A 529,198-nucleotide genomic window follows, 5' to 3' on the forward strand; every position below is an offset into this window, starting at 1 on the left:
GTTTAACTTCTTCTTTTCCAATTTGTATTCCTTTTATTTCTTTTTCTTCTCTGATCACTGTGGCTAGGATTTCCAAAACTATTTTGAATAAAAGTGGCAAGAGAGGACATCCTTGTCTTGTTCCTGATCTTAGAGGAAATGCTCATCTTTTCACTACTGAGTGTGATGTTAGCTGTGGGTTTGTCATATATGGCCTTTATTATGTTGAGGTATGTTCCCTCTATGCCCACTATCTGGAGAGTTTTTATCATAAATCAGTTTTGAATTTTGTCAAAAGCTTTTTCTGCATCTATTGAGATGATCATATGGTTTTATTCTTCAATTTGTTGATGTGGTGCATCACACTGATTGATTTCCAGATATTGAAAAATCCTTGCATCCCTGGGATAATCCCACTTGATTGTGGTATACAATTCTTTTAATGTATTATTGGATTTGGCTTGCTAGTATTTTGTTGAACATTTTTGCATCTATGTTCATCAGTGATATAGGCCTATAATTTTCTTTTTTTTTGTGGTATCTTTGTCTGATTTTGGTATCAGGGAGTTGGTGGACTTATAGAATGAGTTTGGGAGTTTTCCTTCCCCTGCAATTTTTTTTGGAACAGTTTCAGAAGGATAGGTGTTAGCTCTTCTCTAAATGTTTGATAGAATTCACCTCAGAAGCCATCTGGTCCTGGACTTTTGTTTGTTGGGAGTTTTAAAATCACAGTTTCAATTTCAGTGCTTGTGATTGGTCTGTTCAAATTTTCTATTTCTTTCTGGTTCAGTCTTGGGAGATTGTACCTTTCTGAGAATTTGTCCATTTCTCTATTGTCCATTTTATTGGCATATAGTTGTTTGCAGTAGTCTCTATGATCCTTTGTATTTCTTTGATGTCCATTGTAATTCTCCTTTTTCATTTCTAATTTCATTGGTTTGAGCCCTCTCCCATTTTTTCTTGATGAGTCTGACTAAAGGTTTATCAACTTTATTTATCTTCTCAAAGAACCAGCTTTTAGTTTCATTGATCTTTGCTATTGTTTTCTTCATCTCTATTTTATTTATTTCTGCTCTGATCTTTATGATTTCTTTCCTTCTATTAACTTTAGGTTTCATTTGTTCTTCTTTCTCTAGTTGCTTTAGGTATAAGTTTAGGTGGTTTATTTGAGATTTTTCTTATTTCCCGAGGTAAGATTGTATTGCTATAAACTTCCCTCTTATGGGATGCTTTTGCTGCATCCCATAGGTTTTGGATTGCCATGTTTTCATTTTCATTTGTCTCTAGGTATTTTCTGATTTCCTCTTTGATTTCTTCAGTGATCCACTGGTTTGTAGTAGCATATTGCTTAGCCTCGACATGTGTGTGTTTTTTGCAATTTTTTTCTTGTAGATGATTTCTAATCTCCTAACGTTGTGGTTGGAAAAGATGCTTGATATGATTTCAATTTTATTAAATTTACTGAGGCTTGCTTTGTGACCCAGCATGTGAACTAGCCTGGAGAATGTTCCATGTGCACTTGAAAAGAGTGTATATTCTGCTGCTTTCAGATAGAATGCTCTATAAATGACATTTAAATCCATCTGGTCTAATGTGTCATTTAAGGCTAGTGTTCCCTTATTGATTTTCTGTCTGGCTGATCTGTCTGTTGATATAAGTGGGGTGTTAAAGTTCCCCACTATTATTGTATTACTGTCAATTTCTCCTTTCAGGACCGTTAGCATTTGCCTTACATATTGAGGTTCCCGTAGGTTGGGTACATATATATTTACAATTGTTATATCTTCTTCTTGGATTGATCCCTTGATCATTATGTAGTGTTCTTCTTTGTCTCATGTAAGAGTCTTTATTTAAAGTCTATTTTATCTGATGTGAGTGTTGCTACTCCAGCTTTCTTTTGATCTCCATTTGCATGGAATATCTTTTTTTTTTAACGACTTTATTGGAGTATAACTGCTTTGCAACGGTGTGTTAGTTTCTGTTTATAACAAAGTGAATCAGCTATACATATACATATATCCCCATATCACCTCCCTCTTGCGTCTCCCTCCCAACCTCCCTATCCCACCCCTCTACATGGTCACAAAGCACCAAGCTAATCTCCCTGTTCTATGTGGCTGCTTCCCACTAGCTATCTATTTTACATTTGGTAGTGTATATGTGCCCATGCCACTCTCTCACTTCATCCCAGCTTACCCGTCCCCCCTCCCCGTGTCCTCAAGTCCATTCTCTATGTCTGTGTCTTTATTCCTGTCCTGCCCCTAGGTTCATCAAAACCATTTTTGTTTTTAGATTCTATATATATGTGTTAGTATATGGTATTTATTTTTTTCTTTCTGACTTACTTCACTCTGTATGACAGTCTCTAGGTCCATCCATCTCACTACAAATAGCTCAATTTCATTTCTTTTATGGCCAAGTAATATTCCATTGTATATATGTACCACATCTTCTTTATGCATGCATCTGTCCATGGACACTTAGGTTGCTTCCATGTCCTGGCTATTGTAAATAGAGCTGCAATGAACATTATGGTACAGGACTTTTTTTTTTTTAAACTTTTTTATTGGAGTATAATTGCTTTAAAATGGTGTGTTAGTTTCTTCTTTATAACAAAGTGAATCAGTTATACATATACATATATCCCCATATCTCTTCTCTCTTGCATCTACCTCCCTCCCAACCTCCCTATCCCACCCTTCTAGCTGGTCACAAAGCACAGAGCTGATCTCCCTGTGCTATGCGACTGCTTCCCACTACCTGTCTATTTTACATTTGGTAGTGTTTATATGTCCAGATATATACTACTACTCTCTCACTTTGTCACAGTTTACCCTTTATCCTCCCCATATCCTTAAGTCCATTCTCTAGTAGGTCTGTGTCTTTATTTTCATCTTGCCCCTAGGTTATTCATGACCATTTCTTTTTTTTTTTTTAGATTCCATATATATGTGTTAGCATACAGTATTTGTTTTTCTCTTTCTGACTTACTTCACTCTGTATGACAGACTCTAGGTCCATCCACCTCACTACAAATAACTCAATTTTGTTTCTCTTTATGGCTGAGTACTATTCCATTGTATATATGTGCCACATCTTTTTTATCCATTCAGCTGTCAATGGACACTTAGGTTGCTTCCATCTCCTGGCTATTGTAAATAGAGCTGCAATGAACATTATGGTACATGACTCTTTTTGAATGATGGTTTTCTCAGGGTATATGCCCAGTAGTGGGATTGCTGGGTTGTATGGTAGTTTTATTTTTAGTTTTTTAAGGAACCTCCATACTGTTCTCCATAGTGGCTGCATCAATTTACATTCCCACCAACAGCGCAAAAGGGTTCGCTTTTCTCCACACACTCTCCAGCATTTATTGTTTGTAGATTTTTTTGATGATGGCCATTCTGACCGGTGTGATGTGATACTTCATTGTAGTTTTTTTTTTTTTTTTTTTTTGCGGTACACGGGCCTCTCACTGTTGTGGCCTCTCCCATTGCAGAGCACAGGCTCCGGACGCGCAGGCCCAGTGACCATGGATCATGGGCCCAGCCACTCTGTGGCATGTGGGATCTTCCCGGACCAGGGCATGAATCTGTGTCCCCTGCATCAGCAGGTGGACTCTTAACCACTGCACCACCAGGGAAGCCCCTCTCATTGTAGTTTTGATTTGCATTCCTCTAATGATTAGTGATGTTGAGCATCCTTTCAAGTGTTTGTTGACAATCTGTATATCTTCTTTGGAGAAATGTCTATTTAGGTATTTTGCCCATTTTTGGGTTGGGTTGTTTGTCTTTTTGATATTGAGCTGCATGAGCTGCTTGTAAATTTTGGAGCTTAATACCTTGTCAGTTGCTTCATTTGCAAATATTTTCTCCCATTCTGAGGGTTGTCATTTCATCTTGTTTATGGTTTCCTTTACTGTGCAAAAGCTTTGCAGTTTCATTAGGTCCCATTTGTTATTTTTATATCCATTTCTCTAGGAGGTGGGTCATAAATGCTCTAGCTGTGATTTATGTCATAGAGTGGTCTGCCTTTGTTTTCCTCTAAGAGTTTTATAGTGTCTGGCCTTACATTTAGGTCTTTAATCCATTTTAAGTTTATTTTTCTGTATGCTGTTAGGGAGTGTTCTAATTTCATTCTTTTACATGTAGCTGTCCAGTTTTCCCAGCACCACTTATTGAAGAGGCTGTCTTTTCTCCACTGTATATTCTTGCCTCCTTTGTTAAAGATAAGGTGACCATATGTGTGTGAGTTTATCTCTGGGCTTTCTATCCTGTTCCATTGATCTATAGTTCTGTTTTTGTGCCAGTACCATACTGTCTTGATTACTGTAGCTTTGTAGTATAGTCTGAAGTCAGGGAGCCTGATTCCTCCAGCTCCGTTTTTCTTTTTCAAGATTGCTTTGGCTATTCAGGCCCTCATGTGTTTGCATACAAATTGTGAAATTTTTTGTTCATTGTGAAAAATGTCATTGGCAGTTTGATAGGGTTGCACTGAATCTGTAGATTGCTTTGGGTAGTAGAGTCATTTTCACAATGTTGATTCTTCCAGTCCAAGACATGGTATATCTCTCCATCTGTTTGTATCATCTTTAATTTCTTTCATCAGCGTGTTATAGTTTTCTGCATACAGGTCTTTTGTCTCCTTAAATAGGTTTATTCCTAGGTATTTTATTCTTTCTGTTGCAATGGTAAATGGAATTGTTTCCTTAATTTCTATTTCTGATCTTTCATGTTAGTGTATAGGAATGCAAGAGGTTTCTGTGCATTAATTTTGTACCCTGCTACTTTACCAAATTCGTTAATCAGCTCTAATTGTTTTCTGGTAGTATCTTTAGGATTCTTTATGTATAATATCATGTAATCTACAAATAGTGACAGATTTACTTCTTCTTTTCCGATTTGGATTCCTTTTATTTCTTTTTGTTCTCTGATTGCCGTGGCTAAAACTTCCAAAACTATGTTGAATAATAGTGGTGAGAGTGGGAACCCTTGTCTTGTTCCTGATCTTAGAGGAAATGGTTTCAGTTTTTCACCAATGAGAATGATGTTGGCTGTGGGTTTGTCATATATGGCCTTTATTATATTGAGGTAAGTTCCCTCTATACCTACTTTCTGGAAGGTTTTTTGTCATAAATAGGTGTTGAATTTTCTCGAAAGCTTTTTCTGCATCTATTGAGATGATCATATAGTTTTTCTCCTTCAATTTGGTAATATGGTTTGTCACATTGATTGATTTGTGTATATTGAAGAATCCTTGCATTCCTGGGATAAACCCCACTTGATCATGTTGTATGATCCTTTTAATGTGCTGTTGGATTCTGTTTGAGAGTATTTTGTTGAGGATGTTTGCAACTATGTTCATCAGTGATTTTGGCCTGTAATTTTCATTTTTTGTGACATCTTTGTCTGGTTTTGGTATCAGGGTGATGGTGGCCTCATAGAATGAGTTTGTGAGTCTTCCTCCCTCTGCTATATTTTGGAAGTTTCAGAAGTATAGGTGTTAGCTCTTCTCTAAAAGTTTGATAGAATGCGCCTCTGACGCCATCTGGTCCTGGGCTTTTGTTTGTTGGAAGATTTTTAATCACAGTCTCAATTTCAGTGCTTGTGATTTGTCTGTTTGTATTTTCTATTTCTTCCTGGTTCAGTCTCGGAATATTGTGCTTTTCTAAGAATTTGTCCATTTCTTCCAGGTTGTCCATTTTATTGGCGTATAGTTGCTTGTAGTAATCTCTCATGGTCCTTTGTATTTCTGCAGTGTCAGTTGTTACTTCTCCTTTTTCATTTCAAATTCTATTGATTTGAGTCTTCTCCCTTTTTTTCTTGATGAGTCTGGCTAATGGTTTATCAATTTTGTTTATCTTCTCAAAGAACCAGCTTTTAGTTTTATTGATCTTTGCTATCATTTCCTTCATATCTTTTTCATTTATTTCTGATCTGATCTTTATGATTTCTTTCCTTCTGCTAACTTTGGGGTTTTTTTGTTCTTCTTTCTCTAATTGCTTTAGGTGTAAGGTTAGTTTGTTTATTTGAGGTATTTCTTGTTTCTTGAGGTAGGATTTTATTGCTATAAACTTCCCTCTTAGAACTGCTTTTGCTGCCTCCCATAGGTTTGGGGTCGTCATATTTTCATTGTCATTTGTTTCTAGGTATTTTTGACTTCCTCTTTGATTTCTTCAGTGATCTCTTGCTTATTTAGTAGTGTATTGTTTGGCCTTCATGTGTTTGTATTTTTTACAGATTTTTCCCTGTAATTGATATCTAGTCTCATGGCACTGTGCTCGGAAAAGTTACTTGATACATTTTTAATTTTCTTAAATTTACCAGTGTTTGATATGTGACCCAAGATATGATCTATCCTGGAAAATATTCCGTGAGCAATTGAGAAGAAGGTGTATTCTGCTCTTTTTGTATGGAATGTCCTATACATATCAATTAAGTCCATCTTGCTTAATGTATCATTTAAAGCTTGTGTTTCTTTATTTATTTTCATTTTGGATGATATCTCCATTAGTGAAAGTGAGGTGTTAAAGTCCCCTACTATGATTTTGTTATTGTTGATTTCCCCTTTTATGGCTGTTAGCCTTTGTCTTATGTATTGAGGTGCTCCTAAGGTGTGCGCATAAATATTTACAATTGTTATATCTTCTTCTTGGTTTGAACCCTTGACCATTATGTAGTGTCCTCCTTTGTCTCTTGTAATCGTCTTTATATTAAAGTCTATTTTGTCTGATATGAGAATTGCTACTCCAGCTTCTTTTGATTTCCATTTGCATGGAATATCTTTTTCCATCCCCTCACTTTCAGTCTGTATGTGTCCCTAGGTATGAAGTGGGTCTCTTGCAGACAGCATATATACAGGTCTTGTTTTTGTATCCATTCAGCCAGTGTATGTGTTTTGGGTGGAGCAATTAATCCATTTACATTTAAGGTAGTTATTGATATGTATGTTCCTCTTACCATTTTCTTAATTGTTTTGGGTTTGTTATTTTAAGTCTTTTCCTTCTCTTGTGTTTCCTGCCTAGAGAAATTCCTTTAGCATTTGTTGTAAAGCTGGTTTGGTGGTGCTGAATTCTCTTAGATTTTGCTTGTCTGTAAAGGTTTTAATTTCTCCATGAAATCTGAATGAGATTCTTGCTGGGTAGAGTAATCTTGGGTGTAGGTTTTCCCCTTTCATCACTTTAAATATGTCCTGCCACTCCCTTCTGGCTTGCAGAGTTCCTGCTGAAAGACAGCTGTTAACCTTATGGGGATTCCCTTGTATGTTTTTCCCTTGCTGCTTTTAATATTTTTTCTTTGTATTTAATTTTTGATAGTTCGATTAATATGTGTCTTGGCATGTTTCTCCTTGGATTTATCCTGTATGGGACTCTCTGTGCTTCCTGGACTTGACTGACTATTTCCTTTCCCATAGTAAGGAAGTTTTCGACTATAATCTCTTCAAGTACTTTCTCAGTCCATTTCTTTTTCTCTTCTTCTGGGAGCCCTATACTTCAAATGTTGGTGCATTTAATGCTGTCCCAGAGATCTCTGAGACTGTCCTCAATTCTTTTCATTCTTTTTTCTTTATTCTGCTATGCTGTAGTTATTTCCACTATTTTATCTTCCAGATTACTTATCCATTCTTCTGCGTCAGTTGTTCTACTGTTGATTCCTTCTAGAGAATTTTAAATTTCATTTATTTTGTTGTTCATCACTGTTTGTTTACTCTTTAGTTCTTCTAGGTCCTTGTTAAATGTTTCTTGTATTTTCTCCATTCTATTTCCAAGATTTTGGATTATCTTTACTATCATTACTCTGAATTCTTTCTCAGGTAGACTGCCTATTTCCTCTTCATTTGTTTGGTCTGGTGGGTTTTTACCTTGCTCCTTCATCTGCTGTGTGTTCCTCTGTCTTCTTATTTTGCTTAACTTACTATGTTTAGGGTCTCCTTTTCACAGGCTGCAGGTTCGTAGTTCCCGTTGTTTTTGGTTTCTGTCCCCAGTGGCTACGGTTGGTTCAGTGTGTTGTGTAGGCTTCCTGGTAGAGGGTACTGGTGCCTGTGTTCTGGTGGATGAGGCTGGATCTTGTCTTTCTGGGGACAGGACCCTGTCCGGTGGTGTGTTTTTGGGTGTCTGTGACCTTATTATGATTTTAGGCAGCCTATCTGCTAATGGGTGGGGTTGTGTTCCTGTATTACTAGTTGTTTGGCATAGGGTGTCCAACATTGTAGCTTGCTGGTCATTGAGTGGAGCTGGGTCTTAGCGTTGAGATGGACATCTCTGGGAGAGCTCTTGCTGGGAGAGCTTTTGCTGTTTGATATTACGTGGAGCTGGGAGGTCTCTGGTGGACCAATATCCTGAAATCAGCTCTCCCACCTCAGAGGCACAGGTCTGACACCCAGCCGGAGCACCAAGACCTTGTCAGCCACATGGCTCTTCTTTTGGGCTTAGTGTAGTTTCATTTGCCTGTAGTGGCTGTGTGAAGAAGCCTCACACCTAACACACGGGATTAGTGTTCCCAGCGAAGAACTGCTGCGAGCAACATCACAATTTGGCGTGCAGCCCTGTGGAAGAGTGCGGCCCAGGACACCTCAATTCAAGATGGCCTGCATGGAATATCTTTTTCCATATCCTCACTTTCAGTCTGTATGTGTCCCTAGGTCTGAAGTGGGTCTCTTGCAGACAGCATATATACGGGTCTTGTTTTTGAATCCATTCAGCCAGTCTCTGTCTTTTGGTTGGAGTATTCAATCCATTTACATTTAAGGTAGTTATGATATGTATGTTCTTATTGCAATTTTGTTAATTGTTTTGTGTTGGTAGGTCTTTTTTCTTCCCTTCCTCTTTTGTTTTCTTCTCTTGTGATTTTTTGTTTTCTTCTCTTGTGATTCTTCTCTTGTGATTTTCTTATCTTTACTGTTGTTTTTGGATTCCTTTGTGTGTGTGTGTGTGTGTGTGTGTGTGTGTGTGTAGCTATTGTAGATTTTTGGTTTGTGGTTACCATGAGGTTTTGATATAGCAGTCTGTGTGTGTATTTGTGTGTGTGTGTGTGTATATATATGTGTGTGTGTGTGTGTGTGTGTGTTAAGTTGCTGGTCTCTTAATTTCAAATTTATTTCAAATATCCTACGTTTATACTCTCTTCTTCTCATGATTGTTGGTTTTGATATCATATTTGTGTGTGGATGATTTCCTACCTTTACTGTATGTTTGCCTTTACTGGTGGGCTTTCTCATTCATAATTTTGTTGTTTCTAGTTGTGACCTTTTCTTTTCCACTTAGAGAAGTTCCTTTAGCATTTGTTTTAAAGCTGGTCTGGTGGTGCTGAATTCTCTCAGCTTTTGCTTCTTTGTAAAGTTTTTGATTTCTTCATGGAATCTGAAGGAGAGCCTTGTTGGGTAGAGTATTCTTTTTTTTTAAACATTTTATTTTATATTGGAGTATAGTTGATTAACAATGTTGTGTTAATTTCAGGTGTACACCAAGGTGATTCAGTTATACAAACACATGTATGTATTCTTTTTCAAAATATTTTCCCAGTTAGGTTGTTACATAATATTGAGCAGAGTTCCCTGTGCTATACAATAAATCCTTTTTGGTTATCCATTTTAAACTAACACATATATATGGAATCTAAAAAAAAAAAAAAATTGTACTGATGAACCTAGTTGCAGGACGGGAATAAAGAGGTAGACATAGAGAATGGACTTGATGTTATGAGGTGGGAGGGAGAGAATGGACTTGATGTTATGGGGTGGGAGGGTGAAGATGGGACAAAGTGAGAGTAGCATCAACATAGCTACACTACTGAATGTAAAATAGTTGACTGGTGGGAAGCAGCAGCATAGCACAGGGAGATCGGCTTGGTGTTTTGCGATGACCTAGAGGGGTGGGATAGGGAGAATGGTAGGGAGGCTCAAGAGGGAGGGGATATGGGCACATGTGTATGCATATGGCTGACTCATTTTGTTGTGTAACAGAAACTAACACGGTATTGCGAAGCAATTATACTCCAATAAAGGTCTATTAAAAACAAACAAACAAACAAACAAACAAATAAATAAAGCAGTGTGTACATGTCAATCTGAGACTTCCTAACTATCCCTCCGCCTCACATTTCCCCCCTGGTAACCATAAGTTCATTCTCTAAGTCTGTGAGTCTATTTCTATTTTGTAAATAAGTTCATTTGTATCATTTTTCTTAGGTTCTGCATATAAGTGATATCATACGATATTTCTCTTTCTCTGTTTGATGTACATCACTCAATATGACAATCTCTAGGTCCATCCATGTTGCTGCAAATGGCATTATTTCATTCTTTTTAATGGCTAAATAATATTCTATTGTATATATGTACCACATCTTCTTTATCCATTCTTCTGTTGATGGACATTTAGGTTGCTTCCATGTCCTAGCTATTGTAAACAGCACTGCAATGAACATTGTGGTGCATGTACCCTTTGAACCAAGTTTTTCTCTGGGTATATGCCTAGGAGTGGGATTGCAGGATCATATGGTAGCTCTATTTTTAGTTTCTTAAGGAACCTCCATACTGTTTTCCATAGTGGCTGCACCAATTTACATTCCCCCCAACAGTGTAGGAGGGTTCCCTTCTCTCCACACCCTCTCCAGCACTTATTATTTGTGGATTTTTTGATGATAGCCATTCTGACTGGTGTGAGGTGATATCTCATTGTAGTTTTGATTTGCATTTCTCTAATAATTAGTGATTTTGAACATCTTTTCATGAGCCTCTTGGCAATCTGTATGTCTTCTATGGAGAAATGTCTATTTAGGTCATCTGCCCATTTTTTGATTGGGTTGCTTGTTTTGACGATATTAAGTCACAAGATCTGTTTGTAAATTTTGGAGACTAATCCCTTGTAGGTCACATCATTTGCAAATATTTTCTCCCATTCTGTGGGTTGTCTCTTCATTTTGTTTATTGAGTCCTTTGCTGTGCAAAAGCTTTTGAGTTTAATTAGGTCCCATTTCTTTATTTTTGTTTTTATTTCCATTACTCTGGGAGATGGATCAAAAAAGACATTGCTACAATTTATGTGAGAGAGGGTTCTGCCTATATTTTCCTCTAAGAGTTTTATAGTATCTGGTCTCACATTTAGGTCTTTAATCCATTTTGAATTTATATTTGTGTATTATGTTAAAGAATGTTCTAATTTCATTTTTTTACATGTAGCTGTCCAGTTTTTCCAGCACCATTTATTGAAGATACTGTCTTACCTCCATTGTATAGTCTTGCCTTCTTTGTCGTAGATCAATTGACCATAAGTGTGTGGGTTTATTTCTGGGCTTTCTATCTTTTTCCATTTATCTATGTTTCTATTTTTGTGCCAGTACCATACTTTTTTGATGACTATAGCTTTGTGGTATAGTCTGAAGCCAGGGAGCCTGATTCCTCCAGCTCCATTTTTCTTTCTCAAGATTGCTTTGCCTATTTGGGGTCTTTTGTGTCTACATACGAATTTTAAGATTTTTTGTTCTAGTTTTGTGAAAAATGCCAGTGGTAATTTGATAGGGACTGAATTGAATTTGTAGATTACCTTGGGTAATATAGCCATTTTGACGGTATTGATTCTTTCAATCCAAGAACATGGTATATCTCTCAATCTGTTTGTGTCGTCTTCAGTTTCTTTCATCAGCATCTTATAGTTTTCAGAGAACAGGTCTTTTCTGTCCTTAGGTAGGTTTATTCCTAGGTATTTTATTCTTTTTGATGTGATCGTAAATGGGATTGTTTCTTGAATTTATTTTTCGGATCTTTTGTTGTTAGTGTATAGAAATGCAACAGATTTCTGTGTATTAATTTTGTAACCTGCAATGTTACCAAATTCACTGATGAGCTCTAGTAGTTTACTGGTAGCATCTTTAGGATTGTCTATGTATAGTATCATGTCATCTGCAAACAGTGACAATTTAACTTATTTTCCAATTTGGATTCCTTTTATTTGATTTTGTTCTCTGATATCCATAGCTAGGACTTCCAAAACTATGTTGAATAAAAGTGTGAGAGTGGACATCCTTGTCTTGTTCCTGATCTTAGAGGAAATGATTTTAGCTTTTCACCATTGAGTATGATGTTAGCTGTAGGTGTGTTGGATATGGCCTTTATCATGTTGAGGTACGTTCCCTCTATGCCCACTTTCTGAGGAATTTTTATCATAAATTTGTGTTGAATTTTGTCAAAAGGTTTTTCTGCATCTATTGAGATGGTCATACGGTTTTTATTCTTCAGTTTGTTGATGTGGTGTATCACACCGATTGATTTGTGGATGTTGAAAATTCCTTGCATCCCTGGAATAAATCCCACTTGATCATGGTGTATGATCCTTTTAATGTGCTGCTGGATCCTGTTTGCTAGTATTTTGTTGAGGATTTTGGCTTCTATATTCATCAGTGATATTGGCCTATACTTTTCTTTTTTGTGGTATCTTTGTCTGGTTTTGGTATCAAGGTGATGGTGGCTTCATAGAATGAGTTTGGGAGTTTTCCTTCCTCTGCAATTTTTTGAAACAGTTTCAGAAGGATAGGTATTAGCTCTTGTCTAAATGTTTGATAGAATTTGCCCCTGCAGCCATCTGGTCCTGGACTTTTTTTTGTTGGGAGTTTTAAAATCACAGTTTCAAATTCAGTACTTGTGATTGGTCTGTTCATATTTTCTACTTCCTTCTGGTTCAGTCTTGGGAGATTGTACTTTTCTAAGAATTTGTCCATTTCTTCCAGGTTGTCTGTTTTATTGGCATACATTTGCTTGTAATTGTCTCTTATGATCCTTTGTATTTCTGCGGTGTCTGTTGTAACTTCTCCTTTTTCATTTCTGATTTTATTGACTTGAGTCCTCTCTCTTTTTTTCTTGGTGGGTCTGGTTAAGGATTTATCAATTTTGTTTATCTTTTCAAAGAACAAGCTTTTGCTTTCATTGATCTTTGCTATTGTTTTCATCATCTCTATTTCATTTATTTCTACTCTGATCTTTATGATTTATTTCCTTCTACTAACTTTAGGTTTTGTTTTTTCTTCTTTCTCTAGTTGCTTTACGTGGAAGCTTAGGTTGCTTACTTGAGAATTTTCTTGCTCCCTGAAGTAAGATTGTATTGCCACAAACTTCCTTCTTAGAAGTGATTTTGCTGCATCCCATAGACTTTGGATTGTTGTGCTTTTGTTTTCATTTGTCTCTAGGTAGTTTTTGATTTCTTCAGTGATCCATTGGTTGTTTAGTAACAGATTGTTTAGTCTCCATGTGTTTGTGTTTTTTTACAGTTTTTTTTCCCTTGTAGTTGATTTCTAACCTCATAGCATTGTGGTCAGAAAAGATGCTTGATATGGTCACCTTATCTTTGATAAAGGAGGCAGGAATGTACAGTGGAGAAAGGACAGCCTCTTCAATAAATGGTGCTGGGAAAACTGGACAGGTACATGTAAAAGTATGAGGTTAGATCACTCCTTAACACCATACACAAAAATAAGCTCAAAATGGATTAAAGACCTAAATGTAAAGCCAGAAACTATCAAATTCTTAGACGAAAACATAGGCAGAACACTCTATGACATAAATCACAGCAAGATCCTTTTTGACCCACCTCCTAGAGAAATGGAAATAAAAACAAAAATAAACAAATGGGACCTAATGAAACTGCAAAACTTTTGCACAGCAAAGGAAACCATAAACAAGACCAAAAGGCAAGCCTCAGATTGGGAGAAAATATTTGCAAATGAAGCAACTGACAAAGGATTAATCTCCAAAATTTATAAGCAGCTCATGCAGCTCAATAACAAAAAAACAAACAACCCAATCCAAAAATGGGCAGAAGACCTAAATAGACATTTCTCCAAAGAAGATATACAGACTGCCAACAAACACATAAAAGAATGCTCAACATCATTAATCATTAGGGAAATGCAAATCAAAACTACAATGAGATATCATCTCGCACCAGTCAGAATGGCCATCATCAAAAAATCTAGAAACAATAAATGCTGGAGAGGGTGTGGAGAAAAGGGAACACTCTTGCACTGCTGGTGGGAGAACAGTATGGAGGTTCCTTAAAAAACTACAAATAGAACTACCATATGACCCAGCAATCCCACTACTGGGCATATACCCTGAGAAAACCATAATTCAAAAAGAGTCATGTACCACAATGTTCATTGCAGCTCTATTTACAATAGCCAGGAGATGGAAACAACCTAAATGCCCATCATCGGATGAATGGATAAAGAGGATGTGGCACATATATACAATGGAATAGTATTCAGGCATAAAAAGAAATGATATTGAGCTATTTGTAATGAGGTGGATAGACCTAGAGACTGTCATACAGAGTGAAGTAAGTCAGAAAGAGAAAGACAAATACCGTATGCTAACACATATATATGGAATTTAAGAAAAAAAATGTCATGAAGAACCTAGGCGTAAGACAGGAATAAAGACACAGACCTACTGGAGAATGGACTTGAGGATATGGGGAGGGGGAAGGGTAAGCTGTGACAAAGCGAGAGAGAGGTATGAACATATATACACTACCAAACGTAAGGTAGATAGCTAGTGGGAAGCAGCCGCATAGCACAGGGATATCAGCTCGGTGCTTTGTGACTGCCTGGAGGGGTGGGATAGGGAGGGTGGGAGGGAGGAAGATGCAAGAAGGAAGAGATATGGGAACATATGTATATGTATAACTGATTCACTTTGTTATAAAGCAGGAACTAACACACCATTGTAAAGCAATTATACCCCAATAAAGATGTTAAAAAAAAAAAAAAAGAAAGAAAGGGAAAATATAAATTTCCAATCTAAAAAAGAAAGAAGAAAAGGTGCTTGGTATGATTTCAATTTTCTTAAGTTTACTGAGGCTTACTTTGTGGCCCAGCATGTGGTCAATCCTGGAGCATGTTCCCATGTGCACATGAGAAGAATATGTATTCTGCTGCTTTTGGATGGAATGCTCTATAAATGTCATTTGAGCCATCTGGTATATTGTGCCTTTTAAGCCCTGTGTTCCCTTATTGATTTTCTGCCTAGATGATATGTCCATTGATGTTAAGTGGGGTGATAAAAACCGCATCTATTATTGTGTTAATGTCTATTTCTCTCTTTATGGCTGTTAATATTTGCCTTATATATTGAGGTGTTCCTATGTTGGGTGCATATATATTTACAATTGTTATATCTTCTTCTTGGATTGATCCCTTGATCATTATGTAGAGTCTTTTTTGTCTCATAACAGTCTTTATTTTAAAGTCTGTTTTGTCTGATATGGGTATTGCCACTCCAGCTTTCTTTTGATCTCCATTTGCATGGAATACCTTTCTCCGTCCCCCCGCTTTCAGTCTGTATGTGTCCCTAGATCTGAAGTGGGTCTCCTGTAGACAGTATATATATGGATCTTGTTTTTGAATCCATTCAACCAGTCTATGTCTTTTATTTGGAGCTTTTAATCCATTTACATTTAAGGTAATTATCGATATGTAAGTTCCTATTTTCATTTTTCCCCTTTTTTCTTTAGAACACAGTGAATTGCTTTTATTTTGGTATGCATCCACATCTCAACATTTAGTGGTCCTGAACAGAAAAGTGGAAAAACACAGCAGTTTGCTTGGAATCTTGGGGATCTGCCATGCACACCAAGTTCTTTCTTAATCTCTGGTGAGGGCCATGAGAAGCAGCAGCACCAAAACCAAAGTATGCACTGAATTCAAATTTCTTTTTATTCCAGTTCTCAGATTCCAAAGTAGATCCAAATGGATTGCAAGGATGACCAAATGAGAGCCCTGCTTAAAATTTCTTCAATTCTTAAAAGCAAAAGCAATTATAGGAGAACCTTTCAGAGAGGTCACATGTGCTTACAGGTGTCTTCTGTGGCCTTTCTCCAAGTTTAATTACCAAGGACTTTGAGAGCTGGCAGGTCTGAGTAACACTGGTGGCTTGCTCTTTTTACCTTAGCAAAACCTGAGCTAAAAAAACACATCAGCTGATGATGACAGCAGAGGGTGGCAAGGCTGAGAACCCAATATTCATTTCCCAGGTGGGTGGAAAGTAAATAAATGTGGTTCCAAAACTAAATGAGGGAGGTCAGAGACTCTCTCCAACCTTACCTGATGGCTTCTGGCCAAAGCATGGAAGTGTCATGGAAAGTGTTGGGTGGTGCATGGGCAAAAAGTGACTTGAGGAGGTTAAAGGAAAAAGTGGGGGGAGAAGATTTGGGGAAAGCCCTGAATTCCTCACCAAAGGCCAATTTCAGAGAGGAGAAGTGGGGGTTACAATCTATGCTTCAGCCAAGGGTGGTAGTGGGGAGTGGGGAAAAGGATGATGGCTTGGAAGGAGAGCATCATTTAACACACTTAGAAAGAAACCAGGGATGCAGACAAACCACCCCCACACACCCAGGAGTAGTCCCACAGGCTGTGACATGAAACCTTCACATCTGCTCTAACTAGCCACTCCAAAATGGAGGGCTCTTGCAGGGAAGGAGGGAGGCAGAGGGAGGGAAAGGGGGAGAAGGCAGAGGCCCCAGGCCATGTAATCAGCAGCAAGGTGATTGTGTGATGTGTCTTTTCACATTTGAGTTAGATATGCCCCACCAGTTTTGATGGGAATCAATTTAAATATACTTTCTTGATCCCAGAAGTTCAACTATTTGGACAGTGGTTACACTTGACAGGTTGGTTTGTTATAGCACAACATATATTTTAAATGGGCAAAAATTTAGTACCATTTACAGTATCTTAAGATAAACTGCCTTTGAATGGGAGCTTCCTTTCCAGTACTTTGAGGTCTATAAGATGTATCTAGAAAATTTACTACTGTGGAGAATGAAGACTGCTTAAATCAAATGGGTGGGGGTACGGGAGGGCCTGTGGCTTCCTTTTTTTTGATTAATTGCTGTAACACTGTCCTTCAGGCAGCTGAGGGAGTTTCATATTTTATTTAGACATCATTAAGCACTGAAGCTGTTGCAGGAAAACTTTGATGTTCTATGAGTTCTGTCATTTTGTTAGCACTGATATGGCTCTTGGGTTCACCACTCCATTAGAATTATTAACTCCATTCATATTAGTTTTTGTTACAAATCTTACAAAGGTGGGTGCTTCTGGATATTTAGGTCCACATTCTATTTTAAGGCTGTATATTCGGTTTTCATAAATTGTTCTTGGAGTCCCAATTATCATCCCTGTCCATCTTGTAAGTGTCATGTCTTCATCATCTTCTAGACCCCAGCTAACTGTGCCATCTCCTACTCCTTTCTGACCTTCTTTGAGCTCTTCCAACAGTCGGAAATTGTGAGGGACTTTTACTCCTGAGCCTGTGGTGGCTGCCATCTTGCTTTGCTGTTGCTCCCTATTGCCATTTTCTTAATTGTTTTGGGTTTGTTTTTGTAGGTCTTTTTTCTTACCTTCCTCTCTTGCTCTCTTCTCTTGTGGTTTGATGACAATCTTTAGTGTGGTGTTTGGGTTGCTTTTTCTTTTTGTGTGTATATGTGTTGTAGTCTTTACGTTTGCTGTTCCTATGAGGTTTTGATATAGCAGTCTAGTCTATATATGTACAAGATTGTTTTACGTTTCTGGTCTCTTTTCCACCTAGAGAAGTCTTTAGCATTTACTGCAGAGCTGGTCTGGTGATGCTGAATTCTCTTAGCTTTTGCTTGTCTGTGAAGCTTTTGATTTCTCCATCAAATCTGAATAAGAGCCTTGCTGGGTAGAGTATTCTTGGTTGTAGCTTCTTCCCTTTTATCACTTAAATATATCATGACGCTCCCTTCTGGCCTGCAGAATTTCTGCTGAAAAATCAGCTGATAACCTTATGGGAGTTCCCTTGTATGTTATATGTCATTTTTCCCTTGTTGCTTTTAATATTTTTTGTTTGTCTTTAATTTTTGTCAGTTTGATTATTATGTGTCTCAGTGTGTTCCTCCTTGGGTTTATCCTGCCTGGGACTCTCTGTGCTCCCTGGACTTGTGTGACTGTTTCCTTTCCCATGTTAGGGAAGTTTTCAGCTATTACCTCTTCAAATATTTTCTCAGGTACTTTCTTTCTCTCTTCTCCTTCTGGGACCCCTAAAATATGAATTTTGGTGCAGTTAATGTTGTCCCAGAGGTCCCTTAAACTGTCCTCATTTCTTTTTTTCTTTTTTCTTTATTCTGTTCTGTGGCAGTGATTTCCACCAATCTGTCTTCCAGGTCACTTATCCGTTCTTCTGCCTCATTTATTCTGCTATTGATTCCTTCTAGTGTATTCTTCATTTCAGCTATTGTATTGTTGAACTCTGTTTGTTTGTTCTTTAGATCTTCTACCTCTTTGTTGAACATTTCTTGTATCTTCTCTATCCTTGCCTCCATTCTTTTTCTGAGATCTTGGATCTTCTTTACTATCATTACTCTGAATTCTTTTTCAGGTATATTGCCTATCTCCACTTCACTTAGTTGTTCTGCTGGGGTTTTATCTTGTTCCTTCATCTGGGGCATATTCCTCTGCCATCTCATTTGTCTAACTTTCTGTGTTTGCAGTCTCTGTTCCGCAGGCTGCAGGACTGTAGTTCCTCTTGCTTCTGATGTCTGCCCCTGGTGGGTGAGGCTGACCTAAGAGGCTTCTGCAGGATTCCTGGTGGGATGGACTGGTGGCTGCCCACTGGTGGGTGGAGATTGGTCTTGTCCCTCTGATGGGTAGGGCCGTGTTAAGGGGTTCATTTAGATGCAGCTGTGGCCTCAGGAAGACTTTAGGCAGTCTGTCTTCTGATGGGTGGGTCTGTGGTCCTTCCCTGTTGGTTGCTTGGCCTGAGGCACTCCAGCACTGAAGCTTTCAGGCTGTTTTGTAGGGCTAGGTCTTGGTGTCATAATGGCGGCCCCCTGGAGAACTCATGCTGATGAGTATTCCCCAGTATCTTCTCCACCTGTGTCCTTGTCCCCACAAAGAGCCACAGCCACCCTCAGCCTCCCCAGGAGACCCTGCAAGACCATCAGGTAGGTCAGGCTCAGGATCCTATGAAGTCACTGCTTTCCCCCTGCTTCCTGGTGTGCACAAGACCTTGTGTGCACCCTCCAAGAGTAGCGTTCCTGTTTCTCCCAGTCCTGTGGAGTTCCTGTGATCAAACTCCACTGGCCTTCAAAGCCAAATGCTCTGGGGGCTCCTCCTCTTGATGCCAGACCCCCAGACTGGGAGCCTGATGTGGGGATCAAAACTCTCACTTCTTTGGGAGAACCTCTGCAATATATTTATTTTCCAGTTTGTGGGCCGCCCTCCCAGCTGGAATGGGATTTGATTGTATAATGAATGTGCCCCTCCTACCATACCATTGTGGCTTCTTCTTTGTTTGTGATGTAGAATATCCTTTTTTGGTAGGTTCCAGTATTTTTTTTCCAATGACTGCTCAGCAGTTAGTTGTGATTTTGGTGTTTTCGTGAGAGGAGGTGAGCTCAAGCCCTTCTACTCTGCCATCTTGTCTCCAACCTCTGCATCTACTGCTCATCACACTAGTTTCCAGAGAGGATGCTGGGCCCTGACAAGGACCTTTATTTGGATCAAATAAGGAGTTGGAATGATGGTAATTGGTGTCATTGTTTTCTTCTTCTTTTTTTTTTTTTCCTAGCATCTGCATCCAATAAAGAGCCTTAAAAATGTGTCTGTTCCTAAGAACATATAATGCAATTATCCCACTGGGTGGGGTCAGAAGGGTTGGGGAATGGTCGTCCTCATGCCATGGATTCTCTAGCTTGGTTTGCAAACTGGTAGCACATAAGTGTCATGCAGTTAACAAGAATGCTGCATTTGCCATATATGGTGTTTTTATATACATGTAAAAAACCCAGAAATAGAAAAATTAGAATCACTGGATCAGTAAAATCATATTTAGTAAGAGTTTATTGTGCATGTAAGAACAGTTTGTGAACTGGGAGCTCTCAAACCAGCAGTGGAATGAGGCACAGAGGTATGTTATAGGTCAATTTATATAGTGAAAATGCAGAGGCTGCTTATGCTTTACAATGATTGGTTATATAGCATTAGAGTTTTCTTAGTGATAAAAGATTGGTTAAAAGAAGATACCTCATGCCAATTTTGGGCAACAGTTTATGTTTCATTTATGATTTTCGCAGGCCAGAAGTGGCCCAGTGTTTTGTTTTGTTTTGTTTTGTTTTTTTGCGGTACGCGTACCTCTCACTGCTGTGGCCTCTCCCGTTGCGGAGCACAGGCTCTGGACGCCCAGGCTCAGCGGCCATGGCTCACGGGCCCAGCTGCTCCACGGCACGTGGGATCCTCCTGGGCCGGGGCATGAACCCGTGTCCCTTGCATCGGCAGGCAGACTCTCAACCACTGCGCCACCAGGGAAGCCCTGGCCCAGTGTTTTTGCTTACTTCTTTAGAATAAGCTAAATTGTTTCACTTATGTGGCTTAGTGTTTTTTCTGCTCAGGAAATTTTCAAGTTTGCTTTCCATTTTGTATTTTACTTTGTATCTATCTGCAATTATTGTTTATTTATTTGTTTATACACCCATGTAACTGCCATCTCAAGATAGAGGACATTTCCATTATCCCAAACAGTTCCAAGGTGCCACTTCCCAGTTAAGCCCAGTTAAACCCCCTTTCTCCAAGGCAAGAACTGTTCTGAAATCTACACCACAGCTTAGTTTTGCTGTCCTAGAGCTTCATGTAAATGAATTGTAGATACTCTTTTGTGCCTGACTTCTTTCAGTCAGCATAATGTTTATCATCCATGTTGGTGCATGTATCAGTACTTTGATTCACTTTATTGCTGAGTACTATTCCATTGTATGAATATACCACAATTTATTTGTTTACTTGATGATAAACATTTGGATTGTTTCCAGTTTGGGGCTATTATCAATCAAGTTGTTATACAACTTTCTATGCAATTCTTTTTTTTTTTTAATTGAAGTACAGTTGATTTACAATATTGTGTTTGTTTCAGGTGTACAGTAAAGTGATTTGGATATATATGTCCAATTCTTTTCCATTATAGGTTATTACAAGATATTGAATATAGTTCCCTGTGCTATACAGTGAATCCTTGTTTTTTATTTTATATATAATAGTATGTATCTGTTAATTCCATACTCCTAATTTATCCCTCTCTCCCTTTCCTCTTTGGTAACCATAAGTTTGTTTTCTATGTCTGTGAGTCTGTTTCTGTTTTATAAATAAGTTCAGTTGTACTATTTTTTAGATTCTACATATAATTGATATCATATAATACTTGTCTTTCTCTGTCTGATTTACTTCACTTAGTAGTATAGTCTTTAGGTTCATCCATGCTGCTGCAAATGGTATTATTTAATTCTTTTTTTATGGCTGAGTAGTATTCCATTGTGTGTGTGTATATATATATATATATATATATATATATATATATATACACATCACATCTTTTGTTTTTAACATCTTTATTGGAGTATAATTGCTTTACAATGGTGTGTTAGTTTCTGCTTTATAACAAGGTGAATCAGTTATACATATATATATGTTCCCATATCTCTTCCCTCTTGCATCTCCCTCCCTCCCACTCTCCCTATCCCACCCCTCTAGGTGGTCACAAAGCACCGAGCTGATCTCCCTGTGCTATGCGGCTGCTTCCCACTAGCTATGTATTTTATGTTTGGTAGTGTATATATGTCCATGCCACTCTCTCACTTTGTCACAGCTTACCCTTCCCCCTCCCCATATCCTCAAGTCCATTCTCCAGTAGGTCTGTGTCTTTATTCCCATCTTACCCCTAGGTTCTTCATGACCTTTCTTTTTTTTTTCTTAGATTCCATATATATGTGTTAACATACGGTATTTGTCTTTCTCTTTCTGACTTACTTCACTCTGTATAACAGTCTCTAGGTCCACCCACCTCACTACAAATAACTCAATTTCGTTTCTTTTTATGGCTGAGTAATATTCCATTGTATATATGTGCCATATCTTCTTTATCCATTCATCCGATGATGGACACTTAGGTTGCTTCCATCTCCGGGCTATTGTAAATAGAGCTGCAATGAACATTTTGGTACATGACTCTTTTTGAATTATGGTTTTCTCAGGGTATATGCCCAGTAGTGGGATTGCTGGGTCATATGGTAGTTCTATTTGTAGTTTTTTTTTTTTTTTTGTGGTACGCGGGCCTCTCACTGTTGTGGCCTCTCCCGTTGCGGAGCACAGGCTCTGGACGCACAGGCTTAGCGGCCATGGCTCATGGGTCCAGCCACTCCGCAGCATGTGGGATCTTCCCAGACCGGGGCACGATCCCGTGTCCCCTGCATCGGCAGGCGGACTCTCAACCACTGCACCACCAGGGAAGCCCTATTTGTAGTTTTTTAAGGAACCTCCATACAGTTCTCCATAGTGGCTGTATCAATTGATGGTTTTCCTTTGTATTATTCTTGAGTTCCTTTCTGTTTGGTTTTTGTGAATCTAATGTATGTTTTGATTTGTGGTTACCCTGGCTTTCAACTATGTTAACATAACTATACTTTCTTTAGACTGGTAGTCATATAAGCTCAAACACATTCTAAAAGATCTATATTTTCTTACTCCCCTCCCCCACATTTTGTGATTTTGATGTTCTATTTTAAATCTTCATGTTTATCCTTTTGCTGGTCATTGTAGTTATAATTATTTTCACAGAATTTTTTTTAATATATGTATTAGCTTATTTAAATGATCTTAAATCCTTTTATATATTTGCCTTTCCCACTGTAGTTTACCCTTTCACATAGATTCTTGGTTCTTTTCTATTTAGAGAAAACCTTTCAGTATGTCTTTTAGGATATGTTTATTCTATATTCTTTTAGCTTTTGCTTATCTGAGAAATTCTTTCTTGCTCTTTTTATTCTAAATGGTGATCTTGCTGGGTAGAGTACCCCAGGTTTCAGGTTTTTTCCTTTCAGGATTTTGAATATATCTTGCCACTCCCTCTGGCCTGCAAAGTTTCTGTAGACAAATCAGCTGATAACTTTCTGGGGGTTCCCTTGAAACTAACTCTTTGTTTTTCTCTTGCTGCCTTTGGAATCCTCTCTTTAACAACTTTTGCTATTTTAATTATGATATGCCTTGGTGTGTGTCTGCTTGGGTTCATCTTGTTTGGGATCCTCTGTGCTTCCTTTACCTGGATATTTTTTTCCTTCTTTGGGTTTGGGAATTTTTCAGGCAAAATTTCTTCAAATACAATTTTTTTTTTTTTTTTTTTTTTTGCGGTACGCAGGCCTCTCACCGCTGTGGCCTCTCCCGCTATGGAGCACAGGCTCCGGACGCGCAGGCCCAGTGGCCATGGCCCACGGGCCCAGCCACCCCGCGGCACGCAGGAGGCCCCCGGACTGGGGCATGAACCCGCATTGCCCCACATCGACAGGCGGACTCTCAACCACTGTGCCACCATGGAAGCCCTCTTCAAATACATTTTTAATCCCCTTTTCTCTTTCTTCTCCTTCTGAGATTACTATTATGTGTAGATTGTCATGCTTCATATTATCCCATAAATCTTGTATGTTGATTTCATTTTTTAAAAATTTGTCTTTCTGGGGAATTCCCTGGCAGTCCAGTGGTTAGGACTCCATGCTTCCACTGCCAGGGGCCTGGGTTTGATCCCTCATTGGGTAACTAAGATCCTGCAAGCCACTCAGGGCTGCTAAATGTCTTTCTGTCTGTTCTTTTTTCAAAAAATATTTATTTATTTATTTAGTTGCACTAGATCTTAGTTGTGTCAGGCAGGCTCTTTAGTTGTGGCTTGTAGGCTCCTTAGTTGAGGCACATGGGCTCCTTAGTTGCGGCACATGAACTCTTAGTTGTGGCATGCATGTGGGATCTAGTTCCCTGACCAGGGATTGAAGCCAGGCCCCCTACATTGGAAGCGTGGTGTCTTATCCACTGCACCACCAGGGAAGTCCCCTGTCTCCTGTTCTGATTGGGTGATTTCCATTATTCTGTCTTTTAGATCACTTATTTGTTCTTCTGCATTATTTAGTTTGCTATTTATTGCCTTTAGCTCAGTTTTCATCTTGGTAATTGAGTGGTCTAATTTTGAGTGGTCTTTATAGTTTCTAGTTCCTTGTTACAGTGGTCTGCATTTCTAACAGTAGTCTTTCTTAATTCCTTCAGCATTTTTATCTCCCTTTTGAACTTGGGGTCTGGTAGACTGGAGAAGTCTGTTTCTTTGTTTGTTCTTTCCGCAGATTTCTCTTGTTCTTTTAATTGGGAATAGTTCCTCTGCATTTTCATTTTACTTATATTTCTCTGACTCTGTGAATTTAGGAGAAACAGTTATCTACTGTGGTCTTAAAGGGCTGTTTTCATGTGGGAGCAACCTTGTGTAGACTGTGTGCACCCAATATTTTTGGTGTGAGGGTTGTTTTTGGTGTGGATGCTTGCTATGTCTTTCCTCAGGGTGTGCTGTCCTTGTCCCCTTGATAAGGGGTGTGTTGGCATTGTGGTGACCAGAGCCTGCACTGGATGTTGGGCAGGGCCTCCTCTTTGTTCTGTGGTTGTCACATCCCCATTGGGGGCAGGATCTGCTCCCCAGCTGTTGGAGTACAAGCCCCCAGATCTGATTCTAAGCTGTAGTATAAAGTAGGTGGTACTGGACTGCTCCCTCTGGGAAAGGAGCCACTGTGTATTCTTCCCCAGGAGGTGTCTAGTGGGATGTGCAACTCTATGATGCCACCTGCCACCCGGTGTGCACACCCACAAAGATCACTGTTGCTGGCGTTGCCCTCGGGGGCCACCTCCACCATGGTAGTGCCAGAAATTGGCTCAGATAACCCTCAGGCATACGTGTGCACTCAAAAAGCTGAGGAGGAAACCCACCAAAGCCATGCCCCTGCATCCACATAGGGATTGCCGGTAATCAGCTCAGATTTCAGCCCCTCCTCCAAGTGCGTATGCCCACAAAGTTCACAAAATCCATGGTGGCCAGAGCCATGCCCACTCTGAGCATGCTGATAATGAGGCTGCTAAGGTGGACCTGCCCCCGCCCTTTCCTTGTTGACAATGGGGCTCCTACGGCAGACCTGTGCTTGTCCTGTGTGCACACCCAGTTGTCACCCTGGCCACACTTCACGCCCTTTGGACTGTCTCTGTGCAGCCAAATCAAATCCTCTCCCCGGGTCTGTTCCCTGAAGCCCCAGTCACTGTGCACACCAACAGGCACATGTCTTGCACTGGGAAGGGTGGTGATGTGACCAGGACCATCTGTGCTGGCCTCTCTTTACCCTGTGGAGCACAGGCCATCTCCCACACTCTCCTCTCAAGCCTCTGAAGCTCTCTATCTGTCTGGGTGGACCTCTCAGCTGGTGAAAGAGATTCCTAGGGTTAGGGAACATTTCCTCTTTCACAGCTCCCTCCCAGGGGCACAGTTCCTGTCCTGATTCCTTTTCTTCTCCCTTTCCCCTTCATCCTACCTGGTTATGTGGGGATCGTTCTTGCAGTTTTGGTTGTACGAGATCTTCTGCAGGTTTTCAGTAGGTATTCCATGAGAATTGTTCCACATGTAGATGTATTTTTGATGCATTTGTTGGAGGAGGCCAGCTCCACATCCCTCTACTCCTCCATCTTGATCTACACCTATGCAAGTCTTTTTATGAACATATGCTTTATTTTTTTTTTTGGTTGAATACCTATGGCTAGAATGTTGGGTTATAGGGGAGGTATATGTTCAATTTCCTAAGAAACTGTCAAACTGTTTCTCAAAGTGGTTTTATAATTTTATATTCTCACCAGAAATGTATGACAGTCCCAATTGCTTTATATCCCCTCCAGTATTTGGGATTTTCAGTCTTTTTAGTATTAGCCATTCTAGTGGGTGTGTGGTAATATTTCATTGTTGTTTTAATTTGCATTTCATTTATGAGAATGTTGAACATTTTTATGTGCTTATTGGATATTCATGTATCTTCTTTTATGTAATGTCTATTCCAATCTTTTGCCCACTTAAAAATTGGTAACCATTGTAATGGGTCATTTGTCTCCTTATATACTTGTAAGAGTTCTGTATATATTCTGGATATAAGACCTTTGTCAGGTGAATAAATTACAAATATTTTCTCCTCATCTATGGCTTTCCTTTTCACTTCATTAATGGTGTCTTTTGGAGAGTCTATGTTTCTAATTTTTATAAATCAGTTAAAAATTTTATTGTTACTGCTTATTATATTCTATCTAAGACAATTTTAATTATCCCAAGGTCATGAAGATTTCCACCAACGTTTTCTTCTAGACGTTTTGTAGTTTCTTTTTTTTTAATTGACAGAATTCAAAATATAACAATAATTCAGTAAATTTTTTTCAATACAGGTATACTAATGAGAAAATGGAATTTTATTTTGGGGATACTATTTTGCTTATTGTGATTCAAAGTTATGTTTCTTATCAAAATCTGTTGCAAATGCTGATCAGTAGTGATATTTTATGTATTTCATTTTTGATAATGTCTCTTCACGTAGATAGGTACTGCTGAGTACTGATACTGTCCATGAGCATATGATTTTTTCCCATTTAATATTTTTATTGAGATATAATTCACATAACATAAAACTCATTATTTTAAAGTGTACAAGTCAGGGTTTTTCAGCATATTCAATATGTTGTACAACTATCAGCACTATCTAATTCTGGAACACTTCCATCAACCCCACAGAGAAACCCTGTACTTAGTAGTCAGTCTCAATTTTCCCCTCTTCTCATTCCTTGGCAACTACTAATCTACTTTCTGTCTCTATCGATTTACCTATTCTGGACATTTCATATAAACAGAATCATAAAATCTGTGGCTTTTTATGTCTGGCTTCTTTCATTTAGGATAATGTTTTCAGAGTTCATCCACATTGTAGCATGTGAAAGTACTTCATTCTTTTTTATGGATGAATAATATTCCATTGTTTGGATATGCTATGTATTGTTTATCCATTCATCAGTTGTTGGACATATAGGTTTTTTCCACTTTTTGCCTATTATGAATAATGCTGCTATGAACATTCATGTACAAGTTTTTGTGTGAAAATATGTTTTAAGTTTTCATTGGTATAGTCCCTGAAATGATTGAGTCATATGGCAACTCTGTGTTTAAATGAAGAAGTACCACACTGTTTTCCACAACAGCCAAATCATTTTACATTCCCACCAGCAAGGCACAGGATTCCAGTTGTTCTACATCCTTGCCAAAATTTGCTACTTCTTTCCCTCTATCCTTCCTTCTTTTCTTTCTTTCTTTCTTTCTTTCTTTCTTTCTTTCTTTCTTTCTTTCTTTCTTTCTTTCTTTCTTTCTTTCTTTCTTTCTTTCTTTCTTTCTTTCTTTCTTTCTTTCATCATCTTTCTGTCTTCCTTTCTTTCCATCTGAGTGGCTTTCAAGTGGTGTTTTGGTGGTTTGATTTGCATCTTTCTAATGACTAATGATGTTGAGCATCGTTTCATGTTCTTATTGACCATTTGTATACCTTCTTATCATTTTAGTATTCGTATCTATCATCAATTTTATTATTTTTTGTGTTTGGTATGAGGTAAGAGCTGAGATTCATTTTTTTTCTCCACTCATATGTCTAGTTGATCTAGCCCATTTGTTGAAAAAACTTCTTAAGTTGTCCCCTGGGGTAAGCAGAGTAAGGACTCTACAAAGATGTCCACATCCTAATTCCTTGAATATTACATTATATAGCAAAAGAGGAATTAAGGTAGCAGGTGAAATTAAAGTTGCTTATCAGTTGACCTTATGATAAGGATATTATCCTGGATTATCTGAGTGAATTCAATGTGATCACAGAGGTCCTTAAATGAGGAAGAGGGAGACAGAAGAGGAGGTCAGAGTGATGTAATGTGCTAAGAAATTGGCCTACTATAGCTGGCTTTGAAAATGGAGGAAGGCGCCATATGCCTCTAGAATGTAGGCAGCCTCTAGAAGCTAGAAAGGAAACATTTTCCCTAGGGTCTCTAGAAAGGAATGATGTCCTGGTGACTCCTTGATTTTAGCCTGGTTAGATCCATTGGGACTCTTGAATTGACAAATTGTAAGATAATAAATTTGTATTGTTTTAAACACTAAGCTTGTGGTAGTTTGTTATAGCAGCCATAGAAAACCAATATTTTCCCCAAGATTCCTGCCCTCTGGTATACATGCTCTGTATAATCCCTTCCCCTTGGGTGTGATTAAGATTTATGAATATGATGGGTGATCATTCCTGTGATTATGTAATGCTATATGGCAGAAGAGATTTTGCAGATGTACTGAAGGTCTTCAATCAATTAACTTTGGGTCAATCAAAAGGAAGGTTATCTTCTATTGGCCTGACCTTAAAAGAGGTCAGAGAGATTCAAAGTGAAAGAGATTCTCTTGTTGGCTTGAAGAAGCAAACTGTTACATTAAGGAGAACACCACATAACAGAGAACAGTAAGTGGCCTCTAGGAACTAAGGGCTTCAGTCCTACAACTGCAAGGAATTAAATTCTTCCAACAACATGAATGAGCTTGGAACAAGAGTCCAAGTTCCATATGAGAATGCAAGCTCGTGGACAGCTTGATTTTAGCCTTTTGAAAACTTAAGCAGAGAACCCAGGTACACCACACTAGGGCTTCTGACCTACAGAAATATGTGAAACATATAACTATATATAAAATAATATATCAGTATTGGGTTTTTTTGTTTTTTTCTACATCTTTATTGGAGTATAATTGCTTTACAATGGGGCATTAGTTTCTGCTTTATAACAAAGTGAATCAGTTATACATATACATATGTTCCCATCTCTCTTCCCTCTTGCGTCTCCCTCCCTCCCACCCTCCCTATCCCACCCCTCTAGGTGGTCACAAAGCACCGAGCTGATCTCCCTGTACTATGCGGCTGCTTCCCACTAGCTATCTATTTTACGTTTGGTAGTGTATATATGTCCATGCCTCTCTCTCACTTTGTCACAGCTTACCTTTCCTCTTCCCCATATCTTCAAGTCCATTCTCTAGTAGGTCTGTGTCTTTATTCCTGTCTTACTCCTAGGTTCTTCATGACATTTTTTTTTTTTTAGAGATGTGAGATGATATCTCATTGTAGTTTTGATATGCATTTCTCTAATGATTAATGATGTTGAGCATTCTTTCATGTGTTTGTTGGCAATCTGTATATCTTCTTTGGAGAAATGTCTATTTATGTCTTCTGCCCATTTTTGGATTAGATTTTTTTGTTGTTGTTGTTATTGAGCTGCATGAGCTGCTTATAAATTTTGGAGATTAATCCTTTGTCAGTTGCTCCATTTGCAAATATTTTCTCCCATTCTGAGGGTTGTCTTTTGGTCTTGTTTATGGTTTCCTTTGCTGTGCAAAAGCTTTGCAGTTTCATTAGGTCCCATTTGTTTATTTTTGTTTTTATTTCCATTTCTCTAAGAGGTGGATCAAAAAGGATCTTGCTGTGATTTATGTCATAGAGTGTTCTGCCTATGTTTTTCTCTAAGAGTTTGATAGTTTCTGGCCTTACATTTAGGTCTTTAATCCATTTTGAGCTTATTTTTTTTTATGGTGTTAGGAAGTGTTCTGATTCTATTCTTTTACATGAAGCTGTCCAGTTCTTCCAGTTCCACTTTTTGAAGAGGCTGTCTTTTCTCCATTGTATATGCTTGCCTCCTTTGTCAAAGATAAGGTGACCATATGTGTGTAGGTTTATCTCTGGGCTTTCTATCCTGTTCCATTGATCTATATTTCTGTTTTTGTGCCAGTACCGTACTGTCTTGATTACTGTAGCTTTGTAGTATAGTCTGAAGTCAGGGAGCCTGATTCCTCCAGCTCCGTTTTACATTCTCAAGATTGCTTTGCCCATTCGGGGTCTTTTGTATTTCCATACAAATTGTGAAATTTTTGCTCTGGTTCTGTGAAAAATGCCAGTGGTAGTTTGATAGGGATTGCATTGAATCTGTAGATTGCTTTGGGTAGTAGAGTCATTTTCACAATCTTGATTCTTCCAATCCAAGAACATGGTATATCTCTCCATCTATTTGTATCATCTTTAATTTCTTTCATCAGTGTCTTATAATTTTCTGCATACAGGTCTTTGTTTGCTTAGGTAGGTTTATTCCTAGATATTTTATTCTTTTTGTTGCAGTGGTAAATGGGAGTGTTTTCTTGATTTCACTTTCAGATTTTTCATCATTAGTGTATAGGAATGCCAGAGATTTCTGTGCATTAATTTTGTATCCTTCTACTTTACCAAATTCATTGATTAGCTCTAGTAGCTTTCTGGTAGCATCTTTAGGATTCTCTATGTATAGTATCATGTCATCTGCAGTGACAGCTTTACTTCTTCTTTTCTGATTTGGATTTCTTTTATTTCCTTTTCTTCTCTGATTGCTGTGGCTAAAACTTCCAAAACTATGTTGAATAAGAGTGGTGAGAGTGGGCAACCTTGTCTTGCTCCTGATCTTAGTGGAAATGCTTTCAGTTTCCCACCATTGAGGATGATGTTGGCTGTGGGTTTGTCATATATGGCCTTTATTATGTTGAGGAAAGTTCCCTCTATGCCTACTTTCTGCAGGGTTTTTATCATAAATGGGTGTTGAATTTTGTCAAAAGCTTTCTCTGCATCTATTGAGATGACCATATGGTTTTTCTCCTTCAATTTGTTAATATGGTGTATCACGTTGATTGATCTGCGTATATTGAAGAATCCTTGCATTTCTGGAATAAACCCCACTTGATCATGTTGTATGATCCTTTTAATGTGCTGTTGGATTCTGTTTGCTAGTATGTTGTTGAGGATTTTTGCATCTATGTTCATCAGTGATATTGGCCCGTAGTTTTCTTTCTTTGTGACATCCTTGTGTGGTTTTGGTATCAAGGTGATGGTGGCCTCGTAGAATGAGTTTGGGAGTATTCCTCCCTCTGCTATATTTGGAAGAGTTTGAGAAGGATAGGTGTTAGCTATTCTCTAAGTGTTTGATCAAATTCGCCTGTGAAGCCACCTGGTCCTGGGCTTTTGTTTGTTGGAAGATCTTTAATCACAGTTTCAATTTCAGTGCTTGTGATTGGTCTGTTCATATTTTCTATTTCTTCCTGATTCAGTCTTGACACGTTGTGCATTTCTAAGAATTTGTCCATTTCTTCCAGGTTGTCCATTTTATTGACATAGAGTTGCTTGTAGTAATATCTCTTGATCTTTCTGCAGTGTCAGTTGTTACTTCTCCTTTTTCATTTCTAATTCTATTGATTTGAGTCTTCTACCTTTTTTTCTTGATGAGTCTGGCTAATGGTTAATCAATTTTGTTTATCTTCTCAAAGAACCAGCTTTTAGTTTTATTGATCTTTGCTATCGTTTCCTTCATTTCTTTTTCATTTATTTCTGATCTGATCTTTATGACTTCTTTCCTTCTGCTAACTTTGGGGTTTTTTTGTTCTTTCTCTAATTGCTTTAGGTGCAAGGTTTGGTTGTTTATTTGAGATGTTTCCTGTTTTTTAAGGTAGGATTGTATTGCTATAAACTTCCCTCTTAGAACTTCTTTTGCTGCATCCCATAGGTTTTGGGTCATTGTGTCTCCATTGTCATATGTTTCTAGGTATTTTTTGATTTCCTCTTTGATTTCTTCCGTGATCACTTCGTTATTAAGTTGTGTATTGTTTAGCCTCCACGTGTTTGTATTTTTTACAGATCTTTTCCTGTAATTGATATCTAGTCTCATAGCGTTGTGGTCGGAAAAGATACTTGATACAATTTCAATTTTCTTAAATTTACCAAGGCTTGATTTGTGACCCAAGATATGATCTATCCTGCAGAATGTTCCATGAGCCCTTGAGAAAAGTGTGTATTCTGTTGTTTTGGGGTGGAATGTCCTATAAATATCAATTAAGTCCATCTTGTTTAATGTATCATTTAAAGCTTGTGTTTCCTTATTTATTTTCATTTTGGATGATTTGTCCATTGGTGAAAGTGGGGTGTTAAAGTCCCCTACTATGAATGTGTTACTGTCGATTTACCCTTTTATGGCTGTTAGTATTTCCTTATGTATTGAGGTGCTCCTATGTTAGGTGCATAAATATTTACAATTGTTATATCTTCTTCCTGGAGCGATCCCTTGATCATTATGTAGTGTCCTTCTTTGTCTCTTCTAATAGTCTTTATTTTAAAGTCTATTTTGTCTGATATGAGAATTGCTACTCCAGCTTTCTTTTGGTTTCCATTTGCATGGAATATCTTTTTCCATCCCCTTACTTTCAGTCTGTATGTGTCTCTAGGTCTGAAGTGGGTCACTTGTAGACAGCATATATATGGGTGTTGTTTTTGTATCCATTCAGGCAGTCTGTATCTTTTGGTTGGAGCATTCAATCCATTTACATTTAAGGTAATTATCGATATGTATGTTCCTATTCCCATTTTCTTAATTGTTTTGGGTTTGTTATTGTAGGTCTTTTCCTTCTCTTGTGTTTCTTGCCAAAGATGTTCCTTTAGCATTTGTTGTAAAGCTGGTTTGGTGGTGCTTAACTCTCTCGGCTTTTGCTTGTCTGTAAAAGTTTTCATTTCTCCATCAAATCTGAATGAGATCCTTGATGGGTAGAGTAATCTTGGTTGTAGGTTTCTCTCCTTCCTCATTTTAAATATGTCCTGCCAGTCCCTTCTGGCTTGCAGAGTTTCTGCTGAAAAATCAGCTGTTAACCTTATGAGGATTCCCTTGTGTGTTATTTGTTTTTTTTCCCTTGCTGCTTTTAATATGTTTTCTTAGTATTTAATTTTTGACAGTTTGATTAATATGTGTCTTGGGGTGTTTCTCCTTGGATTCATCCTGTATGGGACTCTCTGTGCTTCCTGGACTTGATTAACTATTTCCTTTCCCATATTAAGGAAGTTTTCAACTATAATCTCTTCAAATATTTTCTCAGTCCTTTTCTTTTTCTCTTCTTCTTCTGGAACCCCTATAATTCGAATGTTGGTGCATTTAATGTTGTCCCAGAGGTCTCTGAGACTGTCCTCAGTTCTTGTCATTCTTTTTTCTTTATTCTGCTCTGCAGCAGTTATTTCCATTATTTTATCTTCCAGGTCACTTATCTGTTCTTCTGCCTCAGTTATTCTGCTATTGATCCCATCTAGAGTATTTTTAATTTCATTTATTGTGTTGTTCATCGTTGCTTGTTTCATCTTTAGTTCTTCTAGGTCCTTTTTAAATGTTTCTTGAATTTTCTCTATTCTGTTTCCAAGATTTTGGATCATCTTTACTATCATTATTCTGAATTCTTTGTCAGGTAGACTGCCTATTTCCTCTTCCTTTGTTAGGTATGGGGGGTTTTTATCTTGCTCCTTCAACTGCTGTGTGTTTTTCTGTCTTCTCATTTTGCTTATCTTACTGTGTTTGGGGTCTCCTTTTTGCAGGCTGCAGGTTCGTAGTTTCCGTTGTTTTTGGTGTCTGTCCCCAGTGGCTAAAGTTGGTTCAGTGGGTTGTGTAGGCTTCCTGGTGGAGGAGACTAGTGCCTGTGTTCTGGTGCATGAAGCTGGATCTTGTCTTTCTGGTGGGCAGGTCCACGTCTGGTGGTGTGTTTTGGGGTGTCTGTTTACTTATTATGATTTTAGGCCGCCTCTCTGCTAATGGGTGAGGTTGTGTTCCTGTCTTGCTAGTTGTTTGGCATAGGGTGTCCAGCACTGTAGCTTGCTGGTCATTGAGTGAAGCTGGGTGCTGGTGTTGAGATGGAGATCTCTGGGAGATTTTCACCATTTGATATTATGTGGAGCTGGGAGGTCTCTTGTGGACCAGTGTCCTGAAGTTGGCTCTCCCACCTCAGAGGCACAGCACTGACTCCTGGCTGCAGCACCAAGAGGCTTTCATCCACACGGCTCAGAATAGAAGGGAGGAAAAGTAGAAAGAAAGGAAGAAAGAAAGAAAGAGGATAAAATAAAATAAAATAAAGTAAGATAAAATGAAGTTATTAAGATAAAAAATAATTATTAAGAAAAAAAATTTTTTTAAAAGAAAAAGAAACAGACAGATAGAACCCTAGGACAAATGGTGAAAGCAAAGCTATACAGACAAAATCTCACACAAAAGCATACACATACACACTCAGAAAAAGAGGAAAAGGGGAAAAAATAATATATCTTGCTCTCAAGGTCCACCTCCTCAATTTTCGATATTTCGTTGTCTATTCATGTATTCCACAGATGCAGGGTACTTCAAGTTGATTGTGGAGCTTTAATCCACTGCTTCTGAGGCTTCTGGGAGAGATTTCCTTTTCTCTTCTTTGTTCGCACAGCTCCCGTGGCTCAGCTTTGGATTTGGCCCTGCCTCTTAGCGCGGCTCGCGCCCATCTCTGGAGCTCCTTTAAGCAGCGCTCTTAATCCCCTCTCCTCACGCACCAGGAAAAGAAGAGGGAAGAAAAAGTCTCTTGCCTCTTCTGCAGGTCCAGACTTTTCCCCGGACTCCCTTCCGGCTAGCTGTGGTGCACTAACCCCTTCAGGCTGTGTTCACGCTGCCAACCCCAGTCCTCTCCCTGCGCTCCAACCAAAGCCTGAGCCTCAGTTCACAGCCCCGCTCCCCCCGGTGGGTGAGCAGACAACCCTCTTGCGCTGGTGACCGGTCGGCACCGATCCTCTGTGTGGGAATCTCTCCGCTTTGCCCTCTGTACCCCTGTTGCTGTGCTCTCCTCCTCAGCTCGAAGCTTCCCCGCTCAGCCACCCACAGTCTCCGCCTGCAAAGGGGCTTCCTAGTGTGTGGAAACCTTTCCTCCTTCACAGCTCCCTCCCCCTGGTGCAGGTCCCGTCCTTATTCTTTCGTCTCTGTTTATTCTTTTTTCTTTTGCCCTACCCAGGTATGTGGGGAGTTTCTTGCCTTTTGGGAGGTCTGAGGTCTTCTGCCAGCGTTCAGTAGGTGTTCTGTAGGAGTTGTTCCACGTGTAGATGTATTTCTTATGTATCTGTGGGGAGGAAGGTCATCTCCACGTCTTACTCTTCCCCCTCTTTCTCAGTATTGTTTTAAGCTGCTAAATTTGTGCTAATTCGTCATGCAGTGATGGGAAAACAATGTATTTCCCATTGACTTGCCTTAGCAATGCATTGTTGAAAATCAATTGAGCATGTATGTCTGGGTCTATTTCTGGATTCTGTTCTTTCCCATTGATCAGTTTGTCTGTCTTTTTACCGAAACTACTATCATTTGGCTTATCATAGCTTTATAGTACATCTTTAAAATTAGATACTAGGAGTCCTCCAACTTTGTTATTCTTTTTCAAAATTGTTTGGCTCTTTTACGTCCTGTGTATTTTCATATAAATAGTAGAATCAACTTTTCATTTGTACAAAAAATGCTTGCTGGAATTTTGATTTGAATTATGGTTGACCATTGAACAACACTCCATGAAGTGGAAAATCCAAGTATGACTTTACAGTTGTCCCTCCGTGTCCATGGTTCCATACTGGCAGGGTCAACCAACTGTGGATTATATATTTCTGTAGTCTGTATTTATTGAAACAAATCTGCATATAAGTGGACCTGCTCAGTCTAAAACAGGGTTGTTCAAGGGTCAGCTGGAAGTTGAATTTGAAGATCAATTTGGGGAATTTTGACAGCTTAACAATATTGAGTCTTCTGATTCATGAACATGGTATATATTTCCATTAGTTTTAGTCTCCTTTAATTTCTTTCTTTTAGTGGGGAGATCTAATTAGCTTTATTCAGTGATTCAGGAATCAGGCAGCATCCCATCTAGTAAATAGAAGGATGCTCAAGGGGTTGCATAAATGGAAGGTTTTATAATCAGAAGGAGGGTAGGGAAGAAGGTATTAGCAAAAGAAAAGAAAGGATTTTTTCAGGCCAGACCATCTTCCTTTAGGGGGAAGGGAACAGCAGAGGTCTTCATGATGCAGATAACCTCACTAGTGTTGATCCTGAAATTTCAGATTACGTGTTTAAAATTCACATTCCAGGGACTTCCCTGGTGGCGCAGTGGTTAAGAATCCACCTGCTAATGCAGGGGACATGGATTTGAGCCCTGGTCCAGGAAGATCCCACATGTCACAGAGCAACTAAGCCCATGTGCCACAACTACTGAGCCAGTGCTCTAGAGCCCACGAACCACAACTGAGCCTGCGTGCCGCAACGATTGAAGCCCGTGAGCCTAGAGCCCATGCTCTATAACAAGAGAAGCCACTGCAATGAGAAGCCTGTGTACCACAAGGAAGAGTAGCCTCCGCTCGCCACAACTAGAGAAAGCCCATGCGCAGCAATGAAGACAAAACATGGCCAAAATAATAAATAAATAAATAAATAAATAAAATAAAATTCACATTCCTAGCTCTCTTTTTGCCTAGCACAGCCATGGCTCATGTCTCCCCTAATCATTTTCCTAAGGAACAGACTTAAGTATGCCCTAACAGGAGATGAAATAAAGATCTGCCTGCAGTGTTTCATTAAGATTGATGGCAATGTCTGCACTGTTATAACCTACCCCACTTGTTTTATGGACATCATCAGCATTGGAGAGACTGGAGAGAATTTTCGTCTGCTCTATGACACCAAGTGTCGCTTTGCTGTCCATTGTATTACACTTGAGGAGGCCAAGTACAAGTTGTGCAAAGTGAGAAGGATCTTTGTGGGGACAAAAGGAATCCTTCATCTGATGACCCATGGTGCTTGCACCGCCTGCTACCCTGATCCCCTCATCAAGGTGAATGACACCATTCAAATTGATTTGGAGACTGGCAAGATTACTAATTTCATCTAATTTGACACTGGTAACCTGTGCATGGTGACTGGAGGTGCTAACCTGGGAAGAATTGGTGTGATCAACAACCGGGAGAGACATCCTGGTTCTTCTGATGTAGTTCATGTGAAAGATGTCAATGGTAACAGCTTTGCCACTGGGATCTCCAAGATTTTCGTTATTGGCAAAGGCAACAAACCATGGATCTCTCTTCCCCATGGAAAGGGTATCTGCCTTACCATTGCTGAGGAGAGGGACAAGAGACTGGCGGCCAAACAAAGTAGTGGATAAAATGATCTCTAGGTGACATGATTGCAAAAACCTTTGTACTTAATTAAAGATAATACCACATTAAAAAAATAAAATTCACATTCCTAGGAGAGGCTGAAACTGCAATGACGTCTTGGTTTGCTGTTCTGGGAGCAAATTACTCCATTTTGGGCTTTTTTTAAAACAATGCCAATTATATCTCAAGAAAAAGTCAGTATTTCCCTAATTTTAATGTGTGAAGGAAGGTCTCCTTTAATTTCTGTTAGCAGTGTTTTATAATTTTCAGTATGGAGATCTTAGGTATCTTTTGTTAAATGTGTTTCTATGTATTTAATATTTTTTCATGCTATTGTAAATCAAAAAAAATTTATATTCCAAGTTTTATTGCTAGCATATAGAAATACATATATTGTTAACATATAGAAATACAATTATTTTTGTTTTTACCCTTGTATCTGTGACTTTGCTAAATTTGTTTCTTAATTTTAGTAGTTTTGTGTAGATTCTTTAGGATTGTCTATGTAGACAATCACATTTTCTATGAACAAAGGCAGTTTTATTGACTTCCTTCCATTCTTTTTGCCTTTTAGTCATTTTTCATGTTTTATTGAAGTATACAGGACCTCTAGCATAATGTTCAGTAGAAGTTGTGAGAGTGTCATGCAGTATATCACATAGTATGATATTAATTGTAGTTTTTTCATAAATGCCATTTATCAAATTGAGGAAATACATTTCTATTTCTAGTTTGCTGAGAGTTTTGGTCATGAATTGGTGTTAAGTTTTGTCAAATTCTTTTCCTGTGTCTATTAAAATGGCTATATGATTTTCCTTATTTATTTCACTAACAGGATGAATTACAGATTTGTTTTTGATTCAACATTCAAAAACTTGCATTTCTTAGAATCCACTTGGCCATGATATATAATCATTTTTATATGTTGCAGGATTCTATTTATTAATATTTTATTGAGGAATTTTTCTTCTGTGTAAGATTGGTAATTTTCTTCCTTAAATATTTGATAGGACTCACCAATGAAATCATCTAGGCCTGTAGTTTTCTTTGTGGGAAGTTCTTGGTTATGATTATTTAACAGATTTATGTTGTGGTAGATGATCTCCAAAGCTGGATGTCATCCAATTCTTCCCTTTCTGTGTGCATACCTCTACATGCATCACCCTCACTTGAGGCTGGGGTGGTCTTTTATTTATTTTTTAACATCTTTATTAGAGTATAATTGCTTTACAATGTTGTGTTAGTTTCTGCTGTACAATAAAGTGAATCAGCTATATGTATACATTTATCTCCATATCCCCTCCCCCTTGAGCTTCCCTCCCACCCTCCGTATCCCATCCCTCTAGGTCGTCACAAAGCATTGAGCTGATCTCCCTGTGCTATACAGCAGCTTGCCACTAGCTATTTTACCTTTGTTAGGGTATATATGTCAATACTACTCTCACTTTGTTCCATCTTCCCCTTCCTGCCCTGTGTCCTCAAGTCTGTTCTCTATGTCTGCATCTTTATTCCTGTCCTGCCACTAGGTTCATCAGTAACATTTTTCTAGATTCCATATATATACGTTAGCATACAGTATTTGTTTTTCTCTTTCTGACTTACTTCACTCTGTATGACAGACTCTAGGTCCATCCACCTCACTACGAATAACTCAATTTTGTTCCTTTTAATGGCTGAGTAATATTCCATTGTATATATATGCCACATCTTCTTTATCCATTCATCTGTTGATGAAAAATTAGGTTGCTTCCATGTCCTGGCTATGCAATGAACATAGTGGTACATGTCTCTTTTTGAATTATGGTTTTCTCAGGGTATATGCCCAGTAGTGGGATTGCTGGGTCGTATGGTAGTTCTATTTTATTTATTTATTTAATTTTTGGCTGTGTTGGGTCTTCATTTCTGTGTGAGGGCTTTCTGTAGTTGTGGCAAGTGGGGGCCACTCTTCATTGCAGTGTGCGGACCTCTCACTATCGCGGCCTCTCTTGTTGTGGAGGCTCCAGATGCGCAGGCTCAGTAGTTGTGGCTCATGGGCCTAGTTGCTCTGCGGCATGTGGGATCTTCCCAGACCAGGGTTCGAACCCATGTCCCCTGCATTAGCAGGCAGATTCTCAACCACTGTGCCACCAGGGAAGCCCTATTTTTAGTTTTTTAAGGAACCTCCATACTGTTCTCCATAGTGGCTGTACCAATTTACATTCCCACCAACAGTGCAGGAGGGTTCCCTTTTCTCCACACCATCTCCAGTATTTATTGTTTCCAGATTTTTTGATGATGGCCATTCTGACCAGTGTGAGGTGATGCCTCATTGTCATCTTTGATTTGCATTTCTCTAATGATTAGTGATGTTGAGCATCGTTTCATATGTTTGTTGGCAATCTGTTTGTCTTCTCTGGAGAAATATCTATTTAGCTCTTCTGCCCATTTTCGGATTGGGTTTTTTTTTTTTTTTTGATATTGAGCTGCATGAGCTGATTGTATATTTTGGGGATTAGTCCTTTGTCAGTTGCTTCTTCTGCAAATATTTTCTCCCATTCTGAGGGTTGTCTTTTCATCTTGTTTATGGTTTCCTTTGCTGTGCAAAAGATTTGAAGTTTCATTAGGTCCCATTTGTTTATTTTTGTTTTTATTTCCATTTCTCTAGGAGGTGGGTCAAAAAGGATCTGGCTGTGATTTATGTCATAGAGTGTTGTGCCTATGTTTTCCTCTAAGAGTTTTATAGTGTCTGGCCTTACATTTAGGTCATTTAATCCATTTGAGTTTATTTTTTATGGTGTTAGGAAGTGTTCTGATTCTATTCTTTTACATGAAGCTGTCCAGTTCTTCCAGTTCCACTTTTTGAAGAGGCTGTCTTTTCTCCATTGTATATGCTTGCCTCCTTTGTCAAAGATAAGGTGACCATATGTGTGTAGGTTTATCTCTGGGCTTTCTATCCTGTTCCATTGATCTATATTTCTGTTTTTGTGCCAGTTCCATACTGCCTTGATTACTGTAGCTTTGTAGTATAGTCTGAAGTCAGGGAGCCTGATTCCTCCAATTCCATTTTTCTTTCTCAAGATTTCTTTAGCTATTCAGGGTCTTTCGTGTTTCCATACAAATTGTGGAATTTTTTTTTCTAGTTCTGTTAAAAATACCATTGGTAATATGATAGGGATTGGATTGAATCTGTAGATTGCTTTGGGTAGTATAATTTTCACTATGTTGATTCTTCTGATCCAAGAACATGGTATCTCCCCATCTGTCTCTATCATCTTTGACTTTTTTTTTTTTTTTTTGGCAGTACACAGGCCTCTCACTGCTGCGGCCTCACCCACTGCAGAGCACAGGCTCCAGACGCGCAGGCCCAGCGGCCATGGCTCACGAGCCCAGCCGCTCCATGGCATGCGGAATCCTCCCAGACCAGGACACGAACAAGTGTCCCCTGCATCAGCAGGCAGACTCCCAACCACTGCACCACCAGGGAAGCCCTATCATCTTTGATTTATTTCATCAGTGTCTTACAGTTTTCTGCATACAGGTCTTTTGCCTCCTTATGTAGGTTTATTCCTAGGTATTTTATTCTTTTTGTTGTAGTGGTAAATGGGAGTGTTTCCTTAATTTCTCTTTCTGATTTTTCATTGTCAGTGTATAGGAATGCAAGAGCTTTCTGTGCATTAATTTTGTATCCTGTTACTTTACCAAATTCATTGATTACCTCTAGTAGTTTTCTGATAGCATCTTTAGGAATCTCTATGTATAGTATCATGTCACCTGCAAACAGTGGCAGTTTTACTTCTTCTTTTCCAATTTGCATTCTTTTTATTTCTTTTTCTTCTCTGATTACCATGGCTAAAACTTCCAAAACTATGTTAAATAATAGTGGTGAGAGTGGGCACCCTTGTCTTGTCCCTGACCTTAGAGGAAATGTTTTCAGTTTTTCACCATTGAGAATGATGTTTGCTGTGGGTTTGTCGTATATGGCTTTTATTATGTTGAGGAAGGTTCCCTCTATGCCCACTTTCTGGTTAGTTTTTATCATAAATGGGTGTTGAATTTTGTCAAATGCTTTTTCTGCATCTGAGTTTATCATATGGTTTTTATCTTTCAATTTGTTAATATGGTTTATCACACTGATTGATTTACGTATATCGATGAATCCTTGCATTCTTGGGATAAACCCCGCTTGATCATGGTGTATGATCCTTTTAATGTGCTGTTGGATTCTGTTGGCTAGTATTTTGTTGAGATTTTTGCATCTATGTTCATCAGTGATATTGACCCTTAATTTCCTTTTTTTGTGACATCTTTGTCTGGTTTTGGTATCAGGGTGATGGTGGCCTCGTAGAATGGGTTTGGGAGTGTTCCTCCGTCTGCTATATATTGGAAGAGTTTGAGAAGGATAGGTGTTAGCTCTTTCTAAATGTTTGATCAAATTCACCTGTGAAGCCATCTGGTCCTGGGCTTTTGTTTGTTGGAAGATTTTTAATCACAGTTTCAATTTCAGTGCTTGTGATTGGTCTGTTCATAATTTCTATTTTTTCCTGGTTCAGTCTTGGAAGTTTGTACTTTTCTGAGAATTTGTCCATTTCTTCCAGGTTGTCATTTTTATTGGCATATAGTTCCTTGTAGGAGTCTCTCATGATCCTTTGTATTTCTGCAGTGTCAGTTGTTACTTCTCCTTTTTCATTTCAATTCTATTGATTTGAGTCTTCTCCCTTTTTTTCCTGATGATTCTGGCTAATGTTTTATCAATTTTGTTTATCTTCTCAAAGAACCAGCTTTTAGTTTTTTTGATCTTTTCTATCATTTCCTTCATTTCTTTTTCATTTATTTCTGATCTGATTTTTATTATTTCTTTCTGCTAACTTTAGGTGTTTTTTTTGTTGTTGTTCTTCTTCTTTCTCTAGTTGCTTTCTTTAGTTGCTTCTTCTTTCTCTTCTTTCTCTAGTTACCTTTAGTAAGGTTAGGTTGTTTATTTGTGATTTTTCTTGTTTCTTGAGGTAGGATTGTATTGCTACCAACTTCCCTGTTAGAACTGCTTTTGCTCCATCCCATAGGTTTTGGGTTGTTGTATTTTCATTGTCATTTGTTCTTAGGTATTTTTAAATTTCCTGTTTGATTTCTTCAGTGATCTCTTGGTTATTTAGTAGGGTGTGGTTTAGCCTCCATGTGTTTGTATTTTTTACAGTTTTTTCCCCCTGTAATTGATATCTAGTCTCATAGCGCTGTTGTCAGAAAAGATGCTTGATACAATTTCAATTTTCTTAAATTTACCAAAGCTTGATTTGAGACCCAAGATGTGATCTATCCTGGAGAATGTTCTGTGTGCACTTGAGAAGAAATTTTCTTCTGTTGTTTTTGGATGGAATGTCCTGTGGATATCAATTAAGTCCATCTGGTCTAATATGTTATTTAAGGCTTCTGTTTTTTTATTTATTTTATGTTTGGATGATCTGTCCATTGGTGTAAGTGGGGTGTTAAAGTCCCCTACTATTATTATGTTACTGTCAATTTTCCCTCTTATGACTGTTAGCATTTGCCTTATGTATTGATGTGCTCCTATGTTGGATGAATAAATATTTAAAATTGTTATATCTTGTTCTTGGATTGATCCCTTGATCATTATGTAGTGTCCTTCCTTGGCTCTTGTAATAGTCTTTATTTTAAATCCCATTTTCTCTGATATGAGTATTGCCACTCCAGCTTTCTTTTGATTTCCATTTGCATGGAATATCTTTCTCCATCCCCTCAGTTTCAGTCTGTATGTGTCCCTAGGTGTGAAGTGGGTCTCTTGTAGACCACATATTTATGGATCTTGTTTTTGTATCCATTCAGTCAGTCTGTGTCTTTTGGTTGGAGAATATAATCCATTTACATTTAAGGTAATTATTGATATGTATGTTCCTATTACCATTTTCTTAATTGTTTTGGGTTTGTTTTTGTAAGTCTTTTCCTTCTCTTGTGTTTTCTGTCTAGAGAAGTTCCTTTAGCATTTGTTGTAAAGCTGGTTTGGTGGTGTTGAATTCTCTTAGCTTTCCCTTGTCTGTGGAGCTTTTGATTTCTCCATTGAATCTGAATGAGATACTTGCTGGGTAGAGTAATGTTGGTTGTAGGTGTTTCCCTTCTGTTAATTTAAATGTGTCCTGCTACTCCCTTCTGGCCTGCAAAGTTTCTGCTGAAAGATCAGCTGTTAACCTCATGGATATTCCCTTGTATGTTATTTGTTGCTTTTCCCTTGCTGCTTTTAATATTGTTTGTTTGTTTAATTTTTGTTAGTGTGATTAATATGTGTCTTGGCATGTTTCTCCTTGGGTTTATCCTGTATGGGACTTTCTGTGCTTCCTGGATTGATTATTTCCTTTCCCATATTGGGGAAGTTTTTGACTATGATCTCTTTAAATATTTTCTCAGACCCTTCTCCTTCTGGGACCCCTATAATTCGAATGTTGGTGTGTTTAACTTTGTCTAGAGATCTCTGAGGCTGTCCTCAATTCTTTTCATTCTTTTTTCTGCTTTGTGGCAGTTATTTCCACCATTCTATCTTGCAGCTCACTTTTTCCTTCTTCTGCCTCAGTTATCCTGCTATCGATTCCTTCTAGAGTATTTTTAACTTCAGTTATTGTGTTGTTCATTACTGTTTGTTTGTTCTTTTGTTTTTCTAGATCCTTGTTAAACATTTCTTGTATTTTTTCCATTCCATTTCTGGGACTTTGGATCATCTTTACTATCATTACTCTTAATTCCTTTTCTGGTAGTTTGCTTATTTCCTCTTCATTTATTTGGTCTTGTGAGTTTTTATCTTGCTCCGTTGCCTGCAAGATATTTCTCTGTCTTCTCATTTTGTCTAATTACAGTGTTTGAGGTCGCCTGTCCCTAGGCTGCAGAGTCGTAGTTCTTCTTGCTTCTGTTTTTTGCCTTTGGTGGTGAGGTTGGTCCAGTGGCTTGAATAGGCTTCTTGATGGGAGGGACTGGTGCCTGTGTTCTGGTGGGTGAAGCTGAGTCTTTTCCCTCTGATGAGTAGGGCTATGACAGGTGGTGTGTTTTGGGGTGTCTGTGAGCTTATTATGACTTTAGGTAGTCTGTGTATTGATGAGTGGGTTTGTGTTCCTGTCTTGTTTTTTGTTTGGTGTGAGGTGTCCAGCACTGGGAGCTGCAGGCAGTTTGGTGGAGCTGGGTCTTGGATTCAGATAGAGGCCTCCGAGAGAGCTCTCAGTGATTAATCGTCCCTGGGGCCATGAATTCTCTAGTGGTCCAGCATCCTGGACTTGGTGCTCCCACCCTAGAGCCTCAGGCCTGACTTCAATTTGGGGAATGAAGACCCCGCAAGTTGCTCATCCCAGTAATAAAGGGGAGTAAAAAACTTTTTTTAATTAAAAAAATGATAACAACCCCCCAGACAAATGGTAAATAGTAAAATCAAACAAACAAAAAGAAACAAGGAAATATGCACACACACAAAAGAAACAAAAACAACCAAATAAAACAAAAATCAAGAGAACAACCAGACAAACAAAAGAACCCAAGAACAAAATCAAACAATTAAAAAGAAAACTAACAAAAACACAAAACCAAAAAACAAAACCAAAGCAGAGTGAGGCTGGGGTGATTAAGACTTACTTTGACAAATGGAATACGGGAAAGCGATGCTGTGTCAGTTCCAGATGTATCCCTTAAGAGCACTGGCCACTCATTCTTTCCCTCTCAGACTCAGCCACAATGTAGAAAATATGACTACTCTGAGGTTGCATTGCTAAGAGGGAGCACAAGAGGAGAGACCATCTGAAGGAGCACTGAGGTACCGGACATGTGACTAATGCATCCATGGACCTTCCAGCTTGGCCCAGCTGCTGGCTGAAAGTGGCAGAGTGAGTCATCCCAGTCAACACCATTTGGAGGAGAAGAATCACCCAACTGAAGTCAATTATTTTAGCAACAGCTAAATGATTGTGATTTTTGTTATTTTAAGTTGCTAAGTTTGCGGACTGGTTATGAAGCAATAGGATACTGAAAAGTAGGGCTTTCCATGTTTTCTCATTTTTCGTGTGTCACTTTTGGTTGTGTTTCAAGGAATGTGTCCATTTCATCTAAATTGTTGAGTTTATTATCATAAAGTTGTTTATAATATTTCCTTATTCTTTAAATATCTGTTGACTTTGTAGTGATATCTTCTATTTTTGATGTTTTGTAAGTTTTCCTCTTTTTCTTGATTAGTTTTGCAGGGTTTTTAAAAATTTTTGTTAATCATTTCAAAGAGCTATATTTTGGCTTTATTTTTTTTTTATTTGCTTGTTTTTTATTTAATTGATTTTGGCTTTTTATCATTTCTTTCTCTCTACTCATTGTGGCGTTAATATGTTCTTCCTTTTTAGATTGTTAAGGTGTAAATTTGAACTACTGATTCTTTTATATGAAAATATATTTTTAACATCTTTATTGGAGTATAATTGCTTTACAATGGTGTGTTAGTTTCTTCTTTATAACAAAGTGAATCAGCTATACATATACATATATCCCCATACCTCATCCCTCTTGTGTCTCCCTCCCTCCCACCCTCCTTATCCCACCCCTCTAGGTGGTCACAAAGCACTGAGTTGATCTCCCTGTGCTATGCAGCTGCTTCCCACTAGCTATCTATTTTACATTTGGTAGTGTATATAAGTCCATGCCACTCTTTCACTTCGTCCCAGCTTACCCTTCCCCCTCCCCATGTCCTCATGTCCATTCTCTATGTCTGTGTCTTTATTCCTGTCCTGCCCCTAGGTTCTTCAGAGCCTCTTTTTTTAGATTCCATATATATGTGTTAGCATATGCTATTTGTTTTTCTCTTTCTGTCTTACTTCACTCTGTATGACAGACTCTAGGTTCATCCACCTCACTACAAATAACTCAATTTCGTTTCTTTTTATGGCTAATATTCCACTGTATATATGTGCCACATCTTCTTTATTCACTGTCGATGGACACTTAGGTTGCTTCCATGTCCTAGCTATTGTAAATAGAGCTGCAATGAATGAACTATTGATTTTTAATCTTTGCTTTTTTTCTATTATAGACATTTATAACTGTATATTTCCTTGTAGGCACTGCTTTAACCTCATTCCATAAAATTTGTTATTTTTTGTTTTCATCATCATTCAGTTAAACTATTTTCTAATTTCCCTACTAATTTTTTGTCATGAGTTATTTAAAAGAATGATGCTTACTTTCCAAATATTTGGGAGGATTTTCTAGGTATCTATTTTTCCTGATTTTTAATCTAATTCCATTGTGCTCAGGAAACATACTCTGGAAGATTTTAATCTTTTGCATTTTACTGAGACTTGTTTTATTACTCAGCATATGGTCAATTTTAGTAAATGTTCATGTGCACTTGAAAAAAATGTGTATTTTAAAATTGTTTAGTGAAATATTCTGAAAATGTCAGTTAAATCAAGATTGTTGATAATGTTGTTCAGATCTTTTATATCTTTACTATTTTTTTGTCTCCTCATTCTGCAAATTACTGAGGTAGAGGTGTCAAAATCTCCAGTCATGATCAGGAAATTGTCTATTTTTCTCTTTCCTTTAGTCAGTTTTTGCTTTATGAATTTTGAAGCTCGGTTATTATGTATAAAGTTAAGATTTTAATGACTTCTTCCTGAGCTAACTCTTTTGTTATTATGAAATGTCCCCCTTTATCTGTGGAAATACTCTTTGCCTTGAAGTCTACTTCATCTTATTTTAATATAACCATACCAGATTTCTTAGTTTTACCATTTTCATCTTTTTCCATCCTTTTACCTTCAATCTGTGTCTTTATATTTCACATTCATGGAGTTGGGTATTGTTTTTAAAAAGTTTACTCTGACAATCATTTCCTTTGAACTAGAGTGTTCAGCTCATTTTTACTAAATTATATAGTGGATTTTAAGTCTAATATCTAGTTTATTTTTTTTTAAATTTTATTATTTTTGGCTGCATTGGCTCTTAGTTGTGGCATGCAGGATCTTCGTTGAGGCATGCGGGATCTTTCGTTGTGGCATGTGGGCTCTTCATTGTGGTGCATAGGCTTCTCTCTAGTTGTGGCATGCAGGTTTTCTCTCTCTAGTTGTGGCGCCTGGGCTCCAGAGCACATGGGCTCTGTAGTTTGCAGCACGCAGACTCTAGTTGAGATGCGCGAGCTCAGTAGTTTTGGCACACGGACTTAGTTGCCCCACGGCATGTGGGATCTTAGTTCCTTGACCAGGGATCAAACCTGAGTCCCCTGCATTGAAAGGCATATTCTCTACCACTGGACCAGGGAAGTCCCTAGTTATTTGTTTTATATTTTTTCCATCTGCGTTGTGTTCCTCTTCCTCTTTTGTAGGCTTCTTTTGGATTAATTGAATAGTTTGTATTCTTTTTTCATCTCCTTTATTGGCATCAAAGCTATTCCTCTTTTTTATTTTTTATTAGTTGCTTTAAGGATTATAATATGTGTTCTTAATTTATCACAGTCTAATTATAATTATTATTGCTTCACTTCACACATTATTATTCACACTTCGCAAATATAAGAAACTAATAGCAGTATAACTTCATTTTCCTCTTCATCCTTTGTGATATTTTCATAATTTTAATTATATGCATATTATAAATCTCAATTTGTAATGCTATTATTTTCACTTTAAATGGACATTTGTCTTTTAAGGAAATTAAGGGGAAAGCTAGTGTTTTTAATTTACATTTAACATTTTTCAGTATTTGTCATTTCTTCCTATAGATCTGTGTTTCCATTTGGTATCATTTATCTTTAGCCTAAGAACTCTTTTTAGTAGTTCTTATAGTGCAGGTCTGCTGGTAAACAATTCTTTCAACTTTTAAAAAATCTGAAATGTCTTTATTTCACCCTCATTTTTAAAGAATATTTTTGTTGGATACAAAATTCTTAGATTACAATTTTTTCTTTCTTCATTTCAGTGTTATTCTGTGATCTTCTAGTCTCCATTGTTTCTAATGAGAAGGTGATTGTCTTTGTGTCAGTGCTTCTGCGTATTTATTTTGTCATTTTGCCCTGGTTGCTTTCAAAGTTTTCTCTTCATCTTTGGTTTTCAGCAGTTTGATTATAATGTACTTACTTGTAGTTTTCACTGTATTTATCCTGTTTGGGGGTTCGTTTAGTTTCTTGAATTGGCAAGTTGATGCTTTTCACTACATTTAGGAAAATTTCAATCATTATTTTTTCAAAAAATTGTTTCTTTCCTATTCTTTCTCTGCTTTCCTCTGAGAATTGAATTGGACTTAGACTATTTAACATTGTCCCACAGGTCACTGGGACTCTGTTCATGTTTTTAAATTAAAAAAAATTTTTTTTCAGAGTGGAAATTTTTATGAATCTATCTCTAGTTCATTTACTCTTTCTCTTGTCATCTTATATTTGCTTTTAAGCCAATCTAGTACATTTTTGATTTCTGATATTTTCTTTTCAGTTATAGAATTTCCATTTGTTTCTTTTTCATAATTTCTGTTTGTCTGTGGACATTTCTTATATGTTCACTCATTAGGACAATATTTTTCTTTAAGTTTTTAACATATTTGGAATAGCTTTTAAAAAAAAATCCTTGTGTGCTGATTCTAACATCTGAGTCATCTCAGGATCTGTTTCTAACTGTTTTTTTTTCTTGATTATGAGTCATATTTTTTGCTCTTTGCATGCCTAGTAATTTTTTACTGTATCCCTGGACATTGTAAGTTATACATTTTAAGGAATCTGGCTTATTTTTTTTCTTTAAAGAGTTTTGAGTTTTGTTCTGGCAGACAATTAATTTACTGGTAGCTCTCCTTGATCCTTTTGAGGATTAGTTTTAGGCTTTGCTAGGGCAGGGCTGTTGTATTTATCTGTTGCTCTGTAACAAATTACTTGGGGTAACTTAGCACTTTAAAACAACTTTTATTATCACACCATTTCTGAGGATCAGCAATCTGGGAGTGACTTGGTTTGATGGTTCTGGCTCAGGGTCTCTTATGACGTTGCAATCAAACCATCATTTGGGGCTGTAGTCATCTAAGGCTCCATCATAGTTGCAAAATATGCTTTCAAGAGCACTCGTGCTAATTGGCAGACCTCTTTCCACTGCTGGCTATGACAGAGGCCTCTGTCCCTCTTCATTTGGGCTTCTCCATGGGGGGGGACTAGACAAAGGTATGAATAACAGGTGAGGATCATTGGGGAGGGGCTACCAGCTGCTACAAGGGTCTAGAGTAGCACTTACTCTAGGTTAGGGTTTCTCAACCTTGACAATATTGACATTTTGGGCTGGAAAATTCTTTACTGTGTGGGATTATCTTGTGTACTGTAGGATGTTTAACAACATCCCTGGCTCTACACACTAGATGGCAGTAGTGCTTCCTATCATGACAGTGAAAAAAGGTCTCCAGACTTTACCAAATATCCTTTGGGGGAGGGGCAAAAATCACCTCTTCCCTCCAACTGGCAGCTACTTCTCTAGGACCCGAATCTTATTTGTGAGATGTGGGATAAATATTCTGTCACAGATGAATGTCTTAATGAGGTCTCTTTAATCTGGTTGGGCTAGAACTCCAGTGACTCCTAGCACTGTGTGACCTTTAGTATTGCAGCTCTGCTTTCAACCATGTGTCAACTGCTTTCTGCTGTGTCTTTCTGTCTTTCTCTGTACATGTGCAGCCCAGGTCTCATCCAGTTCCCTTCTCTATGCTACTCAACTTTTTTTTGTAAATTAATTAATTAATTATTTTTTTGGCTGCATTGGGTTTTCATTGCTGCACGTGGGCTTTCTCTCATTTCGGTGAGTGGACATTTTACTCTTTGTTGCAGTACGCGGGCTTCTCATTGTGGTGGCTTCTCACGTTGTGGAGCACGGGCTTTAGGTGCGTGGGCTTCAGTAGTTGTGGCACGTGGGCTCAGTAGTTGTGGCTCGTGGGCTCTAGAGTGCAGACTCAGTAGTTTTGGCTCATGGGCTTAGCTGCTCCACGGCATGTGGGATCTTCCTGGACCAGGACTCGAACCCATATCCCCTGCCTTGGCAGGCAGATTCTTAACCACTGCACCACCAGGGAAGTCCTGCTACTCAACTCTTCACGTTTTGGGTGCTTCAGCAGCCCCAAACTCTTATTTCTGCCTTTTCAACTCAACATTTGCACTCTCTCTGCTATTTGTGCTCTCTCTGCTATTTGTGCTGGGGCTCCTTCTTTGCCGTGGTCAGGAAATTGTCCTAGGTCAAGAGCCAGACAGCACATGGGGCTCACCTGATATGCTTCCTTCTCTTAGGGGTTGCAATCCTGAGCTGGCTACAACAATGCTTTACAGCATTTTCCTTAGGTATTTTGTCCTGTTACATCTATTTATGGCAGAATGGCAAGTGTGATGACAATTATTCCATTGTGGCTGAAGGTACACATTCTCAACATATTGTTGTTGTTGTTTTTAAAGGAACCAACATTTGAAAATCAGAAGATCTCACTGCTCTGGAGAATCACATGGGACTGACAAATGACAGTATTTGTCCAGACTGATGGTTGCTGTTCATCTTCACATTTATGCTGTTGTTTTTCTTATTTCTATGAATCCAAGTGCCTCCACCTCTGTGTCTCACAAAAAATGGAAAGATGTTCTGAGTGGACAGTGTGGTTTTTCTCACACATGTCCAACCTCACTTGTTTTTGTCATCCACACTTGAGCTGGTAACCCATTTTCCTGAAATTTAGGGAAAGATGAGATCCAGGGGAAGAAAACATTCTGGTGTCATCTGTCTTGTCCATAAATAAAGCTTGGAGACTGTATGATTTGAGCCAGCGCATCGCCCATGAATTCATTGGGCTGGGGTTATCCACATGGTCACCACCAGGCAATTAAATGAACAGACTTCCTGAGGGGTTGGCTCTGATGTGCTTGTCTGAGTCTACTCAGAAGCTATTCATTTTCCCGAGGGCTCTGGAAAGAGACCCTTCAGTAGCACGTTACTGAAAGAAAACTCAAAGAGGAGAATAACTGTGCTTCACCATATCAGGGTCATCTTCTGAATCAGATCCCATTTCACCCTGTCTAGGGGTTCTGAAGGAGCAAGAACAGACTCTATCCTAAATGCAGACCAGTGGCGTATCCCCCAGGAGGTCCCTGTGCACGAAATCAGGACAATCATCACTGAATCCATAAAAGCAGGAAGAGCGTTAAACTGCACTTAAGTGGGGTTTGTACACTTGAATGCCCAGAGGGGCCAGATATGCAACATAAATGAATCAAGCTAGATGTCGAACAAAATATAGTGGAGGGGTCTGTGGCCCCTGGAGGGCACCTTTCCTGGTTGGGCAATCCATTTACAGAAGTTTAAAACATGGAGCCAGTCAAACAAATCCACACCTGGGTTTACAGATCTGGTTCACATTCTTTATTAGTTCAGTGGAAGACACTGTTGCCAGTTTTCCCTGGGGGCATCAGCTGTCTTGTTGGGATGTGCACAGTATGGAGGAGGCTAGTTTCAGTAGCTTGGGCCATTCCTGGGGGATTTGGGTTGTGCCCAAGGGCAAAGAGCCCAGCATGAGCTTCATGGTCTGGACTGGATGGCTACTCTGAGCTGTCCCCTGACGGAGGAGTCCTGCCCCTCAGGATCTCATGCCTTAGGGAATGCACTCTTCTGAGAACTTTTCTCTTTTTGTTGGAGTTGTGTGATATTCAGTGAGAGCAGGGCTGCGGAGGGGAGTGGAGGGGAGTGAAGGGAGCTCCAGGTCATCCAGTCATTCACCATGAACTGACACTTTCCCTCAGACCATCCTAGTGGGCCTGACCCTAGCCTGCCGAGCTATGGCACGCACCAATGCTGCAGTCTGAGTTGCACAGGGAGGAATGGGGGACAGGCCCACCTGAGCCCATGGGGCCAGGAGGAGAGATCACACTGAAATCCCTTCACCCCATTTCTTGGCCACAGCAAGTAGCCCTCCTCCACCCTGCAGCCATCTCTCCTGTGCACACAGTCAGAAAAGCCCTCTTTTCCCTGCAGTCTCACTTTAGCTCTTCACATGCAGAGGTGTCTCCACTTTTTCTGCAAACAGTTCCCAGCAGGGCTGGGATAGAGCTAGTGGCCCAGGCTAGTTTTTCATCCTCCCCACCTGATTGGTTACCTTACAGTGTCTTCCTGGCTTCTCTAGATTTTTCTTGGTGTTCATGAGAAAACTGTGCACACTAGTCTTTTAAATATTATATTTTTTATAAAGTGCTGAACTTAAGTATTTTACTAGGTTCAGAAAAAACAGTCCAATGCTTACGTAAGATTTTTAAAAAATGATCAGAAAACTAGGAATAGACAGAAACTTCTTTAACTTCATAACAACTTCTATATTTCAAAAGCCTTCAGCAAATAGGATACTTGGTGAAAACATATGTACTATGAACAAGGCTGGGTGATAAGGCCCATCCCCACTGTTAACACCACATTTAAGGTTTTGGCACCAATGCTCTGTAGAATGGAAATGTCATAAGACCTGTCAGAATTGGAAGGAAAAAATTAAATCCTCATTACAAGAAGAGAATAGCATCACATATATATTAAACTCAGCCCAATCAACAGACAAAATAATAGAACCAACAAGTTGCTTAAGCAATTTTCTGGATGCACAATCAGCCTACAGACAGCAACAGCCTCCCTCTATATCAGCAACAACCATCTAAAAAGTAAGAAGTCATTGAGCTTCCTGGTTGGTGACCATGTCGAGGTGCTGGGAAGGTGCTGCACCTGGAGAAAGCATGGAAACTCTGTGCCCTTTCCCCACACATCACCTAATGCATCTCTTCCATACAACTGTTCCTGAGTTGTATCCTTTATAGTAAACCAATAAACAGACTGAAGGCAAAGCCTATAATACCTTTTCTAAAACAGAGTTCTCTTTTTATTGATTCAATTTCGGGGTGGAAAATACAGAAGGCTCCTTGGTTTATACATGACTTTGTAAGGGAATCAGTACTTACAGGGCTATTGAAATTCCAGGTATTGAAGCAATAGCAGAATTACCCCTGGACTACAAATGAACAGGGTTCTCTTCAAACAATCCGAAAACAGCTGGCTACTAGCCAGATCCTCCATTGGTCCTGTCAAATGATGAGACATTGCCAACCAAATAAATTATCTTTACTGAAAAAGAAATGAGGAAACATATATGCAGCAAATGTACTGGACAGATGTTGATATTCAAAAAATACCATAAAGTGCTTTATAGGAACAAATTCTTAATGAAAAATGACCAAGAAACTTTAAAAAAGTCACCATTTGCAATAGCAAAAAAGCATCCAGAAGTCAGCCTAACAAAGAATGCAGAGGACTTTTCTGTAGAAAAATGGAAACTTCTAGTAAAGGACATAAAAGGAGACATTCCTACATGGAGAGATTACTGTGTATATGGGTGAGATTTCTTACTGCTACAAGGCTTTCAAGTCTCCCAGATTCATCTAGGTATTGAATGTAATCCAGATCAAAATTTCAGCTGGAATTGTTCAGGAAAGCAACAAACTCATTGCCAAATGTATATGGAAGAATCAAGGTATAAGAAGAGGTGAGTCACTCCAGGCCAAACACATGTAGGTTTTTCCACTGCTTCTCATCTGATGAGGTTTCCAGACCCTACACTATCCTAGGCCTCCACCTTAGTATATTCCAGTTCATCAAAATCCTTCATAAATTGCTTTTCCAAGTAGCAAATTCAATACCATTATGGTCACCACAAGATAGAGGAGGGCCACGAGCCTCCAACTAGGTACCCTGGAGTAATGGAAATGGCAGAAGCCTTGGAGTCTGGTAGCTGTGGTGGGACACCCCCCAGCTCTGATCCAACTTCCATCTGTCACTCAGCCTACACTCCAAGGAGGTGAATTTAACAAGCTTACCATGACTGGGGCATTTCCATCCCTTCTTTTCTTTCACGTTCAATCCTTTCCTACTCTTTGTCTTCACATATTACTTGGTTCTTTCCTTCTATCCTCTTTATTTTTAATACACTGATTCAGAACCAGTGTTCTTTTTTTTTTTCTTTTTGGCTGAGTTTGGGTCTTTGTTGCTGCTCGTGGGCTTTCTCTAGTTGTGCCGAGTGGGGGCTACTTTTTGTTGTGGTGCATGGGCTTCTCATTGTGGTGGCTTCTCTTGTTGCAGAGCACGGGTTCTAGGTGGCGGGCTTCAGTAGTTGCTGCATGTGGACTCAGTAGTTGCGGCTTGCGGGACCTAGAGCACGTGGGCTTCAGTAGTTGTGGCTTGCGGGCTCTAGAGCGCAGGCTCAGTAGTTGTGGTGCACAGGCTTAGTTGCTCCGCGGCATGTGGGATCTTCCCGGACCAGGGATTGAACCCATGTCCCCTGCATTGGCAGGTGGATTCTTAACCACCGCGCCACCAGGGAAGTCCCTATCCTCTTTATTTTTAAAAGAGGTGGAAATATAAAAGCAAAAATGGAGGTGAATGAGAAAGGAATCTGTGCAGGTATGAAAAAGTTTTTTATAGCAATTTTATAAAAATTAGGCACACAGAGTATTTCCAATTACTAAATAAACTATAAATCAATCTAGTTTGCTAATTGGACTTCTCCAAGGGCATTGCGAAAGCCCAAGAGAAAGAACACTGAACCCATTGCAGATGAAAGGAACAGACCTGCTTACCACCCAGTGTCCACCAGTGAAGCCAGGAAAGGTCTGGAGAGGGGAGGAACTTCTGGAGAATTCCTGGCTGGAAAAAACGCTTAGGCAGGGCAAGGGTTACTGAGGAGATAGAGGGCCTGCAGGTTAACGGTGCTTTCCTCAAGGTCACTGGCCCTCTGCAGCACTTGAGAGGTGAAGGTTGAGGCATATTAACCAGAGGAACTCGTGATATCTTAAAAGAATTTGAGAGCTAAGTCATATAGGTCTCAACTGTTGTAGACAAATAATAAATCAGAATGTCTTTCAAAATTAAAAAAAAAAAAAAGAAGAGCTAAGTCAATCTTTCAAAATTTCTCCGTCACAGCATGTCATGGAGGCTGTGGTCCTGGTCATGGGATAGACTTGGGATGTCAATAGTATGAAATAGAGAACTTGAAACAGACCTGGTATTCATGGGAATTTGGTATACAAGTGACACCACAAAGAAAGGGGGAAAGGACAAGTTGTTCAGTGGATGACGCTGGGAAGACTGGCTCACTTTAAAACTGGACTCTACTCCAATATCCCATGTGGTCTCTGGATGGATTAAAGGCTGACAGATGGAAGGCAAAGCTTTAAAGCCGGCAGAAGATTATGCAGGACAACATCTTTGAGATCTAGAGTGGTAGACAGACTTTGTAAACAAAACTCACCACAATGCAAACCCGAGGTGAAAAATTGATGCTTTTGGCGAAATCAAAATTAAGTATATCTGTTCAATGAAGAACTCCACAGCCCAAGTCAAGAGAGGGCAGACTGGGAGGAGACATTTGTGATGCCTGCAACTGCTAAGGGATTACTTTTTAGAATACAAGAAGGTCTTCGGCCAGTCAGTAAGAGAAAGGCATGCAACCCAATAAAAAAATGGGAAAGGAAAGGAAGAGGCATTTCTTATAAGGAGATGATGCCCAAATGGCCAGCAAGTGTCTGAAGAGATTTAAACACATCAGGGATCAAAGAAAGACAAAGCAACAGTAAGATGCCACTGGACATCCAGCAGAGTGACAATATTGAAAAGGTGGATGATACCAAGTGTCAGTGGGGTGTGTGCTAGGATTTTCAGGCATGACTGGTTGGGGTGTGGTTCTGGCAACTATTACACAGAGTTTTGTGGACATGCCCTTTGACCCAGGAATACTAGAGAAGTGTTCACAGGGATGCCTGAGGGGACATGCATGGCTATGTTTATTATGGCGTCGTTTCTGAGGCAGAATGCTGGAGATAGGCTCCAGGATCCCAGCCAAGAGAACGTTACATGTTCGATGTAGCAGATGCAAAATGCCATGTATGAAGCAGCACGAAGAAACACTGAATGAGTTATTCATACAGTTCCATAGACAGAGCTCAAAAAACGTGTTAAAAGAAGAAAGTAGGAATGGAATGGAGTTTGTAGCCCAAAATTGTTTATGTAAGGCAACATGAGGAGGGTTCCATGCACACTTCACAGGGAAGCCTGCCTCTTTAAGGTCGGATCAGACATGTTAGAGAATGTGCTTATGGAGGGAGGCCGCGGAGGGGGGTTAGTAAGTAGGGAAAAATTAAGTGGAATAAACTAAATCAGGGGCTTGCATGCATCTGTGTTAACAGAGCTGTGATCTGAGGAGTATGGTTTTAGCACAAATATCTGAAGCTGAAGTTCAAATAAATGAGGAAATGAATAGGCAAGCAAGTTCCAGGTTTTAAAATAAATTCACAAGTCATCTGTCCCTATGTGGAGGAACCATTAAATAAATGTAGGTGGGGAAATTGGCTTTTAATCTAGGGAGAAAGGAAATCTTAATCCAGTCGTATCCCAGACATCATGATGAATTCCCCATGCTTTCAAATGTAATTAAAACAGTGAAAAGGCAAAGTGCTTGCATGTTGTCTCAACTCCGGAAGGAAGAAAATGCTGAGTGACAGGGGTGGTAATATGAGGATATAGATTTTAAACATGCTTACTATGTGTTAGGAACTATGTACTGTGCAATGAATTTTACATGGATGGTTCTTTTTATTGCTCATGATCATCAGCTGCTATCCATTGTACAGATGATGCTCTTGACTGGAGAGTTAAGGATCTTGCCTGAAATCATGGAGCAACGGCTTGACCAGCTTGGAACTCAGCCCGCCAGCCTCAGAGCCTGTGCCTTGACCCCGTGATGTGACGAGCATTGGGATAACAGCAAAACAGAGGTGGCTCTGCAAATGGAACACAACCAAGATAAAAAGCAGGAACAGATGGGAAATAGCGGGTTCCATAACGATGATAGGAAAATTAATATAAACATAAGGGCTTGTTACAACTCTCATCCTCCAGGACACAGTGTCCAAAGCAAGTGAAAAAGGAATTTACTTAAACGGAAACTAAAGCAGTAAACCAATGTCTCAAGAGGTTTCACTTTAAGTCATTAAAAAATGCCAACTAATAATGCATTTTCCCCTTACCCAGTTATTGTTATAAAAAAATAAGCACATGCCATAAAACTTTGTGTTACTGAGAATGTGGGGGACAGGCACATCCACGCACAGCTGGTGGAAGCCAAACATGTATGCAACTAATTTGGGGAGCAAACACCGCTTGAAGTGGAACGAAAATGCAACAGTGTTTCTCTTCTACTTTCCCCTTAATATGTATTTGGTTGGAGGACGTCTTGCCCTCTACACATGTGGGCAGGTCCCATGCCCTCTTAGTTCTCTCTCAGGTGACAGGTCTCCCGCAGACTCCATTCAGAAATCAGCACGACCAGTTCAAGGTTGTGACTAAACTCTTAATTCGGCAGAATGTTCCATTTTCTGCCTGTCCCCAGGTTGGGCTGACTTCTGGTTGGAGTCCTACCATGGGAAGCTGGTGGGGTTGCCACCTGCTCTGTTCCTCCCCCTGGAGCTTCTCTCCCAACCTTGCCAGTCAGGGTGGGTGGGCTGGCTGCCTGTTCTTGGCCTGGCCGGTGTTGGGCTGTATCTCTCACGTGTGCTGTTTGATGGTTGCTGGAAGGTTCCAGCTCTGTGACCATGGGGTTCTTGGGATGGAAAGTCCCCTATCCCACGGGTCCCTCAGGAAGAGACAAAGCTTTCCTCAGGAGGGGGCAGTGTAAGGGTGGGTGGTCGGGCGCTGCTGCAGTTGTTCAGCAGGTGAGCCATGTGCTTTTTCCTCTGCCAGCCCCTCCTCTTGTCTTCAGCTTCTGGTTCCTGCAGGTTCATTGCGTGCAGACTGCCCCTGAGCTCCTCATCCCCTCGGCCTGGGGGTTCTGTGTTCCACCACATCTGGTCACCAGGAACATCCTTCATCCTTGGTCCTGATGCAGCGGGAGGCAGGCTGTTCCTAGTACAGCAGCCCCCTCCAAAATCTGCTTCTATGACCATGATACTGGGCCCACGATTGGCTGGCACTGGCTCCCAAGTGGGAGTCAGGCATCAGTCCTCAGTGTCCAAGGCCTCCAGGTGGCCTCATGGAAGTGCCCTCAGTAGACTGGCACTCCACACCCCTCCACCTTGGAGGGGGCAGCATTCATAATATGAAAGTGGCTCCAAATGTACTCCAATCCTTCAAAATCCTCTCTCAGCACCTTTATATTCTTCTAGTTGGTGAGGAGGTTCCGTAGGAATTGGGATGCAGGCTGAATTTGGGGTACCCACCTACTTTTGAATTCCTCATTGCTTCCATCTGGGACTGACCATTAATTAGGCTTACATGTTGGAACACTAGTGTGTGCTGGGCATACCACCAGAAGGTTCTGAGTATACAAACGTGCCTATGATATGGCCTTTGTCTTGAGCATTCAAGGAAGCAGACTGGATGCGGGGGGTAGGAAAGGACCAAGGAGACATCTGCCTGATGACACCAGGATGAAATTCATGGAGTTGATGGCATGTGTACCAGGCCCATGTCCAGGATTGGGCTATGGGGTCCACTAGGAATTTCTGTAAGTGACAGAAAATCCCACTTAAACTGGCTTAAACTCTAAAGGGAATTTATTGGCTCATGTTACTGACAAGTCCAGAGAGACTGGCTGCAGGTGAGGTGCAACTCACCATTCCAGTGACATCACTAGGAACCAGGTCCAGTCCTCTGGGATTCTCTTGGCTTTGCTCCCTCTGAATGCTGGGTTCATCCTTAGCCTGGCTCCCACCATGGCAGCTCCCGACCATACATTCTCACACCGCTCCCTCCTGCAGAAGAGCTCTATCTCTTCCTAAGGTACCCATGGGATAGAGGGACTTTCCATCCCAGAACCCCGAGGATCACTCTGATTGGACCCACTTAGGCCAGGGACATGCAACGTGCTGGCTCTCTTAAGTCCTAGTTTCCTGCTTTGTCCTGGTCAGGGGCAATTGGGAAAAGGTGACCAGCAACGTGAAGGGCAGAAGCAGCAGTGGGACGCCTGCTCATGTTGCAGCAGAGTGACTTTTACATCGTGGCATTAGCTCTCCACCTTACAGGCAGCTAACTGCTTTGCCTAAGGTCGCATCAAGAATTAGTGAATATGGACCCATGTCTGAAGACTCTGAAGCCCAAGTTCTTGCTACCCTACTGCCTCCTTCTGGGTCCAGGGGTGCCCTCTGGCCTGGTCAGGGACTGGGAGGTACACAGACCAGGGCATGAAGCTTCTATTCTTGGAGGACAGGAGGGCATGTGGAGCTGGGGGTGGTGGGGAGCCCAAGAAGGGTGGTCTAGTCTGGATAACAGGCCTTGAAGGTCAGGCTAAGGCAGTTGCCCTTTATCTTGTAAGACTTGGGGAGTGATGGGCAGGTTTCAGTGAGGAAGTAGAGGGATTGGCTCCAGGTTTTGAGGAGAGCGCCAGGGCTCTGGGTGGATGGATCAGAGGCAGGATGGGCACTAAGACACAATGGCTGTGGTGACACCTGGGACTATATACCTGGGCTCTTCCTCCCGCAATTCCCGGTTATTGGCGTCCATGGCAGTACCTCCAGCTTTGCCCGAGCTCGATTTGGAGGCAGAGCCTTTGCCCGGATGCTGAGCTCTGGGAGAACCAGTCACCATCGTGTCCCTGACAGTTCACATCCTGTTGATGCTGGAAGGGGTACCTATTCTCTGTTACTGATCAGGGGATGTTCTGTGTCCATCTCACGCCCTACCTCCTGGTCCTGCGTCCTCTTCTCTCAGCCTCCTCTTCGTGCTGCTCACCAGCCTGAGTAGATGAGAATTTTTCCCCAAATAATCATATAGGATCTAGTATGTCCTTTCCTAAAACAATGGAGAAATTGTGGCTAAATTGAGGACATCCAAACCCTCTCCTGAATTCCTGACAAAAATCTACCCAGAGTGATGTCCAAACCCCTTAGACTGGCTGAGTCATTCCCCTTCTCCAGCTTCACCCACAGCCCCATGCTGCTCCATGTCAAAGGCATTCAACTCAGCTCCCCTCCCTTACCAGGTCACATGCTTCGATACCTGCCTGGCTTCGCACAGGTACCCCACAAGACAGGGACCCTGCAGGGGCTGCATGTTTGTTCTCTTCTGAAGTTGCAGGCTGTTTTATGAAAACCCGCCTCCTCCAGGCACATCTCTTGCTCTGTGATGAAGGTCTCCCTCGGTCACATAAATGGGAAGTGAGACATTTTCACAGTTCTGGGACTCAGTAACTGGGCTGAAGTCCTCCCCTTCTAGACCTGCCCCCGTCTGGGCTTTTCTCTTTTCAGACCTAGCTCAAAGGCTCTCAGAATCAAACTATTGCTGTACCCAAGGGACCCTGGACCTAGGAGCGGCATGCCCGGACCGTCCTCTGTCTGTCTGTGGGATCTCCCTCAGACCAGCTTCTTCCCCAGAGGTACGGCTATCCCCTTTTTTCATATGAGGAAGCTGAGGCTCAGAGACCTAAAGAGACTCTAAGAGGCCAGGTCACCAGCCTGCAGAGTCAAATCTGGGTCAGGGTCTACCAGGCTCCCAAACCTGAGTTCTTCCCTCCAAAAATGCCATTCATTACCCATGGCCAAGGCCATTCTTGGAAATCAAACAATAAATTGTAAAAACAAGATAAGGGAAGCATGCTAGATGAAATGAACTGACAGCTTCCATGATAAAAGGCTGAGATAAAACAGGAAAAGAACTACAAAATTTTTTTAAACTTAAAAGTACAAGAGTAAATGACATTGGCTAATGGAATAAACAATACAGAAGAAATAGTAAAATAGGGTAATTAAAAAATGTGACTCTGGATGGGAAGAGGGGAATGGGCTGGCAGCACAGTCCAGATGAGCCTGGGGTGGGCTCCTGCCATCTGCCTCCTTCCCCAGGGCCAGTGGCTGGCAGCCCCACCTGGCAGGGCACCAATGGAAGGTCTCACTGCTGACCAGGCTCTCTTTGCTCTGGAATTAGGTACCCCAACCACACAAGCTGATGTCCAGTAGCAGTTCTGACCAGACAGGGAGGGGATGGCCCAGAATCTCCACTGGGTCTGGGTTAGCACCCACTTCTGTAGCTGGTCTCTTTGCAGGATGATAATACCGTCCCGATTCAAGTAGCTGCATCTCCATAAAACATCCTGCACATATTTACAGACTCATATCTTAGCTGCTCGCATTTCAGACAGGACTCCCTGCAGTTTACCCTGATCTAAGAGGATTCACTACCTGCTAGGAAGGCAGCAGAACCCAAGCGCCCCACTCGGTGGGCTCTTTGGCCTAGACACCTTTCTCAGCCTTGCCTGCTGGGGGTTGGTCTCTGGCCCAGGAGGTGAGCCCAGGGGAGCCCTGAGTGTAGGCTTCAGGATCAGTGGCTCCAGCCCGAACTGGCTGGACTCTGGTGTCTGAGAGCAGCATCTTCTCAGTAGCCTGCAGACAAGAGGATGCACGTGTTGTTGCTGGGATACGGTGGAGGCCGGGGAAGCAAGGCCTGGCTGATTGTCGGCCAAAGCATTGATTTTTACCAAGGGGCTCTGCAGGCTCCTGTGTCTGGGCAGACCTGGGGCTGGCTGCCAGGGGGCTCAGCTCTGAAACAAGCTTTGAAAGAGAAACCTGTTGTGGGAGGCTTCAGTCCTTGGAGGGCAAGGACCAGTTTAGCCCGAACATGCCCCTCTTTGGTTGTCACTTCCTCATCCAGCACCTTCTCTGTGCTGGCATCAGGGAGGGAACAATTTACTCCTACCTTCATGAACCCTGCTTCTAGTGGGGGGACCAACAAGGCCCAGGCAGTGCAGGTGCTGAGAAGGTGGTGGAGAAAATAAACAACTGCAGTGATGGGAGGCAGACAGCACTATGGCTGGGTGACCTTGGATGGTTGCCTAACCTCTCTGAGCCTCAGTTTTCTCATCTGTAACATGAGGATGATAAAAATGGTGTGTGCCTCAGAGGGTTGTTGAGAGAATTACATGAGATAAGGGGTAAGGCACTTCGAATATTGCCCACACATAACAAGTGCTCGACAAGTGTTATGGGCTGAATTGTGTCCCCCAAAATTCATGTGTTGAAATCCTAGCCCCCAGTACCTCGGTCGGAATGGGACTGCATTTGGAGACAAGGTCTTTAAAGAGATGGCAAGTTTAAAATGAGGGTGTTAGGATGGGCCCTAATCCAGTATGACTGGTGTCCTTATAAGAAGAGGAGATTAGGAAACAGAGGAAAGATCATGTGAGGACACAGGGAGAAGACAGACATCCACAAGCAAGGAGAGAGGCCTCAGAAGAAACAAATCTTGGCCACGCTTTGATCTTGCACTTCCAGCCTCCAGAACCATGAGGAAATAGATTTCTGCTGTTTAAGCCACCTGATCTGGTACTTTGTTATAGCAGCCCTGCGAATTAATACAAGTGTTAACTACAAGCATAGGTTGTTTTATTGCAACTTCGCAGTTACTGCAGTTTTTACAAATTGAAGGTTTGTGGCAACCCTGTGTTGTTGGATTATAGTTAGAATTCTTTTAGCAATAAAGTATTTTTTAACTAAGGTGTGCACATTTTTTAAATACAATGCTATGGCACATTTAATAGACTACAGTATAGTGTAAATGTAACTATTATGTGAACTGGGAAACCAAAAAATTCGTGGGACTTGCTTTATTTCAATATTTGCTTTATTGTGATGGTCTGGAACTGAACCCTCAGTATCTCTGAGGTCTACCTATACTGTTGTTATTTCCTTGCCCCAGCACTCAGCCCAGGGACACACAGCAGGCGTTGGGGAGTTTGTGGATGGAACCCTCAAGAGTAGATGACCCTACAAAGTGGCAGGCTGCAATGAGGTGAGCAGCACGGGAACCCTGGTGAGCCAAAGGCCCTCCTTGTAGTGAGAGTGGCAGGCTCCCAGGGGCGTGGCCCCAGGGAAAGAGAAAGAGGTGGGGAGGAGGGAGAGGAGGGGGAAGAGGGGGAGGGGAGGGGAGGGGGAGGGGGAGGGGGAGGAGTCTTCTGTTGTTGCTGTCTGTAAATGGCATCATCTGCACTGCAGCACTGTGACTTGCATTCGCCACATAGACAGTGAGAGCAGAAATCTGTGCTGGTGGTCTGCAGGTTCTCCCTCTCAGTGTGGGGGGCAGCTTATTCAGCTGGTCTACTGTTGATTGGGCATCACTGTTGTTCCCATTCTTCTTCTCTTACACACAACGCTGAAGGGAGCAATCTTGCACAGCCCCCCTTGGGCACATGGGCAAGACTTTTCTCATCCAGGTGGGTATGAAGAACTGCTGGCTTGTGGGGCACATGGATTATTTATTTTAATTTTAATAGATTTTTCCTTTAGACTCATCTTTTTAATGGTAACCTAAAAGTCAAAGTAAGGGGGCTTCCCTGGTGGCGCAGTGGTTGAGAGTCCGCCTGCCGATGCAGGGGACGCGGGTTCATGCCCCGGTCCGGGAAGATCCCACATGCCGCGGAGCGGCTGGGCCCGTGAGCCATGGCTGCTGAGCCTGCGCGTCCGGAGCCTGTGCTCTGCAACGGGAGAGGCCACAACAGTGAGAGGCCTGTGTACTGCAAAAAAAATAAAAGTCAAAGTAAGGGACCAGCAGGGTCTGTGTTCAGAAGCTTGGTGGGGCCCTGACATCCCTTAAGGCAGGTCACTGCAAGAAGGTACTATGAAGGGGCTACAGGCCCCTCCACCATTTTTTCATATAGTCTCAGTGGTTGGGGACCCTGTGGGTGACAGAGGCAGATCATTGCTTCCAGCATATGGATAGATGCTGGGAACTGGGGGAAAGGAACTGCTCAGTCCCCCTAAAATCTGCGGGCAGCTCCTCCACTGCCTCCACTGCATGCTCAAGCCTGCTCCTCGTCTCCCTTCTGGCTGGTACCATGTTTATGATCGTCACCCTGGGTGATGAGTAACCCAGAAGAGGGCCTGGTCACTGCTTTCCTTGATGACCATCGTATATCAGACCTGGATCCTGAGACCCTCCCCCTCTTCCCTCTCCATGTGGGGGATGCTGAGGTGGGCACGCATCAGGTACTCCTTGCCCCCAGGAAGGACTTAAGACTCCAAATGAGCTCAAGTAGATTCAATAAGCCAGGCTGCCCTGATTTATATTCCCGCAGCAGCTTGGGAGAGGACCCATTTCCTGCGGTCTGGCAATGCCATTCCCGGCTGAGGAGTGACAGATGCTGGCTGGTGGTTTGTCTGCACATCCCTGGCTATGGGTGAGGCCCTGCATCTTTGCCCTGGTTTATGTGGGCCTCTTCTCCTGTCGAATGGGTAGGATTGGGGCAGAAACTAGAGGTGTGAATTCCAGGTGGAAGAAGAAGCCCAGGCAAAGCAGAGAGGCAGGGTCATACGAGGTGTCTTCCAAGAACAGGGGCAGTGCTGAGGGCTGGAAGGTGAGGCCAGTTTGAGGCACAGAGGGTGGGTGGGGTGGCAGCCTGCAGGTCTGGAAGTGCAGGGAAGGACCTGGGCCCAACCCTGAGGGCGGAGGGAGTCAGGAGGACAAGGGAGGAAGGTGGGCTCCCAGGCTGCTGCAGGGTGGATTGGGAGCTGGGTGTGAGAGGGGGGAGGCAGCAGCCTGCCTAGAGCAGCCAGAGTGTGGCCAGGCAGTGGGACCAGTGAGGGGAGTGGCCTGAGAGGCCATGCAGGGGTAGCCCCAGGGGACAGTTGACTGACAGGTGTCGAGGTAGAGGTAGGGGGTGCTGAGGCTCTGAAGTGACAGCAGCGCCCTGCAGCACTGGCCCAGGAGACCACTCAGGGCTTCCTGGACGTCAAGCCTGCTGAGCCATTCCTTCCACTGGCCCCAGCATGGCCTGCCGGTAGTGGCTGGCAGCTTCTGCAAGCAGTTGGTGCTATGCCCAGATTGACTGGTGCCCCATGGATGAGGCAGCCCTCATGTTTGCCCCGAGGAAGGGAGTGGGGTCCCCTCCAAGCCACCTCAGGCCTTCTGTTTGTCCAGCGATAGGAAAAGAGGGCTGAGCCTGCTCCAACTGCCTCGGGCTCTGTAAGTCTCTCTGACTTGCAGAGAGGCCTTGTGGAAATAGCCCTGAACCAGGTTCCTGGAGCAGCCAGTCTAGGGGGCCCCTGGTGCTCACCAGTGAGCCGTTGGGAGCATGGGAGGAGAAACTGTTTGGGGTGGGAAATGTGGCTTTAGAGCCTGACAATTGTTGGTAGCAGACCAATATTATCTTGGGAATTCTGTGTCAGGGAATTCACCAGGGTCATTGCCTTGGGGATGGGGAGGGACCATCTGCGGAGCTGTCCCGCCCTTCGCACCTGTGATATGCTGGGAGGTGGGAAGGTCAGCAGGAATGTGTTTCCTGGTTGGCTATTTGCTCTGTAACTTTGTCCCACCCTTCACTGGGGTGGGGTCACAAACTCAAAAGTCCCCAGGCCAAGTGGCCCTGCAGGGCAGTGGTGGGGGAGCTCAAGCCTGGTGGAGAGGGAGTGGCGTTTCTTTTTCTTTTTTTTTTTTTCACTATTAAAGCCTTTTATTTGAATAACTCTTTTTTTTTTTTTTACATCTTTATTGGAGTATAATTGCTTTACAATGGTGTGTTAGTTTCTGCTTTATAACAAAGTGAATCAGTTATACATATACATATGTTCCCATATCTCTTCCTTCTTGCATCTCCCTCCCTCCCACCCTCCCTATCCCACCCCTCTAGGTGGTCACAAAGCACCGAGCTGATCTCCCTGTGCTATGTGGCTGCTTCCCACTAGCTATCTACCTTATGTTTGGTAGTGTATATATGTCCATGAAGAACCTAGGGGTAAGACAGGAATAAAGACACAGACCTACTAGAGAATGGACTTGAGGATGTGGGGAGGGGGAAGGGTAAGCTGTGACAAAGCGAGTGGCGTTTCCTGGCTCGGGGCTTCAGCCGGTTACTGCATCAGGACATGGGCCCTTGGATGCCTACTCTTGATTTTTCAAGAGAAGCTGCAAATCCAGATTTCCATGTGAAATCCTTTTGTATTTATTTGCCAGGGCTGCCATAACAAAATACCATAGACTGGGGAACTTAAACAATAGAAATTTATTTTTTCATCGTTCTGGAGGCTGGAAGTCCAAGATCCAGGTGGCGGCAGCCTTGGTTCTTCCACTCTCCTTGGCTTGCAGGTGGTCTTCTCACTGTGTCCTCACACGGTTACCTGTCTATGTGTACATCCCTGGTGTCTCTCTGTGTGTGCAAATTTCCTCTTCTTATAAGGACACCAGCAAGATAGGATTAGGGCCCATCCATATGACCTCATTTTATCTTATGTCTCTTTAAAGACACTATCTCCAAATATAGTCACTTCTGAGGTACTGAGGGTGAGAACTCCAATGCATGAATTTCTGGGGAGACACAACTCAGGCACCACATTCCCTAACGGTTAAATTTTGGCTTTCATTTAAAAAAATTCAAAAGCTCTGTAGGGGCAAACGAACTTGCCCGTGAATTGGATTGGGCTTGTGAATGGTCTTTTTGAGGCCTCTGATTTCAGGTCTGGCCTCAGACCCCCAGGAGCTCCCAGGTGTGATCCGGACTTGTGCACAGGTAACTTTAGCCCCAACCACAGGGTGCTGTGCATTTGAGCTCTGGGGATGAAGATCCTGCCCCCACTGCTGAATGAGCTGAGGAAGGAAAGAGCTGCAGAGGAAGGGAGATAAACTGAGCACCTATTATGTGCTGATGCTGTGCCAGGCACTGGTGACCCAGATGTGCGTCAGACACCCCTACCCCATCTGAGGGGCACACAGGGGCTTCCCTGGAGGCCTGCACAGGGCATGGGTGGGTGCTCAGATGAGCAGGAGCCTAGTACGACCTTCGTGTGGGGTTGGGATGAGGGCGGCAGGATCGTGGGGCAGCAAGAAGTCTGGCTGGATGAAAGGCAGGACGGTGCATCTTCTCATGTGTTCTGACCCATCCATTGTGGGCTCCGATGTCAGTCTCAGAGCCTCCTGATGTTCTAGTCCAGCCTGCAGAAATGAGGGGCTGGAATAGACTTTCTCTAGGTCCCATGGGCTCCTCTCACCTATCTGCGCCGGAGTGGACATTGGGAAGTGGAGGGGAGTGAGCGAGATGGGCCTGAGCGGGCTGAGGGCGGGGCTGAGTATCACCCATCTCTCTGCACCCTCCCTGTGAAACCGAGAGGGATCATCTGTTAGATCCGTTACACCTGTAACCTGCCTTCACAGATCAAGCTCATTTTAATTTTTGCTACAAAAAACTTGCATGTCCTCCAAGAGCTCATGCAGCCTAAACAATGTTTGCCTGAGTTGTTTTCCAGGAACTTGGAGTCAGCTGTGTCTAGTTTGAGCTCCAGCCAGTTAAGGCTGATTAAGACCACCGACCCTGCAACTGGGCCCCTGTGAATGTCCACTCAATGACCTTTTGACATCAGAGGGCTGAACACTCCACCCTCAGTGTGCACCACCCCTGCCATCTTCTGAGCATGCATCCCATGGAGAAGCCTGTCGCTAAGTTGCACCTGTGCAGAACAACGATTATCTCACCTTCTTCTTATCTCCAATAAACTTTCCCCACGTTCCTCATGCCTCAGACCAGCCTGATTCTTTATCCCATAAATATCCTGAACCCCTCACCTTCCAGGAGGCCAATTTGAAATTTCTTCTCCCGTCTTCTTGCTTGGCTGCCCATGTATAAACTCATTCTCTGCTTTAGCGTTTGGCTTGCTGTGCGTCAGGTAGACACACCTAGTTTCATAAAACTGGGGTCTCAGGCCCGGCGAGGTCCAGGGCTGGGCCATGCAGAGCCATGGGAAGGAGTCGCTGACTCCGGCCAAGGGTACATGAGGCTGCGCCTGGGCAGCACTGCACAGGGCTGAGAAGGAGACGCACAGGGATCATCTGCTCACTTGGCCTTTCACAAGCCAGTGTTTGGCTAGCGTGGGAGAATGGGAGACAAGGTGTGCTTTCCTTACCAGAAGTGAGCGTGACTCGGGAGCTTGGAGAAGTGGACCACTTCCTGCAGGACGAGGGCGCTGCATGGGTACGGGCTGGGGGCCCATGGACACTTCCCAGTACTTTTACAGTGTTACCCTGGGTGTGTGTCACTGCACCATTTGTGTGTGGTTACAATAATTCTGGGTCCCATATCCTCAGAGAGAGTGACTGGGGACAGGTACCCCAGGCCCTCCCTGCTCATGGGGGCTCATATAGGCTCTGCTCCCCCTCTCTTCGGAGGCCTGAGCCTGAGGTGCTGCTGCCCCAGGCTGGCGGCTCCATCTTGGCTCATTCTACCTTCCCCTGCATCCTCCCTCAGCCCCTGCCCAGCCCGAGGGGCGGCCTGGGGAGCTTGCATGTTCAGAGCTGTGGTAGACAGACCGCTTTCCTCACTATCTCTGCATGTCAGCCTGAATGGGCATGAGGCCCATTTGTCAGGTGGGGAAAGTGAGGCTCAGAAGATTTCTCATATGGTATCAGCAGAGCCCACCACCCTGCCCTGCCTCCCGTCCCCATCTGAAGGCAAAGGTGGAGGGGGCTGGGACACTGGCCAAGAGAGGAGAGAATGCGGGATGGCGACGAAGAAGAGAATGGCCTGGTCCCAGAGGCAGGATGAGAAAATGCCCTGGAGGAGGCAATGAGGCTCAGCTGGGACCTTCCAGTGAGTTCCAGTCCCTTGAAACCCAAGACAATGTTGATGGTGCTGTGCTCGCCTGGCTCTCTGTCCTCTGCCCACACCAGGGCTCCTGGGCCACCCCAGCCTCTCTCTGCTGGTGGCCTGTGCCTGTATCTCTCCAGTCTGAGCAGGGGGACACAGGGAATATGGACAGAGGAGAGCCAGGGCCCTGAAATTTCCAGGCTGTTGGCCCAGTGTGGGATCCGTTAACCTTTTCATTGATAATCTGGGCAGCGAGGAGGGGGATACCTCCATCAGAGCCGGAATTAACCCACTGGAGGCCGTTTCACGCATCTCATCAGAGGAGAAATGCCCAGAGGTGCTGAGGCCTACAGGACGCAGGGTGCCGGTTTGAGAGTAGGAGCTGAGGGGTCTCCTCTTGGGGAGAACCTGAGTCTTGAGGCCTCAGGGCCCCAGCATGGCTGACCCATCCAGTCTGCTGACCTTGTCTGTGTCCTCACCTAGGCTGGCCCTTTGGTAACAAGCAGTTTCGTGGTTACTTTCCATGTCACATACTGTGTCTTTTAAATACCTTTAGCTGTCCCGTCCAGCGTATTCATCACCATTTCTATAATAAGATGCCTCCTGCCCTGCTGGGGTGCTGTCTGCCTGGGGAAGGGGTTGGGTTGTCTTCCTCTCTCTGTCACTCACTGGGCGGTACAGTGGTGGGGAGCTGGGCCAGCTGGGAGCGTTCACAGGTGAGGGCCACTGCTGAGAGATGGCCCTGCTGTTCACCGATTCTTGGAATCTTTACCCCAGCCCCATGGCCCCCCCACTCCTTGTTGCAGCAGAGAGTCTCCAGATGCATACTCCTGACCCCCTCTGACTAGCAGGCCACTCTCTGGGGAAGGACTCCGTGTGAAAGGACCCCCACAGGGGTCCCACCCCAGTTTCGAGGCTCTACTGCTCTGAGGCCATCCTCTCGCATTCACACCCTGGAAGAAAGTGAGGGGCCCAAAGTCAGAGAACTGGTTCATAGGAATTCCCTTGAAAACCTGCTCTGTTACATGGCTCCCTCTTGGGGCTCCCAAAGCCTTTAAACATGTTTTCTAATTACCGTTTATAAGATGGAGCTGCTTGTTCAGGCTTTTACTGGACCACTCAGATTATCTTAGAGCTAAAAGGACTTAGGGAGTCGGCCCAGTTGATCTCCTAAATTTACAGGTAGGGAAACGGAGGCCCAGAGGGGAAGGGGCATGCCTAAGGTGATGGCTACTTGATGGCAGAGCTGGGCTGGAATGGAATCCCTGTCGAGTTGCTCATATGAGCTCAGAGATCCCTTTTTTTGTTTGTTTGTTTTTGCAGTACGTGGGCCTCTCACTGCTGTGGCCTCTCCCGTTGCAGAGCACAGGCTCCGGACGTGCAGGCTCAGCGGCCATGGCTCACATTCTCAGCCGCTCCGCAGCATGTGGGATCTTCCCGGACTAGGGCACGAACCCGTGTCCCCTGCATCGGCAGGCGGACTCAACCACTGTGCCACCAGGGAAGCCCAGGGATCCCTTTTAAAGGCATTTAAAGGCCACAACCCTGGTGCTGTTCACAACCACTGGCCGCTGCTCTTCCCACCCTAGTCCTCCGGTCACTCCATCCACACGGCTCTCCCTGAATCAGCTTGAGAGCTGTTGCTGAGTCCTCTGTGTGGCCTCTCCTGCTCTTCATCCCCTCCCCTCCCCGCCCTCTTCTCCAGCCTCATTCAGTTAATGCATATCCAGAGCTCATGGCCTCAGGAAAGCCTTCTCTGACCCCTCAGTCTCCATCGGGTGCCCCAGGGGCCTGTACACACACACAACCACTTCAGCCTCCTCTCTGGTGGTCAGGAGGTGCTGATTAAAACAATGAGGTGCCATGGTCACATATCAGATTAGCAAAAATGATGTGGGAGAAGGGCCACTCGTGCACACAGCTGATGGAAGTGAGAATTGTTCGGTCCTTTTGGAAAAGGCTAGTGACATCTGTTAAACTTAAAATACACATTAACTTTAACTTGCAATCCCACCCTGGGATTTTATTCTGTAGAAATAAAAGCACCAGCCTACAAGGAAATAAGGCTGTTTATTGCAGGACTGCTGGTAGAAACACAGACACACACACACACACACACACACACACACACACACACACACAGCCTGCAAACAACCTAAAGATGTCAATAAATTTGGAAGTGGTTGACAAACTGCAGCTATGGGCTTTCAACCAGCTGCTAAGAGAAGGCAAGAAGGCAGTAGGTACCTCGAGTTACCAGCCTGGAGGGATGGCTATGATGTGTCAGCAAGTGAGAACTGTTAGTCGCTGATATGTATGATGTGATTCCACCTTTGACAAACCTTCAAAGACCCTTCCATGTCCTTGAGGGTGGGCTGTGCCAGAGCTGGGAGTCACCAGGGGTGAGGGTGTAGCACAGAGAGAGGCAAGAGAGGCAGGTGGCTTCGATGGGGCAAGGAGACCCCCAGGTTGGGATTCTGAGACTGGACTCTAAAAGGAGGTGAGTGCAGCCATTAGGGCTGGGGTCCAAGGCCAGGGTGGACCCAGCACCAGCTGACCTGCCCTTGACTGCACCAGAGCTCCTCTCTCCCCCAGGGTGATGGTGGTCCTGGAGCAAGGCTGGGCTGGCTGGTGGTGATGTGAGGGAGGAAGAATTGTAGGAGTTAGGAGACAGTCAAAGTCAAGGTCATAGCCCTGACCTTTAACTCCTATTTGATCTGGGACAGCTCCTTACTTGCTCGCTAAGTTTGTATTTCATGGGATTTCATGCCATGCTCATAAAGGATCCAGTCGAGATACACAATTAGCTGGTTAGTTGGACCATTATTCTGGATGAATTGTGTCCCCCCAAATTTCAGGTGTTGAAACCCTAACCTCCAGAGTGACTATTTGGAGATAGGACTTTTAAGGGGGTAATTAAGGTTAAATGAGGCCATAAGGGTGAGCTCTGATCTGATAGAACTGGTGTCCTTATAAAACAGGAACAGACACTAGAGACAGATGTGTGTGTGTGTACAGAGAAGAGGCCATGTGAGGGCACAGAGTGAAGGCAGCAGTCTGCATGCCAGGAAGACAGACTTCACCAGAAGTGGACAATGCTAGTCCCCTGATCTCAGACTTCCAGCCTCCAGAATTGTGAGAAAATAAATACTGTTGTTTAAGCCACTCAGTCTGTAATATTTTGTTATGGCAGCCTGAGTAGACTAATACAGCCATTAAACTGGGCAATTCAGGATTAACTTCTTTTGTGACTTAACAGGCACACTCTAAGTCAGAACTGTTAGGGTGGTACAGGGGACATTTACTGTTTTGTGGCCACTTATACCCCTTTACTATGGGTCATATAATTAGGGCGAAATTGACCCAGCCCTGGCTTAGAGGGTGAATCACATGGCCCAGTCCTGGCCTCTCAGTGAATTTCACCATCTTTACCATGGGGTGGATTCAGGAATGGGCATCTGACCCCATTTGGGCCCATCGGATACTTGGGACTCAATCTGAGCTCTTGGGGGCAGCACCAGTTTTCCCTCAGTGTTTGAGGTTGTGAGAATGTGAAGCTGCAACTGCAGCAGCCTTCTTGGCACCATGAAGAGACTTCTTGCCTAAGAAGGGAGTGACCCAAAGGAAGAGGGGAAGAAAGTTGTAGGGAAAAAACCTGGGTTATGGGGACATAATTTCATATGTCTAAGGCCAAACTATCCCTGGATTTTTAATTTTGTCAAGCAATAAATTCCCTTTTTGCCCGAGTCAGTTCCTGTCACTTGTTATATAACCATGACTGAGCCACCAGTTCTTCTCAACCTCTGATCCTTCCTGTGGTTGGGTGGGACCCCTCTGCTGTCCTGACATGGAGTGGGCTCCCTACTTATCTAGTGACTAGTTTTGGTACACTAGGTGTCTTTCTGACTTCCAGCCCTAGAGCTGAAACAGCCCTGTGGGCGAGAATTGCACCCAACCTCTGAGAACTTTGCAGGAGGAAGATGCGTTGAAAGGCGTATCAGAGCATTTCCCTTCAGGAAGGCAAGCCGAGAGCTGAGTCTCCATGGCCCAACTTTAATTTAACTGACAATTTTAAAAATCAAAACCAGCGCCTGGGCATTTAGAATGTCTGTCTTCCTGGTTTAATTTCATGGGGATTGTGTTAGGGCTTTTGATAAAATGTTTCATTTTGAAGGACTGGTTTCATCAAAGCAGGGCTTTCCTTTACAGGGTCAGCTCCACCCATAAAAGACATTTTCATTACGAAAAAGTGGCGCCTGGCTTGGAATTAATTGTAGGTTCAGAGAGCAGAGAGGAAATGCCTGTGCCCTTTGGTGATCCCTCATGGTCCCTGAGGAGGCAATATAGCTGAAATCTGGAGTAATTTCTTGAACACATCATGCATGGTCACACCTCCTGACTTTGTCCATGCTGCTGCCTCTCCTTGGATGTCCTCCCTCTGCTCATGGCAGGCAAAATCCCATGCTTGCTGGCTTACCTCTGCCAATTCTGGGTGTGGTCTTGAGCAGCTCCTGTGGTTTGCCAGGGCTGGTTGGTTGCAAAATGGTGTAAATATGACCTTATTTGCAGGTATGATTTAATTTGAAGACTTCGAGATGAGGACATTGTCCAGATTTATCTGAAGGGGCCCTAAATACAATTACAAGTGTCCACATAACGGGGAGACTGAGGGAGTTTTGACACAAACACACACAAGCCATGAGATCAAGGAGGCAGAGACTGGAGTGATGCAGCCACAAGCCAAGAACTGCTGGCAGCCACGAGAAGCTGGGAGAATTGAGGAATGGAGTTTCCCCTAGAGTCTCTGGGGACAGCTTGGCTCTGCTGATGCCTTGATTTCGGCCTCTGGAACTGGGAGAGAATACGTTTCTGTTATTTTGAGCCACCTGTTTGGTGTTGATTTGTTGTAGCAGCCATAGGCCACTAATACAGAAGGGAAGGCCATCTGAACTATCTTGAGCAAACCAGGGACTTTGTGTTGAGGATGGTGGAGGGGGTAATTCGTGAAACCCAGAGTGGAAAGAGCATTCTACCCTCCTAGGGCTGGAAGCAGGGCCAGAGAGATGCTGGTGACCTGACAGCCCTTTACCTGCTTCTGTCTATCTCCCCCTCACTCTCCCTGGCTTCCTCGTGCATCGTATGCTCCATTCTTTTCTAACCAGAAGGAGAAGAAAGTGGGAGGTTCACAGGGAAGAGATACTTGCTTTTTTTCCACATGATTTGGAATTGTTTCACTTGTTACGACAACTGGTACTTTCATAATCTGAAAAATGTCAAATAAGGAAAATTGAATCTAAGATCTTTCCCAGTTCCACGCCCATCTCTTTGTCCATGCCTTGTGCTACATCACTTTGCAACTTCTCCCTCTAGAATGGAATAGGTGTTCTGCCCCATTCATGTGGCTTTCCTGGCCCATGGAACATGGGTGGAAGTGACCGTGTGCTGGTTTGGAGCCCAGTCCACAAGGGGCATCGTGCTCTCACGCTCAGCCTCCTGGAAGCTCCTGACCTCCTGCATGAGATGGGCTTCCCCTGGGCCCCAGGGTGCACATACAGGGAGTAGAGCTGTGGGCCTGAGCAGACATTATTGTTGTTCTAAGTTTCCAGGTTCTAAGGTGGTTCAATATCCAGTGTTACTATGGCAGTGGGTAACTGCTACAGAAATTGGTACCTTGATAAGAAACCTGCAATATGTGGCATTGGCTTTGGAACCAGAAAGTGTTATAGGTGGCTGGGAAAATAATGGCATGTGTTATGGAGTAGCAGAACATTTGCTGAAAGGGAAAGTGTACCTAATACACTTGTGGCCTTGGGCTGGGACTGTCCAGGCACGAGCAGGCTCCTGCTGTCTGCATTTAATATGGAACTACAAAGAAGAGACAGCTCAGGAAAAACCTGGCCAGATCTCAGAAAGAATTATAGGGAAGGAAGAAAGTTTGGAAAATCTGGGACTTACTGGGTTGAAAAATAAAACTATTTCTAATCTCCAGCTTCTCCATTCAATAAGAGAGTCTCAAATTAAGCACAGCCTGAGAGAAAAGTCAAATCAAGGGCATGGCTATTAAGATATAGCTTGGGGGTCTAGAGTGAATCAAAGGCATAGCACTTGCACTCATGTGAAGGCCTCTGGAAGGATTAAATGGTGCCGAGAAGTTACTAAAAGATCAGTGGTGTGGTCCCGCAGCAGCCTGAGTTTCCCACAGTACCTGTAATTAAATACAGAGAGAGACATGTCTTACAATGAATTGTGAATATGGCTTTTGGCACATGATATCAAATATATAGGAAATCCACAATTTTTGAGAGGGCTGTATTGGCAAAAGCCCACCAATCCAGACCAAAAGAGACTCAGATTATTCAAGATGGAAAAAAAAATCTCTGGGCCACTAATTTGTCATGGGCAAGATGCAGGCTGAGAAAACATTCAGCTTCCATGAAGGGCATATTTTGGAGTGTCCTTCTCAGAAGTGACCAAGGAAAATGATGCAGAAGGAAAGATATCCTAGAGAGTAGAGCCAAGAACCACTGACAACAAGGGACTGAGGATCCAGGCCCAGGGAGTGAACCTGGAGCCTAATCCCAGAACATTCCCTACTCCAGGGTAGCAGTTCCTGGCAACGTTTCTCCAACAGGACGTAAGAACTGCTGTGGACCAGTGACTGTTTGGGGCCTCCTGTCCTCCTCCTTTTTGAATGGGAGTGTTTTTTCCGTGATCTGTCCCTGTTCTACCATGGCGTATCGGGGCTGTGTGTGAGACATTGGAGGGGAAGAGGGGTGCAAACAGCTTCTCCTTTTGTTGCATAGGTCCCAGGAGCAAGGCGAGCTGCATTCAGATCTGACTTAGACTATGAGATTCTCATCTTCAAGCTTGACGCCATGATTGGGTGTCTTGGGTGAGAATGAGTGTATTTTGCAAGTGGGAGGGTCTTGAGTAACTATATCCAAGAGGGCAGTTTGTGGTAGATTTTATCATTATTCCCAATTCCTCACGCATCCTGTAGTGGTTTCCTAGAGTTGCCATAACAAATTACCACAAACTTGGGTGGCTTTAAACAACAGAGACATTGTTTCATGGTTCTGGAGGCCAGAAATCTGAAATCAAGGTGTCAGCAAGGTTAGTTTCTTCTCTGAGGGAGAATCTGTCCCATGACTCTCTCCTAGCTTATAGTGGTTGCCAACAATCCTTGGCATTTCTGCCTCTACTGTCACATGGCGTTCTCCCTGTGTGTCTCCATCCCCTTGTCTCTTCTTATAAGGACACTGGTGACATTGGATTAGAGGTGGACTCTGATTCCTTATGACTTCATCTTAACTAATTACATCTGCAAAGACCCCATTTCCAAATAAGGTCCCTTTCTGAGGTTCTGGGCAGACATGCATTTTTTTGGGGGAACACGATTCAGTCTACTACACGTCCCTATATTCACACCCTTTGCCCTGTGACTCTGCAGCTTCTCTCTCCAGGATGGAGAGTATATCTGCGTCATTCACGGGGCTTGTCCATGTGTCTCACGTGACCAAGAGACGTGGGTGAAACAAACTGTGGGCCAGTTTGGAGCCCAGGTCTTAGAGGCATCGTGCATTCATGCTTATCCTTCTGGAAGCCTCTGATCTCCTCCGTGAGATGAGCTTCCCCTCAGAGCTGCTGTCCCTGCACCTTGGCCTACATATAAGCTGCCCCAGCTGGCCCGCAGACCTGCCCTGTCAGGAGAGCTGCCTTGGCCAGGCTGAAGAGCTGTGAGCCGGGGGATAACCCTTGTTGTCTTTCTCTACTAGGTTCTAGGGTGCTTTGTGAGGCAGTGTTCTTGGGACAAGAGTTAATCAATATGGTGGGAAAGGGGCAGCTTTTTCCAAGCCCTGCTCTGGCTACCATGCTGAAATGTGAGCCCAGTGTTGCCAGAGTATATTATTTTATCAAAAGGAGACAAGAATCTAGATTTCAAATCCATAATCTCCTAATTTTTATATGTGTGTATCTGATTCAATTAAAAATATCACTGTGCTTTCCCAACCAGACACACCTGAGGTTAGGATTCCGCCTGTAAGCTTCCAGCTTATGGCCTGGGCAGACTGGCCTGGCCAGGGGGATCCCTTTGTTCAGCTGCTTCCTGTCAGAGGAAGCATCCTGGGCAGATCCTGACTCGAGGAGGAGAGGGTCCTTCTATGTGACACAGAACCCAAGTGGGCCCAGCAGCAACCGAGGATTCCCATCAGGAGGAAGTACAGAGCCTGTCTCTGCAGATGGTCGTGCATAGGATGATAAGACCATTTAGGGGATCTGTCATCTTGGTGCCTTTCTGCCCCTTACAAGGGCATCTCAGTTTATGCTGTTAAGAAATATTTGGCAAGAAGATGCCCATGGTATTTCTTTTACAAAAATGGTGGAGTTTCAGGGATTGCTCTAAAAAACCAAACCAAACCAAATAAAGCCAAAACAATTACTGGAGAAGGGGGGAAATCAAACACCACCAAGGTGAAGTTGATTTTACTGGATGAACATCTCACTTAAATTTAAATTGAGTCCAAGTTCATTTTCTCTCCCAGACTTCTAGAAGGTGGCATTCAAAATGTTTACACTTGTTTCATCTGCCTTTTTACTTAGCCCTGGTCCCCCACCTCCTTCCCTTCACTTCACACTTATCGTTTCGTTGCACACATATGCTCCACTTTATATTTACATATATCGAATTTTTATATATGTCTTGTGAAATATGCCAGACGAAGAATGAAACGGTCCTGAAACAGCTGGAAAATTATGCAACAGCGAGGAGATTGGGCACATTCACATTCTGTACTGCAAAGTTGCACAACAGACCAAGTTTGTTACAAGTGAAGCTGGGAGGTTTTTATTTTTTCTCCAGGGTGACAGCTTGCATGGTGGAGTAGGCTTTCTGCAGAAGGCATTTTCTCAGGAGCCTCAAACTCCCCTCGAAGGGAGAGGCAAGGCTGGAGCTGCACTGGGAGCACAGAGGCTGCAGCCCAGGGGAGGCTATCGAAGGGCTGGAGGCAACTCCAGTGGTCTGGTGAGGTCAAGGCCAAAGGTTCAGTGAGACTGAAGTCCAAGGTCCAGCAAGACTGAGGCCCAGTTTCTAGTGAGAGAAGGTCTGGCCTTTTGGAGGCATCCATGTCCCTGCTGCCTTGTGCTGGGAAATCCTGGGGACAGAGAGCCTCTGATGGATCTGGAGCCAAGTGGTCCCTCACTGCCTGCTGCTCCCAAAGCTCAGGGTCTTCGGCTGCCCAGCACCACCCTGGTTCTGCAATTCTCAGGTCTCTCCCATGCCCCAGGAAGATTCAGGAGAGTAGGGCCTTGGGCCCTCAGACCAGGGCTGGGTCATCCCTGGAGCCATCAGGCCCTGCAACACTGCTTGGCTGTGTACCTCGTCTGTGTCTCACAGGTTAGAGCCAATGAATCCTGCAACTGAGTTCAAAATCTCCATTGCCGACATCCAGTGGTGGGGGGAAGGCTTTACTATGTATACATTAAAAAGATCCTAGGGTCTCAGTCAACCTCAGGTATAACAGGGTGACCGATAATGTAATTTGGCTGCTCAACAATTTAAGATAACATTATGGTCAGCAGTGACCTTCTGTCTGGGCTCGGTCTGACAGCCTGTGTGGAGTAGGGAGCCTGGCACGTGCTGGAGGAGGGACTCCCCATCAGAGGGTCTGTGGTGCAGGTCAGGATGAATACGGACACCACAGCACAGCCCCATGGGGAAGGGAAGAGCCTCTGTGAAGCTGGAGCCCAGCCCTTGGCACAGGGTTTGAATTTACCCAGAGACATGGGCAGGGCTATTGGGCTCTCCCCAGTAATGATGGGGAAAATCAGGGGTTCTGTGCTCTGAGGGGGACTGAGAACAGAAAGCCTGTTGGGGGCTTTGGCTGCCCCAGCAAGCAGGCCAGTGGCTCCTGGGTGAGCTGGCAGGTCCTGTTCACGGCCTTCGTGGCCAGGGCAGGCCAGGACATGGCAGAGCCCGTAGGCCGGCCAAGGCTGGGGACCTGCTACAGTGTGGACCCTGCGGAGGGTTGCTAAAGAGTCTGGGGCTCAGCTGAGAACTTGGGCTGCCGCGGCCACTCAGAACGGAGATGGGAATTGCCGTGGGGGAACAATGCTGCTGGACTCATTCAGTTTCCTCTTTCTCATTTTCAGAAATGCAATTAGGGAGGCCAAGGCCCTGCGTGGGCTCTGGAGCAAGTGTCTGTGTATCTGGGTCTGTGCGTGTTTGTGGGCTGGGGTCAGCGTGCGTCTGTGTGCTTGTTTGTGCACATGTATCACTCACTACATGTATGTGGCACTGTGTGTGTGTGTGTGAGAGTATGTGTGTGTGCATGCACACGTGTTCATAGGTGCAAATGAACACTCTTGCCTCCCATCTCTCGGGACAGTCGTCTATCAGGTGCCTCGAACTGGCTTCCTGCTTTCCATTCATATGAACTTGTTGTCAAGTCCCCAGACCTTGAAGTGACAGTTCTCCTGCGGCGCTCCCCAAACCCTGCACCCCCAGGTCCCCTCCACCTCTGCTCCCAGTATCCCACAGTAGCAGCCTGTGCTTTCAGACTCATCTTTGGAGGGCCCTGTATTCTCAGCCAGGGGGAACAATGTTGGTGGGCAGCAGGGGGCCAATGGTGCCAGGTGGGGACCATGAAAAAGAGTGTCTTGCAAAGTTCCAGCAACCTGAGGCCCTCGTGGAAGTCCTGAGTGAGGATAGCAGAGAAACCTGGGATGGGGGAGGGGATGCAAAGGCAATTTGTGCTGGAGAGCTTCCCCCATAGGCTGCAGGTGCCTCAAAGGCCATGCAGGGGCTGGTTGAGCACAGAAGCCCTTGTTCTAGCCTCCCCATCTGAAGAAACCAGAGGTGGGCCCTGCAGTGCAGGGTGGTGGCCCTGATACCCCCTTAATGAAGCCAGCTGGGTGGAGACCATGACGTCAGGAAAGCATCTAAAGGCTGTGCTGCCCCTCAGATCCGGCTCAAGCCTGCCTGTGGCCTGCCTTACGGCCTGCCTTACGGCCTAGTGTGGCCAGATGTGCTTTTTTTTTTTTTTTCCAAGAGAAGCGAGAGGTGCATATTTTAATGAGATATCTTTTGATTCTTTAAAAAATCTTAGCAAATAGTTTGAGTTAACAAACAAAACCCTGTGGGCTGCTAGTTGGCAGCCCCTTATGCATCAGTTATGATACTTGACTTTATAAGCACTAGCTAATGACTCCACTGCTTTAGGCAAAAAACAGGGGCTGATAGGAAGGAGGCTCCGAAGGCCTCAGAGGAGCACTCAGAGAAGCTCACTTTGTGGGTGATGAGTTCTCTGGCTCTGGAGTGAGTCATGAGGTCTGGTCTGGCTCTGTCCCTGGGGGCTATCATCTCTAAGGCTCAGCTTCTTCATCTGAAAGTGGGAATGTTGCATTTCCACCTGGTGGGATGTAGTAAGGATCAAGGGAGGTAGTTTATTTAAGAGCTCTGCTAATTCACCAACAGACCTGCGGGCTTGCAGGGAATACTGTGATTGACAAAACACAGCCTGGTACATAGAGGTGCTTCCCAAGGGCACACTGCCCCCGGTGTCTTCACTGGGAAGAGGAAACTGTGGGGCCCATGTTGGCCAGTCATATTTGACCAGGGCACACAGGGATGGTCATGGGACATGGATGTGTGAGATCCTTGTCCTGAAAAGGGAGCCAGGAAGCCCCAGGACTCACCATTGTCCTAGTGAGTGCTCCCAGCTCCCAGAGCATTTTGAGATGAACACGATCTTGCTTCATTCTCCTACTTAAATCTCCCACTTAGAACAAAATGCAACCTGCAGGCCAAGGCCCTGCCTCATCTATGATCCCCTGGTTGCCTCTCTCTCTTCATCTCTTCCTTCTTTCACTACCTTCTGGCTTCACCACTCTTCTTTCCCTGGAGCAGTAAAAGCTCTTTCTTGCCTTAGGGCCTTTACGTGTGCTGGTCTCTCTGCTTGAGATGTTCATTGCTTAGATTGCCCTTTTCTGGTTACTTCTCTCTGATCAGCTTTCAGCTTTCCTCCATCTTCCTCTCCCTTGTCCCATGCATTCTATATCATGAACCTCGTTTTATTTTCTTCATAGCATCTATCTTTCAAATTTATCTTATTTTTTTAAAATTCACTCTGCAAATATTTACTGAGTGCCCACTATGTGCCAGGCTGTTTTTTGTCAATCACAGTATTTCCTGCAATTCTTCAGCAAGGTTCCTTATTAGGCCATGGCATCCCAGTCACCCATGTCCTGCAGTACAGCCAAGGTTTAGTTCTAAAGTCAGTGATGATATGAAAAAAGCACGTGGTCAACATACTTTGGAAAATTTCCAATCCACACAGCTTTGCATCTATAGGCCAACGCTGAACTATGCACAGCTGGGTACAGGGAGTGATGGAGAGCAAAACTAGCTAAGGTATGGAGGGCTTCATATTGTGTTAAATCATTTAATTCTCCAAGCCACTCTGTGAAGTAGGTGATATTACACTGCTCATTATACAGTTTAAGAAACTGAGGCATGGGGAGGATAAGTAAGTTTCTCAAGGTCACATGATTGGAAAGTGACTGACAGAGCCCGAGCAACCTGTCGCAGGGCTGCTATGAGGAGTTGAAATCAAATATCCTGGAGAGCCATCATGAAATTCCCCTCCCAGCAGCCCTCAGGGAGCAAGGCCTCCACTGCCCAGGATGGCAACACTGACAGGGTATGGGAGGGAACACTCTCATTAGGAGATCTGCCTTGTTATTCTAAAGTAATACCTATGTTTTCAGCTGCCAGTGTGAATTGAGGGCTCTCACGTTCATCCTGCATTGAAAATGAGGGTGTGCCAGGCCCCAAGCTCTTCCTGACCCTGGGAGGAAGGCGTGTGGTCCCAGCTCTGCAGATGAGGAAACGGAGAGTGGAGAGACTGGGCACCATGTGAGATCACAGTGTGCAAGGGGCTGGAGATGCTCCATCTGACTTTTGGGAGAGAAAGTCACTAGACTCAACAGCTCAATTTCAGGCCTGATCCTAAGGGTGTTGCCACTGTGCCAGAGACAGGTGGCCAGGTCTGGGCTAGAGGGCGTGGCAGGGAAGAGGGGCAGATTCCTTTTCCTAATGAGAGGGTAGATGGAGCGATGACTGCTTTGTTGTGGGGGTAAGGGAAAGGAGGGGCCTCAGATGCCCCTGGGGCCCAGGAGGGAGAAGAGGTGCCAGATGTGAGCCCAGGAGGCTGCGGGTGGGGTGGAGGTGGGGGCTGTGAGGAGCTGGGTCTCTGAGACACCTCGATGGAGATGCCTAGGGGTTACTGTATTTACAGGTGGATGGACCTGGCTGGGGTGGTCTGTGAATAGACTCTTGAACCCATGGGAAAGGGTAAGATTGCCCAGGATGGGTGGGGCTGGGACATAGGTGAAGAGGAGTCATGTGTATGAAGAGAGAGTGGCATCCATTGGGACTGGCCCTGAGGAGTGGCCAGAGGCTTTGGGGACAGTGTGAAGGGTAAAGCCCTTTCCTGAGGGGCAGCCTGGAGCCAGATTTGTAGAGAGCATGCAAGGGATGATTTATTTTACCCAAAACAAAAAAAACCTTTAAAACATTGCAGAAAAGATACAGGTATATCTCTCTTATTTATTTATTTTTTGAATGATCAAAAGATGGGGACACTAATTTGCAGGGCTCCACTTTAAATATCCTGCAGACTTTGTGTCGGGTCTCAGCATTTCTTCAGAGGAGGAACCATCTGAAACTGGGAGGGAGACAGTCAAGAAGCACCCTCCTGTTAGCGATGGGGACTTTGCTAAGGGAGAGGCCTCCTAGCACCCCCCGGAGGGGCAGAGGGTCCCCAGGGAGTCTCCAACAGCAGCAGTAATGGCCAAAGGCCCTCAACCCTGCATCCAGAATTTCTTCCCACTGGGTCTTGGCCTTTGGATTCCATGGTTAGTGCTACTGCCAGCCCCAGCCAGAAGCTTTAGCCTCTTTAAGGCCCACATCCTAGATGCCGTGAACCCTGCAGGGTTAGGCAGGACTGCAGTGGAAGGAACTTGACAAAAAGAGAAGGCAATCGAGAGAGAATAAAGCTCTGGAGGCCAGGGATCCTGGGGTTTAGCAGGGCATTGGCCAGGGCCACCCGTTGACATGCCCCAGATTGTAAGTGAGGAAATGTCCAGTTAAACTTACAAAGGATTTGAACACAAAATACCACAATGTAATAGGATTGTGTCCTTCACAAGTTACATACAGGATTTATATGTAAAGAAATTAATTCTCCAGGCTCTGTAGATGATGTCATCTGGGAATGGGATAAACAAAAAGTCCAGTGAAGAACATAGTCTTTCAACAGACGGGGTAAGCCGGGGACTGTGCCATGCTCTCATTTGGACATAAGGGCAAGCGAAGTGCTGGGGGGCATTGGGGCTGACCCCTAACATGTTTCTGTCCCAGATTGTTACACCCCCGCCCCTTGTCAGCAGCTGGTTCAGCAATGGGCATGTGAGCCAGTCTTGGCCCACAGATCAGAGGGGAGTCAGCTGGTCCAACTGGGAGAGGGGAGGACACCTGCATGTGGTTTGGTCATCCTGCTACCTGGTTGAGCTCCGGAGCTGTCATACCCGCAGACCTCCTGCATTTCCTTATGGTTTAAGCAGGCTGGGTTATTTGCATCCAGGGGCATCTTAAGGGACCCAGAGGCCTTTCTCAAATGGGAAGCCTGGACCAAATGTCCCTCCTGACTTCTGTGAGAGGCCAGACACAGCTAGACCCTGATCCAAGTAGACCCAGCACCTCACTACCTGCCACATCCAGACATCTCCTTGAAAAATCTTGGGCCTTGCTGTCTCTCTGCCATGTTGAGCACTTGTTGACAGTCACAGATGGGCACTGAGCTTTATCTTTCCCCAGGTCGTTACTGCTTAGATTGAGCCTGAGCCTCCAGCTTGTGTCTCCCTGTAGAAGTGTTGAATGAGCCAGGATCCCCAAGCCTCCAAACCTCAAGCACCTTGCTTTTTACTTCCAGGCAGAACTGACTGCAGTGGGGGTGGGACACCTCTGTGTGAAACATGGCAATGAAAACAATTGTTGTCTGGACACCACCTACATTTCCTCTTTTGCCTGACACAGATCCCTGTCCGGGGATGCTCAAGAAACTGCAAGAACCACACCCCCAAAGGCCACCTGGCCACCATATTCTGCTTAATTAGCATTATTGCTTACCAAGGCCGTTCCTGGCCAGAACTCTGCCTGTGCATCTGACGGGGCCACTGCACCCGCTGTTTGCCAACAGCAGAGGGGGGCAGAACTGCTGTCTTCAGAGGCCCTTTGACAAGGTCGCCAAGTCCTCACGGCTTGTTATGCTCAGCATACGGGTCCCCAGAGGACTAGAAAAGTCTAGATCCCTTCCCACAACCCCCGGGAGCTTGCTTCTCGGGAGAGAGGGCAACGAACCCTCACTACTTCCATCTGCTTGTAGCCTGCAGTGCGGGCAGGTCCTGCCAAGGATGGTGACCTCGTCAAAGGGCAGAAGCACTTCTAGTTTCCATGTGGCCGCCAGGGGACAGGAATGGCTCTGATGAAGTCTGTGCTGGCACATGTGGCCCGGAAGTCAGAGATGGGCTGAGAGCCCCGCTTCTCCTTTTCAGAATAACGCAGGGCACTGCTCCCACCAGAGAGCTTGGGCAGGCACAGGGCAAGAAACGTTTCTTAACGTTCCTGCTTGGAGGCATGTGTGGTGATTTATGACACCCAAGATGACCAGGAAATGTGCCCATCTCTTTCTGCTCCTCACGTTGTTGGGAAGATTTTAAAGGGACTGGAGGGCGCAAGCTCACCCTGAGTTGTTCTCATCCCTTCCCCACAACATGGGGCTGTTCTAGATCAGCGTTGCAACTCATCCTTCAGGGATCAGACTGGTAACAACCATGAACAAAAGGCAGGTATAGGACAATAGGGAGTGGTAGGGACTGTCAAGTAGGAGCGTGAAAGCCAGACCTAAGGACACTCAAGTTCAATTAAAATCAAACACACATGACATGCACTTAATAAGTGTTCCAGCTGAGTTTGTTCTGTGGTCCTTGGGTTGTCTTTGGGATCTAGACTGAATAAGTAGACTTGAACAAAGAACCACTGGGGATTTCTGTGTTCCACTTTCACCTGAAGTAGAAGAAGGGGGAACAGAGAGGCAAGCACCAGTGGGTGGGGTAGCCTTTTCCAGAAGAGGAATAAGAGAGATCTGAACCATGGAGGTTTGAAGAAGTAGGGGTGACTCTTGTTTTTTTTTTTTTTTTTTGAGCTGAGGACAAGTGATCAGGAAGCTGGGATGAGTCCACAAGGGCCCCCCACATGGAGGATTCAACCATAAACTGTGATGCATGTGTGCTTGGTTCTTCCATTCAGCCTAGAGGGGTGTCATTGTAGGGACTAAAGATGGGATGGTTAAGGGCCGTGGTCTGCCTTCCACTCATGAGGGGTCTCTGTCTGGGTGGAGCCCCAAGAAGCTGGGAGTAATTTGGGAAGGAACAGTTGCCAGGAGTGACTCAGGAGTGTCAGAGAGACAAACCTTCTTTCCAAAAAGATATTCTAGAGCTGGTTTTCCAAAGTGTGCAACATAATTTTGTTACATGGACCCATCAGAAAATATCATCAACTTGCGAAGTGAGAGAGTCGGTCATTTTCAATTCTCCTTTTGTCCTTCTGATTGCATCAAAGGAAAGGGCTTTGCTTCTTCTAGTCTGTCTCACCACTTTTCCAACACTTGTTAATCAGCTTCAGCCTCCGTGCCTTTTGCAGGCAATAGTATTTACAATTTGATAACAGCTTTTTGTTTCATGTATTTATTTTTGGCAGTTATCTTTGATTTATGGCAAGATGTTGGCTTTCCCATTTACGGTAGTGATTTAAAGTCTCCTTTAAAAACTTAAGTACAGTATAAAGAAATAATGGTGGTGGTAGGAGGATTATGGTAGTCACCATAAACCTGGCAGGGAAGGAAGTGAGGTAGTAGAACATCACCCTCATCAAATAGGTGAGGCTGCTGCTTGGGTCTCAGTCATCTTTTGAGGCGGATGAAAGCATGACAGCCACAGGGGGAATGAGTGGAAGTGTCGTGGATTCCAAGACAGCACCTAGCTGGACCCAGCTCTGGGCTGCCTGGCTTCCTCAGCCTTCAGGGTTCGACCCATGCCACTTCTTCTTCGACCCATGCCAAGTCCTCCAGGATACCTGGCTCTGGAGTCATCTCTCTTCCCATACACTGATCCCCATCCACTTTCTCTGGAACCATCAGAGGTTACAAAAGTGGATGCCTTCTGTGGGTAAGGGAAGGGAACCTACAGCAACCTGCAGGGCATTTGCCCCACTTAATGGCTGATAAGCAGAAATGCAGGCCCAGTGTAGTCACACTTTCCAATTTCTCAAAAGAAGTCAGAAGTCTAAATTCTTATGTGAAATGTTACCATTTTTAACACTGACAACAGATGTTCACCATGCCTGGGGGCTGGATCCTGTTTGGGCGCCCTCAGGGGTCACAGAGGAAAGCTTCCAGGTGAAGATGGCCATCAAGCTTCAGTGCCCTCTGAAAATGATGGGTCCTGAAAATGATGGAACTGAGAATATGAAATCACAGCTAGAGCAAGTTGTGTAAGTCATGTGTTTTACCCATAAGACTGGGCCCTTCTGGTGGGCAGGGAGGGACCTGAGTCATCAGGCCCTGCCTGACCAAGGCCAGCCCCAAAGCACTGGCCACACAGGCCTGGGGCAGAGTGAATGAGAAAATCCAAAAGGACAGGTGTCCACCCTCCAGGGAAGTGAGGCAGAAGTCTGGGGTCACATAGCAGAGGTGTTCCCACAGACACATGCTTGGGAGTGGGCTCCCAAGGGGAGGGAAGGCCATTGTGCTGGGGGACAGTAGACTTGGTGGGACAGGCAATGAGGATTGTGCTGGAGAGGAGTCCAGCTGGGAATGGGCTTTGACAGCAAACTGGCTCCAGGGTGGAGAGGGATGCCTTGGATGCTGAGTTGGGAAAGGTGGGCAGAGTGTAGAGAGGCTATTTCAGGCAGAGCCTGGGGGTGTGCAAAGACCAGGCGTCTAGACTCCCATGTAGGATTCAGGACAGGTGAGGGAGGCAACCTGACTGAGCTCTAGCAGGTGGAGCCCAGGTCTAGGTGGAGGAGACTGTGCTCGGAGGCTGCAATGGAGGGTTGGGGAGGCAGACGGAGGGGGAGAGGGACTTCAGGCAAAGAGGAGCTGGAGACTGAGGGAAACTTGCCTCTCTCTGTAAGGGTAAAAGTTGATCTTTGGGGTGGCTCTTGTGGTGCATGCACCCTCCTGGTAAAACTGTTTTTCAGCCTCTGGGGTCTCTAACTGGTCAAAAGGCCTGGCTCAGCCCCATGGACCAGTAATCAGGCCTCCCCACCCCTTCCCAGCTCTGCTCCCTATCCTGCCCCAGGGCGCACAGAGAGGGAGAGGCGGCCCCTCGCGCCCCAGGGCTGACGGTTGGGACCCGGGTACTCCGAGGACTCTTTGGGTGGGGATGCTCGGGCGGGCTTTAGCTCCTCCGAGGTTTCGCGCCACGAGTGCGCGGGGCGCCGCAGAGGGTGGCCAGCAGCGGGGCTCTCCCGACCCGGCCCGCGGCGTTTTTACGCCGCCGCCTCGGGGTGTCTCTGCTTCGTTACGAGCCGGGAACCGCGGCGGCGACGGCGCGAGGAGGGGAGCGGGCGGTGGCGGCGGCGGCGGCGGCGGCGGCGGCAGCGGCGGCCGCGCCAAGAAGCGCCGGGTCACCGCAGGCTGAGGCGCCCGCCGTCCCCGCCCTCCCCCTCTCTCGCCTTCTCCCTCCCTCCCGCCTCCCTCTCTCGCTCGCTCCTTCCCTCTCCCCGCCTCCCTCCGCTCTCCCCCGCCCTCCTCTCCGCGCCTCGCCTCCTCCGCCCCGCGCCCTGCGGTGCTGCAGCTGCGGGCGGCTCCAGCTGCCCCCAGATGTGGGCTGGGCGGCGCGCGGGGAACTTTCGCGCCGGCTGCGAGTGCGGGGCCCCGGCTGCGGTCCGGCTGCCATGGATCCGCCGGCGGGAGCCGCTCGCCGCCTGCTCTGCCCCGCGCTGCTGCTGCTACTGCTGCCGCTCCTGCTACCGCCGCTGCCCGCGCACGCCCGGCTCGCCGCCGCCGCCGACCCCCCAGGTAGGTGCGGCGCGGCCCTCACGCTTCGCGACCCCAGTCGGCCGGGCTCCTCCCCGCCCTGCGTGCCTCACCGCCCCCTCCCCAGGCGTCGTCCAGCCTGACTTGGGCAAACTCCGCGCGCCCCGCCCGGGGCCAAGTTGGCCAACTTCGGGGCCGGGTTGGTCGCGCAGGGGGCGCCCTGCGGCGCACCTGGGCGTCTCGGGTTGCGGGGAGCCTCGGAGCGCTCGCGGCTCCCGGGACGCGGAGCGTGGAGACGGAGGGCCGGGAAAGCCCCGCGGCGGAGAGCGCAGCGCCAGCCCCAGCGTGTCCGGGGGAGCCAGGGAGAGGCTGCGCCCCGGCTCGCGTCCGGGGACGCTCGGGAGGAGTCGGGTGCGGAGCGCGCCGCCTTGGGCCCTGAGGATTGGCTGGGGCGACCCGGAGGGGATCCTCGAAGATCTGAGGGACCCTCCTTTACCCTCCCTGCCCTCGGGCACGCGGGGAGGGTGGCCGGCAGCGGGCTAACCCGGAGCTGTACACGGAGGACAGGCCGCCAGTGCCCGGGGGAGCCGAGTCCTCGCCGCTCCGGAGGCGAGCGGTGAGGGCAGTCGGGCGGCGGGGACTGCTGAAGGGGTAGAGGCATACGGGTAGGGGGCCAGCCGGGAATGGCTTCGGAGCAGCCCCACGTACTGCCGAGGACGGTAGGTTCAAGGGGTGGAGGATGCTCTGACCGGGCCGTCCCTTGGGGAACTGCGAGGAGCCGCGGAGCCCCAACCCGGAACGGGGCAGGGTGCAGAGCTCTTGGCTGGGCGGGTTCTAGAGGCGGTCGGCCCGGGGTCGGCGGGGGTCGGGAGTGGCGGCCCTGTTAACGCCCCTTCCCGGTTGGAAGAAGGCTAGTTTCTGGGGGTTGCCTAGCGGAATGCCCTTCCCTTCGCAGTGGGGGAGGGGTTTGTGAGGATGCTGGACTCAGTGGCGGGGCCCTGGGGTTCCCAGGTCTCGACTGGTCTAACGTCCCTTCCCATTGCAGGCTGGCCCCAGGGGCACGGAGCGGAGCGCATCCTGGCGGTGCCGGTGCGCACTGACGCTCAGGGCCTCTTGGTGTCCCACGTGGTGTCGGCGGCGACGGCGCAGGCTGGGGTACGGGCCCGCAGGGCCGCCCCTGTCCAGATCCCGGGTTTCTCCGGAGGCAGCGAGGAGGACGCTGGCGGCCGCCTCTTCTACAATGTCACGGTCTTCGGCCGAGACCTGCACCTGCGGCTGCGGCCCAATGCCCGCCTCGTGGCGCCCGGGGCCACGGTGGAGTGGCAGAGCGAGTCGGGCGCCACCCGCGTGGAGCCCCTGCTTGGGACCTGCCTCTACGTCGGAGACGTGGCCGGCCTGGCTGAAGCCTCCTCTGTGGCGCTCAGCAACTGCGACGGGCTGGTGAGTACGCACTTCTCTCCCTTCTTTCTGTCCATTGCCCTCTCCTGGGCTTTGGAAGCTGTTTATCTGGGAGGCCCCTGGGAGGGCAAGGCCTGTATTAAAGACCTTCTCTGCACCCTTGTGCTTAGGGACCACTGGGTGCAGACTGAAGGAGTTGGCTCTAAGGCAAGTTGTTTCAGTTGGACCGAGAGGGTGATTTATGCAGAGGGAAGGCCACATTTCCAAAGCACTTATCAAGTAGCAAAGTGTGGTCTCCCTTATGCCTGCAGGCACAGGTCTTCATCTTGCATCCAGGTGTGTGTATATCTCTGTGAGTGCGTTCGTCTGCACATGTGTTTTGGAATGGGTACTAGTATCTGAGTACCTGTGTACTTGTGTGAACATGTGAATGTGCCATTGTGTCTTGTCCATGTGTGTATCTGCAGGTTTCTGTTCATTTGTGTGTCCGTGTGTGTTGCTGTGCATTGTGGCATGTGTGACATTTGTGTGGGGGCATGTGTGCTGGCAGTTGGTCGTCTCGTTTCTGTGTGTGCAAATGGTGCCAGCCTAGGGACCAGGCAGTGGTGCTGAAATACCCAGTTATCCCTCTGCCCCCTGGCTGACCGGGAACCACTGATTTTTATGCTGTGGTTTCCTGTTGGACTTCAGCTGGTTATTTGAAAAGTTGGTTTTCTTTCTCTATTTTGAGCCAAGGGGAGCATTTGGAAATGCAAGCTCTGGTGCCCATGGGAAGGCCCTGAAGGACAGGAGAGGCTGGGGAGTGGGTCCCTTTTGGGACTGCCTGGGCCACTTAATGTGACCAGAGCCCTGGGAAGTTCTCCTGCTTCTGAGGGCCTAGGGGGACCATGGCCTGGCATAAGGGGTCCTTGGAGGAAGCCTGAATCAATGCTCAGGGAGGAGGCTGACATTGGCAGTGCTCCGTCCGGCCACCCTGAGGCCTGACACGTGGCAGAAGCCACTGCAGTTTTCTATTTTGGATTGGGTGTGTGGTGGTCAGGCTGGCTGTGCTGGCCAGACATCTGAAGCCGCCCACCATGGGTTCCATTCTAATTGCTGCTCAGGGGACTCCTACTCTTAGCAAGTGGCCTCTCTCCCAGTCCTGCTGGCCCCTAAGCCCCCTGTCCTCCGTCTCGCCCTGCAGGCTGCAGAGCCAGCAATTACACGGAGCCCCACAACCGCTGGCGTTCTTTTTATGGAGACACAGGAAATGTCACTTGTTGCTTCGGAAAATCACTGCCTTTGGCTGGATTTAGTTAGAACCTGGGTGTACTGCAAACAACTGTAAATGTCCTTGGAGGAGTTGGGTTAACACGGTGCAGCCCTTTATATCCTTGTTGCCTCTGAGGCTGCCCTGGACCTCATACGTGTGTCTCATTTTACACTGGAGGTGAATTTCCTAAATAAAAGGAAATTGGTGCTGGGGGCTCGGGGGGGTGGCCTGGGCTGGGGTGGGGGAGTTGACATGGAGGTAGTCTGTTGCTGGGCCAACTCCTGTGTGCTAAGTAATACTTGATGGAGAGCATTTCAGGGAGGCTTTGTACATGCATCGTTCATTCTGTGATTTGTTTGTTCAGCCAGCACCTCCAACCGCCATTGTCCACTGTGCTGGTCAGAGATGTAGCTGGCCTGGTGCCCACCTGGGGCACACATGCTCAGCTGATGGGCTGGGGCCCACTCTGGTCAGGGCTTGGAAAATGTGCTCCTGGCGGCTATTTGAAGAATGAGTTGCCGGGGGCAAATGCACATAGAGAAGAGCATATGCAGAGAAGTACCAGGTGTGTATCGGCTTGGTCAGAACAGGTGCAGTGAGATGTCACGTGTACTGGACACACACCGGCAGAAGTGCAAGACACAGCTGGAGAGAAGACTGGAGTTGGAAGAGGGACTGGCGTCTACCTGAGTGGCCTTGAATGTTGTCAGGGAAAACTGGCCTTGAGATAGTGGGGCAGCATCATTAGTTCTTCTTCTCTTTTTCCTTCTTTCTTTTTCGCGTGTGTGTGTCTGTTCTGATCTTATACACTTAATTCCTTAGCCCGTTAAGTCCCTCTGTTGCATCAGTGATAGGCCCACTTGCTAAGGGCCCGGGGTTTAAACATCATGTTTCTGGTCCTCAGAGACCCTGTGGGGGAGGATTCTTCATCCCTGGTTTACAGATGGGCAGCTGAGGTTCTGGGAGGTTGAGTGACTTGCCCAAGGCCACACAGCCTGTGGTGGCAGGAGTCTGGCCTGGTTCTGTCCAGCCCCTTCTGCCATGGTGCTCCCAAGTCTGGGTGGGTAGAAGCACCTGAGGTGTAGTAATAGAAGCTGCAATCCCTAGGCACTCCCTCTCAATAGTCATTACAAGGCTACATGCATCTCATCCTCCCAGCAGCCATGCCACACAGTACCCCTTCCTCTGCAGCCCTACTCTTCCTTCACAGATAGTGAAACACACTGAAGCAGGTGTGTCAGGCTGCAGTGTGTGCAGATCCCCAAGGATCTTGTTAAAATTCAGATTCTGAGTCTGTATGTCTGGGGTGGGGTTCAAGGTTCTGCATTTTTAATAAGCTACCAGGCTTGTGCTCCTGGGCTTTGGGACTGCCCTTTGAGAAGCAAAGCGCTACACCCCCATTGCTGCAAAGGAGTACTACAGGATTACACCACAAGTTTCTCTGGGCAAATGTGGTTCAGTGGACAACTGATGTGGGAAACGCTGCACCTTTGCTTTCAGCCTGGGAGATTTAAGGAGGCCCACTGGGTTCTCTGAGAAGTTCTGTAATAAAGAAACCTCTTGAACTCCATGTAATGCAGTACTTCCCATGCAGATGAGACCATCAACACCTTCTTTGCAGAACATGTGGAACTAGCCTTCCTGGAAGACGTGTGGAGAAACCATGGAGCAGGGTCACAGCAGGCAGCTGTGGTCTTACAGCTTAAGTTTAGATGCTTAGGTGGGACAAGCCTCTCCCAAGAGCCATAGGCCCTTTCAGGCCTATCGTCCTGCTCCTGGCCTGGGACACACATTTGCTCATATACTTGCTTGGTCCCGAATTTGTTTCTCTGCCTTAAAGGAAGGCGGTAGTAGCTTTGTTTTCTGTGGACCGGAGTCTCCTAATCTATTCAGCCCGAGGGGATTCTTAGGATCAGCATCCTTTCAGTCACAAGCGAAGGAAAACTCAAGTCAAATTAGTTTAAACAGAAACGGGCAATTAGCAGCTCACATAATGGTCAGTCTTTAGGCATGGCTGGATCCAGGTGCTCCTGTCATTAGGACTCTTGCTGTCTCTTGCCTCTGCCTTCTTATGTGTTGGCTTTGTTCTCAGGTGGAGTCCTTCTGTGGTAAGTCAAGGGGCCCCACCGGTGCTGGCTGACATCTTTTTCTGATAATTCCAGCTGAGTCCTGGGTAGCACTCTCTTCAGGCTGGGGCCAGATGCTCCCATGAGAATCAGGACATGAGGTTTGCAGAACCCCATGGATGGAGAGTGTAAGGGGTTCTGCTCCCTATAATAATATGAGGTTGGAACCTGGGTGTGCCAAGGTGAAAATTCTACTAGAATCAGGTAGACGTACAGATTCAGGAAATGCCACATGCTTCATAAGACATACCATATACTTTATTTCCAGAGAGGTTGGTAGGTGTAGTTTCCATGTTCTTTTACGGTCACTAGACAGGTATTGTTCATCATATTCACAGGGAAAGGTTAACATTTGCCTTTTCACAATGGGTGAGAAAGTAATGCTTAACAAAGGATTCTTGTATATCTCATTGCTATGGAAGAGTTTTCTAGTACCTCTCAGGCCACATGATAGGTGTACTAATTTCACATCATTCTTACATGCTCATTAAAAACCCAATGAGAAGCCTGTTGACATAAAAAGTAATAACAGAACTTCACAGTTCACTGTGCCCTTATTATGTGCCAGGCTTTCTTCTGAGCACCTTATGCTGTATCACCTTGATTAATCCTCACAACACCCTATGGTATATGCTGATATTATCCCCATTTTACAGATGAATAAACCGAGATAGCTTACTTCAAGCTTTGCAGTCTGTATTTAAACGCATGTCTGTTTGGTTCCAAGCCCAGCTCACTACATGTTATTGCATTTTTTGCACACCAACAAAAAGAATAAAAATGAAGAAATGCATTTCTTTAAAACATTTCTAGTCAACTCCTGGAGACCTTCTCAGTCAGCGGCATTGACTGTTGTCAGTGTCAGTGAGTGGGAGCTGAGAGCAGGTCTGGTGGCCAAGTGGTTTGGTGACTTGGCGCTGACTTGCTCTGGACTGCAGCTCCTTTAAGGTGGCCTGAGTCCTCATGGCTAGGTGATGGCAGTGGGGACTCCAGTAGGATGGAAGCACCCAGCCATACCTCTGTCTCCTTCATGCAGTGCAGCTCAGGGGACCTCTCTGGCCTGATGTTTCTAGTTGGCAAGGCCATTGGTGGAAGAGTCCATGGGCTGGGCAGTGACTCTGTGAGGCAGGCTCAAGGGTTGCTGCCTTGTGGGCTGGCGCTCCCCTGCTGGGCTGCCATCCTGGCCAGGCACCTGCTCTCTATAGTCTTGATGGGCATTAAAAGTCACTAAGGGCCACAGAGAGAAGTCATTTCCTGGACTAAGGGACTGAATTAATTGAGTTTCATTTCTCCTAGAAAGGCTGCTATCTTTTAGGCCACACACTGGGCTCCAGCTGGTTCAGGTGCTGGAATGTGGAGGGCAGGTGCAGCAGGCTTGAGCTGCAGGGCTGGGGGTGAGAGGTATGTGGGACTTGCAACTGCCCTTTGTAGGGTCTTCCTACCTTTCACCTTGCCTTGGCACTGCCTGGAGGGCAATGGGAAGGTCTCAGGAACACCAAAGAGGGGCTGCGGGAACGTCCGGGTTCCCTGGGTGTTGGGGCTGCTCAGGTCAGAGGAGCAGAGGTACCTGCTTGGCCCCTGTTCTTGGCAGTCTACACAGCTGCCCAGGGTGGTCTCAGCCTCCTCCATGGCTTATTATTCTCCTTGTTGTTTAAGACTCATTCAGTTTAAGTGGCAGAAAACCAATTTGGATGAAACAAACAAGGGATGTCATGGGCCCAGTTATCCTTGGGGTCCTAAGGAGTTCCAGCTTCAGGCGTGGCTGGATCTAGCGGATTCAGGGCTGCTTTTAGAACATGCTTTCTGCCTTTCAGCTCTGTCAATGTCTGTGTTCATCTCAGGATGGCTCTCCCCATGTGGGGTCCACCAGCAGCTCCTGGCTTAACTTGTCTTCCACGGTAGCAATGTCTTGGAAATGGAGAGCACTCCTTTTTGGATGGTTCTTGCTAGAGTCCTGGAGAGGGTTCTGTTGGGTCCTACTTAGGTTATAGGCCCACCTTTAAATCAATCACTGTGATGTGGGCCTGGCCAGAGTCTCTTGCCCCTCTTTGGGGTTGAGAGTGAGGGTCAGGTCCCCAAACTCTGGAATGGATTGGGATTTTATCATAAAAGCAAGAGGAAGGACCAGTGTGCTGGGCTGCCACTCTCCACCCAGACTTCAAGCCCTGCATCTGGCCCGAATCTCTTTCTGTGCTCCAGACTTGCCTGCCCAGCTGCCTTGGGGGCTCTTTCCCTGAGTGACCCCATGCTTCTGAAATGGAACACAGGTCTCTCTACTCTCTTCCAGACCTCACCCTTCACTTGGGCAGGAATCCCAGGATCGCCCTTCCCCTCCCACTCCATGACTGCCACATCCAGCCAGTCATCGTCCTAGACATATCCGGACGTCATCCCAGTTCCCATCTTTCCACCACACTTAACTCCAAGCCCCGACTTCTGCCCATGTGATCCTTAGCCACTCCAAATTGGAGCAACTCTTTCCCACCACAGCTGCCAGACTGATTTTTGTCACTCCTTTGCTTAAGACCTTTCTTAAGTGGTGGTCTTAAGTCTTTCTTAAGTGGTGGTCTTAAGTGGTTCTTATTGCCCTTAAAAAAAATCCAAACCCAGAAAAAAAAAATTCAAAACCACTGGCCTGACATACAAGGCCTTTCATGACCTGACCCAGTAGCCTTCAGCCTCGTCTGTCACTGTGTCCCGCCTCATGCCTGTGCTCCAGTCACATCAAGCTTTCAGTTTCTCCACCACTGGACACTCCCATCCTAGGGTCTTTGCACAGGCTGTGCCCTCGCCTGGACCACTCTTATCCCTCCCTCTTTACCTGGCTCACTCTGTAGGGCTCAGCTAAATGGCACTTCATCCAGGAAGCTGTCCTGGACATTCACATGCCACGTTGTACCCCATGCTTCTTCGGTAACTTGTACTATGAGCAACTTGTACCTGGGCCCACAGGGCCATGCTGCACCTGGGTGGAGCTCAGCTAGGGGCCATGAAATGAGTGTGCCTGGGGAGTGGGGGCTGGAAGCCTGTGAAGTTCCTTGCCCCCTAAGACCCTGTGCCCCATGCCCAGGGGTGGCCCACCTCTCCTTGTATGCTTTGCTGCAGACCCCAGAATGTCCACACTCAGTGGGGTAGGCCCTCTTGGAGAACGGCCAAAAGCTCTGCTTCCTTTCCCGCAGGAAAGCACTTGTGCACACGTGTGGTTTTGCACAGTTTTCTTGCCCCCACTTTGGGGTTCATGAAACGTGAGTTCAAAACCCGTGGTCTAAATGAAACTAAGTAAGGAGGGAAGCCCCTCTGGGCCTGTTTGGAGGAGGGTTGGAGGTGGTGAAGAGACCTTGGACTGGGCTCTGGCAGGTCATCATGCAGCTCTGGGCAAATACTCCCACCATGAGCCTCGGTTTGTCCAGTGACAAGTGGGGCTGCATCAATTATTTCTGAGACCCTTCTAGGGCAACTCTGGGTTTCTTAGGGGCCAAATGGGGACCAGTTGAGGGATCGGGCTGATGGAGAGGTGGGGACCCTGGCTAGTCTATGCTCTGCCTCCCTTGATAGATTGTTGGCCCTCAGGAGCATGGGCTTCTTGCTGCCGGACCTATGGATGTTTCTTCAGAGAAGCTGCATTTCTGAGTCGGTTGATATCACGTGGGCAAATGACTCCAGTGTGAATCCAGTGAGCTCTGAGGTCCCCTGACTGGGCCTCCAGAGGCATATGTGGAAATGTTGAGAGCTATGCTGGCAGCAGGATCATTAGATGGGCCTGGGCTCCCTGAAGGCAGGGGCTGTCTTCGAGAACTTGCTGAGAACCCAGCCTTACTTCATCACAGCTACCCCATGCCCTCTTCTGGGGCATCCACAACCTCCTGTCTGGCCTCCTCACCACTTCTCACTGAGTGCCATTTGGCGGGAGGGAAGCGGCTTCCCAGGGGCTCTTCCCTGCTGGGACTGGGGAGGGATGTGCACTGACCTGTGGCTGCCATGGTGGAGGCTGGCTTGTCAGGAGTTTGTGCTAGGGATGGCAGAGCAGCAGCCCACGGCCCCTGCCCACCTTATGGTGGCCCCTCAGAATGGTGTAGGCATGTCTGTGGTCTGAAACCCAGACTCAGCAGGCTTCAGCAAATATGGCATCTGAAGGCACTTACAGTTGTCCAAATCTTAGAGACAGGGGGTAGAGTGGAGGTTGTCAGGGGCTGAAGGAAGGAGATGGGGCGTTGTTGTTTCGTGGATACAGAACTTCAGTTTTACAAGAAGGAAAGAGTTCTGGAGATAGATGGTGGTGATCGTCGCACAACATTATGAATATATTTAATACCACTGAATTGTACACTTAAAAGTGGTTAAGATGGTAAATTTTATGTTATACGTTTTTATTTTATTTTTAATATTTATTTATTTGGTTGTGCCGGGTTTTAGTTGCGGCTCGTGGGCTCCTTAGTTGTGGCTCACTGGCTCCTTAGTTGTAGTACGTGACTCCTTAGTTGTGGCAGGTAGGCTCCTTAGTTGTGGCTCGTTGGCTCCTTAGTTGTGGCATGCAAACTCTTAGTTGCGGCATGCCTGTGGGATCTAGTTCCCTGCCCAGGGATTGAACCCAGGCCCCCTGCATTGGAAACGCGGAGTCTTATCCACTGCACCACCAGGGAAGTCCCTGTTATACGTATTTTACCACACACACACAAAAGGCATCTGAGGACTGGTGGGATTGGGTAGGTAATTCAGGGGTGGAGTGGTGCCCCTGCTCGCCCAGCTCCCTCTCCCCAGTGTGACTCTGTTCCTTGGTGGACCATTGGCTGTAGTTGCACCCACACCCTCACATTCCCCAGGTATAACCAGGTGCAAAAGGGAAACAGACTACTTTTTGGAGGTTCCTGCTACAGTTCTGACTTCACTCTGAATGGACAGGCTTAGGTCATGGGACCTTTCCATAGCCAATCACTGTGGCCCAGCAATGCACAGTGCAGGAGCATAGTGAAGCCTGACTAGACCCCTCATGAAGGCCAGCATAGCTGGTCACCGATCTCTGAGCCTCAGCCCAAGGAGGCCAGCTCTTTCTGGACCGTCTTCTGTCACATTGCCATCCCTGCCCTGACTCCACTGCCTGGTTGTGTGTTTATGACATTGGTTCCCGAGTGTAAGGATGCTGCTCCTTCAGGTGTTGGCAGGTTTCAGGTTTCCCCTGCCTGATGGCCAGCCTTGACTGCCTATCCCCCCATATCCCCAGCACTTAGTGAGTGAGGAGTGACCCAGCATCAGCTGGGAGGCGGGGGAAGGCTGGGTCTTCACCCAGGCCTGCTGTGAGGACCACAAATGCCACAACCTGCGTGAGTAGAGAAGTCATCGAAGGGCTCATCTGCTCTGAGCCACAGGGATGCCCCCTGCCCCCCCCCCAACCATGGCCTGGTGTGTCCACTCAGCATAGAGGATGGCTTTGCTGTGTGGTGGCCTGAGCTGTGGCCTGGGCCTCCTCATTCTGGTCTCTGAGATCTGTAGGGTCAAGTATGCATGGGGCCTCTCTTGGGACCATGGGTCTGTACTGGCAGGCAGATGTGTCCTTGCTTATCCCTACTGCCCTCCTGCACTCGGGCAGGCTGGGGGGTTTTGTGTTGCTGCCAGAACACAGCAGGCTGCTGGTGTGTGTGAATGTGTGTGCATGTTCCTATACACGGGATGTGTGTGTATATGTATGTGGAAATGTGTGCATGTGTATGCATATCTGTATGAGTATGATGTGTGTGCATGTGAGTGTGTGTGGGTATCTGTGCGTGTGCCTGTGTGCATTTAAGTAAGCATGTGTGCGAGTGTGTGTATTCAAGTGTGAGTGTGCATGTGTGGTCATGTATGTTCTTGGCAGGGGTTTCCTGCAGGGGAGGGGACTGAGGTGGGATGGAGGTACTTAGGGGACGACTCCAGCCCCCTGAATCTTGGTGCTGCCTTGAGCCCCCCCTCCCCACAGTGGCAGGCATTCTGGAATGGGAGGGCCCAGGTAGGAACCTCTCGCTCTGCTGCCTATGTTTCATATTAAATGTCAGCTGTCCATTGGGTCTGCTGTGCTGCCATTAATATGGAGCAGTTATTACTGAGCCTGGAGCCGGCTCCTCAGGCTGATGCGTGAATTTCAATCACACTGCATGTCTACTCCAGGGCCTGTGGAGAGGGGCACACAGCTTCTGCTCCGAGGCAGAGGAAACCCTAGCGTCTAGGACCAAGGCTCAGGCAGGCTCTGCACTGCCCTACCCTGCCCCTTACATTTCAGTGTTCGCCATGGTGAGCAGTGGACTTATTGTGGGCTGGAGGCTGCCATGTCACATGGTCAGCTTTTCCCTGCGCAGCTGGGCAGCCTGGACAAGGGCCACAAACACTGCCAAACATCAGTTCCTTGGATTGCCAACCTCACTGGGCTTTGGAAGGGTGGGTGCACTTAGCCCAGGCCCCGGGTTTGGGAAGTGTTGGCCGTTCCTGTGTTTCATTGCATCTAAGATGCCATCAATTATAGGACGCCACAAGAAAGAGGGGACACTCCCAACTAAACCACACCACTGCACCTTAACCGTAGTCCCGTGAGGCGTAGGCATCAGCCACCCCGCCTCTAGTTGCTCTGAGTGGTGGGCTGTTTTTCCTGGCTTGCTCACTTTGCTTACTTAGTGTGTGACTGGCTTCGTCCACTTCTGGGTGTCTTCCTCTCTTTGGCAAAGGAATGAGGTTGCAGTCCTTCCTCCAGGGACATTTCTCATGGATGCCAAAGCTACACACTCTGTTGTCTCCGTGCCTTTCTGCATACACTGTAATTTTTTACATCACAGTGTGACTTCTTGAAGACATTTTTGGTGGGAAGGGTCTCAACACAAGAAATGCTGACCCTACAAGTAACTCAAGCGAAGTAACGGCAGTACGAAACACCGTGGCAGAGTTGGTGTGTGCCAGGCAATGCCAGCCACCCCATGGCTGCTGCCAGCTGCTGGCAGTGATAAGACCCATTGATTTCATCCTGAGTTTAGATGTGGTAAATGTGAAAAATGGGTGTCTTAGAGTCCCAGACACATAGTTTTATTATTATGATGATGTTACAAGTGATTTCAGGACCTAAGAGCCGGCACGTAATTCCCATGCTGGGGAAGCAGGGCAGCGGCAGAGACTGGGCTGTTCAAACTGGAGGGACAAGCCCTTGCCAGCTCTGTGAGCAGAACATTCAAAGATTTATCTTTGAGGGACTTCCCTGATGGGACGCGGGTTCGATCCCTGGTCGGGGAACTAAGATCCCACATGCCACGGGGCAACTAAACCCGCGCACCACAAAGAGGATCCCGCGTGCTGCAACGAGGATCCTGCGTGCCGCAATGAGGATCCCGCGTGCCGCAACAAGGATCCCACGTGCCGCAACTAACACATGGCACAGCCAAACAATAAAAAGGACAACAAGAAAAGATTCATCTTTGAGCCTGGATATTTCTCCTTTGAAGACAGGGATTGGAACCACATGGCAAATAAGGTGTATTTATGTTTCACACAAGGTATGTCTAAGGCTCAGCGGTGGCCAGTCTGATTGACACAGAGCTTCTGGAGGTATGATAGAAACTGGCTCAAGAGCTGTGAGTATGTATAATTTTTTAAATGAATTATGCCACATACTGTCTCCAGTCAGTTGCAAATGAAACCTCAGGTCTGATATCACAGATAAATTCTTTTTTTCTTTCATCCTCTTCTTGTACCAGTACTGAATTCTGTTCATTATAAGAGCTTTAAAGCTCTAATATCTAAAGTACTGGCTACTTGACAGCTGTGCTGTTCACTACTATGGTAGCTACAAGCCACTTGAAGCTGTTGGCTATTTGAGATGTGGCTGGTCTGAACTGAGAGGTGCTCTTGAGTGTAAAATATACTCCAGAATTCAAAGACTTAGTACCCAAAAAAAGAAAAAATAAAATATCTAATTGATAAATTTAAAGTATTGATTACAGGTTAAAATAATAATAGATTGGATATATTGGGTTAAGTAAAATATATTGCCGAAATTAATTTCACCTTTTTTTTTTAACATGGCTACATGTGACATTCTTATTACATTTCTGCTGGATACTGCTGCTTTGAAACATCTGGCTGGATACTCCCCATTTCGCTGTTACTCTTTTGCAAAATTTTCTTGGCTGGTCACATCTGTTTATTTTTTCAATTGAATTTTAGAATTGTTTTGTCAGGTTAGAAAAATCCCTTGTGAATTTGATTGACATTAAATTAAACTTAGAAACCAATTAAAGGAGGAATGGACAAAATTTGTAGTATTTACCAGGAGCATGGTGTGTTTTTCGATCGATTTAATTCTGCTTTGATGTTGCTTAGTAAAGTATTACACATTTTTTATATGGGTCACCTATTGTTTTAAATCATGGCCATTTCAAGGATTTTTTTCTTTTTGCCATTGTGAATTGAATCATATCCATCTATCACTGGTATACAGGATGGCTATTGATTTTTATATAATTATCTTTTATCAGGATGCTTGATTGAACTCATTAATTTTTTTGTTTTGAACTCATTAATTCTAATACATCTTTGTGAATCCCCTTGGGTTTTCTGTGTATACAGTTGTACTGTCTGTAGACTATGGTAATTCTGGAGGCTCATTTTCAATCTGTGCCATCTAGAACCTTTGGAGTAACGTTAAGTAACAGCAGCGGCTTTGCGTATCCCTTTCTGGGCCTGACTCTGATGGGGACACCCCTGGCGTTTCTCCACTTGCTCGTGGACTAAGATGGATTTCATGCGAAGGCAGTATCCTTTGAATTCTAGTCTTCATCAGCAAAGGAGCTGAAATCTAGATAAAAGATGTCTAACCCTCACACTGCCACCACCCTCCTTAAAGGCTAAAGGTATGGCAGCTCCCAGGGGCTGTGTCTCCTGCTGTCCTGGACCTCAGAGCTGTTGCCAGTTCTCCTCAGTTGCAAGCTTGCTGGCCCAGAATACAAGCCAGCCCCTGTGTACAGCTGTCAGCCACTCACAGGAAGCGTTTGTGGGGTGTGGGGAGCTTTGCCGAGGAGGGTGGAGGAGGCTGCACCGCCCAGCCGTGCAGGTGGTTCCCTGTAGAACAGGGACGGGTTCTTAGAAAGCCCATCTGTGGGGGAATTGTCATTTTGAAGGCAGGTTCCCCTCCTCTCAGTGATGTTTCTCCCATCCTCCAATTTCTCTGGGGCAAGCCTCCTGGCTTCTCCTCTCCTGAGTCTTACAGAAGACTTTGTCCCCCTTTCTGAGTCACTGGTACCTGCCGACCCAGGCCCCCTACGTCCCGCTGTTACCTTTATTCCCACATGCTTCTAGAAGGTCTTTTTCCAAAGACTGTTGCCCCCTAGAGGAAATCTGTGGCCTGTAAAAATAAATTTATTTTCCATCATGTTATCTGTCTGCCCACAGACAGGCATGGGTTTTGGGCAGCTTTGAACAATGCCTGTGCCTAGGTCTCACCCTGAGAGATTCTGACTCATCAGACCTGGGCAGGACCTGGGGGTCAGGAGGTGTGAGGACAGAACCAGGTTCGGGACCCTGCACTTCTTTTGCTGGCCTGTGACCCTCAGTTTCCCTACTTGCGATGCCACCTGCCTCAGAGGGCGTCTGTCTGTGAGGGAGTGACAAGGAATGAGGCTGGCTGGCCTCAGTCCAAAGGAATGTCGTGGGGAGATTGGGGCAAAAGGAGATGATGGCCAAGAGGGACGGCCAGGCCTCCAGGTGGCCTGGGACCAGGGGAGCTGCCTTTGGGGTGGTGGCTCCTGACCCTCTCTGCCCTGGGTCCCTCACCTAGGAATTCAGAGGGAGGACACCCTGCCTTTCATGGCCATTCCAAAGGCTGGCTCTGCATGCTGCAGGCACGTGGAACTCAGTGGACACTGATGCCACAGATCCTGTCAGCAGGGTAGGCACAGGGGCGTCCTGCTCCTTGAAGCCCCCCCAACCAGACCGCAGGCCCTATGAGGCTCCCAACCTTATCCCTTCCCTTCTGCTCTCTGCACCCGCCGGCTGGCCATTAGCCACTGGCCTGAGCTCACTAGCTCCAAGCTGGGGTCTGGGCATCCGGGTGTGTTGGTCCATCACAGCCTGGAGTGGCTTGTCTGAGACCCGCATGCACAGAGCAAGGAGAGGTCCTGGCTCCGGGCTCAGCTCAGCTGACAGAGGGCGGACCTGTATCTCCTGAGCAGCTACCAAACAGGGAGAGGTGGAGGGTCTGGGGGTAGTGCTGGATCCTGGCTCAAAGGCACCTGGCATCCCTTCTCTCCCTCTCTCTTCCCCGCCTTACCCTTCCCTCCCCTCCCCTCTTGTCCCTTGCTTCCCCTCTGTCTCTTTCTCTCTTCCCCCATCCTCTCCTTCACTCCTCACTCCACCCCTCCCTCCCTCCTTTTTTCTCCCCTCTTCTCTTTCCTCCCTTCTTTCCACTCCCTCCCTCCCCCTCCCTTCCTTTCCCTCCTCTCTCTGTCCTCTCCTTCTTTCCCAGAGTAAGGGGCGCCCCCTTCGTCACCCTGGATGACCCTTCCTGGGTGACCTTCCTGGGCAGTGGGCTCTTCATCGCTGGCCTCAGGCTGCGCCTGCATTGTCCTATTTACAGTCACCTCCTGTGATGCTCACAAGCTCCCACCGGCATCAGGCACACTCAGGGAAGGCGACATTATCCCGCCATACTTGGAGGAAAGCAGGGCTCAGAGAGGGGGGCAATGACCTAGCTCAGGTCACACAAAGCCCAGAGCCTGGGCTCCTTCTGCTGTACTTGGAGCTCTGGTTCCAGCCCCTGTGATCCTCAGAGGTACACATCACCCCCGCCCCACCCCCACCCCCCACACACCAGCCGCACAAACAGGGTTAATTGCTACCGGGGGAGGGCTGAGTTCTTGGTGCACTTCCCAGCAAATGAGGTCAAGGCCTTGCTCTGCCTTGCTGGAGTAGCCCCCACTTCAGATAGTGTGGCCTGGCCTTTGGGTGCCATCTTTCCTGCCAGGGTGCCCAGGCCCTTGCTGACTGTATCCTTACTAGAGAGGCTGGTCGGACCAAGCTGTGTTCCTGCCCCAGGGGTGCCATAGAAGGTTGTGCAGGTGGTGTCCTGCACAAGGGCATCCGGGCAAGGGGACGAATGAGGTTGGCTTCTGCGCAGTGTCTGGAGTAGAAGGCAGAGGGTGGCCAAAGCTGAGTGGTGGACACCAGAGGGACAGGAAGGGTGTGCCAGACATCTGCCCCCACCATCAATGTCACTGGAGTTGCTGCATTCTTCTCTCTGAGGAGCCCCTGGGTCTGCAGGATTTGGAGTACAAGAACCAAAGCCAGGGCCTGTCGCAGGGGGCTGCTCTCTGTGGATGATGGCTCTGGTGACCTGGGTGGATATTCTGGGACTGGGCATGATGGGGGAGGGCAGATGGTAGTCTCTGTCCAGGGGTCAGCTTGTCCTGCTTGGGGGAAGGGTCCTCAAAGTCCTCCCCAACCTGAAGGTGCTCCTTGGTTCCAGTGGAATGAGCTCGGCTCCTGAGTGCAGGGGTTGGGCTGGGCCCCTCGGCCCTGGGCATTTGCTTTGGGTTAATTATATGGGTGTGGGTATGATCCTTCCTATTGTTGCTGAAACTTGTATTTCTGTGATAACTGGTGGTTGCTCCTCACCAACCCCCTCCCCCCTCCCCCCTCCCTCACATGCCTTTTCCTCTTCTGAAGCTGGCTGGTCCTCCTTGGGGCTAAACATTAACCCTTTGTTATCTTGGGCAGATTTATATTCATGAAGTTTCCTTTCTTATTTTACCTCGATGACTTTCATTTCTTCTGGTCAACTCTGCCAGCCCCTTCCTGTTGATTTCTTCTGTTTATTTAAGCTGTAGAATATAATCAGCCTTTCAAAGAAGTGCTTCAGAGTTTTTGATTTTTTTCTGATTTGAATTTAAAATATTTAACTTCTTTAATTCCAGTGAAGTGTGTTTCCTGTACTGTATAAGGTATTGGTTTTAAGTATTTATTTTTTCTAAATTGCCTCTCTGGGGTCTCAGCACCATTCATTTACTAATTCACCCTTCCTCCTGACTTTGGGGTGCATATTCCCTATCTATGAAGTTCATGGAAGTGATCTGGCTTATTTCTGGCCTTTCTGCTCTTCTTCTTGCAACAGGACTAGGGTCTTTTAATTACTTTTGCTTAACAATATGTTGTGATACCTAATAGGGCAAGTATCACCATCGTGGTGCTTTCTGACCACCTAGAGGGGTGGGATAGGAAGGGTGGGAGGGAGGGAGACACAAGAGGGAAGAGATATGGGAACATATGTATATGTATAACTGATTCACTTTGTTATAAAGCAGAAACTAACACACCATTGTAAAGCAATTATACTCCAATAAAGATGTTAAAAAAAATGGCTATTTTTGTCCATTTTTCAAATGGATTTTGGGTTTGTTTTCTTATGGTTTTAAACAATATCATAAAAGGATCTTTATTTTGGATGATATTGCATGCTTAAATTAGTGTCCAGCATGCAGCAGGGCCTCAGCAAATCTTTACTGAACAAGTGAATGACATCTTCATGATGGTTAATTTTCTCAGGGAAATAAGAACATTAATTCAAATCTTTTAAAATATATCCCTTATTTACTACCAAGAGTTAGAATTTTATTGCCATTGTGAACAGGATCTTTTCCATTATATTTTATAGTAGGTTATTATAGATGTCTAGGAACATTTTTAATCTAAGATACAGCAGGTGATCCTTTACTCAGAATAGCTGGGACCTACTTGTTCCAGATTAATAATATTCTCAGAGTTTAGACACTTTCATTCCCAAAGAGCCAACGGAAATAAAAACAGCATGTGAGTACAAATTATATATGCATTTACACAATTGCAGCTAAACACACGACAGCCATTGTTGACCTACCAAACTCAAGCTCCATCAGGCCTCACTGGTTCCTTCTCATTTGCTCCCAATGACTTGAATCTTCCTCTTGCACTTCAGCAAAATCAATCTTCCATTATCATAGTGGCACAGATGCAAAACGTGGATAATCACAAAAAATCCTTTTAAAATAAATCTCTCGATTGGATGTTTCCCATGTTTGCACTCTAGATATGCAAGTTTCCATATTTATTTCGCATCTAGGCATTTTCATGAACTTCCATATTATTATGTTTGTCCTTTTTGGTGGATTATTTTTGCAGGAGAGGATTTTCTAAGTATGCAGTTATTTCTGCAATTCATAATATTTTCGCATCTTTTTCAATATTTATTCATTTTATGTCTTATTACGTTGGTTAGAGTATAAAATTGAATTTTAGTAATTTTGTGTGGGAGCCACAACCATGTCTTCAGATCACCTGGCCTGCCGCCATCTACGGGAGAGCAGGACCAGGTCCTGCTTCTCTTTCTGCGAATGCTGCAGACAGTGGACCTAAAGTGGACAAGTCTGGGTGGAAGTGATCTCCCGTCTTCACTTACCCTTGGTGGAGCAACTTTTCTTTTCCTGGTCTGTTGCATCAAGTAGAGCTTGAGCATAGAACATGCACGTGTGGTGGTTTTGCAGGGGATGAGTAGCAGTGACTGGTGGGCCCCCATTAGGCCCACCATTAGGTCAGGGAGTCTCTCTCAGCCCAGTGTGGCCTGTTAGGTGTCCCCTACAGCCAAGGAGCTGTGCACCCGGGCAGAATTGTTTGCAGGGCTGGCAGGAAAATGACTGTCTTTGAAAGACTGTCCTGAGTTTCAGCTGGGGAAGTGGTTCAGTGAGACACTTTCAGGGGAGGGCTGGCAGGTAGATCCAGATGTATAACCTGAAACTCTGAAGGGAATGAATGAATCTGAACTTTGAAACCCTGTTTTGAGTCCCTGCCTTGCCCCTTAGCAGTGTAATAATTTCTGAACTTCAGTGTTCTCATCGTGCAGGGCGGAGTTTGCAAACTGGCGGGCTGTGTGCCATGTCCACCCACAGATGAGTTTTGTTTGGCCTTCCCAGTGTTTGACAAATTTCTCACAGAGCTCCAGATTTCCAGTTTCTCTGGAGGACCTGGGAGAGCTGTTAGGCCTGTATTCCAGAGGGCTGGAACTGAGCAGGGCCAGAGCCCTCCAGAGGGATCTCACAGCCTCAGCACCACGCTCTCTGCTGCCCCCTGTGGTCCCCCCCCCCCCCCCCCCCCCCGCCCTCCCGCCTCAGTCACTATCATTTCCTGCGTGGGCCTTGTGTTGGCACCTGAGCATTTCTCTTATGCTGCGGTGGATGCCGGAGTGGTTCTGCGGCTGGTCGTCTCTTCCTCCCACCTCTGTCTCAGGATTTCGGCTTACAGACCATTGTCTCTGTGTGAGGCCCAGTGCGCTAGTCAGATGCGGTCCCGCCCCATGTTTGATTCTGGCTCCCTCATTCGCAGAGCCTCCTATTTCTCATCTGTGAAGGGTAAATTTGATGGCAGCAAACAGTCTGGTGGGTTATTATGAGGATTCAGTGAAGTGAGGCCCACGGCTGGCACTTAGTAGCGAATGGCCCTTGTTACTACGAGGTAGTATTTTCCTTATGGTGCTGTTAGGAGGAACCAAAGTGTGAAAGTACTTGGAGACGCATGAAGTGCAGTGCAGATATTCATCACTTCTGAGTGCTCCGTGGGCTGGGCTTGGGCTGGGTGGGCGGAGTGGGGAGGCAGGGCTGGGGGCCGGCAGGCCCCTGGGTAGGATGCTCTCCCTGCCCCAGGCCATAACCAGCCTGGGACGGTTATGTTGCCAGATGAGGCCGTGACTATTCTGAAATGGAATTCCTGGGTTAGAATAAGGAGAACAGATGTTTACTGGACGAGGCCAAGAGCCGCTGACATCACTGAGAGCCCGTCAGGACACAGACTGCAGCCCAGTATCCTCCGTGCCTTCCTGCCGACACAGCATTCCTGGGGCAGCTGCCAGGGCTGGGGGTGGACACACACACACACACACACACACACACACACCCACACACACACCCCAAATCCTTCCCACCTGAATACAATTAGCCAGGATGTGGGAAAGATTTCCAGCCTGGAAGGAGAGAAGACTGTCTTGTTGGCAGGCAGGCTGGGGAGGGGAAATTCAGGGCAGGTTGGTGAGTAGACTCTGTAAGACGGAGGACCAGGTTTTGGGGGTGAAGAGCTGTCTGGAGCCATTGGCCAGGGAAGGAGGGGACATGTCCTTTCCTCCCACCATCCCCTGAGGGGGAGAGCCTGTCTCCTAATTTCTTCTTTGGACGTGAATCTGGAGGGTGTGACTGAGAGGCTGAGCCGTCGCTCCTGTGCTTTCACCAGCACGTGTGCAGCTGGTGCTGCCGCCCTGTCCCTTCCAGAAGGCCATCCCCAGGTCCAGACCCCTGCCACTGCAAGTACAGAAAACCCAGTGTGAACCAACTCAGGCCAGAAGGGGATGCTCAGGCCTTCTGCCCTGTTTCAGCTCCACTTCCCTCCTCCTTAGCTTGGCCTCAGCAGGCTCTCCCCAGAAAGGAGCTGCAGGCTCACCTGGCACCAACCGCCGGCCCAGCAGAAAGACCTTCTTTTCTCCTGGGGTTTCAGCAAGCATCCTGAGTCTGGTTCTTATTGGCTTAGGCTAGGTCATGAGTCAAGCTTTGAGCAATCACTGTGGCCAGGGCAGGGAGCAGGGCTTCCACTGGCCAGGCCTGGTCACTTGTCCGCTGGCTCCAGGGGGTAGAGTCTATGGTCTGAAGCGCTGGGACACAGACAGGGAGCACTGCTCCGCCCTCCCATTTCTCCTGCTCTTGTCTGCCTTGCCGTGCCTTCCCCCTGAGTGCCTCCAATGGCTTCTTCATCCACTGGGTAAAGCACAAGCCCGGAGACCAGCATTTAAGACCCCTCGTGACCAGGCAGCATTTCTGACTTAGTTTACCCACCTCCCTCTCTTCCATCCTGTGGGCCTGGGACAAGAGCTTTCAAAGATCATACATTTCCATCAAGGTATGGGAATGTAGGCTCTGCCCATGTTGAAAATAGCCCTTGTCGCAGCACTAGGAGGGAGCTGATTGTCTGGGCTGCAGTTAAAACTAAAAACAATCTGAGGGTGAGAAGTTTTAACTGGGGCCTAAGACAAGTCAAGGGTGCGATTGGGCAAGGAAGCTGGGATTCTGTGGGCCCATCTGGGGTTGCACTGGGAGAGCAGATGGAGTGGGGGTGGTCTCCAAGGACCTCTGTGCCTTTGTCTTAAGTGCTGGGAATCCCACATGCCTGGCCGACTCCTCACCATCCCTGTTCCAGGAGGCCTTGCCTGTTCTCTGTGTCATGGCAGGTGACACAGCTGCATCACAGCACCCATTTTCTGGCCTACAGACTCCTTCTGTGTCATGAACCTTAGCAGTCTGTTGAGGCCCATGGACCCTTTATCAGAATAATGTTTTGGGGACTTCCCTGGTGGTCCAGTGGTTAAGAATCCTCCTTCCAATGCAGGGGATGAGAGTTCGATCCCTGGTCGGGGAGCTAAGATCCCATGTGCCTCAGGGCAACTAAGCCTGCGCCATAACTACTGAGCCTGCACGCTCTAGAGCCCACGTGCCACAACGAAAGATCCCGTGTGCTGCAACTAAGACCCAACGCAGCCAAATAAATAATTTTAAAAAAAGAATAATGTTTTTAAGGCATAATTTAAAATACAAAGAACACCAATACTATTGAAATAAAGCTGTTAACATTGAAAACAATTTATAATACAGCAGTACGTGTGCTTTAAAATTTTTTATTGTCATCATGCTTTTTTCTTTTTTTTGGTAATGGGTTTATTGAGATATAATTCACATACCTTACATTTCACCCATTTAAAATAAAATTCAATGGCTTTAGTATGTTTACAGAGTTGTGCAACCATCACCCACCAGTTTTAGAACACGTTCGTCACCCCCAAAAGAAACCCCATACCCTTTGGCTATCGCACCCAATTGCCCTGTCCCCCCAGTCCCCGAGAACCACTAATCTACCTTCTGACTCTATAGACTTGCTTATACGGAACTCTCTGTATAAATGGAATCACACAATATTTATCCTTTTGTTTTCAAGGTTCTTCCATGTTGTAGCATGTGTCAGAACTTCCTTACTTTTTACGGACAAATAATATTCCATGGTATGGATAGACCTCAATTTTTAAAATTGATTCATTCATCGGTCAGTGGACATTTGGGTTGTTTCCACATTTTGGCTCTTATAAACAGTGCCACCATGAACATTTGTGTGCCAGTGTTTCATGTGCTTTTCAATTAGTGCATGAAATAACAAGACCCAGCTGCATGTGTCACAACCTCTGTCATTTGAATCGTGCTGTTGTGTAAACGCCACTTGGTCTCATCCACACCAGCGGGAGTGAGAGACGCATAGCCCGGTCATGGCTGTCGTGATGGGCACAGGTTCTGCTACTTCTGCTGGGCTTGCTGCCTCCGCCCAGGGTGGAAGGAAATGTCAGTTGCTTTAAGAGCCATCCCGGAAGCTCCCTGAGGGCAGTGGTAGACTTCTTGCTGTGGGTGCCCAGTGCCTGGCACCTGGTACAGTGGCACAGAAAGACCTTGGTGAGTGCTGTGGCCTGTGGCGGGATGGAGTGTCCAGATCAAGGTGGTTGCTGTCCTGCTCTGCTCTCAGCCCGCTGTGAGGGGTGATGTCCTGCTACCGTTTCCTCCCCCCAGGTGTTCTCTGTGACTCTGGCTTGGGAGTCCTGCAGCTGGAAGGTGGGGGGCCCAGGCCCTCCTCGACTGCTGGGGACCCCTTCCCTTCACTGTCTTCCCGCTTGCCAGGTCATTTCCCTTCACAGTTGCTTAGGAGGGAACACCACCACAGGCTTGTCAGCAGGGGACTGCCAATGGATTGTACATCAGACACACAGACCCAGCTCCCTGCCACCAGCTGAGGGCACTGGGCCTCTGTCACTTCTTGTGCAGTCCCTGCCAGCCACGGGGCTGCTGAGGGTTCCTTGGCTGTGTGGTGGCCATGGCTCCTGCCTCTGGGGTGGGCTCAGCCTGGGAGGCTTGGGTTCTGCCTCCTGCTTACGGGCAGGATCCAGTCCTCCTGGCCCCATGCGGGCACTGAGGAGGGAGAGCACCCATGACTGGGAGAAGCCTTGCCAGGCACCTTTCCTTGGGGACACCTGCAGTTGAGGATCAGGCTTCAGCCTATGTATGAGAGACCAACTCTCCCCGTGGCGCTCCTTCTCAGGCCCCCGCTGGAAGGAGCTCTAACCACTCCAGCTCCTCAAATGCTGTGGTTGGGTTAATACCCTGCCTGGCCTGGGCCCCACCTGCCTGTGGAGCTGCCAAGGTCCTTGTCTCCCAGAGGGGCCTCCTGTCCTGCTTTTTGTATTTCAGAGGCAGCCAGAGGCTTCTCTGACTCTGTGGTTGGTAGCAGCCTTGCTGAGCCATCTAGAATTGGCTCCCGGCCTCCCCGTGTCCCCTGGGTGTCTTATGTGGCAATGCAGCTCTATTTCAGGGACTGCGGGAGCCCTGGGATTGCTTCAGGGGTTGCCCCAAATTGAGGAGATAGCTCACAGCCTGTAGTGGGGACCTGGTGGTGGAGGGAGGACTGGGCTCCGGGCTCACTCCTTTGTGACCTCAGGCAGGTCACTTCACTTCTTGGAGCCTCCGGGGCTTCAACCATGAGGCTGCAAGTGAGGACTAATCCAAGAAGGGGTTGGGCTGGGGGCACAGCCTCTGGTCCTCTCCCCACGTGTACATCTCCCATCAGATCTTGGGAGGCCCGGCACCAGCGGTACTGGAATGGTTTTAAGTGGTTTACAATGTTTTTTTTTTTGTGTCTGTCTTAAATCCAAGAGTGCCTGTGCATTGAAAACAGAATGCATAAATAAACCAAAGGAAGAAAATTGAAATACCTTGTAATCCCATCAACATTTTACTGTGTGTTTTGCACATATATGCACATGTGTACAAACATAAAAAAAGCCATATTGTACATCCTGTAATCTGCTTTTGTTCTCTCTCTATATATATGTATATATAAAATGAACATATTTCTGGATCATTTTATGTTCTGCCTTAATGTTTGGGCCAGAGGCAGCAGAATCTATTTAGGAAATGTGGAGAGGCCTGGGTGCTGGCAGATGTGGACCCGGTAGGTGAGGGAGAGGATGAGGAGAAACACTCCCAGGCCTCTGACTTGGGTGGGTGGGAGGAAGGGTGAGAGGCGCGCTGGCTGGCAAGGAGGAGCAGCTTGGAGGAGAGCGTGTAGCTGGGGCAGTTTCCCAGGAGGCGTCCTGAGGCAGTTAGAAGTGCAGGTTCTATGTGCAGGAACAGAGTCTGGGCAGAGCTCACGAGGGAGCTGTCTGTGCAGAGGGCTGAGGGTGCCATTGCCTAGGGAGGGTGAGCACCAAAGGAGAGAAAGGCAGGAGGAGGACACTGCCTGGCCCTTCACCACCTCGGGGACAAGTGGGGGAGGCAGTGGACACCTGAGACACACAGGGTGCGCTGCTGTGCTAATGGATGAGAGAGATTTAAGGGCGTGGGGCTCGGTGAGGCAGGAGGCTCCCAGATGCAGTGCGCGCGAGGTCCATCATCAGAGAGGGGCTTTGCAGATGTCAGGACCAGGGTGTGGGGAGCGGGTGGAAGTGAGACTGACCAGGGGAGGGGCCAGGGAGAGGTAAGGAAATGGAGGAAAGAGGGTGCATCATGGGGACAGATGCTGTAGCCGGGGGAGATGTCCGGGTGAAGAGGACTTTTCCTTTTTGAAAGATTTGAATGTACATATGTGCATGTAGTAGTCACATGTGCACATATGTATATGTGTGTTTGACCTCTGCCTCTTTGTACAGAGGAATTTTTTTTTGGACACTTAAAAAATTTTTTTTAATTTTAATTTTTTTATTGAGGTATAATTGACATACAATATTATATTAGTTACAGGTGTACAATATGATTCAACTTTTTATATATTGCAAAATGATTATCAAAATAAGTCTCATTAATATCTGTCACCGTGGTTACATGCTCAGAGGATTTTAGTTGGCTTAAGTTTGGTCATAGATGGAGGACAAGGATTTAGGAGAGAGGGAAAGTTTGAAGATATGGAAAAGAACGGGTGTATTAGTCAGGAGTTATTCTGCAAGTGTCAGAAATCCAAATGAAATTGGCTTAAAGAAAGAAGAATTTATTGGTTAATAAGTCTGAAAAAAAATACAGGGCTGACTAACTTCAGGTATGGCTGGATCCAGGTAACCAAATAAAGTTTTGGTCTCTCACTTTTCTCCAGCTCTTGGCTCTACTCCCCTCAGTGTTAATTTCATTCATGCTCTTTTATTCATGTATGAAAAAAAGGCTGCAGGCAGGGTCTACCTCACATTCGTACAGTTTAACAACCCCAGGGGAAACAGCTCTTCTTTTCTAATAGTTACAGCAATAATTTCTGGATTTAATCTGGTGGACTAGTGTCAAGTCCTCATCCCTGAGCTGTGTTTACTGCGGTTGGGTTGGCCTGACCTGGGTCATGTGCCCCCTTTCCCCCCATGTGACCTGGGGGGAGGCAGCAGGGAGTGGCTTCTGACAAACACAGGGCTGTGTTATCAGAAGGAAGGCCATGGACTCTAGACAGGCCTGAGGTCCCCAAGCAAGAGGCGGGGCTGGGATCGGGAGCCCTAGATGGCTGGAGGAGGCAGTTGCTGCCCCACAGGATGGAAGGAAAGAGAAGGATGAGGATAGAGGGCAGGAGGGAGTTTCCTTGTGGCCTCCCCTCACTCACTGGGCAGGGCAGGTACACCGGGGTTGCCAATGAGGCTGTGCAGCTCTCCTGGGAGTTGGCTGGCCCTAGAAGGAGAGTATTAGGCTGGGGGAGGTTGACCGACCACTGGCCACCTTGGGAACCTTCAGGCTGGGCAGCTAGAGTGGGCTGAATGCAGAACAACATGCACCAGGGCAGGCAGGGCTGTCTGCCTACCTCAGGAACCAGAGACCAGGAATTATCAGGGCCAGTCCGAGGTGGGGTACATTGGATAGGAAGGTGCTGGCCAGCAGAGAGACAGGCAAGAGTGCCGGGGAGCCAGGCGTGACCAAGCTGCCCAGGAGAGGCTCACGGAGGCTGAGCCCATCCTGCAGACATGCTTTGTGTGACTGTCACTGAAAAGACGGGCACAGCCCTGCTTGGCAGAGGGTGGGGAGTTTTATTCTGCTGGATGAATGTGGGCAGGGTAGAGGTGGGGAGACAGGACTGAACATTTCAGAGAGTGGTAAGAACCGTGAAAATAGGTAAGCAGATAAAGAGGCCAAGAGCAGCTAACAGGGTGAGCGTATGTGCATGCGAGTGCATGTAGGTGCATGTGTGACACCTGTGCAGGAACAACACGTGCATGCACTTGTGTATGTGTAAACACATGTACGTTTGATGGATGTGTGCACACGTGTAATGTGTTGTGTGGGCGCACATGTGTGCATGTGATACATGTGTACAAGTGCCTGTGTGGTGCATGTGTGAGGCATGTGTGAGTGCACATGGGTGTACATGCATGTATGTGGTGCACGTGTACGTGTCAAAGGGCATCGCTGCTGGGCACCTGCAGTCGTAACTGAGAACAACCTATAATCTTTCACAAGACCTCACTTATGGCTGGAGGAAAACAGAAGAGAAATAACATGCAGGGGGAAAGCAAAGTCAACATGGCAAACATCGACCCTTTCCCCAAGTGCACGGTTGAAGAAGGCTTTCCTGCCCAGTGGCTGGTTCTGTCTGTGACCTGCTCCTTCGGATTGTGGTCTGACCTTCCTGGATGGCCCTTCAGCCCTCTCCCCGAGAAGAGGCCAGGGCTCAACGTCTCAGGGCCCAAGAGAGTAACATCAGTGCTCCTCCCAGGAAGTTGCCCTGGAGGACAGCTCCAGCCTGAGCCAAGGGGCCTCAGGGTTGCCCCCAAACCCAGGTCCAGGGCGGGAGCTGTCCTCTGCTGCATGGGAACGAATGCCAGCTGCTGGGCTGTGCCCCTTGTCTCTCACTGTTCAGTTTCAAAAAGAGGAGGCCCAGTGTTGCTGGAGCACCTCCAGCATGCACTTGGTTTATTCCCCCCTTGCAATCTTGTTGAGAAAGGACTGGAAGCAGCTGTAGCAGGCACATTCTCCAAAAGGGGTCTGTGGTGGGGCCTCTCCCCGCGACAGGGCCCATGGCCTTCCTGGCCCTGTCTGCCCCATGTCTCTCCCTCACGCTGTCTCTTCCTGTCCCCATCTCATGTCTGGCTCCCCCTCTGCCTCTGCTGCCTCTCCTGGCTTCAGTCTCATGCCGTTTTAATGAGGGCTTGGCCTCCTGTGTGGGGAGGCTCAGCAGCAGTGCATTTAATTAATAATCTTACATTGCGATTCTTCAGAGTAAACGCTGCCATTTTATTCTTCACTAATTGGAAGAGGCTAGTTAAGCTCAGAGATGAATGGCCCTTTCTGCTGGGGATGTGTTAGCCCAGGATCTCCATCTGGGTGGCCATGCCAGGCTGGGCCCTGTGGGCCCTGGGGTGGGGCTCTGAGCTAGGAGGGCAGAAGGGCTGGCCTGCCTCACCTGCCTGGTCCAGGGAGGGCCGTTTTCTAGTGGCCAGGGCAGCCATCTGGCCCAGGATCAGCCTGCTCGAGACCTGGGGAGGGCTTGCAAGTGGGGATCCTGCTGGGGGGGCAGGGCTTGGACTCCCTGTTGCCCATTCTTCGTGTCCCAGCTCTGTGTCAGCCCTGGGCAAGGCCCCCAAGGACCCCAGAAAACCTCAGTCTACACCCGCCTCCTGCTCACTGTGACCCAGCCCTATCTCCACCCTGCGTGCCTGCACCACTCTCCTCACCTGGCCAGGGCGTCCTGCCTGGTGCTGGCCACATGGCAGGTCCTCAGTGAGATGTGTGCTGAGATGGACGTTCCCCTAACAAGCATAAGCTCCGAGTTGCACTGGCTGTTAGAGAAACATCAGTTACCCCAGTGCTGCGGTGCTGCCGGTCACCTGTGGGGAGGCAGCAGCGAGGAGGCTGGTCTGCTGTGTATGCGGGCAAGGAGCACCCACTGGGTGGCCGCCCACCCTGTGCTCCAGGCCTTGAGATCTCCCCGAGACGCAGACGCGCAGGGCACCATCCTGCGAGATAAGACGTCTTAAAGTACCACCATGTCCGTCTGGAGGAGAAAGGTCAAATGAACTGCATACCCCGTGTTGAGCAGAGCAGCCTCGAGGAGTGAGGTGGAGGCGTGGGCACAGGGGTGGACAAGGGTGCACAGGTAGAAGTGGAAGGGAGGAGTGGACGGCAGGCTGACACACCAGTGATGCCCAGGAGAGTATGTTTACGTAATACTTGTGTAATTAATGCAAGAAAGTAAGTGAGGTTTCCCTGTAATTATTGGGGCATGTGGTGTTGAATGCCACCAGCACTCCTGGAAAGTCCCAGTGTGCGTGTCCAGCCAGTGAGCCCAGTTGTCCTCGATGGCCACAGAGCTCTTGGCTGTGGTCCAAGGCATGAGATCCTGTTTCCTTCCCACAGTTGGCCTCCACTCTGGACAGTTGGGTGGCAGCAGGGTGATGTGAGAAAAGTGGGGAGGGACGCCCACTCAGCTCCTTTGTGTCCCTGGGGTCTCCCTCCCTGTGGATGAGGTTCACTGCGGACCAGTGTCATCGCCTCCTTGGACACCCACCTGTTTGTGTCTCTCTCTCTCTCTATGTGAAGCTGTGCTCTGGGCTTTTGGGGTCTTCATGCTCCCTCCCTGTTGCGTTGGTGACAGAAATTGGGGTCAGAAGTGCACCACCTGAGCAGGCTGGCCCCGCGGTGTGATATTGTATTGTGATGTCAGCTGCTCTGCCAGGGACTTCAGGGACAAGGACGGCTCAAGCCAGAGCCCAAGCACAGGTTTATGAGGAATTATCAGGTAGCCATCAGGAAGAAAGAAACCAAGGGGGAAGAGCTGACAGCTGCTGGCTGCAGGCTGGCTCCAGTGGCCCACAGGTGGCCTCTGGGCAGAGCTGGCAGGAGGGTGGGGCTCTGCTTTTGTCCTTGCATTACTGCACTTGTATGTTGCTGAGAGTTAGCTGGAATTTCTTTCTTTCCTTCCTTTTGTGGTTTCCTCCTTCCCTCTTCCCTCCCTTCTTCTTTCTCTTTCCTTCCTTCCTCCCCCATCCTTTATTCAACCACATTTCTCCATCCTTCCTTTGCCCAGACCTTGTGGAAACTGTGAAGAGGCAGTGTTCTCTGGGAGCACAGTGTCCTGGAGACAGCATCCGGCGGGTCTGAAATCCCAGGGAGTAAGGGGGTGTTCTGTGGGTGGGAACCCCTAAGGGACTTAGGCAGGAACCTCACGTGCTCACGGTGGTGTGAGTCCTCTGACACAGTGGCTGGGACTCTCTCAGAGGCCCCGCATTCCACCTGCTAAAGTGTCCCCCAGGATGCTGACCCCCTGGGTCACTTGGTCTCTTTTGCTCTGGTGTGGCCTCTGCCACTGCCCACCCTCCTGAGGGGACTTGGCTGTTCTCTGCTGCCTCTGCTGTTACCCTGGCCTCAGGGAATGGGCTGTGTCCTTCCTCCCCACCGCCCCGCCCCCCACGAGACCCTTTTCTTGAATTCTTTGCAAATATTACTTCCTGATACTTGTCTCTTGTCTGTCACCACTGGTGCTTGGTTCTGATCCTAGAGTCTCATGTCTGAAGATGCTTTCCTCTGTATTGATCTGCTCTTTCTCTCTGGGAGCTGTCAGAACTTTCTCTTTGTCTTTGATATTCTTGGGCTTCATGATAATGTGTCTAGGTGGTTTTTTTCCTTAGATATGTCTTGATCAGCTAGCTCTCTGTGAATCCACTGAAGTTGAAATCTTTCATCTAATTTTGCGAAATTCTTGGCCATTATTTCTTCAAATGTTTCTTCTTTCTCTCCCTTTTTCTACTTCATGTGGACGATGTGGGTTCATCTACATCGTTTAAGTTTTCTCATATGCCTTCTCTGTCTTGACCCCTGAGCATCCGGAGTGAGTGCTCCCACCACATCCTCAGCTTCTGAGTTGGTTGGTTGGCTCATTCTTTGTGCTATTCTGTGCAGTGACTAGGTCTTTTTCTAATTATAAACATTTGTCCTAACCAGGTTTTTTTGTAGCTGCTCGTTCCTGCTCTGTGTTCCCAATGTTGTTTGTTACCTCTTTGAGAATACATATTATCTTTATTTCAATTTTCCCTCATCAGTAGGCTGTTCTGGGCATGGCTTTTCTTTTAAAGCAGTACTGCTCAGATCAGATGGACCTCTTATTCCCCAGGGAGTATGACCATGGCTGGTTATGTGGGTGGAGGGCTCACGTCCTTTCTTGTGAATGGGACAAGGGAGGTGGGGAGGAATGTCCCCGGACCTGGCTTTCTTCCCACCCCTGTGTGCACCTCCTGACCCCAGCTCCCATTTCCTGACCCTTGATCCCGGCTCCCTGGATTAACAGTGGCAGGAATGAATGCACTTGGGGACACCTCCACTTTACTGACAGGAGTGCAGTCAGCTGGCCTCAGGACCTTGACATGACCCTTGCACAGTGATCTGGTCTCAGTGCATTCCAGAACGTGGGGTATTTAGTCTTATCCATGGTCACCTTGTGATGTGCATCTTGGGAAGAGCTCTCTGGGGTGGGGTAGAGGCTGTGCCAGATGGACAGGGCGTGGGCTGAGGCCCTTGGAGGAATAGGAGAGAGAGATGTGAGGCTAGTGCTGAGGCAGGGACAGGGAGAGGAGGGGTGGTTGTGGTGGTGGCAGATAATTGGGAAGTGGTAGGGTTGCGTCTTGGGGACATGAGTGGGAGGGAGGAGGAATCCAGGACAACTTCCAGGCTCCTGGCTCGCATGACTGGGAGGAAGGCACACGGCTGACTGTGATTAGGCTCCCAGGGAGGGGAGGAGCAGGGTAGAGAGGAAGAGGAGAGTTTCTGTCTGGATAGGCTGGGCTTGAGGCTCCTAGGGCCATGCTGAGGGAGCGTCCTGTGTTCCAGTGGCTCTTGGTTGGCCCTGGCACAGGGAGGTGTGGGGACCCCGGACAACTGGGTGGAGAGTCGGCTGTCATGGAGGCTGGGGCAGGACATGACCTGGATGTACAGAGGCCATGAGGACCAGGTGGTAGGGAGCAGCCCCCAGAGCTGGGGGTTGGGTTCTGGCCGGGGTCACCCCCGATGGGCTCTGTGACCTGGCAGGCACATTGGCCTCTAAAGGCTTTGTTTCCCTTATCTATAAAATGGGGCCATAATCCATGGAGATGTGGCAGAGTACACGCCATGAGAGGAGGGACATGGCCTGGGGCCTGCGGAGGGGCAAGCAGACAGGAGGGCTTGTGAGCCCGGGGGCTCTGAGTAAAGCTCGGTGGACTTATTACTCTTATTTCAAAAGGGATGGGAAAACAGTGTCTGTGCTGGCCACGATGAGGGAGGAGGAGCAGCCCTGTCCCTGCCCACTTCCCTGCACCCCCCTTCCACTGCCTGCACTCACTTAGCTCAGAGTTGGCGCCTGCCCAGCTCTGAGTGAGACGTGGCAGCCAGGAGGCTGAGGCCCAGCCAAGCCCCAGATGGCTGGTGAGAGGTGCTTCCCAAGAGCTGAGTGAGACAAGGACAGGGGCCGACCTGGTGGGGACAGGAAGGGGCCCGGAGCCCAGGAAGTGCCATCCCTGGGCCTGGCTTTGGCATAGCCCTGCCTGCTCTGAGTGGGTGCAGAAGCATGGCACTCAGGGGTGGGCCATGGGTGGCAGTGTGTGTGTTGGGTGCAGGGAGCCGTCATCAGGTTCTGGTCGGGAACCCCGAGTCCCAGAGCTGACACCCTGGCTCTGGTCAGGGACCCCTCTGGCTCCCCCTCTGGCTCTGTGTGGTGTATGAGTGTGTGTGTTCACGGGTGGGTGTGAATGGACGTGAGGATACGTGCAAGTGTGAGAATGCATTTTGAGTGTATGTGTGTGTGTCTGTGTGTCTGGGTGTGTGAGTGCATGTGTGGGTGTGAGTGTGTGTGAATGTGAGGATGCCCATTAATATAAGAGTATGCGAGGGAGGTCTAGAGACCTCCGTTAGTGTGATCAGGGTCCCAGTGCCCCTTCTGTCATCTCTACTTCTTCTGCATGGCAAGGTGTCCACTGTTCACATTCTTCTCTGTGGCTGGACCTTTGCCGACAGGTTTATGTCTGATTCTTTGTGTGTTGCTCACAGCTGGCTGACCCTGGCCACTCACTACGTCTCTGTGCAGGGCCTGTGCCTGCCCTTAGGTTACTGAGAGCAGTGAGAGCACTCGGAGAGGGGCTGGGCTTACAGCCCAGCTCAGGACAGTGCAGAACCAGAGGCGTGTTCAGCCAGAGGCTAGCTCCTCCTGGGCCAGGAGGGCTGGGCCCTGAGCGGAAGTGGGCAAGGCTTTCCTGATCAGAGGGGTTGGGGAGGATCGGCATCTGGGCAAACATCTGTTGAACATATGCATTTTTTCCTTATATAATCTGGTTTGGAAGAATTGTTTCCTGTTGTTGTTGAGCCGGTGGACAGCAAGTACTGGTCCTGCTCTCAGGGGGGTCCTTGGCCCTACCCCAAAGTGGAAGAGAGGGGCCAAAGGCCATGAGGAATGAGCTAGCTGGTGGGCGGCAGCAGACTGGGGCAGGTGGGTGGCTTGGTCCTGGGTGCTGTGTGGTGAGGGTGGGCAGCCTGTTCAGGATAAGGCCTCCCTGACCCCACAGTGTGGCCTTGGTGTGGTGTGTTGGCCCTCTTACCATCACCAGGAGGCCAACCAAGGCCCTGGGGCTCCCGCTTCTCCAGCTTCCTCTCCCTTGGGCCTTTGCCAGCCCGAGAGATTCCTCTCATTTTACTGCTGGGGTAAGTGAGACTCGGTGAACAGGAAGAGCTTCACTACCCAGGCCACACAGCTGGTAAGGCGGGGTGTGGTTCAGCAGCCCAGGCTCCTCCAGGGGCCCTCTGCTGGTCTTCAAGGGGCCCAGAAGAGTGTAGAGTGGCATGTCCCAGACTTATTTTAAATTAAATTTTATTTTTTTAAATAAAAATTGTATATATTTAAGGTATACATGATGATTTGATATACATATACATAGTGAAGTGATTATTCCAGTAATCATACAGACAAATGGATGGATAAAGAATTGTGACATATATATATATATATATATATATGAGAATATTATTTGTTCTTAAAAAAGAAGGAGATCCTGCCATTTGTGACAACGTGGATGAACCTGGAAGACATTAGGCTAAGTGAAATAAGCCAGACAGAGAAAGAAAAACACTGCATGAGCTCACTGATATGTGGAATCTAAAAAAGTCAAATACATAGAAGCAGAAAGTAGAACAGTGGTTACCAGGGGCTGAGGTGGTGGAGGAAATGGGAAGATGTTGGTCAGAGGTGTAAAGTTGCAGTTATGCAGGATGAAGAAGTGCAGAGATCTAATGTACAGCATGCACATTATAGTTAATGATACTGTACTGGGATTCCCTGGTGGCGCAGTGGTTGAGAGTCTGCCTGCCAATGCAGGGGACATGGGTTCGTGCCCCGGTCCGCGAAGATCCCACATGCCGCGGAGTGGCTAGGCCCATGAGCCATGGCCGCTGAGCCTGCCCGTCCGGAGCCTGTGCTCTGCAACGGGAGAGGCCACAACAGTGAGAGGCCCGCATACCACAAAAAACAAACAAACAAAAAAAACCCAACTGTACTGAATGCTGGAAAATTGCTAACAGGGTAGATTTCAGGTGCTGTCACAAAACACACACACACACACGCGCGCGCACACACACACACCCTTAAAGGTAACTATGTCGCAGACTTTAATAAGCATCAGATCACCTAGGAACTTGCAATAATGTAGGTTCTGGTTCTCGGGTCTGTAGTGGAGCTGGGATTCCTCATTTCTAACAAGCTCCCAGGTGACACACTGTGGTCTGGGGCTGCTGACACACTCACTGGGCCCACCACCCCCAGGAAGAGGCACTTCTCTGGGAGGGCTCAAGGCTTCACCCCCTCCCTCCCCATTGATGCACATTTTGAGAGAATTTATTCTGTGAATACAGTTAAAAAATTCCTTCCAAGTATTTGTCTAGAAAAAGAAAATGAGGTGATCTATTGCGTGGGGTCTGCAGTGGGTGATTATCACATCACAGGGATTTCCAAGGCCCCTTGCCCTCCTGCACCCTTGTTCTGGGAGCAGTGGTGGCTGCCTGATGCCCACCTTCTGCCTGCTCGTGGGGCTACGCAGCTCCCCTGCCAGCTGGTGTGCGTGGCCTTTCCAGCTGGCATTTCAAGTGCTTTCTCCCGGTGCTGCTGAGTTCTGCGGATCCCCGAGGCGGTCATTTGTCAGATGGTCCTGGTGCCTCCCGACATCCCTTCAGATTCTCCTGCTGCTAAGATAATCCATGTCAGACAACTCCCAGTGCCTGTCTTCCCGCCTCCAAGCAAGCAACCCGAATGTTTTATACACCAGAGAGAAATCAGAGCACCAGAATTCTCAATATAAACATTTATTTTACACTTCCTCTTGTATATGCCCTGCTCATGCCAGAAGGCAGTGAACTTGGCCCATTGTGTGAGACGGTGACCTTGAGAAGGAAGCCCCATGCAAGTAGGGGAAATGGAGTCTTCAAAGGTGAAGCGACTTTCCCATATTTATTGACCACCTCTGAGGTGCTAGGCACTGGTCTGGGGGCTGCGGGTCCAGCAAGGAAGACTCCACTCTCCTGGGGTCTTCTGGTTGGAGGGCAGACAGTGACCCAGTAAAGAACCCGCATGTCGATTATTGGGAAATGGTGTTATGAAAAATATAGAACAGGATGGCAGAATAGAGTGTGACAGGGAAGGAGCACTTATAGCCAAGGTCCTTCTGCGGAGGAGATATTTGAGTTGAGACCTGGACTTCCAGGTCAAAGGAGCAGCAGGTGTAAAGGCCCTGGGGCAGGAACTAAGTTGAAGCGTGCTAAGGACAGAAAGAAGGTATCTGTGGCAGGAACTTTGAGTGAAGGAGAAGTCAGGTGACAGAGCAGTCATGTTGTGGGAAGCCTCTGGAGGATTTGGGGACAGGTCTGATTCATGTTTCAGAAATTCCATTGGGCAACTATGCGGAGAATGAGGTCACATGGGCTCAGTGTGCCCTGGCTCCCAGCCTGGAGTGCTCCATGGCACTGTCAGCAAACAGTGCAGCCTGCCCTGGGAAGCCACTGCAGATTGGTGGGCTCCAGGACTGGGCTCCTTAAGCTGTTGAGCAAAGCTTCTGCTGTGTCACAGAGCTTTCCTCGCATGATGAGCAATGTCTCCCCTGGGCCAGTCTGGTGCTGGAACCCTGGGATGGCTGATGGGCTTCGTGGAGGGTAGTGATACCCTCACAGCACCTGCTGGGGTGGACGGCAGTGCACAGCAGGGACAGGTGACCTGGAGGCAAAGGTGCTGTGTGGGTGCCAGTGTTTGCCCCATACTGGCAGTGGGAGTTTGGGCTGGGCTCAGGCTGGCTGGCCGCTGGCTCATCTCAGGGTTCACCTCCCTTTGTTGTCCCTGGTGAATGCTCATCCTCTGCTATGTACTGGGCTCTCTCACCAGCCCCAAGGACTCAGGCCCAGGGTTGAAGCTTCTGGGGATATAACAAGGGTGGGACTGGCTTCCTGGGATGGGCTTCTCAGCTCATCCCCCACCTGGCAGCTGGCTGACCCCTATATGCCTTCTGGCCTCTTGCCCGGCTATGCTCCCTGAGGCCCTAGGGCCCTAGATCCAGTTGGGCCTTGTCCCAGGACAAGTGCTGTGTCCTCAGAGGGGCCCTTCCTGAGAGTCTCCAGTGCAGAATACTGTCCCAGCACCTGCAGGAGTACTTGGTGCTATAGGAGACCATCTCACAGCTTTGTTCCTCCTGGAGTGTCAGTTCCAAGGTCAGGTTCATCTGCATGGCTTTCTGCTAGCATGGGGCCTGGCTGTAGAGATTAGCAGTCCAGCAAGGCTGGAGGATGGAGCAGGGGCTCCCTGCTTTCCCTGCAGCTTGTTCCCTGGGCATCTTCCTTCCCGCAAGAACATAGGCTTGGAGGAGAACTCTGGGGCCTCTTCCTGCCCATAGGCTGCCCTGGCCCCAAGGGTCTGTGAGTGTTGGGTGTGTGTGAATGTGTGTGTGAGCAAGCATAAGTGTGGGCCCTGAGAGAGTGTGCAAGCATCTGTTTGAGTGGTGTGCTTATGTGCCTGTGAGTGTGTGTTTGCGCATGTGAGTGGTGTGTGAGCATAAATTTGTGGTGTATGTCTATGTGCCTGTGTTTAAGTGGTATGTGTGTGAGACTGTGCACTGTGAATGTGTGTGTGTGGGTGTATGTTTATATATGTACATCCATGTGAGTGCATGTATTTGAGTATGTGTGTATGTGATTATGATGATATGTATGTGTGTGGTGTGTGTTTGTATGTATGTGCGCGTGAGTGTGTGTATGCACATGTGAGCGTGTGTGCATGTGTGTGTTCTAAGCTGCCAGGCCAGCTTGCTCCCAGACAAATCTAACTGTGCCCTGTGGCCTGGGTGGGGCCCCTGCATTGAGCCTTCGTGTCTCCTGTGCCAGTGCCATCTCATCTCATGAGGGCGAGGATTGGGAATCCTGTGTGTGCAGCCCGGCCTCACCCTACGGGGCCCTGACCACCAGGGTTAGCCTTGGAGATTTCACGGCAGGGTTTTCTCTTTTGAAAAAAATTCTAATTGCAGTGAATTCATCTGCTCTCATTATATTTTAGTCACCCAAATCATTTGAATATGTTCTTTTTGTAAAGCCTACAGCTGTGCAGATTAGGCCAAAGCCCTGGCTGGCCCGCCCAGACTCTTAGCCCCCACCCCTTTGAGAGAATGGAGGCCCTAGAAAAATATCTTTCTAGATCTTTTTCTATGTGTTTACATGCTCCTAAATGCACTTTGAGAAAAATACATAGAATTGTTTGTATATTTCTCTCCTCCCTTTAAAAATATTACATAGATATTTAAAACACATTCTATAATTGTCATCCTGTAATTTGCATTTTTCACTCAAAAGTATATCCCGGGGACCTCGCCATGTTGATGTGCAGAGATTGAACTCATTTTATAACCCCTCACCCAGCATTGTATCATGTGGATACCTCACAGAATATTTAATGGGTCCCTGTGGTTGGGTACTTGGGTCACTTCCAGCTTTTTGCCATTAAAAGCGAAGCTCAGTGAGCCCGTCTCCTGGTGCTCTGAGGTGGCAGTTGTGTCTGTAGGGTGGATATCATGAGTGGAACTGCTGGAACAGAGCCTGTGGGTGTTTTAATGATCAGAGATTCGGTGTGGTGGGCTGGTTCTTGCAGGTCTAGCTTTCCCGTGCATGGGGAGTGGGGGCACTAAGGGGGCTGTTTCTAGCCTCTCCCACAGCACATTATTTGCTCACTGAATTTTCTCCTTACTGCCCTCCTTGCCCTGCTCTTCCTCCCACTTTCTGTCTAGGCCCAAGGTTGTGTCTGTAGAAGGAAGAGGGGGACATTGGAGTTGGGCCCTGAAGGTTGTGTAGGAGTTTGCCAAGTGGGGATGAGCGTCAGGGTATTCCAGAAGCTGTGCAGAGGCAGCCAGATTTTTAGCTTTCTGAACCCCAAGTGTGGAGGGGTGTAGAATGTGATAGGGCTCGAGAGGCAGAGGCCAAGCACACAGGCCCTGGGTGTGAGCTATGGGAGACCTGGCCCTTCCATCCAGTGGTTATCAACCTCCTGTCCCTCCTTAGGACACTAGTGAAGCTCACAGATAAGGTTCACTCATGGGCATTTGTAAGCACAAGTTGTATTTTCCCTGGCCTCACTCAGGACAGTTGCTGAGAAAGCCAACCAGTGAGTGTGGTAGGATTCCAGAGGCATCTCAGACCTATCTGCTCTGGCTTGTTGCAAATCAGAGTCAGCACCACCCTCCCTGTGCCATGTCTCTCACTGCTAGCTGCATCACCTTGGAAGCTGTGGCCCTTGGCTGAGGTGCATGATTACAGTTTTCTGGGGGCATACACCTGGGTCCTGGCCATATTTGCTGTCTGCAGAACCCCCATCGACCTCAACTTCATGGATCTATGTGTCTATCCTTTTGCCAGCACCACACTGTCTTGATTACTATAGCTAAATTGCCTATAGCCTAATGGCTTTGATATTGGGCAGAGTGATTGGCCCCACTTTATGCTTCTTTTTCAAAATTGTCATAGCTAATTCTAGTTCCTTTGCTTTTCCATATAAATTTTAGAATAATTTTGTCTATATCTGTAAAAAGTCCTGCTCATATTTTTGTTGGAATTGCCTTAAATCTATAGACCAATTTACAGAGTACTGACATCTTCACTATTTTGAGTTTTTCAATCCATGAACATAGTATATATCTTCATTTATTTAGTTCCTTTAAAATTTCTTTTTATAAGCATTTTTTAGTTTTCAGGATACAAATCCTGCATATGTATTTTAGATTTATGTCTAAGTTTTTTTTTTTTGTTTTTTTTTCCGATATGCGGGCCTCTCACTGTTGTGGCCTCTCCCGCTGCGGAGCACAGGCTCTGGACGCTCAGGCTCAGTGGCCATGGCTCACGGGCCCAGCCGCTCTGCGGCGTGTGGGATCTTCCTGGACCGGGGCACGAACCGGTGTCCCCTGCATCTGCAGGCGGACTCTCAACCACTGCGCCACCAGGGAAGTCCCAGTATTTTGTTTTTAAGTGTTGTAAATGGCTTACTTTTTTTTTGTCTCCAAGAGTTTATTGCTAGAATATAGACATATGATTGATTTATTGTGTTTTGACCTTGTATCCTGTTACCTTACTAAACTCATTTGTTATTTCTAGAATTTCCTATTATAGATTCTTTGAGGTTTTTTACATATACAATCATGTTATCTGGGAATAGGGACAGTTGTATTTCTTCCCTTCCAATCTGTATGCCTTGTATTTATTTTTCTTGCCTTACTGCACTGTCTAGGACTTCCAGTACAATGCTGAATAAGAGTAGGGAGAATGTTGCCTATCTTAGGGGGTAAAATATTCAGTCCTTCATGATTATCATGTTAACTTTAGGGTTTATTGGTAGATGCTCTTTATCAGGTTGAGAAAGTTCTTTTCTAAATTAGTTAGCTGAGAGTTTAAAATTTTTACTAAAAAATGAATGTTAAATTTTATCAAATTCTTTTTCTGCATCAGTTGATATGACAATGTGTTTTTTCTGTTTTAGTCTGTTAATATGGTAGATTACATTGACTTTAAAATATTGTACCAGCCTACATTCCAGGTAAAATTCTTCTTGTTTGTGATGTATTATACTTTTTATTCATTGCTAGATTAGATGCACCAATTTTTGTTTCAGATTTTTGCCTCTATGTTCTTGAGGGAAATTGGTCTATAATTGTTTTCCCCTGAACTTTCTTTGTCTGGTTTTAGTATCAGCGTAATGTTGGCTTTATAAAAGGAGTTGAGAAGTGTTCCCTCCTCTTCTATTTTCTAAAAGAGATTGTGTAGCATTGGTGACATTTCTTCCTTAAATATTTGGTAGAATTTGCCAGTAAAATAGTCTGGGCCTGAAGATTTCTTTTTTGGAAGCTTTTTGACTGTGAGTTCAATTTCTTTGATAGTTATAGGACTTTCAGGCTTTCTACTTTATCTTGGGGTGAGTTTTGGTAGTTTGTGGTTTTTGAGGAAATCATGAATTTCGTCAAAGTTGAATTATGTGCACAGATTTGTTTGTAGTGTTCCTTTATCTTTTTAATGCCTATGAAGTCTTTAGTGATATCCTTTAAAAAATTCCTGACTATTGTTAATTTATATGCTCTTTGCTTTTTAAAAAAATGTTAGGGCTTCCCTGGTGGTTGTGAGTCCGCCTGCCGATGCAGGGGACGCGGGTTCGTGCCCCGGTCCGGGAAGATCCCACATGCTGCGGAGCGGCTGGGACCGTGAGCCATGGCCGCTGAGCCTGCACGTCCGGAGCCTGTGCTCCACAACGGGAGAGGCCACAACAGTGAGAGGCCCGTGTACCGCAAAAAAAAAAAAAAAAAAAAAAAAACTTAGTCTTGATAGAGATTTATCAATTTTATTGATCTTTACAAAGAACCAGTTTTTGGCTTCATTGATTTTTCTCTATTATTTTTGTGTATTCAGATTCATTGATTTTTTTACTCTAATTTTTATTTCCTTCCTTCTGCTTGCTTTGGGTTTATTTTGCTGTTATATTTCTAACTATTGAACATTTTTAGTATTTAAACTTATCTTTGTGTTTGACTGTAACTCTTTGTGTAGTTGTTTTAGTGGTTGCTCTAGGGATTACAATAAATATACTTAACTTTTCACTGTCTACTTAGAACCAATATTTTTACAACTTCAATTTGAATGTTGAAACTTTAGCATCATATAGGTCCCTTTACTCTACCTCCTCTCTGTTCTAGTTGTATTTTATACAAATACATACAGCGACCTCGCCATTAGACAATATTATAATTCTTACTTATAATAGTCTATTATATTTTTCCAGATATTTACTGTTTCCATTGTTCTTCCCTTATTCCTGATGTGCAAAATTTTCTTCTAGTATCATTTCCCTTCTGTCTGAAGAACTTCCTTAGGCAACTATTTTAGGGTAGGTCTACTGGTAATAAGTTCTCTTAGTTTTTCTTCCTCTGAGAATGTCTTTATGTCACCATAATTCTTGAAGGATATCTTTGCTGGAAATAGAATTCTGTGTTGGTAGTTCTTTTCTTTCAGCATGTTAAAAATGTTTTCCCACTTCCTTTAGACTCCATGGTTTTGATAAGAAATCTGTGCTAATTTGAATAATTTTTCCCCCTATAAGTAATGTACTGTTTTCTTTGGCTGCTTTCAAGACTTTCCTTTTGTCTATAGTTTTCAAAATTTGATTATAACATGTAAGAGTAGAATTCTTTGGATTTATCCTGTTTGAGGTTCACTGTGCTGTTGAATCTGTAAGTTTGTATCTTTCACCACATTTGGGAAGTTTTCAGCCATTATTTGTTCAATTATTTTTTATCACTGTACTCTTCTCTTCTCCTGAAACACTGATGACATCAATGTTAGATTCTTTTGGTATTTTATCACAGGTCCCTAAGGCTCCTTTCATTATAAAAATACTTTTTCTCTCTGCTGTTCAAATTGGATAATTTCTGTGAATCTGTCTTCAAGTTCACTGTTGACTCATTCCTTTGTTATCTCCATTCTGCTGTTGAGCCTGTTCAGTGAGGTGTTTTTTTTCTGTTTGTTTGGGTTTTTTTGGTTATTGTATTTTTCAGTTATAAAGTTTCCATTTTGTTCTTTATTTTATATCTTATATTTCTTTCTGAGACTATCTTTCCATTCACAGCAAGAGTTTTTGCCCTTACATTATAGAGACTTTTTATGACAGCTGCCTAAAAATCTTTGTCAGATAATTCCAACATATGTGTTATCTCAGTGTTGATATCTGTCAATTGTCTTTTCCTATGCAAGTTGAGATTTTCCTGGTTCTTCAGATGCCAAGTTATTTTGGACTGGATCCTGGACATTTTGATACTATGCTATGAAACTTTTGGTTTTATTTAAATGCTATGGTCTTATTTAAGTTCTATGAAGAAGGTCGATATTTTTATTTTATTAGATAATTGACCCAGCTAAGTTCAGACTGCAAGTTGCAACCTGCCTTCTATGGATTGTGGTTTCAATGTCAGGTCCATTTTTGAAGCCTCTGCAGTGCTATTTGTATCCATCCCATGTGTGCACCACCCACTAGCCAGTCTGGGACCTGGGCATTGTTTTGTTTCATAATTCAGTTCCCAAAGCCTGTAGTGTGTTGTTTAGAGTCAGATCCACGGATGCACAGCTCAGGGGTGAGCCCAGGAGATTATAAACAACTTATGACATCAGTTTCCCAAGCTCCACTTTGTCAACCATCTCCCTAGTATTTTCCAGTTTCCTGGTGCTCCCTAAGCCTTTCTGGCCAGAAAGTTGGGGCTCTCTTTACCCTGCTCTGTTGCACACTTCCTGCAACTGCATGAGAGGACACAGAAAGAAAAGAGCAACAGGTGTTTGCTTCACCTTCCTAGGACCACAGTTACTCTAATCAGAGAGTAAGGCTCCCCTCTCTCTTATTTTTTGAGTGTGCTGCCAAGGACTGGAATGTGAGAGAATGGAGAAGAGAAAAGGGAAATAAAAAAGAAAAATGGGGGATTTCCCCCACTCTGAGTATTAGGAGGTCCTTTCTGTCTCCTTGACCCACAACTAGAGGGCTTCTCTCAGCTCTTTCTGTCTGCAACCCCGTGCCCACTTCTGGGGTTTCACCTGCCTCGTATCCAGACTGAGAGATACTGGAAGATTAAAAAAGTAGTAAACTCACTGTCAGTTTGGTGGTACTTCAGATTCTGGTCTTCTTCCTCCAGTTGCATGTTATTGTTTACTTTTCAGAGTCCTCAAATAGTTGCTCCATGCCTTCAGTCCATATTATGTAGCTGCATTCAGCGGGAGAGACAAGGCGAAGTGTGCTTACTCCATCTTACCTGGAACCAGAACTGGAACCTCACTCTTAGGAGACCTTTTGTGTGTTGGGTAGTTTATAATCTGGGGTGTGACTTTATCCACAGAAACACAGGCATGACTAGCTACCTGGGTAAGGGCATTTCATAGAGAGAGGGGAGGGAGGCTTTGTACCTCTTCCTCATTTACCCCCTGCTTTCGTACTTGCTGCCCTGCAATTCTTACAGCACGCCCAGAGCAAATGAGATGGGAATCAGATCTCATCAGGCCCTGCCTAAGACCTCCTGGGGGCTTCCCACTACAGAGAGGAGAAATGGGAACTAACCACAGCTGTTGAGGCTCTACTCCATCTGTCCGGACCACTACTCATGACCTCATGACCTGCCCACCATCCAATCACATTGGCCTTCTTTCCCTTCCTCAAACATGTCAGGTTCATTCTGGCCTCAGGGCATTTGCATTTGCTGTTCCCTCTGCCTGGAACCTGCTTCCCTAGATCTCTGAATAGCTGGCTCCTTGTCATTTGGGCCTCAGCTCCAATGTCACCTCTTCTGGGAACCTCTCCCTGCCCCCATTCCCACGACATTGCCCAGCACTGTTATCTTCATGGTTCTGTCACTCTCTCATATTTCCCTATTTCCTGCTTGCTTGTTTGCTGCCCATTTTCGCCACTAGGAGGTGGTGCCCATGGTCTGCATCCAGCTCCAGGTCACAGATGTTGGCCATGTGTGTGCATGTGTGTGGATACATCTATATGGTGTTGCTGTCAAGGTTGGTTTGGGGAGCTAGATGCCCTGGACCCCAGGCCCTCAGGGATCCTTCCTGGTCCAGAGGACCCCAGTAGGAGGCAGCTCTCCTCTGCTGAGAATCTTGATGACCTCAGCTTGGGGTGCCCTGGCCTGACCACCTCATTTATTTTCATAAATGTGGTTGGGTAAGAGGCAGACATCCTGGCAGCCCAACCTCTGCTGAGGGCTCTGCCCCAAGTGATGCCTGCATGGGCTTTCAATTCACTCTACACTTTCCTTCCTAAAACTGGCCACAGGCTGGCTGAAGGGCCATGCTGAGTGGGCCTGACTTTCCAGGCTCCTTTCAGGGAGTCCCTGAACCCAGAGCCTGGGTTGCTTCAGAGGGTGCCGACAGGCTGGGTGTGTGGGCCCAGCTTGTCTGGAGCTGTAGGAGGCTTTTTCTTTCTCCTCTCCCCAGCATCCCCCACTGTTGTCTAGGTCTCTGGCTGTTCCCTCCCTCTTAAAGCCTCCACTGGGTAAGAGGACACTTCCAGGGGTTTCTGTCTTAATTTGTATTCCTTTCCCAGGAAGTGGGTTGGATTCAAGTTCTGCATCAAATCCAGAATTCAGCATACCCAAACCCAAAGCATTCATGAAGGAGACACTTTAAATTCACTTCAGTCCCTCAGTTACTCAGGCGCTATGCTGAGGAGGGAGATCTCTGTACAGCTTTGCATCTGGGTGGCATCCATGAGCCACAGAGCGAGCCTCTGGGGACCCCTGTCACAGTGTTTGGTGGGGGAAGAGTCAGCTTTGGGGTCAGCAGACCTGGGTCGGCCAGTCATTAGCTGTCTGACTCTGAAAGAATCATATAACCTTACTTCAGCTTCCCAATCTGTAAAATGGGAATAATGATGCTGAGCTCACTAACTTTGCCTTCATCATCTTGTTTTTATTCCTTAACAACTCTGTAAAGTAGGTAATATTGTTCCATTTTACATGTAAAAACACTGAGGCTAAAAAAGGTCAAATAGCTCAGAAGTGACAGGGCAGGGATTTGATCTAGAAGCCTCATACAGGTCTCAGCGGGGCCCAGTTTGCTCTTTCTTCCAGCCTGGGGGATTCGGGGATGGCACAGCCAGGTTGAGCCTCTGAGCAATGCCCTCTGCTTTCTAGGGCTTTTTCTTGTGGGGGCAGGGATAGGCTAGGCCCCCAGAGCCTATCCCAGGTCACAGTGGGGTGTTCTTGCAGTGGGACCAATGTGTCCTTTTTGGCTAGGCTGAGGAGTTAAGTGATTTCCAGAAGGCTTGTGCTCTGTGGGGCCTTCTGGCTTTTAGCATCGCTATTCTGGCTCTGTACAGAGGAAGGGTTTTTTTCCAGAGTCCAAGCAATAACACTTTCTCTGTCTGCTGGATTGTCCTACCAGATTGCTTCTGAATTAAGTTTTATGTATGAGGCCTTTTCAATAATATCATTGTGTTTATTTGGATCTTGGCTTTGAAGTGCGTTTCTGAGTGTGCACATCATTCCCCCAGAACCAGAGTCTTTGATAAAGGGATTTACCCTAAGTTCAAGAAACATTTGCTTAAGCCTGCTGTGCTAAAAAAAAAAAATGCCTTTGCTTGGTGCTAGGGACACAGAAGGGAAAGGGTCTGCCCTGTCCTTAGGCAGGTCACAGTCAGGGGAGGAGGACAAGAAAACCAGCCAAAAATGGTGTTGCAAAAGCAACATCACTGGGGCCTGTAAGAGGATGTTATTATTTCTTTTTTCTTTCCTTTTTTTTTAGTTTTCTATTATGTTCACCATTAAAAGTTTTTTTTGAGCATATAAATATATGCTTATTGTAAACCAAAAACATCAAACAGTGTAGAGAAGTATAAGGAAGAAGATTAAAAACATGAAATCCTACCATTTTGACACAGCCACTATGGGAAGCAGAATAATAGCCTCCAAAGAGCCCATGTCCAAGTCTCTGGGACCTGTAGACATGTTCTGTTATGTGGCAAGGGGGAATCAATGGTGCAGGTAGAAGTGAGGTTTTAATCAGCTGAGTTCACGGTAAGGAGGCTCTCCTGGATTGTCCAGTACCCCAATGTAATCACAAGTCTTTTTAAACGTGGAAGAGGGAGGCAGAAGAGGAGATCAGAGTGAGAGAGAGATTTGAAGATGCTGGCTTTAAGGATGGAGGAAGGGACCACAAGCCAAGGAATGTGGTAGCCTCTAGAAGCTGGAAAAGGCAAGGAAACAAATTCTCTCCTAGAGCTTCGTGAGGGAACTTAGCCCTGCTAACACCTTGATTTTAGCCCAGTGAGACCCATGTTGGACTTCTGACCTCTAGAACTATAGAATAATAAGGTGTGTTTGCAGTAATTTGTTACACCAGCCACAGAAATGAATGTAGCCACCATTGATATTTTGGGGACCATTTTCCTTTCTTTTTACATATATGTATTTTTTCATAAATGGGATTCATATCACACATGTTATTTTAATTATTTACTTTAGGTTCGTTTTTCTTCTTTCTGCCTTCTTGAGTGTCCACTTCATTTATTATCATTCTGTTCCTATAATTATGGAGCATTTGAGGCTGTGAATTTGCTTCTGGTGGCAGCTTTGTTCTTACCTACTAACTTTATTATGCTGAATTCTCATTGTCATTTAAAAAAGTATTTGTGCTTTTGATTTGAATAACCTGAGTTATTTAGGGGAAAGTTTAAAAGACTTCCAAGTGGTTGGGTGTTAGGTTGTTCCTTTAATGTTACTTCCTAGTACAAGCCAAGTGTTTTTAGATCTCAGTTCCTGCGGGTTTAAATCAGGTTTCTTCACCCATTCAATGACACCCACCTCTAGCCATCCCAGACTCAGTTTCCTGCAAGGGCCTGCTTCTACTTCCACCCCAACACGATCAAACACTTCTGGGCATCTCTGGATTCTATCTCAGTTCCAGAGAGCCTGTCTGCACCCTCCTGCCAGGTGTCTGGACATCCATAGTTCCCAGCCAGCACCCCAGGCTCCATGGAGCTTTGGGCATCTTCCTCAGCTGCCAAACTCCAGAGGAAGGAGAAGAGCCAGTCTCCATGGAGACTTGGCAGAGATGCCCTGGTCCAGGCCAACACATTCTGAGTTATGAGCATGGCAGACAACCTAGGTGCTATGAGCCTTTGGGAATTTCTGAAATTGCCCTTGTCTCTGGTGTTTGCTCAGCTTTGTAAATGTTAGGGGGCTTTCAAGGAAATGCACATTCTATGTTACAAGACGAATGCAGTAAGAGGGAACCTGTAGCCTCTGGTGCCATGGAAACCAAAGGGGACCAGAGAGAAGCTCATAGAGAGTAGTGAGAAGTCCCTGAAGGTTGGGCAGAGGACATGGGTGTTGGACATGCAGGGTAGGAGATGTAGATCTAGGGTCAACACAGGCCAGCATGCTAGGAGGGGTGGGTGAGGGGGAGCAGAGGTTTTGGTGGTAACTGGAGGGAGAGGCAGGGTTTTCTTGCTTAGAATTGGAGAGACAGACCCTAGAGTGCTGCTGGCCTGAGAGAAAGGAGTCCTGGAGTAGAGGTGGCTGAAGATGCAGCTGGGCAAGGGACAAGGAATGCCATGCAATTCTTGGGCAAGTCAGGGTGGTGGAGCATTGTGGGTTGTCTTGGCTCAGAGGAATTCCTCCTCCTATGAGACTGCATAAAAGGGGGTGAGGGGGCCATGCCACTAGCGGTTTCATCAGTTGGTGGGTGGAGAGTTGGGCATTATGCCCCATGATGCCAGAGCAGGGGCTCTTGAGAGAGGGCCCTAGGACACAGTCCAGGCTCTGAATGTTGGGGCAGTGGGTGTGAGGAGGGCAGGTCAAGAGACAGGCCTCGCAGGCCCTGCTTGGGGGTGGGAACCTCTGACCAGGGAGCGTAGGCAGGAGAGGGGCCAGGTGGGGACAGCCCCCTCGCCTCTTGAGAAGCAGCATCTGGTGGGGGTCTAGGTTGTGGCTTTGTGAGGCAGCGGGTTGGGAGGCCGAGGATGAGGGGCTTGCGGGGCCAGGGTGACAGATCAGGGCTTTTAGCCTGGGCTGGCTGGAGCAGCTGGATCAATTTTTGTAAATGCTTCCATGTGCTTTCAGTCATAAGTTGTCATGTCCACTCGTAAATCAGCCCTACTTGTTTTGTTATTAAAATAACCTGTGCCTCCCTGCTCCTGTCAGAAGATCTGTCATCAGCTGAGGCATGCCATGGAAGTCCCACCAACACCGTCTTTTGGTCATTCTCTCCTCATATTTCTAACAGTGGCAGATGTTGCATTACTTGCTTTGCAAACTTTGTGGCTATTTTCACCATGAATTGTCAATAAAACAGGGGTCTCACAGATATTTCATGCTTCTTGATCTGAATTCTCTGTTTATGATATTAAAGATCCCTTGCTTTCTCTGAGTACATTTTCTTTGTCTATCTTTTGGCATTTTTACTTATATTTTAAACAGCATTGTCATTTATTTTTTAAAACTTAACCTAATTACAAGGAAAAAAATTTTTATAACTATTGGGGCTGGCCAAAAGTTTCATTTGGGTTTTGCCATGAGATGTTACGGCAAAACCCGAACGAACTTTTTGGCCAACCCAATATTTGCGGTAATGGATGTTAACCAGACTTATCGTGGTGATCGTTTCGAAATGTATGTATGTCAAGTCATTATGCTGTACACCTTGAACTTGTACAGTACTGCATGCCAATTATATCTCAATAAAACAGAGAAAAAACCCCAAACTGATCGATCTTTAACCGGAAGGTAAACCCATTGCTAGTTATTAGTGATCCACGTGGTCTTGACGTTTGCATTGTTTCTTGGCCTGTATCTATAAGTGTGACTTGTCCCCCAACCCCCAGGAGCACACAGGGGAGCTGGTCTCACCAGACACTGCACCCTGACCCTCACTTTGCAGCCGCCCCCCCACCCCCTTACCTCCGTCCTGCCCTCTCAGGACCCTGTCCGCCCAGCCTAGCCCAGCTCCACCTGCCCTGCCTTCTTGTCCTTCCTCATCCAACCTGGATGCCCGCCACTGCTCCTCTTTATGCTTAGGCCTCCCCGGTCCTTGTCTTCTTTAATGAATCACTGGGCCAAACCCTATCCCACCCCCTCACTTTCCTGCCTGTAAGCAGGAGAAACTCTCCAGTCTAGCTGAAGGATCTACCTTTAAATTCCTGACTGCAGGCCTCAGGCTGGTAGTGTCCCCTCCTGGTGGGACGGCCCCTCCCCCTGCTCCAGGGCCCTGTCAGCCCACCTGCTCAGAAGCTGCTCTCTGTCTCTCCCTTAGTTCCCCCTTGAAGGCCATTTCCCACTTCAGGGCACATTAGGCCTGGTACTGCTGCTAAACCATAGCCCGCCAGTCCCTGGGGTTACTGGCCAGTTCCCCACTCTCTCAGAAGTGTTGCCTCCATCCTCCACTTCCTCCACTGCCCCCTTGCATCATCGAAAGTGTCCAGACACGGTCCCCCCCAACCATGGGGTGTGGTCATTCGTCTGTCCCATGTCTCAGGCCTCCCATGCTCCCTCCCTGCCATCACAGTGTTGACCTCGGCACCCCGTCTCCTGGCTTTCTTCCCACTCCACTGGCCCTCTTCTACCCCCCTGGCCATGGCGGGAGTCCTGGAGGCTTGACCCCTTCTCCTTTCCCTGCACCTCCTCCCAGAGCCATCGTGACCATCCTCCAGCATTTGATGGCTTGGCTGCCTTTTCCCTGAGGTCGGTCTTGACTCTATGTGCCTGCTTGCCCACTCATGAGGGCAGTAATTCCAGAATGGAAGTCTTGACTCCTCCCACCCAGCTCCTTCAACCTCAACCCCCAAATCAAACCAAAAAAAAGGCTCCAGTCCTGCCTCCAATCCTGAGCTTTTACCATCTCGGTAATGGCACCCCCGTGCAGGGGCTTCCACTGGGGGGCTTGGCCTTGGTCTTGATCTCTACCGTCCCTGCCCTACCACTGGTCCTTAGCAAGTCTCCTCATGCTGCCTCCAAAGGGTGCCTCGAAGCTGGCACTTCCACAGCCGCGTCAGATCACCCTCCCCTCCTGAACACCCTCTGTTGGACACCACTGTTTTCAGAGGAAATCCCACAGCTCTGGCCAGGGCCCAGCAGCCCTACCCCTGTCTCGCCTCCCCCTCCCCTGCCTGCGAATGTCACAACTCAGCTTGGCCCAGCTCCTTTCTGCCCTGGGCCTCAGCCTGCATCTTCCCTTCCTTAGGTCTCAGCAAAGATTTGTTAATTCATGGTTTTTAAATTCTTTTCTTATCTTTTGTTATCTAGACTATGTTTTCTACTTTGTTCCCTTCTGCAGTGAATTCTTATAAGATACACATCCTGTTATTACCCTGCTAGCTATTATCTTTCAGTTTTTAAAACCTTCTTAAACTTAAGTTGCCTTAAGAATTAAACAAAGCCATGGACTGTTTCTGTTCAAAAGGACGGGAGCATCTCACTTCCAACCATATACAAACCCAACCGATTTCACTGTGGATAGAGTATGGATTTCTTATACTTGTTATCACTACGTTTTAAAAAATTAATATGCATCTTCTATTTCAATAGTTGTCTTTGATTTCTGTGTTAAGTTTCACAACTGTTCTAGGATGATGTAGACCTGCATAGTCCTGGGCAGTTGTTTGCATTGCTGCTTCTGGCTTAAGCCTTCCCTGTCTACCAGTTCCTTCTCCTTCCTCCCCGGCTGGCTGGGGGCCCTCCTGGTGGCAGGGCATCCCTCTTGTAGCCAGAACGGTGACCCTCTCCACGGGGCGTGATATCCTCGGCAGGTCTGTGAGCCACGTGTATGGTCCCCAGACCACTGCCCAGCAGGGTGTTTCCTCCTGAGATGGGGTGTCCTGGGTTGGAGGGTCCTTCCCTCTTCATGGGGCAGCCTCCTCCCTAGGCCCGTGGTCTACACGCCCCCTCGTTCCCAGCACAGATCTATCAGGTTGTTTCAGTTGGAAACAACTGAATGTTTAGGGCCTGTGTGTGGAGGGTGGCCTCAATGGGCCATCCCTAAATTCCTTTCAGAGCACCCAGTCATCCCAATCTGACTCTTTCCTCCTGTCTGGGACCGCCCACAGCAGCAGTGGTGGTGGGGGCGGGGGCGGGGGGGGGTGAGGTGGGGGGGCGCGTGCCTTGCTCAGAGTGTTCTGGGCGGGTCTTGGATTCTGTCTGCCTGAGTCTGTCATGGTTGCGAGGAGCAGGCTAACCCTGTGTGCTTCAGGGAGGGAACGGGGCTGGCGTGGTGGAGTCCCATCCTGAACCGGAGAGATGGGACCAGCACCGTGAGACAGTACGGCTCTGTGGGAATGCCTATCAGCCAGGGTCCCGGAGGACCCGGGAGTCCGTTGGCATACCTCATTGAGTCTTGGGCAGGATTAGGGAACCCACAGGGTGGGTGGAGCTCAGGGACCACCGACAGTGGGAGCCGGGACTGCTGCTGGACCTGCAGGGCCAAGCAGAGAGAAAAGCCTCTCTCCAGCCGCTGACTTCCTGTTGGCACCAACTTTTGCCAAGATAGCCGGGGAGAGGCCACCCACCCTGTCAGCCTCCAGCGCAGGACAGGACAGAGGTGAAGCGGGTTGGGTGGCAGAAGGAGAACAACCAGTCCCGAGTTTCAACCTGAAAGGAGAGAAGCCGGGGCCACATTCTCTCTGTCTTTTCAAAGTTAGCTTTCCTTCGCAATCCAGAGCCTATTTATTCAGCACCTTTTGCTGGATGCTGTCACATTGTGAGGATGACAAACCAACCAGCAGCCTCCAGGAGGGTGCTAGAGGCCTGGTTTTGGAGCAGAACCAATGCACCATGCAGCCAGCAGGAGCCCTCCCAGCTCCCACCCCTGCCCTGATCACCTGGGAGGCAGTAGTGACGGGCAGACAGAAAGGGTAGCAGCACTGGACATCTACACATGGAATTTCTTTTCTTCCTTCTTTAGACGGCCTCGGTGGGTCTCCACATTTGTGTGAAAAACAGTTATCATATTGAGTGTCTACAAAACCCACATCTATTCAACCTGATGGGGGAATGGAGGGGTATTCAGGGATAATCTTAACATTTCCTGCTGACTCTATATCCCTCCCCACTCGGCCAGCAAGCCTCCCTTAGAAGCTGGGGCACTGTGCTGCGGCCACCCTGTGGGTTTGGCTGCAGCGATGTTGCTGGTGGGGACAGGGCCAGGGCCTGGGGCAGCCCTGACACTTCCCAGAGCCTGTGGTACCATGGGCGTACCAGGGTCACCACTCCTGAGCTCCACAAACTACCCGCCTGAGGCTATGCCGAGCAGATCAGACTGGCTGGGGCAGCTTGGCATCCCTGGGCCAGGCTGGGCCCAGCATCCCCAGGCGTGTTCCTGCTAGGACCACGCTCAGAACATAGGTGGAGCTCCCAGTCAGGGTCGCCTCATCCCTGTTCATTGGATCGAGTTGCTAAGGAAAAGAGCATTAACTGAAAATAATTGGCCGGATGGATGTGTTTCTGGGCTGTCAGCTCTGGCTACAGGCTACACACCTCCATCAGCACCACACACCCGTGTCCCAGGGATTAGGCTGAGTGCTCAGGATGCACCAACACCTAAAGAAACAAACAACTATACAAAACAAGACAACTCTGGAAAGCAACTTCTATTTCCCATCCTGGCCTGGGTCCTGTCAGGCCACTGGCACATTCTGGTCCACAGCCATGGAAAACTAATGTCCCTCCATGTCATGGCCTGTTAGCCATTGCCACACTCTGGTCCACGGTGAAGGGAAGGTGATGTCCCACATATGTCTGAGCCCAGGGCCCTGAGAGACCATATTATGAGGGAAAACACTGTTCACGCTGAGATGTCAATTTTCGCTTCAAGTCTGATTTCTGACCTGTAAACCAAGCCTGCGAGAACAAGAGGCTCCTCATGTGTGAATTGGCTAATTAATCTGACTTACTTAGAGGGACGCATAGCGCCCCGGACTCTTTTGTGAAGATTAGCACTTTTCGAAGAAGTGCAAGTTTGTGAAGATTAGCACTTTTCGAAGAAAGCAACACCATGAATGTCGTGACCCCTTTTTCGGAAGAGCAGAGGGATGAGGGGCCAGACTATTTTCCCGCATCTACCTGTCTGTAAACAAGGAGGGAGGCTGTGGTTAGCACTTAGTCCGTGCGTGTGAAAGAGGAGCCACGGGCCCTCACCTGGTGAGGTCACAGTGCCAGGGGCTGCAGGGGCCGTGGCTGGGGACCTCTGGTGTTCAGAGCTCCTGACAGCCTCTAGGAAGACGACGGGAACAGAGGTTGGCAGTGTCAGGCAGATCCCACCTTACTTAAGCAGAAGGGAATTAAAGGCAAGGCTTGGGGACTGGTGATGGAGACTTGGAAATGGGGTGCCTTGGAGATCCCCAGCCAGAGCCTCAGGAGCTGCGTGGGCAGTGGTCAGGGCTCCAGGGTGGGGCTTGGGGCTCGGGTTGGCCACACTGTAGTTCTTCTGTCTCAGATGTACATTCCAGGAAGAGAGCGTCACAGTGGGTGAGATGGCTCCCACCTCTCCCCACCCAGGGTCCTTTTTAACGATTCTTCTAGACTGTTTCCAGAGGTATGGCTGTCTCTAGGGTGTCCAGGGGTCCTGGGAAGATATTTTTTTCAGGGCCCTTGTCTATATAAACAATTTGATTAAAGTATATTCCAAGATCCACGAGCTCATGTGGGGTGTCGTGATATATTGATGCAGATGTAGAGGAATGGGGAAGAAGGGGTGCCAGCCTGTTTGTTTACTGTCCAATCCATGCAGCAAAGATCCTTCTTAGTGTGTACTCACTGTCTCTTCCTGTTTGGGTCCAGGAAGCATCTCTTTGTGTTCTTTATTGTCGAGTGTTCTGTTCCTATCTAATTTCATGTATCTCCGACAGTGAGGGGAAAAATAGCAATGTGGTTATTACTTACAGTGCATGGCTCTATGGAACCTGCTTATGTAGAGATGCCAGAGATCTCTTGATTCCACATTCCCGAAAATTCTATGTATTTAGTGCTGGTTACGTATGGTGTTTCTGCTGACTCAGTTTCATCTGTCCATCTGGAAATGCTGGCTTCTATGGCGCTCTCGTGCTTTGTTGATGATGACCACCAGTTCAGTTCTGACCCAGGGTATGCAGGAAAATGTGAACCATTGTGCTTTTCTGGTCATATTAAATTTACCATTTGGAACTTTATAGTGTAAGCAAGGAACCACACATCCAGCCACATCTTCCTTACAGTCCTTGGGCTGTTATCCCGCACCCTAGACTAGGATCTCCTCCCTGCCTTCTGCACGCTGCCACCAGCAGATAGAGAGAAGAGCCGCCCCATCTGTGCAAGGCTTGCCATCCCTCGGCAGACCAACCTGTGAGAGTGTGGCATTCAGCGTGGCTCAGATGCAAGAGAGGACTCAGGGCAAGAGCTTCCAAAGCCCTCAAAGCTGATGAATGTGGCCAGCCCCCGAAGCCTGCCCGCACGTGGCCTGGAGTCTGTGAGCCACCACCCTGGGAACACAGGGCAAAGGATGCCTGCCGCTGGGTGCTGGGGACTGGAGGTGCCACTGAAGCTGAAGCACGGGTGGATGAGAGCCAATGCCCGAGTCTACACATGCATCTCAAATGGAAGGCCAGGCCATTGGCACCAGAGCCTAGAGCTCTGGACTCACTCTGTGTCTGATGTGAAGGAGAGTCACCAAAAGGAGACTGTCAGCACTGCTCTGGTGGCTCAGCCCCATGCATGTCCATGAAGGAAATACCCCTTCAGCTAGTGGGAGTGACTTGCTTGCCCGGGACCCTGGGACAACCTCTCAGACACGAGTCCTGGAGTTCCTGGGGCACCTGGTGGGCTGCGTGTGCATGACAGAGGGTTGGAGAGTGTCCAGAGGGCAGCAACAGGGCGCATGTGGGTACTGGTCAAGTGTAGGCCTCTGCCTGAGAGCACTGCTATGGCCACAGAGTTTTCCTTGGTGTTTGTGGAACATGCCAGGCTTACTTCCTCCTCAGGGCCTTTGCACTCGCTGCCCTGTCCCCTGGAACTCACCACTCTGGCGGGGTCCATTACTAGACTCTGGATGCCGCAGAGAAGCCCAGTATGCCTGTTCCAGGGGAGAGGCAGCCAACACACACCCAGCAAGTGTCTAGTGATCAGTGAAGAATGAACTAGCCAGAGGGTGCCAAGAACGGCCTGGGGTGCATGCCATTTTATGTGTTTAAGCTTTTTATTTTAAAATAGCTTTAGACATAGAGCAAAGTTGCAGAAACAGCATAGAGATTTCCTGTGTGCCCTTCCCCCAAGCTTCGCTATGTTAATGTGTCTGTGACCTGGAACGATGATTGAAACCAGGAGGTTCACCTTGAACAATGTTGTGTCATCACTTAGAAACCAGACTGCGTCTGAATTTCACCTATTGTCCGACTCCTGTCCCTTTTGTGGTTTGGGATCCCATGCAGAATCCCATGTGGCATTCAGTTGTTGTGTCTCTGAGGTGTTCTCCTGACTGAGATAGTTCCTCAGTCTCTCATTCCTGGCCCCAGCTCTTTTGAAGAGGACTGGTCAGTTATTTTGTAGAATGGGCCTGCGTCTGGGCTTGGCTGGTGTTTCCTCAGGTTAGACTGAGTTATGCGTTTGGGGCATCAATATCACGGAAGAGTTGTTGGCTCCACATCGTGCCACACGATGTCGAATTGTCTTGCTGCTGGAGACAATAATCCTCATCACTTTCAGAACTCCCTCTGCTGCCCTTATCTGTGGGGTTCTCCTCTGTAAACTTACTGGTTTTTCCTTTCGAATTCATAAATATCTTGTGAGGAGGTACTTGGAGATTATGCAAGCATTCTGTTTCTCGTCGTATTTTCACCCACTGATTTTAGCACCCGTGGGTGATTCTTATCTGCGATGATCCTTACTGTGGTATTTACCTTTGTGATTTTCTGTCTCCATCATTTCTTCTACATTAATTAATTGCATTCCACTGTGAGGAAGAACTGCTGTTCCTCCCCATTTATTTATTATTCAGTTATTTATTTATTTTTACATCTTTATTGGAGTATAATTGCTTTACAATGCTGTGTTAGTTTCTGCTTTATAACAAAGTGAATCAGTTATACATATACATATGTTCCCATATCTCTTCTTTCTTGCGTCTCCCTCCCACCCTCCCTACCCCACCCCTCTAGATGGTCACAAAGCACCGAGCTGATATCCCTGTGCTATGCGGCTGCTTCCCACTAGCTATCTACCTTACGTTTGGTAGTGTATATATGTTCATACCTCTCTCTCGCTTTATCACAGCTCACCCTTCCCCCTCCCCATATCCTCAAGTCCGTTCTCCAGTAGGTCTGTGTCTTTATTCATGTCTTACCCCTAGGTTCTTCATGACATTTTTTTTTCTTAAATTCCATATATATGTGTTAGCATACGGGATTTGTCTTTCTGACTTACTTCACTCTGTATGACAGACTCTAGGTCTATCCACCTCATTACAAATAGCTCAATTTCGTTTCTTTTTATGGCTGAGTAATATTCCATTGTATATATGTGCCACATCTTCTTTATCCATTCATCCGATGATGGACACTTAGGTTGTTTCCATCTCCGGGCTATTGTAAATAGAGCTGCAATGAACATTTTGGTACATGACTCTTTTTGAATTATGGTTTTCTCAGGGTATATGCCCAGTAGTGGGATTGCTGGGTCATATGGTAGTTCTATTTGTAGTTTTTTAAGGAACCTCCATACTGTTCTCCAAAGTGGCTGTACCAATTCACATTCCCACCAGCAGTGCAGGAGTGTTCCCTTTTCTCCACACCCTCTCCAGCAGTTATTGTTTCTAGATTTTTTGATGATGGCCATTCTGACTGGTGTGAGATGATATCTCATTGTAGTTTTCATTTGCATTTCTCTAATGATTAATGATGTTGAGCATTCCTTCATGTGCTTGTTGGCAGTCTGTATATCTTCTTTGGAGAAATGTCTATTTAGGTGTTCTGCCCATTTTTGGATTGGGTTGTTTGTTTTTTGGACATTGAGCTGCATGAGCTGCTTGTAAATTTTGGTTATTAATCCTTTGTCAGTTGCTTCATTTGCAAATATTTTCTCCCATTCTGAGGATTGTCTTTTGGTCTTGTTTATGGTTTCTTTTGCTGTGCAAAAGCTTTGCAGTTTCATTAGGTCCCATTTGTTTATTTTTGTTTTTATTTCCATTTCTCTAGGATGTGGGTCAAAAAGCATCTTGCTGTGATTTATGTCATAGACTGTTCTGCCTATGTTTTCCTCTAAGAGTTTGATAGTTTCTGGCCTTACATTTAGGTCTTTAATCCATTTTGAGCTTATTTTTGTGTATGGTGTTAGGGGGTGATCTAATCTCATACTTCTACATGTACCTGTCCAGTTTTCCCAGCACCACTTATTGAAGAGGCTGTCCTTTCTCCACTGTACATTCCTGCCTCCTTTATCAAAGATAAGGTGACCATATGTGCGTGGGTTTATCTCTGGGCTTTCTATCCTGCTCCATTGATCTATTTTTCTGTTTTTGTGCCAATACCATACTGTCTTGATTACTGTAGCTTTGTAGTATAGTCTGAAGTCAGGGAGCCTGATTCCTCCAGCTCTGTTTTTCATTCTCAAGATTGCTTTGGCTATTCGGGGTCTTTTGTGTTTCCATACACATTGTGAAAATTTTTTGTTCTACTTCTGTGAAAAATACCAGTGGTAGTTTGATAGGGATTGCATTGAATCTGTAGATTGCTTTGGGTAGTAGAGTCACTCTCACAATGTGGATTCTTCCAATCCAAGAACATGGTATATCTCTCCATCTATTTCTATCATTCTTAGTTTCTTTCATCAGTGTCTTATAATTTTCTGCATACAGGTCTTTTGTCTCCTTAGGTAGGTTTATTCCTAGATATTTTATTCTTTTTGTTGCAGTGGTAAATGGGAGTGTTTTCTTGATTTCACTTTCAGATTTTTCATCATTAGTGTATGGGAATTCCAGAGATTTCTGTGCATTAATTTTGTATCCTGCTACTTTACCAAATTCATTGATTAGCTCTAGTAGTTTTCTGGTAGCATCTTTAGGATTCTCTATGTATAGTATCATGTCATCTGCAAACAGTGACAGCTTTACTTCTTCTTTTCCGATTTGGATTTCTTTTATTTCCTTTTCTTCTCTGATTGCTGTGGCTAAAACTTCCAAAACTATGTTGAATAAGAGTGGTGAGAGTGGGCAACCTTGTCTTGCTCCTGATCTTAGTGGAAATGCTTTCAGTTTTTCACCATTGAGGACTATGTTGGCTGTGGGTTTGTCATATATGGCCTTTATTATGTTGAGGAAAGTTCCCTCTATGCCTACTTTCTGGAGGGTTTTTTATCATAAATGGGTGTTGAATTTTGTCAAAAGCTTTCTCTGCGTCTATTGAGATGATCATATGGTTTTTCTCCTTCAATTTGTTAATATGGTGTATCACATTGATTGATTTGCATATATTGAAGAATCCTTGTATTCCTGGAATAAACCCCGCTTGATCATGGTGTTTGATCCTTTTAATGTGCTGTTGGGTTCAGTTTGCTAGTATTTTGTTGAGGATTTTGGCATCTATGTTCATCAGTGATATTGGCCTGTAGTTTTCTTTCTTTGTGACATCCTTGTCTGGTTTTGGTATCAGGGTGATGGTGGCCTCGTAGAGTGAGTTTGGGAGTGTTCCTCTCTCTGCTATATTTTGGAAGAGATTGAGAAGGATAAGTATTAGCTCTTCTCTAAATGTTTGATAGAATTCGCCTGTGAAGCCATCTGGTCCTGGGTTTTGTTTGTTGGGAGATTTTTAATCACAGTTTGAATTTCAGTGCTTGTGATTGGTCTGTTCATATTTTCTATTTCTTCCTGATTCAGTCTTGACAGGTTGTGCATTTCTAAGAATTTGTCCATTTCTTCCAGGTTGTCCATTTTATTGGCATAGAGTTGCTTGTAGTAATCTCTCATGATCTTTTGTATTTCTTCAGTGTCAGTTGTTACTTCTCCTTTTTCATTTCTAATTCTATTGATTAGAGTCTTCTCCCTTTTTTCTTGATTTGTCTGGCTAATGGTTTATCAATTTTGTTTATCTTCTCAAAGAACCAGCTTTTAGTTCTATTGATCTTTGCTATCCTTTCCTTCATTCCTTTTTCATTTATTTCTGATCTGAACTTTATGATTTCTTTCCTCCTGCTAACTCTGGGGTTTTTTGTTCTTCTTTCTCTAATTACTTTAGGTGCAAGGTTAGGTTGTTTATTTGAGATATTTCCTGTATCTTAAGGTAGAATTGTATTGCTATAAACTTCCCTCTTAGAACTTCTTTTGCTGCATCCCATAGGTTTTGGGTCCTTGTGTCTCCATTGTTATTTGTTTCTAGGTATTTTTTATTTCCTCTTTGATTTCTCAAGTGATCACTTCGTTATTAAGTAGTGTATTATTTAACCTCCATGTGTTTGTATTTTTTACAGATCTTCTCCTGTAATTAATATCTAGTCTCATAGCATTGTGGTCGGAAAAGATACTTGATACAATTTCAATTTTCTTAAATTTACCAAGGCTTGATTTGTGACCCAAGATATGATCTATCCTGGAGAATGTTCCATGAGCACTTGAGAAAAATGTGTATTCTGTTGTTTTTGGATGGAATGTCCTATAAGTATCAATTAAGTACATCTTTTTTAATGTATCATTTAAAGCTTGTGTTTCCTTATTTATTTTCATTTTGGATGATCTGTCCATTGGTGAAAGTGGGGTGGTAAAGTCCCCTACTATGAATGTGTTACTGTCGATTTACCCTTTTATGGCTGTTAGTGTTTGCTCTGTGTATTGAGGTGCTCCTATTTTAGGTGCATAAATATTTACAATTGTTATATCTTCTTCTTGGATCGATCCCTTGATCATTATGTAGTGTCCTTCTTTGTCTCTTCTAACAGTTTTTATTTTAAAGTCTATTATGTCTGATATGAGAATTGCTACTCCAGCTTTCTTTTGGTTTCCATTTGCATGGAATATCTTTTTCCATTCCCTCACTTTCAGTCTGTATGTATCTCTAGGTCTGAAGTGTGTCTCTTGTAGACAGCATATATATGGGTGTTGTTTTTGTATCCATTCAGCCAGTCTGTGTCTTTTGGTGGGAGCATTTAATCCATTTACATTTAAGGTAACTATCGATATGTATGTTCCTATTCCCATTTTCTTAATTGTTTTGTGTTTGTTATTGTAGGGCTTTTCCTTCTCTTGTGTTTCTTGCCTAGAGAAGAATCTTTAGCATTTGTTGTATAGCTGGTTTGGTGGTGCTGAACTCTCTCAGCTTTTCCTTGTCTGTAAAGGTTTTAATTTGTCCATCAAATCTGAATGAAATCCTTGCTGGGCAGAGTAATCTTGGTTGTGGGTTTTCTCCTTCATCACTTTAAATATGTCCTGCCAGTCCCTTCTGGCTTGCAGAGTTTCTGCTGAAAGATCAGCTGTTAACCTTATGGGGATTCCCTTGTGTGTTATTTGTTGTTTTTCCCTTGCTGCTTTTAACATGTTTTCTTTGTATTTAATTTTTGACAGTTTGATTAATATGTGTCTTGGCATGTTTCTCCTTGGATTTATCCTGTATGAGACTCTGTGCTTCCTGGACTTGATTAACTATTTCCTTTCCCATATTAGGGAAGTTTTCAACTATAATCTCTTCAAATATTTTCTCAGTCCCTTTCTTTTTCTCTTCTTCTTCTGGAACCCCTATAATTCGAACGTTGGTGCGTTTAATGTTGTCCCAGAAGTCTCTGAGACTGTCCTCAGTTCTTTTCATTCTTTTTTCTTTATTCTGCTCTGCAGTAGTTATTTCCACTATTTTATCTTCCAGGTCACTTATCCGTTCTTCTGCCTCAGTTTTTCTGCTACTGATCCCTTCTAGAGTATTTTTAATTTCATTTATTGTGTTGTTCATCATTGCTTGTTTCATCTTTAGTTCTTCTAGGTCCTTTTTAAATGTTTCTTGCATTTTCTCTATTCTGTTTCCAAGATTTTGGATCATCTTTACTATCATTATTCTGAATTCTTTTTCAGGTAGACTGCCTATTTCCTCTTCATTTATTAGGTCTGGTGGGTTTTTATCTTGCTCCTTCATCTGCTGTGTGTTTTTCTGTCTTCTCATTTTGCTTATCTTACTGTGTTTGAGGTCTCCTTTTTGCAGGCTGCAGGTTCGTAGTTCCCGTTGTTTTTGGTATGTGTCCCCGGTGGCTAAAGTTGGTTCAGTGGGTTGTGTAGGCTTCCTGGTGGAGGGGACTAGTGCCTGTGTTCTGGTGCATGAGGCTGGATCTTGTCTTTCTGGTGGGCAGGTCCACGTCTGGTCGTGTGTTTTTGGGTGTCTGTGGCCTTATTATGATTTTACGTAGCCTCTTTGCTAATGGGTGGGGTTGTGTTCCTGTCTTGCTAGTTGTTTAGCATAGGGTGTCCAGCACTGTAGCTTGCTGGTCGTTGAGTGAAGCTGGGTGCTGGTGTTGAGTTGGAGATCTCTGGGAGATTTTCGCTGTTTGATATTATGTGGTGCTGGGAGGTCTCTTGTGGACTAGTGTCCTGAAGTTGGCTCTCCTACCTCAGAGGCACAGCACTGATTCCTGTGTGCAGCACCAAGAGCCTATCATCCACAAGACTCAGAATAAAAGGGAGAAAAAGTAGAAAGAAAGAAAGAAAGAAAGAGGATAAAAGAAAAGAAAATAAAGTAAGGTAAAATAAAATAATTAAAATTAAAAAATAATTATTAAGAAAATTTTTTTTAAAAAAGTAAAACAACAACAAAAAACGGACGGATAGAACCCTAGGACAAATGGTGACAAAATCACACACAGAAGCATCCACATACACACTCACAAAAAGAGGAAAAGGAGAAAAAATAAGAAATCATGCTCTCAAAGTCCACCTCCTCAATTTGTGATGATTCGTTGTCTATTCATGTATTCCACAGATGCAGAGTACATCAAGTTGATTGTAGAGATTTAATCCACTGCTCCTGAGGCTGCTGGGAGAGATTTCCCTTTCTCTTCTTTGTTCGCACAGCTCCCGGGTTTCAGCTTTGGATTTGTCCCCGCCTCTGCGTGTAGGTCGCTGGAGGGCGTCTGTTCTTCGCTCAGACAGGACGGGGTTAAAGGAGCAGCTGATTCGGGGTCTCTGGCTCACTCAGGCCGGGGGGAGGGAGGGGTATGGAGTTCGGGGCAAGCCTGCGGCGGCAGAGGCCGGCGCGACGTTGCACTGGCCTGAGGCGCGCCATGTGTTCTCCCGGGGAAGTTGTCCCTGGATCCCGGGACCCTGGCAGTGGCGGGCTGCACAGGCTCCCCGGAAGGGAGGTGTGGAGAGTGACCTGTGCTTGCACACAGGCTTCTTGGTGGCGGCAGCAGCAGCCTTAGCATCTCATGCCCGTCTCTGTGGTCCGCGCTGATAGCCGCAGCTCGCGCCCGTCTCTGGAGCTCCTTTAAGCAGCGCTCTTAATCCCCTCTCCTCGTGCACCAGGAAACAAAGAGGGAAGAAAAAGTCTCTTGCTGCTTTGGCAGGTCTAGACTTTTCCCCGGACTCCCTGCCGGCTAGCCGTGTTGCACTAGCCCCCTTCAGGCTGTGTTCACGCCGCCAACCCCAGTCCTCTCCCTGCGCTCGGACCGAAGCCCGAGCCTCAGCTCCCAGCCTCTCAGGCTGGTGAGTGCTGGTTGGTACCAATTCTCTGTGCGGGAATCTCTCCGCTTTGCCCTCCGCACCCCTGTTGCTGTGCTCTCCTCCATGGCTCCAAAGCTCCCCCGCTCCGCCACCCGCAGTCTCCGCCTGCGAAGGGGCTTCTAGTGTGTGGAAACCTTTCCTCCTTCACGGCTCCCTCCCACTGGTGCAGGTCCCATCCCTATTCTTTTGTCTCTGTTTATTCTTTTTTCTTTTGCCCTACACAGGTACGTGGGCGTTTCTTGCCTTTTGGGAGGTCTGAGGTCTTCTGCCAGCGTTCAGTAGGTGTTCTGTAGGAGTTGTTCCACGTGTAGATGTATTTCTGATGTATCTGTGGGGAGGAAGGTGATCTCCATGTCTTACTCTTCTGCCATCTTGCCCCTCTCTCCACTGATTTAATTTTATATGATTCTTTTTGAGGATATAGGCTTGGTGAACCTGCTACTGTTGGAGGGTCTCCTGCAGAGGCGGGGGGAAGCTATGGCTCACCAAGGGACAAGGACACTGGCAGCAGAAGTTCTGGGAAGTACTCCTTGGCTTAGGCCTGCCAGATCGTGCCATGAGCCGCACCAAAAAGCCAGTTATTTATTTATACCAGTATGGACTTGTGGATATGTATTTTATTCTATGGGTTATAACCTGTTACTATTATTATTTGTTATTTTGTTAAAGTTATCCCAGATTTGGCAAATGAGAGCACCTTCAATTTGGATCCTCTATCCTTTTGACGTGCTTGGGTATGATTTAAAAAGTTGTTTTTTCATTATGGTAAAATACACTTAACCAAAGCTTTACCATCTTAAACCATTTTTAAGAGCACAGCTCAGTGGTGTTAAATACATTCATATTTTTGTGCACCTATTACCATCATCCATCCCTGTAACTCTTTTCATCTTGTGAAACCAAAACTCTATACCCATTAAGCAATAACTCCCCACTTCCCCGTTCCTCCCATCCCCTAGCAACCACTGTTCTGCTTTCTGTCTCTAGGATATCAGTGAATTCATACAGTATCTGTATTTTTGTGATTGTCTGGTCTCACTTAGCCTAATGTCTTCAAGGTCCATCAAGGTTGTAGCATGTGTCAGAATCTCCTTTTTTTTTTTTCCGGTACACGGGCCTCTCACTGCTGTGGTCTCTCCCGTTGCGGAGCATAGGCTCCGGGCGCGCAGGCTCAGCAGCCATGGCTCACGGGCCCAGCCGCTCAATGGCATGTGGGATCTTCCTGGACCAGGGCATGAACCCACGTCCTCTGCATCAGCAGGCGGACTCTCAACCACTGTGCCACCAGGGAAGCCCTCCTTTCTTTTTAAAGCTGAATAATATTCCATTGTATGAGTATGCCACATTTTGCTATCCATTCATACGTTGAGGGACACTTGGGTTGCTTACCCATTTTAGCTATTGTGAATAATGTTGCTGTGAACATGGGTGTACAAATATCTCTTTGAGACCCTGCTTTCAGTTCTTTTGGGTACGTACTCAGAAGTGGAATTTCTGAGTCATACGGTAGTTCTATTTTTAATTTTGAGGAACCGCCATACTGTTTCCCACAGTGGCTGCATCATTTCACGTGGGGTGGTGAGACAAGCTGTCTTTGAAGACGGAGCATTGTTGTGAGTGGAGCCGTGAAGGAGGGGAGGCACTCCCAGGGCTGTGAGAGATGGCTGGAGCAGCAGTCTCCTCTTAGGGTTGGCCTGGGGTACATGTGGTCTGTACCTGCTTGGAGCTACCGTCAGCTCTCCTGCCGGCTTCCAGTGGAGACCCCAAGAGCCAGGCTGGGCGCTGCCGGTGGGCAGGCTGTGTTGCCGTGTGTGTGTGCCATGCCATGCCATGCCCGGGTTTCCATGGGTGAATTTGGAGTAGGGAGGGGACCAGACATCTGTCTGATGTCACCTTTTATACTCTGGGACTCTACCACTGTCTCCCAGTGCAACACATGGGGGTCCCCTGTTGGGAGCAGGAGCCTATGGGGCACTTGATTCCATGTGGGAACGTCCCCTGAATTCCCCGCGGCATCCAGTGACAGTGGGCCCACTGAGCCTGCCTTTATTTTGGATGTAGTGCCTTTGGTCATTGTTGGCCCTGCTGCTCAGGCCCCATGTCTAGGCAGTGATGACTCACAGAAGGGCCCAGGGGCATATGGGCTGCCATCCTGGCTCTGGAATTAATAAACATCTCAAGGTCACTGGTGCTGGGACCCATTCCCTAACCCAAGACCTCAATGCTTGACGAGGGAGGATGCAGCGTAGGCAGAATCTGAGGGCCTGTGGAGTAGCCTGGCCACAGCCCAGAGAACCTGGCCCTTATAGCCCTGTCTTTCCCCATAAATAAACCAGACAAGATCCTTCATCAGATGGTGTGGCCTGATTTTTGTTTTGGGAAATCTGGACAAGAAGGGACAGTGGAAAGCCTTGGGCCCTGGCAGGGCTGCCCACCCAGGAGAAGCAGCTGGACAGGCTGACAGAGGACGGTTGGCGGTCAGCCTGCCCCGGATACCACCGCAAGCCCTAGAGATCCGAGCAGGAAAAGAAGCCGGATTCCAAAGAAACCAAAGTCAGGCAGGGCGCCAGGTTCTCTGTGAGCGTGAGGCCTGAGGTGCCCGGAGAGGGGCTGGTTGCCCAGAGACCCAGGGAGGCGATGGCCTGTGGTGAACACGGAAAGCCAGGCTCCTCTGCCCGGAAAACTTCACGACCTGGGTGCCCGGCAGGTGTGGGCCCATAGGACACCCCCCAACCTCACCCTTGTGACATTGCCTTCTACCTTTGGGGAAACTGAGGCTCAGGAGGAGGAAGGCTGAGCCAGCACCGCACAGTGAAGCACAGGGACTTGCTTTGTGGTCTGAGTGGTAGCCTGCGCTTTCCCTGCCAGGGTTTTTGTGTCTCTGAGGGACACATCCGTTGGGCAGTGCATCTTCCCCTTGCTGCTCTGAGCAAGACCTAGTGTCCCTGCTTCCTGCTGTGGCCCTGGCTGCTCCCACCCTGCCCCCACCCAAACCAGATCTGTGTTAAGGGGATTCTGGGTTGAGGCTGTAGGCTTCCCATGGAGTCTAGCTGCCCCACAGCAACCTGGGTAGCAGCCCGGCCCACCAAACCAACTTTCGTCCATCAGCCAGGCCACTGGACCATTGGTGAGCCCGTGTCTCCCCTCTGGCCGAGTGGATCCTCCTGGAGCAGCATCCCACGTGGAAAGGAGCAGGACACTGCCTCCTGGGCCCCTGGAACTGAGGGCTTCCTTTCTAGAAGGGGCGTTGCATCTTCAGATGTTCTGCCCATCTAGAGTTACATCCCCATGTCTTCCACAGCTGGGTGGGCTCAGCCTTGGGAGCCCATAAAATTCTGGGGTACTGTGGACATGTGGGGAGCCCCTTGCCAGGAGCCTTAGCTCCTCTCTGCAAGAGTGGAGGACTGATGCCAGCCTGGAGCTGCCCCAAGTGGGGCTCTGGAGCAAGGCTCCCTCTGGTTCCCAGAAAGGGAGTTGGGTTGGAAGGCAGGGTCCTCACATGTGCTTATCTGGCTGTGCAGCATTCCCATCCCCTTGGGCCTGCGCTCACTGCTCTGTCTCATGGGAGTGAGAATGTCCACTAGAAGGAGGGAGTGTCAGGAGTCCCATGAGGCCAGCCTTGGGTGTGCTCCAACTTGCCTGAATGCTGGCCCACTTGGGTGTGACTCAGGGGTTGACCCTCCTTTCTGCTGCCCAGAGTCACTCTCTGAGCAGCAGACCTGCCCAGCTCTGTCATTCTGGGCCCAGGGACCACCTGGCACCCCTGCCAGCAGCCAGCTCTGAATCTGGGCAGCATTGGTGCATGGAGGCTGTTCTGGGCTAAATTGTGTCCCCTCAACCCCCATTCAAATGTTGAGGTCCTAACCCCTGGTACCTCAGAATGTGACTCCCAAACAGGAGATAAGTTCTTTCCAGGTGTTAACTAAGTTACATTGAGGTCATGTGGGTGGGGCCCTAATCCAATGTGACTTCCTTTTTAAGAGGAAATTTGGACACAGACAAACATAGAGGGGTGACTATGTGAGGACACAAGGAGAAGATGGCCCCCTAAAAGCCAAGGAGAGAGGCCTCAGAAGAAACCAGCCCTGCTGATAACCCTCCTGATATCTTGATCTCTGACTTCCAGCCTCCACGACTGTGAGAAGATAAATTTCTGCTGTTGAAGCCACCCAGACTGCAGTATTTTGTTGAGGCAGCCTGAGCAGACTAAGGCAGAGGTAATGGAGGAGGTGCTGGCCCTGGCATCTTGTGGGAGGATGTGTGTCAAAAGTTTTTTCCTGGAGCATCGGAGCTGGCAGGTGTGGAGTGAGCCAGTTTGAATGCCAAGGGGTAGTCCTGGGGTTGCCAGGCACGTGAGCCTTGTGGGCTTTGCTTGCCAGCGTGAGTCTCCAGGAGGTCCAGGATGACTGAGTGAAAGTGTGTGCAGAGTCTGGGGCTTCATGGGTACAGGTGGTTGGTGACACCTTCGCCCAGGGCCCCTGCCACCAGTAACATTGCTTATGGGGATATTAGCCCCTTCATAGCAGTCCTCAGCACCTCAAATAACACACATCTAGGGAAAAAGCAGACATCGGTGCTGTTAGGCAAGTGCCCCAGCTCCCCAGCCCCCGACCAGACCCTGATTGGACCAGGCTGGGGGTGGTGGTGGGGCTCAGACATGCTGGTCCCAGCCAAGTCGGAGGATGGGAGGAAGGGCAGGGTGTGCATGGCCTCCAAGGAGGCATGGAGGCCTGCTGGGACAGCAGTGCAAATGTGTTGGGTTCTAGCTGGTGGTGTGTGTGTTATGCAGGCTGGGATGCCCTAGGGTTGGGTGCCAGCTCAGGGGAGTGTCTGTTGACAGACCTTGACATTGATCAAGGAACTTGGACCTTATCCTGTTAGCTCACTTCCAGCTTGAGTCTCAAGGCCACAGTCTGCTGGGGCCCAGCTGGTGAGATATGAGAAAGAAAAATTCCACTTTTTGATATTTTGGCAAATGTTCCTACAGCAAGAGTCATTTTTCTTCTCCAGTGGCGAGCTCCCTGTTATTTATGTGAATGTTAATTTGTGACTGGGGACATTCCCCGACACGGTCTTCATGCTGAGCAAGACCTGGGGAATGTCAGCCAGAGCATCTGGCAGGGATGGGTGTCAGGTCTTGTGATGGATGGGCAGGCCTGCTGTGGTCCTGGGGTCTGCGCCTGACCTGCTGACCCCTGTCTCTTGGCCAGGCTGGGAGACCAGCTCCTGGAGGCCCTCCCCGGCACTGGTGTGGACTCTCACAGACTGGACAGGCCAGCTCCCGTGGGAGCCATCCTGGTGCTGCCTGATTTAGTGAGAACACTGACTGGCCAGGCCCTACTTTGGTCTCTGTGAAGGGTTCTTGTCAGCATCTTGTTTATCCTATTTTTTTCTCCCTTATCTTTCTCTCCCTGCCCCTTTCCCCCTTCCCTGCTCCTTTCTTTAAACAAATTGTCTGTTTTGATGTGTGCCTTTTGTTAAAAAATCCAAAAAAACAAAAAACCTTGAAAACTACAGAAAATACTAATAAAAAAGCAAAACTCACTCCAAACCTTGACACTGTTAACTCTTTGTTATATGTGTGTCCAGACAACTCTCATTTCATCTTACTAATAATGATGATGTCGGGCTAGTTTATTATGCAGTGTGCCAGGTGCTTTATCTGGTTTAACCCTCAAACCAACTGTGCAATTACTTCTATTATCCTTGTTGTACCCTGGCAACACTGAAGCTCAGAGTCCACAGTTAGCCAGTGCTGAAGACAGCATTTGAATCAAAGCCGAGTGACTTGGTGGACTTGCCCTGCATTGTTAGGCTGTGCTGGCATTAGGCACGGAGACACAGATGATTTTACATAAGTGCATCATAATACTGGAGATGGGCCTGCCTTCCTTAGTCAACAATATGACATGGATATATTTGTTCCTTAAGTGGTGAAAAGCCTCACCTGTAAAACTCTTTTGGCCTGGCCTTTTTTGTCGTTTTTTTTGGCAAGTCCTAGAGATTTTTGGAAGTAATCTGACCATTTACATTTATTATTATAACATATATTTATTGTTACTTTTGTCAACTTACTTATTTTTTTTGTTTTTATGCTTTTTTTTGCTGTTTTTCTATTTGCTGTATGATCTGTTCTCCATCTTCAGTTATTCAGAAGGAATATATTAATTTTTCTAATTGTGACTTTTTTAGTATTCTTAAACTTATGGCTATCAACTTTAGCCGCTTGTCAGTAACTATTGATCCTTCTATGGAAATTTAAGAAATTAATGCAGTTAACTACTTCTTCTACCTCCTCTACCCTTTTCTTTCATTTTTGCTGACTTGTTTGACAATTTTTGCCCCACGTTATTAAAGTCAAATTATGAATTATTTTTACATTGCATAGATTTCCTTTCCAGAATATATGGTAAATGACTTCTGGTTTGTAACCATAATTATCACAGCAGAATGGATGAAGAGGTCAATTCTGGTATTTTAACCTGTGATTTCCCTATTTGTGGGGACTAGATTTTAGATTTTTAATTCAAGTCTGGGCTGCATTAAGTGGCAGGTGAGGAATGATGGAGAGAGATGTAAAGTGGAGCTGAGGTGGATGCTATTGAGAGGATTCTCTCTAGCAGTAGAGGTGAGTACAGTGCCTCTATACACCACAGCTTCCTAAGGCTCTGATTTGCTCAAGGTCACATATCTGGTTAGTCTGCAGAATTAAGGTTCCCATCCCAATCTCTTGGTTTCTAATGCAGTGTTCTCTCTAGGCAAGCATTCCTCGAGGGTTAGCATAAGAGGTGAATTAATGTGACACCAAACATGAGATTAAAAAACATTGTATTCTGTCACAATCCCAGTTGGCTTCTTGTCAGGAATTGATAAGCTAAAATTCATATGAAGATACAAGAAACCCAAAATAGTCAAAATAATGTTGAGAAAGAAGAATGAGGTTAGAGAACTCACTTTCTGATTTCAAAACTTACTACAAAGTTACAGTAGTCAAGACTGTGTGGTACTGGCAGAATGATAAACATATAGATCAATGAAATAGAACTGAGAATCCAGAAATAACTTCACATTGATTTTTGACAAGAGTGCCAAGACATCAGTGGAGGAAAGAATAGTCTTTTCAACAAATGGTGCTGGGACAACTGGATATCCACAAGCAAAAGAATGAAGTTGGATCCCTACCTCATACCATAGAAAGATTAACTCAAAATGGATCATAGATCTAAATATAAGATCTAAAACTATAAAACTCTTAAAAAATGTAGGAGTAAATCTTTATTATTTTGGTTTAGGCAAAGCCTTAGATATGACAGCAAGAGCACACAAATGATAAAAGAAAAAATAGATAAGGTGGACTTTATGAATGTCCTTTATAACTTCAAAGAACACCACCAAGAAAGTCAAAAGATAACCTACAGAATGATAGAAAATATTTGCACATTGTATATCTAATAGGGAATTGTATCTAGAATATATAAAGAACTCTCACAATTCAAAAAGGAAATTAATCCAATTAAAAGATGAGCAGTGAGTCTAAATAGTCATTTTTCCAAAGAAGAGAAACACATGGCCAATAAGCGCATGAAAAGATGCCCAGCATCCTTAGTTATCAGGAAAATTTTAATCCAAACCGCAATGGGATATCACTCCATACACATGGGGATGGCTAGGAGAAAAAAGGTAGATAATAACAGCTGTTGGTGAGGACGTGGAGAAATTGGAACACTGCTGGTGGGAATGTAAAATGGTGCAGCACGTTTGGGAAACAGTCTGGCACAGAGTTACCATATAACCCAACAATTCCATTCCTAGATCTGTGCTCAAGAAAAATGAAAACATATGTCCACACAAAAACTTGTGCTTACATGTTCAAAGTGGCATTATTCATAAAAGCCAAAAAGTGGAAACAACCCAAATGTCCGTCAACCAGCGAATGGGTAAATAAAATGTGGTATATCTGTAAAATGGAGTATTATTGGACAATAAAAGTGAATTTAAGTACTGACCTTATTTGGAATCTTGAAAACATTTTACTAGGTGAATGAACCCAGTGACAAAAGGTCACATACTATATGATTCAATTTATATGAAGTGTCCAGAATAAGGAAATCCATAGAGAAAGAAAGTAGATTAGCGGTTGCAGGGGCTAGTGCGTGGCAGCAGGGTCGGTGGGGGTATTGGGAGAAAATGGGGAGGGACCGTAGATGTGTACAGGGTTTCTTTTTGGGGTGTTTTGAAAATATTCTAGAATCGATTGTGGTGATAGTTGAATTGTACAGTGTAAGTGAATGAATTGTATGATATGTGAATTATAGCCCAGTAAAGCTGTTATATATTTTAAAAAGCATGAGTTTCATAGTGAGAAAATTATTCCCTTTTTAACTCTATTTTAAGCTTTCTGATTGAGTCAAGGATAGTCTCAGTTTGATACTAACAGATCTTTAATGCCTCTGTAATTGTTTATAAGGGGAGAGATCAGGATTCAGGCTCAGATTCTTAGCAGTTAGGAATATCGAGCTAGAATTTAACAAAGTTGAGTAAGGCAAAAACTGCAATGGTGGTGAAGAGAATGCTGGGGTTTGGTGCCCTCCCTGCTGGATCTGCTGGGGGCCAGTGTTGGGAGGGCAAGGCTATGTTCCCGAGACTGTTCCTGCCCCGCTGGGAAATCTGAGCAGTAGTTTAACTTCTTTGAACCTTAGAGTCCTCTGGAAATGAAATGTTTTGCCTTAAAGAATTTTAGGGGGGTTTGAATTCACACTGTATTTGAAGGCTCCTGTAGAACACCTGGCTTACAGTGGGGACTGAAGCCCAGGGGTCACACAGGTGGCACCACGCCCCTAATTTGCAGGTCATCTGGCTCCGCTCCTCACTTTGCAGTTAAGGGGGCTGCAGAGGGAACAGGGCTGGCCCAAGACCAGGATTTGGAGCCAGGTCTCCTGGCTCTGCATCCAGTGATTGCTCCCTGTGGCCATCTCTCCCTCCACCTTGCCCTTCAAAGTGGGGTCTGGCCTTCCTTAGCACCTGGCTGAGCACAGGGCTTAATGGTTTTGAGCCTCAGAAACTGACTCTGGCCATCTTAAGGCCAAAGAGGGACTTTCTGGAGCAAAGGATCCAGAGGTCCTGAAACCAGTTCCAAGAAGGGGCATGACCTGTCAAGTGAACTTGTCGGGGCTCTGTGGTGCTCAGGGATGACTCTGTTTGTGGTCACTCAGCTCAGTAGAACCCTGCAAGGCCCAGTTCCAGCCATAGCTTCCCCTCTGAACTGGGAGGACAGGCTGTGGCCTACACACCAGGAGGAGGAATGGCTTTCCAAGAGGAAGGAGGGGTGTGGATGGCACATGGCGAGGACCCGTGGATCCACCAAATGAGGCAGAGAGCAGGGGAGGCAAGGGCATCCATAGACAGACCGCTCCAGAAGGTGATGTTCTGGAAGGGTTAGAACAGTAGCTGACAGAGACACAGGGGAGAAGACAAATGACTCCATGGAATTGCTGTCACTTGCTAGTGGCCAGTTCCCCCCAAGAGATGGCTGGTGCTACTTTTGGAAAAGTGGAAAAATCAATATGCAAAACATCTGCTGTGATGCTGAACTGTGAAGGAGCCCTTAGTAGCTAGGATGGAGGGACGTAAATCCAATGGGATTTGGTTCTAATTCCTATGAGGGGTCAGTGGTTGGGGTCCAGCCCCCTCCCCATCAAGCTTCCAGGGTTGCCCTTGTCTTCCCCAGGGAGCTGGGAGGGGAAAGAGTGCCCAAGCAGGCTGGGTGAGATGCCCTGGAAGTGGCAGACCCCGTTTTGGCAGTGTCACCATTACACCATCATCAGACCAGGCCTCACCATGTGGCCTCTCTCCCTGCAGGGGAGGCTGGTGCCCAACTGAATCTCATGGGTTCATTACCAAAAGGAAGAATGGAAGAAAGGATACAGTTCTCTTGGAGCTAAAATACCTCCAGGAGTAGGAATCTTACCAGATGCCAGCATTTTGGGGGAATTCCTGTGGCAAGAGAGTGTGTGTGTGCACATGCATGTGTATCAGAGCAAGGTTGAGTCTGGGGCGAATGTGAGCTGATGCAGATGCATACTGTCTTGTCCTCTATCAAAATCTAGATCCTTCTGTTTTTCGAGCAACTTCTTTTTTTCTCTCTATTCTTGATTGTCACTTCTGCAACCTTGACAGACACCTGACAGTCTTGGTGCCGGAGGTTGCAAGAATGACAAGGCTGAGTGACAGACCTGGTCCCCATCACACACACGCAGGTGCCTGCCACATGCTGCAGCCTGTGGCTTCCACTGAAGGAGCCAGTGGGGATGGCAAACTGGGCACCTCACACATAGGACCAGGATGCACACTTGCTTGCCTGTGAGACCCCAACACTGAGAGTGTCAGTATCTCTAGTGCTTTAAAATTCAAAGTAACAGAGGATATCTGTCAAGCCTCTTGATTCTGATAAATGTTTAACTTTTAGTTTCCATTTCTAGTGACTACTTCATCAAAAACCAAACAGCAGGGAATTCCCTGGTGGTCCAGTGGTGAGGACTTGGTGCTTTCACTGCCAGGGCCCAGGTTCAACCCCTGGTCAGGGAACTAAGATGCCACAATCCGTGTGGTGTAGCTTAAAAAAAAACCAAAAAAGTAAAAAACCAAACAACAAAGGAACAGGGCATAGAGGAAGGAGGAGGTAGGGCAGGCATCTTATAATTCACCAAGATCTGAGAACTAGTGATTTGATTTGATGACCAAAGAACTGCCAGGTTCCAGGCCTCTGTGGAGCCACCTGAGGTTCGAGAATAGAGTCCTCCCATGAGCCTCCCTCCTGGCCACGTTAGGCTGACAGTCACAGAGTTCAAGAGCAGAGTGGATTTCAGGTGAGAGCCAGGGTCTGGGTGTCAGCCCCTCCGTGGAACACCAGTCTGGACAGACACGGGCAGGCTCCTGATTGAATGCCCTTCATCTCAGTGTGCTTCAGAGACTTCTTTAATATTTACCAAGTGGGGAGAAGAAACTGATTCTTATTAATAAAAATTACATGTAAAACCAGATATACTTACCACTGGCAGCAGGAAAATCAAAGTCCTGGAAAAAACTCAGCAAAACATAGCCCACGTTCTGTACCTTGTCCTCTTGTCAATTTTCTTTTGCAGTTTTTCAGACAGATTATTCCTGGCATGCATACTAAAATGCTTGAAAATCAGGCAATAAAAGGAACCCTGCTTTCTTTGTGGAGGGCCCCTCACCAGGCAGTACTCTGGCCAATGGCCTTGAGGGGTGATCAGCCGCTGGGCTCAGGTGGTCATCCATTGCTCCTGGGACAGTCAGTGCTGGTCTTGAGGTGGCCTCAGGGTGACCGAATGCTGGTCTGGGGTGGTCATCCACTGGTCTCGAGTGGTGACCTTCTGCTCTTGGGGCAGGTGCCATCCATGTTCATCAATGTGACCCCCAGTTATGTTCCACAGTACCTGTCAGAGACGGGCTGTTGCTGGTGAGGGGTATAACTTCTCCATGAGAGAACCGTCAATTTGAAGTCTCTGGTTGCACGAGGAAACCTGAGTAAACTGGTGCCATACTTCCGATTTATCTCAGGGCACTTCATTGCCCTTCAGATGGGCCCTTGGGAGGTTCCCTGCCAGGCATCTTGACCAACTTGGGCCCTGGCTTCCTGACAACAGCAAGGTAGAGGTCAGCATCAAAGAGATCCAGTGCCCGTTCGTCAGCCCAGCAGCCTTTCATCATAAGGCCGGTCAAGGAGAAGAACCCGACTCCTGTGTACGGGGAGACTCCAAATTGTCCTGGGGTCTCTCAGGCCAGAGAGGACTGCTCCTCACCAGATTGGCTTCTGGGTCATTGTCACGCTGGGTCCCTCCAGAACAACCCCAGGATGCTGGGCCTGTGGCATAGATGGCTCTAAGCCTGGGGTACAAGTGTCCCTCCAGAAGAGGGGGCTGCCCTGCTGGACCCTGATGCCCCAGTGCCCTGCCTTAATTGTCAGGATAGGCCTGGTCTCCACCCAGGAGATACTCATTCCATTTGGGGCAGGCCTTCCCGCCCCTCAGTCTCAGTTTTCTCCTTTGGAAAGCAAGCAGGTGGATGACATCACTTGGGTTGCAGAGTACTTCTTACGTGTGCCGTGGTTCTGAGTGCCTCCCAGGCTGCATATGCTCCTGCAGCAACCACATGAGGGGAGGGAGAACCGCCCCCCTTTACAGGCGAGTAATTGGAGGCCCAGGAGCTTTGGCACCTGGGCCGAGGCAACCTGGCCAGACAGAAATGGTGCCGGGAACTCAGAACACCAGACTCCCAAACCGTTCACCTGCTGCCACCCTGCCACATGTCCTTGAATGGGTTCCATTAATTAGAGGGGTTTGAGACACCAGTCTTCCCCCAAACCACAAACATGGGAAATGTCAATGGCTGCGTAGAGAAATGTTTGCTATTGTAAACACTTTTTTTTTTTAACATCTTTATTGGAGTATAATTGCTTTACAATGGTGTGTTAGTTTCTGCTTTATAACAAAGTGAATCAGTTATACATATACATATGTTCCCATATCTCTTGCATCTCCCTCCCTCCCACCCTCCCTATCCCACCCCTTCAGGTGGTCACAAAGCACCGAGCTGATATCCCTGTGCTATGCGGCTGCTTCCCACTAGCTATCTGCCTTACGTTTGTTAGTGTATATATGTCCATGCCTAACCATGTGCCAGTAGAAGGGGATGGCCCACAGTATACTCACCCTGCCATCTGTCTCTCTCTCAGAGAACACGTCCTGCAGTTTTGGGGTCATTTATTTACTCATCTTGCAAACATTTGCTCACCCTCTCCAGGCCTGGAAGGGCCCTGGGACCCAGGGATGAGTCAGAGTGTGGGGGCTTGCAGGGTTCCCATGGGTCCTTCCTCTCCTGTATCTTCCCACAGTCTGGTGACCTTGGTGTCCCAATCTTGGCCCTCATCGCTCTGGCTCCTGCCCTTCCTCTTTGTCCTGGACCCCTTCCCCAGAAGTCCAAGATGCCTTAAACCTGTGTCCCCAGGGGTCTGCAGCTCTTGCGCCTCATTCTGTGCTGTTCAGTGAATGGCCACCCACTTCATCCCACTACCCACTGGGACCATGTATTAATTTCCTGCAGCTGTTGGAAATTACTGAAAACAATAGAAACTTTCTCTCTCACAGGTCTGGAGGCCAAAGTAGTTGCTGGCAGGGCTGTATTCCCTCTGGATGCTCAAGGGGAGAACCCTAAAGGGGACCTCTGGCCACTGCCAGCTAAGCGGATGGACAACAGGAAATGCCGGCCTTTCTGATGTTTTGAGAGAATCTGGAAATCTGCTCATTTACGTGGAACCCTCTGATTCTTAAGTCGGAGCAACTAATTCAAGCTTTTAAAACCCCCTGAGTGAAATCACTAAGTTGATGTCTTAGGGGACCCCAGCCTCCATCCCCCAACAAAGATGATTAATTAAACAGCTATCCATGAACAAAAACAACTCTAGGAGAGCTCAGGAGTCCACTTAAGAAACTTCAGTAACACAGTGGAACAAAAAACTTGAGAATAACTACACAAGAAGAGAGGGAAGATAGCTTCATTCTGCCTGCATCATCCTGTCATCCCCAGCAAGAAAGAGTTTCCCTCACTGGGAAAGGGAGAGTGGGGTGAGCGACCCGTTTCCCTAGCCTCTTTGGGCACCGCACAAAGGACCCACTTTGGTTTCACCCCACCCAGAGACCAGCAAAGGTGAGATGAATAGGAACAGCTAGGAACAAGGAAGAAGGACAGGGGCTCCCACCAGCCATGTAGTGGGAGCGACCATGGTTCTTTGTGGCCTGCTCTGCAGAGGACCCCAGCAGCTTTCACTACTGAAGAAACCAATGGCCAGCACAGCTGCTGCAAACCTCCTGCAGATTTTAGAGCTGAGGTTTTGCTCTACAGGTTTTTGCATTCACAGACACCAGGCACCTGAGCCCTCTTGCTTCCTCCATCCCCACCCCGTCCTCAACAAGGATCTGCACGGGCAACTGGCCCAGGCCTCTGCAGCTGCATAAGTGCAAAACGCCAGACTAGACCACTATGGTTGACCCCTACCACTGTGCATACACTCAGGACTAGCCTCCAGCTGTGCACATGTATGCCATCAACCTGATTCCCATCACCAGCCTCCACTGCCATGTGTGCCCCCATGGTGAGACCCTGCAGCCCTAAGAGTGCACATCAACAGCCAGGGCTCAGGTAGCTGCTAGTGTGCCCACAGTTGACACTTGTCCTTCCTGCTGGCCCTGACCCTTGTCATGAGTGTGTCTGCAACTGGACACTGCTACTACCCAGGCACCTGCAGCTGGCCCCTGAAGCTGTGTATGTGCATGCCACTGGTTCTGGCCACCACCACTGCATAACCTGGTCCCTAGCTGCTGGACCTGGAGGCCCCACTGAAGACCTCGAGAGTCCTTGCAGCCATTGTGGACTCCCTGCAGCAGTTGTCACCAAGGACTACACAACTGTTGATGTCATGGATCTAGCAGCCTGAGCCAATGAGACATCACCTCTCCTCTGGACCCAAAGCCACCATACTCCCCACACTTGGTGCTCTGCATCACTAGATCCAGTGTGCCCCCCACCCCACTGCAGGTGAAGGTCTTTCTTACTGAAGTCAGTCCATAAAATCTGGAAATGTGCAGAAAGCTATGCAAGGCACAGAGATTTTGAAGAATTGGGGAAACATCACATCATCAAAGGAACACAGTAAATTTCCAGTAACTGACCCACAAGAAATGAGATACATGAATTGCCTGACAAAAAAATCAAAATTATTGTTCTAAAGATGCTCAGAAAGCTACAGGATAACACAGATAAACAGGAAAACAATACAAGAACAAAATGAAAATTTCAACAAAGAAATATAAAACATAAAAAGAACCAAACAAAATTTTGGAGCTGAAGAATTCAATGGCTGAAGAATTCAATAGAGAGCATCAACACCAGCTGGACCAAGCAGAAGAGAAAATCAGTGAACTAGAAGACAGATCATTTGAAATTATCTAATCAGTGGAGCAGGAAGAAAAAAGAATAAAAAGGAATGAGGAAACCTATGGGGCTCATTAAGAGAAACAATCTATGCATTATTGAAGCCCAAGAAGGAAAATAGGGGGAGAAAGTGGCAGAGGGTTTATTTAAAGAAACAGTAGCTGAGAACTTCCCAAACCTTGGAGAGAGATTTAGACATCTAAGTTCATGAAGCTACTAGGTCACCCCAAAATGATCTTCTCCAAGACACATTATAATAAACTATCTAAAAGCAAAGACAAAGAGATCATTTTAAAAGCAGCAAGAGAAAAAATTTCTGTCATACAAGAGAATCCCAATAAGGCCATGAGTGGATTTCTCAGCAGAAACCTTGCAGGCCAGGAGAGAGTAGAATGATATATTCAAAGTGCTGAAAGGAAAAAACTACCAACAAAGAATGCTTTACTTGGCAAAGTGTCTTTCAGAAATGAAGGCAAGATAAAGACTTTCCCACACAAACAAAAAGAGAGGTTATTACTACTAGATCTACCTTATGAGATATGCTGAAAGGAGTTCTTTAAGCTGAAGCAAAATGACACTAATTAGTAATATGAAAACACGTGAATATATATAACACACTGGTAAAGGTAGGTATATAGTCAACTTCAGAATACTCTAATTCTGTAATATGGTGGTGTGTTAACTACTTAACTCTAGTATACAGGTTAAAGAACCAAAGTATTACAAATAGCTATAGCTACGATGATTTGTTAATGGATACACAATATAAAAATATGTAAATTGTAATGTCAAAAACATAAAATGTGGAGGTGAGGAATAAAAGTTCAGGGTTTTTGCATGCAGTTGAAATTAAATTGTTATTGACTTAAAATAAACTGTTATATCTCTAAGATGTTTCAAATAAGCCTCAGAGTAACCAAAAACCTTTATACACACAAGATAAAAATACACACAAGATACAGAGAAGGGAATCAAAGTACACCACTACAGAAAGTCATCAATTCACAAAGGAAGACAGCAAGAGAGGAAGAAAGGAATTTAAAAAAGTCCAAAAATAATTAACAAGATGGCTTTGGTAAGTCCTTACTTATCAATAATTACTTTAAATGTAAGTGGGTTAAATTCTCCAATCAAAAGATACAGAGTGGCTGAATAGATTAAAACAAACAAACAAACAAAACAAAACAAAAACCAAGACCCAACTATATGCTGCCAACAAGAGATTCACTTCAGCTTTAAGGACACACATAAGCTCAAAGTGAAGGGCTGGAAAAAAATATTCCATGCAAAGGGAAACCAAAAGAGAGCAGGGGTAAGCTATACTTACATAAGACAAAACAGACTAAGTCAAAAAACTGTAACGAGAAACAAAGTAGGTCATTATATAATGATAAAGTGGTAATTCATCATGAGAATATAACAATTGTAAATATATATGCACCCAACATCAAAGCACCTAAATATATTAATCAAATAGTAATAGATCTGAAAGGAGAAATAGACAACAATACAATAACAGTAGGAGACTTCAGTGCCCCACTTTCAGCAATGGATAGATCATCCAGACAGAAAATCAATAAGAAAACATCGGACTTGAGCTATACTGTAGGCCAAATGGCCCTAACAGATATTTAACAGAACATTCCACCCAACAGTAGCAGGATACACAGTTTTCTCAAGCCTGCATGCAACAATTTCCAGGATAGGTCATATATTATTAGGTCAAAAAACGAGTCTTAGCAAATTTAAAAGACTGACATCATACCAAGTAACTATTCTGACTACAATGGTATGAAACTAGAAATCAGTAACAGGAGGAAAACTGGAAAAATCACAATACATAGAAATTAATACACTCCTGAACAACCACTGGGTCAAAGAAGAAATCAAAAGGGAATAAAGAAAATATCTTGAAACAAACAAAAATGGAAACACAGCATACCAAAACTTATGTGACACAGCAAAAGCAGTTCTGAGAGGAAAGTTTATAGCAATAAATGCCTACAATAAAAAAGAAAGATCTCAAATAAACAACCTAACTTTATATCTCAAGGAACTAGGAAAAGATGAACAAACTAATCCCAAAGTTAGCAGAAGGAAGGAAGTAACAAAGATCAAAGTAGCAATAAGTGAAATAGAAAATAGAAAAACAGTGAAAAATATAAACAAAACTAAGATTTGGTTTTTTTGAAAAAATAAAATTGACAAACGTTTAGCTAGACTTACCAAGAAAAAGAGAAGACTCATAATAAATGAAAGAGGAGACATTACAACTGATATTACAGAAATATAAAGGATCATAAGAGACTACTATGAATACGTATACACCAACAAGTTGACCAACCTAGAAGAAATGGATAAATTGCTAGAATCATACAACTTACCAAGACTGAATCATGAAGAAATAGATAATCTGAACAGACCAATAATGAGTAAGGAGATTGAATCAGTAATCAAAAATCTCCAAACAAAGAAAAGCCCAAGACTACATGATGTCATGGGTAAATTCTACCAAACATTTACTGAAGAATTAATGTCAACCCTCCTCAAACTCTTCCAAAAATTTAAAGAGGAGGGAACACTCCTAAACTCATTTTTATGAGGCCAGCATTATCCTAATACCAAAGCCAGGTAAGGACACTATAAGAAAAGAAAACTACAGGCGAATATCCCTGATGAATATAGATGAAAAAATTCTTGACAAAATATTAGCAAACCGAATTCAACAGTACATTTAAAAGATTATACACCATGATCAAGTGGGATTCATCCCTGGGATGCAAGTTTGGTTCAACATATGCAAATCAATAGATGTGATATACCACCTTAATAGAATGAAAAATAAAATTTATATGAACGTTTCAATAGGTGCAGAAAAAGCACTTGACGAAATTCAACATCTTTCATGATAAAAACTCTAAACAAATTAAGTATAGAAGGAACATACCTCAACATAATAAAGACCATATGTGACAGCCCATAGCTAATATCATACTCAGTGGTGAATAGTTGAAAGCTTTCTCTCTAAGATCATGAATAAGACAAGGGTGCCCATTCTCACCTCTCCTATTCAAAATAGTACTGGAACTTGCTTTCTTGCCAGAGCAAGGAAAAGAAATAAAAGACATCCAAATAGGAAAAGAAGTAGTAAACTTACCCTGTTTCCTTATGACATGATCTTGTATGTAGAAAATTCTAAAGACTCCACCAAAAAAACTGTTAGAACTAATTAACAAATTCAGTAAAGTTTTAGGATACAGAATCAACATACAAAAGTCAGTTGCATTTCTATACACTAATAGTGAAGTATCTGAAAAAGAAATAAAGGAAACAGTTCCATTTACAATAGCATCTAATATAGTAAAATACTTAGGGATAAATTTACCCAAAGAAGTGAAAGATCTGTGCACTGAACACTATAAGATACTGACTAAAGATATTGAAGAAGACACAAATAAATGGAAAGATATACTGTGTTCATGGATCAGAAGAGTTAATATTGTTAAAATATCCATAGTGCCCCAAACCATTTATATATTCAATGCAGTCCCCATCAAAATTACAAATTCCAATAGAAAAAAAAATCCTAAAATTTTTATGGAACCACAAAAGACCTCAAATAGCCAAAGCAATCTTGAGACAGAACAAAGTTGGAGGCATCACACTTCCTGATTTCAAACTATATTACAAAGCTATAGTAATCAAAACAGTATGGTCCTGACATAGAAACAGACACATAGACCAAGGGAACAGAATCAAGACCCCAGAAATAATCCTATGCATATACAGTCAACTTATATTTGACAAGGGAGCCAAGAATAATTAATGTGAAAATATGGTCTTTTCAATAAATGGTGCTGGGAAAACTGAATATTCACATGCAAAAGAATGAAATTGGACCCCTGTCCTACATCACTTACAAAAATTAAATGGATTAATTTGGTAATGGGTTAAAGACTTAAACCTAAGACCTGAGACCATAAAACTCTTAGAAGAATACATAGGGGAAAAGCTCCTTGGCATTGGTCTTGCCAATGATTTTTTGGCTATTACACCAAAGCATAAGCAATAAAAGCAAAAATCAACAAGTGGGACTACACCACACTATAAAACTTCTGCATAGCAAAGGAACTATCAACAAGATGAAAAGGAACCTAGAGAATGAGAGAAAATATTTGCAAACCTCTTATTGGATAAGGGATTAATATCCAAAATATAGAAGGAACTCATACAACTCAAAAGCCATATATATATCAATTTAAAGTGGGCAAAAGACCCAAACAAACATTTTTCCAAAGAAGACATACAAATGGGCAGTAAGTATGTAAAAAGGTGCTCAATATTACTAATCATCAGGGAAACACAAGTTAAAACCACAATGAGATATCATGCCACATCTGTTAGAATAGTTATCAAAAAGACAAGAGATAACAAGTGTTGGTGAGGATGTGGAGAAAGGAAACCCTTGTGCACTGTTGATGGGAATGAAAATTGGTTTAGTCACTATGGAAACCAATATGGAAGTTCCTCAAAAAATTAAAAATAGAACTACCATGTGACTAACAATCCCACTTCTGGCAGTGTGCCCAAAGAAAATGAAAACAGGATACTGAAGAGATATCTGTACTCCCATGTTTATTACACCATTATTCACAATGGACATGGAAACAATCCAAATGTCTATCTGTGGATGACAAATTGATAAAGAAATGTGGTACATATGTACAATGGAATATTATTCAGCCTTTATAAAGAAGGAGATCCTGCCATTTGCAACAAAATGGCTGAAACTGGAGGATATTATACTAAGTGAAATAAACTAGACACAGAAAGACAAATACTGCAAGATCTCACTTACGTGTAGAATCTAGAATGGTCAAACTCATAGAAGTAGAGTGTCAGATGGTGATTGCCAGGGGCTGGAGGGAGGAGGAAATGGGAGGTGATTGTCAGACAGCACAGAATTTCAGTTATGCAAGATAAGTAAGTTCTGGAGATCTTTTATATAGCACAGTGCCTATAACAATATTCTATCAAAAATATCATATACTTAAATTTTGCTAAGATGGTTGATATTACATGTAGTGTTCTTACCACAAAAAAATGATAACAATAAAAAGGGTGGGAGGATACTGTGAGAGGTGATGGATATGTTTATGGCCTTCATGGTGGTGATGGTTTCATGAATGTATACCATTCCCAAACTCACTGAGTTGTATATATTAACTATGTACATCTTTTTACATGTCAGTCATGCCTCAAAAAAGTGGTTTTAAAAAACCCCTAAACCCCGAGTGGGTCATAAGTGTGTGATCTAAAGGAAATACATCTGCAGGTTGACACAGTGGGGACTCCTAGTGTAAGACTATTGGTTTATGGATAATGGACCAAAAAATCAAAAGTGTGGGAGCTGGATGGGGCAGTGATGGCAGGATGGCCTCAAGGGGAGGGCAGGGCCATGTACCTGCAGTAGGGGCATGGCATTTGGGGGTCTGAGCCAAGCACTGAAGGGAGAATTAGAGTTTACCGGATGGCCAAGGCTGGGGGCAGGAGCAGGGCCTCCCAAGCTGAGGGCTTTGTGGGTTCAGGAGCCTGAAGGCCAGGCAGTGTGCACTCTATTGGACGGACAGGACTGTTTCAACGACTGGTGTGAGGTGTGAGCTGGGGGCAAAGAGGACAGTGGCAGGCTGAGAGCCTTGGATGCCGGAGTACAGAGTAGCCTGAATCCTGATGGGGACAAGGGTTCATCGAGGGCTTTGCAGCATGGAAGAGCCATAGCCAGTTTTGGGGGAGGCTTCGGTTGCTGTAGAGTCTGGGCTGGTGACTGTTGCGGATACAAGGATAGACAGCGGGGACTGTGGCCAGCTGCAGTGGCGCGTGCTCCATCCGTAGTGTCCACTGCTGTGTGCCATGCACTGTGGCCAGAGCCTGCATTTTCCAAGGAAAGATGGAATCCCATTTTTGAAACATGAAATCTCATCATTTTGAGTGTTGGGTTCAGAACTTTGAAAACACTCTTTGGGTCCAACTGAACATATCTGTGGCAGATTCAGTCCTGACAGTTTTGGCCTTTGTCTTGGACTTTGGGCTCCTGGGGGTGAAGGTGGGGGATAACCCAGGCAAGAACCCCTTCCTCAGACAGGGTTCATCACCCCCAAATGGCTCTGGCCTTGGTGGCTGGAAATGGAGCTTCTGGAATGATGGGGCCTCTAGGCCCACCTGTTTGTGCCCTTCAGCCTGGGGTTCAAGCCTTGCACCTAGCTGGGGTGCTGGGCAGTGTTCACTGGGCCCTGCTCAGCCAGGTTGGAGGTTCTGCTCTCTGCAGCCCTCCTCACTGCTTCTCTTCCTTGGTCTGCTGTGCGCTGGGAATTTGAACTGTCTCATCTTTGCCCTGCAGGCTGGCCTGATCCGTATGGAGGAGGAGGAGTTCTTTATCGAGCCCCTGGAGAAGGGTCTGGCGGCAAATGAGACTGAGCAGGGCCGTGTGCATGTGGTGTATCGCCGGCCGCCCACCTCCAGACTCCCTCCTCTGGGGGGGCCACAGGCCCTGGACACAGGTAAGGCTGCTGCAGGTGGGAGGGTTGCATGGTGGATCCTGAATGTCCCCCCTGGGGAACCCAGGTGCCCTTTCTATAGCTCTGGTCCCAGGCCAAGGCTGAGACCCGCCCTTGCTGACCACATAGCACAGTGGGCATGCTGGGATGCTGGGTCAGGGACCTCTGCTTTGGGTGTATGTGGGCCATAAGCTTGTAGGTCTGAGGCCTCCACAGCAGGCGGTAAAGGCTGCCTGAGGGTCTTACCTTTGGCTGTCTAGGGCTGGCAAGTGTCAGGGAAGAGGCAAGACCCAGACCAGGCCTGTACCCTGGCCTGAGTCTCACGCCTGTGTCTCTGAGCCTATGCCTCTGAAGAAGATGTCTGCTGCCCCCTTGCCCCCATCCCTAGCCTCTTTCCCCTGCCTCTGTGCTGTGCTTTCCCTGCAGTGGTGATCACACCTCCCTGGCTGCTCACAGAGAAAGGCCCTGAGTGCTTCTTTGGCCCCGATTGGACCCTGCTCCCTCTGGGAGACAGCTCAGATGCCAGGAGAGGAGGGAAGTGCTCCACAAAGACCCCAGAAGTGCTCCCAGCAGCCTCAGCAACCTATGCACAGACTCATATGGTTTTATCTTTTTCAGCTTAGAATCAAAGTGCACTCTGGGCCCAGGAGCGTGGAAGGAGCTACTGGGCAGGCGGTGCAGCCTCTCAGAGCCCTCCAGGAGGACACACCTACCCTCAGCCCAAACCTCCCCAGCATTCTCAGGATCTCAGGTCCCGGGCTTCAGTGAGGCCAGGTTGGGGTCTGGCTGTGGTCCTGGCAGTGCCCAGGCTCTGTGCTTGGCTCTTGCAGGGTGGGCTTAGCCTTCAGTTTTGGGTTCTAGATCCTGGCTGTGCTGGCCCATCACCAGGGCAGGTGGCAGCAGACAGGGCATTGAGGCCTGGGTCTTGAGTCAGGCTCATCTGCATGTTTACTGTGAGCCCCGGAGGCCCTACTGGGCCAGCCCAGCTATGCTGTGATTAGCCGAGACACCCCCATTGCCCCAAGTAGCCTTGGCTCATTTAATTTAGGTCTCTCTGAGTTCCCAGGTGGCAGATCAATTGGGTGCGGCCTGGCAAGGCACCATTCTAATTTCAAGGAATGGTATCAGATACTTTTGCAAAGGAATTGTCCCATCAGGAATCCCAGTGCTCTCCAGAGCCGATCAATACTTCCAGCTGCCCCTTCTTCCCAGATGATGAATCGTAGGTCTCCTGCCAACAGTGGAGGGGGCACCCCAGGCGCTGCCCATCTGGCCTTCCCCAGCTTCAGCCCCTCCTACCTCTTTCCCACCCTTGGGCTTCTTTCTCTGCATGGGGAGGAATGGAGAGTAATCCCATTGGGTGAGGGCAGGAGTGGAAATGGGGCAAGGGAAGTGCCCCAGACCAGGGATCAGGGCCCTGGTGTTGCTCCTCGCTGGCTGTCTGCCCTTGGGCAAGTTTGGGCCTCCGGCCTCTGCCTTCTCATCTGTCCTGTGGGATTAGGAATGCCTGTGTCTCACAGAGCTGAGGACCTGGCCACTTTGGGCTTGATCTCTACCGGAAGATTCAGGGGGTTCCCTGGGGGCCCACTTAGGCTGGGTGTGGTGGAGCCTGCACAGTGAGGCTGCCAGGTGCCCTGGGCCAGGATGCCAATCCCAAATTCAATGTGGTACCTATCTCCTGAACATGGCAGCCCTCCTTCATGGCCTGACGGGCCTTGCCTTATTTCCTGGGCTTCTGTTGGCCTTTGGCATCTTCTCTTGAATCCTTCCCCCAACCTCATCTGGCTATCTCTCGTGAGAGCTTGGAACTCAGAACACAGGAAAGGAATTTCAAACTCAGAATAAGCCCAGAAACCATTGACCTTAGAAGAGGGAAGGCCAATTGCATGGGTCTGGGGCTGAGGCTGCACTGAAATGGGGTGGGATGAGCTCTAGACCTCAGCCCGGGGCTGTGGGTGTGTAGGCTGAAGGCTGTGGGCCGAGGGCAGTAGGTCTCGGCCACAGGCCCAGAGTCTGGCGCCAGACCCCCTTTCCTTGACCTCCCTTCCCAGTGTCAGCGTGACCCTGTGTGGGTGACTTTTCCACAGAAAGCACATTTCTCCCTGCATGTGCTTGATTGTTTCCACTGGGCCCAGGGCTGAGGCCCACTCACTGACTGGAGGCGGTCCAGACATATTTTATGCTGGAGCTGGTCTGAGGGCCCGCGGTGACCCCCAACAGTCTTGCTCTCCGTCAGCCCAGGCCTTGTCAGGGCCTGCGGTGGCAGCTGGGAGATATGTAAAAGGAGTGTCCTTGGCTAAGCATGTTTGCTCCGTGCTCTTTCCTGCAAGAGGACATGGCCTACTGGGCACAGAACACCAGGACCTCCAATGCAAAGGCTCTCAGGATGTGTGTGTGAGTGTGTGTGTATAAGGCTAGGAGACCCTTTCTTCTGGTGAATTCTGATGGAACCCTGATATGTCAATGTGGCTCTGGCCAAAGAAGGCAGGAGGTACTGACTGGAAGTTTCCTCCTGCCCCCGCAGGGCAACTTCTGGAAGCAGGTTTGAAATACCCTGGCCATTTATCAATGGACAATGGATATAATGGGTCCTCGGAGGAAGGGGAAGGGGAAACACCTGTTCTGGGCCTCCTGGTCTGGGAGATTAGCATCTGGCTGGGTGTGGGTGTGCGAGTTGGGGTGGGGGTGCCTGCGGAGGGTGGTGAGGGTATGGGTGAGGGGGCCTGTGGGATGGGGTGTTTGTGGGAGCGTGTGTTGTACACAGCTCTTCCAGAGCATTGAGACACGCTGCCATTGCCCTGTTTTCCCTGAGCAGCCAACAGGCTTCCTGGGGTGGTCTCAGGGGCTTCCGGACCCTCAGAGCATCATTGTCACTAACGGTCTCCATCATCTTAGTTCAGCTACTGGGTTGCAGACTGCCCAGGGAAAGGATGGAAAATGATGCTTTTAGCGTGTCTTCCAGAACTCAGGCCACGGTTAGAGGTTGCACTGGGTAGCTTAGCCCACAGCAGTGTCCCCCTCAGGCCCTGGAGGAGGGTACCAGGGTGGGCAAGGGACTGAAGGAGACCAGGATGACTTTTTTTCCCTCACTGGACTCACAGGTGTTGCAGAAGTGTCTCTGCTTCGCTCTGCTGGGCCTGGGAGCCTGGCTGGGCCAGAAGGGCAGGGCTCCAAGGCCAGGGTGCCAGTGTGGCCTTTTGGGGAGAGGAGGTTCAGGCATCTCCAGGCCTCTGCTGGACTGGACCTTTCCCCAGCACCCTGAGTCCCTTTCTCAGCCTTCCCCAGAGCCAGCCCTGTGCCCAGGGCCGTATGTTGGGAGGTGTGCTGTGTAACATTGGTCTCTCTAGCGTTTGCACTTGTGTGCATGCATGTGTGTTTGCTTTTGTATACAAGCATGGAGAGAGCCTCACTCCCAGTTCTAGGCCACTGCCTGAGCACCACCCTGGCTGCCATCTGTTAACACTGTCTGGGGTTGTTGAGGGGGAGCCAGGGCCAGTGGGTACAGGATAAGGAGCTCAGCCCTGCTCACAGCTTGCACTGGGTGATCCTGGCATGTCATGCCCCTCTGAGTCCCAGGCTGCTATGACACATTACCACCAACTGGGTGGCTTAAAACAACAGCACTTCATTCTCTCATAGTTTGGGAGGGCAGAAGTCTGAAGTCAGTCAGTGTCACTGGGCTGAAATCAAGGTGTCAGCCGGGCTGGTTCCCTCTGGAGGCTCTAAGGCGAATCTGTTCGTTGCCTCTCCCAGCTTCTGGTGGCTGCTGGCATTCCTTGGCTTGTGGCTGCACCACTCCAATCTCTGCCTTTGTGGTCACATCACCTCCTCCTCTTCTGTGTGATGTCAATCTCCCTCTGCCTCCCTCTTATAAAGGATGCGGGTAATGGCATTGGGATTCACCCTGATAATCAGAATGATCTCCACCTCTCAAGATCCATAATCTAATCACATCTACAAAGTCCTTTTTTGCCATGTAGGATAACATTCACAGGTCCTAGTGATTAGAATCTGGTATGTTTGGGGGCCACCATTCAGCTTATACAGGAAGCAAATTAGCCTCCCTTTCAAGGCTGGCTATGCAATGAATGGGGTACACACCCATGGAGGAGAAACACTGTAAGTACCCTTCACTCCTTCTCAGGGTGCAGTGCTCAGGCACAGCCCAGGCAGACCCCTTGCCCCTCTTCTGCCTCTGCTGGACCCTAGTGCCATCTCAGCCAGACTGTGAGGCCTGGTGTGCTATGGTTGGTCTGACCCTAAGACCTAGTGCGCGGAGATGTGGCCTTGCTGGTCACACCAAGGAGGACTGAACTTGGGACTCTGGGAAAGTCCCCACTGTGTGGGAAAGACCCCTGGGTCACATACTGGGCATGTGGTCTCTCTGTCAGGCACATTTGCAAGAAGTTCTGCCATCCCAAGACAAGGGCTGCAAACTCAAGAGACCTGCAGTGCCCGGCAGGCAATGCCAATGAGGACAATGGCAGAGGGTAAGAAAAAGAATTACACCCACTCTTGGCCTGGCATTAATTTTCCTGCTTTTCATATAAACACGGACACAGAGAGAATGTCTCTGCTAAAATGGAAACGGCAGCGTGAGTGCAGTGGCACATGGCATTTGGCCCTGGCCTCACTGTGGGCACAGCACAGATGACAGACTTTGTCCACAGGGGCAGCCCCTCCTGAGCTCCCCTGACCAAGACCTGGTGGGACTGTGGGCCTGGGGCAGCCAATCCTCTCACTGTCAAGAGAATCCAGACATCAGAACTTTTATTTGAACCCTCCTGATTTTAAATTGTTGCTTCAAATTTCTGAAAAGCACCACATGGGCCAAATAAAACATGACCCCCATTGGCAACATGTGCTTTATGAGAGGCAGAGGTAGACGTGTCCTTTACCCTCCTCCACAGGCCTACTGAAGTCCCTGGGCATAGCCTTGGGACCAAGGAAGGGCTGTGAGCTCCTGCTAGGCAGGTGGTACCCCGTCCCGTGAGCTGCTGCTGGGCTGCAGTGTCTCCCACCCTGCCTTGCACTTGGCCCTGGGCTGAAGGAAGAGAAGCCAGACAGCTCAGTGTCTGTGACCTTGGCTGCCTCCTTCTCGGAAACAGCCAGTGCCAAGCCTTTGCCCGCTGCTGTCAGGCTGCGGCGTCCTCCCTGGCGGGCAGAGGAGACATGCTGCCCTCGGGAGCGCTCTGCCCTGCTGCTGCCAAGGAAAGCCTGTGAGGAGGGAAGGGCAGGGTGCCAGTGCTGCGTGGCTTCTCCACGTGGCCAAGCGTGGCCAGCCCGCGCAGTCTCCACCCGGCGGCCTGTAGCCCTTCCTCCCCTCCTGACCTGCTCGTGTCTCTGCCCCGTCCCATTGCCTTGAGCCACATAGTTTTCTGGGCTGCTGAGGAACCAGGAGTGAAGCTCATGTAGGCCCTCAGGGCAGGAGCCAGAGGGCTGGAGCTGATGCTGGGAGCTCAAAGAGGCTGTGTGGTGTCCTGCAGGCAGCCCCAGCAGGGAAGGGGCCTGACAGATAGTGCTGTATTTCAGCCAGCCTGCTGTGGTCCAGACTGGAGGCAGGGAGGCCAGAGTGATGGTGCAGGGAGAGTGCAGCCCTGTCAGGACAGGCCATGGGTGGGAAGTGGGCAAGGCTCCACTTGGTGGTAGTAGGTTGCCAGGCATACCTTGGTGATGCAGTGGGTATGAGTCATAAGGGAGAGGGCCCAGTCAAGGGTGAGGCCTGGTGGGGGGTGAGGGGTGGATAATGGGGCAGGTGATGTGGAGGGGTCACTAACGTGCTGGAAGCCAGATTGGGGAGGCTTTCTGTGCTATAGCGGTTTATGTCGTAGTGTCCTGTTGCCACTGTAACAAGTTACCATAAACTCAGTGGCTTAAAAAAACACAGATTTATTCTCTTATAGTTCTGGAGGTTAGAAGTCCAAAATGGATCTTAAGGGGCTAAAATCAAGGTGTCAGCAATGCTGGTTCCCTCCGGAGGCTCGAGAGGGGAATCTGTTCCTTGCCTCTCCCAGCTTCTGGTGGCTGCCGGCATTCCTTGGCTTGTGGCTGCATCACTCTAACCTCTGCTCTGTGGTCACAGTGTCTTCTCATCTATAGTAAGTTTCTCTCCGTTTCCCTTTTTTTTATTTTTTAAATTTTTATTTGTATTTTTTTACATCTTTATTGGAGTATAATTGCTTTACAATGGTGTTTTAGTTTCTGCTTTATAACAAAGTGAATCAGTTATACATATACATATATTCCCATATCTCTTCCATCTTGTGTCTCCCTCCCTCCCACCCTCCCTATCCCACCCCTCCAGGCGGTCACAAAGCACTGAGCTGATCTCCTTGTGCTATGCAGCTGCTTCCTGCTGGCTATCTATTTTATGTTTGGTAGTGTATATATGTCCATGCCACTCTCTCACTTTGTCACAGCTTACCCTTCCCCCTCCCCACATCCTCAAGTCCATTCTCCAGTAGGTCTGTGTCTTTATTACTGTCTTACCCCTAGATTCTTCATGACATTTTTTTTCTCTTAAATTCCATATATATGTGTTAGCATACGGTATTTGTCTTTCTCTTTCTGACTTACTTCACTCTGTATCACAGACTCTAGGTCCATCCACCTCATTACAAATAGCTCAATTTCATTTCTTTTTATGGCTGAGTAATATTCCATTGTATATATGTGCCACATCTTCTTTATCCATTCATCTGATGATGGACACTTAGGTTGTTTCCATCTCCGGGCTATTGTAAATAGAGCTGCAATGAACATTTTGGTACATAACTCTTTTTGAATTATGGTTTTCTCAGGGTATATGCCCAGTAGTGGGATTGCTGAGTCATATGGTAGTTCTATTTGTAGTTTTTTAAGGAACCTCCATACTGTTCTCCATAGTGCCTGTACCAATTCACATTCCCACCAGCAGTGCAAGAGTGTTCCCTTTTCTCCACACACTCTCCAGCAGTTAATGTTTCTAGATTTTTTGATGATGGCCATTCTGACTGGTGTGAGATGATATCTCATTGTAGTTTTCATTTGTATTTCTCTAATGATTAATGATGTTGAGCATTCTTTCATGTGTTTGTTGGCAGTCTGTATATCTTCTTTGGAGAAATGTCTATTTAGGTCTTCTGCCCATTTTTGGATTGGGCTGTTTGTTTTTTTGTTATTGAGCTGCATGAGCTGCTTGTAAATTTTGGAGATTGATCCTTTGTCAGTTGCTTCATTTGCAAATATTTTCTCCCATTCTGAGGGTTGTCTTTTTGTCTTGTTTATGGTTTCCTTTGCTGTGCAAAAGCTTTGCAGTTTCATTAGGTCCCATTTGTTTATTTTGGTTTTTATTTCCATTTCTCTAGGAGGTGGGTCAAAAAGGATCTTGCTGTGATTTATGTCATAGAGTGTTTTGCCTATGTTTTCCTCTAAGAGTTTGATAGTTTCTGGCCTTACATTTAGGTCTTTAATCCATTTTGAGCTTATTTTTGTGTATGGTGTTAGGGGGTGATCTAATCTCATACTTCTACATGTACCTGTCCAGTTTTCCCAGCACCACTTATTGAAGAGGCTGTCCTTTCTCCACTGTACATTCCTGCCTCCTTTATCAAAGATAAGGTGACCATATGTGCATGGGTTTATCTCTGGGCTTTCTATCCTGCTCCATTGATCTATATTTCTGTTTTTGTGCCAATACCATACTGTCTTGATTACTGTAGCTTTGTAGTATAGTCTGAAGTCAGGGAGCCTGATTCCTCCAGCTCCGTTTTTCATTCTCAATATTGCTTTGGCTATTCGGAGTCTTTAGTGTTTCCATACAAATTGTGAAATTTTTTGTTCTAGTTCTGTGGAAAACGCCAGTGGTAGTTTGATAGGGATTGCATTGAATCTGTAGATTGCTTTGGGTAGTAGAGTCACTCTCACAATGTGGATTCTTCCAATCCAAGAACATGGTATATCTCTCCATCTATTTGTATCATCTTTAATTTCTTTCATCAGTGTCTTATAATTTTCTGCATACAGGTCTTTTGTCTCCTTAGGTAGGTTTATTCCTAGATATTTTATTCTTTTGTTGCAGTGGTAAATGGGAGTGTTTTCTTGATTTCACTTTCAGATTTTTCATCATTAGTGTATAGGAATGCCAGAGATTTCTGTGCATTACTTTTGTATCCTGCTACTTTACCAAATTCATTGATTAGCTCTAGTAGTTTTCTGGTAGCACCTTTAGGATTCTCTATGTATAGTATCATGTCATCTGCAAACAGTGACAGCATTAATTCTTCTTTTCTGATTTGGATTCTTTTTATTTCCTTTTCTTCTCTGATTGCTGTGGCTAAAACTTCCAAAACTATGTTGAATAAGAGTGGTGAGAGTGGGCAACCTTGTATTGTTCTTGATCTTAGTGGAAATGCTTTCAGTTTTTCACCATGGAGGACGATGTTGGCTGTGGGTTTGTCATATATGGCCCTTATTATGTTGAGGAAAGTTCCCTCTATGCCTACTTTCTGGAGGGTTTTTATCATAAATGGTGTTGAATTTTGTCAAAAGCTTTCTCTGCATCTATTGAGATGACCATATGGTTTTTCTCCTTCAATTTGTTAATATGGTGTATCACATTTTTTGATTTGCGTATATTGAAGAATCCTTGCATTCCTGGAATAAACTCCACTTGATCATGGTGTTTGATCCTTTTAATGTGCTGTTGGACTCTGTTTGCTAGTATTTTGTTGAGGATTTTTGCATCTATGTTCATCAGTGATATTGGCCTGTGGTTTTCTTTCTTTGTGACATCCTTGTCTGGTTTTGGTATCAGGGTGATGGTGGCCTCGTAGAATGAGTTTGGGAGTGTTCCTCCGTCTGCTATATTTTGGAAGAGTTTAAGATAGGTGTTAGCTCTTCTCTCAATGTTGGATAGAATTTGCCTGTGAAGCCATCTGGTCCTGAGTTTTGTTTGTTGGAAGACTTTTAATCACAGTTTCAATTTCAGTGCTTGTGATTGGTCTGTTCATATTTTCTATTTCTTCCTGATTCAGTCTTGACAGGTTGTGCATTTCTAAGAATTTGTCCATTTCTTCCAGGTTGTCCATTTTATTGGCATAGAGTTGCTTGTAGTAATCTCTCATGATCTTTTGTATTTCTTCAGTGTCAGTTGTTACTTCTCCGTTTTCATTTCTAATTCTATTGATTTGAGTCTTCTCCCTTTCTCTCATGTAGAGTCTGGCTAATGGTTTATCAATTTTGTTTATCTTCTCAAAGGACCAGCTTTTAGTTTTATTGATCTTTGCTATCCTTTCCTTCATTTCTTTCTCATTTATTTCTGATCTGATCTTTATGATTTCCTTCCTTCTGCTAACTTTGGGGGTTTTTTGTTCTTCTTTCTCTAATTACTTTAGGTGCAAGGTTAGGTTGTTTATTCGAGATGTTTCCTGTTTCTTAAGGTAGGACTGTATTGCTATAAACTTCCCTCTCAGAACTTCTTTTGCTGCATCCCATAGGTTTTGGGTCATCGTGTCTCCATTGTCATTTGTTTCTAGGTATATTCTGATTTCCTCTTTGATTTCTTCAGTGATCACTTCGTTATTAAGTAGTGTATTGTTTAGCCCCCATGTGTTTGTATTTTTTACAGATCTTTTCCTATAATTGATATCTAGTCTCATAGTGTTGTGGTTGGAAAAGATACTTGATACAATTTCAATTTTCTTAAATTTACCAAGGCTTGATTTGTGACCCAAGGTATGATCTATCCTGGAGAATGTTCCATGAGCACTTGAGAAAAATGTGAATTCTGTTGTTTTTGGATGGAGTGTCCTATAAATGTCAATTAAGTCCATCTTGTTTAATGTATCATTTAAAGCTTGTGTTTCTGTATTTATTTTCATTTTGGATGATCTGTCCATTGGTGAAAGTGGGGTGTTAAAGTCCCCTACTATGAATGTGTTACTGTCGATTTACCCTTTTATGGCTGTTAGTATTTGCCTTATGTATTGAGGTGCTCCTATGTTAGGTGCATAAATATTTACAATTGTTGTATCTTCTTCTTGGATCAATCCCTTGATCATTATGTAGTGTCCTTCTTTGTCTCTTCTAATAGTCTTTATTTTAAAATCTATTTTGTCTGTTATGAGAATTGCTACTCCAGCTTTCTTTTGGTTTCCATTTGCATGGAATATCTTTTTCCATCCCCTAACTTTCAGTCTCTAGGTCTGAAGTGGATCTCTTGTAGACAGCATATATACGGGTCTTGTTTTTGTATCCATTCAGCCAGTCTGTGTCTTTTGGTGGGAGCATTTAATCCATTTACATTTAAGGTAATTATCAATATGTATGTTCCTATTCCCATTTTCTTAATTGTTTTGGGTTTGTTATTGTAGGTCTTTTCCTTCTCTTGTGTTTCTTGCCTAGAGAAGTTCCTTTAGCATTTGTTGTAAAGCTGGTTCGGTGGTGCTGAACTCTCTCAGCTTTTCCTTGTCTGTAAAGGTTTTAATTTCTCCATCAAATTTGAATGAGATCCTTGCTGGGTAGAGTAATCTTTGTTGTAGGTTTTTCTCCTTCATCACTTTACATATGTCCTGCCAGTCCCTTCTGGCTTGCAGAGTTTCTGCTGAAGGATAAGCTGTTAACCTTATGGGGATTCCCTTGTATGTTATTTGTTGTTTTTCCCTTGCTGCTTTTAATATGTTTTCTTTGTATTTAATTTTTGACAGTTTGATTAATATGTGTCTTGGCATGTTTCTCCTTGGATTTATCCTGTATGGGACTCTCTGTGCTTCCTGGACTTGATTAACTATTTCCTTTCCCATACTAGGGAAGTTTTTGACTATAATCTCTTCAAATATTTTCTCAGTCCCTTTCTTTTTCCCTTCCTCTTCTGGAATCCCTATAATTTTAATGTTGGTGCATTTAATGTTGTCCTGGAGGTCTCTGAGACTGTCCTCAGTTCTTTTCATTCTTTTTTTTTTATTCTGCTCTGCAGTAGTTATTTCCACTATTTTATCTTCCAAGTCACTTATCTGTTCTTCTGCCTCAGTTATTCTGCTATTGATCCCATCTAGAGTATTTTTAATTTCATTTATTGTGTTGTTCATGATTGCTTGTTTCACCTTTAGTTCTTCTAGGTCCCTGTTAAATGTTTCTTGCATTTTCTCTATTCTATTTGCAAGATTTTGGATCATCTTTACTATCATTATTCTGAATTCTTTTTCAGGTAGACTGCCTATTTCCTCTTCATTTGTTAGGTCTGGTGGGTTTTTATCTTGCTCCTTCATCTGCTGTGTGTTTTTCTGTCTTCTCATTTTGCTTATCTTACTGTGTTTGCGGTCTCCTTTTTGCAGGCTGCAGGTTCGTAGTTCCCGTTGTTTTTGGTGTGTGTCCCCAGTGGCTAAAGTTGGTTCAGTGGGTTGTGTAGGCTTCCTGGTGGAGGGGACTAGTGGCTGTGTTCTGGTGGATGAGGCTGGATCTTGTCTTTCTGGTGAGCAGGTCCACGTCTGTTGGTGTGTTTTTAGGTGTCTGTGAACTTATTATGATTTTAGGCAGCCTCTCTGCTAATGGGTGGGGTTGTGTTCCTGTCTTGCTAGTTGTTTGGCATAGGGTGTCCAGCACTGTAGCTTGCTGGTCGTTGAGTAAAGCTGGGTGCTGGTGTTGAGATGGAGATCTCTAGGAAATTTTCACCGTTTGATATTATGTGGTGCTGAGAGGTCTCTTGTGGACTAGTGTCCTGAAGTTGGCTCTCCCACCTCAGAGGCACAGCACTGACTCCTGGCTGCAGCACCAAGAGCCTTTCATCCACACGGCTCGGATGGACAGCTCTCCCTCTTCGTGCTGGGTATGTCTGCTGCCTGCTGCACGCCCGTTGGCACCTGCCCTCCGTGACACCCCGCTTTCCCCTGTCCACTCCACTTCTCTCTCCCAGGGGTGTTCTGCGCCTGCCTGGCTGCCTCCAAGCCCGTCTTCATTGGCATCGGTAGTGTGTAGACTCGCAGAGGGTGGCCAGCGTCCTACCCTCCGGCCGGACCTTGGCTGCTTCCCTTTCGTACCCGCCACCTACCCGTGAGCCCCAGCGACCGGCAGATGTTCACCATCAGCAGCAGCGCCTCAGTCTTCTAACTTTGATAGTTCTCGAGCTTTGGTGGTGGATTTCTGTGCGGATTGTTCTTTTAATTAACTTCCCTTGGAGAAGTGGTTTAAGTGTCAGCCGAGGGCAGGAGTGAAACCCTAGACGAAGTGCTGCTGATTTCCTTTGAGTTTGTTCCCTGTTTTCCTTTTATAAAGACACTTGTGATTACATTTGGCTCACCGGGATAATCCAGAATTTTCTCATTTCAAGATCCTTACCTGCATCACATCTCAAGATCCTTACCTGCATCACTCTCTTGAGCAGAGCCTCTGTTTTACTTATAACAGATATAACAAAAGTTTAATATCCTAACTATATAAAGAGCTCCCAGAGATCAATATAAAGAATTACAAATTATCTGAAAAAACAACTGAGCCACAGATATTAAGAGGCAAATAGGAAATGCATTAACAGAGGGAAATACAGATCGTTAATAAGCATCTGCAGTCTCTTTAGCCATATAAGGCTATACTCACAGGTTCTGGGGATTAGGATGTGACATCCTGGGGGCCATGATTCAGCCTACGTGATATCAAAGTGTTGAAGGCTGAGGTCCTGGCAGAAGTGGAAGAGAGGCCCTTGGCAGGCTTTGCACCCTGATTCCCAGATCTGGCCAGAGTCCAAGTGCTGGGACCTCTCTCTGTGTCCCCAACCCAGATACTTCCTGAGCCATTTGCAGGAGCCTGCGGCCTGGCCTGGCACTTTCAGGTGGTGACCCAGGGGCTCTCCCACTGGACTTGACCCGTGCCCTGCCCAGCCGGCCATTGCCAGCTCACTGAATTGCAGCTGAAAGTCTGGGCACCTCAGTGCTAGATGCCCAGGGCCTTCTCAGTTCCTCTTCCTCATTCCACCCCTGAGCTGTGCCTACAGCTTGGGGACGAGAGGAAACCGAAAGAGAAGCACCGATTGTGAAACCCAAGGCAGTTGGCCCGACCACTGCCGGGGGGCGTGTTTCCGAGCGGAGTGCATCCTTGGCAGAGGCCTCGGTGCTCCCACTGCTTGCGGCCGGCCCCCTGCACAGCTGTTGGAGATGCCAGTGTGGTGATGTGGCCACATGCCAGGGAGGTGGGCGAGGGGCCAGCGCTGGGACAGCCGAGGCTGCACATTCTCTGAGGCCTGATGCTGTCTGGGGTCAGACTTAGGAGACCACTCTAGAGCTGTTGGCTGAGCTGGGGGACTTTCTGACTGGGGTCTGTGGCCTGGGGGCTCTTCCGAGGGGCTATGAAGGCAGAGGTGATGCCTGCAACCAGGCAAGGGCTTGGGCCCACCTCATCCTGCAGTGGAGACTTGCCTGTTGTGCCCCCCTCCTTCCTGCTGCCCAAATGCAGTCTGTGATGATACTGGACCTGGCTGGCACAGCCCACGAGCTCAGCTCCTCTCCTAGACAAAATTCACTGATACGCTTTCTTTCTTCCCCTTGGATTGTGTAGTGAATGTTCCCCAAAGAGCTTTCTGTCGGCACGTGGTAACCACGCCGGGCTTCCAGATAACACAGCGTCTCAGGAGCAAAGCTGTGCTCTGCTCTGGGTGCGTCTGGAGTTTAATTAGCAAGAGTGGTGTGCCTGGTTGTCACATCGGCTGTGGGCTCTGAGGGTCTGCTCTTTGCAGGTCCCCAGCACAGCAGACCGGGATGTTTCTGGGAGAGACATGATGTCTCCAGTGGCAACTTTACACGTCTGTGGCATTTGTGCTTCACGTTTCGGCCGGCCTGCCAGGGTGGGAGCAGCTGGGCCCGAACATCCATCGGGACCCTGACAAGGTTCCCTCCACACCCCATGGGGCAATTGTGAAAGAGATCTGGGCTTTCTGCATGCTGTATCTACATGATGGGGGACAGGGGGACAGGTGTCCCACAATGGGTCCCTGGACAGAGGCCTCTCAGAGAAACGGTGGGCCCTGATGACAGGTGAGAGGCGCTGGGTCCCAGCGTAAGAGGGATCGGGCTGCAGAGACAGCTCCAGGGACGTATGGAGGGGAGAGAAGGCCCTTCCCCAGAAGCAGTGAGGCTGGGCATAGCTCAGAAGCTGGGTTTGGGCCCGAGGTCCAAACTCTGCCAGTTTGGACCAGTCGGAGACCTCTGACCAAGGCCTGTTTCCTCTAAGAATTATCTGCGGGTTGGCAAACACTTCAGCCAGCTCCAAGCCTGAAGCGTTTTCTATAAAAATTTCCAACTTTCCTTGACCTATTTCTCTTTCAGATTAATACCAAGCAGTGCTGTGCACTTGGCCCTGAAGGAACTCTGAGCTGGGAAAAGGTCATGCAATTAGACGGAAGTGTTGGTGTCTGGCTCTCTCTCCCTCCCCCGCTCAGGCTTTATTCTTCTCTCCCTCAGTCTGGCCCTCTCTTTCACCCACACATACTCATGCGCACACGTTTGGAACCTGGGCTGGATTTTTGAGTGGGATGTTTCTCCCAGAGCTCTTGACCTGGCTCCACTGGCCTGGGCTCAATCTTGGGGTGTGGGCTTCACCTTGACCTGGAGCAAGGCCTCAGGGAGTATGACTGGAGCTCATGGGAGAGCCTGGTGGCAGAGTCCAGCTGGGGTACCTTTCGAGGGGTGTCCAGGCAAGATGAAGGTGCACACTTGGTATGAGGTCAGGGCTCAGGTGATAGCTTGTAGGATGGCACAGGATTCAGGGGAGTCCAGGGCCAGGACCTGGTGGAGGAGGTGGCCTGGGAGCTGGGCTTGCATAGGGAGGAGGGTGGGGCTGACCTGGACTGGAAGGGACCAGGCGCCTAGTGATGTTCCCAGTCGTGGGGGAAACAATAAGAATAACAGTAGTACTCCTTGATGGAGCACTCAGGCTCAAGGGCAGGCACCCTGCCCACTGCTGCAGAGAATGGTAAAGCCATGAACAAAGCAAAAGCCAGGAAAGTGTAGACTGAGTCGGGGGGAGGTTTTCTGGGTCAGAGACAAGATGCACCTGGCTGGTGGGAGGGCCCAGCCTGCGAGACTGATCCAGACAGAGGGGACGTAAACACTTGGCACTCTCTGAGGCAGGAGTCACCCCAGTGTGGCCGAGGGGCAGAAAGAGGACCACATACCTGGCGCTGAGGGATTAATGGGGAGAGAAGAAGGGCTGGGCCTGGAGCGGTGGGGAGGGCTGGATTGTGTCCAGTCGTGAAGGATGTGAGTTCTTATTCTCCTCGCAGTGGGAAGCCTTTGGAGGACTCTCAGTGGGGAGAGTGGCTGCAGGAAGGTCCTTGGGGGTCGGGCCCTGGGTGGTCCTGGTGGCCGATGACAGATGGCCAAGTAGATGATTTCAGGATGCTTTTGGAGGTAGGGCTCACAGGACGTGGGCGTGAGGGAAGGATCGAGGACGGCTCCTGGCTTTTGAAAGGCCTGGGCTACTGGGAGGATGGTTGTGACACAGCCTGAGGTGGGGATGCTGGGGGAGGAGAGGCAGGTCAGGCGGCCCGGCCAAGTGCAGAAGCCAGAATTGGGGCCCAACCCTCAGACTTCAGAGCTGTGACCCTGAAGCTGTGACCCTCCTGCTGTTCCTTGCTGCCCTGGCTCAGAGGAAGGGATTTCCCAGGAGAGGTAGTGCTGGCCATGGGCCAAGCCCATTTGGCTTCCAGCCTCTTGCGGAGGGGGACAGGGATCCCAGACTTGACCCCATACAGGTGGGCAGGCTCTGGGGTGTGCTCCCAGCCGCTCTTGCCCCGGGAGTCAGAGGCCCTGCTCTGTGGGACGGGGTAGCTGGTCATAGTGTAAAGTCTAGAGTCCCTTGGATGTGCATGTGTCCCGGCCTCTATGGTAGCCCAGGTCCTCCTTCCCAGCCTGCCACTTTGGCGAGGGGGCCCGGACCTGCTGGGGTGGATGGCAGCTTGTGAGAGTGGGCATGATGGGCTGTGTGCCTGCTTCTCGGGCCCTCCAGGCAGAGGTCTGCTGTCCACCCAGTGGGCTGGGGGCAGTGCTGACCAGCTGCTCACACAGCCTGGATGGTAGTAATGACCCTGCCCTTTGTGCAACCTCTCTTGGAATTTGAATTTGGGGACCTCCTGGCCAGGGGGCCTCAGTTCTTCTCCTGTGAATACGTATCTGTGGCTGACCCTGCAGGGTACGGCCTGAGCCAGCCCGGACACCCTCGAGCCCTGGCTGTAAACAGGGAGTACTTGCTGTGTGACCGAAATAATTAAGGGATCCAAGCGCGACAGACTCACAGTTCTGGGGCAGAGACAGACTGGTTTCCCACTGCAGCTCCCAGAGACACCAAGTCCTTACCAGCACAGGGGCTTTGCCAGCTGATACTTTGCTGATCCAGCAGTGAAGCAGTGCTGCTTTTTGCTTTAATTTGTGCTGCTTTTATGGTCGGCAAGGACAAATGATCTCCCCGCGTTTGATTACTTTGTGTGTCTCCTCTTCCTGTTTAAGTCCTTTGCCTGTTCATCTCCTGGGGTCTTTTTATATCAGAATAAGCCCTTTATCTGCTTTAGATATTGACTTTCTGTCATGTTTGATACAAGCCTTTTCCCCAGGCTGTATTTCCCTTTTCCTTTTCAGTTGTTAGTTTTTGTTGCACAAAAGCCAGTGTTTCCATAGCCCAGTCTGTGGGTGAGTCTTTTCCCCCATTAGAGCCGGTCAGTCGTTTGGGGACACGTACCTTTATTGAGGGCCTGTGTGAGGACAGGCGCTCTGCATCTGTGTGTCATTTAATCTGTATGGCAGCCCTGGGAGCAGACAGAGAACCGGGCCCAGGAGCACTGCTGTGTGAACAATAATGAGAATACAAGGCAGAGGAGAACGCAGCATTGGTGGAGCTCACCTCTGCAGGTGTCCCCAGAGCGCTGCAGGCACATCATCTCATGGATTCTTTTTTTTTTTTTTTGGTGTGTGTGTGTGTGTGTGTGTGTGTGTGTGTGGTACGCGGGCCTCTCACTGTTGTGGCCTCTCCCGTTGCGGAGCACAGGCTCTGGACACACAGGCTCAGCGGCCATGGCTCACGGGCCCAGCCGCTCCGCGGCATGTGGGATCTTCCCGGACCGGGGCACGAACCCATGTCCCCTGCATCGGCAGGCGGACTGTCAACCACTGCGCCACCGGGGAAGCCCTCTCATGGATTCTTGTAACGACTCCATGGGCTTGGTTGGTGCCATCATGGTGCTCACTTTACAGATGAGGAAACTGAGGCGCTGACTGTCACAGCTCATGAGTTGTAGAGCCACAGTTGAAGCCAGGCTGTCCACTCTTGTGTGGGCAGGGAGGAGAAGGCTGGGAGCCAGGACTGCCTGGCCCCCTGTGCAGCACCTCCTGTCCACCCCCAAAGCCTGGGCCCTACCTGAAGGCTGGCCATCTTTGGAACACCTGGGGCTTTCCGAGCCCTGAGGCTCTGCCTACTGGCTGCAGGAACTGAGGCCCAGAGAGGGTGAGTGAGGAAGTGTCTCAGGTCATTTAGCACATCAGCTGTGGGGAGAATCTTTTGCTTGCTGCAAAATTCCCAGCATTGGGTGGGTTGCCGGCACATAGTTGCTGCTTAAATATCCATGAAAAGAAAGAAGGAACTTGGCTGCCTGGAAAGCCTGGCCACACGTTTATCATTCCTGAGGGAGCTGTTGTCCCTGGCAGGCACTTGAGGGCTTGCCACTGAAGCCCACTTTTACTGTTCCAATAGCTCTTACACTCCTGGCTTCAGATTCTTGGGTTTGTGCAGGTGGGACGTTGCTGGGGCCTCAGGCCGCCCCTGGGATGTCAGGTGGTTGTGCACCTTCACTGCTGCACTGGGGAGATGAGCTGGGCAACAGTGCCTGGGGGCCAGGCGGAGGTCAGCCTCGCTTCGCCCAGTGCACTCTGGCTACCATTCAAAGACCGTGCTGTTGTCTTTCCACATATTCCCAGTGGAAACCATATCCCATGTACTCATTTGTTCAATTCATTCAACTGATATTTACTTATGGCCCACACAGGGCCTGGCACTGGACCAGGCACTGGTACTCTGGGAACCAGACAGACACAGCATCCCCAAGCCCAGTGTCATACAGCTCATGGTGAACTGGTGGGTCTGCAAATGCCTGCACAGTTAGAAACAGTGGGAGATGCCACAAAGTGACCACACAGTAACTGGAGGCTGGAGTTGAGATCTGAAGTGTGGATTGCAGTTCACTAGGAGGTGGGCGGGGGGGCAGCAGGGGTGAGTGTCCTGAGGGGAGTGGACTTAGCCTGTTTAGGGGTCCAGCAGGAGGGACTGGTGAGGGCAGAGGGGTCCGAGGTGGGCTGTCTTGGTGCGGAGGAGTGGTCCTCTACTCTAAGTAGAGAAGCAGCGTGGCCCGGTTACTTTGGAGGAGGGTGAGAGGAGAAGAGGCATGAAGCCAGGAGGAGGCTGCCGCCATGAGCCCGGAGAGAGACTGTGGCCTGGGCAGGGTGGCCCTGGGAGTGGAGAGGGATGGCCAGATGCAACATAGAGCGATAGAGCAGCAAGGGTCTTGTGGGTCCTGTTAGGTATTCCCCATGGTGGTCAGAGGGGATTGCTGCCCACTGGGCAGAACCACATTCCGATCCAGGCTCACAGGGTCCTCCCAGGATCAGGGAGGAGCCAGAACCACAGCTCCCAGCCAGGCCCCTCCCATCCCTACCTCTGCCCAACTCTGGCCCTGCAGATCCAGGTTGGTGATGCTTGCCAGAATCATCTTTGTTGAGGTCCAGGCCTGGGAAGGTCTTTGTGTTTCTGGGCTTCTTTTTATTTTAAGGCTTCTATCCAGATCTCTCTGAACTCATGTTTGGGAGGAGTAAAAATGCCATCTGCAGATTCCTGGCTGAGGAGAAATCCTGCCTTGGGCCAACTGCAGGGACTTTGGCGGGGGGGCATGCCACAGGGGCCAGTATCACCCTCTTTATTCTCAGTGCTTTGGTGGTTCATGGGCCAGGGCCAGGGCTGGACAGGCATAGGGGGACAAGTAGGCTTGGCAGGTGATGGAGTCAGGGAAACAAAGAGCTGGGGCACCAGACCAGTCTGCTGATGTCCAACAGAGTAAGGGACCAAGGGCTGCCCTGGGATCCCCAGAGCCCCCAGGTGCGAGCCCCTAGTGGCCTGTGGGAAGTGGGATTCAGGGGGTCAAGTTGACTGAAGTTCAGTACAGATTGTTTGGGTCCAGGAGCTCAAGGGGGCTCAGGCTGGGGACAAGGGGAATGATGGCTTGCTCGACCCCACCCACCCAACCCAGAGCCACAGTTGTGGGCAGCCACAGGCTGGGATGCAGGCATAGTGTGCCCAGTGCCCAGACTCAGGAGGGGTGGGCTGGGTGGGCAGCAACACAGACCCCGGATGGGCCAGAACCCCCAAGGACAAGAGCTCATCTCCTTGCCACCTTGCGCAGAGCCTGGGGTCAGCTATCTGTGGAGCAGTGAGGGGCATATTTCTGCAGGGGTCTCCGATACCAGCATCGCTGGGGTGCAGGCCAATGTGGGGTCAGTCACAGGAGGGATTCCGGTTTCTCAGGAGTAGCCGGAAATTGTGATTTTATGTAAAACCTTTTCATTTTCAAATGTTGGCAGCTAATTCAAAATTTTCGAAAGCTGTGTATGAGCCAAGCAGGCCCCTGGCAGCAGCAGGGGTGAGAGGGTCACAGGATGGCTTCAGTACCAGGGAACCCAAGCCCACGGTGACCCTGTGTGGCTGGGACCGAGCTCTTGATGTGGCGGGTGATGCCACGGAGTTGAAATGCACTTCAGAGGAATTTTTATTTTCCTTTCGGGAACGTTGCGAGAGACCTTTCCAGCGGTTCCGTTTCTGTGAGGAGAGATCTGCTGTCGTTGTGTTTTTCTTGGAGGCCGCTGGGGAAGCCCATCTGCAGAGCATTAGTGGGAAGGGCGTGTGGCTGGGGAGGCTCCATCCCAGGCCTCCAGACAGAGTCTGGGCGGGGGGGGGGGGGGGAGGGGTTTGTTTGGGATCAGCCCCCAGACCCCTGGAGATGGGCCCCCTGCCCACCAGGTGCTGGGCCCGCCCCGCCCCACTGGCCAGGCCGCATGGGGCTGAGGGGACAGACCCTGTGCTCATTGCATCTTGGTGCCGAGTGCCAGGGGCCTGAAGTTCTGCTTCCCCAGAATGATCGTCCCTTCTCAGGGTCCCTGCAGCTTGGGGAGCAAAGATCAGTTGTAGGTGCTAGAGGACTCTGGTCAGTGACTTCCCTGGTGGTCCCGTGGTTAAGAATCTGCCCTCCAATGCAGGGGACGCAGGTTCGATCTCTGGTCAGGGAACTATGATCCCACATGCCACGGGGCAACTAAACCTGCACGTCGCAACTACTGAGCCTGCACCCCACAACTAGAGAGCCCACATGCTGCAACTACTGAGCCCATGCGTTCTGGAGCCCACGCACCACAACTAGAGAGCCCACACGCCACAACTACTGAGCCTTCGTACTCTGGACCCCACACGACACAACTAGAGAGAAGCCAGAGTGCCGCAACGAAAGACCCCATGTGCCACAATGGAGATCCTGCATGTCACAACTAAGACCTGATGCAGCCACACAGAAAGAAAGAAAGAAAGAAAAGAAAGAAAGAAAGGAAGGAAGGAAGGAAGAAAGAAAGATAGAAAGAAAGAAAGAAAGAGAAAGAAAGAAAGAAAGAAGGAAAGAAAGAAAGAAAGAAAGGACTATGGTCAAATGACTGAGCTCCTCTGTTCTGGGCTGTGTCCCAGAAGCTACTTACATTCTTGGCAAAGTCACCAGTAGGACAAAACAGAGCTTGTGCTTGTCCTGGGACCTTGGACTGGGAAGGACACAAGGTCTTCACATGCAGAGAAGAGAACGCACCTTGGGCTACCTCAGAAAATTCAGTTTGGGCCCTCGGTGACAGAGACAGCAGGCGCCAGGGCCCAAGTCCCCCTCTCTTGGTGTCTTCGGTTCCTGGAACGTGTGGGTGCTCCTCAAGGGCTATGGTGGCCCAGAGGGAGTGAGGGAGCCGAGGGGCTCAGCATGGCCCTGGCTTGTTGGTCCCTGCTCTGGCCCAACCTCAGTTTCCCCATTTATAAAATCAAGGGCATTGGACCAAAGCCAGGCTCATCTGTTAGCTTACAGGCTGTATCCCCATAACCTACCCCCCTCCCCGCATGTGTTATTTGATTTACACAATGTCTTCAAAAACTGTGAGAGTACACTTAAAAGTCAGGAGGTTTCACATTAAAATCTCAATTTTCAGTTTCTCAGAAAGATCAGAAGGCCCAGCAACCCTGGCCCTGTTCCTGAAGACTATATTTATAGGGAGGTGCCAGACCTCTTCTCCCCAGTTTTTCCTGTCTGGCTGCCCGCCTCACGTTGGCCCCACCTGCCCTCGTTGGCAAAGGAGAGAGACTCCAGGACAAAGATGACCTCTGGTCGGTAGTTATACACTCACAAACTCTCTGTCTCTCACACACACATGTACACACAGAGGTGTACATATGCACACACGTGTGCACACACATGCACATGCACACACATATGTACAGCGCAGACACATCTACATCTTTATGGAATGAACCTTGGGACCCTGAGGGGTTTCCCAGGTCCCTTTCCCTTTGGACACCCAAGACCCAAGTGAGGGGTCACAGGACTAGACATCCTGGGGCATAAGGACTCACTGTGCCCTGGGCCGAGCTGGCTGCTGGGCCCTCAGCCTGAGCGAGAGGCACCTGTGCTACCACCTGAAGGGGACGTGGGGCTGCAGTACTCTGAGGGCAGAACAAGACCCTCCAGGTCTCTGCAGGAAGAAGGACAGCCTCTGAGGGAGCTCACCATGGTGGGCACAGGCCAAGCTGTGGGAGGCACTGGGGGACAGTGATGGGGAACTGATGGGGTGATTTGCCAAAGCTTATGTGTGGGGACGTAGGCAGCTCCTGGGCCTGCCAGATTGGCCTGGGAGCTTCTGTGCAAAGGGACTTTCTAGGGCTGGTGGCCTGGTGGGTAGAGGGCGATTGTGCCCGCGTGTTCCAGGCCCTGACAGCCTGGCCCCGCATCTGCTTCTGCAGGTCACCTGCTCCCCTTGGATTCTGGCAGCAGGAGAGAGGGAGATTCTGGCCTCTTGTGTAATTCGTGTTTGTGTCACGTGTGGCTCCCGCAGTGGCTGAGGGCCAATTCCCTGAGAACACAGTGGTTTTCCCACCTGCTGTGCCTTGAGAGGAGGCAGAACGGGTCCCAGTTGCACTGTCTTTGGGAGCCAGCCCTGCCTCAGGGATTTGCCAACCTGCTCTGAGCTAGGACCTGGCTGGCTCCCAGGAGAGGAAGCAGTAGTGGGGGGACGTGGATGGAGGGAAGGTGGGGGAGAAGGTTGATCTAAATCCAGCCCACTCTCAGACCCAGAGACCACATCAGCTGCTCCAGCCCTGTCCCATCTCCCCAGCCTCAGACCCACACCCCAGAGCCCTCCTGGAGGTTTTTGCCAGGAGGCTGTGATGCCCCAGTCTTGAGTCAGACACCCCCAGGCCCAAATCCAAGCCCCAGCTCTGAGCCATTGAACAGTCCTCTGCTCCCTCCTCAGGCTCTGGTTGCTTTGAGTTACTGTGGATTCCAAATTCAGGGACGGAGAGCCCTGCAGGCCTGGCCTAAACTGAGTGCACAGTAGCTGAATTCAAGTTTGAATCTCCCCTGTAATGGGCAGGCTCCTTCTCCTGTCCAGCTTCGGTGACTCCCTTGGCATTGCTGATCCCCAAAGAAGGTGTCCTGGGCTATTACCTTCAGCCCCTCCCTCACCCTCTGGAACTGATCTGTGAACAAGCCTAACCAGTTCTACCCTTAAAATGCCTAGAAATCGCACTACCACCATTTCTGCCCCTGACTTTGTTCCCTGATTCGGTTGTCATGGACGCAAAGAATTCACTTTCCAGTGTCAGAGTCCATTCATTCACTTGTTCATTCACTCATCCATTCATTCACTCATCATTTACTCATTAATTCATTCACTCACTCATTAGTTTATTCACTCACTCATCCATCCATCTGTCCGTCCATCCATCCATCTAACAAGTGTTTGCAAGCACCCCTGTGCCAGCCCTGTGCTGAGCATTGCACATGCACAATCTGGTCTCTGCTTCTGAGGAGTCCTGGTTTAGGGGAGAGGCAGAGAAGGGGATGAACCATGACAAGTGCTGCTAACATGCTGTAGAGGCCCAGGGCGTGAGCAGCTGATGTTACCCTGGTGGGGTGAGCTCCAGGAAGCTCATCAGAGCGTGGCTGCCAGGCCCCAAGGCCAAGTGGCTGTGCTAGGGCTCCAGAGACAAGAGCAGGGTGTGCTAGCTCAAAGCACAGACTCTGAGGTCTTGCTACCTGGTTTAAATCCTGGCTTCTCCCTCCACCTCTGTGCCTCTGTTTCCTCATCAGAAAAATGGAGGTAGGGGATTTCTACCTGGTAGGGCTGTTGGGTGGATTAGTCCCCATCAAACTTGTGAAGAGCCCAGTGTGGGCCTGGTGTGTGCTGAGCACTGAAGTGTTGCCTTGAGCAGAAGGGAAGCCCCACACCTGTCTGTGGCCACCAGACTGTCAGGCTCCTTCTCACAGGTTGCCACCCACACTATATTTTTTCAGCAGATGGTTGCTGGGCTGCTGTCCTGTGCCCATTTCAGGCGGGCTCTGGGTGGGGCAGACTTGGGCCAGACCATTTTGCCCTCCTGCCTTGTCAGGTCAGGTGAGGGGAGCAGGTGCAGTGCAGGGCCATGGGTCCTGATGTACAGGGGGCACTGAGGCCCTGGGGGAGTGTTGGGGGGCGTCATTGACTCTGCCTGCTGCACCAAGACAGGCTTCCTGGAGAATGTGGCACTGGGTAGTCCTGAAACATGGTAGAACCTCTCATCAGAGCCTTCCCTGTGCACCCAGGACTTTATACACTGAGCGGAAGATGCGAACTGCCAGCCATAGAGCTTGTCAGACCCCGTGGTATGTTTATCACAGTGACACACAATAAACTGAACAAACTGAACTAATATTTAAGAGGATTTATATACACATATGGATTTCCAGCTTTCCATGAGAGATCAGGACCCCTGGCAGCACCGGGCCTGCACTTGTGTCTCCAGTGGGTAGGTGCTGAGGGCCCCTGGGTGGGGGGAAGTGTGCTCCTTTCCCAGTCCCCACCATTTCTACTGACTCCCTGGCCTGGAGTCTGGGGCTCGGGATCCTTCATCATCGTGCCCTGTTGTCTTTTTTTTTTTTTAGTCAAAATATATTTCTCTGGGCCTTTGATGCTATCACAAGTTGATATAGGACAGCCAAGCAGAGAAGGCCTGTGAGAGGCAGTGTGTGCGAGACCTGGTGGCGTAGAGCGTATTCTTAGGGCTTGATTTGCAGCCTTCCAGCTGGTGTCACTCATTTTTGTCTCCCCTGGACTCCTGTTAACATTTGAGTTGCTCCCCCTGGTCTTTATTTTTTTGTGACATAAAATTCATGTAACATAAGATGCATAACATTTTAACCATTTAAAAATGTATATAATCCAGTGGCTTTTAGAATATTCACAACGTTGTGCAACTATCAGTACCATTTAGTTCCAGAACATTTTCATCCCCCCAGATGGAAACCCTGTACCCACCCCCACTAGCAGTCACTCCCCATCCCCCCCTCCCCTCAGCCCCTGGCAACTATTAATTGACTTCCTGTCTCTATGGATCTGCCTATTCTGGACACTTCGTTTAAATGAACTCACACAATATGTGACCTTCTGGGTCTGGCTTTACTCCTGGTCTTTTAAAATAATCTGTTTTGCTGGTGTGCAAGCCCGTGGTTTACCCCATCCCGTGCCAGCTCGATCTTGTCCCTTGTGGGTCTCTGATGCCCTTGCCCGTGCCCTGGTTCTTCTGGGCAGGTGGTCGTGCTGTATCTTCTAGAGCCTCGTGCCTGTGACACTGACCACTCTTCAGGCTCCTGGCAGGGGCAGTGGACCAGCCTCCTGGCTCTTTCTTCTGACTTGCCTATGACTATAACCACTTCTCTATTGATTCCAGGTACTCTCTAGAAACAGGCATGAAGAAGCTTTACTTCTTTCTTCAGAAAACATTTAGTTTAAGGCTCTGTCACATACATTTTCTAAGCCAGTCCCCAGGGAGGGTGTGTAGTTCCAGGGCCCCTCTTCATGGGAGTATAAGGTACCCAGTGACATGAATGTAAAATGCTACTACTGCTGCTGCTCTTTGAATCCACAAAGTAGCACTCAGCGGCAGAAGGAAGGCCCTGCTGGGGCAGGGTTCAGGGCCTGCCTGCATCTCACATGCCTAAAATAGGCAGTTACGTGCTTTTATGAATCCCAGGGGCATGACACAGTAGGGAGCAGTGGGGACTGTGGTAAAAAAAAAAAAAAATCCAGCACATTTCCATCAAAGGAGTGGCCTCCTCCACACTCCTGAAATGAGTTCTGTGTTGACTCTGAAGTGGCCCTTGAGGTTCCTCCCTAGAAGACATGCTCACACTGGCACGGATCAGCTCTGGACAAGTTCTAAACCAGGAAACGTGGAATCTGAGAAATAACACCACCAACCCCCACTACACCCCCATTCCCAAAGAGAAAATACCAAAACTATGAGAGCCCCCTACGGAGGCCAACCTGGTGCTGGTATTCAGATCTGGAGCTGGTGTGGACATTGTGTGTCTGTGTGTGCACATGTATGCACATGTCCATGGGCTGCACTCAGGGCCTGGCCGGCCAGCATAGCCATGAAAGGGTGTGTTAGAGAAAAGGGGGTATCATTTTTTCAAGAAGAGTTAGGAGAACAGGGAAGCCAAAACAATGAGACAGAATAATAGAGGGATATGGGAGAAACAAATCTAAATTGATTAATTATCAGAGTAAATGTAAATGGATTAAACTCACCTGTTCAAAGACAGATGTTGTCATATTAGAGGAACAAAATCAAACCAAAACCCAAAATCTAAAATCCAGCTCTGTGCTACCACCAGAGCTACGAGTGCAAAGGCAGGAAAAGGTTGAAAGGAAAAGAATGGAAACAAATATCAGGCAATCCAAGGCAGGCTGTCACATCAATCTCAGACTCCATGGACTCGAGGCATTTTCAGGGAAGGATGGGTCACGATCTAATGAGGACAGGTTCATTTCCCCAAGATGACAGAATAGTTTTAAAGGTTCACTCATTCAATAAAGCAGCCTCAATGTATTTGATGTAAACTTTGTTAGAAATAGAGGAATTGACAAATCTATCCTCATTTTGGGAGATTTTCAGCCATTCTTTTCCAATTAGTGTTGGATTAAGTCGACGGAAAATCAGCAAAGACAAGAAAAGTTCTGAATAACACAAATAACGAGCTTGATTTAATGGAAGTAGATAGATTTTTCATCTGATGAGTAGAGGTCCCTCATTCTTCTCAAGCACATGTATAACTCCCATGAAAAAAAATTAATCAATTAAGTGCAGGTCTCATGTAAATTAAAAGAATAATTATGATGATAATTATGATGTCCTGTTCCCTCACCATCATGCCTGTAAGCTAGAAATGAATAACCCCCCAAATAAAAATCCCCATTATTTGGAAATAAAAAAACTCAAGTAATTCATGGATCAAAGAAGGAATAATAATGAAACTTCAAGGATACTTAAAACTGAATGATAATAAAAGCACTAAGTATCAAAACTTGGATGGAAATTTACAATAGAAAAGAAAAAAGCTGCAAATTAAAGAAATAAATTTCCAATATAAGAAGTTAGAAAAAAGCAAAAGTTACCCAAAGGAAGTAGAAGGGGAAAGATAATACAAGATAATATCAGAAATCAATGAACCAGAAAACCTCTCTCTTCTGATGACTGTTGCTATTACAAGGATGCAGGGTCAGTGTTGCCAGATCTTTTGGTTTTTCAACAGAAGTCAGAAATTTGTAATTCTGCAAGAAATTTCTGTGTTAAAAAAACATGATGTGGGCCATTCAAAACATGTCAGTAGCCTAAATTGGGCCTGTGCACCTCTTTTATGAGCCCTGCCTTCTTTTAAACAGCCCTTGGAGGGGCCGTTCACCTCATTTAACGGGGGATGACAAAGGTGACTCAAGGAGAATGGCCAACCTGATTCTGGGCAGGAACTGAGCCTCAGCCCCAGGCCCTGCTCCCAGGGACCCGGGAGCCACCTCTGCACACAATACCTCCCCCGGGGCGGTCTTCTCCACTATGAGTTTTTGTGTTGACATATATTTTCTTTACTATTGGATACAAACCTAGAATTGCTGGGTCATATGGTAACTCTACTTTTATCCTTTTGAGAAAAGTGCCAGACTGTTTTCCAGCATGTCCTGAGCATGATGTCCCCTTTCCTGGGGATTGGTGGGGGGTGGTGTCAGGGCCGGTTACCATCCCCAAAACATTTCTAGGTCTATGGATGTGTGCTCAGCTCACTGTGAGTTCTCAGACTTCATCTCAGGGCTCCTGTGTGGATGCCTGAGAAGGCCTGCTGCTTGTTCCTCATTAGCAGGAGCCAGCCTCTCCTTGTGCAGGTTTCTGTCTCTCGTCTGAGGACGTGATGTTCTCAGGCCCCGGCCTGTTGGTTTTATCCAGAAACTGGGGAGGCGGCGGAGAAGGTTTGAGTTCTGCTTCTTTTGGCTGGAGAATAATTTCCACATTGGGTCTGTGTTGAAGTGAATCCCTAATTGGCAGAAATACAATTCCTGAGGCTTTTCTGGGATAGCAAGCTCAAATCTTCCCTGGCTGCCGAGCCTTTACACAGCTTTACTTCCAGTATCATGTGGATGTTCTTTTCACATAACACAGTTCATGATGTTTCACAAGGGCCTGGAGAGATAGGAAGAACCCCATAAATGGGTTGGAAATGGGAGGCTCAGAGATGGCACTTGAAGGAGCTGGGACTTGAACCTAGGTCTGTCTGATGCAGAAAGTGGGCTCTTTTTGCTACTCTAGCTTTAGGTACTTCCTAAGCCTCCAGGATTTGATGAGAGACAAGCTGATTAGGTCTTTGCCTCTCCCCCTGACGAACCCTGGATGTCTCTGGGTCTTTCTTGTTCAGTCAGCCAGGGCCCCTCTGGCAGAAGCCACCTGTGAGAGCAGAATGGAAGGTGCCCATGGGCTGACTACAGCTTTTGGAATACAAGCAGAAGCTGTTGTATGAGGGAGTTAGTATGGTGAGGAAGAGTGTACTTGTCTCTCACCAGAAGGACTCACCCCCCTTTGTGGTGAGAACTCAACTAACCCAGTGGCCTCCCACGACTTTGCACTGTGCAGCACTGAACAGCCACAAAGCAGGACCAAGAGGCCTTGTTAGCTGGTGCTTGAAGTGTGGGTGGTCATGTGGGTCACCACCAAGTATCACCTGGGGTCTGGTCCTGACTGGGAATGTCTCAGAGAAATCGGAGGTCAAGGGGCAGGTTATTCTTTTACTTTTTCTTTATTATAGGCTTATTGAGATATGATTCATATGCTATAATTCACCCATTCTAAGTATACAATTCTATGAGTTTTGGGGTAGTCACAGAGTTGTGCAACCATCATCACAATCAACTTAACATTTTCATTGCCCCCCAAAGAAACCTCTTACTCATTAGCACTTATTTCCCATTTCCCCTCAAGAAGTTTTACTTTCTTCCTTTCCAGTTAGATACTTTTTATTTCTCTTTCGTGCCTAATTGCTCTGGCTACAACTTCTAGCATTATGTTGAATAGCAGTAGCAAAAGTGGGCTTCCTTGTCTGCTTCCTGATCTTAGAGGAAAAGCTTTCAGTCTTTTACCATTGAGTATGATGTTAGTTGTGGGTTTTATCATGACTTTTGTCATGTTGAAGGTGTTCCCTACTATTCCTAGTCTATTAAGTGTTTTTATCATGAAGGGTGTTGAATTTTGCCAAATCCTTTTTCTGCGTCAATTGAGATGATCATATGTTTTATTTTCCTCCATTCTGTTAATGTGGTGTATTACGTTGATTGATTTTTGTATGTTGAACCACCCTTGCATTCCTGGAATAAATCTCACATGGTCGTGGTGAGATTTTTTGGAAGAGTTTGACAAGGATTGGTGTTAATTCTTCTTTAAATGATTGGTAGAATTTACCAGTGAAGCAGTCCAGTCCTAGATTTTCTTTATTGGGGATTTTTCAATACTAATTTTGTCTCTTTTGTTATAGATCTGTTCACATCTTCTATTAATCCTTGAGTTGATTTTGGTGGTTTGTGTGTTTCCAGGGATTATTTTCATTTCATCTAGGTTATCTAATTTGTTACTATATAATTGTTCATAGTATTCTCTTATAATTCTTTTTATTTCTATAAAGTCGGTAGTAATGTCCCTGCTTTTGTTTCTGATTTTAGTAATTTGAGCCTTCTCTCTTTATCTTGGTCAGTCTAGCTAAATTTTGTCAGTTTCAAAGAACCAACTTTTGGTTCCATTGATTCTTCCTATTATTTTTCTATTCTATATTTTGTTTCTGTCTGTTTTAGTCTATATTATTTCCTTTCTTCTGCCAGCCTTGGTTTTAGTTTGCTCTCCTTCTTGTAGTTCCTTAAGGTGTACGTTAGTTATTGATTTGAGATCTTTATTTTTTTTTAATGTAGGAGTTTACAGCTATAGATTTTCTGATGAGTACTGCATTTGCTATATCCCATAAGTTTTGAGTATGTTGTATTTCTCTCAAGATATTTTCTAATTCCCTTGGTAATTTCTTATTTGACCCATTGGTTGTTTAAGAGTGTGTTGCTTAATTTACATATGTTTGTGAATTCTTCCAGTTTTTGTTCTGTTACTGATTTCTAATTTTATTCCATTGTGGCTGAAGAAGATACTTCATTTGAATTCAGTCTTTCAAACTTTATTGAGACTTATTTTGTGGCCTAACATATGGTCTTTTGGAGAAAGTTCCATTGTATATAAGAAGGATGTATAGTCTGCTGTTTGGGGGTGGGGTGCTCTGTATATGTCTGTTAGGTCTAGTTAGTTTATAGTGTTGTTTAAGTCCTCTGTTTTCTTACTGATTTTCTGGATTGTTGTTCTATCCATTACTGAAAGTGGAGTATGTTTATACAAACTATAAATGGAGCATAACCTTTAAAAATTGTGAATCACTATATTGTACATTTGTAACATATAATATTGTACATCAACTATAGTCCAATTTTAAAAAAAAAGAAAGTGGAGTATTGAAGTCTCCTCCAACTACTAATGTAGAACTGTCTATTCCTCCCTTCAATTCTGTCATGGTTTTCTTCGTATATTTTGGAACTTTGTTGTTAGATGCAGATGTGTTTATCATTTTTATATCTTCTTGATGGATTGGTCCTTTCATCAATATATAATGTTCTTCTTTGTTATAAATATTTTTTACTAAAAGTCTATTTTGTCTGATATTAGTATAGCTACCTGAGATCTCTTTTTGCTTACTATTTGCATGGAATTTGTTCTTCCAACCTTTCACTTTGATCTATTTGTGTATTTGGGTCAAAATTGGGTCTCTTATAGACAGCACGTAGCTGAATCGTGGTTTTTTAAAAAATCCATTTTGCCAGTCTCTGCCTTTTAATTGAAGAGTTTAATTCATTTACCTTTAAAGTAACTACTGATAAGGAAGGGCTTACTTCTGCCATTTGCTATTTGTTTTCTATATTTCATATCTTTTTGTTCCTAAGTTCCACCAGTACTGCTTTTTTGTGTTTAATTTATTTTTTCTAGTGTACTGTTTTGTGTCTCTTCTTGTTTCCTTATCTGTATATTTTTAAGTCATTTTCTTAGTGGGGATTATAATTATTATCTAAATGTATAAAAATTTAGTTTGAATGAATACCAACTTAGCTTCAACAATATACAAAAACTATGCTCCTATACACCTTGGTCTCCCCCACATTTTATGATATTATTGTCACAAATTACATCTTTATACATTGCATGCCCTTTAACATAGATAACTGTTGTTTTATGCATTTGTCTATTAAATAACATAGGAAAAAAAGAGGAGTTACAAACCAAGAATATGTTGTTCTTTATTTTTCATATAGATTGGAGTTATTGTCTAGTGCCCATTTATATTAACTGAAAGGACTTCCTTTAACATTTCTTGGATGGCAGGCTGATTAGTAATAGATTCCCTCAGTTTTTGTTTATCTGGTAATGTCTTAATTTTTCCTTCATTTTTGAAGAATAGTTCTGCTGGATATAGAATTCTTGCTTGACAATATTTTTCTTTCAGTACTTTAAATATCAATATGTCATCCCTCTGTTTCTATCATCCCTCCATAGTTTCTGATAAGAAATCAGCTGTTAATCTCATTGAAGTTCCCTTGTAAGTGTGGAGTTGCTTCTCTCTTGTTGCTTTTAAGATTCTCTTTTTGACTTTGATTTTTGACAATTTGATTATAATGTGTCTCAGAATGTATCTCTTTGAGTTTATCCAACTTGGAGATCCTTAGCTGTGTAGATTCATGTTTTATCAAATTTGGGAATTTTTTGACCATTGTATCTTTAAATATTCTTTCTGCTCTTTCTCTCTTGCCTCTCTTTCTGGGACTCCCATTAAGTGTATGTTGGTGCACATGGGGGTTTCCCACAGGTCTCCTAGATTCTGTTCACTTTTCTTCATTCTTTTTTCCTTCTGCTCCTCATACTGGGTAAGTGGCCTATCTTTAAGTTTACTGATTTGCTCACATCTGTTGTTGAACCTATCTAGTGAATTTTTCATTTTAGTTATTATACTTTTCAACTTCAGAATTTCTTTTGGTACTTTTTCTAATTTCTACCTCTATATTGACATTCTCTATTTGGTGAGACATCTTTCTCCTGGTTTGCTTTAGGTCTTTGTCCATGGTTTCCTTTAGCTATTTGAGCATATTTAAGACAGTTGATTTAAAGTTAAGTCCAGTGTCTGGATTTCCTCAGGGAAAGTTTCTCTTAATTTCTTTTCTTCCTGAGAATGGGCCATACTTTCTTATTTCTTTGCATGCCTCATAATAAGTTTTTGCTGGAAACTGAACATTTTGAGTATTATAATGTGGCAACTCTGGAAATCAGATTTGCCTCCCTCCCCAGGGTTTGTTGTGGCTTGTTGTGGGTTTTTGTTGTTTGCCTAGTGACTTTTTTAAACTATATTTTTAAAACCCTGTACCCTTTGTTGTGTGTGGCCATTGAAATCTCTGTCCTGTTAGCTAGTGGTTTGACGGATTTTGGTAAATACCCTGGGCCAAAGGAGAAATAATACTCTTTCAGTCTTTCCAGATGGGCTCTGTGTGGCAGCACTCCTTCAATGCTTAGCCTATTTAACTATTTAAATTCTGTCTTTTTTTTTTTTACATCTTTATTGGAGTATAATTGCTTTACAATGGTGTGTTAATTTCTGCTTTATAACAAAGTGAATCAGTTATACATATACATATGTTCCCATATCTCTTCCCTCTTGCGTCTCCCTCCCTCCCACCCTCCCTATCCCACCCCTCCAGGCAGTCACAAAGCACGAAGCTGATCTCCCTGTGCTATGCGGCTGCTTCTCACTAGCTATCTACCTTACGTTTGGTAGTGTATATATACTAGAGAATGGACTTGAGGATATGGGGAGGGGGAAGGGTAAGTTGTGACAAAGCGAGAGAGAGGCATGGACATATAAACTGTCTTAACCTTCACTTCCTACTGCATGGAGCATAAGGGTCAACCAGAGGTGAAAGCTTTGGGTCTTCTCAGGTCTTTTTGGGCATTTATCTAGCCCTGGGTATGTGTGTGGCCTTCCAGATTCCTTGGTATATGTGGGAGTTTTCCAAAGACCTTATTTCTCCAAGTATCTTCTTCCCCAGCCTCTTCTTTCCCAGGCTTTTTGATTTGTGTATTGCTTGCATTGCCCTGACTGTTGTCCCTTGTCCCAAGTGGCTGTGGCTAATACATTTGCCTTTAAATGCTTTCAACAAACACTGCCCAGGAAGCCACTTCAGCCCTGGGGAAGGTCCAAAGCAGGAGAAACAGAAGCAAGCCCTTGAGCTGATCTTTCAAGGAGCCACCAGATAGGTCAAAACACAAAATCACAATTCTTTGGGAATAGGGTTCATATTGTTCTCACTGGTACCAACAACCTGCCCCAGGAATGTGGGCTGCCTTCTTCATGGCCAGCTTTGAGTTGGGGAGTAGGGGATGGTAAGTGGATAAATTAAAACGCCACAGCACTCTCTTACTGAAATTCAGCAGCGTCTTTCTTCATTAAGCATTTCCCTTGTAAATTTTTTGTCAAATTCTGGAGTTCCAAAAAAGTTGATTCTGACAGATTTTACCAGGTTATTTGTTGCTTTTGTGGAGACACAGATTTTTGGAGTACCCTACTCTGCTGTTTTAGTGATGTCCTCTCCCTTACCATATACATCTCATCAGAATGGACTTCAGATTTATGTTAACAATTCCAGTGAGCTATGAAATGTTACTCCTATGTAGCTCTATTTCTCCTTGCCCTCTTTGAACTATTGTTCCTATACATCTTATATTAATTTTCCTTCTTTCCTTTTTTTAAAAAAATTAATTTTTTTTTGGCTGTGTTGGGTCTTCATTGCTGTGCGTGGGCTTTCTCTAGTTGTGGCAACTGGGATCTACTCTTCGTTGCAGTGCATGAGCTTCTCACTGTGGTGGCTTCTCTGTTGCGGAGCACAGGCTCTAGGCATGCAGACTTCAGTAGTTGCAGCACGTGGGCTCAGTAGTTGTGGTTCGCAGGCTCTAGAGCACAGGCTCAGTGGTTGTGGCGCACGGGCTTAGTTGCTCTGCGGCATGTGGGATCTTCCCAGACCAGGGCTCGAACCTGTGTCCCCTGCATTGGCAGGTGGATTCTTAACCACTGTGCCACCAGGGAAGTCCCTATATTAGTTTTCTACTGCTGCTGTAACAAATTACCACAAATTTAGTGGCTTAAATAATACAGTCTTATTGACTTACAGTTCTGGAGGTCAGAAGTGTGAAATGAGTCTCACTGGGCTAAAATCAAGATATTGGCAGGGCTTTGTTCCTTACAGAGACTTTAGGGGAGAATCTGTTTACTTGCCCTTTCCAGCTTCTGGAGGCCACCTGCCTTCTTTGGCTTATGTTCCCTTGCCTCCAACTTCAAGCCAGTAACACCAGGCCAAGTACTTCTCATGCTGTCATTTCTCTGGTTCTCTCTCTTTTGCCTCCCTCTTCCACCTTTAAGGACCCTTGTTATTACATTGGGCTCACCTGGCTAATCCAGGAAAATTTCACTATCTTAAAGTCATCTGATTTGCAACCTTAATTTCCCTTTACCATATAACCTTACATATACATAGGGTCTGGGAATTACATATGGGCATCTTTCAAGGGCTGTAATTCTTCCTACCACACATTTGTATATTTTACACATAAAATATACACATCTGTATATTTTATAAACCCAACAACACGTTGTTATAATTATTATTTTATATAATTTTATGCTTGAAGAAGCTGAGAAAAGAAAGGAGAACAAGTGTATATATTTATAGTTTGTTATATTAACCATTTTATTTACCATTTCTTACTCTTTTCATTTTGCTGCCATATGGTATCATTTCCTTACTTCAACATGGCTTTGTTCCCATCTACCTCCTTTGTGCTCTTATTGTCAAATTACATTTCTATATGACACAGAACCAACAATACAATTATATGCATATTGTTTTATAAAATTGCTTTTTAAGTCAGTTAAGGGAAGAAAGAAGAAATATACATTTATACTGTCTTTATAATTGTATAATTACCTTTACCAGTGCTCTTTGTTTTTTTGTGAGAATTTGAATTAATATCTGGAGTCACTTACTTTCAGCCTGAAGAACTTCATTTAAGATGTCTTGTAAGTACTTACAATTTCACTCAGTTTTTGTTTACCAGGGACTGCCTATATTTCATGACTTCATTTTATGAAAGATAGCTTTGCTGGGTATGTTTCTTGATTGATGGATATTTTTCTTTCAGCACTTTGAATATGCCACTCCACTTCCCTTCTGGTTTCCATTACTTCTGACAAGAAGTCAACTGTGAATCATACTGGGGCTCCCTTATGTGTGGCAAGTTGTTTCTCTTGCTGCTTTCACATTTTTCTCTTTGTTATTGTATTTCAGCATTTTCACTATGATGTCTCTGGGTGTGGATCTTTTTGAATTTGTCCTACTTGGAGTTTTTTGGGGTTTTTGGATAGATAGATAATATTTTCCATCAAATTTAGGAATTTTTCAGCCACTATTTCTTCTATTTTCTTCCATGCCTTTCTCTCTGTCTTCTCCTTTTGGTACTTCCATTTTGCATATAGTTGTGTCCTTAATGATGTTCCCCCTTTCTCTTAGGTTCTGTTCAATTTTCTTCATTCTTTTTCTCTCTGTCCTTCAATTCACATAAATGTCTTCTGCCAGTTCAAATATACTCTTGTGCCCTTTGCTAATTGTACTTTTCAACTCCAGAATTCCCATTTGGTTCTTTTTTTATCATTTCTGTCTCTCTCTTTTCTAAAAAATATTTATTTATATATTTGACTGTACTGGGTCTTAGTTGCGGCACGTGGGATCTTGTTGCAGCATGTGAGATCTTCAGTTGCAGCATGTGGGATCTTTAGTTGTGGCATGTGGGATCTTTAGTTGTGGCATGTGGGATCTTTAGTTGCGGCATGCGGTATCTTTTAGTTGTGATATGTAGGCTCTTAGTTGCGACATGTGGGATCTAGTTCCCTACCAGGGATTGAACCCTGGCCCTCTGCATTGGGAGCGTGGAGTCTTAACCACTGGACCACCAGGGAAGTCCCTATAATTTCTATCTATTTATTGACACTCTTTAGTTGATGAGACATTGTCATAATACATAGCTCCTTTACTTCTGTATGCTTGATTTCCTTTAGTTTTTTTAATGTATTTAAAATGGCTCCCTTGAAATCTTTGTTAAATCTAACATCTGGGCCCTCTCACAGGCAGTTTCTGTTGCCCACTTTTTGTTCCTGTATTTGGATCACACTTTCTCTTTTCTTTGCATTTCTCTCTCTCTCTCTCTCTCGCTCTCTCTCTCGCTCGCTCTCTCGCTCTCTCTCTGTTTTGTTAAAACTGGACATTTTAGGTAATGTATTATAACAACTCTGGATGCTGATTCTCCTCCCCTACTCTGGGGCTTATTTTGGTTGATGTTTGCTTGTTTATTTGTTTCTTGACCTGGCTAGACTATTGTAGTGAAGTCTAGTTCCCAGCAGTATGAAGCCTCTGATGTTGTTCCTCAGAGGGCACAGCCTTGAGCATGTGCACAGTCACCCTGGGACAATAGTGGCTTTAGTGGGGCTCTTTGACTCTCTCTCTCTCTCTCTCTCTCTCTCTCTCTCTCTCATCTCTCTATTGGCTCTCTGCCTCATTTGGTATCACCCCCAGCTGTTAGGCTCCACTAATTGATGCCTGATTATTATTTTTGACAATGCCTGGGAACAATAAATTGCTTTATAGTCTGGTCCAATTGAATTTTAGTAGGGCTAGTTTTTGAGGCAAGTCTTTGAGATCTCTTCTACCTGTAGGAGGAGGCTTCATAACTGTCTATTTTCCTGATTCTCTTTAGAAAACTATCAGGCTTATGTTTAACTTGTTGCTCATAGAGCTACCAGCCTCATCTTATATGCTTACCACCAAAATCTGTATTGTTGTTGAGAGCATGCTCACGCTTGAACTTATCCACACCCTGATTCAAATAAAGTCAGCCTTTTGGGGAGAGTTTCAGAGTGTTCTGTTCTTAGGAACTGTCTTTCTCCAGTGAAAATCTGTGAGCCACTCTGCCCCCGTGCTAGGCAGGGGAAGTAGCCTCCAAGCTTCTTAGCTTGCCTTTCCCAACATGGAATCTTTTTCCTACAGACAAGCTGGGGTGAGGATTGGGACCCCAGTATTCTCATTTTGCTGTACCTGTAGTAGAGCCTCTTCCCTTTGAGTGAGGGTTGGATGGAGGAAGGGAGCCACTGACCTTTCAGCCAGACTCACCAGGAATTTTGCCTCTGCCACTTGGAGTTGGTGGCCAGCCTATTCCAGTGAGATACTGTATCCGTTGACTGGAATCTGATGGGAGAGGAAGCTCCATCTTCTTGGCCACATCCACCCATCATGGTGGAGCTTCCTTTTGATTTGGTGAGGATGGGATGGGGTGGGGAGAGTAGGGAGTGGGTTATGGTTCAAGTGCCACAGACTCTTGCTGTTCTTACTGAGTTTTTTTTTAAAACCAAGATTCAGTAGATTTCTTGAATAAATGATGTTTCTTCATTTGCTCTATGCCCTTAGGACAATTTCCAGAGACTTTAGATTATTGTTGTTGGTTTTCTTTTTAACTATTTTTGCCAGTTATTGTTTTGCTGAGAAATGGGTCCATGGGATTTCTCACACCACCATTCTAGAAGTGGAATTTGGGACAGGTCATTCTTAATCTTTCTTAGGGCCACAGCAGTGAGGAAGATAGAGGACCCTGTATGTCGGGGTCCTTCAAAGTGTAAGTGATAGAGACACAAATCTAATTAAGCCAGAAAAGGAAATGTACTGGCGCACAAGATTGAGACAGTGTGCACAGCTGGCCCAAAGGATGCTGCCAAGGCTCTGTCTCTCCCTCTCTTTCCTGACTTGGCTGTCTTCTGCACAGACATTCCCTCAAGTTGGCTCTCCACATAAGCAGCCCCAGGCTTGTGCTGTGAACTTCCTGACCCAGGAAGGGGCTCTTTCCCCAACAGAAATAGGGGTGCTGGCTTGAAAAATTAACAAATAGCCTCTAGTTGCCCCTTTTAAAAAGTGCACACAGACAGGTACACACACAGTTTTGTGTACAATTAATTTTCACCTGCTGTAAATCTCTTTCACATACTCAGAACGTAAAAACAAACTTTTTGAGAGTTATAGCTCCTTTAACTGCACTTTTCATGCGAAATGATTGGTCACTTCCTGAAACACTGAAACAAATGCAAATTGCACAAGTAAAAGAAAGAGCAAACTTGAATCTTGCCCCAAACTGCTCTAAGAGGCTGCTATCATTCGACTTTAATAAATTGAAATTACAGAATGGCCTTTGACATGGTAATTTTCACGTTATTTTGGACATGAAATTGATTTTGATCTGTTTTGATGGCAATGAGACTGAAAACTCTGACTCACAAAAGTGCAGGTTAACAGACCGATCCCCCCTGGCTCTGCTGGAAGAGGGGATGCCTCGCTGGGCTGATTTGCTGTGGCCTCACTTTCCATGAGTGTGAGGTCATCTCTGGCAGGCGTGCCTCACGGAGGCTGCCTGGGGCGCAAGCACTGGCCGCTGGTCGGGGTCACATAGGAGGGCTGCCTGGGACGAGGAAGTGTCCGCACTGTCCTAAGGAGTTTCCGAGTGTCTGCACACTGTCTTGGTTGACATGGTGACAAGACTTGCTGCTCAGCCCAGCCTGCAGCGGCCTGGCCTCTGCCTCTGGAGGGTTCACCCCTCTTTTCATCTCACACTTCAGTTTCTTCTTGGCCAAAGGACATCCTTGTTCTCCAGCAGCTCCCACAAAGGGGCTGGGTTTACCTCATCCATACAGCCAAGCCCATCTGTCAGCAAAACCAAGACTCAAGCTAAGTCACCCCACCCAATTCTCCTGAGAACTGGGTTTGCTCCTCCTTCACCGACCCTGAGACCCCCCTTCTGACTTGGGCTGAGTGCATCAGAGTTGTGCTCTGGGAAGTCTATCAAGTACTGCCAGGAGTTCCACTTCCCTTTCTGGACAAAAAACCCCAGAAGAGATGGGATGTGAACTCTAAATTTGAGACTGTTTATAATTTCCACAGCAGTGACCAAGGCTTGTGTCAGTGCCTCTCACAGCAGTGGCTGCCGGGTGGAGGGCAGCAAGGCACAGAGAGCTGGAGCTTCTGCCTCACAGTGCGACAATCCCGCACCATCACGGGAGCTCATCGGACAGAGGGTCGGGTTCCGCAAAACTTCCCACCAGTTCTCTGATGCCTTCAGACATGGTCTTTACCATCACTCACCCTGGGTGATCTGGCCCCCTTGCCTCTCTGATCCTATTTTCCTCCTGGCCTCCCTGCCCGGCACAGGCTCTTCCTCCTTCCTGGATGCTCTTTCATCAGATGCTCCCATGACTCCCTCTCTCCCCTCATTCAGGTCTTTGCCCACGTGCCCTCTTTCAGTGAGAGCTACCTGTAACCTACCTACCCGCACCCCCACCTTCTTGGCCCTGGCACCCCCAATCCCTCTGCTCTCCATTTCCTTTCTCTCCCGGGGCAGCTGCTCCCCCTACCAGAGTCAAGCCAACCCTGGGCAGAGGGCTGGGCAGGATGCAAGGCCCAGTGATACCTGGAAGCTAGGGTGTGGCAGGGGGGCTTCATGACTGAGCACCATTTCAGGACTGGGGGCAGAGGCTTTTCCTGTCTGATCTGTGCAGCTGGTACAGGAGGGCAGCTGGGACCAGGACTAGGGCTGGTGGGCACAGAGGTGACAGGAGGCAGGGCTGAGGCTGAAAGATATCTGAGAAGGGCTGAACCAGATGAGGGGCAACCTGTGCCATGGTGGAGCAATCTTGGTGCGGAGGGATCTACTCTAGGATTTACTAGGGATTACTATTGGGACTAGTAAGAGCTCTGCCTGGACTCACGTGGTTCATGGGGTTGGATGGGGTGGGGGGGTCCAGAAATAGACAGGACCAAACTGGTGGGTGTCAGTACTGGATTCTTCTTCTTTTCTTTTTTTTAGTTTACTTTTGGCTGTGTTGGGCCTTCATTGCTGCACGCGGGCTTTCTCTAGTTGCGGCGAGCGGGGGCTACTCTTCGCTGTGGTGTGTGGGCTTCTCATTGCAGTTGCTTCTCTTGTTGTGGAGCACGGGCTCTAGGCGCGCGGGCTCAGGAGTTGTGGTGAGTGGGCCCAATAGTCGTGGTGAGTGGGGTCAGTAGTTGTGGCGCACGGGTTTGGTTGCTCCACGGCATGTGGGATCTTCCCGGACCAGGGCTCGAACCCATGTACCCTGCATTGGCAGGCGGATTCTTAACCATTGCGCCACCAGGGAAGTCCCAGGACTGGATTCTGTCTGAGGTTTGGGAAGAGGTGGTCCATCCCTCTTCCTGCCTCCCTTCCCCCTCCCCTTTCCCTGCCAAGGCAAGGCCTGGCACCCAAGCCCTTCCAGTGGCTCTGGGTGGACACCTGGGCTCAGGATGGGAAGAAGGCCCTCTCCTCCATTACCTAGAACTTTGGGCAGCACCAACCCCAACAGGCTGAGACAAAGAGCAGGTGAATTTCTTTAAGGCCTCCCAGCTGATTCTCTTTGGTGTCCATCTGATTTGCACTTGGCCTGGGCCTGTCACAGTTGGCAGAACTTGGACACACACAGAGAGATGGGCACTTGGTTCCATAGGCACGAAGGACCTCTCTCTGTTTCACACACCCTGAGCATTTCATGCTGTTCCGTAACATGAGGGCAGGCTCTTTTTCTTGCTCTTTGTTGATGCCTTCATCCTGTCATGCATAAGTCTTCACTGAGATCTTCCTCTCGGCTAGCGCTGGTGGTCCAGAGATGAATCCAACACACACTTTTCCTTCAGGAGCTCTTGAATTTAACAATTCCTTGTGATCAGTGTTTTAACGGAGGAAAGTGCAGGGAGCTATGAGAGTCTAGAAACGGGAGTGACTTCCTCTGTTTGCAGGGGCAATGAACTGAGCATGGGCCTGGATTTTAAAGACTGAATAGGAGTCTGTCAGAAAAGGCAGGGGTGGACATTCCGGGCAGAGCAAGCAGTGTTTTCTAGGACCCATGGCTGTAAATGCATTGCAGGGCACAGCGTCAGGCCCATCAGCAGCCCCTGGCCAGTGAGGCTTCCACTCCTGGGGGTCTGGGCTGCCCAGGAACTGCTGCAGGGCCTACAGACATGGGCAGGTCTGTGCAGAGGCTGCTGCCAACCAGGTGGAGGTAATGAGGCATGACCTCAGCCCCCGCAAGGGGGAGAAGGGGCAGATTATGAGGAACAGAGGGGAAAGGTGCCAGGGATGTGATGACTTCATGGTTGTGGAGGGGAGTTGGGTGATGGGCGGCATCTGCCAGGATTAGGGTAGGAGAGGTGCCAGTTCTCCTGGGGCTTGTTGACATGGAGATGCTTAGGGGCAGTTGCGCGCAGCTAGGTAGCAGGTCTGGAGCCCAAGGGCAGTGCAGGCTGCAGATGGGCAGGCACCTTCAGCCTTCACGTGGTCCTGTAGGTGGAGGCAGCAGACAGGAAGGAGGGGAGCAGAGAGTGAGTGTAAAGCCCAGAGGATGCACAGCCCTCCGTGGTGAACAGATCCGGGTGTGGGGGGCCAGAGTCACCCGAACTCTGTCTCCTGTGGGGATCCAGCTTCACTCCCTCTCTGAGCTTAGCCATGCAGAGCTGGCAGATTTCACCCAGGACTTCCTACCTGGGAGATGAGATTCAGCACGTGCAGAATTCCCTATAGAGTGAGGGTTAAGTCCCAAGGTGCCTGGGCTGTAGGGAAGTGATGTCTCTGGGCGCTGTGGACACCTATGCAACAGGGAGGTTTAATGGTGGCAGACAGCATGAATGGAGTCTGACTGCCCTGGGAGGACACCCCCAGAATCAGTGGGGAGCCAGGGGGCCAGGCTGGAGAAGGACCTAGGAGCCAGGCAGCTTGGGTCCTCACTGCAGGAGGGGCTCGACAGCTGTGAGCCCTTTTTGGTGACTCCACAGCTTTTTTGTCTCCTGATCCACCTGGCTCAAGCGGGTGTCCAGTGAGAGAGGGATGCCCTGCTAGAGGAAGGTTGTGTGCACGTGAGGGACCAGGGATTCCTGGGAACAAAATTGGGGTGCTTCTCCAGGAAAGGGGAGATGCTGATCAGTCCCCCAAACCTTGGTGTCTGGTCCATGGCACCTGCTCAGCACCCAGGGGTCTCCGCGTGAGGAAGGACATGTGTGTGCAGGAGTGTGGGTCCAAGCACAGGGTACATGGCCGTGGACTGGGATGTGCCTGACTCCCTTTAATTTTTTGAAAGCCCCACTGTATTAAAAGGTGAAGGAGTGCCACAGAGGTACATTTTAAGTGTGTGCATGAAATAAAGGAAGTCTTGTACCAGATGCAGACACACTGCCGGACACCAGTGCCAACCAAGTCCATGGTTTCCAACAGGCAGGGGTTCCAGAGAAGGGACCCCGGGTCTTCCCCTCCAAACCCCACCCTCTCTGTGCACCTGTATGCACAGCCTCCTGGCATAACGTCACAGGTATATATTTGATGTGTATCTGATTCCAGGTCTCCCTCTGGCCTCTGCAGGAGCAGGCCCTGGATAGATCCTTGTGTACATTGCCTCAAGACCTGCACATGCTTGTCACAGCAGAGCCCAGGGGAGCATTTTAGGGTGCATGCCTTGTGAGTATCTGGTTGAGCACTCGTGATGCCCACTGGCCCAGAGAGGGCCAGGCCGTACTTTCTAGTCCCCCCACCTGCCCACCTTGCCTGCTAGCCGGCCCCATCTGCCCACCTGGACCTCCTCTGCTGAACCACTTAATCCTGCAGCGTATTTCCTCCGACAGGCCAGCCCATCGATCGAGACTCTCAGGGACTTGATTACAGTGCTTTCTAACAAAGTCAAAAGCAAATTTCCACGAGAGGTTTATAGTTAAGTAATTATGGTGCTTGGTGTATGTGTGCCAAGGCACAGGAATGTGTGGGGCCAGCATGTCAAGAGAAATCATCAGAAAATTAAACGAGAAAGAAGGAAGGTGAGCATTAGTGAGAGAGCCTGGCAGGCGGGCAGGGGCTCCCAGGAGCCTGGAACAGGGTGAGAAAGAGGAGTTGTAAAAACGAGCCATTTCACGCTTAATTACAGTTTCCCATAAAGTACCTGAAGAGTGATGATACGCATTGAACTTGGACAATTAATGTAATTAAACATTCGTGGTGCCTGCGACCCATTTCCTGCCTGGGGATGTCTTTGGAAGCAGAAGTGATTCTTCTTGGAGGTGATTTCAAGAGCAGCCTGGGAAGGAGGGTTTCCTAGAGGGCTGGACCTTGGGGGATGCTGCCCCTGAGCCCCACTTGGGGGCAGGACCCCTCAAAAGAGCTTTCGCTGGCAGCAGTTGGAGGCCCAGGCCAGGTTGGATACCACTGACCGATGGAGAAAGAAACAGGGGTCTGAGGTTTGTGACCAATTCCCATATTTTGCTCAGTTCCAAGCCATTTGAATCTGACTCTGGCTGTCACCTCCTTTCCCTCAATTCTCTGACAGAGGGCCTTTAAGGCCCCCTCACTCCCTGAGCCTCAGCTGTTTTATGTGCTTTGAAGATGTACTCTGTGGGCTGTTGCCAAGATCATTATGCCTATTTTTCATATGGGGAAACCTAGGCCCAGAGAGGGTGTGGCTTAGCCACGTCTCACAGCTGGGAGGTGGCCTTGCTAGGATCGGAACCCAGGGTGCCTCTCAGGTGTGGGCAGGGAGCACAGGGTCTCGCTGGACTGGCAGAATTTGTCTGGCCAGGGTCAGTGCTCACTGCTAAGACTTCCATCCAGACGACGAGACCCAGTGCTCACCTTGGAAGGGGTACGAGGTTGAGTGGCTGTAGACCTAGAACCAGGTAACAGGTGTGAAGGCACCACCTCTGGGGTCTCCTGTAGATGCTCAGGATCAGCCTGGAGGTGCAGTGAACACCACCTTCGTTTGGTTGGTTGGGATCCTGCTGGTGCCAAGGGCGGGGCCGGCAGACCCAGACACGTCTGGTGGGTGCTTCAGCCATGGGCACACTTGCTGCTCTGAGAGGCATCAGATAGCCAGATGCAAGGAAGCAGCCATGCTGGGCTGTGAGCCGGGACCTGTGGCAGGGACTCCTTCCATCTCACACCCAGGCTGGCCTTGGACTGCGGTGGGTAGAGGGAGCCCCTGCCCGGCCCGTGCTGCTGGAGGCATGCACTGTGGTGAGGCGGCGCCCATCTGGACTGCCAGGCTGGAGAGGACAGGACAGCGGGCTGGTGCCCAGACAGGATCCTGGGGAGTGGGCAGGAGTCAGTAATGATGCTTCTCACTCTCTGTCTGCCTTTGTAGTCACTTTGATGTCCCTTTCCCCTTATGCATCCCGGAAGCCAAACCCCGTGGCTTACATACACCCAGACCCCAGACCACCGTCCAGCCCAGCCCTCTCTCTGTGCCCCAGACCCCTCATACTCAAGTGTTTAGTGGACGTCTGTCTTTGGGGCCCTTCAGGAACCTCAGGCCCAACATGCCCCAACTGGCCTCCCCTCTTCCACGTGACTCCTCCCAAGGTTCCCCCTGCTGCAAAGGGCTTCCCAGGGTAGCGGGATGCCCAGTTCAGTCCCCCACTCCCTGCATCACATCATAACAGATGCTGCCTCTCAGCCCTCTGTGTGCTTGTCCACATGCCGTATCCACCTGCTGCCCCATTCCACCTCCTTACAGAAGCTGCCACTTCTCTTGCCATGTCCTCCGGATGACGCCCGGCTCCTTCACACAGTGGCCTCTCCGATGGCTTCTGCCCCTCTGCCCTCCTCCCTGGCTTCACCCCTCCTTGGCTTTCCATGCCACACCCTGCTTATGGCTTCCCTCACTCACCACACCGGAATATGTTTCCACCAACACGTGCTCCTGATCCACACATTTTAATTTTGGCAATCTGAGCAGGTATTTCTTTTATTAAGGGTGACTTAATAGAGCACTGCTTAATATTAAGCACAATGCTTAATAGAGCATTGACTTGAAAGAGCACTTTACTTTTTGAGGACATCAAGCCTTTGTGTGTAGTGCACATGATGTTGGGTGATTCCTTGGCTGTGTGTGGGACTGAGCCAAGACCCCTGAGAGAGGAACAGCCTGGGGCACACTGAGTGTTTGTTGCTGTGTGGATAACCAGCGGGATATAATGAGTCCTTGTGTGAGGACCCCACAACAAATCACAGCCCCCAGAACCCAGCTTCGAGGAGAAAGGGATTCTGGTAAACAGTGGATGAAGCTTTGGGCCGGTAAGTTTCAGCCACCATGAGGCTGCGGACTGTAGACTCAGTCTGGCTTGTTAGACCCTGACCATCCCACAGGCTTCGCAGGCAGGTAGGAGGGGCCCCTAGGAAATGGACGTGCCCGGTACGGAGCTGAGGTCGCAGACTGACCTAGGAGCCCAGCTTTGGCTGGTTTCATCAGGCGGTGCAGGGCTCACATTGTTTTTAATTGCCTTCTGATATCTAAAGAACAGAGACTTCACATGCAAATCCAGATTTCAGACTTCTTTATAAACATAAGGGCCAGTAACACAGACCTACACTCTGCTAGCCACTGCCTTCCGGCCATTCCACCCCCCCACCTCCCCCACCCCTCCCTGCCCCCGCTGTGCCCCCTCATACCTGGCCCAAGACGGCACTGCCACCTGGCTTCTCTTAGGGGAGCAATATTTCTCAGTTAAGAGTGAAAAAAACAAGAGATAAGCCAAGAGGTCCCCCTGTTTCCAGGAAAAATGAGATAACATATTTCTTTCTGGAAATACAGACCATTTCTCTCTGTTCGATATGTAAACAAGGTGTGTCTTGGTCAAAGAGAGAAAGGGGACATTGTGACATGCCCAGCCTAGCCACCTGCCGGCCCTGCAGGCACCGAATCCTTGCCGCTGGCACAGCAGGGACCCTGAGGGCTGGGGAGCCCCAGTGAGGGTCGCTTTGGAGTGACGTGTGGCCTGTGGCTGGGGCCGGCGGTATGTTCTCAGGTGGCTCCTGCAGGCCGTCGGGATGTGCCAGCAGCCGTGGCAGTGGCTCTCCCAGGAGAAGAGGGAAGGTCAGTAACAGCAGCACCCACTGCACGGCCAAGCTGGCGTGAACATGCAGCACCTCCCAGCCCCTAACCTCCCAGCCGCCCCCGTTCTTTTCTCCCGTAAACCATGGCCAGGAAAGAAGTAGACGCACCTCCCTTCAAGGTGCTGCCTGCACCTGCTCCTACCAAGGAAATGCTGGCTGTGGCTTCTTCCATGCGTGCAGCCCCGCGGGCTCTCCCAGCCTCAGTTGCTCAGACATAGCGTAAGAGAGACAGTCGTTTTCCATGTATCCAACAGGTGGTTTTGGCCCCCGGCTTATTGATTTGTTTTTGCCGAGCCCCTCTGGGTGTCTGGAGACCCGGAGAGAGGTCAAAGCGGGCCTCAGTCTTCCAGGAATTTCCCACAGAGGGTGTGTGTGTGTTGTGAATGAGCATGTGTGCATGTGTGTGTGAGTGCGTGTGTGCACTTGTGTGCACGCATGTGAATGTGTGTGTGTCGGGGAACAAGTGAGAGCAAGTCAGCAAGTCTGTGAAGGTGACGTAGCCCTGGAGGGCTGTAGTGGAGGTGATTCTTCAGGTAAAAGGGGCCTGGCAGATCACTGGGACTGAAATACTGGAGGAGTGAATGAACCAATGAATGAATGAATGAAAACATAGGTTTGGGGGGCCAGGGAAGGAGCCACTAACTCAGCCTGGTGGAGGGAATGGGGAGGGGCAGCCAGTCAGGAACTTCCCAAACAGGAGGAAGGTTGGCGCTGGACCTTCAGGGAGGGGCAGGATTTGCCAGGCAGACAGTGGTAGCTGGGTCTGGCACTCTGGCTGTTGCTGCCCCAGGGAGCAGCGTGTGCAAGCTTTAGGGGTGGGAGATGCCAGCAAGTGGAGACGGGCAGGTGGGCCGGGGTGGGGTCGTCTAGGGCTTCCTGTCCTACTTGGAACTGCAGGAGACGGGAGCAGCGGGCCCCAGCAGCCCTCTTGGTGTCTGCCTGCTGCACTGGCTGGGTGCCCTGTGCAGTCCACAGCACGCACAGCTGTGATGGCGGCCCCAGTGTCCTGCAGGGCCAGGCAGGAGCACTGTGGTCCATCAGTTGACTTGCACAGACCCTGGCTGGGTCACATCTGCTTTTAAACCAGGAGAGGAAACCCCAGACATTTTAAAGTAGAATGTGATGTTTCTTGTAGTCTCTGTGCACCCAGCCACTGGCCTGTCCTATGGAGCCCTTGGGGTGTCTAGGGCAGCCAGGAGCCTGGTGAACTGGTCCTGTGCCATCCTGTCTGCAGAAAGGGCAGCCCTTGGTGGCCACGGGACTCGGGCTTGGAGTGCATCCCCCGCACCGCCCCCCAGTCTGTTAGGAAAGACCCATGTAAGGCTGCATCACGGATTAAATTTACAGCGTTCAGCACTTGCTCTGATTTCTCATTTCCTCCCTTCTTTAGAAGGGACTGATCAAATTAAGCCCTATCGACACCGTGGTCTGACAGGAGGCTTGGCACTGTGTAGGGAGCACAGGGAGTGTCCCTCCATGACCACCGTGGAAGCACGGCAGTCCCGGGTCTCCAGGGAGTTCCTCCTCGGTGACTGCAGGCTGTGGCCTTTCGAGGCAGGGAGCATCACGGGAGAGGGACATGTGGGGTCCATCAGGGCTAATCAGTGTCCCCTCCCCAGCCCCACAGGCTTCTGAACCCACCGAGCTCACACAGGAAGACAACAGGAGGAAAACCCAGTGTCTGCGGGCCTGGGTGATATGGCTGGGGCCCACGGCCGGCTGAACCGGGGGCCTCTCAGTGCCATCTCCTGTCTCTGCACCTTGCGATTTACCCGTGGCAGAGGTGGGTCTCTTGCTGGTGGAGGATGGAGAAAGGCCAGAAAGACAGAGAGGAAGGCCGAGCCTGCCTGGGGAGGGAGGGCCGACATCTCCCTGCCGCTCACTGGGAGGCTGGGGGCTGCAGGCTCCCAGTTCCTGGGCCAGCAGCGTGCAAGAAAGGAGGAGCACCAGCCCTCTGCGGAGCGCTTTTCCGGGCAGACCCAAGGTGACCACTCCTCCAGGTGTCCCTTGCCCACCCAGAGGCCGTGGGCGTGGAGAGTCCCATGAATCTCCCCGAATGTCAGTCAAAAGACCTCAGCCTCCAGGGCTGCCCCACTGCCCTTCTGGCCCCAGTCATGAGGGTGGCAGGGGCAGTCCCTGGTCACTGGCTCTGCTCTCTGAGCAGGCCCTGGACAGGAATAGACACGAGGAACATCAGGCAGCAGACCATCTCTCCTGTCAGAAATCCCTGCTCCCTCAGCCTTGTCCAACCTGGGATCTTTGGAATCATTCTGTCCATTTTCCTGCTCAGTCCACGGAAAGATTTTTTTTTTTTTTTTTTGGTCACGCGGCATGCAGGATCTTAGTTCCCTGACCAGGGATCGAACCTGTGCCCCCTGCAGTGGAAGCACGGAGTCATAACCACTGGACAGCCAGGGGAGTCCACTGAAAGATTTTAAAGCAGTAGGGCCCCATGCTTGTGCACCCACCGAGCATGCACTTATGAGCGGAGTCCATGCGAAGGGCACCCTCACCCCCAGAACTGTGCAGGGTACCACTGAGTGTGGTGGCCCTGAATATGGGCCCTCGGCATCTCCCTCCTACCATCCAGCACACACTCTCCTTTAAAATATCTAAAAGTTCCAGTTCAGAGCGAAACACCAACAATACAAAGAGTGAGGCGGGCAGGGATGCTGAGCAGCTAAGGCTACTTTATGCTGCCAGAGGAACGCCGTCCTGCCTCTCTCGGTCCTCGTTAGAGCCCCACACCTCAGGGCTGTGAGTGGACACGGTGAGGCGGAGTGTGGGTCTTTGTGCTACAGGGTCATGGTGGGTGTGGCTGTGGGATGAGGTCTCCAGTTTGGCGGGGTACCCCTGGAGCTTTCAGCTGCCTCTTGTCTACCAGCCCCAGTGCAGCTGGCTCTGAGTGGTGCTGTCCGGGGTTCAGGTGCAGTGGGCTGGATTCTGGGGTCAGACACCTTACCTGCCGCCCTTGATGCCATGAGGCAGTGGCTGGAGCATGACCTTCCTGGGTTTGTCCCTCCATCTTCATAGGAGGAAGTCCAGCCCGGCTCCACGGGACTGGTGTGAAGAATAAATAAGGGATGTCCGTAAAGCCCCGATGTTGCCGATGTCATCTTCATCGTCAACAGTGGGAGGCCTTTTCCCATCACGCTGCTGATGGGGGTGTCTGGAGGATTCTCCCTCCTGGAAGGTGGCTTGATGCTACAGTGTGGCTCATCCTGCATTGCCACCCTGGGTCCCAGCGTCAGCTGGGGGGAGCCATTTGTCCTGGCCCCAGCCCCTCTGTGTGACAGGCTCCAGGTAGGAAGGACCAGGATGGGTACAGCAGGTGGCAGGGAACAGGGGACAATGCCCCGGGCTGGGGGTGGGGGTATGGGCAGGCTGCTGAGAGTTCCTGCACCCATGATCATGGTCTGGCAGGAGAGGGCCTTGAGCAGGGCTCTGCAGCACCCTGCACCTGCTGCATCTGTTGGCACCAGACCCCTCTCAAAGCACCAGGAACACCACCCTGCAGTGTCCTTGCCCACCCTGCATGACATGGGGCTCAATATCTGAAAAGATGAAGGGCCCAATAGGAGAAACAGGTTGGCAGCTGGAGAGAAATGCCTTGGAACTTGGATTTGGAGAATCCAAAGACTGAGTAGCTGTTTCCTGGTGGAGGCATGAACTAGGGCAATGACAGAGGGATGGGGGTGGGGGCAGGTTCAGAGATGCTTAGGATGAGGATGGAGCCAACTGTGTGGGTTCGGGAGAAGCAGTCCCTGATCCTGGTGTGGGCCTGGTGCCCTGCAGGTGCCATGGCCCCAGGTGGGCACTGCAACTGAAGGGGTGGGGTGGGGCGTGGAGGAGGCATTCAGTCCTGGAATTCTGAGTGTGGGGTGCTTGAGGGCCTTCCAGGGAGCGATGCCTAGGAGGTCGCTGAATGTCCAAATCTAGGACTCTGGAATGCGTGTGGGGCTGACGACAGGGATTTTTCTGTCAGTGACGCACTTGTACAAGCTGTGCCTGGACACAGAAACCATGAGGACTGTGGCCCCTCGACATTGGCCATCAGCGCCCCACTTGCCAGCCTCTCACTTCCCCTACATTCAAAGCGAAATCCCAGGGAATCCTCCCTTCTGTCGGGACCTGTGGGTGTCTGTGTTTTGTTCTGAAGTTCACAGTAAATATTTTCATTAAACGATCTGCCAGCCTCTCCATTGTATCCCGCCATCTGGCTGCTGAGTGCTGGTGAGAGGCAGTATAGAGGTAACTCAGGGGCAGTTTCCCTTCCCTCAGCTGACTGCCGCAGAAAGGACTTTGGTGTCCTGGAGGCTGAGGCCGGTTTTAGGGACCTGCCTGCCTTGGCCGTGTGCAAGAGCTCACCAGGGAAGGACTCTTAGTCCCCGGACCCCAGGGGCCTGGTTACTGAAGTAGACCTCATGTGTCCCTGGGGCTGGGTGGGCTTCAGAAGGCGGCTGGAGCATGAGTCGGAGGGGGGGGCGAGCAGGTGCAGAGGAGCCTAGGCCATTCAGCTGGTGCGGGAGTATAGGGCAGGCCAAGGCTGTGTGAGGGCTGAGGACGGCAGGCCCCAGGCCCCGCTGCAAGGAGCTCCTGGCCATTCAGGCGGCTCTGCCGGTTTGGGCCTAACCTCAGTGGCCTCAACACTTCTGCAGGCACCCTCACTTCCCAAGGACACGTATCTGTGGAGGGCTGAACCAGATCCTGGCCCCTTTCTCTCGGCCACATACCTTAAATTCACAGTGGACTTTCTCTGCCCCATCTACACTGGAGTCGCTCTAAAAGTAGGAGGTGCAACAGGGCAGCACCATGTGATACTAACAGTCTGAGGGCACTCTGGCTACAAAACCAAAAGCTGGTGTCTAGCTTAGGCCAGTGCATGAGATGTGTGTGTGTATGTCAGGACTCTTGCAGTTTCAAGACAGAAATCCAAAAGAATCGACTCAAAGAGCTGGAGAGTCCAGGGGTATATCAGCTTCAGGTACAGCTGAAATAGGGACCTGAGGGGTATCACCTGTTCCCTTCATCTCTTAGCTCTGCTTCTCCTGGGAGGAAGCGGTGTCCAGCAGCCCCTGGCCCACTTTGTACACCACAGCAATCCCAGCAGAGAGAAAGGAGAGGGTGTCTTCCCAGGTACTCCAAAAAATGCTTGGCATTGGGGTTCATTGGCCAGTCTGGGCCATGTGGGCGCTCCTGGACCTGGGGCTACAGTGGGGTTGGCTCCCCCTGAGCCATGTGAACTGGGAGGGGGGAGTGGTTCACCAAAGGAAAATCAGGGAGCAGCACCCAGAGAAGGGGCGGGTCACCATGCAGCACAGCTCTAGGTGGCTCTGTTCATCTCCAGCAGGGAAGGGGGGTGCTGGGCAGGCCAGATGTTTTATGTCCACCACCGAGGAGGATCATTGCCCCATCCCTGGGAGGGCATTCCCTGGGCGCAGTTTCTTTCCCCTTCTCAAGAGCTCCCATTTCCCCCTGGAGGTGCTAGAAGTTACCCTTCTAGCAAGCCTGGACTCCAGACAATTTATGCATCTTCCAGCTCTTGTCTCAGATTCGGTGCAGCTGTTACTGGTGTGGCCCTGATGGATGAGTGCCGAGGGGCTGGCCTGGCCCCAGCAGCCCTCCCCCTCCTCCTTTTCACCTCAAGTCATAAAAATGATACTGGCTGCCAGAGTTGCAAATATTAATTCCGATTTGGTAATAAAGTTAGAAAGGGCTGGGATGAAATAATCCTAATGAGCTTCTTTTAATAAAGCTCACCAGTGGGGCTCTGTGCTGATGGCCCCCGTGGGGCTGAGTCTCTTTCTGCTCCCAGAGCCTCCAAAGAGACAGCCTGCTTCCAAACAGGGCTTTTGCTGTGTCCTAATTATGCTTCTATGTAAACATATTTTATCATAATGATCATCTTTAGGGGAATTTGCAGTCACAGAGGGCTTGTTTCTCTGTCGTTAATAAATAGAGAGGATGACTTTCCTCCAGATGATCTCCCCTAGGTGGAGGTGCCAGGGTACTCCTATGGGCTGCTGGTGCCCAGGACCCTGGGCCCGGTCCACTGCCCCTGCAGGGGCCTGCACTGGTTGCGGAAGGAGAGCACTGGCTGCGGAAGGGCTTGCCTCTGACCCTGGTCTAGTTCCATAAGTGTCACTCTCCCGTTCTTCACAATACGGCAGTTTCTGCTCTGCAGGGCAGTTGTAGGGATTCGAGCTTCAGGGGTGCCTGAGCACTGGGGAAGGGAGAGTAATTTGTTCTCATCCACATAGCAGGGCCCTCAGCACACCCACCCATCCACCCATGTGCTTGTCCAGCAGAGGCCAGGCGTGTGAAAACTGCTCATGGGCAATGGGCAGTCGTAGGGGGACCTGGAAAGTGCACTGGCCTTGGAGTTCACAGCTTGCCTAACACGGAGATCATAAAAAAGCATTTAGCTGAACTTTCTTCTAGCAATTTTATGACTTCATTTTCATCATCCCAGGTCAACAATCGGCCAGGAACTGGTTTTTGCTTAAGGTGTGAAGCCAGGGTTTGACCTTTTCCTCCTTTATCTAACCAGTTGTCCCAACATCATTAAAAAAAAAGAAACCATTTATCTCCACAACCAGCTTTCTCTCCTTTTCCCTTGCAATGAGCAACCATTCTAAGGTGATCAAAAGGTATCCTTTTGTTAGTGTATATTTTTGCAAAATCAGTGTTGGTCTTTGACAGTGTTTTTAATTGACAAATGGTGCTGCATTGTAGCTCATTCTGACTCTGTTTCTAAGATCCATCTGTCTATGTGGATGTCAAACTTCAAACCTCTGCGTAGCACTGTGTGGAGTGCACATGCCGCATTTGCCTCTCTCGCCCACTGATGACACCCAGGTTGCCTCCAACTCCCCCCAACATACCCAAACAACATTGCCATGAACAGCTCTCAGCTGCCTCCTGAGAGACCTGTGTGAGCTTGACCATCTGCGTGCCTAGTCCAGGGGACAGAAAAATTGCCCATGGGGCAAGGGTAAGTACAGGGAGGGGACTGGGATATCCTAAGGACACCCTATGTCTTTAGGACTTAGAGTGAAATTATTGGGCTATCAGGTTCTTACACATTGTTGAGTAAGTATTGCCAGATTGCCAGGATGTCCACACCTGCTCCACTTCCACCATTTACCAAGTCATCCAGTTTACTCACTATTTTATTATTTGATCAGCTATTTAAAATTTACATATAAATGAATATCAAAGGTGATTAATATTATTTTCTTTCACATCTTTATTGGAGTATAATTGCTTTCCAGTGTTGTGTTAGTTTCTGCTGTACAGCAAAGTGAATCAGCTGTATGTATACATATATCCCCATATCTCCTCCCTCTTGCGTCTCCCTCCCTCCCACCCTCCCTATCCCACCCTTCTAGGTGCTCACAAAGCACTGAGCTGATCTCCCTTTGCTATGTGGCTGCTTCCCACTAGCCATCCATTTTACATTTGGTAGTGTATATATGTCAATGTTACTCTCTCACTTCATCCCAACTTACCCTTCCCCCTCCCTGTGTCCTCAAGTCCGTTCTCTATGTCTGCGTCTTTATTTCTGCCCTGCCACTAGGTTCATCAGTACTGCTTTTTTAAATTCCATATGTATGCGTTAGCATACGGTATTTGTTTCTCTCTTTCTGACTTACTTCACTCTGTATGACAGATTCTATGTCCATCCACCTCACTACAAATAACTCAGTTTTACGCCTTTTTATGGCTCAGTAATGTTCCATTGTATATATGTGCCACATCTTCTTTATCCATTCAACTATTGAGGGACATTTAGGTTGCTTCCATGTCCTGGTTATTGTAAATAGAGCTGAAATGAACATGTCTCTTTTTGAATTATGGTTTTCTCAGGGTATATGCCCCGTAGTGGGATTGCTGGGTCGTATGGTAGTTCTTCTTTTAGTTTTTTAAGGAACCTCTATACTGTTCTCCATAGTGGCTGTATCAATTTACATTCCCACCAACAGTGCAGGAGGGTTCCCTTTTCTCCACACCCTCTCCAGCATTTATTGTTTCTTGATTTTTTAATGATGGCCATTCTTACCAGTGTGAGGTGATACCTCACTGTGGTTTTGGTTTGTATTTCTCTAATGATTAGTGATGTTGAGCATCATTTCATATGTTTGTTGGCAATCTGTATGTCTTCTTTGGAGAAAAGTCTATTTAGGTCTTCTGCCCATTTTTGGATTGGGCTGTATGTTTTTGTGATATTGAGCTGCATGAGCTGCTTGTATATTTTGGAGATTAATCCTTTGTTAGTTGCTTCATTTGCAAATATTTTCTCCCATTCTGAGGGTTGTCTTTTGGTCTTGTTTATGGTTTCCTTTGCTGTGCAAAAGCTTTTAAGTTTCATTAGGTCCCATTTATTTATTTTTGTTTTTATTTCTCTTACTCTAGGAAGTAGGTAAAAAAGGATCTTGCTGTGATTTATGTCATACAATGTTCTGCCTATGTTTTCCTCTAAGAGTTTTATAGTGTCTGGCCTTACATTTAGGTCTTTAATCCATTTTGAGTTTATTTTTGTGTATGGTGTTAGGGTGTGTTCTAATTTCATTCTTTTACATGTAGCTGTCCATTTTTCCCTGCACCACTTATTGAAGAGGCTGTCTTTTCTCCATTGTATATTCTTGCCTCCTTTATCAAAGATAAAGTGACCATATGTGCGTGGGTTTATCTCTGGGCTTTCTATCTTGTTCCACTGATCTATATTTCTCTTTCTGTGTCAGTACCATAGTGTCTTGATTACTGTAGCTTTGTAGTATAGTCTGAAGTCAGGGAACCTAATTCCTCCAGCTCCGTTTTTCTTTCTCAAGATTGCTTTGGCTATTTGGGATCTTTTGTGTTTCCATACAAATTGTAAAATTTCTTTTTCTAGTTCTATGAAAAATGCCATTGGTAATTTGATAAGGATTGCATTGAACCTGTAGATTGCTTTGGGTAGTATAGTCATTTTCACAATATTGACTCTTCCAATCCAGGAGCCTGGTATATCTCTCCATCTGTTTATGTTATTTTTGATTTCTTTCATCAGTGTTTTATAGTTTTCTGAGTACAGGTCTTTTGCCTCCTTAGGTAGGTTTGTTCCTAGGTATTTTGTTCTTCTTGTTGTGATGGTAAATGGGATTATTTCCTTAATTTCTCTTTCTGATCTTTTGTTGTTAGTGCATAGGAATGCAAGAGATTTCTGTGCATTAATTTTGTATCCTGAAACCTTACCAAACTCATTGATTAGTTCTAGTAGTTTTCTGGTGGCATCTTTAGGATTTTCTATGTATAGTATCATGTCATTGGCAAACAGTGACAATTTCACTTCTTTTCCAATCTGTATTCCTTTTATTTCTTTTTCTTCTCTGATTTCTATGGCTAGGACTTCCAATACTGTGTTGAATAATAGTGGTGAGAGTAGACATCCTTGTCTTGTTCCTGATCTTAGAGGAAATGATTTCAGTTTTTCACTATTGAGAATGATGTTTGCTGTGGTTTGTCATATATGACTTTTATTATGTTGAGGTAGGTTCCCTCTATGCCCACTTTCTGGAGAGTTTTTATCATAAATGGCCGTTGAATTTTGTCAAAAGTTTTTTCCTGCATCTATTGAGATGACTATATGGTTTTTATTCTTTAATTTGTTAATATGGTGTGTCACATTGATTGTTTTGCGTGTATTGAAGAATCCTTGCATCCTTGGTGTAAATCCCACTTGATCATGGTGTATCATCCTTTTAATGTGCTGTTGGATTCTGTTTGCTAGTATTTTGTTGAGGATTTTTGCATCTATGTTCATCACTGATGTTGGTCTATAATTTTCTTTTTTTGTGGTATCTTTGTCTGGTTTTGGTATCAGGGTGGTGGTGGCCTCGTGGAATGAGTTTGGGAGTGTTCCTCCCTCTGCAATTTTTTGGAAGAATTTGAGAAGGATAGGTGTTAACTCTTCTCTAAATGTTTGATAGAATTAGCCTGTGAATCCATCTGGTCCTGGACTTTTGCTTGTTGGAAGATTTTTAATTACAGTTTTGATTTCATTACCTGTGATTGGTCTATTTATATTTTCTAATTCTCCCTGGTTCAGTCTTGGAGGGTTGTACTTTTCCAGGAAGTTTTTCATTTCTTTCATGTTGTCCATTTTTTTGGCATATAGTTGCTTGTAGCAGTCTCTTATGATCTTTTGTATTTCTGTGGTGTCAGTTGTAATCTCTCCTTTTTCATTTCTAATTTTATTGATTTGTGTCCTCTCCCTTTTTTTCTTGTTGAGTCTGGCTAAAGGTTTATCAATTTTTTTATATTCTCAAAGAACCAACTTTTAGTTTTATTGACCTTTGCTATTGTTTTGTTTGTTTCTATTTCATTTATATCTGCTCTGATCTTTATGATTTCTTTCCTTCTACTAATTTTGGGTTTTCTTTGTTCTTCTTTTTCTAGTTGCTTTAGGTGTAAGGTTAGATTGTTTATTTGAGATTTTTCTTGTCTCTTTAAGTGAGCTTGATTTGCTATGAACTTCTCTCTTTGAACTGCTTTTGCTGCATCCCATAGGTTTTGGATCATTGTGTTTTCATTGTCATTTGTTTCTAGGTATTTTTGGATTTACTCTCTGATTTCTTCAGAGATCTCTTGGTTATTTAGCTGTTCACTGTTTAGCCTCCATGTATTTGTTTTTTACTGTTTTTTTCCTGTAATTGATTTCTAATCTCATAGCATTGTGGTCAAAAAAGATGCTTGATACAATTTCAATTTCTTAAATTTTCCAAGGTTTGATTTGTGACCCAAAATGTGGTCTATTCTAGAGAATGTTGTGTGTACACTTGAGAAGAAAGTGTATTCTTCCACTTTTGGGTAGAATGTCCTAAAACTATCAATTAAGTCTATCTGGTCTGTTGTGTCATTTAAAGCTTGTCTTTCCTTATTTATTTTCTGTCTGGATGATCTGTCTATTGGTGTAAGTGGGGTGTTAAAGTCCCCCACTATTATTGTGTTACTGTCAATTTTTCCTTTTATGGCTGCTGGCATTTGCCTTATGTATTGAGGTACTCCTATGTTGGGTGCATACATATTTATAATTGTTATGTTTTCTTCTTGGATTGATCCCTTGATCATTATGTGGTGTCCTTCCTTATCTCTTTTAACAGACTTAAAGTCTATTTTATCTGATATGAGTATTACTACTCCAGCTTTCTTGTGATTTCCATTTGCATGGAATATCTTTTTCCATCCCCTCACTTTCAGTCTGTATGTGTCCCTAGGTCTGAAGTGGGTCTCTTGTAGACAGCATACATAGAGGTCTTGTTTTTGTATCCATTCAGCCAGTCTGTGTCTTTTGGTTGGAGCATTTAATCCATTTACATTCAAGGTGATTATCACTATGTATGTTCCTATTACCATTTTCTTAATTGATTTGGTTTGTTTTTGTGGGTCTTTTTATTCTCTTGTGTTTCCTGCTTAGAGAAGTTCCTTTAGCACTTGTTGTAAAGCTGGTTTGGTGGTGCTGAATTCTCTTAGCTTTTGCTTTTCTGTAAAGATTTTGATTTCTCCATCGAATCTGAATGAGATCCTTGCTGGGTAGAGTAATCTTGGTTGTAGTTTTTCCCCTTTCATCCCTTTAAATATGTCCTACCACTTCCTTCTGTATTGCAGAGTTTTTGCTGAAAGATCAGCTGTTAACCTTATGGGGATTCCCTTGTATGTTATTTGTTGCTTTTCCCTTGCTGCTTTTAATATTTTTTTCTTTGCATTTAATTTTTGATAGTTTGATTAATACGTGTCTCGGCATGTTTCTCTTTGGGTTTATCCTGTATGGGACTCTCTGTTCTTCCTGGACTTGATTGACTATTTCCTTTACCATGTTAGGGAAGTTTTTGGCTATAATCTCTTCAAATATTTTCTCAGACCCTTTCTTTTTCTCTTTTTCTTCTGGGACCCCTATAATTTTAATGTTGGTGCATTTAATGTTGTCCCAGAGGTCTCTGAGACTGTCCTCAATTCCTTTTTTTTTATAAATTTATTTATTAAAAAAATTTTTTTTGGCTGTGTTGGGTCTTCATTGCTACACAAGGGCTTTCTCTAGTTGTGGCGAGTGGGGGCTACTCTTCCTCGCAGTACGTAGCCTTCTCATTGTGGTGGCTTCTCTTGTTGTGGAGCACAGGCTCTAGAGTGCAGCCTCAGTAGTCATGATGCATGGGCTTAGTTGCTCTGTGGCATGTGGGAACTTCCCGGAGTTGCTCTGTGGCATGTGGGATCTTCCTGGACCAGGGCTCGAACCCATGTCCCCTGCATTGGCAGATTCTTAACCACTGTGCCACCAGGCAAGTCCCCATCCTCAATTCTTTTCATTCTTTTTTCTTTATTCTGCTCCCTGGCAGTTATTTCCACCATTTTATCTTCCAGTTCACTTATCTATTCTTCTGCCTCAGTTATTCTGCTATTGATTCCTTCTAGAGTGTTTTTAATTTCAGTTATTGTGTTGTTCATCGCTGTTTGTTTGCTGTTTTGTTCTTCTAGATCCTTGTTGAATGTTTCTTGTATTTTCTCCATTTTGTTTCCAAGATTTTGGATCATCTTTACTCTCATTATTCTGAATTCTTTTTCAGGTAGGTTGCTTATCTCGTCTTCATTTATTTGGTCTTGTAGGTTTTTACCTTGCTCCTTCGTCTGTAACATTTTTTTTGTTGTTTCATTTTTTTTTTTGATGGGTGGGGCTGTATTCCTGTCTTACTGGTTAATTGGCTTGAGGCATCCAGCACTGGAGTTTGCAGGCAGTTGGATAGAACTGGGTCTTTGTTGCTGAGATGAGGACCTCTGGGAGGCCTCACTCCAATTAATATTTCCTGGGGTCTGAGGCTCTCAGTTAGTCCAGTAGTTTGGACTTGGAGCTCCCACCACAGGAGCTTGGGCCTGACCTCCGGCTTGGGAACCAAGATCCCACAAGCTGTGTGGCATTGCAAAAAAAAAAAAAAAAAGAAAACAAAAAGGAACAATACAATAACAAAGAATAAGAAACAAAATAAAATTAGAAAGATAAAAAATATATTAGGAAAAATAAAAATATAATTGAAACAGCTGCAAAAAGGTAAAATAAAACCACAACAGAAAAAGGAAAAAATATGGGGGCGGGGGAAAACAAGCCAAAAGGAGCAGAACAATAACAAAGTATAAGGAATAAAATAAAATTAGAAAAATAAAAGATTTATTAGAAATACAAAAATATAAATGAATCAACATGGTAAAACAGAATCCCAATCTAAAAGAGGAAAAAAGAAAGAAAATAAAAAAAGCCTTGGCTATGGGGGGTGTTTAGTTGGGGGTGGAACTTAGGCAGGGGGGTGACATTTGAGTGTGGGGCGGGGCCTAGGCTCAGGACCCAACCAGCAGGAAAAGGCCTTGGGGGCGGGGCCTAGGCCAGTGATGTTCAAGCATGGGGCAGCGCCTCTGCTTAGGACCTGTGTGGAACGGGAGAGGCAGCACCTCCAAAGGAGGGCCTCTTGAGTGTGGAGTTCTGGAGTTTGGAGGTAAGGCCCTGAGTGAGGGTGTGTGGGTGGGGTTTAGGCCCAGCGTGTTGGAGGGGGTCTCCGAGTGTAGAGGTAGGGCCCTGGGTGGGGGTGTAGGGGCAGGGCTTGGACTCTGCATGGCAGGAGGGAGGCTCTGAGGGCAGAGGTTTAGGCCCTGGAGCCCAGGAGGCTCCCCCTAAGTGGGCAGGAAAAGTGCTGGCCGTGTTCCCTTCTGTTCCTCCGCCCCCCCACATGGTCTCCCCCAGGGTCTCCCTCATCCCTGCTGGACCCCTAACCATGGGTGGGTCCCGCTGGGTATAGGAACTCCTTCCCTCCCCCAGCCGTCCCTCAGGGGTGCCAGTCCTGTAGGTCCGGCCTTTACTTCTGCTCCCCTTTCCCTCCCTCCCACTCCTTCAGGACCCGCGTGGCTGGACGGGACCTAGGTGGGCCTGGATCAGGCCCTGGATCTCAGCAGGCTCCCAGGGGCCCAAGTGGGCAGGGGAAATCTGGCCACGCTCCCTTTTGATCCTCTGCCCTCCCAGTGTTCCCCCAATTTCCCCCTTCAGGCGTGGGATCCCTTCCCCTCCCCCCAGCCACCCCTCAGGGGTGCCAGTCCCATCCCGACTCCACTTCTCCTCCCTCACTAACCACCACGGCCCACGTCCTACCCGGTCACTGGGGGTTCCTCCCACCCCCTTAGGTGTCCATGGTCCCCCACTGGTGCCTGGTAGGTGCCCTAGTTGTGCGGAGACACGAATTCCGCTATCTTGTCTGCTATCTTGACTCCGCCCTCCCAAAGGTGATTAATATTAAAACTAAGGGCAAGCACACACCATTCATGCAAGGAGTGGGCAGCACTGTCTCCGCTGGGCAGAGGCTCCAGGAGGAGGTGAGTGGAGCAGTCTTGGGTCATGGTCTGACTTCCGCTTCTCTGGGAGGTGACAAGGCCCTTTCTGGGGAACTCATGAGCAAGGTCATGAGTGAGTCTTGGGAAACAGTGGGCTCTCCACAGTCGGGTGCCTGGCAAGACTGGGGTGTAGACCAGGTGCTGGACATGCAGCAGACGTCCGGTCAGTGAGAGTGGGCTGCTCTGTCTTTTCTATATCTGAGCCCACCGTGGTCTACCTCCCGCTCTCAGGGAAAAGCTGGAAACTTCTGTGAGTGATATGCGTGTTTTCAGCAGAGCCTGAGGGGAGAGACCCTCATCAGCACATGGTCAAGACAAGCCAAGTACTGATGAGAAGCTGGCCCAAGTTCTCCTGGGCGTTCTGTCCTCGGGTTAAGAAGACGGCCTGATGGAAGGGGGTCTTGGTGATGACAGTCCATATGCTGGGTCACACTGCTGCAGTGAGGCTCAGTTGCCCTCCACAGCTGCTGCAGAGCTGCCACCTTGGGATCACTTTTCACCATCCTCCAGGGGATTCCCTCCTCATCTCTCGTGTTGGGTTTCCTTTATCTCTAGTCTTCCACTTTCTTGGTTACCTCTTTTGTTTTGAAGGAGCACATCCTTCAGTACCTTCAAAGGGGTGCTGGACAGATAAAACTTTAGACAACTTACTTGTCTGGAGATATCTTTCATACTTGTTGAGAACTTGTCTGGGTATAGAAATTTTGAAGGCTTTGCTCTATTGTTTTCCTGCTTCTAATGCTGGTTTGGGGAAGTCTACAGCCATTCTGCTTCCAATCCTTTGTGACCTCTTCTGTAACTGCTTCCCCCGGCCCCCTCTTATTCTCTGTGAAAGTTTCTAGAAACTTCCTTGTGTTCTGAAATTTCATGATGATGTGCCATGGTGCTGGTCTGTTTTCATCTGCTGAGTTGGGTGCTAACTGGGCTCTTTCAGTCTGGGAGCACCTTTCAGTTGTAGGAAATTTTCTTGAGTAATTTCGTTAATTCTTTCCTTTCTGTTTTCTCCTTTTCTTAAAAAAAATTATTTATTTATTTATTTATTTTTGGCTGCATTGGGTCTTTGTTGCTATGCGCAGGCTTTTTCTAGTTGCAGCGAGTGGGGGCTACTCTTCGTTGCGGTGCGTGGACTTCTCATTGTGGTGGCTTCTCTTGTTGTGGAGCATGGGTTCTAGGCGCGGGGGCTTCAGTAGTTGTGGCACATGGGCTGTAGACCGCAGGCTAGGTAGTTGTGGCGCATGGGCTTAGTTGCTCCATGGCACGTAGGATCTTCCCGGACCAGGGCTCGAACTCGTGTCCCCTGCATTGGCAGGTGGATTCTTAACGGCTGCATCACCAGGGAAGTCCCTCTCCTTTCTTTTTGGAGCTTCTAGTATATGGATGATACACCTCTGGTCTGGTGCTCCAATTTTCTTATCTTTTTTCCTGATGGTTCAAGTCTCTTGGTCTTACTGTTTTACTTTCTGGGAGATTTTTCAACTTTGTCTTCCTAATCCTTTCATTAAGTTTTTTTATTTCTGCTGAAATGTTTTTAATTTCAAAGAACCCTTTTGATTGTTCTCATTTTGTTCTTGTTTAGTGAATGCGATATTTCCTTCTACCTCTCAGGGGTCACTAATGATAGGTTTCCCCACCTTCCTAGGTAGTCTTTTTTTCCTCCATTTTCCTCATTTTGATTGTTGTGTTGTATCTTGGTCTCCATCTGTTGAGTCTGGGACTAATCCCAGAGAGCTGGAGATCCTTGGCTGGCTGCTCCTGTGTAAAGTTGGGCAACAAAAGAGGTGACTGGGAGCTTGATGCCCGTAGTTGAGGGAACCATGGACAGTAATATTGCCTTTTGTTCTTTGGTCAGATTCCCTAGAGAAGCCTCCTTCCAACTTCCTGCCTGAGGGGTAAAGGCTTGACTACCAACGTTCTGGGAGTGGATTGTGGGCTAGTGTCTCAGCATTCATTTCCTTTTCCTGTTCTTAGCATGGTACCTGTGCTCTCAACTACACCTGGTGCCTGCAGCCCAGAAACCTTCTTTTCCACCTTTTTGAGAGAGAATGAGCTTCCAGACCAATGCAGTGTTAGTTATTGGGCTGTTACTGGGACACAGGGTGTGGGGAGGGGATTTGGCATTGGCCATCAGCTAGTCCTTATTTCAATCCACCCATCATCCCACTTCCAGAGGTACTTGGTGCCTTTGGAGGATTCTGCAGTACAGACTGGAAGAGTCTTGGCCAGCTTCTCAGATATACTAAGTCCATCGCCACATGGACACCTGCTTTCCAGCTTACAACAGTTCTGTTATTTTCTTCCTCTCCTTCTCCCCCTGTCCGTGTAGGCTTGTGATTAAAAAAAAAATCATACCTTTCCTAAAGTTGTAATGGGGTTCCAGGGAGGAGCAAAATTAGATGTATGTGTTCAATGCACCATTTTTATTCAAGGTCCCTACTATGCTTGGATTTGTGTTTAGACATTGTATTCAGTTCCAAAATCCGTCTTTTCATGACACTTGTACCACTGTGATCTAATTAATGTTATTTTGTAGTGTCTTCTGAAATTTTGAAAGGTAAATACCTCCTTGTTATTATTCCTTTTTAATATTTTTTCTGGCTATTCTCTCATATGTAGTCTTCCAGTTGAACTTCGGAATTATTCTGTTGGATTTTAACAGTTTTTTGATGGGGAGACTGTGTTAAATTTATAGATTAATTTGGAGGAGAATCAACCTGCAATCCAGGATAGTGTCATTGTGTCTCCAGTTACTGAGGTCTTCTTTTGTTTTGAGGGAGAGCTTTGACTATATTTTATTACTCTCTGTGTAGTCTTCATACATTCCTTATTTTTGTTTATACCTAGATATTTTGTAGGGTTTGTTCCTATTGTCAATAATCCTCTTTTCCCATTCTCTTTCCTAGCTGGTCACTGTTATGTACAAGAAAGGTATTGATCTTTGCATACTGATTCTATGTAAGATGAGAATTAACTATTTCTTGTAGGTTTGGTAAAACTCTTCTATAAAACATTCTGGGCTTTTCTTTGACTGCTTTTTTCCATTTCTTCTAAGGTTTATTCAGGTTTTCTACTTGAGCCAACAGTTAGTGTGTATATTCTCTATTTAGTCTAGGCTTATTAGAACTGTGTTTTTAATTTCTGGTGTTTAGGGTTTGAGGGTCCTCCTTGTTTTCTCTGATTTTGCTCTATGGTAGCAGCTGTGGACATGATTTTTGAGTTTCCTTTTTGTCCTAACATACAGTCAAATTTGGAACTTGTTCTGCACGTGCTTGAACAGGACACATTTTATGGTTGTTGGGCTTAAGCATTAGGTTGCTTTAGTAATTCAAATCTTCTACAGTAATGCAAATCCTGCCTAATGTTTTATCTAATTCACCTGTTTCTTTCTGGAATAGATGTATTAAAAAGCACATAGCACTGTGGCTTTGCCTATTTCTCTCTGTATCAGGTTGAAGCTCTGTTAGGTGAAAAAAGTTCATATCTTTTATATCTTCTCAATGAATTGTTTATCAGTTTGTACCCTTAATGCCTTGGATTATATTTTATCTCATGAATGTAGTTACGCCTGGTTTCTTTTTGTTGGCAATTACATGGTAACTCTCTCTTCACCCCGTTTGTCTGAACTCCTCCTGGGTAATTTTGTTGTAGTTACACCTTGTATAAGTAACTTACAGCAGGATTTTGTGCCAGCTCCTGCTCCTTTGCCAGCCACCTGACTTTTGCTCCTGCTGCCCACCCCCCTCTGCCGCCCCCAGCCTGGGCTTCCTGGCCCTGCTGTACCTGCCTCTCCTTCCAGTCCAGCTCCCAGCTCCCAAGGGCACCCTCTGCCTCCCCACTGCTGGCCCTGTGCTCCCTCCCATCGTATCTCTGCACTGGCTCCTACCCCTCACAGCCCTGCGATTATCTGTGAGGCACTGAGGCATACAAGACCCTGGGCCCCTGTCTTCTGAGCGGCCTTCCACTCAAGTGGAGAAGACAGATAATGCCCAAGTAAATTCACAGATGACATTCGAACTGCAAATGGTGGTGTGTTCCATGAAGGAAGACACTGGGGGAAGGGAGAGCCTATTTTAATTTAGAATGAAATAAGGCAAGTTGCCCTGAGGAGGGGACATTTCAGCTGACACTTGGAGGATGAAAGGGAGGAAGCCCAGTGAGGAATGAGGGGAAGATCATTCCATGAAGAGGGGACAGCAATCTTTCCCATCACTGAGCAGTGGCATCTCAAGGCTCCGTGCCCCTCCTCCCCTTGTCGGTGTGCAGCTGGCCCTGAGCGGGGAGGCAGAGGGGGACCAACACATCTGAGTCCACTGCAGGAGGCAGTGGGTCCCTGGCACCAAGGGCTGCAGGTCCCCTTCCCTCTAGACCTTTTGGGGGGGCTTCTGCTGGACCTGATAGTGTTGCAGGAAGGGGGACCCCTTCCAGGGCCCGAGAGTGGGCTCTTGTCTAACACTCGGAAATGAATTGTCCGACGAGACATACATGCTGACAAAGCAAGAGACTCTATTGGGAAGGGGCAGCCCGGTGGAGAGCAGCAGGATAAGGGAACCCAGGAGAGCTGCTCTGCCATGTGGCTCGCAGTCTCAGGTTTTACGGTGATGGAATTAGTTTCTGGGTTGTCTCTGGCCAATCATTCTGACTCAGGGTCCTTCCTGGTGGCCCATGCATCGCTCAGCCAGGATGGATTCCAGCGAGGAGGAATCTGAGAGGTTGGGAGGACATATGGACTGGCATCTCCTTTTGACCTTTCCCAAATTCTTCCAAATGGTGGTGGCCTGTTAGTTTTGTGTTCCTTACCAGGACCTCCTGTCATAAAACATCTCATGCAGGGCTTCCCTGGTGGCGCAGTGGTTGAGAGTCCGCCTGCCGATGCAGGGGACACGGGTTCGTGCCCCGGTCCAGAAAGATCCCACATGCCGCGGAGCGGCTGGGCCCGTGAGCCATGGCCGCTGAGCCTGCGCGTCTGGAGCCTGTGCTCTGCAACGGGAGAGGCCAAAGCAGTGAGAGGCCTGCGTACTGCAAAAAAAAAAGGAATTTTTTGCAAATGGTTACCTGGCCAGGGTGGGCAGTTTTGGTCAGTGGTTCCCCTAACAATAGGAAGGTTAAGTTTGGGCAGGAGCAGCAGCAGAAAGGACATCCTAGGAGAGGCCAGTGCAGCAAAGGCCTGGGCGTGGGATTTGCACAGGGACAGCAAACACCCAGGCACCCTTGAACCTACAGAGCCAGCACTTGCTGCATGATGCTCCCATGGCATTTACAGACTCAGGTCCCTGGGGTTTCTCTTCTCGGGAATAAACATGCTTGTTTCTATCAGCTTCAGTTTTCCCACACCATCCCTTGGTGCTGGTGAAGTACACAGGTCCCTCTGGGGCACATTAACAACTTTGGATGACATGACTTGGGCTGGGTTCCAGCCCTTCTCTGTGGTGTGACTTGTCTGAGTCACTTAATCTTCCTGGGGTTCCTTGATGCTAAAACGGGGACAGTAATGAGGATGGTGCGGAGCCTCCCGTTTGCTGTGAGGATCAGATGGCTGCTGGACATAGCGGAGGTTTGTTACTGTGAGGGGCTGTGCACATGCCCCACCCTGCCCCCAGATGCAGGGGCAGCAGGGGGCAGCAGGTTCTGGCAGGGGCATGTGATTCAGGGGCTGTGGCTGCTGTGACCCACTTATTCCCCTGGAGGGCAGGTACTTCAGGATGCCCTGGATGCAGTTCTGCTTCCCCTATTCCGTCCTCTCCACAGACTGTTATTGACTCTTTGAGGAATTCTGTCCGACCCTCTGTAGAGACTCTAAAATGAGGGACAGCTTTTGGAAGCTTCCTGTTGTGTCATCGTTTGCCTGAGACATGAACAGTCCAGAAAGGTCTCCCCAGCACAGGGAATGCCAGGAACTAAAATCCCTGCGGTTACCCATTGAGAATATAGGGTCCTGCCATAGACACCTCCGCTCAGGGAAGCCTCGGCCTACCGGGGTCCAGTCTTCTCCCATCTACCATGGATCAGCCACCCAGGGGGGACCAGCGGCTTCTCCTTGTGGGGAGGCTGTGCACAGAGGGCGATTGAGTCAGGAGCCAGGGCAGCATTGTCCTCCCACCTCAGCAGGAGATGGGCAGTGCCAGCTGCTCGTTAGTGGGTCAGTTACAAGCATGCAAGAGCTCCAGGGGGAGGAGGGGAGGGTGACAGAGAGGTCTGAGGGACCGAGAAGAACTGAGGCCTTTAGAGCAAGGAGGCAGCCCAGTGCAGGTGGACGGGCCCTGAAGGCTGGGATTGGTTTCAGAGAATCACTAGGCAGCCAGCTGAGAACCCAAGCAGGACTCAGCCTGAGGGATAGGCCCGCTAGAACCAGAGTGTGGTTGGGATCTCTGCGTGGCCTAGCCTTTAGGATCGGGCCCATTGTAGGGAGAGTCAGGAGACATCCAAGAATGACAAGGTGGAACGACAGCCTGGCTGCTGGGTCCCATCAACACTCATGTGGCCCCAGGTCTGGGTGCCTGGCAGACCCTGCTGACCTTGGAGCTGTTCCCTACGTCCTGCCAGGCCTGAGCAGGGCTTGGGCTTCCAGGGACCCGACTGTAGGGTGGGGCTGTCACCTTCAAGGTGCCCCGAGCGGCCCTGTCTTCCTCCCTTCATCTGCACTTTACTTTGGATTTGGACACATCTCTATAGGGGCTGGGCCTTGGGGGGGTGTTCTAGAACATAATGTCCAAGCCACCCTCTAAAATTATCATGCTCAAGATAATAATGATAACAATAATTATGCTTGTGGTGAAATTAACATTTCTAATGCATTCTTAGAAAACATTGCTGTTTTTAATGGGCTTGTAACATACAATTTAGTTAAAAACTGAGCTTGCGGGCTTCCCTGGTGGCACAGTGGTTGAGAGTCCGCCTGCCGATGCAGGGGACACGGGTTCGTGCCCCGGTCCGGAAAGATCCCACATGCCGCGGAGCGGCTGGGCCTGTGAGCCATGGCCACTGAGCCTGCGCATCTGGAGCCTGTGCTCCGCAACGGGAGAGGCCACAGCAGTGAGAGGCCCGTGTACTGCAAAAAAAAAAAAAAAAAAAAAAAACAACACAAAAAACTGAGCTTGTTCAGCAGAAGCAGCTACAAGATGTACCCTAGCCAGCCCTGGCCTGGTGGCAGCCCCATTCCCTCCCCCAGAAAATGTCAAGAGGAGTCACTGCACGGTGACTTCTTGGGTTAGGGTTGGGGGCACACTCTGATGCCTTCAGAGGTTAAGTGGGCAGCAAGGGCGGCAGGCCAGGCAGCGGGCCCCTGTGTCCTGTTTCCAGGCATGGCTGTCACTCCACAGCTCAGTGTAAACTCCCCTCCCCCTCTACAGTGACTCCATTTCTTAATTTCTCAGATAAGCTGGCTATTCTAGGTTTTAACATGAAATCTCCAAATTTTGAAATACTGTCAACCAAATAAGGTATTTAAAAAACACCACATGGCCCTAACAGGCACCCCCATGGTCTGGTTTTGCTCAGGGACCACCTGTCAGTGACCCCTGGCTTGACAGGGGCAGGGGGTAACATCCAGCCTCTTCCCTGGGAAGAGCTTTTTATGGAAATTACCATCTTTCTGCTTCCCAAGGTGGTTCTGAAGGTGAGCTGTCCCTGCTTGTTGAAAATGCAAAGAAATAAATGTGTAAAAATAGAGTAGCAATTCCTCAAACCCACTGTCAGGTTTAAGTAGCTGATGTTTCCCCTGGGAGCAGCAAGGATGGCCCTGAATTACCCCCAGACAGCACAGCAGAAGGATGAGCTCTGCACTGGCACTCTCCCTGGAGTGGTCCTGGGCAGTGCCTGCCGTGTGCATGTGTGTGCGTGTGTGTGGAGTGTGTGTGTGCCTGTGCATACGGGGTGGACATGGGGGACTACAGGGCTGGGGCGGGGGCACAAGGACCCCAGGAGGTAAGGAATGCCAGCAGATGCTCAGCCCTGGCACTAGCCCATTCCTCTTTTCTGTGCAGCCCTTCCCCCTCTGCTGCTCCTTCACTCCCATTTTTCCTTCCATAGCCAGGTTGCAGGTTTGTGCCTGAAACCTAACAGACAGCAGGTGTAAAGAAGAGAGCTTCTGGCTGGCTGGGGAGCTCTCTCAGTCTTGTGGTCTGTAAAATGGAGGCAATAACGCACACCAGAGAGGCCTGTTGTCAGCACTGGATGAGGAGACATACTCGGAGGGCCTGGCTGCCTCACTGTGCCTCCAGAGGAGACCGGGGAAAAGAGCTTAGGGGACAAGTGAGAAGAATTGTTCTGGAAGACTCTTTAGTGATGTCATGATAACCTGAGGTCCTAGGTCCTTCCCAGGGCAAGAGTCTCTGAGACACACCTGTTCCTCCCCCTACCAGGAGTGCCAAGGAGGGGCAGGACCCTGGGGTCAAGGACCTGGCGTGGACACATAGACCAGTGCAGGGTTGTGAGGGGCTTCCAGAGGCTTTGGCACTGGGACTAATTGGACAGTGTGGTCTGTGGCTGCCGGCAATGCTGAAGGTCGGCCTGGCCAGCTCAGCTGCAATCCTGAGAGGTAGGGGCCAGGATTGGTCCATGGTGGGCTCCAGGCCCAGTGGGAAAGTAGAAGGGGATTGAGACAGATGCTGCAGCCCTGCAGATGGTGCAATGACATCCTGGGGTCCTGGGCCTGATGCAATCCAGCCCCTGGCCCCCTCAGCTGTGGCCCCTAAGGCCCCATGCCCCAGATGGTCTGCCCCGCTCTGAGCCAGGTGTTTAGCCTGTGGGGGATGGAGTGAGCCTCTGCCAGGCAGACTGTGGGAGAGTTGTCATAAGAGGGGCTCATCCTGATTCCTGCATGATTCAGTCAGGCAACCTTTCATCTCTTTGGCACTTGGCATCAGGGGCAGGCACAGTTCTGGGGTCGGGGTCACCCATGGCCTGGCCCCAACCCAGAAGTTGAGTGGGCGGGCCTGGCACAGAGATGAGGGACCTAGCTCCAACCAGGGACTGAGCAGAAAGTTCCAGAAGAGGAGCTGTCTGAAAAGACACTGTGAAACACATACCACCTGGGCTGGGCCTCAGTTTCCCCGGTTATAAATGGGGAGACCAGCCTGGGAGACCAGCTCTTTGGCACTGGGTGGCCCTTGGGGAGTGTGCGAGTGTGTGAATGGGTGAAAAGAGTCCACCCTGCCCATTCAGCTTCCCACCCTCTCTGTTCACTGCTGGGTGCCAAACCTGGCCTCTGTGATGGCCGAGCTGTGGATTTGCATGCTGCTGGGTCTGAGCTGACTTGGTACATCACTGCTGCCCTCTCTGAACCTCAGTTTGCTCTCCTTTGAAATGGGGACAGAAATGCCCTCGGTTAGGGTGCTGTGATGATGACAAGCTGATGGCCAAGCTGGCACCTGGCAGGTGCCGAGTTGCATCTGAGTGGGGGTTTGTCCTGCTGCGGTGTCCCTGGTGAGCCTGGGCTGCTGCTACAGGCTTTGTCCTCTCTCCTTCCAGGGATCTTCCCGGGTAGCCTGGACAGCTTCAGCCGTGCCCTGGGCATCCTGGAGGAGCGAGTCAACAGCTCCAGGCAGAGGGTGCGCAGACATGCTGCCGACGACGACTACAACATTGAGGTCCTGCTGGGGGTGGATGACTCTGTGGTCCAGTTCCACGGGAAGGAGCATGTGCAGAAGTACCTGCTCACCCTCATGAACATTGTGAGTGGGGGTGGGGTGGCAGGGGCAGGGCACTGGGGGTGGGGCTGGGAGGCTAGGGGTGCAGGTGGGCCAGGGCAGCTGTGCTTGCCACGGTTTCCTGGTGGAGCTGGGGATGAGTGACATGGTCACAGGGAGGCTGTCTGGGTCTACAGGTGAGAAAAGGTGACCCTCCCATTGATTTTGTTGAACCTCAGTTTTCTCCTCTGCAAAGGGCGGGTGGAGGGGGGTGGTTCTGACTTGGCAAGGCTGTTTACATGCTAAGGCAGCTTTCCAGAAACTCGTCATTTGTGGACCAGTTTTCTTAATTTTTCATCATACCCACATGGTATAGGCTGTGTATTTTCCTGTAAATCAACTGACTTTTTTTAAAACTTAAAATTATTTACAAAGGCAACCTCGCTTTATTGTAAAGGTAACCTAGAAGTAAAATGTAAAGCGATGTTATTCAAATCCAGCTAGACAGTCCTGCCTTCTGCCGGGTCTGCACCACAGCCCGCGATATTCAAATGGGAGATTAGTGTGTGTTAGAGAGGAGGACAGACAGACCGACACCCATCCGAGGTTTCTCCTTGAGGTAGTTAGAGGAAGTGAAGATGGAAGAGAGCATCCGTTTCTCCCTGTGAGGTTGGGCTCCTTAACTGGGTGACTGGGTGCCACCTAAGCCTCCTGTGGCACCACGGGACACCTGCCCTGTCTACCCAATCCTGAGAGATTAAGCTGTTACCCCTCCCCTCATTCCAGCCCCTTCCACCCCAGGAGGTATAGGATGCTGACCTTGTAGAAAACGCAGTTCCTGCCTCTGCCTGGGGTGGTGTGGAGATCCTGCCCCTCACTGCCTGGTGCCTAATTTGAGCCCTGCTGGGAGAATATTAGGGGTTGGAGGGAGATGCAGTGGGCCTGCAACCAGGACACGCTGTGGGCCCAGCATTGTGGGAGGAGTGGATTTGTGGAAGGAAGCCTGGGCTTGTAGGGGGCTGGAGGTGGGCAGGGAAACCCAGGGGATAGGGGGCTCTACAGCAGGCAGGGCTGCTCCCCAGCCTGTCAGTGAACTGGGTCCTCCAGAGGTCCAGCTGGTGGCGAGCAGTGAGGGGGTAGGACATTTACTCCTGGCCTGGTTCTCAGCTCTGCTTCCTGGGCCATGGTGAGCCCCTGGGAATTCAGCTGATCCTTGGGCAAGACCTCCCAGAGCCCTAGTGAAGAGATAGGTCAGGGGCAAGAAGGAGGATATGAATGAGCTGGTCACTGGACCAGGAGTAAACCCCTGCCTGCCGGCCTGTCTTCCTCTCCACCTGCCTTAGGTAAGTCACTGACCCTCTGGAATGCAGCCATCTCATCTGCAAAGCAGGGCCGAAGTCTGTTTGCAGATGTTATTTTATTTTGGAGAGTGTTATCACACTTAATGTCACTTATTTTTGAAAAGTACCTTTAATATAATAATAGTAATAATAATACCATGATGGCTACAAATATTGAGCTCTTAATACGTGAATCTGTGTGCCAGGCTTGTGCTAGTCACTTATCATGCATTATCTTTGGAAATCTTCACACGAACTATAAAATTGGTAGATATAAAATCTTGTCTGCCTTCAAAATATATGTCTTTCCCCAAGTATTATACTGCCCTCCAACCCAGTGGACAAAAGGACTGGTTGTGGCATTCGGGAGTCCTGAATCCTGGTAAACTACTTGTTTCTTCACACCGGAATTAGCATACATCCCACAGAGTAAGAGCTCAGTCTCATAAGATGGGCCCCACTTCAAATGTCGAGCTCAACTCCCAGGTTGTCAGCTGTGCTTCTTACCAACCAGCTCCTCAAGTTCAATAATTTGCTAGAACGGTTCACAGAACTCAGGAAACCACTTTACTTACTACCATCGGTTTATTATAAAGCACACAACTGAGGAACAGCTAAATGGAAGAATGCACAGGGCAAGGCATGGGGAAGGTGCGTGGAGCTTCCATGGCCTCTCTGGATGCACCACCGTCCCAGCAACTCGATGTGTTCCCCAACCTGGAAGCTCTCCAAACTTCATTGTTTAGGGTTTTTATGGAGGTTTTATTTTGCAGGCATGATTGGTGAAATCACTGGCCATGGGTTATTGAACTCAATCTCCAGCTTTTCTCTCCTCCCTGAAAGTTGGGGGTGGGGCTGAAAGTTCCAACTCTCTAATCATACAGTTGGTTCCTCTGGCTACCAGCCCCCATCCTGAACTATCTAGGGGCCCACCAAGAATCGCTTCATTAACATAAACTCAGGTAAGGTTGAAAGGGGCACATTATGAATAACAAGAGATGCTCCTCTCACCCCTATCATTAAGGAAATTACAAGTGTTTTAGGAGGTCTGTGCCAGGAATGAGGGGCAGAGACCAGATACATATTTCTTATTATTTTGCACCTGGGTTACCCCTGACCCCACCACTACCAGGTATGTCACTGAGAATGGGCTTCAGTCTTCTAAGCCTTGGTTTTCTCACCTTTAAAATGGGCAATAATTTTCATCTTGAGTTGTCGGTGAGGATTAAATGAGATGATGAAGGTGAACGTGCTTTACAGTCTCTAAATAAACGTGGTTTTGCTATCATGACGATGACAATATTTAGTTTAGCGACAGCAGGTTTAGAATTATTCTTGACAAGTACAGCAAAGACTCTGAGTGTCTTCCTGAGGCTGGTGGATCAAATCCGCCTTTTCCCTGGTGTGGAGGGTCCCTCTGTCGCACACACCTTATGCCCATGAGCTGGTAGGAGGAAGTCTAGAACTTTGTCTTGGTTTTGCCGGTTAACTTCAATGTATTCATTTACACCCCCGTGATCCAACTGTACCTCAATTTTGGATAAGGGTGTGGTTTGGTTAGTTTCTTGAAGAGCATGAGAAATATAAAAATTCTTAAATTGAAACAAATTTGATCATAACAGAAAGGGATTTTAGGAGACGAATCGGAGGAGCTGAGAAAGAGTACTTGGGCCGTGTCTTTTTTCCCCTGCTGCATCACGCAAGTGGTGCTTGTTCCAGGCACAACGGCTGGTCCTGCAGAGACAGAGGGCCTGATGGACACTCCTGGGCTCAGGGAGACACGGCAGTGGGGGGTATCTGTACCTCCAACCTGAGCTCCCACAGTAAGAGTGCAGTGTGGTTGAGGGAGGTGAGGGCCCCTGCTTGGATCCTGTGTTGCCTTGACAATACCCTCTAAGGCTCAGTGTCTTCATCCAGGGTACATGCATGCCCTGGGAAGAGTCCCTGGGGATGATCTAAGGCACATGAGCCCTTTGGTGGTCTTGGGGAGGAGGGGGATTGAGGAGGCAGGAATATTTGAGAAAAGATAAGCTTCTTTAGCAGTGCTGTCCAATAGAACTTTCTGCATTGCTAGAAATGCTCTAATTCTGCATGTCCAATACAACAGCCACTAGCCACCCTGACCCTTGAGCTCTTGAAATGTGGCGTGTAATTGAAGAACTGAAATTTTAATTTAATTACATTCCAATAGAATTTAAAACAAATTTTAATTATGAAAAAATATATAAAATTTACCATCTTCACTGTTTATAAGGGAGCAGTTCAGTGACATTAAGTATACTCACATTATTATGCACCCATCACCACCACCCATCTCCAGAACTCTCTTCATCTTACAAAACTGACACTCTGTACCCGTTAAACAATAACTCCCATTGCTCCCTCTCCCCAGCCCTTGGGAAGCACCATTCTACTTTCTGCCTGCTGTGCCCTTCCTCTGAACTTGACCAGCACATGGCGCTAAATGGCAGTGTGGGTGGCCCTGGGTGTGGGGGCCTTTAGACCCGGTAGGTGCTGGCCCACCTGAAGCTGCAGCCAGAGCCCCATGTGACCCTACAAGGCCTGGCCAGGGTAGGGCTCCCTCTTCTTGTAAGCGCACAGCTGGTCTTGGGGCTTCCCAGCATTTGGAGCCAAAGCAGCAACGTGCAGGACAGATGTGGCAGCAGCTGACCCAGACTGTGCTCCAAGTGAGGCATTTGGTCAGCAGTGAGGACAGCCAGGACCAGGATGGAAGTATTCCCAGCTCCCAAGGCTGGGGGCCAGCCCTGGGCGGACAGTCTGTCCCCTGAGGGAGGTCACAGAAGCCCTGGGAGGAGGGTCAGGTGGGGGGTCCCGATGGCAAAAGACCTGGGGAATGTGGGCTCCAAGGAGCAGCAGAGGCCAAGGTGTCGGGCCAGGTGTCGGCGTGGCTCAGCCCTGGCAGCTCTAAGCCAGCTTGGTCTCCCTCATCGTTCAGTTATTCTGCTTGCAGGACTCCCTTTGGGGTCTCTTTGTGGCAGACCCTGGGCTGGGACGTGGGTCCTGGTGTGACACCGACATTTCAGGTTCATCAGATATCCACATGCTCCCCTCCCTTCCATTTCCCAGCCTCCCTTGCACCTCATTTTTGGGGCTGTGTGGCTAGTTTTAGCTAACGGCCTGTGTGGAAGGAAATGACATAGGTCGCCTCTTGGCCAAGGCAGTTGAGAGCCAGTGTGTCCACTTCCTCTCTCTCTGTCCTACCACAGTGACCTTGGAAGTCACGTGTCCCAGTAGCTGCAGCCGCAAAATGGGGCAGGGCCGCCCAACCTGCATAAGCCTGTGATGTGTGCAAGGAAACACACACCAGCCTTTACTGTATTAAGCCACTGAAATGTGGTAGATTCTCTGTTAACTGCAACACAGCCCATCCTATTCTAATACACACAGCTCCTGTCCATACAGTACAATCAGCAAATATTTACTGGGCATCAACTCTATGTCAGCCGTGAAATAGGGCCAATGTGGGGAACAAGGGGCCCAAGTAAGAGGGGAAGTTGGAGGCAAGGAAGGCCAGTCAATAGAGGAACTTGGATGTGACTCTAAGGGCAGTAGGAAATTGCTAGAGGTGCTACTTCCTTCCAACATTAATGGGCAAGACATTTAATGCCCATTTTTTCATAGGAAAATGGGAATTAATCCATCCCTTTTTCCACCTCAGACTCTCGAGGGTCAGAAGGGTTGGAAATATTTGCTGAGCATTTCGAGAGAGCCACCTGGATGTAGAAGGGGTCTCATGGTGTTCAGAACCCTCCCACAAACCCATTCAAGCACCTCTTTCGAGGTCCAGTTTCCTTCTTTTCTTCCTCAAGTCTAGAAAAGTAACATTCTTTGTTTATTAAAATATGCTATATTTAACATGTACCATATACTATTTATGATGGAAAATTAGAATATATTCATATAGGTTTGTGAATGTTTTCTCCTATCAATTATTGCCTAGTACTTCATTTTAATGATGGCATAACATTGCACCACGTGACTGTAGCATACTTTTTAGGTAATTGATTATTTATATTACTCATGTAACAAAATTTATTTCCCTTTTAGATGTTAGTTTGGCCACTAATAGTAATGAATATCATTATAGCTGAAACTATTACTCATCTTTACTATTTCCTTAAACTAAGTTCCTAAAAGTACAATTCTTGGTCCACAGTTATGTGCAGTTTAAAGTTTTCTGTGTCAGAAAGCTTTCTGTTCATTTTCACCTATTCATGTTCCATTGAGTAAATGCCCATCTCCTCACCTCTTCACACCACCAAATCCTTTTTAGCTTTGGCAGTTTGATAGCTACAACAGGGATATACTTTTGTTGTAAGTTGTAGGTATTTGATGGTAAGGAGGTCCCATTTAAATATATATATATATATATATTTTAAAACAGTGATCATCTTATATTTTTATGATTGGCCTATTCATGTTTTTTATTCCACTGGGACTTTAGCTTCTTTTGTGTTAATCTGAAGAACTGTTATATTAAAATAGGTTAATTTTTTGTCGGATGTTTGTGTGGGAAATGTTTTCCCCAGTTTTGTTGTTTGCCTTTTGTTGTATTTTGTTTGGGGTTGGTTGGTTGATGGCTTACATTTTTGTGTGTAGTCATGTCCTGAGATCTTTTCCTCCCTGGTTTTTCCCTTGGGGGCTGTCTTTGGCATTTCATGCCCTCTCCAGAAGTTAATCTTCTTGGAGTTTCTTTCTGTTTGCCCCCAACAGTGACTCCCATGGCCTGTTGTCAGCAGCATCATTTCCCAAACCCCAGTCCTCACTGACCACCTGACGATTCTTGCTGTGCATTCAGCTGCGGCAACCCCACACCCAGAATGTCTCCTGGGTACAAAACTCCCGGGGCCAAGTGCAAACTGAAAATGTGGTTCTCTTATTCAAAGAGCAGGAAAAAGTGTCATAAGACGTACCTATACAAAGCCTTTTCCTTTCGTATACAGTCTTTCAACTTGTCAAGATTTTAAAATTTTCTATTTATTATCACTCTAAGCGAAGAAAAATTAGGATTTTTAATTATAATCATGCATTTTACCATTCATCTTTATATTGTACAAGGCCTGTTTTAAATGCAGATATTAGAACATTTAACCAGCATGGGGAATCACCAGAATTAAACAGATTTGTACTTTATGGCTTGTGCCCGAAGGGTGCTGCAGGCTTACCAGAAGTTCAGACAAAGCACCAACCAGACTTAAGAAGGTTGGGAGGAGGAAGACAGGCCCCCCCAGGAGTGGAGCCATGAGGGAGCACTCCCTGAGGGCCCCCGGTCCTGGCCAGTGATGCAGGGCGTGCCCCCGGGGCCTGACAGCTGCCTGTCCTGTCTCCCGACAGCTGCCACTGAAAGAACACAGGGCATCTCCCAGCCCCAACCCAGGTCATGCCCTGCCCCAAGATGCCTCAGGGCACATGTGTCCACCTGACCATCCCTGCACCTGCATGCAGGCCCCTGTAGTGGTCACTGAGTGGGGAGTAGGAAGACAAGAGCCTGTCCTGTGGAAGTGGGACCACGTGTGAGCCAAGGCTTCCCTGTCCCAGCGGATTTCACTCACAAAACACAAATTCAAAGATAAAATAATGAATTTCAAGATGGTAACCACAGAGCGTTAAGCCCAAGTGCAGAGCCCTCTTGGGCGTGGGCCCTGGTCACTCGCCCCTGAACCCAGGAACCTGAGCCTGTGCTTCCTGCCTCAGGCCCCGTTCTTATGGCCCCATCCCCATCCTCTACTCATCTGGAGGCTCAGCTCAAACCTACCACCGCTCTCAGCTCTCTGCCCAGATGAAGAAAGCTGGTGCCTTTTGAGCACTGAGGCCAGGCTGTGGGCTGAGGCCTCATCCCTTGGGGTCCTCTGCACTGATTTTTACCTCTCGTACACCATAGCCTTGAGATTGCTGGCAAACCCAGGATGAGGCCCTGTGTCCTGGGCCCAGGGTCCTTTAACCAGGCCAGAGAAGCTGGGACCCCTTGGGGAAGGCTGCCGGAGAGCCTCATCCACATGTTTGAGGGAGGAGGGGTCTCGATCCCACCACCAGTAGGCTGTGAGGATGGAGCGGGGAGCACTGGCAGATGTGCGGCCCCTCCAGCCATGCTGGCTCCTCCAGGGCCCATGCCCCACACTGCTGCTGGGTCCCGCCTTGGTCCCCTACTTAGGTGAGCCTCTCCAGCGCTGGCCTCCCCCTGCCGCCATCCCGTTCCTGCTCCTCCCGAGTCTTCAGCTGTGGCTCATCTTCTGACCTTCACCAGGCTCAGCCCTGAGGACAAGGAACTCCCCCCTGCCCGGGCCGCCCTCTGCACTGGGAGCTGCGGTCCTGTTGACCCCTCTTCCCTGGAAACGGGCTTCCTGCCTAGCCTGGAGCTCCCAGGCTGGGAGGCAGTCAACACTCCTGAATGTGCCTGCTGCTGACTCTGGTGCCAGCCCTTGAGCTAGTCTGTGCTTTCAAACTCAGTGCTGTGGCAGTGCAAGCCTGGCACCCCAAGGAGCCATGCAGTGACGCAGCCCTCATGTTCGCGGCACCTCCAGTTACCTTGTCAGGCGTGGACAGTGGGTCTTCTCTGGGCTCAGGTGAATGGGAGGCCAGGGAGGAATGCCTTCGGGGAAGACTCGAGAGCCATTATTAAAGTAATATGTTTACAAATGCACTTTAAAAAGTAAAACCTATTCATGCCAAGACTTCAAGAAATATAAAACTTAGGCACAAGACTAGTGCTTCCTATATGGCTTATAGCATTTAACTACAGCATTAATTTCAATCCTATACTTCCCTGAGCAGCCAAAGGCCTTGGTGGTTGCTCGGGCTCTCAGGATCCATAGAGACCTAGCACTGCTGCCTGACTGAGCTGCTGGTCCGCTTGCACTCCTTCTAGATGTGAGACAGGCCAGTGTGTTGGGTGATGACCTGCCCCAGAAGACGGCTCTTTGCTCGTGGGAGCACGTCCTCTCAGCAGGCCTGCCAGAGGCTGCTGAGGCCACAGTACAGATGTGAGGTGTCTCCCCCTCAAGTGCCACTTTTTCCGAATGGCAAGCATTTTAAAACATCAATTTTATATGAAAGTAAACTGGGACATATTACTGAGTTAAAGCAAAATTCGCCTGAATTTTTCAAGATAAACTGGAGCATCTAAAGCAGGGTTGCCAAAACTATAGCCCAAATCCGGCCCATCATCTGTTTTTGAAAATAAAGTTTTATTGGGACGTGGCCATGACATTCATTTATGAATCGTCTATGGCTGCTTTTGTACTACAATGGTGGAGCTGAGTAGTTGGGACAGAGACCATACGGCCCACAAAACCACTATCTGGGTCTCAAGAAGTATTCTCTCTCAGGGTGTAAAGAAATCTTCTACTTGCTTAGGGCTCACCTTGAGCTGTGGCCCCAGCGCTTTATAGTTGCATTTGCCTCCCACTGTTGTCAGTGCACACGGGCATACGTGTTAGGGAAGCACTGGGCGTAGAATGAGGACCAGCTTTGGAGTCAGAAGCAGTTGCATCCTAATCCTGGCTTTTACCTACCTGGCAAAGTTCCCGCCTTGCCCTAAACTTGGTTTCTTCATCTTTAAACCTCCCGCACACTCTGATCCATAAAGACTGGCACACTCACTGACGAGAGGTACCCCCCGGAGACAAGCTCCCTCTCTCCCTCTTCAGGCCTCTGAGCCCCGGCAGCTAGAGCAACCCTTTCTTGCTGGCCATTGCAGGAACCTCACAGTGAGCTGAGCTCCACCCTCTGCCTGCTCAGACCCCAGCCCACCCCCACCCCAGCTTTGCCAGCTGAATGGGTCTGTGAGGTCACTTTGGGGATTCTTTTTAAAGCAACTGAGTGAGCATTTTAAAACAACATAGTAGGAGGAGCAAGATTTCTGGGTCAGCAGATCTGCCCCTCCCACCTGGGCTAATTGCTCAGGTTCTGGAAGAATTTCTGCCCCCACCCCCACCCCAAGCATCTCTTCTGTCAGGGGCAGACACACTCCTTAGGCTCATGGAGAACATGGGATCCAAAGGGGCTTCTGAGCTTTCAGAGCCGAGGCCATACCCTTTGACCCTTCCTAGTGTGGGATCAGTCCTCTGTACAGTATGTTCTTAAACATTTTTTGTTGAATGATTTCTGTCTGTGCCAGGATTCAGATATTTTCCCTCTTTTCTTTTCTAATTTAATCCAGAAATTGGCCTGGGCTCACCAAAGCCTTGCCAGGATTTGCAAACAATCAGAGGCACATGGGCTCCAGTTCTCATCAACTTCCAAGAATGCTGGGGACACGTGGTGATGGTGGGGAAGGCAGTGACAGGACAGGAATGTTTTCTGCTCTCTCGGGGGTGATCTTGTGAACTGGCCACAGAGCTGCAAACCCGCCAGGGGGAAAGCGCAGACCCAAGTCGCATTCACGTGTCTCTGGCTCTGGTTCCTGGGGAAGAGAAAAACATCTCTGAAACTGGACACTAAAACTTGGTTCCCTTAAGCTGAAGGGAAGCAAGCAGCGCTCCTGGGGCAAGAGAGACACATTTGGGTTTGGGCCTGGCCGTAGCAAAGGATGTGAGGATGCAGAGAAGAAGTTCCCACTGTCATATGGCAGCTCCCCAGGCCCCAGGGTCTGCTGGTGCTGTGGCCACAGCCGGACGTTCCTGGCACTGTTCCTGTTCCTCATGCTTGTCCCGCTGGCCTGAGAGCATGGCCCTGTGTGCCACCAGGAAGTATGACTATCAGGGCCAGCAGTGTGTGAGGCTGATACAGTACTTAGAAGAGGGCAGCGCTCTCAGATGCTGACAGGAGCCAGGCAGGAGGCCTAATCAGGGTGTCCAGGCTGTGGACAATAGGGAGTGGTGGGGACTGGGGCGACAGGAGAGGCTACACCTCTGGAGATCCCCTCCTGGGTTCCATTCACTTGTGGTCATTTAGGAATAAACAGGCACACTCTTGTGAGCTCCCCACCCCACCCCGCCGAGAAGCTGGAAATCCAGCTTTTACAGGAAATCTAATTACTTTTCAACGTTGGCAACAAATTGAAATTAAGACCTCACACTGCACTAGTGAATCAGAACATGACTGGCCGGTCAGCGGGTGGATTGTTCCTTCAGGCCTAGAAGAAAGGAAGCGACTGCCTGCCCTGCCCTGCTGTATGCCGTGATGGGGGATAATTAGTGCCACCTCCTAGGGCTGTTGTGAGCATGGCTTGAGTTAAACACCAGAAAAGTGCTTAGTGGCACTCTGGGCACATGGAGAGCATGCCTCAAGTGTGAGCTGTCCCCGGTCATGTATTCGCTCCTTGGGCGCTCTCAGAACCCTGGTCTAAATGGGCCCCACTCTGGGCACTGGGGTGCAGAAGCAGGCAGTCGTGTTCCTGTGCTCAGAGAGATTGGAACACGGGAGGGGTGGGGAGCAGGGCAAGGAATACGTAATTTCATCCTGGTTAATATGCCTGCTGATCATGCAAGTACCACAGGGTCACAGGGAAGGGTGCCCCAGATGAGGGCCCCTTGCGCTGCCCCTAGTGCAGAGGCAGAGTTGACCAGGAGGGGAGCATGGTGTAAAGGCTCAGCGGCATCTCCACATCACAGTGCAAGGTTGGGCCCGACTGGAGTGTAGGGTGCTTGGGGAGAGGCAGGAATGAGGTTGGCAAAGCCTTCTGTGCCAGGCAGGGGCTTGGGATCCACCAACATACTGTCAGGGGAGTCATGAGTTTGCTTTGGGGTCTAAAGAGACAGAAACATCTCTCTTAGGGAGTTTGGGGTTCATGCGTTTTACTATTGGAAATGCCTCTCCCTATGGCCTAAGAGGCTGAGTTTTCACACATGCTGGCCCCAGGCAAGGAGGCACTTATATGATGGCTCTATGTTGCCCCGGTGGCCCTGTGAGGTTCCCTTTCCTGGGTAAGGTCACTGAGGCTCAGAGAGGCTGGGTGGCACAGGTAGGGTGTGGAAGATGAGATTCCCATACCTGTGTGGCCTGGGTGCGAGTCCTCTCCCCGCTGCCCACAGCCCCGACTGTCTTTTCCATCTATGACTCTCCTGGCTCTTCCCCTTGGCTTCTTCATCTGTTGTGTCTTCCTGTTCTCTCTAGGGTTGCTCACCTACCCACCCACTCATTCACTTAGTGCATGTCTCTAGAACACCTGCTATGTGCCAGACAACAGTTCTAGGTGCTGAGAATGTCGTGTTAGCAGGCCTGAGGCCCTGCCTGCATGAAGTCACATTCCAGTGGGGACGGGGGTGGACAGCAGATGCCCCCTCCTCCCAGGGATGATGATGCAAGCGGAGAACGTTCTGCTGGGGGGAGCCGAGGCCTGTCCTTACCTCTGCCTCTTCTTCCCTGAAGTGTGCAGCACTCTCCTGCCCCCTGGACACCCCCACACCTCCCTCCCCACTCTGGGAGGCCCCCTGACAGCTGATGAGGGAAGCCTCAGAGCAGCCTGTCCTTGGCCTCCCTGGGGAGCTGGCAGTTGTCAAAGCAGGAGTGAGAGTCCCCCCCGAACGAGGAGGACCGGGTAGTGTCACTCCTTGGTGACAGCTCTGGGCAGCTGCAGAGCTTGTCTCCCAGAAGCTCCAACAAGGTGACAGCCGAGCCAGAAGAGCAGAGAGCACCACTTCCCATCTGGCTGTCCCTCCCATCCAGGTTCCTCCTTGGCTGCCCCCTGTGCTGCAGGAGTTGTAGCTGAGTGACCCTTGAGTTCTCCTCCACTGCCCAGGGGGCCCTTTGTTGGCATGTCTCGGGGGGTTAGGGGTTCACACAAAGATGCCAGAAATTTAATGTCAGATTCAGAGGGTCTACTTACCTGGTTTTGAATGTTCAGCACCTGGCGACGAGCCAGGCACAGAGTAGGTGTTGAGGAAATGTCTTGTGAATGAACAAATCAATGAGTAAATGAATTCTCATAGAGTGACTGTGGTCCCACCGACTCCCATAAAAAATAGGCTCTATCTGGGACTTCCCTGATGGTCCAGTGTATAAGACTCCGTGCTCCCAATGCAGGGGGCCCGGGTTCAGTCCCCAGTCAGGGAACTAGATCCCACGTGCATGCTACAACTAATAGCCCACATGCTGCAACTAAAAGATCTCGCATGCCGCAACTCAGACCCAGTGCAGCCAAAATAATAAATAAATAAATATTTTTTTAAAAAATAGGCTTTATCTGTCCGTGGAAAAGAAGTACCAGTAGCATAAGTGTTCTTGTCCCTTCTTCCTTGATGCTCAAGGCTGTTTGTCTCCACCATAGATGCTGGAAGTTTGAATCACCAGGTCGTAGGAATGTACAGTTTTAATTTCAGCAGATTTGCCAAATTGCTCCCCAGAGCCCTTTGCCCTGGTTCCCACGCATGGGTGAATCTCCCAGTTTCTCTGAGCCTCTGTTCCCCAGTAGGTAAACAGGGGTAGTAATGCTCACTTGCAGGGTGCAGGAGGTGAAAGGTAGTGCTGCGAGGAGGCACCTGGCACAGGTCTGGGAAGGTCAGAGCTGACCAACGAGGTGCAGCCGTTGTTCCTTCATCCACGACATCTGCCAAACCAGCCCAGCTCTTGTCCTCGAGAAGCTTGTCTCTCTTGGGGACACACTGGCTTGCCTTAGCGCAGCCAGAAGGACAAGGGCCTGGCTGGGGAGGTCAGAGCCGAGGTGAGCCTTGAGCTGATTGACCACAAGTTGGCACTTCCGAAGTGGACAAGGTGGGGAGGGTGCAATTCTGTGTAGACCTTCAGCGTGTCCTGGGAATGGGAGGCCTGGAGTGGGACAGACATGGGGGTGCAGGGCAGGGAGGCCTCGGAGGGTAGAGCTGGCCAGAACGGGGGAGCTTGAATTGATCCTGAAGCTTTGGGAGCCAGCTGGGTTCTAGGCATTGAGGATGCAGCAGCTAAGGATGCAGAAGAGCCCCCAGCTCTCAGTGGGCACAGACAGGTCCAGTGGAGGGAGGTGGCAATTAGCAGACTAACAAACAAATGAAGGGATATGAGGCCGTGATGGTGCAGCAGAGGGAACGGCCTGGAGGATCCTCGAGCAGCAGCCAGGTGAGCCCAGCAAGCTCTGGGGGGATGTCCACTGTACACGCAGAGTGAGTGGGAGGCAGCCAGCTGTGGGGGTGGGGCAGTCCTCATGCCCCTCCCCACCTTAGCCTAGCAATGAGACGGGCCTTGTGGGCTCCCATGGCCCTTCCGACCCTGAAGTGACCTGGGGCAGGTACTTGCGTGTCCAAGAACTCAGCCCTTCTGCCTTTGGTTCTGGGCTCCCTGTGTAGCAGGGTATGTTCATCCATCTTCTCAGCTGCCTATTTGTTCTCTTCTTCCACGTTTCCAGGCGCCCGTTCCCAGCCTGGGCCCAGGTGGTTAACACACCCTGCCCGGGGACAGAGGCTGGCAAAGACAGTGCAGCTACTCAAACAGAATCTCGTGGTGCGAGGGGCCATGTGCTGCACGCAGGACAGGAGTGTTTCCCACTGTGTTCCGAGGTGACTCCTTACATTCTGGGTGTTAGGAATAGTGCCGAGGGATTTCACTCTGGAGGAGGGATATATTCGCAGCAGACAACTCTGGCAGTGAGCTGTGATGCTGCAAGGAGGGTTGCTCTGAAGCTTGCGAAGTTTTCTGGGAGGCTCACCTTTCCTGGTGAGCCCCTTGCCTTTGCCAAAGGCACAGGTGACAGTGTGAACGGTCAGGGTTTCCTTAGTCTCTTCTGTGTCAGTGCCTGATAGGCAGGATCCCTCCCTTCTTCCTCATCACGTGGGGGACCCTGGGGCCCTAGTGGCAGTGGGGAGAGGCTGGCCTGAGTCCTCGCCATTTTTGCTGTCAGGTCTGGCCCCAGACTCTTTACCTGGACTGCTCCGGTATGCTGAGCCCCACCTGGTCCAGGTCTGGTGCCGTGATGACCCATCCAGTCTGAAGCCTCTCCCACCCTGACCAGCGTAGGCAGGAGCTTCTGGAGCCCACACACACCTCTCAGGGGCTGGGGCTGGGGGTGTTCCAGGCCAGTTTACTCCCAGGAGACCCTCCCGTTTCTCACCTCCTGCTAGAGCCACCTTGGGAGGGGACTCTGCTCTTGCAATGTGGTCTCATCTTAGGGTCCAAGTGGGGAGCAGGACCCGTAGCTCTCAGGATCTGTGTTTGACCCTAAAGGTGTGTGAGGGGCAGCAGCAGGGGTGGGGGGTCATAACCCTGGATCTGACTTCCTGCCTCCTCCCCTAACCTACATAAACCAGGGCAGTTGCTTCTCCCCTGTTCCCCTCCCCAGGGACCTCCCAGGTGCCATGGCCCCCCTCCCCATGGTGGCATTTTCCCTCTTTCTTTCCTTGGGTCACATGGTGATAGGGAAGCAGAAGAATATGAATTATAGGAGGGACGAAAAATCATTGTTTTTTCTAATGACATGCTGGTGCCCAGTTGCTCGCATCACAGGGGTGGGGTCGTGCTCACAGGCTCTGAGACAGGGATGGGGTGGGGGGCCGGGGAGGATGCCATGAGGTGTCGCCACCAGGGGCCTCCCTGAAGTGCTTCCTCTGGAGGAGACTCCAAGCCAGGCCCTCAGGGCTCTGGTCAGGGAGGGCTGAGGAGCTCATGGGTGACATCCCAGTGCTCTCCAAGGCCAGGGCCGCTGCCAACAAGAATCAAGATCCCTGCCTTCTCTCTTCTCCTTCCTGTCTGTGCCCTCCAAACTGGCCTTGGGGGGACTGTGGGCTCTAGCCTTTGGCCTCAGATGAGTTATTCTGTGTCCTGCGGCCTCAGCAGGGTCCGTCCTTCCCTGTTCTGCGGCATTATCCCTTTCTGATGAGTTCTCGGGTGATGAGTGGGAAGGTTGGGCCCCAAGTGGTGGTGTGGCTGTTGGCTACCCTGTGGTGGAGCTGGCAGGGAGAACCCCAGGTCTGGGTCACACACGGATACCTGGTGAGTCCCAGCATGGGCTCTGGAAAACAGCCTGGCTGTGCACTGCAGTCCAGGCAGGCCTTTCCCGGTGGCCCTGAGGAGAGCCCAGGGTGGGCCCAGAGAAAGGACTCAGGGTATTTGACCTTCTGTCATTTGATGACAGCTCTACTGAGTCTGTGATGTGTGCCTGGGATTTTGCTGGATGCTTTAAATATAGTGTTGAGGTCGGTCCTCCATACAGCCCGAGAGGCTAGAACTATTATTGCCTCCATTTCACAGATAAGGAAGCTGTGGCTCAAACAGGCAAAGTACCAAGCCCAAGTCACAGGGTGAGATGGTGGCCGAGCCCACCCTGGAACCCATGCAACCTGATGAAGTGACGAGGCATGGGCAGCTTCTTGGAAGGAATCAGCGCCAACATGGGCAGCTGTTTAAGGCATCTTTGTTCCTTCATTTGCACAGTAAACATTTGTTGAGCCTCCACCTAGATTCAAGGCACCTACTTGCCTGGGGGTGGAGGAGCCCGTCCCCACCCTGGGGACCTGCAGAGATGTCCCCAGGCCCAGGAGAGTGTGGCCTCATGCAGGATTGGGGACTGAACGGTTTCACCTTCGTGAGAGGAGTCACAGTGGGGGTCCTGGGGGCTGAAGAAGGGGCTCCACCTGCCTCCCATTTTTGTGCACAGTACGTATGACCTTAGTAATTCCTGTCCTGCCCATTTGCATTTCATGACAGTTTGATATTTTGAGCAGAGGCCAGAGTCGTGTTTGTTCTTGCTTTGCCTATGAAGCATTTGCTGAGAAACGAGTGGTAAAGAAGATCTGCAAAGGGAGTGTTTATTCTCACAATGAGACTGGGCTTTTGCAGTCCCGTTTATGTGTCATGAGATGCACACGAATGAAAATACTCACTGGAAGCCCGCAGACTTTCTGCCCCAGGTTCTACAGCACTTTCTTCACCTCCACCTCCACCGTGGCAGTCCAAGCCTTCTCCTGGGGGGCTCAGAGAGACCAGCCTTCTTCCCAGTTATGTCAAGGGTTCCTGGAGAAGCCACAGAGCAAAACGGGCTACGTGCCTACCTCCTGAGGCCCCACGACAGACTCCTCCAGACCTGGCTTCTCCCCCCAGGGTGCTCGGGCTCCTTCTTAGTTGCCAAAGCTTGGCTCAAGGGAAGAGGTGGTAACTTTCCTGAAAGTTGGACGTAAGGGTTGGGAACCCAAACAGCCTCTCTGCGCCTGCCTGCCTCAGTAGGAGCCCCACGACCTGGACCAGCCCCTCTGTCCTGACCTGTCCCTCCACCCTGGTAGGGGAGAAAGTCACCTCTGCCCAGCAGCCTCAGGGCACCTGCCAGGGCTCAGTGGTTGCCCAGGGCAGAACTCTGCCACAAAGAAAGCAAACTTTTACATTATCATGCAGAGCTTGTGTCCTTCCTTATTGTCTATTCCAGAACACAAACTTGGCTGCATCTTTGCATAAGCAAAAGGCGCATTACGATGTATTTCCCCAAACAAGAGAGCTCTTGGCCTCTCTCTGCACAGAGAAGGGCTGCGGCTTTGAACCTTTTCCCCAAGGTTTAAAGATTCCAGGATCAATTTCTCAGACAGGGCTCAAGGACGTTGTCCCTGCTTCCCCTCCTCCTGCGGTCTCAGCAGAGGTGAGCACACAGGCCTCGGGAGGGCAGGTGGGGGTGGGGAGGCACTTGGGCACTTAGCTGGGTCTTTGATCATTACAGGGCATCATGCACCCTGCTGCTGTCACACATTTTGCCCATTTCCTCTTGTTTCACGTTTACCAACGTTATTCACTCATTCACGCATTCAGAACTCTTTACTGAGCACCTACTGTGTGCTTGACACTGCTAGGGACACAGCAGTGACTGAGAAGGAGGGGTGCCTCCACATCAAGTGCATAGTCCAGTCTGGGAGCAGCTACTTTAAGGGCTCACTTTGAACAGGGGACAGTCGTGCTGGGGGAGGAGGATGAGAAACCAGAGGGCACTGCAAGTGCAAAGGCCCTGAGGTAGGGATGGGCTCCCTGCGTAAGGAGCTCACAGGTCAGTGACTGGACCATGGTGAGCAAGGCGAGGGCAACCTGAGAAGAGGGAGCAGGTCTTTGATTTTATCCCAGTTGCAGTGGGAAGGCCCTGTGGTGGCGGTAGGGGGAGGATAACTGCCCTCCTCCTTTGAAATACATCGATTGCTCTTTGTTTTTTCAAATGCTCTTGTATGGGAAGCACCCGCATAACACAGGGAGATCAGCTCGGTGCTTTGTGACCGCCTGGAGGGGTGGGATAGGGAGGGTGGGAGGGAGGGAGATGCAAGAGGGAAGAGATATGGGAATATATATATGTGTATGTAAAACTGATTCACTTTGTTATAAAGCAGAAACTAACACACCATTGTAAAGCAATTATACTCCAATAAAGATGTAAAAAAAAGAGGGCAATGCGGAGGGCACAGGTTCGATCACTGGTCCAGAAAGATTCCATGTGCCACGAAGCAACTAAGCCCGTGCCCGTGCGCCACACACACAAAAAAAAAGAATTCAGAGGCTGGAGAGGGAACTCCAGGTATGAACCATAGCACAAGCAGCAGGAGAGGGCAGCTGGCTTCCGGGAAGGCAGAGCTGTCAGGAGTGAGGGTTCCTGGAGGAAAGTAGCTGAAGTGGAGCTCAGAGAAGCCAGCCAGGGCCAGCTTAGAGAGGGCCCCAAGTGCCAGGCTGAGGGCTGAGGCCCGTTCCTGAAGGCACCGGGGAGCCACTGAGGGTTTCAGGCAGAGGAAGCAGGAGGTCAGACCTTTTCTGAGGTGACCATCGTGAAGAATGACCGTGAGGGAGACACGAGGTGGGAAGGTGCTGCTTCCTTATCTACCTGTGGAGGAGATGGAATGGGAGTCAAGGGACGGGGGGGAGTTGGGAGGGAGATGTTTGGAAGCTGCCTTCTGTCTTTGTGGCTCTTTGTGCCATGTCTGTTAGCTCTCTGCTTGGTGGAAATGTTGTAGCTGTGTCCCTATTACGGAGGCAAGTGTTTTACTGGGCATCTTACTTATTCCCGGGGGTCTCTACACCACAGCGGGCCCTGCTGGCTTCTGGCCTCACCGGCAGCACCTGTGGAGAGTGGGATGCAGCTGGCCTCAGGGGGCTGTGGCAATTTCACAGCCCCCTGAAAAGTTGGCGTGGCCCTGGCGGGGCAGGGCAGGGCCCACTCCTCAGCAGAGCCAGCCTCCTCCATGGCCCACAAGCCCTGCATTCTGCCCTTTCTGTTCCTGATGAGTCGCAACGTGGGGATTGGGAGCCAGACACTGGAGGGGAACCCGTTTGCAGGTGGGGGGATTCTGCCACACCACCGTAATGAGCAAGAAGACGTCCCAGGCCACCTGGTCACTGGGGGGGTCCCACCTGCTTGGGAGGGGGCTGCAGGGGGCCGGGCCTCAGGTGAGGCCACCGGGAGGGCTTGTGAGTGGGAATCCAGGTTGGGAAGCACCCAGAAGGTCCAGCAGTTGCCAAGAGGTGCCTGTGCTGTAGGGCGAGGCTGGGGCACACCCAGCTGGAAGCCCTTCCTCCCTAAGAGGAGCAAACTGTGTGCAGCTGTGTCCCTGTGTGGAAGGGCAGAGGCTTCCTAGGAGAAAACAGTGAAAGGTACACCACAGTGGAAGGCTACCAGGGAGGGCGGGGCTGGGGCATCTCGAGAGCAGGCCTGGCCTCCTTGCTGGCTATCTGCTGGGTGTGCTCCAGACGTGCCTTTTCTAGTTCCTCAGTAGTCCTGGAGGCCCAGTTGGTCTCTGAGGGCAGAGTCAGGGTGCCCAGCCCAATTGACAGGAGCTGGTGGCTGATGGGCAACTCAGAAGACAGTGCTTCCCCAGCTGGGCCCTCGCTCAGCAGCCTGACACCCCCTGGCTCTGACTGCCTGGCCCTCACCCCCAGCAGGAGGTGGGCCTCTGCCTCGCAGAGTCCAGCGCCTGGTGGTGGGGATCCTAGGGTTCTGGCGCCCTCCTGTCTCTCGAACCAGGAGTCAGGGTCAGACCTGTCCAGCATCCAAGAAGGATACAAGACCCCTTACCCGAGATGAGAGTGGCTGCCATCGGCCCCAGTGGTGGGACCAGGAGAACAGGAGGATCCTGGGCCCCGATGGGCAGGGTCTGGGCCAGGAACTGAGAAGAAGCCCTGCATCTCCTTCTTCCCTTGGGGACCAGCCTCAGCTTCCTCATCTCTCAGGAGGGGCTGATACCCCTCCTTCTGGCCTCAAAGGACTGTTGGGAGCATAAAATGAGGTAATTCTTTGAACTCAGCCCTGAATTCCTTCCAAATAGCAATCTATCCTGCCACTGTCCCTGGATGCCCTAGGCATAGCTGGGAGCCGGACTCCATTTCAGCTCTCTGAAGCCACCCCTCCTTGACAAGAACCTGTCCCCTCCCAGGTCCCAGAGAGCAGGTTCAAGCTCTCTCTGTTTTCATCTTCTTCCCAAACATCGGGGCTGTTTTTACCCTCTCTGCCCCGCCCCGGCCCCCCACTCGAAGCATGACCTGGGAGTCAGAGTTGAAGGGAGTAAAGTGAAGCTGGCCATTCACTCCTGTCTCTCTCCCCTCTCTCCTCTCCTGCCCGCCCTCCCCCAACTCAACCCCAGATGCAGCAGGACCTCCCTGTGTCACTGCCTTCTTCCTTTCTACACCACGACTATCAGTCAAACTCCGTGAGCCAAATCGGCGAGGCTCTGCTTGTGAAAGATAAAGCAATACTGTGGAGACAAAAAAATCCTCTCTCTTAGGAAAAAGTAGTTTTTAGGGCCGTTGTTTCACTGTGGACCAAAAAGTCTAGTTTGACCCTCAAAAGTGGGCAAGGACCTCCGTGTTTAGGGGGTGTACACCCCGTCACCGTGACCTCATGGGAGGCTGCGGGGCGATATGACTTAGCAGCAGTGACTAATACAGTTTTCCTGTTTTCACCAACATCATTCCATCATGCATGTGCGGAAGTCTCGTCCTCACAAAGCTTTGTGACATGGGGACCGTCATTCTTGTTCAGAAGGGAAGGTCCGGCAGGGGTGAGTTGGCAGAGCCTCCCAGGGCTCCGCCTTGTCAGCTGCAGGTGTCACCTTGCTGGTAGGTGGCTCTCAGTGCCAGCGTCCACCCTCTCCAGACTCATGCACCGAGTCACAGTGACCATCCCGTAGGGCTATCAGTCGTCCCTTCCCTGCAGGAAAGCCAGGTCAGGGCAGAGAAACAAATTATAATTGGAAGGTAGATGTGTGGGCAGGAGGCTTCCGGCAGGGACCGCACTTAGGGCTGGCTGGTGGCCTCCCTGGACCCCACCGTGCACATTAGCTCTGCCTTCCCATTGGTGCCGTCTCAACACACAGCAATGGTGACAGGAGCCACCAGGCTCCTTGTCTAGCATGCCCCATGTGCCTGCCTGTCCCATCCATCACGAATTGATTTTCCTTGCTAACGCTCAGATTTCCCAAAGGGTTTTCCTACTGTTTATAGGTAGCAATTACCATTGCTCAGATAGAGATTCTAAAAGCTGGGATTCAGGGGGAGTATGGCACTGGCCTGAGATGACAGAGTGGGCTCTGGGAGGCACGCTTGGTGGGGTCTGCCCTCACAAAGGGTAGGTCAGCAGCCTCTGGGCTCGGTCTGCATACAGGGAGGGGTTGCATGGTCAGTTCGTGCCTCTCCACTGAGTGATGGCATGAGTGGATCCGTTCTTTTGACGAGTGTGTCCTGAGTATCTGCTGTGTGCTGCTGCGTCCTGGGTGCTGGAGACATGCTGAGAAAATACAGGTGGCCATGCAACTCACAGTCCCTTTGGGGACACAGAGAGCTCAGGAAGCAATGGACCCTGGTGCTGGCTGGGAAGCAGATCAGACCTGGGGGCCCTTCCAGGAGGAAGCAGCCACGAGGCTGGGCCTCCGGAAGAGTAGGGTTTTGTCAGGAAGCGAACGAATGAAGTGGGTGGCAATGAGGCGGCCATTTCAGGTAAGATCCCGAGAGCGCGTGAGGGTGGGAAGGAAGGCTTTGTCGGCCCTGAGCCAGGGTTAACCTGACTAGTGTTTCCAGAAATTCATGCTGGCTGTGCTGTGGGGAAGGAAGGGTTCCTCACCTTTCTTGTGCAGTGGACCCCTTTGACATCTGGTGAGGCCCCTGGGCACCTGCACCAATAATGTTTGTAAATGTAAAATATTAAATACATGATAATAAAAGAGTGAAGAAATACAAATGAAGCCAATAGTATGAGTCGCAGTTATCAAAACAGAGCACAATTTTGTGATATAGCAATATCTGTTCTTAATTAAGACATTAAAAATTAGATCTGTTGGTGTGTCTAGAATGACCCCCCTTTCCAAGTTGTGATGAGTGTAGACGACATTTCACAACCACCAGCAGCAACTGAGGAGTGATTTCTGCCAGGGACAGTCCCGGCATTGCCCCTGCCACTGGGGTTTGTGGCCTGCGTTCTCCCTGAAGGAAAGGCCATGTTGCATTTACAGTGGTCAGTGTCCCCATCCCAGTGTAGGCTCCAGGTGGAGAATCCCTGAGTTGGTGGGAGGGGCTGCTGAGGAGGGAGTGGCAATATCCTGGCAGGGGTTAGAGGGAAAGGAAGGGATGGATTCAGAGTTGGTGGTGATGCCTGGGTATAAAGTGTGGCAAAGAGGAAGGAGTGGGGCTGGGTCCCAGGGTTCTGGCCTGGGGCCTAGCTGGGTGGTGATGCCATTTGCAAAGCCAGAGCTCGTCCTTGGGCCTGTGGTTTCTGCTGACACGTCCCTGGTTGTCTTTCAGGTCAATGAAATTTATCACGATGAGTCCTTGGGGGCCCACATCAATGTCGTCCTGGTGCGGATAATCCTGCTGAGCTACGGGAAGGTGAGTGGGCACTGCAGGCTGGTGCCTTCCAGACACACCAGCGCCCCGCCTCTGTGGGATGAATGGGGCCCTCCAGTGAGGTGCAGGCCTCCTATGGAAGCCTTTGTGTTGGCCAAAACCACCCTACCTCTCCCTGGCTGCCCTGTGGTTCCTACAAGAAACAAGGAGCTTGTGAGCCACGCCTACTCTGCGTTCAGCCTCACTCCTTTTAAAATTTAGGGTTTTTTTATTTTAAGAAGAAAAATTTTATTTCAAACAGGTTCAGTGGTATGTGCGCTACAGCAAAGGCTGGTTTGTAGCAGTTTTCTTTCAAACCTGTGCTGATGTATAAATTAGATGTTATTTGGGAATGATTAATTTCTGGTAAAATGTAGATTCAATCCAACATTATGCCAATTTTTACACTTATTGTAGACCCTATTTTAGTACTAGAGGTTAAATTTTCATCACCAAAAAATGAGAATAACCTTACAGCTACTCCTAAGGTAATGAGCTATGCAATTAATTCCTCACTATTGCTTTGAAAATATACCCCTAGGTTGTTAAGAGAAATTCCAGCTCCATCCAAATCTATTATTTACTTCTTCAGTCATCACCTACTGTTGGCTTGATTGTCACTCCTCTTCTTATTTGACCTCAACCAACTGAATGCCAGTGTTTCTCAACTCTTTGGCTAAGGGCAATTTTTTCTCCTACTTCCGTGCACACAGGGTTAGTCAAAACGATTTTGTCCAAATCAGCTTTGACTGCACTAACTCTTCCTCCTGTCGGCAGGGATCCTATGTTCACCATAAGCACTTCACTCTTAGACAGCTTTTGCACTTTTGCTGCTTTCTGGTCTCCTTCAGTGTGTACACCTAGAAGCCGTCTAAGCAGGAAATAGGAAATTTCCAATTCTGTGAGGATTTCAGGTAAAGCTCCAACTGCGCCATTCTGTCAGCCCGGCACAAAGTGGGTTCAATTTTTCTTCCAACTCCAGTAAGACCTCCTGGAGCAGCATACTGAAGATCATTATGCTCTGCGAAAAGTGATACAATTTTGGAGAAGATGGGTTTACACATGAGTTTTCCTTCACTATCTTTGGAAACAATACCAGGTCTGACTTCTATCTCCTGGCCCAACTTTAATACTCCTTTTAGAATACTACCACCAGCTACACCCCCCTTAAGGTCATCAACCTCACAGCCAGGTTTGTTGACATCAAAGGATCTAACAACAATAAGTCGGGGTTCTGAAGTAAAGTCTCTTGGGGGTACTGGAATGTTCTTTACTAGGTACTCGCAGACAACTTCAATATTGTATTTTAGCTGAGTAGAAATTGGAATAATATGAGCTCCTTCTGCTACTGTACCTTGTACGAATGCAAGCATCTGTTCATGCTGATCTTTAGCCTGGCTTTCTTTTACCGAACCCATTTTATTCTGTAGAATCAAAATATGCTTCAGTTTCATGATTTCAGTAGCAGCCAGGTGTCCAGCAGTCTGAGGCTGAGGACAAGACTCGTTCCCAGCTATCAGCAGAAGAGCTGCATCCATCACTGCGGCACCGTTCACCCTAGTAGCCATCAAAATATCGTGGCCAGGACAGTCAACAAAGGAAACACGTCTGACTGATTTTGAAGTTCCCTTTGGTCCCTGGAATGTCTGTAGGAAACTCATCAGGTGTACTACTTCCACAGGATCTATAACATTCTGGCCAAGGACAACTTGGGTCGTCAAGTTTATATAGCTTAGCATTAGCATAGCCAAGTTTGACTGTAATGTTTCTTTCTAGTTCATCTTTGAACCTGACAATGTGAACTCCAGAAATAGCTCTTACAACCCTAGATTTCCCATGAGCTACATGACCAATTGTACCTATATTAATTGTGCACTGTCTGCTGATAACTTCACGTGAAAGTGGCATCAACTTGGTAACATCCGAAGTGTTGAGATCTTGCTGAAAAAGGTGCGGCTGCCCTAAAGTCACACCAGCCTCAAGCCCCCCACCCCCCACCCCGCCCTGCTATCTTGCCTGGAGGCTAAAATTTAGGTTTTGTTATTATTCAAGTTTGGTGAGACCAACAGATCAGGAGGTGACTGCCATGTGTTTTTTTGTTTGTTTGTTTTTTTGCGGTACGCGGGCCTCTCACTGTTGTGGCCTCTCCGGTTGCGGAGCACAGGCTCTGGACGCACAGGCTCAGAGACCATGGCTCACAGGCCCAGCCGCTCCGCGGCATGTGGGATCTTCCCGGACCGGGGCACGAACCCGTGTCCCCTGCATCGGCAGGCGGACTCTCAACCACTGCGCCACCAGGGAAGCCCGCCTGCCATGGTTTTTTTACCCACAGTTTCTGGCCATGCAGGGCCGCACCGGAAACACCATGGTTGGTCAGGAGGCCTAAGGAAGGAGAAGGAAACTGTGGGCGAGCACCTTTATTGTGGTTTCCTCAGGAAGGACAAGGTAAGGTGGGGTAAGCAGGCTTAGGATTGGCCGGTGTGAATAATTTTCAGCAGGCTCAGGAGCATTGGGGCTGCCCTAGTTGTTTGGTACCTGGCCCTAGTGATTTGCACAGGGGATAGTGGGCTGGAGTGTGAGAGCCCAATGAAGGAGGGGGCTGGGGGTGTGGACTCTGAATTGGTTGGTTTGCATTTGAAGAGCATATGATCCAGAATTAGTTGTTTACTGTCTCTAGGAATTGGCTGACCCTGGGAGGAGCAGTTCCTCCCAGGTCAGCAAGGCCCTGGATGTCAAAGCATCAGAAACAACCTGTGTCCTCCTCTTCTCATGCCACGTAGCTGCTGTTCTAACTGAGCAGTCTTGCCCTTCTTACTTCCCTTTGTTGTGAAACTTGGAACCGTCTTTCCTAGCAGCATGCACGGGTCCGTGCACCAGGATTAGAAAGCCCCCAGGCACAAAGACCTGAGATGGAAAAATAAGGGGGTGCCTGAAAGGAGAGCTGGTGAGGAACGAAGGAGCCCCATGGTGATGGCCAGTGTGGACTGAGCAAGTGCCTATGCCAGGCAGCTCGGGAACACTTTACACGAAATTATCTCACTTCGTCCAAGGACAGATGGGGAAGTGGAGCTATGAGGATCCCACTTCACAGATAAGGACACTGAGGTTTAAGGCAGTTCAGTGGCATGAGTAGCCAGTGGTATTTGGCTCCTCAGGAGTCCAGCTTCTCACCCTGGCAGCCAAATTCTGGAGTCCGTGGTCTGACCCCACGCAGTATGAAGAAAGTCAAGTCATAATAAGATGAGGCACATAAGGCATAGTAAATTATGCAAAGGGTTCTGCCTGCCGATGCAGGGGACACGGGTTCGTGCCCCGGTCCGGGAAGATCCCACATGCCGCGGAGCGGCTGGGCCCGTGAGCCACGGCCACTGAGCCTGCGCGTCCGGAGCCTGTGCTCTGCAACCGGAGAGGCCGCAACAGTGAGAGGCGGGCGTACCGCAAAAAAAAAAAAAAGAAAGTTGTGAATTATGCAAAGGGTTAACTCCTCTACTCAAAGAGAGAGAATCTCAGTCTCACAAAATAAAATCGAACTGCACACAACGTACAAGGCGTGCAGTACAGAAATGACAATGAAGGACTTTATGGCTGGTCAAATTCCAGGAACAGTGGACCTTGAGCCCACTCTTCCTACCCTGGGAAGTGTGTCACTCTTAAGTGATGGAAGTGACCACAGTGAGGATAGCAGTCATGGTCCTTCATGCCCCATGGAGAACATATAGTATACCAAAGTGGACTGTCAGATCAAGGGAGAAATTTGCAAAAACCTTACTGCAAGAGTCTTTCATACCCTTTTCAAGACCTTTAACAGATCACATTTTAAAAGGCATAGGAGTTTCCCCTACCTCCATATCCTTGTTGCTTAAAAAAAAAAAAAAAAAGCCTTCTCAGTTCAAGCCTTCTTTAATAAGTTATTCAGTCATTTATAGCCAATAAAAACTTTTCATGATTTTTAAGAGACAGTATCCCTGCATTGATATCTTCTGTCTAGAGCTGCACTGTCCAGTCCAGCAGGCACTAGACACATGTGGCTACTGAGCACTTGAAATGTACTTAGTCCAAACTGAGATGTTCTGTAAGTATAAAACATATGCCTGGTTTCAAAGACTTAGTACAAAAGAAAAAAAAAAAAGGAGAGATGTAAGATACTTTCTTAATAATTTGATATTAATGAAATAATGTTTTGGATATATTGGAGTAAATAAAATATTTTATTAAGTTAAAAAAAAGGCATAGGAGTTTCAAGTAATATAGTGGATAAAGTTAAATTAGTAGTTATATCATTTTTTCCCCTTGCCCTATGGAAAAATGTGCCTTCTTTTTGAGGAATCATAGAACACTTAAAAATTACAGAAGTACTTTAGGTCATAAAGAAAATTTTAGTGAGTTTTATTTATTTATTTTATTTTTTGATTAATTAATTTTTTTTTTTGCGGTACACGGGCCTCTCACTGTTGTGACCTCTCCCGTTGCGGCGCACAGGCTCTGGACACGCAGGCTCAGCGGCCATGGCTCCCAGGCCCAGCCGCTCCGCGGCATGTGGGATCTTCCCGGACCGGGGCACGAACCCGTGTCCCCTGCATCAGCAGGCGGACTCTCAACCAGTGTGCCACCAGGGAAGCCCTTAGTGAATTTTATACAGCAAAAATAGTTTGGGCTATTCTCTGACTCGGTGCTCTAAAACTAGGTGGAGGGAAGGGATATATAAAAAGAATAAATCCAGTCTCTTTGAAAAAAAAAAATCTCCTAGGAAGAATAATATTAGACCCTCAGTTGCAGACTATTGGGAAAACTAATGAAAACAAGAGTACTACAGATCAAAACCTGTGGGGTGTGGCCAAAGCTGTATTCATAGGCAGGTGCTTTCCAAGATCACACAGAGCGAATGAAAACAAGTTAAACCTGTATTCAGCTCGGTAAGTTAGAACAGATGTTAACAACCACCCAAAACCAAAAACCTAAAGAAAGTAAAAATAAGGAAATAGTTCAGAAAAAAGCAGAAATCAATACATTAGAAAATAGAAAGAAACAATAGGATCAATCAAGAGGAGAGCCTTGGAAAAAGCAAATCTCTGGCATATTCAGTCTAGAAGAAAAGAGAGGAAGCATAAACTAAAAGAAAGAGTGTGTATAATGCAGCCCACAGTGGGATGCTTATCCCAGCTGAAGAGAAAGCTTTGGAGGAGTTTGCTGCCCTAGGCAGCTGTTGGGAGATCTCCACCTGGGCCTTCTCCCCATCCCTCGACTCTGACACCCAGTGGTGGTCAATGGAGGAGGAGTGTGCACACCTTCTTCTGCATGTAAGCAGGCAGGTTTGTGGCATGGCGGTGCACTCTGGACATGCAGACACAGTACACAGCCAGGGAAGGCTGGGGTGGCCCAGGCCCAATGACACAGTTCCAGCCTCCATCCTTGGAACGTCCCATGGGACTTTGCCCATCCCCACTGGAGCAGCCATCAACATGTTCGCCATCCCTTCCCCTCCTCAGGCTGGGCCCTACCAGTCCCTCCATTCCTGGCCTGAGACCCCCTTAGCATCCTCCAGGGTCTGAGGAATTTTTAGGTGTGTAGTGTGAGGGATGGGTATGATTATATCCAACCCCCTCCCCACTTTCTACCTCTGGAGAGGGGACATGGGAAACTTCACGTTGTGGGGTAGGAAGGGGAGGAGAGCCACCAAGTGGTCTGAGCCTTAAAAAAAAAAATTGGAGAATTGTGCATGGTTAATTGCTTACCAGCACTGGCAAAGCTTTGGCTCTTATTTCACCTAAAAACTGTCTGGTTCCTTCTCCCAGTGTTGATTACTCAATGGAACAAAGCCTTGTTTATTTTAACTACTTCCTGACAGGCTCTGTGCTAAATTGCCCCCACCCAAAGCTGTTTCTTCTTGTTCTTCTTTCCTTAAGTGTCACAGGCAGGTAGAAACCTGGTAGAAACCAGGTAGAAAACCTGAAGGTGAGATTTTCAGAACCTCCGTCAGGGACCTGGAAATCCTGGGAAACAAGGATTTCCTGGGGAAATGGGAATATTTCAAAGCTGACTCCAAAAAATGTAGAAAATACCACAATAAGCCTCATAACCATGGTGGGAACTCAAATTCTTCTCTGTTTTCAAAGTTATCTTAAAATTACCTCTAAATAGAGAGTCGGATAATATATTTTTGCCAGTCTATTCTTATTCATTTGCAAGGAATTATTAAGCAAAGATAATGCAATACCACATAAACTGTTTCAGAATATATATATATATATATGTTCTGAAATCCACCCAATTTATCTTTATAGCCAACATGATTCCTACACACAAAGCTGCCAAAGGTAGCATATCTAAGACAAAGTACAGACCTGTTTCACTTCTAAAAATAGATGTAGGAATTCCTGAGGCTTTAAGCATTTAATTCAATAATGCCTAAAGAGAAACTCTCACCATGATAAAATAGGGTTTATTCTAGGAATGTGATGATTGTTTAATATTAGAAAGTCTGTTCATATAATTCATCAGATCCATTTGCCTAATGACAAAGCTCATCATCTAACAAATACTTTTTAAAAAAATATTTATTTATTTATTTGGTTGTGCTGGGTCTTAGCACAGGGTCACGTGCGGCACGTGGGATCTTTTAGTTGGGCATGCAGGATCTTTAGTTGAGGCATGTGGGATCTAGTTCCCCAACCAGGGATCGAACCCGGGCCTCCTGCATTGGGAGCGCAGAGTCTTAGCCACTGGACCATTAGGGAAGTCCCTAACAAATACTTTTTGAGGGTTTTTTGTGCCAAGCACTGTGCCGTGTCACCGACGTGGTCCCTGATCTCAGGGGCTGCTCTAGAGCAGAGGTGCAGACAAAAAAACAGTTACAACTGAGGGCTCAGGGACTTGGTCAGGGCAAGGGAGGCAGGCAATCTTATTTAGAGATTAGGGCAAGCGACTGGAGGCAGTGACTTTTCAGCCATGGGGAAGGAGTGAAAGGGGGAAGAACCAGCACAGGGAGCGGTGGCTTAGAAGAGGGTGGGAGGCATCAAAGGGAGGACCTTAGTGAGCTGTCCTGGGACCGTGGCCACAGGGTGAAGAAAGGAGAGAAGATGAAAGAGAACTTTAGGAGGCCAAACCAGGAGCGGGTGGGTGCTACACGGGTGAATGTGGAGGGACACTGAGTCCTTGCCTTGGGCAACCTGGTAGATGATAATGCTGACCCCTGAGATGGAGAGCACGGAGCTGGGGGGAAGTGGCATGTGGGGGAGAGAGGCAGTGAGCTCAGGGGATACGTGCTGAGTTTGAGGTGCTTTGTGCCATCCCAGTGGAGATAGCCAGGGAGACGCTGGCATGGGGAACTGGAGCCTGGAGAGAAGAGATAAGCATGTTTTGCAAAGGCATGGATGGGGGTGCACAGAGAAGCACACCGAGTCGGGGGCACCTGAGAAAGAGCCCCAGGGGGCTCTGCTGAAGGCACCAGCAGGGCAAGGAGTGTGATCAGCTCCATAGGAACTGAGAGGGTATCTCATGGTTTTTAAAAGATCTGTGAAACTAGTAACAGATGGTAACATGACAACCCAAATTTTATTTAAAGGTGGAAAAAGAAGCACATTGTCCCTAAAAGTGTTCTGCATAGCTAATTCTCAGGATGTTCATAGATGTTTTCACAGGAGAATAGAGGGGTTCCATGGTCAAATGAGTCTGGGAAATGCTTATAAAACAAAGTAAAACAGGTATTCCTGACAGCAAAATTTCTCAGAGACTTTACTATGAAAATGTGCAGGGTGAATCTCTAGGAGATGGATCAGTATGCATGGTTTCTCCAAACTATTTCTCAACAGAACCCTTTTCCTCATGGAATCAACATTCTACAGAATTTGCTTTGGGACATGCTGCTCTTATGAAACAGTTACAGTAAAATTGGCAACAAGAAAGAGACGCATAACTTTGTTACTGAGGTTTTGGAATTCTGGACAATGTCGTATGACATGAAACCAGTATCAAGGAGAACAGATAAAATTATAATTGTTTGCTAATAATTATGTGCCCGGAAAACCTAAAAGAATCCATCAGAAAACCAAGGAGTTTAGTGACATGGCCAAATATAAGATAATTACACAAAACCCAATAATTTCTGTGTGAACCCACAATGCCCTGGTAGTAAAGATAATAGGGAAAGAAAGTTCCCTTAACGATAGTAACCAAAAATATAAAATACCTGGAAGAGTCCTAACAAGACAGCTATAAGACCTACGTATAGGAAGAAAATTGCACATTGTTAATGATAGGAAAAAAATAAAAATAAATGAAGAGACATATGCTATTCCTTACGGGAACACTGGGTATAGTAGTGACTTTTCCCAGATTAATAATTGGAAACTTGATGAAATGATTCTAAGATTCATCTAGAAGCATAAACAGTCAAGAATGTCTGGGAAAACCTTGAAAGCCAAGCAAATAAAAAGGATTTACTTCAAACACCTTGTAAAGCAAAAATAATTAAAATATACTATATTTGCATAAGCATTAACAGATCAACTGAATAAAATATATAGCTCTGAAAATACCTCTCATATAAATAACATGCGATAAATATAAATGGAATGGTTATAAAGTGTTATAAATAAGTCTATGATAAATATAAATTTCATATATAGCAAATTAAATACATCAGATGATAAACATAGGCCAATAAAATTCAACTAGTTAAACCATACAAATCAAGAAGAAAATATTCATTGTCAAGGACTTCCTAAGCATAAATACAGTCGAAGGGATTGTAAAGAGGAGGATAGATATATTTGAATACTTAAAATATAAAGTCATCAAAAAACACAAACAGGGGCTTCCCTGGTGGTGCAGTGGTTGAGAGTCTGCCTGCCGATGCAGGGGACACGGGTTCGTGCCCCGGTCCAGGAAGATCCCACATGCCGCGGAGCGGCTGGGCCCGTGAGCCATGGCTGCTGAGCCTGCGCGTCCGGAGCCTGTGCTCCTCAACGGGAGAGGCCACAGCAGGGAGAGGCCCGCGTACCGCAAAAAAAAACAAAAAAAAACAAAAAAAACACAAACGAAGGGCAAACCACAATCAGGAAAAGCATTTGCAATATGGAAAAGATATCCTAATATATGAAGAGCCCTAGGAAAAACAGAATTGGCAATGGACGTAAGCAATTAACTGAAGAAAAAATACAAATGGCAAAAAAAGAGAAAACATTGAACTTTACTATTAATCAAAGAAATAAACGTTTACCATTTTAAAAGCATCAGCTGTGTTAAGATTAAGACGAGGGATTTACTGCTGGCTTGGGTGAACGCAGCAGTACACGCCTCTGGTACGAGCATAAATGTGTACACATTTCTGGAAGGAAATGTGGCAGTTTGTCATTTCCCTTAAAAATGTTCTTCATGTTTGCCCCCAGTCATTCGTTTCTATGATTCTATTCCAAAGCAGTTAACAGAGCTGTGGATGAAGTTTTAGGAACAAGACAAAAGCCAGGGCCTTATTTCTAAGTGTAAACAACTGGAAGCAATGTAAATTGTCTGCCAATAGGGGTCTAGTTAAATAAATTACACTATGTCTATGTGGTAGATTATTAGACTGCCAATAAATCCCATTTTCAAAGCACGTTTAAGGGCTGGGGAAATGGTTACAGCATGAAGTCAAGTTTGTTGGCTTTTCGGAAAAAAGGATATAAGCTTACAGTAGTAGGATCTCAATTTTGTTTGCAAGTATCTACACAGAAGGGACTGAAGGAATACATCAAACGTGAATAGTACTTATCTCTGGGTAGTAGGTGATGGATTTTTATTTTCTTCTTTGTACTTTACTGAATTTTCTTAATTGATCATGATAAGGATGTTTCCTTTATAATTGAAATAGTGCATTTTTAATTATGGAAAATTTGTTTATATTTTTAAAAAATCATTTAAAAATGGTAGAGTCCAAGTAATTCTGTGTAACTGAATGCTAGCATCTGGGGAAGGGTCTCCAGCGGCATGCCACAGGGCTCTGTCATGTCCAACATTTTAGTTCTGATTTGAAGGAGCATGTAGAAAGGACTTCATGCTTTTGCTGGGCACCTCTTCTCTGTGGTGGCTTGGAGGCACTTGGAGAGGGATCTCTGTTCTTCTGCCTGGGAACTCTGTCACCTGAGTGTCTGTGGAAACTTTGGGCGAGCCATCTTGGCCAGAGGGAGGATGCAGGCTGCCACAAGTATGTGGCCTTACCTACAGGTGAGGCTGTATTACCCAGGTGTTGCAGGCACCTCCCTCATGGCCATGACCAGTCTGGTCCTTTATGTTCCACCTCGTAGCAAGGGGTTCTGCTTTGCGTGAGCCATGTTGGTACCCTCCGAGTCCCCCATAGGCAGAGTAAGGGTAAGGGAAGCGGGCATGGACCCCATTGTGAGGCTACGGCCTACTCTTCCTGGGGACAGTATGGGAAGGAGGTCAGGCCATGGGGCTGCCTCGAGCCCATGGCCAAGAAGACGGGTGGCCACAGCACGCTTGGGCAAGTGGAGCAGCTTCAATGAGACCAGGACCAATACAGTGAGAAGTGAGAGGGCACAGGGGGACCAACGCCTCCCTCGCCTCCATGACTTCCCACTGGGAAGGAGTTTGGGAATCCATGATGGTGAGGCGACAGGAAGGGAGAATGTGGAACTGGATGTGTGCTTTCAGAACCGAGTCCAGGCTGCACCCACTGCACCCCAGCAGGGCTCGGCAGACCAGCCTTAGACTTCTGCTGATGACCTCAGAGGTGTCAAGATAAAAGAGGTACCAGGATGTGGAGTTAGAACCCCACATCCATCCCCAGCCCCTGAAGCCTGGCCGGGAAGGACAACATGCTGCCACCCCTCTGCTGGCCCCCAGCCCCTGATGGCAGCGGGGCTGACCAGTCTTTTGTAGCAAAGCCCACCCCCCACTCTGCCCAGCTTCTCCCACCTCCCCACCCCACCTCTTCTCGGGAAGCCATGGGGGAGGCTGGCGCCCATCAGGGCCTCTGTGTCCTGGGGGATTCCAGAAAGTTATAGGGCCAGACTTGGTCCTCCTCCAGCGAGTGGCAGGATTGTGAGTGGGGAGTGGAGTCCAGGGTGTGAATCTCACTTTCCCTAGGGAGGACACACTGCAGAAGCACAGGTAGGGGGAGAGTAGAGTTAGGAGGACATGGCTGGCCAACCACATCCAGGAGGGCTGGCGCTAGACAGATATCCAGACGCAGGGGGACTGTGGCCCCACCTGCTGGCCCATCGTCTCTGGAACGGAGCATTCTGTGCCTTGCACAGAGCATAGGAGCCTAGGGACAGTGCGGCGTGTTTGGCTGTGGGCTCAGGAGCAACCCCCGTGGGAAAGGAGGGGTCGTTCCACCGACCTGGAGCAATCAGACCATAAGTCTGAACATGACAGTCCGTGGAGAGTAGCTGTCAGGGCCAAAGGTGCCAAGCCAGACACACAGAACGCCTCAGAGCCAAAGGTCGCATCACGGACCAATATTTCTGTAAGTACATCTAAAAGGAATTTTCTAGAAAAGGGAAATGTGACAAAAACCAAGATTATACAAAAATACTGGCCCCTGGGCTTCCCTGGTGGCGCAGTGGTTGAGAGTCCGCCTGCCGATGCAGGGGACACGGGTTCGTGCCCCGGTCTGGGAAGATCCCACATGCCGCGGAGCGGCTAGGCCCATGAGCCATGACCGCTGAGCCTACGCGTCCGGAGCCTGTGCTCTGCAACGGGAGAGGCCACAACAGTGAGAGGCCCGCGTACCACAAAAAAAAAAAAATACCGGCCCTGACTTTTTATTATTAAATTCCACAGACATAAAATCACTCCATCAAACTGCTGTAAAAGTTTCCCATTTCTGTGCTTGTGCTTATCTCGTTGTGGGCGATAAGTTTGTGTCCACTGGTCACAGACTCCACGTGGCACAGTGCTGGGGATGAGGCCCTGTTTTTAGGTGTCTGAGGGACCTCAGGGAAGTGGGAAGCATGCCTCCTGAGCAGGTGGATCCTGGGACCTGCCTGCCTGCTCCCAGGACTGGAGCAACAGCTCCCCATGAACTCACCAGTAAACAAGATTGTTTCGGAGTGGTGAGCACCATGGGGTGCCCTGGATGGGGTGACCCAGCAGGAGACTGCCTGGCTGGGATTCACGTAAATGGAATGAGCTCTGCTTGTTCAAGGAAAAGCCAGGAGGGGCTTCTAGATGGGGTTGGGGAGTAGAGTTTGGCTCGCGGAGAGGATGGATTCTGATGAGCTGCTCCTCAAGGAGCCACACATTTCCTGTCAGTGAGTGAGGCCCTGTCCCTGGAAGACTTTAAGCATAGCAAGGCCGAGGTGACTGGAGCCAGGAGCCCTGCCAGGAGAGGGGCCTGAGCTGTGTCCCCCAAGGCCTGGCCGGAAGCGCTCTAGGGGCTGTGAGGCCGAGACCCAGACTTGGGGCAGAAAGTGGCCCGGTATTCAGATGCTGTTATTTATTCCAAGCTGTGATGGAAAGAGAGCAGCTTCCGTACCCTGCACTCCCCCTGTGCCTGTCCCCAGGCCTCGCCAAGGCTCCAGTGGGGATAAAATCAGTAGCACTTGTGCAAGTGACATGTTGTTTGTCTTCCAGCTTATGAGAAGCCTCTGAGTTATCTCAAGTTTTGCCTAAAACAACATTTTTCTCCATTTCTTAAAAAAAAAAAAAAAAAAAACACAGCAGAAGAAAAGAGATTATCTTATTTTATACAATATGCCATCAGCCAGGGAGCAGAACACCGGCAACACTTGAGGGTTGCATAGCAACTGGCTTTTCAATTGATTTTTTTTTTTTTTTTGAGAAGGCACCAAAGCTACTGAACTGTTCTCATTTTAAATATTTCCAAAGATGATTAAAATCAAAGCAAATGGAAATCAGAGACTTGGGGACAATCAAAGAACATAAGGTATCTTGTCAGGTCAAGACAAAATATGGAATGCTCTTAGAAATTTTTCAGCGTTGGAGGGGAAGGGTCTGGGAAATTCTGACTGTGAGTCTCTTAGGGGAAGGCAAGAGAAGAGAATGCTGGGGCAGGGCTCAGTGTTCAAGGGCCCAGTGCCACCATCTGCTTACTGCATGTCCTGGGCCATTGCCTACCTGCTCTGGACCTCCGCTTCCCTGACTGTGTGAGGGGCAGTGTAGGGGATTCAGAACACCCCAGGGACAGCCCCTGGTTTCCCCAGAGTCTGGGTCCCAGCCCCCAATCAGATGGGGGCCAAGCATGGTGTCCAGCCCCCACCCCCACCCCCAGTCACTGCGGCCCACCTCCTGAGCCAGACTCTCCATGGTCCATAGAAGAACAGGAAGCATTAGGGCCAGATGTGCCCCATAGGCTTGAGCTGGAAAGGTTCATGTGAAGAATCCTGAGCTGGCTTTCTCTGGGAATAGCTTCCCAGCCTCTGGGAGGATGTCTGGAATGTTCCTTGATGATATGGGGGTCCTGAGCAGAGAAATAAGGATCATGCCTTCCAGCCCTCACTGGTATTGGGGTTGCCTGTCATGAGGTTTGAGCTCCAGGCACCGCCTTGTCCACTGGAGCTGCCTGGAGAAGACCCCCAGCCTCGGGGGAGCCTGTGCTGCAACCAGCCTGGGGCTTGGTGTTAATTCTGGCCCTGTTGATCCTTGTGGGACCTTCAGTGAGCTATTTACTCTCACTGAGCCTTAGTGTCCCCTGTAAGGGGAGTGCACACTAGCAATGACAACAGGAACAAGGGTATTCATGCAAGTCACAGCCTGCAGTGCCCTCTTTGGCTCAGACCCTGTCTGCAGCCCCTTATGTGATGTCACACACTTCACCCTCACAGCAGCTCTCTGGGGCAGTCACCTCATCACCCCCACCTGCCAGGACAGGTGAGTGGCCTACCGAGGTCACACAGCGGTGAGCAGCTTTGCTGGGCTGTTATTCCACAGGCTGGGGAACATGAGCTCCGGGCTCTTTGGCTATGCTCCCCACAGAGGGCATTTTGCTGCCCCCCACCCTGGGGATGCTCGTGGCATGTAGCAGGTAGAGGCTGGGATGCTGCTCAGCGTCCTTCAGTGCACAGGACAGTCCCCACCGCAGAGAATCACCTGGCCCCAAGGGCCAGCAGTGCCAAGGTTGAGAATTGACCTCTGCTTTCTTTTTTTTTTTTTAAATTTATTTTTATTTTATTATTATTTTTTTAACATCTTTATTGGGGTATAATTGCTTTACAATGGTGTGTTAGTTTCTGCTTTATAACAAAGTGAATCAGTTATACATATACATATGTTCCCATATCTCTTCCCTCTTGGACCTCTGCTTTCTTGAACCCAGCCGATCTGGACTCCACTCTGCGCACGCTGTCCTGTTTTGTGCATCTTTGGGAGGGCGGATTGGGCAGGAGACCCTCTGGGGTCATGGCAGTTGAGAAGGCTTCGGTGGGCTTCAGCTGGATCCGTGGGACATGAGCCAAGGGGCAGAGACAAAGAACATTGTGGGTGCTGATCACCACGGACAGAAGCGCCTGAGCTCCCAGCTCGGTGCTGCGGTTGTGCCCACTTTGCAGATGGGAAGCCCAGGACAGTGAGGTAACTTGTCCAAGAACACAGGGCAGATGACAGATGAGCAGGCCTCCAACCCCAGGGCCCTGAGCTGCCCAGGTGAGCCCCACCTGTCACTTGCAGGTGCCCTGGTGGGAAGGGTTTGTGGTCTGAGGGGCTCCCTGATATGCCCCCAAGCCTGCAGAGCCTCCAGGCTGCTGGTCCCACTTTTCTCCTGTCTCCTTGACTGAGGGAGGTAAGAGCATAAATGTAATTCAGCTCATTCTGGAGCAAACAATGGAAATGTCAGAGAGCAGTGATAAGAACAGAACTTTCTGCTCAGATCTTAACTGATTTGTTTAATGTGGGACCACAGAGGCTGTCAGGGGCTTCCGTGGTCCCCCTTGAACCCGTGCCCTGGCGTCTCAGAGCAGAGCCCTGGGATCCAGGCGTCCCACCGGCTGAGGCCCCGCGCTGCTGTTCCTGCGGCAGCAGCGCCACCTGGTGGCCACCTTGGCTCTCGCCCTTCCTTTCTTGTCCCGCCTGCCTAGGGGAGATGGCCCTGCAGACAGAACACCTTCAGAGGCGGCGTGGCTTCCAGGCCCACCTCCACCTCTTTCTAGCGGTAGGACTTGGGGTGAGTTACTTCAGTTGTCTGAGACACGGTTTCTCATCCGGAGAATAGGTCAATAACAGCATCTATATCTTAAGGCAATTATACATTTTAAATTAGATGATACGTGTGAACGCAGAGCCCACTGCTACCACCCAGCCCCAGGGTGCATAAATGTCCTGTGTACTGTAAAAACAGTTCCATGCACTATGGACAGCTGGCACCCTTGGCTCCCTCGGGAGGAGGGAGGCTGGTCTGTGAGATCCCGGCTGGTTCTGGGGCCACTCCCTTACTGGGCCTGGGGTGCTGCCCCCTGGAACACCATGGCCCTCTGTGCAGTCCTCAGCCCAACACAGGTGGGAACAGGCAGAGAAGCCAATGCAAAAAGGAGCAGATAGACGACTTTGGGGCCAGGAGGATGCAGTGAGCTGGGTGTGAGAATCTTAACTGCAATAGCAGCTCTCTCAGCCTCTCTCCATCACTTCTGAAGGAGAAATAGACACGTCTCCTTTCCTCGCTCAGATGAGGACTACAGCTCACGTGCTGTGTGATACATAGCAAAGGCACGGGGTGGAGATGTCTGAGGGCTGTGGATGTGGGCCGGGTGGCAGAGGAGTATGGGGAGATCCCACTAGAGCCCAAGTGACCCTCGTGGGTGCCCAGACCTCCCTCCTGGGCCCTCTGCCTGGACATCTCTGTCTGTGAGGAGCCCTTCAAGGCAGGCGGAACGTATGGGAAGGCTGGCAGCTCTCAGGAAGTAGGAGAAGTAGGTAGAGGAAAGGCTGAGCCTGGGGTGCTGGCTTCTGCCTAGAAGCTCGTGGGTGATGGTTTGGAGGCTGCCACTAGGCAAGCCTGCTTCAGCCGTTTTTTCGTTCTTTTGAACCTCAGTTCTACTGACCTAACTTGAGTCCCAGGCTGCCTCTGGACTGTTCCCCCAGGAGCTGCACCCCGAGAAGCAGGAGAGCTCCCCAAAGGAAAACTGCTGAACTTTTACCGAGGAAACAAGCTGGGCCCAAAAGGATGATCCCTGGCCTGTGTCCCGGCATGCTGCAGACCCCACCTTTCCCTGCGAGTGTGTGGTCCTCTCCCCATGCCTCCTCTGCAAGCCCCACTGCCAGAAACCATCCTCCGTCTCTTACCAGGCAACACCTCTCTTGCTCATCTCCTGCCACCCCGTGGTCCTGACTGCTGAGACATTACACCAGACAACACCCCCATCCATCTCAGCAAATGTCCCCCTCCCCTCCCCCCTCCCTCCTCACTGACTCAGAGAGCTCTTTCTAAAATGCACATGCATCTGGCACCTGCCACAGAGCACAAGGCACACTGCACCCTCCTGAACTCTCCAGACCCTATAAGGATCCCAGCCCTTAGCTCCTTGGTGGCCATCTGAGATGGGTCAGATCCTTGAGAAAGTTGGGACATGAGCAGAGAAATAGGAAGTACAGCAGCTCTGCACCTTGGATGTGGGAACACTGACATCACCCTCCTCCTCCATGTCTAAGGGTCCTGTCTAGGCTGCAGGTTCCCAGGGCCCAGCGCATGGCCATTGTTTTCTGTGACCTGCCCCCCCAGGGCCACCTCGTCCTGGTGTAGCCCCTCCAAGCCCTTCTCTCTGCCCCTCCTCTTGGGGAGTCTCCTCAGAACCCAAAAGCCAGGAGGGGGTCCCAGACAACTTCTGCTCTGGACCCTGCAATGCAAACCCCCATGGGGCTGGAGAACGGAAATGGCAGGCTGTTTCTTGGAGTGGAGGAATGGAGACGAGGCAAGAACAAAATGCGAATCAATATTTCAATCAATTATCCTATCCTGCCGCAGCAGTGAGATCACGGTGGCTGCTGAGAGGGGCTGGGAACCTGGGCTGAACCCAGGAGCCTGGTGTCTGGGAGGCAAGAGGCGCTCGCCAGTGTGCCAGTGTCGGGTCCAACCTGCTAAGGCCTTTTCTCCAGGGTTCTCAACCTGGTGACCTGAGAGATGTGTTTTCTTTTGTCCACAGAACTTATTTTAACTTGAGTCTGTGTTTTCCAGGAGGTACGCTTCTTTGTAAAATGTGAACATTGGCCTGAGTAGTCAGATCTGGCAGCCCTGGGCTCTGTCCACTGCGTGCCATGCCGATGGGGCTGGCGCTGAGTGTTGTTGCCCCTTCAGCTGGGCGTAGGCTCCTTGGTTGGCCACAGTCCTCGCCACTCCTTTATCCCCCCAACTTCTTTACCATAACAGGGAAATACTCTTCTGGAACCTTACCCCTTCTGAACTGCAAATAAAAGACAGACTCGTTTTTCCTTAGAACCAACCTGCCTCACTGACTTACATCACCGGCCTTGGCCTGTGGGCCTTTGGGTTTGCAACACCCACCCAGCACTTCCCACGAGCCCACCCGCTGAGCAGTCAGGCCTCTCTCTGAGCCCCCAGCTTGTTTGTTCTCACCCTGTTTCAGCCTTTGCCTCTGTCCCCAACTCCATGGCCTTATTTCTGCTCTCTGGCCCTGACACAGTGTGTCTTTCTGACTGGGCTCTTGACTCCTTGTCAGAGATGTGACCAGAGCTTCTCTCCCACTGGTGTTGGACATACCAGCTGGACCCTGGAGAACAGCCACTGGCTTTCCTTTGCCAGCCAGTGCCCTTGACTGAGCTTCCCACGATTCTCCAAGGAGGAAGTCCCCTGCTCATGCTCTTTCAGCTGCAAGTGACAACAACACAACCCAAATTGACTTTCATGGGAGGAATTTCCTGACACACAATATATGAGACACATATCTGCTGCAGACAGCTTCTGGAATGGCCCCTGGTGAGCCCACATCTTGGTATTCACTCCCTGGTGTGTTCCCCTCCCTGTGGGTTTGGGCAGGACTGAGATTTGCATCTAAATGGACTGAGACTTCTGTCTTGGATGTGCCCTATCAATGCTGTCTCTTGGGTCACTCGTGCTGGGGGGAGCAAGCTGCCCCGTGTGACTGCTCTGTGGTGAGGTCCATGTGCCCGTGAGGAACTGGATCCTGCCAGTAACCACGTGAGTGAGTGTGGGAGTGGATCTTCCCCAGGGGAGCCTTTGGATGGGATTGCAGCCCCAGTCTCAGCTGCCAGCACTCTCATGGGAGACCTTGAGCCAGAAGACCCCACTAGATTGCCTTTGGATTCCTAACCCAGAAGCCATGAGATAAGTGTTTGAGGTTTTTCAGACCATAAAGTTTGGAAGTAACTCATTTTGTGGCAATAGGTAACAAACAGGCCTGGGGTAGGCTGGCCTCAGGCCTGGGGGAGCCAGGTGGTTGTGTGAAGATACCAGGAATTGACCTCTCTCCACCCCAGGCCCTGCTCTATCTATGCTGGCTTCTTCCTCCCCTGGGGTCTCCTCCCCTAGTGGCAGCTCCAGGCTCGCAGTCTCACACCTTTCCAACTCCTTGGCCCCAACCATCCTTTGCTGGGAAGGTGCAGGGTGGGGTTGGCTGGGCCTGAGCCCTCCCACCCCTGAGCCTAGGGTCAGACCCAGATTAACAGAGAGGATATTTTACCAAAGGGGGACTGGGCTGCTGTTGTCAGAAGACCCCAGGCAAAAGTAGCTGCAATCTACCAGGGGAACAATCCCCTGATGTTTGGGCTGAGAGACATGGCCCTGAGGGAAACAAGGCCCTTTTGTTGGAGATGGACTAACAAGGCTCTGAACTGGTTTTGGGCTTTGTGGAGCTGGGGGAGTCCCACTCCAGTGGGGGCTCTGAGGCCATCCTTGACCAAGTGGTCATCAGTGGCCTTTGTGATCACCCTCTGATCGGGACTTGGGCTGGCACTCTGAAGCCCAGTGGGGTCCATACTCAAGCACCAAATCAGATCCACCCATGAGGGTCCCTTCCTTCTCATTCCACCCAAAGATCCTTCCCTAGAAAGGAGAGTCTTTCACTCACTTCCTCCTCCAGAGCTGTGGCCTCTCAAGGTTTTCTGGAGACAGTGATCACCTGGCAGGGTCTTGAGCTACCTGCTTGGATGAGATATAGATGCCACGTCCCCTTCCTTTGCCCTTTCTGTGTCAGGCGGGGCGGGCCGTGCTGTGCTGCAGGAACAAACAAGCTCCATGTCCCCGCAGTTTACAACAACAAAGATTGATTTCCCCCTCACACTTGTATGTTCATTGTGAATTGGCAGAGGACTCTGGTCTCATTGTCACTCAAGGCTTAGGTGACAGAGCAGCTACCATCTCAACATGCTGGTTCACATGCCAACAAGGAGAGATCTCTGGAGGCGCTCATGTGGGCAATTAAGTGCTTGGACCGGGAAGAGACACACGTCACTTTTACTCACAGCTAATTGGCCAGAGCTTGTCACATGCTTCTCCGAATCACAAGGGGGGCAGGAGTGTACCTCCCTTCCCCTTTTCCAGCATCCTCTGGGCTGTCCACCTCTGTGCCAATGTCTAACAGGTCCTGGCCACCAGACCTCTCGCTCCAGTCTATGATTGACTTCGTTAGGACTCAACTACATCTTTTTTTTTTCTTTTTTAAAAAAAATTATTTATTTTATTTTATTTATTTTTGGCTGCGTTGGGTCTTTGTTGCTGTGCGCGGGCTTTCTCTAGTTGCGGTGAGCAGGGGCTACTCTTCGTTGAGGCACACGGGCTTCTCATTGCGGTGGCTTCTCTTGTTGCGGGGCATGGGCTGTAGGTGCGTGGGCTTCAGTAGTTGTGGCACGCAGGCTCAGTAGTTGTGGCTCTCAGGCTCTAGAGTGCAGGCTCAGTAGTTGTGGTGCACAGGCTTAGTTGCTCTGCGGCAGGTGGAATCTTCCCAGACTAGGGCTCAAACCTGTGTCCCCTGCATTGGCAGGCGGATTCTTAACCACTGTGCCACCAGGGAAGCCCCTCAACTATATCTTATTAAAACAAGTAATCTCATCTCTCAGGAGCAATTGGCTCTGTGCTTAGGACTTGGGAACTGGTCTGCCATCTTTTAAGCCATTGACTTGGGTAACTCACGAGATGCCTGGCAATGACTAGTCCTCCCTGGCCTTGAATCGTTCTTCCTTCTTCTGCAACATGCTGGCTTACTAACAATACCCTATACCTTATTCTCTGCTACTTATACACAAAAAGAGAAATATGTGGCTCTGCTTGATGGATATATTCATGCAAGAGAAGAGACAAAACATCTGCTTACGTGTCTACCAAAGAATGCATAGTTCTACTTTATGGACAGATGTATCCTTAAAGTGGAAAAGAACGTGCCCAGTACTCTCTGCCTAGAGGGAACCACTTTGATGGTGGGAGTATGTGGTGAGAGCAGAAACTGGAGTGTCTGCCGTGAGGATTGTGGAGAGAAAAGGGATGAGTGCAGCTTATAGGAGACTTGATTTTGTTTATGTTTTATTTGTGGAGGAAGTTTAGGGCAGTGGATTGAATATAAACTTTGGTTTCAGGCTTCCTAGCTGTGTGACCTGGGGCAAGTTACTTGACCTCTCTGAGCCTCAGTTTCTTGCCTCTTCGGGTGGTTGTGAAGACTGAATGAGAGAGTGAATGCCAATGCCATGGTGCAGATCAGGCTGCAGTGCTGCCAGTTTAGCAGCCAGCCTTGGCTAGTAGGTATGTGTCATGACACAAAATGGAATGTGGTTGCTCCCAGTGGCTTCCTGTCCGTGGATCCTGAGGGAATTATCCCTGTGCTCCTGTTCCTCATGTGGCTCCTTTGCTGTATCTGCTGCAAGGTTTTTCTCTCCCTTGTGTCGTTTTCTGCAAATAGCTTCTATCAAGGGGAAAGCACAGGTCTCTGGGCTTGTAGTCATACTGGGAGTTCTGTCTCCCCTGTCCTGGGGCCTGCCAGAATGTAAGCTCTTCAGGGTGACCGAGGTTCATTGCATTTGCCTCCTGGCCAGGCCCTGCACAGAGCAGGGGCTGAATAGGATGCAGGGGCCCTGGAGGTGGGGTGGGCTGAATGGACTCTTTGAGGCTTTAGACGGCCTCAGAGCTTGGCTCCCACGTCTCACCTGAAATTGTGCAGTGACTTTGTGTGGAAACTTGTGCAGGTATGTGGAAAGGCCGGGGAGCCTTTCCATCCACTCAGGAGAATGGAGCCAAGTGGGAGGGGGTCTTGAGAACGGACTGGGCTTAGCGCCACCTGGCCCAGGTCCCCGGTAGATGGGGGCTGCTCAGCTCCCATCAGGACCACCAGACGCCAACCCCTCTGTTTGTCTCTCCTGCCCCTGCAGTCCCTGAGCCTCATTGAGATTGGGAACCCCTCTCAGAGTCTGGAGAACGTTTGCCGCTGGGCCTACCTCCAGCAGAAGCCAGACTCCGGCCACGATGAGTACCATGATCATGCCATATTCCTCACACGGCAGGACTTCGGGCCTTCAGGCATGCAAGGTGAGCCCCTGGCCCTGCGAGGGCCCCCTGGCAACTTTGGCCCGGGCTGGGAAGGGTGTCTGGGCAAGGGGGCCTGTGTCGAGGGGGAAGGGTAAGTGCTAGTGACCTCCTAGCTCTTGCAAACCACCAGGAACTCTGACCTTTCCCCCAGGAAACTGCATCTCTGGGAGGGGACAGAGAGGACCAAAGGTAGTGAAATGGGCAGAGTCTGGGGCTGGCAGCCTCAGCCCAGACAGGATCTGAGGCTGGGTTTCAGAGCTTTTTGCTTCCTCCAGCATTCACAAAACAAATTTGAATAAATTTTCAATCTTTAACAGTTAAGAAACTTTACTTAAAAATTCAAACTATATAAAACAGATCTAAAAGAAAAAGTTGAAGGTCTACAATCATCGTTGAAGATTTTCACACATAGCAAGGCTGCACACCACACCGTGATGGATCTCTTGCAGTGAATGTTGAGTGAAATAAGCCAGTCAGAGAAGAATATATACTTATGATTCCATTTATTTCAAGTTTGGAAGTGAGCAAAACTAATCTGTGGTGTTAACAGTCAGGAGTGGTCAGGAGGGAGGGAGTCGCTGTTGGAAGAAAGAAGAGGCTTCTGCAGTGTGGGGACAGTTTTATTTCTTCATCAGGGAGGTGGCTACACAGGTGTGATCACTTTGTGATAATTCACTAGTTGTGTCCTTATGATTTGTGCATTCTTATGGCGTATATTATACTTCAAAAGAAAGAGCTTTAACGACCTATATAAAAATGTATATTCAGGGGAGTGGACCCTGTTTCACTTCACCCCCATCCTCTACAGATAGTCATTTTTATTAGTTTCTAGTTGATCATTCCAGTGATCTTTTTTTTTTTTTTTTTTTTCGGTACATGGGCCTCTCACTGTTGTGGCCTCTCCCGTTGCGGAGCACAGGCTCCGGACACGCAGGCCCAGCGGCCATGGCTCACGGGCCCAGCCGCTCTGCGGCATGTGGGATCCTCCCGGACCGGGGCACGAACCTGTGTGTCCTGCATCGGCAGGCGGACTCTGAACCACTGTGCCATCAGGGAAGCCCCAGTGATCCTTTTTATAAAAATAAGCATATTTATCTGATATAGGTGCTGATTCCTTCCAGCACTTTCTTCCATGACTTATTTCATATGCACCGCTCTGCTGTCTTAACCTGCAGCTTCTCTCTGCCAACCACTTGTCATATTCACGTAAATAGAAAGACTTCTTAAGTGACCCCTGATCAGAGCTAGGATTAGTTCATGTTAACAGAACACCTCTGAGGCACTACTGTTGCCCCCTTTGCCATGCAGATCAGCACCACAGTGGGAAGCAGGTGGGAACAGAGATTGTGACCCCAGATCCCACCAAGCACAGAATACGGCTCCTAGTTGGTGTGGGTGCCTCCCCACTGGGAGGGGGCTGCTAGCTCCCCTTCAAGCCCTACACCAGTGTGGCCAGCTGACAGACAGAGCACCCTGTCTGCCCTTGGTCCAAGTGAGAGCTCTAATAGGGAGCAGAATTGTTCCATAGGTGAGAAACCAATACAACCTTTGTATTAAGTGACCTCATTCTTCATTTAAAAATGTGAAAGGATAGCCAAGGATTACCAGACATGAAAAAAACGATAGGATGAAAAGGATGGACCAAGATGCAAAATAAAATTATAAAACTGACGCCGGAGGAAACAGATAATTTAAAGAAGGGAAAAGCACAGTTTATAAAGTAATATCCCCAGAATGAGGAACTACATCTGTAAACCCAGAACAGGTTGCAAGGAAGAATTAGAGAACAAAGGGTTTTCATTAAATTAAAGATTTGACGGTGTCGACTAAAAAATTAAATGCCCAACCTAAAGGCTGAGTCACAGAAATTTTTAGGACTTCAAGCCCGGGAGGCAGCATCTCAAGTAACCCTGAGAGAACTGTTTCGAGGAGGCGAGGGGGTAGCTAGGATACACAGGAGTTTTGCAACAAAGGGCAGGTAATAAGAACAAAAGATTACTGTTAATTAAAGAATACTAGAAACCTCAAGTTAAGGCATTTACTGCTTTCTGTGTATGGGAAAATGCAAGAGTCTGGGCTCACTGAAGTCATTCCTTTGATATGCACCTCAGCTATCTGGAGCCAGTATCCTGTGTTTTCATATCCAGAGTTTCCTCAGGGCTCACCGTGGGGATTGGCTGAAGTCTGATGGCTGCTAGAAGGCAGGTATTCTTTGCCTCAGGGTTCACCAGCTCACTGGTGGTGGCTGCAATCGCTGATTACTGTGACATCCTTTGTGGCAGGCAATATTCCATTTCTCAGTGGGTAAAATAGAAAATTCAAAAGCTGAAATAAAAAGTCTACGGATCAGGCTTCCCTGGTGGCGCAGTGGTTGAGAGTCCGCCTGCCGATGCAGGGGACACGGGTTCGTGCCCCGGTCTGGGAAGATCCCACATGCCACGGAGCGGCTGGGCCCGTGAGCCATGGCCTCTGAGCCTGCGCGTCAGGAACCTGTGCTCCGCAACGGGAGACGCCACAACAGTGAGAGGCCCACGTACTGCAAAAAAAAAAAAAAGTCAACGGATCCAAAAAGATTAAAATATGAGAGAAAAGTTGATGTAGAGGCTTAATCCAGGAAATACAATATCTATCTAAAAAGATTTCCAGAAAGAAAATAACAGCAGAATAAAATAAGAGGGAAGGATATAAAGCAAATAATACAGATGCATTTTCAAGTCTTCAGATCCTAAAAGTTCATGTAATGCTAATGTAGGTGAATGAGAAATACTCATACTGAGGCACATATTCATGTGCAAGCTTTGCATGCAAAGGACAAAGAGAAGACCACAAAGGTTTGCTCTGGCGCTGATTGGAGAACAATCATCTCAAAATCTACAGAGCAGAAAATGCTTTACGACATAGATTTTCCTGTTTATTAGAAGGGAAAAAGACAATACGATGCTTTTACAGACAAGTCGAAAACCAGCACTCCCCCGTCACACTTCCTTCCCTTCTGTGCTTTTCTCTGGGAGCACGTTGCCTGGGACCTCCCTGTGGGGTCTCAGAAGAGTGAGACTGAGTCGGGGGTGTTGACTTAAAAAGGAATATATTCACAACGTGAGAGTTGCGAGTTAAGTTTTATTGGGGGCAAAATGAGGACTGCAGCCCGGGAGGACAGCGTTTCAGAAAACTCTGAGAAACTGCTCCAAGGAGGCGAGGGGAGGAGCTAGGATATAGAGGAGTTTTGCAACAAAGAGCAGGTAATTGGGAACATCAAAAGATTGTTGTTAAATAAAGAGAACCAGATATCTCAAGGTAAGGAATTTAGCGCTTTTCTGTGTATGGGAAGATGCAAGAGTCTGGACTCACTGAAGTCATTCCTTTGATATGCACCTCAGCTATCTGGGGCCAGTATTTTCACGTCCTGAGTTTCCACAGCGCTCACAGCAGGGAGTGGCTGCAGTCTGATGGCTGCTAGATGGCAGGTATTCTTTTCAGCCCTGAGTTTCCTCAGGCCTCACCAGTTCATGTTGGAGGGCTGCAATCATTGGTGACTGTGACATCCTTTGTTTATTAATATGGCGGGAAATATTCCATTTATAAATATTCCATTTATCAGAGGACAGGCTGGCTTCTCACTTGGTGGGCCACTAGGACGCCCAGGCTTCTAAACAGAGGCCCCCTCTGGCACACAAAGGTCTGTATGTACTTCTGTATCTTGTCCAGGGGCAAGTGGCTAGGCCCTGTTCTCTGGATTTCCTCCATTTTGGGTGGGGTCATCATGTACTCCCATCACCCTCCCCATCCCCGTGGGTGAGAATGTTGTCTTGTAAGGCTTCCCTGGGGACATCTTAAGACACCCCATGATCAGGCTCAGCCTAGTCAAGGGGGGTCATTCTTCCACGAACCAGCCATGCCACAGGGAGGCCTTCCTGGCCTTCCTGCCTGGGTGGTTCAGGCTCATTCCTCAGCCCTGCCCTCATTCCCTGTCAGGCTCCATTCCCGACTTCTCCCTTGGACCACACACTCTAATTGGGCTGGCAAAACCCACTGTGTCTCCTTACTGTTACCTGTGAATTCAATGGCTCTTCAGAAGCCCTTGAAGGGGTGGGGTGGGCCCACAGGGCTGCTGGAGGGCCCGTGGCATCTCATGTCGGGGGTTGGCCTGCTGCAGCTGCTCCTCCCCATTCTCCATCTTGCCCGGGACAGACCCCTGGACCCCTCAGCAGGAATGTGGCTCATAAGCTCCTCAGTCAGAGTGCAGAGTTGCCGGGCCAAGGGCTCCGAGGGCCCCGTCGTCTGTGGCTGGTCTGCCCCCCAATCCACGCAGCCAGTCCCCTCTGCATGACTCAGCAGGGCAGCGTAGCACCTTGGCTGTCCTTGCCTGACCTGCCCCTGAACAGCTCAGGGCCACCCTCACTGTAGCCTTCTGTGCACTATGGAAATCCATCCAGTTGAGGACCCAGAGAAGGACCTATGGACCACGAGGGAGCCAGGGAGGGTCCCGAGGGAGTGGGCTCAGGGTATGGTGCCGGGCACCGGGGCCAGGGTTCCTGCAGCACCAGGGGCGGGTGTGGAGACAATGTGCTACCCAGGGGCCAGAAGGCCACCCAGCCAAGCGGGGGGAGGAGCGCGGGAGGTGGCCTGAAAGGGAATAGCGGGAAGGAGGTGGCAGAAAGCCTTAGCAGGTGAGACCTGGGCTCGGGAAACTGAGCTTGCTGCGGTGTGGCCACAGACGGGCAGGGCCGAGGCCCGCTGCCCTGGGGGAGGGGACAGGTCGTCTCCTGAGCCGTGCCAGCCACGGGGGCAGTTGGCTCTGCTCATTCGCTCTGGGGGTGTTGGGGTCAGGGCCCCCAGATTTGGGCAGGGCTCTGAGCCTGGGACCTGGAGCCACCCTTTGTCCCCTTCCAGGCTATGCTCCTGTCACTGGGATGTGCCACCCTGTCCGCAGCTGCACCCTGAACCACGAGGACGGCTTCTCCTCAGCGTTCGTGGTGGCCCACGAGACTGGCCACGTGTAAGTGGACTCACCATCCTTGTTGTCTGAGTAAGGTCGGGGTTCAAAGGGCCCCACTTCTCCTCTGTGCCCTGAGAGGGACAGGCCCTGTATGAAAAGCCCTAGGGATGGGATGTCCTGCCTCCGTGCTGCACAGGACGAGCTGGAGGCCCACTTTCTGCTGAAGGCCCCAGGCAGGAGCTGGGGGCTTTCCACCCATCATGCCATTCAAGCACCTGGGCAGGGTGGGGGGGTTCTTCTTACCCCATTTTACAGATGTGTAACTGAGGCTCTGAGGGAGCCTTCCCCAGGAGCACAGAGCTGGAGTTGGGGAAGTTACTCCGCCTGGGTGTGCATGCCGCTGGGTGTGTAGAGAGGGCTGTGGCTGCCTCTGCCTCCACTGCATTCTCATGTAACAGTGCTCTGCCTTGGGGACAGGATACCTGAGGGGGCTGCTGCTGGATGCTGTCACCTCAGAGTGCCCCTGGCTTTAAAGTTAGCTGGTAGCAAATGGGTACCACCTTGCTCAGGGCAGACCAAGCCAACTAAGGTGGGGGGGCAGCTCGGGGAGGTTAGGGGTGCCCTCTGAGCATTAAGGTGTGGTGGAGCTGACAGGTGAGTGCGGCCAGGTGAGGGTCCAGTGAGGCTGCCTTGTCTTCCCGCACAGGCTGGGCATGGAGCATGATGGGCAGGGCAACCGCTGCGGTGATGAGGTGCGGTTGGGCAGCATCATGGCGCCCCTGGTGCAGGCAGCCTTCCATCGCTTCCACTGGTCCCGCTGCAGCCAGCAGGAGCTGAGCCGCTACCTGCAGTGAGTACCACCTGTATCTCCCAAAGACGAACCCGAAGTGCCGGTCTCAGCGCCTCCAGCCTGAGGTGCAGGGAAGGGGAGAGGGGGACAGCAGTACGGGACGGGGGTATCCCATTGTTAGGGGCTAGGTTTTGGATGGAAAGTGGTTATGACAGCTGCACATTTAATGGCCGCCTGGTCCTGGGTAGCTTATGCCAAAGAAAACAGGTGCAGCAGGGAAACTGAGGCAGCACAGCCTAGGGCTGGGGTGTGCAGGCAGGCCCACCCCCGAGGCTCCATGAGGGGCCTCAGTTGCCTCCTGGGCTGGATGGCCAGTCCTGTTGAAGGCAGCTTGTGGCACCCATGTGTCCCCTCCCAGCTCCTATGACTGCCTGCGGGATGACCCCTTCACCCACGACTGGCCAGCGCTGCCCCAGCTCCCGGGGCTGCACTACTCCATGAACGAACAGTGCCGCTTTGACTTCGGCCTTGGCTACATGATGTGTACCGCGGTGAGTGTCGGAGCCCACGACACCTCCAAGGGCTGGGCGGGGGGAGTCTGCCCCAGATCGGCCTGGCTTCCTGGGAGGCGGCTGGTGTTGGGTGGCTCCCTGGCACAGAGTGGAGCAGCCCTCCAAAACAGCAGCTTCTCCCTCCATACCCACTGGTCTTTCCCCAGTCTGCACCCAGTGCCCTCCTGGCTGGCCCAGACATGGCTTTAGGAGGGATTGAGGCAGTGGAGTGTTCAGCAGGTGAACAGCGGGTGCTCATGGGACCCTGCAATGACCGCCTCTCCTGCCTGGGCCAGAGGAAGGCCACCAAGCCTTCATGCCAAGCACACTTGTGCCCAGCTTTCTGTCCAGGCTCCGTGAGAGGTGCAGCCACCAAGGTCTGGAGGCCGGGGAGGCCGAGCAGCCTGCAAAGATGTGAAGCACCGTACTGTCTGCTCGAGGTCCTCACAGCCCCAGAATCACACAGAGCTCAGGGCACCACACAGGCCTGTCATGGGTGGACAAGTCATTTCTGGCTCTGCAGCAGTGCAAGAGGACCCTGGGCGACAGGGCGGCACCCCTGGAGGGTCCCTGAAGTGGGAGGTGGCCTGGCTAGCTGCTGGTGCTCTCTTCTAGTTCCGGACCTTTGACCCTTGCAAGCAGCTGTGGTGCAGCCACCCTGACAACCCTTACTTTTGCAAGACGAAGAAGGGGCCTCCCCTGGATGGGACCATGTGTGCACCTGGCAAGGTGAGTTGGGGCAGAGGGCAGGCACTGTGACATGCACAGATCTCCAGGGACAGGCCCTGCAGGGCCCTCGGAGTGGGGCCAGGGGTCTTCTCAGGGGACCCCTTCCTCATTTCTAACAACCCCATCCTCCACAGCTTCTGCCCCGTGCACTCTTTCTTCTACGGGAGGGAACCTGGTGTCTCAGAGTTCCTCAATGTGCTTCAAGCCCCACTGCAGGAATCCCCTCCTCTGAGGACCAGTTTCAGGGTTCCAGCAGCCTTCCATCTCCCCCTGCACACTATGGGTGACTGGGTCACCTCCTCTTGAGGCCAATATTGGCCAACATTCTGGTGACCACGGGATCCTCAGGCCCAACATCAGGCTTGGCCTTTCTATCCTCTGGCGCCTTGGTGTTTGGTCCCTGGTAGGCAGACTTGTCCCTGGAGGTAGCTGGATGGCCACCCACCAGCGCCTGCCTGCTGCCCCAGGCCCTCTTCCCACCTTCCCACCTCCTACTTCCAAAGCAGCAGAACAAAGGGCTTCTCCTTCCAGTCCAGACTCGGGCCTGATTCTCATTGGTTCAGATGAAATCGCACTCCCACTCCTCCGCCAAGCACTTGCTAGGGGGCTGGCTTATGCAGGTGAGCCTAAGCCTAATCCAGGAGGATTCAGCCCAGGGAAGACACGCAGACACAGCAGCACCCAGTGAGGCCCAGGAGAGGACTCCAGCACATGTCCCCCAGAGTCAGGCCTAGAAAGGCACCCAAACCCCCTGAGCCTGAGGTTCCTACACCGCAGGTCTTAAATTCTGCTTTATTTTAGAAGCGCTGGCAGAGCTCCTTAAAGTTATGGATTTCCAGGTCCACCCTGAAGATTTTGATTGGGGATGAGGACTGAGAATTGTTTTGTTTGGTTCTTTATTTGTAAAATTATGGTAAAGTTCACATAACTTAAAATTCATCACTTTAACCACTTTCAGTGGCTTTTAGTACCTTCACAATGTTGTGCAACCATCACCACTATCTAGTTTCCAAAACTTTTCATCACGCCAAAGAGAGACTTCATTAAGCAGTGGCTCCCCATTTCTCTCCTCTCTCCAGCTCCTGGCAACCACTAATCTGCTTTCTCTGTCTATGGGTTTGCTTATTTTGGAATTTCATGTAAGTGGAATGATACAATATGTGCCTTTTGTGTCTGGCCTTTTTCACTTAGCATAATAACTTCAAGGTTCATCTGTGTTGGAGCAGATATCAGTGCTTCATTCCTTTTTGGGGCCAAATAACATTCCACTGTATGGATAGACCACATTTGTTTATCGTTTGATGGACATTTGGGTTTTTTCCACCTCTTGGTGTTTGTGAATAGTGCTGCTAATGAACATTCATGCGTATGTTTCTTAGAAGACATGGGAAATGGTATTTTTAAGAGATGCCCCGGGTGATTTAGCTGTGCCCCTAGACTTAATGAACTGTCAGAAGTTGGAAATGAAATGTTGTTAGAAATACTCCAGGGACTTAGTAATGCCAGAACTGACCTCGTAGCCCTGCTCCCCACAGGAGCTTGAGGGAGGGAACGGGGCCCCAAAACATTTGCTATAACCCCAGTGGGGAGCCCAGTAAGTGCTAAACTGATGAATGAGACTAGCTCAGCATGGCCTCCTTCCCCGGTCTGCCCCTCCAAGTCCAGCCCTGGGTGGAGAGAAGGAGTGGGAGCAGACCCTGCACAGTGTGCTCGCCCAGGGGTGTGTGTGGCTGGTCTTCACCCACAGGACCACTGACCACTACAAAATGTGGGCCAAAGAGTGCCTGACCGCCAGCTGATTGGCCCACTTCTCCTGGGCGGGGTTGGGGGTGGGCGTGGGGTCTGGTGAGGAAGGTGGGCAGATGTGGCCAAAGTACCCTTTCTCACAGAAAACACTGACTCAGTGACGACCTTTCACTCTTTTTGGTGGTAGGACCCTTAGTTCATTTAGCCCAGTAAAAACCCCATCATTTTATGTATTAAAAAACAGTCTTGTGCTGATTGAGGGGGTGGAGATGGGGCTTAGCTCAGCCTGCCCTCGTGCACAAGGAGCATAGGTAGAAAGCTGACCTAGGTGAGGGATTCCTGGTGTGTGTGTGGAGTGGGGCTGGAGGGGCAAAGGGAGAGAGGAGGATGGGAAGGGGGAGAGAGGAGGACGGGAAGGGCACCTCCCGGGGGGCCTATCAGAATCCTCTGCCTCTATGAGTTTCTTATTGCAATGTAATCTTATATTTGGAAAGCAATCATCCTTTGTCTCTCCCTTTCCTGCAAGAACAGCCACAGGGCCCAGGAGAGAGGAGAGGCAGAAGGGAGCAGGGGGAAAGTCTAGGCAGGTTGGAGAAATAGCAGGTCATCTCAGGGACCAGGGCTTTGCCAAGCTCAGCTGTCCCTTTCCGTCCCTCTCTGCCCCCATTGCAAGACCCCTGGCAGGGGGTCACAGAGCACTCAGGCTCTGCCTGGGGTCCTCATGTCCACAGTGGGTCACCCCAAGCGCATTCTCCCCTCTTGGCCTCCAGCACTGGATTATATCCCTGCTTACTCACAGTTTCCTATACCCACCATTTCCCAGAGACGGAACAATGTATCTGTATTCCATCCGCAGAGATGACCTGGGGAGAAGGAACAAAACTACAGACGAGCCAACTCCACTGCCTGCCCCTCAGTTGGATGGCTTTTTCATTGTCTGCCTGGGTTCCCACAATGGGGTGTGAAGGGTGCAGAGTGCATGTGTTGGTGAGATCAAGTGGAGAGGGATGAGGGCCAGTGGGCACACGGCTTTCTCATGGAATCAGGAGTTGTGGGCAGGCGTGTTTGGCTGAGAGGGGAGAGGTGAGCTCGTTGCTCTTGGACATAGATGTGGGCAGCGGACCTGAGGATTAGGCTGATTAGTCACCTCAGCTTCATATCCATCCATCCATCCATGTGTCAGGCTCCCTCTGCCTCCATCAGACCTCGCTGTCTGTGGGGGTTGGCCACGAACGTGACGAGGCAGCCATGACATGGTGGTGAGGAACGGGTTGGGGAGGGGCCTGTCGGGAGCTCAGAGAGGCTTTCTGGTCAGGGGCCCCAGCCAAATCTCAAAGGGTGGAGAGACGTGGGACCAGTGCTTCAGGCGGGGGGACCTCATTGGGCGGGAGCATGATGAGGACGGCTGGGGAGGGTGGATGAGAGGAGCATGATGTTTTAAAATATAATGTGTCAGTAGAAAAGTTGAGGTACAGTAGGGCCAACAGATCAAGACAATTGCCATTGACAAGATAGTGTGTTCCTCACAAATCCCAAAGGGAGGGGCCACACCACACCGTGGCAGGGGGGCGGGGGGGGGGCTGTCGGGCACACAGGGAAGCATCAGGATCAGTTGGAGAGCGGAGGGCGGCAGGAACTTCAGTTTCTGCAGAAAGGAATGACAAGGCAAGGTAAGCAGGCTTAGGTTTGGCTGCTGTGAATAATTTCAGTGCGCTCTGGGCCATAGGGGCTGCCCCTAGTTGTCTGGTACCTGACTGGCCCTGGAGTGATTAGGATGGAGGATGGTGGCCTGGAATTTAGGAGCCCTGATGAAGGAGGTGGCTCTGTGCGCTCTGGATTGATTGGTTTGCACTTGAAAATTGCACTTGTGGATGAGTTGTTTACTATTTCTAGGAACTGGCTAACCCTGGGAGGGATGGTGCCCCCAGGGTCAGCAAGGCCCGGAAGTTGAAGCATCAGAATCCAGAAAACAAAAGACCCGATTAACACACACGGCTCCGCAGGAGACTGGGTGATGGTGGGAGAGAGGGAAGGACTGATTGAACTGATGATGGCTGTTCCTGAGCCTGCTTCATCACCTGCCCTGTCCAGGGTGCTGGGGACAGGGCTCAGATCTGCTCTCAGACAGGTGCACCCTGTGGCCACACAGTGTATGCCCTGGATACCCTGGAGGCAGGGTCAGGCCAAGCACAGAGGGTCCCCCCAGGTGCCTCTACCCTGCAGGCCAGGCTTGTGGGCTCACCTTGCCCTCCTTGCCTGAGCCAGGGTCAGGGTCATGGGCGGGGTGCAGATCCAGCTGGGTCAGGATGGCTCCTGCGTCAGTGTGTCTTGTCAGGGAAGAGTCCTTCACGTGTCTCACATTCACCGGCAGTGTCTTGGGGAAGCAACGCCCACCCTAAGTTTTCATGAATTCAGAAGGACTGTTTCAGAAACATGTGCCACGGTGCTTATCCAGAGTGCAGAGGCCCTGTGATGCCCCATGTTTTGCTGCATAGTCGAGAACTGGCAGGCAGGCCTAGCAACAGGGACAGCACATGGGCTGGGCATGGGAGTTTAAGCCCTGGGTCCTCCCTCCTCATTGTGTGACCTTGAGCCATCCTTTACCCCTCGGGTGAGTCACCTAAGTGTCCAACTCAGTTATCCTCACATCCCAGGCTCCTGGCACATGGTACAAGCTTGGGACATGCTGGCGGGTGGAGAACGGAAACCCAGGATCACAGTGGTTCAGAAATGCTAAATGTGCACTTCCTGAAAAGAACAGTCTGCCTTTCAGGCTTTCAGACCAACCTGGCAGTGTTCCCAGCCCTGCTTAGGTGCACCAGCGCTCTCCGTGGTACTTATCCTGGTACCAGAGGCAGCCCTGGTCAGGATTGTCCATGGGTACGTGTGGGCTCTGAATTCACTCATGATATGTGACTTTGTGCTTTTAAATGTTTAAACCTCTCTATTGGATGAAATATTTGTAGGCATTTAAACATACGTTTATAAAGCATTTTAATAATATTAAACATGTTTCTTTTATAATAACACTGAGGCATCAGAGTATAAAATTGTTCATTTGGGATAATTGCACTCTTTTAAATGCTCATCATCATCCAGGAGTAAATAAACCAAATATTAGAGGGACAGCTTCTGCATGGTGGAATTAAGGGTGATTTTCCTGTCTTTCTGCTTTGCCTTGTTTTCATATTTTCTACAGTGCATGTGTGTTGCCTCTGTGCGTTTGGTTGGACCCAAGTCTGCGGAGGAGGTGATCCATCACACCATAGGCCTGTGGAGTGTCCTGAGTTGTCCCATGCCCAGCTCCCCATTTACAAACTGGGGACCAATTTGTTCAGTGGGGAAAGGGGGACCACTATGTGGCCTCCGCCATCCCCCCGGCCCTTGGTTCCCATGCCCACCAGTGATTTAGAGGCTGGACCCCGTCACAACCTTCAGAGGTGCCAGGACCCTTCCCATCCTCTTTGTCTTAGTCAATGGGGGCTGCTATAACAAAAAGCCAGAGACTAGGGTGGCTTAAACAACAGACACTTATTCCTTACAGTTCTGGAGGCTGGAAATCCGAGATCAGGGTGTCGGCGTGGTCGGATTCTGGTGAGGGTTGCAGACTGCCATCTTCTCTCCCTGTCCTCACATTTTGGAGAGGGAAATCATCTCTCTCTTGTCTTCTTTTAAAGGCACTAATCTCATTCATGAGGACTCCACCCTAATCACCTCCCAAAGGCGCCACATTCTAATACCATCACTTTGGGTTTAGGCTTCAACATGTGAATTTTGGGGCACACAAATATTCAGTCCACAGCATTCCCCTGCCTGGGCCCTCCTCCTTTCCTTCCAGCCCTCCCCTTGCTCCACCAGCTGAGGGGGACACTAACAAGAATTTCTGTGGGTCTTTCCCTTCCCTGGTTGAGTGAGGGGAGCTCTGAGGTGAGAGATGAGGTAACTGTGGCCCGAGAAGGATGTGAACAGCATCACTGGTGACCTGGAGCCAGGCCTGCCGGACCCCAGGTAGCTCATGACTGTGCTTGTTGGCCGTGTGCCCGGGTGCCCAATCTGGTGGTGGTGGAGCTCTTGATCACTTGCCCAGAGCCCGGGAAGGAGAATCCAGGGAATGGCAGCCTCTGCAGAGCCTCCTGTGGGCTCAGACTGGTGCAAAGGCAGGCCTGGTTGGGAGGAGTGAGGGGCCTGTGTAAGGAAGAAGAGGCAAGGTGGGCTCCCAAGCAGAGAGGTGCACAGATCTAGGGAGACAAGAGCCGAGAACCAGGAGGGATACATGGGAGCAACGTGGGCATGGAGACGGGAGCTTGGCTGCCCTGGAAATGGGCTCTGAGACAGAGATCTGATGGCAAGGTGTTTCCTGCGGAGCATGCTCAGTATCAACACCTGCAGAGAGAGAGAGTCATTGAACAGTGGTGTGGTCACAACGTAGGTTCAGCCTACCCTGCCCTGCGCTCCGGGCTGGCCTTTCAGAGTTGTCCCCCACCTTGACCTCTGGCCGTGGCTGTTCCCAGGAAAAGGGCATGACTCCGGGCTAGGCAGCTATCTTTGGCTGAGGGCATCTCCTATAAAGGGATTCAACTGTCAGCCATGAGCAACAAGCAGCTCTCCACAGCTGGGGGAGTGAGCGTCTCTGTTCTGCAGGGGGATCCCTGCATTACTGCAGGGGTGGGGAAGGAAATGGAGCTAGGGCTTCTTTCGCAGAGGAGCTCCCAAAGGCAGCGTGGTCTGTTCAGAGAGCAGTCAGTGCTCCCGTGCCTGGTGTGGCAGTGGAGATGGAGCAGGGTTGGTGTGTAGGAGCCAGGCCACAGGGCTAGTCTAAATCCTGCAGCAGTGGGGAACCCCAGAAGGTTTTGAGAAGGGAGCAGAGATGGGTTTACCATGAAGCTGACGATGTATGAGCTTCAGGGCCCCATACTTGCATAAGCCCCTTCCAGGGCCCTGGGACAGGTCTCACAATGTGTTCACATGGTCATATCTTTTCACTGACCATAATCAATTAGGATCACTCCTCCTTCCCCTCTGATACATTTCTCCTGTTGACATTAGAGGGGCCGTGGGTGTTTTGTGGCTCTGGCTAAGGATAAATTGGATTTGGGGTCTATTTATTGGTTTATTTACATGGTTTTTAGTACCTTATGTGTACGGTTAGGTTGTTGTTTCTATACAGGTGTAAGAATAGCTTCTAGAAATACTCTTACTGCCTCTGTGCCAACTCACCCAGGGTTGTTGCAGAATATGTGCTGTGTTTAGCACAGTCTCCTCAATTGATTGGAGAAAAGGGGCCTCACATATACTAGAGGTTGTGATTACTTCTATCTTTGCAATAGTTTGTTTTCTTTTGGGGTTTGTCTTGTAGATGGGACACTAACACAGATCCAACTTGGATACTTCTTTGGAAATGCTAAGTTTAATAAGATGGTTCATTTATTTAAAAACTGTCCAGACCTCCAAACATACACATTACAAAACACAAGGAGCACTAAAAATAATTTTCAAAGTCCAGGAGAGAAACCTGAATACAGATGGGATGCAAAAAGTTTATTCAAAATGTTGATAAAGCTGTTACTAGTTTAACTGCAATTTTGAAAGTTGTTTCAGAATGCTTCAATAAAGTAAGGGAGAAACGACAGACTTCTGATTTAGATATATGTATAAAGATACCTTCTTTTACCATTTTCAAATATATTTATTAAAGAAAATTCAGATAAAAATCAGTAGAAAATAAATAGAAGTTTAAAGTGAGTAAAGAAATCAGTAGCAATAAATCTGACTTCAAAAATTTAATTATAACGAAATAAGTTTTCAGATCAAACTAAAGCATTCATTAGGAGGAAGAGATAAATATCAAAGCGAAATAAGTAACAGGCTCTTGAAGCATTTAACAATGCAGTTGATGAAGAGGAGGGAATCAGATGAACACATTGGAAAAGCATTTAAGTTTCTTTCTGATTTTGACATGAAATGTTGACAACATCAAAGGCAATGTAAAGCTCAGAATATTGCCCCTACAATAAGAATGTTGACAGCGACAGTTACTGAGTTGTTAATCCAAAAAGCATTTTAAATCAAGCTCTGACCAAGAAAACCTGAAATACCCTGAAATCCATATCCAGAAGCACACTAGATAGCAAATTTGATCATCTACATGTTCACATAACATCACCAATAACTTCTCTAAATTACTGAAAATTAAAAAATATTTTGCTCAACCTTCTAGAGCACACATACCAACCCCACCTGCCACCTGTTTTATTTTCCCCTAACAGTTTCATCAAGATGTGACTCACATATAAATTCACCCATTTAAAATGTACAGTTCAATGGTTTTCAGTATATTCACAGAGTTGTACAGCCATCACAACAATCAAATTTTGGAACATTTTTGTCACTCCAAAGAGAAGCCCCGTAACCATTAGCAGTCACTCTGATTCATCCCCCCTCCCCCTTAATCCTCGGCAATCACTAATCTACTTTCTGTCTCCTTAGATTTGCCTCTTCTGAACATTTCATACAAATGGAATTGTACAATGTGCATCCTTCTGTGACTGGCTTCATTCAGTTAGCATAATGTTTTCATGGCTCATCCAGGTTGTATTATGTGTCAGTACTTTATTCCTTTTCGTTGCTCTATAATAATTCATAGTATACATATACTGTTTTTTATTTATCCATTTATTAGTTGATGGACATTTGAGCTGCTACCTCTTTTCAGCTATTATGAGAAATGCTGCTATCAATATTTGTGTTCAAGTTATTGCGTGGATGTATCATTTTTCTTGAATATGTGTCTAGGAGTGGAATTGTTGGCTCTTATAGTAACACTATTTTTAACATTTTGAGAAACTGCCAAACTCGTTCCCAAAGCAGCTGTACCTTTTTACATTCCTACTAACAATTTCTCCACGTCCTCACCAAACCTTATTACCTGTGTGTTTTTATTATAACCATCCCAGTGGATGTGAAGTGTTATCTCATTGTGGTTTTGAGCACCTTTACATGGACTTAATGGCAACTTGTATATATCTTTTTTGGATAAATGTCTATTCATTATCCTTTGCTTATTTTTTAATTGAAGTATCTTTTTATTATCAAGTTATAATCATTCTTTTTACATTCTGGGTACAAATCCCTTATCAGACTGCTCAGATATATGGTTTGCAAATATTTTCTCCCATTATGTGTGTTGTCTTTTCACTTTCATGATTGTATCATTTGATGTACAAAAGCTTTTAACTTTGGTGAAGTCCAATTTAGATATTCTTTCTTTTGTCACTCGTGTTTTGGTATTGTAACTAAGAAACCATTGCCATTAGGTCAAGAAGATGTATTCCTGCTCTTGCATTTGGATCTATGATCCATTTTCAGTTAATATTTGTGTAAGGTGTAAGGAAGGAGTCCAGCGTTATTCTTTTGCATGTGAATATCCAGTTGTCTCAGCACCATTTGTTGAAGAAGCTATTCTTTTTCCATTGAATCACTTGGTACCTTTGTTAAAAATCAGTTGATCATATGTAAAGGTTCTTTTAGGGACTCTGCATTCTGTTCCATGAATAATTTTGTCTGTCCTTATAGCAGGGCCACACTGTCTTGATTATTGTAGTTTTGTGGTAAGCTTTGAAATACAGAAGTCTGAGTCCTTCCACTTTGTTGTTTCTAAAGACTGTTTTGGCTATTTCTGATCCTTTGACATTTGATATGAATTTTAGGAGCTGTTTCTCAATTTCTGCAAAATTCCAGCGTAAGTGTTGCACTGAATCTACAGATCAATATGGGGAGTACAGGCAACCCTCGTTTTATTGGACTTTGCTTTATTGTGCTTTGCAGACATTACATTTTTTTTTTTTACAAATTGAAAGTTTGTGGCAGCCCTGCGTTATCAGTTGATGGTTACCATTTTTTAGAGATTAAATATTTTAAATTAAGATATGTACATTTTTTAGCGATAAAATATTTTAAATTAAGATATGTACATTGTTGGGCTTCCCTGGTGGCGCAGTGGTTGAGAGTCCGCCTGCCGATGCAGGGGACACAGGTTCGTGCCCCGGTCCGGGAAGATCCCACATGCCGCGGAGCGGCTGGGCCCATGAGCCATGGCCGCTGAGCCTGCGCATCCGGAGCCTGTGCTCCGCGACGGGAGAGGCCACAACAGTGAGAGGCCCGCGTACCACACAAAAAAAAAAATATATGTACATTGTTTTTTAAGACATAATGGCACACTTAATAGACTACAGTATAGTGTAAACATAACTTTAACATGCACTGGGAAACCAAAAAAATTCATGTGACTCTCCTTATTTTGATATTTGCTTAATTGTGGTGGTCTGGAACCGAACCAGCAGTATCTCTGAGGTATGACTGTGCTGCCATATTAAACTCTGATCCATGAACATGGGATGTCTTTCCATTTACTTAGATCTTCAGTTTCTTTTGACAATGTTTTGTAGTTTTCAGTGTACTAGTTTTGCATTTTTTTCTTCAATTTATTCCTAAGGTTTTTTTCTTTTTCTTTTTTTTTGATGCTATTGTAAATAGAATTGTTTTCTTTTTTTAACTCAAAATACTTCTAATTTCTTAGTTGAATTACAATGTTATGTTACTGCTGTACAGCAAAGTGACTCAGTTATACAAATATATATATATATATATATTCTTTTTCATATTCTTTTCCATTATGGTTTATCACAGGATATTGAATATAGCTCCCTGTGCTATACAGTAGGACCTTGTTTATCCATTCTATATATACCAGTTTGCATCTGCTAATCCCAAACTCCCAATCCAACCCTCTCCCACCCCCCTCCCCCTTGGCAACCACCAGTCTGTTCTCTATGTCCCTGATAGAATTGTTTTCTTAATTTCATTTTCAGTTCATTCATTGCTAGTTTATAGAAATACAATAGATTTTTGTATATTGACCTTGAATCCTGCAATCTCACTGAACTTTTAAAATTAACTTTAATAGTTTTTTCGTGGTTTCCATAGGACTTGCTATATAGAAGGTCAATTCATCTGCAAATAGAGATAGTTTTACTTCTTCCTTTCCAATCTGGATGCCCTTTACTTCTTTTTCTTGCCTAATTGTCCTGGCTAGAACGTTCAGTACAATGTTGACTAGAAGTGGTGTGATCAGACACCCTTGTCTTGCTTCTGATTAGGGGGAAAGCATTCATTCTTTTACCATTAAGCATGATGTTAGCTGGGGTATTTCACTGATGTCCTTTATCAGCTTGAGGAACTTCTAGTCCTGTCTTTTGAGTGCTTTTTTCAGGAAAGGATGTTGGATTTTGCCAGTTTTATCTTTTGAGTCTTGAGGTAATCATACAGTTTTTCCTTTATTCTGATGGTATGGTTTATTACATTGATTGATTTTCAGATGTTAAACCTTGAATTCCTAGGATAAATTTCACTTGGTAATGGCGTATAAGCTTTTACTATGGATTTGATTTGCTAGAATTTTGTTGAAGAATTTTTAAGTCTATTTTCATGAGACATTGTTCTGTAGTTTTTGTCTTTTGACATCTTTGATTTTTGTATTGGGGTAATATTAGCCTCATAGAATGAATTGGGAAAATCTTCTCTTCCGTTTTTTGAAAGAGTTTTTGAAGGATTTGTATTAATTTTTTTAAGTGTTTGGTAGAATTTATCAGTGAAGTCATCTGGCTTTGGCTATTTTTTGTGAGAAGTTTTAAATCACTAATTCAATCTCTTGTTATAGGTCTATTCCAATTTTTAGATCTTATTAAATCAGTTTTGGTAGTCTGTGTCTTTCTAGAAATTTGTCCATTTCCAGAACTCTGTCTTTTCATGTGGATTTGAATTATTCTCTGGTGTCACTTGCTTTCAGCCTAAATAGCTCCCTTTAGTATTTCTTTTTTTACAATTTTATTGGAGTATAGTTGATTTACAGTGTTGTGTTAGTTTCAGGTGTATAGCATAGTAATTCAGTTATACATATACATATATTCATTCTTTCTCAGTTTCTTTTCCCATATAGTTTATCATAGAATATTGAGTAGAGTTCCCTGTGCTATACAGTAGGTCCTTGTTGGTTATCTATTTTATATATAGTAGTGTGTGTATGTTAATCCCAAACTCCTAATTTAGTATTTCTTATATGGCAGGTCTGCTAGTGATGAATTCTCCCAGTTTTTGTTTATCTGGGAATATTTTTATTTCACTTTCATTGTTGAGAGGTAGTTTTGTTGGATATGATTCTTGGTTGACACCACTACCTCTGGCCTCCATTATTTCTGATTAAAGTCAGCTGTTAATCTTATTGGGCTTCCAGTGAGTCCTTTTGCTTCTTTTGACATTTTACCTTTGTCTTTCTATATTTGACTATATTGTGTCTGGGTGTGGATTTCTTTGCATTTAACTTACTTGGTTAAATTTCTTGGATGTGTATGTTAATGTTTTTAATCAAATTTTGGAAGTTTTCAAACATTATTTCTTTGAATATTTTCTACTCCTTTCTCTGTGTCCTCTCCTTCTGGCACTTTTACTGTGCACATTTCAGTGAACTTATGGTCTTCCATGTTTCTCAGAGGCTCTGTTCATTTTTCTTTATTTTTTTCCCCCTCTTCTCTTCAGATTGCATAATTTCTATTGATCTATATTCAAGTTCATGGAGTCTTTTGTCAGCTCAAATCTACTACTGAGCCCTCTAGTGAATTTCTCATTTGTTTTTTTACTTTTAAACTACACAATTTCTTTTTCTTTTTGTTTGTGTTTTTTTAGTTTCTGTCTCTTTCCTGATGCCATTTGGTGAGGCATTGTTCTTTAGACATGGTTTCCTTTTGTTCTTTGAACATATTTATAACAGCTATTTTGAAATTTTTGTCTGCTAATTCTAACATTTGGGACTCCTCAAAGGCAGCTTCTGTTGCCTGCTTACTTTCCTGTGTATAGATTTCACTTTCCTGTTTCTTTTCACGTCTCAGAAATTTTTGTTGAAACTGGACATTTTAGATGATACATTGAAGAAACTCTGGATAGTGATTCCCCTAGACCTTGTTGTGCTGTTGTTTGCTTGTTTACCTGTTTATTTCTTTAGTGACTTGGATGCACTGTTTCAATAAATTTTATTTGCCCTGCAGCATGCAGCTGTTGATATTGCCCCTCAGAGATCACAGCCTTGGGCATATGCATAGTCACCTGGGCCACACAGCTTCCCACCTCCACCCCCAGAACAGTGGGATTAGCCAGGTTCTCTTTGTCTCTTTCTTTGATCTTCCAGCTAAACTTCTGGCTGTTCTGCCTCTATTGTTATCACACCCAATTAGCTTTCACTAGCTGCTAGCTGATGCTGTATAGTTTTTGATACAGTTGCCCTGGGGTACAACTTGTCTACAGCCTGACCTAATCAGATTCTGGACCCTTCACAGAGGCAGGGTGTTACCAATATTTGAGGCTTGCTCAGACTCCGGGAGGGCTCTTAGCTGTCTTTTCCCTGGTTACACTTCTAGTTGGTTTACCATTTTACTTGTTGCTTACTAGTATTGTGGAGCTACTGGCCTCCTCTTTGTTGCTCACTACCAAGATTTCTATTGTTTTTGACAATGTCCTTAGGCATGAACTTCCTCATGCTCTGTTCCAAATAAAGTTAGTCCTCTTAGGGTGAGCTATGGCGCTCTCAGTTCTGCCTCTCCCTCTGGGAAGACTACTGCACCACTGCGCTGGAGCTAGGAGCAGGGTGGTCCACTTACAGAGTGACACTCCTGGTCTACGAATAGGTCACTGAATAGAGATAGTAGCTTCTAGTCTTCTTGGCTTTTCCCTTTCAGCATGGAACCTCTGCCCTACAAGGAAGCCAGAGAAGGGGCTACTAGAGTACTGTATTCTTGGTTTGCCATACCTGGAGTAGAGCCTCCAGTCTGGGAGTGAGGATTGGGTGGGCAAAGGGAGTTCCCTGACTGGAGCAGATTTTCTGCAACACAGTGTTGGGAGGTATGGGAGATGCCAGTGGCCTGCCTTTCCCAGGGTGAAACTATAGCCCTAGACTGGGAGCTGAGGAGACGAAGACCTCTGTCTTTTAGGCAGTAAAGCCTCCATCACACTGAGATGGGGAAGGAATGGGAGAGGGTTGTGGCTCATATGTATAGACTTTTACTATTCTTACCAAAATTTAGTAAATTCTCTCCATTTGTTGTATTGACCTTAGGACAATTTCCAGATACTTTATTTTTTTTAATTGAAGTATAGTTGATTTACAATATTGTGTTAGTTTCAGGTTTACAGCAAAATGATTCAGTTATATATATTCTTTTTCAGATTCTTTTCCATTATAGGTTATTAAAAAATATTGAATATAGTTCCCCATGCTATACAGTCAGTAATTGTTGTCCAGATAATTTAAATGGTTTGTTTAGAAAATAATTTTCACCAGTTAAATAGTTGTTTTACTGAGGAGAGGGTTCACCAAGTTTCTTACAGCTCCATTCTAGAAGTTTCCATTTGCTGCCTGCTTTTGTAAACAAAGTTTTACTGGAATGCAGCCATATCCATTCATTTATATGTTGTCTGTAGCCACTTTCATGCTCTAATGGCAGAGTTGAATAGTTGAAATAGTGAGCATGTAGCCTGCAAAGACTAAAACAGTTACTATCTGGCCCTTACAGAAAAAGCTTGCTGAGGAATGACTGCATTATCTTTCTATTCTCCCTGTGGAATACAATCCTACAAAATTATTGTCATATGAAGAGGGCATGAAAGAGTATACAGTTAGAACTGCAGGAAATGTTGTGTCCATCAATCAATTTGAAAAAAATCATTGTTCTCTGTTTTTGGTGGTTTGTGGTATTTGTCAGTTTTTAAATTTTTTGTTTTATATTTTCTAATTCTAAATCAATATTCCATTTTATACCAAACTTAGTATTTTTAATTTTGCAATCTTATTCAAATGGGCCCTAAATTGTATAAGCTTCCTCTCTGGACTAGTGATAGATTCAAGTTGTAGACCTGAGTTTCCTCTACTCCAGTGTTCTACTTACTATATTCATGAATTTTTACCATGTCAACATATCACCTATCCTTCGTTTCCATTTCTTTTAAATTGCTTATTTTTACTTAAACAGTAGACCTTACATGTCTCTAGAGTCACTGGCTTGATGTGCTGCTTACATCTTTATGAATGGCACTGTGTGGGCACACCAGGCCGGGGGTTTCATCCTGCAGACACGGTGTGGGGTGGGCTTTGGCTGCGGGGACAGAGTAGGCTGAACAAGGCACTGAGGATGGTGGGAGACCAGGGTGGTGGTCGGGGGAAGCTGCGTGGGCCAACACCTTACCATGCCTCCCAGTGAAGTTCTGAGCTTCTAGGGGTGAGTAGGGCCTGTTCTCCCTGTGCCTCGAGGGCCAGGCAGTCATCACGAGCACTGCAGCTGAAGGGTGGGGGGCATGTGACCTTCTGTCTTTCAGCACTGCTTTAAAGGACACTGCATCTGGCTGACACCTGACATCCTCAAGCGAGATGGCAACTGGGGCGCCTGGAGTCCCTTCGGCTCCTGCTCACGTACCTGCGGCACAGGTGTGAAGTTCAGGACCCGTCAGTGCGACAACCCACAGTGAGTTGGCCCTGATGTTTCCCAGCCTTCCTCGGTGGCAGCTGTGGTCCCCAAGGGCCCTTGCTAGCCAACCCTATCCTGCAAGGCCCCTGCGGATGTCAGTTCTGGAGACGATGTGAGGGCAGGCAGCTCTGGCCCCTTCTCATCTTCCTGGGAGGGACTGAGACTTAGAGAGTGGAGGGCTCATGCCACATAGACTGCTGGGGCCAGAGCCAGCTCTGGAGACTTGGAAACCTGGTATTCTGACCTGGTGGCCTAGGGCCATTCCTCCCACTTGGCCTGCATCCTACTCTAGACACCGACCTCCTCTGCTCTTCTTGGTTGAGGGCATCAGGAATAGGAGGTGAGGGATTCCCTGGTGGCGCAGTGGTTGAGAGTCCGCCTGCCGATGCAGGGGACACGGGTTCGTGCCCCAGTCCGGGAGGATCCCACATGCCGTGGAGCGGCTGGGCCCCTGAGCCATGGCCGCTGAGCCTGCGTGTCCGGAGCCTGTGCTCCGCGACGGGAGAGGCCACAACAGTGAGAGGCCCGCGTACCACACACACACACACACAAAAAAAAGAAGAATAGGAGGCGGAACAGAGATGGGGCAATGGGGTTAAAGAGGAGGGCTCTCTCGGGCCCCAGGATGCCGGGAGCCTGAGCAGGAGAGCAGCTGTTTGCAATCAGGCAAGAGGCAGGGTCAGTGACATGCCACCCATTCCCAGCTGCCCAGGGGAGAAACAGCCTGGAGAGGCTGCCTGAAGGCCCGCTGGACTCCCACCTCCATCCACGCTCCCCATCCTGCCTCCCAGGCAGGCCCCATTCCCTGTGCTATCCTCAGAGCTCCCCTAGGGCTATTACACTTGCCTCAAGATGAGATTGACAAGACAAGAAGTTAGAAGCTCAGAGGCTACAGTGTGCTGGGTGAGGCCTTCCAGGTTCTGGTCCAGGGTGCACAGTCAGAAGAGCAGATCTGGCCTGACAACCCCTCTCTCCCCCCACCAGGCCCTGACTCCTCGTGGTGTCTGATGCTGGGCTCTTGGGGTCCAGGGGACTCACCCCCGGGTCTGGCCCTGGGGGAGATCATGCAGGTTCTGGGTGTTCTATGTTCTGTCCCTCCCCACCTGCGCACTCTAGGGATTTTCTTACCCCTCTGGCTGGTTCAGCCTTCTTGGTGGCAGCAAGGGACAGGGGCAGCAGTGACGTGAGCAAACTGCCAGAACTGCCTGCCATTCCATCTGTTCACAAACACCGTTGGGCCTGGAGAGTAGCTAACCCCTGGTCAGTGCCAGCATTCCGTGCACATCAGTGACCATCAGACAACACAGATGCCCCGCACAGAGCTCTGAGCACGATTCATTTATGCCAGCCTCACTTGCATCTGTGGGGAATACGCACAGCTGCAGCGCCCAGAGCATTTCAGAGCCCACAGGCCCCACAGCAATGCCAGTGCGCCCCGTGGGCCTCCCCTTTCCTGTGTCCTCCTGAAGATGACAGCTGGGCCTTATGCTGCCCCATCTTTAGTTGCTGCTCCCTGGCTCAGTAGCTTTTCCTGGGACACTGTGGCCAGTGTGAAGACTCCTGAGGTTCCCAGCTGGGCCCCCGCTCACTGGATTGAGTTCCCTCTGTGTTCTTTGCCTCGCCACTCTTTTGATTGCAGAACTGCAAACAGTCTACAGCATGAGCTCAAGCTCTTCAATTTCTCTTCCTCCCTGGCCTCCCCTGAATTCTCCAACTCACATTCTCTTTTGGAATTATCATGGATTTCCATTTGAATCTGTATGGCTCCTGTCTGGGCTGGCCGGGGCTCCAGCGACAGCCCGACCCCTTCCTGCTTTTTCCTGCTGCACGATGCCCCTGGGCTCCCCAACCTACACCCAGGGCTGCACCCCCTCCTGGTGATGCTCTGGTTGGTATTGTCGTTGGTCTGTGGTCCCATCAGTGGCCCTGGTGTAAATCTCAAAATCACCCTTTCTTTCATGGTCCCCATCAAACACTGAGGCTTCTTGGTTCTTTCTCCACAAATTTCTCGGATTGTTATTTCCACCGACTTCCCCTGAGAACATGGCACTGTGCAAGGAGCCTCATGGAAGCCAGCCCCTTCCATCATTCACTCTACAGTGCTATATGCTATACATCCATCATCACAGCAGAACATGACTTTTGCCCAAGTCTCAGGCGGGGCCTTGGGTTCTGCTTGGCTGAAGCTCCCCAGCTCCTCCCAGGGTGCAGGCCTGCCACACCCCATCACCCTGCCTGCCATGGGCACCTGTTGGCCACCAGCTGGTGCCTTTCCTGTGGGGTTAGTGCTTTGTGGACTGCTGGTGTTCTCAACAAAGTAAGGAAATTACAGAAACACGGACCAAGTTTTCTTGAGGTGGAGGAAAGCTGGAGATGGAGTGCCCACTGTGTACCTGACACTTGTTAAGAACACTTGTAACAAGATTCCACTACTTCAGAATTGCTCTGAGTTCCCAGCGTGTGTGAGGCCCAGGCCCAGGCCCAGATGTAGGGGAGCTCACGCAGCTCCACCACCCTGGGGCTTATGGCCAGAGGCACAGCAGAACCTAAACACCCTGTTTCAGCTCACTGTTGGTTCACCGCCACAGCTACAGGAGCTGGGATGGGGGTGGGGGGTGCACAGGGGCTGAGTAGATGCTCCCTTCCCATGGGGCCCCCGAGAGAGGATTACCAGTGCCTTCTACAGTGATGCCCCAAGGCCCTGGAGGCTGGGGGATAGCCCAGGTCCTGCGGCTGGGACAGGGCAAGGCCGTGTCCCTTCACTCAACAGAGCTGCCCCCTGACCCCCAAGGATCATGGATTCCCCCCAGATCCCACAAGTGGCACCCCGTGTGCTGGCCTCTTCCTGGCACCGAGCTGCAAGGCCTTTCTGCTTCCTCCTCCAGCCCAGCCAATGGGGGCCGCACCTGCTCAGGCCTTGCCTACGATTTCCAGCTCTGCAACTCCCAGGACTGCCCTGACGCCCTGGCTGACTTCCGTGAGGAGCAGTGCCGGCAATGGGACCTATACTTCGAGCATGGTGACGCCCAGCACCACTGGCTGCCCCACGAGCACCGGGATGGTGAGCCCTAAGGGGAGTGAGCGTTCAGTGTACAGGCCAGGGCTCACTGGACCACTGATTCTGCATGGGCATGCCAGCAGAGTCCACCCTGGGCAGGGTGGCTGCCGGCTTGGGGCTCACGGCAGGACTACAATCCCAGAAGAGCCAGGCAACTGCACCTGGCCAAGGATGCAGCGAAGAGGGCGGGGCCCAGCTGGCCCCAGGCTCCTGTGCTCGCCACCCAGTGGGCAAGGCTAGCGTTGCGCCTTTACCCTGGCTCAGCCTTGAGGCGGAGGGCAGGGGCGGAGCCTGCCAAGGAATCAGGTTACTTCTGACCTCTCATCTTTCAGTGGGAGCTCTCAGTTCCAAGTGACTTGCACTGGTTTAAGCATCAAAAGGCATTTGTTGGCTCCTAGAACTGAAAAGTCTGGTAGTTTCAAGCATGAGAGTGTTTATATTTCATTTGGGTCCCCCTCCCACTAAATGATGGAGAAACACAGTTTCTGTTCCTTCCAGGCATTGGGCAGAGGAGGGGAGTGGGGACTGGGGCATGCTCTGCTGTCTCCATCACCCCATGTGTGTCACACCGGCTGAGCACCTGTTGCAAGCCTCACGTGTGCATTCAAAGAGGCGGTGCCAGAGCAGACAGATCCCCCTCTCAGAGCGAGGCTTTGGTCTGGCGAAAAATCAAATAGTGACGTGGTGTCATAGTGACCACGGAGGTAAATGCTGAGAAGGGAAGGTGCCAGAGACCCGAGACTGAAGCAGGGGGCATCTCATTTGGGGTTTCAGAGGTTGACTGAAAAGGGTCTCCAGGTAGAGACCTGGCAAACAGCCATTTTCCCTTCCCCTCGATATGGGGGTCTCTGGGCAGGGCCTCGGGAATCTGAGACCTGGCTGCACCAACAACAGCCTGGCGCAGTTGGGAAAAGCTCTTCCTAAGTCCCACACAACAGGGTCACGAAGGGGGTTGCAGTTATCTGCCCCCTTTCGCTTTCTCTCCCGGCCCAGGGCAGGCATGTAGGGGGCTGGGTGAATCATAAGAAGACCCTCCTGGGTGAGAGTTTCTCCTTGCAGGGTGCTTCCCTTTGGCAAACTTGGGAAGGAAACTGCAAGCAAAGTGAGCGGTGCAGCTGGCCCTCCTCACCAACACCCCACTGCTTCCCTTCCAGCCAAAGAGAGATGCCACCTCTACTGTGAATCCAAGGAGACTGGGGAGGTGGTGTCCATGAAGCGCATGGTGCATGATGGGACGCGCTGTTCTTACAAAGACGCCTTCAGCCTCTGCGTGCGCGGGGACTGCAGGGTGAGTGCCACGAGGCCAGTGCGGTGCCACAGGAGCAGGGGCAGCCGCAGCTCACGGCCTCCGCTTTTTGGGGCTTTGGGAGGATTCACTGAGGTTGAGCTTGCAAAGTGTTGCAAACAGCATCTAGATCAGGGCAGGCTCTCAGCAAATGTTGGTTCCCACCCCCTGCTCCCTGCTGCCCCGCTCCATGACAAGCGTTCTCAGACTCGAGTCTGAGGAACCACCTGAGGAGCTTGGGGCTCCACCTCAGAGATTCTGCTTACGTAGGTTGAGGCTGTGGCCCAGAGCATGAGTTTACCAGTTTTACCAGGTGATCTTGATGCACATGGTCCCTGGGGGACCCCTTGTGAAGCACTGCCACGTCCTTGCACTCCTCTGGGCACTGGACAGCTTACCCTCGATCAGGGTGGCCCACCATGGCTCTCGTTGGTTTGGCTCTTTGTAGAAATGCCCTGCTGTGTTTTCTGTTACTTTATTATCTTTGGCTTTGATCTTAGGCTGTTACAAGAGACAACTGTGGGGCACACTCGGCATAAAATAGTAACATGAATGCAGAACTGGCCCGTCCCCTAGAAATGCCTGGAAGCCTCTGTGTAGATGAGACTGATTGTAGGTGTCCAAGAGGCTGATTCTCATCTTACCTTCCTGAGAAACGAGCATCCTCAGGATGTCCCTGGCAGAGAGCCTGGCAGAATGCCACAGGGCCCCTGGCGGAGACGGGTGAGGCTGGAAGAGCAGGGAGGTGGGGTGTGGAGTAGCTGGAGGCAAGCTCAGGGATTCTCTCCAGCCACGTGATTTCAGTAGGACTGCAGCCAGCAGGGAGGGCAGGCCATACAGTCTGCTCACACTCCAAACACTCAGCCAAATACTTAAGGACAGCAGTGTCTCCCCTGTACCTGAGGGGTTCTAATTGATGGAGGTGACCAAATGATGACACAGAGAAGTCAGTGCCATTGAAAGAAGAACTGGTTACTTACATTTCCTGAGGGAAGGGTATGGCAGGCTGTGCAGGGCCACATGGAGAAGCACCAGATTCAGCTGCGAGGCAGAGGGAGCAGGAGAAAGTCTGGGCCAAAGCTTTTATTGGGGTTTCCATGGGAAAGGCAAGGCAAGCAGAGTAAACAGCTTGGGATTGGCCAGTTTGAATAATTCTGGCAGGAGTGGTCTCTAGATTCCTGGTAGACCCTGGGATGATTTAGGGCAGAGACATATTGGCTTAGTGTGTGAGAGTTTGATAAAGGGAGGAATCAGTTGGTTTGTGTATGAAAGGTGTGCTTCCATTGCTGTCCCTAAGAACTGGCTAGCTCTTCTTGACTAGCAAGATTTTTAAGATGTCAAAACATCATAACACACAGAAAATATTAAAAACTCTGATTAAGAGAGGCCGTAGCATGGGAAACATTTAGTAGTGGAAGTAGCTTTGGATGGCAGCTGTGCGTATGGTACAAACATAACAGGGAAGTAGGAACACTAATTCACCCTCTTGGTTAGTGGGCGTGTCTAGAGCTTCACTCCTGACATTGACAACTGGAGAAGAATAGGGTATTTCATTAATTAATGGTGACTTTGAACAGATAACAGTAGAATGATAGAGTTTTGCATAATTAGAAAACGTTTACATTTATATATGGTCACATTGCAAAAGTTAGAAAACAAAGGAGACAGAAAGAACGAAAACACACAAAGGAAATGGGAGTGATAAGATGAAATGTAGGAGTCCTCACAATACATGTGAATGTGAAACTCTTAAAAGAATCTAATATCCAAGTGGATGCTGTCAATGAGAGAATATCAAAACACAATGACTCAGGAAGTTTCAAAGAGAAATGATAGCAAAAGACATGTCAGGAGAATAAAGACACACACACATACACACCACACACACACACACACAGAGCAGGGAATCAAGAATTAAATGAGGCCATAAAGATTCTGATTCCAATCCCAGTTTGGGGTATTTTCCCCTACATGTCCAACAAGCAATTCTCTGACACCAGCTGGATGTTGTGGGCTGAAAAAAATTGCATAATGTGAGAGATGTTAGTTAAGTTTTATTTGGGGCAAAATGAGGACTACAGCTCTGAGGAACTGCTCCAAAGAGGTAAGCGGAGGTCAGTATTATACGTGGTTTTAGTGAAAGCGGGTACGTGCGGTCAAGCACACATTGTGGCGGAGGCTTGCTGCTGGTCACCAGGAGCAGATGTCGCCATTAATGACTTTGGTGCTTTCTTAGATAGAAGATGCAAGAATTTATGGGTTCATAAAATCTTCTCCTGAAAATATCTAACTCTCTGAAGGCCTGTTCTGCCAGTTTTTCCCAGAGCACAAGAGTGCCTCATTCCTGATCTCCACCCTGAACTTTCTGGTGTGTTGAAGGTCAGCGACTGCAGTGGCTAGTGACCTAATCCTTGTAGAAGCAGAAGGCAAGTGCCAATTTTTAGTTGGCAGTGTCCTAAAATTTAACTCAGTTCTGACACTACCTACCCAGAGATAGCATCAGATCCCACAAGTTAAGGCCTCCGTCCTATAAGACGGCCCCCTGCCTTCAGATGCCAATCACAAGTCCAGGTTGTCACCTGTGCTTCTGATTAACAGGCTGTAGATTGGAGGTTCCAACAGCCCCTTCCTTGGGTTCAATTAATTTGCTGGAGTGACTCTTAGAACTCAAAAAACAGTTACTAGATTACCAGTTTATTATAGAGGGATATAGCTCAGGAACAGGCAGATGGAAGATGCTTAGGGTAAGGTATGTAGGAAGGAATGGAGCTTCCAGGCCCTTCCAGAGCATGCTGCTGTCCCCAAATCTCTATGTGTTCACCAACCCAGAAGCTCTCCAAACCCCACCCTTTTGGGTTGTTATGGAGACTTCATTACAGGCATGACTGACTAAATAATGGGTCACTGACCACCTACTCACCCCCCCCATAAAGACAGCTTTATGGCTCTCACCACAGAAAATTCCAAGGGTTTTAGGAGGTCTAGCCAGAAACTGGATGAAGACCAAATATATATATATATATATCATAAATCACAATATCACAACTGCCCTGGCTGGACAGGAGGTTCTCCCCTCCCTCCCTTCCTCTCCCTCCTCCCCTCTTTCTCTTCCCTCCTCCTCAGCATCAGCTTCATCCTTCAGGCAACGTGTGACTGTTTACAAGGACCATATCCTCTCATCTGGGCAACAGCCCTGGCAGGCCTTGCTGCTCTGACTCCATGTCACAAATGTGGAAACAAACTCGAAGTTTCTCTGAGACTGCATTGCCAGGAAGTGGCTCTGTAGCCCCTTCATAGTCTAGAGACCCTGCCCTCAAAGGTCTTTGTAAGACAAAAGTCAGAAATCAAAGAGCAAAACTAACAGAATATTGTGAAGCAATAAAAAAATTTTTTTAAAGTGTGTATTTTAAAAAAGCAAAAATAAAATACGAAAAAGATGTATCAAAAAAAAAATAAATAAATCAAAGAGCAAAGGGAAAGGAAGCAGTCTCACAAGAGGTGGTGATAGGAGGATCCTGAGGGGTGAATTGGCTCTGGGCTTCCTGGCAGCCAGGTCAAAGAGGGAAACCTGTGGTGCTATGGTGCACTCAGATCAGACGGCGAGCAGACCAGCTAGGAGGAGAGGTTGTCTTCCCTGCTGAGTGTGGATATGAAAGTGGCCTCAGGCAGTGTGTTCAGACCCAGGGTCTGCTCCCCGCAGAGCTCTGGGGCCCTGGGAACGGTGTGCTATCGGCAGGGCTATAGAGAGTAACAGAACCGGAATTTGTTACTGCCTCTGCCAGGTGGCCCTGGGCAAGGAACGTCCCTGCTCTGTGTGGAACAATTTTCAATACTAGAGTGGACAGTGTTGAGAGGATTGGTTGAGAGAATGAAGGCAAAAGTGTTCCTACCAACTCTTGTCACCTCCTTCCCAGACACCCTGAGACAGACTGAAGAGGACATTGTTCCTGGGGGCAGTCTGAGGGAGGGACATCTTGGCCTAAGCTTTGGGTGCGAGCCATGGAGGGACCGCCTCTGGGGCTGCGCTGCATGGACAGCCGGGAGAAGGGGCAGAGGCCATGTCTGATATGTCCATTAGGACACCAGCGTGCTGTGGCAGGGCAGCTTCAGGACCAGGCCCTGTTCAGGCTGTACAGAGCCCTCCACAGGTCACACTGTCCAGACAAGTGGATGAGTGAGGGGGAAAGGCTGGTCCTTGGGTGGGCACACAGGGTCTGTCTTGCTCCAAAGCCCCCTCTCCTTCCCCTGCATCAGGAACTGCTAAGAAGGGGTGCCCTGACCTGGGCTGTGGAGGGAACAGGTAGGGAGAGGGAGTCTCGAGTGTACACTGCACCTCCCCACCCCTCTGCAGAAGGTGGGCTGCGACGGGGTGATCGGCTCCAGCAAGCAGGAGGACAAGTGTGGTGTGTGTGGAGGGGACAATTCCCACTGCAAGGTGGTCAAGGGCACATTCACACGCTCGCCCAAGAAGCTCGGTGAGTGCGCCCCTCCCTCCCCCTGCCCAGGGCACCCAGGCCTGAATGTCTACAGCACCTGGCCGGGTGGCTCTGACCGGGTTCTCGGATGTTTTCGGGAGAGGGGGTGTAAGTCTGGGAGGGTGAGGTGGAGAGAGAATCAGGTCAGGGGCAGCTGCGCCAGGCCCCAGGGTGGGCAGGGACAGGGATAATGCCAGGGTATATGTGCACAGGGTGGGTCTTAGAAGTCTTTACTTGAGGTCACCCTCCCCAGCCCTCCAAGGCTTTCCGGTCGCCAGCTGGCCTCCCTTGCTCGCTACCCCCAGCCACCTGTCAGCAGGACTTTGATGGGCTGTCAGTGCAGCCTGTGGCCTAGGGACATGTAAGCCTGTCCCCACAGGGCCACAGGATGGGGCTGGGGAACTTGGGGTCCCTGGCCAAGGTGGGCTCTGGGAAAACAGACCGCTTGGTGAGCCTCCTTCCACAGTGGTACCTCCGTCTGGCTTCGGTGCTCTGGGTGGGCTTGCAGCAGCGGACTGCTCTACCTCTGTCCAAAATGGTGAGAAGCCACTTTGGTTCACCTCTTTTGGAAGAAGGCCATGGGACAAACCTGCCAGACTCCACTCAGAGCTGGTGCCAGGGTGCCAGGAGCTGACCTTCTGCATCGCCCCACGTGAGCAGGCTGTCTTCAGTTTGCGGATTAAGCCGCCGAGGTCCAGGGAGGGCAAGCAGCTTGCTGAAGGCCTCCCTCCTGGATGTGGCATCTTAGCTCCGTGCCCAGGTGTGACTCCAGGCACACTCACGAGGACGCCCACTAAGTTTTCAATGGAGGAGGCTGAAGGAGCCCCTGGATTTGAAGATGAGCAAAGGGCTGTGGCTGGCTGGGATGTGCTAGCTTTCCCATGGACACCTCTCTGGGTGGGCAGTCAGAGCCCATAAAACACTGGGGGCTCTGGAACAACCTTCGAGGGCAAGGCCCTCCTGGCATTGTCTGCATTCGACGGCCTCTCCCTTCTCATTTGGCTTTGTCTCCCCACATCCCAACAAAGGTTACATCAAGATGTTTGAGATCCCGGCAGGAGCCAGACACCTGCTTATCCAGGAGGCAGACACCACCAGCCACCACCTGGGTGAGTGTCGGAGCCCAGGCAGTGCGGTGAATCTGCAGCCTGACTCTTCCAGGGATCAGGGGCCCAGCTGAGAGGCGTGGCTGCAGCCCCATCTCCTCTGTCCCTGGCCTGGCCCACCTGGTGGACGTCTCCTGGAGTCATTTCCCAATGGAGAGGCCAGGGGTTGGGATCAGAGGGCTTCCCTGGCAGCAGCTGTGGAGGGACATGTGTTTAAAACATGCCACACCTCCCCACCCTAAGTCCATCTCGAGGCCAAGGGGGAAGCCCTCTGTCCACTGGAAGGCAGGCAAGGTCCTTAAGCAGTGGCTGCTAAGGCCAGCTTGTAGATGGGCTTCTATGACGTATTTGCATTTTTTCATTTAGTTTCATTTTAAATTCAAGTGATTCTTTTGGAATAGGGATTCCTGGCATCTGTTGAAAATTTGGATGTTCTAACAACTCTGAGTGCCCCCTTCTCACATGGCAGCGCCCTGTGGGGCTGCGCTCCTCCAGGCTGCCTAGGGCTCCTCAAAGGGGCTTCACCCATCCATGCCCCCCACCAAGATGTAAGGCCGAAGGAGGAAGTGAAGTAGGAAGTAGGTCACTGAGGGGACCCCATACAAGTCTCTTCCTCCAATTTGGGCCCCGACCTTCCTCCCTGTGCCCTGGAGGCCAGACTGGGTCAGGGGCTCCATGACTGCCTCCATCTGGCCCCCGCCACTGACGCGAGACAGACAACCACTCTTTTTAATATGAATTTTTCTTTCTTCCTTATTTTAAGAGGAGACTTTATGTTGCTATCCCAAAATGCAAAGCCAGTGGCACTTGCCTTAAGTAGAAGGCAAATATGAAAGTTGATCCCTGAAAAAAAAGACACTTCTATCTAAACACTGTTTCCTGCTCTCCCTGCACAAGAGGAGGGAGGGTTATTGACAAGCTGAGGACCTCCTGGCGCCCGCTGAGGCTCTCAGGGGATTCCAGGAGACTTGTGAAGGGAATGATTTCCTAACTCTGTGATCCCATGATTTTTGTGCCCAGTCTGTGACACCACCTAAAATCTTCCAGCAGACCCCCAGCAGACACCTTCCGCTGTGGGAAGCGTGGGGCTTCCTGACCAGTGGATTCTCGGCTCGTAGACATTCTTTGTGGATGCCTAGTGGCCTGAGTGGTCCCCGGGCCAGGTCAGGCCTCTTTTGGTTGTAGGGAACTGGTGGGGACCCAGGCCGAGCCACAGTTACCAGCAGGGTAGAGAGACATATGGGACGTATGCTCACCCCAGGAAAGGAAGCCCTCACCCAGCCCTGTGCCCTGGTGTCCAGCAGATGCCCCTCACCCGGGGGGCTGGGACAGGGAGGGCAGTGGCTCTGAGAGCCCACTGAGTGTTCCAAGTAGACAGCAAGTAGGTGGCCTTGATGCCTGCCGAGTCCCTTGCCATGTAGCATCTCCTTCAGGGCCTGAGGAGCAGATCCAGGAAAGGGCCCTGGGCCTGGCAGAAGGGCAGGGTTAGAGGGAAACTTAGTTTTGGCTGAGAGACAAAGGGCAAGTCAGGTTCCCAAGGTGATTTGGACTGTCAGTGGGACTGACGGGCCCCTGGCAGAAGACAGCTGGGAGACGAGGGGCTCTGCTCCCTGTAACTCCCCCAACCTGTTCAAACCAGCATACCCTGCCAGCCTTCCCGCAGTTCTGCCCCTGGGTGACACTGGCTGTCTTCTGCCGTTCTCAGCCGTCAAGAACCTGGAAACAGGCAAGTTCATTTTAAATGAAGAGAATGACGTGGATCCCAACTCCAAATCCTTCATTGCCATGGGTGTGGAGTGGGAGTACCGGGATGAGGATGGCCGGGAGACGCTGCAGACCATGGGCCCCCTCCACGGGACCATCACTGTGCTGGTAAGTCGAGGCAGGGGCCAGGCCCACTGCGTCCTGGCTGCCCAGACAGGGGGCAAGTAGCTGCTAGGGAAGGGATGGAGGGGTGCCTGGGAACCCTGAGCCTCCCTGCATACTTCGGACCATGCTCTGAACGGCCTCTCTGGCCTGACTTTTGGACCAAGGGTCTCTATCTCTGTGTCAGAGCAAGGAACAGACATGGAGCCACCAGTTGGGCTCTGGGCCCTGTATCGACCCCTGGGTGACTAAAGACAAAATCCCCTGCAAGCGATTAGGTTTCCCCCTCTGGGTGACATTCATGACCACTTTTCATCATGCTTATTCATGTCTACCACTGTATCCAAACCCAGCCACTCTCTGGGGGTGAACAATGGGGCTCAGGAAATTGGACTGCTAGACCCAGGTCACACTAGACTTTGTCCCTGAACAGGACTGGACCCCAGGTCTCCTGAGTCCAGGACCACAGGCTGCTCCTGGTGATGGGAGTACAGAGGGGGCTTGATTTCCTGATTCACTTATTAAAAATTAACTTTAATTGCATACATAATACATTTTATCAGTAAAAAAAGTTAAAACACTACAGGTAAGGCTCAGATGACTTTTGCCCCTCCGTTAAGGTGAGCACACCATGGTTGGGTTCAGGCACCCGGACCCAGCGTCCCACACCAGAGTGCGCAGCTGTGGGGATGGGGTGTTTCATGTGCGCCGTGCTCTGCTCTGCTCACCTCGGCTGCATGTACTCTGCATCCCCAGAAACGCCTTTGGTGCCCTGCCTTTGTCAGTGCATATACAGTCAGGCTTCAGTATCTGCCATTTCTGTATTGGTAAATTCACCTACTGAAAGTATGTCTAATCCCAAAATCAATACAGGCATACCTCAGGAGATACTGCAGGATCGGTTCCAGACCACCGCAGTAAAGTGAATATGGCAATAACGCAAGTCACGTGAACGTTTTGGTTTCCCAGTGTGTGTGATAGCCTTAGGTCTAAGGAAAACAATGTACATACCTTGATTAAAAATACAAAGCAAAAAATCAGTTACAACAATAACATCAAAGATCACTGATCAGAGATCACCATAATAAAAGTAATAATAATGAAAAAGTTTGAAATATTGTGGGAATTACCAAAATGTGACCCAAAGACACAAAGTGAGTAAATCCTGTTGACAAATGGCACCAATAGACTTGCTGGATGTGGGGCTGCCACAAAAGTTTAATCTGTAAATAAACGGGGCTTCCCTGGTGGCGCAGTGGTTGAGAGTCCGCCTGCCGATGCAGGGGACACAGGTTCGTGCCCCGGTTCGGGAAGATCCCACATGCCGCGGAGTGGCTGGGCCTGTGAGTCATGGCTGCTGAGCCTGCGCGTCCGGAGCCTGTGCTCCGCAATGAGAGAGGCCACAACAGTGAGAGGCCCGCATACCGCAAAAAAGAAAAGAAACCCAAAAAAACGTAATATCTGCGAAGCGCAGTAAAACAAAGCGCCGTAAAGCAAGGTCTGCCTGTACTTGCAGTGGAGCAGGGGAAAATGTGAGGAGGCGGAAACAGGCAAGGCTCTGCTTCTTGTTTCAGCTGCTACTGCAAACAAGCGTCTTTTTCACTCTATTTACTGCCATGTTGTCCGCATTTTTGTGCTTTTGAGGGATGATTTCATTGTTTAAAATGGCCCCAAGCATGGGTCTGGTGTTCCTCTGATCAGGAAGCTGCAGGTTTACCCTAAGGAGAGAGCGCATGTGTTAGATGAGCTGCGTCCAGGCACAAGTAACCAGGTGCTGGCCGTGAGTTCAGTGTTAATGAATCAATGGCATGTACTAATTAAGGTGTCTTTAAACAGAAACGCACATAGAATAAGCTTATGCATTGACTGTTAATGAAACTGTCACGACCAGAGGTTCGCAGGCCCTGATGCCATGTTCCCCTGCGAGCAGCGGTTCAGTACTGGCAGATTCGGTGTTTGCCGGGACTTTCTAGAACCTGAGTACCGTGACTAATGAGACTTGGCCGCGCATGTTCCTCGGGCTGACTTTCCTAACCTGGTCGCCGAGGGAGGGTGGTGGTGGGCAGACACATTCACGTCCGTCTCCGGGGCAGGTCATCCCGCAGGGGGACGCCCGCATCTCGCTGACCTACAAATACATGATCCATGAGGACTCGCTCAATGTGGACGGCAACAATGTCCTGGAGGACAATTCCGTGGGCTACGAGTGGGCCCTGAAGAAGTGGTCTCCCTGCTCCAAGCCCTGCGGTGGAGGTGAGGGGCCTTCTCAGAGTTGGGGCCCCAGAGGAGGTCGGGGCCGAGCGGGAGGGGTCTCCTGGATGAGGAGCTTCCTAAGTCCATGGTCCCTGCTGACCGCCTGGCATGAGGGATGTGCCAGGTATGAGAACACTAGACCCAAACCAGTGACCTTTGCCTGGGTGACAAGGGCCTAACCCCACTAGGGAGGTGCCAGAGGGTGGGCAGGAAGAGCAGGTGCTCAGGGCAGCCAGGGGGCATGTGTGGGGCTTGGATGACACCAGCACCCATCTGCATGGTGTGAGAGGGAGGTTCGACCTGGCGGGAGGTTGCTGTGAGGGTGTGGCTTGGATGGATTACTGTGACACCACGAGGCAGGTCACAGGAAAGGCTCAGGCCATGCTGGAGACCAATGAAGAGGCCCCCTCTACAGAGATCCCTCCTAAGATCCCTCCTTTCCGAATGCAGAAAGGCCTTGCCTCCCTGGGGCAGGGCTGGGTGCAGAGAGGTCCCACCTGCTTTGGACCTCAAAGAGTCCACAGTTGGGTGGGACATAACAGACAGACAGGAAGTTCTGATCTCCTCAGTGTAGTCACTGCTCCTATGGGGCTGGAGGAGATAAAAGGCAGGAGAAGAGAGCTCAGCCTACAGGAGCAGGTGGCCAGGGCAGAACTCCTTCAGGTGCCATGAAGTGTCCCACACCTAGACAACAGAGGGAGTTTGCCCAGTGGGCGGGGCACCCACTGCCAGGCCCAGGCAGATGGAGGGCTCATCTTCCAGTGCTCCTGCCTGGGCGGATGGCACCCCAGGCTTCCACTGAGCTTCCCGGCCCCCTGGATTTTATCAGCACATCCTGTTGAGTCTCCCTCCTGTGTATCTCTTGGACGCATCTTCTGTTACCATCTTCCCAGTCCTGGCACCATCCTCGCTACCCAGCTGGCCCCGTGTGTCCACTCTTGCCCTCAGAGTGACCTATTAAAGGGGCAGATCAGACCATACCCCTTTCTGTGATCACAGTTTTCAGCAGTTCCTTCTGCTCTTGGGATAAAAAACAAAATTCTCCTCATGGCCTCCAAGGTACAAGCAACTTGCTGACTTCTCCCACTGCCGTTGGCACCCCCAACCCTTGCTCACTCAGCCCTGTCCACACTGGCCTTAAGTGCTTTTCCTGGACATGCCGTGCTCCTGCCTCAGGGCCTCTGCATAGGCCATCTCCTCCCCGGGGAGCCCCTTCCACCGCTTTCCCACTAAATCAGCACACCTCCATCCTCTGTTTCCCGGGACACACCCAGATGCCCAGGCTAGATCAGGCTGCCCAGTCATATTCTCTCATGTCTAACCCACTAGGCTGAGGTTTTGAGACTTGGCACTGTTGACATTCTGGAGTCTATCATTTTCCATTGTGGGGGGTAGTCCCGTGCATTGTAGGATGCTGAGCAACATCCCCAACCTCTACCTGTTAGATGTCGGTGGCCTCTCCTCCCCCAGTTGTGACAACTAAGTGTCCCAGACATCGCCAGATGTCCCCGGGGCAAAATCTCCACCAGCTGAGAACTGCTACACTAGACTGGCTGGAGGAGCCTTGCAGGCTGTATTCCATGTTTAGCCACGTCCTCAGAGCACATTAATTCAAGTTGGAGTAAATGACTAAACAATGGGAGAGGAAATAGAACCTTCCCTCCTGCCCCAGGAAGCCAGCCAAAGGGCAGGAGAGAAGGGGGCTACTCTCCCTGGCCTGTCACCCTCACTTGGCCTGGGATGCTGGGTAGACACCAGGCTAGATGTGTCCCTGCTCGACCCCCCCACCCCATTAGCAGGGCGGGGAGAACGGGGCTACGTGACCTGAGGAGCCACCCCTCCACGCCTGCTGGAGGGCCCATACTGTCCCACTGAGCCCCCTCGAGCTCTCGTCTTCAGGGTCCCAGTTCACCAAGTATGGCTGCCGCCGGAGGCTGGACCACAAGATGGTGCACCGAGGCTTCTGCGACTCCCTCTCGAAGCCTAAAGCCATCCGCCGGGCTTGCAACCCACAGGAGTGCTCCCAGCCCGTGTGAGTGCCAGGACTCCCCGGCCCCCAGCCCCACTAGAGGAGGGGAGGGAGAGCCCTGGGGCTCCTGTGAAGGGTGGTGCAGGATCGGGTTCCCTGGATGCTCTGAGCCTCACGTGCCCTGAGACGTTTGACAGATTCTTCCTCACTCACCACGTTCTATGGAGTCTAAGATGTTGCAGGCTGTGCAGTACCCCCCTGCTTCAGACCTGCTAGACGGAAACAATAATGTGCATCTTAGAAATGACAACAAGTGGTAATGCTCAGATGGGGAAACTGAGGCTCCGAGGGTGCAGGGCTTGCTTCTGGTCCGGTGGTAGATGTTTCCCAAGCAGCTCATTCCAGAGGCTGAGGCCTTGGAATGGCCACAGCCATGACCCTTTGGCTCTGGGGTTTGACAGGGCTGCATTTCTGGGCCCAGGTTCCTTTTTTAGGACCCTGAGTGGGGAAGATGGTGGGTAAAAGGCAGGTGGGGGCCGTTCGGGGACAGGTGCTGAGTGTGTCCATGCTGCTGCCCGGAAGGGTTGGTGATGTCAGCGGAAGCTGAGGCCAGAGGGCAGAGCCAGGAGCCTAAGAGGAGACAGAGGCCGGCTGTCCATGGCCACATCCCAATCAGGATCTCCCAGCCGTGGGCATGCTTGGGGTTCATCGTCGGCAGGCCCTCAGGCAGGGGCCCAGCTAGCCTCCAGGGCACCTTCCTGACAGTAGGTAAAGATGCGCCTGGAGGAGCAGGCTGCCTTGCTTCTGTCCACCAGGGCCTCAGCCAGGGTGATTCTCCAGGGGCTGACCGTGTGCTGCTCTGCCCTGACAGGTGGGTCACGGGCGAGTGGGAGGCATGCAGTCAGAGCTGTGGGCGGACGGGCATGCAGGTTCGCTCTGTGCGCTGCGTTCAGCCCCTGCACAACAACACCACCCGCTCCGTGCACACCAAGCACTGCAATGACGCCCGACCCGAGGGCCGCCGGGCCTGCAACCGTGAGCTCTGTCCCGGTCGGTGGCGGGCCGGACCCTGGTCCCAGGTAAGCAGTGCCCCGGCCCTGTGTCCTCAGCCCCCAAACCAAGCTTGGGTGGGACTGAAGTGGCCAGGGCGTTGCACCTGGGCCTGGATGCAGTTCTTGCCCTGGGCCACATCCCGTAGGTCTCAGGGCACCCGTGGTTCCACATGGCTATGGGAAACTCAGTGGAATGTGTATCTTCACTCTGCAGGGTAAAGGCTCCCATGCTCCTGGGGACAGGACCCCCAGGAAACTGGGGACAGCCTGGGCTCCAGGAAACAAAGGGAAGCCTGGGCTTTTGTCTCTGGGGGCCAGAGGTGTGGCTAGAAGGCCGGTCAGACTTGCAGGAGGAAACACGGGCAAGGGAGGACTTAGACTTGGACTGGAAAGGATAGTCTCGGGCTGCAGGAGCCGTTCTGGGGTCAGGGCTGAGCTGATGTGAGCACTGACATCCAGCCCCCGGGCCTGGTGGGTCAGGAGTTGCCAGGACCAACCTTGGGCTCAAAGATTTGCTCAGAAGTTGCTGTAGTCATGGTTAGGCTTTATTACAATGAAAGCACACAGCGTAGAATCAGCACAGGGAAAAAGTGTTTCGGTGAAGTCTGGAGGAAACCAGGCACAAACATCTAGGTGCCCAGGATGTTCACTGGGGATCAGTCACATAGGCATCAGGTGCCTGCGTGACTGACATCAGTTACTGAAGCCCCAGACCCCAGAGCGAAAGCGGATGCTCACCGTAAATCATCTTGTTGGTGTAAACCAACCGAACAAATTGGTGCAGCCTGATCGGAGGCCTCAGGCACGCAAAAACGCTCTTACCAGACAGACCATTCCATGAACTTGGTTCCCAGGAGTTGCCCAAGGGCCAGCCCTGAAAATAGGCCTTTCTTGGGACTGGGCAGGTTTGAGCAACCCCGTCTGCTGAGTCAACCCTTTGTCACACACAAGGCGAACACTTGAGAATCATCCTTTAGCAGGGCTGAGTTGAGTTGTGAGCAGAGCCACGAGTCTGGGCATGACTGCTCATTTGGGTCCCTCCCAATGTGGTGAGGCCAAGGTGGCCCGAGACTGGAGGGGACAGTGAGGGTGCTGGTGGTGTAGAACCTTGTGTCCAGAGGGAGGGAGGGTCCTCTGCCGAAGCCTCCTGGACCCAGGCAGAGCTTTCCCAGTGGCCCCCAGTGCATAGCAGTTCTTCTGGGCCTTGGGCCTCCTCTAGCCAGAGGAGGGAGGTGCTCGCTGAGAAGCCAGAAGTGCCAGGCCCTATCTGGCCCTGCATATTTGTTCTCTCTAACTCACTCTAGAGCCCAGGAGATTGAAGCAGCTGCCCGGGGCTAGGGCTAGGCAGGGCAGGCCTCTAGCTCACCCTCTACCCTTTGTGCCTCCCCACCTTCCGCGTATTGTGGGATCACCCGCTTGGGGAGCCCTTTCAGACCCAGCCTAGCATGGGAAGCGGGCCCTGACTGGTAACGCTCTGCCTGCAGTGTTCGGTAACCTGTGGCAACGGCACCCAGGAACGGCCGGTGCTCTGCCGAACCATGGACGACAGCTTCGGTGTCTGCCGGGAGGAGCGGCCTGAGACGGCCAGGATCTGCAGGCTTGGCCCCTGTCCCCGTAAGCCTTCTGCATGCAGCAAGCCCAGGGGAGGGCGGCGGTCCAGGCAAATGCGGCTCTTCCCACAACTGGTCGAACTCAGCATCTGTGAACTTGAAGGAGAAGCTAAGCCCGCCCAGGCCTAGGCTGGGACCTTTCTCTGGCAGGAAATGGAAGGAACTGGCATTTGCCATGCTCATCTCCAGGCCAGGCCCTAGTGAAGGATGGCGTGGACTCAGTCCATCCCTGCCTTCCTGACACTCCCTTTTGGTCTGGGAGACAGAAACCGGATTCACAGTGACTGCACATCGGGGCTCAGCCCATGCCCATGCGAGTAGGGGGTGCCTGTATGAGTAGGGGGCGCCTGTCGCCCTGCAAGGAGAGCAACCAGAATGCTGGCTGTGTGTAGATGCCTGGCCAAGTGCTAGACACACGTCAGCTCTTTCGGTCCCCACAACCGTTGAAGACGTAGATCCAGTCATGAGTCCCTTCTGCGGAGCAGGGAGCTCGGGGGGTCGGGTGTGCCTCCCCCAGCTGAGGAGAGGGTAGATCCAGGATTCACTTGTTCCCTGCACTTCCAGAGCCAGCACTCAGGGCACTGCTCAGCCCAGAGCAGGGCACGGTGGGGACTTGGAGGGCAGTACAGACATAAGGAGGTGCTGGTAGGGCCTGCGTGTGGGGATAGTAGCTGAAGCTACTCTGCGTAGCTGAGACCCGGATGCTTGGTGTGGGAGAGGCAGGACTGGGCCTGGACAGGGTGCTTGGGGCCCATCTGTGCCGAGGGAGACCTTGCAGGCCACACTGGGGAGTTGGGGCCCTCCTGTCACCCCCTCCCTGGGATGCCAGAATCCAGGGGGCCCTTCTGCCTGGGGTAGGTGGGTTGGGTGCCCAGACCTGGTGCCCCAGCAGCCAAGACTCCTTTCTTTTCCCTCTAGGAAACGTCTCCGATCCCTCCAAGAAGAGCTACGTAGTTCAATGGCTGTCCCGACCAGACCCCAACTCACCAGTCCAGAAGACCTCGTCAAGTAACCGGCCCGTTTATAACTCTGTCTCTGCCCTCCAGTGCATGCCCTGCGCCTTGTGGAGCTTGCCGTGGGCTCCCCTCCTCTCTTTCTATGGAAAACTGCCCTGACTCTTCCTGAGCGCTCTCTTGGTTGAATCTGTTTTCTCCGGGCCTCTGTGCTCGGCTGTCCCCTTTGGAGCCGCCTGGCCGGGAGGGCCAGTCTCGCAGCGGCACGGCCCGGGGCACCGGCCTCTTGTGGGGGTGCCAGGACCTCGCGGTGATGGCTTTTAAAGGGGCAAAGATCTGTCGCGGTGCTGGAGGGGCCAGAGGCCAAAGTTTGAATGTGACCACTTGGTGACCGCCTTGCGGGGCCACATCCCTCCAGGCTGGAGCTGCGGGTCGGAAATCGAGGCGGAGCCCGCCCGTCCTCTTTCAAACGCCGCTTACCAGCGAGGCAAGGCCAGAGGGGTCTCACGGGTGTGCAGTTTTGTTTCGCCATCCTGGGCGCCCGGCCCGTTTCCGGCAGTGTGTCGGCGGCTCCCTGGCCACCTCTGCTGTTGCTGCTGCTGCTGACCCTGTGCTGTGTGTCCTCCTGACTCGTGTGACTGTGGCCTGCTTCCTGTGGCCTTTGTGTCCAGCTCACACAACCCTTGGCCCCCGTACCCTGTCCCCTTGGGGGTTCAGGTCAAGCAGAGGAGGCAGGGGACGTGTCCCCGCAGTGGGACATCAGGACACACCACCACTTGCATTTTCTGTCCATTCGCTCCAATGGCCTTTCTCATCGTGCACACACGACCCTGTGCACGGGCGCGAGAGAGTGAGAGTGAAAGGCTGTCTCATGTGGATGCGGCCACCTACCCATGTGAACAACTACAGAATTACCTCAATTTTTATCGCTTTTTTGCTTAGATAAAACTATGTAGAAGATGCCTTAAAGTTGAAAGGTAACAGAATTGGCTGCTAGCAACCCAGGCAGGAGGCAGGCAGTGCAATCTAGAGGGAGGTGGCCCGCTCATCCACCTTTGGTCAAGGGTAAGGCTTCCCAGTCCAGTCTGTACAGGGCCCCAGGCACAGGCTCACCTCTGTGGAAAGGAGACCCGCTCCATGGCCTGAGCGGCCCTTCGGCACTGACTGTTGTTGGAGCCCCGGGCACTCTGCTGCCGGCGCTGCCTTACACCAGAGGGCGACTGGCCTGGCCCTGGGCGTGACCAGTGTAGCACTCCCGCCGGTCACCCCTCACTCTCCCCAGCCCCGTCCCCTGTTCATAGCATCCCCGCTGGACAGCTCCCAGCCCTCCCCTGGCACTAGTTACTGTTATGTAAATACTCGGTGTAACCCATACTAATTCTCATGACTGTTAACTTCCAACTTTGACTTAGGCAATGCGAGTGACATGAGTGACTCTGGGAAGGTGCAATACGGAATATGCACTTTGGTTTATCAGGGATATTTTACTAGTGTTTTGTATGTATTCAATGACGTATTATATAGGTTCCATTGTCGTTGCTTTTCTGGTTTTTTTATGAGACAACGTTAGTGTGTGCCAAAGTGACTGTGAAAATGACCTTTTACTCTTACTAACAGTGGAAAGACTTCCTGTCATGCATCCCACAAATAAACTCAATAAAAGTTCAGTGAAACTGGGTGCTTGGGTCTGGCACGCTGCTGCCTCCTTCTCTTCATCTCTGTGACCAACGGTGCTGCAGGGCTGCAGGTGCCATTCTGGTCCATTACTTCCTTGGTTTCTGATTCCCGTGACTTTTCTGTCCCCCTTACCCTGCCCAACGTAGATACTGAGGGCCCCTCCCCCACTGAGGCATGTGCCCCCTCCTCAGGCATTTTTCAAAATGTGACAGCAGCTCGTGCAGACACCCCACCGGCATTCTGAGTTTTGAATCCTTAGTGCTAAACAAGCACCTTGCAGGAACACCTTGGCTGTCTCCTTGTGGATAAGTTCTCACAGCTGGGAAAAGGGCCCCATGTGAGCTTCTCCCCATCTTTGGGATCCCAGCCCATGGAGTGGGAATATGGGGTTAGTAGCTGAGACAGTGTCCAGGTCACCATGCCCTGAGCCACCATCAGGCCACTACCCTGGCTCCGGGCACAGCTGTCAGCCTTGGGTTACCTGTTCAGGGAGGGAACAGGTCTGTCTTAGGAGAGTCTTAGGAGAGTCTGGGTTGGGAGAAGGGCAAGGCAGCCGAAGATCTGAGCGCCTGGCCTGTGACATTTACACACGGGTGTGCTCAGCTGTGCCTGCCTTGTCTCCCAAGGCCTACCCTCAGGAGCCACAGGGCCTGTGTGTCCACTCCCCTTGCTGACAAGAACCACACAGCAGGTCAGGGTCCAACCAGGGACCTCCTAATCTGGGGCCTGGGCCATGTCCTGCCAGGGGGCATCTCTCCCTCCCTTTCCCATGAAGGGGTCCTGTTCCAGGGAGGAGGGAGGCCATGAGAAAGGACAACCACCCAGCGCCATGGAGATGGGCATCAGGACACAGGGCCGGGTTCCAGATGCCAGCCTTCGGGTGGGGTCACAGTAGCTGTGGCTGGGGTCAGCCTGCCCAGAGCTCTGATCATTGAAAGACTCCCAACTCAAGAGACGGGAGACCAAGACAACTGTGTCTGATGAACTGCGTCCACTAAGTCTCCTTGCCCAAACAGATCAGGAGAAATACCTGCTGAGGGAACCTTGCCTAGAGCTGTGGGCAGACCACCAACAGGGCTGCTCCGATAAAACTTTGATTACAAAACCAGGTGGAGGGACCGACTTGGCCCACAAGAGTGGTTGGCAGACCCTTACCCTAGACTGATGTGACACCCGCTTCTCGGATCCCAGCCTGGTGAAAGACAAGTGAGGGAGATGCTTGTTATTTGTGTGAAGGAAGAGGCACGGGTGACAGGAGAGGGTGTCTGTGTGGCAGGGGTGACCCCAGTCCCAGCAGCACGGCTAGGCCTGGCTGCATCCTTGTTGAGGCCTATGCCTCTGGCCTCCCCGCCCCAGCTGATGGCCAAAGCCTGGGGGAGATGCTGCACCTAGTATTACCAAAGCCCCCTTGTATCTCCTTGAGGGCTGTCATGGTGGTTTCCACACGCTTACCCCAGTGACTGCCAGGGAGCGGGGAGGGACCAGGAGGGGAGAAGGGAGCAGGGGCTCTGAGCATGACCTGCCCAGCTTCAAACAGGACTGTTCTGGTTTCATCTGTCTCAGATATTGGATATCTGTATAAAATTTTATCCAAGGTTTTAAAACCCTGAAAGCCACATCTCAGCATCTTTTAGTCTGATTTCTGGAATCGACCCTCAGCACAAGGCCATCTGCCTTTCCCCTCCACAAGTGGGCCTATTTCTCCATCTCAAGGTTAGGAAGACCAGGGCTTTTCCTAAACAGCCTATCTGTCCTTATCTCTTCATACCCTGGATCCTGCACCTAGTCATGTTTCCTCCTTATTTTGGCTCAGAGTCCAGGTTGGGTCCCTCTCTAATGATACGTGCCTCTGTGTATTCTTCCCTGTAGCACTGACATTCTAAAATCCATGATTTCCTTGCTTTGTACTTGCTCAATTATTCACATTGGTCTTTTTCACCTTTATGCATTCTTCAATTCACTGTTCTAGGCTCTGGTATAAAGGTGCATCCAGATACAGCTCGGGGCTCTGCCTTTTGGAGCTTCAAGATAATGAAAAAGTCAGGCATTAGTTACCTTATCCAACAACTAAATGTGGACTTGGTAGCTGGGATGGAATGCTGGGAAAGGGAGACCCATGGCACCATAAGACCACATACTGGGGGATTTAACCTGCAAGGGAAGTCAAGGGATGCTTGCCTGAGGAAGATGTGTTTCAGCTGAGCCTCGGGGATAAGAGGAAGAGGGGAGGCACAGTATGTGCAAAGGCCCTGTGGCCACAGAGAGCACACTGCAGAGCAAGGCAATCAAGGCCTGAATGAGACTGGAGAGGTGAAGGGGACGGGTCCTCGCCCTGAAAACAATGGAGGAGCAATACAAGGGCTTCAGTCTGGACGGTGACAAGGTCACATCTCCGGCTGAAGAACATCATTCTGCTTGCAGCAGGATAGCTAGATAAGAAGGAGGAAGAATGGAGACAGGCAGGCAGAAAGGAAGCTCTTACCACGTTGCAGCCAAGAGGCAAGGTAGCTTGGCACTGTGGAGGCAGGAGAGAGGGGAGCGTGGACACATCTGAGAGCATCAGGGGAAATACTGACAGACCTGGAGATGACTGCACAGGGGATGCCCGGGGTCTGGCTTGTGCACATGAAGGGCCATTCTCTGAGATAGGTGGTGCCAGTGAAGGCCATGGGCTTGGGCCAGACATGTGGAATCCACTTTTGGGACCACAGGAGTTGAGGGGTATCTAGTAGCCTGTTGTGTCCAAGTGTTTGAAGCTCCAGGAGTTTGAGGTTGGTGTCCAACTAAGTAGGTTGCCAGCCTGTAAGGGAAAATTATAAGCTGGAGCAATGGCCATGCAGAGGGCAGATGTCAGAACCACGGGCCCTGAATGGGAGAGGGCCTGCCCGTCTGTTATTGTGAGAACTTTCAGTGAGCTAGCATAGCTTCACATGCAGATGTAGAACGTGCCCTGCGTTAATGCAGAGTAACCATGTCAGATGTGGTCCCCATCAGTGGCTGCCCCTTCCCTCCCTCCTTCCTTCCCACCTCCCCTCTTTCCTTCCTTTAAATAGGAGATGAGTTCACCTGGGAGACTGAGGGGAAAGGAGGGCACAGCAGAGGTTTATGTGGGAAAAGTTTGAAATGCCCATTATGAAGAATAGAGAGTGACTGAGCAGGGCACATAGTTGGAGGGTTGGGCCCATTGAAGTCAGTGATCAGGAATTTATAATGGACCAAATATCCCCTGTTATACTGTTAAATGACTTATTCTTTTATGTTGAATGAATTTTTGTAAATCATCTCAATTTTTGTGTTGTGTGTGAAATTAGGTGTTAAGGGAAAGGGAAGGGGGTAAAAATTCAGGAAGAAGACAGAGAGTGAGAACAAGAGGAGTTGGATGGGTCATATTAATACAGCTGCAGCCAGGGTTGGAGCCAGGCCAGGGAGAAGACAGCCATGAGGAAAGAGGGAAAGAGAGAGACAACTATGGCCTCTGCAGAGAGTCAGGGCTCTCCATACAAGACAGACCGTGGATGACCAGATCTTGGGTGGGAAAGAAAGGGGAGGATGTGCTGGGCAGAAGAATTAGTCTATGTGAAGGCATCAAGCTCTGGAGCACTTTGGAAAATGGCCAGAAGCTCAATGTGGCAGGGCCACGTGGTGGATGAAGCAGTGGCAGGACATAAGGCTCTCAAGTAAGTTGAGGCAAGTGGAAGAAATCCCAGATAAGTCTGCATGATTTTTAATTTCTATTTAGTCCCTTTTCAGAAACAAAGATCATCTGGAGAGTTTGGGTGAGGATGGGAACAAAATGTGGAGGAGTATGGTGAGGCCACCACCAAGGCTCTGGGATGCGCTCTTTTGGGTGTTAGGAATTGGTTTTTTAGGTTTAATTTTGTTATAGTTACTGCTTAAAGATTACTGTAGAGTCAAACTGTGCCAAAGAATGTCATTGGGGTTACCACTGGGCTATCAAACGTGAACATCTGATAAAGTCCCATTCTTTAAGATGAGCTTGGAATCACTCCCTGAGAATAGACAGGCCTCATTTCTGTCTCAGACTTTGAGAGATACTGAAAAATTTGCACTCAGTCAGGGCCTGCTTGGAGGAGGGGAGCATTGCTCACAGCTTGTGTGGCAGCACTCAAGGGTGGGGTCCCCGGATCCACCCTGCCCAAAGGCTGCCCGATATCAAAACCACACAGGCTTTCTGTGTGAGCTCGCTTGCCTCTGTGCTGTCTCTGGGCTCTTTCAAATGCCTCCTCCAGAAAACTGCTTCCTGTGGGGGAACAAGGTCCCCCTTACCTGTCCTTTGGTTATTTGTCCCACTTTTCTCTTTCAGAGGGCCGCTGCCAAGGTGACAAGTCAATGTTCTGTAGGATGGAAGTCTTGTCTCGCTATTGCTCCATCCCAGGCTACAATAAGCTGTGCTGCAAATCCTGTAACCTGCAAGACAACCTCACCAATGTGGACGACAGGGCAGAACCACCCTCTGGGAAGCACAATGACATTGAAGAGCTCATGCCCACCCTCCCAGTGCCCACTCTAGTCATGGAGGTGCAGCCTCCGCCAGGCACACCCCTGGAGGTGCCTCTCAATACTTCCAGCACCAGTGCCACCGAGGACCATCCGGAAACCAATGCTGTGGATGTGCCCTACAAAATCCAGGGCCTGGAGGATGAAGTCCAGCCACCCAACCTAATCCCTCGACGACCGAGCCCATACGAAAAGACCAGGAACCAAAGAATCCAAGAGCTCATTGATGAGATGAGGAAGAAAGAGATGCTCGGAAAGTTCTAATAAAATGGAAAGATAGCATCAATAGCATTTTTTTTTTCTTGCTTATAGAGATATTCCATGGGATGGCAACTCCTGTGTTGTGGAGATGAAGTCAGATTCCTGATTCCAAAAGATTTGGGGAAAACAAAGAGGGAGAATAATGTAAAAAGAAAAAAAAAATATATATATATATATATATATATATGTCCTGTACTGAGGTGGAGTGTGGGTTGGAGAGGAATATAGAGGTTCTACAACCCCCATTGATGAGGGAAGGCAGGAGGGACAACTCGGAGAGAGAAAACGTTTGCCCCAAGTTTCTGAGCAAGTGATTGGGAATCTTCTTTTCCTTGTGGTGACCACCTTGCTGGAGACACAGGACATTTCCTGCCAATCTGCAGACTGAGACACAAGCCCCATGGGACTCTTGGGAGAAACGATGATTTATTTACTAACTGACCAGTCACTAAGATGAGTGCGGTGAAGTGGAGGCCATGAACTCCAATCTTCGAGGTGGTGAGGCAGGTGATGAAGATGAGTGTGGTGGCCAGCTGGCACTCCCAGGCTCTCCCAGGCCTCTTTTATCTTCACTAACCCGGGCCTTGCTTGTCACCTCTGGCCAGCCTGGCCTCAGACCCGGGGCTCCCCAGAGAGGCTCTCCTCTTCCCCAAGTGCACTGGAAGGTTGAGGGAGGCATGCACTCTGCTGGAAAGTCCAGTGAGTGGGCAAGGCTCACTTTTTTTGTGTGTGTGAACATGCAGCTTAAACTTCCCCAAATGACAAGACCCAAGCACATTAGCTCCTTAGCTGGGCCTAGCCTGCCATGTAATTCTTAAGCTTTTCATGTCCAGGAAAGTTCTAAAGCCTTTGTATTCTCACCAGTCATAGATCTTAGAGAACTCTTTCTTATTTCATTCCTCATTCTGTGGATGAGAATACTGGGCTCATGATAGGTGCTAAAACCTTTATCGGAACCTGTGCATGTGTGTGTGTGTGAACCTCTGCAAGAGGTCCAAGGGACAGAGTAAGGGGGTAAGAAACAGTGAAGGGACATCTGGGATGATGCTTAACCTTCCAAATGGTTGAAAACTAGCCTCCCCATCTCCCCAGCATAGCCTACCTCTCTCCCCTCTGCCACCATGTTCCACACTTGCTCATACATGTCCCAGTGTCTCCAAGGAGCTTGCTGGCTCCTAAGAACCAAACTGGAGAAACCTTTCTGAATTCTCTCATAGTATCACTTCTTTAACAAGATGTAGTGTGAAGCACTTCTGCACCCTCGTCTCTTTATCATTAGGAAATGTATCCACGGCTTTCCCTCGTTGGTTGAACCCATGGCAGCTGGTGCTACTCACGGGCTGAAGGACTGGGCAGTGCTTGCTTGGGTCCATCCTGGAATGTCGAGGAAGCTCCGGACTAACCCTAGCCAGAGTATTACTCAGTTTACCCAGCTTGGGGGCCACAGAATGGGAACACTCCCTTCTCAGATCACAGCAGAGCAGGGCTGTGTGTCTTGGGGGCTGGAAGACTTTAGGGAGGGGCCCCAGGTGGGACACACCCAGGGGGATCTCTCTTCTGCTGTAGGAAGAAAGATGCCCTCTGGGAACTGTAGGCCAAGTGGCCACGGCCCCATATGCCATACTCAGTGCCTTGGGCCATATATCCACAAAGTTCTCTAGACTAGATGGTCCTCAGAAGTCTCTCTGTGTATGAAGGCTGTGTTCACCCGCTCTGAGACACTGCAAATTTCCACTGAGCTTGAGACAGGTGGAGAGCTGGCTTAGCAACAGTCCGGAGCTTCCAGAGCTGGCTGAGAGGCTTCTGCAGTCTGGGGAAGGCAGAGGATGTCTTTGAGCCAAGGTTTCCCAACACCAGGTTGAGACTCAGAGGTCCTCTTTGTTCACTGCTCTGCAAAGTCAGCTGAGGGGCCCAAGAGTCACTTCATGTTCATGGGAAGACTAGTGCTGGAGTTTTGGGACCTGGCTCTCTGATCTACTCCTTTTGGAAAACCCATGGAATTTCACGTATAAGCCTTTCATGTGTACTATAAAGTCGTTTGTTTGTTTGTCTGGAGTATATTATAAATGGTGCTCAATAGCAAAGTCTTTATCAGATGAAGCATTACGACTATGTACTCCTGTCTGACAGGCAGCTGCCACATGGGTCATTTTGGTGCTGAACTCACATCACAACATTTTATCTTACTGATGACAGCAATCAGTACGTTTGTTTTTCTGTATAGTAAAATTTGGCTCCTTGGTTTTATAACTTATTAAAGTCAAAATGTCTGTGTTTTTGCACATCATGCCTGTGTTTGTTTGTTACCTTGACTACACTTGTCCCCCATTCCCAGCCTAAACTTGGGCAGACAGAAGGATATGCTTCCCTCACAATGCCAAGAGATGTGGAGGGACACCAGTAGGCAGTGAGCCAAGGCTGCACAAGTCAGGATCCCATGAGGGGCGAGAGGTGCCCAGAAGGACCGATCTCTCTCCCAGCTCCCCGTGGAGTCAGTTCTCCAGGCAACACGGCTTAGCCAAAGGCTCCCAAGTCAACCTTAGTTCAAGGAGGAAACACCTCCTCCTCCCTGACTGCAATCCCTTCTCTCTTATAATTAGGTTTCCAGAAAAAAAATACTAGATGTTGAGGTAAATTTTAAATTCAGAAAAACAGCAAATAACTTTTGAGTATGAAAATGGAACACACTTATACTAAAAATTATTTTTTGTTTCTCTGAAACTCACATTTAACCGAGAATCTTGAAATTTTATTTGCTACATTTGGTAACCCTACTTACAATCAGTATTCTACTTTTAAAGACAGGTGCATGCTCTCTGGTCCTCTGATATTAGCAGGTATTGGGGAGGAGGGAGGTTGAAGGACAGAAGAGGTGATTTCTTCTGCTACCCTGACCAAGTAGGAATCAGGCAATGTCACAGTGCTGGGGAGAGGGAACAATCAGAAATCTTATTCGTTTGTACAGGGGTTATACGTGGCTTAGGAATACACAGTATTTCTCCTTGTTCTTTGCTATAATTTGTTTTGACTCCTTTTTTAAAAAATATTTATTTATTTATTTATTTATTTATCTTTGGCAGCGTTCCATCTTCGTTGTTGCGCGAGGGCTTTCTCTAGTTGCGGCGAGTGGGGGCTACACTTTGTTGCGGTGCACGGGCTTCTCATTGCGGTGGCTTCTCTTGTGGCGGAGCACAGGCTATAGGTGCACGGGCTCAGTAGTTGCAGCACGTGGGCTCAGTAGTTGCAGCTCTCAGGCTCTAGAGCACAGGCTCAGCAGTTGTGGCGCACGGGCTTAGTTGCCCCACAGCATGCGGGATCTTCCCGGATCAGGGCTCGAACCCATGTCCCCTGCATTGGCAGGCAGACTCTTAACCACTGTGCCACTAGGGAAACCCCTTGACTCCGTTTTTATAGTACAGTTATTTACAACGGGGAAGAGGAATTCGGAATGGGTATGTGTGAATGTGTGTGTTAGCAGTGGAGAGAAAGAGCCTTGGGTGAGCAGAAACTGGCTGAGACTAAATACCTGGCAAAGGTAACTCATAACTGGATAACCCAGAAGGTTATTTTAGGAAACAGGCCCTGGGTTGTAGAGGAAGTGGTAAGGAAGGCCCAATCCATGCTTCCTGAAGAATGTTGATAAATGGTTAGGAGGAGCCAAATGATGTCATTACTGAGGATTTGGCCACCACTCCCTCCTCTGGGCACCGTGTGAGTCCCTGATTTGCATGCACAGAGCAGCCATGCCATGGTCATACCCGGGGGTTTATACTCCACTGTGAATTCTTAGCCCAGGGGAACACAGTACACTCCCATTTAGAGGCTGTGTAGCCAATTCCCCCCGAACCTCATGACCCCACACTGTTGTTGCTTCATCTTTGGGGGCTCCCTCAGGGACTAACCTCAAATACACATAAAAGTTACACAAAGACAGTGTGTGAGCGCCCCACGGGGCACCGAAGCAACAAATGCCTTGGTTCAAATAAGATTCTTCTAGTTTCTTTATGTGAACACTTAGATCACTGATTTTCCACCTTTCTTCTTTAAAACTCCATGCATTTATGGCTATAAATTTCCATCTATACAGCTGTAGCTGCACCCCACAAAATTTGATATTTCATACATTTTTTGTCATTTCATTCCAACTAGTTTCTAGCTTCCATTGTGACTTCCTCTTTTACCTAAGAGTTATTAAGCATGTTGCTTAATTTCCAAACATTAGGGGGTATTCTGGTTATGGATTGTTACAGATTTCTAGCTTATTTTATTGTGGTCAGAAAACATTTTGGGGAATATTCCAACTCTTTGAAATTGGTTGAGGCTGGCTTCATTGCCCATGATGTGGTCAGTTTTTTTGTTTTGTTTTGTTTTTATTGCACATGTGCTTGAAAGAATATGCAACTGGTAATTGTTTTTTATTTATTTAGGTTGCAGCACATGGGATCTTCGTTGAGGCATGCAGGCTCTTATTTGCGGCATGCAGGCTTCTTAGTTGTGGCACTCAGACTTCTTAATTGCGGCATGCATGTGGGATCTAGTTCCCTGACCAGGGATCAAACCCGGGCCCCCTGCATTGGGAATGCAGAGTCTTACCCACTGGACCACCAGGAAAGTCCCACAACTGGCAATTGTTGAATACAGTATTCTATATAGGTCTGTGATGTCAAATTGGTTAATTTATTATTCAGATCTTTTGTATCTTGACTTAGTTTTCTTCTTGTTCTATTAATTTGATAAAGAGTTGTTTTAATACCTCCCACTGATTGTGGATTTTTCTATTTCTCCTTGCAGTTTTATCCATTTTTGCCCTTCTTTTTAAAAAATAAGCTATTTTACTATTTTGAAGTCTCATAATGGGAGCGTACAAATTTCTAATTGTATCTCTTGTTGGTAACATTATCCTTTCATCCTTATGAATTGATCAATTTTATTAAAAAAATTTTGAAATTTTCCCCCCTAATATTAGTATAGCTATATCAGCTTTTTTTTTGGTTAGTGGTTGCACAATATAACTTCTTCCATTCTTTTACTTGCAAATTTCCTAGATCTTATGTGTGCTATTTGTACTTTGTAAACATATAATTTTCAATATCATCTAACACTTTAATCTTTTGATTAGACCATTTAGTCTATTACATTTAATGTCATCACTGACACCAGTGCCCTTATATCTACTTCTTTTGTGCTATTTGTGATCTGTAATTTTTTTTTTCTCTTCTTTCTTGCCTTCCTTTGGATTGGGTGCTTTTTTTTCCATTCCATCTTAGCCCTATGTTAGTTTTGAAGCTACATACTACTTTTCTCTTATTTTAATGAGTATTCAAGACATTTCAACACACACTCTTAATTTACCATCATCTATTATTCTTCTTAAAGTGACCTTCTTTCCAACAATGCAAATCCTTAGAATAGTGGTCTCAAGCTCTATGTGATGAAAGATAAATTTTTAAAATTTTCATTTCATCATGGACTAATAAAATATAAAGGAATTAATAGAAAAATAAGTAAAAAAGCAAAAAGATATACAAAACACAAGCTTAATTTTAAAATAATTTTGAGGTATAATTGACGTACAATAAACCACACATACTTAGGTGTACAATTTGACAAGTTTTGAAATATATACAAATGGGAAGTTATCACCACAATCAAGATAGTGAATATACCCATCACACCCAGTAGTTTCTTCCCACCCCTTTGTAATCTCCCTCCCCTTCATTCCTATCTCCAAGCAACCACTGATCTTCTTTGTGTCACTACAGATTAGTTTTCATTTTCTAGAATTTCATAAAAATAGAATTAAACAGTATTTACTCTCTCTTGCTGCTTCCAGCCAGTATAATTATTTTTTACATTCATACATGTTATTGCATATATCAGTAGTTCATTCTCTTTTATTACTAAGTAGTATTCTATTGTATGAATACATTACTGTTGGTTTATCCATTCAGCAGTTGATGGACATTTGGGTTGTTTATAACTTGTGGCTTTTACAAACAAAGATCTATGATCATTTGTGTATAGGTCTTTGTATGGTGTGTGTATTCCTTTAAGCAAAACACCTAGGAGTAGAATGGCTGGATCATATGGGAGGTGTATGTTTAACTTTTTAACCAGCAGCATATGAGACTTCCAGTTCATCTACACTGTCACCAACACTTGATACGGTCAATCTTTTAAATTTTAGCCATTCTAAAAGATATCTAGTAGATATCTCATTGTAGTTTTAATCTGCATTTCCTTACTGAATAATGATGTTGAGCATCTTTTCATATCCTTACTTGCCATAGGTAGATAAATCACTCGATCAACAAATAGATGTAGATTGATCAATAGATAGACAGATGATAGATAGAGACATATAGATTGATCAATTTTCTTTAGTGAGGTGTATGTCAAATCTTGCCAAATTTTCATTGCATTATTCATTTTCTTATTTAGTTTGGAGAGTTCTTTATATATTATAAATACAAGTAATTTATCAGATGCATGCTTTGCAAATTTTCTACCAGTTTGTGGCTTATCTCCTCATTCTCTTAACAATGTATTTTGAGGAGCATAAGTTTTAATAAAGTTCAACTTATCAATTTGTTCTTTCATGGACTGTACTTTTCATGTTGTGTCTAAGAAATCTTTGCCTAACCTAAGGCCACAAAGATTTTCTTATATGTTTTGTTCTATAAGTTTTATATTCTTAGATTTTATATCTATATCTATGATATATTTTGAGTTAATTTTTGTATATGAAGTGAAATATGGATCCAAGTTCACCTTTTTGCATATGGATATCCAAATGTTGCAGCACTGTTTTTTGAAAAGATTATCCTTTCTTCACTAAATTACCAAAGGTCATGAAAATTTCCTCTTACTTTTTTTCCCTAAAAATTGAATAGTTTTTGCTCTCACATTTAGGGCTATTCTCCATTTTGATTTAGTATTTGAATGTGGTGTGACATTAGGATCTAAACTCATCTTTTTTGCATGTGGATATCCACCTTGCTGTATCATTTGTTAAAAGACTGCCTTTTCCCTGTAGTCCCTGTTAAAAGACTACCTTTTCCTTGGCGTATTTTCCAAAGTCAGGTTTTTCTCTAAATTGTTTCATTGATCTATATGTCTTCCCTTACACTAGTGCTACATTGTCTTGAGTATTATGGATTTTAGTAAGTTTTGAAATCAGAAAGTGTAACTCCTTTAACTTTGTTCTTTTTTTTACATCTTTATTGGAGTATAATTGCTTTACAATGGTGTGTTAGTTTCTGCTTTATAACAAATTGAATCAGTTATACATATTACATATGTTCCCATATCACTTCCCTCTTGCGTCTCCCTCCCTCCCACCCTCCCTATCCCACCCCTCCAGGCGGTCACAAAGCACCAAGCTGATCTCCCTGTGCTATGTGGCTACTTCCCACTAGCTATCTACCTTATGTTTGGTAGTGTATATACGTCCATGCCTCTCTCTCGCTTTGTCACAGCTTACCCTTCCCCCTCCCCATATCCTCAAGTCCATTCTCTAGTAGGTTTGTGTCTTTATTCCTGTCTTACCCTTAAGTTCTTCATGACATTTTTTCCCTTAAATTCCATATATATGTGTTAGCATACGGTATTTGTCTTTCTCTTTCTGACTTACTTCACTCTGTATGACAGACTCTAGGTCTATCCACCTCATTACAAATAGCTCAATTGTTCTTCTTTTTGAAAATTGTTTGGCTCTTCTGAGTCCTTTGTATATATTTCCACATACATTTTTTTTTTTTTTTTTTTTTTTTTTGCGGTACGCGGGCCTCTCACTGTTGTGGCCTCTCCCGTTGCGGAGCACAGGCTCCGGACGCGCAGGCTCAGCGGCCATGGCTCACGGGCCTAGCAGCTCCGCGGCATGTGGGATCTTCCCAGACTGGGGCACGAACCCGTGTCCCCTATATCGGCAGGCCGACTCTCAACCACTGCGCCACCAGGGAAGCCCCCGGTGTGGATTCTTTAGTATTTTCTACATACAGGATCATGCCGTCTATGAATACAGTTTTACGTCTTCTTGTTCCATCTAGACTTCCTTTTTTTCATCGTTGGACTGGCTAGAACTTCCAAACAATGCTAAATAGAAGTGGCAAGAATGGGTATACTTGTCTTGCTCTTGATCTCACGGGAAAAGCATACAGTTTTTCACCATGAAGTATGATGCTAGCTGTGGGCTTTTTGTAGATACACTTCTTTAGATGAAGGAAGGTACCTTATAGTCCTAGTTCACTGAGAGTGTTTATCATGAGTGGTATCGGATTTTGTCAAATACTTTTTCTGCATCTATTTAGATGGTCATGTGTTTTTTGTCGTTTATCCTTTTGTCATTGTATTAATTGATTTTCAAATGTTAAATCAACCTTGCATTCCAGATCTACATCCAATTTGGTCGTGGTCTGTAATTCTTTTTCTCTATTCCTGAATTTGGTTTCTTAATATTTTTTGTTGAGGGTGATTGTACCTATATCCCATAGTTTTCTCATCATGTCTGGCTTTGGTATCAGAGAATGCTGGCCACATAGAATGAGTTGGGAAGTGTTCCCTCCTATTCTATTTTGTAGAAGAGTTTGTGAAGAATTGATATTATTTCTTTTATTTTTATGTTTGATAGAATTCATGAGTGAAGACATCTGGCCTGAGCTTTTTCTTATACCAAGATTTTAAATTACAAATAAGTTTCTTTACTTATTATAGGTTGATTTCTTCTTGGATCAGTTTTGGTAGTTTGTGTCTTTCTAGGAATTTGTCCATTTCATCTAAATTATCTAATTTGTTGGCATACAGTTATTCATAATATTCCCTTATAATCTTTTTGTCTGTTTCAGAGTCAGTAATGACATCCTCTTTTTTACTCCTTATTTTGGCAATTTGTGTTCTTTCTTTTTTTCTTGGTTAATCTAGTTCAAGCTTTTTCAATTTTGTTGGTCTTATCAAAGAACCAATATTTGGTTTCACTGATTTTTCTCTCTTGCTTTTCTATTTTCTATTTTCAGTTTTCATCGAATAGATTTCCTTTTTTCTCCTTGCTTGAGATTAGTTTGCTCTTCTGGTTTCTTTTTTTTTTTAATCCAGCATTTTTGTTTTTTAAACTTTATTTTCATAGAACATATTTTCACATTAGAAAGTCCCACAGTGGGAAAATAATAATTTATTACCAATAGTTTTGTATTTGTGGACAGGTTATTTTAGGACAAATAAACACATTTGAGGATCAGGTCTTAGTTTAGAATCTGCAATACTTTGACACATCAGCAAGGGGGACCTCTTCCCTAAACGGGACTTATCTATATTTAGAACCTCTCCACACTCTTCTTCCTATGATTTAGAAATTAGTAATGTGAGATATCAGCACTTCCCAATTTTAAAGTTTCCCCAGGACATGTAACTATCAGTAGCTGGTACCAACTGAACAGAGGAGTAAGTTTTCAAAACACTGTTTAATTTTCTGCAAAATCTTTACTTATGAATTAACAGTCTTTCCCTTATTCGTCATTCTCAAGACAAATGTAGAAGCTTGATCATGTATTGATAGTAAGAAAGCTGAATTTACTCTAAGAGGTTGATAAATTAAAAGGCCAAAGCTCATATATAATGTTAAGTTATACTCTGAGTCTTGTGAGAAGCTGGGAGACAACCCCATTAACGCATCAGAACGCAGAACTCAGTCTTACAATTTCTCAGATACAAGTCCTCTCAAACCTTGTCCTCAAAGATTAACCTCTGAAAATAACCATGTGATTAGGATAAAGGTTTGTCTCACCAATGGCTTATATGTTATTTCCTCTTTATTGTCAGTGGAATGGCATGGCAGAGCAGAGGCAAAGAGTTGTACAATCAGTTCTTAAGATATTAAGTCATAAAGCCCAGGGCTTCCACAGCATGACAACAGCTTTCAGATGCCCACATCATGATAGCTGAAATAACAAGGCACAGCAAAGTTTAGAGCTGAGCATCTGAAAGGCCTGCCTTGGTAGCTTTCTGAGATGTACCGCACAGACAGAGTCAGCAACAACTTGTCCAAGGCCCCAGTGACTATGTAGAACATGGGCTGAAGCCAGGAGTCCATCGCAGAGCAAGGATTCAAATACACAGCTGGAAGCAGGGCCAGGAGCAAACACTGACAACCCTCTTACCAGTCCAGGGTAGAGATGCAGCTTTGGAACCAGGATGGCGGCTGGGTAACAAGTAAATGTGCTGTGCTCCACAACATTCTGGGGTGGGCTGGTCCTGGAGAAATGCTGAGACATGAGTAGGTATGACCACTGGGTTTGAAGGAACAGACCTCAGTCTCCTTGGGCATGATAGAGGACACTCAGCCTCCAGAGAACCACCGTCTTGCTCCCAAGGCCTCAAGGTCATCCAGTAACCTAGAAGCAGTTATCTTCTTCTGGTTTCTTAACATGAAAGCTTACATTTGTTTATGTTATTGATTTGAGACCCTTCTTGTTTTCTAATATAGCCATTTACAGTTATAAAATTTCTCTCATGAGCTATGTTAGCTGAATTCCATAAATTTTGATATGTTGTGTTTCATTGCATTCAGTTCAAATATTTTAAAAGTTCACTTGTGATTTCTTTGATCTATGGATTACTTAAAAGTGCGTTTTAAATTTTCCAAATATTTGGGTATCTCCCAATTTTTTAATTCTGTTGATTCTAATTTAATTTTACTGTGGTTAAAAAAAGAACTACTTTGTATTATTTCAATCCTTTTAAATGTATTGAGACTTTTTATGGCCTTGTATATGGTTTACCCATACATAGTTCATGTGTGTCTGAAAATAATGTGTTTTCTGCTATTATTGGGTAGAGTGTTCTGTTGATGTCAGGTCAACTTGGTTGATAATGTTGTTTAAGTTTTCCAGTGGCCATGGTTCACCTCTCTGAGTTCTAATCCTCTCCCTGAAGTTGGCTAAGAATTTCTAAATATCCTTTTAGCTATTTGATACTTTCAAGAGTTTCGTTTTCCTTGTTCAGTCTTTTTAGTTGCTTTTAACAGGATGTTTGGCCTGAATTATCTAATCTGACAATTCTGGAATCCCATTATCAATTTTTAAGACAGGGTTGTCTATTTTTATCTGTTGGAATTAGGCTAGGTACCATTTCTAATAACATTAGGCAAACTCTTTTTTTCTTTTTTTTTTTTGCGATAAGCGGGCCTCTCACTGTTGTGGCCTCTCCCATTGCGGAGCATAGGCTCCGGACGCGCAGGCTCAGCAGCCATGGATCACGGGCCTAGCCGCTCCGCGGCATGTGGGATCTTCCCGAACCGGGGCACGAACCCGTGTCCCCTGCATCGGCAGGCGGACTCTCAACCACTGCGCCACCAGGGAAAGCCTAGGCAAACTTTTAACACAAGGTTTTACCGGTAAAAGAGAAGAGAACTCAAAGCCTTTAAATCCTTACCAAAGTGCCCAAATATAACAATTCTTTCTCTATTCCTAAATCAATTTAAACTAAAATTTTTATATATAAAGAATTATAATTCTATGTAGATAGTTGGCTTCCTACTATTAATGTTTCAAAAAACATTACTGGATAAAGAAAGGTCATCATATAAATATTATAAAAATGTAAAATTTCAATTAACCAGGTTAATACAGCAAAAGTTGTCATAACTTCAAGGAGAAATTGACAAAGTCCCCATCCTAAGGAGAACATTGAACATGTCTCAGTAATTAATATATCAGTAGTAAAAAGAAAACAATAATATATAGAATATTTGAATAATACAATAAACAAGCTTGAGCTAAGTAACACACATATATCTCTGTTCCCCCAACAATTGAACATCTCACACTCTTTTCAAATACTATGACATATTTATGAAAATTGATGATATATAGGGCCATTAAGGAAGAATAAGAAATTGAATAGATTTAGTAATTAATCTAACTACAGGTAATTAAATTAGAAATCAACATCTAAAAATTAATTTAAAACATACATTTGAAATGCAAAAACTCACACTTCTAAATAGCTCACAGGTTGAAAATCATATTGAAAATTAGGAAATACTTATAATTGAATACCACTTACCGAAACTTGTGAAATGCAGTCAAGGAAGTGCTTGGAGGTTCTTATGGTCTTAAATACAAATATTAGAAAAGAAAAAAGTTTGAAAATAAATTAATGAACTATGTAACAGAGTAAACCCAAAGAAAGTAGAAGGAAATAAATAACCGATATTATTTATAAGGATAGAATTTAATTAATAGAAAAGAAATTTTAAAAGATCAACAAAGCCAAAAGTTCATTTAATATTTACCGACTCTGGTAATAATGATCAAGGATTAAAGACAGGACGTACAAATCAACAACTTTAGGAATAAAAAGCAGAACTTAATATTGAAAAGGTAGAGATTAAAAGGTTTATAAATAAATAATATGAACAAATTAATGCCAAAAAATTGAAAATAATTAAATGAATAAATTCTTAGAAAAATAAAATTTGTCAACATTTACATAAGGAGAAATAGAAAACCTAGTTAGAATTATAATCATGAAAGGAATTGAACTTGCAATTCAAAATAGTCCACCAATAAAATACCAGGCTCAGACAAGCAGACAATTCTAACATCATACATATTCTTCTAGGTAATAGGAACGGAAGGAAGCATTTTTCAGTTTATTCCATGAAGTTAAGATAACTATCTTACCAAAAATAGATAAGGACCAGAAAAAAAAAAAAAAAAGCACAAGAAAATTGCATGGATGCAAAAATCCTAACCCCAGTATCACTAGACCATATCCAGTCATGGACCAAAAAGATGCTCTATAAGACTAAGTTAGGTTTATTCCCAGAAATTAAGGATGATTTAACTTTAAACCTATTGATTTCCAAGCAAGATGGTGAACTAGCATGAGTTTCCAGCTTCCTCCCCACTGTAACTCTAGAGTAGGTACAAAACTGACATGGGATTATTGACCTGATGAATGAACATAGATACTATGAGAATGCCTGAGAAGGCTGTTTTGAAGTGGTACAAGTGTGCCTGTGGCAGAGGGTTAGTTTGTTTTCTGTTTTGTTGGGTTTTTTTGTTTTTTTCAAAACTTTGGGGTGTGGAGCAGCCGGTCCCCTCAGTGAGAAGACAGTGTTAGGCGAGAGTTTATAACTTTTACCTCTTTCTTCCCATACCTTGCTTTGGACTGATCATTTTCTGCTGCATTCACCCAGAAATTATTAGCAATAGCTCAGGCTAGATGATGTCAGTTGTGACAGGTCAGGATAGCATTTAAACCCAATGAAAATGAGAAACTGGTGGAAAGAGGTGCAGATTGGTCAGCTCCACTCCCTTCTAACCCTGAGGCAGCTGAACTGAAAGCTAAGAAGAGAGACTTCTGGTCTCAGCTCTGACATGTGAAGAGTTTGGAAGCCATCACTCCCATTCTCACAACCTCATAAAAGCTAAACAGACTGAAAATCAATGACTGTTCTTAGATCCATCAGAGAATTGAGGTCAGAGGGCACATTTTGTCACCCTGGAACTCAAGTGACAAGTGACTACAGAGAATTGCAGCCAAGATCAGCTTACTGGGAGCAGAAGCTTCTGGAGCCAGTAACTGATAGAAATATTTAAATGGTAGTTGACAAACTTCTAGAGGCAGTGTGTGGACTGGTTTAAGGGTGGGGTCCACAGTCTTAGGGAGTCCCCCACTCTCCTGCATTTTACTTCCAGAAACCTCACTGGTTCTCACAGTGAAGATGTGAGAAAAATCCCCTTGTGCTTCTGGCAGCAAGAAGGGAAAAGTAGTCCTTTTGAAATATGCCTAGGAGAAAAGTTACCATTTTGAAATACACCCAGAGTGTCCTCTAAAATAGAGGTCTGCTTTCAAGAGCAATACTTGATCAGAAACTTATCTGACCTGGAGAAAGGCAATTAGACAAAGTCAGCCCCTTCCAGCCTCCTCTCTAGGGAGAGGAAGAAAAGACTAACAATGCCTCTGAAAGTCACAGCCCAGGGACCCAGACCCACTAAAAAACAGATTTAATCAGGAGATTTTATTTATTTATTTATTTGTTTGTTTATTTAGGCTGTGCCGGGTCTTCATTGCAGCATGCAGGATCTTCACTGCAGCATGCAGGATTTTTTTTAGTTGCAGAACGCAGGATCTTTTAGGTACAGCATGCGAACTCTTAGTTGCAGCATGCATGTGGGATCTAGTTCCCTAACCAGGGACTGAACCTGGGCCCCCCCGCATCGGGAGCTCGGAGTCTTACCCACTGGACCACCAGGGAAGTCCCTAATCATGAGATTACAGAATTGCTTCCCCTCCCCCACACCTTCCCACCACATCATTAGGGCCCCAGTATAAAAATAGTGGATTACAATTGAGAGAGCTCCAAGACAGACTCTCCCTAAGAAGAAATTCTGAAGAAACCCAAAGACAACAGGGACGCAAAAAACAAACAAAACAAAACACACACACACACACACACACACACACACACACACACACACGTGGAAACTAGAGGAAAATAAAGCCTCTGGCACCTATAGCTACAGCGGATTAGAGGTCTAGGAGCCCAGCTCCTAGGGATTAACACAAAAGCCTGTGTACCTCACTTCCTATTACCATATACATCAAGTGCAGCTTGAAACAAAAAATTACAAGGCATGCTAGGGCTTCCCTGGTGACGCAGTTGTTGAGAGTCTGCCTGCCGATGCAGGGGACACAGGTTCGTGCCCCAGTCCGGGAAGATTCCACATGCCGCGAAGCGGCTAGTCCCGTGAGCCATGGCCGCTGAGCCTGCGCGTCCGGAGCCTGTGCTCCACAACGGGAGAGGCCGCAACAGAGAGAGGCCTGTGTACAGCAAAAAAAAAAAAAAAAATTAAAAGGCAAGAGAAAACAGTCTGAAGAGAGAAAGCAAGTGTCAGAATCAGACTCAGAAAGGACACAGATTTTGGAGTTATCACATAGGGAATTTAAAATAACTATGATTTATATGATAATGACTCAAATTGAAAGTAGACAACATGTAAAAACTTATGGGTGATATAAGCAGAGAGATTGAAACTCTAAAAAAAAAATCAAAAGAAAACGCTGAAATCAAAAACACTGCAGCAGGAGTGAAGAATGCCTTTGATGGGTTCAACAGTAGACTGGACAGAGCTAAAGAAAAGATAAATGAGCTTGAAGATAAGTGAATAGAAACTTCCCAAACTGAAATGCAAAGAGGAAAAAGAATGAACAAAATGGAATAGGACCTTCTTATACAGTCTTCTTTCTGCATAGAACATGTCCTGCTTCTCAATTGCCTCAAGATCTCTGCCTAAGAGTATTTACTCAAGGAAGCCCACTCTGACCTCATACCATGCTCTGGAGTACTTACAATTTTCTAATCAATGCTTTTGTGATAGTCGGTGGTTTTCTTTAATAGCATTTATCAAAATTGTAATTTAAGGATTACTTCTGTACATGTACACTACCATCCACAATTACAAACGTATTACTACACTAGGCTTTCCAAGAAAAAGAAACTATACCTCTAGAAAAACATTTTTTTTTCAGATTTTGGACAACAGGCAACACAGAACTCTAATCCCCAAGTGAAAGGAAACAGAAGTAAGCCCTTAATAGCCCAGCTTTTTACCTGGAGGCACTTTTCAGACCATGGTTAAGAGAAAAAGAGCCCAATCAGAAAACAACAGTGTTACCAAGCTGAAAAGACATAAATCAAAGATCAGAGCTAGCTGCTGAGGTGTTAGGAATTTGTGGTGCAACTACAAGAATAGAAGGTAGCTGCACAGAGATGTAGCTCCAGAAGTCTGCAGGGTTCTCGAGTTTTTGGGCTGATATGCTGCAGATATGTGGTGAAAAAGTGCCTGAAGAAGGGCAAAAAAAAAAAAAAAAAAATCAAGTAGCTGGGAGCTGTGAAATAAATGAAGATTCTGGAGTTGACACAAGGCTGGGAGACACTGAAGTTTCAGATAGCTGGAGATAAGAGACCTTGATGAAAGCCCAAGCATTCAGTTGATGGCTTAGAAGGACAGCCTCAGGAGCTTCTAGCCCTAAGTAAAGGGCACTCTAGACCCAATTCCTAGAGACTGAATGTTTGTGTTCCTCCCCAGATTCATAGTCCCCAGTATGATGGTATTTAGAGGTGAGGCCTCTGGGAGGTGATTAGGTCATTAGGTTGGAGCCCTCATGAATGGAACCTTATAAAAGAGGTCTCACCACCTAGAGGGGTGGGATAGGGAGGGTGAGAGGAAGAGAGATGCAAGAGGGAAGAGATATGGGGACATATGTAAATGTAAAACTGATTCACTTTGTTATAAAGCAGAAACTAACACACCATTGTAAAGCAATTATACTCCAATAAAGATGTTAAAAAAAAAAAAAAAGGTCCCAGGGATCTTCTTCAAACCTCCCACCATGTGAAGACACAAGGAAAAGACGGCCATCTGTGAACCTGGAAGCGGCCAGGAACCTTGATTTTGGACTCCCGACCTCCAGAACTGTGAGAAATAAATGTCTGCTGTTTATAAGCCCAGTCTGTTGTTGTTTTGTTATAGCAGCCCCAACTAAGACATACCTCTAAAGGTATGTCAGTGGACTAGAATAGGGCCCAGAGATAGAACCACACATACATAATCAACTGATTTTTTTAAAGGTACAAAAGCGGGCTTCCCTGGTGGCGCAGCGGTCAAGAATCCGCCTGCCAATACAGGGGACACGGGTTCGAGCCCTGGTCCGGGAAGATCCCACATGCCACGGAGCAACTAAGCCCATGCGCCACACTACTGAGCCTGCGCTCTTAGAGCCTGCGAGCCACAACTACTGAGCCCGCGTGCCACAACCACTGAAGCCGTGCACCTAGAGCCCGTGCTCCGCAACAAGAGAACTCACCTCAATGGGAAGCCTGTGCACCGCAATGAAGAGTAGACCCCGCTCGCCGCAACTAGAGAAAGCCTGCGTGCAGCAACAAAGACCCAACACAGCCAAAAGTAAATAAATAAATATTTTTTAAAATAAAAAGGTACAAAAGCAATTAAATGTAGAAAGGATAGCCCTTTTCAAGAAATGGTGCTGAAACAGCTGGATATCCATGTGCAAACAAAAACTAAGCTAAACCGAGAAACAATAAAGCATTATATGTCAATTATACCTCAAGTTAAAAAATCAATGAAGCAATAAACAAACAAGAAAAGCCTTATACCTCACACCCTATATAGAAATTAACTCAAGGTGGATCATAGACTTAAATATAAAATACATAGTTATAAAACTGCTAGAAGAAAGCATAGGAGAAAATCTTCGTAGCATTGGGTTAGGTAAAAATTCCTTAGATATGATTTATAATTTTTTTTTTTTTTTGCGGTAGGCGGGCCTCTCACTGTTGTGGCCTCTCCTGTTGTGGAGCACAGGCTCCGGATGTGCAGGCTCAGCGGCCATGGCTCACGGGCCTAGCCGCTCTGCAGCATGTGGGATCTTCCCGGACCGAGGCACGAACCCATGTCCCCTGCATCAGCAGGCAGACTCTCAACCACTGCGCCAACAGGGATTAAAGGATTTATGGACTTCTAATATCGGCTCCATATTTGCCACATGGCACACTATATTTCAGATGTAGTAATCTGGAGCACTAGAAAAAATGGTTATTATTACTTATGAAATGTTCTTGCATCTTCTAATATAATTAGTGGATTACTTTTGCTTTGCTAGAGACACTTTAAAAATAAAAAGTGAAGCTGCATAACTGGGATAAGATATTTGCAAATCAATTATTTGACAAGAGATTTGTTTGCAGACTATATACAAACTCTCCAGGCTCAGCATTAAACAAAGAAACACACAAACTGGGCAAAGATTTGAACAGACTCTTCACTAAAGAAGATGAATGGATGGCAAATAAGTATGTGAAAAATAATCAAAGTCATTAGTCATTAGAGAAATGCATTTAAAAACTACAATGGGATAATATTACCAACCTATTAGTATGATTAAAATGAAAAAACAAACAAATAAGCAAAACAAATACACCCGGACAATACCAAGTGCTGGTAAGGATATGGAGTGATAATGCAAAATGGAATGACTAGTTGACAAGCAGTTTGGCAGCCTCCTGTTAGGTTAAACATTCATTTCCAACATGACCTAGCAATCCTATTCCTAGACAGTTACCCAGTAAAAATAAAAATAACCTCTCTCTCTCTCTCTCTCTCTCTCTCTCTCACACACACACACACACACACACACACACACAAAATAGAACAGGAGATCTAAGACTAAGAAGATCTAAGATGAAAAGTATAATATATGCATAATGGAAATACCAGAAGAAGAAAGGGAGAATGGAGCAGAAGAAATATTTGAAGTAATGGTGGCTGAGAATTTACCAAAATCAAATGACAGACACTAAATCATAGACCAAGGAAGCTCAGAGAACAGGCAGGATCAATACCCCCAAATCTAACACCTACCTAGGCATTCAAACTGCAGAAAACCAACAAAAAAAAAGGGGGGGGGGAAATGCCAGAGAGGCAAAAACACATTATTTATAGAAGAACAAGAAAAATGATATCAGCTTCTCACAACAAACCATGAAACCATGGAGAGTGGAGTGAAATATTCAAAGTGCTGAAAGAAAAAACCCCACCAAGCTAGAACTCTGTATTCAGTAAAATTCTTATTTAAAAGTGAAGAAGAAATACAGAGTTGCTCAGACAAACAAAAATTGAGATAATTTGTCACCAGAAGACCTTCCTTGAACAAAGTATTAAAAGAAGTTCTTTGAAGAGAAAGAAAATGATATAGGTCAGAAACTCAGATCTACATAACAAAAGGCAGAGCATCAGAGAAGGAATAGATGAATGTAAAATAAAATCTTCTATTTTTCTCATTCTTAATTGATCCAACAGATAACTGTTTGTCCGAAGTAATAAGAACAATGTATTGAGTGATTATTGCATATGGATAAGTGAAATAAATGGCAGCAATGTAATTAGGGATTCAAGAATATTGTTTTAATACTACATTGTGAAGTAGTAGTATAGTATCATTTGAAAGTGAACACAACATTAGTTGTAAACCTATATTGCAAACTCTAGGGCAACCTCTAAAATTTTTTTAAAAGTAGTACAATTGATACGCTAAAAAAGGAGAGAAAATGGAATCATATAAAATGCTCAATTAAAATCAGAAAAGGCAGAAAAGAGGGGAAAATAAGAAATAAAGAACAAGTGCAATAAATAGCAGACAGTTACAAACATGGTAGATATTAATCCAATGATATCAATAATCACTTTCAATGAGAATAGTCTAAATCTACCAACTAAAAGACAGAGACTGAAAATGGACAAAAAACAAGACCCAACTATACATTGTCTACAAGAAACTCACTTTAATTATAAACACACAGAATAAAAATAAAAGGATGAAGCATGATATACATACTAACACTAATCAAAAGAAAGCTGGAGTAGCCATATTAATTTCAGACAAAGCAAACTTCAGAACAAAGAAAATTATCAGGAACACAGAGGGGTATTACATAACGATAAAGGGATCAATTCTCAAAGAAAACATAACAATCCTTAATGTGTATGCACCTAACAATAGAGCATCAAAACAGGTGAGGCAAAAACTGATAGAACTGCAAAGAGAAATAGACAAATATACTATTACAGTTACAGACCTCAACAACAGCAAATGATAGATCCAACAGACAGAAATTCAGTATGCACATAAATCAACTCAACAGCACCATCAATCAACTGGATCTAATGGACACTATAAAATACTTCATTCAAAAACACAGAATACATACTCTTCTCTAGCTCACATGAAATAGTCACCAAGATGGACCATATTCTGAGCCATAAAATGCACCTTGAAAAATTTAAAAAAATAGAAATCATACAAAGTATGCCCTCATGCAAAACTTAATTAAACTAGAAATTGATAATAGAAAGACAGCTGGAAATTCCCCCAAACATTTGGAGATTAAACAGTGCACTTCTATAAAGAGCACATGGGTCAAAGGAAAAGTCTCAAAAGAAAATAAAACTACTTTGAACTAAATGAAAGTGAAAATACAAGTTACCCGATTTGTGGGATGCAGTGAAAGAAGTGTTTAGAGGGAAAATTATACCTTTCAATGCATACATTACAAGAGAAGAAAGTTTAATAATTCAATAATTCAAGGTTTCAGCTGAGGAAACTAGAAAACAAAGAGCAATATAAACCTTTATTGCAGAAGGAAAGAAATAAGAGGGAAAATAAATAATAAAAACTGGAGCAGAAGTCAATAAGATTGAAAACAGGAAATCAAAAAAGAAAATCAACAAAACCAAAAGCTGGTTCTTTGAAAAGATCAATAAAATTAATAAACCTCTAGCCAGGCTGAGCAAGAAAAAAAAAGAGAGAAGACACAGTATTCTTGCTCACCGGGAAATAATGAAGAGAAGAATTTCTGACATGGAATATCTCATCACAGCATAATTTCTTCATGATAATTAAAAATTGAAAATGACACTGCAACATAAGTAAGTTTCTGAATGGATCATTTGTCAGCTAATCAAGGAAATCTGTTTATTGATGATAAGTTAATTAAATCACATTTAATTGCAGCAGCTAAAGAAATATTTCCAGAGAAAATAAACTTGTTTAAGCCTTTCAGTGAGAACAATTGTTCAAAAAGTTGAGGGCATTGTGAGCAATGTCAATAGTCAGTTAAAGATATGGGTTTTTAAAAATAAATTTATTGATTGATTTATGGCTGCATTGGGTCTTCGTTGTTGCATGCGGGCTTTCTCTAGTTGTGACGAGAGAGGGCTACTCTTCGTGTGGTGCGCGGGCTTCTCATTGTGGTGGTTTCTCTTCTTATGGAACACTAGGCACATGGGCTCAGTAGTTGTGGCACACATGCTCAGTAGTTGTGGCTCGCGGGGTCTAGGGCACTGGCTCAGTAATTGTGGCACACGGGCTTAGTTGCTCTGCAGCATGTGGGATCTTCCTGCACCAGGGATTGAACCCGTGTCCCCTGCATTGGCAGGCGGATTCTTAACCGCTGCACCACCAGGGAAGTCCCAAGGCATATGGTTTTAAGTGGTTTTCCTTGGCTCTTGATGAATCAACAAATGTCAATGACACTGCTTGATTGTTGTTTATTTGATGAGTCACTATTGCGTTTAAAACAACTGAAGAATCAGCCTCTATAAATAGTCTGTGTGGAAAAACTATAAACAAACCAGAATATTTTTAAAGTTGAAAAAATGCTCAGGATAACCTGAAGTGGAATCTGCTGTGTTCCAGCTGATGATAGTAAAAATATGTAAAGAGCAGAAGGAGGCTTAGTTGAACAAACTTACAAAGATTGTGAAAATGTAAGGTTTTTTTAAACCTGTGGATATTCATCAGCAGGTAACATGCAGAAAATATTTGAGCTTATCATGTCTTATGGAACAAGTAGTGGCAACACTGAACTTTACTTGCTCTTGTGGACTTAACTATTGTCAGTTCTGTGATTTTTTTTTTTTTTTCAGAAATAGAGGCTGAATACCCTGTCTTGCTCTGCTACATAGCAGTTAAATGTCAGTAGTAGTGAAGTTTTATTGCAATTTTTTTCACCTCAAGGCTGGGGATGAAATTTTTCTGAAAGTGAATTGTATTCTATCACTATTTTAAACACGGCATGGCTTTGGAAATTAGCTTTTGCTGCAAACTTAATAAATGTTCCTCAATGAATTCAATTGCCTAAAATTACAAGGCAAGTGAGAGCTTATATGTAAAAATATGTAAAACTTATTCTGGGGCTTCCCTGGTGGCGCAGTGGTTGGGAGTCCGCCTGCCGATGCAGAGGACACGGGTTCGTGCCCCGGTCCAGAAAGATCCCACATGCCGCGGAGTGGCTGGGCCCGTGAGCCATGGCCGCTGAGCCTGATCGTCCAGAGCCTGTGCTCCGCAACGGGAGAGGCCACAGCAGTGAGAGGCCCGCGTACCGCAAACAAAACAAAACAAAAAACGTATTCTGCTGTAGCCACATAGCACAGGGAGATCAGCTCAGTGCTTTGTGTCCACCTAGAGGGGGTGGGATAGGGAGGGTGGGAGGGAGACGCAAGAGGGAGGAGATATGGGGGTGTATGTGTATGTACAGCTGATTCACTTTGTTATAGAGCAGAAACTAACACACCATTGTAAAGCAATTATACTCCTATAAAGATGTTAAAAAATTTATTCTGCTGTAGAGTCATTTCAACAACAATTAATATTTGAATCACAAGTAATGTTAAGGTGCTTTATACATGTTCCATGCTGTCAAAATTTAAAAGAAAAAGTGATATCTCCTCTCCCACAAATATTCTCTGCAGATATAGTTTCTGAGCACAAACTTCAGTTCAGCAGTGCTTTTTTTTTGGATCTCAGTGCAGGTACAAAGGAAATTTCCGTATTCCAAAATCCATTTAACAGTACAATGGAGGAGCATCTACCTAATCTTCTATTGGAAATAATCTTCAGTGTAATGATACGTTAAAAGGAAAATATCAAACGAATAATCTAACGGATTATAAATGACTTTCAAGCAATGAATATGTGCAACTAAGATCATATGCTCAAATTGGGAGACTGGGATTGACACATATACATTATTGATACTATGTATAAAATGGACAACTGATGGGAACATGCTGTATAGCACAAGGAACTCACCTAGTGCAGTGTAGTAACCTAAATGGGAGGGAAGTCCAAAAGGGAGGGGATATCTGTATGTGCATGGCTGATACATTTTGCTGTGCAGTGGAGGCTAACACAACATTATAAAGCAACCATACTCCAATAAAAATTAATTTAAAAAATTAAAATCATGTGCTCATGGACTGATATCTGTATTTGGCAATACCTAAATGTGAAAGAACATTTTCAAAGATGAAATACATAAAACTTCATTATAGATCAACATTAACAGATAAGCATTTGCAATCAATTTTTTACAACTTTACTAAGACAGAATTCACATGCCATGCAATTCATCCGTTTAAAGTGTACAATCCAATGCTCTTTAGTATATTTTCAAAGTTGTGCAACCATTAGTACAATCAATTGTAGAACATTTTCATCAACCAAAAACAAATTCCATATCCATTAGCAGTCACCTCATATTTTTCCAACCATCCAAGCCCTTGGCAACCAATAATCTATTTTCTGTTTCTATGGATTTGCTTATTCTGATCATCAAATATAAATGGAACTATACAATACATGATCCTTTGTGACTGGCTTCCTTCACTTAGCACAATGTTTTCAAGGTCGATCCATATTGTAGAATATATCAGTGTTTCACTTCTTTTTCTTGCCAAATAATATTCCATTGCATGAATATACCACATTTCACTTATTCATTCATCAGTTGGTGAATATTCGGTTGTTTCCATTTATTGACTGTTGTGAATAATAAGTATACAGGTACAAAATTTTCAATGGATGTATGTTTTCATTTCTCTTGGGTATATACTTAGCTGTGGAATTGCTGAGTCATATGGTAACTCTATATTTAAGCTTTCAGGAAAATGTCAAATTATTTTCCAAAGAGGTGACACCATGTTATACTCCAACCAGAAGTGTATGAGAGTTCCAATTTTTTTCCATGATTGTCAACACTTTTTATTACCTCTCTTTCATTCTAACCATCCTCGTGGGTGTGAAGTGGAATCTCCTTGTAGTTTTGACTTACATTTCCTTGATGGCTAATGAGGTTGAGTATATTTTCATGTGTTTTTGGCCATTTGAATATCTTCTCAGATATTGAAGAAGATATATGAAAAGATATTCTCTTGAATATCTTTTCAGATAATTTGCCCACTTTTATTTGAGTTATTTGTCTTATTATTGAGTTGTAGTAGTTCTTTATATATTCTAGACAGTACATTAGCAGATAATATAATTTGCAAAATTTCTCTTCCATTCTATGGACCAAATTTGTACTTCCTTGATGGTGTCCTTTGGTTCACAGACATTTTAAATTTTGGCGATATTCAATTTATGCATTTTTTTCTTTTGTTTTTGTGGTTTTGGTGTCATATCTATGAAACCACTGCCTAATCCAAGGTCACAAAGATTAATGCCTATATTTTCTTCTAAAAGTTCTATCATTTTGGTTCTTACATTTAGGTCTTTGATACATTTTGAGTTAATTTTCATATATGGTGAGGTAGGGATCCAACTTTACTCTTTTGCATCCAGTTGTCCCAGCACCATTTGTTGAAAGACTATTCCCACTGGATTATCTTGGTATAGTCAATTTTAATGATAGGGAATACTAACTTTAAGCAAAACAGTTATTCCCTCCCACAAAAGATTTGTAAAATATAACAACTGTACTCAATTGTTGTGTTTTGAATTTCATCATTAAAAATTTGTGGAAATTTGTTTCTTTCTTGCAATACAATAAATATAAGTATCTACATAACATCCTTGATTTTGCCTCTTGGTCCACAAAACCTAGAATATTTACTATCTAGCCCCAGAAGTTTGCTGGTTTCTGATTCCTGATCATTATACAATGTCTTCCATGGTGAATCTTAGATCAGCTACATGCTACAGGACTCAAATTATTGTATAACTTTTAAGTCACTATTGAATGACTTATGACATTTCAGAAACAACTCACATCTACAACACTAATAAATGCTTAGTATGATATACATGCAGTTCATTACAGCACAGCTATCACCAATACTGTTTTGGAGCTCAAGTTGCAGAGCCATACACATTCTAGATCAAGAGGAGGATATTTCATATTGATGCTAGGTTGAGGATCAATAGGGAGCTGCACTGCTTGGGATAGCCTTTCACCCTATAAACTTTTGCTGTGCTGGGATCCCAGACCCAAGGAGAGTGATATTGCCTTTCTTTTCCTCTGGGAGCAAATTCTTCCCTGGGTTCCATTACACTTGCTATCTTCCATCTCTTCACTTGTTGTAGGTGGGAGCAGATTGCCTCTTTGTCTTATAGGGGCAGTGTTATGCTGACCCTAAGAAACCAATTTTCCTTCCAGAGGGAGCAGCTTTTTCCAAGATAAGCATGGATTCTCCTGCCTTTTAAAGGTAGTTCAACTTTGATCCCAGTCTAGGTTTTCAGAGTGCATCTCCAGTTTCAGCCTCTTCATTAACTTTGTTAAGTATCAATATAATTTATATAATATAGCAATATTATAATTATGTTATAGCTATAAAACTATATAATAAGTTATTAAGTATAACTTATAACATATTTAACAAATAAAGCCCTTTAAAATATCTGTTCATTCTGGTGTGGTAAATATGACTTCTGTGGTTGAAGGAAGAAATAACTGGGGGAAGTGGGTGGAGCACAATACAAAGCTATCATAGCAAACAGTGTTACAAGTAATCACATGAAGCAAACTAATCTCTCTACAAGTTACTCTCCCAACAAGACATAAAAAGGCCACCAGCACCTTGTTTGGTGTTCATCATACAACTCTTTATCTTTTACACCAGGACCTCCTAAGTACTAATTATAGGGTTGAGAGAAAGCGTTATTTTCATCCTGCATTCATTCTGACAAGGTTTATTCTCACTTATCCTGCCACAGTCTTCTTTAAAGATCTTTCTTATAAGAGGGAAGAGCAAGGGTTGGGATAGGGAATGGGAGAACGAATTCACTAGGGGACACAGGATGTAGATCAATAAAAGTGAGAAAGCTTCTTGCATTAAGTAACTAATTGCCGGGGATTCAATGTAGGAACTTCTTGGTACAATAATGAGTGGAAATCACTCAGCAGAAACATAGACAGGTGAGGCAGTTTTCTTTGGATTAGGATATTTCAGTGATATAAATGAAAATATTCTGTCAACTCATCTGGTCCATACCTATATATCTACTTATCTATATGTGTATATAGTTATTTTTACAGATATATAAAACTAGGATCCAGAAAGGGTATCAAACTTTCCCAAGTTCACAACAGTGAGTGGTAAAAACTAGCTCTTTTAACTCAAGTCTTTTGATTCTGAAAACAATTTTCCTTCTATATATTAGAATTGTGTTTGAAACCAAAACCTCTTCACAAAGTTTTTCTGTAGCTTCACTTGTAAACCCTAGCATTTTCCCATATGGGCCGTGATATCCTTCACTTGTAAGATTTCTGTTCTACCTTCACTTTTCCTCATTAGGTGTGGCCTTGCAGGGTTACACGTGAACTCTATACCAACTTCACTTTTCCATTAGCTGTGAATTTTGATATAAATTCAGACTCATGTTTTTTTTCTCTTGGTTGCTTTTGTCATATTAACTAAGGCACAAGATTCACCTCGTTGGTCTTGAAATGCCTAGCTCCTCCATTGTTCACCCATAGTATAATGCAACATCATGCAGACACACACAAACGCACAGGTCCTGAACAGACACAAATGTTTTTCTTGTTTTTAAAAATTATGTTTAAAATTTACATACAATAAATTTGCATTTTCTTAGAGTTCTATGAGTTTTAACACTTTCACACTATAGATCCGTGTAAGTACTACTAACCAGGATATATAACAGTTCTATCCCCCAAAAAACTCTCTTGTGCTATTGTTTTCTAGTCAAACCCTCTCTTCACCCCTAGTCCCTGGCAACCACAGATCTAGTCTCTGTGCCTATAGTTTTTGCCTTTTACATAGTGCCATATAAATGAAATCATATAGCATATAAGCTTTGTGACAGGCTTCTTTCACATAGCATAATGCCTTTGACACTCATCCACGTAGAATGTATCAACAGTTCATACCTTTTTATTGCTAAGTGGTATTCTAATATATGGATGTACCACAGTCTGTTTAACCAGTCTATTTCTGGACTCTCTTTCTGTCCCATTAATCTACATGTCTATTCTTTCACCAATATCAGTGTCTTTATTACTGTAGCTTTGTAGTAAGACTTAAAGTTGAGTATTTTGAGTCCTTCAACTTTTTCAAAATTGTTTTGGCTACCGTATTTCCTTTGCCTCCCCACTTAAATTTTAGAATCAGCTTGTCTGTATCTACAAAAAAATTCTACTGAAATTTTTATTCAAATTGCGTTAAATCCGTAGAATAAATTGATGAAAACTGCCATACTAACTATATTGTCTTCCAACTTGTAAACATGGTATGTCTCTCCATTTATTTAGATCTTTGTCATTCATCAACATTTTGTAGTTTGCAGTATTTTTATCTATGTACAATATTTCTTTACTTTCCACTTTTTTCCTTTCAGAGTTACTGCAAATGCAGTATCTTGTTTAAATTCATTTTCTAATTGTTCATTGCGAGTACACAAATACAAAAATTTTTACATGTTAATCTAGTATCTTGTGACCTTGTTAAACTCATTAGTTCTAAGAGCTTTTCTTGTTGATTCCTTGGGACAATCATGTCATCTTTGAATAGAGGCCATTTAATTTCTTCCTTTATAAACTGAATGCTTTTTTTTTGCCTGATTGCATTACAAGGACTTCCAGTATGACGTCAGTTAGGAGTGTTCAGAGTGGACATCATGACTTGTTCCTGATCTTAATCTCATTCACTTGATCACCATTAAGCATGATGTTAGTTGTGAGTTTTTGGTAGATGTCCTTTATTAGGTTAATTTCTCTTTTATTTGTAATATTCTGAGTTTTTATCATAAATGGATAATTTTGTCAAAATTTTTTTCTGCATCAATTGATATGATCATGTATTTTTTTCTCTTTCTAGTTCAGTTTGGATATATGTCAACGTATCTTCAGTTTACTGACTCTTTTCCCTGTCATCTCTATTCTGCTACTAAGTCCTTCCAATGATTCTTTTTTTTTTTTTTTGGTAAATTTCGTGACTGTATTTTTCAGTTCTAAAATTTCCATTTGGTTCCTTTTAATATATTATTTTCCTGCTGAGAATTTTGAAGTTTCCATTCAAGAATGCTCACATTTTTGGAAACATTTTTATAACACCTACTTTATAATTTCAACATTTGTGTCATCTTGGGGCAGTGCCTGTTTTCTTTTTCCTGATGAATTGTTGCAATTTTCCTGATTTTTATACTTTGTGCAATTCTGCATTATATCCTGTGCGTTTTCAATGAGACTCTGGGTCCAGATCAGGGGGTGAGTCTGGGATTATATACACAACTTTATGAGATGGCTTTCCTGAGTTTTCTTTTCTGTCACCACTCTGACACATTCCAGCTCCCAGGGGCCACTTCTATTCCTGGTCTTCTGGTTAAAATACCAAGGCTTTAGGTTCTCCTCTCTGGTACACACCTAATGGATATATCTACCTCCAGGTCCAAGTAGCAAAAAGATAGAGAAGAAAAGCAGTGGGGATTCTTCCAACCTTTTGGCCCACAGTTCCTCTGACCAGAGATAAGGGTTCTCCTCCCTCAGAGGTTTAGATGTCTGTTCAACCACCAGTGTCCTCACCACTAGAATGTCTGGGAGTGCCAGACTGGCCTTATTTCAAAATCTGGTTTCCTTCCCAAATCTGCCTGCTACCATTACTTTTCAGGATCCTCAGGCAGCGGCTCCATGCATTCTCTAGGATTTTTAGTCAGATTTAGTGGGAGATATAAGGTGGTGTGTGCTTATTCCATAAGGTGGAACCAGAACCAACCAAAGTTATTTCCAATGATTATATCCATATGGGATAAACTCTCAAACAGGAAATTTATAAGTACAAAGGAAGAATATTGACTGCAAGTTTCATATTCATCACTTTTCCAATCACATTTTGCCTCAATTTTTAATTAAAATTTGAACATACAGAAAAGTTTAGAGAATGACCAATGAACATAACTATATCCTCCACAAAGAGTCAACAACAGTTGACTAATTTTGACATATTTATTTGAAATATGCTGCAAACATCATGACTCTTCAAACTTGAAAACTTTTGCATGCATCTCCTAAGAATAAGGATATTGTCCTTTATACCTCAATACCCCCATTATACCTAGGAAAATTAAACATACCACATTATCTAATACCAATTCTATCCTCGTGTTTCCCCAAGTGTCCCCCCAAATGTCCTTACAGTTGTTCTGATTTTTCTGAATCAGATCCCAAATAAGAGTCACACCTTGCAGTTGGTTATATCTCGAGTGTCTTAATCTAGAAGACTCCATTTTTTGTTTTATTACATTGGCTTTTTGAAAAGTCCAGACAAGCTGTCATGTGTAGTAACTCACATTCTGGGTTTAATTCCTTACTATGTAATTCAACTTGTTCCTCTATTCCTTGTATTTCTTGTGACAGGAAGATCAGTCTAGATAAGAGATTTAATTAGATTTTCATCAAAATTTTTTTGGCAAGAATACATCACAATGATCATGTGTACTTCATACTGCATCTTGTCACGAGTCACATGTCAGGTTGTCCCACTAGTAGAGAAATTAAGTTTGACAGCCAGATCTCTCCATTATAAAGGCATATCTTTCCTTTGCAATTGGTATCTGTGATCTTTTGACATCATGTAAATAATGTTTGTTAATTTTTTTTCACCTAATAGGGTTTCCCCATCCATTGAACATGCCTGATTTAATTACAGTAAGGGTTGTAAGATGGTGGTTTTTCTAAATCTGTCACTCCATGTACAATGAACGATGACATTCTTCAAATAAGTACATAAAGAGCTTTTCTTTTTTTTTCTCTATTTTTTCATTATAGGCTCATTTTATTTTACTTAACATGTTATAACCAATTACTGTGATTATTCTTTTTGATGTTTAAATTGTCCTAAATTTGACCTGTGGGAGCTCCTTTAAATTGTCCCCCAGGTCCTTCTGACATTATCCCATTAGTCTCTGCGTGCTTTGTTTCATTAAAAATATTCCAGGCATACCTTACATTTTCCATGTTCCAAATATGGAATCAGCCATTTCTCCAAGGAGCCCTAGTTCCTTTTAGTGGGAAATGGCATTTAGAAACCAAAATCTTCGTACTAAGTTTGGTCACTGCTATTGGGTAATCAAATATGTTTTTATCTAGAATATCTTGCAAATGGCTCTGTATGATGTTAAAAACTGGGGTTTAAAATCTTCATTTTCCTTATAAATATACTTAAATATATAAGAAAACACTTTTTTTGGCCGTGTCATGCAGCTTGCGGAATCTTAGTTCCCTGACCAGGGATGGAACTAGGGCCCTGGCAGTGAAAGCACTGACTCCTAACCACTGGACCACCAGGGAATTCCCAAGAGAACACTTTCTAATGAGCTAAGACAAGTCAAATGCTGAATGCTTGAGTTTAATTCTAAAACCTTTCTCAGATAGAGAGTTCTAAATAATTTTACTAGAACAATTTTTTGAATGATACCAATTGTGAAAGTAAAATATAAAATTGGAGGAAGTAGGCCCAGGGGAAAATGAAATCTTTCTAAAAAACACGGAAAATGTTTGGATAACCAGTTTTAACTGATGATTAGAATGTTTAATAATAAAATATTCATGTATCACTTTACACAAAAGAAGTCCTAAAAGATGTGTAAACAAAAATAAACAAAAAGGCAATCTTGTACGTGAAACCCCCAAATGCAATTTCACCATCCGTACCTCAGCTGGGTTTCAGGATTTATGTACAGTTACTAAAACAGCAGGTATAATTAGGGACATATAATAAAAAGAAAAAACATGATTTTAAGTCAATTATTAAGATTAAAGTCAGGGGGAACTTATCAAACATAAAAATAAAACTGATTAAATTAATGCAATTGTGCCTAACCAGTTTACAAAACAAATAGCTTTGGGACTTGGACTCTTGGGACTTGAGGTTGGAAATGAACCTAAAATTACCACATAAAAACTGAAGACCTAGATTCTAGTCTTAACGCTACTCAATAAGCTCAATTTCTTCATTAGTAAAATGAAAGGCTATAAATAAACTAAATTAAAATCTCTCCTGGCTCTAATGAGCTACCAGGTGTATAATCAGATTCTGGAAATATATCCCTTCTGCAACCTATAAGAGAGTATTTGCATGACAGTCTCTCCATTTGTTTCAGTTTACTCCAACTTCTAAAGACTATTCAGCAATCATATCATATAAAAAATAATATAAGGAAAAGGAAGAGACACCACTGGGCAAAATTTTAATTTTCAAAACTAAATTCTAAATTAATAAAACCACATTTTTTAATCATCAAAGACTTTTGGGAAAAATATACATATAATCCAAAATTCTGTGTGTGTATATATACACATGCATACATACACATTTATGTGGATACATGTATAAGTATAGATTGCTGGTGAGGCAGTTCATAAAAAGTGAGCTTGATTATTTCCATGTGAAAATCTAAATTTAAAGAAGTCCTTTCTATTTTTAGCTTCTCTTTATGAAAGAAAGCATGTCCTACATCTGTCTGCCATTTTAGAAAATAAGGCTCCATACTTATTCACGTTATTAATAACTCAATGACTATTTTTAAAAGAAAATTCATATTGAAGATTACTGTTAGAAAGGAATAAAATCTAATGAAGGAAATAAAACTTACATTCCATTATTTTCATGTTTTTTAAACTTAGGACTTTTACATTTTTCTATGAATTTAAAATTTTTATGTTTTTAGAAACCTTATAATTTACTGGTTCTTATAAAATTTGACAAGTCAGTGCTCTTAATATTCGTTGATTAATTTTACCATTACTTAATGGTAACTATTTTCTCTAGAAGAAGAAGAAAAAAAGACTTGATCTATCAGAAGTCTGTGCCCTATTTATTATTCTCCTGATTATTCTCCAATGAAAAATCTTAAATTATTTGAGAGATGAATTAAACCTCACAGGGCTTTTCTCCTCTAAGAAATTCTCTGATCCCATATTCCTTCCATTTATAGAGTTTTTCTTTATTGTGAACTTTTTTGTGTCTACAAAGGTTTGATCTGTAACTGTAGGCTTTCCCACATTCCATACATTTATAGAGTTTCTCTCCAGTATGGATTCTCTCATGTTCAGTTAGGAATGAATATTGGCTGAAAGCTTTTCCACACTGATTACACTGATAGGGTTTCTCTCCAGTATGAATTCTCTGATGCCTATAAAGGTTAGATTTGCAACCAAGGGCTTTCCCACATTCTCCACATGTGTAAAGTTTTTCCCCAGTATGAATTTTCTGATGTTCATTAAAGGATGAATACTGGTTGAAGGCTTTCCCACATTCATTACAGTGATATGGTTTTTGTCCAGTATGAATACGCTGATGTTCAATAAGGGTTGAGATGCGAGTGAAGTTTCTCCCACATTCCAAGCATTTACACAGTTGTTCTCCAGTATGAAGCCTCTGATGTTCAGCCAGGGATGTAAACTGGATGTAACTTTTCCCACATTCACTACATTTATAGGGTTTCTCACCTGTATGGATTCTTTGATGTCTATGAAGTTTTGCTCTACAATTGAAGGCCTTCTCACATTCTCCACATTTATAGAGTTTCTCTCCAGTATGAATTCTCTGATGTACAGTGAGGGTTGAACACTGGCTAAAGGCTTTACCACATTCCTTGCACTGATAGGGTTTCTCTCCAGTATGCACTCTCAGATGTTTGATAAGGGTTGAACTACTGCTAAATGCTTTCTCACATTCATTACATTTGTAAGGTTTCTCTCCAGTATGAATTCTCTGATGGGCAAGAAGGGATGATCTGTGGCTGAAGGTTTTCCCACACTCATTACATTTGTAAGGTTTCTCACCAGTATGAATTCTCTGGTGTTCAGTAAGATGTAGACTCTGGTTGAAGCTTTTTCCATATTCACTGTAAATATGAGCTTTTTCTCCTGGGTAAATCTGGAAACACCTCATTAGATCAAAATTCTGTTTAAAATCTCCCCCAGAAGTATAATATATATTGGGTATCCTTTCTATAGGAGCACTTTGTTGTCTAACAAGAACTGTATTTATAAATAAGCCTTTCCCTAATTCAAGACTTGTCTGGTTTCCAGCTTCACTGATGGTTTTTTTGTGTGAGGCCATCATTTGCCTGAGAGGTTTTTTCTGTTGCTCTTGCTGTCTCCTGCCCTCAAATTCCAAAGTTTCTCCAAACGTGACATCCAAGTGACCAAACTTAATGGATTTTTTCTTTATTATTCCCTGAGATGTTTCTTCTATAGAAATGTCCTGTTCAGGAGGCAATGCTTCTATTTCAGGCCATGTCTTGAAACCTGGAATAAATCAGAAGAATTAATGGCTCCTCTGCTGGAAGAGATAAATATGCATCAGTGGGACAAAAACATTGGCAATGATACATATAAAAGAGGTTTGATACCATCTGATCTCCAATATGAACTTGAATCTGGAGAAAAACAAAATGGAATGGAAGGAGAAGTAAATAGGTTAAGGAATGTGGGAGAATACAGTGGACAAATTAACAGTGACAGTGAAGACACTGCCACTTGAGAGAAGTAAAGGTAGGAATCTTTTAGAGAATAATGAAAGTCTACAAGAGATGTGAAGTTCTGAAGTATGCCCAAGCTCCAAGCTCAGATCTGATTCTAAGTGAAAAGATTTAGTTTGAGCTGATTCTAAGAAACTCTGAGTTAACTCTTAGCTTACTTTAATCAATCCATAATTGAAAATAGATTAAAATTAGATCACTGTAATTAGGTAATTGTATGTATTTAAATAAACTATACAACTTAAGTAAAATATAGGTTATTTATGTTAATAAAATCCATCCAGCTTTAGTATTAAAATATATTTTATTAAAATTAAATAAGAACAAGAAATACAGGCTATAAATCTGTATACAAATATAGATTTTTCTTAATGATCCATGGAAAACCTAACAGTTTGGATTTTCAAGGATCAACCAAGGTACTTTCTCTTTTTATCCTTTCCCACAATATGACCTTCCCTGCCCATCTAGAAACTTACCCTACTACTCTAATCTCATTTACTTACAGAAACTCAATTATTTAAGCCTAAATAATCCACCTCTTTCTTAGAATTTCAAAACACATTTTCAAAATATTTAATTACTTAACATATATATAAAGTCTGCGAAAATAATTCAAGTATTTGTTCCAGGAGAGCAGTGGATATGTCTTATGATGATCTGTTAATTCCTTATTGTGTACAAGACAAGTACACAATTAGAATGTCTTAGATAAAAAAAAAAAAATGAACAAGCACAGGGAATGAGGTGCAAAAGTTATTCTGAAGGTCAGGTGACCTTGAAAAGGAAAAGAGATTCTCTCTTCTCTTACTGGACTCCTGAGAATCAGTCATTTATTGAACAAATACTGAATAATCAGCAATGATAATATGAAATAAATAAATGGCCAAACAGTAATAGTTCATTTCTACATGATGTGAGAAGCCTCAACTGCATAATTCAGGTTTGAGGTTCAGAGAATGAAGATACAAATATCAACAATATTAGTAAAGAATGGTTGTATGAAGGAAGATGGACAATAGAGATGGGTTGGATTTCAATAGAAAAAGAAAAGAGGATCCTGTGAGTCAGAAAGAAGGCCTGTCAAAGTCATCTGTGGGGAAAGTAAACCTATTTAGGGGAGGCTGATTGACTAAAGAAGGAAATCCAGGTTGGAATTAGTTAAAATTTTGGTTAAGCACAGTGAGGACAAATATAGAGTTACTGAATAACTAGTAGAAGAATTTAGAAAAATCTAGATAACAGAAGGTGTCATAAGTTCTTAGACAGATAATAATAAGACAAAAGTGGTCATATTTGGTAAACTGAACAGCTTGGATCAGAGGAAGGACAGAATGGAATCTGAAAAATAATGTAGCTGCAATGATCTGGCTGGACTGAGTACTTTGAGCCTCACTGGCACTGAGTTAATCACAGAGGCAACTCAATTCAATTAAAATTGAATTTGAAAAATTTTTAAAAATATTACTAAAGCCAATATATTAGATGCTAGAGGCACAAAATTCAAAGACCTGGTCTCTCCCTTAAGTATGCACAATCTTATTAGAAAAATACCTAATACTAATAAATATAAACACAATAACTATAATTCATCATGATAGATACCATAATAAATGTGCTCAAGGTATGTAGAAAGTGATATATGAACACAAATGATGGAAAATTAATGCTGACTGGGAAGTAGGAAAGATAAGGAAAACCTACAGATAAGAGTGGCATTTTAGGTAGACAGATGGATCTTGAAGGATAAGTAGTCTTCCAGTGGATAAGGTGGAAGAGGTGACTCAAGCTGAAGGAATAACACACAAATGATAATGAGTACACAGATATGGCCAGAACACTGATCTGAAGTGGAAGTGGCCATTGATGAGACCATAAAGGAATATGGAGACAGGCTATGAAGTAGGTTTAATGTCACATTAAGGAATCTTACTTTACTCCAAGGATAACAGAGAAACAATATAGTCCCTTAAGGTATAGGGTTAACACCTGAGTTTCAAAAAGATCACTTTGCTGATGGCATGGAAGGTGGGTGAGGAGAGGCTCAGAGAGGGTAGGTAACTTTCCCATAGCTCATAAAACTTGTAAGTAGTGGTAAAGTGAAATTTGGAATGTCTAAATTCAAACCATGATCTTGAATGTTATACTGCACTGCTTACTAACTCTTTATTTGTAGAAAACTGTATTTTAATAAAGTTGAAAACTATTTGTTGAGAGAAGAGTGAAAAAAAGATGTTAACAAAAGCAAGAATCATAGATTAAAGGTTAAGCCACAAAGACAGAAGCAAAATATTGGCAAATCTATGTCCTATGGTGAATAGAAATGACATTGGGGATCTATTTAGGTTTCTTTCATCAGATTTCAGCTTTCTAGCTCTGTGACCAAAGTACTTTAAGATCTTTGATACTCTGTTTCTTCAGATATAAAAAGAAGTATATAAATTTGATCATCTTTAAGTGATCCTCCAATCCTGACAACCTACAGTTTTATGATAAAGACCAACTAGATTAGACTAGGCTGGAAGACTGGTCAGCAAACTATGGATCTCTGGACCAAATTCAGCTGCTACCTGTTTTTGTAAAGTTCTATTAGAATACAGCCACACCTATTCGTCTAAGTACTGTCTCTGGCTGCTTTTGCACTACAACCACAGAGTTAAATGGTTGCAACGGAGACCTTATGGTCCCCAAAGCCAAAATATTTACAATCTGGCCCTTTATAGGAAAAGTTTGCTGACCCCTGGACTAGAAAGGCTACAGTGGTTATGTTAATGACAGCTGATTGAATATAATAGTGGGAGATGACAACCCAGTCTCCAAGAAAATAAAAGGGAAATGTTAAGAAATCAGAGACAAAGGAATGTTGACAATACTTTGAAATGTGTGGGTGGTAGAAGAAATGAAAAAAATTATAAAAAATTCAAAATATGGCAGAAGGTGTAAAGTATTTAATATCTATCAGACATGAACATGTGTTAACGCAGATGGAAAGAAAACCATGAAGACCAAGAGGCCAAAGACGGTAGAATAACATGAATGAGCCTGCAAAAAAAGGGAAAGGGAAAGAGAATGCAGGGAGTGGTATGAGAAGGAAGATGTCAATACAAGGACCTTCTTGATGCAAAGAAAACCATTACAACCAAGGAGCCTTGTCAAGGGGTCCTGAGCATTTCAATAAGGCTCAGAATTTCCAGGGAAGTTTTCAGAGCACTCCTCATGACCTGCTCATGTATAAAGACACTTGTGCCCACCCCCCAGTCACTTACTCACCTAGGCAGGTATCTTGAGGGATTTCTCTTTCCACCATACAGGGATCTTCTCCATGTTGCAACTTGCAGATCAACTTTGGCATTGAAAATGGAATCCCTGCTCATGAGTAAGGAAATGGAGTTTGAACAAATGGCATGAAGAGCAACCCCAGAACTAACTAACTGGAGCCTATAGGGCAGAGAAGGCAGCATAAGCACTCCTGAGGGGGACTGAGGCCTTTAGGGGGATGGAGGAAACAATATAGGGCCCTGGCTATAAATCCCTCTAAGATGTGAGTCCTACATGTTTTTCAGAATCTAAACTGGGCTCTAGTCATTGGAATAGGAGGGAACTGATCAGGAGGTGGGGCGGGAGGAAGGCAGAGGATGAACAGCAGCATGAAGGGCATCACAACAAACAGGTACACTTTCAATTCTACACCGATTTTTCCTTTCCCAGGGGCACACAGGATAGAAACCTGCAGACTCTGAACCTCAGAGGGAGCTCTAAAGTGCTCCCACGGCAGACTCTCCATGACAAGCAAGGCTCCTTACCCAGCGAGACCAAGGTGCTGTAGTTCTCCAGCATCACCTCCCGGTACAAGGTTCTCTGGGCAGAGTCCAGGTGCAACCACTCGTTCCGGCTGAAGAGCACAGCTATATCCCTAAACGTCACTGACTCCTGTAATGGCAAACCCATTCCTGTTCACCCAGGAACATCTTCTCCTCTGGAAGACTTGGTAAGAAGGTGACACTGGGATGTGTAGTAACCATTCTGAAAATGTCTCAGGATTCTAAATATTTCAAAGCAACTATTTACGTTATTTTTGGAACCACCCATCAACTATTAAACAAATATTTATTGAGTACCCACTTGGAGCAAAGACACATGGCATGTACTGTGATATGGAAAAAAGGGCAAATTTCCTGCCAAGAGGGAATTTATATCCCACCCTGGGATCTGTCAGAGTAACTGAACACATCCATTTACCTCCCTCCCACTCAAAATCCAAATTAAATGAAAGGAAAAAAATCAGAGAACATTTAGAGCAGTGCTGGAAAACTAGGGAAAATATCATTAGTAGAACAGAAATAAAAAGGAATTTCTGAGACATAAAGCAAATAATAAAAATAATATTAGTTAATGTTTATTGAACACTTACATGTTAGGGACTATGATAGAAACTTTGTATACAGTAACCCATTTAATTTTCACAGACATTCTATTAGGAAGATACTATAATTAAAACATTTTGCAGATAAAGAAACAGTTCAGAAAGGTTACAAAATTTTCCCAAGGTAAAACTGTTAGAGTGGTGGAGCTCCTAACTGAATTCAGAGAGACAGGTCTCTAAGATATATTGTCAGATGGGTTTCCACTGACTATGAAAATTAAAAGAACCAAACTACCTGCAAGACTATAGAGGTGCAAAAGGGAACTGCTGAGAAGGTAAGTTCTTCCAAAAGAATCCCAGTTAAACCCCAAAATGTAAGAAAGCAGAGGTTGGACAGCCACCAATTCTTGTATGAAAGAGTCTAAGGGAGTAACAGTACAATGCTTAGTGGGTATTTTGTTGAGAATCTATCAAAATGTAAAAGGTATATTACTTTAACCTTGCATTTCTAAATACTTCTAGGATTCTACTTCAAGGAATAATCACACACTGTGTAGGGATATTTGTTGAAGGATGTTCACTAAAACATTACTTTTAAGTTAATGGTTATGGTAGGCTGAATAATAAACCTGTAAACATTATACATATGACAAAGGGACTCTGAGGATCTGCTGAAGGGTTTTGAGAGGGGGCGATTATTCTGGATTATTATCCAGGGGGATCTATAACGGTCCTTCTAAGAACACAAAAGGAATCAGAGTCAGAAGAAGAGAAGGCTATATGATGATGGAAGCAGAGACTGAAGTGATATGCTTTGAAGATGGTTGAAAGGGCCATAAACCAAGGAACAGAGGGGGCCACCAGAAGGTGAAAACAAGGCCAGGAAACAGATTTTCACCCCAGAGCCTCCAGAAAGAAGCAGCCCTGCTGAGAACTGGACCTTAAGCCAGTGAAACTGATTTCACACTTCTGACCTCCACAACTGTAGGAGAATAAATTTATGTTATTTTAAGCCATAGAGTTTGTGGTAATTTGTTACAGAAACAATGGGAAACTAATACAATGGTGAAAATTTGAAGACAACCTACGTTATCAATAAGGGAATTTATACTGCATAAGCAGTATAAGCAATTTATACTGCATTTAGTCCATGAAATGTTATATAGCCATTAAATAGAATGAGATAGATTTGTATGCCTGACATTGGAATTTGACCGTGATATACTACTGATTCATATGAAAAAGCAAGCTGCCAGTCTGTATGTGTTGAAACATTCTTTATCTATATATGCATATGTGCATACAAAAATATCTGAAAGAATACAACAAGCTGTCCACCCAGATTACTCTTTGATATTTTAGAAAGGGACAGAAAGGCAACCTTTCACTTATTATGTTATACCGTTCAATTAGGCTTAATTTTTTTACAGGGTGTATGCTTGTTTTGAAATTTTTTTAGATTCCACTTTAATTTACATGTTCACCTTTAGCTATACCTCTTTGCATTTTTAGTGGTTGCTGAGAATTATAATACACATTCTTAGTTCTTTATAGTGTATTTAGAGCTAATATATGATTTCACATAGAATGCAAGAACCTCGCAAATATATGGTTCTTCTTCATGCTACAGTTATTACAAAGATTTTCTCAGTTCATATAGTTGACAGGACTCATCAGACTGCTCTGAGACTACTCATGGAAGGCAAAGGGTACAATGCAGCAAGATAAACACTGTGCAAGAAAGTCTTTATGGAAGTCAGAGATATTCCATGTGCAATCTCCCCTTATCCGCACGCACAGACTATGCTGTGTCTCTGGAGCTATACAAGAAATTTTGGTTTAGGGGAGCTCAAAGGATAAACACTCGGCAGGGGCCTTTTGTGTATCAAGCAAGGCTTGTCAAACCATATAGGCCAGCTGCAAACCAGCAGTGAAGAAGATGACCCCGGGGGTGGTCAGTGGCATTTAAGGACCACATCCACTTCCCTTATCCTGGCCAGGAATCAAAAACAGCCATCCAGGCATCCCTGGAGACAAAGATAGAGCTTTTCCAGTCCAGACATAAAGGAATTCTATATCCACGGTAGTTATATGCATTATTACATCCACTTACACGATAAACTCCATAACACAGTATTATACTTTTGCTTTAAACAATCATATCATCTTAAAGAAACTGAGAAGAAAAATTAGTTATATATTTCTATAATATAAATATATTTATTCAGACAAATATAAATATATATATATATTTATATTTATCCATTTCTTATACTCTTCATTTCCTTCCTAAGATTAGGTCTGGTATTATTTCCTTTTAACTTGAAGAACTTCTTTTAGAATATCTTGTAGTGCAGGCCTGCTGACAATGAATTAGCTTTGTTTTCTTTTATCTGAAAATGCCTTTATTTCATCTTCATTCTTTTTTTTTTTTTTTTTTTTTTTTTTTGGTACGTGAGCCTCTCTCTGTTGTGGCCTCTCCCTTTGCGGAGCACAGGCTCCAGACGTGCAGGCTCAGTGGCCATGGCTCACAGGCCGAGCCGCTCCACGGCATGTAGGATCTTCCCGGACCAGGGCACAAACCCATGTCCCCTGCATCGGCAGGTGGACTCTCAACCACTGCGCCACCAGGGAAGCCCCATCTTCATTCTTGAAGAATATTTTCATTGGTTATAGAATTCTGGGTTGACAGTTTTTTTCTTTCAGCATATAAAAGGTCATTATTGTTTTCTGGCCACTGTTGTTTCTCATGAGGAGCCAATGGACATTCAAATATTGATTCTCCGTATGTAATGTGATATTTTTTTTCTGTCTGCTTTAAAAATCTTTGGTTTTCAGTGATTTGTCTATGACTTCTCTGCCTAATATCATAGGCACTAGCCACAAATGGATATTAAGTGCTTAAAATGTGGCTAGTCTGAATTGTGATGTGCTGTTATATATACACACCAGAATATATACTAGAAAATATTTATATATACACAAATAAATATATATACATATGATATTTCAATAATAATTTTGTACTTATTACGTGTTGAAATAATATTTTGGGTATACTGTGTTAAGTAAAATATTAAAGTTAATTTATCTGCTTCTGTTTATTTTTTAATGTGACTACTAGAAAGTTCAAAAAAATGTTTTACTTGAAGTATGGTTGATTTACAGTGTTGTGCCACTCTCTGCTGTACAGCAAAGTGACTCAGTTATACACATATAGACGTTCTTTTTTATATTATACACATATAGACGTTCTTTTTTTTATATTCTTTTCCACTGTGGAATATCACAGGATATTCAATATAGCTCCCTGCACTATACAGTAGGACCTTGTTGTTTCTCCATCCTATATATAATAGTTTACATCTGCTAATCCCAAACTCTCAGTCCTTCCCTCCCATACCCTCCTCCCCCTTGGCAATGACAAGTCTGTTCTCTATGTCTATGAATCTGTTTGTTTTGTAGATAAGTTCATTTGTGCCATATTTTAGATTCCACATGTAAGTGATATCATGTGATATTTGTCTTTCTCTTTCTGACTTACTTCACTTAGTACAATAATCTCTAGTTGCACCCATGTTGCTGCAAATGGCATTATTTCATTCTTTTTTAAGGCTGAGTAGTATTCCATTGTATATACGTACCACATCTCCTTTATCCATTCATCCATCAATGGACATGTTTCCATGTTTAGGCTATTGTGAAGAGTGCTGCTATGAACATAGGGGTGCATGTATCTTTTTGAATTATAATTTTGTCTGGGTATATGCCCAGGAGCGGGACTGCTGGATCATATGGTAATTCTATTTTTAGTTTTCTGAGGAACCCCCACACTGTTTTTCACAGTGGCTGCACCAACTGACATCCGCACCAGCAGTGTAGGAGGGTTCCTTTTTCTCCACACCCTCTCCAGCATTTGTTATTTGTAGACTTTTTAACGTTGGCCATTCTGACTGGTGTGAGGTGGTACCTCATTGTAGTTTTGATTTGCATTTCTCTAATAACTAGTGACATTGAGCATCTTTTCATGTGCCTACTGGCCATCTGTATGTCTTCTTTGGAGAAATGTCTATTAAGGTCTTCTGCTCATTTTTCAATTGGTTTGTTTTGTTGTTGCTGTTGTCGAGTTGTAGGAACTGTTTGTATATTTCGAAGATTAAGCCCTTGTTAGTCTTATCATTTGCAAATATTTTCTCCCATTCTGTAGGTTGTTTTTTCATTTTTTAATGGTTTTTTTATGGTATCCTTTGCTGTGCAAAAGCTTGTAAGTTTGATTAGGTCCCATCTGTTTATTTTTATTTCTATTGCCTTGGGAGACTGACCTAAGAAAACATTGGTACAATTTATGTCAGAGAATGTTTTGTCTATGCTTTCTCCTAGGAGTTTTATGGTGTCACATCTTACGTTTATGTCTTTAAGCCATTTTAAGTTTATTTTTGTGCATGGTGTGAGAGTGTGTTCTAACTTCATTGGTTTACATGCAGCTGTCTAACTTTCCCAGCACCACTTCCTGAAGAGACCGTCTCTTTTCCCATTTTATATTCTTGCTTTGTTGAAGATTAATTGACTGTGAGGGTTTATTTCTGGGCTCTCTATTCTGTTCCATTGATCCATATGTCTGTTTTTGTACCAATACCACACTGTTTTGATTACTGTAGCTCTGTAGTATTGTCTGAAGTCTGGGAGAGTTATGTCCCCTGCTTTTTTTCCCCTCAGGATTGCTTTGGCAAGTCTGGGTTTTATGGTTCCACATAAATTTTTGGATTATTTGTTCTAGTTCTGTGAAAAATGTCATGGGTATTTTGATAGGGATTGCATTAAATCTGTAGATTTCTTTTGGTAGAATGCCATTTTAACAATATTAATTCTTCCGATCCAAGAGCATGGGATATCTTTCCATTTCTTTGAATCCTCTTTAATTTCCTTTATTAATGTCTTATTGTTCTCAGTGTACAAGTATTTCACCTCCTTGATCAGGTTTATTCCCAGGTATTTTATTTTTGGGGGGTGCTACTTTAAAAGGTTTTTTTTTTACATTCCCTTTCCGATATTTCATTTTTAGTGTACAGAAATGCAACCAAGGGACTTCCCTGGTGGTCCAGTGGTAAAGAATCTGCCTTCCAATGCAGGGGATGCAGGTTCAATCCCTGGTCAGTGAACTAAGATCCCACATGCCATGGGGCAACTAAGCCCGTGCACCACAACTACTGAGCCTGCTCTTCAACTAGAGAGCCTGTGTGTCACAAACTACAGAGCCCACACACTCTGGAGTCCACACGCCACAACTACAGAGCCCACGTGCCCGAGAGCCCGCATGCCACAACCAGAGAGAGAAAACCTGCATGCCACAACTAGCAAGAAGCCCATGCACCACAATGAAGAGCCCACACACCACAACAAAAGATCCCGCATGCCACAATGAAGACCCGACACAGCCAAAAAAAAAAAAAGAATGCAACTGATTTTTGAATGTTAATCTTGTATTCTGCTACTCTGCTGAATTTATTTATTAGATCTAGTAGCTCCTGTGTTAGGTCCTTAGGGTTTCCTATATATAGTATCATGTCATCTGCATATGACGATTTTACCTCTTCCCTTCCAATTTGGATATCTTTTATTCCTTTTTCTTGTCCGACTGCTGTGGCTAGGACTTCCAATACTATGTTGAATAGAAGTGGTGAGAGTTGGCATCCTTGTCTTGTTCCAGATTTTAGTGGGAAGGCTTTTAGCTCTTCACCATTGAGTATTATATTGGCTGTGAGTTTGTCATAAATGGCTTTAATTAAGTTCAGATATTCCTCTATTCCCACTTTTGTAAGAGTTTTTATCATGGATGGATGTTGAATTTTGTCAAACGCTTTTTCTGCATCTATTGAGATGGTCATGTGGTTTTTTACTTTTCTTTTGTTAATGTGGTGTATTACATTGATTGATTTGCGAGTGTAGAACCATCCTTGTGAAGCTGGGATGAATCCCACTTGGTCATGGTGTATGATCTTTTTTATGTGTTGTTGGATTTGGTTTGCTAATATTTTGTTGAGATTTTTTGCATCTATATTCATTAAAGATATTGCCCTGTAATTTTCTTTTTTGGTGGTGTCTTTGGTTTCAGTATCAGGGTGATGATGGCTTCATAGAACGTCTTTGGGAGTATTCCCTCCTCTTCAATCTTTTGAAAGAGTTTGAGAAGAATCAGTTTAAGTTCTTCTTTATATGTTTGGTAGAATTCGCCTGTGAAGCCATCCGGTCCTGGACTTTTGTTTGTAAGGAGTTTTTTAAATTACAGATTCTATTTCACGTCTAGTGATTGGTCTGTTCAAATCATCTATTTCTTCTTGATTCAATTTCAGTGGGCTGTATGTTTCTAGAAAGTTGTCCATTTCTTCTAGGTTGTCAAATGTGTTGGCATATAATTGTTCATAGTATTCTCTTATGGTTTTTTGTATTTCTGCAGTATCAGTTGAGATTTCTCTTTTTTCATTTCTTATTTTGTTTATTTGGGTTCTCTCTCTTTTCTTCTTGGTGAGTCTGGCCAGAGGTTTTTTAGTTTTGTTTACCCTTTCAAAGAACCAGCTCTTGGTTTTATTGATTATTTTCTACTTTTAAAAAAATCTCTATTTTATTTATTTCCTCCCTGATCTTTATTATTTCCTTCCTTCTGCTGACTTTAGGTTTTGTTTGTTCTTCTTTTTCTGATTCTTTTAGGTGGTAGGTTTGGTTGTTTACTAGAGATTCTTCTTGTTTTTTTGATGATGGCCTGTATCACTGTGAACTTCCAGCTAAGAACTGCTTTTGCTGCATCCCATAGATTTTGTATGGTTGTGTTTTCATTGACATTTGTCTCAAGGTATTTTTTTAAATTTTCTTTTTGATTTCCTCGTTGACCCACTGGATTTTTAGTGGCATGTTGTTTAGTATCTATGTAGTCGTTTTTTTCTCATTTCTTTTCCTGTGGTTGATTTCTAGTTTCATGCCATTGTGATCAGAGAAGATGCTTGAAATAATTTCTATACTCTTAAATTTGCTGAGGTTAGTTTTGTGCCCTCGTATGTGGTCAATCGTAGAGAATGTTCTGTGTGCGCTTGAAAAGAGTGTGTACTCCATTTTGTTTTGTTTTGGATGTAACGTCCTGAAAATATCAATTAAGTCTAACTGCTCTATTGTATCATTTAGGATCTCTGTTGCCTTACTGATTCTCTGTCTGGAAGATCTGTCCATTGATGTGAGTGGGGTGTTAAAGTCTCCTACTATTATTGCATTCCCACTGATTTCTCCCTTTATGTCTGTAGGTATTTGTTTTATGTATTTGGGTGCTGCTACATTAAGTGCATATAAGTTGATGAGGTAATATCCTCTACTTGTATTGATCCTTTTATCATTATATAGTGTCCTGTTTTATCTTTCTTTATAGTCTTTACTTTAAAGTCTACTTTGTCTGATATGAGTATTGCAACTCCTGCTTTCTTGTCATTTCCATTTGCCTGAAATATCTTTTTCCACTCCCTCACTTTCAATCTACGTGTGTCCTGGGACTTCCCTGGTGACACAGTGGTTAAAGACTCCACACTCCCAATGCAGGTGGCCTGGGTTCAATCCCTGGTCAGGGAACTAGATCCCACATGCATGCCACAACTAAGAGTTTGCATGCCACAACTAAGGAGCCCGTGTGCTGCAACTAAGGAGCCTATGTGTCACAACTAAGTAGCCGGTGAATTGCAACTAAGGAGCCCTTGAGCCACAACTAAGGAGCTCACCTGCTGAAACTAAGACCCAGAACCAAATTAAATTTAAAAAAACTATGTGTGTCCTTTGCTCTAAGGTGGGTCTCCTGTAGGCAGTATATTGTAGGCTTTTGGTGTTTTTTTATTCAGTCTAACACTCTATGTCTTTTGATTGGAGTATTCAGTCCATTGACATTTAAGGTAATTATCGACACATATGTATTTATTGCCATTTCAAACCTGTTTTTCCAGTAGATTCTTTGTTTCTTCTTTGTTCCTTTTTCTTTTTGTGATTTGACGATTTCCTTTTATGTTTGTGTTCTCTTCTTTTCGGTTTTTGTGAGTCTACTGTGTTTTTGATTTGTGGGTTGTCCCATTTTTCAAGTATGTTAAACACTTACTATATCTGCTTGCTTTAGACTGATAGTCATACAGTCTCAAACATATTCAAAAAAAGAAAAAGAAAAACAATCTGCATTTTCTTACTCTCCTTCCCCATGTTTTATGATTTTGATGTCCCTTTTTACATCTTCATGTCTATGTCTTCATGTCTTTGCTGTTGCTTATGTTTAATCATTGCTTTCACAAATAGCTTTTTTTTTCTTTTTGATCTGTATACTAGCTAATTTAAGTGATTTACTTTCCAATTGTGATTTCCTCCTACCTATATCTTCTTGCTTCTTTTCTAGAGATGACCTTTCAGTATTTCTTTTAGGATAGGTTTAGTATTACTGTATTCTTTTAGTTTTTGCTTGTCTGAGGACTTCATTTCTCCTCCTATTCTAAATGATAATCTTGCTTGGCAGAGTATTCTAGGCTGGAAAATTTTCTCTTTCAAGCCTTTGAATACATTTTGTTACTTCCTGCTGGCCTGCATTGCTTCTGTAGAGAAATCAGCTGATAGCCTTATGGGGTTCCCTTGTAATTAACTCTTTGTTTTTCCTCTTGCTGCCTTTAGAATCCTCTCTATAACTTTTGACAATTTTATTATAATATATCTTGGTGTAGGTCTGTTTGGGTTCATCTTATTTGGGACACTCTGTGCTTCCTGGATCTGGATATCTGTTTGGGAGGTTTTCAGCCATAATAGCTTCAAATACATTTTCAATCCCCTTTTCTCTTTCTTCTCCTTCTGGAATCCCTACTATGCATAGATTGGCCTACTTTATATTATCCCATATGTCTCATATTGCTTTCATTTTTTTCATTTGGCTTTTGTCTGGTGTTTGATTGGGTAATTTCCATTCTATCTTTCAGGTCACTTATTCTTTCTTCTGCATTAATCATTCTTCTTCTTTGCCTTGAGCTCAGCTTTCATCTCGGCAAATGAATTTTCTAATTTTTCTTGGCTCCTTCTTATAGTTTCCAGTTCCTTTTCACAGTAATCTGCATTTCTGTCAATAGCCTTTCTTAATTACTTATTTTCATTGCCTCCTTTTTGAACTCATTGTCTGTTAGACTGAAGAGGTCTGTTTCATGGTTTGTTCCTTCAGGGGAATTCTCTTGGTCTTTAACTGAGAGTGGTTCCTCTGCTTCTTCCTTTTGCTTATATTTCTCTTACTCTGTGAGTTTAGGAGAAACAAATATCTACTGTAGTCTTGGAGGGCTATTTATATGTGGGAGCTTCCCTGCATAGCTTGTGTGGGTTTAATATGTTTTCAGTGTGAGGGCTGTTTTTGGTTTGGATGCTTGCCATCTCTTTCCTCAGCATGTGCTGGCCATTATCCCCTTGATGGGGGTGTGCAGGTGCATGGCCTGCGTGCACACTCCCAGGAAGGCAGGGGCAGCAGTTGGCTCCCAGTCGCGGGTCCCTCAGCAAGGGCAGCTAGCTGCACATACTCCTGGGGAGGCAGGGGCAGTGGATGGCACTTGGCTGTGGGACTCTTGGCAGCTGCAGGAGGTTGCATGCACCCCTGGGGAGGTGGGGGCAGTGGTTGGCACCAGGTCACAGGACCCCTGGCATTGGTGGGCTGCGCATACTCCCAGGAAGGTAGGGACAGCGACCTGCACCTGCTCATAGGACCCTTGGTGGCGGCAGCAGTCCACGCCCATCTCTGGAGTCTGAGATGGCAGCAGTGGCTTGTACCTGCCCCTGTAGCTTGTGTAGGTGGTGCCCTGCTGCCTGAGAGCACTAGGAGAAAGAAACTCCTATGGTGGGCATGCCCCCCAACAATGGTGTCTTGCCTCTCTGGTGGGCCCAGGCTTCTTCCCGGATTCCCTTGGTTGTGGCGCACCACACCCTAGCCCCCTCAGGCTATCTTTGCTTAGCCAACCCTAGTCTTCTCCCCAGGGTCTGACCTCCAAAGCCTGAGTGTCAGCACACAGCCCCTGCCCACCCCAACAGACGAGCTTCTCAGGCTGGGGAGTGCCCGTCAACACCAATTGTCTGTGCAGGTCTGTCTCTCTGCTTTGCCCTCTGCAAACCTGCTGCTGTGCTCTCCTCTGAGGCTCCAAAGCTCCCCCTGTGTCCTGGCTGACCTCCCACCAGTGAGGGGACTTCTCCATTTGTGGAAACCCTTCCTCTTTTACAGCTCTCTCCCAGTGGCGCAGGTCCTGTACCAATATGCTTCTCTCTCTCTCTCTTTTTTTTTCTTTTGTCCTATCCAGTTATGTGGAGATTTTCTTGCCCTTTTGGAAGTCTGAGGTCTTCTGCCTGCATTCAGTAGATGTTCTGTGAGAGTCGTTCCACATGTAGATGTATTTTTGATGTATCTCTGCAGAGAAGGTGAGGTCCGCATCCTACTCCTCTGCCATCTGGATCCGCTCCCCCAAAATTTTAAACATGTGACTTGCATTCATGGCTCACATTATATTGCTGTTGCACAGCACTGGTCAATGATGTGCCTAGCTGTGGTTTCCTTTGTATTTATTCTGCTTGAGGTTCAGTGAGTGTAGTCAATCTGTAAATATCTGTTTTTGTTTTTTTTTAAACAAATTTGGGAAAATTTTGGCCATTATTTCAATATATTTTCTGTCCCATTCTCTCTCTCTCCTCTTCTTCTTGCATTCCAACTACATGTATCTTAGACCTGTAACATTGTTTTACTGGTAACTGAAGCTTTTTATCCCTATTCTTCAGTTAGGACATTTTCTGTTGATATATCTACAAATTTACTAACATTTTCTTATGTTCGTTTCCAAAGGTTAAGCCTATTCAGTGATTCTTTTTATGTTTCAGATATTTTATTCTTCAGTTACAAAATTTCTATTACTTTTTCATAGTCTCTAGTTCTCTGCTTGGATTTCCTATTGACTTATTTATTGCATGCATATTCTCCTTTAAATCCCTGCACATAGTTATAACAGTGGTTTTAAAATCTGCCGGCTACAGAGAAAGACAAATAACATATGATACTGCTTATATGTGGAGTCTAAAAAAAGGGTACAAAGTGAATTTATCTACAAAACAGAAAGAGTTACAGACGTAGAAAACAAACTTATGGTTACCAGGGGGCAAGGGGTGGGGGGAGGGATAAATTTGAAGATTGGGATTGACATATACACACTACTATATATAAAATAGGTAACTAATAAGGACCTACTGTATAGCACAGGGAACTCTATTCAATACTCTGTAATGGCCTATATGGGAAAAGAATCTAAAAAAGAGTGTATATATGTATATGTATAACTGATTCACTTTGCTGTACAACTGAAACTAACACAACATTGTAAATCAACTACACTCCAATAAAAATTTTAAAATATAAAAATAAAATAATATCTGCCCACTAATTCCAGCATCTGAGCCATCTTGGGTTTGGTCTCTGCTGATTGCCTTTCTCTTGAATATTGGTCACATTTTCCCATCTCTTCATATGTCTACCTTATCCTGGACATTGTATAGTTTATAATGTAGACTCTGGATTTTGTTATGTTTCTTTAAGAAGTACTGATTTTTTTTTTAAGCAGGTAGTTAATTTAGCAGTGCTCAAATATCAAACTCTGTCATCTCAGTAATAGGCAGCAGCAAAAATCTCTCTTCAGTTCTTTGTTGGGTTACTGTAAGTCTGTCTTGTGCATGGTGTGGTTCAGGGATCAGCCAGAGATTTGGGCAGAGTTTATGCACAGGATACAGGGCTCCCCCTCTCTGGCTCTCTCCTTTTTAAGGCCCCTCCACTTTCCAGATGCTAAGGTTGCCCCAAACTCTGTCTTGTGATTCTTCATGATAGTAAGATTACAGGTTTCTAATCAAGTTTTAACCATTCTGTTGGCGCTGATTGTGGCCTGTCCCTAGGCAAAAGCTGTAAAAACTAGAATATTTACCCTGTGACAGTCTCTTCAGCCAAATGTAGACAGTTGTCCACTATCTGTCTGCTTTTGGTTTCTCTTCAATGCCTTCAGGTGGTTGTTTCTCATATTTTGTCCAGAGCTTGGTTCTCATCCACAGATGAATTGGTCTGATAGGAGCTATTCTTCTATTGTCAGAAGCTGGAAGCCCATGTATTACTTTTTAAGTATAAAACAAAATATTCAGTGAGTCTAGGCAAGTTCATGAGATATCAAGAAATAACAAAATGACGGAATCCTAGAAATGCAGACCTGAAAGATATCAATCATCTAGACTTGTTGCTCTCATGAGTGTATGGTATCCTCCCCCTTCCCCAGGTTAAGTTTGGAGATGTGTGAGGGCCTTTTTCTTTCTCACAATGACTAAGGGAGGTGCTAGTGGCATTTAAGGGAAGGGATTAAGGTTGTTAATCATTTAAATATGCTCAAGACAGTCCTGCACAATGAAAGATGGCTCCATCTAAAATGCTAAAATGACCCCATTTAGAAACACTGGTGGGACTTCCTTGGTGGTGCAGTGGTTAAGAATCTGCCTGCCAATGCAGGGGACAAGGGTTCAAGCCCTGGCCTGCATGCAGCAATGAAGACCCAATGCAGCCAAAAATTAATTAAGTAATTAAAAAAAAAAAAAGAAACACTGGTAATCTAAGCTGTATTTTAAAGATGTAAAATACAACTCTGGGTTTCAGCAGGTAGCTTCATAAGAAGTATATCTGTCAAGTTTCTTCGGTTTCAAGCAACAGAAATGGACTCTGGCTCATGTACAAAGAAAATGGACAGGGGAGCTGTAAGAGCATTGATAGTCACAGAACTAGGCTTGGAAAATGAGCATAAACCAGGGAGGCCAGGCAACATTCTGGACTACAGTCAGGATCACACTAGAAAACCAGACTTGTGAGAACACTATTGCTATTGAAAAGTGGATGGTACAGCCTTACCACCACTCCCACACCCAGCAGACAGACTCTGCTTTTGCTGAGCTCCTCCTCCTCCTTCCTCTACAAACTCAATGTTACTGCTGCCGCCACAACCACCAGAGTGCACTCTACATTGTTCCTGTTCCTTCACATTCCTAGCTTCTGTCTCGAAGTCCACGGTGAGTACAACTAAATGACCAAACTTGGATCACACACCTGTACTTGATGTATAAGGGAAGCTGGAAAATCAAGTATATGGTCATTTTAGCCTCTCGAATGTGAAGTGGTCTCTCTTTCCTACTAAGACTGAAAAAGAGGAGAATTCCCCAAACACAGGAATATGGTTTAGATGTTATGCAGTCAAAAAATATCTGCTGGGGCTTCCCTGGTGGTGCAGTGGTTGAGAGTCCACCTGCCGATGCAGGGGACACGGGTTCGTGCCCTGGGCCGGGAAGATCCCACATGCCGCGGAGCAGCTGGGCCCGTGAGCCATGGCCGCTGAGCTTGCACGTCCGGAGCCTGTGCTCCACAACGGGAGAGGCCACAACAGTGAGAGGCCCACGTACTGCAAAAAAAAAAAAAAAAAAAACTCTGCTGTATGCTAACTCCCTATTTACTTAAATTTCTAGTTCTGGGTCATGGTCTCCTTGAGAAAAGCCGCTTAGCTCTGCTGGGACTAGAACAGGTAACCTGGGTGTTTGGAACCAGGGTCAGCCATGGGCTCAGAGATTCTGCCTCAGCCTAGCCTTTATTAGGCTTACAGACCACACACTCTATAATCCAGAGATCACATGAAAGGCCTTACAGAGAGAGGCCACAGAACTATGTCAAATATGTTTGAATTGAAAGAATGAATGGGATGATAGGAAAAGCAATCTTTCTATAGGACCCAATGAAAGGGCTTAATTATGAGCTGAATTATCCCTCCCACCCATTCATATGTTTAAGTCCTAACCTCTAGTACCCTCAGAATCTGGAGTTAAGGTCTTTAAAGAGGTAATTAAGTTAAAAGATTGTCTTTAGATTGGGCCCTAATTCAGTATGTCTGGTGTTCTTATAAGAGGAGATTAGGACACAGACAGGCACATGCACAGAGGTAAGACCATGTGAGGACACTGAGAATGCAGCCTTTCTACAAGCCAAGCAGACAGGCCTCAGAAGAAACCAAACCTGCCAACATCTTGATCTTAGACTTATAGCCTCTAGGACTGTGAGAAAATAAATTTCTTTTGCTTAAGCCTGTGACATTTTGTTACAGCAGCCTGAGCAGGCTTCTTGCTGCTGTAAGCAGAATACCCATGGCAACCCCACATTCTATCTTTACTTCCAGTCCCATTTCCCTGGGCCTTAGAACACTCCCACCAAAATGACATTCTTTTTCTTTTTAAATTTCATTAGCTTTTAAAAAAGTACACAGATTAAACATAAACACTTTAGAAAAATCTGAAAAAAACTGAAAACAAAAAGAACAAAATATATATCACACTAAATCCTATTACAGACAGGTTTTAAGAACATATTACAAAATTCATATCCAATTGCATATCCATGTGTTCTTTTGGCCATTTATTTAAACAAGAGGAAAACAGACACATGCTAAAGAATATGAAGAGCACAAAAGAGCACACAGTGATATGTTAGCAGCTCCATCCTATAGGTAACTGGTATTAAGTTTTTATTCTTTCTTTCCAGAAATGTTTTGTGCAAATACACATATGTATTCTTGTTTTTAATGGAAAAATTCTGAATGTTTAACTTGTATCTTACAGATCTTGCCATATCTGCATATACACACCTTACTGTTTTTAACAACTACATGATAATATGCCATTGTACAGATACCAAAACTTATTTACCATTTCCTTTATTGATGGGTATTTAGATGGTTTCTGTTTTTTGCTGTCACATACAATGCACAATGACCATTCTCATGCAGATATCTCTGGGTATGTGTACATCTATATTTATAAGATAAACTGGTAGAGGTTGAACTATTGGCTCAAAGTATATGTGCATTTTAAATTCTGACAGATGTGGCAGATTGTACTTTCCCAAGATGACCACACCAATATACCTCCCATATCACGTGCTCTTCTATAATGTGACACTGACACTTCTCCCACCAAGAAGTGAGGTCTATGTTTCCTTCCTTTCAATCTGTGCAGGGGATTCTAGGTGCCGTGACCAGTAGAATTCAGTGGAAGTAATGTTATGTGACTTCCGAGGAAAGAATACGCTTTCCACCTGGCTCACTTGATGCTCACCTTGGAATCTGGCCACCATATTGTAAGCCCAAGACACACAAAGGGACTACAAGTGGATGTTTAATCCAACAGCCCTAGCTAAGGTCTCAGCCACGAGCTGGCATCAACTACTATACATGTGAGTGAAAGACACTTCAGATGATTCTAGCCTCTAAACTTTGAGTCTTTCAGCTGAGACCCCAGGCTTTGTACAGGAGAGATAAGTTGTCTCTGCTGCCTGTCTGCATTCCTGACCCAGAGAAACTGTGAAAAATAATAAATGATTATTGTTTCATGCCCTTAAGTTTCTTATTGATATATCATATATATCCTCCCATGTTAAAAATACAACATTTAAATTTGATCATTTAAAATTACTTGATAATTAGAATACCAGGAGGAGAAGAAAAAGAGAATAAAATAAAAGGAATATTTGAAATAATAATGGCTGAGAATTTTCCAAAATTAGTGACAGACACAAACCACAGATCCAGGAAGTCCAGAGAATGCCAAAAAGGATAAAAACCAAAAATGTACACCTAAGCATATCATATTCAAATGCCAAACACCAAAGATAAGGAGAAAACACATGTTACCCATAGAGGAACAAGGGTAAGAATTACAGTGGATTTTCTCATTAGAAACCACACAAATAAGAAGAGAAATATTTAAAGAAAATGCCAATCTACAATTCCATATTCAAGGAATTCAAAAGGGATGAGAAATAAACTTTCTCAAACAAGCAAAAACTTCATTACCAGCAGACCTGCCGTGCAAGAAAATGAAGAACCAAGTTCTTCGGGGAGAAAAGAAAATAATGCAGGTCAGAAACGTGAATCTACACTAAGGAAGAGTGACAAAGAAGAAATAAGTCAAGGTATTTTCTTATTCTTAGTTGATCTAAAAGATAACTGTTTGCTTAAAGTAATAATAACAATGAATTGGGTGATTATAGCATAGGATGAGTAAAATGACTGATAGTAATGCCATAGGGATGGGTGGGAGGAATTGGGATTACTCTATTACAAGGTATTTGTAATACCTAGGAAGTAATATAGTATTATTCAAAGGTAGACTTAGATTAGTGGTAATTTATATTGCAAACTGCAGGACAACCATTAATTTAAAATAAAAAAGTAGTATTACTGATATGTAGAGACAGTACGAAGATTTGCAGTTGCCAGAAGTTTGCAGTGGGGCAGGGGAAGATGGTTGAATAGGTGAAGCAAAGGGAAATTTTTAGTGAAACTATTCTGTATGATATTGTAATGGTGGATACATGACACAAGGCATTTTTGAAAACCCACAGAAGTTTACAACACAAAGAGTTAAACTTAATGTATGCAAATTTTAAAACATCATTTAGGATGTTGGGGGGGGGGTCCCAGAATGGAACACAGAATCTGACACAATGATCTAAATATAATACAAATGTATGACAAAAACCAGTGAAGGAGGTGGTGGAAAAGGTGCTGACCTTACTAACTTTGGAAATGAGTGGGGTCTGTAAGACAAAAGGAACTGCACATAAGTACTGTACTCTGGTTAATAAAGTAGTTTTCTGGGCAGTATGGATTAACAATTCAGATACTACTACACATGCAGACTGGAACTGAATGGTTAAAGTCAAAGGATGGCAGATGGCGGGAGCTAGGTTTCTCACTGTTGTTGGAATGACACGTTATAATAAGGAGGGGGAGCAGGCTAGAATGATCCGTGTGGTAATAAATTAGAGTTGGAGACATTAGTATGAACGAATATGTAGCTTAACACAGACACAAGTGGTTACATATAGAAATATACACACACACATACACTCACACATGGTTACATATAAAATATTTATACACACACACAGAGGTTAGTATATACATATATTCCCTTGCTCTGTCAGTTGAGAGGATCTAAAAGCAAAGACACCCCAGTAGCAATGAGTAAACCTAAGGCCTAAATCTTGCTTTCTAATATGATTCTCCAAGAAAAGAAACCAAGGCCACTAGAGAAATAGATGATTTCTGGGCCAGGGAAGACACAAAATAAGCCTAGAGCACCTTACAGTACCAAAAGTAAGGAAGTGCTCCAAAAACAAAACAAAAAACTACACAGTGATAGGGGTATGTCAAAGGGACAGAGGAACAAACTGAAAGAGCTCCCACTGGCCAAAGATGGAGCAATTTGAGCAACAAAATAAAGCAGTATTAGATTATAACCCAAAATATAAAATAAGCATCTGTGAGTCTGTACTGATATAAATGGGGGAGAAGCGACAATCCTCCATTTAGAATTCCAAATAATTTATGTAGATTCTCTGCCCTCAAGGAGATGGAGCATAACTCTCTACTCCTTATGTGTGGGCTGCACATAGTGACTTCTTTCCAAAGAGGACAGTGTGGGAAGATGGAAAAAGAGAGGAAGTTTACCGTGGAGAAACCTGGCAAACACACTTCAGTCAGGTGATCAGGTCAATATCAACAGTGATGAGTCATGTTATTTAATATGTAGTTTTGATGATGTGATGAGAATTACACTTTACCTCTGTGGTCTTCCTCCCCAAAACCTATAACTTCAGCCTAACATTAAGAAAAACATCCGACAAATCACAATAGAGGAACATTCTACAAAACATCTAACTAATACTCCTCAAAACTGTTATGGTCATCAAAAATGAGGAAAGGCTGAGAAACTGAGAGCCACGAGGAGCCTAAGGAAACATGACAGCTAAACATAATATGTGATCCTGGATGGGATCCTGCAACAGAAAAAGGACTTTAAATAAAAACTAAAGAAATCTGAATAAAGTATGGACTTTAGTTAATGATAGTATATCAACACTGGCTCATTAATTACAACAAATGTTTCATAATAATGGAAGATGTTAGTAACAGGGAAAACTGGGTGCAGGGTATACAGTAATTATGGTACTATCTTTGCAATTTTTCTCTAAATCTAAAACTATCCTAAAAAATAATTTTAAAAAATAGTGACAATCACAAAAACAAATACTGATTTACTACAAAAAGAAAGTTAATTGACAAACTATGACTATAAATCAATAAACAGCAAGTTCTATGTATCTTTTCCCCACAAGGTAAATTATATGCTGCATGGAAACAGAAGAGAATAAAGAATATTTGTAAAATCTGAAAATATCCTGCTTGTTCCAAAAATTGTTTATTTGCTATTTGATTTTTCTAACAGACAGCAGAGAGAAATTCACCTCTGAGGACCGTTAATGAGGAAAGAAGTTGATATTGAATATTACCACTGAACTGATTCAAATGGGGTAATGAGACCTGTGATTGGGTCACCTCGGGGTCTCTAAGAGACTTAATTAAAAGGGTTAAATACTGAATTAGTGGTCCACAAAAACTGGCTCTGAGTTGCAAACATACTTCTCTACATCTTCCTTTAGCTATAATCAAGTCAGTCTCTCCAGCTTGGGAGTGTGGGAAAGCTCAGACAGTGAAAGCTGGGTTTTGCTTTGCACTGCATTTTGCTGGTTTTATATTTTGGTTTCCTGAAACACTCATCTTCTTGTAATTAAAGAATCAAAGTAAAGTCTAGCCTAGTGAGAAGATATGTACCAAATTTGGCAGGTCCTAAAATAATGCTGCTGTTGCTGTTACTAATGGTAGTGACAGCCAGCATTTACTGAGATTTAATATGTATTATGAGCTGTTCTTAGCACTTTACATATACTTTCTTAGAGCATGTTAACTGTATATAGACTGTTTTGTTGGGGTTCAAAAGCCAGCTGTACTACCTTGATTAAGTTACTTGCTTCTCTGTGCCTCAGTTTCCTCATGTGTAAAATGCAGATATTAGCAGCCCTCTTGTAAGGATTAAATGAGGCATGTGTATTACTAACCACACTTACAAATGAGGAAATGAGGCACAGAGGGAGAAAATAATTTGCCCAGTCACATCTCTAGCCTGCATGTGAACTCCAAAAATCAACGTCCAGAGTTCACATTTTTAACCTGTGGGCTACCACTACTTTTTAGAAAAGCAGCCAGTGACAAACAGAAGGAAAGGAAGCTGGTATTGGGGGCAAGATGGGACTTCCATGTGGAAATATTGCATAAGAGTTTAGGAATGACAGACTGGATCTATAGGAAAAACTTCAGGCCTGGGGAGAGAAATTTGAGAAAGATCCTCAGAAAAGTGAGGGTTAAGTAATGAAAACAAATCTCAAAAGGGGAAAGACCAAAAAACAAGAGCCCAGGAGGGGGGTCTGAAGTAGCAGGGAAAAAACAATCATAGAAGGAGATAGAGGCATCAGTCAGATAGATGAGAAGGACATTTGGACGGTTTAGTATCTAGATGCACTAGACAGAGGAACTCCCAATAAAGAGGGAGCCCTCTGTCCTCCCCAGTGCCAGTCTCAGAGCCCAGGCCACATTGAACTCCTTCTGTGATGCCCATCAGGTATCAGTCCTGACCTTTAGTATTAGCTCAAAATAACTCCACTTCTTGGATCTCTTCCCTGAATCCTCTTGGACATTCATTCCTAAGATCAGGACCAAAAACTCCCTGAAGACAGAAATAACAACTTTCCTCTTTGTACCTCCAATGCCCTACACAGTATCCTGTACATTGTCATGCTCAATATCTGTTGAGGGTGTCTCTTCTGGCCCTTCCATGGCTTTGCTCCAAGTGACACTATATCATCTGTGAAAATAAAGACTCCCTAATACTCCATACTCCTCACCAAGCACTTATCCTATCTGGAAGCCTATGTTCAGAGCTGACTCAATCTTTGGTCATGAAATGACTTTGGGGTGAATTAAGAGTGACCTCTGTCTGGGGACAGAGGATGTACATTCCTCAGCAACCCCTTGATAAGGCCAGGACCATGGGAAAAACCCATCAGGCTCTGGATTCTCAATAGTTTTCACTGGAAAGCAAAGTACCTGGACAAAGAATGGAAATATGTCCACCATCTCTGAACACAGAAGGCAATTCATTAAAAAGACAAAATTTACTTACTGTCACCTGAGCAGGCAGCAAATCCACAGCCATTCTTTCCTTCTTAGTTTTCCTGTCAAGGGAGAGCAGCGTGCTTGACAAGGTAGGTCTGCAGAGAGAAAAAGGTATTGTGAAGAACTCTGGCGTCAAGGGATGGCTTGGAGAAAGGAAGTTACAACCACCCACAATGTCCGTCAGGTCCCTACAAAGCCACCCCACATAAATGATGCAAACCAAGTGTGTGCCTACTAAGCCAATGAAGTTCTAAGACAATTTGCCAACCTCCACCTCCTCCTTGTATTAACCATACTTCTAATTTCCATAAACTGATGCTTTAACATCCATCTGGGATCTATTAGCTACATCTAAGCAAATTGTGACTCACCACAGATTTCTGGAGTCCTTAAGATAGCTTTAAACTACACACTCAGACAGTCACAGCAAGTGTGAGATTCCTGGGCTCCCACTTTCAAACATAGCTAGCCAATCCTAAGCCCATTTGCCCTGCCTCACCTTTTCCTTCCTGAAGAAACCACAATAAAGGAACTTGCCCACATGTGCCCTCTCTTTCTCTGCGGAATGACCAACGCAGGCGCTCCTGAGTGGCTCCTTCCTGGAGTGCTGTGCTCTTCCTAGGGAACTCTCACACAATGCACGCCATATTGCTTGCCACTCCCAAACACAAATTCCACAGGTGCCACCTCTTGCAGCATCCACAGCTCCAAATAGTCCTTTGCTCTTCATATACAAACCCCAACAGGGAAAACAAGGTAAGAGGAGCAGCCAGACAACCGTCAGAGAAGAGCCGTGGCCACAGCTGCCTGCATTGGCCGCCTAAGTTTGTAGCGGGTTCTACAGGTATAGCACCTGGCATGAAAGCTCAACAAGCTGAGTATGCTGTGTAAACTCAGCCAGGGAAGGGAAGCTGCTGTACAAGTATCATAGTTACTCTATGATGCACATCTTCTGCCCGCCAGGAATCTTGCATGCTTTACATGTATTATTTAATCCTCACAACGACTCTAAAAAATATTGCTACTCCGTATTACGGATGTGAGGAAGACTGAGAACCAGGGAGTCTAGTGACCTGTCCAAAGAAACAAAACTGGTAAGTAGTAGAGGCAAAAAGTGACCATGGTCTGAGTCCAAGGCTGGCAAATTACCTCTTCACTCTGTGCCTCATTTTCTTCATCTGTAAAACGGGGACCTACCTGTTAATCTGAGGATGAAATGAGTTAATTCATCCAAGGCGCCAGACTAGTGCCCGGCACACATAAAGGCTCCATAGGCATTAGCTATTGTTTCATTGTCTGTTTCATTTAGAAGTCTCAGAAAAGCCAGCCACAAAAGACCCCCACTGACAGCAGTCCCGGGCCCGCCCCAGCTCACCTGGAAGGGGTGCTCCCTCCCCGCGAGTCTGGGGGGTAGGGGGTAGGGAGGGAGGGAGCGACGCCCTCGAAGCACCGTGGCTTGGGCCGTGCAGACAGCCTCCAGACCCACCCGCCCGGGGCGTCTCCCTGGTGCCCCAGCGCGCGTCCCCGCCCGGCCTGCGCACTTGCCAGCCCAGACGGTCACAGGCGCTGGCTCCGACCGCCACCCGAATGAGGCAACCGGGAGCTTCTCAGTCCCAGGCACGGTGCCCTAGCAGTTCCGGTATCACCCGCGCCAAAAGCCCCAGAAAGGCCGCGAGCCCTCCCCGCCGCCCCGCGAATCCAGGAGAACTACGACTCCCGGCATGCCTCTGGCCCCGCGCCGACTACACTTCCTAGGGAGCGCCGCTGGCGCCGGCCACTTCCGAGAGGTGAAAGTTCTCGCCTCTGGGGAGCTTCTGGTCCCACAAAAGAGAACTTGATCAGAATTTTGGAAGACTTGTCCATGATGCTCCCCATTTTTCTAAATTTTGTTAAACATTCCTTTCATTAGCCTGATGAGTAGTAGGTCATATTGATACAAAACAGGATTCTTGGCCTTCCCCAATCAATAGAAATTGACAAAAGGCCAGACAGGAAATTCAGGCAAGGCTTTATTGGGACCCCTGCTGCAGCAGGGGGGAGCAAGAACAAGTAACAGGTTTCCTTGCTCACTTGCTTGGGGGGAGGGGTAGCTTGTTCCTTATATGGGGTGAGGGTAGGGGTGTGTCCAGGGGTCCAGCGGGAGGGGTGGCTTAGGTGGTTTGCCCACCCTTTAGATGGTGTTGTGTGCAGGGGACATGGGCAGTAGCCTGCTTTTGCTCGGGGCTCTTCAAAAGTGGCAGTTGGGTTTTTTGGTCTCTTTATATCTTTTGTCCAGAATTTGCTCCAGCTGCACATGCAAGCAGTTATTTTTAGTCCCATATAGTTTCTTTGTACTTTGTTGCTGGAGGAGAGGTGTGCCCAGGTGCAAGCATTGCAGCACTACAGCAAAAGGTCCCAGTCCCAGTCTGTCTCAATATGTATGTGTCCCTAAAACAGTAAGTGTTTACTTTTGCAAGGTGTTTGATATTTATATAAACAGAATCTGCTATATGTTCTTCTGTGACTTACATGCTCAACATGAACACTTATTAGGTTCACCTATCTTGATATATGAAAACTTCATTTTCACTGCTGTATGATTCCATTATTCATTCATTGAACAAAGAAAAGTATATTTAACACCTGTCTTGCGCCTGGCATTGTTGTAGATGCTAGAAATAGACCAGTAAATAAACCTGGCAAAACCTCTGCATTCATGCAGCTTAAATTCTCATGGGAGAGAAAGAAGAAAAATAATAACAAAAATAACTCAGCCATAAAAAAGAATGAAATAATGCCATTTGCAGCAACATGGATAGACCTAGAGATTATCATACTAAGTGAAGTAAGTCAGGCAGAGAAAAACAAATACCATATGATATCATTTATATGTGGAATCTAAAAAATGATACAAATGAATTTATTTACAAAACAGAAACAGACTCACAGACACAGAAAACAAATTTATAGTTACACCAAAGGGAAAAGGGGTGGAGGAGGGATAAATCAGAAGTTTGCGATTAGCAGATACAAACTACTATATATAAAATAAACAAGGTCCTACTGTATAACACAGGGAACTATATTCAATATTGTGTAATAAACTATAAAGGAAAATAATCTGAAAAAGAATATGTATAGCTGCATAGCTGAATCACTTTTCTGTACACCAGACACTAACACAACATTGTAAATCAACTATACTTCAGTAAAGTAAATAAATAAATAGTATGTGTTTGGAAAGTGATGAGTACTAACAAGAACAAGAAAGGGGAATAGGAACCTTGGTGGGAGAGGAATTTTACAATTTTACACAAAGTGATTATGAAACATTTGACCAACAAGGTGACATTTGAAGAAGGACCTGCAGAAGATGAGAAGTGAGCCAAGCTAAATATCTGGGGAAGGCTTTCTGATAGACTAACAAGCAGATGCCCTGAGGTGGGAGCATGCCTGGCCTGTTTAAGGAACAATAAGGAAAACAGAAATAAGGAGGGAAAGAGAAGTAGGGGATCAGCGGCAAGAGGACTAGAATTTATAGGCTCTTATTTGTCATTATGTCACTGGATTTTATTCTCAAGAGAATGCTCTGGGCACTGGAGAGACATACTCTTATGTCCATTTTTTTTAGTGATCATGCTGACTGCTGTGCCGAGAATAAACTAAAAGTTCAAAGTAAGAAGTAGAGAGACTAGGACTAGTTAGAAGGCTATTGTGGTAAATCTGTGAGAGAAAACAGCAGTTTGGACTGAGTAGAAGTTATGACAAGTGGTTGGAAAAAGTAAAAATTCAAAATATGGAAAAGATGAAGATGTTAAGAACATTGGAATATAATGTTTTTCAACTATGAATTATATATATTCCTTTTAAATTGTCCTGGTAATATTACACTTTAAAAAATATTCTTTATGTTCTGTTTTTCTGGTTATAAAAATTAAGGATTAGCTTATCTCTTGACTTCCTTTTGTTGACCTAAAACAAATAGACTGCCAGTTTTTTCTCCAGCGAAAATGTGTTTATTCAGGATTAGCAAAGAATTGCAATTTGGGGTCTGTAAATATGGTTGTCCAAGTCCTCAGCAAAAATGGAGAGGAGAAATTTTTTATAGAGGGGAAAAGGAAGTTGAGAGGGCTATAAAGAAAGAGCCCATGGCTTTTTCATTGGCTGAGTCCTGACAGACTCTCATTGGCTGAGCTCCTTCCAGGAAAGAAGGGGAAGTCTTTTCTTTTCCTGTTGGGCTCTTCCTGTTGTAGGGGTGAGAGCACTCCCTTCTAGTCTCCCATTTCTATTTAATTGAGTTTTCTGTTTATTAATTTCTTACACTTTAAACCAAATGCAATTTAATTTTCTGTCCCATTTAAAATTTTAAAAAATATGAGCTAATAGGCCTATCTAATTTTAGTACTTCCATATTCCATTTTCTCTCTCAACTATGAATTTTGGCAATTTCCTTGAGTTTTATAATTTATATTTATTTGTAATTAAATTTATATTTAATCTGTTTCTCTATTGACCATGTCTATACCATCACTTCCTTAATTTTCTCTTTTGGTCTTGACATTTCTGGGTTTTTTCACATTGATACTGCCTAGTTTTTATTTGTGTCCTCTCAGTTATTCCATGGGCCTCTTTTACTTAGTTTTCTGGAGATATCTGAGGCCAATTTCATTTTTCTTCTCTTATAGGTAATCTTCTTCTGTTTATTTATTTCTGTACATTGACTTTTATAAACCCCCCCCTTTATTTCCTGTATCTTTAAGTATTTCTATTTTTTTCCCTGTATCTAGCAATTGGTTTTTTCCATTATTATTATTTTTTAACATCTTTATTGGGGTATAATTGCTTTACAATGGTGTGTTAGTTTCTGCTTTATAACAAAGTGAATCAGTTATACATATACATATGTTGCCATATCTCTTCCCTCTTGCATCTCCCTCCCTCACACTCTCCCTATCCCACCCCTCCAGGCGGTCACAAAGCAACGAGCTGATATCCCTGTGCTATGCGGCTGCTTCCCACTAGCTATCTACCTTACGTTTGGTAGTGTATATATGTCCATGCCTCTCTCGCTTTGTCACAGCTCACCCTTCCCCCTCCCCACATCCTCAAGTCCGTTCTCCAGTAGGTCTGTGTCTTTATTCCTGTCTTACCCCTAGGTTCTTCATGACATTTTTTTTCTTAAATTCCATATATATGTGTTAGCATATGGTATTTGTCTTTCTCTTTCTGACTTACTTCACTCTGTATGACAGACTCTAGGTCTATCCACCTCATTACAAATAGCTCAATTTCGTTTCTCTTTATGGCTGAGTAATATTCCATTGTATATATGTGCCACATCTTCTTTATCCATTCATCCGATGATGGGCACTTAGGTTGTTTCCAACTCCAGGCTATTGAAAATAGAGCTGCAATGAATATTTTGGTACATGACTCTTTTTGAATTATGGTTTTCTCAGGGTATATGCCCAGTAGTGGGATTGCTGGGTCATATGGTAGTTCTATTTGTAGTTTTTTAAGGAATCTGCATACTGTTCTCCATAGTGGCTGTACCAATTCACATTCCCACCAGCAGTGTGAGAGGGTTCCCTTTTCTCCACACCCTCTCCAGCAGTTATTGTTTCTAGATTTTTTGATGATGGCCATTCTGACTGGTGTGAGATGATATCTCATTGTAGTTTTGATTTGCATTTCCCTAATGATTAATGATGTTGAGAATTCTTTCATATGTTTGTTGGCAGTCTGTATATCTTCTTTGGAGAAATGTCTATTTAGGTCTTCTGCCCATTTTTGGATTGGGTTGTTTGTTTCTTTGTTATTGAGCTGCATGAGCTGCTTATAAATTTTGGAAATTAATCCTTTGTCAGTTGCTTCATTTGCAAATATTTTCTCCCATTCTGAGGGTTGTCTTTTGGTCTTGTTTATGGTTTCCTTTGCTGTGCAAAAGCTTTGAAGTTTCATTAGGTCCCATTTGTTTATTTCTGTTTTTATTTCCATTTCTCTAGGAGGTTGGTCAAAAAGGATCTTGCTGTGATTTATGTCATAAAGTGTTCTGCCTATGTTTTCCTCTAAGAGTTTGATAGTTTCTGGCCTTACATTTAGGTCTTTAATCCATTTTGAGCTTATTTTTGTGTATGGTGTTGGGGGGTGATCTAATCTCATACTTTTATATATACCTGTCCAGTTTTCTCAGCACCACTTATTGAAGAGGTTGTCCTTTCTCCACTGTACAATCCTGCCTCCTTTATCAAAGATAAGGTGACCATATGTGCGTGAGTTTATCTCTGGACTTTCTATCCTGTTCCATTGATCTATCTTTCTGTTTCTGTGCCAGTACCATACTGTCTTGATTACTGTAGCTTTGTAGTATAGTCCGAAGTCAGGGAGCCTGATTCCTCCAACTCCATTTTTCGTTCTCAAGATTGCTTTGGCTATTTGGGGTCTTTTGTGTTTCCATACAAATTGTGAAATTTTTTGTTCTAGTTCTGTGAAAAATGCCAGTGGTAGTTTGATAGGGATTGCATTGAATATGTAGATTGCTTTGGGTAGTAGAGTCATTTTCACAATGTTGATTCTTCCAATCCAAGAACATGGTATATCTCTCCATCTATTTGTATTATCTTTAATTTCTTTCATCAGTGTCTTATAATTTTCTGCATACAGGTCTTTTGTCTCCTTAGGTAGGTTTATTCCTAGATATTTTATTCTTTTTGTTGCAATGGTAAATGGGAGTGTTTCCTTGAATTCACTTTCAGATTTTCGTTATTAGTGTATAGGAATGCCAGAGATTTCTGTGCATTAATTTGGTATCCTGCAACTTTACCAAATTCATTGATTAGCTGTAGTAGTATTTTGGTAGCATCTTTAGGATTCTCTATGTATAGTATCATGTCATCTGCAAACAGTGACAGCTTTACTTCTTCTTTTCCGATTTGGATTCCTTTTATTTCCTTTTCTTCTCTGATTGCTGTGGCTAAAACTTCAAAAACTATGTTGAATAAGAATGGTGAGAGTGGGCAACCTTGTCTTGTTCCTGATCTTAGTGGAAATGCTTTCAGCTTTCACCATTGAGGATGATGTTGGCTGCGGGCTTGTCATATTTGGCCTTTATTATGTTGAGGAAAGTTCCCTCTATGCCTGCTTTCTGCAGGGATTTTATCATAAGTGGGTGTTGAATTTTGTCAAAAGCTTTCTCTGCATCTATTGAGATGATCATATGGTTTTTCTCCTTCAATTTGTTAATATGGTTTATCACATTGATAGATTTGCGTATATTGAAGAATCCTTGCATTCCTGGAATAAATTCCATTTGATCATGGTGTATTGTCCATTTAATGTGCTGTTGGATTCTGTTTGCTAGTATTTTGTTGAGGATTTTGGCATCTATGTTCATCAGTGATATTGGCCTGTAGTTTTCTTTCTTTGTGACATCCTTTTCTGGTTTTGGTATCAAGGTGATGGTGGCCTTGTAGAATGAATTTGGGAGTGTTCCTCCCTCTGCTATATTTTGGAAGAGTTTGAGAGGGATAGGTTTTAGCTCTTCTCTAAATGTTTGATAGAATTCACCTGTGAAGCCATCTGGTCCTGGGCTTTTGTTTGTTCGAAGATTTTTAATCACAGTTTCAATTTCAGTGCTTGTGATTGGTCTGTTCATATTTTCTATTTCTTCCTGATTCAGTCTTGGCAGGTTGTACATTTCTAAGATTTGTCCATTTCTTCCAGATTGTCCATTTTATTGGCATAGAGTTGCTTGTAGTAATCTCTCATGATCTTTTGTATTTCTGCAGTGTCAGTTGTTACTTCTCCTTTTTCATTTCTAAATCTATTGATTTGAGTCTTCTCCCTTTTTTTCTTGATGAGTCTGGCTAATGGTTTATCTATTTTGTTTATTTTCTCAAAGAACCAGCATTTTGTTTTATTGATCTTTGTTATTGTTTCCTTCATTTCTTTTTCATTTATTTATGATCTGGGTTTTTTCCATTATTATTGTCTGGGGCACAAAGAAAGGATAAGACTCTGTTCTATTTTTTTCTGCCTTCTTCATTGGCAACATATTAAACTGTTATTCTTGATGTCTGGCTTTCATGTCAATGTGCAAACCTCACACTTAATTCTTTGTCCTTTCCTCCATATTCTGGGAGGAATCTTCAAATTTATCTTCCAAGCTTACAGAATCCAGTTTACAAAGTGACTATCCTTCTCCACTTTCTCTTTCTAATGTAGTTTATCCTTTTAAAAGAAGTGACCATCTACTTTGTTTGAAAAAATGTCTGCACTGCATATGATATCCATGAAATAGTAAGTAACGCAATATCCTGACCCAGCAGGTTCCTTGGGTCCATTGTGGTGTAACTGAAGGTGGACTATTTTTTTCCTTCCTTCCTCCCTCCCTTCCTCCCTTTTTCCCTTCCTTTTCTGTACAATGGGGAAATTAAAAGAATAATTTTAGAAAACAAAAAATGGGAATTGTTCCCAAGTATTCAAAATTTGAAAGTCTAAATTGAAGTACATGCATAGTGTTTAAAATTAAATTACAGCTCCTCTTCCATCTTATTCTCTTAATCAGCTGATTATCTTAACAACATCCATCCCTGTGTACATGTGGAATTGAGGTTGATGGACTGGCTAGATTGGGGAGACACAAGGGTGTATACTGTTTAAAATGCCATACAGATACTACTGCAAACCTGAGTGATAGAAACATGCAATAAGTTATTTATATCTTCCTGTCCTGTATGAACTCATAGAAGTTTAAAGGATTTTTGTAAAAGCACATTTAAGAATGACTGCAAATATTTGTTTCGAAAAAATAATCCCATTGACCTAAGTGAAGAAATGTGCAGGCTGGATGGTATTGAAAAACAGGAATCCAAGGTGTAATTCTATCCTGGTTTTTCCATCACAACTTTTATGGGGTGAGTCATGAAAACCTACAATTTTTTATTGTGTATAATCTATTTGCTTGAAAGAAACTGAAGCTCTGCTAGCTTGTTTCCCTTTGCCCATATCTTGCTACTGAAGCAGAGATCACAAAGCAAATGTTGGAGCACTGGCTGCTTTTAGACTTCTTGCCACAGGCATGACAAGGTTTTGCTCTGTTACAGAAACAACAAACTTTTTTGGATATGGCACATAATAAGCACTTAAAGAATATTGTTGGAATAAAGAGAAATAAAAATCAGGAAGAAATTCTGTGGAAATTGGATAACAAAAATGTTTCTTCAGGTAATTCTTGGAGGTGAGGTAGCGATGGTGGTATAATCTAAAACTTCCATCATATCCTTTAAAAAAACAATGAAGAATATGCAACAGAAAAGAGAAGAGGTAGTGGTGTTCCTAAAATTGATATTAAAACCACCACCAGAAAGAGAAAGTACAGCCTATGTGTGAAAATATGCAAAAGTTTACAGTATATAAGAGAACTATATATAAGTACTTAAAAGTACATGCAGGACATATAAACAACTTCCATAGCTCAATAACAACAACAACAAAACAATGCAATTAAAAAATGGGCCGGGGACTTCCCTGGTGGTCCAGTGGGTAAGACTCTGTGCTCCTAATGCAGGGGGCCTGGGTTCGATCCCTGGTCAGAGAACTAGATCCCGCATGCCTGCTGCAACTAAGAGTTCGCATGCTGCAACTAAGAAGACCGCATGCTGCAACTAAAAAATATCCTGCATACCGCAACGAAGATCCTGTGTGCTGCAACTAAGACCCAGCGCAGTCATAATTAATTAATTAAAATCATTAAATAAATGGTTAAAAAAAACAAAAATGGGCAAAGGTTTCAAATAGACAGCTCTCCAAATAAGATATACAAATGGCCAATAAGCATCTTAAAAGACGCTCAATATCCCTAGTCATTAGAGGAACACAACTCATAACCACAATGAGATACCACTTCACACCTGTTAGAATGGCTATTATATATATAAAAAAAAATAGCAAGTGTTAACAAGTGTTGGTGAAGATGTAGAAGAATCCACATTCAAACTAGAACCCTTGTGCATTGCTGATGAGAATGTGAAATGCTGCAGCCGCTGTGGAAAACAGTTTGACAGTGTCTTATAAAGGTTAATATCCACTTCTCAAATGACTATGCAATCCCACACTCTTAGGTATTTACACGAGGAGTAATGAAAACTTAATGTTCATACAAAAACCTGTATCCAATTGTTTGTAGCAGCTTTATTCATAACTTCCAAAAATCGGAAATAACCCAATTGTTCCTCAAGTGGAGAATGGATAAACAAACTGTGGTACATTCATATAATGGAATACCATTCAGCAATTAAAAGGTGCAAAATACTGATACAACAACATGGGGGAAATCTCAAATGTACTAGCCTAAGAAAAAGCAGCCAGACATACGATATTCTATAAAGGCAAAACTATAGGGAAAGTAATTGAAAGCACGGAGTCAAACAGATACTTGTATGCCAGTGTTCATGGCAGCATTATTTACAATAGCCAAAAGGTGGAAGCAACTCAAATGTCCATTGACAGATGAATGGACAAACAAAATGTGGTCTATACATACAATGGAATTTTATTCAGCCTTTAAAAAAGGAAGGAAATTCTGATAACATGCTACAACGTGGATGAATCTTTAAGACATTACCCTAAGTGAAATAAGCCAAACACAAAAAGAAATATATTGTATGATTCCACTTATATGAACTAGCTAGAAAAGGCAAATTATTGGAGACAGAAAGCAGAATAGAGGTTACCAAGGGCTGAGGGAAGGGGGAAATGGAGAGTTACTCAATGAGTACAGGGTTTCTGTTTGAGATGAAGAAAAAGTTCTAGAAATATATTTTGGTGATAGTTACACCCACATTGTGAATGCACTCAATGCTACTGTACACGTTAAAATGGTTAAATGATACATTTTAAGCTATAAATATTTTACAAAATTTTTTTAAGTATATGCAGGATGCAAGGAGGCATTAGTGGGAAGGTAATGCTTCGGGGGAACATTGTTAACAGAAAATAGAGGTGTGGAAACCATGTTTCAAGGGGGAAAGTAGCAAGAGGAGGAAATATAAGATACTGCAGAAGAAAAAGAGAAAATCCCCCCACTTATTTTTGACCCCACAATTCTTCTCCCCAACCCTCAAGTCATCTAGTTAATAAATCATACTTTGCTACACAGCAAGAAGTAGGTGTACTTGAATTACAAATCTTGGACACAATTCCAAGCTTGTGACAGAAAGGACACAGATACCAGCTTGCAGGGAATCTCAGAGGCTAAGTATGTGACAATTTCAGCATCAAAATAAATAATATTAGCAGATTACAGTCCATTGAATATAATAAGAAACTGTGCTTCCAGAGTCATAGAAACAAATAGAAGATAAAACTCTTCCCTAAAGTAGAAAGCCAGTTAATAAGTGTAGAAGGAATGATGGAATTAGATAATTTCCATTTGGAAACCATTATAATAATAATTGATTACAGCAAGTGCCATCAATAGATGCTAAAACTAGTGGAGGGGAGTTTGACCAGTAAAAATATACATGCATACACTCTAGGATTTCCTCTCAAGGTACTAAAGATTACGATGAGAAAAATGGTAACTTTACAGTGGGAAATTAGGTTGATACCACCTTAACCAACAGAGCAAAGTTAAAATTCCCAGGAATAGGTTAACTCAACATCACAAGCCTCCTAATGTGATAATATAATGTACTGAGATGAATATCATATTACTTGGTGACTTTCTTACCAAAAAGCAAAATCTAATCATGAGGAAATATTTGATAAATTCAATGGAGCGACAGCTGAGAAATAAAATGATCTATTCATTTCACAGATCTCTTCATGAGAAAACATGTTTGATAATGCAACCCAAAGCGCTTGAAAAGATGAATATTTTAAATAATTTAATCACTTTGAACACTATAAATATATCAGGCATGTCAATTATCACAAAAATTAAAGCATAGTTTGCTTTTTCAGGCTGCTTTGAAAATGGCCTATTAAGAAGCTATGAAAATGGACATTTTTCTCTTTTGCCTAGATTCTGAACAAGTCTCTGAGAATAAGAGAAATTAGGCAAAGAAAAACCTATCGATAGCTTAATGATGATTGTTACTTCTTTGCCTTGTTCTCTTATGATGCACATGTTTTGGTTTACTACGTTTCCTTACTTGTGATAGGAACCAATATTCTCTTCCTCTGGTGATCTAGGGAGATGAATGAGAAGGGGAAGGTGCAGACAGGAGGGATATGTTGGTTCTGTTAATGAGACACATTTAAATTTAACAGTGGCCTGAAGAATGTTAATCACTTTGGAATAGCCCTTGGTACAACATCTGAGGTCATTACATCTTAAACTTTATCCTAAACTTTATCCTTAAACTATTTGTTCCTTAAACTTTATCTTAAACTACATGTTCACTTTATCCAGGGTGATCAGGCATGAAGATGTCTGCTTTATTCTCTCTCAAATCACGCAGTACAGTGTTGGACCAAAAATTTATACTTAATTATTTTTACTGACATACACACTGGCCATCATTCTAGCTGGCCTGGGCAGCCTCTTCTTGACAAGGGAGCCTCTTTCAGGCATCAAGCAAGCTGAGGAATTCTCTGCTCCTTCCCAAGTCATTTCCTTGCCTCACACCCTGAGGTAATTACCATCCAGAATTTTGTGTTTATGTGGTAGCTAGTCACCAAATATGGTCACCCAATGAACCATGCCCCCTGGTATTAATGCCCTTCTATAATCTTCTCCCCTTGAATCTGGGCCAAATCTGTGAATAATTTTTGATCAATAATATTCAGCAGAATTAATGTTGTGACTTCCAAAACTGAGTTATAAGATTTGCCACTTCTACCTACGTCGCTCAGAATGCTTGCTCTAGGGACACTCCCTCTCAGAAACCAGCCACCTTTCTGTGAGAAGCTCAAGCCACACAGAAGCCCAACCATGCTCCCACCTGGCAGTCATCAACAACGGCCCGCCACCTTGGGTATCAAGCCCAGTCGTGCCTTTAGCCCCAGCTGCCACTTGAACGCAAACACATTAGACACTCTAAGTAAGAATTGCCCAGCTGAGCCCAAACGTGGAACCAAGACAGATGTTAATAACTTGTTTTTTAAGCCAGTAAATTTTGGGGAGAGTTGTTACACAGTAGTGGATAATGTGGACCATGAACAACAAAATGGAGTTACTTATGTCAAAGGGATCTAAAATGGAGCCAGGAGGCCACTAAGGAAGTAGAACTTACACACATTCACCCCCGGATGCAATATAAACTTTTGACACAGCCATCCTGAGACCATCTGGAACTTATTTTTTTTATGGAACTTGTTTTCTTTTCTCCCTCGAGACCACAGCTTAGCAACCAATCTGCTGTCCCCAAGTGACTGAATGCCACCAATCGTAGTTCTCTAAAAATAACGTGTATATAATGTTACTGGGATGTTTTTGTCTGTTGCTTTTATAAACCCTAGCCATTTTTTATTTCCCTCCGAACATATTTGAGTGGCTGCTAGAATCTATGCCTCTCGAGTTGCAATTCTTAGGACCTCAAACAAACTCTTTTTTCTTATTTGCAGTCTTCTGCATTTTGGGGGTTAACAATAACTAAAACATTGTCTCATCCAATCACTTGCTGTTTTTATGATCTTCACCACATGTACATATCACTTAGTATAAACTTAATTTTGCAAAAAATGATATACCACATGTAGCTTCCTATGACTTTAGAATTCAGCATGTTTTACAATTCATCAAAGTTTTGTATATAGCTTTGGTTCATCAATTTTCATTGCTGTTTACCGTGTTAATACTCTAAAGTGTATCCATTCTCCTACTAATGGACATTCAGAAGACTACTTCCAAATATTTGCTATTATGATCAGTATGTCTTTACACATAATTCTTGGTGCTCATCTGCAAACATTTATGTAGCATGTATAGGTGCCTGTGTATTACAACAAGCAGGTGTTCAACTTTGCAAGATGTCATGACCTGTATCAATTTATACTCCCACTAGTAGAGTATGAATGCCAGTTATTCCACATACATTCCAAAACTCAATATTGTCATACATCTTATATTTGCTCATGTGTACTTTAAAATCATGCCTGTGGTCCTAATCTACATTTTTAAACTAATGAAGTTAAGCATCTTTTCATGTTTTTGGAAATTTGTATTTCCTCTTCTATGAAATAAGTAGTCATGTATTCAGATCTCTTTTTTCTATTAAGTTTTTCTTTTTTGTTGTTGTTCTTTCTTTATTTATTTTTTACTATTTATTTGGTTGTGCCGGGTCTTAGCTGTGGCAGGCAGGCTCCGTAGTTGCAACTCACCAGCTCCCTAGTTGAAGCATGCATGTGGGATCTAGTTCCCTGAACAGGGATTGAACCCAGGTCCCCTGCATTGGGAGTGCGGAGTCTTATCCACTGTGCCACCAGGCAAGTCCCAAGTTTTTCTTTTTAATTGATCCATACAAATTATTCAAAATTTCCAGAAAACATATTGGGCATGCTGTGGAAAGATTTCCTTCTGTTTTGTGTCTTGATTTTTCATTTCCTTTTTGGTATATTTTGATAAGCATAAGTTCCTTATTTCAATGTGAGCAAATAATATAAATATTTTATATACCTTATTTGTATCCTGTTTAAAAAAATCCTTCCCTACCTTGAGGTCATAAAGTTATTCCTTACATATTCTTCCAAAATCATATAACTCTTGATATGGTGAGGGTAGGCATCCTTTTTTTTTTTTTTTTTTTTTTTTTTTTTTGTATGTGCATGAACCATTTCTGCTTCTTAGAACCATTATTGGGTAGTTCATTCTTTCCCCATACTCATCATGTCATGAATACTTCTAACCTTTTATTATTTTTTTCAGCAGGTTTTCTGTTAAATACCTTTTTATCTGGTTAGAAAGTTCCTTTCTACTGCTGCTCGGCTAAAAGTTTTTATCATGAGTAGGTACTGAGTATTTTGGGTTTTTTCCTACATGTATTGAGATGAACATATGGACTTCTGTTAATATTAAGGTAGTGCACAGCATCTGTAAGTTTCCTAATGTTAAAATAACCCATGCATTCCCATGAAAATTCTGTATTTATCATGTGTTATCTATGTTTAGGTACTTTGGTTTACATTTGCTAATGCTTTGTTTGGATTTTTACATTTCTGTTGATAGATGATTTGGCCTGCAATTTTTCTGTCTTGTATTTTCCTTGTCTGATTTTGGTACTGGGTTATATTAGAATCATCTGAAAGATCCTGCAAAAGACTGAATCTGTTACACTCAAGTTTGATAGACCTCGCCTTAAAAATAACTAGGCTTAATATTTTGTGTGATTTTATTTAATTTTTTGATGATTTTAGGACTATTGATACTTAGGGAATGCTATGGTCTGAAAGTTTGTGTCCCCTCAAAATTCATGTTGAAATTCAACTCCAAAGGTGATGGTATTAGGAAGTGGGGCATTGGGTGATGATGATCATGAGGGTACCTCCCTCATGAATAGATCAATGACCTTATAAAAGAGGTCCCTGACAGCTCCCTCACCATGTGAGGACACAGTGAGAAGTCACCAGACATGAACCAGGAAGAGGGTTAACCACAATACAGCCATGCTGGTGCCTTGATCTTGGACTCCCCAGCCATAATCGTGAGAAATAAATTTCTGTTGTTTATAAGCTACCCAGTCTCTGGTATTTTGGTATAGCACTCCAAACTAAGATAGGGAATTTATGTGTTTCCTAGGAATTTTCCTTAGGTAATTAGAGAATTTAAAAGAATGGTTGTTGGGAAAGAGACATTGCAGGTAGAGTACTAAATGACCCAGAAGAGTTTGTTCCTCACAAGTCTGAAACTTAGAGCCTGAATTTTTGTCTAGTGGCCCTCAGAGTGTGCGAGGGAGAGAGCATCACGTGATGGAGGTGAAGGTAGAATGTAAGAGTGAAAGTTATCTTGTTCACTTGACCTCCTAGGAGGACAACCCAAGTTCCATGTTGTTCCTGGGCCTTACTGGTGGCTGGTAACCAGAGAACTCAAGGAAGCAGGTACAACCTGGGGGCCAAGAGTCATACTCCCTATGGCTACATTGCAAGATGATTTTTAACAACATTTATCAGTAAATTAACTTGCAAAAGCAGTTATCTAAACAACCTCTAATTCTCAGCTTAATACAGCAAAGGTAATCAACTTATGAGAAAAACAAGTGAAATATCATGCCTTCCGTGATTTGAAATCATGTGACTTTAGATCTGATTCAGAGTTTGGAATAGTTGGGGAGAAAACTCAAAGGACTTATACCTGCAGTTTACAGAGTGATTTTACTTTCAGGTGAATGGCTTAGGAAGCACGGGAGAAATAACTCAAAAGTTTTAACAACCACCAAGTACAGAAGTTGCTTTTAAACTCTTACAAAAACAAATTTTAGTGACAGTGAGGTAGCTCCAGGTCACCTGCTTACATTTCCTCTCCAATACATTCTTCTTAGTACAACTGGTTTGCGTAACACTCAAATGCAGTTTCAAAAAAATAGAATACTAGATTAATCTGAAGTCTGGATTTTATGGCTGCACTTTTCCATAAATCAACATGCTTCCCAGTGATGCCTGTGAAAGCTGATGGCTGTTATCATACATCACTAGAAAGAAAATAAAATACTAACCCTTTGACCTGACAAATTTTCTATTTTATAGTCAGTAATAACTTAAGAATATATGAAAACAACATCTTATAGAAGCTTTCCTAATATTCCTAAGGTTATCCTGCATCATAAAGTTTCTGATGTTTGATGAGGTCTAAATTCTGAAGTTTAATTCACAATTAACTAATCTTCATGATTTTCTCCCCAAGATGAATTCTTTGATATTTCATGTGGAATTAACTTCAGTTGGAAGGTTTTCCCCCATGCATTTAACTTATAGTTTTTCTCCAGTATGAGTCCTCTGATGATTTGTAAGGGATGAGCTCTGACTGAAAGCTTTCCCACATTCTTTACATTTATAAGGCTTTTCTCCTGTATGAATTCTCGTATGTGTCATAAGGGATGAACTCTGTCTAAAGGCTTTCCCACATACTTTACAGTTATACGGTTTCTCTCCAGTATGAATTCTCTGGTGCTGAATGAGAGCTGAGCTTTGGTTGAAGGCTTTTTCACAGTCATTACATTTATAAGGTTTCTCTCCAGTATGAATTTTTCGATGAGTATTAACTGCTGAGTGGGAACTGAAGGCCTTTCCACATTCCTTACAGTTATATGGTTTCTCTCCAGTATGGATTCTGTTGTGTATATTAAGCCGTGAAATCCAGGAGAAAGCTTTCCCACATTCATTACATTTGTAAGGTTTTTCTCCAGTATGAATTCTTTGATGTTGTATAAGAGCTGAGCTTTGGCTGAAGGCTTTCCCACATTCTTTACAGGCATAAGGTTTCTCACCAGTGTGAATTCTCTGATGTATAATAAGAGCTGAGTGGTAACTAAATACTTTTCCACACTCATTACAATTAAAGGGTTTCTCTCCAGTATGAATTCTATGGTGTCTACTTAGCCGCGATATTGAAGTAAAGGCTTTCCCACACTGACTACATTCATACGGTTTCTCTCCAGTATGAATTCTATGATGCTGAATGAGAGATGAGCACTGGCTAAAGGCTCTCCCACATTCATTACACTTATAGGGCTTTTCTCCAGTATGAATTCGCTGGTGATTATTAAGGGATGAACTACCTTTAAATGTTTTTCCACATTCATTACATTTATAGGGTCTCTCTCCAGTATGCATTCTCTGATGTCCAATGAGAGATGTAGTGAAACTGAAGGCTTTTCCACATTCACTACATATATAAGGCTTCTCTCCAGTATGAACTCTCAGGTGCTGAGTTAGAGATGAGCTTTGGCTAAAAGCTTTCCTACATTCCTTACATTTATAGAGCTTCTCTCCAGTATGGATTCTCTGATGTTTACTCAGAGAAGAACTGTGGAGGAAGATTTTCCCGCAGATACTACACTTGTAACACTTACGCACTGTGTTGATTCCCAGCTGTTTAAATAGAATTGAATACTGCTGTGAACAGGATTTCCTTCCTCTGGAAACAATTCTGGGTTTTCTAATAAGTGATAATTTTAGATCAAGATTTTTCCCAAGGTCAATACCTGTAAAGCTCTTCTCCTTCATACAAGTTTTCTTGATGGTAACTAAGACTCCCCTCAAAGGTCTGTTCTTTTTGCCTTGCTGATTCTCTAGTTTTTCCTCATTTATGTAAATTTCTCCCAACTTGAAGTCAAAAGGACCATCACCTATGAGTTGATTCATTACTTCCTGATTTTCTTCTTCAGAAACTGTGGTTTCAAACAAGCTGTCCCATCCTAAAATAAATGAAACATGTAAGTCTCTGTTGCACTGAGAATAAAGAAAAATGACATCAACATATACAAGGATGGCTAACAAATGTATCCTGGGAGTCCTTAGAAAAGGATGAAAAAAGAAGAGCAAGAGAAACAAGCAGGATGGAAGATGTGCCTGGGTGGGAAAGGGTCTGAAGAAACCTATGTGTGGGTGGGCTGAGTAACTGAGAGGGCAGCTCTTCCAGTAGAGCCAGGCCTGATCTAGTAACAAAGCAGAGGTCAGCAGGGTATACAGCATTTCTGTGTACAGTAGGTTGTACTGTTATTCAGCTTCATCTCCCAGGTCAGCCACCAGTGTACTCAAGCCAAATCCAAGAGAAAACTGCAGAGGGGCTATAAACAAAAAGTGGAAGAAGCACTGCCCTTAAAAGGCTCTTTGAAACACCAGACCTCAGCTACTGAAGTTCTGGGACTGATTTGAGTGCTATGCATAATGTTGTAATGAACTTCACTGACTCACTCAGACAATATCTACTGAGTATCCACTGTGTATTACCATGCAAAGGTCAAGACTCAGGGTTACGGGGAACATGCCAGATAAGAGTCCAATTTTCACAAGGTTTACATTCTAGTAGCCAACACTGACAATAACCAAGTAACCAAATAAAGTATTGGGAGTAATGAGAACTGTAAGAAAATATACAAAAACAAGGCAATGTGTAGTATGAGTGAACAACCTGATATTTTAAACTGGGTGGTGAGGAAATAAAATTAAACATGAGATCTAAATAACACACAAGAGCTGGCCATGAAAAAACATGGGTATAAAGATGATTCCACCTAGAAAGAAGAGCCATTACAGATGCACTAAGGCAGGAGTACGCTTCGTGTGTTTGCAGATAAAGAACAAGTGTGGCCTAGGCAAGAGGGAACTAGGGGAGAGTGCTACAATGGGAGGAAATGAGGTGGGCAGGGGCCACATCATGTGGCATCTTGTAAGATATAAGAATGTGTTTGGAATTTCTTCTAAGGATCACTGGGGGATGGTTGTGTGACAAATGGGCTGTAATTGGGGGCAGAGGAAAACAGAACAAAGACAGGTATAGAGCAGCCAATTAGGAGGCTGCCACAGTCTTCCTGGAGGAAGGTGATGGCAGTCTGCACTGGCATGGTAGCAGAATCAGGCACACTGAGATATTTTAAAGGCAGAGATGACAGGTATGTTCACCTGTGAATAGGGGGTACAGAGTAAGTGAGAAGAGTCAAGAATGATGGCTTTTGGCTTGGGGAACTCAATGGAGATGGGTGCCATATAGGAAATACTGCGAGAAGACTACGTTTTTGAAAATGATTTTCTGTCTACCTTTTTGATCACTTAGGATACAGTGCAAGAAATGGGATCACTGATTCAAAAGGAATGAATGTACCCTATGAAAGAGCTTTCATTTTCTTAACTAAAAAGGAAATATATAATCATTGTAAGAAAAATTAAGAAAATACAGAAAACTATAAAAATGAAGATACAGTTCACCCATAAACACCTCATGCAAATATAATCACTGCTATGTGTGGAATTCAGCTCACCAAAATTTTTCTGTATATAAAGAAAACATTTTTACCTAAAAAATTAAAGTGGTTAAAACTTCCCCCTCCCCCACTTCACTTAAAAAAAAATCATGAACTCTCTCCATGTCCATAAATGTAGGCTGACATCATCGTTTTGATGGCTGCATAATATTCCAGTACATGAATATATCATATTTAATAAATCTCCTTTGGAGTCATTTAGCTTTAGTTACTCCTAGTAATGCCTCATGTTATAACAAACATTCTTTTACACTATCTTTGCAACTTTGCACAATTATGGAATTATTTTCTTAAGATAAATTTCTAAGCCTGGGATTGATTTTAATAAAGCCAGAAAGACTTCCAATCAAAATCCCACTAAAGATATTGCTTATTGCTCAGAACAGTAGCAAAACATTGGATGTGTATTTCTTAACCTTTGGTAATATTCCCTATTAAAGAGAAAAATGGTATCTCATTCCTTTAGTTTGAATTTCATTGATTTATAATGAAGTTGAGTAGTTTTTCAAGAAATCTTTTTAATCATAATGCTCATGCCTTTGTGCTATAATTATTCAGACCTTCTTCCCCTTATATTTACTTTTGTATTCCATAGCCATGACAGCAATATTAATAGGGAAAAATGGGAAACTAAAATTTCCAAAAGGAAGATTGTTTAATAAAATATGGCTTAACAATACACTAGAGTTCTTTCAATGAAGTAGACCTCTATTCAATGATGGCTAAATAATTGAATGACATTAATAATTAAAAACAAATTCAAGAACAATATGTATAATCAATCTGTTTCTCTGCGTGCATGTGTCTTTCTCTCTCATGTACAAATACACTCAAACAAATATTCACAGTCTGAAAAGATAAATAGTAAAATATTAACAATGGCTCAGCACAGTTGGTAAAATGTCAAGTGAATCTCCTTTTTTTACTCCTCTTTTTTTACAATAGCATGCACACCTTAAACAAATTTAAAATAATTAATTTTTTTTAATGCTTGCAAAAGAAGAACACAGTCAATTTGAAACTAATGATTTCTTTGCCAACTAGAAAGCTCACAGCCAAATTTGAAACTCATCCTTGGCTACCATCCTGGTTCTTATAATAAATACATTTATTTTCTACAGTTCTGATTGAATTTCTATTTTATTATATTGTTATTCTTACAGTGAGGCTTCTCCAATTGTCCATGGTATATGGCAGAATATATTTTAGTATGTGGTAGAAAAAAGATCCCTGAACTGAAAAAAGACTTGGGTCTTCAAAGCAAAGGGCCCCGTGAATGCCAAATAATATTAAAAACAAAAACAAAAAAGTCAAACCTCCTTGATATAACTTAATGAAACTTCTGAATTCCAAAGACAAAGAGGATATCTTATAATATTCTAGACAGAAGACAAAAAAGGGGGAAAATGTTTTCTATACAGGAAACAGAGGGGAAAAAAACTCCAGAGGACTTTTAATCAATAATACTCAGTGCCCCAACACAGTGGAGCAAAGTCTGAACAATTCTTGGGAATAAAAACTGATGCCAGAACTCTAGATACCAAACATAATTCCCACAGGAGAGGTAAAAGAATTGATATTAGACATGCACAAATACAGTACACATGAACCTTTCTGAAAACATTACTCAGTAAATATTCTAGTCAGACCAAAGGAAAAAATCTGAAGACAGAGTTCATGAATAGAAACACAAGACTGAACTGACATAGAAAGGCTATCTCTTGCTATCAAGAGAAATAAATTCTGGACAAGCAGCAAAACTCAAAAAGCGAGCCATCCTCTGGTGTCAGAAACAAAGACAATATTCAAAGTAGAACAGAAAGCAAGAGCTTATGATTCAGCAACCCACAGGGATTTTAGAGATTGAGAGATATGTCCTAGAAGCCAGGGTCTGGAACATATTAGTTTAAAATTTTTCACACAAAAGAATTAGGAAAAAGGCATGTTGAACATCGGCAAACCTTCTGCCTGAATTCAGTAATTGTTACCACTTTGCTAACCTTGCTTTCTCTCTCTTGCATAGTACAAAATATACATGCATCTTTTTGTTTGTTTGTTTTTTCTTTTTTTGTATTTTTTTTAGCTGAAACATGTGTAAAAAGTTACAGATAAGTCAAAGCAAAAACCCAAGATGGGACAACGAGAAATGCACTGTAGTGATAAAAGGTTTGTTCAGACCATAAAAAGAAAATAATTTAAGAAAATAGTCAATCCAGTAAAAGCAAGGAAAAAGGGGGAAGATATGAATCACAAACCTTTACACATTACATACTGCATTACATATTCTGCATTCAAATTACAAAGGACATATGACAAAAATGCAACCCATATTGGAAGAATTCAACTCTCCCTCTGAACCTGCTGTACCAAGTACTCAAAAAGGTCAAGTGAGGATATGCCCTTCCCAGCATTTCTCACCTGGCCTGGTACATCAAGGAGGGCCTTCATCAATATCTCCTGCGTGCAGCCTCCTCACTGATCAGCAAAGCCCAAGCAGTCAGAAAATGCTATACCCATTTCCCAATTACTGTCACTCACCTAGACATGTGCTTTGAGAAACTCCATTTTCCACCATCCAGGGGTCTTCCCCTTGCTCTAACTGGAGGATAACTTTTGGTTTGGAAAACAGAATCCCTGTTCATGAGCAAGAAAGAGAATGAATCCATGGTGCAGACGTGAGTGGCCAGTCTGACACTCAGATCCAGCCCCAGAGTCTGGGGCAGAGGGACAGTTGAGAGGAAAGAGATTTGTTCTGAGAAGGGTTTAAAATTGGGCTCCCAGAGGATGGCCAGGAGGTGGTCTCAGGAAGAAAGTTAGGGCTCTGGCTGTGCACTCCTCTAAGCTGGAACCTCCTGTGAGACCCAGAGGGACAGAGTTCAGGGGACAGAAGACAGGAAAAGCACAGAGAGGATGCCCATCACCAATTCTACCAAGCCAAGACTTGTCCCGGCGGCCAAGGGCAATAGCAACCGCTACTTTCTGAGTCCACCTGTGGGCTGAACCTGGCCATGCCGTCCAAGTGTCCTCCTTGGAGAGGGCACCAAGGTGCTCCCCCAGCAGATTCTACATCACAAGGAAAGGTCCTTACCCAGCGAGAACAGAGTGCTGTAGTTCTCCAACATCACCTCCTGGTACAAGGTTCTCTGCGCAGAGTCCAGATGCAACCACTCATCCCGGCTGAAGAACACAGCCACATCCCTGAATGTCACAGACTCCTGTAACAGAAACCCATTCTTGCTCACCCAGGGCCATACCCTCTGTGGGATGACTGGGCAGCAACACTGTCACCACTCTAGGTTCTGAGCATTTCAGGCTGAATACTTCCTTACCACCCCTCAATTACTGATCACATATATATTTGTCACCTACCTACTGTCAGTGATGCACTGTGTCCCCAGAAAAATGAAACACAGCAGCCAAACAAGGTAAAGCACTTGAAATAATTAAATAAAATCAGAATGACGGAAACACTGAACTCTAGACATGGACATGTACAATCACCTAGACCAAACTCATTTTACAGGTGAGACATGAGAATTGGGTTTTAGAAGGTTTTAGAGCCTCCAATACACTCACTCAAGGAGGAATAGGTGTGCTTGGATTCTGTCATCACCGTGGGCCATCTGTGTCCCGGGCAAGAGGACACTGACAGTCACAATAAGGGAGGCTCGGAGAATGCCCCAAGCATGGCTTTCCCAGGAGCGGGCCCAGCGTGGTGAGCTGCACAATCTTTGAAGAGCCAGGTGAGAAGGCTGCAGTTGGGACTCTCTCTCCCCACCACATAAGTCTTTGTTCTACCTCTCTCTGATACCAAGCAGGACCCTGTGGGGCCCTCCTGTATACAAAGAGCCTTTCCATGTCCCCCATTTCTTGTTTGCAGAAAAAGGGTTTCAGCTTCCTAGACCTTCCTGAACACCAAAGAGCATATTCAAACAGTTGCTAATCAAGGAAGTGAGGGAATGCAGAAACAAAGGAACAGACAAACAAAGGAAACTGTTTCTGTTGTCAAGAAACAACAGTGCAGCCAAAAAGTAGGGTCCTGGTTCCTGCTCAAGCGACATACATAACAATGTATCTTTGAGTTCTTCTGCAGGAACTAAGGCCCCCATCCAGGTAGAGAATGTTACTTAAGGCTGAGCGCAAGAGTCCTGGACACTGCCCTGTTACCTCACCACCAACCAATCAGAAGAAAGTCACACACTCTGCAGCCCTCACCCCAAATTTTCCCTAAAAAAACTTATCCCCGAAAACAGTCAGGGAGTTCAAGTTTTTTTTAACACAAGCCATCTTTTCTCCGTGCTTGGCCCTGCAATAAACCTTTTCCACTCCAAACTCCGACGTTTTGGTTAGTTTTGCCTCACTGTGCATCAGGGACACGAACTTGCCTTCAGTAACATCTCCCGCTTCACTGCATCACAAGTCACCTCTTTTAAAGTAGTGGCCCCTTTCTTTTATTATTAAGAATCTTTTTTTTTAAGCAAATTAGGAATAAGCAAAAGAAAAAGGAATGTTAATCTAACTTTCTACCACTAGAAACAAGGTTTATTAACTTCTTGCTGTATGTTCTTTCAGACTTTTACATGATAATATGGCTCTAAGTTTAAACAAAAATAAAATGTTACACAGGTAACTTTATCCAACAACATTTTTTATTTGCTGCCCAGCATCTCACTGTATAGATTACTTATAGATTATTAGATGGTTTACTTAACTAATCTACTGGTGGGCATTTAGGTAACTAAGCTACTGGTGGGCATTTAGGTTGTTTCCATTTTTGTAACCCTAAAAATTCTGGATTGAGCATCCCTGCACATCACAAAAAAGCGTGCAAAGCCTATTTCCTTAGGACACATTTCTAGAGGCAGAAATACTTCCACACTTTCTCTTTATCCCCAAAACCCAGAAAGGAGATCACAAGGCCAGGGATGTTCTCTGACTGATAAGGGCAAAAACAAAACTAACAGGCTGTTGGAAATAAGTGAGAAGACTCCCACTCCAATCTCCATTTTCTTTCTGAATTTCTTTCTTCGTCCTTACCAAATGTATGTAAATCTTTTTAATAGCTAAATAAACCATCTGTCAGTCTCACAACTCAGGACTGTTTCCTCAAGGACCTTGCAACCATTTCTTTGAACGCGCCAACATTCCCAATTCCTGGGAGGAGATGGGCCTAACTTGTCACCTGACAAATTTCCAAATTGCGAAATTGGGTTATAGCACTTACCTATATAAGAATGAGTTTTCTGTCTTTGCACTCTCTTTAGTGGATTGCCTGTGATGCACATTACATTCTGGCTTAATGTTTATTCAATAATAAAAGTGTTTTCTTTCTCTTCTACCTTTGTGGAAAGGTTTCCTGGGTTGGGAAGAGATTATGTTTTTAATTATAGTTCCCCAAGTGAAAGGGCAAAGAAGGGAAAAAAATCACTGTGAACCAGATGCTTCCCACTTCAGGGAAGGCTCACTTCCCGAATCTGTCCCCGCAAACCACTGCCCAAATTGCGACTTCTTTTCCTTTCACCATCTGTACGAGCCTAATCCTGCTTGCATGTGCAAAATCGCACAATAGGAGGGAGTATCTCTGACCACACCTGCTGACTCAGAGGTCTTCTTTCTAGGATCTTCTTAGAAAATCACCTGGACCCTCACCAGGTATTACTGGAGTAGACTGGTTCTCAATACCTTGAGGATAGAGACCTTCCTCTTCGAGTTCCTAGCATTATGGAAAGATCTGACTCCCCCATGTCTCTGCCCTCCCCAAGGCAAAACAGACCTGGATCCCACACAAAGCTCTGGGTGTGGCACTGGCATGGGGCCTGTGGGCCCATTCATTTCCTAGTCAACAAGCACTAACTGTTACGTAGAAAATTCAAAATGAGACTGGCCCTGCAGCAAGGGAAACACCTTCTTTCTGAAGTTCCTCAACTACCAGGCCTTCTAGTCCCTCAATGGGCTTCATTACCGAGAAAAGCTCAGCAATGGATGAAGCATGTTCCCCACCTCTGAACCCAGAAGGTAGTTCAAGAAAGAAGCCTTCACATACCAGAGCCTGGGCTGGCAGCAATCTTGTGGCCATGTCTCCCTCCTGCTGCTCCTTTTGGAGAAGGCACCTGAAACGTTGAAAGAAACTGTGAGGTCTCTCCATCCTGTCTGCACTCCCGTCCTCATCAGGGTTAGGCTAGGTTAAGAAGTCTCCACACACTGAGCACCTTGCAGAAGGAAACCAGAAGGAACCTGGAAGCCTAGGCATTCCTGAGTGGGAAGGGCCCTGTGCTTGACCACCAAAACCAGGAGTGGGCAGTAAGAAGACTGCCAGTCACTGGGCCTGCTACCTTTCAGCCAGTGGTTTATGAATAAAGAGGAATCAAACTGAGGGCTTAGAACTATCTGATATGCATTAACAGTGTAAAGAGCAGTCACACCGGGCTCACAGAAATGGTTAATCATTGAGAAATGACATAAATATTCCACACACCTGCATTTAGGTACTTTGAGCTACAGTAATTATGATATAATAATTCTTCAAAAGTCATTTTAAGAATTGATGTCCTTTTCAGAAATAGTCAACCAAAAATTAGCTGTGTTTTTGGAAACTGTGTTTCCTTTCGAAGAAAGAGTTATCAATGCTCCTTAAACCTAAAAGGAAACATTACCTATCCACCTTCCCTACTCCCACACCCCCAAAAATACAAGACTTAGAAGAAATAGCTTCGTTGGCTAGAAATGAATTTAAAATTTAGAGAAAAGGGAAGTAACTTTGCAAGCGTACAAAATTACTCTAAACAAAAAAGTAAACAGTTAAATCACTTAGGATTCACTCTAGAACAATGTCAAAAAACAAGGTTGGCAAAAACGGATAAACATAAAGTTTAAACTCTAGGGGGGAAAAAACCAACCAACGGAAAAAGGTGAAAACCGCCCCAGGGTTCACGAACCCTGAAAACAAGGCACAGCTTGCTGCAATCTCTTTTCGAGTGCCGTTCCTCCAGGAGCCTTGCCCCAGGCATAGGCCCAGCTGTCGGGCGGGGAGACCTCCCCGGGCAACGCCCCCTCCTCGGGCTGCGTTCACCTGCCAAGGCCGCCTGGGCTGGCACGCCCAGAGCTGGGGCTCGCGCCGCGGCTGGCCTTCTGTCCTGGCCCCGCCGTAGGAGGCGCACACCCCGGGCCCATTCTCACCGGCAGTCTGTACCTGGGCTCGCCAGGACGGCGACTCGAAGCTGCGGCCCTTACTGCAGGCAAGGGGAACACCTAGAGCAGGGATATTTGTTGTCGCCGCCGCCGCCAGGCCGCCGGACAAAAATGCGCGTGCGCAAAGGAGAACCGCAGAGCTTTTCCTTTCGAACTATACTTCCCAGACGTCTGCACTCTACGGCACTCTACGGGGTACGAGAAGGGCCAACAGTGGGAAGGCTAGAGTCTTGCTAGAAAAAGCAGTCTTGCTAGAAGGCAGAGGAAGTTGGAGCCTCTGCTGTAACCACATGTCCTCTCTCGCACCCTTTTTATTCATAATTATGATGACAATGATAGTAGGAGGGAAAGTGAATATGTAATAGAAAATGTGGACGACTAGACGTTTGCTGCTCCTTATTGGTTATTGAGAAAACTTAGAATCTAACAAATTTTTGAATTAAAAAAATTGTCTAAATTTTGTAGCCTATGATAAAAGATATATTTTTTAACTGACACACTGGGTAAAAACAAAAACATAGACCTAGTATTGCCCTTTTCATGACACTCATTACTTCTTTTAAAAGGGTTCCTTTAAATTGTAAAGCTTGTCTTCCAGTATTGACTGTACTTCCCTTCTTTACAACTGCATCCTCATTGTCTGGCACTGTACATACCAAATAATACGTATTCAATAAGTGTTGAATGAATGCTTTTTAAAATATCCACCATTACGGTTTACAAAAACAGACCTAAAATCAAAGGGTACCTTAAGGTAGAAAATAAAGAGATGAATTAAGATATACCCGGAAAAATAATATGAAAAAGAAATCTGGGATCACAATGTTACAAAGACAAGTATATTTCAAAGTAAAAATAGTTAAGTTGGACAAAATAAGTTTGTTATGTATCGATAAAAGATAACAATACACATTACTTACCATTAGGGAAATGCAAATCAAAACCACAATGAGCTATCACTTTACACCCATTAGGATAGCTGCTATCAAAACAAACAAAGACAAAAACAAAATAATACAGAAAAAAACAAGTGTGGGTGAGGACTTGTTGAAATTGAATCCTTGTGAATTGCTGGTGACAATGTAAAACGGTGCAGCTGCTGTGGAAAATAGTAGGGCGTGTCGACTTTAAAAAATGCACAACGTGCAAGTTGTGAGTCAAGTTTTATTTGGGGCGAAATGAGGACTATAGCCTGGGAGATAGCATTTCAGATAGCTCTGAGAAACTGCTCCAAAGAGGTATTGGGGGAGGTCGGTATATTTGTGATTTTGGTGAAGGGAGAGTACATGCAATCAAGCACATATTTTTTTGCAGAAGGTTTCTGCTAGTCACGAGGAGCAATCATCACCATGAAGGTGCTTAGTGCTTTTCTAGATATTAGGAGATGCAAGAATTGGACTCATAAAATTGTCTCCTGAAAATATCTGACTATCTGAAGACATGTTCTGCCAGTTTTTCCCAGAGCACAGAGTGCCTCATTTCTGCTCTCCACCCTGAATTCCTTTCAGGGGGTGTTGAAAGTCAGCAGCTGCAGCAGCACATCTACCTTGTAGAGGTAGATGGCAAGTGCCAATGGCAAGTGCCAATTTGTAGTTGACAGGCGGTTCCTCAAAAAATTAAAAATAGAATTACCATTTAATCCAGCAATTCCACTTCTAGGTATATTCCCCAAAGAATTGAAAGCAAGGACTCAAGCAGGTATTTGTACACTAATGTTCACGGCAACATTATTCACAGTAGTCAAAAGGTAGAAACAACTGAAGTGTCAATGAATGGATGAATGGATAAACAAAATGTGGTCTATCCGTACAAGGAAGTATTATTCAGCCATAAAATGAAGGAAAATCCAATACATGCTACAACATGGATGAATCTTGAAGACATGCAAAGTAAAATAAGGCAGACACAAAAGGACAAAAATTCTATGATTCCACCTATGTGAGGTATCTAGAAGAGTCAGATTCATAGAAGGAAAGTAGAATAGTGGTTACCAATGGTTGAAGGAAGAGTGAAATGAGGATTTATTGTTTAATGGGTGCAGAGTTTCAGTTTGGGATAATGAAAATTTTCTGGAAGTGACTAGTGGTGATGATTGCACAACAATGTAAATATGCTTAATGCTATTAAGCTATATACTTAAAAATGATTAAAATGGTAAATTTTATGTTATATGTATTTTACCACAATAAAATATAAAATAAAATAACAATTATGAACCATTACTGGCAAGACAGCATTGAGATTTACAAAGTAAAAACAAGGTGGCAGACTGAATACACATAATTACCTCCTTTTTTTCTCTTCATATTCTTTAAAATAATAAAAACACATGTATAATTTGAAAAGTAATAAAAACCATACAACTCTAGAAAAATACCACCAGAACACCAGAAATTGATAATCTTGGAAGGCATGCAGCAGATATGTGCCCTGAGAGACAAAGGCCATCTAACAGAGCCATATGTCTCCTTGCATGGCCCTGCAATAAACCTTTTTCTGCTCCAAACTCCGACTTTTCTGTTTGTTTGGCACATGAACTTGTGTTGGGTAACAAAAGTATTTACACAGATTATAGTTCCTAGAATAGCTCTGATGGAATTAATTACAAATATAATTCATTACAACATCAAAGAAAGTAAAATTTGTATGGATTACAAGGAAATGAAGTAAGTAAATTAATCAGTAAAACATTTGAGTCAAAATTAATGTTGAGGCATATTGTGAGGGTAATTAATCATGCAATTAAAACCCAAAATATTACAAAAGAGAGTGGCAAAGAGAATATGGTAGCAGGTTAGTGTTCTTGATTATTCAGGAGAATGACATAATTTCAGAAATAAGTTTTAAAAATCTTTAAATGTGTATGTTAAATATTCAATAGAACCCACTAAGCAAATCAATATATGAATATCTAACCAGCCACTGCATAATCTTTTCTTTTGTAGGTTCAAATCTTACTTATTTATTTATTTTTATAATTTTTATTGGAGTATAGTTGATTTACAATGTTGTGTTGTTTCAGGTGTACAACAAAGTGAATCAGCTATACACATACATATATCCACTCTTCTTTAGATTCTTTTCCCATATAGGTCATTACAGAGTATTGATTAGGGTTACCTGCACTATACAGTAGGTCTTTATTAGTTATCTATTTTATAAATAGTAGTGTGTATATGTCAATCCCAGTCTCCTAATTTATCCATCCTCCCCTTCCCCATGGGAACTATACGTTTTTGTTTCACTTTGTTTTTGTTTTTAAAAAGAATTGTTTATTTACTGGACCTGGGGCAGATTAGATACACAATCAATTTTAAATTTACATCTTTTAACTCAATTTTGAAGTGTTTTCACACACACGCACACAAATTTGCATGCAACAGTTGTCCTAAGGTAAAACACAGTCACCATAAACTGTTGCAAGTATTTTCACCCAAGGTTGAAAAATTGTTTATCCTGAACATGAAAAACTGTAACAGATTTAAATTAATTATATAAAACTTGTTACTTGTAGTTTTCCCCTTGCAAAGATCCAAAAAAAAAAATGTACAAGTAACTAATATACATCAGTCACAACATAATCCTGGATCATCCCCACACAAAAACTAGATGCTTCTTTAATTTTAACCCATCATCAGAGGCCAAGAGAAAGTCATTTTGTTTTATACGAAACAAAATTCACATATGCCAAAAATGAAAGACCCAAGAAAAACAAACACCCTAGTGCTGACAGTAATGCTCAGTACACTAATTAAACAGTGGCCAAAATGCCACTGATCAAAAATAAAATGGTGGCTGTATATCACTGCAAAGAAATCCAAGAGGCTTTTAACCCTTTGGCATCAGAAATCCAGATTTTTCCAATTATGTGAACGCATACCTCCTCCATGCTAAGAGTAGAGAAAGTGGATAGGCCATCATAGAAAGAAAAAGAACTACCGTTCACTGCAACACCCAGAGAATTGGCTTTAATAACAACTTCTTAAAAGGTTAGGCAGAAACCAAAAAATGGTTATTAGCTGCTTGTGTCAACAATTTTAAGTGGAGGTGATTGAGTTCTAAGGTTCAAAGTAAAACTTTAAAGGGGAAAAAGTTGTTGGTTTAAGTCTTATCTTTAAAGCAAAAACAAGATAGACAAAGTATAAAAGTACCAACCTGGTAGCATACTCTAGTCACAGAGCTCTGCCATTAGGCTGGATAGAAAATGTCAAGATTCAGATTGTTGTTTCTGATAAGGACTCAACAAAATGAATCTTTAATGACTTGAACTGCAGGATTAGGGATCCCAAGAATGCAGTCATTTTTAGTAAAGTACTATCAGTAAAGTACAATCCTGACCAGACTGCATTTTATTATAAAAACAAAGGAAAGAAGATATAATAAGGACTATGCACCTATATTCCACTTACAGTGCTTGAGTTCTGGAAGGACCTGTATAATGGAGGAAGAATTCAAATATGAAATCATGCCAATCACATGTCAAATTTCACTATGACTTTCCTAAAAAATGTTTCTCCCCAATATATATTAATCACAAAGAAACATAAGCTGTGAATGTACAGTTTAGAAAATAAAAACATAGAAACTAATGACATTATTACGACCAAGACGTTTGGTAAACAGTGAATTATGAGTTTGGGATCATTAGAAAAAGCCTTTATAAACAACCCTCTGGACTTCAAAAAAGTCTCTTCAGGAGTGGAAGGATGTGCTCTCAATCCCTCTTGTGAGAGCACCGGAATCACAACTGGCTGCTTGATAATCATCGACAGTGGGACACTGGAGCTCACCAGGGAAGATGCCCCACATCCAGAGACAGAGGAGAGACCGCAGTGTGATGGTGGGAGGGGTGCAATCACAGTAGGGTCGAGTCCCATAACTGCCGGGTGGGTGACTCACAGATTGCAGAACACTTGTACCACAGAAGTCCACGAAATAGAATGAAGTCTCTGAGCCCCACGTCAGGCTTCCCAACCTGGGGGTCCAGCAATGGGAGAAGGAATTCCTAGAGAATCAGACTTTGAAGGCTGCTGGGATTTGATTGCAGGACTTCGACAGGATTGGAGGAGGCAGGGACTCCATTCCTGGAGGGCACACACAGAGTCGTGTGTGCATCGGGACCCAGGAGGGGGAGCGGGGACACCAGGGGAGACTGAGTCAGGCCTGCCTGCTGGTGTTGGGGGGGTCTCCTGCAAAGACAGGGGGCAGGCGGCTGTGGCTCACCATGGAGACGGGGACACTGGCAGTGGGAGTTCTGGGAAGTGCAACATGGCGTGAGCCTTCAAAGAGACTGTCATTGGCCCCACAAAGGAGCCCGAATGGGCTCCAGTGTTGAGTTGCCTCAGGCCAAACAACCAACAGGGAGGGAACCCAGACCCACCCATCAGCAGTCAAGTGGATTAAAGTTTTACTGAGCTCTGCCCACCACCAGTCCCTTCCATCAGGAAACTTACACAAGCCTCTTAGATAGCCTCATCCACCAGAGGGCAGACAGTAGAATCAAGGAGAACTACAATCCTGCAGCCTGTGGAACAAAAACCACATTCACAGAAAGATAGACAAGATGAAAAGGCAGAGGGCTTTGTACCAGATGAAGGAACAAGATGAAACCCCAGAAAAACAATTAAATGAAGTGGAGATAGGCAACCTTCCAGAAAAAGAATTCAAAATAATGACAGTGAAGATGATCCAGGACATTGGAAAAAGAATGGAGGCAAAGATCAAGAAGCTGCAAGAAATGTTTACCAAAGACCTAGAAGAATTAAAGAACAAACAAACAGAGATGAACAATACAATGACTGAAATGAAAACTACACTAGAAGGAATCAATAGCAGAATAACTGAGGCAGAAGAATGGATAAGTGACCTGGAAGACAAAATGGTGGAATTCACTGCTGTGGAACAGAATAAAGAAAAAAGAAAGAAAAGAAATGAAGACCGCCTAAGAGACATCTGGGACAACATTAAATGCAACAACATTTGCATTATAGGGGTCCCAGAAGGAGAAGAGAGAGAGATGGGACCAGAGGAAATATTTGAAGAGAATATAGCTGAAAACTTCCCTAACATGGGAAAGCAAATAGCCACCCAAGTCCAGGAAATGCAGCGAGTCCCATAGAAGATAAACCCAAGGAGAAACACACTGAGACACAGAGTAATCAAATTGACAAAAAATAAGACAAAGAAAAATGATTGAAAGCAGCAAGGGAAAAATGACAAATAACATACAAGGGAACTCCCATAAGGTTAACAGCTGATTTCTCAGCAGAAATTCTACAAGCCAGAAGGGAGTGGCATGATATACTTAAAGTGATGAAAGGGAAGAACCTAAAACCAAGATTACTCTACCCAGAAAGGATCTCATTCAGGTTTGATGGAGAAATCAAAAGCTTTACAGACAAACAAAAGGTAAGAGAAATCAGCACCACCAAAGCAGCTCTACAACAAATGCTAAAGGAATTTCTCTAAGTGGGAAACACAAGAGAAGAAAAGGACCTACAAAAACAAACCCAAAACAATTAAGACAATGGTCATAGGAACATACATATCAATAATTACCTTAAATGTGAATGGATCAAATGCTCCAACCAAAAGACACAGGAGTGCTGAATGGATACAAAAACAAGACCCATATATATGCTGTCTACAAGAGACCCACTTCAGACCTAGGGACACATAGACTGTAAGTGAGGGGATAGAAAAAGATATTCCATGCAAATGGAAATCAAAAGAAAGCTGGAGTAGCAATACTCATATCAGATAAAATAGACTTTAAAATAAAGAATGTTACAAGAGACAAGGCAGGACACTACATAATGATCAAGGGATCAATCCAAGAAGAAGATATAACAATTATAAATATATATGCACCCAACATAGGAGCACCTCAATACATAAAGATACTACTAACAGCCGTAAAAGAGGAAATCGACAGTAACATAATAATAGTGGGGGACTTTAACACCTCACTGACACCAATGGACAGATCATCCAAAGTGAAAATAAATAAGGAAACACAAGCTTTAAATGACACAATAGACCAGATAGATTTAATTGATATTTATAGGACATTCCATCCAAAAACAGCAAATTACACTTTCTTCTCAAGTGTGCATGGAACATTCTCCAGGATAGATCACATCTTGGGTAACAAATCAAGTCTCAGTAAATTTATAAAATTTAAATCATATCAAGTATCTTTTCTGACCACAAAGCTATGAGATTAGAAATCAGTTACAGGGAACAAAACATAAAAAACAGCGCTTCCCTGGTGGCGCAGCAGTTGAGAGTCCGCCTGCCGATGCAGGGGACATGGGTTCCTGCCCCGGTCCGGGAAGATCCCACATGCCACAGAGCGGCTGGGCCCGTGAGCCATGGCCGCTGAGCATGCGTGTCCGGAACCTGTGCTCCGCAATGGGAGTAGGCCACAACAGTAAGAGGCCCGCGTACCGCAAGAAACAAAATCAACAACAACAACAAAAAAAACATAAAAAACACAAACAAATGGAGGCTAAACAATACGTTATCAAATAACCAAGAGATCACTGAAGAAATCAAAGAAGAAATAAAAAAATACATAGAGAGAAACGACAATGAAAACACGATGATCCAAAACCTACGGGATACAGCAAAAGCAGTTCTAAGAGGGAAGTTTGTAGCTATACAAGCCTACCTCAAGAAACAAGAAAAATCACAAATAAACAATCTAACCTTACACCTAAAGGAGGTAGAGAAAGAGGAACAAACAAAACCCAAACTTAGTAGAAGGAAAGAAATCATAAAGATCAGAGCAGAAATAAATGAAATAGAAACAAAGAAAACAATAGCAAAGATCAATAAAACTAAAAGCTGGTTCTTTGAAGAGATTAACAAAATTGATAAACCATTAGCCAAACTCACCATGAAAAAGAGGGAGAGGACTCAAATCAATAAAATTAAAAAAAAGGAGACGTTACAGCAGACACCACAGAAATACAAAGCATCCTAGGAGACTATTACAAGCAACTCTATGCCAATAGAATGGACAACCTGGAAGAAATGGATAAATTCTTAGAAATGTATAACCTTCCAAGATTGAACCAGGAAGAAATAGAAAATATAAACAGACCAATCACAAGTAATGAAATTGAAACTGTGATTAAATATCTTCCAACAGGGCTTCCCTGGTGGCATAGTGCTTGAGAGTCCGCCTGCCGATGCAGAGGACACGGGTTCATGCCCCGGTCCGGGAGGGTCCCCCATGCCATGGAGTGGCTAGGCCCGTGAGCCATGGTTGCTGAGCCTGTGCAACTGGAGCCTGTGCTCCGCAACGGGAGAGGCTCCAACAGTGAGAGGCCCGCGTACCGCAAAAAAAAAAAAAAAATCTTCCAACAAACAAAAGTCCAGGACCAGATGGCTTCACAGGTGAATTCTATCAAACATTTAGAGAAGAGCTAACACCCATCCTTCTCAAACTCTTCCAAAAAATTGCAGAGGAAGGAACACTCCCAAACTCATTCTATGAGGCTGCCATCACCCTGATACCAAAACCAGACAAAGATACTACCAAAAAAGAAAATTACAGACCCATATCACTGATGAATATAGATGCAAAAATCCTCAACAAAATACTAGCAAACAGAATCCAACAACACATTAAAGGATCATACACCATGGTCAAGTGGGATTTATGCCAGGGATGCAAGGATTCTTCAATACATGCAAATCAATCAGTGTGATACACCATATTAACAAATTGAAGAAGAAAAACCATATGATCATCTCAATAGATACAGGAAAAGCTTTTGACAAAATTCAACACCCATTCATGATAAAAACTCTCCAGAAAGTAGGCAGAGAGGGAGCCTACCTCAACATAATAAAGGCCATATACAACAAACCCACAGCAAACATCATTCTCAATGGTGAAAAACTGAAAGCATTTCCTCTAGGATCAGGAACAAGACAAGGATATCCACTCTCACCACTATTATTCAACATAGTTTTGGAAGTTCTAGCCATGGCAGTCAGAGAAGAAAAAGAAATCCAAATTGGAAAATAAGTAAAACTTTCACTGTTTGCAGATGACATGATACTATACATAAAGAATCCTAAAGATGCCACCAGAAAACTACTAGAGCTAATCAGTGAATTTGGTAAAGTTGCAGGATACAAAATTAATGCACAGAAATCCCAGTCATTCCTATACACTAATGATGAAAAATCTGAAAAAGAAATTAAGGAAACACTCCCATTTACCATTGCAACAAAAAGAATAAAATACCTAGGAGTAAACCCACCTAGGGAGACAAAAGACCTGTATGCAGAAAACTATAAGACACTGATGAAAAAAATTAAAGATGATACCAGCAGATGGAGAGATATACCATGTTCTTTGATTGGAAGAATCAATATTGTGAAAATGACTATATTACCCAAAGCAATCTACAGATTCAATGCAATCCCTATCAAATTACCAATGGCATTTTTTTTTTACAGAACTAGAACAAAAAATCTTAAAATTTGTATGGAGACAGAAAAGACCCCAAATAGCCAAAGCAGTCTTGAGGGAAAAAAACGGAGCTGGAGGAATCAGGCTCCCTGACTTCAGACTATCCTACAAAGCTACGGTAATTAAGACAATATGGTACTGGCACAAAAACAGAAACATAGATCAATGGAACAAGATAGAAAGCCCAGAGATAAACCCATGCACCTATGGTCAACTAATCTATGACAAAAGAGGCAAGGATATAAAATGGAGAAAAGACAGTCTCCTCAATAAGTGGTGCTGGTAAAACTGGACAGCTACATGTAAAAGAATGAAATTAGAACACTCCCTAACACCATATACAAAAATAAACTCAAAATGGATTATAGACCTAATTGTAAGACTGGACACTACAAAATTCTTACAGGAAAAGATAGGAAGAACACTCTTTGACATAAATCCCAGCAAGATCTTTTTTGATCCTCCTCCTAGAGTAAGTGAAATAAAAACAAAAATAAACAAATGGGACCAAATGAAACTTCAAAGCTTTTGCAGAGCAAAGGAAACCATAAACAAGACAAAAAGACAACCCTCAGAATGGGAGAAAATATTTGCAAATGAATCAATGGACAAAGCATTAACCTCCAAAATATATAAACAGCTCATGAAGCTCAATATTAAGAAAACAAACAACCCAATCCAAAAATGGGCAGAAGCCCAAAATAGACATTTCTCCAAAGAAGACATACAGATGGCCAAGAAGCACATGAAAAGCTGCTCAACATCACTAATTATTAGAGAAATGCAAATAAAACTACAATGAGGTATCATCTCACACCAGTTAGAATGGGCATCATCAGAAAATCTACAAACAACAAATGTTGGAGAGGGTGTGGAGAAAAGGGAACCCTCTTGCACTGTTGGTGGGAATTTAAATTGATACAGCCACTATGGAGAACAGTATGAAGGTTCCTTAAAAAGCTAAAAATAGAATTACCATATTTTTCAGCAATCCCACTACTGGGAATATACCCAGAGAAAACCATAATTTAAAAAGACACATGCACCCCAATGTTCATTGCAGCACTATTTACAAGTGCTAGGTCATGGAAGCAACCTAAATGCCCATCAACAGACGAATGGATAAAGAAGTTGTGGTACTTATATATAATGGAATATTACTCAGCCATAAAAAGGAACAAAATTGGGTCACTTGTTGAGAAGTGGTTGGATCTAAAGACTGTCATACAGAGTGAAATAAGTCAGAAAGAGAAAAACAAATATTGTATATTAACGCATGCATGTGGAACCTAGAAAAATGGTACAGATGAACTGGTTTGCAGGGCAGAAATTGAGACACAGATGTAGGGAACAAACGTATGGACACTAAGTGGGGAAATCCACGGTGGGGTGGGGTTGGTGGGGTGATGAATTGGACGATTGGGATTGACATGTATACACTGATGTGTATAAAATTGATGACTAATAAGAACCTGCTGTATAAAAAAAAATTAAATAAAATTCAAAAATTAAAAAAATATATTAGGACACACAAACTAGCAATACATAAAAATGGTAATAATATATGAACCATGTTGGGCTTTTCCAGAATACAGATAATTTTAACTCTAAAAATAATGTGATTCACCACATTAACAGATTAAAGAAGAAAATACACACAAACACACACACACACACACACACACACACACACACACACACACACACAATCTCTTCAGGTAGTAGATCTGTCCCAATGTCATGGTAACTAGAACAAGAGCTTCAAAGAAGGACCAAAGGACCACTCTGCTGTTTGTTCTGCCATTGGTTGCTCTGTGTATTCTCTCCCGAACTTCCATGTATTCCTGTTCATGCTTTACAGCTGTCATCGCCACTGTGAGCTCATTAATCGTTTCTTCTAGCTTGTTCTGGTGAGCTTCTGTTTCCATGTTTTGTCCTTTGGGCGCCTCCTCAATATCAATGGTGAACATCACTATTTTTGGAGTCATGGTGGACATCCTATTGCTGAAACAAAACTTACATGTTCCATCCATGTGAGCAGCAAATGTGTATTTCCCACTGGACTCCCAGTCTTCTTATAAATTCCTTTATTATCAGGCCCTGTAATCTCCATGTCAATGCCCAGGAAGATGCCCTCGGCCACCTCGAAGTTGAGGCCCATCTTGGTGCCCGAGGTGACCCGCTAGAAGAAGCACTCCTCTGCATGCACGTCAATGCTGACGAAGTAGTCCAAGGCCATGGCCAGGATGGCAGCCAGGAGCACCAGCAGCTCAGTGAGTGTCACCATGGTGGGGCTGGAGCCAAAACCAGGACCGGGACTGTGGCCTCCAGAGCCGCCATCGCTGCCACCACCACCTCAGCCCATAAGTTTGTTTTCTACATCTGTGACTCTATTTCTGTTTGTAAATAAGTTCATTTTGTACCTTTTTTTTTTTTTTAGATTCCACATATAGGCGATATCATATGATATTTGTCTTTCTCTGACTGACTTACTTCACTCAGTATGACAATCTCTAGGTCCATCCATGTTGCTGCAAATGGCATTATTTCATTCTTTTTTTTTTATGGCTTAGTAATATATCACATTTTCTTTATCCATTCATCTGTCAATGGATATTTAGGTTGCTTCCATGTCTTGGCTATTGTAAATACTACTGCAATGAACATTGGGGTGCACGTATCTTATTTTACATTTTTAAAATTAATTTTCATTGGAGTATAGTTGCTTTAGCATGTATCTTTTCAAAGTAGCATGTATACTTTTCAAAGTATATTCTCCAGATATATGCCCAGCAGTGGGATTGCTGAATCATATGGTAGCTCTATTTTTAGTTTTTTAAGGAACCTCCATACTGTTCTCCATAATGGTTGTACCAATTTACATTACAACCAACAACGTAGGAGGGTTCCCTTTTCTCCACACCCTCTTCAGCACTAACTGTTTGTAAATTTTTTGATGATGGCTATCCTCACCACTGTGAGGTGATACCTCTTTGTAGTTTTGATTTGCATTTCTCTAATAATTAGTGATGTTGAGCATCTTTTCATGTGTTTTTTGGCCATCTGTATGTCTTCTTTGGAGAAATGTCCATCTAGATCATCGCCCTTTTTTTTTTGGCGGTATGCAGGCCTCTCACTGTTGTAGCCTCTCCCCTTGCGGAGCACAGGCTCTGGACGCGCAGGCTCAGTGGCCATGGCTGATGGGCCCAGCCACTCCGCAGCATGTGGGATCTTCCTGGACTGGGGCACGAACCTGTGTCCCCTGCATCGGCAGGCAGACTCTCAACTACTGCGCCACCAGGGAAGCCCTGCCCATTTTTTGATTGGGTCATTTTTTTTAATATATTGAGCTGCATGAGGTGCTTTGTATATTTTGGAGATTAATCCCTTGTCTGTCACTTCATTAGCAAATGTTTTCTCCCATTCTATGGGTTGTCTTTTCTTTTTGTTTATGGGTTCCTTTGCTGTGCAAAAGCTTTTAAGTTTCATTAGGTCCCATTTGTTTATTTTTGTTTTTATTTTCCATACTGTAGGAGGTGGATCAAAAAAGATATTCCTGCAATTTATGTCAGAGAATGTTCTGCCTATGTTTTCCCCTAAGAGTTTTATAGTATCTGGCCTTACATTTAGGTCTTTAATACATTTTGAGTTTATTTTTGTGTATGGTGTTAGGGAGTGTTCTAATTTTATTCTTTTATATGTAGCTATTCAGTTTTCCTAGCACTATTTATTGAAGAGGCTGTCTTTTCTCCATTGTATATTCTTCCCTCCTTTGTCATAGATTAGTTGACCATAGGTACATGGGTTTATCTCTGGAGTTTCTATAGTGTTCCATTAATCAATATTTCTGTTTTTGTGTCAGTAACAAACTTTTTTGATTACTGTAGATTTGTAGTATAGTCTGAAGTCAGGGAGCCTGATTCCTTCAACTCCGTTTTTCTTTCTCAGGTTTGCATGTGTTATTCGGGGTCTTTTGTGTTTCCATACAAATTGTAAAATTTTTGTTCTAATTCTGTTGAAAAAGTCATTGGTAATTTATTAGAGATTGCATTGAATCTGTAGAGTGCTTTGGATAGGATAGTTATTTTGACAATATTGATTCTTCCCATCCAAGAACATGGTGTATCTCTCCATCTATTTGTGTCATCTTTCATTTCTTTTATCAGCATCTCAGCCTTCAGAGTACAGGTGTTTTGCCTCCTTAGGTAGGTTTATTCCTAGCTATTTTATTATTTTTGATGTGATGGTAAATGGGATTGTTTCCTTAATTTCTATTTCTGATATTTTGTTGTTAGTGTATAGAAATGCAGCAGATTTCTGTGTATTAATTTTGTATCCTGCAACAGTACCAAATTCATTGATGAGCTCTAGTAGTTTTCTGGTAGTGTCTGTAGGACTTTCTATGTAGAGCATCATGTCATCTGCAAACAGTGATAGTTTTACTTCTTCTTTTCCCGTTTGGACTCCTTTTATTTCTTTTTCTTTTCTGATTGCTGTGGCTAGAACCTCCAAAATTAAGTTGAATAAAGGTGGTGAGAGTGGACATCTTTGTCTTATTCCTGATCTTAGAGGAAATGCTTTCAGTTTTTCACCACTGAGAATGATGTGAGCTGTGAGTTTGTTGTATACGGCCTTTATTATGTTGAGGTATATTCCCTCTGTGCCAGCTCTCTGGATAGTTTTTATCATAAATGGGTTTTGAATTTTGTCAAAAGCTTTTTCTGAAGCTATTGAGATGATCATATGGTTTTTATTATTTTTTAATGTGGTGTATCTCATTGATTGATTTGCATATATTGAAGAATCCTTGCATTCCTGGGATAAATTCCACTTGATCGTGGTATATGATCCTTTTGATTTGTTGTTGGATTCAGGTTGTTTGTATTTTTTTTGAGGATTTTTGCATTTATGTTCATCAGTGATGTTGGCCTGTAATTTTCTTCTTTTGTGATATCTTTGTCTGGTTTGGGTATCTGGGATATGGTGGCCTCATAGAATGAGCTTGGTAGTGTTCCTTCCTCTGAAATTTTTTGGAGTATCAGAAGGATAGCTATTAACTCTTCTCTAAATGTTTGAGAGAATTCGCCTGTGAAGCAATCTGGTTCTGGACTTTTGTTTGTTGGAAGTTTTAAAATCACAGTTTTGATTTTAATACATGTGATTTGTCTGTTCATATTTTCGATTTCTTTTTAGTTCAGTCTTGGGAGATTGTACCTTTCTAAGAATTTGTCCATTTCTTCTAGGTTGTCCAGTTTATTGGTGTATAGTTGCTTGTAGTAGTCTCTTATAATCCTTGTATTTCTATGGTATCAGTTGTAACTTCTCCTTTTTCATTTCTAATTTTACTGAATTGAGCTCTCTCCCTTTATTTCCTTATGAGTCTAGCTAAAGGTTTATCAATTTTGTTTATCTTTTCAAAGAACCAGCTTGTAGTTTCATTGATCTTTTCTATTGTTTTCTTCATCTCTATTTCAACTATTTATGCTTTGATCTTTATGATTTCTTTCCTTCTACTAACTTTAGGTTTAGTTTGTTCTTCTTTCTCTAGTTACATTAGGTATAAGGTTAGGCTGTTTATTTGGGATTTTTCTTGTTTCCTGAGATAAGATTGTATTTCTATAAACGCCCATCTTAGAGCTGCTTTTGCTGTGCCCCATAGGTTTTGGATTGTCATGTTTTCATTTTCAATTGCCTCTAGGTATTTCCTCTTTGATTTCTTCAGTGATCCATTGATTGTTTAGTAGCATATTGTTTAGCCTCCACGTGCTTGTGTTTTTTATAGTTTTTTCTTATAATTTATTTGTCATCTCATATCATTGTGGTTGGAAAAGTTGCTTGATATGATTTCAGTTTTCTTAAATTTACTGAGGCTTGGTTTGTGGCCCAAGATGTGAACTATCCTGGAGAATATTCCATGTGCACTTGAGAAGAATGTGTATTCTGCTGCTTTCAGATGGAATGCTCTATAAATAGCAATTAAGTCCATCTGGTCTAATGTGTTATTTAAGGCTTGTGTTTCCTTACTGATTTTCTGTCTGGATGATCTGTCCATTGGTGTAAGTGGGGTGTTAAATTTCCCTGCTATTATTGTGTTGCTGTCCATTTCCCCGTTTATGGCTGTTAGCATTTGCCTTATATATTGAGTACTCCTATGTTGGGTGCATATATATTTACAATTGTTATATTTTCTTCTTGGATTGATCCCATGATCATTATGTAGTGTCCTTCCTTGTCTCTTGTAATAGTCTCTATTTTAAAGTCTACTTTTTATGATATGAATATTGCTACTCCAGCTTTCTTTTGATTTCCATTTGCAAGGAATATCTTTTTCTATCCCCTCACTTTCAGTCAGTATGTGTTCCTAGGTCTGAAGTGGGTCTCTTTGTAGACAGCATATATATGGGTCTTGTTTTTGTATCCATTCAGCCAATCTATGTCTTTTGGTTAGAGCATTTAATCCATTTATATTTAAGGTAATTATCAGTATGTATGTTCCTATTGCCATTTTCTCAATTGTTTTGGATTTTTTTGTCGTTGGTCTGCTTTTGTTCTCTTCTCTTGTGATTTGATGACCATCTTTAGTGCTGTGTTTGGGTTGCTTTTTCTTTTTGTGTGTGTATCGTTTTTTGTTTGCAGTTTCCATGAAGTTTTGATATAGCAGTCTGAATATGTACAAGACTGTTTTGAGTTGCTGGTCTCTTAATTTCAAATGCATTTCCCATTTCCTGCATTTGTACTCTCCTCTTTTCATGGTTGCTTGTTTTGATATCATATATGTGTATGATAATTCCCTACTATTACTTTATGTTTGCCTTTACTCATGAGCTTTCTCATTTGTGATTTTCTTATTTCTAGTTGTGGCTTCTTTTTTTCCCTCTTGCTTAGAGAAGTTCCTGTAGCATTTGTTGTAAGGCTGGTTTGGTGGTGCTGAATTCCCTTAGCTTTTGCTTGTTTGTAAAGCTTTTGATTTCTCCTTCAAATCTGAATGAGAACCTTGCTGAGTAGAGTATTCTTGGTTGTAGGTTTTTCCCTTTCATAACTTTAAATATATAATGCCACTCCCTTCCAGCCTGTAGTTTCTGCTGAAAAATCAGCCAATAACTTTACGGGGATTCCCTTGTATGTTGCTTTTCCTTTGTTTCTTTTAATAATTTTTCTTTGTATTTAATTTTTGTGAGTTTGATTAATATGTGTCTCAGTGTGTTCCTCCTTGGGTTTATCCTGTATGAGACTTTCTGTGCTTCCTGGACTTGGGTGACTGTTTCCTCTCCCATGTTAGGGAATTTTTTGGCTATAATCTCTTCAAATATTTTCTCAGGCCCTTTTCCTTTCTCTTCTTCTCCTGGGACCCCTATAAGTTCAAGTTCCCTTGTTTCTCCTGGAATTTACCTCTACATTTCCAAATTAAATAAAACAAAAGCAAAAGCAAACTTATGTTGCTATTTTTCTACTTTAAGATATTAAATATCTCGGGCTTCCCTGGTGGTGCAGGGGTTGGGAGTCTGCCTGCTGATGCAGGGGACATGGGTTTGTGCCCCGGTCTGGGAGAATCCCACATGCTGTGGAACGGCTGGGCCCGTGAGCCATGGCTGCTGAGCCTGTACATCCAGAGCCTGTGCTCCACAGCAGGAGAGGCCACAACAGTGAGAGGACTGCGTACAGCAAAAAAAAAAGATATTAAATATCTTAATGTTTTATCCATGGTTTCATTTGTTTCTATTTTTTTTAATTTAGGAAATATTTGGTACAATGGTTAGGAAGTATAACTTGGTATCCTTCTTTGTAGAATGCAGAAAGTACTAGTAACTACCATTGACTTGTGAGGATTAAATGAGCTAAAGTACAGAAAGCATTTAGAGCCCTGGCAAATGTAACCACTATACAAATATTAGACATTATTATACTATTATTGCCATTATTTTTTTAATCTCCATTCTCAATCTAATCCTCAACACTCCCTCCACCACCACCACCCCGCCACCAGTGGTAACCATTCTCCTGGATTCGTGTTGGTGTGTTTAAAGTTGTCCCAGAAGTCCCTGAGACTGTCCTCATTTCTTTTCATTCTTCATTCTGTTCTGTGGCAGTGATTTCCACCACTCTGTCTTCCATGTCACTTATATGTTCTTCTGCCTCAGTTATTCTGCTATTGATTCCTTCTAGTGCATTCTTCATTTCAGTTATTGTGTTGTTCATCTCTGTTTGTTTTTTCTTTAAATCTTCTATGTGTTTGTTCAGCATTACTTATATCTTCTTGGTCTGTGCCTCCATTGTTTTTTTTTTTTTTTTTTTTTTTTGCGGTATGCGGGCCTCTCACTATTGTGGCCTCTCCCGTTGTGGAGCACAGGCTCTGGAGGCACAGGCTCAGCAGCCATGGCTCATGGGCCCAGCTGCTCCACAGCATGTGGGATCCTACCAGACCGGGGCACGAACTCGTGTCCCCCACATCGGCAGGTGGACTCTCAACCACTGTGCCACCAGGGAAGCCCTGTGACTCCATTCTTTATCTGAGATTTTGAATCGTCTTTACTATCATTACTCTGAATTCTTTTTCAGGTAGATTGCCTATCTCCTCTTCATTTAGTTGTTCTTGTGGTTTTTTCTTGTTCCACTGTCTGCAACATATTTCTCTGTTGTCTCATTTTGTCTAACTTTCTGTGTTTGTGGTCTCCTTTACACAGGCTGCAGGACCATAGTTCTTGCTTCTTGTGTCTTCCCCTGGTGGGTGAGGTTGGTCCAGAGGCTTGTTTAGGCATCCTGGTTGGAGGGACTGGTGCCTGCCCTCTGGTGGGTGGAGCTGGGTCTTTCCCCTCTGGTGAGGGGAACCATGTAAAGGAGTGTGTTTTGAGGTGGCTATAAGCTCAGCACGACTTTAGGCAGCCTGTCTGCTGCTGGGTGGGGCTGTGCTCCTATCTTATTGGTTGTATGGCCTGAAGCTTTCCAGCACTTGGAGTCTGCATGTTGTAGAGTGGGGCCAGGCCTCAGTGCCAAATTGGGAGAGCTCAGGCTGATCAACATTCCCAGAGGCCTCTACTACCAGTGTACTTGCCCCCACAGTGATCTACAGCTGACCCTTGCCTCCCTGGGGGACCCTCCAAAACCCCTAGGTAGGTCTAGCTCAGGTTCTTGTGGAGGTACAGCTTTGTGCTGGTCCCAGTGCACATGAAACTTGTGTGTGCTCTCCAAGAGTGGAGTCTTTGTTTCCCCCAGCCCTGTGGGGGCTCCTGCACTAAAGCCCCACTGGCCATCAAGGCTAAGTGCTCTGGGGGTTCTTCCCCCCAATGCCAGACCATCAGGCACTCTTGGAGGGCTATTTTTATGTGAGAATATTCCTGTGTAGCCTGTGTGGGTTTAATATTTTTTGGTGCAAGGGCTGTTTTTAGTATAGAAGTCTGCCACCTCTTTCCTCAGTTTATGCTGCCATTATCCCCTTGATAGGAGGTGCAAATGATGTGGTGACCAGAGCCTGCACTGGATATTGAGCAGGGCCTCCCTTTTGCCCTGTGGTTGTCACTGCCCTGTCAGGGGCTGGGTCCGCTCCCTAGCTATTGGAGTAGAGGACCCCAGATCTGTTTCATAGCTGTGTTTCTGATCTGTGGTGTGAGGTAGGTGGGATTGGAGCACTCTCACTGGGAGAAAAGACACTGAGTGTTCCTCCTCTGGAGATGTTCACCTGTGGGTGTTCTCTGTGTGTCACCTTTCACCTGTTGTGTGAACTCTCTGATTTCACTGTTGTTGGCACTGCTCTTGGCCCCATCTTAACTGTGAGTATGTCAGCAATTGGTCCTAGTGCCTCTCAGATGTTGTTTTCAGCAGACCACCAGTATAGACCCACTGAAGTCAGGTCCCTGATTGCAGTAATCATGGATCTAGACCTGCTCTGGGTGAGTGGGGGCAACTCAGACTCTAGTCTGGCCCAACCCCTGCATGTACGTGCCCACAAAGTCCATAGCTACTAAAGCTAGACCTGTCTTGGCTGTGGGAGCACTCATTGCCTGTTCAGATGTTCTGCAGGTGCTGAGTTTACAAAGTCGGTAGCAGGGGTGTAAATCTGCAATTTGTACAGTTGTGAGAGATTTCAGCTCTTCTTCCTTAGTTGCATGGCCCCTGGGGTTCAGCTGTGGTTTCAGCCCCACCTCTGCATATGGGCCACCCACAGGCATCTACTCCCAAGGATGCCCTGGAGCACAAAAGCCCACCCTACGGGGGACGGGGTGCGGAGGAGGAGGAGGCAGCCAGGGGCATGAGAGCCTGCCCTGGTGGGAGCACTTTCTAGTGTCCAAGGAGGCAGGGACCAGTGCATGGAGATAGAGGCTGCAATGGCAGCCCTGCCCTTTGCACATCATTCAGCAATGGCACTTCGCTTCTATGGCAGTCTGGACTTCCTCCACGAGCATTCCTGGTTGCAGAGCTCCTCACTCCTGTACCCTCAGTCTATCTCTGTACAGCCAACAGCAGTCTTTTCCCTGGGTCTACTCTCCAATCCCCGTGTTCCATCACCCAGACCCCGTCCACACCGGCAGACACATGTCTCAGGTTGGGGCACACATGGCTGTGGCACAGACCATCTGTGTAGGTCTCACTCTGTCCTACCTGCCACAGATTGGTTGCTGCGCTCTCCTCCGAGCCCCCAAAGCTCCTCTTCTGTTCTAGCTGATCTCCCTGCTGGTGAGGGGGCTTCCCAAGATGCGGGAACCTCTCCTCTCCTTCAGCTCCCTCCCAGGGGTTGAGGTTCCGTCCTGCTTCCTCTCCTCTTCCTTTTCCCTTCTTCTTTTTTTTCACCCTACTCAGTTACACGAGGATCTTTCTTGTCCTTTTAGGTGTCTAATTTCCTCTGCTAGTGTTCAGCAGGTGCTCTGTATTTTTCCACTTGTATTCTTTAAAGATTTGATTCGATTTTTATTTTTTTGGCTGCGTTGGGTCTTTGTTGCTGTGTGCAAGCTTTCTCTAGTTGTGGCAAGTGGGGGTTACTCTTTGTGCGGTGCACAATCTTCTCATTATGGTGGCTTCTCTTGTTGTGAAGCATGGGCTCTAGGAGCTCAGACTGAAGTAGTTGCAGCACGCGGGCTCATTAATTGTGGCATGTGGGCTCTAGAGCACAGGCTCAGTAGTTGTGGCACACAGGCTTAGTTGCTCTTTGGCATGTGGGATCTTCCCAGACCAGGGATTGAACCTGTGTCCCCTACATTGGCAGGTGGATTCTTATCCACTGAGCCACCAGGGAAGTCCCTGTGGATGTATTCTTGATGCATATGTGAGGAGAGGTAAACTCCCTGTCCTCCTACTCCTCCTCCATCTTGACTCCCCTGAGTAATCTTAAACTACATTCAACATTCTTTTTTAATATAAATTACTTTATTTATTATAGTAATTATATCTTTACAATCAAAGTTGTCTTTTCACTATGTTCTGTTAACAAGAAATTAAATGGTAGTTATAAGCAAATTTGGTTGCCTAGGAAACAAAAATTGTTTATTCAGTTTAACAGAAATAAAAGAATTCGTGTCTGAAAATGCAAGATTGTTTGTTACATAGCCTTTGGCCTTGCAAATACAGTATAAAAAAATTCAGTTTCAAAGTGACAATTACTTGTGCTGTTTGAGCTTTAAGGGTTGGAACGTTAAGTACAACATCAGCTCCTTAAAGACAAAGCAAAGTGATCTATGATATGTCTCCCCTGCAAGAGGGTATTTAGATATACAATTAACATGAAAATCTTTTATCAGACTTCAGTGGGAGATTCTTCAGCATACCTTATCCAGCATATTCATAGTCCTATACCTGGTACGTACCTTGCCAACCTCACTTTCCCACATATGGAAGTACAGGTTCCCACGTACACATGGTAATAGAAAATAAAATCACTAAGTTAGCACTCTAAATTTCAGTTCTAAGTCTCCTTGTTGATATTAGTACTTAAGTATGCTGGCCGTAATAAGATAGACTGGGACCTGGGACACTTTACCGGAGTGCTTGCACTTGCACCTGGACAAAGGTCTCCTCCAGCAACAAAATACAAAGAAACTAAATGGGACTAAAAATAACAACACTCTTGTGCGATTGCGGCAATTATGAACAATAAACTATAAAAAGCGCACAAACTAACAGCCACTTCTGAGGTTCCCTGTGCAAAAGCAGGGTACTGTGCATGATCCCTGCACACAGCACCACCAAATGGGTAGGCAGACGACCTAAGCCACTCCTCTGGCTGGACCCACTGGTCTGCCCCACCTTCACTCCATTTAAGGAACCAGCTTGCTCCTGCTACCCTTTGGAGTGTGAGCAAGGGAAGCTGTTACTTGTTTTTGCTCCCTCATGTCCCACCAGTCCCAATAAAGCCTTGCCTGAATTTCTCATCTGGCCTCATAAATTTCCATTGATTAAAGAGTTCAAGAACCCAGGTTGGTATCAGTAATACTACTCCACGAGATGCAGACAGCAAAAAATACATTCCAGGATTTTGGAGGTAGTTGAGGGGAAACAAAAGCACTGATGAGTTAGAATCAATAAGGATGTTAAACTGCCAACCACTAAAGTGTTCATTTGTTCCTTGGCTGAGGTTTCTCCGAAGAGGCCTGTGGTCTAAGCCACTGGTGCCTTAGGTCCTGTTGGAAAAGTTCTCCTTTAGGGTGTTTCTTCACTCTCACCAAGCCCACTCAAAGCCTAGCCAGCACTACCTCCCAAGGTCTCAGGTTCACGCCTCCAAACGCAGAAATGTTGGATGGGCTGGCATGTCCCAGGGCAGTGGGTGGGCGCTCAGAACTGGGGCACCCTAAAGCCCAGCTCTTCTCCCCACCTAGAGCAGCTAGGCAGCCCTGGTGCCACACCCCCACCCAGATTCTGTGCAGAGGCTCAGGGCCCAGGCAAGACTTGTGGAGAAGGCGGAGACCTCCAGGGCCGGCTCTCAATTACCTTATTGAGATTTTTTAAAATGTTGCTTCAAAGAACTTAAGTGGAAAAGCCTTTTGCCTAACATGTGAACTGGGAAATATCAGAAATCAAAGTTTGGTTCTCAAAAAAAAAAAAGGTTTTTCCTGTCTCTATCTACTGTAAAGGACTAGAAAGAATGACAATCCAATAGCAATAACAAATTATGGTCTCTAAGTAGCATTTAATAAAAAAAAGTTTCCATAGAGAAATGGCTGATTACAAATCCAAGACAGGGAGTTCACAAAATAAGTCTGGTGCTTGAAAGCTGGAAAACTATCCACGACTACTGGGTCATGTCAAAAGGACATAGGAACCAACTTGAAGAGTTTCCGTTGGACAAAGATGGAAAAATTTGGGCATCAGAAAAGAATATTAACTGCAATGGATTCAAATGCATCTGATGCCAGAAAAATCTGTTTACCTGTGCTTCTGGCTAAGACAGAGTAAAAGGAACTAGAGTTATCTTCCCACCTTAAACAACAGCAATAACAACAAACACAGATGAGATATATGAAATAATATTTTCTAGACACAAGACATCAGGCGACAAAGGACATTGGTTCCTGAGAGACAAGAAACAAAGGAGAAGAGCCCTACAAAACCGTCCAAGCTTACTTCTTTGACAGAGTTTTCAGGTCAAGGCACAATAAAAGCATTTGCAAAACCCAACATCCATTTCTGATTAAAAGCACTCACCAAACTGGAAATGGAAAGGAGCTTCCTCATCTGCAATGTTAACAGTAGGTTTTACAGCTAACATCATGCTTGATGATAAAAGACAAAATGCTCTACAATCAGAAGCAACACAGGGATGTCACTCTCATTACTTCTATTCGTCATTTTAGTGGAGGTTCTAGTCACTGCAATAAGGCAAGAAAAAGAGAGAAAAGGCATCAAGGTTGGTAAGGAAAAAGTAAAACTACCTTTATTTGCAACAACACGATATTCTTTATAGGAAAATCTGATGGAATCTATGAAAAGGTTACTAGAACTAGAAAGTAAGCTTAGCAAGATTGCAGTATACCACTAGGTTGCAGTCAGCCACTATAATTCGGAAAAGGCAAGGAAATGGATTCTAATCTAGAGTCAGCGTGAGTTCGGCTCAGTGAAACAATTTTTTTGGACTTCTGGCCTCCAGAACTATAAAAGAACAAATTTATGTTTTTTTAAGCCACTGAATTTCAGCAGCAATACACCTATTAAAATTATTTAAATAACTTTTTAAAAGATAATACAAAATGCTGGTGAAATGTGAGGCAACTAAGCTCTCATACTTTGGAAAACAGTTTGTCAGTTTCTATAAAGTTGAACATACACTTATCATATGACTCAGCAATCTCACTTTTAGGTTACTCAATAGAAATGAAAATATATGTCCATACAAAAATCTGTATGAAAATTTTACAGCAGCTTTATTCATAATAACCCGTAATTGGAAGCACAAATGTCCACCCACTGATAAATGAATAAACAAATTTTGGTATACATTTTTCTTTAAAAAAACCACTACCGTTACATGCAATAATGTAGATGAATCTCAAAAGCATTATGTTAAGTGAAATAAGCAAGACAGAAAAAGGATACATAGTGTATAATTCCCTTTATACAACAAACAAGAAAATGCAAAACTATATGGACAGAAATCAAATCAGTGGTTCCCTGGTGCAGGGAGTAGAAGGAGGAGGAAGGGATTGACTGCCAAGGGGCACAAGGGAACTTTTTGTGGTGATGTAAATGTTCTACATCTCGATTTTTCTGGCAATTACATGACTGTAGGCCAAGATTCAACAAACAACATTGAAAACATGTGTATTCTACTGTAAGTAAATTATGCTTCAATAAACCTGAATTTTAAAAATGAGTACATCCCTGAAAAAAAAGCAATTAATATAATCACTCATATTAAAAAATGAAAGGAGAAAGGGACTTCCCTCATGGTCCAGTGGTTAAAACTCTGTGCTCCCAGTGCAGGGGGCCTGGGTTTGATCCCTGGTCAGGGAACAAGATCTCACATGCCGCAACTAAAAGATCCTGCATGCTGCAATGGGGATCCCGCGTGCCACAACTAGGACCTAGTGCAGCCAAATAAATTAATACGTATTTTTTCTAAAAATTAAGGGGGGCCCAGTCTTACCTAAGGGGCCCCACACTTTTAAAAAAATGAAAGGAGAAAAATCACATGGTCGTCTAAATAGATGCAGAAGTTTCATGAAATTCAACAACCATTCATAATAAAAATTTGCAGCAAATTAGGATAGAAGGGAACTCAATTTGATACTGGATTTCTATCAAATACCTCCATCTTACCACCATTCCAAATGATGAAATAGTGAAAAAAATTTTCCTTTTGAGATCATGAATAGGACAATGGTTCTGGTATCATCCCTTCTATTTGAGTTTTTTAAGAGATAATAAACAATCAAGAGTGGTTAAAAAAATAAAGGCATAAGGATTTAATGAAAGTAATCACATTATTTGTAGGTGATATGCTTCTGTATATACACAATCCAGCATATTCTACTGATAAATTATTAGAATTAATGAGTTAATGAAATTGATAGCTGTAAAACTGATATAAAATAATTTGTTTTCCTATATATCAGCCACAAACTATCAAAAAGTGAAATAAAAGAGACACCATTTATAATAGCATCAGAAATATGCAGTCCTTAAGAATAAATCTAACAAAGATGTTCAAGGCCTTGATGAAGAAAATTATAAAACGTTATTGGCAGATATTTTAAAAATGTAAATAAATGGAGAGAGAGACCATATTCACAAATTAGAAACCTAAAAATTGTAAGTATGTTCAATTACCCCCAAAAGATTTACCAATTCAGTGCAATCCCAACAGGTTGTTTGCTGAAGTTAACAGGTTGATACTAAAATTTGTATCAGCGTGCGTAGGGTCAAGAATAGTGAGGACAATAATGAAATAGAAGTATATGGGAGGAATTGCTCTCTAAGATACCAAGCCTTATGATAAAGATAGAATAGTTATGACGTGTTGTTGCAAGATTACATAAACAGATGAGTGAAATGAATTGAAGAGCCCAAACACATACCTATGTGTAATTGGCCACTTAATATATGACAGTTTTAGCATGGCAGATCACTGAGGAAAGCATGAACTACTCAATGAAAGGAATTTGGATAGTTGGATACCATATGGAAAAGAAAAAAAGGAACTGGATCCTGCATCAGTCTGTTTAGAAGAAGTTATGCTATAGTTAACAACCCCAATATCTCAGTTGTTCTCAAATTTTAGCTCACATAGGAATCATCTGGAGGACTAATTGAAACACATTTCCTGGCCTCACCCCCAGAGACACAAAAAATGTTTGAATAAATGAGTAAATGGGTGAGAATAGATAAATCACTCATGCAGTTATTATAGAAACTCTGTCTTCAAGGGAGTGGAACATAACTTCCTTCCAAGAGGACAGTACAGGAAGGTTTAAAGAAAAAAAAAGAATAACTTGACAGTGGAGAAACATGACAACACATGTCAGCCAGGTGATTCAGGTCAATATCAATAGTTGTAAATTATGTTGATAGTATGTACCCTTGAAACAATGTAATGAAAACAGCACTTTACCTCTGTGGTCTTCCTCCCAAAACCCCATAACCCCAGCCTAGTAATGAGAAAAACATCCAAAAAATCACAATAAGGGGAGATTCTACAAAATGCCTGACCAGTATTCCTCAAAACTATCAAGATCATCAAAAATAAGGAAAGTCTGAGAGTGTCACAGCAAAAAGGAGCCTAAGGAGGACATGACAACTAAGTGTAATTTGTCATGGATGGGATCCTGGAATGGAAAAAAATTAAGAAATTATTCTGAATAAAGTATGAACTTTAGTTAATAATAATTTATCAATATTGGTTCATTAATTGTGTGAATGCAAGATGTTCATACTATGGGTTGAGTTGTATGGTAACTGTACTATTTTTGCAACTTTTCTGTAAATCTAAACTATTCTAAAATAAAAATTTATTTTAAAAATGAGTCCTGGCCCAATATAAGGAGTTAGCTTTAATTTTAAGCAGAAGAGCATTATATGTGTTTAAATATTTTCATAGAACAGTTAGGATTTCGTTGATTTATAAAACATTTTCTCATATTCTTATTTTCATTTATATTTCCTTTTTGTAAAAAAAAAAATAGTCCTTTCTTTTCCTGCTTATCTCTGTAAGCTATAGGAAAAAAATGAGACAGACTTTGAAATGGACCAAAAAGTTTACTGAATGTCCTTTTGGGTTATTTAAGCCTTTCATTGTCTTTCAGCCATTTCACATTTCTGAAAGTTGTAAAAAATTGTTAATAATGCAAGCTGTTCTTATTTACAGAAATGCAAATAAATTGTGTCTGGGGAGTGCAATTGATTCTGCATTCCTATGAATAGAAACTTTGTGCATCTATTTGTAGATCCAGATTTCCGCATTCTGGATTTGCCTATATATGTGTGGTCCTTTGAATTTTCCTGTGAGTTGATTTTAAAATCTTACTTTTTCCCTCATTAGTTAATAAGTTAAATAAAATCCTTGGCATGCATTCATTTTATATTTCTATGAGAGCCATGGTCTTACCTGTTTTCTTTATTCCTTAACAAGGCCTTTGTGTTTCTCTCATTTTTTGAATCATTCAAATATTTTATTAGGCTTTTAATTTTTCTTATAATCCTTCATGATATTCAGAAATTTAAAATACTTTTGTAACTCAAGTATCACAATATTTTCTGTGTCATTTATGCCATTGAGGAAAACATAAAAAAACCTTTACCATTCAGAGACCAGCTAGATCTCGCATATTTTTATTCTAATTATATTTTTCAGTAAATTCTTTCTATCAAAAAAATGCATGCATATAGTATATATGTCAAATGGGAGGGGCAATTTTTATCATCAAAAGGCAGGGCCCTATACAACTCCTTCCTAAAATGGAGTACCATATCTAGAGGAAACCTCTTTCAAGTTCCCTTGTTTCTCCTGGAATCCAAATTAAATGAAACAAAAACAAAAGCAAACTTATGCTGCTACTTTTCTACTTTAAGATATTAAATATTGACAATGTTTTATCCATGGTTTCATTTGTTTTTAATTTAGGAATTATTTGGTACAATGGTTCGGAAGCATATCTTGGTCTCCTTTGTAGAATGCAGAAAGTACTAGTAACTACCTATGGACTTGTGAGGATTAAATGAGCTAAAGAATAAAAAGCACTTAGAACACTGGCAAATTTTAAACACTATACAAGTATTAGACATTATTATACTATTATTGTCATTATTTTTTATCTCCATTCTCAATCCAACCATCAACACCCCTCCTCCCCTCCCCCCACACCAGTGATACCATTCTCCTGGATTCATTTTTATTATACCATTGCTTTTTAAAAACAAATATTACAAATACGTATCCCTAAAATATCTGCCTAGTCTCCCGTAGTTAAATGTTTTTCTCATTGCCTTGTTTGGAAGCTTCATCTATCTTAATACACGTGACTGAAGTTCTTAATTTTCATTGTTCTTTGGGATGCCATTGTGTGACTTTACTACAATGTATTTATCCATTATTCTGTCAGTTGTCCTATGGTCGCCACTCCTACTACACTGCCTTTTCTCTCACAGCCTGCACCCATGCCTTCATAGGGAGTTCCCTCTGATCAGTGGACAAAGGAAAAGAAAATTTGGGCCTGGTTTGCAGATGGTTCTGCACAGTATGGAGGCATCACTGGAAGTTTTTCAGTAAGAACAATACAGATTCTGTATCTGTGGCTCCAGTCAGATATCCAGTAGTACAAATTAGCTTCAAGTTATACATACTTAACAAAAGAGGTTGAAGAGTGAGGAAGGGGCAGGGCCCAGGGGGAGAGGGAAGGAGAAGAAACAAAGAATTGAACATGCATGCAGGCTTTTCCATACCACCTTCAGTGCTAACCTGCTTCAGAGGGAAAGTAAAAGTAGGCAAGAATGAGCAGCCATGGATTATTGAACTGTTACCAGCACCATGCTTTTCAGCAACATTTCAGCAGAGTTTGAAACACTTCTTACAGCAAAACCATTACAACAGACTCCCCAAACGACTTTTAACCACCTCAAGCTAACATCCAATTAATTTTAAACATTGGTATCAAATTAAATTTAAACAATTAGAAAAAGTAAAAATGATACCACTTATGCCTCTACAGTGTGATTAACCTTTTTCTTAGATGCTTGCATCACCTAGGAGTCTAATCACTTTTGACTGTTCAATAAAATTTCCATTTCTAATGGTGATCTTGCCACATCTGGCAGGAGACAATACAGTAAAGCTGAAAAAGCCTCTATGCAGTCCTGTTAGTGTCTTAAAGAGCTAAAAACTGGGACCAGTAAAATCCACAGAAATTCACCCTTGCCTTTAAGAACTTTCGAAAACTGTTTAAAAAACAAACCAACAAACAAAAAACACAACAGGGCAGGAACCTAAATTCTGAGACCAAATGTAAAAGTCAGATCTGGTGGTTCTCAGTGACAATGGGGGAATTTCCAATAGGGGTGGGATGGGAAGGTATGGGGTGGTCAGAGATGGTTTCTCTTTTTTTTTTTTTTTTTTTTTTTAACATCTTTATTGGGGTATAATTGCTTTACAATGGTGTGTTAGTTTCTGCTTTATAACAAAGTGAATCAGTCATACATAAACCTATGTTCCCATATGTCTTCCCTGTTGCGTCTCCCTCCCTCCCACCCTCCCCATCCCACCCCTCCAGGCTGTCACAAAGCACCGAGCCAATATCCCTGTGCCATGCGGCTGCTTCCCACTAGCTATCTACCTTACTGCGTTTGTTAGTGTGTATATGCCCATGACTCTCTCTCGCCCTGTCACAGCTCACCCTTCCCCCTCCCCATAACCTCAAGTCCGTTCTCTAAGAGGTCTGCGTCTTTATTCCTGCTTTACCCCTAGGTTCTTCATGATATTTTTTTCTTAAATTCCATATATATGTGTTAGCATACGGTAGAGGTTCCTTAAAAAACTACAAATAGAACTACCATATGACCCAGCAATCCCACTACTGGGCATATACCCTGAGAAAACCAAAATTCAAAAAGAGTCATGTACCAAAATGTTCATTGCAGCTCTATTTACAATAGCCCGGAGATGGAAACAACCTAAGTGCCCGTCATCGGATGAATGGATAAAGAAGATGTGGCACATATATACAATGGAATATTACTCAGCCATAAAAAGAAACGAAATTGAGCTATTTGTAATGAGGTGGATAGACCTAGAGTCTGTCATACAGAGTGAAGTAAGTCAGAAAGAAAAAGAGATGGTTTCTCTTGTTGGCTTTTATGTCTCACTGATTTTCATCTTCCACATCCTGCAGCGCTTCTTTATTCTGCTCTTCACCATCAACCTGCATGTCTTAAGTCCATACTGTCCTGGGCATCACTGGAAGTGGATAGTTGCAGCACTACTCCTCCTTTCTGGGACATCCCTGAAGGACTTAGGTGAAGGGAAATCCTCCCTGTAGAACTTTAGCAGTGCACCTAGTTGTTCACTTTGTTTGGAAGAAGAAATGGCCAGATGTGAGGTTATATACCTATTCATGGGCTGTGGCCATTGGTTTGGCTGGATGGTCGGGGAATTGGAAGGAACGTGATTGGAAAATTGATGACAAGGAAATCTGGGGAAGAGATACATGGATATATTTTCTGAATGAGCAAAAAATGTGAAGGTATTTGTGTCCATGTGATTTCTCACCAAAGGGTGACTTCAGCAGAGGAGAATTTCAATAATCAAGTGGATAAGGTAACCTGTTCTGTGGAAACCAGTCAGTATCTTTCTCTAACCACCTCTGTCATCAACCAATGGGCTCATGAGCAAAGTTGTCATGGTAGCAAAGATGGGGGTTACATGTGGGCTCAGCAACATGGACTTCTACTCACCAAGCCCGACCTGGCTATGGCCATTGTTGAATGCCCAATCTGCCAGCAGTAGAGGCCAACACTGAGTCCTTGATATAGCACCATTACCATGGTGATCAGATAGTTTGATGCTTTATCCACCATTATAGTATTCCACACAGCATTGTTTGTGATCAAAGAACTCACTTCACAGCAAATGAAGTGTGGCTATGGGCCCATGCTCATAGAATTTGTTGGTCTTACCATATTTCTCACAATCCTGAAGTAGCCAGCTTGATAGAATGGCCTTTTGAAGATCTAGTTACATTGCCAACTAGGTGAATACCTAGCAGGGCTGAGGCAAGTTTCTCCCTAAGGCTGTATATGCTCTGAATCAGCATCCAATATACAGTTCGGTTTTTCCCATAGCCAAAATTCACAGGTCCAGGAACCAAGGGGAGGAAATGGGAAATAGTGGCACCCTCCACTATTACCCCTAGTAACCCACGAGCAAATTTTTTGCTTCCTGTTCCTGCAAACTTACATTCTACTGGACTAGAGGTCTTTGTTCCAGAGGGAGGAAAACTTTCACCGGAAGACACAATGATTCCATTGAACTGGAAGTTAAGATGGTCACTTTGAGTTCCTCATGACTCTGTATCATCAGGCAAAGAAGAGTTATGATGTTGGCTGGGTGATGGATCCTGACTACCAAGGGGAAATTAAACAGTTACTCCAAGTGGACATAAAGAAGGGTATGTCTGGAATACAGGAGATCCCTTAGGATGTCTTTAGTATTACGATGTCCTGCAATTAAGGTCAGTGGAAAACTACAACAAGCAAATCCAGGCAGGATTACTAATTGCCCAGACCCTTTAGGAATGAAGGTTTAGGTCACCCAACCACATCAGAAACTGATACCAGCTGAGGTGCTTGTTGAAAGCAAAGGGAATACAATATGGGTAGTAGAAGATTGTTATAAATACCAACTATGACCAAGTGAAGAGTTATAGAAATGAGGACTGTAATATTATGAGTTCATTATTTGGTTATGAATATGTTTTCTTCCTTATCTTATACTCTTATCATGTAACATAAGATGTATTGATTTTATATCATAGTATTTAAGTTACAAGATATCAGGAAGAGTAAACATTCCTCAAGGACATTACCTACTCTTTTGTGGAAGGGCTTAGTGAGTTTTTGATTGTAGGCAGGATACTTGTATCATTTGGGGTAGAAGTATGACCTTGTTACTATCTTTATTTAGAGATTGAATATGGTTTAAAGAGATGCATATGGGGGCCAAGTTGACAAAGTGTGGTTAATTTATTGTTTCAGTTTGAATAGGCCATAGGGCGCCCTGATATTTGGTCAAACATTATTCTGGGTATGTCTGTGAAGGTGTTTCTAGATGAGATGAACATTTGAATTGGCAGACTGAGTAAAGCAGATTACCCTGCATGATGTAAGTGGGCCTCATCCAATCAATTGAAGGCCAGAATAGAAGAAAAAGGCTGATTCTCCCATGATGAACAAGGAACTTCTGCCTGACTGTCTTAAGATGGAACATTGGTCTTTCCCTGCCTTCAGATTCAGACTGAAACATTGGCTGTTTTTGGATCTTGAGGTTCTTTGTTTTTGTTCTGGAATTTTTCCCATGGGCTCTCCTAGTTCTCAAACCTTTGAAATCGAACTGAAATTACACCATCATCTCTCCCGGTCCTCCAGCTTGTCAATTGTATATCTTGAGACTTCTCAGCCCCCATAATCACATGAGCCAATTCCTCTTAATATAGTCATGTTCTGTTTCTATGGAGAACCCCAAATAATACAGTAGACAATCATATATATAAATGATGAGAGTTGTATTTTTTTTAATTTTATTTAATTTATTTTTTTATACAGCAGGTTCTTCTTATTAGTTATCAATTTTATACACATCAGTGTATACATGTCAATCCCAATCACCCAATTCATCACACCCCCACCCCCACCCCACTGTGGCTTTCCCCCCTTAGTGTCCATACGTTTGTTCTCTACATCTGTGTCTCAATTTCTGCCCTGAAAACTGGTTCATCTGTACCATTTTTCTAAGTTCCACATACATGCGTTAATATACGATATTTGTTTTTCTCTTTCTGACTCACTTCACTTTGTATGATGGTCTCTAGATCCATCCACGTCTCAAAAAAAGACCCAATTTCATTCCTTTTTTTGGCTGAATAATATTCCATTGTATATATGTACCACAACTTCCTTTTTTAAAGTTTTTTTAAAAAACAGCTTTATTGAAATATGATTTACATAACATAAAATTCATGCATTTAAATTGCACAATTACAAACACCACAGTCAATTTTAGAATGTTTTACTCACCTCAAAGAGAAATCTATCCCGTTAGCTATTACTTCCTATTTTATTGTCTTCATTTTGCTTGTTTTAGGTTTAGGTTGCACTTTGTTTCCTATTTTCGTAATTTGGAAAGTAAGGTTGTTGATTTCAGATGTTACTTCTATTCTAAGGGAGGCATCTACCAGTATAAATGTCCCTCTAGCTGCATCTGATAAATTTTGGCATGCTGTGTCTTCACTTTTACTCAGTTCAAAATATTTTCTAGGGCTTCCCTGGTGGCGCAGTGGTTGAGAGTCCGCCTGCCGATGCAGGGGACACGGGTTTGTGCCCCGGTCTGGAAAGATCCCACATGCCGCGGAGCGGCTGGGCCCATGAGCCATGGCTGCTGAGCCTGCGTGTCCAGAGCCTGTGCTCTGCAACGGGAGAGGCCACAATAGTGAGAGGCCCACGTATCACAAAAAAAAAAAAATTTTTTTCTAATTTCCCTTTCGATTTCTTATTTGAGCCATTGGTTATTTAGGATTGTGTTGTTTAGTTTCTACATATTTATGAACTTACCAAATTCTATTTGTTATTGATTTCTAAATCAATTCCTTTGTGGTTTGAGAACATATTTTGTATGTTTTTTCTATTTTGTTGAGGTTTGTTTTATGTTCTAGGGTATGATCTACACTGCAGAATATTCATTGTACCACAACTTCTTTATCCATTCGTCTATCGATGGGCATTTAGGTTGCTTCCATGACCTGGCACTTGTAAATAGTGCTGCAATGAACATTGGGGTGCATGTATCTTTTTGAATTATGGTTTTCTCTGGGTATATTCCCAGTAGTGGGATTGCTGAAAAATATGGTAATTCTATTTTTAGCTTTTTAAGGAACCTCCATACTGTTCTCCATAGCGGCTGTATCAATTTACATTCCCACCAACAGTGCAAGAGGGTTCCCTTTTCTCCACACCCTCTCCAACATTTGTTGTTTGTAGATTTTCTGATGATGCCCATTCTAACTGGTGTGAGGTGATACCTCATTGTAGTTTTGATTTGCATTTCTCTAATATTTAGTGATGTTGAGCAGCTTTTCATGTGCTTCTTGGCCATCTGTATGTCTTCTTTGGAGAAATGTCTATTTTGGTCTTCTGCTCGTTTGTGGATTGGGTTGTTTGTTTTCTTAATATTGAGCTGTATGAGCTGTTTATATATTTTGGAGATTAATCCTTAGTCCCTTGATTCGTTTGCAAATATTTTCTCCCATTCTGAGGGTTGTCTTTTCGTCTTGTTAATGGTTTCCTTTTCTGTGCAAAAGCTTTGAAGTTTCATTTGGTCCCATTTGTTTTTGTTTTTATTTCACTTACTCTAGGAGGTGGATCAAAAAAGATCTTGCTGTGATTTATGTCAAAGAGTGTTCTTCCTATCTTTTCCTCTAAGAGTTTTATAGTGTCTGGTCTTACATTTAGGTCTCTAATCCATTTTGATTTTATTCTTGTGTATGCTGTTTGGGAGTGCTCTAATTTCATTCTTTTACATGTAGCTGTCCAGTTTTCCCAGCACCACTTATTGAAGAGACTGTTTTTCCCCATTGTATATCCTTGCCTCCTTTGTCATAGATTAGTTGGCCATAGGTACGTGGGTTTATCTCTGGGATTTCTATCTTGTTCCATTGATCTATGTTTCTGATTTTGTGCCAGTACCATATTGTCTTGATTACTGTAGCTTTGTAGGATAGTCTGAAGTCAGGGAGCCTGATTCCTCCAGCTCCGTTTTCTTCCCTCAAGACTGCCTTAGCTATTTGGGGTCTTTTTTGTCTCTATACAAACTTTAAGATTTTTTGTTCTAGTTCTGTAAAAAATGTCATTGGTAATTTGATAAGGATTGCATTGAATCTGTACATTGCTTTGGGTAGTATAGTCACTTTCACAATATTGATTCTTCCAAACCAAGAACATGGTATATCTCTCCATCTGCTGGTATCATCTTTAATTTCTTTCATCAGTGTCTTATAGTTTTCTGCATACAGGTCTTTTGTCTCCCTAGGTAGGTTTACTCCTAGGTATTTTATTCTTTTTGTTGCAATGGTAAATGGGAGTGTTTCCTTAATTTCTCTTTCAGATTTTTCATCATTAGTGTATAGGAATGACAGAGATTTCTGTGCATTAATTTTGTATCCTGCTACTTTACCAAATTCATTGATTAGTTGTAGTAGTTTTCTGGTGGCATCATTAGGGTTATCTATGTATAGTATCATGTCATCTGCAAACAGTGACAGCTTTACTTCTTCTTTTCCAATTTGGATTCCTTTTATTTCTTTTTCCTCTCTGACTGCTGTAGCTAGGACTTCCAAAACTATGTTGAATAATAGTGGTGAGAGTGGACATCCTTGTCTTGTTCCTGATCTCAGAGGAAATGCTTTCACTTTTTCACCATTGAGAATGATGTTTGCTGTGGGTTTGTCATATATGGCCTTTATTATGTTGAGGTAGGCTCCCTCTCTGCCCACTTGCTGGAGAGTTTTTATCATAAATGGGTGTTGAATCTTGTCAAAAGCTTTCCCTGCATCTATTGAGATGATCATATGGTTTTTCTTCTTCAGTTTGTTAATACAGGATATCACATTTATTGATTTGCGTATATTGAAGAATCTTTGCATCACTGGGATAAATCCCACTTGACCATGGTGTATGATCCTTTTAATGTGTTGGTGGATTCTGTTTGCTAGTATTTTGTTGAGGATTTTTGCATCTATATTCATCAGCGATATTGGTCTGTAATTTTCTTTTTTTGTAGTATCTTTGTCTGGTTTTGGTATCAGGGTGATGGTGGCCTCATAGAATGAGTTTGGGAGTGTTCCTTCCTCTGCAAATTTTTGGAAGAGTTTGAGAAGGATAGGTGTTAGCTCTTCTCTAAATGTTTGATAGAATTCACCTGTGAAGCCATCTGGTCCTAGACTTTTGTTTTTTGGAAGATTTTTAACCATAATTTCAATTTCATGACTTGTGATTGGTCTGTTTATATTTTCTATTTCTTCCTGGTTCAGTCTTGGAAGATTATACCTTTCTAAGAATTTGTCCTTTACTTCCAGTTTGTCCATTCTATTGACATAGAGTTGCTTGTAGTAGTCTCTTAGGATGCTTTGTATTTCTGTGGTGTCTGTTGTAAGTTCTCCTTTTTCATTTCTAATTTTATTGATTTGAGTCCTCTCCCTCTTTTTCGTGATGAGTCTGGCTAATGGTTTATCAATTTTGTTTTTCATCTCAAAGACCCAGCTTTTAGTTTTATTGATCTTTGCTATTATTTTCTTTGTTTCTATTTCATTTATTTCTGCTCCGATCTTTATGATTTCTTTCCTTCTACTAATTTTGGGGTTTTTTGGTTCCTCTTTCTCTACCTCCTTTAGGTGTAAGGTTAGATTGTTTATTTGCGATTTTTCTTGTTTCTTGAGGTAGGTTTGTATAGCTATAAACTTCCCTCTTAGAACTGCTTTTGCTGCATCCCATAGGTTTTGGATTGTCGTGTTTTCATTGTCATTTGTCTCTAGGTATTTTTGGAATTCCTCTTTGATTAAATCTAAATCTATCTGGTTTATTGTGTCATTTAAAGCTTGTGTTTCCTTATTTATTTTCACTTTGGATGATCTGTCCATTGGTGTAAGTGAGGTGTTAAAGTCTCCCACTATTATTGTGTTACTGTCGATTTCCTCTTTTATAGCTGTTAGTAGTTTCCTTATGTATTGAGGTGTTCCTATGTGGGGTGCATATATATTTATAATTGTTATATCTTCTTCTTGGATTGATCCCTTGATCATTATGTAGTGTCCTGCCTTGTCTCTTGTAACATTCTTTATTTTAATGTCTATTTTATCTGATATGAGTATTGTTACTCCAGCTTTCTTTTGATTTCCATTTGCATGGAATATCTTTTTCTATCCCCTCACTTACAGTCTGTATGTGTCTCTAGGTCTGAAGTGGGTCTCTTGTAGACAGCATATATATGGGTCTTGTTTTTGTATCCATTCAGCACTCCTGTGTCTTTTGGTTGGAGCATTTGATCCATTCACATTTAAGGTAATTATCGATATCTATGTTCCTATGACCATTGTCTTAATTGTTTTGGGTTTGTTTTTGTAGGTCCTTTTCTTCTCTTGTGTTTCCCACTTAGAGAAATTCCTTTAGCATTTGTTGTAGAGCTGCTTTGGTGGTGCTGAATTCTCTTACCTTTTGCTTGTCTGTAAAGCTTTTGATTTCTCTATCGAACCTTAGTGAGATCCTTTCTGGGTAGAGTAATCTTGGTTTTAGGTTCTTCCCTTTCATCACTTTAAGTATATCATGCCACTCCCTTCTGGCTTGTAGAATTTCTGCTGAGAAATCAGCTGTTAACCTTATGGGAGTTCTCTTGAATGTTATTTGTCATTTTTCCCTTGCTGCTTTCAATAATTTTTCTTTGTCTTTAATTTTTGCCAATTTGATTACTATGTGTCTCAGTGTGTTTCTCCTTGGGTTTATCTTGTATGGGATTCACTGAACTTCCTGGACTTGGGTGGCTATTTCCTTTCCCATGTTAGGGAAGTTTTTGACTATATTCTCTTCAAACATTTCCTCTGGTCTCACCTCTCTCTCTTCTCCTTCTGGGACCCCTATAATGCTAATGTTGTTGCCTTTAATGTTGTCCCAGATGTCTCTTAGGCGGTCTTCATTTCTTTTCTTTCTTTTTTCTTTATTCTGTTCCACAGCAGTGAATTCCACCATTTTGTCCTCTAGGTCACTTATCCGTTCTTCTGCCTCAGTTATTCTGCTATTGATTCCTTCTAGTGTAGTTTTCATTTCAGTCATTGTATTGTTCATCTCTGTTTGTTTGTTCTTTAATTCTTCTAGGTCTTTGGTAAACATTTCTTGCAGCTTCTCGATCTTTGCCTCCATTCTTTTTCCGAGATTGGATCATCTTCACTATCATTATTCTGAGTTCTTTTTCTGGAAGTTTGCCTATCTCCACTTCATTTAGTTGTTTTTCTGGGGTTTCATCTTGTTCCTTCATCTGGTACATAGCCCTCTGCCTTTTCATCTTGTCTATCTTTGTGTGAATATGGTTTTTGTTCCACAGGCTGCAGGATTGTGGTTCTTCTTGATTCTGCTGTGTTTGTGCCCTCTGGTGGATGAGGCTATCTAAGAGGCTTGTGCAAATTTCCTGATGGGAGGGACTGGTGGTGGGTAGAGCTGACTCTTGCTCTGGTGGGCAGAGCTCAGTAAAACTTTAATCCTCTTGACTGCTGATGGGTGGGGCTGGGTTCCCTCCCTTTAGTTGCTTGGTCTGAAGCAAACCAACACTGGAGCCTACCTGGGCTCTTTGGTGGGGCTAGTGGCAGAGTCTGGGGGGGCTCATGCCAAGGAGTACTTCCCAGAACTTCTTGTGCCAGTGTCCTTGTCCCCACAGTGAGCCACAGCCACCCTCCATCTCTGCAGGATACCCTCCAACACTAGCAGTTAGGTCTGGTTCAGTCTCCTATGGGGTCAGTGCTTCTTCCCCGTGGGTCCCAGTGCGCACACTACTTTGTTTGTACCCTCCAGGAGTGGAGTCTCTGTTTCCCCTAGTCCTGTCAAAGTCCTGCAATCAAACCCCATTAGCCTTCAAAGTCTGATTATCTAGGAATTCCTCCTCCTGTTGTCAGACTCCCAGGTTGGGAAGCCTGTTGTGGAGCTCAGAATCTTCACTCCAGTGAGTGGACTTCTGTGGTATAAGTGTTCTCCAGTCTGTGAGTCACCCACCCAGCTGTTATGGGATTTGATTTTACTGTGATTGTGCCCCTCCTACCTTCTCATTGTGGCTTCTGCTTTGTCTTTGGATGTGGGGTATCTTTTTTCATGAGTTGCAGTGTCTTCCTGTTGATGATTGTCCAGCAGCTATTTGTGATTCTGGTGTTCTCAGAAGAGGGAGTGAGAGCACATGCTTCTACTCCACCATCTTGGTTCAGGCTCCTCTCTCCATAAAGGGGACATCCTCAAGGCTGCCCATGGAATAGCAGTTGTCTCCAGGGTTGACAGCTCCGGTGAGTACCTAATGCAGATGCATCTCTGGAGCCCCGGCTGGCCAGGTGAATGCACTAGAGACTCAACGAGCCCCGCTCTCTGCTCTCTTCCACCCACAAGAGTGCTTCCCACTCCACCTCCCTCGGGACCCACCCTGCTGTGGCTCAGGCTTAAGGCCTCGCCCCCCTTTTGCCTTCCCCCCTCCTGGTCCCAGGCGTGGGAGCTCCTCAACCGCTTCCACCACAGCTGCTGCCATCGCCAGGATCACCACTTGGCTGCGGAAGTGCCCTGATGCTCCCCGATAGTTGTATATTTTTTAATTAGATTATTATGCTTATTTTTCTTGCACTGACTAGGGCCCCCTACAGGGGGTGATAATTGGAATTACAGTTGACCCTTGAACAACACAGCTTTGAAATCATGGGCCCACTTATACACAGACTTTTTTTTTCAGTGAATTCGTACTACAGAACTACACAGTCTGTGGTTGGTTCAATCTGTGGATGCAGGTCAGTCGTTAAACATAAAGTTATACATGTGAAGGGGGTCAGTGTCCCTAAACCCTGTATTGTTAAGGATCAACTGTATTGTCTTCTTCTGGTTTTAAAGGAAATAAACACTTGAAATGACGCATCACTGAATACAATTTTTTCTGGAGGATGTTGGTAGATAATTTTATCAGGTTAAAGAAGATCCATAGATTACTAAGTTTTTAAAATTATGAATGAATATTGGATATTCTCAAATGCTTTTTCACATCCATTTAGATAATGTTTTTTCCTTTAATCTGTTAATGCCGTGAATTACATTAATAATTTCCTAAGTCCTTAATCTGCTAAAGTGCATTTCTGGGACAAACCAGTCTTGATAATGATATTTTTATGTTCTTCAGCTTGCAAATGTTTGACAAGGATTTTTGTATTTGTGCTCCTTGGTTTGGATGTAAATTTTATTTCTTGTCCTAGGTAATTATTAATATTTATATTATATAAAATATATATAATATATTTTATAATATATTATACAATATATTGTAAGATGTTTTCTTTGTCTATTTTGAATTTTTGTGAAGAATATGTTCTGCTGCAACAGGTGCTTCTGTATTATGGATCAGTTTAGTGTGATGTGGAAGGTTTCTTGGTTCATAGGAGATTTTTTCCTCTAGCACATTAATATGTTAGTCTTAACTAAGAGGATTCTGAGTGAAGGTAAACCAACACAGCTGAGAGCAGTGCAATTGGAGAAAATAGGACTGTTCCTGATATGCCTTTAATTCTCACACTCTCTCTCCTAACTCAGTGTGGCCACATGCTTTCTCTCTCAGAAACACTTCTGAGTCTTCATGACTCAGTGGCATCAACCCTTCATCAATTTCTCTTTATCCAACGTACTTTCACCCCCCCCCCTTTTTTTTTTTGGGTCACACCACACGGCTTATGGAATCTCAGTTCCCTGGCCAGGAATTGAACCCTGGCCACAGCAGTGAAAGCGCTGAATCCTAACCACTAGACCACCAGGGAACTCCCACTTTCACCTTTCTTAATAGGAGAAATTCTCTCTCTCTCTCACTTTCTCTCTCTCTCTCATGCGTGTGCATATATAGGTATCTAATAACTAATTATGTCTTTTAAATTATGCTGTTTTTTATTAGGATTGTTCCAAACCTGCTAAGGTTTGAGTGTTCTGTTCAAATCCTATTCTTCCCATAACTCCAGTTTTTTTTTTTTGGTCTGAATTTTTACTCAACAGAAGATTTTTCAGAGATATCTATACTGTACTCCTGCAGAAGCACCTATATTCACTCCTTGATTAATTTGTGTCATCTGTCTGTACCTGAAGTCTCCAATTGCTGTCTCCTCTGCCTGGTAGATATCAACATTGCTTTATCACACTTTTCATTCAGTCTCTGCCCAAGTACCACCTGCCATAGAGATCTACATATCAAACTGGTTATCCACTTGCAAAAAATTGAAGTTGAACCTCTGCCACACACCTGAGGTGTACCTCAGAGATATCACAGGTTTGGTTCCAGACCACTACAATAAAGTGAATATTGCAGGAAAGCAAGTCACACAACTTTTTTTGGTTTTCCAGTACATATAAAAGTTTTGTTCACCCCATACTGTAATCTATTAAGTGTGTAATAGCATTATGTCAAAACAATGTACATACCTTCATTAAAAAATACCTTATTGCTGGGCTTCCCTGGTGGCGCAGTGGTTGAAAGTCTGGCTGCCGATGCAGGGGACACGGGTTCGTGCCCCGGTCCAGGAAAATCCCACATGCCACGGAGTGGCTGGGCCCATGAGCCATGGCCGCTGACCCTGCGCGTCTGGAGCCTGTGCTCCGCAACGGGAGAGGCCACAACAGTGAGAGGCCCGCGTACCGAAAAAAAAAAAAAAAAAAAAAATCCTTATTGCTAAAAAATGCTAAACATCATCAGCCTTCAGCAAGTCATAATCTTTTTGCTGGTGGAGGCTTTTGCCTTGATGTTGATGGCTGCTGACCAATCAGGGTGGTGTTTGCCGAAGTTTGGGGATGGCTGTGGTAATTTCTTAAAATAAGGCAAGATGACGTTTGCCACATTCATTGACTTCCTTTCACAAATGATTTCTCTATAGCATGCAATGATAGCATTTTACTTGGAGTAGAGATTCTTTAAAAATTGGAATCAATCCTCTCAAACCCTGCCACTGCCTTATCAACTAAGTTTATGTAATATGTAATATTCTTAATCCTCTGTTGTCATTTCAACAATCTTCACAGCATCTTTACCAGGAATAGATTCCATCTCAAGAAACCACTTTCCTTGCTCATCCACATGAAACAACTCTTCCTCCATTAAAGTTTTACCATGAGATTGCAGTGATTCAATCACATATTCAGCCTCCACTTATAATTTTAATTCTCTTCCTATTTCTGCCACATCTGCAGTGACTTCCTCCACTAAAATCTTGAACCTCTCCAAGTCATCCATAGGGTTGGAATCAACTTCTTCCAAACTATTGTTAATGTTGATATTTTGACATCTTCCCATGAATCACAAATATTCTTAATAGCATCTAAAATGGTGAATACTTTTCAGAAGGTTTTCGACTTACTTTGCCCAAATCCATCAGAGGAATCACTATTTATGGCAACTATAGACTTGCAAGACGTACTTATTAAATAATAAGACTTGAAATTTCAAATTACTCCTTGTTCCATGGGCTGCAGAATGGATGTTGTGTTAAAGGCATGAAAACAATATTAATCTCATTCTACATCTCTATCAGAGCTCAGGGGTGACCAGATGTATTGTCAATGAGCAATAATATTTTGAGAAGAATCTTTTCTTTCTGAGTGGTGGGTTTCAACCGTGGGCTTAAAATATTCAGTAAACCGTGGGGTAAATAGTTGTGTTGTCATCCAGGCTTTGTTGTTCCATTTATAGAACATAAGCAGAGTAGATTTAGTGTAATTTTTAAGGGCCCTGGGATTTGGAGAATAGTAAATAAGCTCTGGCTTCAACTCAAACTCACCAGATGACTGATTCTTCCAGCTCCATTTTTCTTTCTCAGGATTGCTTTGGCTATTTGGGGTCTTTTGTGTTTTCATACAAATGTAAAATTTTTTTGTACTACATCTGTGAAAAACGCCATGGTAATTTGATATGGATTGCTTTGAATCTGTAGATAACCTTGGGTAATCATTTTGACAATATTGATTCTTCCAGTCCAAGAACATGGTATATCTTTCCATCTATTTGTGTCATCTTTGGTTTCTTTTTTATTTAACATCTTTATTGGAGTATAATTGCTTTACAATGGTGTGTTAGTTTCTGCTTTATAACAAAGTGAATCAGTTATACATATACATATGTTCCCATATCTGTTCCCTCTTGCATCTCCCTCCCTCCCACCCTCCCTATCCAACCTCTCTAGGTGGTCACAAAGCGCTGAGCTGATCTCCCTGTGCTATGCGGCTGCTTCCCACTAGCTATCTATTTTACGTTTGGTAGTGCATATATGTCCATGCCACTCTCTCGCTTTGTCACAGCTTACCCCTCTCCCTCCCCATATCCTCAAGTCCATTCTCTAGTAGGTCTGTGTCTTTATTCCCGTCTTGCCCCAGGTTCTTCATGACCATTTTTTTCCCTTAGGTTCCATATATATGTGTTAGCATATAGTATTTGTTTTTCTCTTTCTGACTTACTTCACTCTGGATGACAGACACTAGGTTCATCCACCTCACTACAAATAACTCAATTTCATTTCTTTTTATGGCTGAGTAATATTCCATTGTATATATGTGCCACATCTTCTTTCACCATTCATCTGTTGATGGACCCTTAGGTTGCTTCCATGTCCTGGCAACTGTAAATAGAGCTGCAATGAACATTTTGGTACATGACTCTTTTTGAATTATGATTTTCTCAGGGTATATGCCCAGTAGTGGGATTGCTGGGTCCTATGATAGTTCTATTTGTAGTTTTTTAAGGAAACTCCATACTGTTCTCCATAGTGGCTGTATCAACTTACATTCCCACCAACAGTTCAAGAGGCTTCCCTTTTCTCCACACCCTCTCCAGAATTTATTGTTTGTAGATTTTATGATAATGGCCTTTCTGACCTGAATGAGATGATATCTCATTGTAGTTTTGATTTGCATTTCTCTAATGATTAATGATGTTGAGCATCCTTTCATGTGTTTGTTGGAAATCTGTATATCTTCTTTGGAGAAATGTCTATTTTGGTCTTCTGCCTATTTTTGGATTGGGTTTTTTGTTTTTCTGATATTGAGCTGAATGAGCCACTTGTAAATTTTGGAGATTAATCCTCTGTCAGTTGCTTCATTTGCAAATATTTTCTCCCATTCTGAGGGTTGTCTTTTTGCCTTGTTTATGGTTTCCTTTGCTGTGCAAAACCTTTCCAGTTTCAATAGGTCCCATTTGTTTATTTTTGTTTTTATTTCCATTTCCCTAGGACGTGGGTCAAAAAGGATCTTGCTGTGATTTATGTCACAGAGTGTTCTGCCTATGTTTTCCTCTAAGAGTTTTATAGTGTCTGGCCTTACATTGAGGTCTTTAATCCATTTTGAGCTTATTTTTTTTTATGGTGTTAAGGAGTGTTCTAATTTCATACTTTTAAATGTACCTGTCCAGTTTTCCCAGCACCACTTATTGAAGAGGTTGTCCTTTCTCCACTGTACATTTCTGCCTCCTTTATCAAAGATAAGGTGACCATAAGTGTGTGGGTTTATCTCTGGGCTTTCTATCCTGTTCCATTGATCTATCTTTCTGTTTTTGTGCCAGTACCATACTGTCTTGATTACTGTAGCTTTGTAGTATAGTCTGAAGTCAGGGAGCCTGATTCCTCCAGCTCCTTTTTTCGTTCTCAAGATTGCTTTTGCTATTCGGGGTCTTTTGTGTTTCCATACAAATTGCGAAATTTTTTGTTCTAGTTCTGTGAAAAATGCCAGTGGTAGTTTGATAGGGATTGCATTGAATCTGTAGATTGCTTTGGGTAGTAGAGTCATTTTCACAATGTTGATTCTTCCAATCCAAGAACATGGTATATCTCTCCATCTATTTGTATCATCTTTAATTTCTTTCATCAGTGTCTTATAATTTTCTGCATACAGGTCTTTTGTCTCCTTAGGTAGGTTTATTCCTAGATATTTTATTCTTTTTGTTGCAATGGTAAATGGGAGTGTTTCCTTAATTTCTCTTTCAGATTTTTCATAATTATTGTATAGAAATGCCAGAGATTTCTGTGCATTAATTTTGTATCCTGCTACTTTACCAAATTCTTTGATTAACTCTAGTAGTTTTCTGGTAGCATCTTTAGGATTCTCTATGTATAGTATTATGTCATCTGCAAACAGTGACAGCTTTATTTCTTCTTTTCTGATTTGGATTCCTTTTATTTCTTTTTCTTCTCTGATTGCTGTGGCTAAAACTTCCAAAACTATGTTGAATAAGAGTGGTGAGAGCGGGCAACCTTGTCTTGTTCCTGATCTTGGTGGAAATGCTTTCAGTTTTTCACCATTGAGGACAATGTTGGCTGTGGGTTTGTCATATATGGCCCTTATTATGTTGAGGAAAGTTCCCTCTATGCCTACTTTCTGCAGGGTTTTTATCATAAGTGGGTGTTGAATTTTGTCAAAAGCTTTCTCTGCATCTATTGAGATGACCATATGGTTTTTCTCCTTCAATTTGTTAATATGGTATATCACATTGATTGATTTGTGTATATTGAAGAATCCTTGCATTCGTGGAATAAACCCCACTTGATCATAGTGTTTGATCCTTTTAATGTGCTGTTGGATTCTGTTTGCTAGTATTTTGTTGAGGATTTTTGCATCTATGTTCATCAGTGATATTGGCTTGTAGTTTTCTCCCTTTGTGACATCTTTGTCTGGTTTTGGTATCAGGGTGATGATGGCCTTGTAGAATGAGTTTGGGAGTGTTCCTCCCTCTGCTCTATTTTGGAAGAGTTTGAGAAGGATTGGTGTTAGCTCTTCTCTAAATGTTTGATAGAATTCGCCTGTGAAGCCATCTGGTCCTGGGCTTTTGTTTGTTGGAAGTTTTTTTTTTTTTTTCTGTACGCAGGCCTCTCACTGTTGTGGCCTCTCCCGTTGCAGAGCACAGGCTCCAGACGCGCAGGCTTAGTGGCCATGGCTCACAGGCCCAGCCTTTCTGAGGCATGTGGGATCTTCCCCAACTGGGGCATGCATCCGTGTCACCTGCATCGGCAGGCAGACTCTCAACCACTGTGCCACCAGAGAAGCCCTGTTGGAAGATTTTTAATCACAGTTTCAATTTCAGTGCTTTTGATTGGTCTGTTTGTATATTCTATTTCTTTCTGGTTCAGTCTTGGAACGTTGTGCATTCCTAAGAATTTGTCCATTTCTTGCAGGTTGTCCATTTTATTGGCATGGAGTTGCCTGTAGTAATCTCTCATGATCCTTTGTATTTCTGCGGTGTCAGTTGTTACTTCTTCTTCATTTCTTTCTTGATGAGACTTCTCCCTTTTTTTCTTGATGAGTCTGGTTAATGGTTTATCAATTTTGTTTATCTTCCCAAAGAACCAGCTTTTAGTTTTATTGATCTTTGCTATCATTTCCTTAATTTCTTTTTCATTTATTTCTGCTCTGATTTTTATGATTTCTTTCCTTCTGCTAACTTTGGGGGTTTTTTGTTCTTTCTCTAATTGCTTGAGGTGCAAGGTTAGGTTTTTTATTTGAAATGTTTCCTGTTTCTTAAGGTAGGATTGTATAGCTCTAAACTTCCCACTTAGAACTGCTTTTGCTTCATCCCATAGGATTTGGGTCATCGTGTCTCCATTGTCATTTGTTTCTAGGTATTTTTTGATTTCCTCTTTGATTTCTCCAGTGATCACTTCGTTATTAAGTAGTGTATTGTTTAGCCTCCATGTGTTTGTATTTTTTACAGCTCTTTTCCTGTAATTGATATCTAGTCTCATAGTGTTGTGGTCGGAAAAGATACTTGATACAATTTCAATTTTCTTAAATTTACCAAGGCTTGATTTGTGACCCAAGATATGACCTATCCTGGAGAATGTTCCATGAGCACTTGAGAAAAATGTGTATTCTGTTGTTTTTGGATGGAATGTCCTATAAATATCAATTAAGTCCATCTTGTTTAATGTATCATTTAAAGCTTGTGTTTCCTTATTTATTTTCATTTTGGATGATCTGTCCATGGGTGAAAGTGGGGTGTTTAAGTCCCCTACTATGAATGTGTTACTGTCGATTTCCCCTTTTATGGCTGTTAGCATTTGCCTTATGTATTGAGGTGCTCCTATGTTGGGTGCATAAATATTTACAGTTGTTATATCTTCTTCTTGGATCAATCCCTTGATCATTATGTAGTGCCCTTCTTTGTTAATAGTCCTTATTTTAAAGTCTCTTTTGTCTGATATGAGAATTGCTACTCCAGCTTTCTTTTGGTTTCCATTTGCATGGAATATCTTTTTCTATTCCCTTACTTTCAGTCTGTATGTGTCTCTAAGTCTGAAGTGGGTCTCTTGTAGACAGCATATATACGGGTCTTGTTTTTGTATCCATTCAGGCAGTCTGTGTCTTTTGGTGGGAGCATTTAATCCATTTACATTTAAGGTAATTATCGATATTTATGTTCCTATTCCCATTTCTTAATTGTTTTGGGTTTGTTATTGTAGGTCTTTTCCTTCTCTTGTGTTTCTTGCCTAGAGAAGTTCCTTTAGCATTTGTTGTAAAGCTGGTTTGGTGGTGCTGAACTCTCTCAGCTTTTGCTTGTCTGTAAAGGTTTTAATTTCTCCATCAAATCTGAATGAGATCCTTGCTGGGTAGAGTAATCTTGGTTGTAGGTTTTTCTCCTTCATCACTTTCGGTATGTCCTGCCAGTCCCTTCTGGCTTGCAGAGTTTCTGCTGAGAGATCAACTGTTAACCTTATGGGGATTCCCTTGTGTGTTATTTGTTGTTTTTCCTTGCTACTTTTAATATGTTTTCTTTGTATTTAATTTTTGACAGTTTGATTAATATGTGTCTTGGTGTGTTTCTCCTTGGATTTATCCTGTATGGGACTCTCTGTGTTTCCTGGACTTCATTAACTATTTCCTTTCCCATATTAGGGAAGTTTTCAACTATAATCTCTTCAAATATTTTCTCAGTCCCTTTCTTTTTCTCTTCTTCTTCTGGAATCCCTATAATTCGAATGTTGGTGCATTTAATGTTGTCCCAGAGGTCTCTGAGACTGTCCTCACTTCTTTTCATTCTTTTTTCTTTTTCCGGCTCTGCAGTATTTTTTCCATTATTTTATCTTCCAGGTCACTTATCCGTTCTTCTGCCTCAGTTATTCTGCTATTGATCCCTTCTAGAGAATTTTTAATTTCATTTATTGTGTTGTTCATCATTGTTTGTTTGCTCTTTAGTTCTTCTAGGTCCTTGTTAAATGTATCTTGTATTTTCTCTATTCTATTTCCAAGATTTTGGATCATCTTTACTATCATTATTCTGAATTATTTTTCAGGTAGACTGCCTATTTCCTCCTCATTTGTTAGGTCTGGTGGGTTTTTACCTTGCTCCTTCATCTGCTGTGTATTTTTATGTCTTCTCATTTTGCTTAACTTACTGTGTTTGGGATCTCCTTTTTGCAGGCTGCAGGTTCGTAGTTCCTGTTGTTTTTGGTGTCTGTACCCAGTGGCTAATGTTGGTTCAGTGGGTTGTGTAGGTTTCCTGGTGGAGGGGACTAGTGCCTGTGTTGTGGTGGATGAGGCTGGATCTTGTCTTTCTGGTGGACGGGTCCATATCTTGTGCTGTGTTTTTGGATGTCTGTGGCCTTATTATGATTTTAGGCAGCCTCTCTGCTAATGGATGGGGTTGTGTTCCTGTCTTGCTTGTTGTTTGGCATAGGGTGTCCAGCACTGTAGCTTGCTGGTCATTGAGTGAAGCTGGGTGCTGGTGTTGAGATGGAGATCTCTGGGAGATTTTTGCCATTTGATATTATGTGGAGCTGGGAGGTCTCTTGTGGACCAGTGTCCTGAAGTTGGCTCTCCCACCTCAGAGGTACAGCACTGACTCCTGGCTGGAGCACCAAGAACCTTTCATTCACACGGCTGAGAATTAAAGGGAGAAAAAATGAAAGAAAGAAAGAAAAAACAAGCAAGCAAACAAGCAAGCAAGCAAGAAAGAAAGGAAGGAAGGAAGGAAGGAAGGAAGGAAGAAAGAAAGAAAAAGAAAGAGAAAGAAAGAAGAGAGAAACAAAGGGAATAAAATGAAATAAAATAAAGTTATTTAAATAAGAAATAATTATTATGAAAAAACATTTGTAAAGTAAAACAAAAGATGGATGGACAGAACCCTAGGACAAATGGTAAAAGCAAAGCTATACAGACAACATCGCACAGAGAAGCATACACATACACACTCAGAAAAAGAGAAAAAGGGGGAAAAAATATATTTTTGCTCCCAAAGTCCACCTCCTCAATTTGGGATGCTTCGTTGTCTATTCAGGTATTCCACAGATGCAGGGTACATTAAGTTGATTGTGGAGATTTAATCCGCTGCTCCTGAGACTGCTGGGAGAGATTTCCCTTTCTCTTGTTTGTTCGCACAGCTCCCGGGATTCAGCTTTGGATTTGGACCCACCTCTGCATGTAGGTCGCCTGAGGGCATCTGTCCTTCGCTCAGACAGGACGGGGTTAAAGGAGCAGCTGATTCGGGACCTCTGGCTCACTCAGGCCAGGGGGAGGGAGGGGTACGGATGTGTGGCGAGCCTGTGGCAGCAGAGGCCAGTGTGACGTTGCAACAGCCTGAGGCACATGCCGTGCGTTCTCCCAGGGAAGTTGTCCCTGGATCACGGGACCCTGGCAGTGGCAGGCTGCACAGGCTCCCGGGAGGGGCAGTGTGGATAGTGACCTTGGTGGCTGCAGCAGCAGACTTAGCGTCTCATGCCCGTCTCTGGGGTCCACGCTGATAGCCGCGGCTCGCTCCGTCTCCGGAGCTCCTTTAAGCTGCGCTCCTAATCCCCTCTCCTCGTGCACCAGGAAACAAAGAGGGAAGAAAAAGTCTCTTGCCTCTTCGGCAGGTCCAGACTTTTTCCCGGACTCCCTCCCAGCTAGCTGTGGCGCACTAGCCCCCTTCAGGCTGTGTTCAAGCAACCAACCCCAGTCCTCTCCCTGGGATCCGACCTCCGAAGCCCGCCCGAGCCTCAGCTTCCAGCCCCCGCCCGCCCCGGTGGGTGAGCAGACAAGCCTCTCGGGCTGGTGAGTGCTGGTTGGCACTGATGCTCTGTGCGGGAATCTCTCCACTTTGCCCTCTGCACCCCTGTTGCCGCGCTCTCCTCCGTGGCTCCGAAGCTTCCCCCGTCCGCCACCCGCAGTCTCCACCCATGAAGGGGCTTCCTAGTGTGTGGAAACCTTTCCTCCTTCACAGCCTCCCTCCCACTGGTGCAGGTCCCTTCCCTATTCTGTTGCCTTTTCTTTTCTTTTGCCGTACCCAAGTATGTGGGGAGTTTCTTGCCTTTTGGGAGGTCTGAGGTCTTCTGCCAGCCTTCAGTAGGTGTTCTATAGGAGTAGTTCCACATGTAGATGTATTTCTGATGTATCTGTGGGGAGGAATGTGATCTCTGTGTCTTATTCTTCTGCCATCTTTAAGTGCCTCTCATCTTTCGTTTCTTTCATCAGTGTCTTACAGTTCTTGGAGTACAGGTCTTTTGCCTCCTTAGGGGTTTATTCTTAGGTATTTTATTCTTTCTGATGTGTTGGTAAATGAGATTGTTTCCTTAATTTCTCTTACTGATGATTTGTTGTTAGTGTATAGAAATACAACAGATTTTGGTGTATTAAATTTGTATCCTGCAACTTTACTGAATTCATTGATGAGCTCCAATAGTTTTCTGGTAGTGTCCGTAGGATTTTCTATGTATAGTATCATGTTACCTCCAAACAGTGGCAGTTTTACTACGTCTTTTCCAGTTTGGATTCCTTTTATTTCTTTTTCTTCTCTGATTGCCATGGCTAGGACTTCCAAAACTATGTTGAACAAAAGTGGCAAGAGTGGACATCCTTGTCTTGTTCCTGATCTTAGAGGAAATGTTTTCAGCTTTTCATCATTGCATACGATGTTAGGTGTGGGTTTGTCATATATGGCCTTTATTATGTTGAGTTATGTTCCATCTGTTCCTGCTTTCTGGAGAGTTTTTATCATAAATCGGCGTTGAAGTTTGTCAAAAGTTTTTTCTTCACCTGTTGAGATTACCATATGGTTTTTATTCTTCAATTTGTTAATGTGGGGTATCACACTGACTGATTTGTGGATATTGAAAAATTCTTGCATCCCTGGAATAAATTCCACTTGATCATGGTGTATGATCCTCTTAATGTATTGTTGGGTTCAGTTTGCTAATATTTTGTTGAGGATTTTTCCATCTATGTTCATCAGTGATATTGGCCTATAATTTTCTTCTTTTGTGGTATTTTTGTCTGGTTTTGGTATCAGCATGATGGTGGCCTCAGAGAATGAGATTGGAAGTGTTCCTTCGTCCTCAATTTTTTGGAAGAGTTTCAGAAGCATAGGTGATGACTCTTCCCTAAATGTTTGATAGAATTCACCTGTGAAGCCATCTGGTCCTAGACTTCTGTCTTTTGGGAGTTTTTAAATAACAGTTTCAATTTCAGTGCTTGTGACTGGTCTGTTCATATTTTCTATTTTTTCCTGTTTCAGTTTTGGGAGAGTGTACCTTTCTAAGAATGTGTCCATTTCTTCTAGGTTGTCCATTTTATTGGCGTATAGGTGCTTGTTATAATCTCTTATGATCCTTTGTATTTCTGTGGTGTCTGTCGTAACTTCTTTTTCATTTCTAATTTTATTGATTTGAGCTCTCTCCCTTTTTTTTCTTGATGAGTCTCACTAAGGGTTTATTAATTTTATTTATCTTTTCAAAAACTAGCTTTTAATTTCATTGATATTTTCCATTGTTTTCTTCATCGCTATTTCATTTGTTTATGCTCTGATCTTTATAATTTCTTTCCTTCTGCTAACATTGGGTTTTGTTTGTTCTTCTTTCTCTAGTTGCTTTAGGTATAAGGTTAGGTTGTTTATTTGAGATTTTTCTTTCCTGAGGTAAGATTGTAACTCTGTAAACTTCCCTCTTAGGATTGCTTTTGCTGTGTCCCATAGGTTTTGGATTATTGTGTTTTCATTTTCATTTGTCTCTAGGTATTTTTTGATTTCCTCTTTGATTTTTTCAGTGATCCATTGATTGTTTAGTAGCATATTGCTTAGCCTCTATGTGTTTGTGTTTTTTAGTTTTTTCTCGTAATTTATTTCTAATCTCATAGTATTGTGGTTGGAAAAGTTGCTTGATATGATTTCAATTTTCTTAAATTTACCAAGGCTTTCTTTACAGTCCAGCATGTGATCTATCCTGGAGAATATTCAATGTGCACTTGAAAAGAATGTGTATTATGCTGCTTTTTGATAGAATGGTCTATAAATAGCAATTGAGTCCATCTGGTCTAATGCATCGTATAAGGCCTGTGTTTCCTTGTTGATTTTCTGTCTGAATGATATGTCCATTGGTGTAAGTGGGGTGTTAAACTCCCCCACTTAAAATTTCTCCTTTTATACCTGTTAACATTTGCTTATATACTGAGGTGCTCCTATGTTTGCTGCATATACATTTACAATTGTTATATCTTCTTCTTGGATTTATCCCTTGGTCATTATGTAGTGTCCTTCATTGTCTCTTGTAACAGTCTTTATTCTACAGTCTATTTTTTTTTAAACATATTTATTGGGGTATAATTGCTTTACAATGGTGTGTTAGTTTCTGCTTTATAACAAAGTGAATCAGTTATACATACACATATGTTCCCACACGTCTTCCCTCTTGCATCTCCCTCCCTCCCACCCTCCCTATCCCACCCCTCCAGGCTGTCACAAAGCACCGAGCCAATATCCCTGTGCCATGCGGCTGCTTCCCACTAGCTATCTACCTTACTACGTTTCTTAGTGTGTATATGTCCATGACTCTCTCCCGCCCTGTCACAGCTCACCCTTCCTCCTCCCCATAACTTCAAGGCCGTTCTCTAGTAGTTCTGCCTCTTTATTCCTGCCTTACACTTAGGTTCTTCATGACATTTTTTTTCTTAAATTCCATATATATGAATTAGCATACAGTCTTTGTCTTTTTCTTTCTGACTTACTTCACTCTGTATGACAGACTCTAGGTCTATCCACCTCATTACAAATAGCTCAATTTCGTTTCTTTATATGGCTGAGTAATATTCCATTGTATATATGTGACACATCTTCTTTATCCATTCATCCGATGATGGGCACTTAGGTTGTTTCCATCTCCGGGCTATTGTAAATAGAGCTGCAATGAACATTTTGGTACATGACTCTTTTTGAATTATGGATTTCTCAGGGTATATGCCCAGTAGTGGGATTGCTGGGTCATATGGTAGTTCTATCTGTAGTTTTTTTTTTTTTGCGGTACATGGGCCTCTCACTGTTGTGGCCTCTCGCGTTGTGGAGCACAGGCTCCGGACGCACAGGCTCAGTGGCCATGGCTCACGGGCCCAGCCGCTCCGCGGCATGTGGGATCTTCCCAGACCAGGGTACGAACCCGTGTCCCCTACATACGCAGGCAAACTCTCAACCACTGCGCCACCAGGGAAGCCCTATCTGTAGTTTTTTAAGGAACCTCCATACTGTTCTCCATAGTGGCTATACCAATTCACATTCCCACCAGCAGTGCAAGAGGGTTCCCTTTTCTCCACACCCTCTCCAGCATTTATTGTTTCTAGATTTTTTGATGATGGCCATTCTGACTGGTGTGAGATGATATCTCATTGTAGTTTTGACTTGCATTTCTCTAATGATTAATGATGTTGAGCATTCTTTCATGTGTTTGTTGGCAGTCTGTATATCTTCTTTGGAGAAATGTCTATTTAGGTCTTCTGCCCATTTTTGGATTGGGTTGTTTGTTTTTTTGTTATTGAGCTGCATGAGCTGCTTGTAAATTTTGGAGATTAATCCTTTGTCGGTTGCTTCATTTGCAAATATTTTCTCCCATTCTGAGGGTTGTCTTTTGGTCTTGTTTATGGTTTCCTTTGCTGTGCAAAATCTTTTAAGTTTCATTAGGTCCCATTTGTTTATTTTTGTTTTTATTTCCATTACTCTAGGAGGTGGGTCAGAAAGGATCTTGCTGTGATTTATGTCATAGAGTGTTCTGCCTATGTTTTCCTCTAAGAGTTTGATAGTTTCTGGCCTTACATTTAGGTCTTTAATCCATTTTGAGCTTATATTTGTGTATGGTGTTAGGGAGTGATCTAATCTCATACTTTTACATGTACCTGTCCAGTTTTCCCAGCACCACTTATTGAAAAGGCTGTCCTTTCTCCACTGTACATTCCTGCCACCTTTATCAAAGATAAGGTGTCCATATGTGCGTGGGTTTATCTCTGGGCTTTCTATCCTGTTCCATTGATCTATCTTTCTGTTTTTGTGCCAGTACCATACTGTCTTGATTACTGTAGCTTTGTAGTATAGTCTGAAGTCAGGGGGCCTGATTCCTCCAGCTCCTTTTTTCGTTCTCAAGATTGCTTTGGCTATTCGGGGTCTTTTGTGTTTCCATACAAATTGTGAAATTTTTTGTTCTAGTTCTGTGAAAAACGCCAGTGGTAGTTTGATAGGGATTGCATTGAATCTATAGATTGCTTTGGGTAGTAGAGTCATTTTCACAATGTTGATTCTTCCAATCCAAGGACATGGTATATCTCTTCATCTATTTGTATCATCTTTAATTTCTTTCATCAGTGTCCTATAATTTTCTACATACAGGTCTTTTGTCTCCTTAGGTAGGTTTATTCCTAGATATTTTATTCTTTTTATTGCAATGGTAAATGGGAGTGTTTTCTTGATTTCACTTTCAGATTTTTCATCATTAGTATATAGGAATTCCAGAGATTTCTGTGCATTAATTTTGTATCCTGCCACTTTACCAAATTCATTGATTAGCTCTAGTAGTTTTCTGGTAGCATCTTTAGGATTCTCTATGTATAGGATCATGTCATCTGCAAACAGTGACAGCTTTACTTCTTCTTTTCCGATTTGGATTCCTTTTATTTCCTTTTCTTCTCTGACTGTTGTGGCTAAAACTTCCAAAACTATGTTGAATAAGAGTGGTGAGAGTGGGCAATCTTGTCTTGTTCCTGATCTTAGTGGAAATGCTTTCAGTTTTTCACCATTGAGGATGATGTTTGCTGTGGGCTTGTCATATATGGCCTTTATTATGTTGAGGAAAGTTCCCTCTATGCCTACTTTCTGCAGGGTTTTTATCATAAGTGGGTGTTGAATTTTGTCAAAAGCTTTCTCTGCATCTATTGAGATGATCATATGGTTTTTCTCCTTCAATTTGTTAATATGGTTTATCACATTGATAGATTTGCGTATATTGAAGAATCCTTGCATTCCTGGAATAAACCCCACTAGATCATGGTGTATGATCCTTTTAATGTGCTGTTGGATTCTGTTTGCTAGTATTTTGTTGAGGATTTTTGCATCTATGTTCATCAGTGGTATTGGCCTGTAGTTTTCTTTCTTTGTGACATCCTTTTCTGGTTTTGGTATCAAGGTGATGGTGGCCTCGTAGAAGGAATTTGGGAGTGTTCCTCCCTCTGCTATATTTTGGAAGAGTTTGAGAAGGATAGGTGATAGCTCTTCTCTAAATGTTTGATAGAATTCGCCTGAAGCCATCTGGTCCTGGGCTTTTGTTTGTTGGAAGATTTTTAATCACAGTTTCAATTTCAGTGCTTGTGATTGGTCTGTTCATATTTTCTATTTCTTCCTGATTCAGTCTTGGCAGGTTGTGCATTTCTAAGAATTTGTCCATTTCTTCCAGATTGTCCATTTTATTGGTATAGAGTTGCTTGTAGTAATCTCTCATGATCTTTTTTATTTCTGCAGTGTCAGTTGTTACCTCTCCTTTTAAATTTCTAATTCTATTGATTTGAGTCTTCTCCCTTTTTTTCTTGATGAGTCTGGCTTGTGGTTTATCTATTTTGTTTATCTTCTCAAAGAACCAGCTTTTAGTTTTATTGATCTTTGCTATTGTTTCCTTCATTTCTTTTTCATTTATTTCTGATCTGATTTTTATGATTTCTTTCCTTCTGCTAGCTTTGGGGTTTTTTTTGTTCTTCTTTCTCTAATTGCTTGAGGTGCAAGGCTAGGTTGTTTATTCGAGATGTTTCCTGCTTCTTAAGGTGGGCTTGTATTGCTATAAACTTTCCCCTTAGAACTGCTCTTGCTGCATTCCATAGGTTTTGGGTCGTTGTGTCTCCATTGTCATTTGTTTCTAGGTATTTTTTTATTTCCTCTTTGATTTCGTCAGTGATCACTTCATTATTAAGTAGTGTATTGTTTAGCCTCCATGTGTTTGTAGTTTTTACAGATCTTTTTCTCGAATTGATATCTAGTCTCATGGCATTGTTGTCCGAAAAGATACTTGATACAATTTCAATTTTCTTAAATTTACCAAGGCTTGATTTGTGACCCAAGATATGATCTATCCTGGAGAATGTTCCATGAGCACTTGAGAAAAATGTGTATTCTGTTGTTTTTTGGATGGAGTGTCCTATAAATATCAATTAAGTCCATCTTGTTTAATATATCATTTAAAGCTTGTGTTTCCTTATTTATTTTCATTTTGGATGATCTGTCCATGGGTGAAAGTGGGGTGTTTAAGTCCCCTACTATGAATGTGTTACTGTCGATTTCCCCTTTTATGGCTGTTAGTATTTGCCTTATGTATTGAGGTGCTCCTATGTTGGGTGCATAAATATTTACAATTGTTATATCTTCTTCTTGGATCGATCCCTTGATCATTATGTAGTGTCCTTCTTTGTCTCTTTTAATAGTCCTTATTTTAAAGTCTCCTTTGTCTGATATGAGAATTGCTACTCCAGCTTTCTTTTGGTTTCCATTTGCATGGAATATCTTTTTCCATCCCCGTACTTTCAGTCTGTATGTGTCTCTAGGTCTGAAGTGGGTCTCCTGTAGACAGCATATATAAGGGTCTTGTTTTTGTATCCATTCAGCCAGTCTGTGTCTTTTGGTGGCAGCATTTAGTCCATTTACATTTAAGGTAATTATCGATATGTATGTTCCTATTCCCATTTTCTAAATTGTTTTGGGTTCATTATTATAGGTCTTTTCCTTCTCTTGTGTTTCTTGCCTAGAGAAGATCCTTTAGCATTTGTTGTAAAGCTGGTTTGGTGGTGCTGAACTCTCTCAGCTTTTGCTTGTCTGTAAAGGTTTTAATTTCTCCATCAAATCTGAATGAGATCCTTGCTGGGTAGAGTAGTCTTGGCTGCAGGTTGTTCTCCTTCATCACTTTCAGTATGTCCTGCCACTCCCTTCTGGCTTGTAGGGTTTCTGCTGAGAGATCAGCTGTTAACCTTATGGGGATTCCCTCATGTGTTATTTGTTGTTTTTCCCTTGCTGCTTTTAATATGCTTTCTTTGTATTTAATTTTTGACAGTTTGATTAATATGTGTCTTGGCATGTTTTTCCTTGGATTTATCCTGTATGGGACTCTCTGTGTTTCCTGGACTTCATTAACTATTTCCTTTCCCATATTAGGGAAGTTTTCAACTATAATCTCTTCAAATATTTTCTCAGTCCCTTTCTTTTTCTCTTCTTCTTCTGGAATCCCTATAATTCGAATGTTGGTGCATTTAATGTTGTCCCAGAGGTCTCTGAGACTGTCCTCAGTTCTTTTCATTCTTTTTTCTTTATTCTGCTCTGCAGTAGTTATTTCCACTATTTTATCTTCCAGGTCACTTATCCGTTCTTCTGCCTCAGTTATTCTGCTATTGATCCCATCTAGAGTACTTTTAATTTCATTTATTGTGTTGTTCATCATTGCTTGTTTCATCTTTATTTCTTCTAGGTCCTTGTTAACTGTTTCTTGCATTTTGTCCATTCTATTTCCAATATTTCGGATCATCCTTACTACCATTATTCTGAATTCTTTTTCAGGTAGACTGCCTATTTCCTCTTCATTTGTTAGGTCTGGTGCATTTTTATCTTGCTCCTTTATCTGCTGTGTGTTTTTCTGTCTTTTCATTTTGCTTATCTTACTGTGTTTGGGGTCTCCTTTTTGCAGACTGCAGGTTCGTAGTTCCCGCTGTTTTTGATGTCTGTCTCCAGTGGCTAAGGTTGGTTCAGTGGGTTGTGTAGGCTTCCTGGTGGAGGGGACTAGTGCCTGTGTTGTGGTGGATGAGGCTGGATCTTGTCCTCTAGTGGGCAGGTTCACATCTGGTGGTGTGTTTTGGGGTGTCTGTGGCCTTATTATGATTTTAGGCAGCCTCTCTGCTAATGGGTGGGGTTGTGTTCCTGTTTTGCTAGTTGTTTGGCATAGGTTGTCCAGCACTGTGGCTTGCTGGTCATTGAGTGAAGCTGGGTGCTGGTGTTGAGATGGAGGTCTCTGGGAGATTTTCGCCATTTGATATTATGTGGAGCTGGGAGGTCTCTTGTTGATCAGTGTCCTGAAGTTGGCTCTCCCACCTCAGAGGCAGAGCCCTGACTCCTGGCTGGAGCACCAAGAGCCTTTCATCCACACGGCTCAGAATAAAAGGGAGAAAAAGTAGAGGGAATTAGTAGAAGTATGAGGAAAGAAAGAAGGAAAGGAGGGAAGGAAGGAAGGAAGGAAGAAAGAAAGAAAGAAAGGAGCAAAGAAGGAAAGAAGGCAAGAAGGAAAGAAAGGAGGGAGGGAGGAGGGAAGGAAGGAGGGAAAGAAGGAAAAAAGAAAGAAAGAAGATACAGTAAAAATAAAATAAAGTATAATAAAGTTATTGAATTAAAAAATTCTTATTTGAAAAAAAAAAAGGGATGGATAGAACCTTAGGACAAATGTTGGAAGCAAAGCTATACAGACAAAATCTTACACAGAAGCATACACATACACCCTCACTAAAAGAGGTAAAGGGGGAAAAATCATAAATCTTGCTCTCAGAGACCACCTCCTCAATTTGGGATGATTCGTTGTCTAAAGGAGGGAAGGAAGGAAGGAAGGAAAGAAAGAAAGAAAGAAAGAAAGAACGAAGGTAAAGTATAATAACGTTATTAAAATTAAAATTAATTATTAAGAAAAAATTTTTTAAAAAAACCATGGACGGATAGAACCCTAGGACAAATGGTGGAAGCAAGACTATACAGACAAGATCTCACACAGAAGCATACACATACACATTCACAAAAAGAGGAAAAGGGGAAAAAATCATAGATCTTGCTCCTAAAGTCCACTTCCTTAATTTGGGATGATTGGTTGTCTATTCAGGTATTCCACAGATGCAGGGTATATCAAGTTGATTGTGGAGCTTTAATCCGCTGCTTCTGAGGCTGCTGGGAGAGATTTCCCTTTCTCTTCTTTGTTCTCACAGCTCACCAGGGCTCAGCTTTGGATTTGGCCCTGCCTCTGCGTGTAGGTCGCTGGAGGGCGTCTGTTTTTTGCTCAGACAGGACGGGGTTAAAGGAGCCGCTGATTCGGGGGCTCTGGCGCACTCAGGCCGGCGGGGAGGGAGGGGCACGGAGTGCGGGGCGGGCCTGTGGCGGCAAAGGCCGGCGTGAATTTGCACCAGCCTGAGGCCCGCCGTGCGTTCTCCCGGGGAAGTTGTCCCTGGATCCCGGGACCCTGGCAGTGGCGGGCTGCACAGGCTCCCGGGAGGGGCGGTGTGGAGAGTGACCTGTGCTCGCACACAGGCCCCTTGGTGGCGGCAGCAGCAGCCTTAGCGTCTCCCGCCCGTCTCTGGGGTCCGCGCTTTTAGCCGCGGCTCGCGCCCGTCTCTGGGATCCGCGCTTTTAGCCGTGGCTCGCGCCCGTCTCTGGAGTTCCTTTAAGCAGCGTTCTTAAACCCCTCTCCTCACGCACCAGGAAACAAAGAGGGAAGAAAAAGACTCTTGCCTCTTTGGCAGGTGCAGACTTTTCCCCGGACTCCCTCCCGGCTAGCCGTGGTGCACTAACCACTTAAGGCTATGTTCAAGCCGCCAACCCCAGTCCTCTCCCTGCGCTCCGCTCCCTCCGAAACCGAAACCCGAGCCTCAGAGCCTCAGCTCGCAGCCCCGCCCGCCCCGGCGGGTGAGCAGACAAGCCTCTCGGGCTGGTGAGTGCCGGTCGGCACCGATCCTCTGTGCGGGAATCTCCCCACTTTGCCCTCCGCACCCGTTGCTGTGCATTCCTCCGCGGCCTCGAAGCTCCCCCCTCCGCCTCCCGCAGTCTCCGCCCACGAAGGGGCTTCCTAGTGTGTGGAAACTTTTCCTCCTTCACAGCTCCCTCCCACTGGTGCAGGTGCCGTCCCTATTCTTTTGTCTCTGTTTTTTTTTTTTTCTTTTGCCCTACCCAGGTACGTGGGGAGTTTCTTGCCTTTTGGGAGGTCTGAGGTCTTCTGCCAGCCTTCAGTAGGTGCTCTGTAGGAGTTGTTCCACCTGTAGATGTATTTCTGGTGTATCTGTGGGGAGGAAGGTGATCTCCGCGTCTTACTCTTCCGCCATCTTCAAGGTCCCCCCCTACAGTCTATTTTGTTTGATACGAGTATTTCTACTCCAGCTTTCTTTTACTTCCACTTGCATGGAATAACTTTTTCCATCCCCTTGCTTTCAGTCTGTATGTGTCCCTAGATCTGAAGTGGGTCTATTGTAGGCAGCATATATATGGCTCTTGTTTTTGTATCCATTCAGCCAATCCATGTCTTTTGGTTGGAGCATTTAATCCATTTACATTTAAAGTAATTATTGATATGTATGTTCTTATTGCCATTTTGTTAATTGTTTTGGATTTGGTTTTGTAGGGTTTTTTTTTCCTTTCCTCTTTTGTTCTATTCTCTTGTGATTTGATGACTATCTTTAGTGTTGTGTTTGGATTTCTTTTTCTGTTTTGTATGTATATCCATTATAGATTTTTGGTTTGCAGTTACCATAAGGTGTTGGTACAGCAGTCTATATAAACACATGATTGTTTTAAGTTGCTGATCTTTAAGTTTCAAATGCATTTCAAATATCCTGCATTTGTACTCTCCTCTCACAATTACTGGTTTAGATATCATATTTGTGTGTGGATGGTTTCCTACCTTTACTTTATGTTTGCCTTTAGAGCTTCCCATCATAATTTTCTTGTTTCTAGTTGTGGCCTTTTCTTTTCCACTTAGACAAGTTCCAAGGCTAGTTTGGTGGTGCTGAATTCTTTTAGGTTTTGTTTGTCTATATAGCTTTCGATTTCTCCATCAAATCTGAATGAGAGCCTTGTTGGATAGAGTATTCTTGGTTGTAAGTTTTTCCATTTCATCAATTTAAGTATATCATGACTCTCCCTTCTGGCCTACAGAATTTCTGCTGAAAAATCAGCTGATAACCTATGGGGATTACCTTGTATGTTATTTGCTGCTTTTCCCTTGTTGCTTTTAAAATTTCTCTCCATATTTAATTTAATTTTTTTTTTTTTTTTTTTTTGCGGTACACGGGCCTCTCACTGTTGTGGCCTCTTATGTTGTGGAGCACAGGCTCCAGATGTGCAGGCTCAGTGGCCATGGCTCACGGGCCCAGCCACTCCATGGCATGTGGGATCTTCCTGGACCGGGGCACAAACCCGTGTCCCCTGCATCAGCAGGCAGACTCTCAACCACTGCGTCAGCAGGGAAGCCCTCTCCATATTTAATTTTTGTCAACTTTATTACTATGTTTCTCAGCATGTCCCTCCTTGGATTAATCCTCTATGGGACTCTCTGCACTTCTTGGACTTCGGTGACTGTTTCTTTTCCCATGTTAGCGAAGTTTTCAACTATTATTTCTTCAAATATTATCTCAGGCCCTTTCTCTCTCTCTTCTCCTTCTGGGACCCCTATAATGTGAATATTGGTGCTTTTGATGTTGTTCCAGAGGCCTCTTAAACTGTCCTCATTTCTTTTCATTATTTTCTTCTTTATGCTGTTCTGTGGCAGTGATTTCCACCACTCTGTCTTCCATGTCACTTATATGTTCTTCTGCCTCATTTATTCTTCTATTGATTTCTTACAGTGTATTTTTCATTTCAGTTATTGTACTCTTCAACTCTGTTAGGTTGTTCTTTATATTTTCTCTTTGTTAAAAATTTCTTGTAACCTCTCACTCTGTACATCCATTCTTTTCCCAAGCTCTTGGATCACCTTTATGATCATTACTCTGAACTTTTTCTCAGGTAGATTACCTCTCTCCATGTCACTTAGCTGTTCTTCTGCTGTTTTATCTTGTTCCTTCATCTGGAACATATTCCTTTGCCCTTTCATTTTGTTTAAATTTCTATTTGTATTTTTATGTATGTGGAAGGTTAGTTACGTTTCTTGACCTTTGAGAAGTGGCCCTCTCTAAGGATGTCCTATGTGTCCCAGAAGTACACTCCCCTCTCTTCACTCAAGGGCCAGGGACCAGCGGGTCCCCAGGTAGGTTCTGACTTGTGTTTGCAGACTCAGTTCCACTAGCTGTGGGATTTTAGTTTTCTTGCTTCTGGTGCCTGTACCCTGGTGGGTGAGGCTGGTCTAGAGGTTTGTGCAGGCTTCCTGGTGGGAGGGACTGGTGCCTGCTCTCTTTTGGGTGGAGCTGGATCTTGGCCCTCTGATGGGCAGGACCATGTCAAGGGGTGTATCTAGAGGTGTCTGTGGTCTCAGGAAGTCTTTAGGCAGCTTTCCTGCTGATGGGTGGAGCTGTGCTCCTGCTCTGCTGGTTGCATGACCTGAGGCATCCCAGCACTGAGCCTACAGGCTGTTGCATTGGACCAGTGCTAACGACCCAAGCAAGATGTCAGCCTCTAGCAAGAATTCATGCAGATGAATACTCCCTGATATTTTTGCCATCAGTGTCTATGTCCCCATGGTGAACCATAGCTCCCCCTTGCCTCCCCAGGAGACCCTCCAAGACAAGCAGGTAGGTTTGGCCCAGGCTCCTGTGAATTTACTGCTTTTCTCCTGGGTTCTGGTGTGCATGAGATTTTGTGTATACCCTTTAAAAGTGGAGTCTCTGTTTCTCCCTGTCCTGTGGAGCTCCTGCAGTTAAGCCCTGCTGGCCTTCAAAGCCAGATGCTCTGGGGGCTCATTTTCTCAATGCAGTGCCACCAGGCTGGGGAGCCTGATGTGGGGCTCAGGACTCTCACTCCCTCCTGTGGGAGAACTTCTGCAATATAATTATTCTCCAGTTTGTGTGTTGCCCACCTGGGGGGTATAGGATTTGATTATATAATGAGTGTGCCTCTCCTACCAACTCGTTTTGGTTTCTTCTTTATGTCTTTGGATGTAGAATATCTTTTTTGGTAGGTTCCAGTCTTTTTTATTGATGGTTGTTCAGCAGTTAGTTGTGATTTTGCTGTGCCCATAGAGGAGGTGAGCTTCTACTCCACCATCAGAAGTTATGGGAAACAGTGAAAGCAGTGTTCAGAGGGGAATTTATATTTGTAAACAACTTGGATGAGCTGAACTGTAGACTGGTCACAGCTGAGGAAAGAATTAGATCACTTGAATATAGGTCAGTATTTCCCAAACTATAGAGGACTGAATGTAAAAACTATCTGACAGTGGACTTCTCTGAGTAACCAGCAAGTATTTATTTTCTTGCTTTACCAGGGGTTGCCTGCAGGCCCTGGGTGGGGCTTGGTTTGGGTGGGTGGAATGGGGCAAACAGGGCACAGCTGGAGCCTGCAGGGTGCGCTAAGTGGTCTCAGGTATGTTCAGGCAGTAACTGCAGGTCATATGGAGGCACAAGGAGAGGATCGGTTGGGATTCACCAAGCCCCATGGGTGGCTCAGAGAACCATGGACTCAGGCCCAAGGCATTTCTGCTGCAAACACTCTCCCCAGAGGAAGCCTCAGCTGGGGGTTTTTCATAAATTCCCTTTACCATGTTCTATTTCTAGTTTTCTGAATATTTTGAACAGTAAAAGAGTGTTGGACTTCCCTGGTGGTGCAGTGGTTAAGAATCTGCCTGCTAATGCAGGGGACATGGGTTCAATCCCTGGTCCAGGAAGATCCTACATGCTGCAGAGCAGATAAGCCCATGTGTCAAAACTACTGAGCCTGCACTATAGAGACCGCAAGCCACAACTACTGAGCCTGCATGCCACAATTAGTGAAGTCCACCTGCCTAGAGCCTGTGCTCCACAACAAGAGAAGCCACCGCAATGCGAAACCCACACACCACAATGAAGAGTGGACCCCACTCGCCACAACTAGAGAAAGCCTGCGCACACCATTGAAGACCCAAAGCAGCCAAAAATAAATAAATAAATAAATAAATTTTTTGAAAAAGGATACCTAGAATTCACACACAAAAAAGACTTTAAAAAAATAGTAAAACGGTGTTCAGTTTTGTCAAATGCTTTTTCTGCATCAATTGAGATGATAATATATTTTTTTTCTTTCATTGTATTACATACTGTATTATATTGATTGATTTTCTTATGCTGAACCACTCTGCATTCTTGGCATAAGTCCCATGTACTCATGGTGCACAATCCTTTTTATCCACTGTCAGATTCAGTGTTGTTAGTATTCTGTCGAGAGGGTTTTGGATTTATAAGAGATATTGGTCTATAGTTTTCCTCTACATCAGTCTTTGACTGGCTTGGTATCAGGTTAATGCTGGCCTCATACAAAGGTTTAGAAAGTGCTTTTTCCTTTCTATTTTCAGAAGAGTTTGAGGAGGATTGTTGTTAATCTTTAACTGTTTGGTAGAATTCACCCAGAGAAGCCATCTGACCCTGGATTTTTCTTTCTTGGAAAATTTTTCATTACTGATAATACTATATATCTGTTATGATTTTCTATTTCCTTTTGAGTCAGTTTTGGTAGTTTATTTCAGCTAGGTTATCTAATTTGTCAGTGTACAATTGTCCGTAGTGTTCTCTTATAACCCTTTTTATCTCCGTGAGGTTAGTAGTACTGTCCCCACTTTTATTTCATCTTTTTTTTATATATCTTTATTGGAGTATAATTGGTTTACAATGTTATGTTACTTTCTGTTGTACAACAAAGTCAATCAGCTATAAATATACATATATCCCCAAATCCCCTCCCTCTTGAGCCTCCTTCGCATCCTCCCTATCCCACCCTCTAGGTCATCACAAAGCATTGAGCTGATCTCCCTGTGCTACACAGCAGCTTCCCACAATCCATCCATTTTATATTTGGTGGTTTATGTAGGTCAAAGCTACTCTTTCACTTCGTCCTAGCTTACCCTTCCCTCCCTGTGTCAAGTCCATTCTCTACATCTGCGTCTTCATTCCTGCCCTACCACTAGGTCCATCAGTACTGTTTTTACATTCCATATATGTGCGTTAGGATATGGTATTTGTTTTTCCCTTTCTGACTGTATGACAGACTCTAGGTCCGTTCACTTTATTACAAATAACTTACTTTCATTCCTTTTTATGGCTGAGTAATATTCAATTGCATATATGTGCCCACATCTTCTTTATCCATTTATCTGGACATTTTTTTTTATTTATGGACATTTAGGTTGTTTCCATGTCCTGGCAATTGTAAATAGTGCTGCAGTGAACATTGCGGTACCTGACTGTTTTTGAATTATGGTTTTCTCAGGGTATATGCCCAGTAGTGGGATTGCTGTGTCATATTGTAGTTCTAGTTTTAGTTTTTTAAGGAACCTCCATATTCTTCTCCATAGTGGCTGTATCAATTCACATTCCCACCAAAAGTGCTGGAGGGTAACTTTTTCCCCACAACCTCTCCAGCATTTATTGTTTGTAGATTATTTTTATAATGGATATTCTGACTGATGTGAGGTGATACCTCATTGTGGTTTTGATTTGAATTTCTCTAATGATTAGTGATGTTGAGCATCTTTTCATATGTTTGTTGGCAATCTGTATGTCTTCTTTGGAGAAATGTCTATTTAGGTCTCCTGCCCATTTTTGGATTGGGTTGTTTGTTTTTTTGATATTGAACTGTATAAGCTGCTTGTATATTTGGGAGATTAATCCTTTGTCAGTTCCTTCATTTGCAAATATTTTCTCCCATTTTGAGGGTTGTCTTTTGTCTTGTTTGTGGTTTCCTTTGCTGTGCAAAAGCGTTTAAGTTTCATAAAGTCCCATTTGTTATTTTTGATTTTACTTCCATTACTCTAGGAGGTGGGTCTAAAAAGATCTTGCTGTGACTTATGTCAAAGAGTGTTCTGCCTATGTTTTCCTCTAAGAGTTTTAATAGTGTCTGGCCTTACATTTAGGTCTTTAATCATTTTGAGTTTATTTTTGTGTATGGTGTTAGGAAGTGTTCTAATTTTATCCTTTTACATGTAGCTGTCCAGTTTTCCCAGCTCCACTTATTCAAGAGGTCATCTTTCATTCATTGTATATTCTTGCCTCCTTTGTCAAAGATAAGGTGACCATATATGTGTGGGTTTATCTCTGGGTTTTCTATCCTGTTCCATTGATCTATATTTCTGTTTTTGTGCCAGTACCATACTGTCTTGACTACTATAGCTTTGTAGTATAGTCTGAAGTCAGGGAGCCTGATTCCTCCAGCTCTCCTTTACTTTCTCAAGATTGCTTTGGTTATTCGGGGACTTTTGTGTTTCCATACAAATTGTAAAATTTTTGTTCTAGCTCTGTTAGGAATGCCATTGGCGATTTGATAGGGCTTGCATTGAATCTGCAGATTACTTTGGGTAGTATAGTCATTTTCACAACGTTGATTCTTCTGACCCAAGAACATGGTCTCTCTCTCCATTTGTTTGTATCATCTTTGATTTCTTTCATCAGTGTCTTATAATTTTCTGCATACAGGTCTTTATTCTCATTAGGTAGGTTTATTCCATGTATTTTATTCTTTTTGTTGCAATGGGACTGTTTCCTTGATTTCTCTTTCTGATTTTTCATTGTTAGTGTATAGAAATGCAAGAGATTTTGGTGCATTAATTTTGTATCCTTCTACTTTACCAAATTCATTGATTAGCTCTAGTAGATTTCTGGTGGCATCTTTAGGATTTTCTATGTATAGTATCATGTCATCTGCAAACAGTGACAGTTTTACTTCTTCTTTTCCAGTTTGGATTCCTTTTATTTCTTTTTCTTCTCTCATTGCTGTGGCTAAAACTTCCAAAACCATGTAGAATAATAGTGGTGATAGTGGGCATCCTTGTCTTGTTCCTGACCTAAGATGAAATGCTTTGTTTTTCACCATTGAGAATGATGTTGGCTGTGGGTTTGTCATATATGTCTTTTATTATGTTGAGGTAGGTTCCCTCTCTGTCCACTTTCTGGAGAATTTTTATCATAAATGGGTTTTGAATTTTTTCAAAAGCTTTTTCTGCATCTATTGAGATTATCATATGGTTTTTATCTTTCAGTTTGTTAATATGGTGTATCACATTGATTGATTTGTGTATACTGAAGAATCCTTACATTCCTGGGATAAACCCCACTTGATCATGGTGTATGATCCTTTTAATGTGGTGTTGTATTCTGTAATGTGGTGTTGGATTCTGTTTGCTAGTATTTTGTTGAGGATTTTTGCATCTATGTTCATCAGTGACACTGGCCTGTAATTTTCCTTTTTTTGGTGTGTGACATCTTTGTCTTGTTTTGGTATAAGGGTGATGGTGGCCTCATAGAATGAGTTTGGGAGAGTTCCTCCCTCTGCTATATTTTGGAAGAGTTTGAGGAGGATTGGTGTTAGCTCGTCTCTAAATGTTTGATAGAATTCTCCTGTGAAGCAATCTGACCCTGGGCTTTTGTTTGTTGGAAGACTTTAAATCACAGTTTCAGTTTAAGTGCTTGTGATTGGTCTGTTCATGTTTTCTATTTCATCCTGGTTCAGTCTTGGAAGGTTGTACTTTTCTAAGAATTTGTCCATTTCTTCCAGGTTATCCATTTCATTGGCATATAGTTGCTGGTAGTAATCTTTCATGATCCTTTGTATTTCTGCAGTGTCAGTTGTTACTTCTCCTCTTTCATTTCTAATTCTATTGATTTGAGTCTTCTCCCTTTTTTTCCTGTTGAGTCTGGCTAATGGTTTATCAATTTTGTTTATCTTCTCAAAGAACAACCTTTTAGATTTATTGATCTTTGCTATCGTTTCCTTCATTTCTTTTTCATTTATTTCTGATCTGATCTTTATGATTTCCTTCATTCTGCTAAGTTTGGGGGGGTTTTTTTGGTTCTTCTTTCTCTAATTGCTTTAGGTGTAAGTTTAAGTTGTTTATTTGAGATTTTTCTTGTTTCTTGAGGTAGGATTGTATTGCTATAAACTTCCATTTTAGAACTGCTTTTGCTGCATCCCATAGGTTTTGGGTCATTGTGTTTTCATTGTCATTTTTTTCTAGGTATTTTTTGATATCCTCTTTGATTTCTTCAGTGATATCTTGGTTGTTTAATAGCATATTGTTTAACCTCCATGTGTTTGTATATTTTACAGAATTTTTCCTGCAATTGATATCTAATCTCATAGCGTTTTGGTCAGAAAAGATGCTTGATATGATTTCAATTTTCTTAAATTTACCAAGGCTTGATTTGTGACCCAAGATGTGATCTATCCTGAAGAATGTTCCATGTGCACTTGAGTGTATTCTGTTGCTTTTCATGGAATGTCCTATAAATATCAATTAAGTCCATCTGGTTTAATGTGTCATTTAAAGCTTGTATTTCCTTATTTATTTTCTGTTGGATTATCTCTCCATTGGTGTAAGTGGGGTGTTAAAGTCACCTACAATTATTGTGCTGCTGTTGATTTCCCCTTTTATGGCTGTTAGCATTTGCCTTATGTATTGAGGTGCTCCTATTTTGGGTGCATAGATATTTACAATTGTTATATCTTCTTCTTGGATTGAAAAAGAAGATATAACTACTCCAGCTTTGTTTTGATTTCCATTTGCATGGAATATCTTTTTCCATCCCCTCATTTTCAGTTGGTATGTGTACCTAGGTCTGAAGTGAGTCTCTTGTAGACAGCATATATATGGGCTTGTTTTTGTAGCCATTCAGCCAGTCTGTGTCTTTTGGTTGGGGAATTTAATCCATTTACATTTAAGGTTATTATCATTATGTATGTTCCTATTACCATTTTCTTAATTGTTTTTGGTTTGTTTTTGTAAGTCTTTTCCTTCTCTTGTGTTTCCTGCGTAGAGAAGTTCCTTTAGCATTTGTTGTAAAGCTGGTTTGGTGGTGCTGAATTCTCTTAACTTTTGCTTGTCTGTAAACTTTTGATTTCTCCATCGAATCTGAATGAGATCCTTGCTGGGTAGAGTAATCTGGTTGTAGGTTTTTCCCTTTCTTCACTTTAAATATATCTTGCCATTCCCTTCTGGCCTGTAGTTTCTGCTGAAAGATCAGCTGTTAACCTTATGGGGATTCCCTTGTATGTTACTTGCTGCTTTTAATACTTTTTCTTTGTGTATAATTTTTGTTAATTTGATTAATATGTGTATTGGCATGTTTCTTCTTGGGTTTATCCTGTATGGGATTCTCTGCACTTCCTGGGCTTTATTTACTATTTCCTTTCCCATGTTGGGGAAGTTTTCAACTATAATCTCTTCAAATATTTTCTCAGACCCTTTCTTTTTTCCTTCTTCTTCTGGGACCCCTATAATTCAAATGTTGGTGTGCTCAATGTTGTCACAGAGGTCTCTGAGACAGTCCTCCATTCTTTTCATTCTTTTTTCTTTATTCTGCTCTGTGGCAGTTATTTCCACCATTCTGTCTTCTAGCTCACTTTTTCATTCTTCTGCCTCAGTTATTCTGCTATTGATTCCTTCTCGAGTATTTTTAATTTCAGTTATTGTGTTGTTCACCTCTGTTTGTTTGCTCTTTAGTTCTTCTAGGTCCTTGTTATACGTTTCTTGTATTTTCTCTGTTCTATTTCCAAGATTTTGGATCATCTTTCCTATCATTACTCTGAATTCTTTTTCAGGTAGTTTGCCTATTTCTTCTTCATTTATTTGGTCTTGTGGGTTTTTATCTTGCTCCTTTGCCTGTAAGATATTTCTCTGTCTTCTCATTTTGTCTAATTTACAGTATTTGAGGTCTCCTTTCCCTAGGCTGCAGCATTGTAGTTCCTCTTGCTTCTGTTCTCTGCCCCCAGTGGTGGGGTTGGCCCAGTGTCTTGTGTAGGCTTCCTGATGGAAGGGACTGCTACCTGCATTCTGGTAGCAATGTAGAAACAGAAATATATATAAAAAAAGAAAATATATTAAAGAAAGAAAAAGATAAGCAAAACCCTGGAAAAAATGGTAAAAACAAACAAAAATAGAAACAAAGAAACACACACACACACACGTAAAAGAAACAAAAATAGAGCCAAATACAACAAAAAGCAAGAGAACAACCAGACAAATAGAAGAACTCAAAAAATGAAATCAAACAATCAGGACTAAAACTAACAAAAACACATAACTTAAAAACAAAACAAAAGCAGTGTGCCAACTGAAGAATAAAGCAAGGAAACAGAACAAACTGATAAAAATGATTTAAAATAACAATAATAAAATAAAAAGGGAAAAACACTGGACAACAGAAAAGCAAAGTAGAAATATAAACATAAATATATATATGAAAGAGAGAGAGGAAGAAAACAATAAAGGAAAAAACAGAACAACAGAAGAGGAAAGTAAAAATAGAAATGTTTTTAAAAAATTAAAATATGTTATAAAACACAGAGATCCCAAAAGAGTAAAAAAAAAAAAAAAAAAAAAAAACCCACTAAAACAACAACCACCAAAAAAAGATGTAAAAAGAAACCAAAAAAAAAAAAAAGAGCTAGAACAAACAACAGAATGAATCAAAATATCCTAAAATTAATAGTAATAATTATGCTTCCCTGGGGTCTCTGCTGTAAGTGTCCTTGAACATGCCATGAGCCACAGCCCACCTCCACCTCCCCAAGAAATTCTCCTCTGCCTCTGGGCTGGACTCTGGACCTGCTGTGGGCCCTGTGGGCACCATTCAGACTCTGATTCGGCCCAATTCCTGTGTGTGCTTGACCCCAAAGTCCACAGCTGCCAGAGCTAGACCATTTTCATCTGTGGGAACACTCATTGCCTACTCAGATATTCCATAGACACAGGGTCTACCTAGCTGATCACAGTGGGTTAATCTGCAGCTTGTACAGCTGATGGAAAGATTTTTGATCTTCTTCCTTAGTCACCCTGTCCCTGGGGTTCAGCTTTGGTTTTATCCCCACCTCTGCATGTGGTCCACCCACAGGAGTCTGGTCCTGAGGCTGCCTTGGAGCTCTTGGGTCTGCCCCTGTGAGGACCTGGCACAGAGGTGGTATGACTGCTTGGATCGCAGGAGCCCCAGTGGCACCAAATGCACAGGGAAGCCAGTGACCACAGGCACAAGAGATATGGCCCTAGTGAGAGATTTTTCTGGCACCTGGCATAAGGCACATGAGGGCCAACCCAAGCTGGGGTTTTTCTGGCACCCAGCAGCAGACATGCAAGGGCCAGCCCTGAGAGGACTATTTTTTTTTTTTTATTGCCCTGCAGCTGGCATGTGAGGGTCAGCTCTGAGGGGGCTACTTTTATTGCTCAGCAGCCAGCGCACAAGAGCCAGCCCTGAGCAGGCTTCTTTTATTGTCATCGGCAGAAACCGGCATGTGGGGAGAGAGAGGTTACAATAATGGCTCCTCCCCCTGCGTGTGACTCAGCAGTAGCGCCCTGCTTTCATGGCAGTCCAGTCTCCCTCCATAGGCACTCCCTGCTGCAGATTTCCTCCCTCCTGCCCCATCAGTCTGTCTCCCCACAGCCAGCAGCAGTTCTTGCTCGGTGCCTGTTCTCTAATCCCCATGAACCAGCTCCCAGCCCCCTTGCACACTTGTGAACACACATCCCAGTCCATGGCACATAAAGCTGAGGTACGGACCATCTGTGTATTTCTCACTCTGTCCCGTCTGCTACAGATAAGCCAATTCACCCACTTATGACAGCCTCAAATGCTTCCCTTCTGTCCCAGTCCATTTCCCCATCGGAGGGGTGGTTTCCCTGTCAGAGAGGGGGTTTCTGCGAATTTGGAAATCTCTCTTCAGCTTCAGCAACCCCGTCCAAGGGTGCAGGTCCTGTCCCACTTCCTCTCCTCCTCCTTCTCCCTTCTTTTTTTCCATCCTACCCAATTATGCAGGGATATTTATAGTCCTTTCCAGTGTCCAAGGTCTTCTGCTAGTTTTCAGCCGGTGTTCTGTGAGTATTGTTGCATCTATAGATGTATTCCTTATGCATCCATGGAGAGAGATGAACTCCACGTCCACCTACTCCTCCACCATCTTGAATCTCCTCATACTTTGAGAGCACAGTTTTTAACCTAATATTTCCCCTTGCATATAAATCCTGCTCATGTCTCATAAATTTGTCAGATGTTGCATTTTCCCAAAAACTTCCTCCAATCCTGCTTTTATTAATCAAGGTTTTCCAGAGAAACAGAACAACAGGACACATGCATGCATGTGTGCACGCACCTATTTCATCTTAATTGTTTGCATCTTCTCCCTTTTTTTCTTAGTCTAGCTAAAGGTTTTTGAATTTTATTGATCTAGTCAAAGAACCAACTTGTGGTTTTACTCATTTTTTCCTATTTTTCATTTCAATGATGCCTGCTCTAATCTTTAGTATTTTCTTTCTTCTTTCAATTTACTTTACTATTCTTTTTTTAGTTCCTTTGTATGTAAAATTAGGTTATTAATTTGAGATTGTCTTCTTTTTTAATGTAGGCATTTACAATGATAAATCTCCCCCTGAGCTCTGTTTATGCTGCCTTCCATAAGTTTGGTTATGTTGTGCTTTCATTTTCATTTCTCTCTCATGTTGGTATCCTTGGTGGTATCCCACAAACCTCTGTGGCTCTGTTCATTATTCTTCATTCCTTTTCTGCCCCTTCTTCCTTACCTTGGATAATCTCAATTGTCCTGCAAGTTCTGCAAGTTCACTGATTCTTTCTTCTGCTCTCTCAAATCTGTTACTGAGCTTTTCTAGTGACTTCTTCATTTTAGGTATGATAATTTTCAGCTTTAGATTTTCTACTTGTTTCCTTTTTATAATTTCTATCTCAATATTGATATCTTCTATTTGGTGAGGCATTGTTCTCATGCTTTCTTTTAGTTCTTTAGATGTGGTTTCTTTTAGCTCTTTGAACATTTTTAAAATAGATGATTTAACGGCTTTGTCTAGAAATTTCAATATCTGTTCTGCCTCAGAAACATTTTTGGTTGATTTATTTTTCTTTCCCCCATGAATGGGCCATACTTTCTTGTCTTTGCATGCCTCATTTTTTGTTGTTGTTGTTGAAAACTGGATATTAAAATGTGATAGCTCTTAGAATCAGAGTTTCCCCTTCCCCAGGGTTTGTTGTTTTTATTTGTTTGTTGTACTTGTTTAGTGACTATTTTGAACTAGTTCTGTAAAGTCTGTACTCTTTGTTGCCTGTTGGTGAGCTTAGTGATCAGTTAATGACTGGATGGAGATTTATTCAAACACCTGGAACTAATAATCTCCCAGTCCTTGCCAAGAGGCTCTGGGTACATTTTGGTGTACACCTTCAGCACTCAGGCAGTTGATAACTCTGCCTTACCTTTGCTTCCTGCTTCTGCAGTGCCTCAAGGTCAGCCAGAGTTGAGGGCTTAGGGCTTTCTCATGTCTTTCCTCAGTATGTGCATAGGCTACACATGTGTGTGGACTTCTAGATTCCCAGGAATATGTCAGAGCCTTTCAAAACTCCAGTAGTCATCTCAGTTGTCAGTTTTTAGAAAAATCCTTATTTGGCTTGTCTATTTTTTGCTCCAACTGTTATCCATCACCTTAGCCACAATATTTTGACATTTGCTTGCAAATTTTTTTCACAAGTGCTCCCCAGGGAAAGACTTTTAGCACTGGTTGAGCACCAAATCAGGTAAAGTAAAGACAAGCCTTTCAAGTAGGGTCTTCCAGGGAACCATCAGATAGGTCAGACAGGTACACAACTTTGGGAACACAACTTTGTACTCTTATGTTTTAGGTGTGTCCTTTAAAAGCAACCCAAAATGGATTTTGTTTTACCCAACCTCAAATTTTTTTCTTTTAAAGGAAGCACTTAGTCCAATTACACTTATTCTAATTACTGATATATTTCAATTTAGTTCTTACATCTTATTTTTCCTATCTAATTGTTCTACATTTTCCATGTTTTAATATCTTTTAATTGTGAAAATAACACATAAATTTTTAAAATGTAAGAGAATAAATGTGCAGTGTAACTCATTAGTATAAATCAAACACCTGTATGATCCCTAGCAGCACTAAGCATCCTCACAAACCACTTCCCTATTACAATCCTTCATTGCATTTATTTGTGGTTTTACCACTGAAGTATGTATCTCTAAACACTATAATTTACTTTGCCTACTTATGAATACTATGTAAAATGGAATCACAGTGTATGTATTCAACAATATGTAAGATGTGTTGTTATTCATAGTTTTGGCTCACTCATTTTTCTATGTAATATTCCAGTCCATTACATGAATATATCACAAGTTATTTATCCACTCTACTGTTAATTCACTTTTGATTTATTTTTAATTTTTTTCTCTAGTGAATAATAATACTTTGAATATTCTTTTGCATGCATCTATGCATTCATTTCTCCAGGGAATATACTTAGCAGTAAAATTGCTAAGAAATAGGGCATGTATATCTTCAACTTTAGTTATAATGCAAAACTGTGTTCCTTAGGATTATATCAATTTATCCTCCTACTAGCAGTGTCTAAGAATTCCTATTACTCCCCATCTGCATTAACACATGGAGTTTTCAGTTGCTAGTTGGCCTGCCCTGCTTATTGTAATTTTAAGTTAAATTTTCCTAATTTTTAATGAGGTTAAATAACTTTTCATTTGGTTTTTGATATTTTGATATCTTCTTTTGTGAAGTGACTGCTCAAATCTTTTGCCCATTTTTCTCATGTGTAATTTGTCTTTTTATTACTTTCTGGATACAGTTATTTGTTAGTTATATGAGTTTTAAATATATTCTCCCACTGTGGCTTTCCTTTTCACTCTCGTTTTGTTGTCTTTTTCTCTTGTTTTGTTTTATAGAGAAAATAGTGTAATAAACTCCCATAAACCTATCACTTATCTTCTATAATTATCAACATTTTATCCTTATATCTTTTGATAGAGTTCTTAATTTTAAAGTTGTCGAATTATAGTTATTATGGTTAGTACTTTTCATGTTCATTTTACGATATCTTTCCCTAAGGTCATGAAACATACTCATATATAATCTTTTACCTGCTTTGTAAGTTTCCATTTCCTATTTAGGTCAATAATGCATCTGGAATTAATTTTGGAATCTGGAATGAGGTACGGTTCAAGTTCCATTTATTTTCATATGGACACACGATTTTTCCACATTATTTACTGAAAAGATTGTCTTTTATCCAAATCTCTGCAGTGCCACTTTCCTCACTCTCTGTCACTCTTTCTCTCTCTTTCTCTCAGCCTCCAGCTGGCCCTCCAGAACCCAAATCAGGCCTACTAGTTGGGGTTCCTGACCCAAGTTGATACAGAGAAGGGGAATCCCATTCACACAACCAGCTAGTGCCTTGTTTGCATTCCTGGCCATGACCCTGAGGCTGACTCTGGGAACTGTCTGTGACTGTTTTCACACCACATCAGCAGGGTTGAATACTTATGACAGAAACTGTATGGTCTGCAAAGCCTAAAGTATTTACTACCTGGCCTGCACTAGTTTTCTATTGCTGCTGCAACAAATTGCCACAAACTTAGTTATTTAAAACAACACAAATTTATCCTCCTACAAAGTTGTAAAATCAATATCACTGGGTCAAAATCAAGGTGTCAGCAGAACTGTGCTCCCTCAGGAGATTCTAGGGGGCAAACCATTTCCTCTTCTGTTCCAGGTTTTAGGGCTGTATTCCTCAGCTTGTGGCTCTTTTCTGTGTCATCAAAGCCAGCATTTAGCATCTTCAAATCTCTCTCTGCTTCCATATTCACATCACCTTCTCTCTTATAAGGACCCTTACGCATACATGGGGCCCACCAGGATAATCGAGGATCATCTCTCCACCACAAATCCTTAATTTAATCACATCTGCAAAGTCCCCTTTGCCATATAAGGTAACATTCACAGGTCCTGGGGATTAGGACTTGGACAGATTGAGGTGGGGGGGTGCATTATTCGGCCTACCATATGGCCCTTTTAAAAAAAGTGTTTTGCTGTGATCATCATACCTTGACACCGTGTATTATGGAGAAAATTCCATTAAATCTAAGTTCCATTAATTAAAAAACCTTTTTTCTGACTGCTGTTCTACACTATATCAGGGATAACTTCCCTGAGATTCATTCTATGGCTTTCCTCAATTTGATTTCTCTAATTTTGAAGAAAATGTATACTCTGGTTAAAGGTTTGCCATCATAAACAACAACAACAACAATAATTAGGCAGTATCTCCCAATGAATACCATGCTATTTAGCAAATAGTTCCCTTAAAATGAACAGTTTCTCAAGTATATTTCACACCTGAGTAATATCACTGAGTTCACAGTGTCAAATCCTTGGCTCAAGCTGCCTCTACTCACATCACAACTCACGTTATCAGTTATTATTGTCCCAAAGCAAAGGGCTGGCAGACTAGGGTGAAAGCTCATTTGCAAAGTTTTTCGAGGTGTTATGGGCTGATCTGTGTGTGTCACCCCCTGCCCCTCCACACCCAAATTCGTATGTTGAAGTCCTAACCTCCAGTCCTAACCTCCGGTACCTCAGAATGTGACCTTATTTGCAGATAGAGTTGTTACAGAGGTAACCAAGGTGAAATGAGGTCTTTAGGGTGGGCCCTGTTCCCATATGATTGGTGTCTTTATAAGAAGTGGATTTGGATGTACAGAGGGAAACAATGTGGAGACACAGGGAGAAGACAAGCCAAGAAGAGAGGCCTGGGACAGATTCTTCCCTCACAGCCTCCAGAAGGAACCAACCCTGCTGACACCTCGACTTCAGATTTCCAGGTTCCAGAACCATAAGACAATAAACATCTGTTGTTTAAGCCACCAGATCTGTGGTACTTTGTTATGGCAGCTCTATCAAAATATATGTGGTGAGAGACTATTTCTTCCAAAGGAATTCCACAGTTGGAATTCCCCAGGAACCGTAAAACCACATGTTCAAAATAAACAAATTGTCATTTCTGTAACACTCTCTTCCCTTTCTGCCAAGATTACATCTACAACAAGCAGGGGCGTGGTGGGAGGTGCAAAGAGAAATGTATAGTTAGAAAGATGTATATGCACTGATGTCATCTGTATAGCCCAGTGAGTAATAGCCTAGTTCAGAGTCAACCTGACTTGGCTTCACTATCCCAACTCCGTTACTTAACGTTTGTGCAATCCTGGGTAAATTAGTTCCTTACCTCTCTGTGCTCCTCAGTACCTCAGTTTTCTCATCTGTAATATGGGGATGATACTGACACCAACTTCACAGAGAGTGTTGTGAGAATTAAGGAGATTTATATATATAGATATATAGATATATTTCACACAGTAAGTGTAAGCTTTTAACACTCATTGTAATTATTTAATTACTACCCTCAACACTTCCTATAAGCCACAGAATAGAACATTATGGAGTCTAGACACTGGTACTCAAAACATTGAACTGAAAATTTTAAACTGTGGAATCTGCCATATTAAATTTCCCCCTTTACTGAATCTAACCAGGAGCTTGACCTAACCTCTCAAATCTCAAATGAAATTTTTGGCTTTCCTGTGTCCAAAACCAAAGTCTTGGTTTCTGCCCTCCTCTGATCTGCTCTGCCCTGGTCCTGGTCCTCACATGCTCACGGGTGGCTACTCCCTCCTCCCAGGTGCCCCAGCCATGATGCCCCCCTCTTCATCCTCAGAGCTGGTTCTTCCCCTTGCCTGGAACTCACCTACTTCTCTCCCCTTCCACCTCCCGCACTCTGGTCAGACACTCACCTCCTCCTGTACCACTGTGAGGGCTACTGCCCCAGCTCCCTGGTGGTCCATCCTACACTCAGGGAACCAGTGAGATGCTCTCATCCTGTAAGTCAGGAACCTGTTTTGTGAAGTCAGCTGTGGCCCTGTCTAACCTGTCCTGAGCAGGGGAGGGCTGTGGGGGGTTGTGTGAGCCCAGCGGCAGGAACCTACTACCTCAAATGCCCAGTTTGTACAGACTTCTGCAATATCAAGCTTGGGGCCTAGCACCAGCTAAGTGCTCCATCCTTCCCAACTGGTAAAATGGGTGAAGGCCAAGCTGGACCTCCCAACTCTGCCAGGGACAGGTGCCTGGACAGCTCTGAAAACAGAGACAATCAGGGCCCTTGGATGTGGTGAGGGAAGGCAGAAGGGTGACATAGCTTTTGCTTGCTCCCTCTGCCAGCTTTGCCCAAATCCCTGTGACTGCCCTAATCCACCCTCTCTAATGGAGCCCAAGCCGGCTCAGCCCCCCTTAGCACGAACTTGCTAATCCCTGGGGCTTGGAGCGCACCAGCTGTCTCCAGGATGCACTTTGCTCTCAGTGTCAGAAAGACAAATCCAGGGCCACAGATGGGGATGGTGGTAAAAGTGTCCATCACCTTGGCCCAAAACCTGAGATGAGGAAGCTCAGGTACCAAGAGCCTCACACGGTGTGTCACTGCTTCAGACCCCAGAGCCAGGAAGGCTTTATGAACCGCCAGAAGAGCAACTCCTTAGGGTTCCATCATCAGATGCAAGAGACAGGGGTGGCAACTGCAGGGCAAGCCTGCCCTGTCCCCTCCCTCCATCAAAGGCAGTGAGGGTTGCTTGTTTCACACCAACCTGAGTACAAATCCTGATGCTGACACATGTCCACTGTGTGACCTTGGGTGAGTCACTTAACTCCTTGAGGTCTCTACTTCCCCAACTGTGAAATGGGCCTGATGGTAGAAGTCTCTTCTTTGTAGGGTTGTGTGTGTGCTACCATTAAAGGTCTGCTTGCTCCTGCCTTCTTCCAGCTCAGCCCTGTTCTCTCTCCTCCTGTTCAGGCGCAATCCTGTTTGCTCAGCCCGTGTTCCTTTCTCACTCCACTCATGGGTTTATTGCAGGGATTTGCAAGGAGAAAGCTGGAAAGTGCCTTAAGCAGCCTGAGCCAAGACACTGGTGGCCAGAAGAGAGGAAGAGTAACAGAAAACAGGTAAGAGACAGAGAGAGAGACAATGAGAGAAAGGGACACTGAGAGAGAGAGAATGAGACTGAGACAGAAAGAGAAGAAAGAGAGAAGGGAGAGGGGTGGGTAGAGAAAGCCGGAGACAGAGATGAGAAATAGAGAGACCAGAAGACAGAAAAGGACAGAGTGTGTATGTCAGACACATACCCAAAGACAGGAAAGAAACAGACCCAGGGAGTAGGAAAGGGAGGGAAAGGAGATGTGGAGAGAGCCAGTCCGGCGCACACGCCTTGCTCAGGACGGGTCTCCGCCCTCAGGGCGGCCTCTCATCCCTTCCCCAGAATCCTTAAATCCTCTCTCCCTCAGGGCTCTCGGCATCTGTCACTGTCCCGTCCTGAACCGACAGCGGCTGGCGCGGGTGAGTGTGGCTACAGAGGGGGCCTGGGTGTGCGCTGGGGGTGGACTCCCAGTAAGAGCGGCCCAGGGCTGTCGGGGAGGGCAGGGGTAGGACTGGAGCCAGTGGTCGAGCAGGGGGGACCCAGGTGATGAGGTTCAGAGGGTGTGAGAGCCAGGTGGCCCGGGAAGGCTGGCCGAGTTGATGCTTCATAACTTCTCCAGCTGACTCGGCCAATATTTATATACTGCGCGCCTCCCCTCTCCCCAAGGCTTGGGGCTCACTCGCCTTTCCGCCGACCCGGCTCCTTCCTCTGCCGGGCGCTCAGAGCGTTCTCCCGTTCTGTTCCCGTCCCCACCCCGTCTTCCTCCCGCAGTCCCCGAGCCGATGGCCGGAATCCTGCCGCTGCTGACGCTGCTGCTGACGCTGGCGCAGGCGGGCGTGGCGGGCGCCGCGGGCTCGGTGCGCCTGGCGGGCGGCCTCACGCTGGGCGGCCTGTTCCCGGTGCACGCGCGGGGCGCGGCGGGCAGAGCGTGCGGGCCGCTGAAGAAGGAGCAGGGAGTGCACAGGCTCGAGGCCATGCTGTACGCGCTGGACCGCGTGAACGCCGACCCCGAGCTGCTGCCCGGGGTGCGCCTGGGCGCGCGGCTGCTCGACACCTGCTCGCGGGACACGTACGCGCTGGAGCAGGCGCTGAGCTTCGTGCAGGCGCTGATCCGCGGCCGCGGCGACGGCGACGAGGCAGCCGTGCGCTGCCCAGGCGGCGTCCCCCCGGTGCGCGCCGCGCCCCCTGAGCGCGTGGTGGCTGTCGTGGGCGCCTCGGCCAGCTCCGTCTCCATCATGGTCGCCAACGTGCTGCGCCTGTTTGCGGTGAGGGCCCGGGGGAGCGCCCGGGTTGCAGCTTCTCTCCCTCGTCCTTGCCCTGGGCGTGGCTGAGGTCTGGCCTCCTTGCGAGAATCACTCTAGTTCGCAAAGAAACCTTGTCCCCTGGGCCAGACGCAAGCCTGTCTGGGAAGGTTGTTCGGAATTAAAGCGTCTAGAGTGCCCGGGGTAACTAAGTCGTCCATTAATTGCACTGTAGCCCATGAGCGTTTCTCTGCCTCGTTTTCTCTCATTTTCCCTCTTTCTTTGTCTTTCTTCTTGATTTTCTCTTTCCATCTCCCTGTCTCTCTCTTCCCCTCTCCTTTCCATAACGTCTTCACACTCCACCCTTCCTTTCTGTTTCAGCTTCAAACATCTCTGTCTTCCCTAGACCAGCTCCAGCCCGCTTCTTCCAGAACCTCCCCCTCTCTGACCTTCATACCAGCTCCCACATGCTCCCTTTTATGTGTGTGTTTTTTGTTGTTTTCTTTCTTTTTTTTTTTTGCTCGTGAGTTTTTCTTTAACATGAGGGATACACCCTCTTCTCTGCTAGCCGCCCTCTTCCCAGCCTCCCCAGCCACCGTTCTCCACTCTGCTTTCACACTTACTGCCCGCACTCCTTCTCCTGGATCAGCTCAGCTGTAATCCCTGCTATTAATCACTCTAATGCACACAGATAAACCCAGTTCTAAACAGGCCCCTCCATTAGTCCAGACACAGCCTTCAATCAAATAACCCCTCCCCAGCTCTCCTGCCGGATCTGCCCCTCCTGGCCTCTCTTTGTGGCTGTTCCAGCTTGCCCCCAGCACTGTAACCCCAAACGTCCCTGTCCTGGGTCCTCATTGCCCTCCCTCCCTAGGGTCACTGACCCTCCATTCACAGCCCTGGTGTCCTTCCCCACTCCAGATACCCCAGATCAGCTACGCCTCCACGGCCCCTGAGCTTAGTGACTCCACACGCTATGACTTCTTCTCCCGCGTGGTGCCACCTGACTCCTACCAGGCCCAGGCCATGGTGGACATCGTGCGGGCATTGGGATGGAACTACGTGTCCACGCTGGCCTCCGAGGGCAACTATGGCGAGAGTGGGGTTGACGCCTTTGTGCAGATCTCCCGAGAGGCTGGTGAGCTTGGGGCAGGGGGGTCTGAGGCATGAAGGAGCCTATAGAGGGTCCGTTGGACAGGGCATAAGCAGTGAGGTAGGGCACTGGGTTCATGATGGGGAGCCTGGATGGTGCCCCCTGTGGGGGTCCTTTGGAAGACTCAGCCCCTGCCACAGGCATGAGTGGTGGTGGCCCTGGTGGGTGAATGGGTGGGACCGCAGCTGACTTTGGCATCTCCGACACCCAGGGGGGGTCTGTATTGCCCAGTCCATCAAGATTCCCAGGGAGCCAAAGCCAGGAGAATTCAATAAGGTGATCAGGAGACTCATGGAGACACCAAATGCCCGGGGCATCATCATCTTTGCCAACGAGGATGACATCAGGTGGGACAGATGGCATGTTCAATCACCGTGTTCTTCAGAGGCTGTCCTTGAAGACCCTGCCACCTCTTCTCACATATCCCAGCCACGTACATCCTCCTTTCCCTCTTTCTCACTTCCCCTTACCTTCCTGCCCCCACATACCTTTTCTACTGCCACCTCTCTGCCTGGTGCCCCCAGAAATGAACCAGGCCTGGTCTGGGTGAAGATGCTCCAAACCTAGCCAGGGAAACACGAGAATATATGTCTGTTTCTATAATTAACAGTGGGGGAGAGACTGGTGGGCGCATGTAAGTGCAGAAAATGAGCTGTCAGGGAAGGACTCCCAGGGGTAGGAGGGTATCAGCAGAAGGCCATGAGCCCCAGCAAGAGAAGGTAGGCCCTTCTTAAAGACAGCATGCAGTGGACTATGGTGCACAGAACAAGAGGGCAGGCCTGGGGTCAGAGCCTGGCTGGACACTTTACTACCTGAAAAACCCAGGGCAAGTGTCCTAAACTCCCTACATCCTACCTTTCCTGATAAACAAAGGGTCTGATGAGTGATGCAGAATGGGGTAGATGGAGAGAGAAGAATGGAAAGTGACCAGAGTTAAGTTGGAGGAGGCTCTCCGGCCCTCGCTCACCCCTACCCTATCCTTACCAGGAGGGTCCTGGAGGCTGCACGCCAGGCCAACCTGACCAGCTACTTCCTGTGGGTTGGCTCAGACAGCTGGGGAGCCAAGATCTCACCCATCCTGAACCTGGAGGACGTGGCCGTGGGAGCCATCACCATCCTGCCCAAGAGGGCCTCTATTGATGGTGAGTGGGGGAACGCCCTTCCCCACTGCATCTCCCACCCATATTTATCCTTCCCCATGATCCCCTCTTGGGGGTGCTCATTTTCCCCTTCTATAAAATTGTACCATGATCCAGGGTCCCTTCTAGGATTCCCAGATTCTAGAATTCTGAGATTCTGTGAATACATCCCTCCAAGCAGTGTTTGAATGAATTGGCAGGTGAGGAAATGCACATCCCACTCTACAGGGTGAAGAATTGTTAGGTTTTGTTTGTTTGTTTAGTTTTGTGTTAATTCAATGCCTGTATTCCTGGTTCTGCCAAAGGCACTCTAATTTGAGGGTGACTGTGGGAGGGATAGAAACCAAGGATGTGGGTCGTACTGTCCTGTTGATCAATTAATGAGGCCTTCCTCTCCACCCCTCCTCCACCATCCCGCCTGTGAATATCTGGAAGAATGCAGGAAAGATGGCCACTTTACACTAGGATTGCTCATTTCCCCAAAGGCTAAACTGAACATGCTTTGATGAGGCACTTCGGGGTATTTTATGAAGTGCAGACCCTTGTAAATGCTGAGCCCTGACTCGCAGGGGCTCCCAGCCTTTGGGAGGTGTACACCCACCCTTACACTCTTTCTTTCCCTTAGAATGCATTCAGTTGCAGGCAACAGACTAGACTGAGAGTGGTTTTAGCAATAAAGGCATTTCATTACAAGGCATGAGGTTTCAAAGTAGGGGCAACTTCATGCTTGGGGCAGTGAGTCAATGATGTTCTCAGAGCCCTGAGCTCTGTCTCCCCTTCTGTTCCCCCATCCTCTGTAGTTGCCATATGCCTTCTATTTTTTAAAAGTCAACCTGTTTTTGTTTTTGTTTTTGTTTTTTTAATGAATTTATTTGTTTATTTATTTTTGGCTGCGGTCGGTCTTTGTTACTGCGTGCGGACTTTCTCTAGTTGTGGTGAGCGGGGGCTACTCTTCGTTGCGGTGAATGGGCCTCCCATTGCGGTGGCTTCTCTTGTTGCAGAGCACGGGCTCTAGGCATGTGGGCTTCAGTAGTTGTGGCTCGCAGGCTCTAGAGCTCAGGCTCAGTATTTGTGGCACACGGGCTTAGTTGCTCCGCGGCATGTGGTCTTCCTGGACCAGGGCTCGAACTCGTGTTCCCTGCACTGGCAGGCAGATTCTTAACCACTGCGCCACCAGGGAAGTCCTATGTGCTTTCTTGATTGTGGTGTTTTATTCACAAAGTGGCTGCTGAAGCTTCACCCATTACATCTTCATAGCAGCATCCTAACCAGGAAAGAAAAGGCAGCAAAAAATTCTCTCATGTGGTGAGGCTCTGAGCTTGTATCAGGATGCAAATTTACCATGGAGTCCCTAGATGGCTTTGAACTCATTGGCCAGGCCAGAAATTGGTCACATGGGTATCCCCAGCTGCAAAGTGAGCAAGCGGTGAAGGGACACAAGTAGTGAGGTGTGGCTAGCTCAGACTGTTGCCAGCCCCCTCCCTCCTTCCCTGTCTCTCAGGATTTGACCAGTACTTCATGACTCGCTCCCTGGAGAACAACCGCCGGAACATCTGGTTTGCTGAGTTCTGGGAAGAGAATTTTAACTGCAAACTGACCAGCTCAGGTACCCAGTCAGACGATTCCACCCGCAAATGCACAGGTGAGAGCTGCCCAGGGTGGCGAGGGTGGTGAGGGAGAAGGTGGGAGGCCAGGTTGGGCATCTGGGAGCCAGGCACACTTCCTCTGGGCATCCCTAGGACAGGTGAGGAACGCATCGGCCGGGACTCTGCCTACGAGCAGGAAGGGAAGGTGCAGTTTGTGATTGATGCTGTGTACGCCATTGCCCACGCCCTCCACAGCATGCACCAGGCTCTCTGCCCCGGGCACGCAGGCCTGTGCCCGGCAATGGAGCCCACCGACGGGCGGACACTGCTGCAGTATATTCGAGCTGTACGTTTCAATGGTGAGTGGGAGCCAGAGCCCCTACGTGAATGAGGGGAAGCCTGCTGGGATGGAGTTCTTGGGACCTGGGCCGACTCAGGATGGAAGGAATGGGAGAGCAGAAGAGTATAGTGGGAGCATCTGGGCCTGAGAGCTGGAGGCTCGAGCCAAGTTCTGGGGAACAGTTTTTAACACTCCTCCTTCTCCAGGCTTCAGTACCTCCTGCTACAGGCTGCAAATTCCAGGTGTTGGGGAACTTCTCTGTGACCCCTTCTGCCTGGATCCCTCAGAGGGTCACACACAACTCTCCTCTCCATTGCACGGAGTTTGTAGTCGTCTGGTCTCTGAGGGCACGCACGGGGCACAGTGCAGACTGTGCAAAGGCACTGCTTACACAGTGGACAGGCAGCCCACTCCGAGTCTCAGGCTTCCGAATGCCTCCCCAGCCAGGCCCTGTGCTGCCTGAGCACAAGGCATGAGTCTGTGCCCCTCCAATACGAGTGGAGGGCCTGACACATGGTCAAGGCTCAGAATAAGGGTTTCTGAAAAGGCCCAGATGGACTCAGCTGTGCTTATGGTTTGCTGGGGGGGCTTCGCATTGTGTTCAATTACTATCCTTTAGTAAATTAAGAACTCTCTTCTTCCACCAAATGTTGAGCACCTTTCCTCTGCCAAGCTCTCTGTTAAAGAGCGTGACTTAGGGATTTCCCTGGCGGTCCAGTGGTTAAGACTCTGTGCTTCCACTGCAGGGGACACAGGTTCGATCCCTGGTCAGGGAAATAAGATCCCTCATGCCGATGGCCAAAAAGTTATAAATAAATAAAGAGCATGACTTAATAGCACTCCAGAACAGCTCTGCAAGCTGGTAGAACAAGCTTCTAAAAGAAATAAGGCACGCTGATTGTTCAAATCAGTACCTTTGTAAGTCTGAACTCATCCTCTCGCCTGCGCAGTTAAGCTCTTTCTTATTTCTTTTTAAATTGTGGTAACATGCACATAGCGTAATATTTACTATCTTAACCATTTTTAAGTGTACGGTTTAGTGGTGTACATTGTTGTGCAGTCAACCTCTAGAACTCTTTTCACTGTGCAGAACTGAAACTCTGTACTCATTAAACACTAACTCCCCATTTCCCCCTCCCCCAGCATTCTACATTTTGTCTATGAATTTGACTGCTCTAAGTACCTCATATAAGTGGAATCACACAGGATTTGTCCTTTTGTGAGTGGCTTATTTCACTTATCATAATGTTCTCAAGGTTCATCCATGTTGTAGAATGTGTCAGAATTTCCTTCTTTTTTAAGGCTGAATAATATTCCATTGTATGTATAGACCACAATTTGCTTATCCGTTCATCCGTTGATGGACACTTGCGTTTCTTCCGCATTTTAGCTACTGTGAATATGCTGCTGTGAATATAAGTGTACAAATATCTCTTTGAGTCCCTGCTTTCCATTATTTTGGGTATATAGCTTGAAAAGGAATTGCTGGATTGTGTGGTAATTCTGTTTAATTTCTTGAGGAACCACCATATTGTTTTCCACACTGACTGCATCATTTTGCATTCCCACCAGTGAAGTATAGGGTTTCAATGTCTCCATACATTTGCCAACACTTACTTTCTGTTGTTTTGACAGTGGCTATCCTAAGTGGGTGTGAGGTGGTATCTCACTGCGGTTTTGATCCGAATTTCCCTGATGATAGGGGATGCTGAGCACCTTTTCACGTGCTTGCTAAGCTCTTCCTTTGTCCTGGCTGGGCCTTTGATGGGCTCGAGAACCAGCTGAGGATGACAGGCTCTCCTTCCAGGCAGCGCAGGAACCCCTGTGATGTTCAATGAGAACGGGGATGCACCCGGGCGATACGACATCTTCCAGTACCAGGTGACCAATGGCAGTGCGGGCAGTGGCAGCTACCAGGCTGTGGGCCAGTGGGCGGAGACCCTCAGACTGGATGTGAGTGGCACGGGATGAGCTCTGGGCACAGGGAGGCGGACCCACCTTCCTGGATGTGGGAGTCACAGGTCCCGGTGTCCCCTGTGTCCCAGGTGGAAGCCCTGCAGTGGTCGGGAGACCCCCGAGAGGTGCCCGAGTCTCAGTGCAGCCTCCCCTGTGGGCCGGGAGAGCGGAAAAAGATGGTGAAGGGCGTCCCCTGCTGTTGGCACTGTGAGGCCTGCGACGGGTACCGCTTCCAGGTGGACGAGTTCACTTGCGAGGCCTGCCCCGGGGACATGAGGCCCACGCGCAACCACACGGGCTGCCGCCCCACGCCAGTGGTCCGCCTGTCCTGGTCCTCGCCCTGGGCGGCCCCGCCCCTCCTCTTGGCCGTGCTGGGCATCATGGCCACCACCACAGTGGTGGCCACCTTCATGCGGCACAACAACACGCCCATAGTCCGGGCCTCTGGCCGCGAGCTCAGTTACGTCCTCCTCACCGGCATCTTCCTCATCTACACGGTCACCTTCCTCATGGTGGCTGAGCCCGGGGCGGCTGTCTGCGCTGCCCGCAGGCTCTTCCTCGGCCTGGGAACCACCCTCAGCTACTCTGCTTTGCTCACGAAGACCAACCGCATCTACCGCATCTTTGAGCAAGGGAAGCGCTCGGTCACGCCCCCACCCTTCATCAGCCCCACTTCGCAGCTCGTCATCACCTTCAGCTTCACCTCCGTGCAGGTGAGTTCTTGGGCTCCCAGAGTGACGGGGTGGGCAAACGGGATCGGGGCTGGGGGTACGGGCACTGACCTCCACCTTAAAACTCAGAGTCCCGGGCTTCCCTGGTGGCGCAGTGGTTGAGGGTCCTCCTGCCAATGCAGCGGAAACGGTTCGTGCCCGGTCCGGAAAGATCCCACATGCCGCGGAGCGGCTGCGCCCGTGAGCCATGGCCTCTGAGCCTGCGCGTCCGGAGCCTGTGCTCCGCAACGGGAGAGGCCACAACAGTGAGAGGCCCGCGTACCGCAAAAAAAAAAAAAAAAAAAAATCAGAGTCCCTCTTCTATTTTGGCCTCTATGTTAAAAAAAAAAAAAGAAAAAGTCCCAGGAGATAGGGCGCTACTATTTCTGTAACTAGAAGAACTCATTTAGGAGCAGCTGTTTCCTTCTGCTTCATCCTTGAAGGAAAATGGATCAGTAAGGTAGGGAGTGCAAGCATCCTGTTATTTTTCTGTAAAACAGTGAAATTATTTTCATAAAGTGAACGTGCTCTTCCATAATTTGGCTCCCAGGGCAAAGAGAATCTGATGAATTTCCCCCAAGCAGAGAATCTGTTTCCATAAAGGCAGTTCCTGCTGCCCAGTCACTGGGTAACTTGGATAAGAGGCACAGGGTCTAATGATACTATGTGGAGTGAAGCATCCAGTTCCATTGATGGCCAGAATTTCATGCTGTATGTGCAGCAAAAGCAGAGTTCCTTTAGGGTTTTCTCTGAGATGGTAATACTACAACATTGGAAATGGCTCCTGTGGTCTGGAAAGCACTGGATGTTTTCTGTGTAAAGGGTGCTAAGAGACAACTGTGTGTGACATTGTATGACATTGCAGAGCCAGCCCAGTTCTCAGGGCCAGGTGGATGGCCCATGCTCAGCTCATTTGGACACGGCTCACTCTCCACCCCAGGAGAGCCCTTCTTCCTACCCAGCTCTGCATATAACATGGTCATTCCCACCCATGGGCCTCAGTCCATGCAATTCTTCACAACTGGAAGGTGCTGCCATTTTCTGACACATAGCAGGGTCTGAGCGTCCTCTGTCAGGGCCGGAATCTCAGTGCACAGCCCATCCTCAGAAAGCACCTCACTGCTTCCTGCCTGAAACCCCCGTGGCACCTCTTGCCCCAGGATAGAGATGTTTAGACTGCATTCAGTACCCCCATCCGGCTCACCTATGGACTCTCCACATTATACCTCTCTTTCTAGAAATCCCAAATCTTTTCAAAGATGCACACCTTCAACTTTACAAGGTTATTCAGCAATATGATGGATGTGAAATGGTATCTCATTGTTTTAATTTGTCTCTACTTACTAGTGCAGCTAGCCTTTGTACTTTCCTCTTCTGTGATGTGCCTGTGCCTCTTCCTGTGCTTTGCTCACTTTCTATTATTTTGTAGGCTTTTGTTATCTGTACTGGATGCTAATTCTTTTACCAAGTACGTGGGTTGCAAATTCAGTGGGGCGCATTTTGGTTGCTACTCCCGTGTATCATAGGCCTTGGGTTTTAGTTTCTCTTGGGCAACTTTCCCCCCCAGCTAGAGGATTTCTAAGAGGAGCCTCCATGCTTCCTTCCTGGACAGTGGGTGGAGTTTTATTTTAATAGTCCCTTGTTCATGGGGCTGCTGCCTTTGGGAGAATCACAAAAAGGTGTTCCTTCTGGGTGTGCGAATTATTTAAAAAGCATCCTTTCCTCTAGGATCACATGGCCCTACTCCAGGTGCACAGTATGGCACTGAAGTGTTGGCTAGGTTTCAGCCCCACTCCTCCCAAGTCAAGCATCTTGTGCAGTGAACCACCTGGACAAATGTAGGGGACGGCCCTTCCAGGGTCCCACCTTCATGCAGTGTCTTAGTTCCTACTCCCCAGCTTCCCTTGGCTCGAGGTCATGTCTCCCCTCACTGTGAAGGAATTCATACTCCATCTTCTCCTTGTTAGGGCCTGTGTCTGACTCTGACCTCCCTGGCCACCTGGCATCAGTTCACATTCTTACTGCTCTCCATTCAGTGCCTCTATATTTTGAGTCTCACTATGCATTCACACACAATTTCATTATATCTTGTTCAACAGTTCTCTGGATCTGGAGAAGGAAGGGGGTCCTCAGGAACTTGGTTTGCCATATTGCTAGATTAGATAAAGCTAGTGTTTTCTCACCTACAGAATACATGATACTGCCTCCCTGGACGGTTGTGAAGGGAAACATTTCTGCTGGGCCTGGTTCCTAATCAGTGGGACATGAACTGACTCCTCCCCCAAGCTGGCATCATGTCTTCACAACAGATTATGAGGGTTCCCGTTCGGTAGATAGAGGAAATGTGATTAGGGTCACCTTTCCAGAGCCCCTGCCTGCAGTCACTGCACCTTGCTGGGCTCAGTAAACGGTGGTGGTAATGGCTGAAATACAGGAAGAGGACATCCAGGGCCCCTTCCCCAATCAGCCCAGATGTCCCCAGCACATACTTCCACTGCAGCCCCTTCTCTCCACCTGCCTGTGTCACAGGCCTTTGCCCAGGCAGTCCCCTCCTGGACAGCCCTCCCCTCTCCACAGTGGCTCTCAGGCCTGAGCATCCCATTCAATAGGCCAGGAGCCTAAAAGCGACCCTAACCTGCTAGAGATCTCAGTCGAGGGTGAGGCTGGGTGTGTCCTTGATACCATGTTGGCTCCTGCAGGTGGTGGGAGTGATGGCCTGGATGGGGGCCCAGCCCCCACACAGTGTGATTGACTATGAAGAGCAGCGGACGGTGGAACCAGAGCAGGCCAGAGGGGTGCTCAAGTGCGACATGTCAGATCTCTCCCTTGTCGGCTGCCTGGGCTACAGCCTCTTGCTCATGGTCACATGCACGGTGTATGCCATCAAGGCCCGTGGCGTGCCTGAGACCTTCAATGAGGCCAAGCCCATTGGCTTCACCATGTACACCACCTGCATCATCTGGCTGGCTTTTGTGCCTATCTTCTTTGGCACTGCCCAGTCAGCTGAAAAGGTAATCTGGGTCCCCCATCAGTTTCATGACCTCGTTTATTTCCTGCCTGTCCACGGAAGGGCTCAATTATTCCAAGAGCTGGGCCACCCATATGAATGCTTGCTTGGTTGGCTGATTAATTCATGTACTCATTTGTCTTTCCAGTCTCCCTCCAGTTGTTCTCTCAGTCCCCTTTCCATTGTTTATTCATTCATTTTTTTCATCCATGCTTCTTCCAACCATCAATTAACTTTATTTTATTCAATTATCTTTTCATATACTTTACATCTGCCAATCCATTCATCTGTCGGTCTATTTGTTTGACAGTCGTTTATTCATGTGTACAGTGGAGCATTTGTTTATTCACCTCCGTCTTCCCTTTGTTTGCTTACTTGCTCCTTTATTCAGGTTTGGTTCATCCATTCATTTGTACATTTGAAAACATGTTCATTCATTCATTAACATTCTCTAGCACTTTTTAGGCATATGGACCATTTTCCCAGGTGTTGCTCTCTCTGAATGAACCTCTCACTTCCCTTGATCACTTGTCTACTCAGTCCTGTGTCGTTTACCCTTCTTCCTGCCTATACCAGAGCCAAACAGTGACTACCAATTCTTCATGCCACAGGGCCTTTGCTTACACTGCTCTCCTTTATTGAGTGCTCATTCCCAGTCACTTGACTGAAATAGACTCACTTCCAGGCTGTGTGGGGGTGGAGGGCGGGAGAGACCTGGGCTGAGTCCCACCTGGTCCCTTCCTCCGTGGCCTAGATCTACATCCAAACCACCACACTGACTGTGTCCTTAAGCCTGAGTGCATCGGTGTCCCTCGGCATGCTCTATGTACCCAAAACCTACGTCATCCTGTTTCACCCGGAGCAGAACGTGCAGAAGCGGAAACGGAGCCTCAAGACAACCTCCACAGTGGCAGCCCCACCCAAGGGCGAAGGCACAGAGGCCCCCAAGTAGCAAGTAAGGAATGAATGGGACAATTGCTCCCCGTCCTCTGTTCTTTTCTTTCCCTTGCTTCATGGTGGAAGCTGTGAAAAGCCCAGATCTGCAGTGAGCAATCAGGGTGGGGAGTCCACAAAGGCCACGGCCACCAAGATGGAGCTGACCTGGACCCACAGGACACCTTTTTCTGTTTTTCTGTGCATGATGGCATCATACTTCCTCACTGCAGACCAGACTTTCTACTCATGGTGGGAAACAGCCACTGAGAGAACCCTACTCTGGAGAGGGACTAAACTTATACTCACTGATTTGAAGTTCAGAGATCATGATGAAGCCCTGGGCTTGGCCCAGTGTGAGTGGATTTCCACCCCTTGATCAACCACCAGAATTTGGGGATTGGGCAGCATGTGAGAATATGTAGACCCCAGAATGAAATTCAGGGTTGGAGTCAGGGAGGAGCAGTTTCCACAAGAGCTCTGTGGGTCTGTATTTTGGACTAACTTGGGCTTGGGTAAATATTTTGCTGGTACAGAGGGATCGAGCCTTGGATGAGAGCCCTGTGAGAGAAGATGGGCCTGCACAGGACAGGGGAATGAGCAGAGGGAACTGGCGTGCTCCCATGAGATTATTTGTGGCAGGGTCTTTTCCTCGAGGTCTTTTCTCCTGGGATCTGGGGGATGTCACACTTAGAGAACTGCTTTTTTTTCCTTTCCCATGTGTATTCCCTTAAATGAACCCTGAACTTTAAGAAAATCAGATACACTTGTGTGGTGGTAGGGGTGTGAGAATAAACTAGCAAGGGTGGTGTTTGCCCTCCTCTGATGCCTGTAAGGGACGGTGTTCACAAGTTCTAGGTTGGGACCAGTGACAGAGAGAGTTGTGTCCATGGCGAAGATTAATTCCAAGTGGAAAACTTAGGATGAACATCAAAACTGTTCTCTTCCAATATTTCCTGGGGAGATCCCCTTCGAAAGGCAAGCATGAGGCATGGGAAGGAAGATGCTTGGACTTCAAATGCATTTTTCATTAATCTTTTTTTAACAAGAAGTTCAGTTTAAGTTAATGGAATTTTATTTCCCTGGGGTAGAATTTAAATTTGTTAAATTGACTTTTTTTATTTATCAGTATGAATTCTCTAGTATCTAATGTCTGGAACTGATTCTGAAGATCAACAACACTTCATACAACATGGAGACTCTTCCTTAGACAGAGTCTCTGCATAATCCATTTTGACCTTGGGACTAGGTGTTTCTGCATTCTTTAATAGGGCTTCTCCTCAGAATAACATTTTTGGTGTACAGATTCTCCTTCCTCACATTTGTTGCATTCCTAGGAATTCTCCACAGTGTGAGCTATGACATTTCATATATTGCTGGATGCTTACCAAAATTCATTATTTCATACAGGTTAGCTCCTGTGTGGGTTTCCTGATGTACAATGAGGTGTGTTTTCTTACTGATGGTTTTTCCACATTAGTGCTTTGATAGGGTTTTTCTCCTATATTAACTCTTAGAGAACAATGAGCTCTGATCTCCGAATGAAGGTTTTCCTGTATTTATTATTTTCTTGGTGTTTCTCTTGGTATGAATTCTCTGATGTGCCGTGAGTCTTGACTTCTAGTTGAAAACTTTTCCACAGTTTTACATTTTTGTGGTTTTACCCACTCTGAACTCTGTGACTTAGATTTTGGATGATTTCTTAGTAAAAGCTTTTCCACATTTAGAGGTTTTCTCCCCATGTGAAGTTTCAGACTTAGAGTCCTGGTTTCCCGCTGAAGACTTTCATATACTCCCCACATTCATTCAGACTGGTCTCTCTGATGTGGATTCTTTGATGCACAGTGAGTTCTGTCGTCTTCTTCTGGGCCTTCTCACATTCAGTCCACTTGTAGAAGATGCATGCACCATTTTGTGTGCAGTGGGGGCATCCTCTATTGCTAAAGGCATTGTCATATTTAGTACATTTGTGAGATTTCTCTCCTTTCTGAATTCTCTAATGTGTACAAAAAGTCCTGACTCTTGGAAGAGGGCTTTTCCACATTCAGTGTGTACATAATGTCTCTACCTTGGATCATTTCTTTGATGTTCAGTGGGGGTTGACAAATCCTTGAAGGTTTTTCCATGCTCTTTGCATGCATAGTTTGCCTTCTCCGATGTCCAATCAATCAATTTGAACCCCTGAAAAAAGTTTTTCCCCCAAATTTGTGGAATTTATAAGGCATTCTGCCTATGTGTTTCATTTTCTGTTGAATAAGAGCCAGGCTATACCTATAGGCTTTCTCACATTCATTGTCCTTGAATGATTTCTCACCAGTATGGATTATATATTCCAGTGAAAACGGGGTTCTGGTTGGAGGCTTTTCCACATTACAGTCACAGTATTTCTCTCCAGTGTGAGTTCTCTAAAGCAGAGTAAGATTACATTTTGTTATAAGCTTTTATTCACCATGTTCAATGTGTTGAGACTTGTACAGGAGGGATTTTTTTATATTACTTATATTCTTATGCATTTTGTCTAGTTTGGTTTTTAGTGGACACATTTATAACATTTATTACAACTTTGTCACATTTATTACATTTTGTGGTCTTTGGAAATTTCTTCCAAATTCATTACATTCATTGTCTCTCACTTTATTCAGTAATTTCTCCGTAAATAAATGTAAATTTTCCCAAACGTTTGACTTGGGTTTTCTGTTCCTTTTGTATATAGTTATTGACTTGCAAGACTCCCTGTAAAATGGAATAAAATGATAACTCCAAGTGAATCATTTTATAGAAGGAAACCTCTTCAGGAATACTGTTATATTGACGTCTTTGCCTCTAAATATGAAAAATTCCTAAGTGTAAACATTTCCCACCTCTTGGGCTTTGAGGGGAGAAATCTGCTCCAGTGTGGACAGAGCAGAGTACTGAAAGCTATGACAAGTAGGTTGGGAGTTTCAGAGATGACATTTTAATCTGTGGAGGAAAGAGTAGGAATCAAGATGGGCTGCAGCTCTGAAAGGGGAAGACTGAGTGGGAGGATTGGATGGAAAAGGCAAAGAAAGGTAGAGAGAGGCACTAATGGTGATGGGACTGGGTTTGGACGTTTTTAGCCTCATCACTTCATTCATGGATTACTATTGCAAAACTTTAGTCTTTCTGCTTTCTGTATTTTCCCCCCCTCATCCTACACACCAGTATCAAAATCATCATGCCAGGGCACCAGCTCCCCACACTTATAGGAACATTGCTGTGGGTCCTGCCCTCTCCCAACACCTGCATCAGGCTGTGAGTCATTCTCATATTTACCTGTAGACTCAGAGGCAGAAATTGCAGGAAGGGTGCACTAGTCTAGAGAATCATGGCCTCATGCACTGTTCACTGATATAATCTGACAGATTAAGCATCATTAGGTTATTCTACCAGAGCTCTTGAGTGCTGAATTTACCTGTAGTATCAACTTTCTAGTTTTTTCCCCATTCTGATTTGCTACACAGGGAAAATTTCCAGGATCCGCAGACCTTGTCTTGCCCCTGCCCCTGTATACTTCCTTCACTCAGCTTTCACATCTTGACTTGTACAACACTGAGGTTAAGACATCTTGAGATCAATTCCAGCTCTGCCACTTACTAGATGGGTGACTTTGGGCAAGATAATTAGCCTCTCCCATAGCCAGTCTCCTTAATGATCTCCACAGAGATGCCCAAGCCATTGACCCCATTTACCTACTACTGACCCTCCTAGTCCTACCAATCACTGTCCATGCAGACCCCATTCATTAAGCAAAGTCCTCAGCTGACAAGTCCCATCACCCCTCTCAGACCCACTAGCCCTCTGATTCACTGATCTCCACAGACTGCTCATTCATTGCTGCTCCAACAATTATCATTGGGTATTTCCTCTGTGCTAAGCACCTGGGATACATCAGTCTATAAAATAGACAAGGATTGTCTCCTTCATGGAACTTACATCCTAGTTGTGGAGACAAACAATAAACAATATGTAACACAAATAAATTATGAAATATGTTAGGAGGTGATAAAGTGCTGTGGAAAAAAGAAAACAGAGCAGGATAGGGAGAAAGGGAAAGACTAGAGGGGATGGGCTGCAATTTAAATAAAGTGGTTAGTATAAGCTTCCTTGAGAAGGTGGAACTTGAAGGAAGTGGAGAGTGAGCCATGGAATTATCTGGGGGAAGAAGGGTCTAGTGGATGGAGCGGCCAGTGCAGAAGCCCTAGGGCAAGGGCATGCATGTGTGTCTGAAGACCCAGTCAAGAGGCTGGTGCGGTTGCAGCAGGGCAAGTGGAGGAAACAATGTGAGAAAGGTAGGTGAGGTATATCAGTCAGAGTTCTCCAGAGAAGCAGAACCAATAGAACATATTGGTTTCTGTGGAGAACGCTGATAGATAGATTAGATAGAGATAGAGATAGAGAAAATATATAGTATGTATAGATATAGATAGAAAGGCTAAAAAATAGATGGATAGATCGATCTATCTATCTTATCATCTTTCTAACTATCTAACTTATACCTAATAGGATGTGTGTGTGTGTGTGTGTGTGTGCGTGTGTGTGTATGCATAATGTCAAGACATATATTTTAAGAAATGGCTCCCAGATTGGTTCAAGGTGGTGGAATAGAAGGATGTGTGCTTACTCCCTCTTGTGAGAGCACCGGAATCACAAGTAACTGCAGAACAATCATCAACAGGAAGACACTGGAACTCACCAAAAAAGATACCCCACATCCAGAGACAAAGGAGAAGCCACAATGAGATGATAGGAGGGGCACAATCACAATAAAATCAATTCCCATAACTGCTGGGTGGGTGACTCACAAACTGGAGAACACTTATACCACAGAAGTCCACCCACTGGAGTGAAGGTTCTGAGCCCCATGACAGGCTTCCCAACCTGGGGGTCCAGCAACGGGAGGAGGAATTACTAGAGAATCAGACTTTGAAGGCAAGCAGGATTTGATGGCAGGGTTTTGACAGGACATGGGGAAACAGAGACTCCACTCTTGGAGGGCACACACAAAGTAGTGTGTGCATTGGGACCCAGGGGGAAGAAGCAGTGAGACTGAACCAGACTTACCTGATAGTGTTGGAGGGTCTCCTGCAGCGGCAGGGGGTAGCTGTGGCTCACCATGAGAACACAGACACCGGCAGCAGAAGTTCTGGGAAGTGCTCCTTGGCGTGAGCCCTCCCAGAGTCTGCCATTGGCCCCACCAAAGAGCCAGGTAGGTTCCAGTGTTGGGTTGCCTCAGGCCAAACAATAACAGGGAGGGAACCCAGCCCCAACCATCAGCAGACAAGCAGTTTAAAGTTTTACTGAGCTATGCTCACCAAAGCAACACTCAGCTCTACTCACCACCAGTCCCTCCCATCAGGAAACTTGCACAAGCCTCTTAGATTACCTCATCCACCAGAGGGCAGACAGCAGAATCAAGAAGAACTACAATCCTGCAGCCCGTGGAACAAAAAACACATTCACAGAAAGATAGACAAGATGAAAAGGCAGAGGGCTATGTATCAGATGAAGGAACAAGATGAAACCCCAGAAAAACAACTAAATGAAGTGGAGATAGGCAAACTTCTGGAAAAAGAATTCAGAATAATGACAGTGAAGTTGATCCAGGACCTTGGAAAAAGAATGGAGGCAAAGATCAAGAAGCTGCAAGAAATGTTTAACAAAGACCTAGAAGAATTAAAGAACAAACAAACAGAGATACAATGACTGAAATGAAAACTACACTAGAAGGAATCAATAGCACAATAACTGAGGTAGAAGAACGGATAAGTGACCTGGAAGACAGAATGGTGGAATTCACTGCTGTGGAACAGAATAAAGGGAAAAAAAAAGAAAAGAAATGAAGACCACCTATGAGACCTCAGGAACAACATTAAAGGCAACAACATTCGCATTATAGGGGTCTCAGAAGGAGAAGAGAGAGAGGTGGGACCAGAGGAAATGTTTGAAGAGAATATAGTCAAAAACTTCCCTAACATGGGAAAGGAAATAGCCACCCAAGTCCAGGAAGTTCAGTGAATCCCATACAAGATAAACCCAAGGAGAAACAAGCTGAGACACATAGTAATCAAATTGGGAAAAATTGAAGGCAAAGAAAAATTATTGAAAGCAGCAATGGAAAAATGACAAATAACATTCAAGAGAACTCCCATAAGGTTAACAGCTGATTTCTCAGCAGAAACCCTACAAGCCAGAAGGGAGTGGTATGATATATTTAAAGTGATGAAAGGGAAGAACCTACAACCAGGATTACTCTACCCGGCAAGGATCTCATTCAGGTTTGATGGAGAAATCAAAAGCTTTACAGACAAGCAGAAGCTAAGAGAATTCAGCACCACCAAAGCAGCTCTACAAAAAATGCTAAAGGAACTTCTCTAAGTGGGAAACACAAGAAAAAAAAAGGACCTACAAAAACAAACCCAAAACAATTAAGAAAATGGTCATAGGAACATACATATTGGTAATTACCTTAAAAGTGAATGGATTAAATGCTCCAACCAAAAGACACAGGCTTGCTGAATGGAAACAAAAACAAGACCCATATATACGCTGTCTACAAGAGACCCACTTCAGACCTAGGGTCACATACAGACTGAAAGTGAGGGGATGGAAAAAGATATTCCATGCAAATGGAAATCAAAAGAAAGCTGGAGTAGTAATACTCATATCAGATAAAACAGACTTTAAAATAAAGAATGTTACTTGAGACAAAGAAGGACACTACATAATGATCAAGGGATCAATCCAAGAAGAAGATATAACAATTATAAATATATATGCACCCAACATAGGAGCACCTCAATACATAAGGAAACTACTAACAGCTATAAAAGAGGAAATCAACAATAACACAATAATAGTGGGGGGGGCTTCCCTGGTGGCGCAGTGGTTGAGACTCTGCCTGCTGATGCGGGGGACACGGGTTCGTGCCCCGGTCTGGGAGGATCCCACATGCTGCAGAGCGGCTGGGCCCATGAGCCATGGCTGCTGAGCCTGCGCATCCAGAGCCTGTGCTCTGCAACGGGAGAGGCCACAACAGTGAGAGGCCCATGTACCACCAAAAAAAAAAAAAAAAAATTAGTGGGGGATTTTAACACCTCACTTATACCAATGGACAGATCATCCAAAGGGAAAATTCATAAGGAAACAGAAGCTTTAAATGACACAATAGACCAGATAGATTTAATTGATATTTATAGGACATTCCATCCAAAAACAGCAGATTACACTTTCTTCTCAAGTGCTCATGGAACATTCTCCAGGATAGATCACATCTTGGGTCACAACTCAAGCTCCAGTAAATTTAAGAAAATTGAAATCATATCAAGCATCTTTTCTGACCACAGCGCTATGAGATTAGAAATCAATTACAGGGAATAAAACGTAAAAGACACAAACATATGGAGGCTAAACAGTACATTACTAAACAACCAAGAAATCACTGAAGAAATCAAAGAGGAAATCAAAAAATACCTAGAGACAAATGACAATGAAAACTCGATGATCCAAGACCTATGGGATGCAGCAAAAGCAGTTCTAAGAGGGAAGTTTATAGCAATACAAGCCTACCTCAAGAAACAAGAAAAATCTCATGTAAACAATCTAACCTTACACCTAAAGCAACTAGAGAAAGAAGCACAAACAAAAACCAAAGTTAGCAGAAGGAAAGAAATCATAAAGATCAGAGCAGAAATAAATGAAATAGAAACAAAGTAATCAATAGCAAAGATCAATAAAACTAAAAGCTGGTTCTCTGAGAAGATAAACAAAATTGATAAAGCATTAGCCGTACTCATCAAGAAAAAGATGGTGAGGACTCAAATCAATAAAATTAGAAATGAAAAAGGAGAACTTACAACAGACACCGCAGAAATACAAAGCATCCTAAGAGACTACTACAAGCAACTCTATGCCAATAGAATGGACAAACTGGAAGAAATGGACAAATTCTTAGAAAGGTATAACCTTCCCAGATTGAACCAGGAAGAAATAGAAAATATAAACAGACCAAACACAAGTAATGAAATTGAAACTGTGATTAAAAATTTTCTAACAAACAGAGGTCCAGGACCAGATGGCTTCACAGGAGAATTCTATCAAACATTTAGAGAAGAGCTAACACCCATCCTTCTCAAACTCTTCTAAAAAATTGCAGAGGAAGGAACACTCCCAAACTCATTCTATGAGGCCACCATCACCCTGATACCAAAAGCAAACAAAGATACTACAAAAAAAGAAAATTAAAGACCAATATCGCTGATGAATATAGATACAAAAATCCTCAACAAAATGCTAGTAAACAGAATCCAAACATGATCAAATGGGATTTATCCCAGGTATGCAAGGATTCTTCAATATATGCAAACCAATCAGTGTGATACACCATATTAACAAATTGAAGAAGAAAAACCATAAGATCATCTCAATAGATGCAGGAAAATCTTTTGACAAAATTCAACACCAACTTATGATAAAAAAGTCTCCAGAAAGTGGGCATAGAGGGAACCTAACTCAACATAATGAAGGTCATATACGACAAGCCGACAGCAAACATCATTCTCAATGGTGAAAAACTGAAAGCATTTCCTCTAGGATCAGGAGCAAGACAAGGATGTCCACTCTCACCACTATTATTCAACATAGTTTTGGAAGTCCTAGCCACGGCAATGAGAGAAGAAAAAGAAATAAAAGAATACAAATTGGAAAAGAAGAAGTAAAGCTGTCACTGTTTGCAGATGACATGATACTATACATAGAGAATCCTAAATATGCCACCAGAAAGCTACTAGAGCTAATCAGTGAATTTAGTAAAGTTGCAGGATACAAAATTAATGCACAGAAATCTCTTGCAATCCTGTACACTAATGATGAAAAATCTGAAAGAGAAATTAAGGAAACATTCCCATTTACCACTGAAACTAAAAGAATAAAATATCTAGGAATAAACCTACCTAGGGAGACAAAAGACCTGTATGCAGAAAACTATAAGACACTGATGAAAGAAATTAAAGATGACACCAACAGATGGAGAGATATACCATGTTCTTGGATTGGAAGAATCAATATTGAGTAAATGACTCTACTACCCAAAGCAATCTACATATTCAATGCAATCCCTATCAAATTACCAATGGCATTTTTTACAGAACTAGAATAAAAAATCTTAAAATTTGTGTGGAGACACAAAAGACCCTGAAGAGCCAAAGCAGTCTTGAGGGAAAAAAACGGAGCTGGAGGAATCAGACTCCCTGACTTCAGACTATACTACAAAGCTATGGTAATCAAGACAGTATGGTACTGGCAGAAAAGCAGAAATATAGATCAATGGAACAGGGTAGAAAGCCCAGAGAGAAACCCACACACATATGGTCACCTTATTTTTGATAAAGGAGGCAAGAATATACAATGAAGAAAAGACAGCCTCTTCAATAAGTGGTGCTGGGAAAACTGGACAGCTACATGTAAAAGAATGAATTTAGAACAGTTCCTAACACCATACACAAAAATAAGCTCAAAATGGATTAAAGACCTAAATGTAAGGCCAGACACTATCAAACTCTTAGAGGAAAACATAGGCAGAACAGTCTATGACATAAATCACAGCAAGATCCTTTTTGACCCACCTCCTATAGAAATGGAAATAATATCAAAAATAAACAAATGGGACCTAATGAAACTTCAAAGCTTTTGCACAATAAAGGAAACCATAAACAAGATGAAAACACAACTCTCAGAATGGGAGAAAATATTTGCAAATGAAGCAACTGACAAAGGATTAATCTCCAAAATATATAAACAGCTCATGCAGCTCAATATCAAAAAAAGAAACAACCTAATCCAAAAATGGGCAGAAGACCTAAAGAGACATTTCTCCAAAGAAGATATACAGACTGCTAACAAACACATGAAAGAATGCTCAACATCATTAAACATTAGAGCAATGCAAATCAAAACTACAATGAGATATCATGTCACACCAGTCAGAACGGCCATCATAAAAAATCTACAAACAATAAATGCTGGAGAGGGTGTGGAGAAAAGGGAACCCTCTTGCACTGTTGGTGGGAATGTAAATTGATACAGCCACTATGGAGAACAGTATGGAGGTTCCTTAAAAAACTAAAAATAGAACTACCATACGACCCAGCAATCCCACTACTGGACATATACCCTGAGAAAACCATAATTCAAAAAGAGTCATGTACTTCAATGTTCATTGCAGCTCTATTACAATAGCCAGGACATGGAAGCAACCTAAGTGTCCATCGACAGATGAATGGATAAAGAAGATATGGCACATATATACAATGGAATTATACTCAGCCATGAAAAGAAACGAAATTGAGTTATTTGTAGTGAGGTGGATGGACCTAGAGTCTGTCATACAGAGTGAAGTAAGTCAGAAAGAGAAAAACAAATACCGTATGCTGACATATATATATGGAATCCAAAAAAAAAGGTCATGAGGAACCTAGGGGCAGGATGGGAATAACAACCCAGACCTACTAGAGAATGGACTTGAGGACACGGGGAGGGAGAAGGGTAAGCTGGGACAAAGTGAGAGAGTGGCATGGATATGTATACACTACCAAAGGTAAAACCGATAGCTAGTGGGAAGCAGCCGCAAAGCACAGGGAGATCAGCTCGGTGCTTTGTGACCACCTAGAGGGGTGGGATAGGGAGGGTGGGAGGGAGGGAGATGCAAGAGGGAAGAGATATGGGGATATAGGTATATGTACAGCTGATTCACTTTGTTATAAAGCAGAAAATAACACACCATTGTAAAGCAATTATACTCCAATAAAGATGTTGGAAAATAAAAGAGAGAGAGAAACATCTTCTGTGCATGTGTCTTTTCAGAGTATATTACATGCAGACCAGTGTGGTGGACACATTCATTCATTGAAATAACACTGTTCTCAATCACGTATGCACTAGCATTCTTAGAAACACCTTTTGATGTCACCTTATATTTTGGGAAGTGTATAAAAAGGAAGAGAGAGAAGAGGTGAGTGGAGGACTCTGGCAGCCAGAGTGACAAAGTCTCCAATCCATGGCAGTGCAGTTTAGTGTTTAAGGGTTTGGTTTCTAGACTCAAAAAGACTTCACATTTAAACACTTCTGTTACTCTAACGCTGTGACTTTGGACAACTCACAGATGCCTCATCTATAATGTGAGTATGATAATCATATCTAGCTGATAGATAATCATCCATCCCCACAAACCTGGGGGTTTTGTATAAATTTCTTGGCATAATGTAGGTAAAGTGTACAGAGCCTGACCAATAGTACGTGCTTAGTGAATATTACCTATGATGTGAACACATCTGTGACTCTATGATGGTAGGAATAAAAACAACTAGAAAGCGTAAGAAAAGTTGATGATTAAAGAAAACCTAAAAGATGAGGATGAAGATGAGGATCACGGCTTACTTCTCAAGGAATAGCCATAGACACTTTCTTTACCGATATTATCATTTAACTCACACAAATTATAGTAACAGCTGCATAACTGGACTCTCAAGATCCAGTCTCCCCCTAACTTCAGGTATCCACAATAATTTCCTGCCACAGAATCTGTTGGAGTAGGGCCAAAAATATAAATAGCTACATTTTTTAACACCTCCACAGGTAATCCTGATAACCATCCTTGCTAACAAATCACTTCCCTAATGAAAATGCGTAATCATGACCTTCTCTTCTCTTATCATTCCAGTCCATCCCCACTGCCTACTTAATAAGATCAAACACATAACATTGGTAACAAAAGCCCTTTAAGATTCATTCTCAGACTACATCCTCATTGACAAAGAATGGCAGAAATAATATAAGTGGATAGGATATTTAAAATTCTCTGGTCTGCTCCTTTTTTTTAATCAGTAAAGAAACTAAATACTAGAAGATATAAGATTTGCCCCAAGTAACACACCTAGGAAATGCCAGAAATGAAAGGCAAGTCTGTGTCTCTGAGTGCATCACCCCTACAAAAACAGCATGACTCTTTCAAAAGTACCCACGCATAGCTTCTTCCACATTGCTTACCACGTGATTTCAGTTTTAAAGATCTTACTGTATGTAACCAAGTTTCATGAAGCCTTTGCCAAGACTTCTGTCATTTCTGTGAATTCCAACAACAATTTGTTATTATCTCCTCATGGCACCTCATGTATTGTGGCTGCTTGTGACCATCAAACCAAATGACCTCTAATAGTTCATGGCTCATTCATCTTTTTCATCCCCAGTGATTCTGAACATTCATAATCACATCTCAGGAGAAAATACTTGCAAATATATTAAATTTAAACCCTTAATTTTTTAACAATTCTCATCTCTAAAAAACAAATTGGGTAAAACTTAGTATTAGGACAAATAACAGAACTGTGTGAACAATAACATTAAGGTGGAGGAATTACTTCTGCTGATACTAAGGCCCAGTAATTTTCATTCAGTGTTTATTCATCTCAGAATTTTTTTCATACAAACGCTTCATAATAATACAGTAACATCAGAGGCAATATGATTAACGACAAGATTGGCCCCATTAGAACTGATCGAAATTTAACTTCACCTTATGTTCAAAACTTATTACACAATTTCTCCCAAATGATGTACCTTAGTTTTCTGGAAACACATATTTTCCAGAAACAGGTTAATGAATATCCTTGTTTACATGAAAGCCAGACTCTACTTACAATTATTCTACTCCAACTTTAGATATTCTTTGCCTAAAAGATAATTTCCATGTAATGTATTGACCTACGGAAAGCTTCTGATTTGCTATACTGTTAGGTTTCAATGTTGATCCCTGGATATTAATGCCCGTTTCAACTTTTAATATAATGTCATGAAAAGAATGAGGGTGGACATGTGCATACAGAACAAATTTCAGTTCTAAATAGCATAACACAAAGCTATGACAAAGGCCTACTTTTCTTTTGTCTTCACCTCTGTAAACTGATACATAGCCTTTTGGTTTAAGTGGCCAATTAAACACACACCTATCTTCTCACCTACTTAAGGCCCCACTCAAATGACACGTATAAAAATTATATAAACTCAGATGAACAAAGAGAGTATAAAAAGGGACAAAGTAAGCAACAGTACTATGGAAAATGTAAAGCAGAGAGGGCTAATTTGCACAAGAGTCTCCCATAAAGACTGAATGCTTAGAAGTAGTAGGTAAAGAAAAGAGGGGGAGTGTGCCTGGGCAGGGGCAGAGAAAACAGGGAGTTATTTTGAAAGTCCATCTATGACACAGTACACCTCTACATTCACACCAGATGCAGAAAGCCATCAATAGACACCTACTCACCAGGGATGAGAGAAGAAGATAGATTTTTTTCTTAGAGACATTGACTGGCAAAGACTGAGGTCTTAGATACAGGGGCAGGGCATGGCAGGGTACAGGGGTGAGGCAGGGGACTAGAAACAAGGGTATTATTTACAAACCTAATTACAGAAAAATTCATCTGCCCCTCACCCACCCTTAGAATTCTATAATCAATCAACTACCAATCTGAAACAAAGGCAGAATGAAGACATATTCAGACATGCAAGGACATGAAGTTCATCTCTCATGCTTCCTTAGAATGCTTTTGGAGGATATCCTCCAACAAAAACTACATAGTAGGGACTTCCCTGGTGGCACAGTGGTTAAGAATCCACCTGCCAATGCAGGGGACATGGGTTCGAGCCCTGGTCCAGGAAGATCCCACATGGTGCGGAGCAACTAAGCCCGTGCGCCACAACTACTGAGCCTGCACTCTAGAGCCCGTGAGACACAACTACTGAGCCCACATGCCACAACTAATGAAGTCCTCGCATCTAGATCCCGTGCTCTGCAACAAGAGAGGCCACCGCAATGAGAAGCCCACGCACTGCAACAAAGAGTAGCCCCTGTTCACCACAACTAGAGAAAGTCCGCACGTGGCAACAAAGACCCAATGTAGCCAAAAATAAATAAATAAATTTATAAAAAAACAAACAAAACCTACAGGGTAAACCAAGAGAGAAGTGTACATGGGATCCAAGAAACAATGGATCCAATCCAAGAAATTAGTGAAGAGAGCCATTACCTCCCTTGAGTGTTCTAAAATATCCCAGATCATGAGGTGTTTCACACAGGCAAATGCAAATCTTCTCTGGAAGAATGCACCTTCAACTAGGCTTCAGAATTCCTCCAATATAGTTATTCAAAAACAAGGAACAGCATAGCATCAAAAAGTAATCAGTCAAAGACGGAAATAAAGCACCATGATAAACAACCAGCAGAAAACTATCTGGAGCAAATACTCCAGATATTGAAATTATCAGACACAAATTAAAAAAATAACCTGCTACACCTTCCCAAAATCACTTTGAGCCTGGGAAATAAGCCTCTCAACCCCTGCACTAGCATTGCTTCTTTAAAAACTGCTATGTAGAAAAATCTGAACTCTATTTCCTTTATAAAAATATGAATTCTTCAACCAGGCTCCTAGTGACAGACAGGTTTCCTTTAAGTCCAAGGTTATTTTTTGTAGCCTTCTTTTTTCCTTTTTTATACTAAACAAAAGCTAGTGATGACTTCCCTTGAAGTATTCACATGGAAAAAAAGGACCACATTTTCAAGAAAAAATAATAAAATAACCTGCTTACTATGAAGACAAGCTTGAAAATATCATCCATGAAGGGGATCACACACAATCTAGCATTTCAAGTAGAATAAGAGGTCTACATTAGCTTTGATATGTAACATTTCATTACCATCAGTTTTCTGCAGGGGTCAATGATGCATTCTGTATATAGTCCTATAAGGTCAAGTTTGTTAACCATGATTTTTTATATCATACTGACTTTTTGTCCAATGACTAAAGTTAAAAATAAAGCAAGAAAAGATAAAGGGCTAAAACCACATAGAAACAAAGACACATGGACACCCTTAAATGTGCCAAAAGCAGTGACTCTTGAGCTCCATTCAGAGTTGCTCCTTAGACTAGGTTGGTTGTCAGGGAATTCAACTGTGAAGGAAAAGGATGTGTACAAAGGACTGAAACACATCCTTGAAAACTGGGTCTAAAAGGTAAGACCCAGTTTCTCACTTTTTAAATCTTCATTGACGTGAAAGACTTAAAATCTTCATCGACATTCTTCCCAGCATTAAAATCAAGTTATAAGGCTTCCCTGGTGGCGCAGTGGTTGAGAGTCCGCCTGCCGATGCAGGGAACACGGGTTCGTGCCCCGGTCCGAGAAGATCTCACATGCCGTGGAGCGGCTGGGCCCGTGAGCCATGGCCACTGAGCCTGCGCGTCCGGAGCCTGTGTTCCGCAGTGGGAGAGGCCACAACAGTGAGAGGCCCACGTACCACACACACACAAAAAAAATTAAGTTATAATTATCCTCTTAAGTAAAGTGAAGAAAGATTTTGAGATAAATTACTTCAGAAATACATAAATTTTATTGTCTGTATTTTAAGGTCAATCTATATAAACATATATACATATATACACACATATATATCAAGCTATAATAATTCAAAGTACTGCTTCATAGATCATAGACCAATGGGACAGAATGGTCCAAAAAGACCAAAATATGTGTGAAATGTGGTGAAAGATAAAGATGACATCTTAAATCAGCGGGGGGAAATATGGCTTAATTAATAAACAATGTTGTGACATCTGGATAGCCATCTTGAAAAAATTTAAATTTGCCCTACAGTCTCACATCTTACCCAAAATTATTTCAAGGGCTCAAAGATTTTAAAGTAAAAAATAAAACTGGAAAACAGTGGACAATTTGAAAAGTAATCTTGGTGTGGATAAGTACTTTTTACCTGTGATTTAAAACTCAGAAGCCATGAAAGAAAAAATTAATCAATTTTGTTTAAAAATAAAGCTTTGTAACAAATAAAAACACCATTATGTACAAAGTTAAAAGACCAAAAACAAAACTTAAAATACATTTGCAACTCATGACAATGGGCTAATTGCCTGGTTATGGAAGAGAACCTACAAATTGATTTCTAGAAGCCAACAAACCTAGAATGAGATATACAGTGGCTCTTAAGCACACGAAATGATGCCCAATCTAATTCATTGTAAGACAACTGCACTCTCAGTTATGAGTAAGTGCCAGGATCTAATGTTCAGCATGGTGAATGAGTTAACAATACTGCATTGTACACTTGAAAGTTGCTATGAGAGTAGAGCTGTAATGTTCTCACCATACAATGAGAACAACATGGTAATTATGTGAGGTGAAGGCTGTGCTAACTAACCTCATTGTGGTAAACATTTTGCAATATATATGTGTATCAAATCATCACATTGTGCCTTTTGGCCATCTGTATGTCTTCTTTGGTGAAATATCTATTTAGGTCTTCTGCCCATTTTTTAATTGAGTTGTTTGGAGTTTTTTTGATATTGAGCTACATGAGCTGTTTGTATATTTTGGAGATTAATTCTTTTTCCATTGCTTCATTTGCAAATATTTTCTCCTATTCTGAGGGTTGTTTTTTCATCTTGTTTGTAGTTTCCTTTGCTGTGCAAAAGCTTTTAAGTTTAATTAGGTCCCATTGTTTATTTTTGTTTTTATTTTCATTACTCAAAGAGGTGGGTCAAAAAAGATCTTGCTCTGGTTTATGTCAAATAGTGATTTTCCTATTTTTCCTCTAAGAGTTTTTATAGTGTCTGGTCTTACATTTAGGTCTTTAATCCATTCTGAGTTTATTCTTGTGTATGGTGTTAGGGAGAGTTCTAATTTCATTCTTTAACATGTAGCTGTCCAGTTTTCCCAACACTACTTATTGAAGAGGCTGTATTTTCTCCATTGTATATTCTTGCCTCCTTTGTCATAAATTAGGTGACTATATGTGTGTGGATTTATCTCTGGGCTTTCTGTCCTGCACCATTGATCTGTATTTCTGTTTTTGTGCCAGTACCATACTGCCTTGATTACTGTAGCTTTGTAGTATAGTTTGAAGTCAGGGAGCCTGATTCCTCCAGCTTCATTTTTCTTTCTCAAGATTGCTTTGGCTACTCAGGATCTTTTGTGTTTCCATAAAAATTTTATGGAATTAGAAAATTAGAACAAAAATTTTTGTTCTAATTCTGTGAAGAATGCCATTGGTACAGATAGACAAGAGGCACATGAAAAGATGCTCAACATCACTAATTATTAGAGAAATGCAAATAAAAACTACAGTGAAGTATCACCTCACACTGGTCAGAATGGCCATCATCAAAAAAATCTACAAACAATAAATGTTGGAGAGGGTGTGGAGAAAAGGGAACCCTTTTGCACTGTTGATGGGAATGTAAATTGATACAGCCACTATGGAGAACAGTATGGAGGTTCCTTAAAAAACTAAAAATAGAACTACCATATGACTCAGCAATCCCACTACTGTGCATATACCCTGAGAAAACCATAATTCAAAAGGACACATGTACCCCAATGTTCATTGCAGCACTATTTACAATAGCCATGACATGGAAACAACCTAAATGTCCAATGACAGATGAATGGATAAAGAAGATGTGGTACATATATACAATGGAATATTACTCAGCCATAAAAAGGAACGAAATTGAGTCATTTATAGAGATGTGGATGGACCTAGAGTCTGTCATACAGAGTGAAGTAAGCCAGAAAGAGAAAAACAAATATCGTATGTTAATGCATATATATGTGGAATCTAGAAAAATGGTACAGATGAACCTATTTGCAGGGCAGGAATAGAGATGTAGAAGTAGAGAATGGACATGTGGACACAGGATGGGAAGGGGAGGGTGGGGCAAATTGGGAGATTAAGATTGACATAAATACACTACCATGCATAAAATAGCTAGTGGGAACATGCTATAAAGCACAAGAAGCTCAGTTCAGTGCTCTGTGATGACCTAGATGGGTGGGATTGGGGGTGGGGTAGGAGGGAGGTCCAAGAGGGAGGGGATATAGGTATACACATAGCTGATTCACTTCACTGTACAGCAGAAACTAACACAACATTGTAAAGAAATTATACACCACCAACAAAAAAATCATCACATTGTACACCTTAAACTTACAGAATGCTGTATATTGATTATATCTCAATCAAGCTGGAACAAAAACCCACCTTAAGACACCCTTTTTATCAGATTGGCAAAGATCAAAGAGTTAGCTAATGTTCTGTGCTGGCAAGTTGTGGGGCATGGCCCCCACCTCCCATGGCCCGTGGAATACACACAGTACAGCCTCTAAGGGGGGCTAGATGGCACTGTTTTTCTAAATTTAAAAATGCGCACACCCTTTGAACCTAGCAGCTCACTTCAGGGAGTTTTTCCACCAGAAATACTTGCACGAAATGGCACATATCTAAGAACATTAATTGCAGCATTGTTTGAAATAATGAAAGATTGAAAACAACCTCACTGCACCTCAGTTGGGAGCACTGATTTAAGTGTATTATGGTGCATCCATGTGTCGATGAGGCCAACCAATAAATAATCTATAATAGGAATAGAAAACAGTTTTATTTGAGCCAAACTGAGAACCATAGCCCAGAAGACAGCCTCTCAGATAACTCTGAGGAACTGCTCCAGAGAAGCATGGCTTTCAGCACAGTTTTATATCTTGTTAGAACAAAGAACATTAAACAAGTCAGGGATACATTCCTTCAAGTTTTCAAAAAACAGATCAGCACATACACAGTAAGTCAGTATGGCCTTGGCACCTGGAAAGCAGCCTTATCATAGAAGGAGTACCAGCATTGGTGTCCCAGGAAGGGAGGCATTTAATCTTTATTTTTAATATGGACATTACTTTTGGCCAATGTGTCCTTTTCTTTAATAATTAAAGCAGATGTACAATGTATGTTTGATAGGCCACAAACAGGCTGTTTTAGTTAGCATCAAATTCAAGTTAACACATGTATAAGCCAGAATGACTTCCCCATACTTCAATATGTGAATATTTCCTTTATCACAAGCAATGGAATATTTTGCAGCCACCGGAAAGAATGAGGAAGTTCTATATGTACTACAATGAAAACATCTTTGAGATATGTTGTTAAATAAAAGCAAAACACAGGACAACATATCTAGTATCTGTGTTATAAAAAAGTTGGGGAGTGCTTCCCTGGTGGTGCAGTGGTTGAGAGTCTGCCTGACGATGCAGGGGACACGGGTTCGTGCCCCAGTCCGGGAAGATCCCACATGCCGTGGAATGGCTAGGCCCGTGAGCCATGGCCGCTGAGCCTGGGCCTCTGGAGCCTGTGCTCCGCAACGGGAGAGGCCACAACAGTGAGAGGCCCACGTACCGCAAAAAAAAAAAAAAGTTGGGGGTTGTATATGTATATACTATCTCTGGAAGGACACATAGAATCTGGTAACTGCTGTTGCCTCTGGGGAGAGAAACTGGGAAGGTGGAGGAATGGGAGAGAGGCAGTTGCTTTTCACTGTACAAGTTTTGAATTTGTACCACGTGCTATCAAAAAGGAAAAAAAGAAACCACATTAAATCACTTTAAAAACAGTGATATATCTACTGAATAACATTCAGAGGATAACGCAGCCACTCCTCCCACTTCCTTTCTCCTCCCCAACATTTATACACAGGGTAGCTGGCTGAGTACAGAATTTTCCCTTCTAATGTAGCCCTGGGAATAGAAGTGCATTTTATAACCCATAAGCCAACTGAAGGCATTTTACTTTAAAGAGATATGTCATAAACCATACAGGCCTCAGCAAATTATTTGTTGGAAATAGTGAGGATCACCTGTTTACTAATTTAACACATATCTGTTGACAGCACTATATGCTCAATTTGAGTTGGGTTCTGGGCCAAGTTCTTAACATTAGCTCACAGCCTTCTTGGGGAACTAGACAAAGAGATGATGATAACCCAATCTGGCATGCCAGGAGCTACTGGCAGTTCCATTTTTGCAGGGTAAGGTAGGGAGATGAGGCTGGAGAGTCTACATGGATCTGGTTGTGAAGGGTCTTGAAGGCCTTGCTTTTAAGTGGGTGAGACCTCACCATCTGCAGGGTGGACACATCACTGGTTGCTGGAGTGGGAGATGGACTGGAGCACACCAGAAAGATTGGTCAGGAGCCTGGGGCAACTTATCAGGGGGAATCTGGCATATGCCTGCCTGAAAATATATTTATAATTCTTTATTTTTTGTATCTAAGAGCTAGAAATTATAAAATAACATCAGGTAATAATCAGGGTTGTGTCAGAGAGCAACCCTGTACGTTGGTTAAGGTATATTGCTGAAATAAATTAGCAATTGAACTTTAGGTGGTTAAATAGTTTTTCCAACTTTGGAATTTCTTATTCATTACAAGGGAAATTAATTGGGAAAGAAAAAAATCAGAAAAATTTACAATCTTTTATGCTCTAGTAAAATTTATATATCAGTGGGAACTCTCTGTAGCTTAGAAGTTTGAAATGCAAAAGCTAAAACCTGACAGTAGCTTCCTTTGTGTTAAACTGCCAAAGCTCATTGCACAGGCTGGTCTGGCTGTGTGGTCTCACCTCTTCTCATCCAATCTCACCTTGCTCACATGGTTCCCAACTCTCCCTACCCACACGCCCCACTTTTTAAAAAAATTTATTTTTTATTTATTTTTGGCTGCGTTGGGTCTTCGTTGCTGCGCAGGCTTTCTCTAGTTGCAGCGAGCAGGGGCTAAACTCTTCCTTGCAGTGCACGGGCTCATTGAGGTGGCTTCTCTTGTTGCAGAGCATGGGTTCTAGGCATGCGGACTCAGTAGTTGTGGCACATGGGCTCAGCAGTTGTGGTTCACAGGCTCTAGAGCTCAGGCTCAGTAGTTGTGGCACACGGGCTTAGTTTCTCTGCAGCATGTGGGATCTTCCTGGACCAGGGCTCGAATGCATGTCCCCTGCATTGGCAGGCAGATTCTTAACCACTGCACCACCAGGGAAGCCCCAGACCCGTTATCTTGAGATGGCATAGTCGTGGGTGTGCTGGGAAGTGTTTGTGCCAGTAAGGAGTAGTGGGGGTTGGGCTGGATGTGCTAAGGATGGCACATCTAACCCTGGAGTGTCCCAAACAGTGGTCCTCATCTTCTATCATGGTGTCTATCAGTAAAACTAGAAAAGCGAGGTGCAGAATGAACTGCTCCTCCTAGGAGGTTGGTGTAGAGAAAAGTCCCTGTCAATAATTGCTCAACTCTTGTTAGGCACAGATAAGACAATTCATATGAATATATTTTTTATAAACTAATTCACCAATATAAGCTTAATATTATCTACATTACTTTAGACTTTTTCTATAACAAGGTATTCACGAAAAATTACTATGAGATAAAGTATGTTAAAGAAATTTTAAAAAATAAATAATTGCTCAACTCTTGTCTAATACCATGCAGATCAGCTGGCAGAAGAAAAGGTGGCTGAGGGACTTTAACTCAGATTTCTCAAAAACGCACTTTTGGGGGGTTAAGCCCAAGGTTAGACTGTCGGTGTGGAGAACCTACTTCAGATTTAAAAAGTATGAAATAGCACCCAGGCGAATTTTGGCTCA

General features: G+C 44.9%; 3 protein-coding genes and 5 pseudogenes across 3 annotated transcripts; 3 read left to right on the forward strand and 5 right to left on the reverse strand.

Moving 5' to 3' along the window:
- Positions 1–16,850: 16,850 nt before the first annotated feature.
- Positions 16,851–17,294, reverse strand: LOC115846226 (ubiquitin-conjugating enzyme E2 variant 1-like; annotated as a pseudogene).
- Positions 17,295–36,228: 18,934 nt separating this feature from the next.
- Positions 36,229–36,897, forward strand: LOC115846251 (small ribosomal subunit protein eS4-like; annotated as a pseudogene).
- Positions 36,898–87,400: 50,503 nt separating this feature from the next.
- Positions 87,401–334,511, forward strand: ADAMTS2 (ADAM metallopeptidase with thrombospondin type 1 motif 2). The gene is made up of 22 exons (XM_030844679.3): positions 87,401–87,609; positions 88,613–89,007; positions 170,506–170,665; positions 240,272–240,474; positions 262,398–262,481; positions 283,758–283,914; positions 288,805–288,910; positions 289,557–289,700; positions 290,059–290,191; positions 290,807–290,920; positions 306,083–306,228; positions 309,117–309,292; positions 310,444–310,577; positions 314,926–315,049; positions 316,078–316,158; positions 317,861–318,027; positions 320,115–320,274; positions 322,174–322,306; positions 323,115–323,322; positions 324,780–324,909; positions 325,824–325,913; positions 331,860–334,511. Exons 1-22 carry the CDS (start codon positions 87,486–87,488, stop codon positions 332,315–332,317), a joined length of 3,627 nt encoding a protein of 1,208 aa, XP_030700539.1. The 5' UTR covers positions 87,401–87,485; the 3' UTR covers positions 332,318–334,511.
- LOC115846213 (eukaryotic translation initiation factor 2 subunit 3-like) lies at positions 262,815–273,420 on the reverse strand (annotated as a pseudogene).
- A 7,675-nt stretch (positions 334,512–342,186) lies between the features above and the next one.
- Positions 342,187–343,516, reverse strand: LOC115846250 (succinate dehydrogenase [ubiquinone] cytochrome b small subunit, mitochondrial pseudogene; annotated as a pseudogene).
- Positions 343,517–360,095: 16,579 nt separating this feature from the next.
- On the reverse strand, positions 360,096–417,416 carry ZNF879 (zinc finger protein 879). The gene is given in 7 exon segments (XM_070045294.1): positions 360,096–364,195; positions 364,198–364,991; positions 407,107–408,522; positions 412,627–412,722; positions 413,177–413,303; positions 416,132–416,198; positions 417,278–417,416. Coding segments are annotated over 6 exon segments (2,508 nt in total). The 5' UTR covers positions 416,165–416,198; positions 417,278–417,416; the 3' UTR covers positions 360,096–364,153.
- On the reverse strand, positions 417,315–429,053 carry LOC115846249 (transmembrane emp24 domain-containing protein 2 pseudogene; annotated as a pseudogene).
- A 66,916-nt stretch (positions 429,054–495,969) lies between these two features.
- GRM6 (glutamate metabotropic receptor 6) lies at positions 495,970–510,251 on the forward strand. Its single transcript, XM_030844809.2, has 11 exons — positions 495,970–496,024; positions 496,377–496,870; positions 497,768–497,984; positions 498,211–498,346; positions 498,987–499,141; positions 500,640–500,780; positions 500,883–501,083; positions 502,872–503,017; positions 503,110–503,733; positions 506,430–506,741; positions 507,492–510,251. The coding sequence occupies exons 2-11, from the start codon at positions 496,388–496,390 to the stop codon at positions 507,687–507,689; spliced, it is 2,613 nt and encodes an 870-aa protein (XP_030700669.2). The 5' UTR covers positions 495,970–496,024; positions 496,377–496,387; the 3' UTR covers positions 507,690–510,251.
- Positions 510,252–529,198: the final 18,947 nt, after the last annotated feature.

The sequence above is a fragment of the Globicephala melas genome, chromosome 3, assembly GCF_963455315.2.
Source record: "Globicephala melas chromosome 3, mGloMel1.2, whole genome shotgun sequence".
NCBI lineage: Eukaryota > Metazoa > Chordata > Mammalia > Artiodactyla > Delphinidae > Globicephala > Globicephala melas.

Excerpts from the sequence above, each read along its gene's own strand:
- ADAMTS2 (XM_030844679.3), top strand. The coding sequence starts at position 87,486 with ATGGATCCGCCGGCGGGAGCCGCTCGCCGCCTGCTCTGCCCCGCGCTG. Across the intron at positions 262,482-283,757 it reads TCCTGCTGAGCTACGGGAAG|TCCCTGAGCCTCATTGAGAT; the intron begins GTGAGTGGGCAC and ends CTGCCCCTGCAG. Across the intron at positions 315,050-316,077 it reads ACGCTCGCCCAAGAAGCTCG|GTTACATCAAGATGTTTGAG; the intron begins GTGAGTGCGCCC and ends ATCCCAACAAAG.
- GRM6 (XM_030844809.2), top strand. The coding sequence starts at position 496,388 with ATGGCCGGAATCCTGCCGCTGCTGACGCTGCTGCTGACGCTGGCGCAG. Across the intron at positions 496,871-497,767 it reads ACGTGCTGCGCCTGTTTGCG|ATACCCCAGATCAGCTACGC; the intron begins GTGAGGGCCCGG and ends TCCCCACTCCAG. Across the intron at positions 506,742-507,491 it reads CTGCCCAGTCAGCTGAAAAG|ATCTACATCCAAACCACCAC; the intron begins GTAATCTGGGTC and ends TCCGTGGCCTAG.